We start from the raw sequence: 498,976 nt of genomic DNA, 5'->3' as shown, positions 1-498,976 counted from the left end.
GGGTTGTCTCACTGCCTTGAAGTTTCCTAATGTTAACAGGACCAAGGCATATAAAACTAAATGAAATGAGTTATTTGTTCTTTTTCATTTCATAATTGTTTTTCATTTATTCTGTCAGGCATTCTACAAGGATCTATCTCCCCCAACCCCTCCCACTTCCCCAACAAACAACAAAACAAAGCAAAACATTAACATTAACACAACTTCAAGATTTCTGATACATCATATATAGCAGTATTAAGGCATATGCTTATTCAAAACAAGAAAGTAATCTGGGTTTAGGTTTTTTTTTTAAGAAAAGAGAGAAATTTCCAGGTGGCTATAACTTGGAAATTTTAGAGTAATGAGCCATAATAGTCTTCTCTTACAAGTTCTTAACTGTAATTTATTGATATAACATGGTCCAGTGTCATTGGTCTCACAGAAATTAATTTATTCTTAAAAAATTTCCCCCAAATAATCAAATTAATTTAGTATTTGGTAATATTTAATCTCCATCACCACCACCACCACCACCAGCACCACCAACAACACACACACACACACACACACACACACACACACACACGAGGGAAAAAAAGGCAAAAGAGAAGCAAAAGCCCTGTATTTAAAAAAAAATTTTTTTCCGGATGTATGTACATCTTTATTTAGTAGTTTTTAAAAATAGTGTCATTCAAATTTTTACCTTTGTTAAGCAAGTTAAAATCTCGTAGTATGATTGTATGCTTTTTAATTTCCCTTTGTAGGTTTACAAATGTTTGCTGTATATATTTTTCCTAGTTTTCTTACCTTTATTAAATTTATTGGGGTGATGTTGGTTAGTAAAATTATATAGGTTTCAAGTGTACATTTCTATAATACATCATCTATATGTTGCATTGTGTATTCACCAACCAGAGTCAGTTCTCCTTCCATCACCATATATTTGACCCCCTTTACCCTCTTCTACCACTCCTTCTCCCCTTACTCTCTGTTAATTACTAAATTGTTTCTGAGTCTATGATTTTTTGTTTGTTTATTGCTTTCAATTTTATATGCCACATATGAGTGAAGTCATGTGGTTCTCGCCTTTTTCTGACTTATTTTGCTTAGGATGATAATCTCAAGAACCATCCATCTTGCCACAAATGGCAAGATTCCATTTTTTTTCTTTATGGCCGAGCAATATTCCATTGTATTTATGTACATATCTTCTCTATTTAATCATCTATTGAAGGACACTTTGGTTGTTTCCATTCTTGGCCACTATGAATAATACTGCAATGAACGTAGGGGTACATATATCTTTACGGATAAATGCTTTCAGATTTTTGGGGTAGATATCCAGAAGAGGGATTGCTGGGTCATATGGTAATTCTATTCTTAAATTTTTAAAAAGATTTTATTGGGGAAGGGGAACAGGACTTTATTGGGGAACAATGTGTACTTCTGGACGTTTTCCAAGTCAAGTTGTTGTCCTTTCAATATTAGTTGTGGAAGGCGCAGCTCAGCTCCAGGTCCAGTTGCCGTTGTTAGTTGCAGAGGGCACAGCCCACCATTCTTTGCGGCAGGGAGTCCAACTGGCAACCTTGTGGTTGAGAGGACTCCGACCAACCAACTGCGCCATCTGGCCACCCGGGAGCTGAGCGGCAGCTCATTGACTTTATTTTAGTTGCGGAGAGCGCATGTGGGAATTGAACCGGCAGCCCTGTTGTCCAGGGCTTGCGCTGTAACCAACTGAGCCACATGTCCGCCCTATTCTTAATTTTTTGAGGAACCTTCATACTGTTTTCCATAGTGGCTATACCAATTTACATTCCCACTAGCAGTGGATGAGGGTTCCTTTTTCTCCACAACCCCTCAAATACTTGTTTTTACTTGTCTTGTTGATAATAGCCATTATAACAGGTGTAAGGTAGATAGCATCTCATTGTGGTTTTGATTTGCATTGCCCTAATAGCTAGTGAAGTTGAGCATCTTCGCATATATCTCTTGGCTGTTTGTATGTCTTCTTGGGAGAAGTGTCTGTTCAGGTCCTCTACCCATTTTTTAATTGGATTGTTTGTTTTTGTTGTTGTTGAGTTGTACGAGTTCTTTATGTATTTGGATATTAGCCCCTTATCAGAGGTGTTGTTTGCAAATATCTTCTCCCATTTGGTTGGTTCCCTCTTTGTTTTTTTGATGATGTCTTTTGCTGTGCAGAAGCTTTTTAGTTTGATATGGTCCCACTCATTTATTTTTGCTTTTACTTCCCTTGCCTTTGAGGTCTAATTCATTAAACCCTCTCTGAACCCAAGGCCCATAAGTTTAGTACCTATGCTTTTTTCTATGTAATTTATTGTTTCAGGTCTTATGTTTAGGTCTTTGATCTATTTTGAGTTCATTTGGGTATATGGTGACAGATAGAAGTCTAATTTCATTCTTTTCACGTGGCTTTCCAATTTGCCCAGCACCATTTATTCAAGAGCCTTTTTTCTCCATTGTATGTTTTTGGCTCCTTTAAGCTGATCTAAAAATTGTTTAAATTTTAAATAAAGAAATGTACTATACATATAAAAGAGTATACAAATGGGTATATATATGTGTACCAGCTTTGTTCTTAAAAGAAATATAATTAATATAAGCATTCAATTTCCTCTTTTTATTTTTCTAGGGACTTGAATTATCTGTGCCATTTGTTCTTTTGCCCTTAGGGTACAGAGATCTTTGGAAGAATTTGATGTGATTGGGGACAGGAAGTGGTACCCTAAAATATTTAGGTTAAGGCCAATATTGTTTATGTACTTTAATGTTCTTTACAATTGGATATAATATCCATTGAAAGAGCTAAGAGGGACTATATATTTGATTTAAAAAGCAGCATATCCAAAGTCTTGGTCATCTAGAAAGTGTGAGTTGAGGGGAAACCGACAGGGATGCCTACCTTAAAAAATTATTTTTCGTGACCTGTCATGTCTGAAATCCCAGCTGTGGTATTGCTCTCTTGAATCATTAAATTTTTTAGCTATTTAAGAATCTCCCATTGAATTGGTGACTCCTTGAGAGATCATGCCTTATTTATTATAGCACAGTTTCTGACACATAATAGGTGTTCAAGAAAGAGTGTGCTGAATAAATATTGCATGAAAATGTCGCAAAGGACATTGGTAAGGATAGTACTTGAAGTTCATGTTCAACTAATACTTGTTTGATAGACTGTAGGGAGTAATAAACCTATAATATTCCTGACCAAGGAGTGTGCCAATTTAAGCTAGATCATCCAAACTCTTGGTATTTCTATTTTTCCAATGCTGGTTGCAGTTGATTACATGTTGGAGATAGGGAGTCTGGACTTGAGTTGAGAGATCAGCAAAAAGGAGAGAGCCATTTTTACAAGACTCTTGCTCTTCAGATTAATATAATTTAATTTTTTAATTATGAGTGTAACAGTTACCATTTATATAATGCTTGTAATATACCAAGCCATAGTTAAAAGCATGCTTACATTTTCTTTTTTTTGTAAATGTATATATGTTTGTTGTAACTTTATTATGGTATGATGTTATCTATGATTCAGAGGTGTGAATCCCTAGAGTGAAATGTAATTTCCACTAATATACCGTGTTACCCCCAAAATAAGACCTAACCGGAAAATAAGCCTGAGCATGATTTTTCAGGATGACATGACATCCCCTGAACATAAGCCCTCATAACGTCTTTTGGAGCAAAAATTAAGGTAAGACCTGGTCTCATTTTCGGGGAAACACGGTATTATATTTTAGGAAAAAATTTCACTGTCTTGTAGTGATCTGCTTTAGGACACAGTGTCCATGAATTATATATTGAAAAGCAGAAAACAGTTTGTAATCAAGATGAAATCTTTGTGACTATCATCATCATCATTACTTCTACCATTTGCACTGTGGGTACAATGGAGTTGATTACTCTCTTCAATCTATCAACTGTGTTATTTATGTATTGCATAACTCTGTGAATCTCAAAGCTTAAATGCCCTCAGCTAGTAAATAGTAGAGTCAGGTCTTTGGTGGAATCAACTATTTCAAGCATCAATTTAGCTGCCTTATCCCCATTAACTATCTTTCTCAAGTACAAAATATCCCAGAATCCTTTCTTAAGCTATAATTTAACTTTCTTCCCTTTGTATTCTTCCTCTCTCTTAATTATCTTATTTCCTTTCTTTCTGTTTTACTCCCTTTATCTGTGCTAACATCAATGTTCAAAATCTAAAAAGAGGGCAAAAGAGTGGGTGGAGGTTGTGTGATGCAGATGGAGGAAGGAGAGGGGAAAGATAAGGCTGGGGCCCAATAACTTTATTTACTTAAAAAATACACGCATTCCAATTCTTCCATAGCATATACACAGTTTGCAAGGTTTTGTAGGTGAATACATAGTATATGTGAATACTACAGAGGAGAGGGGTACAATGTCTTAATCTGAAAAACAAGAATCACATTGAAACACAAAACAACTCTGTCCACGTTTCCAAATATCACTTTTTGCTATTAGAAAGAATTCATATCCTCTGTGGTGTGTATGCATGTCAGACTTGTGTGGAAATAAAGACCAGAGAGAGGGGAATGATGTTTAATGAAAAATAAAATCCATTTGTAAACGTTTTTCATTCCATAATGGCATCCCTTTTGATATTTACGGAATATTTCTCCTGGTGTGTTTTATAGAAGCGTAGGAGCACAAGATACATGAAGCACCTCTAATGTGGATTACCTCTCAATTGCCTTTTCCAGGAGGACTCATAGACCAACAATGATCTAAGAACGCTTCCTAAGGACAAAGTGAGGATACGTCAGTGTACTTTTATTAAAGCAGAGAGAAAATCTTGTGTATGGCTATAGGTCAACATTTTCAAAAGCAGACTTTAAGACAGTGAAAAAATGCTTATGATAAACTTAAAATTTTCTTCGATTGTAAACCCCATGTGTACTTACTAAAAAAAAAATGGGGCATAAAAAACAAAAATTCTAATTTAGTTTCACTTTTAATATTTTGGTGTATCCCTCCGCCCCAGTCTTCTTTTTCCCCTTTGTTTTCCTCCACATAGTAAGTAAAATAATTTGTGTAAAAAGTGAGGTGAATTAATAAGCTGGATTTCAGAAATGCTCTGAAGAAGACAGAAGGAGCCATACTGGCCTTTGGGGGAAACCCACTCATAATATTAATTGACCTCTTCGTTCAGGCCTGTCGTGTGATGGAGTCCTTTGATGCGGAGGGATCCTTTGGTGGGGATGGGACCCCACCTTTTAACGGTAGTTTTCACATGAATTATTAATATATATGTTTGGAGTTCACTATGTCTTCCAGAGCCGCTTGTGGCAGCTCCCTTCATTCAGATGGGCTGCAAAGGCTGCAAAAACCTGTGTGTCAAAAACAAGGGGTGGGGGGACGCCATTTGCAAAGCCGGAAATGACTGAAATCCCAGGATTAAGACCATTCCCAGTCAGCAAGGGCTTGCCCAGACCACAGTTCCTGCTTATGGTGTCTACTCTGAAGAGCATAGAATGGATCATTCCATTGGCAGTAGAATCTTTCCAGCTATTGGTGAGCAAAGGGGGAGAGTGAATCCATCACTGGCGCGGGAGGCACCAGGGGAAGTGCGTTAATTTGAGAGGTCAGCAGCGAACTCAGTTCAATGGCCTACCCTCGCCAGTCTGAGGCGAGGACCCTGCCGGCCTCCGTCCTCTTCCGCTTTGCCCAGGTGCAGTGCGGATCCATCCGCCCCAGCGAGAGCTCCCGGTAGCGCGGCGATCGGCTTTCCGGCAATACCCGGATGGAAATGTAATGGCCGCCATCAGGGACTCGCAGGCAATGGGGACCACGACAGGTATTCCCTGTGAGCGGGACCGCCCAGATCTGTTAGGATGAAGGGACTTCTAGAGGGTTTGCCAGGGGGCAAAGGGCGAGCTTGTGGGCCGTCAGGGTCCCCCCCAACCGGTTCAGGGATCCGCCTCTTGTGCTAGGAAGCCGCCTGTTAAATAGTCCCGGCCATTCAGCGCTTTCGCCTAACTTCCCGCAAACTTTTTCTAGGAAAGTCGGCTCTTTTACTCCGTGTTGTTGCACGCTGCTAGAGCTAACCTTCCGCCTCTTAGCCTGTGCTTGCTTTACGTCGGGGCTTTTTCAACTCTCCACTGTCCCACAGCCTAGGAGGTGCGACGGAAGCAAGGCGACCGTGTGCCTCCGCGCGCCCGAAGGGCAGTCGAACCCCGGAGGAAAGGGCGGATCGGGTGCGGTGTTTGGTACGGAGCTGGGTGCGCGGTGTTGGAAGTACCCACTCGGGCGCTGGAAGCACCCGCTCGGCTCATTCCGGGGCTAGTGAAGACAACATGGGCAACGCTCAGACCGCACCCCTCGAGCTATAGGTTCGCATTCCCACTGCAGCCCGACTCGACGGCGTCCCTATTGTGGGTCCAGTCTATGGTCTTTGGAGGTCTTTTCTTGCAGATACACTCAGTTCTCTGACGCGCGCTCCTTTTTGCAGTTGGCCAAAGGCGCTCTTCCCTGCAAAACTCAACCACACCCAGTGCCAGATGGATTTCTTTGTAACTGGCTTTCTCACTAGTAGGGTCCATTTTGAGTCTCTTAACATGGTGTCCTCATTGCCAAGTATAGTCTCTTCCTAGATGGCTATGATGACAAAGTATGTAGGGTGAATGTATATAAGGTAGAATGTTATAACTCTTAAGTAGACCAACGAAACAGATGTGGTAGCTTTAAGGTGAAAAATGTAAAAGTTAAGGTTCAGTTTTCTTAGATTTAAATTTGGGGGCGTTTAGTGTTTGTGAGCTATTTTAGCGAAAACATTCGTGGGGTATGTTTGGTTATCAAAAGTTTACAAATCCCTAGAAAAATAAAGTTCAGTGTTTAAGGAATTCATATGAATGTTAAAAACTTTGTACAGTTGTCACAATGATGAAACATGAAGACACCAAACTTCATCAGGGTCGGAATTTCATCAACTTGAGCAGTTGCGTCTTAGACCTAGTTTACTGATACTGCGAATTGTTTTTTTATGCAGCAAGGGATCTGTTTTGAGTGCACTCTGAAGTTAATACCCTTTAGTTAAATAGGTAGAAACCATTTAAGTTGATTCAGTGAAATACCCTGACATTTTTCAGAGTTCAATTGCCAGTCAATAGAAATGGATTCATTATCTTTGAGCAAAACTATTCTGAAATTCATTAAGACATTGCATTATTTTAACATTTTTAGGATGTTAGCATTTCATAGGGAAGGGCAGCATGTAGATCATGTTAATTTCTGTTAAAATTCTCGTAAATAATATGAGCCCCTTACCTAGAAAATTGTTAACAAAAGGGGAGGGAGGGATAAAAATATAGGTGTGTAACAACCTGTTTTGCACATTCAGATTTTTCCTTATTGTTGCCATGAAAGTAAGTGTAAATATCAATTCAAAGCATTTTATATTTGGTTTTATGAAAGGGTAAAAGGACAGCAACCACCATAAATACCTACTGTGCCCATTGATAATGTATGAGCTTTTAAATGCTTGAGAATTTTATCACCATCACACTTCGAATCCCATCCTATCCTCTCTGGAAATAGTATACTGTGATCCCAAAAGTTTTTATATCTTGAAACATTCCAGAGGGGATATATTTTAGTATAAATGTACAGCTTGACTTTAAAATATACTTTAAACATGCCCTTTTAATGTAGTTTTATTGTTTACTTTTCGGCTTGGCATTGTTCTTATTGAAGAAGCATTTTGTGCTTTAGATTACTTAATACAACATTTTTTTTTCTTTTTTAAATGATAAAAATCTTGAGTCTTGTCCAATTTCCTCCAGGTACTCTACTAAGTTTTTTGGCAAAGAACTATATGCAGAAGAAAAAAGTTAAAGTTGAATTTTTTATTAATTGTCTGATCCAGGTATGTAGGCAGTGAGTATTTCAGTTCTATATGGCAGATTGGTTTCACATGGTGAGCAATTTTCGTGGGATGGTAGGTATAAGAAGTGAGTATTCAGAGGTAGCGTTGTGGTGGTAGAATAGCTGGGTTGGAATCAAATCCAGATTTTAGTTCTAGGTTTGTGACTTTGGGCAAGACTCATTTTCCCTGTCATGTAATAACTGAAGATATTGAATTAGGTCACTTCTAATCTCCGAGTTTTGTGACTTTTGTAAATTCATGATCTTATCACTGCGTTTTAATAAGTTTTTTGCCTAAGTGCAAAGAGGTTTATTTTTCTAAATTTAAACACATAATTTGAATATAAAGCATAACTGAAATGAGGGTATAAAAACATTTTACTAACAGTTTTTGCAGTCAAAGTTTAAAAATTTTGATCTTCATTTCCAGGTATCATCTCTTTTGATCACTGTTCCTGATTGTGGCTTTGTCCAAGCATTAAATTGTGTGCCTTTTGTTCCTCGAAGAAAGAGGTATGGTAAAATTCGAGTACTACATTATATAGTCTATTAAGTACTAAGTTAATTATGTTTTAATCTTGGACAAAATAAAACAGTTAATGTGTATGAGTTTTCTTAAGTTACAATTTTATTTTTGGTATTAATAAAATACAATACACATGATGGGTTTTAATTTTAATGTAAGCAGCAAAGTAGTTTTTGGTTTCACTGTTTATTATTTAACATTTCATTAGCAATCTTAAAATGGTTTTAATTATTATCCTTCTAAATATAAAGGTGGCATAAAGGGCTTTTAAGTAATAAATGATGGAGATAAATATGGTAGGAAGATGTTTTGAAGCTATATAGATGGTCAGAAGAATGTTTGTGTTTTGCTCTAGTAAGCACAAAGTAATGCACCTAAAGAAAATTATTTATATTATGATTAATGGCATCTACATTCTAGGTCAAAAAAGGGACTTAATAATCACTATAGAGTTATGACTGGTTTTGTGGAGACAATCATTTAAATATCTTAGTGTGTACAGAAAGAAGGAAAATATCTGCCAAGAAATCCATGGTATTATAAGAAAAACTTTGTAAACTCAGTGGAAAATATTGTACCTTTGGGAAAAAACACCCTGAAACACAAGTGTCTTGAAGCACAAGAGTCTCTTGCTGTTTGTGCTGGACAGGACCTGGGATGCCACAGTACATTATGATTTCCCTCCTCAAATGCACTAAGTATACCCATAAGTGTAATCCTCAATTAGGAATAAGAATGTCTGTGTAACTACTAAAATAGCCAAAGTAGATAATACCAACTTAAATTATTACTTTAGTTCCATGAACTTTACCAGCAGATGGCTTTCTTTTCAGATCCATTTGTCACAAATGCATGATTTTTAATTCTATTAGACGTTAATGTCTAACAACTACCATGAGTTAGAGAGCAACAAAGCTGAATCAAGAGACCAGGTTATCATTTATGTTTGTTTACCTGTATAATTTCTTCCTGTATAACATTTGTTTGACTTCTTTCCACATGAGATTTACATGGGTATTGTGTTATTCTGGAATTGAGAAAGTAAATGCTGAGTGCTAAGAATTTTCTTTACTGTGTTTGATCCAAACTACTCAGAAAAAGTAATATGATGAAGAGTGAAAGCTTCAAATATAATGAAGTAAACAAGAGGCTGCTATATGATGACTGGCCAAAATGATTTGGATTATTCCATCTTGAAAAACTGTGAGCAAAGTCTGACTGAAAATATAAAATTGTGATTGGTATGACTGCATGAAACAAGTGTCAGAATGTAGAATGAAGGTGCATGACTTGAAGCTTAAGAAGATTAAGTGAGCTTCATACGGGTCTCATTTCAAGAAGTGGTGATAGCAACAGCTGAAAACAAATGTTGGCTTTATAGAAAGTCAGATAATTTCAAAATGTGGTGAAATCACCAATTAAAATTGGGTTGTTGGAGGTTGTGGCTAGTAGAAGATACACACACACACACGCACAGGTTTTGTCAACTCAGTATCTCTACATTTGGGGAACCATCTCTTCCCTATTGTGAATGGTTGGTGGGCTATTAGTCAGTCTTATAACCCAAGCTTAGTCATCTCTATCGCAGTAGTGATTGCCTATTACTCAAGCAGACCCAATCAGAATCCTTTGAAAGTGATGTATGAATTCTAGGAAAAGGATGCTCCCTTCTCTCTAAAGTTGTTAATTAGAGAGGGTGCAAGTGACATTCTTTCTCACATGTATGAGAACCCATCTGTAGTAGGAGGAAGTAAAGCCACAAAGAAATGGGAGATGGATGGCGATAGATTGCCAGTTTCAGTTAGGGACTATGGTGTGATATATGAGTGTTTTTCTTTTGATTCTACCAGCTATCCTGGTATACCTTGGGCCAGGGTATAAATTAGTTTGAATTGGATGGCTGCAGAAAGGGTTTAAGATCTGTAACTTCAGGTTGATCGTTCACATCCATCTACAATTTGCCCTTTTTCTCTATCTTATAAAAGATCCCCTTTATTCATCATTCATGCATGAATGCAGTCCTTCTTTCATTCAACCTAACATTTATTAAGTGTTATTTATGTACAAGTATGTATACTAGGCTGAGTAGATGGTGGACTTTCTCTAATGTAGTACATTTTTGTATACGTAGGTTACACATACCAACAAGCATGTGTTGAGAATAATCAGTGCTGTGCTTAGGATTTTAGTAAAATGTAAGAATAAGCGAGTTGTTTACCTTCCAAGTGCTTCCAGTTAAAGCATCCAGATTACGTGAAACACAACATAAAGAGCCAAAACAGATAAATGAGAGCACTGTTGTATGGTATGGATGTTAAGTCTGAGTTCTGATAGGAAGGAAGTTAGTGAGAGCCAGCCTAGTCTAGGAAGATTTCCTGAAGGAACTATAATTTCAAATGCGTTTTGACTTCTAAGTAGCGTTTTGATAGACATGGAGAATAAATAAAGGACAGAGTTAAAAATGATTAAATCCAGTGGTCAATTTTCAGTCCTGATATAACTCTGCCTGATCTTGGAAGCACTTCCTTCATTTTACTTTCAGGATACCGCTCTCCTGATTTACCTTCAGTCTCACTGGTCATTCTTTCATTCTCGCGAGCTGGTTCTTTCTCATCTTTTTCCTCTAAATGTTATTGTATCGCAAGTCTCAAGCCTTGGACGTTTCTGTTTACTTACCCATTGGTGATTCATTTAGTTTTATATACATAAATACATATACACAGAAAGGTACACACCGATAACTCCCAACATTTTGTCTTACACCTAGACCTCTATTATACCCGTATATTTAACTACACATTCCACATTTTTACTTAGATGTCAACTAGATACCAAATTATGCATGGCTGAACTCAACTCTTTTTTTTAAATATTTCAAATGTTCATTTTTAAAATTAAATTTATTGGGCTGACATTGGTTAATAAAATTATATAGGTTTCAAGTGTATAATTCTATAATACATCATGTATATATTTCATTTTGTGTTAACCACCCAAAGTCAGATCTTCTTCCATCACCATATAGTTTCACCCCCTTTTCCTTCTTGTATCTCCCCACTCTCCCTTTGGTAACCATTAAACTGTTGTCTATGAGTTTTTGCTTATTTGTTTGTCTTGTTCATTTGTTGCTTTCAGTTTTATATACCACATGAGTGAAGTCATGTGGTTCTCGACTTTTTCTGACTTATTTCGCTTATGATGATAATCTCAAGATCCATCCATGTTGCAAATGGCAGTATTTCATTTTTTCTTAAGGCCGAGTAATATTCCATTGTATATATGTACCACATCTTTATCCAGTCATCTATTGAAGGACACTTCAGTTTCCATGTCTTGGCCACCATGAATAATGCTGCAGTGAACATAGGAGTACTTACATCTTCACGGATAAATGTTTTCAAATTTTTTTGGCAGATACTCAGAAGAGGGATTGCTGGATCTAATGGTAATTGTATTCTTAATTTTTTGCGGAATCTCCCTGCTGTTTTCCATAGTGGCTGTACCAATTTACATTCCCACCAGCAGTGTATGAGGGTCCGTTTTTCTCCACAGCCTCTCCACTGCTTGTTATGACTTGTCTTGTTGATGACAGTCATTCTAACAAGTGTGAGGTGATATCTCATTGTGGTTTGATTTGCATTTCCCTAATGGTGAAGTTGAGCATCTTTTCATATATTTATTGGCCATTTGTATGTCTTCTTGAGGGAAGTATCTGTTCAGGTCCTCTGCCTATTTTTTAATTGAACTTTTTGTTGTTGTAAACTCAGCTGTTGATGTACTTGCCATACCTACTACTCCCACACAGACTTTTCTATCTTAATAGTAAATAGCAACTCATTTCTTTCAGTTGTTGAGGTCAGAACTTTTAGAGTTATCCTTGACATGTTTCTTTCTCTCATAGGCCAAATTTAGTCCGTCAGAAAATCCCATGGGCTCTTTATTCAAAATGTATACAGAATCTGACCATGCCCCATTGTCTCCATCAAGACACTACCATCTCTTACCTAGGTAATTGTAGTGTAATAATCTCCAAACTGGTCTCCATCCTTCCGTTCCTCCCTCCCTCCCAAATACTCTGTTCTCAACTAGCAGCCAAAGTGATCTCTTTAAAAAAATAATTCAGCCCATGTTAATTCTCTACCCAGAATGCTCTAGTAGCTTCCCATCTCCTTCATAGTAAAACCAAAGTCCTTACAGTGTCCATCAAACCTTGTTTAAGTCTCCTTGTTACTTCTTTGACCTTATCTCTTATTCCTTTCCCTATGGTGCTTTCTGCTTCAGTCATGCTGACATTCTTCTTGCTATTCTCCAAACATTTTAGGCACACTCTGCACTCAGGGTGTTAGCACTTAACTATTTCTTTTTTTGGAATGATGTGTGCTCCAGTCCTTCAGATCTTGGCTCAAATAAGACCTTTTCAAGTGGGGTCTCCCTGACTTCATATTTTAAATGGCAACTTTCTGGTTCTGCCTATTCTTCCCTGCTTTATTTTTTTCCACAGCACTTGTCATCTTTTACTATATTATATCATTTACTTTATTATCTAAATAACCAGTAAAATGTTAGCTCCATGAGGGGAGGGATTTTTGTCTGTTTTGCTCATTGCTGTATTCCCAATGCTTAGAACAAAGAGTGGCACAGATTTGGTACTAGCTACGAGCTCAGCTGTATGCCAGGTGCTGGTGATACAGCAAAGAAATGACAGATGTCCTGTGCTTATGCAGCTTTTGTTCCAGTGGTAAAGACAGAAAATAAATTGTCAAATAAATGCAATAATGCAGGAGAAAAAGTATTACAAAAAGAAATGCAAGGGGCTAAAATAGAGAACGATTTTTTTGTGTTTGAGGAGAGGATGGTGTATAGGTTGGAGAAGGCCTTTCTGAGGTGGTGACATCTGAGCTGAGACCTAAAAGAGAGAAGGATTAGCTTTAATGAAGAATGGGAGAAAGAATACTTCAAGCAGGGAACAGCAGGTGCAAAAGCCTGAGATAGGAAAGAGAGAACAGAGAGACTCTGGTAGCTTGCTGCAGTATATTCTCAGATGGGAGAATGGTGTGAGATGAAATTGAAAAGTCCAGGACTAGATGTCACTGTTACAGGCTTTAACAAAGAGATTAAATTTTATTTCAAGTGCTTCAGGAAGCCATTAAGGAGTTTTTAGCAGGGAAACTGTGATCTGCTTGTATTAAGATCACTTTTCTCCTGTGTGGAGAATGGATTCAGAAGAGGATGGTGGGCAAGAGGGAAGCATAGAATGCCAGTTAGCAAGACTGTTATTTTAATCCAAGATAGAGATGACAGTGGTCTAAGATGACAGTGGAGATGGAGAGAAGTCAAAATGAATTATGGAGATAGAATTGCAAGGACTTGCTTATGGATTCATGTGGGGAAGTAAGGGAAAGAGAAATCAAGAATAATTGCTTGATTTCTGGGTTTAGTAACTGAATGGATTGTGGTGCCATATATAAGATGCAAAAACCTGGGGAGTGGGATTTGTTTTCTCTCTATAGAGACAGGTGTTTTATAAAGCCAGAGAAAAATTGAACAGTTTATACTATTTTGGAAAGCTGAGAGGAAATTTATTACATGTTGATACATGTTCTCCCAGTCAAGTAGCAGTAAATCTTTTGATTCTTCCCCTCCCCTGTGTGTTCCAAAATCTTAAGTAAAATCTCCCTGTTCTCCTAAATCACTGCCACAGCAAAATGACAAATGGAAGAAGAAGGAAATGAAATGAAGATAATCATTTTACATTCAGTGGTCTTTATTTAACTTTGGACAGATTACTTCAGATTTCTGTCCTAAATCCTACAAATTAAAAATGTGATTTCTGACTCTGTGTGTGTGTGTGTGTGTGTGTGTGTGTGTGTGTGTGTGTTTTAAATTTCATTGCAACAAGAAAAGTTTACATGACTTGTATAGCATTTGCTGTAAAGTGATTTAATCTGAAATCACAGGAAGTCAGATATTTGAGTTGAAAATAAAGGAATAAATGAATTAAGAATGTGTTAGCAGACAATAGTTTAGTGGTTACCAGAGGGTAAGGGGGGTGGGAGGTGGGAGATGAGGGTAAGGGGGATGAAATATATGGTGATGGAAGGAGAACTGACTCTGGGTGGTGAACACACAATGGGATTTATAGATGATGTAATACAGAATTGTACACCTGAAATCTATGTAATTTTACTAACAATTGTCACCCCAATAAATTAAAAAAATAAATTAAAAAAAAAAAAAAAGAATGTGTTAGGTCCCTGAGTATCCATCCAGTCTTGGTTTTTGTGAGGGGTAAATGAGAAATATGACATAGAACTTGTCTTTAAGAAACTTATAAATTATCTTGGGAGGTAAAACAAGAAGTGAAATGATGTAATTATAAAGCAGTTTGTAATAAAGTGGTGCTCAGTGGCTATCCTTTAAATGGAAATTCAGAAGAAGGGAGAGATTAGTGTATATTACAGAAGGTTTCATATTCCTACAGGAGGTAGAGTTAGAAAGGAAGTTTGACCAGTATTGAATTAAGATAAAAGAGGATGACAAACCTGGTGAAAGGAAATGATGAACAAAGTTAAATAAAGGTGTATGAGTGCGGGGAGCAGAAAGCATCTTACATATTGGGGTGGTGGTGTGGTGTGTGTGTGTGTGTGTGTGTGTGTGTGTGTGTGTGGTAAGTAGTCAAAGTCTGAGAGAGTAATAAGACATAAGATTCACCTGAACCAGGAAGTGCTGTATTTTAATTTTCCTTAGTAATTCATACTCTTTTTGTAATTCAGCTCCTTCATAATTTTATACCAGTGTCACCTGCCTACCTGGGTGGTATGTGGTTCATATGTACACTAGCATTTTGAACATTTCTAGATCTCTAATTAATTACATTTGCATACTTAACTTCCTTTCTTTTTTCTGTGTTTAAGGTGCTCATTAGGCCACAATGGCTTTCATTGTATATATGTAAGTTCTACAAAATTTATTTTTTTTACTTGTTTAAGATAGGCATTAGCTCCCTAGGTAAACTTTTTAAAAACTTAAAACAGCTGAAAAAAAAAAATCTAAAATGTTTGTTCCAAGTCATGAAAAGATAATAGTTATTTTAAGGGCAGTAAAATAGGTTCTGCTTTGAAAATGAGAGTTTTAGGGGTTTTTTTTGGTGTGTTCTAGACTCCTTTTAGGCAGAACCTTTTATTTTTCAGTAAGCTTTTCCTGCCACATTCTGCTTTTGTTCCATATCCATTTATATATTCATGACCATTTTCCATTGAATTATCTCTGTAGAAAAAACTTGATGACTAGAAATATAATAGGTATAAAAGTAATGACTAATTACATTAGCTTTCCTAGCTCTGTATTGTGACCAGTTAAGTTACACAGCTATATGCTCAGTCACAAACAAAGAGGGGTAAGCTAAAATCAGAGTTTTTCAGTTCTTTGTTTAATGTTTAAACAACTAGAATGTAGTGAGTGGCACATAGATTCTTCCTTTTTATACCATTTCACTGAAGCTAAAGACTGTAGAACGTCTTTGCTTTTAAATCTGTTAATACTCATAGAAAGCAAACAAAATTCTAGGAATGGTACTTTTTCATGTTCTGTATTCCAGTCTTCCAATCCTTGGCATTTTACTTCGGGAATCGTCTTTTTAAAATTTCCCTGTACCTTCTGTGGGATTCCTAACCTATGTTTACAGTGCAGCTTGTCTGGATCCTCACTTTTTCTTTAGATTACCAATTAGTCCTCTAATTTTCTCACTATTATATTTCTAGTTTTTACTCTCTCTCTATCGTATCTTGCTTTCTAGTACCATTCTAATAATATTTCCAAGATATAATTCTAAAATAGGGCTTTTATAACTTCTCTCTGCTTGTGAAGTAACAGTGGTTCCTGGTTACCTTTCATTTCAAGGTTCAGGTCTGTCCTCTGCAGTCTGTTCTTTGCTTAACCTCCTCGTTATACAGTCTCTTTTTGATATAGATCCTGCAGTGCCGTAAAAGAAAAATGCTTTTCTTCCAACATTTCTTTATTCTGTTTTTCTGGTCTAGATAACCTTTGCTCCTTGTTACATGTTTAAGTCCCCCTGCTCTTTAAAGAATCATGTACTTTTCTGTGAAGTAAACACAGTCAACATTGATTTAGCTTTTGGTTACAAGTAATAGAACTAGCTTAAGCTAGTTTAAGCTGAAAAGGGAGACTTATTTTAAGGATACAGGATTTCCTAGAATTCAGGGGCAGGAATATACAGGCCTCAGTAAAGACTTGTAGTGACATTGCCCTGTTGGTTTCAATCAGGGTACCTAGACGAGCCGATGATTCTCTCCCTATTGTTTTAATTGTTTTGTTGCTATCCCATGATGTCATTCCTTTAAAAAAAATTAACCTGTTTTCAGTAGTTTGGAGGATATCTTTCTATGATTTGTCTATGTTTGTATAAACATATAGGATCTTTCCTCTGATATAAAAATAAGGATCTTTCCTCTTAATTTAAAAAGTATTGTCTTAATCTTCACTTCCTTTTTTTGAAGACAAAAAAATTCACAATATCTTTCTAAATCAATTCAATACGTATACCTCTTCATAGTTTTCATGTGGATAATTCTATAATTTACTTAGCCTTTTTCCATGGACATTTAAGTGATACTGCTGTGCACTTATTTTTAGGATAGATTGTGAAAAGTGATTGAAAGTATACTTAGAAAATGTGAAGGAAATTGATTATTTTGAAGGTAAATACAAATTGCCAAAAGTGACTCAAGCAAACCCGAAGAGCCCAGAAACCATAGAAGAACTTGCAAAGTTGTAAGGCCTAAAATCTAAAGAGCTACTGCCCCCTATGGTGGTGTTGGTGAAGTCTTACGTAATTTTAAGGAATAGGTAATTCTCATGTGTAGTCAAATATTCTAGAGCAAATGAAATGGTAGAAAGTACTCTGATTCTTTTTACAAAGTCTCCACAGTACCAATAGCAGAACTGCTAAAGATAACATCAAAAAAGTAAATTCTAAATAAAATTTTGTCAGATCAAAACCAGACTTTATTAAAGACTGATGTGCTTTAATTCAAAAATAGTTCAGCATCATGCTTGCTATTCATTTCTTTGTATAGTATATAGAAAAAAAGATTGATGTTATAATTTTTACTATTTCTTTTTCTTTTAACAATGTACCAAGATCATGAAGCATATTATTAATTGAATATCATTTGTTTTCTGCTATTCTGGTGGCACCCATTCCTTTTACTTACTTTTTAGGTAACATCATGGCTCATAAATTGTTAAGTAAATAAAAAATCACTTTTCTTGTATCATGAATTTATAAAGCATGAGTGATACCTAATAGCCTAATTCTTCATTCTCTGAGTGTTACACGTTTGCCATTAGCTTTGTGGCCATTGTTACAAGCTTTTCTGCAGTGGTGTAGTTGGATACCTACCTGTGTGTTGATTATGAGGAGTACATCGTTAAAAAACCTCTTTTATTTTGAATTCTTCTCCACCATAAATTTTGTACTGGCTCAGGTTTACTATTTTAAGTCTCTCCAGGAAAAACTCAGTTGGTTTACCACAAAAGTCACTTGCTTCTGTTTGAAAATTTCAAAATTTTCTTGGCTTCATGCCATTTTTGATAAAGTTTCATAATAGAGGCAAAGAGATTGTCATTCTCCTTACATCCAAATGTAGCTATTTGCTTGTACTATGATAAGGAAGTACAGTATGCCATTGTGGAAGCCATACATTGCTGTCCAAGGACAACATTTTAAAAAACACTGACCTAAGAATAACCAGTAATCACTATAAACACTTTTATGTGTGTACGCTGGATTGACTATTTACTGTGAGTTTTTTGGGTCCATATGTCTGTTTATCCATCCGTTCTCTATCCATCTATCAATAGTTGAATAAATTGAAACGTAATATATCTACTGTCTGTTTTCTGTTTTTTCACTTAATGCATCTTGGATATCTTATAAATGTGTGTTTATAATGCATTGTTTTAAAAAGTGAATAATATTCCATTGAATGAAAATACCATAATTTATTTTTTGGTGGACATTTATTTATTTTTTTTAATTTTTAAAAAATTTTTATTTTAAGTGTGTTTTTCCAGGACCCATCAGCTCCAAGTCAAGTAGTTGTTTCAATCTAGTTGGGGAGGGCACAGCTCACAGTGGCCCATGTGGGGACTGAACCGGCCACCTTGTTAAGGGCACCGTGCTCTAACCAACTGAGCCAACCAGCCGCCCCACATTTAGTAAATTATTTTTAATTTTGTGATTTTGTAAAAAATGCTGCAGTGAACATCTCTGACTGTTACCTTTAGGATATATTTCTAGAAGTGAATTAGAAGTCAATGTACTTTCTCCCCAGGTACTTTAATATTTATATGTGTATACACACACACACACACACACACACACACACATATTATTATTGTTATATTTATTTTATATATATGTGTATATATGACTTCTTTATAAAGGTTATGGCAGCTTATGTTCCCATCATTAGTATATCATAGTGCCTCTATTACTGGAAAATTAAATTTTAAAAATGAAGGCATATAAAAGAAGTCCAAATTTTTATCGTTAGATTCAATAGACATAAACTTAACTCTATAGAATTGCTGTAATAGTTTCTACATGCTTACTCTCACTGAATTTCTGTACATATATTGTTACAGATTAGTGATGACAAACAATTCATGGACCATCAATAGGCCGTATTTTTTTAAACTTTTTAAATTTTTTATTGGAGCATATTGGGGAACAGTGTTTTTCCAGGGCCCATTAGCTCCAAGTTGCTGTCCTTCATTCTAGTTGTGGAGGGTGCAGCTCACTGGCCCATGTGGGAATGGAACCGGCAACCCTTCCGCTCAGAGCTTGCGCTCTAACTAACTGAGTCATCCGGCCACCCCAATAGACCGTATTTTTAGTAGCACTGTTTTAGCCTAGGAAACAACCTAGGAGAAAAAGGGGGTTGGGGATGAGGTTTGGGTCTCATAGGTATATGGTTATGTAATACTCTTGCTTGTTGTATGGTACCCACTCTCTCAGGTGTCTGGTATCACCTATTTCAGAGACTGCTTTACTTTCTGCAAAGAATAAACCTACAGACTTTTGCTGTGGTGGTGGAATAGCAGTTACATAGTATGGAGTAGGGAAGGGAATCTTAGCATCTAACCAAAACTCAAGCACCTTTCTCCACATTTCTCTTTATTTTAGTTTCCTCCCCCTCTCCCATTTCTGTTATGTGTTGCTGCTAATTCCTAATCCTATTGAAGATTCAGAGTGTAAAATGAGTTAGTTCTTAGTTTTACCCACTGTCTGCCTGGGATTGTTTTCTGACCTGCTTTCCAGCATCTAGAATTTTGTTGCTATTGTCACCTCTCATGTTTCCCATTGTTAATTTTTCTTTAATGGCTTCTTATATATTTATTATATTGCAAATGTTCCCCTTCTCCCGTCTTTTCTCCTTTCTTAACTGTATTAACAAAATATTTACATTTATTTCTATTTTGTAGATTTTATTGTTGACAGATATTTCTTTTATCTCACATTATTTCTTTTTTCAGTTATTTTCTTCCAATTGAAATTTTATTTTGCTGAAGTATTTACTTAAAACTTTTCCCCAGAAAGAATACGTATGTAGTATATTCTCTGAATCTTTGCCTATTTAAGATTGTATTTTTCCCTCACATTTAAGAATTTTCCTGGGTACAGAGTTAATTCTTGCGTTAATGTTTTCCCCTCAGAACTCTATAAATATTATTTCATTGTCTCTAACATATAGAATTGTGAGTAAAATATCTGATTAATATTGCTGTCTGCTTAAAGTTGGCATTGCTGATGGAAATCCAAATACCTTTTTAGGTAACTCTCCTTTTCCACCTTTTTCTTTGTTGTTGTTGCATTTCATTTTTATCTTATAAACTCAAAAAAATTTCACTGGGATAAATTATAGATACTGAGTTTTATACTGAGTTTTCCCATACTAATAATCTTGCCAGGCATTTGGGGAGCCTTTGATTTTGAAAATTCAGGTCTTAAAAAACAAAATAGAAACTTGATGTAATTTTTTTCTCGTTTTCAAAATCAGTATTTCTCCTTCATCAACTTTGTTCTCTCTTTCATGGCAGTATGTCCTTTGGTGTTTTTTTTGTTTGTTTGTTTTCAGTCTGTTATCTCAGGTCTTAAGGAGATTGCCAATTATTGATTGATTTTTTTTTTTTTAAAGCTTTCTCCTTTTTCCTATAGTAAAACCTTCATTGTAGTTACTGTTTTTCACTGATGGGCCGGAGAATAGAAAAGAGGTTTCTTTGAGTGTTCCAAGTATTTGCCCTTTTTTGAGCAACTGCATCCAATGATGTTTCTGCCTACTTATGTTTCTTGATGGCATTGGCAGTTGAGATAAATTCTTAGAAAATAAACCAAGATTTTCTGTTTTTTACTTAGATGGAAGGAAGGGGAAGATAATGTAATGATTTTCTAGCAGCTTGGAGATAATAATTTACATATGTGAACAAGAAGGACAGAACTCTGAAGAAGAAGAAGATAGGGATATAGAAAGATTTTTCTTTGTTAGAAATAATTGCCTCTTCACATCTCTCCTGACAGCTGGTGCTAGCAACTCCCAATTCTGGTGGCCCTCTGGACCCAGATCAAAGCTCTGGATTCATCGTCTCCCCCCCCCCCCAATACCTCAGCTAGAGCCTTCTGTCACCCCAGAGGGCTCCACGCAATCTTAACGCTGAAGCCCTCACTTCCTCTCCCAAGGTATGTTTAGGGGAGGGAGTAGGCTTTGGAATTATGTTACTCATTGCCTTACTGTGGGCAAAATAGATAGCTACTGATTAAATGTTGGTTGAATGAATGTCCCCTAGTAGTCCTCCTCTTTTAAAGTGGTGCTTGGCAGTTGGTCAACACTTGTTTTCACTCTTCTCTCTGGACCATTTCCTACCAAATACCTTGCAGTATGTGTATGGAATGTTTTTCTAGTTTTAAGACAATTTTGTAGGATTTTCTTTCTTTTTGGTTTGTGTTTCAATAGGCATTTGGGAGGGGAAGGAAATCAAATGGCTTAATTTTCCATCTTGATGCAGGAATCTTTCCAGGTTACTTTAAAGGGCCAGTCATACCTTATACAAACAGTATTATTTCAAGACTTGATGAGATGTTGGTCAAGTTTTATAAGGAAATAATACATATACAGGAGGCAGTAGTTTAAATAGGAGATTTAAAATCAATAATCCTTATTGATGGGGTAGAGATTAGACTATAGTGAGAAAAGTATTGGCTAATAAGTTGGAAGGTTAAAATTTAATAATATTTCTCTTTGCTTACGTTATCTGAGATGTTCACAACATACAATACATTTTGCCCCAAAGGTGGCAGTCCTGGTATAATTTGTTACCAGGTATCATCTTTAATTGCTTACACATACTACACAGGTTGAACATAGTTGAAGACAAAATAGATTCTCCAAATTTAAAATGTGAAAGCAAATAAACCCAAAACGGCCTAAAATACACGAACTCGCTTCATGCTGTGTTGTATATGCCATACATTAAATGTAAAAAATATTGACCTTCAACATTAATTACTTAGCAGTTATCAAACTTAAGTAATAGCTAAGTGGATATCTTAATAAGCAGATCCTTTTTATCAGCTTTGCTTTGCCTATGAGGAAAGGCCATGCACTTTAATGCATTAACTTTGTGGCATTTGGTTTGGCTGCCATGCATCCTACTTAATTATTTCATATTCTTTATGTACTGGAAGGGTGAGGTTCCTGGATGATCACCTCTGAATAAGCAATGTATTAATGTATGTGTCCTGCCTCCTTTTTTAAATTGTAAGCTGCAGTAGGGTAAGGACCATGTTTTTGAAACTCCACAGCTCCCATCAAAATGCTTCACATTCATAGTAGGTATTTATTAGTGTTAGTTGATTGAGTTATTTAAAATCATTTTTTTATATTAGTTGTCAGACTTTGGGATGTGTTTTTTCTTACATGAAAAAATTTTAGTTGTGTAGATATTTCAAAATGGAATGAATGGTATTTAGAACTATCAAAATCTGTAATTTTGTAGCATTATACATGCATATTTTTTGGAGACATATAATATATAGCAATTTGCCTTTTATAATGAAACTCATGATATAGTCTCCCTTAATTATATATAATAATAAAAAAGCTTGGTATGGGATAATCCAAGATGACCACAATATGGCATTCTGGCAAATGGGGAAAAACCATTATGGGTGTGCTTAAAAAGTTTCACATGTTTAAGTGAGAAAATTAATGCTACATATGTGTAATGGGAACTGAAGTTTTTGGGCTCTATTGTTAAGATTTTTTTAAGTCCTGTTCAAGAAGCTAGCATCAACTTAAGATAAAAATCTTGGAACTTAAGGACACTTATCCAATTGTGATTTTCTTTAGATGAGGAAACTGAGGTGCAGAGAAGTTGAAGCTTGCCCGGTGCCACAGAGCAGAGCTGGAAGTAATGCTTGTATTCCCTGACTTCCAGTTTAGCATTATTTCTACTTCAAACTATTGCTTCTTGGTAAGCTGTTCTTAAAATACTTAACAGGTGTTTTTATTTATGTGTTTGAGCAACATTCCTACATTGTGTCAAAATGAACTTAAAAATATTAAATTTACTGATACTTTTGTGATGAAAATTTCAATTCTTTGTTTGGTTTTAGGTGAGTTAATGTGGGAAAAATCCTGGTATTTTGAAGATGTCTCGGCACAGTATTGTTTCCTGTTTAAATTACAAGTAATTTCAAGAGTTTTCAGAAAAAAAAGAAATTGGGATTTTTATTTATTTGTTTTTTTTGTTAAATCATGCCATCTGAACAGAAACAGTTATTTTTTGATAAAAAACAAGCTACTTTAAAAAAAGATTGTGATGTGAAAAATGAGATTGTTGATACTATCAGATCGGTACATAAACCAAAAATTTCAGAAAGTAGTTTTCATTATAAACTGAAAAATGCAAAAATTGATTTGCCGAAGATCAATATTCCAAATGAAGTCTTACTGAAGAATGAAGTTGACAAATACAGAAAATTATTTCAGTGTAAACCACAGACTGCAAGAAAATCTGTCAGTATAAAGACTGTAAGCTGTGTAGAGGAATGTATGTTGCTCCATAAGTCTGAGAAAGTTGAAGAAGAGGGTATAAAAATGTCTGCAAAAATACTCAATTTCAACTGTTTAAAATGCCGAGATAGCACTCTGTATAGCCCAAATGATTTACAGAAACATTTTCAAATGTGGCACCAAGGTGAATTACCTTCATATCCTTGTGAAATGTGCAGTTTTTCAGCAAATGACTTCCAGGTATTTAAACAACACAGACGAACCCATAGAAGCACTTTAGTAAAATGTGACATTTGTAACAATGAGAGTGTATATACTTTATTAGACCTAACAAAACATTTTGTATCCACACATTGTGTAAATGGCAGTTTTCAATGTGAAAAGTGCAAATTCTCCACCCTGGATGTTGGCACATTTGTTCAGCACATTCATAGACACAATGAAATCCATTATAAATGTGGTAAATGCCATCATATATGTTTTACCAAAGGAGAGCTTCAGAAGCACCTTCATGTTCATTCTGGTACATTTCCCTTCACTTGTCAATATTGTAGCTATGGCACCACAAGGAGAGAAAACCTTGTAAGACATGTTATAACTTTACACAAAGAACATTTATATGCGAAAGAAAAACTGGAAAAAGACAAATATGAAAAAAGGATGGCAAAGACTTCAGTAGGACTTAAGCTAATACTGAAAAGATACAAAATAGGTACATCTAGGAAGACATTCTGGAAACGTAAGAAAATCAACAATGGAAGTGACCGAAGTATAGAAGAAAACACTGAAGTGCTTAAAAAGGTGACTAAAACACGGGCTAAGGCTGGAGACCGGAGCCATCTGATTCAAGAACGTTTAAATGAAGAAAAGGATGAACGACTACACTGTGAGAATAATGATAAACCTGCTGAGTCAGAGTCAGAAAAGCCAACTCTTCTGTCCACTGGGCATTGTAATAAAGCTGAAGAGGGATCCAGTTCTACTTCAGGTTTCTTGAAGACTGCTGTACAAGGACCTACAGTGTTAATGGTGAAAAATAATAGAATAACAATTCCAGCTAACTATAGTGCTAAGTTTATGGGCTTCAAGATGGTGGATGGAAAACAACATATTGTAATAAAATTGTTGCCTACCAATAAACAGAATTTATATTCACCAGGCTCACAGTCAGATGCTGCAAAGGACAGTACTACTAATTTGCAGTCCCAGACTTTGGACACCACTGGATTTTTAACAAGAGTAACAACTGTGTTAAGTGACACAGTTTACATGAAAGCAACTACTCCATTTTCATGTTCATCTCCTATACTTGCAGGGAAAGTAACTTCAGAAAAAGAAATGGCTTTGCTCTCTCCAACGAGTAGTACACTTCAAACAGTGGATAATGAAAAAAGTGTATCTTCTTTGCCAACATCATCAGAATTAGTTACAACATCAGTGAATTTGACCACAAAACTTGAAACAAGAGATAATGTTGACTTATGGGGAAGTCATATTACTCAGAGTCACCCTGAAGTTTCAGGTACTGCCATTAAAAGTCCAGATAAAGTCAACTGTGCTACCAAACCAAATGCATACAACAGTGAAGAGATGCATAACTATTGCATTAATTATGTCAACGCTGAGTTACCTATTGAATCTTCCAACCAAGGATCATTACCTTTTCATAATTACTCAAAAGTGACTAATTCTAATAAACGTCGTAGGTTCTCAGGAACAACGTGTGAAAGCCCTCAAAAAGAATCTTCATCAAGCAAGACAGTTGTTCAACAGCCAATAAGTGAATCAGTTTTATCACTCGTGAAGAAGGAGAGCTCAAACCCAGATAGCCTATTAGCATCTATTAGCCTTTTAAATACTAAAGATGAAACTTTAAAAATTCAAGCTGAAACTGAAGACCAGTGTATTTTAGAAAAAGGACAAAACATTGATGAACAGACCCTATACACGAATGAAAATCATTTAGAGAGCATGACTGAAACATCTAAATGGGATGACATTTCCAGTGTTGAGTCACCTATGATGCCTCGAATCACATCTGTATTCTCTCTCCAGAGTGAACAGGCTTCAGAATTTTTGCCACCTGAAATAAATCAGTTACTTCAAGACATATTAAAAATAAAACCTGATGTAAAACAAGACTCTGGTAACACTCCCGATAAAAGCCTGCCGCTTCATTGTGATCAGTCATTTCAGAAACAGGAGGGAGACGGCGGAATTGTTGAATCTTCAAAAGACTTCAAAATACAAGACATCTTCTCACTTCCATCTGGCAGTATGGGGATTAATGTGCCTACAAATGATCTGAATTTCAAATGTAGTGGCAAAGATGCACAAATGCTGTCAGTGTCACAAGACGTCAGAGATTCAGAGAAGACTCCTAGAATTTCAGGTATTGGCACACTACTTAAGACTCAGTCAGATGCAATAATAACACAGCAGCTCGTAAAAGACAAACTCCGAGCCACTACACAAAATTTAGGTTCTTTCTACATGCAGAGTCCACTTGTAAATTTAGAACCAAAAAAAGCTCTATTTGTTCAGACTCCAAAAGGCTTTTTTGTACCGTTGCACCTTGCTAACAGGCCTGGATTACATGTTGTTTCAGGACAACCACTGGTTAATACTCAAGGTGTACCTGCTTGTCTTCTTTTAAACAAGAAGCCTGGGATGATTTTAGCCTTTAATAATGGGAAATTTGAAGGTGTTAACACTGTCAAAACTGAGAGTGCTACAGCTTGTGGAACTACAACTAAAGAGACTTGCAAAACACCTTTTTTAAAGGTAGAACCAAGCAATAATTGTCTGACACCTGCACTTTGTTCCAGCATTGGCAGTTGTTTGAGCACGAAAAGTAACTCAGAAAATACTTTGCCATTAAAAAGCCCTTACATTATTAAAACATCAGCAAGTTCTTCCGTGAAAGCTGTTCCTACTCCTACTACAATATCTGAGCATCAGGGCACTAAGTCGAATATCTTGGATTCAGCAAAACAGCAGAATGAGATTTTTCCAAAACCACCTCTTTATACCTTCTTGCCTGATGGCAAACAAGCGGTTTTTTTAAAGTGTGTGATGCCAAATAAAACGGAGCTGCTTAAGCCTAAATTAGTCCAAAATAGTACTTATTATCAAAATGTACAGCCAAAGAAACCTGAAGGAACACCACAGAAAATATTGCTGAAAATTTTAAACCCTGTTTTAAATGTGACTGCCGCTAATCTGTCAGTAAGCAACTTTGCATCCTCATTGCAGAAGGACAATGTGCCATCTAATCAGACTGCAGGAGCAGAGCGGAAAGAGCCAGAATCTTCTAGAGATGCCTTACCCTTCTTACTAGATGATATGATGCCAGCAAATGAAATTGTGATAACTTCTACTGCAACATGCCCAGATTCTTCTGAGGAACCAATACGTATTGCTGATGGTTCAGAGGCTAGGGTATTGAGGTGTAAGACAAATTGTACAATTGAGAGAAGCTTTAATAAAAAAAAGACTTCCAAAAAAAATTTTACAAGAATGAAAACTCATGTAAGAAGTAAAGATTCTGAAACTGCCTTTGTATCTAGAAACAGAAGCTGTAAACGAAAGTGTAGGGATGGTTACCAGGAACCTCCAAGAAAAAAAGCAACATTACATAGAAAGTGTAAAGAAAAGGCTAAGCCTGAAGATGTCAATGAATCATTTGGATTTAGCAGACCTAGGCTTTCAAAAGATTCAGTTAGAACTTTGCGACTTTTCCCGTTTAGTTCCAAACAGCTTGTGAAATGTCCCCGGAGAAACCAACCAGTTGTGGTGTTGAATCACCCTGATGCAGATGCACCCGAAGTAGTAAATGTAATGAAAACTATTTCTAAATTTAACGGACGTGTACTTAAGGTTTCATTGTCAAAAAGAACTATCGATGCTTTACTGACACCCGTTTGTTGTAACCCTCTTAAAATAACTTACGGTGACTTTTCCAAGAGGCACAAAACATTTAAACCTGTGAGTTCTGTAAAAGAAAGATTTGTGCTAAAATTAACACTCAAAAAGACAAGCAAAAACAATTACCAGATAGTGAAAACTACCTCTGAAAATGTTCTGAAGGCTAAATTTAACTGCTGGTTTTGTGGTCGAGTATTTGACAATCAGGATGCTTGGGCTGGTCATGGGCAGAGACATTTAATGGAGGCTACTCGTGATTGGAATACATTTGAATAATTTACTGTAACTCCCAAGGAAAAGAAAAGTAAAATATTAGAAGAAAAGAGCGGATTGGATTACCTACATCAGACATTTTCTATTTCAGTATAGTACCTGAAATGAAACATTTAAAAGTTGGTTATATTTCCATAGGAGAGAAAAAGTTTGTGTGATATTTGAAAATACTGTCACTGCACACATAACTTTTGAAAGAAATTCATCACAGCACAGATGTACCTTGATTTAATTTTTTAAAATGTGTTCTTGGGAAGTTAGGGCTAAAGAAAATTTTGATAAAACAGTTTTCCAATTTAGTACTTTAGTGACAGTAGAGGGATAGCCCCATTCCTTCTCTTCTTCCACCAGCCTTGTGTGTATCTGGTAAGTATAGCTCCTCAGAAGATGGAGAGCTCTTTCACCATGGAACTGAAGGAGTTTCTCATCATTTGTGAAGATATACTAAGAGCTTAGGTGAAGAACTTACTCTACGTCTGCTAAATACAATTCTTTTGAAGGGTATAGATTCCTTTGAGAATATACTTAATTCACTACAGTTACACCTCATGATGCTTGAAAAGAGTTTTTGACCCATAAATCTTGTTTTTCCTCATAAGCTGTGTCCCATGTCAGAGATTGAGATACCCTCCCAAGGTAATTGTCTTTTTCTGAATGGCTGTGGCAAGGATTGCAGTAGATGGGTATCCTTCAAAGAAGAATTAAACTCTCTTGGTTTAGATTGAAGTCCAATTAAAGAACTTCAACATTTCTGAATTTGTGTTCTCCAGTGATCCCCTTGCATAGAACTAGGCTTATTTGATTTAAATTGTCCCCCGTAAACCAAATGGCCCATTTTTCTTGGTTGCCATCCCTTTAAAAAGAGTGGAATATAGAAGCACTTCCAAGAGAATGGCTTTTCTCGAAAAATAAAAATTATTCTACAGAAACAATATTTTGAAGCAAGATTAGCAAAGCACATCATTTTCACCTGTTTTAATTATTATAGTGTCGGAACATGTCCACATTGGGACAAACTGTTTTTGTTAGCAACTTTTTGGTATGACTGACAACCCAAAGCAGATTATTTACTGATTGTTGGAAATAAAGAAGCATTAATAGTGGACTCAGTGGTAGTGCATAAAACTTCAGGATAGATTCCTAAGGGACGTGCCCGACAGAGGAATAGTTTTAAAATGGATGTTTTCATGACAAGAGAATCATTAAACTTTTCACCTTTAAGTTTGGATCAAATTTTGTTGGATCATTGGATAATACAGTTCTTGTTGTATTGCAAAATTACATACTATATAATTTTTTTGTTACATGTTACTACAAGTGTTAATGACATTTTCATTGAAAACTTCAGGGCTTCTTTTCTGTATATAACAAAGAATTTAAACCTGTACATATTTTTGTACCTTTCAGTTTGTTATGTAAATTTTGCACAGAAAGTTTTTGACAAAAAGTTTATTTTTTTTTTTCAATTTAGTTCTGTGCATGCACTAATAAAACTGGTTGTTTAATTTAAAAGGACTATGTAAGACTTTACCCATGTTATTTTCTTGGTTTTTATTTCAGAAGTAGAATTTTTTTGGGGGGGTAAATTCATTTTTCAGGGATTGAACACTATTGTTAGCAAAGTGCCTAAAAGATGTGAAACAGTTTACATATGTCAACTGTAACAGTAGGTCCCAAATGGGCCCATTCCCCCAATAGTTTTATTTTAAAGAAAGCCATACATAGATGCTTCAAGCTATCTTGCTATGCATATTATACATGTACTGTGCAGTTTTGTGCAGTTTGTCTACTTTCTTAGTGAAGTATTTTTTTGTATAAAACCTGTTACAATTGTGTTTCTAAAATTGAGCCTAAGAATGGAGTTGATTGGAAGTATACAGTATATATTAATAATGTATATGGTGTTTAAAGAATGGCAAGCATTGTTAATTTCTGTAATGAATGTTTTCAATTAAATCTATCTTAAGTTTTGTGTTTACACAATATTTTTTTTACTGTGCTAAAATTGAATGGGAATTTTATTCTAATGGGAATTACTTAAGATTTCAAAGGTTTTTTTTTAATTTTTTAAAAAATTCTTAGTGAACTATGCAAAATAAAGTGGAAATTTTTTCCCCCAAAAAAATCACAGGTGAAATTTTGTTTGAGAAGGGTAACATTTACCATAATTTTACTATGGTTGTGCTGGCAAGGAAACCATAAAGAGGCTTATGCTCTTCAATACCCTAACAGCAATAAAATTGAAATACTCTGTTATTGATAGATCTATTATGATGCATCGTCATCTGTGAATAGAGAAGAGAGAAGGAACTTATCTTGCCAATCAGTGTTTGCAACACTATAAAAATACGTTTCAGAATAGCCATTCCAGAGCAAAATAATGTTGACATACATACTTTTTGCCTTAAAGTTTTAAAAGCCATTTAAAAATTACTTCATGCCCCAGATAACTCTAGTTAGTACTTTTTCTGACTTTGTTAACTTAGGTTATTCTGAAGGAGGCAAACCTGCTTGGAGCTGTTTTATTGCCAGAGCAGAAAATCTGAAAACAAAACCCTTTATCCTTTCTTTTCTATCAGCTGAAACTGAGCTAAAGATGACTTGCCAAAATACGTTTCTCAGTAGTTTGAGGTGCTTTTTACAACTGGAAGAGTTAGTTTTATTTCTGCAATCCAATTTCTAGGTTAGGAATTTGTTTCATTTTCCCCTATTTGTCTATCTCCATTGAAATAGGCTTCACTATTTGGCAGTCACTTACAAATTAGTTTAATTTTTAAAGAGTTTACCTTTTTATCTTACTAAACAATAAAAGATCGAAACGTAATGGTATTTTATGAAAATTTTTGGTTTTAAAGGGTCAGTGAGGTTATTCGGTAAAGGATCAGATAGTCAATAATAGGTTTCGTAGTCTATTTAAGTCTGTCATAACTAATGTCTGTCATAATGCAGAATAGCCATAAATAATTCATTAATGAATGAGTGTGCCTATGTTTTTTTTAAAAATTCATTTTTAAAAGTAGGCAGTGGGCCAAATTTAGCCCACTAGTTTATTGACCTTTGCTGTCTTAAAATTCTCTTAAAGTGGGATTTTTATTAAAAACACGTTTGAGTCTTGTGATGTACACCAGCTATGTAAAAGTTACAAAGTTTAAAAACTGAAATGTATGTGTGTAAAGTTACTGTGGGGACAGAGCCCCAGAGAGCAGTTTTCAGGCTCTCGGCCTCACGTGGAAAGGTGCTGGCTCGGGTAGTAGATGGCCATTAGCTGTGACCTGTTAGCCATTAGCCACTGATATAACTGCCTTGGCTAAGCTAGCAAGGGGGGATTGTGGGTTGTGGATTGCAGAGAGGCAGATTTCAAGTTAGCACAGCGGATTGCAGTTAGCAATTGAGGTTGGTTGGCAGAGAAGCGGAGGGCAGGTTGCGGGTCGTGTGGCTCCTGCTTCCTGTGTCTCCAACCCAGCCACCAGCGAGAATATAGTGGTGTGACTCCCCTAGCTATGGCTCCGTGAGTGTTCCTTTTTGGCCTCACCATATCCTGTGTTCTTATGTGGAGAGTGGGACCAGAGACCCCGCGTGATACCCTGGATGACAGTTACCAACTTAGATGTGTTTTTTCTTGAAAGTGAAGAAAGTGTAAGTATAATAAAAATGATGACTGGGTGAAGTAGGTAGGTCATTTGTGTGCTAAGGGTGATGCAACTTATGGAGGGATTAAAGGTGAAACATTACTGTGAGAATTTATGATCAGGTTACATGAGAAGTAGATACTAGTTTTAGTGATTTGAATAGCTCTTAAGAAAATGCATAGGAATTCTTGGGATGGGGAGAATGGAAGTAAGCTGAAAGCAGAATATTGTATTAGTTCCATACCGCTAATTCCTGATTTATTATTATTGTTATTATTACTATTATTACGATAGTAATCACTTACTAAGGTAAGTGATTCTTTTCACCACTGAAATCTGCTTACTTAGGATATGTCCCATTTTTGCTGGGGTATTGGCTCTGTTCCTTGCCATAGCAATTTGTTAGGATCCTTGTTTTCAGCAAAGCTCTTGAGTTTATTGAGGATCTCATCTAGTGAAACTTGCTGGGGGGATTTTTAGGGCATTGTTTGTTGCTAGTTAAGAGTGTGGCATTGATTAGCAGAAAACGTTCCCTATAATGGAGAGTTGAAATAGAATCAGCTTGGTTGATTTTAGTGTTCATTGATTCAAGTATGCTTCCCTTAATAACTGGACAATTGAGAAGTAGTCAGTATCTTGGGAAAAGTGTTTGACAAACTCTTATTTGAATTATTGTTTGACTAGTTCTCTAATAGGTCTTCTATTAATAAATACCCAGAATTTAAGAATCTTCTTTCTTTACAAAATGAACGTCATTACGACTGTAAACTTTGGCGTAAATAATGTTGGAAAAATGTTAACATAATGTTCATCAATTTTAAAAATCATGATTTTAGTCAATCCCAAGAATGTACTTACAAAAAAATACTCATTCCTGGTAAAGACAATTATAATATGTTAAAAAGAATTCTTCCTCAGTACTTTAGAGCCCTTCAAAATGGAGGTTATGTTTAGTTTGAAACTCAAATTGCTGCTTTCAATTAAGGAATGAAACATAGGTACCTGCTATCATCTGTTATTTCATGCTAATATAAAAGGACAGGATAGCAAAATGAAAAACTTGGGGAGACCAATGTACTATTTGCAGATGATTTGATTTCAATATTTTGAAAATCCAAAGGAGTCTGCTGAAAATTAGCTTTCCTGAATACTTAACAATAATCATTTGGGAAACAATAAAAAGACCCATTTATAAGAGTCACAAAATAATAAAAGTGAAGCTGCCAAAAGAAAAACCACAAAACCTAACTGGGAGATAGATAACACAGTATTTGGGTGTTAGGTTAAATATACCCATTTGGTAGATCTCATTTTCCACACCTGTGTCCCATAGCAAGCTTATATGGAATGGGTGGTGGCAGCTGGTTAGTGGTGGCTATTACTGTACTCCCAACTCCTGCAATATAGAGAATCAAGGCAGGACAGCTAGTGAATGGTACAGTCCCCCTTTCCCACACAGCTCTGTTGCAAGAGACCTGTCTGGGTGGGTTTGGCAGCCAAGTGGCAGCTTACATCTCCCAGCTTTCCTGGACAGAAGTGTTATTCCATATATATTTAGCAGCTGGTGTAATTGGCAGATTGCATCCTCCCTGGTTCTGGGCTATACTGGGAGGTGGCAGCAGATTCTCCCTTGTGCCCTCCCCCAACCTCCAACACATCTGTGCTGCAGGGAGGATCTGAGGTCACATTCAGTGAAGAGCCCAACGTTTTTCCCAGCGTTCCACACCCCCACTCCCATCGCTGCATCCTGCTCCACAGCACAAAGGCATAGAGATTCTGTTCAGGGGAGGGGTGGAGTGAGTTTCAAAGACTTGACAATACTCTGCCTACTACAAGGGGCCTAACTGGAACAGACTGGAACAATTTGTACCCCAGTGTATTTTGAAAACAATAGAGCAATTAGCTAGCAAATCGTGGAGGCTAACAGTTGCTGGTGATACCATGTTTCCCTGAAAATAAGACTTAACCGGACCATCAGCATGCGTTTTTTTTTGGAGCAAAAATTAATATTAGATCCGGTTATAGTAAAATAAGACGAGGTCTTAATTTTTGCTCCAAAAGATGCATTAGAGCTGATGGTCTGGCTAGGTCTTATTTTCAGGGAAACACAGTACCAATAAATATCAGCCAGAAGCTTAAAGACGAGATCAGGGAGAGACAAAGAATGTATAAAACCACAGACATTCCTTGTGATCAGAAAGAATGTGTGTATGCTCAATGCTGCAACCACATAGGAGCAATGGGAGAGGGAACTTCTGAGCTACATGTCCCTGGCTGATTGTAGGGCAAAACTTGTAAACCCTAGGCAGTGAAAGCAGTCTCCAAGCCATATACATATCCAATGATAAAGGGTGTAAATCTGTGATTCAGGGGGCTTAACCTATGATCAATCAGTGGCTGATCACTAAATGGTGCTGATTCAGAAGCAACCCCTAGGAAGTCAGGCTTAAACATAAAAATGAAGGGAAAAAGTTGAATGGTAACATCAGAGGCTGCACACTGTGAGCAGAAATGGACTTGGTAGATTAATCCAACTAAATCACTAAATAAAAACAAGTCCAGAGTTAGGGAGGAGGACCAGTATGCAGAGACCCTACAATATGTTACCTAAAATGTTCAGTTTTCAACACAAAATTATGAGAGATTAAAAACAAAACAGGAAGGTGTGACACAGGAAAAAGGTAATAGGAACTTCATTTAAGGGGTTCCAGATATAGTATAGTCGTAAATATTAAGCAGCTATTATGTCTGTTGAAAGACCTGAAGGAAACCAGATTTAAAGAAAAGAAAGCATGCTGACAATGTATCATCAAATAGAAAATATAAATAAAATTATTTTAAAAAAGAACCAAATGAAAATCCTGAAGTTGAAAAGTACGCTAACCAAAGTGAAAATTTTACTAGAGAAAGACTCAACAGATTTGAACTGGTAGAGCAATCAGCAAACCTGAAGATAGATTGGTAGAGAATATGAAATCTGAAGCACAGACAGAAAAAAGAATAGAGAAAAGCAATCTTCCTCACACTACACAAAAATTAACTCAAAATGAATCATAAACCAAAATGTTACCAAAAACTATAAAATTTGTAGGAGAAAATATACAGGTAAATAGTTGTGACTTTTTTTAGGCAAAGCCTCCTTAGATGTGACACCAAAATCACAAATGAAAAAATTAAAAATAGACAAAGAAAATACAGAATTTTTATTAGAAGAGGTCATAGAGCTGATCTATTTCATCTAGTTTGGATTAATATCAATTTCAATAATAAAATTTTTGCCCTATACAGCTTCTTTCTCCCCCCCTCCACACACACTTTATTGTCACAAATTATATCTATAAATTGTGTGCCTGTCAGCACAAATTTATAATTATTGCTTGATGTATTTGTCTTTTAAATTAGAAGGGGAAGGGAGTTACAAATAAAAAATACATTTCCTGTGTCTTTTATAGTTACCTATGCTGGTGTTTATATTGACCTTTATTCTGTATTTCTTTGTGTGGGTTTGAGTCATTATCTAGTGTCCTTTCATCCTGAAGCACTCCCTGTATCGTGTGTGTGTGTGTGTGTGTGTGTGTGTGTAGGACAGGTCTGCTGGGAATTACCTGGGAATGTCTTAATTTTTCCTTTGTTTTTGAAGGATAGTTTTTCTGAACAGAGAAGTCTTGGTTGGCACTTTTTTTTCCCATTCAGCACTTTGGCTGTGTCAGCTCACTGCCTTCTGGACTCCATGGTTTCTGATGAGAAATCAGCTGTTAATCTTATTGAGGTCCTTTGGTATGTGGTGAGTCACTTCTCTCTGGCTGCTTTCAGGATTCTCTCTTTGTCTTTTCAACAATTTTATTATAATATGTCAGGTGTGCATATCTTTGATTTTATGTTACTTGGAGTTTCTAGAGCTTTGTGGATTGGTAGATGAATGTTTTTCATGAAATTTGGGAAGTTTTTGGTTATTATTTCTTCAAATATTCTTTCTGATACTTTTTCTTCTCTCCATCTAAGACTCGCATTATATTTATGGTGTTATGATTGATGGTGTCCCACAGGTCTCTGAGGTTCTGTTTATTTCTCTTCATTTTTTTTTCTTTCTGTTCTTCAAACTGGACAATGTCAACTGACCTATCTTTAAGTTCATGGTTTTTCTTCTGCCTGATCAAATATGTTGCTGAACCCCTCTAGTGAATTTTTGATTTCAGTTATTGTACTTTTCAACTCTATAATAGAAAGTTCTAGAATTAAAATTCTTTTCATAACTTCTATTTATTTAAATTCTGTAATTGGTTGAGACATCATTCTCTTACTTTCCCACTGTTCTTTAAACTTGGTTTCCTTTAGCTCTTTGACCATATTTAAAACAGCTAAATTAAAATCTTTGTTTAGAAAATCCAATACTGGGACTTTCTCAGGATTTCTATTGATTCCCCCCCCCCACCCCCCGTGTATGGGCAGTACTTTCCTCTTTCTTTGCATGCCTTGTAATTTTTTTGTTGAAAAGAGGACATTTCTAATATTATAATGTGGCAACTCTGAAAATCAGATTATCTACCTCTCCCCCTACTCCCTGACCCAGAGTTTGTTGTTGCTGCTTGTTGTAGTTGTTGTTTGTTTGTTAGTAACCTTTCTGAGTTAGTTTTTTTCAGTCTCTATTCTTTGTCATGTGTGGCCACAGAAGTCGATTATTTAGCTTAATGGTTAGCTAGTAACTGGACAGGGATTTCCTTAAACACCATAAATGAAAAGAATCTCCTAGTCTTTGCCAAGGGACTCTGTGTGTGTTTTTGTGGTGCACATGCAACACTCAGCCAGGTAGTTTACAACTCTGCCTTAGCCTTCACTTCCTACTTTGGCAGAGCCTCCAGGTCAGAGGAGATGAGAGCTTATGGCCTTCTCGAGTCTTTCCTTAGCACACACGCAGCCCTGGCATGCATGTGTCCTTCTGGATTCCCAGGAATGTGTTGGAGCTTTGCAAAGCCCTTTTGGACAACTCATCCCCCAGACTTTCCTCCCTAGCTTTTAGGTTAGTCTGTTGCTTGCCTTAAATGTTATCTATCATCTCAGGCAGCAGCGACTAAAATACTTGTCTGTTAATGTTTTCAGCATTGAGCCTAGGTAGCAGCTTTAGCTCTGGGCCAGCTTCAAGTCTGGCAAAAGCCTGTCTACTAGAAAGTTACCAGACTGGTCAAAACAAATAATTACAATTCTTTGTCAGTGAGGTGTGTTCTGTTACCAGGAATGGGGACTTTTATTTTCAGTGGTATGGCCAACATCAAACTTAAAGGTGAAAGACTGAAAACTTTTTCTTTAAGATCAGTAATAAGAAAGGATGTTCACTTTTGTTGCTTCTATTAAATATTGTACAGGTCTAGTCATGGCAATTAGACAAGAGAAACAAAAGGCATTCAGGTGGGAAAGGAAGAATTTAAAATATCTCTATTTTTAGATGACATCTTGTATGTAGAAAATCCTAAGGAATCCACTATAAAAAGCTCTTATAACTAAAATGAAATCAGCAAGAATGCAGAATACAAGATCAATAGAAAAATCAATTCTACTATACATTAGCAATGAACAACCCCAAAAATGAAATTAAAAAAAAAAATCCATTTACAATGTATCTAAAGGAATAAAATACTTAGGAATAAATTTGACAAAAGAAATGCAAGACTTTTACACAGAAACTACAAATCATTGTTGAAAGAAATTAAAGAAAACCTAAATAAATGTAGAGACATTCCATGTTCATGGATCAGTAAACAATGTTGTCAAGATGGCCATACTACCCAAATTGATCCACAGAGTCAAAGCAATTTCTGTCAAAATTCTGGCTACTGTTTTTTTTCCTTCAGAAATTGACAAGCTGAGTCTAAATTTTGTATGGAAAAACAAGGGATCCAGAAAAGCCAAAACAATTTTGAAAAGAAGAATAAAATTGAAAAACTCATACTTTCCCATTTCAAAACTTACCACAAATCTATGGTAATCAAAACAGTGTGGTACTGACATAGAATAGACATATAGAGAATCCAGAAATAAATCCATCCATTTATGATCAGTTAATTTTTGACCATAATGCCAAATTCAATGTGGAAACTATAGTCTTTTAACAAATACTGCTGGGTCAACTGAATATTCGTGTGCAAAAGAATACATTTGGACACCTACCTCACACCATTCATAAGATTAACTTAAAATGGATCAAAAACCTAAATGTTAGAGACAAAACTATAAAAATATTAGAAAGAAACAGGTGTATACTTTTGTGACCTTGAATTAGAGAACAATTCATTAAGACCCCAAGAGCACAAGCAAAGAAACAGTAAATGCATTGGAATTTATTAACATGAAAAAACTTGTGTTTTAAAGAACTCAAGAAAGTGAAAAAAAACAACCACAGAATGGGAGAAAATTCCTTCAAATAATATATTTGATATAGGAATTGTATCCAGAATATATAAAAATTATTAACTCAAAAAGACAACTCAATTAAAAATGTTCAAAGTATTTGAATGCACATTTCTCCAAAGAAGATATACAAATAGGTAATAACCACATGAAAAGATGCTTACTATCTTTAGCCATTAGGGAAATGCAAATGAAAACGACAATGAGATACTACTGCATATCCTTTAGGATGGGTATAATAAAAACAGACAATCACAAGTGCTGGTAAGTATGTAGAGACACTGGAACTTTGAATATATTGTAGGTCAGACTGTAAAATGGTGCAGTCACTTTGGGAAACAGTTGGGCATCCCTCAAACTGTTAAACATTGTTACCATTTGACAGTAATTTCACTTGTAGATATATACCCCAAAGAAATGAAAAACATTTCCACTCAAAAATTTGTACACAAGTGTTGACAGCATACTAGCCAAAAAGTGGAAACGAATGTTCATCAACAGATGGATAGACAAAATAAGGTATATCTGTATAATGTATTATTCAGCAATAAGAAGAAATGGAGTACTGATACATGCTATATCATGGGTGAACCTTGAAAATATGCTAAGTGAAAGAAGCCAGTCACAAAGGACCACATATTGTATAATTTCATTCATATGAAATGTCAAGAGTATGCAAATCTATAGAGACAAGTAGATTAGTGGTTGACTATGATGGAAGATGGAGAATGGAGAGTGTCTGGTTATGGATATGCAATTTGTTTTTGTGGTGAGAATGTTACAAACAGATTGTGGTGATGACTGCACAATTCTGAATGTAGTAAAACCCACTGAATTACATAGCTGTAAGTGGTGAATTTTACAGTACGTGAATTATATCGATAATGCCATTAAAATTGTCAACCAGTAAAAGTTGGTTAACTACTAGAAAGGGAAAATTAGATGCTAAGGAATCACAGGAATGGCAAATGCAGGAATCAGCTACTATTTCCAGGATTGAGAGAGAATAAACAAGGAAGAAGCTAAACACTTAGGTGAGGGCTCCCTACCCCCTAGTCTGAGACTCAGGCCATACTGAAGAAGTTGTAATTGCCACAGGGACACTCCGCCTGCTGATAGTGAAGAATTTTGCCAGAGAGTACAGACCTGAGCTGGTCATTAGGAGGAGTCAGTTCAGTGGCTGTGAAACTCATTGGAGGGTCTGGTCAGCTAAAGCTGCTCTGCCTTAAAGAGCCTGCTGAGTGTAAGAGAAACACACTGGGAGCTGTGGGCAGCCTTGAGCTGGTCCACAAGAAGTTGCCCCACTGAGTGGCAGAGAAACTCACTGGAGGGTGTGGCCAAGCTGGAGCCTACAGGGTGGCTGAGAGAAATTCACTAGCATCAGCAGAAACTGTCCTGGAGGGTGGCAGAAAAGCTCAGGGGAGGATGCCACAGCCAGAACTGGTCTGCAAAAAGCGACCTCCTAGGTGGCTGAGAAACACTGGATAGTGATTCTGGGCTTCCCTAATCCACTGATGCGGGAAAAAAACACACTGGAACCAGGAGGGGACACACACACACACACACACACACACACACACACACACACACACACACACATCTTATCGGCTGCCTCCGTGGTTGCCATCGTCTATTAACCTTATCCACAACCGTGTGAGTCCAGTCCCCTGGACTGCACCCAGATTTTTCCAGTTGGTATGATAATTGAGACCCCTAGCTTTTGAGCATTTGCCCTCCCTACTATTAGCCCCGGCCAGCAGAACAGGGCCACCAGTGAACTTAGTGGTGCTTGTTCCCCTCTTCCTAGTGCATTTCTGAGGGCCTTGGTGAACACACTTGTCCTCTGGAACATAATTCTCTGTGGATCTTCTGCCTTTACATAATAGATCCACTCCAGCATGCTGGTTTCCCTGAATTTTTAAATTCTTTCCTTCACTATCTGCCATAGCAATTCAGACATTTCAGCCTCAGTCAGTGAAGGTCACCACTCTCGAGTCTTCCAGGAGCCCCCCAATGAGTTTGTACCATCTCCTAGGGTACTTTTTGGGTATAATCCTGTAATCCTTAAGTTAATAAATGCTTCCTCTTTATCCAGTCTTATATTCTGTTTCCTTGGCTCAAGCATTCTCAAAATCTGGTCCCATGGTACTCACTCCTTCAGCCCCTGCAAGTACATGTGCCTAATTCTTCAACCTCCTTCAGGATTTATTCTCTTCCCCTCCCAACAAGCCTAGTACATCCATAGCTAGTTCATGCTGCAATTTAACTTCAGGCAGCCAGGACAGGAGGTGGGGGCATATCCTGAGGGAGGTTCCTGTTGCCTTCCAGGGGAGAGGGCTCTGCAGTATCTTTCCACACAAACAGAATGCTAGTTCTTAATGAGAGGGGGCATCTCTGCAGACTCCGAGGGTTCAGAGGAGTCTGGGAAGCCAAATAATCGGTGGCATCCACCACCAATGATGGATGCACCACCATTCATCACCAGAGATACCCATCCCATCCGTCAGGGTCCCAGGTTTTGTGAACTAGGACACTGACCTTGACATAACAGATCTGTCGTGGGTTAGCATGAAATTATCTTTGCAGCTTAGCAACTCTATTAAATCCTGAGTTTGGTCTTCAGCTTTTTCTTCTCTCCCACTGCAGGAGATTAGCAGTTGGGTCGCCACTTTGTACCAGGGACAGTCCATGCCTCAAACACCCTCAGGACTGGGTCCTCATTGACAGCTGGGTGGTGAGTAATCTGGTCCAAAGACCTCATCTTACTGCCTGCTTTCTGGGACAACTCCTGGTACTAACTTTGTCAGTTGACGTGCAGTTTGGAGTGCAAGAGGTTTTTTGGGCAGTAATGTCTGAGAAAGATTAAAGGGGAGGGAGAGCAAGACGGAATAAGAAAAGCCTTCAGACCATAATGCAGCTCTGATACTGGTGAAAAGACAGGGTTGGTAAGTGAAAACTGGTTTGGGTATAGATAGCCTCAGGCTGCCATGCCTCTTTGATGAAGTCAGCCAACCCCATGGGTGCTTCAGTTCAAAGACTGTCCATTAGAAGTGTTCCATGTTGGGCAGAAACGGCCAGAGGGCTGCCTAGGAAGAATACAGACTTGGTTCAACCCAAGGTAGATTCTGAAGGCACTAACAGCTAAAGGCTGTTGCTAATTGCACTCCTTGCAGCTGAATGCCAGGTTTTTTCTTGATGGGAGATGTGGGGCAATATCAAATTGTGTGACATTCGTATAACTAGAGCCCAGAAGGGGAGGAGAAAAAGGAGGGACAAAAAATATTTGAAGGGATAATGACTAAATTTTTTTCTAAATTTGATGAAAGTTATAAATCCAAAGATCCAAGAAGCAACATGAAACTCAAGTAGGCACTTCCGTTCTTCCAGTTATCCAGGCTGGAAACAGTGGAGTCAGAATGAACTTATGTTTCTTCTCTATCCCCAATATGCAGTCAGTTAACTTTCCTGTGTTAATCTTAAGACGTTTCCCTTTTCTCCGTTTCTTTATAGGCCCTGGTCACTACCATAGTTTAGGCCCATATCTTCTCAGGACAGATTTACAGCGATAATCTTCAAATTGTGTTATTTGCTCTAGACTTACAAGTGGAGTATTTGAAGTTTCAGCTATGGTGTCACCATTTGTTGAGACCTATTATGTTCTAGGTATTTGTATATATTATTCTCATAAAAAGTCTGCAAGGTAAATGAGAAAACAAGTTCATTAAGTACTTTGTCCAAGGTTATATAGCAAGTAAGGGACAGAGCCAGCATGATTAAAATCTAGGCTTAATGGGACCATTTATAAGTAAGAAAAAGATAACAGGTAAGACAAAAAAGTTCTGCATTTTTCTAGGGAAAAGAAAAGAGTGAGATACTGCACTTGAGATAACAGGTAAGTGTTTTTTGAGTAGAAACTTTTATTCTACTTGCATTTCTTCTTTTCTTCAAGGGGTATTCTAATTGTAGGCCATTATTTCAAGTATAATAATCATCCTGGATAAAAGTTCTGTTTGATATTTTTATAAAATGATAACTCTGATTCTAAAAGCTGTTTGAGAAGCTATTTGGATACCTTCCAGGACTTGAGATGATTTATGCATTTCATCTGCCTGACATACCTACCGACAGACATACCACAAGCTCAGTAAATGTTGGCTGGTTGAATGAAAGAATAATAATTAACACTTTGAAATTTTACCATACTTAGTGCACTCACTGAACAACCCTATAAGGTAGGTTGTATTAACACAAATAACTTACCCAAGTTCATACAACTAGTTATTGGTGGACCTTGGATAAGAAGCAGAAATTGAGGCAATTCATTCTCAAGCCCTTGCAGTAAACCATAGTAGTATCCTGCTTCTTGGTTAATGGAGGAGTTACTTTGAGGGTCATTCAGGTCTTTAGTAGAATAGTATGTTCATTTTGATGCTTCAAAGTTTAAGAAGGTGTAGGGTAAGTGTCCTTAGCCTTGGATCTCTGAACTTGTGGTCCATGGTTAGGCCCATGTATGTCACGAAATTTAGTAAGAATTTGTGTGTGCGAGTATGCATAAATGCATTTTTCTCGGGGCAAAGACCCATAACTCTCAAAGAAGTTTGTGATAACTATAAGATTAACAGCCATGAATGTAGAGAAATAGTGGGTGTTTTTCTGAGACACAATTAAAATTATTAAATGTTCAAAAATACTTATAGGTAGGTTTACTTGAAGAATTGTCCACAGACTGCTTTTTGTCTCTGCAAAGGAGATTTTGGTTAGGGGTCCTAGGAGTTAATGTTTATTAGGCACAGCTAAATGCCAGGCAGCTAACATATTCTAGCTTATCTTTTGTGTCATTGCCAGAATACAAATGTCGAAACTGAGGCTTAGAGTGGTAAGAAACATGCCTGATATACTGATAAATGGAAGCTCTAGGGTACCCAGAACTAACTGAAGCCAGTACTGACTGCCTCACCTTGTGGTTAAACATAGCCGCTAAGTGCCAAGGACGTGCAGTGTAACTAACCTTGCTGGAAGCAGGGTTTTTTTTTAGCGGTTTCTGTGCAACCCTGCCTAGAAATAGTGGCTGAGTTATAGGGCATCTTAAGGCCTTTTTGAAGGACAGAAATTCAGTCTTGTTTTAAGATGATGTCTCATGTGGTGCTGGCTTTGCTTCACATCTCTACATTCTGTTCTCTGGGACGCTCTTTTAGGCAAGACTGTCACAGCTGCAGTAAGAGTGGGTTAGCGCTCAGAGAGCAGGGTCTCCGTACCATTGCCCTGACTAACTCAATCACAGGCTTCTGATGGCCACACGACTAGTCTTCCCATTTCTGTTGTGCATTTGAACGAACTTGAACAGCCTTCCTACTACTGCAGCTGCAATCTAGTTTGCAACATCCTTGAAAGAGAAAACAGGAACTGGAGTGGTTTGTTTCCTTCAGCTGCTATGCAAAGTACTTCTTGACTAGAACGGCTGTTCTACCACCTGGCTTGCCTGGAAAATCTTCCTATGCAAAACCACCTGTTTGTCAAGCACTGAAAATCACAGACAGGGTCTTCGAGATCTCTTAAAAGCTTTTCTAGCCTCCTGGAGAAGCCTATACCACCTGTAGAGGAGAGTTTTAGAGAAGTAGGGAGGTAGGGATGCCCGCCAGTGGATTTCCTATATGAAGTTGGTGGGGGGCGTTACTGTCTTGGATTGGGTGTTTCTCCGTTTTGGGGAGGAGTGCATCCCTCAGCAGAGATTAGCTTCATCTCCCAGAAGTTTTCCCAACCTCTGTTCCAAGAAATCCACCCCAGCAGTGCCGAATATCAACCGAGTGTGGATTAGTATACTAATCTCATGGCTATGCAACTCCACCTACCTGGAATAGGCACTTGGGGGAGGAGAGTGGGGATGGGTGGAAGAGGTTGTTATGGAGCCAGAATTACTGCAGTAGCAAAAGGAATTATTGAGGATTTACTTAATTAGAAAATAATTTTACATAACACTGAGGAAAACTGATAAACTAGAAAGCTCATACGCCACACTACAAACGAGTGCTTTGCTTTACAAAAGATAGACCCAGTTTTCTGTAAATTGTAAATTATCTCTTCTAGTACATTCTAAATGATTGCATTGTTTTCCTAAAAGGAAAGGACAAAACCAAAAAACTTTCCAAACAACATTTCCAAAACCCATTTATATCTGTTTTCATTGTCAAAATTTATATGGATTATATGCACATATTAGTTTCCTAGTGTTACCATAACAAAGTACTACAAAAGGGGTGACTAATAAAACAGAAATGTGTTATCTCCCAGTGCTAGAGGCTACCGATCTGAAATCATGGTGTCAGCAGGGCCACATTTCCTCTGAAACCTACAGGGGACTCCTTCCTTGCCTCTTCCTGGTTTCGGGGAATATTGGCATCTTCAGCACTCTTAGGCTCGTACATACATCACTCCACGTGGCATTCTTCATGGGCATCTCTTCACTTAGTCTTCCCTCTGTGTATGTCTGTGTCTATGTCCAAATTCCCCGTTTGTATAAGGACATCAGTCATACTGAATTAGAGCCCACCCTAACAACCTCATCTTAACTGGACGATACCTGTAAAAACCCCATAAGGTCACATTCTGATGTATTAGGGGTCAGGACTTCAACATATCCTTTTTTGGAGAACATAATTCAACTCATCACATAGCTAGTAATCATGACAGTATATGACATTTAAAAATACAGTTATCTTTACAAGTGAGTCTGTAAGTTACTCTGAAATCATTACCTTCTAGCTTTTCAAAATCCTTTCACAGATTGCTGTCTTATTCAGTGGTCAAGTACATTCCTCATTTAATTATTAGATTTATCTTAATTAGCTGCTTTATCATTTCAATGCTGTCTAAAATACAAGTAGAATAAAAAGCTTTGATATGACAAAGTATAATACATCTCTGGGATGAGCTAAGACCTTGGATATGGCTGCTCATAACACTCTTTTATTCCTTAGGGTTCATCAGTGTCTACTTTCCTGACCTTGTTCTGTGGGAAGTTTCCCTAGGCTTTTAGTCTAGTTTTGCTCTCATCCTACTTTGAACTTTATATCAAGTTTAGGGTTCATTTACTAGACACGCAGATCAAAGAGGGCATAATTATTTTTAGTAAGCAAAGCTAACAACATAATCATGGATAAGAACATCTAGAAAGGTCATATCTATATACATTTCCCACAGTTGGGAGCACTCACAAAAAGGAACCATTATATCCCCCTTATCTGTTCTTACAACTATCATACTTTATCTATATTTTATTTTCTACAAATAAAAATTTTAACCAAGACATAATTGTCAAGCATTGTCAGTAGATATCCTAGTTATGTTAGTGCACCAATGACCATTGTGGTGGTCTAAATTTCCAGCAGCTTTGTTTTATCCAAGATTATTATGTTCTTATTTTGAAAATAGAACGTTGTTTTCTTACATGACTGAAAATACTTTACACCTGTTTCTTTTAAATAAAGACATTTATTTGGAGAATATTAATAGCATGATAACTCAACCTCACCAGATATTAACAGTTCATCTGGTCATGTGAGCTTCTTATCAAGAAGTGGATGACCACCCCAATAGCTGCCTCCATCTTCAATTTTATTACAGGATGATTCATAATCCAAAATATGAAGCTTGGGGACTTCTTCTTAAAAGTAGAAATAGAAAAAATGTCTGAAGCAGCGATGTTGACCACCTTTTTTTTTTAATTTATGAAACTTTAACTGCATATTTCAGTCTTGTAGAATCTTTTGTGTTATTTTGACTGTCGATAAGAACCAGAGGACTATGTTGATGATTCTTGATAATTTCAGCAACACTTCCAAAGTACTAGAGCAAGAAAACAGAGATGAATTATACACTGGCATTTATGTTAACTTTAAGCTCCACTCCTCCCATCTTCTTTCGCTTTCTCAAGTTAGTCAAAGTTATTAGGTCCCCGCTGACATTCTACCAAAAAATGTCTAACAAAGACTGTACATAACCTTCGAGGTGGCAGACCTTGGCCTTTCCTATATTCATTAAAACTAAAAAGAACTCACAGGTTTAATCAGTATAACTGCTTAGAGAAATTACTTCATTGAGTTATAATGTAATATTTTAATTTTTTAAATTTAGTTTCAAGTGTATAACTGTCATACATTGAATTTCTCTACATTATTTATGTTAGGTTGAACAGTTTCGATACAAGGACTGATGTAGAATTTAGTATTAGGAAAGAATTATTTCCCAGATTAATTCATGTTTTTGTTTATGTTTTCTTTTTTGTATAAATAAGGAAAACTTTATAAACCCTCATATTTCCATTTTTGCTTTAGCTTAGAACTAAATTTTAGCTTAGAGCTAAATTAATGCCCAATTAATAATGGAATTCCATGCTAGGCACTTAGCATACATATTTATCTTTTCATATATTAAATTAATATTCTCTGTAGATTTTTTTTTATTAGCAATGTAATAGTTAGACATTTACACTCCTCACCAAGTGATAATCCCCCAGTTACTACCCCGGTGACATCGTAGATAGCTGTTACAATTGTAGATTTTAATTTATGGTTATCACATCTTTTTTCTGAAAAATGATCCGTGTTTTGAATGAAAGATAAAAATGTAACATGAAATCAAATGCATTGAATATACAAAAGTGCTACAAGCTTACAATCGTCAAATAAATGCATTTAGAGACATTTTTTAAAAAGTGGTAATTGTTTTGCAACAGTGCCATAAATTTAGCAATTTTCACCAATTGATTTTATTGTCTTTTAATTTTTTATATAAAGACAAACATCTGGAATAAAATTTTTAAATGCCTTTATTGATTATTGGGGTAGCTTCTAAATATCTATATTTTGAATACTGTGTAGTATTCAGAATACCGGTCAACTTTTTCAAATGAAATACCAGTTGTCTTTTAGATAATTGGCTATCTGTCCGGGAGGAGAGGTGAGAGACAGGCATCTATGAGTCTTTGTTTCTTACTTTCTCTTCATTCAGCTCTCTTGCAATTGCCATTGAAATTCTTTTATGATATTCATGAAGACATTCATTCTGTTTGTTTGGCATAGCATATTGTTAAACTGATGCAGTTGGAAGTTAAATTTATGAACTGAAGAACCAGGAAATGAAATAGTACAACCCCTTAAAAGTGGATTCCAAGGGAAAAGTGTGTTCTGAACCCAGGAAGCATATAAAGAGTTGCTATACTTACACAAATAAACATCTCATTCTGTCCTTCTAGTCCCTAAATATTTTTAAGTATTGCTTTATTGTAGTGTTTGGGGATTTAATGTTTGAAGGAGGGAGTTGAGTTGAAATGTTTGAAGTAGGAGGTGGTGTTGAGGCATATTTTTTATTTAACTGCATGAAGAATTGAGCATAATTTAGTTGCATTTCCCCTCAGTGCTCTTTTTTTACTATCTAGACTAATTCAGTGTATTAGAGATATTCATACATGGACAGAAAAACAACTTGTTTGATAACTCAAAATCTCATGGTTAATAAAATAAAGCAAACAGATATCAAAACTAGAAAATGACTCAATACTGTATACAATACTAAAACAGCTGTATAAAAAAGTTAAACAGTTAATCAGTTGGTTACTTTTTCTATCCATATACACCCAAACACAAATACAGACAAACAAACTTTTCAAAATATCTACATGGTTGACATCATGTAACTAAAGTTTTCATTTTCCATTCAGATTTTCAGTATATGGGAGAGATAATCTTCTTATAGATAATTGAAGTAAGAGTTTTAATGGACTCTGTCAGTACTTCCAGATGCCATTATAATAGTATACTATTTATGTTGGTATACATAGGCTGGATATGTGGGGAGTGAGGTAAAGCTCTGATCTATTCATCCTGAGGCAGGGATGAAGATTCTTTAGTCTAAGAGGAATCCTTGTTTATACCAGAGTTTGCTAGCAAGACAAGGAAGTCAGAGCCTCTCTTCGAGTTCCCTATTTATATGAGAGAATTTCAGGACCTCTAAATGGGACAGCTCCTCACTCACCGTTAAACCTCATACAGAAGTTCTGGAGCCCTGGGGAGGTTTTACAATGAAACCACCCATTCAAAGTCACTCTGTCTTACTAAGATCACCACTATTTCTTACCACTGATTACTAACTACTATTAGGAGCATTGATTTAAAAAGATTTGTCAGATAAATGCTATAATGAGAATGAAGGTTTTGTAAGCAAAAAGTTCTGTTAAAGTTTAACTGGTGTTACATGATAATTCAATCTATATTTTAAAATCCAAGTTTCAACTTGATAAGTGTTTGTTTTAAGATTCAAGAGTTTTGCATTGTCTAACTATCTGAGACTTTATTAAAAGTAAAATAAAACCCCAAACTATAAAACTCCTAGAAGAAAATGGGAAAATCTTTATGAGATTGGATTTGGCAGTGAATTCTTGGATATGACACCAAAAGCAAAGGCAACAAAAACAAAAATAAACATATAGGACTACATCAAACTTAAAAACTGTTTGTTCATCAAATGTGACAATCAACAGAGTAAAAGGTAACCTATGGAATGGGAGAAAATATTTGCAAATCATATATCTGATAAGGTGTTAATATTCAGAATAATAAAGAACTCCTACAACTCAACAACAAAAGATCAAATAAACTGATTTAATTACAAATGGGCAAAGGACTTGACTAGACATTTCTTCAAAGATGATATACAAATGGCCAACAAACATATGAAAAGGTGCTCAATATCACTAACCATCAGAGAAACGCAAATTGAAACCACAGTGCGATATCACCTTGTACCCATTAGGATAGCTGCTATTTTAAAACTCTAGAAAATAACAAGTGTTGGCAGGTATGTGGAAAAGTTGGATCCCTTGTGCACTGTTGGTGGGATTGTAAAATGATGCAGTTATGATGGAAAGCAACATGGAGTTTCCTCAAAAAAGTAAAAATATGATCCAGCAATCTCACTTCTGGAAATATCCAGGAGACTTGAAAGCAGAATCTCAAAGAGATATCTGCACACCCATGTGTAAATAGCAGCACTGTTTACAATAGTCAAGAGGTAGAAGCAACCTAAATGTCCATCAACAGGTGAATGGATAAACAGAATATGGTGTATAATAAATACAATGGAATACTGTGTAACCTCAAGAAGGAAAGAAATCCTGTCACATGCTACAACATGGATGAACTTTGATGATATTATGCTACGTGAAATAAGCCAGTCACAAAAGGACCAACATAGTATGATCCCACTTATATGAGGCATCTAAAATAGTCAAATTCATAGAAATAGAAAGTAAAATGGTGGTTGCCAGGGACTATAGGGAGTGGGAAAAGGGGAATTGTTGTACAATGAGTACAGCATTTAAGATAATGCCTGATAAGAAAGTTCTAGAGATCTGCTTCACAACATTGTAAATATACTTAACACTACTAAACTGTGTACTTAAAAATGGTCAATATGGTAAATTTAATGATATTTTTTACCACAGTTTTTTTAAAAAAAGCACAACAGAGAGCACTCATTTTGCTCTCTAATGACACAAGACATTACCAGTTTGTTTTACAAATGCTATTCTCCTGCCTATAATCACTCAATCAATAAATTCATTCATTCATTTAATAAGTACTTATCAAGCCTCCACTGAAGCCAGCCATTGTGCTATGGTTCTGGAAATATAGAATGAACAACACATAGTCTAGCCCCTGACTTCATCTGTTAGAGAAAACAGACACTTCAGCAATATGACACTTTCTAACAATTCACTTTCTAACAAGTGCTGGGCTTGGAATGGGTGTAGTTCTTTCTGAAGGAGTATTGAAAAATAAATATTTCTTAACTTGAAGTTTTAAAATGCCATTTCTTTGCTTAGATTGTTCTTTCTACTTTTCTCCTCATCCCCTCCAACTTTCATTCTACCTATTCAAATTCAACCCATCATTCAAGACCAGAACAAGTGTCACTCCCTTTCTGACCATTCATAGATTACTCCAGCCGATATTTCAGGGCTTACTTATAGGAATAGCTAGCTAAACAGAGATGTGGTAAGCATTGAGCTTGGTCCAGATTAAAAAGGAGTTGAAATTCGTGTTTGGTTAATTTTCAAGACCCATTGTAATGTGTTTTTTTTCTTTCTTGCTGCAGGCCTGAAATCTCATTCTGGTCCAAGGGTGTAGTCTAATGTTTCAACTCAGGTTTCTGCATCTCATTTGATCCTTCCCTGGTCATCTACCTTGGTATTTGAGTTGAGATCCTAGTTCTTGACTTAGTAGCTTTGGCCACTGACCTTGATTTTTATACCACTAATTCTATTTGACATTTCAATCTTGATTTTTATGTCCTCCTGGACTAAAATACTAAATCAGACTGACCTCACTATGTAACAGGATAAAAGGACTAAGATGCAGCCTTTATATCATATCAGTTTTTCCTCTTTTCTTTTCTCTCATAGTATATACTGCCCAAACATAGTACTTTTTCTATTTATGACATGTATGTAAGCCTTGGACCAATAACACTTATATTTTTTCTCCTCATCTCTAGCATCTAATACAGTATGATGCCATTGTATTCAATACAAAGTTAGACTTGGATTAAAAGAGAAATTACTGACCTCTTCACCATTTTTCTTTCTGCCCAAAGCATACTGTTTTGTTGCTTCAATAAATCGCACAGGGATATTATATACTCGCTTATTAAAAAATACAACTAATGTGTATGGCTGTTTGGAATCATGGCCAGAACTTTTCCGAATAAGAAATGATCCATCCTGTTTATTAAAAGAAAAACATAATTCTGGTTAGTATTACTTACATTTCTACAGGTTAGAAATCAGTTTATGAAAAATCATATATTACATTCAAAATATAGTTACTTAGTTATATGATTTTTATTATCAATAAGTTTGTTTTATTATTTTCCAAGAAAATATTTCAGTAAACTGTATACTTATAGACAACATAAACTTGTATTTTATAATTACGTATGTTTATATATACTTATCTCTATAAGTATAAAACATATACTTATAGAAAATCCTGAGTGAGATCAATGCACTTTTTGATGCACTAAATAAGGTATTATGTTTATAGGATTTAGAAATGCATGAGGGGACACGTTAAGATCAAACCTAGAGTGCACTCTTGAACTAGGAACCATGTCCACAAGTTGCCTATGAATTAAAAAAAAAAATCAAACAAATTTCAAAGTACTATAAGAAGAAGGTAGAAAAAGCTGCTCCTCCAGCCCTCACTTTGAAGCCAGACAACTCAGTTCCTCCCCGTATGTCCCTGGTGCCTCTCAAGCTGCTGCCCCAGTGCTGGAGCTCAAAACCAGTGAGTCCATCAGCAACATTATTCACAGTGGCCAAGACATGGAAACAACTGAAGTATCCTTTGATAGGTGATTCGATAAAAAACATGTGGTACATAAACACAATGGAATATTACTTGACCATAAGAAAAGATGAAATACTGCCATTTGTGACAACATGGATGGACCTTGAGATTATCATGCTAAGCAAAATAAAGAAAAAGTTGAGAAATTTTCAGCTGATGAAAATTCTCTCTTCCATAGCTTATATTGAAGTAGATAAAAAACTATAACACAACATTCCAAATTTAAATATTTTATAAAATATTCTAGAATCATATATTCAAAAATTATGAACAGAAAAGCAGAAAGAAGAAATGCAACAAAACTTGATCAAACTCAGGGAATAAAGTAAAGAGAAAGATAAACCTGTCTCAGAAATGAAGAAGAAATTACAAGATGCCCAAGGGACAACAGCCTGAAATAAAGATTTAATAAATATCCGAAGGAAGGTCTGTAATCTACCAAGACAGAGAGAGGGAGAGAAGGAGAGAGAGAGAGAGGGAGAGGGAGGGAGGGAGGGAGGGAGGAGGAGAGAGAGAGAGAAAGAGAGAGAGACATTTAATAAAATAATATGATAGAGCCAGAATGGTTGGAATGAAAATGAAAGGAAGACAAAAAAAGTCCAAAATACATGTAACTTTAGTCCTTAAAGAGGAAAAACAAAACAATGAAACAGAATTATTCTTTAAGACTATAATTTAAGAAAACATATTAGAAATAAGAGAAAACTTAAATCAATAAGAAATAAGAGAAAACAGGTTGAAAGGGCTTCATCTACCTGAAAAAAATTGACCTGGAAATAAACTCAGAGACATAGTCTGGTAAAACTATTAGACTTTTAAAAATATAAAGTCTGCAGAGTGTTCAGACTAAATATCAAATTACATATAAGGGCAAATAAATAAATAAATAAATAAATAAATAAATAACAGCATCATGTAGAACAAAACAATCCAGTGGCGCCACACTTTAAAAAAACTCAAGCGAAGGATTTTATATCCAGCCAAGATTTCCTCCAGGTTTCAGGCTATGAAAAGCAGTTTTGAATGTGCAAGAACTTCCAGAATAATGTAAACACTGTTCTTCTTGAGAATCTCCTAAAAACTGAGCTTCATCAAACAAAAAGAGATAATTGGGGAAGCCACCAAAGGGACTAATGGAAAGCACTTAACATATTTAATTGTTAGAGCTAGGACTAAAACGAGGTTGGCAAAAAACAGTATGTAATACATTCTGACGAAGTAGGGTACAAGTGAAAAAATGGGAGGAAAAAAAAGAGTGAAAGGGGAACGTGGCACTTTAATCTTAGATTGTCCAAACTGTCCCTAGTGTTCCTACATGATGGGGCTTGGATTCCTTAAAAATCTCTTTCCAGGTACTTTTTGCCATCTTGACCTCAATCTTTTAACCCATGCATTGATCCAACATAGCCTGCTATTTCAGACTCCTGGATGGATCTCATGTAGCACCAAACCTTTCAGAGATCTCCCGCTGGAGCTTTCTTCTTGTCCACTGTTTGGAGAGTAGTGGAGCCTGTGGATCCTTGTAGAGATTAAAGGGCAAGTAGAAATGAGACGGAGGAACAAAAACGGGATGCTTGAAAGAGGAGGAGATGGTAATTCCTCTTAAAAAAAAAGATCCCTGCATCTATAATTGTTGCAATGATTTAATTAGCATATTATCAGGATGACAACTGTGTCTATTATAGGCTGAGGGCAAAATATGAGATTTAGAAATGGGCAAACCTTATTTGATCTGTATAATGCCTCTTCGGCAGACTTTCGATCGCAGGCACCAGCGTACCACGGCTTACAATGAACGTCAGCTTCCTGTGAGACAGAAGGCATCATTAAGCATGAAGTAGTCCTTCACTGGCACTGTATCTTTTGTGCATTAAAAACAGAGTCCCGTTGTGCATTACCAAGACAGGCCTAACTATATGTGGACCAGTAATTTGAAAATGAGTTTTATGCTTCCTTTGATCAATCACAGGATTATATAATTGACTTTTTTTCTCATTTGGCCTTGGCTGCCAACCCTAGTAATTAAATATACGACCTAAATCCTGCTAGATTCCTGAACCATTTATTCCTTTCTCCTAAGTAAGTCATAATCTCCCTTTCCATTGTGATCTTATTGTTGTCACTTTGTGGAGTGCTTTATAATTTCCAAAATGTTTTTATAAATATTATCTTGTTTGATTTTTGTGACTACTTGGAACACAAGAAGGATAAATGCTATCATCCCTATTTTATATTTGAGAAAGCTTAAAGAGACTTGCCCAAGGGCACATGGAGTCCTTTCTCTTTTTATAAACTGTGCTGTTTTATGTGTTTTAATATCATATGCCTCCACAGGTCTATTCTGTGAAAATTATGTAGTTTTAATAGAATCTATGTGAGAGAAAGAACAATAAAAACAATACACTGCTAGCTTCAAAGAAACACAAATTATTATTTAGGGCATCTAGAATACAAATTGGAATAAATGGAGCAAGGTCTTAATAACTGAAAAAAAATTTTCTCTACCCATCAGCAAATCACAACTCATAAGCTGGCTTAAAATATATTCTGTTTCACTCCAAACTCTCGCTTTTAAGAAGACATACCCTTTCCTGCAGTTTACTGGTACAATAAGTGTTCATTTCATACCTGTTCTGACAAATTGGAATTAGATGAAAAGCTGGGTAACGGACCATCTACAGCAGGGCCTCCCCCTTCTGGAAATCCTGAAAGGGATTTGAAAAATCAATGGATCTTCTTTATATCTTAAGCAGTTACTATGCCTATACCTCAACACTTTGCTAGGGAACACACACACTGAAAAATCACACACAGCAAAAAATTCTTAAGAGCAGTGGTTCTCAAACCATGGTTTGAGAGTGCTGGGATCCCCAAGAGCCTTTCAGAGGGGTTGTGAGGTCTTTTCCAAATATATATCTCTGTGAAGCCCAATTTTCTTTATATACTTCAACCAGAAAAATGTATTGCAACAGGGGCCGGCCCAGTGGCTCAGGTGGTTAGAGCTCCATCCTCCTAACTCCGAAGGCTGCCGGTTCGATTCCCACATGGGCCAGTGGGCTCTCAACCACAAGGTTGCCAGTTCAACTCCTCAAGTCCCACAAGGGATGGTGGGCTTCGCCCCCTGCAACTAAGATTGAACACGGCACCTTGAGCTGAGCTGCTGCTGAGCTCCCGGATGGCTCAGTTGGTTGGAGCGCATCCTCTCAACCACAAGGTTGCTGGTTCGACTCCCGCAAGAGATGGTGGGCTGTGCCCCCTGCAACTAGCAACAGCAACTGGACCTGGAGCTGAGCTGTGCCCTCCACAACTAAGACTGAAAGGACAACAACTTGAAGCTGAAGGGCACCCTCCACAACTAAGATTGAAAGGACAACTTGACTTGGAAGAAAGGCCTGGATACACACTGTTCCCCAATAAAGTCCTGTTCCCCTTCCCCAATAAAAAAATCTTTTTAAAAAAATGTAAAAATGTATTGCAACAGATGGAATATAGAAGCAGATATGAGAATCCAGTTGTAGCTGTTACTCTGGGCATTAAAGAGATTTCAAAAATGTAAATGCCGTTCTTCCCACTAATTGTTTGGAAAATATAGTTATTTTTCATAAAAATATGTTAACATGTAATAAGTTTAATGTTTTTTAAATGGATTAATAAATATGTTTTAAATGTCTGTTTGAATTAACACATTAAATATCAATAGACAGAAACATTTAAACCAAAGTTCTTTGGGTCTGCAATGATTTTAAGAGTGTTAAAATGGTCCCAAGACCAAAGCATTTGAGAATTGCTGCCTTAAAGGTGTAAACTCAGTCTAAATGTGAAGACATGTGAAATAGAGAAAATACTTCACTGCATTCGTTCATTCACTCATTTATTCGTTCACTGATTCATTCATTGTGTGCCTCCCATGGATCAAGGCATTGGGGATCTGTAGCAGTGAACAAAACAGCAGAATGCCCTGCCCTCCTAGAGCTTAAATTTTAATGGAGTGAGCTAGGCAATAAAGACATAAGTAAATATATATGCAATATTAGAGTCCTAAACACTATAGAGAAAAATAAGCAGGGATGGGGGTTGGGGATAGGCTCGGACAAGTAGTATGTTTAAATAGGCTGGTCAGGGAAGGCCTTACTGAGGTGACACTTGAGTAAGACCTCCAAGTGGAGAGAGGAGGCATGAGGCCATCTCAGGAAGGAACGTTCCAGGTAGAGGAACAGTGAATGTAAGACCTGGCATATTTGAGGAACAGAGAGGGGGCCACTGTGCCTGGAGTGCCGTGAGGAAAGGAGAGAGAAACAAGGGATGAGGTCACACTGGAGGTAATGAAGGGGCCAGGTCTGTAGGACTTGGTGGACCGCTTGACATGACTTGAGCTGTAACAAGCGAGGTATGGGAAGCTTTGGGAGGGTTTTGGACAGAGTAGTAATGTGATCTGCCTGTCTTTTAACAAGATCACTCTGGCTACAGGGCTGCAAGGAGATAGACGGGGGCAAGAGTAGACAGAGGAGGCCAAATCAGTGTTCCTGCTTGCCCAGGCGGGAGATGATGGTAGCTTAGAACAAATGGCGTCAATGGGAGTAGTGAGTTGCTGGGTTCCGGATATGTTTTGAAGAAACAGTCGGAAGGTGTCTGAAGAAAGCAAATGAGGCAGTCAAGGGCGACTCTAAGGTTTTGACCAGAGCAACCAGAATTGTCCTTTATTAAAAGGGGAAGTCTGCAAGAGACATAGGTTTAGATGAACTAAATACTTCAAATGCAAGTGCCCTGGATGTTCCCAGACAGCATGACGTTCACAGTAACAGGAAGGAGCAGGGAGGGCAGCAGGGAGGGCGTGGCAGGCCCAGCAAGGCTGGGTCTGGAGGATGGGCGCGCTCTAAAGGTGCGGGGATGGGCCTCCCAGGTAGAAGCAGCAAAAGAAGGTGGGTAGTCAGGCTCTCCCAGGGCACACAGTGCAAAGTGGTAGGTGCTTTCTGCAGTTTGGGCAGCCAGGGGAGTTCAAAGCTGACTTTCTGAGCTATGAATATGTGCCAGGCCTTGTCTGTTTTCCACACTTTAGCTCACTTTGTCCTCACATCTGCCCTTTGTGGGAGGAGCTGCCCACAAGACCCCGTTTTACAGCCAGGCCTTCCCTGACCTCCTCACCTGAAACAGTCACTTCACTGCCTCCATTCCTCTCTGACCCCATCCTCTGCCACCTTGTTTTGTTTCTCTTTATAGCACTTTAGGATTTACTTGATATTATATGATTTATCTAGTTGTATATTTTTCCTGTCTGTCTGCTCCAGTAGAATATAAGTTCCACAAGGGCAAGGCTCTATTTGTTTTTTTCACTGCTGTTATTCCTCTTGTCTAGAACAGCACCTGGTACATGGCAGATGGTCAGTAAATATTAATTGCAAGAATGACTGGGTTGAAAAACAATACAAGGCATAATAAAGCTTTACATAGTGAAAAACAAAATTTCTATAGCCAAACCATCTTCACTGTGTTCAGAATTTTTTTTTTAATTGTAGTTATTATATATTTAATTTATCTAAGGTGAATGAAAAATCTAATTAAAACCTAAAAAATTTATTCAGTATAAAAGCACGTAATTTTTGTATATAACAATTTTTCTCTGTATATAAATTTGTTGAATCTTGATTATTTTGGAATATTTTCCAAACTACCAATGTAAGGTCAAGTTTGTTTTATTTTTTCATTTTTTCCTACATTAAGTAGAAAGCAAATCAAGGTTTGGGCAGTTACGTTCTGCAAGACTGATTTTTCTGATGCATATATTTTTAGGGTTATATTTGTCTTAGTAAAATTATCCAGATATTTGCCAAAGCTTTTCAGGGTACCTTTTGCAGATCTATTTTATAATCATTAAAATATATTTTAGATTTAATTTAAACAGCTATCATTTATTGGGGAACTTCTATAAACCACGCAGTATACCAGGTATTTACTGTATGTTGTTTTACTTAATATTATTTTGAAATAGTAAGTTCTATTGTTTTTGTAAAAAATGAAATAAAATATAACCAGTATGACTAGTAAAATATTCAATCAATACTAAAAAAAAAAAAAAAAGTAAAAATTATCTCAAATCTCTCTACTTTTCAAAACAACTTTATGAGAAATATTGTTGGCCCCATTTTACAGATGAAACAAGCTAGAGAGGACACTGAGCTCCTCCAGCTGGAAGGGGCAGTGTTGGGTTAGAACCCAAGCAGCTCAGCCATGAAGATCCATCCAGCCTTAACCACTACCGGATATTACCCTTCAGGACTTCATATTACTTACTTGGCAGAGGTACGGGTTTTTGATGGCCTTGCCTAAAAAAAAAAGAATTTCAGATGAGTTAAAAGGCGAAGCACAAGTTGAATAAGCTTGACTTTTTGTTTACAGTGAAGTCTCTCTGAATGTGCGCATCACAAAGGAAATCAACGTGACTAGCTGAGGAAACTTATCTAAAGATGGGAGAGGCACTTACACCTTCAAGATAAGAAAAATTGCTCCTTTTCCTTTGAAAAAGGAGGAGCCTTGACTAAGGTGTTACATTTTGGTTAAATCCAATAGTTAACCCAAATATTAGGTCTTTGAGATTCTAAGCAGCTCTTTTAAAGTTGTTACCTCTTAAAAATGTAACACCTTTTAAAATTTAATTACAAAGCAATGAGATCAGATCTTTACCCAGCACAACCAGCCAATGTCACTGTGCAGTGTAACAAGGCACGCGTCAATGCCTGCAGCAACAGGAGGAAACTTAGTTTTAGAGGAAAGGATTCTTACTTCTGGGCAGGAGGTAACACTGGTGACTGCACACTTTCTTGTCTGTGACTAGACCCTCGGTGGCGCTCAGCAGGTATAGGTTTTTCTGCATTAAGAAAATTCTCATATTAGGATTAGAATGAAATGTCTGTCCCCAGGCCAAAACCCAGCAACATCAACTGAGAAGCCCTGGATTTGGTCCAGGTGTCTTTCCATGATGGTATCTTTCACCAGCATGTCATCTGTTTGCGCATCTGTCCGTGGGGTGATGTGTTTGTGCTATTAGGACCAGGACTCCCACCCACAGTGTTATAGGTACGTCTTTCCACCTCTGCCTTCATCCCTTTGCAATGTACATGGGGACTGAAGCTGTGGGATCCGGGCGTTTAAGTGTATGAGTGCAGGTGGGAGACAGAAGATGAGCAAGTTTTAGCCCTACCCCGCCCCCCTTCCTATGTGGCTTCTATACAGGTGTTACCTCACCCTGGGTGTGTCTTCATTAGTCATAAGATGTGGTATCAGTCATTCCTTACTGATAGGTGGTAAAATACGAAATTTGGTGAATGATTTACTCTTTTTCAAAGCTTAATTGAGCACATTTAAGGTTATCTCTATAACAATCTCCCTTGCCCGGTGTTTTCCTGAGGGAGAGGGGAAGTGGAGGAGTTATAACTAATAGTACACAGGGAAATGGGCGTAACCTGAAATGTAAGAAATTTATGTTGAAATCCATAGTAAATTGATTGCTGAACCGTTAATAGGTGTGATTATAAATTATTTTAGTGCTTTATTCTCCCTCAAATTTGGTTTAGGTTTAGTTAAACTGTGGGTATGCCCATGCTATGCATGGGATGAAGGTTGAGAATTATTGATATCCTGTTACAGGAACCCAAAAGGAATAAAAGTGTAGTAATAAGAACTCAAAGATTCAAATAAACGGTAAGATAGACTTCAGGGATTTTTGTGGTGCACCAAAATTCGGAAACTTTGAGCCTCTGAAGATCATGTTTCAAGTTTGTGGCAAGTTACTTTGAGCTGCCATGTGTGATGTTTGATTCACAACTTTACAACGTGGTAGTTTCAGAAGGAGAAACAGTGAACACATTAGGTCCCCACAGCCAATGAGCTTTGACCACACCTGTTTGGCCCCGCCCTCCTGGAGGCTTCCTTCCTAGGCGAGAAGGGGTGAAGGGGTTGCTCTCCACTTTGGATTTGGATGGTCATTGCCTCTGCTCTTGAAATAAGTCACAAAGGAGATGACATGCCAAGCTCCAACACTGGGAGCCCTTTGGGAAAGAGGACACCTGAGCCAGTTGGAACATGTCATGACCCGCTTCTCTGCTGGTTTTCGGAGGCTCCTAAAGCCATGAAATCTGTATAGGGTTGTACTTACTTCCTGCAGAGGCCCACCCTATGGCTGCACTATAACTCCAAGTTCCCTGCTCAACAGGCATGGGAGACTGTAAGGAATGGAAGGACAGCAAGGTAAAAGCATCAAAGGAAACGCAGATGAAAGCAAGACAGAAAGGAAGTGATACTCAGAAATAGCCTGGTGGGGAAAAGATGCGGGAACCGATGTAAAAACCTATTGAAGCAATTAATTATTGGAGCAATTAAAGCAGACAGGTGAGTTGTAATGGACATTCAGAAAATGTCCACCGTCCATTGCCAGAGAAACCAGAACACTTCATGTATATCTGCCCCTATTAACTCAGGAAATGGTGAGAAGAACACTCACTAAGCTTTTAACATGAAATACCTTCAAGTGTGGAATCAGATGGGTGCAGAAATTTAACTTCAATATAGTATTTTAAGTGTTGAGATTATGCATCATTCTTCTTTCTGTCCCCCCCCCAGTATTTTTCAAATACAAATATTTTTTTTAATGGGGAAGCTCTAATAAACATATATGTAAGGCTTTAGGGTTATGATAAAACAAAGGAAGGGAAGCATTTGAAGATGTACAAAGACAGACATTTGAACTCTGAAAACATTGTTTTGAAAACTTAGCAAAAGAACTGGTTCAAATACACAGATTTTTTAAAGTGTCATTACCTGAACTAAACTATTAGTTCTAAGATATATGAATGGCTCTGCATCAGTCTTCGCGCCAATGTAAGGCCGTGGCACTGTTTCTGGCAGGGCATAGCTCTCTGCAAACAGACAGGTTTTTGGCAGGGAGACTGGAACCTACCCCAGGTGCTGCTCAGCGAGCTCAGGGCCTGACCAGCTTTGCTACTCTCCACTCATTGCAAAGGGAAGGCCACTTAGTTTAGAAAATTGACTTTCATACTTACAATTACCTTACAAACAATGAAAGAATTTAGAAAGACATTTATATACAAGTCCTTAATAAAAATACCTTTTAGAGGACGTGCTCAACCTTTAAAATAATACAGATTTACCTTCACATACACTTGAGGCGTTCTGTTGAGAGGCAGATGGAGTCTATTTAAAAAAAGGCAAGGATATTCAATACAGTTGAATGTGGACATAAAAGGCAAAGCAATATTATTAAAATAAATATTTGGGGAGAACATGTCTTTCATGCATAGCTATTCTATCACACGAACAATGAAAACCATGCAGTCCCCACTCCAGCTTTTTGCATTCAGTGACAGCCAACTGGAAGTGTCACTTGGTTTGAAGGAACAGTGTCGTGGTGGTTTGGGGACCTTGCTGCTCTGGCAGTAGGGCCGATGGCTACCATGAGCCCCAGCAGATCCTGGCAGTAGCGCTTGCACAGTGGGCATCTGGCACCTGACTTTGGTCTCAGGGCGCCACTCTCTCAGTGTTTGCTGGGTGATTGTAAATGTCAGGCTACAGAGTAGGTACCAGGTCAAGGAGGGCTTCCCGGAATGGTGGGCTGGTCCAGGTTCCCTTCATTCTGGCCAGAGTCTGAGTTTAATCAGGCCTGTGTATGCATGATATGTAATTGTCAGCCGTTAGTTCCCCAGCCAGAGGATTGGGAAGTAGACATAGCGACTCCCCATGGGGAAGACAGATGTCATGGGAGGCAGAGAGCCTGGCCGCTGCCTCTGATCTACTTCTGACATTCCGTGGAGCACCAGGGTCAAATGCAGATGAACTCCTCCCGGGAAGCACCTTCCCAGGCTAGCTGAGGATTCCGAGGTTCTCTTGGACTGCCCAGGCAGCAGCTTGAGCTGCCAAGATTGCTGTGTTCACCGTAGCTGGAAGCATTGTCAGCTTTAAAGAAATGGGTAAGGATAAACACTGTGGGAAATATGAAGCATATTTAAATGCAGAATTAACTTACTGTCTTCAGTGATGTAGCTGGCTTTTTCCTGGGGGATGAAAAAAGATGAGCTTTTGTTAAAACACCAAAAAGGTAAAGCAGAGCTGTCTACTTACTTTACTCTCAAATTTAAACTGGAATCATGGAAGTGATACGTGTGTGTAGGAAGACTCTCCATGAAGGGCACAAAGAGATGGAAGCAGGAGTTAGTCGTGATCCCCAAACCTCGGATAGGGTCCACTGACAGATGGCAAAGGGGTTAGTTAGGGGTAAATGGGCACCAGTTGCCAGGGAGTTGGCATAACTGAGCTCTCATTCCAGTTCTGCTGCTAATTCGTCTGTCACCTCCAGCCTCTTTGGGCTGTTCGACTAGTTGGAGCTTTAGTTTCCTCAACTGTAAAATGAGAACCAGAATCAGTGTTTTTAAAGGTTGCAATTGACACCTCCTCATGACGACTTCTGCCCTGCCTCTAGGTGACTGTTCCCTGCCAGATACCTGCCTAGGATTTCATTCCGAACAGAGAAATCCGAGATTAACACAAGTTAGAAAACCACTGTGATTTGTGGTCCCAAAGGTGCTTGCCTAAGCTAACATTCTGATTTTGTTTTTTCAATTTCCAGTAGAGATTGGAATCTAATATTGCTAAGGTTTAATGCTTCTTTTCTGGGTTTATTTTAAATACCGTCTATCTGTCTCTTTATTGCTTTGCTTTTGACTGAGAGCTGGAAGTGTAGGGGAAGAATACTAACAATTCCCAAGTGCTTGTAAGATGCTTGGCACTGGGTTAGGCTCTTCACGTGTTTTTTAAACATCACAGTAACCTTTTAAAATGGATATTATCACATGTTAGAGATTAGTACACTGAGGCTCAAAGAGACTCAGTCACTTGCCCAAGGTGACAAAGCTGAGCCAAGAGAGAAGAAGTGTGCAGTGCTTTGGTTAAAACCCCCTGATATTAAGAATTTCTTTGCTTTACACCAAGGCAGAACTAAGATTATAACCATGCAGGCAAGCTGAGACCCATTTATTTAAATGTGCTTTTGCAGTAACCCATTGAGTCAATATAAAATTGTGGGGTCACTGTAATATTAGCACATTACAATCCTCACCTGACAGTTTACAAAAAGCCCCTTTAAGCTCCATATGAAAGAGTGATTCTCTCATCTCACTTTTGGAAGGAACCTCGGCAGTGTTACTTTGATTAAACACTCCAGGGTAGGCTGTGTGAAGTACACATTTGTTCAGAGAGAAAGCATTAACTGCTTGAAAGAGAAAACAAGGAGTAGAAACTAATGGTAACACTTGCTAGCGGAACTCAAAATTATTCAGGTGCTGAAACTACTGTCTTGTGGAACATTGCAGGTCAGTGGACTTGAGGTAGCTACAAGTGTCTCGGAGGAAAGACTACTAGCTTTCGATTTCCGCAGAGGCACCCCTAGTCCACCTTGAAGCATGCCATGAGGGTGGAGAAGAACAGCGCAGTAGGGTTTCATTTCCACAATCCTCAAGAACACACCTATTGTGCTGTGGGCTGTATCTGAGCTGGGACAGGTGTGCCCTTCTGGATGGAAACAGCAGAAAAGCATCCTCCTCCCCCCACAGACAGGACTCCTTTGTGGATTCCAGGTAGGTCCTGCTCACAGCAGTGGTGGAGACCATCTACTCAAATCTCAGAGCTGCTTCTCTGCAACAGGTACTCACCCGGCCCTGGGCAGCGGGGACGGCACAGCAGGTAAAGATGACTTAGAGTCCCAGGCCCCACTGTTTCGACCTGCACAAACATATACCACAGGTCAGCCTCCAAGTCCTGCTCTGGGGCTGATGGTCCCAGTGAGGCAGGCCTTTTTGGCAGGCTCAGAAACACATGCACATTTTTTATTATTTTCAATTAAGCATATATAGGTGGTTACTTTCAAACTATTGGGGAAAACCTGCAGGCAAAGGTGATGAAACATTTAAAAACAAAATGTCTGTTTATCAGCTGAGAGCTAGGGTGTGAGTTAGGGATTCCATCTGAACATTTCTAAGTGTCCTTCTCCTTTACCTCATGGGACAAGCCCAGAGCCCCTGATTCTGTGGGCTCAGTGAGAGCCCCACAAGGGTCCCTGTAAGAGGGAGCCCAGAGCTCAGAGTGGCACATATGTGCACACCAGAGGTGCCCAGAGATGGAGGCTAGACTCACCACTCCCGATACACACCTGTAGACATTTCTCATTCATAACCACACTTCAACACCATACCTACACCTAATTTCACATTCGGAGGGTACTCATTCATTCATCCCTGAGTTCTCAGGGCCTTTGCCCATTGCACAGACAGACAAATTGAGACAAGTGGCAAGCTACCGCCCAGATCTCATCTTCTGGAGTCAGAGAAGGAACCCAAAGGGCCTTGTCCACTGCACCCAATTTCCCCTCCCCCTACCTGAAGATAGAAGCCAGGCAATCATCATGAGAGAGAAAGATGAGAGACAGGCAGAGCTTCACTGGGATACAGAGCAGGCCTGGGGGGGGGAGCGGGGGAGGCCAGAATCTAAGCCAGCTCCCCTCAACATATGCTGGCTGCTTCCTCTGAGGCTGATGCTCTCCTGCCTGGACGTTACTGCTCAGTGAGACAAAGCCTAGTCATTGAATTCAATGGAATGGAATAGTTTATTAAGAACCTACTACATTTATAAGTCCACAATTTCTAATATACTTAAGGGCGATACTCTGTAAATATAAGTTGGACCTGCCCTCAGTATATATTATGTTAGTTTGTGAGATAAAGCACACACAGGTAAACATTGAAGTAATAATCAATTACCAAGAATTACTGAGAACCCGGTATGCGTAAAGCACATGAAGGCATTATGTTAGGGGTTGTGGAAGAGGTGAAGAAGTAGAGACAGGCCTCTGCCCTCTCCGAATTAATAACAGGAGAAGACATGTATCCTATGCCACTTCATCTGACAGGACCACCTATTGCAAACACAGAAAAGAAAAGAAGGCCTCAAAAGGTATTAAAAATAGAGATCTGAAAGTTCACTGTCGTGCACTTGACTAGAGAGAGGCCTTCAGACTGTCCCTCCGAGCCCGTCTGCTCTGTTTCTACACACAGTTCTCACGCAGGGCTAGTTTCTGTAAGCACTCGTGAAAGAGGCAGCGGCACAGGTGGGTAGCACTGACTCCATGTGCAGCCTTCCCCAGCACCCCAGAAAGGAACTCCTACTTCCCATGGAACTCCTACTTCCTGTCACCTGACCTAGATGTGATTTTAGAGACTACATTTGGAATTTGTCGCGTGTGTTGTGACAGGAAACTGAAATGTCATCTGAATCTGTAGTATGACTCTCACTCTATTTCGTTAGCTATTGTACCAAATTGATACTGTTCTTCAAATTCTTAATACTTGAGATTGACCTTTAAAATACACTTGGCTACTCATAGATTTTGATGGAAGATTTCAGGGAAGGGGAAAAAAAAAACCTTGTCTGAAAAATAAGGAAGTAGAAAGAGGGTCTCAGTCAGAATTTCCTCCCAGGGGTTTTCCTTTTTCTTAAATGCCAAGGGCTGGACTGGCCTGCGTTCATTATCATTGTCACATCTACTGCCTGGCTTTTCTGCAAAGCTTCCCTTTCCTTCGTATCTCCAAACAATCTGCCAACGTCTTCCTTCCCCTGCCCTCCTTATAAATAACTTCTGCCATCAGATCAGAGGGCATGCCTGTTCTCTGGTGGTGGGGCAGAGTAAGCGCTGGTGGAAAACCTATAGTCTTGCATCAGGAAGACAGCATTCTAGTTATTTCTCTGCCAGTAAACTGGCTGTCTGACCTCTTACAAGCCACCGTGCCTCAGTTCCCTCCTCTGTGAAATGGGGACACCACTACCTATCGTAACTTTAAAAATGGAAAGAATTAGACAAATGTAAAGTAATCGTGCTGGAAAGGGATTAAAAGCATTGGAGGTTCAAAAACATGCTAAGTGAAAGGAGCCAGATGGAAAAGACTTCATACTGTATGACACCATGTATATGAAATGTTCAGAAAAGGCTAATCTATAGCAACGGAATGCAGATAGGTGGTTGCCTGGGTCTGGGCGTGGGAACAGCACTGACCATAAATCGACATAAGGGATCTTTTGGAGTTGGGGTGGGCAAGGAAATTTTCTAAAACTGGATTGCAGTGATGTTTACCAAACTCTGTAAATATAATGATGTACAAAGATCATTGAATTGTACATGCATCATGAGTGAGAAATTATGGCTCATAAAGGATCTCAGTAAATATGGTTATGGCTGTTTTTGTTTTACAACTTGTTACCAACTGCGGCAGTATCTCGAGGTGCTCAGCACTGTGTCAGGTACTTTAAATGTGTCTCTCTAGGCCTCACCTAACGTCAGTGGAGCAAACGGAGGAGGCTCAGAGAAGTTAAGTGGTGGGGCCGGGCTTGAAAACTAAGGCCATTTGCTTCTGAGGCTCAGACGGCACTTTCCTCCGCAGCCAACACCTCAGACTGTTACATTGGGGCGTGATTTGGCATGTCAGCTTCACTTGCTGCTTCTCCCTTATGTGGGGAAAGATAGTGAAACAGAGGGGTGCTTTTGTGGATGCTCACGGGAGGATGGAGCGTGACTTCTATTTCACAAGCCAGTCACCCCGTCTGCTGCTCTGGGCATGAACTGAGACCTAGAGCCATGGCTGGGTAGGACAACCTGGTCCCCTCCTCACTGCCAGATCCTGGTGTTCTGGCAAAGTCGGGTTCTTGGTCGGAGTACTCCAAGGGAGACATTGGGAATGCGATAGAGGAAGATGTGTCCAAAAGCATAATAATAAAAGAGAAAAGGCAGTTTCGTTTCAATTGTATCGAGCAAAAAAATTATACTAATGTTGGATGTAACAGTGCAGACCTTACCAAAGTTTCTCAACTAGGATGACAATTTACCCTTAGTGTTTCCTTCTGCTGCATATTATTTTATGCACCATCCTCTTTTCAGTTTTACATACAAGGTTGCTAAGTTTCCTTATTCTTAACAATCGCTAAATTCTAAGCCCTTGGGATTTATCAGTCTTTTAGTTTGTTTAGACCAGTGGTTCTTAACTGGGAATGATTTTGCCCAGTGGTTCTTATCTGGAGACATCTTTGCTTATTACCACTGGGGAAGGGGGGCTATTGGTGCTCTAGTGGCCCGAGGCCAGGGGTGCTGCTAAACATTGGACAATGCACAGCACAGCCCCCAGAAAAAAGAATTCCCTAGCCCCAAATACCAGTAGTGCTGAAGTTGAAAAACCCTGATTTAAAGTAAAACTTTGTATGAAAAGGAAGAAACACAATTGTTCCCTGAGATGTGCACAGGATGCCGGATGCCCTGCCAGGCTGTTCGTGAATCTGGGCAGGTTAAACTAGGGATTCTGAATAACAACAATAATAAATAACAGAGCTATCATTTTGTGAGTGTGATTCAAGTGTATTTACTCATTTAATTCTCACAATACCCCTAGGCATAGGTGCCCTTTCCCCCTCCATTTTTCAGAGGAGGAAACTTAAGAAATGGAGAGATGACTTAGCTTGTTAGAAATCCAGCACCTGGCACCTATCAGACCTGAACCCTCTGGCTTTGGCGTCTGTGCTAAGTCCTGCTACAGGGCTTCTCAGTCTGGAACATAAAGGAGACGGAGCGCCTGCCACGGCACCTGATCCTTGGCAAGCACCTGATTAGCTATCAAAGAGCCAAAGCAACATTAACCAGAGGCAAGTGACGTGGTGTGGTACTTTGACAGAAACAGCCACCTGAAACCTTAGCACTTTCAAGATGCCTGTCTGGGCACCATCTGAAGTTTTGAAGGTTAACAATAGATGGTTATTCAAAGACAACCAAAGGCAAGTAGTCTAATCATTGAAATGATCTCACTTCCTGCCTCCCCCTGTACTTCCTCCTGTCTGCATCCAACAATCATATAATCAGGACATTACTTTCTTGATCAGGTTCGGTTTCTTCATCTGATGCCTCTGTAATAAACATGTAACTGTACTCAATTAATAGAAAATGAATGAATAATAAATACAACGGGCTGATGCCTTCATGATGGTACCACGTGATTCTTTAAATGCAGCCAGTGCTGGGGCCTCAGTCACTCTCTCAACCAACTGACCCATCCACCATCTCAGTACCTACTCTGGGTCAGGTCCTGCCTAGGCCATGGATACACAGCTGTGAGCAAGACATGGCGCTGAGAGTCTTACAAGAGAGGCAAAACTCAGGAGGGACCTGGGGACACAGGAGGAGTGCAGGGGGCTATGGGAGTGCACTCCAAGGGGATCTAGCCCATGTAGGGTCGGGAAAGGCCTTCTGAATAAGCGACATTTAAGGCAATGTCTTCAAGGAGCTTGCAATGTAGCTAGAAAGATTAAAGTGAGGTACCAAGTAATCAGGGAGCAGGTAGGGGCAAAGTGTAAGTAGGATGAGATTTATAGCAAAGGAAAGCTCTCTCAGGTTGCAGAAACCATAGGAGGCTTCCTGGAGCAGGAGACCTCAATCTGGGCCTTGAAGAATGGGTAGAATTTGGTGTCATAAAAGTGACAACAAAATGACCAAAAGGTAGGACCCATGAAATATAGAATTATTGGAGTATTGGGTATGTTCTAGGCAGAAGTCCTTGTTAGGTAAGAAGAGCATTTTAAGATGCAAACACCAGAGATTATTAAACTATTCTTCTAAAGGAGGGGTTTTAGACCTTCATTTATCTGTTTCAATGAAAGATTTTCTGTTCCGGTAGTAATAGCCCTTCTTTCTGAGTTATGAGTCAGGACTCTCCATTTCAGCTGGGACCAAAGCAACCCTGACGTATTAGGTTGGTGTACAGACATTTGTTCCCAGAAATTAAGATGAGCTGTATAAGATGGCTCTGACCCTCTACTCCTGAAACATAAAGAGCCTGTGGGTTCCAAGGGAGAGGATAAATAAGACCAGAACTTGTGAAGACAGTCAACAATTACACAAGAAATGAGTTTACGAAAAGATAAAAACAAAACAAAATTCTTTCATATTCTCCCAGGGATCCTTTCTCTGGAAGCAGAGCTCAGTCTCCCAATCTGTTGTGTTCAGACTTCCCCTCTGGGAGAAAGAAAGACTGACTGAGGGAGCTGGATGGAGGGGAGGGAGGAAGGAGTGAAGGCCGGAAGGAGCCTCCTGTACCTCTTTGTGCTGTAACAGGGTGGGAGTGAGGGTACCCCTCTGCATTGTGGTCCTCAGTTTTAGGGTTGACAAACCCTACCGGAGACAACTAGGAACCACTGGGAGTTCATGGTTTGGGTAGCGGTGACATGGTAAACACTAGCTTTGTAATGGGATGAAACTGGCAACATCTGAAGGCCTTCCGAAGTTCGGCCTAGTGACTGAAGAGAGCGCCTAGAAGCAGGGGTGTGGCTAGTGGACTGTCACCGACAGAAGGTGTAAAGTGATAAAGTAAAGAAAGCCTAGACTAGGGTGGTGGCAATTAAAATAAAAGACCAAATTCAGGAAAAAGAAATAGCAGACTTGGAAAGAAAACAGGTGCTGAGACATGTAGACTGAGGCTGACATGCAAAGAGGAACAGGGATGCCTAAAGGGTAGGGAGGCGATGGAAGCATTGTGCTTGAGACAATGGGAACGTGGAGGCATTCAGAAGGAACTTCAGGTCAGGGTTGGACACTAGACAGTTACCAGCTTAGACAGAAGTGAAGCCAGAAGAATGGATGAACCCTAAGGAGTGAAAAATAATACTCTTCACCAAGCACCTACCGTATGCCAGACACTGCATTAAGAGTTTCCCATTCACAGTTTCAGTATGCTCCTGTCACAGTGCATTATCCCCATTTGCAGATGGGAAAACCTGATGCTTGGAAAGGTGAACCACAGGGCCAAAGGGGTACAGCTGGTAACTGAGGGCACTGGGTTTCCAACCCAGTTCTGTCTGGCTCAAAATCCAAGCTCTCAACCACTACACACGATTCTGAAAGAAGAGCAAAGGGCTGAGAGCTGAAGGATGCAGACATCCTCAGTCAGGGAGAAGACAAGGAGAAGAAGCCAGCAAAGTGCCCAGTGAGGTAGGATGAAAACTAGGATTTGTGTAATAGAGGTCCAGGGGCATGGGGGGCAGGGTCCTTTTAACACTCATGCCACCAGACAGTGAATGAGGTTGAGAATAAGATTTACCATTTATTAAGAAATTTGAAAATACAGGTGACTAATATTTGATCTCAGTTGTTTATCTTATTTGGAATAGATTGAAAACCAACCCCCCAAATGTCATCATTTCACAATTTAAAAAAGCCCACTAAAATCATGCATATACTTTACCTGAAGCTGTCACTGGAGGAGGGGCTGGCTTGGAGTAGTTGTTTGGCTTGGTTGATCTGTTTACCAGGGGAGCTTAAACACACAAATATATACATAATGTTATGGATACAGTCTACTGAAGGAGATTCACACTTATGAGAAAATGCATTGTGGAAACGGCAGTTCAGACCAGAGAATTTGCAAAGAATGGGAAACATACTCATTAAGCCCATAAGCTGTTAAAAGAAGCCTTCTCAGAAGAAACACCTTTAGAATGAATATATTAATGATAAAAGAAATAACCAAATTATTTTATGATAGGGATTTTGTTGAAGTGTATAGTGGCTTGGAATTTCATTTGCCAAACTGGAGGTCTTGGAGATGAAAGAGGTTTGTTTGTTTGTTTGTTTAATCAGGAGAAGTATATTGAATCTAACCGTGGAGGTGCCAAATTAATAGCCGGACCTCCTCTGCCACATGCTACACATAGGGTTTCTTTTGGAATTCGAGGGGTTTTTTTGGGTGGGGATGTTTAATGTGTATTTGTTGTTTCATGGTGATGGGTGGCTCAGGAATTCAGGTGGGTCTTGAAACTGTTGGTGACATTTAGGGACTGTAGGAAAGGGTTGTGACAGAATGGCAGAGGAAAATCTGACTACTGCTACGTCAGAGTCAAGTTTATTAGATGAGTAATGTTACTTGAAGAGGCATCACTTACACAGGATTGTATTCTTCACAGTGACTATATCCAGAGGAGACAGGCACTGTTCCCCTGAGGGGATGTGGCACTGGCTTTTTAATGTAATTTGTAATTGCATTTGTTATTCTGTGACGGTTTTAACAACAACATATTTCTCATGGGCCTGAATAGCACTAAATTTAAAGGATCAGAACACAGAGCACATTTCACTCTTTCATCTTTGCCGTCCTCTGCAGACATTGTTCCTGGTGCCATATTTGTAAGGCCCACATGGTGGCTTGCGACTTTGTGAGTTGTATGAGAAAGCCATTCTAAGTGAGGACAGCTAATGATAAGCACCGAGGTGCTTTCATAATTAAATAGGACTATTAATTAAGGAAGAAGGTAAAGGCTTCTTTAACACAGACATGGGCTAGGAGACTCACTGGGGCCTCTGGTCAACCTGCCCAAGAAGCCGGATGCTGTGGCCACGAGGAAAGAGGCCTGGGCACCATCATTTCTGAGCCCCAAGGTGCTTGCTCCCAAGCAGTCCTGTACAACCCCACCAACTGCTACAAGTATGCAGGTGCTTATAACTACAAGTGCTTGCCTTTTTCAGATGGGAATGAACTGCCTTCTGTGGGATGAATGTAGTTTTCATCTTCATCTTCCACAGGGACCACGTAATCAGCCTAAACGAAATGCAGATACGAATGAAAAGACCGCGGTACAGTCATAGTTTACTATATGGGGAGGGATGATTTTTAAAATATCTTTATTGAGATATAATTCATATATCATTAATTTCCCCTAATGTGAAGTGTATAATTTGGTGGGTTTTTGTATAATCACAGAGTGTGCAACCATTACCGCAATCTAATTTTACAACATTTTCATCACCCCAAAAGGAACCCTGTGCCCATTAGTCACTCCCCATTCACCCCTTCCCCTGACCTGGTCAACCACTATTCTACTCTCTGCCTTTAACATTTGCCCATTCTGGACATTGTGGATAAATGGAACCCTACAGGATGTAGTCTTTTGTGACTTCTTTCACTCAGCATAATAATTTCAAGGTTCAGCCGTATTGTAATATGTATCACTACTTCCTTTCCTTGTTAAATAATATTCCATTGTGTGGCTATACCACATTTTGTTGATCTGTTCATCAGGTGATGGACATTTGAGTCGTTTTCACTTTTTGACTATCACGAATAGTGTTGCCATGAACATTCATGTACCAGTTTTTTACAGTTTTTTATAGCTTCCTCTTGGGAATATGCCTAGTGGTAGAATTGCTGGGTCGTATCATAGCTCTATGTTTAACAGTTTGAAGAGCTGCCAACTGTTTCCCAAAGTGACTGTACCATTCTTCATTCCCACCAGCAATGCCTGAGGGTTCCAATTTCTCCATATACTCACCAATACTTGATATTGTCTATCTTTTTGATTAACTTTTCTAAAGGGTGCGAAGTGGTACCTAATTATGGTGTGTTTTTTAAAGTTTATTGGGGCGACAATTGTTAGTAAAATTACATAGATTTCAGGTGTACAATTCTGTATTACATCATCTATAAATCCCATTGTTTGTTCACCACCCAGAGTCAGTTCTCCTTCCATAATTATGGTTTTGATATGCATTTCCCTGATCGTTAAAGATGTTGAGGGTCTTTTCATGTGCTTATTGGTCATTTGTGTATCTTCTTTAGAGAAAAGACTGTTCAACTCCTTTGCCCCTTTTTAATTGGGTTAATTGTCTTTTTATTATTGAGTTATATGAGTTCTTTAAATGTTCTAAATATGTCTTGCCACATACATCATTTGAAAAAATTTTTCCTCATTCTATAGGTTGTCTTTTTATTTTCTTGGCGGTGTTATTTACAGCAGAAAATTTTTAAATTTTGAAGTCCATTTTATCTATTTTTCTTTTGTTGTTTGTGCTTTTGATGTTGTATCTAAGAAACCACTGCCTAACCTAAGGTGATAGAGATTTATACCTGTGTTTTCTTCTAAGAGTTTTATAGTTTTAGCTTTTACATTTAGGTCTATGATCCATTTTTAGTTAATTTTTGCCTATGGTGTGAGAAAGGGGTCCACTTTCATTCTTTACAGTTATCCTAGCACAATTTGTTTAAAAAACTATTCCTTCCCCATTGATTGTCTTGGCATCTTTGTCAATAATAATTGACCATAAAAATAGAGAGGGAGTGATTTTATATTGATATGAGGGAAATGAGTTAATCAGATCTCAAAAGGGGTTTTACAACCTGCCTTGGTGAGTAGCCAAGATGGGTACTGGGAGAAACAGAAAACAAACAATTATTGAGCACTTATTGCCAGGTGTTCATCTGAGTACTTTTTACGTGTTATCTCACTTAATCCTTATAACAACTCAGTAAGCTAGATACTACTATCAGCTCCCCCTATAGACGAGGGGTCTCCTTCACATGCCCGACCGTACCCCTCTGTATCTTAGAGGAGTACCTTGGAGGAACAGAGAGAAAAGAAGGTGGAGGAGAGGAAGTGATGTGGGACAGGGCAGAGAAGCAAAGGAGAATAAAGATAGGGAACTATCTTATAGAGGAAAGAGAAGATTCACAGGAAACTAAGGGAAGAGAGAGGAGGGATAATAAGAGGGGCACAGATCCAGTACTGATTTTATACCATACGTCTCTAGTGAATGAAAATGTTTACAATAAAGTCATATACGCCATTTTTAGAGAGAGAAAAAACACCCCGTCAGCACAACATTAGAGAGTTAGCGTGGGGCAGGGGTGGTCAGTGCCGGCTGGATAGCGGCGGTGGAGGACGGGAGATGTGCGTGAGTCCAGACAGTCCTGGCGCCTCCCCCCTCCCCTGCAGCCTTCCTTCCAGGTGGTTTGGAAAGCCTTCCAGACAGATGTACTTTACCTCATCCTCAAGATCTTTGGGTTTGGGTGGCACTTGAGGCTTCGGCAGAGAAGTCAGGGCCGGCAGCGTGGAGGCCAGTCTCGCTTTAGCTGAAGGCCAGCTCGGCTTACTGGGCAAGGTCTTGGTGAGGGGCGGAGACTGCCTCTGGCTGGATCGATTGTCTTGAAAGGAACAACAAAGAATAAGATGAAAGGGGCTCTGGATCATTCCCTCCATAGAAAATATGAAACCTCTGGCATCTCTTTAGCCACAAATGATTAGTGGGGAAGTCCTTAAAAGAGTAAAATGACATGTTAGGCAAAAAATTTCAAGTACCTGTTGACTTATAACAACCAAAAGAATGTCCTCCTCTGAAATCTATGTAATTTTACTAACAATTGTCACCCCAATAAATTTAATAAAATAAAATAAAAAACAAAACAAAACTTTAACACTGAAAAAAAAAAAAAAAAAAGAATGTCTTCCTCAAAAACATCCTCCCTGGGGAGAGGTGGAGACCCATGAACTCAGGAGAGCTGACAGCCCAGGACTCTACCAAACAGTGTGGATGATGACCTTGGCAGTGTGGGGGTCTAAGGGGGTGCTCCTCCATGGTTCACTTGCTCTATGAACCCTTAAGGGCAATAATTCTCAATCCCACTTGCACATAAAAACCACCTGGGAGCTTTAAAAAATGCCAAGGCCCAGGCCCCCTCCCAGACATAACTGGTTTGAACTTGTAGGGAGGGACCTGGCATTATGGATTTTAAAAGGTCCCCAAGTTATTCTCCAGTGCATTCAGGGTTGCCACTACTCATCTGAGTGAAACTACACATTCTCCCCCTTCACCATTTCCCTCAAATCAGGGAGCTTCCTCAAAAGCTACAGGGAAGGAGTCCAGGCTCTGAAGCCAAGGGGACCTCAGTTGGGTCCCCAGATCTGCCACCCATTGGCTGTGTTCTTTCGGGCTAGTTATTCGTTGCTCAACCTCTCTGGGACTCACATTCCTCATTTTTAAAATGAGGGTCATCATACCCCCCTCAGAGAGTTATTGTAGGGATCAGGAGGAAAGCAGTGAAAGCAGGATGAGCAGTGTCTCACAGAGGCGACACCTAACAGATCTGATACTACCCGGGTAATGTGGTAGAGGGTGTAGGCAACATGGCGTCTACCCAGTCGATTCTGTGAGCACGGATTTGGACTTGAGGAAAACCTTAGCACAGGAATAACTGGTGTGCTCCCCACCCTGGGAACAGCATGGGCGCTTACACTGGCTTCCTGCTGCTTCCTCCTGCCACAGACTGTCTGCAGCTTGATGCAGCTGCCTCTGCCTGTCGTGCCCCCAACTCTGCTCTCCTCCTGGTGCCCGCTCCGGCCCTTCGCCCAGACCTTGCCTAGTAGAAGGTGTGTGCTTAACTGCACATTCAGTGCCTCCATGGAAGCCTCTTTCCAGGTGGTACAGCCATAAGGGCATCTACTTTGCTGTGCCTGTAACTCTGTCAGTTTTTGTAGTTTTACTGGCAGCTCTTGGAGTTTACCTAGATTTCTTAAGATGTAAGCCCACCAGCAGTAGCACAACACGGAAGACAGGCTTTGAAGAGTGTGCCCTTGAATGAACCACTCAACCATCCTGAATTGTGGTTTCCTGGTCTGTAAATGGGCCTAGTGCAGCCCCTTCCTTCCCAGGGTTGTTGAGATCATTGAACAAGGTCACTTAAAAGTATGGTTGGTGGGTGGTGTGTGGAGCAGAGCGGTGAAGAGCGTGCACTTTGGAGGCTGAGCTGACTGGCTCGCATCCCAGCTCCACCACTTACGAACCCCTGGACCATTAGTTCACTCCTCTAAGCCTCACTTTGCTCCTTTCAGGGGGAGGTGGAATACTTCTCTCATAAGATTATTTAGAGACCCAGTAGGCCAGGACTGGAAAGCACTAAGTTGTAAACTATAGAAAGTCTGGGAGTATGTCTGTCTTCCTTGTTGCTGAATGGTCAGTGCTAGTGTAGCTCTGGCACGTAGTAGGTGCTCAGTACATTAATTGTGGCATGAAGCAGCAGTGCCTGGTGGCGGTGAGGACGCAGTTAACGGCGGTGATAGTGGATGCAGAGCCCTTGACAGGCAGGGGTGCGCTGTACAAATGAGAGCACACGCGCCTCTCCTAGGAGTGAACACAGACTTCTTGTGAGACCTTAAAAGCCACACTCAGGCTTGGGGGCCAGACCTGAACTGTGTCCATTTAACCTATGAGGCTAATTTTAGGCTTAGTTCCTCACCCCCACCTCACCGCCCCCCGTAAAAAGTCCAGTCTAGACTCAGTGTGTCCAGTCAGTCAGTGTGGGGCAGCCGTGGAGGAAGGAGGGGTGTTAGCAGACACTGGGATCCTGGACCGTTGTCCTTGTTCTGTACAGATGTCTCAAGAGAAATTCCAGAACCTTGTGCACAGGAAGTTGGAAGCGAAATGGGGATTATCAATCAATCTCTGAGTTGATTTCTCAAGGGACTGTCGGGTGTTCGGAGCAACCATCAGGGTATGCTCGCTCATTTAGCTTTTGTCCATTTTCAATATTCCTGATTTAGGAAGGACACCTTTCCCCTCAAATGGGCAAGCTTGCCAGTTGGGGCTCCATTACCTGTGAGTGACCAGATGACCCACTTGGAGGTGGTGAGTGGGAGGTGCCCACACCCACCTCCCTGCTGCCCGGAAGGCTGAGCACGCAGGGTCTGGGGCGGTGGGCGGTCTCACCTACGTACTCGCCCCTGGCAAAGGGCAGGGCTGGGTGAACTGTCCTTGTCTCCTGCTCCACGGGTGGTGGCTCATAACTGTCGTCCCCCGTCTCCTCGGCGGGCAGCACGTACATCTCTGAGTCCGAGTGCTCGTCTGGGTTTTCATAGTCACTGTCCTGCAATACAGACACCTTGCTCAGTGCCCATCTGGGCTTAGTCGTCAGGACAGCTCCTGCTTTAGGGGGCCAGAGCGGCTGCCCCAGTGTCAGAATGAGGAAACAAGACTGGCTCACCAAGGTTAGGCAGCCAGTAGAGGCAAAGCTGGGGTGCAAGCCCTGCCTTTCTGCCTGCGGAATTTATCACGTTGACCACTGTCCTGGGGAACAGGTGGACCATTTAACCCACAGGGTAGCTGAAACTGTATGTGGCCAAAGGACAGTCGGAGAGAAAATGTATTTTAAGAAGACAGAAAAAGGGCTCAATAAAACAGAATAACCAACAGGTTTATTTATCATGAAAGCTGACAGTTGAGGAAAAAGTAAGTTTAATAAGGAGAGGGTAAGGAGCTACACAGAAATACGTAGATATTTTTGAGGAGATGAGGTTTAAGAGTTTGTTTGCTTTTTTTAAACATTGCTGGTAAGCCACAGGGGCAAACTGACTCAACTGTCCACTCTCTTTTTTTTTAACGTAAATTTTATGTAAGTTAATACTGAAAACTACATTAACATGGTCTGAAGTTCAAACGGTTCAGAAGGATGTAGTGAAGTCTTTATCCCAGCCACTCAGTTCCCGTCCCCAGAGGCAGTTACAAGCTTCTTGTGCATTTTGTTCATCGACAGTTTACGTATACAGCACGCATATGTATATTCACGTGGAGGAAATATGTGGTTCAGGACTTAAGAGGCCCGCTGACCTCAGTGTCTACTCCCCCACAGACTACCTGACACATGCATGATTCTTACATGATTTTCCAGTGAATGGATGGCTGATGCACCCGCCCTTTGGCCTGTCTCCTTTACTTGCGATTGTATAACACTGATGCAGGGATACGTGATGCAGGTGTAGTGTTTCCTTCACTGCTGTATCCTCAGGACCCGTAACAGGGCTGGCACATGATAGGAGCTCAGTATGTTTGGGATGAATGGGTGAGTGAGTGAATGAATGAATGAATGGGGGCCGTGCTTTCCTCCTCTGTCTGTAGGGAAATGGGGAGAGGAGGGGAGTAGGGCGAAGCGCAGGATAAGGAATGAGAAAGGAGGCTGAAAAGAGAGTGCTTTCCGAGGTGGTTGGAGGAGTGTCAGGAGAGAGAATAAAAGGAGGAAGGAGCCCAAGGAGGATACTTGTCCTTGTCCTAGAGTGGGAGAGCTGGAAGGGACAGGAAGGCGTGAGGTAAGAAAATTCCTTAGGGGGCATTTTTCCAAACACTTATCTCAGTAATAGCAGATGGAGTTGGCAGGGGGGACTCAAAACTCTTTCCTGAACATGAATCTGAAATAAGGCTGAGTAGAATCATGATAATGATAATAATTAATAATAATAATTATTAAAACAACATTTCTATGTACTGCATACCTCATTTACTCCTCACCACAATCATGAGATAGTTTTTTTAAAAAATCCCATTTTATAGTTGAGGAAACTGAGGCATGGAGTTGAGTCATTTGAGTCTGCTCTGTGTGTTCTGGAGAAAGCAATCACTATTCTCAGGTGGGGGCCTAGCAAGTGGAGTGGGAGTGAAAGGGCGGCCCAAGGGGAGGATTAACAGGGCCAGAGCCTGGCTTGCCAAAGCTAATCTAGTCCAGTATGAGGTGGTGAGGACCCTCCTCATCCAGGCCAAGGACCTGGTCGCTGCTCTGGCGGCCTCCCAGGGAGACATCAGTGCAAGTGCTGAGAAGCAGTAGTTTTAATAAACATCTGGAAAGTGAAGGAATCAGTGGGCACCCAGACACAAGTGTCTGAATGAGAGACGTTTGGGTGCCCCACTTTGTTTCCATTTTCATGGTGCAGAAATGGGGCTTCTGAGACGTAATTCCCTGGAGGCTGAGGAGCAGTATGCAGACTGGGGAGGTCACTGGGGTCCTCGCCGTCCCTCAGGCAGAGCAGCCTGACTGAGAGGACCACAGTGGCAGAGGTAGCAGAGAGGTAGAGGAAGAGAGACTCCATGGTAGCTGTGCCTGGCAGCTCTTCCTCTGACACTGGGCTGCCCCCATGAGGGCAGGACAGAACCTGTGTATCCAGGACCCAGCACAGGTCCTGCTACAGGGTAGGTGCCCATAAACAGCTGTGGGATGAATGAATGAATGAATAGAGCTGCTGCCCTGGGCTCTGAAGGAACTGAGGAGGAGGAAATGGGTGCTCAGGAGTGCAGGGCTGGTCCTTCATTTGGAAAATCTTTTCTGCGAGAGACGTACCATGAGCCCCTCCTCCTTCAAACACGGTGGAATGCATTGAATGCCTTTTTTATCACGAGAATAAAAAAGGAATATGTTCAAACTTCTGGAATACTTCTTAAAAACCTCCTTCCCTCGAATTATTTTCAATTCTGCGAACAAAATTCATTTATTCATTCAGTACTTGAGCAAGTGCTATACGTCGGATAATCTGATGGAAACTTTAAAGAAGGGAATGTGTAATCAGACAAAATTTCAAATTGTCCATTCATTCATTTAATTAATTAACATTTATTGAGTACCTAATATGTGCCAGGCATTGTGCTTAACTCTGAGCATAATCCCTGCCCTCACAGAACTTATATTCTAGCAGGGGAAACCAGCGACAAACAAATAGTGAATAATAAATAATAAGTAGATCACTAAACTGCTAAAGTAGCTGTCAGTAGTGACAGACGCACTGAAGGAAATAACCAGGGTCCTGAGGCAGAGAGCAATGGGAGGAGCAATTCTACCTTGGATGGCGGTACCTAAAAGGCCTTCCCAGGAGGGAGACATTTAAACCAAGCCTGAAGAATCAGAGGGAGCTGACCAAGTGAGAAAGAATGGGAACGCTCTTTGGTTTTTTTCTCATTTTCCCTTCTTCCTTCTCCTGCCCAAGGACCATGAGTCTGAAATCATTGAGGTGGACCGGCCCTTGCACTGTTGTAGGCACTGAGGGTAGGCCTGTGCTCCTGGGCTGTGACGAGCAAGGGCCTGAAGGGGGGGTGCAGGGAAGGCTGGACAGGTCCACAGGGGCCAGATTTCATAAGGCCTAGAGATCTTAGCAACAAGCCTGGATGTCATTTTATGTGCAATGGGAATCCAATAATGTAAAAATAATTGTCAAAGAATGTTGACTCAGTCCTTATTATAGCTAGTACCTTGATTTTGGCTGTTTGCCTTGGAGACAAATAATTCCCTCCACTCCAGGCTGATTTTATTTTGTGTTTTCTAAGTTCCCACTGTGTGCTCTTTTTATCGAACCAGCAAACTCAATTTTCTTGGCTTCCCTTACTCAGCATGAGGACCAGCTTCTTAACTTTGATTCAGATGTGGCTCGGCGAGTGCTACCAGCAGGGGGCGCAGCTGCAGTGCTGCTGGGAAATAACTCCATGCCCAACGGACTCATACATAGGCCATCTCGTTCCCTCTTTTAAAAAAATCTTTTCTCTGCAGTTGAAAAGGAAGGAACTCCTGTCTCCTAACCCTCTGAATAAACTCCAGGTAGTGTACACAACATGGAGCTGGGCTGTGGCTCAATTCTCGGTATTGGACAGGAATCCTGGGTTCTCATTCTGGGCCACTGAGTGAGTGACGGTGGGCAAGTCATTTGCATTCTCTTGGCCTTAGTTTCCTTATATGGTATGTTGTTGTGTGGAGACCCTCTTGGATCCCTTTTAGACAATAAAATTTACAGATTGGAGCAGGCTAATATTCTGCATGAGTGATATGTGAGGAACAGTTGTGAAGAAAAGTATTTAGGATGTCCCTGTAAGACTCAGCCTAAGAGAGAGGTGCCTGCTGGGGCCCTGTGGGTTGCAGAGCCACCTTGAAGAGGTTGACAGTGAATTCTGACACCCCACCCCCAACGTCATCAAAGGCAGGCCCCTCACTCTTACTCTGTGGCCCCTGATGCTCTAATGTCCGCTCAGTCACAGCAAGCACCTTGGAGTTTAAAAGCCTGCGTCTGAGATCGGAGGGCCTGGGTTTGAATTTTGGAACTGCAAGTTACTTACACTCTCCGTGCCTTTAGTTTCTTTACCTGTAAAATGGGCAGGGCTGATATTCAAAATGTTTACCAACTAATCCAGCCCAGGTCCTGACCGTGGCCCGTTGATGTGCCAGGCATTGACAGGCACATCAGTTGTTCACTTGTTTAGGCTCCTGGGCAGGGGCCAGGTGGTGATGGGCACTGAGGAATTCGGGGCACGGGCATTTGCCAACTGACACGGAAATATTTCAGCATTTTACCGTCTGTTGAGGCCATGCTGATGGGTACTCTGAATACCAGCAGAAAGTGGGGAGTAGGATGCGTACTCAGGGCTGTGCTGACGAGTAGATGAGGCAATGTGCGTAACTCTCTTAGCCTGGCACACGGTGCTAGCTGAAGTCAGCCCCTATGAGGTTATTGCTGCCTTGCCTGTAGGTGGCCCTTCCAGCCCGGCCATCTCCCTTCTGTGACGGGCAGCTGACCACCAGCGTGTAATTCGGAAACAAGCCCTTAAAAAGGCCACCCACAGCCCTGGTGGAAATGGTACCCTCCTATTCCCAGGAGCACATACTTACAAAGTCATCTGACCACTGTTCCTCTTCATCAGCAGGGGTCTCTAAAATGGCACGAGGAAAGCAGAATTATGCATAAACATACATGTCAGCTGGCCAGCTCCACCCTGTCCACGGCACCCACACCTGCCTTCCCTGCTCTTGGGCTTCCTGGTCCCCTTTACTTGGCCTTGAGTGGTTAGTATTACAGTCATCTCATGTTCATTCCCTTTTGAATCTTTTTTTTTTTTTTAAGTCAATTCTTAAAGCATTAAGAGAAGTCCCCCAGTGGCAGAGAAGTGGTGCATCAGACCTATGTCTGTTTTCGTCCAGAGACATTTTGGGAACCTTAGAGTAACCCAGTAGGAACCTGCAATCCGTATTGTGTTGCTCACCAGGGTTTCTTTGATTTAACATGCGGATGGTGTGGGAGGAAGAGCACTGCGCATGAAATCAGACAGACCTAAATTCTCATCTAGGCTCTGTTCCTAACTAGTTGGAGGTGAGCCACAACTAATATCTCTGAGCCTCAGTTTCCAGGTCTATAAAATGAAGGGATAACTTCTAAGATTCTCTCTGGCTCCAACTTTGACTTTTTCATTAAGAAAATTTTTATCCAGCGCTTTATTTAGTACATGCCAGGCAATATTACCAGAGCCTGCCCTCATTTATCTCTCTCAAAAACTTTATGAGGACACTGAGGCCTAGAGAAAATCAGCCCACGGTCATTTGCCACGGTCAGGTAGTAAATGGTGGAGCCAGGAGTTGGACCCGCAGGTTGCCTTCCAAGTGCGTGCTCTGGACCCCGATGCTATGATGCCCTGCTGTTTTTGAGCTCCAGGGGGCAGGAGCCATCCTTGACTCTGCAGGGGGTATAACAATGGGTATGACAGGACTTAAGTAGCTTATGATCTTGAAGAATAAAATAGGTCTGAATTATGAGAGCTAAGGAGAACATTTGACCCCCTTTTCTCCAAAATACATTTAGAGTATGAGAAGCTTAGCATCTATCCCATCACATAAACTGACCTTAGAGGTTAAATACCTCTGTGTAGGAGACCAACCAGACACAGGTCCAGATGGCAGAGTGGCTCCAACGACTGCACTATAGGGTCCCAGCTCTCCTCCCGCCTCACTGAGCAGCCACTGCTAGAAGGCCCAGAGTATGGTTCTTCCAGAACCTCAATGGAACCTTTCCTTGCCATTGCTACCCTCTGCCATGGCAGACCACTGACTCCAGTTCTAGATGGGCTCCACAGAGGCACAAGGAGAGGAATTGCATAGGTGAAATGGAGGCAGGAAGGAAGTCTTTGCATCAGAGTGGCCAGATTTTAAACAATGGTGCCCTCTCTTGGGAAAAACATGATAGGTGCTAAGAAGGAGCGTCATTCTACAAGCCAAACAATGGGTCTAATTTGAATGTAGAAAGAAAAATAATTTTTATTAAATTATTCTTTGGGTTGAATTATACCAAACTGTGGTATATTTCAACCATTGAGTTTTTCCATGAAACTCTAGAAGAATAGGTGAATAAGTCCTCTTCCTGTTATGCCAGTACCTGGCGTATCTTAAGTTTGGGGATAATTGGAAATCAACCCTTAAGGAAACAAGATGTTTTTGTTTCAATCTTTAAAATAGAAACCTTTATAAAATGACTTTATAAAACACACTGCCCTGCCTTGGTCAACTGCATTTCCTGAACCTCTTCTCAGTGAGTCAGGGTATAGTTTATGCTCAGTTACTGGTGAAAATAGTTCCAGCAGCCATCTAACTAATTTTCCTGTCTTCATTATCTTTCCTCTCCAATCGTCCTTCCTACTGTTTCTAGTTATTAAAGTTTGGATCATGCTGCTCCTTTCCTCAAGAATCATCAGGGGCTGCCTATGGAATAGAGTCAAGGCTCTGTGTCAACAGATTCAAATGCCTCCATCTCCTGTCCCTCCACTGACCTCTTGCTGTAGTCTTCCATGTTCACTTACCCAATAGCTTGTTCCTCCCATCCAGCACTTTTGATAGTTCTCTGCTCTGCCCATGCTGTTCCCCTATCCCATCTTCCTTCTTCCATAGAAATCCCTGTCATACTTCCTCCATAAAGTCTTCCCCAGTCCCTCTGGTCATAACCCATTACTCCTTCCTCGGGGCGCTCTTAGATGCTGCTGGCACCTCGATGTCACATGTATTTCATTCTGCCCTGTGTTGCAATCAATTTATTTGTGTCACTGTACTGAAAAGCAAGGCCAATTTATTCTATCTTTGTATCTGGATCATTTTGCATTGGGAATCCATGCACTAACAAAAGTATGAACCAACAAATGAGTTGAATGAATGAAAATTAGGATGATAATAATAATAATAATAATAATAATAATAATAGGTGCTGTTTATTGAACACTTCTTATGTGCTGGGTGCTAGGTTAAGTGTTGTAAATGTATTTCTTCATTTATCTTCCAAATAGAAGTCTGTGGTAGGTGCCATTATTATTTCTGTTTTATGGTAGAGGAAACCAGGGCTAAGAGAAGTTGCAACACCTGTCTGAGGCCACATGGCTAGCTAGTGTAGGGGCTGCATTGGAGGCCTGGCTATCTGTTGGCTCCTGCAGCTGAAATCTCACGTGAACCCCCTGGCCCTCCACTGAGCATTCAGATAGAACCCAAGAGAAACAAGAATGGCCCAATCCAGGCATTATGGCATACTGAGAAAGTAAAGAGACAAAAGCATCATGTGGTAGAGGTCATTTGATGGTTCCCCACCCTCTCCTAGCTACACCCATCTTCTGGTCCCACAGGCAACTCACAGCATCATCCTCATAAAGTCACAACCTTGCAGGCCATTGCCCGGACTGAAAAGCATGAGAATCCAAAGTACTAAATCCACAGTAGTGGGTGGTTTTTCAGCTTCTCACGGAGCCTCTGAAAGTGTGCAGGTGGTAGTTTTAGAACCAGGTTCCCTGGGTTCTAATCCTGGCTCTGCTCTTTGCTACCTGCTTGGAAATGGACCAGTACTTTAATTGTTTAAAGCTTAATTTCCTCGCCTATAAAACAAGGATATGAATAGTGCTTGCCTCGTGTTTTTATGAGAATCAAGCAATACAATACCTGTGAAGTACTTTGCAAAGCTTGGCACACAGCACATGCTGTATTAATGTTACTTGTTGTTGTCTTGGGTATTGAAAATTCTTAATAAACCCTCAAAACAATACCAATTCTATTTCATTCTAATGGCAACCATGTAGTATGGCTACCACAAAGAAATAGATCCAAGAAAGCTTCTAGTGTAGTGGGTAAAATTTTTCAGGAGGGTAAGTTCAAGTGTAATGTGGGCCAGGGGGGTTAATTTGGGGTATGGGATTGCATGCCCCTGCCAGGAAGCTGAGATACTGGTTGGGCCTCCTTTTCTGGGAAAACCTTTCCTACTGTGTCATGTACCTTGTTTGGGGCTTATGCTCCACTGACTGTCATAATCGCATGCCACACAATAGAGGGACTCCTCCCCTTGCTTGGCTGAGGCCTTGTGGTTCACAGGGCCCTCCCAAGCCTATGAGCACAGCACCTGGCACTAAAAAGACACCTGAGAATGGCCACGATGGCCCCATCTCAGCATCTGCTCCAGGCCAAGACACACAGGGTTTTGAGCTTGGGATCTGGGGTCAGCTGCCTTGCTGAAAATCTTGATTCTGCCATTTGCTAGCAGTGTGACCTTAGGCAAATTGCTTAACTCTGGGCCTCAGTTTTCTTATCACTAAAATGGACATTATTAGTAGTACCTGTATCATAGAGTTTTGAGAGCATGAAAATGAAATAACACATGGAAAGAGCTTAGAAGAGTAACTGACACAGAGTAAGGGCTCAGTGAATGACAGTTACTGCTGTTAATTTACTTTCTGTTTAATTTGCATCATAACCTAAAGGATAGGCACTCTTATCTCCAGATCAGGAATCTGAGGCTTGGGGAAGTTACTACATTTATCTAGGTTCACACAGTGCTGAAAGGGCAAAACCAGGATTCCACTCCAGGCCCAAAGGACCACAAAGTTCAAGGTCTTCTCACCAAGCCGCCCTGTACAACAGTAATAAAAGACCTAGAATGCAGGAGAACACTCATGTATCAGACTGAGGACAAACCAGGGCAGGGTAACATTTCCTCGTAAACGTCCCAGCACCTGGAATCATGGCCAGGTGCTGGGAAAGGTCGAGAAGGATGCACTCAGTGAGGGCTGAGAGGTTGCATGAGGCTGTGTGTCAAAGGTGGGATTGAGCTGGGCCTTGAAGGAAGAGCAAGACTTGGGTGAGAGGATGAAGAGGAAGGAGGGTGTCTGCCTTCCATATACTCAGACAGGAGCTTGTGTGTCAGTCCCATAAGCAGGGTTTGGCTGAGAGATGGATGGCACATCCATAAGGCACAGATATATACAGAATGAATGAGCTGCACTGGAGAGTCATAGGAGAAAATGCCAAGAGGGGAAACAAAGCTAGATTCATTGCCAGCCAAGGGGATGCTTCAGCCACAGTGGACATTTTGGTTCTAGTGACAAGCTGGAGATATAAGGCTGACAAGGACAGTGTTTGAAGAGATGAAGCCTTGAAGAGATGAAGGCTGAACCAAACTGGAGGTCTTGGGAAGGAGAGAGATTGGCTAGAAGGACAGTAAAGGGCTCTGTGGTGAGAGCTTGAGTGAAGAGGTGAAGGAGAGGGTGTGAATTCAACCTCTCAGTTCTGGGTCATCGGATCTGGGTCACCAAACACGGCGGGGGTGAGGGGGGGCAGTGCTGCTGGCATCCCAGCCACGGGCCCTGAGGAGTGCATGCCACAGCTGCATGCCTGATACACAGCTTTGGCTGTGGCCCTGATGCCACTCTGGCTGTGCTCTGGGCCACCAGGCCCTCGCATTTCTCCTCTTACAGAGCTGGGGGTGGGATGCAGGAACCAGTGAGAAGACTGCAGTGGGACACAGGAAGGAAAGAAAACAGGAAGGTGGGCTAGCGGCAGTGGTGGGGCTGACGCAGGGAAGGAACAGAAAGCAGAAGTCCAGGGACTGCGGGGGATGTGGTGAGTGGACAGTCCCACTGGGTACACCCTGAGAGGAGAGAAGGATGTGACAGTGTGGGGAGCTGAGGCCACGGCCCAGATCCAGGCTGGCCGGGAGACATGAGTCTAAACACTTCTTAGAAACTCCCTTTGTTGGTATGTTTATTCATCCCTTCCAAGGGCCCTATTAGTGGGGGTTGGGCGTGGATGTGTAGAAGTGGGGAACATAGTCCTGGCTTAGCCATCACCTGGTTGTCTGAGCCGAGGCTGTCACTTTGCCTCTCTGGTTTCCATTGATCCCTAACATGAGAAACTTGGACTGGGCGACATTTCAGGACTTCCTAGGCTTTAAAATACCTTTGAGTCCAAATTTCATTCCTCCATTCTTAGTTCCATGAGGCAGGACTGACGTGCAATCAGCTCTCCCCATATCAGCTTTGCTGGTACCACCAGTTAAGTGTATAAATGAAGAGAGAGGAAACCAAGTGAATGCTGGCTTCATCAAGGACACCTGGGCAGGGGCCAAAAGCAGTGTTATATCAACTCCTTTGATGGACAAAGGATTGTTACGTGTATCCTATGCTTCTGTATAGACAGTTACCCAAGAATCCTTGTCCAAGTAACTTCCTCTGTCCCCACCTCTCTCCGCCCCACCACCATCATTGCTCTGGTTTCCTCCTACAGGACATCAGTGGTGGGAGGACAAAATAGACCTCCTGGGGACATCACAATAGGCCCTGGATATCAGAGCCCAAGTGGACAAGGAGAGACAACTTACTTAATTCTGACCTGTTAGGGGTTTGTGGAGTGACAAGCAGAGCTTCTGCAATGACCCCACCAGATTTTGGAGACACTACGACGGTTCTCCCCTTCCATCTCTCTCGAGCCAGGCCTCAGACCTCAAAGATACAGGGGGCTGTTGGACTGTGAAAGCACACAAGCTGAGAAGCAGGCTCTGCTGTTCCTGTCAGAGGCTCTGGGCCTTCAGAGTAATAAGAAATGCCCCAGAAAAGTGTAACCTTCTCAGCTTGGGCCAAAGGAAGGAACCAGAAATGGAATCTGGGGTGGGATTCCTTTAGTGGCTGCAGTAACCTTGGACAGGTTACTTAATGTTCTTGAGATGCCTTTTCCTCATCTGGGAAACCGAGATAGTCATTTCTATATAATGGTGCTAATGGGAGAGTAAATGAGCTAATGTCTGTAAAGAGCTTAGATTAACAACTCCCAGAACAGAGTAAATACAACATGTTTTGGATAGCTTCCCTTCCGGAATGCTAGCTGCTTGGGTGTAATCTATTCTGCTCAGTGGACCGTGAGTCCCTGCAGGCAATGGTCCCTCCTCAGAGATAAAGCAGGGTTGCTGGTCTGAACTGCAAGCAGCAGGCTCCACCCTGGCCTGATCTGCATGTGTAGGAGGTCCACGCTTCCGTTCTTTGTGTAATTCAAGCCTGTCCTACACTCTCACTAGAGGCACTGTGGTGATTCTTCTGCTGACCTCTGGGGGGCGCTGGCCCTGTCCATTCTTTGTTGTCAAGATCAGCGGCACCAAGGTCAACTCGCTCTGCTGCTTTAGAGGATTGGGGAAACCATTTGCTTCTGGGACTGTAAAAAGGACATAATTCCAGCATCCGGGGGAGACACATGGGGCTGTTTCAGGAGACTTGGGTGGACCAAGTCTGCACAGGCCTCAAGGGAGCACTTGACAGGCCTCTTGGGGCTCCAGATGTCTGGTGGGTTAAGGTCTCCAAACACTGCGACCTCTGAGCTCCTTGAAGATGCCCTGGGTTCAAGAGGAGCTGTCAGGGCTGTTTTCTGAAGCCCTGGGCTTTTAACTGCTCAGGGTCCCCAAGGCTCAGGGGAAGCAGCTGGAAATGCTCCTGGGACATGAGATGGGGGTGGGGAGGGGAATGGCAAGGGAAGTACTAACTGCCGGTGGTGATGGTGGTTTTGCCAAAAGGACCTTTTCCGTGGGGACTGAGTGTAAGAGCAGAGAGGAGACTAGGCAAGGCCCTATTGGTTTGGTGAAGCAATAGGATGAATTCTGAGATCCTGGAATTTCAGTGGATTTATCTTGCAGTTCAGGAGAAGTAAGGACAGAGTTGGTGGTTTGTAACAGGTTTTTCAAATTTAATATACATTCACATCCCCTGGAGCTCTTGTTAAAAAGCAATATTCTGATTCTGTAGCTATTTGGAGGAGCAGATATTCTGCCTTTCTACCAAGCTCCCAGGTAATGCTGATGCTGCAGGCTAGGGATGGCACTTCAAGTAGTAGCAGAGGCCTAGAGGACACAGCTGAGACCCAAGAGAGATTAAGGACAAATTGGAAGATGCAGCTTCCTAACACCAGGGAAGGTTGGGAGAAGCTCACTGGGCCCTGGGCTCCAAAGATTTCCCTTTGTGGGAGGTTAGAGTATTAGCATTGGTGAGAACCTGACAGAACTTCTAGTTCAATCCCTGCATGATACAGATAAGGAGAGCAGAGTGAGTGGTCCAAGGTTACACAACCAATTAAAGGCTAGACATTGAAGGACCTTGTGTGCAGACTCAGCGACTTGCAATTCCTCTTGTTGATGATGTAGAGCCATGAGAATATTTAAGCAAAGGTATTTCAGAACAGCTCTCTGGTGGAGGTTGAGAGGACCACGTGGGATTAGGAATTAAGGAGATGACTTAGAGGCTTCTGTACTAGGACAAGCAACAGATGACGAGGATGAGCTGTAGCTATGTGAATTGTGAGGGACAACATATTTGAGAGACACTTAAAAGCTAGAATTAATAGGATTTCGAGATTAATATTTTTGTAGAGGGGGAAGGAAGAGGAGGACTCAAGGATGATTCCCTGGTGTGAGAGGCTTAGGCAAAAAGATGAATAAATGATGAATGCTACCTGTCTTTTGTCCAAATGAAAAATACGGGGAAAGGAGGGGGCTGGGAGAGGGGATGAGCAAGAAGAAAGCTGAGTCGCTGAGTAGGAGAGGATCATCAGGAGATGTCCATCCTGAAATCAGATGTATCTGTCTACTTAGGTTTCCTAGGATTGCCTCTGAGCTACTAACATTTGTGTCCAGTATCTACAAAGTGACAAATCATCCTGCTCAGATGCCAGGACTTGAATTAAATGTCACCTCCATAGACCTTCCCTGACTACCTAAGCTGTTCCCCCACCCCATAGTGATGTCCTGTCACTCCACCTGCCATTTTCTTTCATAGGCAGTTACCATGTTTGGTAATTTATATTTACCTGTTGGCATTTTTGTTTATTATCTGATGCCCCACTAGTCATTGAGCACCTCAAGGTCAGGGATTATATTTTGTTCTCCACTTCACATCTAGCACAGTGAGTATCACACAGGACACCCTCGTGTAATATTTGTTCAGTGAATCATAGTAAGTGTGGAACAGCTGAAGCACCTGGAAATGTTTATTCTAGGGAAGAAACCATTCAAATGACCCTAACTTCTAACTCTATCCTTGAAGTTGCACAGAACAACTCATTTTCCACTGTCTTTAATATTTAAAGACTTGTAGTGTGTGGCCATAGGGCAAACTTTGGAAGCCACGAGGAAATGAATCACATTTATATCTTGCCAGGGCTGTCTGTCCTTGACTGGACCAGACAGACTTGGCCCTTGTTTGTGGTACATAGCAATGGGCTAGGTGTAAGCACTGGATTGGATGTTAGATTATATCACCTCTGGGGCTCCTCTTAAAACTGAGACTCCATGATTCCATAATTTCCCCATCAAACCCTTGGGTATTTAACAGGTGTAGTCTGCTTTGTTTTCATTTTTAGAACTTGAAGAGAAGAATGTATTTGTTTTTTCACTAAGGACTGTATAGATTTGTCCATGTCCAGGAAATCTTTACACGAAGTCAGTAGAGAGAGATTTTTAGACCTATCCTGTTCTAGAAAAGGAAAGTGTATTGGATAATTTACTTTGCTCACCACTGCCATAAACACTACAAATGTCAAGACTAACTGCTCTCCCCTGACAAAGCTGATCTTAGTTGTAGTGAGGTCGCAGGGCTAAACTCAAAGGGAATTGAGTAACTATGTGCTGTCAATAATTTATTCCCATGCCCCCCTCTCAAGTATCCATTTTTACAGTTCTTTATCCAGGAAACCTTCCCTTCCCCATCTGCTCCACCTCTGCTTAGATGAGAGCTTGCTGCTGTGTGCTTCCACAGACCTTTGTGTGTCAGATCACACTGAACTGTCATTGCTTCAAACATCATCTATGTTCCCTTCTAGACAACACATTCTGTGAGTGTGGAGTTATATCTGCTTTGTTTAGCACTGTATTTCTACCTAAGACTTTGTATGTGCCTGGCACATGGAAGACGCTTAATAAATAGCTGATAAATAGATGAGTGAATGGATGGATGAATGGGTGGGTGGGTGGATGGATGATGGGATACTACGTCCCCACTATAGTCAAATACCTAATAGACTGGTCATTCTTAAAATTAGGATGGGCACCTTTTGTTTTCATATGAATAGAACATAGTTCCCTTTTCAAGAAGTAAATATAAACATTAAATTAACCAATAGTCCAAGTATTTTAGAAATTCTCTTACCGGAGGCATAGTCCCTTCGAGGAACACTTGGAGGTGCTTTGACTTTCAGCCTGTAATTAACAACCATTAGACAAGTGGTCAGTGCGTGGGACACCTGTTGCCAAGAACCATAATATAAGCAGATGTAGAGATAATAGATAAACTACTAATAGAATAATGGCTTGTTTTGGATCCATCACATTGAAAGGCTAGATATATTGAACATGTAGCAAAGCCATTAATCAGAAATTTCCCACCTCTCCCCATCTCATCAATGCACAGAATGACTGTGACTTGGCAAAGGTGAAATACAATGGACAAAGGGCTCCAAAACGTCAGAATACCAGTAAGCACTGAGGTCAGAGGTTCAAGGAAGATAATTGTTAATTGGTTGACAGGAAGGTAAGAGAAGATGAACTCTATTTTAATAAATCACAAAAAATGCTTTAAATAACAGGAAAAATTAGCTATAATTTTAATTGTAGGTTAGACTGAAATTATTTTTTGCACTATTTAAAAAAGTGCCAGGTAAGTGAGCAGTGAATGTCTGTAGGTTGGGGATTGTGATATTTAGCTTATTTAGAAGTTGCACTGTTTCAAGCACTTTCAACACTACTTTAGTATCTTTATACACATATAAAATGTCCTGAATATTCACAATCCTTCCTCACTCATTAAAAGAATAAAATTAAAATTACACTTTAAAAATGTATCCCAAATTCAGGCTTTTTATAAGTATTGACAACACCTCCACTTCCATTATTTGAAATGGATAAGGTTTGTAGTAAATTATTATTTTTAATAAGTTACCCATTTTATTTAAGAATGATTTACTTAATTAAAAATTACAATCTATAAATAAAGCCTATATCCAATAGCTTTTATTAACGAAAACATCACATCCATTACAAGCAGTGTATAATTACATACAAAATATATTTCATTTCTTAGGAAAAAAGCAGTTCAGAAATTCATGTTTGATTTAAAAAAACAGGACTTATACACCAGAATCATAATGTTGCAAAAATAATAATATTTATATTTGCATAGAAATTCTGCTTTTTGTTTTCCCAAAGGCTCTCCTATCTATTATTTCATTATTTCATTCAATTATTACAGCAAGGCAGCAAGGTGTGCAGGGAAGATATTATCATCAGAGCTATGATTAGGTCCAGAGAGAGATGACCAAAGGTTTAGGGAAGAAAAACAAAAAACAAAACTGGGTCTGGTCCAGGTCTGTTGATGTACCAGTAAAATTTCAAAAAGCACAGACCAACTATTGGTCACTGAGCACCAACCAGGAGTAAAAGTTGTGGTTTGGGCCTCACTAGGAGCCGGCAGCTGTACGCTGGCCCCCAACACTTGAACATTTTCTCATTTGGCCATGGACCAGTGACGACTCTGTCACGGTCTTGTGTTAGGAAACCAGTGTGTTCAACTGTGCTTCCTCCTTTCAAAGTGGCACCTGTTGCCTGACTACGAGTGAGCGCTAAGAACTGCATGTCACTCAGAACCAAAGGGCCACTGACTTCACCCGGGGTAATGACTATTTGGCAGCCGTGTTTTCCAAGCTGAGAAGAAACATAGTTTGTCAAGTAAAAATACTTTTGGGGACAATAGGTATAATGAAATAGAAACTGCCTGGAAGCATTTGAGTTCCATGGCTGCTGTAAGTATGACTGCCCATGGAATAGACATTTTATAGAGAGGCTTCATAATATTGAGAAAATGTGTGTATTGTAAAACTGGAGACTGGGAGGGTAATTCATCTAGACTTGCAAGTGATTTAAACAACGACCAGCAGGACATTTCAATGAGATTCTATATGTATCATAAATAATAATGAAAGTAATTACACACCTCTCCCAGTCAGAAGACAGAACATGAAGACAAATTCTCCTCCTCTATGAGATGACCATCGTCCCACAAGCAGAAGACTATTTTAACTATTTTATGATGATCACTTATATATATTGAGACTCATTTACATTTTAAACTCTAAAAACACCATAAAAAGTGATTTCTTTTATGTTTAGCAAAGATCAAAAAGAATGAAGATACTCTGTTCTGAAGGCACAGGGAAACGAACTTTCATACACTATTGGTGGCATAAAAGATTTGGAAAGCAATTTGCGAATATCAATAAAGATTTCAAGGGCATAAATCCTTCCACCCAAAAACTTCATTTCAGGAATTTAGTTTTTTCGTATGCTCAAAATCTGCAAAAGATATTTATTGACATACTGTGTAAAAAAAAATATTGTGTGTGACAGTTAAGCTGAAAGAAATGGCCACAAATTTTGATTGATATTATCAAATTGCCTTCCAAAAATGTGCCAGTTTAAACTCTCTCCCTCCCTTTAAAAAATGTCCAACAATATATCGCTGGTTGAATGAATAATAATACATTTATAGTAGACTATTAATCAACTATTCAAAAAGGAATATGGTTTATTTTTACATACCAACAAAAATGTCCATGATATAGCATTAAGTAAAACCACCAAACAAAGCAAGTTTGTAGAATGATTTATGTAGTATGATTCCATTCATGATGAAATGTATGCATGTATAGGTATTTATTATATCTCTATCAGTACATGTATGTGTACGTGTGTAAACACATACATATAGATTTATATGCCAAACTCACTAATGACAATGTTCCTTTCTGGACAGTGGGTTAAAGTGGAAATATAAGGAAGTGGGAGATTTTGACTTTATACAATTCTGAACTCTTTGATTTTTTTTCCTAGTGAATCTGTATTATTTTCTTAAAAAAAACTTAAAACTAACAGAATAACATTTCCCCTTTTCTCTTGATTTAGATTTTGAGTGTCAAATGCAGGTATATACAATTTCTATTCTCTTTAAAAAAATCTTAAGAGTTTTTGGTGTGCAGGAAGATTTAGAATTCTAGCTTTCCCTCTCCAAGTGCCAGTTGAAAACACCATATACGGCAATAATTGAAAAAGCAGAAATCAAAATATGGAGAACAGTATAGCATCCTGAGGAAATTAGGGGCTGTGTTCTTGTAACTTCTCCTTTGGATGTCTCCAACCGTGTCCTAGTGGCCCTTAGCTAAATGGTTTCGGAAGCTGATTTTCCTGCTTCTACAAATGTTGTTTTTGATGCTTGTTAGTCTCCTTGAATGCATAGCTCACCCTTCCTTCAGTGAGAAGGAAAAGCTAAGTGCCCTGAGTATCACCCAGTCACTCACCATGTTTCCTGAATGCAGATCTGACCACCATGAGCTCTAGCCACGACTAAGAAATGGTTACATGCTAAAGAGGTTGCAACTCCTCACTCGGGTAACAGAGAATTTTGTTTTCTTTCACTTAGCACGGGCTGACATAGATGTTATTCATATAAATAAGTGCTCATATAGTACAATGGAGTCTAACTTACTTTTTGATTTTGTTCATTATTCCGCCTTCATTGTTCTTAATATCATGGACCATCTTTTGAAGCTGCCTGTAAGAACAAAATTAAACAGAAAATATTAATAACTAGGTTGATTTAAAAAAAGGGGAAGGGGGAATCCTACAATAAAACCCCAAACAGCATGGATTATATTGTATTTAATTTAGTTGACATCTGCTATGTGAGTAAAGGGAAAGTGTGACTGATTTTACAAGTAATGTGGCCATTGCGCCATGTCCCCATCCATTGGATGTCTGGGCCACTCTCAGACTGTGAATAGGAATTGTGATTCCCAGGCCTGTCTGTTCTGGGGAGACAGGTAAGGCCAAAGCCCTGTGATCCTGTCATAAGCTTCTCTGTTCTTTGAGCATCCACATTGCGGGGGGGGGGGGGGGGGGGGTACCTTGAAGCACACAGTACAGGCTGATACCAGGCCCAAGACTCTTTTTGTTAACCTTACTAGGTAGAATCTGGAAAAATTGTCATTTAAAAGTTGCACATACAGAAAATGATTATTGAATGTGACTGCATAGATATTTGAAACTTTTGTAGAACAAAAATTAATATGCACAAAATCAAAAGATAAACGGCATGCTGGAATAAATATCTGCAAATAATAATAATAATAATAATAATAACTACATGTTTGGATTTACAAAGCAATTTTACAACTCAGTAAAAAAAAAGATTATGAATAATTCGGTAGGAAAATGAGCAAAGGATATGAACACATAGCTAACACATAGAAAGAAGTACGAGTGGCCAACAGACCAATGAAAATATGTTTAAACATCACTTATATTTAAAGAAATATAAATTGAAACAACAATGAAATATGTTCTGCTTATTAGACTGGCAAAACTTAATATGCGTGATAATACCCAGAGTTAATGAGGACACGAGAGTATCCTAGGTATTATCACGCGTATGAGGGTACAGCTATTCTTGGGAATGCAAATTGTTACAATCAATATCTGTCAAAATTTGAAACCTCCATGCCTTTTGACCCAGAAATTCCACAGCTAGGAATTTGCCCAATGAACATTGTTATAAAACTACACCATTATATAGATATCCGCATTATATACATATAAACATTATGTGTAATAACCCTAATCCTTCTTGCATCCCCCCTAAAAAAAACCTGGAAACAACCTAAACACCCATCAATCACTAAAAGCGAACTAGTTAAATAAACTTTGATAAAGTTACACAGTGGAATACCAGAGATCCTGTAAAAAGAAAAAAAGAAACATACATCTGTATTGCTTGTATATCAAAATCCCCAAGAGATGTTAAGATATTATTAAGTTAAACAAAAATGGAAAAAGAGGAGAAAGAAAAGAAAGAAGAACAGTTCAGAATAGTGTGTAGCAGCATGTAAGTATTTTTGTGTGTGGAAAAAGAAGATATATACATACATATGTGATGGTATATGCATACCTTTTTAGAAGGATATGCAAGAAGTCATTAAAAGGTGGTTTTCCAAGCCAATTGAGTACCTTCACACAAATTAGAAGAACGTACCCCTTTTGTTCTGGGTGGACACTGCCCGTGGCAGGGTACATAGCTAGGTAAACAGATACGGATGGAATCCAGCTCCCACTAGTCCTTACAGCTGGACACCATTGCGCAGGGTGCAGACCAATCAACTATAGAGTGAGGAGCTGGTGGCTCAGGGTGGCGGTAGGGGCTTCTACTTTATAAAAAGGAGACCTTTACTTCATAATGAAGATGTTTCTATATTATTTGAATCTTCATAGCATCTTCATGGTATATCACTTTTATTTACATTCATATATAGAGAAAAATGTTAACCGAATTGGAGTATAGGGCCATGTTTTGCTTTCTTCATAATAACTTTTTGACTTAAAATATATATATATATATATATATATACATATATGTATGTGTACACACACATACACACACACACACATAATTTCACATGGTTTTGCTCTGAAAGAGTAGGATATTTGAATTCACCTTTCATGCAAACCTTTCCTTTCTTCTGAGGAAACTATTTGATTGGGCCCTTTAGTTAACAAAATGTAAAGCTTGTACACGACCATTGTTGTTGGAGAAAATTGTGGTTTCCCATAAACCTGAATGCAGATATCTCTGATTCTGCAAGCTAGACCTTCTGTTAGGTAGTATGAATAGTGGTACACAATTCAGCTCAGCACAGGTCTGTGAAATCCTGTTCATTGGGGGGAAACTGGGAGAAATATTCTCTGGCTCTGTAAGGATTTAGAATGCACATGCTGCAAAACTTTTCATTGTGGATGGAGCAGTTTAGAGGATGAGAGTCCAGTTTGTCAGAGAAACTCTGTCTGGTCTGGGCTGTTGGCATCCTCCATAAGTGTTAACTTAAGGCCAAATGACTCACCAATGCTGATGTTCTGCTGCAGTTGTTTATTAAGGGCCATCGGGCACCAAGGGGGTGGGGTGGGTTTACTGGGTAGGAGATACACATTCCTACTCTTCACCATCTTGGGAAAAGGTAGATTCTCAAACAAGGAATGGGAACTGTGACTGGGATTTTAGGGAGCTCTTTCTCCTTCTAGGTAAAATGACTGTTAAGAGCTAGAGTTCTGAAGAGCATAGACAAACCTGAGGGATATTCAGTGATGGGGAGATGGGGAGGGGTAGAGGGGTGGCGTGGTAGCCCTGAACCGGAGGCTGGGTCTGGGCCTCAGCTCTGAGAAGAACCATACCCAGCACCAGCGCCAGCCATTTTTAATGAGATAATTCCTCTCCACTGTCTCTGAATCATCAGCTGTATCCAGTCAGTAGTCACGGTCCCCCTGAGCAGGGCTGTGAGGAAGGGTGTGTTCCATTGGCATGGAGGAGTGGAGGGCAGAGAAAGCACAGGCTGGAGGGCAAGTAGGAGGGTAAGGGAAACTTCTTTCAGGACATCCCCAAGGCTGCATCTTGGGGAATTATCTACATAACTGCGGGATCCACAGAGGGGCCCAATTTCAGATGTAGGGAGGGGTCGGTGCCAAGTCATAATTTGAATAACAAAAGAAATGAGACCACATTTTATGTCTCCAGTCAGGGAGGCTGGGCATACTGATTCCCTACCTTTGAACTCAGCAAAGTGCCAGGCTCAGCAGCAGAGAAAAGGAGGGATGAGAGAGCAGGGGGACCACCTGGCCCAACGGAGACACACAGAGTGTCCCTTAAGCTGGACCCTTGAGTTGCCTCAGAACCCTGCAGCATTCTAGAATTTGTTCACATATATCCTGCATCAAACTCCTTTCTACTTTTCCTGAGGAACTTAGAGAGAATCTTTGATATAGAGGAATGAGGGAAAATAAAAGATAAGAGATCTGGGAGTGGAGAGAAAGAGAGATTGAAAGACATAGGTTGAAATGAATTAATTGAGAAGAAATTTAATAATTTCAAATGGCGAGCAGAGGGCAACTGTGGTTCTAAGCTGACTGTAACTGAATGGCTTGTCTTTAGCCTAAATTGATGCTTAACCGGGTTGAAGGGCAGAATGAGCCAGTAAAGGATCCTATCAGAAGTTCATCAAGAGGAGACACAAGCAGACTAATAGGGATCCAGGGGCTGATTTGTATAAGCGACTTAGCTGTAGGTATAAACAGATGTAAATTGTTGTAGCAGAGTTGATGTAATTTTGTCATTTGCTCAACTTGGTATTTGATGCTTCTTTGCATTTCCTAATTACTTTTTTATTATATTATTAAGTTTATTATAATATATACATTATAGTAAATGTTGAACTGTTTCATAACCTATATGTTTTGCAGTTAAATTTTTTCTTCTCTGTCTGCATCTCATTCACACAAATCCTGAGGTCCACAGACTGCTCAGTTACAGCTGCCAAACTTATTACCTGGTAAAACACAGCGTTCCTCAAGCCGTGATGGGGTGATGCTGTCAGCTGCTTTGATCAGCTATTCATACACAAAGCTGTGTGATACACAACGTTGCTGCTCTCTAGTATCGTCTGCTCCATTTTGGAGTCCTTTTTTCTCGACGACTACTTATACTATTAATACATGCAATAGCAAAGGAATGTGCAACTGGACTGTTCCAGGAGAGGTTGCTTTCAACTTAAACATCAGTTGTTTTACTGAGGTAAGTCATGTGTGGTGAAAATACGTAAGGCACAAAACACCTTCACTTTGATTAGCCTGAACTTTCAGAGTTATCCTCCCATGGTTGGGAGAAGGATAATAGGGTGACCGTGTTCTAATTTTTTAAAGTCGTAAAGAGACAACCGTGTTCATGTAACAAAATAAAATGGAGAACAAATCTTACCTAATGTCTTTTAAACCAATATTAATACGCAATTTTTAAGCAGGATAGCATTTTGGGATTTAAAAATGGTAAGCATGCCATATAAGTGATTGTAATTATTATTACTTGGATAAACTATATCAAATTTTATATTCTCTCACTGGCTGTTGTTTTTAAATTTTTTTCAAGCTTTTGAATTAATGTCAACAAACTTAGTTAATTTAACAACATACTGTAGTAGTGCGACCCTGGCTGAGCCTGGATCTCAACAAATTTAGGTTCCAGGATGTACAAGGACGAAAAATCATCATTTGAAAGTTACCAGCAGTTTTTTGCCTTCAAAGAGGGGGCTTACTTTAAAATCAGATAGACCAATTGTTCTCACACTAAACTGTGTTCGAATCACCTCGAGGGCTATTGAAACAGAGAGTTTCAAAACACCCCCAGAGTTTCTAATTGGGTAGATGTGTGGTGGAGTCAAAGAATTTGCATTTCTGGTAAGTTTCCAGGTGATGTGAGAGCCAGTGTGGGGCTGTGGGATATGTAAGCAGCACCGGGACTCCCAGAATCCCAGGGGCAAAAGATGTGTAACAGTGGGATGGGGTACTGTAATTTGAATGGCAACAGATGACGTGACCCTTTTTCTTTTCTTTTTTTTCTTTTTCAAGTCACAGGTAAGTAAGTAGTGGCTGATGGCATAAGTTGTACAGTTTCGTATTTTATAACTTTATTTTTGATTAAAAATGTAATTTCAGCTACATGAAAGAACCCAGTTTGAAAAGGCTATGTACTGTATGAGTCCAACTGGAATCTGGAAAAGGCAAAACTATAGAGAAAGTAAAAAGATCAGCGGGTGTCATGAGTTTGGGAGGAGGAAGGAAAGGATGGATAGGTAAGACGGGATTTTTAAGGCAGTGAAACTGTTTTGTATGATACTGCCATGGTGGCTACACGTAACAGATGTCCACTGTATCAAAATTTGGAAATAATCATTAAAGTGTCAGTTTTAATTCTAACCTGCACTATTAACAGCCTTCCATTTTTTTTACGACACATGGATAATATGTATAGACTTCACACATTAAGATTAAGATCATACTTGACATTTCATAGTCTGCATTTCCCACTTCTATCTTGAACATTTTCATAAGTGAGCACCACGCTTAGGCTTAGCCAGCTAGTCTTTTGTTTTTTCCACTTTGAAAGGCCTTTTATTTTTAGGTTAACAGGGGGAAGAATTAAAAAAATTTTTTTTCTTTATGTTTCAATTGCAGTTGACATACAATATTGTATTAATTTCAGGTGTACATAGTGATTAGACATTTATACACCTTACGAATTGATCACCCCGGTAAGTTTAGTACCCATCTGGTACCCTATTATTATTACAGTGTTACAGCCAGCTGGTCTTTGTCTACTACACCTTTCCTCCCCCTTGCAAACTGAAGGGCCTTTAAGTCACTGAAACTCTGATCCAGGTGGGTGTGACAAAGTGGTGAAATATCAGGACCCTGTGCTTGAGGGAAGGGAGAGACCAGGCCAGACTTGGGGAGACCAAATGCTGTTGAGAATAAGGGCTGAAGGTCTTGCTTCTGGGAGCCTTGGATGGGGGTGCGGTCTCAGGGACAGGAGACAGCAGACAATCTCAGGTTCCTTCCTGTGCCTTCAAAACTAGACCACCCTCTAAAACAATGTTTTCTAAAGTATGGTCTGAAGACGACCTAACTTTAGTATCTGTAAAATGAAGATAGTAAAGTCTACCTTTTAGGGTTGGTGTGAAATACAGATAAGGGATGTAAAATGCCTGCCCTCACTGGCATTCATTTTCAGTTCAGGGTAATGGCTTTTCTAAGACCCTGGGGACTGGATTTGACCAGGAATGAAATTAGTGCCTCCTGCTAGAGACATGAAGGGGGAACATTTCCACTTGGGTAGATTTCATCCAGGTCAGAAGGTGTTCCAGAATTGGGTTTGGTTGTGGTTTTGCTGTTGTTGTTACTGGGTTTTTTCGGGGGTGGCAGCAGGGAGAGTTGGCTGAGACAATCCCCAACCTGGCATAGCTGATTGGAACCAACCTGTGGGAATGGTCTGATGACCTCAGTTCTGCATAAAACTATGGGTATTTATATACCCTGACATGGAGAGACATTCTGATCTCTGACCTACAGTTATACCATTTGCAAATAGATGAATTATTTCAGTGCACTAAGAATAAGTACTAACAAATGCTTCTGTATAGCCATCTGTATCCAAGTGTAAGAAAAGAGCATTTTAATCAACACTAAGTTTAGGCAAGTAAAAATTATGCGCTTGCCAAAAAATAAAATGAAAGCGAAAAACAAAACAAAAAATCAGATTGTTGGGCCCTAAGCCATACCAATGGAATAAAAATCCCAGGTGGGGCCCAGCAATCTGCATTTTAACAAATTTCCTGGGACTGGTGACTCTTATGCACATGGAAAGCTAAGAACTTTTTTTAAAGGACCAGGGCAAGTTTATCTCCTTCTAGGCCAGGCTTAATTGCAAAGAGCAGAAGATAAGGCTTGCCAATCTCCAGAGTGTCTTCCTACCTGCCCTCTACTGCCTGAAATATCTTCAGTGGCAAATCTGACTCTTTACTCCGTAATTGGATGCCAAAGGCATACCCAGACACTCTTCCCCAGGAAAGGAACATACTGGCAAAAGGAGTTTTAGCCAGTGTTGTGATGTCTGCTTTCAACGGGGGAAAAGAGCAGAATCAGTTGTGGGTGCCGACCAGCTTTTACCTTCACCTGTGCTCGGATCAGTACAAGTCGGGCGCATAGTCTGCCTGTCCACCATCTGTTCCCAGTCCTGGCACCAAGCAGGGACTTGGACCCCAGGAGCCCAGCCTTCTTCAGTGAGTATTTTCTGAGTTAAAGATGAGAGCTTACATCGATGGGCAATCTCTGTACATCTCCGTCTTGGAAGAAAAAGTCAGGCTAGAAAAGTGGTCGTGACTTTGGCTACACATTAGCATCACTTAGGGAGGGTTCTAAATCCTCACATCCTCCCTGCAGCTCATTGGCTTCCAGGTGATTCCAGTGTTTGGCCGAGGTTGAGAACCACTGGCAGCATGATCAGAATAGACCTTTGCAGATCCCCCAGGGAAGATCCACTGGCTTAGAGTGCACAAGTTGGGGAGGGATCCATAGATGCTGCCTGCCCTTCAGAAAGGGGTTTGCAAGCTGAGAGTCGCCCAGGTATGTGGAAGGACAGACCATCACTAGGTCGGCCGATTCTTTGGCTGACTGCCTCCTTTTTCAAGTGTTCAAACAATCTCACGTTAATTGACTCCAGAGTTCTTTCTAAGATGCTGCTCATCATTTTCATAGTCTCGTTTATTTTTGTTATTGGTGGGATGCAGAGCTCCACCAGGGCCGAGGGGGTACGTGGAAGGCAGCTGCTCATGATCTTTCAGCCTGATTACCACGGCAGTCCAAGAAAATACGTAGTATTTTATAAAATACCTTTTCCATCATTTTTATTACGTACAGAAGATGATTCAAAAGATAGTATCATCTGCAAGAGGTATAGTTTTTAAGGTTTATTAGAAAAAAAAAGAATCCGAAAACATCTTGCTTTTCTTGAAGCTCCATAGGGCATTCACAGAACACTGTGAAAAAGCAGGTTAATTTAGGGTTTTTTTTTTGTTTCGTTTGTGTGTGTTTTTTTCACTCTGTCTTTCCAGAAAAGGTGGAATGCAAAGTAATGTTAATCAGAGAAACTCCTGGTTTAATCTGGATTTAGGAATGGATTAAAGAGGGTCTCACATTAAAGCGAATCTTTGCAAACAAAAAGAGCAGGCACATCCTTCCTCCTTTTGCACCCCTGCATCTTAACCTCAGGTCCAGTCTGGAGCATCATCCTTCCAGTATCCTGGGCTGGCCCCCCTCTCGCAGCCAAGATCCAAACCTGCACATTCCCCTTCACACCAGGAAAATGCTGTCTGGCAGCGTGCCAGTCCAGTCCGTGCTCTCAAGGTTTGGCAGGGCCCTACTCAGCTAAGGCTTCTAAAACCCAGCTTTCAGCAGGCCGCTTCTTCAAGAGCCTGCAGCAGCTCCCCACTGTCTACTGAGTCAAGCCTGACGCTTTGTCTTGGCAGGAGTTATTCAGTGTCACCCTGAGCTCCTTGGACTGCATGGCGACTGCCTGAGAATTGTCTGCATCTACTTGGTTGGAGCATCTCCTGGTGCTCTTCTCGCAGCTAGCCGCGTGTCTCCAACTTCTGTGTTTCTATGATCAGTTTGGAGTAGAAACCTCTCTAATATTTTCTTTGGTATATATATATATATATAGGCAAAGAAAACATCCAATCTCTTAACGATGTTGTTCTATGAGTGCATTTTTTTTTCCAGTATATGAGTCTTGCACTTCTTTAAAACTCAAGTTTAGTGCTAAGTAGTTTTACGAGTGCATTTTTAAAAATGGAGTGATCGTCACCCGGTCTGCTGATTCTTTCTTTGGCTGACTTCCTCCTTTTTCAAATATTTAAATGATCTCACATCAGTGACTCTAGAGTTTTGTTTAAGATGCTGCTGAACATTTTTCTAGTATGCTTCGTTTTTGTTATTAAATTTTAGAAAATTTAAAGCTTCTGATAAGTACAAGAAGAAATGGAGCTTGTAATCTGGTTCTTGGATCTTCAGGCTTGAGACGTCTGAGCTTTCTTTGACCCTGTCTCTCTCTTTGACTCTTCAACTCCCATCACCAGTTATGTTGATTCTTCATCTTGTGACAAATCTTCCCTGTTTCTGTCCCCTCCCATCCCTTCCTTCAGCACAGCACTTGTGATCTCATGGACCACAGACAATGCTGGTGGCCTCCCATCTTAGCTCCCTACCATCAGTCTCTTTCCTTCCCCAAATTTAGTTTCTTAAATTGCCCCTTTCATCATGTCACTCTGCTCAGGAATAGTCTTTAATGTCTCCCTGTTTCTTAGAGGATAAAGTACAAACTCATTAGCTTGGCGTTCAAAGGTCTTCACAATCTGGACCCACCCAAACATTTGAGGCATAATTAATCGTTCTATCTCGACAGCCCAAGGCTAAGCTCAGGCCATTCCTTCCCCCTTCCAGATCATTTCTTGGGCACAGGAAGGGAGTCCACTTAGGGAACGAGCACGGCAATGATGGTACAGAGATTGTCCTCTACTCCTTCCTGCTTCCTGGCTGTGCAAATCTGAGCACTGCTCATCATTGCTCAACGCTTCCTTTTTTCCCCCCATGAAATGAGAAGATTGGGTTACACGGACACTCAGGATTTTTGCAGCTGTAAATTTTACTTTTATAAATCCTGAATTTATACTTACCGGTTATTTAATCTCCAGTACTAATAGCAGTTTTTGAACTATTACTCAGTTCTTGTGACATCTTTTGCATCTTATCTCCTCAATTGGTTTTTTTTGGTCCTAAACTGAACATAGTGTTGTTTCTTCATTTTATGAAAGTCATAGAAGCTAATTTTTAAAAATGCATATGATACAGAGAAGTGACGAGTGAAAACTACACATCATTCTCTGCCGGAAACAGGGAAGATCAGAGAGCAGTGAGGACCCTAAAAAGGAGGTGAATGACTTAAAGGTTTCAAGATGAAGAGACCTGGGAGCTGGATCCTCATGGGAAAATAGAAATTCATATGACAAAAGAGTGAGGAACATAGCCCAGTAGTGGAACAGAACGTGCAAAGGCTCAGAGGTGAAATTGTCTGAATGTTGGAGGTCTAGTGAGAAGCTGAGAATGGCAAAAATTGGGGGTATTGGAGGGAAGGGAATAGTCAAAGATGAAGCTGGGAGTGCGACCACGAGTCAAGGTCTGTGTTAATTAGGCCAAGGAGACGGGGTTTATAGGCTTTGGGAGCCCTTAGAGGACTTGCCTCAGAGGGTGTCCTGATCAGTAGGGAAGAATGGAGGAGGGCCTGGGCCTGGGGACACTGCTGGCTGGGAGGCCAGTATGAAGGCAACTCTCCTGGGCCCCAGCCCAAGCCCTCTGGGATAATGTTAGGAATGTCCGTTAGGGCTTCAGCTGGACAGAAGGAAGAACCGATGGCTGCAAGGCCAACAGCTGTCATGGAGGACTTTGCTGGGACACAGTGCCATGCCCACCATATTGAGGCCTGTGGCCAAATAAATCAGCAGTACTGGTCCTAGCTTCATTTCAAATGTCAATATTTTGTTCATCATGAATTTTTTTTGCATTAATTTTGATTTAAAAAATATTATTTATCTTGATTTACTGATTTTGGAGGGCTCCCCCATAAAGTTTAATGTTATTATTTGTTTTATACAAGACATGTATTTGTTGTATTTATTCCCCCAATATTCTGTGAATGCATACTGAGCAAGGCCCATGCAGGACACAGAGCTACCTCAACACAAATCTTGCCCTCTGGCAATGCAGGAAAGAGGTCCCTTCCTCCACCTTATGGCAAGACAAAAACCTGACCTATGTGAAACCAGAGGACAGATGTACACAGAGACTGGGTGACTCATACAAAATAGCTTCCTTTTGTATAATTTCTGTCTCAAAGCTGAAATCTCTGCGTACCAACTGTCGTTTTGAGACAGAGACCACTTTTTAGTGACTCTTCTGTCACTTGCATGTTGCAGAGCTCGTCCTATCACCAGCTTCCTTCCTCTGCCCTTTCCATAGCCTTCTAGTCCTGCCTCAGCTTCCTCATGCCCACTTCCTCCAGCCTGGTCTTCCTGTGGCGTTATTGGTGTTATATTTAGGTTGACAAGTTTAGCAGCTCAGGCTGCTTCCTTCCAGAGACTGGCACCCTGGAGCCGGCACAGAAGATTTGACAGTGCCTTCCATGCTGTGATAACCTAAGAAAGCATCCCAGAGCTGAATTAGCACTCCCACCCTACTTACAGATGCAGGTACTGAGGCTCAGAGAGCGCCTGATGCTTGTCTCAGACCACACAGCTTTGAAATCCTGACTCCTAATTTTGCCTGTTGTTAAGGTAGCCACAGAAATTTGGCAGTGCGACGGGCTTGAATTTCCTGGGCCAACCTCCTCTTGTAAGGGAGGAAGCTACCTACGAAGTCTGCAAATTAAATTCCCAAACTTGTTGCAATGATGTTGCTAACCTTTTTTGCTATCAGAGGGATTATTCATTATGAATTTGTACCACCTGGACAAACAGTTAACCAAGTTTACTATTTGGAAGTGCTAAAAAGGCTGCATGAAAAAGTTAGACGACCTTAACTTTTCACCAACAATTCATGGCTCTTGCATCACGACAATGCACCAGCTCACACAGCACTGTCTGTGAGGGAGTTTTTAGCCAGTAAACAAATAACTGTATTGGAACACCCTCCCTACTCACCTGATCTGGCCCCAATGACTTCTTTCTTTACCTGAAGATAAAGGAAATATTGAAAGGACATTTTGATGACATTCAGGACATCAAGGGTAATACGACGGCAGCTCTGATGGCCATTCCAGAAAAAAAGTTCCAAAATTGCTTTGAAGGGTGGACTAGACATTGGCATCGGTGCATAGCTTCCCAAAGGGGGTACTTTGAAGGTGACCATAGTGATATTCAGTAATGAGGTAGGTAGCACTTTTTCTAGGATGAGTCTGCGAACTTAATTGTCCGACCTTGTACATTCCAGGGAAATGTTGCCATTGCCCCCAGATGAATTAACTGAGGATTCCCCCAGCTCTTTCCGTCATACCCTGTTTTTCCTCTTTCCATACATGACCCGAGTCTCCAACTGGAGGCTCATCAGCTTTTCCATGGCAGGGACTGTGTCTTCCACCTTCTTATGTCACAGCCCAGAGCCACAGTTCTAGTCGCAGCACAATAAGCCACGCCAGTGGTCTGACTCAGATAACCAATGGCAACAACAGTGAATGTCAGCGCTTACTGAGCATGTTATTATGTCCCAGGTACTTCACAGGCATTATTTCATTTAACCCTCACAACTCTGAGGTCGGTCCTATTGTTATCCCCATTTTTTAAATTGTGATTAAAAAATAACCACCTAACATAAGATTCACCATCTTAGCTCTTTTTATGTGTAGAGTCCAATAGTGTATTTACATACACATTATACACTCACACATTATTGTGATTATCCCAATTTTATAGATGAGAAAACTTTGCTCAGGGACATTAAGTAACTTGCCCAGGTCCTACACCCAGTAAATGACAGAGATGGGATTTGAAATCGGGCTGTCTAACTCCAGAACCCAGGCTCTCAACCACCCCTGGGTGACACCTGCCCACTTAGATCAGCTTGGCCCCTCACCAGGGCAGGTGACCAACTTCACTGTATTCCTCTTTGAGCACCTGTCTCTCTGTCCCTGGAAAAGGCATCCAGTCCCTCTACCAGCCAAGTAGTTTTTACTGGGGACACATGTAACCCCACCACTACTGCCTTGCTACTCGTCTGCAAGGTCAGACACGTTGCTAGAGGGAAGCCCAGGATCTTAGAGGCCTGTTGCAATCTTTAGGGATTGGCAGAGAACAAAGAAGAAGGGACAGATGGTAGGAGGAGGGGGAAAGAAAGAGGGTAGTGCATGCAGGTGGCCAGAGAGAATGTGGCAGGGGCTTTCTGGGGTCTGGAACATGCTCAGAAATAGAGTGACTGAGCTCAGCTGGAAGGAGGCCTGAGCACCATATCTTCATGTGCGCTTTCTCAACATACTGGTCAGAAAAAAACAACTTAAGAGTCCTGGGATGGAGGGAATGGGTGCACTTTACACGTGAGCATCTCGCAGCCTGGGTTGTCTTACTAACCACCTATTAACCAGAGAATGTAATTTGCAAGTGTCTCCAGACACTCTACATTTTTTTCTTTTTTTCCTACTGAGATCTGCAAATATTTTGTGGTAGTCTTTGGCATATCTGAGCTGCTGATCTGGGTTATAAGCAGACAGAAACTGGGCGGATTTGGCATAACCAGGGGTAGGGATTATCCTATGGAAACCCTGAACCCTTTAAAAAAAAATCCTGGCGCGCTTTACCCTGTCAGAGGCAGTTGGGCATGGGACACACCACGCTGACACTGATGAGATGACAAGGAAACTAGGCTATATGAGCTTTGAGAAGTTCTTAGATTTGCCATTTAATGTGACAGCAGAAATTGTCATGGCTCTCCCCCTCTCTCATTTTAGGGGCAGGAGCCCTTGGGGCCTGAAGGGCTGCAGCACTTTCTTTCCTTTTGGCAGTGAGTAAACCTTTCTTGCTTCTTCCTCTCACCCACCATACAGCAGGGAGGAGCTTGGGGAAAGGGAAGACATTATCCTGTTAAACTGATCATTCTCAAATTTGCAATACCAAATGACAAATGATTCTAATCATGTTTCAGATAATTCCAAAAACGCAATCCTATGTACTTCTAGAAAATGAATGTGTTTTAAGAATTTGAGCGTGTTCTTTTAAAAAATTAACCATAAGAGGAAAAAAATTAGTCTTAGCAGTGTCTACAGGGTACACTGTAATATTGTCCCCACTTGTCCGGGCATCCATTTGCACAGTTAAAATATTTTCAGGGAGTAAAGAGTGGTTTTGAGGAATGGTATTTCCCATCTGCTGAAAAAATTGGACTCAGTTAAGCTCATTTCACTGGGGTCTGAGTAAAAGGATATTGGGAAACGTCATGTGTAAGGATTGAAGTGGAGGGAAGCATTGTAATTCTTAAAACCCATCCAGAAATGTTTATCAATAATACATTTTAAAAACTTTGAAACAATATCTAATTGGTCAAACAAAAATATGACCATGGGTCCCCCAAATGTACTATTTTATGATAAGTATGAAAAATAATTTCATTATCAAATTTTGCATTGTGGTAAAATACACATAAGGTAAAATTCACCATTTCGACCATTTCAAAGTATACAACTCAGCAGCATTTAGGAAACTCACAATGCTGTGCAACCACTACAACTATCTAGAACATTTTCATCACCCCAAAAGGAAACCTCATACCCTTAAAACACTCATTAGCAATTCTGAAGCTGATATTTTTTCAATTGACTTTTTAAAAAAATTATTATTTTTTTATCAGTTCACTTTTGAGGTATTTGCATGAATATCTTTTTTTTTTTTTTTAATCATGTTAAAAGATTGTCTTCGTCAGGTATATTAGGCCCAATCATCCAGGATTGGTTTGGCAACAGTGATGATCTTTGAATGTGGAGATGATATGAAATCAATAGTCTTTCCATTGTAAAAAGAGGAGTTTGACCCTGAACAGGCTGCGAAGACCATTTGAAAGGCAAAACAGCCACATATGTGTAGAGGGTCCAGTTTCCCAGTGATTTAGTATTACATTTTCCTTCTTTCTTGGAAGTTTGTATTTGCTTCTCTGGTAATGATTTGCACTAAAATAAGAAGACTGTTTTCCTTCCGGTCCAGTATTGAATATGGACATTACTATGCTTTAAGTGCTTAAAAGATTATTCTTCCTCCTACAGATTTTTATACTTGTGACCAAGGAAAGTTATGAAGTCAACAACAACAAGTTAAATGGGGATGACATTTCCTTGTCCCTGTGCCGCACCTCTTTAATCCTCCAGTCTAAGCACCCTTAGTCACAGCCTCCTGCTGGGAATTCCCTCACTTAGGTGTGGCCCAATGCCCCTGACCTTTCCCTTTTCTTTATCACCACTTTCCTGAACAATGTCCCATTCTTTCAGCTAACAACTGTTGACTGAGCTACCTCTGTGTGTGAGAGAGAAGAGCATTGCTCTCTGCCCGCTCCGTCTGACCTGGCTGTCCGATAAAGGATTTCCGCCTGGGTATTAGTGACAGGTACTGACTTAATGCCTGAACCTATTATACTTAGAGGTGTTTGATTGTGAACCAGGGCTAGGGGACACTGCCTTATTCCACGTGGGTGCCTCTCTAATGACACAATTTGGGGCCTTGGATAAGCCCAGGCCAGGAATTTTGGGGGAGGGGGACACTCACTGAGCTCTTCCTCTCTAGTCAACATACTTACTGTTACAACATCTCTATTATGTTATATATTATTATTCCCATTTTCCAGTTGATAAAGCTGAAGCAGAAAAAGATTAAGTGACCTCCTCAAAGACCATGAGCTAGTAAATGCAGAGCAACTGTTGAAACCTAGGTCTGCCCAATTCCAAAGTTCGTATTTTTTCCAGTACAGCAAAAACAGCTTTCTGGGCACTTCTTAAATTATACCACATTGATCCCATATGCTCAGTCGACACGTGAGACCAATTGTGCTCTTTATAATTATAACTCACTCTCAGATGACATGAACTATTGTGGGAGCATTCTTTGAAAAATACATGTCAGTAGGATACCAAACACCTGCGTCAGCGTGGAATTCAAGTGTGGACTTGGAAACGTGTACTAGCCAGAAATACTGACAGCATGATTCTGTAGGGCTTCTTTACTGGGGTGTCTGACTAGTAAATTAGTTTCCTTTTTGCTTAAAAAAATACATATATAGATCTAGGAAAAATTTAGAACACAGACTAAGCTAGAATGTTTTATTGGCCAGTAAATGACAGGGGGGAATAAAGGAGGGTGTGGCCTACTCTTCTTCCTGGCAGGCACACATGGAGGTGTCGTTCTAGAATGTGCTCTGCCAGTGTGAGCTGGAATAGGTAACTTCACCTCCCTGGGCCTCAGCTTTCTTACCTGAGCGATAAATACGGCCGAGGAGATAGCGTCTTAGGCCCTTGCCAGGTAATTCTCTGTGATCGGGGTGAGGACACTGGTGTCCAGGTCCCTACACGTTGCAGGGGGAGCAGACTCCGCCTCGTGGCTCATGGAACCTGTGTCCAGCACTGGCTACTGAATTTCTGGGGTCCAATGTAAAATGAAAACACAAGGCCTCTTGTTGAACATTATTCCGAATTTCAAGACGGCAGTAGCAGAGCATTACAGCAAGCACTGGGGCCTTAGAGCCCGGGCCTTGTGTGAGTGCATGGCCAGACTCCCAGGAAGCTGGCCTCTGCAGCGTGTTCCCTACACTGCGGGACGGGATGAAATCTGGAGTAGGTCTGGGGCCCCAGCTAGCCTGGGGGAGGCAGGGACTCCTCTGGGGTAATGATTTCCTTTCTCAGGAAAATGGCCAGTGCAGAAGCATGACTCATCAAGGAGACACAACATGTCCCTTAAGGTGGCTTCCTTCCCTTGCTTTGGAAACAGCCATGCTGGACTGAGGGAAAATGGCATGTTTGGGGGCGTAGACCAGAATGCTGTAAAAAGGTTCTGAAAACATCTGACTGAAAAATAAGCCTGCAGGTGTAGCTTCCTGAGAAGGGACAGGTAGGAGAAGGTGGGCCAGACCAGGAGGAGGAGGCACCTGCGAGGGGAACTCTTTGGGAGCAGACAGCCCTCAGCTGTCTGGTTAAGTGGACTTAACAGGTTTCTTGGCAAGGCCATTTCTATAGTTGGCAAGAATACTGCAGCCCCTTAAGCTTGGAGGCAGAATCTAGGCTCACCAATGAGACTTGAGCATCTGACATTGCAACAGACAGCAGTGCCATGCCAGCCTGGATCCTTCACATATACTGGGGATGCCAAAAAATGTACACAAGTGGACTCTTTGGTCAGCGCTGCTCAAGCAGTAGTTCGCTGTAATCAGAAGTGTCTGGATGCTGATGGTAACCACTTTGAGCACCTATTGTAATTGTGGAAGTCAAAAGTGACTTGTATACATCTTTTGTTATCAGTATATATTGAGTATTACAATTTTAATACAGTTTTCTTTTCTTAAAGTGTGTATACATTTTTTGGCACCCTCTGTGTGTCCTCTCACCATTCCTAGTAGCATAAGAGAATCAGGCAAACTGTTTCCTGACATCTGGATAAGATCAACACCAATTTTAAAAGACATGAGGTTGGGGTGGGGGGAGATAAAGAATTGTTTTATAATAGCGCTGGAATCAACATTAAAAAAAAGTTGCACCTTCAAAACCCATCCATCAGTTTCATAAAATATGCATCAGTGGCCACAGGGAGACCAGGCAAGAGAGGGTGAATACTGCAGCAGACACTAACCCAGGTGATGGGAGAGTCATTCCAAATCCGTGCCTTACATGGACCTCAGGGCAACACCAGCTGCTCCAAGACAGGAACAGCATGTCCCCTTCCGTGCAGCACTTAGCCATTGAGTCAGAGCCATAAGCCCTTGGACATCTTAATATCTACGTTATCATTTAATTTGCTTTTTATCCCAATCTAAGGGTTTCCACTCAATATTTGCCCAGTCTACTCACAGAGGTAGAAACAGAGACTATTCTAAGATGACCTTATGTCTGGAAATCTTTGTTTGCTCTGTTCTCTACCCAGGAGAGAACAATGTATACTTCAATGGTGCATGTTGTTCATGGAATCTAGTTTTGTTGGACACTAAAAATTAAAAACAAAAACAAAAAAACAACTCATTGCAATACAGGCCTAAGCACCTCTAGCCCTTCCCCTTGGCAACTCCTCACCCAAACCAATCCAGGCAGAGGAAGATCCGTCCAGTGAGCAGAAGTCATATCAGTTACTAAGATATATGTTATGTATTCTAAACTTCACATACATACTGTCACTATGAAAACATACAAATGAATATGTGCTTCTTGGTCTAGACAGAATTTGTTCTGCTTGGTCTAAATTAGAGTTTCTCAACAGTAGCACTATTGATATTTTGGGCCAGATAATTTTTTTGCTGTGAGGACTGCTCTGTACAATGTAGGATATTTAGTAGCACCCTAGGCATCTAAAGTGCCAGTAGTTCCCCCACCCAATTGTGACAATCAAATGTCCCTTGGAGAGCAAAATTGTCCCTGGTGGAGAACCATTGATCTAAATGATGCAGCTATGACTCGGAGGGTGGCAGGGGAAGGATATTTCTGTGGGGTTTATTTAAAAGCCAAAGAAAGCCATCTGGTGTTTCATTTTCTCTGTAACAAGCTGCCACTTAATTTCTCTTTTTTTTCTCAGTCATATTCTTCAGCAAGCCTAGATTCCTTGATGTCATTGCATGAGGGCAATAGTAAGGTCCTCTTTGAAAATGAACCAAACTAGTAAACTGTACACAGAACAGACGAGGTTAGTCATCTGGATGAGACCTGTGCCTAACACGTTTGGTACTAGCCCAGTGTCCCCAGTCCAGTGCTGTAGGAGGCAGGGCTACAATGTAATTGTGGTTCAGTTCTTGGAAACCTAATTAATTGTATCATAACCCATGTGGAAACTGGTTGCTTGGAGAGAAAGGATGTGCTCAAATGTTGCAAACAGGCAATCATTAAATCTAGGAGAGAGTGTGCCTTGGATATGTGGCCTCTGGTTTAGGGTTTTCCTGGCACAGCCATGCCCAAAGTGGATGAGAAAGAGTGCCTTGAATTTTCTTGGCTGGTGATCCCGAAATCCATACATACTAAGCAAATTTCTAATAACGTGGCTCCAGTGTAGCTTGTCCACAAGGAGAAAGAGGCTTTGTCTGAGTATTTTACCAACAGATGTGACACAATACAGGCCAGTTGAGTGGATTCTCAGACGGCATAACACAGGTTAGCAGTGTGAAGAGAATGGGAAACCATACTTCCTGGAAAGTTTATCTTATTTCTACCGTTAGATGCTATGCCTCCTTTTTGCCCTCCCACATCAGTGCTGGCCTGTGACCTAAGCTTATAAAGAATGAGAACAGAGATGCCCCTACACACATGAGTTGCTCTATCGACCGTGAGCCCCTTGGGCAGCTTCCTGCTCTGCTTGCCACTCCAATTAAAGGGGATTTGGTCTATTACCATGAATAGGAAGAGAGACAGGAAATGGTCACTCGTGATGGGTGGGTTGAAGTACAAGTTGTTGTGTCTACTTTTTATTACTTGTTATACTGACCATGTGACAGATATCATTCTGGAACGTTCTGCCGATGTTATCTTACTTGTTCTTCACAACAAGCCTCACACAAGTGAGGAAGGCATCTCTAGTTTTATTTGACTGTTGAGGAAACTGAGGCTTAGAGAAATTGAATGAGACCCATAGCTAGTAACTGGCAGTTGGAGCCCAGCCCTTTGGGGCTCCAGTCGCATTGTTCTTCTAAATACATCATAGCTATCTTCTAGATAATCTTATCTGGATGCTGTCTAGATGCATTCTCTGACCCCAGTGTTCAAAGTTGGGCAGCTTTCAAAGCAATAAGAAAAGAATTGGAAGATATTTTGCAAACGGGTTGTCTCACATAAGTTGATGATTCAATCAGGAAATATTTCCTGAGAGTCATAAGATAAAATACTAGCCTTAGAGGATGTGTAACATATGTCAAGCATTGTCTCCATTCCTAAAGGGTCACACAGCATCAGAGTAGAGAGGGACTTTGGTAATCGTCTGGCCCAAAGTCCTCATTTTGTAGATGGGGGACACAGGGGAAATGAGATCCTATTCAGGATGGTGCGGCAGTAAAGGAAAGAAAGGGACATATATGGAAGCATCATAAAAGAAAGACTACAGGGTGTGGTTGGTGAGTGGAGGTCCAGAGAGGAGGATGCATCAGAGTCTGTGCTGATGATGATACCATTAACAGAAACAGGGAGGACCGGAGAGGGAGCTAGTGGTGGAAAGGTGAAAAGAAGGTGAATTTGTTTCTGAGGAATTGAAAAGTCAGCTAACTGGAAATTCCAAGTGAGGATTCCAAGACCTGAGCAGTCATGTCCCAGAATCTGTTAAATAAGATCATAAAATGATTTAGGTTCTATTGCCTTTCTTTCTTTAAATTCTCCACTAGCCGTGAGATTCAGACACCCATGCCAGAGCTCTGTCATGCTCAACAGTTTTATTAGCCACTTAAATTAAGGCAGAGAAGGGATATTTGTCACGACTACAATCCATGCAAAGCTGAATGCCGCAGGTGTCAGTATCAACAGGTAAAATAGCCAAAATAGCCAGAAAGAACTGAAACTAACATGAAATTTATCAAGGATCAATGTAAAGGCCTATGTTTATGTTCAGAAAATCAATTGCACACCTATAGAATTAATAAGAATAACAATATTGATATTAAGGACTACCATTTTTAAATTCAATGATTACTGTATGCCAGAATCACTACGGGTCAACGCTTCATAGAATGGTTGATTTAATCCTTACAACAGCCCTATCAGATCAGATCCTATTATAATCTCCTTCTTACCAGCTGAAGAAACTGAGACCAAGGAGATTAAGTAAACTTTCCTAAAATTACACATATGTTAGTTGGACTGAAAAATACCACTTTAACCAATAAGGATTGGGGTGATTTGGTTTCACCACACTCAAAGAGCCTTCGCATGTATAAAAGTGAGTGTGTTTACAGGTGCTACAAAGAAAAAGACGTGAGCACAGATGATGAGTCAATTGAGAGGTTATTAAAAACATAAAAATATAAAATTTCCTTTTCAAAGTTTCACTCACTTGAAAAGAATATAGTCAGTGTGATTCAGGATTGTAAATTTTGAAATATTTACCTAGAAGCGTAAACTTTTTAGGATCCTAGGAATGTTTGCTGTGAAAGGATTGAGAAACCAGGTTTTAGCTGGGTTTCTGATGATAATGTTATCTTACAAAATCCAGGGAAAAACCATGGTTAAGAATTAACTAAAAGATCTTGAGAGTTTATGGATTCCTTCATGTGGTGCTTCAATGGTTAAAAAAAAAAGAAAAGAAAAGAAAAACGAGAATCTGTGCTCACACATTTCTGTGGTCACATGCAACTTAGCCACCTCGCCTTTCTCAATTCTTCCACAGCAGAAACTCTCAGGGCAAATTCTTATCCCCAGCTGTGTCCATCTGGGAACCTTCTTTTTCTCCTTCATTTTGAGAATCCCTTGTTTCCTTCCAATCCTGCCTGTTCTTCTTTCCTTGGTTGATTCTGCCTTTCCTGCACTCCTGGTCACTCCTTTTGCCTCTAGTTTCTTTTCAGCCCTGGAAATATATCGCCTAGATCAGGGTCATCCCTTTTAGACTCCCTTGATGGACACTTACTATCGCTCTATTTTTGTGACTAAGAATTTAAGCAAATTCTCACATAAACTTTGATAAACCTAAGCATATAAACACAGCTCTTCATTTATATTGTCATGTGGTGCCAAATAATTGCAGTTAGGCAACATTTTGAATTGGTGTTACTAGTCAGGACAGAGGATATAAACCACAAGGATCAAGTATTTTATTTATCTATTTCTCACTATCCCATCTAATTACAGAAAAGATTTAAGATGGTGCTTCAAGTCCATCGTGTTTACAATTTCATTTCTTTGAAAATGTCCACGTTGACAGTGTACGTTTTACCAAAACAGGCCAATTCTGTACAGACAACTGAATAACCAAGTGGGGAAAAAAGTTATTTCTGCCTAAGCAGATGAGTGGAGTGTATGATTATCCACAATATAATTTTGGTTTTCTACCCTGTAATCCATGGTTGTGTATTGTCTATCAACTGTTACATGATCAAGCTGGACTTTGTCCGAAAGGGAGGGATCATAAAGTGATTTAGGTTCTATTGCCTTTTTTCAAATTCTCATGTAGAGTTTCCGAAAGAGGTTGTAAGCCTCAGGATAGCTCCAGGTTACGGAATCTCTCTTTCAAAACCCTCCTGCTCATATGAGAGAAGCCCTGATATCTATTCCTTGGTAGTTTCTTTGGCACGTCTTTCCTGCCTCTCCGTCCCTTTCCCCTCTCACTGCTGTGCCCCAAGTCCAGACCTGCAATACTAGATGCTTGGGTTACTTAACTGTCCCCCTCCTACTGGGTTTCCTTGCTTCCAGTCTCCCTCCCCCTCCAGCCCACCCTGCCAACCTCTCATAAGCGTGTTGGCAGGACATCGCTAACAGTGTAAGCCATTTTCCAGCTCTCTGTGGTGAGACCCCTCCTTGTCCTCTGTAATTGGGCCCCACCCTACACATCCAACCTTGTCAGGACCGCCTGGTCCCACATGCCCTACTCTCCTGTCTCCGTTGGACAGGAAACTCTCTTCCTCATCCCTCACATGGACCGTCCAAATGTCAGCTCCAAGTGTCAGCTTTGCATTTCCTCCCTCCCAGCACATAATACTTCCCTTCCACTCCTACAACTCCTTTCATGTCCCCGGCCTCCCAAATCCTAGCTCTTGAAGCATCTTCTCCCTGAAACCTTCTCCAGCTCCTCCAATTCCTAGCTTACACTCATTTAGTCTCTTACTGCTTCTCTTGTTTTACCTCACCCCCTCCTATGAGGTGCAGCAACTTGAGACCAAAGGCAAGACTGCGGTACCTTCTCGTCGGTGCCGGTGCAGATCACACAGCAGCTGCCGAGAGTGTGGCCTCAAAATGGCTGCCTGTGTCCTGTGCTGCATGCCCATCCCAGGTCAGCAGTTCATGTCACCATTTACCAAGCCCCTACCAGGGGTAAGACCCATAGTCTCACTGTGAATGGCTGTGTCTCTGCCAATTCCAGACTACTTGCTCTTAAATTTTGTCTCAAAAGCTCGAATTCTCTGGCTCCTTAATATCTGTGGTAACTTGCTACATGTGTCACATCACCCCATGAAGAATTGAAGTTCAAACAGTAGTTGAAATACAAGCCAGTCATTGAACATTAAAAAATTCCAGTTTCCAAAAACCATGAAACACAAAGAAGAATTTCAAAATCAAAATTTTGGAACTCTTCGTTTCTACAGATCAAAGAAGTTTCTTGATTCTTGCCCGCACTGGGGTCATTTCTGGTTTATTCTTTCTAAGTGGAGTTTTATAGATAATTGTTACACTGACATGAGGACATGGGAAAAAAACAGATCTAATCTCCCCCAAAAACACTTGATATATACCCACAAAATAAATAGGAGACAGTAAAACTATAATGAATATACCCGATTATAACAATCTTTCACATTACAAAGCAATCCACAATGAAATGGTTGAGGACTCAGATTAGGCAAACCCTTCCTTAAGAAAGGTTGTTGTATTCAGACTCTGAAAGCTGACCTTTGGCCTCTCTTTTTTATTCTCCCTCCAGAGCTTTACACTTTGTCACTGGCAAAAGCCTGCTAAAATAAGCCTACTTGTTCCTACATACTTCTTTAAAAATGCGATCTACTTCCCCATAGTCATTGCCACCCACTGCCTTAGAACCAGTAAAGCATTCCAGGATTTCAGTATTTCTGAGATGCAGTAAGAGCACTGGAAAAAGCAGAAGAAGAAGTATTGGATGGGGACAATCTTACCTCAACTTCTGACTGGCAGGAACAGTTAGTTTATTAAGCTTGTCCATTCTTTTTGGTAACAATGAGCCACAGATAACCGTCCAGTGGTAATGTCAGCAGTGCCTGGCCCTGCTAGGGGGTAGCATGGTAAGCCTTTGATCTCAAGGATCCCCAGTCACTGGAGTCTGATCTCCGAGAGTGCAGGCTGCTGGCAAACACCCTGGCACCAGGGAGAAGTAAAACTTGCTCGAGCACATAGTCAAGTTTCATGTTTCTACATAATCATGTGACCTGGGTAGCCAGCCAGCTTGGCTGATTACTCCACATTGTGTAAACTCTAATAGTGAAACCTATTGGACATGCAAATTTCTTTCCAGCTGCTTTCTTTTATAACCAGATTTTTAACCAGGTCAGGGCAAGCTCTGACTGGTCACTACTTCCTGTTGTCTCAAACACATATCGTTGTGTTTTCAGCAGGTGTCATGCTGTCCCCAGCAGCTTCCTGGGCTCAAGGAAAAGCAAAATAGTCATTTCCCTCAGAAGGTTTCTTTGCAACTTTATGCTCATTTGCATCACGTCATGGATAAACTTTTCCACTTGAAGAACCATGATATGAAACTGGCATTTTTCTATTGTTCTGTTCGTCCCTTCCACCCCCCCCACCCAAATGTTTTTAAATAAATATCAGGTGGCAGTGACACAGCAGTAATAGTCTACTCAGAGAATTAGTTTTCTTTTCCTGACAATCTATCTAAAATGGGATGGACAGTTCTCTAGGCAAGGTAGAGACAGACGAGTGATCTGAAAAAGAGGAGAGGTCTGTATCATAAGATGTCTGCTATGTGTGATCCTTGTCAGGTCAGTGGACTCAGGAGTTATGCTGAGAGCCAGATGTTTGCAAACAAAACCAGGAGGTACCCAAAAGTCGGCTGAGAACAAATCTGACAATCTCCCAACAATGCAATTCTGACATCAGGCCATTTGGAAGTCCCTTGAAAAGCAGGATGCCACTCTCCTCACTGCCTTTGTCCCCACCTGCCCCCATCTGCTGCTCACTTTCATCTCCTCCCAGGACTGACGCAGTTACATGCAGCCCTGGGGGCAATAAGGGCATCTCAAGTACTGCAGGTCAGGCGAGCAGCAGGGAGGAGGGAAGCACACCTGTAGGGCTGATCCATTCAGAGCGGCCCACTTCCCTCCTGGAAGACTTGACTGCTCCCTTGACCTATTCTGAACATCTCCCATTTGTCTGTCATTTAGAGGTCAGAAGGCAGTTTAGAGTCAGAGAAGAAGGAAATAAGAGGGACAGTTCCTTCTATGCCTGGATACACTTCCCTGTAGCCAGCAAGAATGCTCTGTTCACCTTTGTGAAATTGGGGTACTGTTCTACGTTATTCCAGGTGACCAGTCCTCTCCAGGGTCTGAAGAATATATAGAAAGGACAAAGTGGAAGGCTCCCAGGTACCTCTCCTGTTACAGACCCAAAGTCTGGCTGAAGATAGAAGGGGAAGAGGGAGAAGAGCTAAAGAAAGAGGAGGAAGAGAAGGAGGAGGAGGGAGGAGAGAGGCAGCAGCAGCAATGGCAGAGGTGGAAGCAGTAAATGGATTTCAACCCTCCTGTGTGGCTCCTTTGTACAAACAGAGGTTCTGTACTTCTCCAGGTAAATCTTGACTGTTCACATTCATGTACTGCCTCTGAATTTCTAACTCGACCAGACGTTCAGGAGCAGAATCCTCAGAGCTACTGAAGGGTGGCCAGGCCAATAAGAGAGCAGATAATTTTCATGAGAAAAATGCAAGTGCTTGCCTCCTCCAATAGTTTATTTTCCCCAAGCAAGCCGCTCACTTTTCTTGCATTGTACCCCGGAGGAACTCTAGACCTCGGCCCATCCCCTTCCCATAATTTTTAACTGAAACTAGTATTCCAGGATGATGAAGGCACATGTAATGTCATCAAGAATCAGGACAGTCAGGCTTCACTGAATGGGATGATGATAACCAGCTCATTCCTTCTTAATTATTGTAAAGTACACCCCCTCGGCCACTTGACTTTTCTCTCAACCAACAACTTGGCTCAGCACCTGGGCTGGCAACTTCTTATTCCCCAGAGAAATAGACCAGGGGCAAGAGTTACACTTCTGCTTTTTCTTTTTACAGCCACCTGTATTTCTTCTTTTTACTGTATTTAGTCTGACATGATAAAAATGAGAGTCTGCTTGTCCACACTGGGCATTTTGCCCCATGTGGTCTGTAGCATGACAACCATAATGTTCCATGCTGCCACCACTGCTCTACAGGTGTAAGTAGGTTCCCAAGGTCAGTGCAAACAGGACATCAAGTCTTAACTGATACTTGTAAAATGCCTGAGACCACACAACATGGTTTCTATAGCACATGGAGAAAAATGTACCATGATAAACAACTCAGTCTCGATCTGCACAGTCCAGTGGGCGCAATTAATCATTAGATTAACAGATGAAAAATGGATAATCCCAACCTTAGAGAAAATTGAGAACTCCTATACACTGCTGATAAAAAATAAAGTAGGTGCAATGACACACATACCTACGATCCATATGGGTCATAAAGGTAACAGAGCACGAAGAATAGACCATGTACACTAAGTTCATGTACAAGAATTGTCACTAAAGCACCATTTCTAATAGAAAATAAAACAACATTGGAAATAACCCAATTTCCCATCAACAGGAAAAAGAATAAATTAGTTGTGGCAATATTCATGCAATGGAGTATTAATCAGCAGTGAAAATGAATGAACTACAATTGCATCGGGATGGATAAATAACACAAATAATTTCAGCAATGAAGGCAAGATCATATAGCATGATTCCAGTTATATTAAGGCAAAATTAACTGATATATTATTTAGGACACATACATATATAGTCAAACCAAGGGAGGGAACGGTAAGTGTAAACTTCAAGAGAATGGCTATCGGCGTGCGATTGGAGTGGAGAGGCACGTAGGGTTTCAAAGGCAATGGTTGTGTCCTATTTCTTAAGTTAAGTGGTGAATATATAGGTACCTACTGTAGATATTAAATATTTAACAAAAACAAATAAAAGAAGACCTGGTCTAGAATTATGGTGCAAAGGCAGGACAGCCTGCCTAAGTCTCAGTTAGCTCTGTGAGATGATGAGGCGTGAGAACAAGAAGACAGATTATACTGGAGCTTGGGGATGAAACCCAACCCGCCCTGATTTCTCTGGGGCTCTTTTCCTTGCATCTATTGATGAGAACAAACAACAACATGCTTATTGATTGCTTTCCATGTCCGTGTACTATGAGGACATTTTACATGTGAAGAAACAGATTCATAAAGAGGTTAAGTAACTGGCCCAAAGGTAGGCTACTCAACGATGGAGGAGCTGGGATTCAAACCCAAGCCTGTTTTCCTAGTGTGTGCTGCTCGTCACTGGGCTTTACCATTTGCAAGAGAGATCTGTGATTTAGCACAGGGCCCTGTCCTGGCATCAAGGCACCGACCTAATCATAACCTTGGGGGAATCACTTAGTCTCCCTGACCTCAATTTCTCACCTTTAGAGGACAGGAAAGGAGATTCAAGGAGGGCTCAGGCTCCTTCTGACTTGCCATCTGGACACTGCCCCATGTGCCCAGAAATGGGATGCCACCAGCAGAAACACTCTTACAGTTTCCAGAAGAGAAGCCTCTGATTGCCTATACTAGATTGCGTCACAAAGTGGGGCTAGGTGGTTGTAGCAGTTTACAGAGCCTTAGAAGTAGTCCAAGCCCTCACCAGAACTGGGAAATCAGCCATGGTTTACCCTCTGTGCTCTGCTACCCCTTGCTGATGGCTTTTCCCTTGCCAGGTCTGGCTTAGGTAAACTGCCAAAGAAAGTAAGCAAAGTGTGGCATCGGTACTATGCAGTATGGTTCTAACCATAACCTACTCCCATGATGGGAAGCCTCACAACAACTCTTTGAGGGGGTATTATTATCATTCCCATTTTGGGATGTGAAGCCTGAACCTCCAAAAAGGTGACATAACCTACCTAAGGCCACCCAGCCTTCCTGACCCCTGAGCCAGGGCTCTTAATCCCCACACCGTTCATTCACTCTCTATTCCTCTCGTGGTAGCCCTCTTTCTTGGGGGTAGTGGGTGAGGGGGTTGCTGCAGGCACAGTGGCCCTGGCAGCTTTCTGACGCATACAGACCAAAGTAGCAGGAGCTTGCTGTTGGTCAGACCCATGCCCGATTAACTGGCCAGTGCCAATTAAGGGCCCAGGTGGAGGAAGGTTTGCGGGGAAGCTAAGGAGCCTGGGTAAGCCACTGAAAAAAAACAGCAGAAGAGGCCAGGGAAAGGCAGAGAAAGAAAAGGAAGTACGGCAGATGCGGGTAGCAGTCTGTTTGTTCTCCACCTTTGTGGGGAGATTAGGGGCAGGAAAGGAGAAAGAAGGAAGAAGAGAACACATCTGTGACGAGCAAATGGGCAAAGGCTCTTTAAAGCTCAAGGCTTCACTTTCTGTGAGACAAATCAGTTCCCTATTTTATCTAGTCAGTAAAATCAATATTCTATATGTCAAATTGGCCCAGAGTGCAACATCTGTCTTATTAGGAAAATAGCTTAGAAGAAAACAGCCTTTACTCAGCGTATCAGTCCAAGACCGTAGCCTGCAAGAACATTACAATAGCCTATTGTTGGGACAGACAACTCCTGATCTGTGTGTCATCTTCACCTCCTCCCTTCTCTTCAGTCCTCAGAGCCAACTACCAACAAGATTCTCCTTTGTAATATTCCCACCTTCACCTCGCTCTTACTCCAGCCTCAGCCCTCACCTGGATCACTGCTCAGCCTCCTGCTACTTTTCCGTAGTTAGAGCCACCTCCATTCTCATTCTCAGGCCATGTCTCAGCTACTGTGTCTTCTTAAGGATTTCAGAGGCTTTTCCTTTCTTCTAGAACCAAGTATGAATGTCATTCATGCTCTTCTGTAACTGAGTCTCACCTTCAGGATCCATCTTATTCCTCGCTAATTCCCACCATCCCTTTGGTCAGCCTGGTTCTCAAACACCCTTTTCTCCTCATGAATCACACAGCCCAGCCACCAGACAGATACAGCCATCCAGAAAGAGGGTGGGAGGTAGATGCATGGGGTCCTAGACAATCAGCAGGCTGAGTTGTCCCCAGTAATCAGGGCCACGATGAAGCCAGAGAGCATGCAAGAGCAGAAAGGCAGAGCTCTCTGACCAAGGAATGGGAGTGTCAGAGATGTGGAGAACTGAGAGAAGGCTCATGGCTTCCAGGGGTGGAGGTCATGCAGGCCAGAGGTCCTCAATTACAGATGCTGTGGAAGTTAATTACAATTTCCTGTCACCATTTATCTGGTGGAGTTGACTAGTCTCCTAGTCTTCCTACCCAGGCAGTCCATCCAAATTCAAAAGGCCCCCAAACGAAAACAGATTTGAGCAAACGGGTAGATATTTCATGTGCTTGGATAGAATGACTCAATATCATGAAGATGTCCATTATCTCCAATATAGTGTAGAAGTTTAATGTGATGCCAATTAAAATAGCAGAAAGATCTTCCCCTCCTCCCATGCCAGAGACAAGTCGATTCTAAAGTTCCTCTATAAAAAGGAATAAGGAACTCCTGAAAAGGAAGATCCAAGAGTGGAAAGAGATTTGCCCTCTCAAGTTTAAAGCACCCTATGAAACTTCTCTAATAAAAACAGCATGGCATTTCTGAGAGACCAATGGAACTAAAGAGAAAATGCAGAAAAAAATGGAAGAAAATAAGGATTAAATGTTATGAATGTAGCATATCTAATGAGGGAAAGATGAACTTTTCAATAGCAGGCCAATTGCAAAGCCACTGGGAAAAAGATAAAAGTTAGATTCATACCTCCAACCATTAACCAGAAAACGCTCAATGGATCAGAGATCTAAATGTAAAAATGAAGCCATCCCTGTACCAGAAAAACACACAATTAAATTTCTTCATAACCTTATTTATGACTTAAAGTCCAGAAGTAATCAAAGAAAATACTGACAAATTTAACTAGAAGAACATAAATAACCTTTTCATGGCAAAAAATGTAAACAACATCAAAAGACAATGGACAAATTGAGAGTAAAGGGTTGCATCATATATCACAAATAAAAGGCTAATCTCCTTAGTAGATAAAGAGCTCCTAAAATTAAGATGGAAAAAAAAAGAAAACCTAGATAAAAGGGTAAAAAACAAGACCATGAAAGACAAGAGGACTTTACATGGATGAAAAGATGCTCAACCACCCTCCTATTAAGGGAAAGATTATAACTATGCCGAAAAACATATATATCTCACATATCGAATTAGCAAAAATCTAAAATTCTGATGATAGGGTGTGCTTAGAAAATAGGCACCCTTTGATTACAACATGTTACATTCTTCATGGGGGTAGCGGAGGATTATCAATACCTAACAAAATACATGAATTTACCTTGTAACCCAGCAATCTCACTTCTAGGACCCTATCCTAAAGATACTCTTTCACATAACACACACATGTGACATCTGCACACAGTTATTTATTGCAGTTTTATTTGCAATCATAAAAGATTGTAAAAACCTCTGTGCCTATCACTGGGGGACTGGTTGAATAAATTTTGATCCATCCTTGTAGCAGAGTTCTATGCAGCCATAAAAAAGGTGTGATCTCCAGGATATGTTAAGTGGAATAGACATGGTCAGGACAGTATAAGCTATTTTTTAAAAAAACAAGAAGCTAGAGGAAGTTTATACACACACACACATTATTGCAAAAACAAACATCAACACTAAAAGGATAAGTCAGAAATGAATAAAAAATAGCCATTTGTGGGAGGCAGAAGTGAGCTGGAAATAGAGCAGAAGTGATCTGCCTTTTCATGGAGTTTTGACTTTTAAACTAGGTAATGGTTTGACATAGCCTAAAAACAAAATTAAGGCAAAAAGTTTAAAAAGGCAAACTTTAGAATAAAAGTAAACAGAAACAAATGAATGTAAATGGTAACATAGCCCAGAGAAGAGAATTATTTTGACTTTTGAACAGTTTTCATTGCATCCTCAGTGAAATATATTCTAAGAATGAAAATAACTGCAAAGAAATCCAATCTCCACTCAGCATTTCTATTTTTAGTAATAAAATATCTATTATGATTTTGAAGTGATTTTTATATATTATAAAGTTAATAAATATGTTAATATTAGTAGAAACTAAAATTTTTTAGTACAAGAGGAAAAATACAAATATAAAATCAAAGAAAAAACCTTGGTAATGTTAAATTTGATTGGAAATATCAATCTAAACTCATGATTTCCTAGCACTAAATGTTGAATGGACCTAGGAGCAATGACGTTTCTGATTTTGAATATATGAAAAGATGTTCAATCACAATTATATCAAGAAATGAATAAAAATAGCCAGATGCCCCACTAGCAAGAGCTGAAGGCTCAGTGAAGGAAGGGTTGAGTTCAGGTTTTGTGGCATGGAAAATACAAGGTGAATCTGGAACATCTTGTGCCAGAAAGCAAAGAGACACTCAAAGGATAGTGGGTGGATGGTGGGGCAGGGTGTCAAAAAGACACAGGAGCAGATCTTTGTGAAATCTAACAAACAAAACAGAAACAAACTCATAGATACAGAGAACATTTTGATGGTTGCCAGATGGGAAGGGGGTTGGGGACAGGGTGAAAAAGGGGAAGGGATTAAGAAGTATAAATTGGTAATTACAAAATAGTCATGGGAATGTAAAGCATAGGGAATATAGTCAATAATATGATAATAGCTACTGTGTTTCCCCGAAAATAAGACCTAGCCGGACTGTCAGCTCTAACATCTTTTGGAGCAAAAATTAATATAAGACCCAGTCTTATGTTATACCCAGTATTAGATTATATTAGTTATATATATTATATTAGTTATGTATATCATATTATATTATATTATATTATATTATATTATATTATATTATATTATATTTTAAAGACCTGGTCTTATATTAAAATAAGATTGGGTCTTATATTAAGACACATTAGAGCTGATGGTCCAGCTAGGTCTTATTTTCGGGGAAACATGGTATGTATAGTGCCAGGTGGGTACTAGACTAGTGGGGGGGTCACAAATTATATAAATATCTAAGTACTATGCTGTACACCTGAAATTAATATAAAATAATACTGAATGTCAACTGTAATTGGAAAATTGAAAAGTGGGGGAAGGTGAAGGGGAATAAAAGTTTCCAATTCCCAGGTATAAAACAAATAAGTCATGGAGGCGTAACGTACGCATAGAGAATATAGTCAATAATATTGTGATAGTGTGAGACAGTGCTACATGGTTGCTGGACTTATGGTGATCACTTCTTTTTTTAAAAAATTTATTTTTAAAATTTATTGGGGTGACAATTGTTAGTAAAATTACATAGATTTCAGGTGTACAATTCTGTATTACATCATCTATAAATCCCATTGTGTGTTTACCACCCAGAGTCAGTTCTCCTTCCATCACCATATATTTGATCGGTGATCACTTCTTTAGGTACACATATAAATACTGAATAACTATGGTGCAAACCTGAAACTAATATAATATTGTATGTTAGTTATATTTTAACAAAAATCTTTTAAAAATAAAATCTATTTTTTAAAAATTGTTAGATGTAACTTACTGGTCAAACTTAGGAACTGAATTGATATTAAAAATTATTGAAGTTGTTGGTTTCACACGTGCAAGGAGCTTGGAAGTTGCCAATGCATCCTAACAACAAGTAAAAAGCTGAAGAGAATGAAAAATCAACAATTAATTTTTCTTCTTTGATCTGTAAGAAAGGAGAGTACACAGTGCAAAATGCTGCCCCCAAGACTGGAAACAGGTAAATATAGGTCATCATGGCTTACTGGAGCGGAGATTCAGGAGGAAACCACTGCAAGAATGAGCGAGGGTGTAGAAAAACCTGAAGTGGAATTGACAAATTGCTGGAGGCTCAGTGGGGACAACTCTGAGGTTTAAAAAGTACAGGGGGAACCAGCCATGGGGGCGGCCCAACAATATTGTGAGATTTACGTCTAGGAGCTTGACCAGGTTCCCACAGTAAGTATTAGAGAAAAATCCCCTTGGGCTTCAAGCAAAGGAAGAGAAAATAAACCATTTTGAAATAAATCAGAGCATTCTGTTCATTCTTAACAAGGCCTGCCCTTTGGGGAAACTAACTAACCAGAACTTAACCTGCTGGGGTTGTACCAGAGCCTTTGGACCTGGGAAAGGGAAATACCCACTCCAGCCCACTCTAGCCATCCTGTCCTACCTAAGGGGAAAGAATAAAACAGAGAAACACTTGTGAAGGTCACAGTCCAGAGGCACAGGCTCACTAAAAGACTGAGACCTAATCGTAGGATTGCAGAATGCCACACCAGGGCACTGCATTACTAACGGCCTAGTTATAGCAGCTCCTTTTACCAGGCGCATTATGTCTGTCCATCAAGAGAAAATTACACAAATATATGGTGATGGAAGGAGAACTGACTCTGGGTGGAGAACACACAGTGTGATATTAGATGAGATATTTCAGAATTGTACACCTGAAACCAATGTAGCTTTACTAACAGTTGTCACCCCAATAAACTTTAATTTAAAAAAAAGAAAGAAAATTACAAGGCATACTAAAATGCAAAAAATACAATTTGAAGAGACAGAGCAAACATCACAACCAGACATGGCAGGGATGTTGGAATTTCCAAACTGGGAATTTAAAATATCTATGATTAATATGCTCAGGGCTCAAATGCATGAAGGAGACAACATCCAAGAACAGACAAAACAGGCAATGGAAACGGAGATGGAAATCCTAAGAATCAAAAAAAAAAAAAAAAAAAAAAAAAACCCAGCAAGAAATTCAAGAAAAAGAACACTAACAGAAATGAAGAATGCCATGGATAGACTTAGTAGACTGGGCATATCTAAGGAAAAGAAAAATCTCAAAGTTAGAGGACATATTAATAGAATCCTCAAAACAGCAAAGTAAACAAAGACTCGGGGTAAAAAACAAAAACAGAACAGAGTATACTGGACTGTGAGACAGCTAAAAAGGTGTAACATACACATAATAGGAATACCAGAAGGAGAAGAGAGCAAGGAACAGAAGAAATATTTGAAACAATAATGACTGAGAATTTCTCCAAATTAATGTCAGCTACCAAACTGTACATGCAGGGAGCTCAGAGAACACCAACCAGAATAAATGCCAAATAACTACACTTAGTCATATTATTTTCAAGCTACAGAAAATCGAAGATAGATAAAAAAATTCTGAAAGAATCCAGAGGGAAAATAATACCTTACCTACACAGAAAAAAGATAATCCCATCTGACTTCTCAGAAATCATGCAAGCAAGAAGAGAGTATAGTGATATTTAGTCTTGAGAGGAAAAGTACCACCAACTTAAAATTCTGTACCTGTGAAATTAACCTTCAAAAATGAAGGAGAAATAAAGACTTCATCAGACAAACAAAAATTAGGGCATTTGTTGCCGGTAGACTTGCATTGTGAGAAACGTTAAAATAAGTTCTTTAGAGAGAAGGAAAATAATATAGGTCAGAAACTTAGATCTATATAAAGCAAAGAAGAGCATTGAAGAAGTAACAAATAAAGGTAAAATAAAACTTTAATTTTTAAAATTCTTAATTGGTCTAACAGATAATAATAGTTGGTTCAAAATAATATAACAACGTATGCATGCTTATGTATATATTTTATGTGTATATATGCTTATGTATGCTTATATATAAGTGAAATAAATGATAGCAATGATACGAGGGATGACAGGAAAGAATTAAAATTATTTTGTTATTATAAGGTGCTGATACTACCTGTGTATCAGGTACGGTGTTATATGAAAGTGGACTTGAATTAGCTGTAAATGAATATTGCAAACACTAAAAAATGAAAAAAAAAAGGAATTATAACTGATATGCTAAGAAAGGAGAAAAAATGGAATCATAGTAAACACTCAATTAAAACTACAATAGGCAGAAAAAGTGTGCAAGACAAAAAAAGGAACAAAGAATAAGGCCAACAAATAGAAAACAGTAACAAATATAGTAGACATTAATCCAACTATCATAGTTGTAGACTTCAACATTTCTCTGTCAGGAACGGACAGATTCAGCAGGCAGAAAAATCAAAGTCATATGTGAACTCAACAACAACATAATGACACCAGTCAATTGGATATAATTGAGATCTACAGGCTACTTCATCCAACAACAGCAGAATACACATTTTTCTCAAGGTCATAGGGAACATTCACTAAGAGAGACCACATTATGGGTCATAAAACACACCTTAGCAAAATTGAAAGAATAGAAATTATACAGTGCCTGCTCTCAGACCACATGGAATTAAACTAGAAATCAATAACAGAAAGATAACTGAAGAATCCAAAAATATGTGGAGATTAAACCGCACACTTCTAAATACCACATGGGTTAAAGAAGAAATTTCAAGAGATGAACTAAATGAAAATGAAAACAATTTATTAAAATTTGTGGGATGCGGTGAAAGCAGTGCTGAGAGAGAATTTTATAGCATTGAATGCATATATTAGAAAAGAAGACAGATCTAAAATCAATAATGTAAGTTTCCACCTTAAGACACTAGTAAAAGAAGAGCAAATTAAATCCAAAGTAAGCATAGGAAAAGAAATGATAAGAATTAGCAGAATTCAGTGAAATTGAAAACAGGACATCAATAGAGAAAATCAATGAAACCAAAAGGTGGCTCTTTGAACAGATCAATAAAATCAATAACCCTCTAGCCAGGCTAAATAAGAAAAAAGAAAGATCAAACAAATTACTAATATCAGAAATGAAAGAGGGGACATCATTATAGATCCTATGAATATTAAAGGTTAATAAAGAAATACTGTGAATAACTATGCCCACAAATTTGATAAACTAGATGAAATGGACCAATTACTTGAAAGACACAATTTACCAAAAGATGCAAGAAGAAATAAAAAATTGTTGTAATCCCTCACATCAATAGGATAAAAGAGAAAAATCACATGATCATATCAATAGATGCAGAAATAGCATTTGACAAAATCCAACACCCGTTCATGATACTTTTAGTGAACTAGGAATAAAAGGGAATTTCCTCAACTTGATAAAGAATATCTTAAAAACCCTATAGCTAACATCATACTTGATGGTGAGAAACTTGAAGCTTTCCCACTAAGATCAGATACAAGAAAAAGATGTGTCCTCTCACCACTCTTTTTCAACATCGAACTAAAAGCCTGAGCTAATGCAGTAAGGCAAGAAAAGGAAATAAAAGGGTATGCAGATTGGGAAGAAAGAAAGAAAACTCTTTGTCCATAAATGGCACGATCATTTATTTATAAATTCTGAAAGATTAACAACAACAAAAAATTCCTGGAGCTAATAAGTGATTGTAGCAAGTTTGCAGGACACAAGATTAATATACAAAAGTCAGTCACTTTCCTATATACCCGCATTGAGCAAGTGTAATTTGAAATAAAAAATACCATTTACATTAGCATCCCCCAAAATGAAACACTTAGGTATAAATCTAACAAAATATGTACAAGATCTATATGAGGAAAACTACAAAACTCTGATGAATGAAATCAGAGAAGAACCAAATAAATGGAGAGGTATTCCATGTTCACGGGTAGGAAAACTCAGTATTGTCAAAATGTCAGTTCTTCCCAACCTGATCTACATCTTCAATGCAATGCCCATCAAAATCCCAGCAAGTTATTTTGTGAATATCAACACACTGATTCTAAGGTTTATATGGAGAGTTAAGAGACCCAGAATAGCCAATGCAGTATTGAAGAAAACCAAAGTTGAAGGACTGACACTACCCAACTTCAAAACTTACTATACAGCTAGAGTATCAATACAGTGTGGCATTAGTGAAATAATAGACAAATAGATCAACAGAACAGAACAGAGAGCCCAGAAATCGATCCATATAAATAGAGTTAACTGATCTTTGACAAAGGAACACAGACAGTACAATGGAGCAAAATAGTCTTTTCAACAAATGGTGCTGAAACAATTGGACATCCACACACGGCCTTCACAAAAATTAACTCAAAATGAATCACAGACATAAATGTAAAATGCAAAACTGTAAAACCCCTAGACGATAACATGGGAGAAAACCTAGATGACCTTGGGCATACAATGACTTTTTAGATACAACACCAAAGATGTGCTCTATGAAAGAAAATTGATCAGCTCGACTCCATCAAAATTAAAAACTTCTGCTCTGCAAAAGGAAAGGTCAAGTGAATCAGAAGACAAGCCACATACTGCAAGAGAATATTTCAAAAGTCACATCCAAAATATAAAAAGACTCTTGAAACTCAAAAATAAGGAAACAAACACCAGATTTTAATTTTAAAAAAGGCCAAAGACCTTACCAGACACCTCACCAAAGAGATCTACAGATGTCAACTAAGCATATGAAAAGATGCTCCACATCATATGTCATCAGGAAAATGCAAATTGAGACAATGAGATACCAGTCCACATCTGTTAGAATGACCAAACTCCAGATATCAGAACACTGACAACACCAAATGGCAAGGAAGGGGAGCAACAGGAACTCTTATTCATTGCTGGTGGGAATGGAAAATGGTACAGCCACTAGGGAAGACAGTTTGGCAGTTTCTTATAAAACTAGACATACTGTTACATTATGATCCAGCAATAATGTTCTTTGGTTTTACCCAAAGGAGTCGAAAACTTATGTCCATAGTATATAACCTGTGCACAGATGCTTATAGCAGCTTTAGTCATAATTGCCAAAACTTGGAAGTAACTAAGATGTCCTTTGGTAGGTACATGAATAAATAAACTGTGGTAGCTCTAGACAATAGAATATTATTCAGCACTAAAAAGAAATGAGCTATCAAACCATGAAAAGACATGGAGGAAACTTAAATGCATATTACTAAGTGAAAGAAGCCAATCTGAAAAGGCTACATACTTTATGATTACAACTATGTGACATTCTGGAAAAGGCAAAACTATGACAACAATAAAAAGATCAGTGGTTGTCAATTCTCGTCTCTTTCATTATTGTCTCACTTGCATGTCTTACCTCTCTACAAACAGATCCCTGGCCTCCCCAGGCTTCACGAACATTTCCTTTACTGCCATCCCTGGAGCAGTTTCCTCTGGACGATGGTATCGAACTTCAGAGTGGGGCCCAGATTACCCAGACTGCAAGGTGCCTTGAGATTGGACTACAATTCATGGCCCTACATTCAATCACATTTTGTTAGGTCTGTAACAGGCCTTAGAGAGAGAGTTACCAGATTTAGCAAAGAAAAATACAGGATGCTCTGTTAAATTTTAGATAAACAATGGATACTTTCTTAGTAAAACCATGTCCCAAATATTGCATCATGTCTTGTATGTTATCTACAACCCTAATATGAGGAAATCAAGGCACAGAGAGTGAACTGACTTGCAAATGTTCATTTTAGAGAAAGACCCCAAGCCAGAAGAAAACAGTAGCGAAAAGAACTAAGATTTCCTTACTCCCAACCGATGTACAACGTTCATTTTTGCAAAGACAGTAATGTCTGCAGTCAAGACATGTTCAATCAGAACAAAAAGTAGATTGCTTATGGAAAAAAAATTGTAGATGCTTTTTTATATCAATTACTTAACCAAATTAATTTGGGCCCCTAAAGTGAAATGGCTTAAAGAAGTCCTTACATTTCCAACCTCAGGTTATTTGAATAGAAGAATTCAAGTTCCTTTTTAGGAAATGGCAAATCAAGGACTGACAGACTGAAACATCCAAGAATGCAGGGCAGCCCTGGGTTGGAATGAGAGAGGAATGGATCACTGTCGTCATCCCAGAGCATGACTGCCTGTCCCGTTTGATTTCAACATTCTACTCTTTTGTAAATGAGAGGACCTTTATGTGAAAAGTAACAAATATTTATGGAAAGGCACTCCATGGAAATAATTCTCTATAAATGTTCTATAACATTATTGCATAAAGAGATCTTTCAAATCAATAAGCAAATGGCTAATCTCCTAATAGAAAAGTGAACAAAGAACAGATTAAGTCACAAAAGAAAAGGTACAAATGGCTGACACGGAAGCTCACCATCTCACCAAAGCAAAGAAACATATTAAAGCACGTAAGGACACCATTTTTTAACCTATCAAATTGGTTCAAGTTTTAGAAAGCGAGCATATTCAAGTATATCAAAGGCATTGTTAAATTGATATTCTTGTTGCTGAGAGGACTACAAATTGATAGAAACTTCCTAGAAAGCAATTTGGTAATACATACCAGGAGGCTTAGAATGTTAATACGCTCAAAAGAAAAACGTAAAATTTTAGAAATTTTTTCTATGTGTGGAGTTATTTATAACAGTGCAGAATTAGAAATTATGTAAACATCTAACAATGATATAATTTTATAAATTATATATCCACAAAATATAATTCTCTGCAGCCACTAAAAATAGTATTTTCAAATAATCCATAATGATATGAGAAAATCTTCATAATATATTGGCAAAAATATAGTAGGACCTGAAACTGTCCATATAGTATGAGTCAGGTTTAATAATTACACACATACATGACAACAGACTGAACATTTTAAGAGTGATTATCTCTGGGTGATTATCCTGTTCACCTTAAAAATGTTTCTAAATTCTATAATGGATCTCTTGTTTGCTTTTAAAATTAGGGTAAAATTGTAAAAGATACTTGTTGTACATGTAAAATACTACTGCTTTGTAATAGGGCTGCCATAACAAATTATCACAAATTTGGTGGCTTAAAACAACAGAAAGTCATTCCCTCAGTTCTGGAGGCTGAAGTCCAAAAGACCAGATGTCAGCAGGGCCATGCTCCCTCTGTCCCAAGTCTCTAGGGACGGATTCTTCTTCGCCTCTTCCAGCCCCTCGTGGCTCCAGGCATTCCGCGGCTGGTGATTGCATAACTCAGATCTCTGCCTCTGTCTTCACATGGCCGCCTCTCTTCTCTTCCGGTCTCTCCTCTGTGGGTGTCTTATGAGAAGACTAGTCATTGGGTTTAGGCCCCACCCAATTAATTCAGGATGATCTCATCTCAAGGTCTTTAATTCCATTTTTTAAAAAGGTTCTAAAGGTTAGGGCATAGACATTTATATCTTTTGGAGGGCTACAGTTCAACTCACTACATGTCTTCAGTTGGTCTCATTTGATTTATAAACACAATTTATATATATATATATAAAAATTTGTGTCTCACTTAGAACTCTTCCAATTGCTCATAACACAAAACCCAACTGAGGCTGGATTAAGTAAGAAAGGAAATTGTTGGGGTGGCCGGTTAGCTCAGTTGGTTAGAGCATGATGCTGATAACACCAAGGTTGCTAGTTTGATCCCCGCATGGGGCACTGTGAGCTGTGCCCTCCTTAAAAACAAAAACAAAAACAAAAAACAGTGTTTAGGGGGTAGCCGGTGAGCTCAGTTGGTTAGGGCGCCGTGCTCTTAACAATAAGGTTGCTCATTCGATCCCCACATGGACCACTGTGAGCTGGGCCCTCCACAATTAGATTGAAACAACTACTTAACTTGGAGCTGATGGGTCCTGGAAAAACACACTTAAATAAAAAAAGTTAAAAAAAAAAAAAGAAATTGTTGGTTTATCCACCTGTCTTGGGCTGAACAGCCTGCAGAGTTCAGGGCCCAAACGCGAGTTAGGACTGTGTTTCACACTCTCTGGGCCTCTTGCCTAGTTCCTTCTTTCAAGGTAGCCAGATGGTTCCGGCTCAGTGGGTGGCTGGATCTAGTTCATACCAGCTCCTGAGAGACAACTGTTACATTTTTAGGAATTTTGTGAGCCTATTGTTAACATAGCCATTATTTTAGGGAAAAAAAATTATTTAAGCCTACAATTAAATAACCTATGTTTAAAACAAAGGTAATAAGTACTCAAAACTCATCTCTTCCTGGTTATTTTAGTACCTTTGCTATTATCTATGCTTTTGAGATTATTTACTTCGATCGTATCTATCTCTATAATGGTGTGCTACTGCATCTCTCTCCCCAACTCCATGTTTAGTGATGTTATGCTGGAGCCTGAAATCAACCATGGTGGAAATATTTACATCACAGGAATTGGAAAATACTATAAATCGGACCTTTTATTTATTTTTATTTTTTTTAAAGCCAATTATTAAACATTCACCAACATACCACCAGTCTGGCTGCTCCAGCCTCAGGTCAAGGACAACAGGATGGTGACAGCACCCTCAAAAGCAGGGAGATCCATCAGGATTAGATACTTGGGTTACATCTCCATCTCTGAACCAACACCAGGGCCAAGGGGAACGTGATGCCCTGCCCCCACCCTGGAGCTGGGTTAGAGGCCCGCCCAAGGCCACGGATTTGGCCTGATCCCCACATGTAAATCAGGGCTGTCACTGGAAGGGAGAATGGCTACTACACAAACCTCAAGCTACTGCTATTGCAAAGCAGTAGCTTATACTTAGTCTCAGTCTCCCCTAACCCACCTCAAGGTTCCTGCTTCCATTGTCTTGGGCAAGAGGCAAGTGGTTCCAGACCAGTGAAGCGGCTGGTAAGCAGGGAGAGACGGGTAGGCTCTGACCTGAGATCTCTCCCCACACTCTCTAGTCTTCCCTTTTGGTGGGATGATGTCTCCACTGCCTTTCCCCAGTCCTGGTTTTACTGCCCACCGCTTGCTTCCAACTTAGACACATGAAACATGCATTCCTATGTTGTGTAGCTTCCTGAGACATTTTTTTAAATTCATTTAAATTATTTCTTCCTGTGAGAAGAATTACAAGTAGAGAAGACATATAAAGAAATAATTACAAAACGATGTGACGTGTGCTTCCATAGAGAGATAGATATTTAAGCTGCACTGAGAGCAGGTGGGGGATTTAGGGAAATGCGGACAGCTCCACAGAGAGAAGGACTTGTGAGCTGGAGCTTTACCTACAAATAGGAAGTTCCCTGTGTGGTCAGAGGAGCACAAAAGGGACTTTCTATTCCACGAGGTCACCCAGCTTCATTTACCCCTCCCCTCTTTTTCCCCAAACTCTAGACACCTCAGGAAAATTCCCTTCCTCTCTTGCTCTCTTTTTCATTCTGAGACAAAAATAGAACTCATGCATGGGCGGCGCGTTAAAGTACAGTGTGGTTTGCCCTTGCATGGGGGACAATGAACACCTAGGCTTTTAAAGAGCCTGGGCCACTGAAATGACCTGTGGCACCTCAAAAATCTCCAGCTGCCTCTGCCACTTTCTCAGATGAAATCCATTCCTTTTCAAGCATAGGCATTCAAAGCAAACACGTTTTTACTTTGTTAATTTTTTCTCGTTGGCTCAATTACTGTATTGCCACAGAATCGTTTTCTATTTTCATTAACAGAGCAGACATTTCTGCAACAGTCTTTCGAGCCTGGGGACCATTTATAGCTTTGCTTCTATGGGAAAAAGTGCTTTTAAGTTCCAAACAACCGACTTACAAATAAATGATTGAATTCAACTGCTTTTAAGCAATGAGCTTCCTGTAATGTTTTGCACACTTCAGTGCTAAAGGCTGATGTGTGTGTGTGTGTGTGTGTGTGTGTGTGTGTGTGTGTGTTTAAAATTTCTAAATATGGGTGCCAGGTGTTACATTTTCAGACTGACCAAGTGTGACATTTTTTCCCTCTTAAAGCAACAGAATCATTTCTTTGATGAACACACACCTGTTTAAGAGAAAACCTGGTAAAAGAAATGGCTGGGGCCAAAAAAATAAAGGAAATAGCAATGCTGAAAATTTAGGGGAAAACATATATTTGCACAGTGTAAGAAAAGAGTTTAACTTATTTATTTAACTTTACTATGACAGGTTTAGGCAAAACAGTAAAATGCCTCCAAGTAGAGGGAGAGATAGGAGATCAAAGCCCCTTGCACAGCTTGGTGTGACTTTGAGCCCAGTCACCCAAAGAGATTGGCAAGATGTTTCTAGTCTGTTACAAAGCAAGCCCAGAAGAAAAATTTAAAAACCACACAGTGAAGAGAGCACACAATCTGTTTCCTTAATAAGTCAATATCATCAGATACAACACACATCAAAAGGGTTGACCATGCGAATTGTTTTCTTTGCATCAGAAAAAGATACTGGGCTCAATTCTTAATTAATTTCACTCTCCTACTCTCGAATCCGCTCTTTCTTTTCTACATCCTTGACTGATCTTCTCTGTTTAGTTTCTTTATTTCTCTCTCACTTCCTCTAACGATAGAGGATGACTAGAGTGCTTATAGTTAATGCTCCTGTACCAAAGAAATTAATTCAACTATAGTTTTTTTTTCTTTCAAAACCATTAATTTATTGCTAGTTGTTAAAAATTCAGAGCCTTTGTAGATACATAAGCACAAAATATAAACATTATTCCCTATAAGCATTGGTGTGTAATTTTCTATGTACCTGAATAGTAGGCATTTTTTAAAAAATAAAATACTGATATGTATCAAACATTTATAAAGAAAAAAACAAAAAAAACCACACAAAACAAAACTTCTTTGCCCTTTTGAACAAAGCCCACTATTTCATAGTATGCCAGACTGACTACATATTTGTTTGAGTCCCAATGCAAAATGAAAATGTGAAGATGCTTATTCAAAAGTTACTAAGAATTTCAGGATGGTGAAAGCAGATCATTTAACGAAGTGTGGGACTCTTCTGAATGTGGGGCTCGATGTGACTACACAGGCCACATGTCCCCTGGAGCCGGCCCTGCTGGTGGGTTTTTTGAGAGCACACACATATAGATACATGCACAGTTCTCTAAGCTGGTATAGAATTAACCAGAAATTCACACTGAAAATTTAATAATGTGACCCTACAAAAAGTGCAAGCATCGGGTGGTGATTTCCAATAAGACACTTCCTGAGAATTCACTTATTTACAATAACTGACACAGAGAAAATAGTGTAATTTGTAACAGCACCTGGGCCAACTGATGAATAGGGTGATCTGGGGGCCTGTCTTCACACTTTTAGAACTTACTAATTCAGAATGTGCGGCTAAGCAAAGAAGAAATGTTGAAGTCACCTTTCCCCTGGGGGCTGGGAGCATTTGTAATAATGCATATGGAAGAGCTGTATGGGTTGGAAACCGTGATCAACTTAGCCACCATGTAACAGATTGACAGAATGGCTGGTAAAGCCAGGTTTACAGGATTACCAACAGATTTCTCTGGTTCCAACAAATTAAATCACAGTCACATTTTTCTCCATTAGATATCCCTTCCCTGCAACCTAAATGGTGGTTTTATGAGTATTCTCCTAGTTCTTCTTTTGCTGGTCTCGTGGACCCCACCCCACCAAGTGTCCATCCAATGCCTGCACTTCTTTCCCTCCTGGACACTCTTCCCCTTGTGATAATGGAGTCATCATCCCATGTCCATTCTTGCAAAGTTGGCAGGGTATCAGTGGTATCTTCCTCTGCCCAAACTTCTGCTGGCTTCACAGGGGGAAAGAGCATTTGTCTGTGGGATGGGGAAGGATGACTGCCCAGACTCCAGTGGTACCTGACTCCGGCAGGATTGGTTGCAGATTCTACTGCATTTTCCAAAGGCAAACATAAGCCACCATCATGAGATTTACACTTTTGCCTCATTTGCCCACTCCAACCCCAAACTAGTCTCCCATGAGCATGAGGAATGCATATATGTATCACTGCTTCAGAGATAAGAAAAAGGGGCTACTAAAAGGAGGGATTCTGATTCAACCATTGCACTGCCTGACCCTTAGCCTTTATTCTCCACTACCCATAAAACTTGCTATAAGTTAAATTGTAAAATAGGAAATTTTAACATTTTCTAGGAAATAATTATACTTACAAGACCACAAAGTCCACTCACTCTCCCTCTGGGTTTTCCTGTTTTCTGTCCCTCCACTAAAATGCCCCCATGCTGATTCACCTCCCTCTCCCTCAGAACTAATGAATGATTCTAGATTCCTAGTCTTCACTTCTCTTTTTATCATCACCTCCCCCACCCAGATGCTGTCAGATAACAGACAAATAAACAAAAGTCACCAAACCCAGAATGCTCACCAGCAAGGTAAACACCTGCAAAGAAATTGGAAAGATTTCAAGAAAGCTGATAAATATAAAAATCTAGAATTGTGTTGCCTAAGTTAACTGGCAATGCTATACCAACTTGTAAAAATTCAAATGACTTATATGCCTATAGACCTTCATAGTTTATAAAGCTCTTTCACATGTATTAATGCACTTGAACTTTATAATACAGTATGACATAGATGTTATTATTAGGTCCATTTTACACAGGAGAAAACTGAGGCACAGAGCAGTTAAGTGACCTGCCCACAATTACTCAACAGGAGAAGTGAGGTCAGGTTTTCTAACTTGGGAGCCCATGTTCTTTCCACTCTCCCACACAGCTAGTTGTTTAACTAAATTTTCAGATCAATGCATATGTATTTGTTCTTTTTCCAAATGACAAGAGGCACAATTCAGAAAGAGCTAAGAGTCTGAAGTTCTGCAGCTTGGACATCCTCCTGTTGCCAAATTTAGAAGTCACTGACCTTTTCTCAAACCTGAAGTAGGTTTCAAATCAATGGAGAAAATATGGATTATTTAATAAAAGGATCTGGGCCAACTAGGAAGCTACTTGGGGGGGGAGGGTGGGAGAAACTTGTATCCAATACCTCACTTTGTACACAAAAATAAGTTCCAAGCAGATTAAATATTTAAACATGAAAATAAAACCATTAAAAAAATTTAAAAGAGAACGTGGAAAATTTTTTTTCCCTTTTTTAGAATCTCAGAGTGGGAAAGGGCTTTCTAAGTATGACACAAAACACAGAAGTCACAAAAGATAAGATTGATATATTGACTACATTAAAAAAAAAATCTATGTTTAAAAAACACCACCATTTACCAAATCAAAAATCAGAGGAAAAATTGGGTCAAGTGTTTGCAACCTACATGTAGGAAAAGGGCTAATTTTGTCATATGTAAACAAAGTCCACAAATCAATAAGAAAAACACTTAATAGAAAAATAGACAAAAGATGGTTTATAGAAATAGATGTAGCCCTTAAATGATTGAAAAAATGCACAAATGCACTCATATTAAAGGAAATGAAAATGGAAACTCCACTGAGATACCTTTTTCCGATGTCAGATCGGCAAAGATCCCACAGGTTATAACAAAGTGTATGTTAAGAGTGTGAGGAAACGGGTCTATTCCCACCTCTCTGATGTATAATCTAAGTGTAAATTAGTACATCCTCAACGGAGTGCAATTTGCAGATGGGAAATAGCTATAAAAATTTAAATGCACATGTGGAGGACTCAAGCCAATTACCTTGTCATTAAGTGTACATGGTGGAACCTAAACTTGGTTTCAAATGGCACGCTGTTGCACAGCACCAGAGCTGGAGGACCACGGGCCAGAGCAGCCCCTACCTACGTATTAAACAGACATTCAATAAGTAGCCACAAGTGCAAATAATGCCTTTAATTTTCATGATAAACGGAAAGAAAAGTATTTATTATGCATGAGGAGAGTGACTCAGAGAATTTAAGTTTCTCCTCCAAGGCCACACAGCTGCAACTTAAATGGCGAAGCCAGACTCAAAGCCAGAACCAGTCTCTTTTCTTACAGAATTGCTGCCTCCAGTGGTTGCCTCTGCCTGGTTTATGCTGACATCTGGAACCCCAAAAGCTCCACGGGCAGAGGGATCTGTGGTACACAATGCTGATCCCCAAAATTTGTTGGTCTATTGAATGAACGGTGTGATCCTATGCTGGCCTTTGCAGATAAAGAGGATGCTGCCCCCCTTTTCTGCACGAGGGAAAAAATACAAAGCAGAAAATGAAGGAGTAAAGGCTAAGAGGAAGAATATTAAAATATCATTAAATAATTTATTCACGATCAGATGCTCCAGACTTTCTCCAATAGAAACTTTGCTTTACAACCCAGAGACCTTTTAAGAGAGAAAATGCTGACACCGCATGGTGACAGAGAGAATGTCTGTGCTGGCATGAGGCAACAGAATCATTGGAAATGAAGCACGACTATGCCTGGCCAGCTCACTAAATGACGACAATAGTTCAGGCAAATTGGCTTGTCACTGGCACCACTGACAGGGTTCATTTTGCAGCATTTCCCACACGTGTATGTCAGGATTCCTTTTTAGCCATGAGAATCCCTGAACATATTAGGGTAGCAACCCCACTGCTAACTTGTTTACACTGCCTTGGTCTACAGTGTGTGGATATGTATATGTAATTTAGCACATGAAAATGGTTTATAAGCTCATGTGTAAGGGTGCAAGACCACTTGCCTCTGGTGTACAGAGAAAATGTGATCTTTGTTATTTTGTCTATAGAAGAGCTGATTTTCTTTCTTCCGGCTAGAATGTGGGGAAAAAATTAAGCTTTAGTCTCATCTAGCCATTTTGGTCCAATTCAGTAATTTAAATTATCCCATTAGGTAACTCAGTGTCTTCCTGGATAATTCCAGGAAATATAACACCCCCAAGATAGCACCTGGGTAAATGAAGAAGCATGTGGCCCTGTATCCTTGTGGTGCTGGGAACAATGTCTCACAGGGTGACAGTGAAGAGGATCTGGTGTTAATGGGTTGATGCCTTCTCCTAATGTCCTGCTTTGTGTCACCTGGCAAATGCTTGGTGGAGCAAGTTTGACTTGTCCGGAATATTGAGGGAAACACTCCATCTAAAAGTAGTGAGTTCATTTAGCAAATTTGAATGTCAAAAGAGAGTAGGGAAGGAGTCTGTCTCCATAACTTTTTAGCTTTATAAGAAGGAAGACAAAGTAGAGTTAGCAATGGCAGCCATCTGCGACAAATATTCTAAACCAGTGGTTTCTCAGCTTTGGCAGTACAGGAGGATAACTGGGGAACTTGTAAAAAACACAGATGCCCCCAGCTTCACCCCCACCCTCTGACATTTTAATTCCATTATCTGGGATGGAGTCTGGTCCCTGATATTTGAAAAGCTCAGGTAGTGCTATAGTGTAGCCACCGAAGTTCTAAGTAGAGAACAAATGTTTATATAACAATGTAGGCATGTAACAAGCAAACAATGGTTTTGTTTTTGCCTTTGATTTTACCCCTTGTCATGGACTGAATGTTTTTTTTGTTTTGTTTTGTGGTGGTTTTTTTGTTTGTTTGTTTGTTTTTTGTTTTGTTTTTTGTAATGAATGTTTGTGTCCCTCAAAATTCACATGTTGAAGCCTTAACCCCCAGTGCAATGATATTTGGAGCTGAGGCCTTGGGAGGTCATTAGGTCATAAAGGTGGAGATTAGGGTCCTTATAAGAAGAGACGAGAGATGATACAGCAAGAAAGTGGTTCTCTGCAAACCAGTTAAGAGGGCCTTCAACAGGCACCAAAGTAGCTGGCACCTTGATGTTACATTTTCCAGTTTCCAGACTGTGAGAAATAAATTTCTGTTGTTCAAGCTACCCAGCCTATGGTATTTTTGTTACAGCTGCCCGAACTAAGACACCCACCATGCCCCAGGAGACTCTAATATCTAGAATTTACTGAATTTTCTCTCAGAGCTGCCAGCTTCCTCTTGGATTTTCTTGGCACTCTCTCCTTTTCCTCCCCATGTTCTCCTCCCAAGCTGGTTTTGCTCTCTGAAGCAAACTTCTTCCTTTAGCAGGAGTTCTTTCTGATGGACCCTTTTCTACCTTTTCTAATAGAGCTCAGACTTACTACTAGTACATAGCTTTATTTTTTCTGAGACTAAGTAACCTGCTGCCTCAGAAACCTTTTGAAAGGAGCCAGGCTCTTTTGCACCACAGTAGCATATAGTTTATACAAGTTAAAACATTTGGTTAAATATAATCAAACCATTTAGCAAGTAGTTAGTTATAAGCTAAACTATTGTCTCTAAAACTTTAAAACATTGAATGTGAAATTTTCTGTTATTTTTAAAAAAGTAAACAATTGCTCACAAACCTTTATGAAAAAAGATTACTATGTTGAAAGTGAGCCCTTGCTCCCCTCTCCCTAAATTATTCTCTTTGAGAAACACCCATTCAAAATAAATTTCTCTTAAGTCATTGCATCAAGAACTGAGTTTTATAGCTTCTTCACCAATGTATGATTGTTTCTGCTGGGCCTGGGCGGTTGAACCCCTTTTTCCTCCCAGGTGGTGATAAAAGACTTTCACTTCCTGGTAGGGAATAAGAGAGGGTTTTGGCTGCATCCCCAGCAAACCCAGCTTTAGAGAAATGGTTTGGCACAAACCCTTGTGGGTCTGAGCTCTCCTTTTCTATGCAGCAGGGGTGTGTCATACATAGACTGCTCACTGATCTCTCTGGATGGAAGCAGAAGCGGTGTTCTTAAATGTAACCTGTAATGAGGGGCTCTCACCTCTGTACAAGGACCCATTGCAGACCCTCTTGGGTACACAGAGAGGTCAAGGATAGTCTCCTTGCCTTCAAGAAGGTTATGACCTAGGCAGGAAGACGAGCTGTGCTTGTCTACCTGAAGAAAGGTAGTTAGGGGCAGAAGACAATCAAAAGAAGGTAAGTATCAAAGGTGTGTTCTAAGGGAAAGTTCCCGGGCAGCTGGCCCTGAAACAGGGATTTGTGTACTGGAAGTCTATTGGGGATGCCCTTGGGATCAACATCTGTGGCAGACTGAAGAAAGTGGACTCAATACAGGGAATAGTTGGTCCACAGTGCAGTCACAAGACAGGCCTCAGCCCGTCCCATAGGATGTTCTGTAGCTAGAGGAGCCCTTGACACAAGATGGCCTGGCCTTCATGACCTCCCACTCCCAGCTGTTGTTGGATGCAGACTGTCCCCAGAAAAGGGCCTGACCTTAAGCCCTTCGACAGCGAGCCATCTGTTCACAACATTCCTAGCAGCAGAGGAAATGAGTGTCTCCATCCTGAAGGGAGGCTGTAGGCAGCACACGGCAGCATCTACTCATATCAGGGATCAGGGATCTACTCTGGGGGAATATCAGTGACCTTGTAGTGAATGCTTACAGCAGGAGGGAGAACAAGGCCCATTCCTAAGGGACGAGGAGCAATTGGAGAATTTGAAGCATATTATTTTCATCAGGCTCTGTTTGCTGTGCGTTTCACTCTGATCTAAGACCATCTCAAACCCCTAGAATTACAAATACTACTATTGCAGAAAATGTCCCCCATAAAATTATCTCCTAATTTCATTCATTATTGCCTGATTAATTTTCCTAAGGCACCATTTTTATCACATCCTGCCTTTGCTCAAACACCTTCAACAGCTCCCAATTCTTTGCAAAAAAAAAAAATCCCAACTCTCCTATTCAAACTCTTCCTCGAGGCAACTCTCTGTACGTTCTCTCCTCCATGCCTGATACTCATGCTTTCACCTACTATACCGTGCATGGCTGGTGTGTAATAAATATTTTAATATATAAAGACTAGAAGTCACAATTGCCTTGTTCTTGCCATCATTTCTCACCTTGTGGACGAAGGTGAAACCCCAACTTATCACTAAAATATAGAATTGCCTTGTGTTTATCAGCATCAAGGATATATAGCAACAGATTGCTTCTCAAAGGCAAGAAGCAAATTTTCCAAGATTTTAGTCATTCATGAAAACCTTCCAGTTTTCCTGAGGAGGCAGTTCTAAGCTCCAGAAGACACTTGTTGCCAAGAACCAAACACAGCTGTTCCGGCAGCAGAGGAAGTTGGTGCACGGTAAAAAAAAAAAAAAAAAAAAAAAAGACATAAAAGAAAAAAACCAAAACAAAATTCTGCCCGCACGTTCAAGGATGGCAAAGTTCCCAGATCCACAGCTTGAAATAAGTAGATGATACAAGATATTTCATATAAAGAAAATAAAACTGCCGGAAGCAGAAGTTTTCTCTCTCAAACGGACTTCTTCCCATGCACCTATAGAATGGCAGGACTCCTAGGGATAAGAATAACATTTGTTGCTGGGAAGAGACTCGCTTCTCCACTGAACCAGGGACAACTTGTACCCCTCTCTTTTCTTTCCTGCCCATGCACTCACCCTCAATAAAGATCTCTAAGAACCATCCTGTGAGTACCAGTATTACCCCAAATGGGAAAACAAATCAAAAATAAGCTAAGAAGAGCAGCAACAGCACCGGAGCATGAGAGTGGCAGCCAGTGACCAGGTGTGCCTCAGTTTCTTCATATCTGTCATCTCTGACCCAAGGCAGAAACACTGGTCTTGCCTCCCAGCACATGGGAGGAGCAGGGCGAAGGGGAGGGTAGGCGAGGGACCAAACACACACAGTGGGCCAGGCAGGTACATTCGTGTTATATTACTCGTCACTTACGATGCAATGAAGTTGGCCATAATCACTATTTTACAAATCGGAAGCTGAGAATTCCACAGATTTAAGTGACTGTCCCAAGACCACACACCTAGTGAGTGACAGGTAGATACCAGACCTGTCTAACTCCAGGCCCCCAGGCGTAGTGCATATGTAGCCGTCAATATTTATTATATTCAACAAGGTGCTGTAAGTGTTCTAGAAAACAAACTAAACAAAAATAACAAGCAGGTTGGGAATACATTGGGCTAAACAAAATTAAACAGGTTCTAACACAAATTGTATACATTCTCGGGCGTCCCAAAACTTAATTCACTATAGAACTTTTTGTTTTGCCTGGGACACTTCGTAAGACCGGCGTTCTCTGGAGCTCATGTTGGAGCCCTCCAATCATTGCAGGACACCCCTCCCGTCTCACTGAGATCCTGAGTCTGTTCTTGAGTGGGCCTGACACCACTTTTGGAAGAGTCTAGGGAGAGCAAAAGGCCAGTGAGAAGTACTCTGACAGAAACCTCTCAAGTGTATGGGGACATGGGGGAGGGGCAGAGGAGGGAAGGGGGACAAGAAGGCTGCAGTATTATAGTAACAACAAACACTTCCGAGCCGTTGTTGCAGGCCAGTACTCTTCGAAGTGCTCAGCTAATTCTCATAACCACCTATCAGATAGAAATCGTAAAACCTTCATTGCACACACGACAGAATTAAGGCACAGAGAGGTTTGGTAATTTGCCCAAGGTCACACAGCTCATAAATGTTGGGGTGTTGAATTCAGGTCGTCTGGAGCTTTAACAACTGTATTATACTTGCTCATATTGAAGAGACATTGGAGAACTTGTAGGGTGGAGCGCAGTGGTGATGGCAGAAGAATCATATTATGGTCGCCCAAACAGCATAAAAGTTTAGTAACAATAACATAAGTGTGAAGCAGGGGGTCCCCAGGGACCTGGAACACAGACCTCTGAGGAGGGGGTGCTGCTTGTTGTTGCTGGCATTGTAGGAGTTCATAGGAAAATCCCTGCAGAGCTGGGACTCAGGCCTCTGAGATGTTTTTGGCTGGTGTTGGTCCCTCAGAAGGGCGTGACAAAGCTATGCTCAGTTGTTCAAAAAAGGAAACGAAACGGGGAAAAGGTAAGAATAAAAAGCTAGAGAGTGGAGCCAGCTGTTGCCACCAGAGGAAAGAGCCATTACTGAGAAGACCCTGACAGTATCAGCTAGCAAACCAAAAGGATCACGTCCTCCTCTCTCCGGCCTTGCAGTCTCCCTCTAGCGCCCCCAACTGACAGAGCCTAACGTGGAGCCAGCTGACAAAGGAGAAGCTGAGTTTGCACAGCCCAGCCCCAACCTCACAGAGCAGAGAAAGGTAGATGTGAAACTGAGAGACAGTAGTCTAATAACCAGACAGGCATCATCACATTTTAAATTTTTGTTGGTAATCGTTTCAATGTCAGTGATTCAAAGCAAGTTAAATAAGACATTGGTTAGTATAATATTTTGATGATTTAAGAGTTTCATAATACACATAGATCTGCTTTTAGACCAGACTGGGACTTCTTTAAAAACAAAACACCAAATTACTACCAACTGACACTTATTTAAAGCGCTTCCTCTGTGTCTCGCACTCTGCTCCGTGGGTTATCTAGTTAGTCCTGATTTCACACATGGGGAAGACTGAGGCTCGGAGAAGTGAAGTAACTTGCTCAAGGTCACAGCTTCAAAACATTGGAGATGAGATCTGTACAGCAGCCAGATGTCAGAGCCTGGCTCTTAGTCATATCTCTACTTCTCCGTCCCCTTTACTATTTAGGTGACCCAACAATTTTTTTTTTCCTCTGGCCATACTCTGTGATGAACACAACGACCTCAGAGGCTTGCCAGAACCTTTTGCTTGCTCCACGCTGTGGGCCACTTTATGGTTAAGACTGTTCTCATATGAAACTTTCAGCATTTCAGTAACCAAATGCCTAACAGTGAGGGTCAGAATGGACTCTCCTCCCCAGATTTTGATCTTTAGCAAGTAAGCATATCATACTGGAATCACAGAGCTGCATTAAAAGTCCTTACCAGATATTTGAATCTCTTCTGTAACATTTCAGTCAACAGTGGTCCAGACTCTATTTGGACACTTTTCATACCTGTAATGTCCCACTCTACAATGCAGTCTCTCTATATTTTTAGACAGCTCTACTTAATGAAAAGTCCTTACTCGCAGAGAGCTAAGACCTATTACTCTGCCAGCTCCACCTGCAGATTTTTTATCTTGCTCTCTTGAACAACACAGCTTTGCAAATGCTTGAAGGCAGCTGTCATATCAGTCTTCCCCTGGTGTGGTGAGAAGAGCTCATATACTTTTGGAGGTAGCAAAAGTCTCAAATAATGTGTCAGCGTGGATGAGCAGAGCTTAGATTTGTTATTGGGGGAGACACACATAAAGGAAAGCTTCTTGGTGGTTAAGAGCACAGCTTTTAAAATCAGACCAGTCTGAGTTCCATTTCTAGCTTAATCATTTCCTCCTGGTGACCACTGACTAGCTCTGTGACCTTGAGCAGGTCGTGTAGCCAAATGGGGATGCTGGTAATGATGAGACAGTGGTCCTGCGAGGACTCGCCCGCTAAGCTTTGTAGGCTTGTCTTGACCACATCGCAGGTGCTTGGCAAATGCAATCTATCAAGTACATCGATGAAAGACATTAATTTCATTTTGCGCATAATGTTATGAAAATGTCTCTTTATAGCAGTAATTCTCATCTAAAGATCATCCCATTCCATCCCAAAAGATCAATGTTAGAGTTATATGATAGACTATTCTCCAGACAACCTCAGTTCACTAAACAAACTGAGGTACATAGCATTTGGAGTCAGAAGACATGAATTCAAGATCTGGTTCTGCCCCTTATTTTGTGATCTTGAGTAAACTGTCTGAGCCTTGGTTTCCTCACTTATAAGAATGCACTGACACAGCTAAAATGCCCCCATGAAATACAGTGGAGGAATTAGAGGCAATAGATCAGAACACAGAGCAAGATGGATCGATCTGAAAACATAGTTTTAAGTGAAAAAAAAAGTGATCAACAGAATGAGAAACATAACAATGCCTTTTATAAAAAATCAAAACAACCACATACAATGAACGCCTAACACCCATGCAAATTATAGATATTCAACATATTGTAATGGTTGCCTATGAGAGGAAGAGAATGCAAGTGAGTTAGGAGGTTAAAAAAGGATCAAAAATAGAGAAAAGAGGGGCCTCAACAAATGTGTAAATAAATAAACAATTATATACCTTCCTCACAAGTTTATTCTGAAGATCTGATGTGTTTATGCAGAGGAAAGCAAAAGTTAAATTACTGTTTCCATTATGATCTCTATATTGGACAAAGGAGCTGAACAGAGGTAAAAATTCCCCATCACTTTTCAGTAGGAAGCTGTCCAGGGCAGGGCCCAGGAAGCCTTGCCCTGGCTTCAGAGTCTGCTGGTGAGATGACATCAGAGCTCTTCATGAAGGAGGGGCAGACTCTCCCTCACTTCTGGAGATACCACTTGATGGCATAGCCAGAAGCAGCGGCAGCCTCTTTCCATGGATACCATGCCAATGGCCCATATGGGCCCTCGGAAGAAGAAACCCAGGCAGATGGGTGCCTCAATGGCCTCCCCTCCTCATGACATCAAGTTCCGAGACTTGGTCCTCTATATTTTGGAGAGGAAAATGGGAACGACCCGCAGAGCCTTCCTCATGGAGCTGGCCCGAAGGAAAGGATTCAGGGTTGAGAATGAGCTCAGGTAGGACACCACTGATTTGGTTTGTGAATCAATTTTATGAAGAGCTTCTTTGAAACCCAAGGAACCCCTGTTTTCTTAGGGAAGAGGTGATGTGCCCACCAGTAGAACAGGTTTGAAATCAAAGAACAAATTTGAGCCAAGTAGTTGTGGGAAATAAGATGAGTGTGAACTGAATACAATTACATAGAAACTAATTGGCACCAAAAGATAAGGTAAATTTTTGTGTTTGTTTGTTTGTTTTTTGCTTTGCACTATTATTCACTGTTATGAGATGAGGGGTCTAGAGGTGATAAACAAAAACCAAGTTAGAAAATTCAATGCTGAAACCACTCAATTTCATTTTTGAACGAAACCCCACTGAGTTCAATCAAAAAATTTCAGCTACTTTGAAGCAAAATGGATGGTTCGTTTGCTTGGCTCTTAAGCTAAACATCTGGCTGTGCTGAGGTGACCAGTGTCTGACAAGCTAGGATGAGTGACTGCAGCTGGCTTTCACCACAGGCTCCCCAGTGTGGCCTTGATCTTGCTTTTCCAAAGAGCTAGCAGTCTGAGTGGGCTTTGCAGAGAGATGGATGCTAGTTGAAGACTCGGGGACAGCTCCATCCAAGGATGGTAGATACCATGCTGAGAGTGATAAGCTCACTCAAGAGAATCCAGACAATAAAGCAATTGAAGCCACCTTTGGGGCCACCTACACTGCTTCACTCACAAACCCACTTACATCCTAGCAATTAGCCTTGTTGTTTTTCTAACTGTTACATAAACTCTTCATTGGCCTCAAATAGATGGAAGAGAAAACAAAACAAAATCCAGAAACCAATGGTATTAGAACCTTGACTTAAATAGTTCCAAACAGAACTGCCAGGGGGCCTGCAATGAATAAAGAATGATGATTAATGCAATTGGCTGGCTTTGATGGTCCAAGGAATAGACAGACCACATTTTTTTTTTTTTTTCAGGAAAAACTGTAAGAATTTTATGTGAAAATAAATTTTTACTTAAAAAACAGTCTTTGATATTTAAAAGTCAATCTGACAAGCATTTCCTGATGAAGACATGTCAGCTTCAAATTGCTAAAGAGACATATGTCAAAAGGCGATAGTCAGATATGATAATTTTCACAAGACCCATAATTCATATGAAAAGGCAATGTCACAGAAACATTTTAATTTTTTTCTTAAAATGCCCCATTCAGAAATTCCTGAATCTCTCATGGTCTCTCCCCATCTGACTTCTTTTCATATGGTCTCCTTTGCCTTTTCTCGGCCTCTTTTCTTTTAACCCCTTATCTCCTTTAGGATGTTAAGTCCAAAATATCATTTTGGGCTTATCCTCTTTTCCATGAAATCTGAGATTTCATCTAATTGTTAAGTCTGCTTAATTTTACAGAGTAACATAAAATGTTGGAAGTGGAGGGAGGAGGTGGAGAAGATGACATAGGCAAAGAGGCCAAATATCAGAAAAGAAAGAAAAAGAAATTGAAAAAACAGAAATTAAAAGCCTTAGAAAATACGGAACTGCTTTTTGTAGTAAAGAAACTTGGCAAGGGCCAGGCAGGAAGGTGAGAGCCAGATGGTCAAGGTGCCACTTACATAGAAAGCTCTGTTGCACCGTCCATACTTCCAGCAAGGGCTGATTCATTTAGTTATAGGCACAGCTACAAATTCATACATGGGGGCTGAGGCAGATACTTGGGGAGACGTTGGGAGGCAAGTTTCTTCTTTTGGCAAGAGAGCCTAAGAAGCAGCTCCGTGCCCCAGAGACCTGTGCCAGGGACCAAGCCCAGCTGCTCAGGCGACAGAGGAAACTGGTGCACGGTGAGTAAACTGCTACTGTGCATGTGATGGTGGCAAAGTTCCCAGGCTGGCAGCTCAGTAGACACATTAACTACAAATGTGTTCTATGGCACAAAAATAAACCACAGGAAGCAGAAGTCCTAGCTCTCAAACGGAATTTCCATACATAGATACCTACACTTTAATTGGGAAGGACAATAGAAATCATTGTAGGGGGAAATCTCTTGATAAGGAATGTAGAGACCTCCAATTCTGGCTCTGATCCTTCCCAGCCACGTGTGGGGTGAGATCCCCTTTCTCCTCTCTGACCTTAGTGTCCAGATAAATGGTCTAGTCTCCCTGATGTGACCACCTAATGTGGTGATGGATGTCAACGTGCTCTGATAAATTAAGTTATACAAGTGGAAAGTGTGATTGGTTTCTTGTTAATTAGCTGGATCCATTGATCTTTCTAACAGAACCTAAGGAGAGGGTTCTCTCTCCATAATATGAACTAGGTCAAATGATATAAACAAATAGAACAAAGACAGGAAGGAAACCCATCAAAATGTTATAAGTGGTTATTTTGGCGGAGTGGGGGAAGGGTGTAGTAGGGAAGGATTTTAGCTGCTTTTATGCTCTGAGTTTTCCAATTTTTTTACAATAAGCATTTATTTTAAAAATGAAAAGAAATAAAACTGATGTTTAAAAGTGAAGGCTAACTATACCTTGTCTTTCTAGTAATCAGAGACAGGGGAGCTACGAAAAAAAAATGTTCTGAAAATAGGCAACAATCTCCATAGTTCCTAGCACGTTCTTTGGCTGCCAGAAGGATTAAATTTGAGGAAAACTCTGATTCTTACTTTACCTGGGCCTGAACACACAGCTTAGAAATGGCTTACCTGCATGCATTGAACTTTCTGGGGCTCTTTCATTCCCCAGCACATGTGTACTGTATCCTTACATGTGGATTGGGCTGCATTAATATTTATGTTATATTGCAAAAATGTGCTATTCAAGGTGCCATAGGAAGCTGGTTCTTAACAATATAAATCGGGGGTATCAAGTCATGCCATTTGAGGCATTTTTGCACATTCATGAAAAGGATGCTGAATTTTATTCCATGGCTAACATCCTAAATTTTTGAGCAACTTCGTCATCTTCACGTTATCTAGGACAAGCAAGAGAAGGGTCAGAATCTAGTACTTGTCATGTTCTTGTTTCATCCTTGCTTCCAGTACTTTGAGCTTTTTAAAAATTTTATCTGTCATCAACCCTCCTCTCTGAACACATTAGCGAAGCCTACTCTGTATGACCTAAATCATTGATATTGAGGAAGAAAGAGCTGTGGCTAGGAAGAATGGCTCTCCAGGGTTATGTCACCCAGCAGTTTAACACTTGCTGAGTTCCACTGTTCAAGCAGTAGAAACCCACCAGATGACACTTTCGTCCTGCCTAGACCTCCATCATTTGTCTACAAGGGTACCTTTAGAAGGCATTGTCTTGGATGAAAACAAGATATGCCATCGTGGCATCATAAATAAAGGGTTCCATCAGTACCCACTCTGCACAGTATTTGTCTGTTTCTGGAGATACAAATTAGTAAAAGACATGAGCCCTGAAAGCAAGAAGTTTGCAATTGGCCAGGGAAGTCAGGAATTGTACCTTTGTTGTCACCTAGAATTAAAAGAGACCATAATGTATTTTCCAAGTATGTACTACTCTTCTTCTTCTTCTTTGTATTAGTATTTTCCTACACAGCCCTTCACTTTCAGCCTTCTTGTATTGTGTTGGCTTAGTTACATATAACCTGCCTGCCTGTACTGTACATCTATTCACTATGTAATATTTGATATGTGGCTTCTGCCTCACTCATTATCCCAATACTATTGTCTCCAATGTCCCAAGAAATCTCATGATAGTAAAACTCATGTTTTCTTCCCCTGAATGTTGATAAAAATTCTCTCCTTGATCAAAGTCTAGAATAGCTTCTAGCAGCTTAGGGCCATGTCCTTAGGATGTTGCCCCTCCCCCAACCACCTCTCCACCCCACCTTAAAATGCCTGCTTGAGAAAGCTCAAGGCTGCCAGGAGAATTTATTATTTGTTCCAGCCAAAACCTAGCTGTAGGCAGATGGGTCCCTGAACCCCCTCTTGGAATTGTTGCTTTAGAAACCTTTCTAAATCCTTTCTCTGCCTCCTTTGAGATGTAAGTCTTCCAACCACCCAGAACTGTCTTCTCAAGGACCAGAGAGTTGACTCTTTGAAAAGCAAATATTCAAGGAGAGAACTGTCATTCCCATTCTCTGTGGGAAGGTAAAGGCCTAACTTTAATGGACACCTTTCTCTAACTTGCACCCTGCCTCCTGTCATAAAGATTCAAGAAATTTGTTTCTCCTCTGCATACACGCCAATTAGCAAATCCTGGTGGCCTGGTCATGTGGACCAACCCCCTTAAAGCCCCTCAGTGCCTTTCCCTTAGCACAGCCAGCCTTTAAAAGGTCTCCTTGAAGTTGAGTTTCCATCATGCTGGACCCCCTTCTCTATTGCAATAGTCATTACTAAATAAAATATACTCTTTTTTAACTAGTGTCCCACTTTGGTTATCCTTGACAATGTTCTATCATTTCAAATTTGTGGTATCTGAAACCAAAATATTAAAAATCACTGTCTGCAAAATAAACTGAACACCACATTCAAAAGATTGTACCTGCTCTAGAAAACATGATGGTCGACTAATGCATCTCTAGGCCCCTTCCAGGTCCAATGTCCAAACACACCATCACTAGTTGCTCTTTACGTTATTTTCTCACTCTTTCCCCCTGGCCTTGAACCTCTCTTCCCTACCCCTCTCTACATCTAAGATCTAAGACCCCTGGAAGCCCTCCTAGAGAAGAGAATTTCCTCCCTGGAGCACAAGTGCGGTCCATGGCCTGGGGTTGGTGGCCGGCGCTCCCACTTGGCTTTGTTCCTATCTCATCCAGTTCTTCATCTCACCCTCTCTGACTCCATGAGGACAAAGGTGTCATCTTGTAGACCTCACTCTCAGACCACTGACAATCTTCTTACACATAGTTGGCTTCAAAAAATATTTTCTCAAAAGAATGATTTATCTGGTGAATATAAAACCAGCTAGAGGAACTTGGGATTACCAAATTAATTTTTCTACAATGCACCAGTATTACTTTTGTAATCAGCAAAATAATAATGACTTTATTTTTATAAATTCAAGAGCATGTATTTATAGCCCTGCTCTGGTCCAAATTACTTTATAGTGCAAAATTTGTGGAGTTAAAATTAATGAACATGTTCATAACACAATTTAAGATGGGCCAAAGAAATCAAGGCAAGACTCTCAGTCTTAAGTTTATCAGGGCTGGGAATAGAAACCTGTCTTTACTGGTGCTATTAAGAGTGTGAAATAAAACCAAATAAAACTGCTTCGATTTTTCTGTTTCGGGGATTATGAAAGAGATCAGTTTCTAAGGGAAATTAGTAGGAGGGTTTTTAAACTGTAAACAGCTCAGCTTAATTGTAAATTACTATTTAAAGTCATTATTTACAAAATAAGTCCTACATCAGATGGGAAGAATCAGAAATCACCTCTCCAGGGAAAGAAAACAGATAAAGATAAAAGCAGGTGACTATCCACGATGACTGGGGGAGTCAGACCGGAGGTCAGTCTGTCTCCAGGCAAAAAGGATGGCTGTCTCTTTCTTCTTGGGGCGGTTTCCTAATTATCTAGAGAAGCAGGACCAACTAGGAAAAGAAAAGCAGGAAGAGTCAGGATACAGGTATCAGAGGGAAGAAAATCAGAACTGAGCTTTGTGAGTTCATCCCATAACTCAGGGCCTTCTGGACATGTGAGTGCCACATTCATGCTTCTTATCATGTCTTTTACCTCATGTGTTATCATATACTTAATGTTTCCTTTCCTTGTTCCTAAACGGAATTGTTGAAAATAATTTAGCTTTGTCCTAAGGAATAATGTGAAAACCATGAAACCCATAAAAACCGTCTGATATGCATAATCTAAAAATGTAGCTATAAATAAACATATGGTGTATGCTTTTTAAATGCCCAGTTGTGTACTTGCTAAAATCATCTCATGTTCCTGCAGAGAAATGAGTACCACGCTGGGAAACATTGCTGTAACTGAGCCCAACGTCCCGCGTGGGGCAATTAAAGAAAACTTTCTTTACACCCGTGTTTTCTCAAAGTGGAGTTCTTGGGCTGTGGGTGGGTGTCGTGCGGGAGACCCTGCTCGCTGCGCCATTTGTTGTGCAGGGAGGCCTGCGGGGTCTCTGCTCCCGCTCCCCACACAAGAACGCAGGATATGGTGAGGCCAAAAAGGAACACCCACGGAGCCATAGGTAGGGGAGTCATACCACTATATTCTCGCTGGCGACTGGGTTGGAGAAACAGGAAACAGGAGCCACACAATTGTCAACCCTCATTGCTCTGCTTGTAGGCTCAGCCACCATCTTCTTGCTAGCCCCCATTTTTCTTCTCTTTCTGCTAGCGTAGCCACAGCAGTTATATTAGTGGCCAATGGCTCACTGGTTACAGCTGACGGCCAACTAGCCACAGCTGATGTCCATACAATCACAGTTGATGGCCATTTACTACCTGAGCCAGCACCTTTCTATGTGAAGCCAAGAGCCTGGAAACTGCTTTTTGGGGCTCTGTCCCCACAGTGGATTTTAAAATATGGGCGCTCCCCTGGAGAAGCAGGAGCAATTTTCCTTTTCATTGCATCTGGAAGGGCTCTTGACTGCTTCAACCAAGAGTGACACTATGTGACTTTTGAGGCTGGATCATAAAAGGCTTTGTGGCTTCTGCTGTTCCCTGGGTCCCAGAAGCTCATGTAAGGAGTTTTGAGTTCCCTGTGTGAGTGGCCATGCAAAGGTGTTCTGATTGGTAGAGCTGTGAGCCCAGCCTCCCAGCCGGCTTCGCCAAGGTGCCAGACATGCAGAGCCATTTGGAGCGTCAGCGCCTCCATCAGCACCACACTGGACAGAAGGATGACCAGCCAAGCTGCCTGAATTCCTGACCCACAGAATTGCAGATATAATAAAATCCTTGCCTTTTTTAAACCATTACATTTTGAGGTAGTTTGTTACACACTAACAGATAACTAGAACTGACTGACTGTCAGAATCACCAAGGGAGCGCGTCAAAATACATATTCCTCGGCCTTCGGAAAGATTTACTGAATCTGATTCTCTGGTAATAGGGCCCAGGTACCTGAATTTTAACCCAGCTTCCTGGGTGTCTTGGGTAGACACTAGAGTGTAAGAAACATTCCTTTAGCGCCATTGATTAATAAGTTCATTTATTCATTTTACCAGTAGTCTATTTATTGATCCTTACTGTGAATCTGGCCACGTGCTGGGCACCAGGCATGGTTATAACCCAGATCATAACCAGGCAGATTACAGCCCTGTCCATGCCCTCAGGGATGCCAGTGAGCAGGGGCAGGAGGAGCACATTTTGCTTCAGCGTGAGTTGAAGGAGAAAACCCTGCATCTTTTTCCCTGTGGGAAGCTGAGGGACAAATTCTAGTTCAGAACGGCCAAACCTAGTCCAAGACACTAAGTAGTCATGGCTAAGAAACCAGGTGCTCTTAAGGAATTGAATCCACTCGTATTTCAGGAACAGCCATCTCAGCAGCATCTTGGGGTCTTTGAAAGAGGTTTGGGGCAGCTGCCTGATGCTGTCGCTCACCTTTTATTATAAGGAGAAAGCCCAGGCCTCCAGTGGCAAGGCAGGAACTACCTCAGCCCCAGCCCCATGTTTGTTTGTCCTTGAAAATGACATTCATGTGTATTTTTTTCTCCTAAGTATAAAAGGGATGATAGAGATGGTTCACCACAGAAATTTACAGAAAAATACTGAAACAAACAAACCCTCACTCAGGGGTCTAACCACAGTCTAGCAGAACGTTAAGAGATTGCTTGAGTCATGCACACCTGGGTTTGAATCCTGGCTTCATGTAACCTCTACAAGCCTTGGTTTTCTTGTCTGAAATTATATTGCCCACCTCCTAAGACTCTTGTGAGGATTAAGTAAAAATGTACAGTGGGCTCTCCGTAACTGTGGGTTTCTCATCCACGGATTCAACCAACTTCAGATTGATAATAAGTTTTTAAATTCCAGAAAGCTGATGCCTGAACAGTAGGGTATAACAACTATTTGCATAGCATTTACATTGTATTAGGTATTGTAAGTGATCTAAATATGATTTAAAGTACATGGTAGGATGTGCGTAAGCTACATGCAGCTACCCCATTTTATATAAAGGGCTTAGCATCTGAGGATTTTGGTATGTGGGGGTTGTCCTGGAACCAATCCCCTGTGGAAACCGAGGGACAGCTGTGTGTGTGTGTGTGTGTGTGTGTGTGTGTGTGTGTGTGTAGCTATTATTTTTTCTACTAGTCTAGAGTATCTCTCTAGTCTTTTTCTTTTATATATATGCCTGTATGTTACATTATCTGTTCATTGTTCTATAGCATCCCTCCCCACACTTGCCCATGCTTCTGGGTGTCTCTGTTAGAGACAGGGCTGTGTCCAGAAATATCCTAGATAAAGAGATAGTGATGGTGGAGCAGGGGTGGTAAGTGTGGATGGCGAAGGGCCTGAATTTGGAAGACGAGCCCCAGGGCTCCTCCTTGGCGTACCCGTCTCCCTCCGAGGTTTAGGCAAAGCCCAGAGCTCAGAGAGTCTGCCAGCTTCCCTGTGGCTTCTCCATCTTGGTTTGTAACTATAGCAACTGTTCTTTCAGACTTTCTGGGACAGTTCTACACGTCTTACAGTCTTATTGTAGCCCACATGATATTGGATATAAAACACCAAAACATAAATTCTATGTGACAGCCGCAGGGATAGTGTGAATAATAGTGTGAATATATAGGAAGTATTACTGTATCTTTATTTCTGCTCTTTGGGGGCAATCAGGTTTTTTGGTTTTTTTAAATAATCATGATACCCATCCAGATGTTGTTTCTTCTGCATAAAAGAGCAGCTCTCTCTACAGCCATGGAATAAGCACCAAGTCACAGAGAGTAGCTTGGTTTAGTCCAGCATACAGGCTTTGGATTAAAATAGAACTAGGATCAAAGCCTCACTCCCCCAATTATTAGCTGGTGAATGTTTACATCTCCAAAGCTCTCTTTGTTTATGTTTAGATGGGGATGATAATACCTAGCTCATAGTGTTATTGATAATAAATGAGGTAATGCATGAAATGTGTCTGGTACATAGTAACATTCCAATATTATTAATATTTTCAATATTAGAGTACTCAGAGCACAGAGAAAAACCAGCAAACAGGTAAATAGCTGTTACAACACAGCAGTAAGAAATTGTCAGCAAAACACTAGAGGCAGTGACTTTCCTTCTCCCTCTGAGGTTTAAACAAGAGCCTAAGGACAGAAATATAAATGGAATATGTAGTTTTATCAATCCTTTCGTTGTCTTCTTAAAGTCTTCACATAAACAACCTTTCAAGAAGTTTATTATAAGTAACTTTTGGAATTGTGTGGACCCAGAATAGGGAAGCAGTGATCCATCTTCCCTCAACTCTTGTAAAATGTTGTTTTACAACGACTTATTTCTGCTGGGCCTCCAGCACATCCTGCCACATGGACAATCTCAGCTCTGATCCCCAGTTCTCTCCCAGCGTCGCCTCAGATCCCAACTGTCACCTGGATATTTTCATTGGGATCTCCTGCCATCTTTCAAATGCAACATGCATAAAAAAACTTCAATTCCACTCCCCCACCCCTTCTCCCAGAGAGATACAACTTACTAAATCCCTGTTTCTACCAAAAGTGCTAGTACTTTACTGTGATCCGTATGCTGGAATAATAGTTGACTCTATTCTCCACTTCCTTTTAGAAATGAACTAATGCCGGAGGTCTGTCATTTATCTCCTTTGCCTTTCTTCCTAGTGCTATAGGAACCAGACTGGGTTAAAATCATCTCATATTTGGTCCATTGTTTCATTCTTCTAAGTAGCTCCCCAACCCTCCCCACCCATCACTCTCTCCTCCAAATCATTGCATGTACCAGACTAGTCTTTAAAAATAACAGTAATGCTATCGATGTCCTGCTCAAAAAAACCTTCATTGGCTCCATTATCCCAGAAAATAAGATCTAACCTCCTCAACCAGGCTTCGAAGATCTTTTATAATGTGGTTGCCCCTGCTGACTCAGTCATGCCTACTACTTCTCATCATAAACTCTTCATCCAATCCAGGCAATTCTCCTGCCTTTCTTTCTGGCCTCTGAACCTTTTCTTCCAAGAGGGCCAATGTTCTGCCTTTCAGGTACTTTATTCCTCCGCATACATCAAAACTAGACACAAATCACACTTTTCCATAAAGCCATCCCACCTCTCCCAGCTCACCCTAAGTTTTTTCTTCTCAGCACACCTCATGCAGATCTTGTCCATGCCTCATGTCTTGTCATAACACATCATTAACCATCCGTTTCATGTAAAATAGTAATGTCCAGGAACTTCCCTTTTCTTCTTTAGTACCCAACACCTACCACCACCACCACGATTGCCACAAGGAACTCAGGGCTATGAATTTAACAGTGAACCAAAAAATTACCCAATGAATCCAAGAGTCAATCAAAAAAAGGAGGAGAAAAAGGAAGTCAGGGAAGAGAAGTAAGAAAAAGAAAAGAATTCTATTTTTCTCTTGGATGCCAAGATAATGCATCTTGCTATCTCCCAGATTCACAGACTATTTGAACTGAAAAGGCCATAAAAATCACTGGTTCCAGTGATATAATGCTGACTGTGAAAACTTGTTAAAAACTAGAAATAACACACTTGACCCAGAAAAGACAATAAAAAAAGGATAAATATCATTTACTAGCTGTGTGACCTTCAGGATGTCATTTTACTTCTCTGTTCTTCAGTTTCCTCATTTTTAAAGTGTGAATGACATAACACTTACTTGAGGAGCTATTTGAGTATTAAAGGATGTGTGTAAAGTTCTTAGACAGTGCTGAAACATAGTATGTGCTCAGTAGTTTTTAGGGAAAAGATCCCTGCCCATCTTACATCACACAGTTGTGCTTTGAAAAACGTGTAAAGCAGTCATTCTCAAAAGCTGGTCACCACCTATTAATGGGGTGTGCAATCAATTCAGTGGGAGGTTATAAGCATATCTACATCTATGTCAATTTTTATTTGGGGTCATGTATGAAATGTATTTCTATCTGTGGGTGACAAATAAAAATGAAATGGCATACCAGAGCCATATGTAGAGTGCTAGGTTCTACTTTAAGAACAATTCTATCTTCCATCTTCTCTGGACCTCGGTTTTTCCATTGACACCACAATCTTGCTAATGTTTTCTTAATTTTTCTTGTGTCTGACATGTAACATACACCACTCTTGCTACAATAATTAAAATAGAGAGAATTCCCTTGCACGGAGGTCTAAATTCTCCGTGCCCATGGTCAGGTCTAGTGTGCATCTTTCTCCATCAGGTGGAGTCCTCTGAACACCTTGAAGAAAGAGGACCGCATCTGATTTTTCAGCTGGTAACTGAGTCTTGCCTTCTGCAGTGATTCCGTCACCCACATTGTGGCAGAAAACAATTCTGGTTCCGATGTCCTGGAGTGGCTTCAGGTACAAAATATAAAAGCCAGCTCACAGCTGGAACTCCTCGATGTCTCCTGGCTGATAGAGTGTATTGGAGCAGGAAAACCGGTGGAGATGACAGGAAAACACCAGCTTGCCGTAAGTGCCACAGTTGTGATTTTCAATGTCCTTTGCTTGATGGTTAGGAACATGGGCGATTGGATCAACAGGTCTGGGTTCTCTGCCTCCTGCCTGTGTGACCTTGGGCGAGTTACTTAGCTTTGCGAGCTTCAGTTTCCTCTTCTATGATATGAGATAACAATAGTGTCTACCTCATAAGCTGGTGCTGAGGAGTAGAATAACATACATGTAAAGCACTTAACACAAAGCCTGACCTATAGTAAGTATTTAATAAATTGTAGCTATATTTATGAACAAGTCTATACACAAATATTTCAAAATATTAAATTTTCTGGTAGCCAGGAAAGTAAAGGGTTCCTTTTTTTTTTCCTTACTATGACCACTCATAAAGAAAAACAATTAAGAAAGGTAAGTTCTTAATTCAAAATTCTTCACCAATAGTGCTAGACTCCCAAGGAAGGAAGTTCAGACCGTAACTACATAAGTTTATGGAAAAGGAAAAGGGTATTTAAGTGATGGTCCTTTCTCATGTTTTTTTTCCTGATTGCAAAAGGAATACATATTAATTATAGCAAATTCAAATATTAGAGATTCAGATAACTTAAAATTTGACTCTCCTATAATTTTATCCTCTTCCCAGAAACAATTGCCATCCTACTGCCTCCATTTTTTTCGTACCTATCTATTATTATTACTATTGATTGTTACTAAAAATGGATGCTTACACATTTGTTTAGGCAAGAAGAGACTTTTCAGCCAGCTCCAACCCCGAGCCCCAGAAGACTCCACCACTTGCTGTACAAAAGATCTCTCCGTACGCGTGTCAGAGAAGAACCACTTTAAACAACTGTAACCACATATTCACGGTAATGGGGCTTTACAACATCCAGAGTAAATGAAGCACTTGCAGCTTCTTTCCATGGATCTCCAAATTAAATTATAAAATTTCCTGAAAATCTAGGAAAGTTTTCCCCACACTCACCCATCCACCTACCCAGGTCTGATCTCTGGTGCTTCTTTCTGTCAAGAATAGGTCTACTTCTGTCATGGACAGGGATAAATATAGTTGAATTATATTCTTAAAGATGGTAGATTACTATTTATTGAGAGCTGTCATTATTGGGCACAACAGTTGTCAAAGGCAACTATTCTGAAAAAATAAAAAACTATAATTAGTCCAAAACATAGTGAGAGCAAATTACGCAGAAACAGCAATAAACAGCTTTTACTGGGAAACCAGAAGATTAGGAGACAACAGACCTAGAGTCTTGCCTGCCTGATATTACCTATGTTGGGCAAGTCAGTTCCTCTCTCTGAGCCTCAGTTTCCTTATCCATTCAGTTAGAAATTAACTAGCTCATCTCTACAGCCACATCGAGCTCTGAAGTTTGGCAATCGTGTTCCAAATGACCCTCACAAGCCCACAGTTGCTTGTCCTCCAGCCTAGAGGCAGTCCTCAGGTGGATAAAACATGCAGTAGTATATCAAATACAAACTTCTCATTCCAGCCCCGCATGTGCGAGGAAGACCAGGAAATTGGCAGCTACTGGGCACCAGGAACACGATGCCGCACAGCTGCAACTACTTCCTCCTCTGCTAAAAGTGCAAACATGCCTTACCTTAAATAACCCCAGCCTCGGCTCTGTGCCATCTCCGATTACACCCGTTTCAACAAGTTTTTGTTAATAGCTGACTGTGTTTCATGTACTAGCTAAGAGACGGAGGATACCCAGTGATCAAGGCAGAATCCTGGCCACAGGCTGGTGGGAAAGTCAGCATGCAAAGTAGGAAGGATCATGCTGAGTAATGACTAGTAGGATGCTGAGATCATGTTTTGGTTCAGTCATTCCTGAATACCTCCCTAATGGCATCGAACTCAGTTTCTTTACAAAGCACTCCATGGCCTGTCTTTTCAATTCAACTCCACTCATCCAACGAGGGAGGGGGACGAGGGTACTGGACACCCGATCCTGACCTTCAAGGAAAAGGTCAGGAAGTGTTCCCATACTTAACGGAGAGCAAGAGATGTTTGCGAGGGACCACTGGCTCAGGGGCTAGGAAACAGACCGTGTTTTACTCACCTGGTTTTATTCTTCAGGACGCCTTTGAGGTACTGGCTGAAAATTATGAGTTTAGAGAAAATGAAGGCTGCTGTCTGGCATTTATGAGAGCAGCTTCTGTACTTAAATCTCTGCCATTCACAATCATCAGTATGAAGGACACAGAAGGAATTCCCTGCCTGGGGGACAAAGTGAAGTGTATCATAGAGGTAAGGGTGAAATGGGATTTGTCACACCTCCTAATAGGTAGGCAGGGAGGGAGGGAGGGTGAGGGAGAGAAGGAGAGAGAATAGATTTTTCTGTCAATTATGTAGATGTATTCATGACTTACAGTACTTTCTCTTAATAGGTCAGATTAGATAGATGATAGACAGACAGACAGACAGACAGACAGACAGACAGACAGATAGATAGATAGAATCCATACCCCAATGTTACCACATCTGGAGCTATGTGGAGCCAGCTAAATGGAAAAAGAATTCTCCTATATTGTTAGTAATCACAGTGCGAGATTCAAGTGATCTGAAACCTCAACAGCAGATGATGGTCTGATTTCAAACGCAGCTTGTGTGAAGGACCTCAGTTCCATCAGGGAATGTCACCCTCCAGAATGGTGGTGGATATACTAGATGAAAAGTCTTCTTGTTTCAGCAAGTTCATATCCATTGAAAAGAAAATGATCACGAGAGTGTCCGGATCCCAGGTTTCGTGAGGGCATTTAGGATTGTTAAATGCTGCAGGACGCGAGTTCTGTGAACCTTGGTGACAGTCCAGGCATGTACTGCAGACACTCAAAAGGACACTTCCACTCACCCAGTGTGCTCTTGGGGGGAGGATCTGTGGGCACGGGACCAAGCTCAGCCTTCGCCTTAGGAGCTTATGGACAGTATAAGGAGGATTTTAAAAAACTAATAACAGGAGAGTTGCAGTCAACATGGCACAGTAGGTAAATGCTGTTCTCACCTTCTCTCACAACCACATCGAAATTACAACTAACCTACAAAACAACCATTATTGATAATCACCTAAAATCTTGCTGACCCAAAGCCCTACAACTGAGGATGTGCAGAAGAAGCCTCCTAGAGACTGGTAGGAGGGACAGAGACGCAGACCAGGCTGGTCCCACACCCACGTGTGACCATTAAAAATCAGGAGGGATATCTTGGCTGTGCAGATCCTCATCAGAGGAGGGAGAGGTCCCAACGCCACCCCAGCCCAGGGTTCCAGTGCCAGGGAGAGGAGTCCCCGTAATTTCTGGTTGTGAAAACCAGCGGAGATTGTGACTGAGTGAAACAGACGGCAACTGCACCCCCAGCTTCTCCTCTTAAAGGAACCATGCAAGGACTTACCATCAGAATCACTGAGCTCCAGTGCTGGGGCAGCAGATGAAAAGGTGGCAGGGACATATGGTGGGGAACTGAGTTGTCTGGCTTAGGACAGGGGCTGGAGGGGCACCTTTCTCCTGGATGGAGAAGCTGGCAGAGGCCACTTCTTTTTTGTTGAGCCCTCCTTCTCCCCAGTGTGTATATGCAGTTGGCCACCATATCTGTGAGTCTCCATCAAGCTGACTAAAGCTGTTCATTTGCCACACCCTGGTGATTCGAGACACTGCCCAGCCCAACTTTAGGCTACACCCAAGCTACTTTCAGTGTCTTTTTCATATAAATCACCTGCCTTAGCTCATGCTGCAGATTTCCTAGGATTTCTCAAAGGTTTGTAGAGCCCAGATAAGCAACATCTGGCCTGAACATGTCCTCTACCTCTGACTGAGCAGCCCTAAGGCCAACACTAGTGGTAGCTGTCCTTGGTTTGCAGCTTAGCCTCTCAAGGTACGTCCACGTATGGTACAGGTGGAAGCCATCTGCAGATTTCTTTGTGGCTCCTGCTGGATGGACCTAGGTGGGGCACAGGCTGTGGCTGAACTTGACCAGCAGCGAATCCCCCCTAAGGTGGTCCTGGGGCTAGCGCCCCCAGTGGCCAGCTTTGAAATGAGCTAGAGCATCACCCAGCTGCCTCTAAGAATGACACACGCAAGGGGCAGATTGGGCAGGCACCAGTGCCCTGCTAAGGCAGATCCTACTCTGTAGAGTATGCCCCTGAAGCACAACTCCTCCACTGTAGTCTCAGCCAGTCTTCACAACCAATGAGCCCAAGGGTCAGTCCCTCTTATTGATGTGCAAATAGCAACCAAAGCTCAACTACAACAGGAGGGCACACACAACTCATACAAAGGACACACCTGGAGTACGTGGCTCAGATGACCAGAAAGACTGTGCCACTGATCCCCACAGCACACCTACTACAGAAAGCCACTCTACAAAGACCGGAAGACATGGCAGCCCTACCTAATACATAGAAACAAACACAGAGGGGCAGCCAAAATTGGGAGACAAAGAAACATGTCCCAAATAAAAGAAGAGAACAAAGCTCCAGAAAAAGAACTGAACAAAATGGAGACAAGCAATCTACCAGGCACAGAGTTCAAAACACTGGTTATAAGGATGTGCAGTGATCTCAGGGAGAACTTCAACAGAGAGGTAGGAAACATAAAAATGGAGATAGAAAACAAGAAAAAGAACCAGTCAGAAATAAAGAATATAATAATGGAAGTGAGGAATACATTACAGGGAATCAACAGTAGATTAGATGAAGCAGAGGATTGCACCAACAATGTAGAAGATACGGTAGCAGAAAACACAGCAAAAAGAAAAAAGAATCCAAAACATTGAGGACTGTTTAAGGGGCCTCTGGGACAACATCAAGTGTACAAATATTTGGATCATAAGGGTAACAGAAGGAGAAGAGAAAGAGCAAGGAATTGAAAATCTATTTGAAGGAATAATGACAGAAAACTTTCCTAAACTGATGAAGGAAATACATATACAAGCCCAGAAAGGCCAGAGAGTCCCAAACAAGATGAACCCAAAGAGGCCCACACCAAGACACATCACAATTAAAATGCCAAAGGTTAAAGACAAAGAGAGAGTCTTAAAAGCAGCAAGAGAAAAGCAGTTAGTTCCTACAAGGAAGGCCCCATAAAACTATCAGCTAATTTCTCAACAGAAACTTTGCATACCAGAAGGGATTGGCAAGAAATATTCAAAGAGATGAAAAACAATGACCTACAACCAAGATTACTCTGCCCAGCAAAACTACCATTTAGAATCCAAGGACAGATAAAGAGCTTCCCAGACAAGAAAAAGCTAATGGAGTTCATCACCACCAAACCAATATTACAAGGAATCTTAGAGGGCCTTCTTTAAGATGGGGGGGGGGGGGAATATATATATATATACATATATTTATTATATATGAATAATAAAATGGCAATAACTACATACCTATGAACAACTACTTTCAATGTAAAGGGATTAAATGCTCCAATTAAAAAATTGGGGGGCTGAGTGGATAAGGAAACAAGACCCTTACACATGCTGCCTACAAGAGACTCCCTTCAGATTGAAAGACATGAACAGACTAAAAGTAAAAGGATGGAAAAAGATATTTCATGAAAATGGAAACAAACAAACAAACAAACAAAAGGTGGAGTAGCAATATTTATACCAGACAAAATAGACTAAAACAAAAGCTATTACAAGAGACAAAGAAGTACCTAGTAATCCCACTTCTGGGTATTTGTCCAAAGAAGTCCAAAATGCTACTTCAAGGGGACATGCTCATCCGTATGTTCACTGCAGTATTGTTTACAATAGCCAAGATATGAAGGCAACATGGGTGTCCCTGAATGGATGAGTGGGTAAAGAAGAGGTGGTACATATATACAATGGAATATTACTCAGCCATAAAAAAGAAGGAAATATTGCCATCTGCAACAATATGAATGGACGTAGAGAGCACTGTGCTGAGTGTAATAAATCAGACAGCAAAAGACAAATGTCATATGATTTCACTTAAGTGGAATCTAAAGAACAAAATAAACAAAACAGAAACAAACTCATAGATACAGAGAACATTTTGATGGCTGTCAGGTGGGAGGAAGGTTGGGAATGGGTGAAAAGGAGAAGGGATTAAGAAGTACAAATTAGTTGTTACACAGTAGTCACGGGATGTACCGTGTTTCCCCGAAAATAAGACCTCACTGGACAATCAGCTCTAATGTGTCTCTTGGAGCAAAAATTAATATAAGACTGGTATTATATTATATTATATTATGTTATGTTATACCCAGTCTTATAGTAAAATAAGACCTGGTATTATTATATTATATTATATATTATATTATATCATATCATATCATATCATATCATATCATATCATATCATATCATATTATATTATGTAAGACCCGGTCTTATAGTATAGTAAAATGAGACTGGGTCTTATACTAATTTTTGCTCCAAAAGACATATTAGATCTGATTGTCCAGCTAGGTCTTATTTTCGGGGAAACACGGTAGGGTATAGCATAAGGAATATCATCAACAATATTGTAATAAATATGTATGGTGTCAGGTGAGTACTAAATCTATCGGGGTGATAGATGGGAGGGGGTTGGGGGCAGGGTGAAAAAGGTGACGGGGTTAAGAAGTACAAATTGGAAGTTACAAAATAGTCATAGGGATGTAAAGTATAGGGAATATAATCAATAATATGGTAATAACTATGTATAGTGCCAGGTGGGTACTAGTCAGGGGGTTACTTCCTAAATTACATAAATGTCTAACCACTATGCTATACACTTGAAACTAATATAAAATAATATTGAATGTCAATTCTAATTGAAAAATTTTTAAAGGAGGGGAAAGATCAATAATAATGTGTTAGCATGGTAGTGTCAGATGTTTGCTGGACTTATCATGGTGATCACTTCTTTAGCACAGGTAAATAATCAATAATGATAGTGCCAGGTGGGTACCGTTGAATAACTATGATGTGTACCTGAAAGTAATATAATATTGTATGTTAGTTATATTTTAATAAAAATCTTAACAAAAAAAGAAAATGATCATAAATATTTAGACACACTTTGGTCAGTGACTATTCTGGTTTGATGTTCTGTAGATTTGGACCCAAATCATTCTGAACCTTTATTACTGACGATTGTAAAACGATGCTTGGAAATATAATGACCTGGGATTTTCAATATTATAGAGAAATGTCTTATTTTCTCCAGATCAGCTAGGGAAACATCATCCACACAATGGGTGTGCATTTTATAAAAAAATCAAGCTACTAGAATCTATGAATTTGAAAGTCTTGGACTGTGATTGTCCAATATCACTAACTTAAAATATTTTTCAACTCTCCATACAGGAAATTATTGAAGATGGACAAAGTTCTGAAGTTAAAGCTGTGTTAAATGATGAACGATATCAGTCCTTCAAAGTAAGTGTGATTTTACTTATATTTATCAAAAACAGTTTTTCAGTGAATCCTCGTTCTTATTCTAGGTGATTATATTAGTCAGCTTGGGCTGCCCTAACAAAATGCCATGGACTGGGTGGCTCAAATAACAAATATTTCTTTCCTCACAGTTCTGGAAGCTGGAACTCTGAAATCAGGGTGCCAGCCTGGTTGGGTTTGGGTTAGGGCTCTCTTCCTGGCTTTCAGATGGCCTCCATTTCAATGTGCCTGCACATGAGAGTGTGCAAGCTCTCTGGTGTCTTTTTATAAGTGCACTAATCTCATCTTTAAGGCCCCACCCTCAGGACCTCATATAAACTTAGTCACTTCCCAAAGGCTCCATCTCCAAATACCATCACACTGGGGGTTAGGACTTCAGCATATTTATTTTTTGTGGGGAAGACAATTCAGCCCCTAGCAGTGGGCTAGGAAGCAGATGCCAACATACGTATGGGTGCTCAACCTTATTGCCATGCTATGGTAAGATACAAATTACCTTACCTTCCAGACGTCTGTCACTGATGGGGACAAACACCATGGGGACACTAGAACCACGGGACGAAACAACCTGCTCTTAAAGAGCAAACCTGCGTTGGAAAGATCCTTGCTGCATCCTTCTCCACTCTGAAGCAGGGTTCAGTACCTCCCAGTGTTTCCTCCCTTGCAGCTGCAGGAGGCAGGGACTTCTGCCAAGCCCTTCAGTTCAGAAGTGAAGCACAGGCCTGAAAGGTGGTTGTGGGCAGGAGCCCAGGCTTGGCGTGCACACAGACTGGGTGTGAGTCTGGGCTCTGCAGCTTACTCGCTGTGTGGCGGTGGAAAATTTTTACAACCTACATGCACATCCCTCTTTAAATTCAAGGATGAATATGCAGAGCATTCGTGTGTATAAGGGACGCTTGGCAAAGGGGAGGGCCCGATAGGGCTAGCTGTTGTCACACATCGACAGCACAGGCCATCCCACAGTCAGATTACACTGAAGCTTGTGCAGATGCCAGCGCCTGCCTCCTCATGTTTGTTTCATTTCTCAGAAAAGGATCCTTCTGAAACAAAAATGTCTCTAAAAAATCTCCATCACACCCGCACGCTTGTCATATCCAGGAGAAACTTGGTCCGACATTTACTTACACTTTTCTCAATCCCTTGACTTCGAAAGTATCATTTCATTGTCATAACGATTAATTTTAGAAACTAAAGGCAAGCCTTTCTCTGTTTCAGCTCTTTACGTCTGTATTTGGAGTGGGATTGAAGACATCTGAGAAATGGTTCAGGATGGGTTTCAGAACCCTGAGTAACATAAGGTCAGATAAAACCCTGAAATTCACACGAATGCAGAAAGCAGGTAAGTTGTTTCTCCTAAAAATCTCCCGTTGTTACCATGGGCTGGGCAGGATGCAGTAGAGCCGGAAGTCCGGTGAATGTCAACTCTAATCTTGGTGAGCTGGGTCACTTGTTTGGCCTCTTTTCATGCTCTGGTTGAAAGCACACGGCTTTTTGCCGTCAGACAGACCTGGATCCAAATCCTGGCTCTGGCACTCTGCAGCTCTGTGACCTTAGCAAGTCTGTTAAAATCTTTGGGCCTAAGTTTCCTCATCTGTAAAACGGCGATAACATTGGGACTTAAGCAGGATATAAATCAGGTAACACAGGCAAAGCCCCTCGCACTGTAACTGGCGCAGAGCAAATACGCTCTTCTTGTGGGCTGTTGTCATCCCTTTATCCAGTTGTCGAACCAGGTTGCCCTGTTGATCTGGTTCTGACTGAGCCGATCCTTCTGGACATCTGGGTCCCAGTGGGTAAGAGGCGTGGGTGAAGAGCAAAGGGCAGAAAGATGATATGGAGGACGGGGGAGTAAAGAATATTTGAACAAACTAGAGTTGTTGCCCGGCACAAGTATGGATCTGCTTCAGAAACTGTAAAACATCAGGACATAAAGAGAAACGGTGAACATCTAGATTAGATACAGGATCGCTCTACCCAACCAGACAAGAAACGACTATGTTGACACAAGTATCTGAAAGCGGGGGGGGGGGGCCAGAGGTTGAAGGTGGCTTGGTCACTTTTTATGGAGGGTCCTCATAAACTTTTTTTAAAATGAAGAAATGCTAATACAGGGTCAAAAAAATTGTACGTGTTTTAAACATTTACTTTTAACATGCAATAGAAATCCGATAAAATTGGGGTTTGAAAGGGAGTCACAACCACTCTAGTCCTGAGCACTACGGCTCTGAGTTGCAAAGAAAGACGAGTCGTCAACATTTTTAATGATGTTAAAGTAAGGGAATCTTCTACAAGAGGAAACCAGGAAGAGAGAGAAAAAAAAAAAGCTGTCTTCTGCTTAAGTTATGAAAAGAAACAAGCAACAGGAGAGGAAACAAATCAAATCTTGGTGGTTTGCACTAATGCTGCGATAGGAGACCCCTACTCATCTTTCATAACGTTGCTAACCTCTGAGAGATGGCGAAAAAGCTTTATAAGATACCACACGAGAAATAAAAGAATCTAAGAAAAAAAACAAAACAGTATTTATATTCTGGGTTCCTGAAAGTATACCAACCAGCTCTAGAGATGAAACTTATGTAACTTTACTAACAATTGTCACCCCAATAAACTTAAAATAAAATAAAAATGAAAAGAAATTTACATAAGTACTAAATATAAGTAGTAAGTGGCTTGGAATGATAGTAAGGACTTTCAACACAGAGAGAGAAATTTGGGGGAGGCAATGAGTGAGTGTTTGACTTAGATGAAAAACCCATATCAAATGACACCAAATGCTCTCAAGATCTAAGTAACTTCCAATTCCCCAGCTTTGTAAACTGGAATTTTCTCTTCCTCTTCAGCTCTTTGAGCCCACTGAGTGAAGCAGCTCGCTGAATCAATTAGTGATCACCATCAGACTGTTTAAAACTCTTGTATTATGCAGAATTCTAGGAATGCCTTCTTATCATAGCTTAAAACCTCTGGCTGTATGTATTCCGTTAGCTGCACTGCAATGAATGGCATTGTCAATGGGAATAGTTTAGATTACCGCCAAGGGTAAACTGATTGAACACATTGAAAATACGATCCATGGGTCAGATGGAAAACCTGATTCAGTTTTACCTAAAATTGCACTTGGTTTAGTTCCCTGAGAATTCACATATCACATTGGCCTTGAACAGTCAATGCCCGAAATATAATAGCACACATATAACATTACGCAGTGTAATAAGTTTCTGGTAATAAGTTAACCTCCCCAACCATACCAAAAGGAAGTTGCTTTCATGGGTGTCAACAAATTATTGTAGCCTCTCCAGGTCCCTACCTGATATCTGCACATTTTATTTAAAAAATTGTGAATCATGACTCTTGGGTTACATACATCCTGAGTAAGCAAAGGAATTGTATGGTTACCAGGTAAGTTGTACTTTGAATGTCAGTCATGATGAAAAATTTGGTATCAGTAAAAAGCTTAATGGAGCATTGCTGTTTATTTTTTTCCACACATTAATGAATTATGTATTTAATTTTATTAAATTGATATTTTTACTGTAGTAAGAACACTTAACATGAGATCTGCCTTCTTAGAAATTTCTTCCCCATTGGTACCATAACTAGTTATCCATTTCCTATTGATGGACATTTGAGTTATTTCCAGTTTTCAGTTATGAAAAAAGAAAAGGTGTTAGGAATATTGTTGTACCCGTGGATATATGTCCTCACCTCCCTCGTGCATATATATAGGAGTGAAATTGCTGAGTCAGAGGAAAATAGCTATTTATTTAGCACTAGTAGATACTATCTAACAGTTTTCCAAAGTGGTTGAACCGCTTTACACTCCCACTAGCACTGTGTGAGATTTTCAGTTGTTCCACATCCTCACTCATACTTGCTATTGACAATCTTTTCTGTTTTATCCATTCTGGTGTACGAATAGTGTTATCTTATTGTAGTTTTAGTTTGCATTTTTCTAGTGACCTTTTTAAGTGCTTCTTGGCTAATTCCTCATCCAAGAGGTGCCTGTTCAAGTCTTTTCCCTTTTTAAAAGTGTGTTATTTTGTCTTTCACTTACTGATTTGTAGGAGTTAGTTTATATTCTGGATGTAAATCCTTGGGCCGACAGATGAAATTCAAATATCTTCTCCCAGTCTGTAGATTGCTTCTTCACGTGCTTAATAATGTCCTGGGATGAGCCAAGTTCTCATATTTAATGAAATTCAAATTATCAATCTTTTTGTTATAGTGGTTTTCACTCTGTTTTAGAGATATTTGCTAACCCACAAAAGTATTAGGATATTTTCCTGTTTTTCCTTCAGAAGCCTGATTCTTTTAAACCTTTGCGTTTCGGCCTTTGACCCACATCACATTAATTAACACATTTTAAGTGTACAATAGAATGTCATTAATGACAGGCACGGTGATGGACAACAGATCTCTAGAAGGCAAACCTACCCTCTTCCTGTTCTTGACTTTAATTCTTTAATTCAATTATCGCTTCCAATCCTGACCCTTCCCATCCCTCTTTATGCACTGTCTTCTTTAAATAATGGGGCACAGCTTATTGATCGGGAGGGCTGGTACTTCAATAGGAAGTCAGATCTGAACAGCTTGGTTTCTACAGGGATATGAAATACTGCCTCTTAGTCAGGAAATTGTAAGGCTTTCCATCAGAAAGCAAAGAGCCATTGTTATCATGAGAAGTTCACAACCAAGAGAACAGAAATAACTGGTCTCTGTGCAAACTGTTTGGTGTTGATGCCCGTGGCCATGTTAGCTCCGTGTGGGGGCAGAATCCCACCCCGCTGAGGGCTGGTTGTTTCACACAAGACATGTCCCTCTCTCCACTGATGTGTCCAATGCCTCTCAGGATTCCTCTATTACGAAGACCTTGTCAGCTGTGTGACCAGGGCAGAAGCAGAAGCGGTCAGTGTGCTGGTTAAAGAGGCTATCTGGGCATTTCTGCCGGATGCCCTCGTCACCATGACAGGAGGATTCCGGAGGTAAGGGGGTCTGCTTCTGTCTCCCCTGCTCTAACACCTTCAGTGGCTCCCCATGTTCAGAGTTCAGTTCTGAACATGGCACAAAATGCCTAGGGTGGTCTGGCGCCAGCCTCTCTCTGAACCTCATGTTTCACTTCAGCAATCCTAAATGGCTGTCATTCTGCACACACGAAGCTATGTCTTGCCTCTATGACCTTGCTGTCAGACCTTTCTGTTTGTACTGTCTGTCTTCAGATCGTCACCTGGCTGACTTCTCCTTTGTCCTTTAAGACTCAATTCAGATGCCACCTCCTCCAGAAAGCCTTCTTTGACTCCGTCCTCCCCATGCTGGGCTAGGCACCCTCCTCAGTGCTTTCTGGACAGCTGCCCAGTAGTTTGTTTGTATGCGTGCTTTCCCCAAGTTTTTAGAGCTTAGTGCTCCATGAGGACCAGTGCAGGGTGCCTGGCACAAAGTAGGCACTCAAGAAATATTGGTTGAGTGAATGAATGAATGAATGAATGAATGAATAAACTCTTCACAGAGATATGTGCTGTTGTTGGATACTGAAGCCTCTGTTTCAGAAAGAGACTCCTTCCCTCTCACACCCTCCCTAATTCTCCCTGTGGCCATCTTACATGGTGGCTGTTGGCTGTTCTGGCAAGCGGGATTTGAGGTGAGGAAGAAAGTGGGAAGAGAAGATCAAATCTAAGAAAATGCCCTTAATCTATGTCATAATTCCAAGAGCCCTATCTTACGTTATATGAATATAGTTCTTGGTTTGCTTGTTGTCATACTTGTCTGTGTGTGGAGAGGGGGAAGGTGCATGGGTGAGGGTTATAGAGGAAATAATCTTTGTCATTTTTTACCCAGGTGATCAGATACATAATGCATGATTTTTTATTTTTTCTGTGTCATGTATTTATTTTGCAAGGAATAGAGTTGTGCAACCAAGGATATTTTGTTTTTAAAAAAAATGTCATGAGCATTTTGTGTTGCAAACCTTAAGGATATAAAGGCATATAAACAAAGGTGACTTTTAAAAGTTAAGAGCTAAAAATCCAATTTATTTCCATTTTATGCTGTGTTGTTGTTATTGTTTTTTTTATTCAGGGGTAAGAAGATTGGGCATGATGTAGATTTTTTAATTACCAGCCCAGAATCAACAGAGGAAGATGAACAACAACTTTTACCTAAAGTGATAAACTTATGGGAAAGGCAGGTAAGATGAAAAATCAAAAGTAGATGTTTGGACACTCAAGCATTATATTAATACTCTTGAATTTTACATTATTTGCCTCATAATTACATAATGAGCACCTAATTGATTCTCAATTATTTGCAACAGCTATCACAATGTCACCTGACACACAATGAGATGTACCCACTTTGGGTCCTAGCGTCCATGTTACGGATACGTACCTTGTTTAAACACCTTGTCCTATAACTGAAGGGGCCGAGTTAGTTTTGTCTCTGCCTTGGACATGCAGAGGTATTAAACCTCTAAACAAAATGAAAAGCATGTGCTGTGAAGACCTGGGAAGTGTGAGAAGAGGCAGAGCAAGTGTAAGGGTTAGGCAGGAGGGCTAAGACTGGGATAAAATCAGTCTAAGAGGTGGTGCTGGCACACTGAACTCTACGCTGGTCAGTGACCACTTTGACCTTGTGCTGAGATGGGAAGAAGGAAACTAAGGAGGGTAACTTGGGCCCAGCAGAGGTCATGGCTTAGGGCCTCCTATCCACTGAGGAGATCAGATTTGCCACAAGCCGCCTATCGCCCACTGGTGAAAGCAAAGGATCACCCTGCAGCCAGAGCCACCGGAAGGGACCTGACCCCTGCTGGACTCTAGTGAGAGCTCCACTTCCTAAAGAGACCAGAGGGCTCTACCCAGGGACCCGGAGGAGCCTGGGGCTGGGGTTTTTCTGGCACAGCCTTATCCTCCCTGACTGATGCAGCTTCTGCTGGGGGTAGACCAGGCTCCTTGATATGCCAGAAAGAGAAGCCCTCAGATAAAGTGAAAATAAGAGTTAGACACACACAACCCTGAAACAAGCAGCACCAGAAGTGAAGACCCAACTTTGGAACTAAATGCAAATTCACCTGTGAGGCCATCCAAAGCCCTCTCTGTCTCTCTCAGGAGAGGGAACCCAGGGGGGCCAGGGGCCCTGGGAGTGAATGTAATAGGCCAAGCCAGGGGAAGGCAGGACAGCTACACCTGGGTGTGCCCCACTACTCTGCTCAAACAGGAAAGATGAAAAAATTCTTATGGATAGACAGCACGACTCAGGGACCCAGCTAGCTGAGGCTTGGGTGGAGAAGGCGCTGCCTCTCTCCCCACCCCAGGGCTCCTGCGAGACCTTGGCTTGACCTTGGTTTACAGGCACCATCCTCTGAGACTGTGCAGCCCAAGACAGGGAAGGGGTGGGGACATGGTGACAGGAGTCTTCTTTTCACTGGTCTTACCTCAGTTTTGAGGCATACTGCTGGTCCCCGAGCAAAGAAATAGGCAGGCACCAATGGAGGCTGACATGAAACATGTGGGTTTTAGACTTGGAATTTTAAAAACACAACCCTGCCATTTATTGGCTGTATGACCCAGGATGCTTGCTTAATCTTTCCAAGCTTCTCTTTCCTCACCCGTAGAACAGGGATAACAAACCTTTCCCGTTCTGTTAACGGGGAGGATTAACTGACAGAATGCCTGACACATGCCTAACAAATGGGGGCTGATATCCTGATCTCTCATGCACACTTATTTCTTGAACTCTGCTGCCAGGTGAGGTGACCCAGGAGAGAGGAGGTGCAGGCCCTCGTCCTCTCTCGTGGACAAACAGGGCCTCAGGGAGGAGACGCCTTGGAGTAGTTAGTGTCCCAGCTCTGCTTGCACCCCTGCAGCCCCAGGCCTGGCCCCCAACACCTCAGTTGTGAAACCAGCACACGAGTTCTTCACGTTTGACTTCCACCTCGACTCACTCCTAACCCCTTCCCTGCTTGCCTAAAACTGCCCTTTCCGGATTGTCATTACATCCCGCACAGGCACACGTGTGGACCTACTCATACACATCCAATGTTTTAAAACACCTGCAGAGCAGAGTGAACAGCCCATAGGGATTGGTGTGGGCCGCCTAGCACATGACTCTATGTGATTCTAGTAGGAGACCTCATGGTCAGGGGTGGGAGAAAGAGGGAAAAGAGCTTAGAAATGATCTCGGGGTGAGGTCTCCATCCCAAAGACTCCATTAGCTTGAATCTCACTGGCCACCAGCATTTCAATCCAAACAGGGGAGGGCTGACTACGTGTGGTTTGGGTTCACACCACGTGAGTGGGACCTTGGTACAGGGCCCCTGACTCTTCCCTGTGGCCACATCCCCAGTTTATGGAACTGCTGAGTGATTGACAGTATTGACAATCATTAGAGAGCAAAGAATATTTTTGTGTTGAAAAATGGATTTGACTTTGAATGGGGAATGCAGAATCTTCTGAGAAAGTGTTGGAGGGAATTGAAACCATAGGGTGGGTGGATCGTATCAAATCAGCCTCGAGCTGCAGCCTTGCCGCCCTCCCTGCTCGGTTGGAGGGAGACTGGGACTAACTGCCAGGCAATGGAGCCTCCTTCTTTGTGAGAGGGGAAGCTAGGAGCCAAACACAGGTCTCCTGCCCCATGTCATCCATGCTGAGAGCTTGTCCCCTGGGGAGGGAGGAAGCAAGGAGCAGGGAAATGCCTCCCTCCTTGCCAGGAGTCCCTCAATTTCCAGTAGAAAAAGAAGACCACGCTGATGTAAAATCCAGTCCACTTGTGGGTATGATGAGGAAGCTAGAGCCCAAACCTTCAAGAGTTTTCAAAGAAGGAAGAAGTTTCCTAAAGAGAATGGGGGGCAACAAGGAAGGAAACTGTAGAAAACAGAGATGCCCTCAGACAGCCCAGGCCAGAGAGCGGAGGCGACCACAGGGGTTGAGTGTGTGTTTGACAACCGTGCGCTTCACAGACAGAACTGCCTGGATGTGCAGAGAGGAGCAGGCCATTCACGGGATGCACCGGGAATACCCTGCAAAACTCAGAGCAGTCCCCTAGCAAAGCTAGCCCCTTGCCTGTCCCAGCCAGAGCGTCACCACCATGTGGAGAGAGTGTAAACACTGTTAGAAAGCCAGCTTTGTGGAGTTTTCTGGGGGGGAGGCGAAGGCGGGTGCAGGGGGAGGTGTTTTTGCAAATCTGGCTCCAAAGTGAGACTTGTTAATATGTTAATAGCTCACTTTTCAAGTGTACATAATTCAAACTTACACCAAAGGCTGCTATCGTGTACTAATTTTAGTAAGTTTTATTAAAAAGTGGAATTGTGTTTTCCCGAGTGGGTTATTAGATTTAGCCACAGCAATATCTGTCACCGCCCCCAGAGGCTCTTCCTGACATCGTGCTCCTCCCCCCCTTCAAATGGTGTCTGTTCTTCCTGACACCTTTCCTGGGGGACGCACTGAAGGGTGAAGAGCTCCTTCTTTGAGATCAGCAAAAGGAACCGTGTCCCCTCCTCAAAGCGTTAGGTCGAATTGAATGTCTCATTGCAGAAAAAATGTAAAGCATTTCTAATAATAATAAACTGAACCAGTCATGTCCACAACGTGGTCCTTAGACCAGCGGCATCAGCATCACCTGGGAACGTGTTAGAAATGCACATTCTGCACCCTCCCTCCCCTCCATTGAATCACTCTGGGGACAGGGCCCTGCAAACTGTGCTGTAAACAAACTTTCCAAAATGCCTCTGATAGAATTTGAGAACCTGTGACCTAAAGAATAACAAATCTCACTCCCTAATAGCTATGATTGAATTGTCTTGAGGCTGTTGGCTCTTTTAGTTGCCACTCAGATTTAGCAGTTAATTGCATGTTTCTGCTTCTCCTTACTATACATCTGCCCTGTCTGTGCCGTGAGGAATCCCCCCTGAGCAGGTAAATTGGAGGATGGCAACTTACTGGACACATCTTGGAATCACTAGTTAACTTGGAGTCACCAGTTATAAAGTTAACTTTCTAACGAGGCAATGTTAAAGAGATGAGGCTAGTTGCGAGCACTGGCCTGCCATCAGAACTTGGAGGTAGATTCTCCCACAGCCTCTCTATCCATGGACCCTATCCAGCGGGGTCTCTTCCTGATGGCTTTCTGTTTCTTTTCAGGGATTGCTTTTATACTATGACCTTATGGAGTCCACATTTGAAAAGTTCAAGTTGCCTAGCAGGAAAGTGGATGCTTTAGATCATTTCCAAAAATGCTTTCTGATTTTAAAATTGCACCATCAGCGAGTGGACAGTGGCAAGTCCGGCCAGCAGGAAGGAAAGACCTGGAAGGCCATCCGTGTGGACCTGGTCATGTGCCCCTACGAGTGCCGCGCCTATGCTCTGCTGGGCTGGACTGGCTCCCGGGTAAGTGCTACCTGAATCAGTGGGACAGCGGCTTAGAGGCGTGACAATGGCCTGGAGGCGGGGTGACAGGGAGTGGATCCGTGCCCAGAAACCTCTAAATCCAGCATTCCACCTGCACATGGTCAAGTGTGACAAATTAGTTTAGAACAGTCAGTCTCAAAGTGTGGTCCCCTAACCAGCAGCATCAGCCTTACCTGGGAACAGGTTATACGTGTAAATTCTCCACCCCACCCAGACCTACTGAACCAGAAACTCTGGAGGTGGAGCCAGCAATTTGCATTTCAAAAAGCCCTCCAGGTGATTGGGATGCAGCTGAAATGAGAGAACCATTGAAGTAGAGAAAGCAGCAAGCTGGCTAAGAGCACAGGTTTGGCCATACCAGACCCAGTTACACGTCCCTGCATTGCCTCTTACCAGCTGGATGATCCAGGACCAGTTCCCTATGTCCTTTAAATTTTGTTTTCCCATCAGGAAAGTGAGGGTGGTGACCTCAGCTACCTCCCCAGGCTTCAGGGACTCAATGAGGTGAAGCCGGCCGGGCCCTCAGCACACACCAGGCACATACATGGTCAGTGCTGGCCAGGTGGCAGCTCCCAGCTCCAGTCATGTTACAGCCACAGAGATGGCGCCCCTGATTTGAATCTCAGCGTGTCCTCCATCCTCTGAACTAAACCCCCCCATACTATTTCACCAGTATCCCAAAGCAGCTGGCTGTTGCTGTAAAAGAAACGAGTCCTTGGAGGGTTTTATATGGATGAATGACATAACACAAAATAATTGTCCTCAACCTTGGGTTAAATGTCAGGTGTCTTTGCTTTGGGGCCAGAATTATTTCAGCACAGCATCTTAGCACCAGAATTTCTTGCCCTAATCAAAAATATTGGCTGGCATCTTTTATTCATAAAAATTAGAAAAGCCGATGAAGCAATATATCATAAATGCTGTTTGTTTGATAGACATAAATCTTTGGGAATGTAGAGTCTGTTGAGAAAAGGGAAAGTTCCAAAAAGAAGTCCAAGGTTATACAAGGTCATGCCAGTTAGGAATCACTGGAAGAAATGGTTGCCCTTTGTCCATTTTATTTTTAACACGGATGTATTTTCAGCCCATTTTAGTCTCTTCTCTGAGTTCTCTGAATTTACTGCCATTGGTTCTGTGGGCACTGACAGAACACTAAACTCTGCCACTATTTAGCTAAGTGACTTTAAACAAATTATTTAACCTCTTCAAGCCCAGTTTCTCCATCCGTATTGTGGATAACAGTGCTGCCCACATCCTAATGTTGCCATTGAATTAAGTGAGATGCTGCATGTGTTTAAGTGTGGGAAGGGCTCAGCAAATGGTAGCTACTTGTGTTATTATCTTTAGGCCCCCACTTACCTGACCACTGAATGTGGTGTGTTTTGTCCCCGGTGGATACATGTGGGTGGGTGACGGGGATTAGGTCTAGTCTAAAATGTTGTAGGTGAGAAATTCAATTTTACCTTTTTACCCAAAGATTTCAGGGCCTGGCAAATGTTCTCAAGACAAATTCAAGTCATCCATGAATCTCACCTCAGCTTGGGGTCATTCATTTACCAAGTTGTCTGAGTACTAAACTGACTAAGCTTCCTTGGGATCTTTGTAGCCTAAGGATTTCCTGAGCAGAATACATACGTCCATAGGGACACATTAAGCTGAGATTTTTCTAGAGCCGTTCAGGTATGGTGCAACTTCTGGACTGGGCAATCAATAGTTAAAAACCAAAGGAAATTTCTATTTTCCTCTCAATCATGTTTCTTCAAAATAGATCTGCTTAATTTGTCAACGTGACTTGATTTGCCGAGATTCCTTCAAGAGTATTGTCCATGTTTTGTGTCAGGTGCTGGGAGAAAACACGGCCTCTCCACTGGAAACACATAGATGACTCATTCGCCAGGAGTCTAGGCTAACCCAGACCCTTTACTAACCCAGATGGCAGCCCTTCACCAACTTTAAAGAGCATCTCTTCCTTAAGATACCTTTCTGTCATTTTCCAGAAAATTGTCATAATACACATGCATATCTGCAAAGACTACAAATGTGATTGGCACCCTCTAGAGTTTTCACAGTGTATGTCATGCAGGGTGTCATGCGGGGTCTCTGGTCCCACTCCCAACATAATGCAGGACATGGTGAGGCCAAAAAGGAACACCCATGGAGCCACAGACAGGGGAGTCATACCACTATATTCTCGCTGGCGGCTGGGTTGGAGACACAGGAAGCAGGAGCCACACTATCCGCAACCTGCCATCTGCTTCTCTGCCAACCAACCCCACTTGCTAACTGCAATCTGCAATCCACAATCCGCCTGGCTTGCTAGCGTAGCCACCACAGTTATATCAATGGCTAATGGCTAACTGGTAACAGCTGATGGCCGTCTACTCCCTGAGCCAGCACCTTTCCACATGTGGCTGAGAGCCTGGAAACTGCTCTCTGGGACTCTGTCCCCACAGTAGACGACTTGCACAACTGTATGTAGCAACCCTCTGAAATTTGTTGTGACTAATGATACAGCCAGACTGTAGTACCATCGCCCCTGCTTGATGTTCAGCTTTCTTCATCTGAAACAAGAGACAACATGCTTGCCATGCCTATCTCACAGGGTTGCTGGGAGAAACTAGAGGTTTTAGGGCAGAAGGCAGGACTGAGTCTGAGTCCTAGCTCTATCACCAGCTGTGTGGCCTCTGGTAAATTACTTAGGCTCTCTGGGTCTCCTTTCATCATCTGAAAAATGGGGCTGATAACAGTGCTAACTTCACAGGATTATAATGAGAATTATATGAGACAGTGCTTTCACCTGAGCACAATTTTGAGTTCAGTTATGTACTTAAAAGTGTTCTTCAAGAGGTGATGTTAAGCTCTTTTAGAAGCAGTTAAGTACTAGCCATAACAGAGCATATCAGAAAATTAATATGAAGTAAGAACTCTGTCCAGTGTTAGGCACAGAGTAAACTGCCCATAAATGTTAGCTAGGATAGCATTACCCGGAGGATGGCCACAACCTTCCCAACTGGTCTCCCTGCTTCTGCCCTGCCCTCAGCGAAGCGACCCTGTTACAACGTAAATCAGGTCAGGTCACTGCCCTGTTTGAAACCTTGCAGGGGCTCCCCATTTAATTGAGAGGAAATGCTGCAGGTCTTACAGTGGCTCACAAGGCCCTGCACGATCTCCGCACCCTTTTATTTCTCTGAACTCCTCTCCTACTGCTCTCTTCCTAAGGCCTCTGTTCCAGCGGTTCCCTCTGCCTGGGTGCTCTTCCCCCAGAATCCACTTGGCTAACTCCTTCACCTCCTTCATGTCTTTGCTCAAACCCCACCTTCTCAATGAGGCTTGTCCTGTGCCCAGCGCTTACCTGTTTTAACGTATCTTATAATTTATTTATCCTGTTGCTGTGTCCTATCTGTGTCCCCTGCTCACGTCCAAGCCCCATCAGGGCAGACGTCATTGTTTTGTTCACGGTTATGTTCCAAGCACCCAGAATATACCTGGCACATAGTAGATGCTCAATAAATATTTGTTGAGTAAATATTATTACTCTGCAAATGAATGACATTGTTATAAGTCCTAACAGTCTATGGGAAAATGCCCCTGAGGTTTTAGCAGAGGAGTCCAGGAATATACCTCTCCCCACACAGAACTGGGGAGCCTCTCACTGCCCCCCCCATTCCCTCTTTCTCCAGACTCCCCAACACACAGTGTGAGCAGCCATTATTCTGAGTTCTGTGGGGGGCACTGGAAGAAAGTGGCCCAGTACTGGGGAGACGGCCCTGTGCTAAGCACCACTCCACTACTTTCACAGACCAGCAACTACAGCAGCACCCAGAATCTACAGCACCCTCCTCAATTCTTTCACAACCCTGGCTTCCCTTCCGCCGCATTATAAAGGACTTCTGGTTGGAAAGTCTGTCTTCTCACACACTCAGGTGATGGTCTAGAAGGGCAGTTCCCAGCCTCAGCCCGCTTTCGTATAATACGAGGAAATGGTTCCTTGCCACTAGAGGGCGCAACTATTCCTTACTTTCTTCCCATTCCCACATGGAAAGGGCAGTATTTCTACATCTATGCTTCTCCCAGGAAAATTAACCTCAATGACAACTTCATTTGTTGCCCTCCTTTTCCAAGTACTTCCTGTCCTCTAGCTTAGGTTTCGGCTTTTGCTGCCTGCAGCCTCAGAGTCCTCGCCTGATCATAGGAGATGCTACTCTGGGGCAGGTGGTAGGGCAGGTGGTTCAGACCATCAGTTTTAAAGAATGTCATATGAGAAGATGTTAGAGCCAGAGGTGACTTTACTCAGGCACTTCATCCATTCGCCCATTTAAACAGCCAAGATTCAGAGAGGCTGGGTGACTTGCCGAGAGATGCACTGCCAGATAGGGACAAAATCCAGGCTGGAATCTGGGTCTCCTGACTCCTTAGCCTCTTTTACAATAATGATATTCCAAACTATTATTTATCCAGCATTTACTCTGGACCAGATGTTATTCTGGACATAATCCTCACACTATTTATTTATTCATTCAACAAACATTTGCCACCCATCTTACATGTGCCGGGCATATTGGAAGAGGAATATCGTTATGAACCAAACAAATCAGATTCCCGATTTCAGAGCTTACGTCTAGTGTGGGAGTGTGAGCACAGAGCTCTGTCATCGTAGAGCTTTGCCCTGAGGGAGAACATCGCTTTGAGAACATCTAGTGGAGTTTAATTCCATTTAGTGGAGTATTTAATGTTGAGATAGATGTTTCATTATAGGGATTTAGATATCTTTAAACACATAATACTGAAGACATTCTGGACTAGATAGTAACTTATTTTAATTATCTCTTGTCCAGCAGTTTGAGAGAGACCTCCGGCGCTATGCCACGCACGAGCGGAAGATGATACTGGATAACCATGCTTTATATGACAAGACCAAGGTAGAGTTGTCTCCCTGAGATGGGCTACTTTGACCCTCATCCCCAAGTCTGGCTCCCTGAGCACTTTTCCTTGTAGTGTCCAGGTTCAATTTCCTTTGCCCTGAGAGTCCTGTTCCCACAGAACACAGCTGAGAGAAGTTGGAAAGATTCTGACAGGAGCACAGCCCCCAGCTGGCCCAGAATGCACCTCAGGGGCATTGAGCTCAAAGATGATGAGCTCATGGGGCCCCCAGAACCAGTCCAGCACTGAACATTAATTGAGTTTGGTATATCTTTGATATTTGCAATGAGTAACTCCAAAGAAAACCAAAGATCCCCCCTAATCACAAATACCACTCAAGCACCACTCAAATGCAGTGGGTGGTAGCCTTTTGAGTGAATAGTATGTCATTAATGAGAGTCTGTTGCAAGAAGGAGAGCAACAGAGCTGCCCTGGGATGTAGCTGAGTGGTCAGCTAGTCTCACTCACCAGCCATGTGACTCATTGGGCGGGCTAGCCATGCAATGGTCATGATTCAAATTCATGCGCCAGCAAAATGATAAATTACTGTATGAATTATGAAGAGTTAAATATTCAACTGTTAAATCCACAAGTACCAAGGTCTACTGTTCTTACAGTGGTCAAGGACACTGAGATCTGAGGGGAAAGGAGACATAAAATAACTAAAATAGTTTCTGCCCTCCAGGAGCTTATAGTCTAAATAAGGTGTATTTAGTTAACACTGTCTCAGTTACAAGTGTCAGAAACCCAATCCAAAATGGCATAGGCAAAAAAGGGGGGATTTGGCTTATATACTGCAGCATCCAGGGTCATATTTACTTCAGGTGTGGCTGTATCCAAGTGCTCAGGCGGTTTGCCTCAGTGTTGGTTTCATTCTTAGGCAGGGTTTTCCCATGAGTCCCATCCTTTCAGCTTAGCTACCCCAACAGCGAAGAGCCCCTTTCCTAGTAGTTCCAGCAAGAGTCCTAGCTGATGCTCATTGGCCTGGCCTGGGCCATGTGCCCATCCATGAACCCATGACTGTGGCTCTGATTGGCCAGGCTTGGATTGTGTGCCCCTCCCTGGAGGTAAGACCAACCCCACCTGACCCTCATGGACTGGGATTAGGGAAGGAGGGTTTCCCAAAGAAAAATCAAGGTGCTGCTGTCAGAAGCGAGGGCTGTGGATGCTAGCAGGAATGCGTCAGATGTCGAGCGTATGAGTGGAGCATGTGAGTAGAGGCAGATTCACATAACCTTACTTAGGAATACTTACAGATTGACATAGAATAAATAGTTCAACATAAGCAAGTGTCTCCTGTGTGCCCAACACTGTGCTACAGACAAGAAGGGATGGAGGAGAAGTGGTGCTTGGTCTTAAAGAGATCACGTGGTGGGAGCCTGGTGGGGGTGAGGGCAGGTGTGGAAGGCCAGGAGGAAAACCAAACACCTACAAGTATCCTGTAATTGCCACTCCCCGTTACCTAGAGCAGCAGTATTTAATTCTGATTGCACATTGGAATTACCCAGAGCTTTTAAATAGATCGATGACAAGAACTCTCCTGAGATTCTGATTTCATTAGACTGGAGTATAGCTCAAGCTTCAATGTTTTTTAAAAAAACTTCTTCAAGTGGTTCTAATGAGCAAGTGTGGTTAAGAACTACAGCCCCATAGGAAAAACACCAAGTGCCTTTAGCTGAATATGTAAGGCTGTCATAATTTTACCTTAATTTATTAAGTGATATACTTTGGGGTGGGACAATATAAAAATTACAGAAGTCAGTTAAGAAGGGCTTTTATGCTCAGAAGAAGGAATTATGTTTTGGCAATAATTCATTCTGACAAGACAGGTTTACAAGTAAAACTTTCACTGTGTCAGCACTGAGATGGTTAACAAAAATACCTGAATGCACGTATTTTTTTGTTATGCTTTCAGAGGATATTTCTCAAAGCAGAAAGTGAAGAAGAAATTTTTGCACACCTGGGATTGGATTACATTGACCCATGGGAAAGGAATGCCTAGAGTTACCAACATTGTTTTCTGTTTGTTTTTTGTTTTGTTTTGTTTTTCAGGTTAAATAAATTAGGCTTCATAATATAGTGAAAAATGCCTTAGAAAGTTGCGGATTCTTTAAGTCTCACTGAAATGCAGATTGCTTCTAGAAATAGTTTTGGAAACATGACAAGGCACCACCTGGTAATGGGTTATGCTCTAATAGGCCATTTGTACAACTGTTGCTTAGACTTCACAATGCATGCTGCCTTAGAAACTGTGTTGTAATTGGTGGCTCCTCTCCAGGGAAGCTCATCAAAGCCCACTTTGCCCATCGTGTAGATGAGATACTATGTAGTTCCAATAAAAATAGGAGGACACAAGATGGTGGAGTCTTCATTTTTTCACTCAAATATTATAAAATACTCTTAAATAAAAATGTAACAAAATGGAAAAATACAGTTTAAGATTTATCTCAAGGGGAGAAACAGGTGTCATAAGATCAGCAATTCCAAGGCAGGAATCACGGAACGAGGTGGTCAGAGCTTGATGTCTGAAATCCACATCTCTCCATTATATTAGCCTCTTTCCAAGAGAGGACTGGAAAACAAGGGAACAAAAATGAACAACAAAATGACAATGCCAGAGATAAATGGCTGCTGGTTAGCCTAACAGGTAGCCTAACAGCGACCTGGTGGAGAAGATGGACAATACAGGCTTAGAAACTGTGGAGAGAGCCCTGTGGCTCGGGAGGCCAGGAACCCTACCAGAGGAGGAAGGATCCGAGCAGGTGTGAAAGGATGGGAAGATCTGGAGCACACCTCTCTTTGCTCCAGGCTGGAACTTTATCAATTAGGTTGGTGAGTAGTGCAACTCAGCCTTCCCCAGTGCCTCCTGCTTTGGGAGCAGAGCGCCCTCTGGTGGCGAACAGGAGAACCTTTGACGGCAAGTATTATACAACATGATTAAGGCATATCACGTAAGCCCAAGAATATTAAGCAGGACCTTGGAGACCTTCTAGTCCATCCCCCTCGTTCAACGGAAGACAAACCAAGGTCTAAAGAGAGGCACCGGCCTGCCCAACACCACACAGTTAATGTCAGAGCTTTTGCTGATTCAGCAGAGGATATGCATTTGGGCTGGGTTCCCCTAATTACCAGCTGTGTGGCCTTGGATAAGTTACCTAACCACTCTGAGCCTCGATTTCCTCTTTTGTGAAATCAGGATGATAATGAAGCCTCTCGTCGTGTCTGCTGGAAGATTGAGGTAATGCAATAAAATGCTTGATTTGGCATCTATTTGGATTGGGAAAGATTAAGGAACAAGTTCATAATTACCTTGGGTGAAGGGACATCTAAGAATATTGTCAGTAAAAGTACCAGCAGTAAGTACCAAGTCCCTGAAGATAAAACAGGAGGTGGTGAAGATTAAGGCCAATGTCCTGGCTCTTGGACTCCCAGACCCGAGGCTGCCTGGACCAGCTGAAACTCTCTAGACACCAGGCCGAGGGTGACAGGATGCAAAGGTCTGGTCCAGTGGAAGACAAGAGCTACTTTACGGGAACCTCCAGGTGCTCACTGCCCTTTATCTCCTAGGGAGCCATCGTGGAGGTCACTTTTATTTGTTTTGAATATACTTTTTATCAATCAATTCATATTACTGTAAGTATTTCAAACTCTTCCCGCCAGCATATATATCAAAGAACCCAATAACACTGTGTTTCCCCGAAAATAAGACCTAGCCAGACAATCAGCTCTAATGCATCTTTTGGAACAAAAATTAGTATAAGACCCCGTCTTATTTTGCTATAAGACCGGGTATAATATAATATAATATAATTAATATAATACAAGATAATATAATTAATACAATATAATACCGGGTTTTATATTAATTTTTGCTCCAAAAGACGCATTAGAGCTGATTGTCCGGCTAGGTCTTATTTTCGGGGAAACACGGCAATACAGAAATCCTCCCCAATTATCAGTTAAACTCATTATTCTTAACTCTTCATTTCCTGCAAACTTAAATCATTTCTCAAAGCAATTTGCTTTACAATTTCCAGGACCAATGAAACCTGTGTAGAGTCTCCATTTTCTCATCTGCAAAATGGGCATAGTAACACCTACACCCAAGAGAGAGCCTATTTGATGTCTTTGAGCCTAGAGGGAAAGCACCTCGATGAAAGCTTTCCTGATAGTATTTCCTCTATTTGGGTGGAGAGACATTTCCAGAAACCCCAGTTGCCTTTAGCTTTTTCATTACATCTCCAATATTATCATAGGACCTGGCAGATCATCTGACATATGAGGGAAACCATGCACATTTGTTAAATTAATTTATGCATTAATCAATAAATCTTATCAGAATGGTGGGAGTGCAAAGATAGTATGAATAGGCGATGCTTCCTACGTTAGTCATTCATTGATTTTTTGTCTTTAATTAGCATTACAGTGTTGCAGTAATAAATTCCAGAAGGAATGCTACACAAAACTGTTGTTTATTGGCAAAATACAAGAGAAATAAGTATCTCCACCTGCAAAACCAAGAGCTCAGGAAGACCTCAGAGGGTACAGAAAGCTGTGTTATGGGAGTGGTGAAACAGGGAGGTGGAAGGGCATACTTACTTCAAAGGATTTGGGAAAATAAAGGTAGAATGTTTGAACTGGGTAGATGTAAACTTAGAGACAAGCCAATCCAAACACCAGGTGATACATGAAGAAATGAGACCAAAACACATTGTATGACTGGACCCCGGTCATCTCTAAGCTAGCACCAACCCTGGGTTGGGGAACCAGAGCTTCTGACTTCCAGGCTCAGCGTTTTCCTCATAACACCGGCTGCCCTCTGTTGTGTCATTAGAATTAACCCCTGGTCATTCTCAAAAGGTGAAGAAATTCACAGACTCAGCCTGAAATGAGGAGAGCAGGGAGGTAAGTTTATTCAAGAAGAAAGATGCCGGCATAGAAATTGCAGGGGCAGACAACTGCCCCTTCTTTGGGTTAGTTTTTTCTTACATAGGAAAGGGTAGGTAAATTTCCTTATAGCAGGAGATGTGACGTATAGACTGAGGTCATTTGATTGACATATGTTGGTTATACAACTGGTTTCTTTCTGCACATGCTCTTACCCAGAATGCATACAGAAAAACCCACTGGGCGGGTGTGTGGGGGGGTGCAAACCTTAATGTTCATTTTATTTTAATTCTATGTATTATAGTGATGCTAGAGTTCAAGGACAGGTTTCAACAGTTTGCCCATATGTGAGGAACCAGTTAATACCAGTTGGGTCTTATCTCCTCTTTTTAGGAGTGTTTGGACACCCTTGATTTATTTCTAGGGGATGACCCTGGGTGGTTCTTGGCATGGGGATGCAGGCCTGGGCTCTCCCCCTTCAGGCTCACTTTTATTAACCCTTTTTTGCCTCATCACCCTCCATGAAGGACTGAACCTCTCCACATCAGCTTAGCAGAGACAGTGCCAGCACCAAACATATCCCTGGAATAACCTTAATTCCAACGCCAGGGCCAATGCCATGTAATATTGTCAAAGGAAAACCACAGACATGTTGCAGGTTCATAAGAACAACCATTTTACTTTTCACTTTATTCCAAAATAAGTTCTTGAGCATTGTAGCAAGAAAAATGACAGAAGTACCGAACCTTACTAGTGTAGTAGAAATAATTTTAAATAAAGACTTTAAGCAATGGATTGTAAGTGGAATTAAAATAAATCGTCTAAACTACAAGCCACACATTATAGACTCCAAGCCTTATTCACATGCATATGTCAGTCCAGCCTCAGAATTGCCCTGGGGGTCGGAGGATGAGAGCTGCTATCTCCATCTTGTAGGTACAGAGCTGAAGCTCCCAGTGGCCAACAATGTGCCCCAGGGCTGGCACCTATAAGCACTGAGGCCAAGGCCACAGTCACGTTCTCAGCAAATTCAAGGTATGTCCCAAAATGTCAGAGAAGTACAAGAACCTAGATCATTGGACACACCTGCTTAAAAATGGCCAAACCTGCTTTGTCCAGGTGACTGGACCCAGGGGACTTGGCACAAAACTAAATTTCACAAGAGACTTTGAAAAGCATGGGTTGGCATATGGCAGAGATTGGGTTTATAGAACCCATTCTTGGTTATTTAAAGAAAAGAGGGGAGGGGTGTTTCTGGACAATCTGAGAAAGCAGCATTTCCACAGCATGTCAAGGTGGTGCATGGAACTGGTAGATGGACTGTGAGGTGCCCTGGAGCCAACTTCTCCCACCAGGAGACCTGAACTACTCATAAACAGTGGTTCTGGGTGGGGCAAGCAGGATTCCTGGAAGCCTCCTCACAGAAGCGATAATGAAGGCCTGGCCCAAGCAGGCTGACACTGCCCATGGGCTTCCCACAGACGCCAGGCACACTGCGACTCAGCCTATCCCTCTGGTCCGGTGGTCACATGCTCAGCGTCCTCTGGGTCTCTCTTCCTGAGAATGAGATTTCCCACGTAATAGGCCAAGGACTTGGGCCTTTCTCCCCACTGCCACAGCTCTCATTTCTAATAATCATTTGAAACAACCTCTGCCTTCTCTCCACATTATTTACACTCAACACACACACACACACACACACACACGCACACCATTGCAGAATTGTCTTCCTTAAATACTGTCTGATCACAAACAAAAGTGGGAGTGATGAATGATCCCACCACGTGCCACCCCTGTGGTCAGGGCATGTGTGGCTCCACATGATTTCTATCCTGAGATATTCAGAAATAAGGAACTGCTTCCCCTCACACATCCCTCTTAAGCTTCATTTATACACCAACTTGTACCACGCTGGCCTTGGGCAACCCTCCCATGGGAGCCAGGTCTGATGGCTTTTTGAGAAATGGGATGTGAAAAAAGATCAGAAGGCAAGACTCTCAGAAATTAAGCCCTTTTCCCAAAATCACAAAGAAAAGCAAATTCTCACCGGGGTCAGGAACAGTACCCAAGGGCTCCTTCGGGATGCATAGTGACCTCACCTGGTGCTGCAGTGCTTTTTAAACCACAAGATCTGAGATTTGGAATGAACCTTATTGGCTCTGTCCCCTAAAGACACAAATCAACCCAATAGTTTTCCAGATCTGTCGACGACATTTGGATTGGGTAAGAAGCAGCTTGACATCTCTCCTCACGCCAAGCACAAAAGCCTGGTTTTTCAGCGCTGTTCCAGCTCCAGCTCTGCTCCCTGACTGAGCTGCATCATTCTAGGCTCAGTTTGGGCATGAGCCACCACAGTCCTCTCCTTCTCTCCATTTCTACAGGAGGAGGGTAAGTGTCGTGCACGGGCTCCTCGCTTCCTGCTACAGTCTTCACGTATATGTGACCTTCTTCTTCTCCCATCCTATTCGTCCCATGGGTAGGTACCCTCCTAGGATTCTTGAGAAAACAAAGAGGTTTTAAAAAAAGATATAGCAAAGACTTCTGCTTCTGGCCAAGTTGGAGTAACAGCAACCAGATTTACCCTCCCCCTAAAACAACCAAAAATCAGACAAAACCTCTAAGCAATAGTTTTGAAGACTGGCCATCAGGCAAGGAAGGACAGTGATCCTCAAGAGACAGAAAATAAATGAGGAGAGGTCCACAATTACCTGAGCTTGCTGCCTTGGGAGAATTTTTAGGCCATTCAACACTCTTGTTTAATGTTAGCATGATATCTGTTTTTCTATCCTTTTACTTTTAATCTATTAGTGTCTTTATTTTGAAAGTGACTTTCAGTAGGCAATATATAATTGGCTCTTGCTTTTATATCTAATCAAGACAGCTCTGCCTTTTAATTGAGGCATTTATACCATTTACATTTAATGGGATTATTGATATGGTTGGGTTTAAATCTACCATCTTGCTATTTGTTTTCTATACCATCTGCTCATTGTCACTTTTTTCTGCCTTCTCCCATATAGATTTTAGAAGCATCTTATTAAGTTCCATGAAAAAAAATCTGTTGAGGTTTATATTGGAATTACATTTATTATGTAGATCAATTTGAGATTGTTTGGCGTCTTTATGCTATCGAGTCTTCCTATCCAGGAGCATGGTATATAACTCCCATTATTTAGGTCTTATTTAATCTCTTTTACTAAAGTTTTATTTTTCTCCACAAAGGGATTATATGTTTTTGCTAGATTTATTCTTCAGCATTCTATATATTTTTATTGCCACTATAAAATGGTATCTTTAAAAGTTACTTTTTCTAATTGATTGTTATTGATTTTTAGAAATGCAAGTTACTTTTGCATACTGATTTTGTATCCAGTAAACCTGTTAGAGTCTCTTGCTAATTCTAATAATTTATCTGTGATAATCATATCATCTGAAAAAATTACAGTTTTGCTTCTTCTTTTTCAGTCTCATACTTTCTACTTCTTTTTCCTGTCCTACTGCATTGATTAGGACCTAAAGCACAATATTGAATAGAAGTGGTAATAGTGAGCATCCTTGTTTTGTTCCTGAACTTAAAGAAAATTCATTAACATTTTACCCTTAGGTATGATGTTTGCTATAATTTTTAAAAATATATACTGCCTTTCAATTTAAGAAAGTTCCTATTCTATTTTAGTTTGCTAAGAGTTCACATCACAAAAGACTTTATTTTTTTTAACTCTCTTTTGCTATTGAGATGGTCACATGGTTTTTCTCTTTTCATTTGTCAGTGAAATAAGTTATATTAAGTTGATTTTCTAATGTTAAATCAACCTGGAATTTCTTTCCAGCCAATAAAAGTACTGAGAACCGCCTTTGTGCTTGAGTTTCATTTGGTCATCTCTTTTCCACATGTGCTCATATTGCCCTGCTCCTGTATATAAAAAAGTCTTTAAAATCCTTGTTTTACTACGTCTGTTTCCTGTGTGATGATATATAGTGATTACAGCCACGAGTTCTTACCTCAGCTATCTTGGGATTGTCATCAATTTCTGTAATTTCACATGGACTCTCACTTTCCTAAGTTGGTATAAACACACACACAAACGAAAAAACAAAATGAAGGGTCACAACATTTGCGCAAGACCATGATTAAAATCAGTGGTTCTTAAACCTGGGTGCACATTACAATCACCAGAGAACTTTAAAAAGAAAACAAAATAAGCAAACAGATAAGAATTCTCCCCTTCCAAAACATACCCAAGAACTACAATTGTGAGTTACTTCAAAAATAATCCAGAGTTGACAGTGTGGAGAAGTGGGTGGGAGTAGAGATGAAATACAATTTGGCCATGAGTTGATAATTAAGTTCATTATACTAGTCTCTCTACTTTAGTATATGTTTAAAATTATCCATAATAAGTGTGTGTGTGTGTGTGTGTGTGTGTGTGTGTGTTTTCAGGAGGGCGCAGTTCACAGTGGCCCATGCGGGGACTGAACCAGCCACCTTGGTGTTATCAGCACCACACTAACCAACTGAGCTAACCGGCCACCCCAAATTTAGTGTTTGTTTTTTTTTAAAGACCAATGCCACTATTATCCAGTGATACTGATTTAATCGGTTTTGATGACTGGTATTTTTGTAGCCTCCTAGATGACTTTAAAGTGCACTGAAGGTTGAGAAAATTTTTACTTAAACAAATAACACCACCAGCAGCCGCAATACTGCTTAATGTGTTCAAAGTTTACAGTGGTCAACACATCTTTACACCCATGAGCTCATTTCCTCCTTGCAACTTTGCCTACCTCTTAAAATAGGGAGGGTAGTTTTTATGACTCTTATTAAGTTGAACTAATCAAGGCACAGAACAGGTTGTCACTGGGCCAGGATCACATAAATCATAGAGTGGCAGAGCCAGGGTTAGAGCCTTGGTTTTCTGTCTCCCTGGGAACACGTACCAGTGTGAGAATACCAGGAATGTTCATACACAGAGGATGGAATTAGAACCCAGAGTCCATACAACACAGTTGCATCACAACCGTGGAACCTTGTTTGATATCAGTCTGAGTGGCCTTTGAATTCTGAGTATGGTCCCCAGAGCCATCTGGGATTTGGAAGGGGTGGGGTTGGTAGACTCCCTTGTGACTGATAGGTGTTCAGATGTGGAAAAGGGCAAAGATAAATAAAGCCACATCCACTGGACATATGCCTACCGGGCACCTCAGGACCTGTTTGTCTCTTATCTTTCCTAAGATTATCTCCATTCTCTTTATGAAGCTTGTGCCCTTTGACATGCGTTTGCCATGGCAACAAACATTCCTCTTCCCTTTTTGCCACTCCAAATACCATCCTTATTGCCACGGATTTGCTCAGGTGAGCTGAGGTTGTATGACAAATCAGCTCTGCCTGGAGTGTAATGTCATGAGTCTGAGATAGAAATCAAGGTGCAGAAATGTCCACCATTTGTCCTTAGAAAACAGACACAAATACTGACAGTCTCTGCCCAAAAGCCAGTTCATGAAAATACCAATTTCTGCCAATACATCCAGACCCAAAGAAGCCACAAATCACCTCAGTGGACTCAGTGCTGCTTCTTCTTCGGTGAATCAGAATAAAGAGTAAAGCCACCAGTAGAGCTGTGGCCACCAGGGACGGGATGCCTGCGGCTAATCCCAGAGAGGGCCCACAGTCCTGGCACAGAGAAAAGCAGAGTCAGCTTCCACCAGAATAAAGGAAAAGTTCAACTGCTCAAAAATGAAACAAAAATCTTCAGCCACCCTTTACACAAAAACGAAAGGATAATGAAATACTGTGAAAAACGTTTGCAATGTACATGACAAATGTCTCATTTTCATAGGATTTAATTTACGTAATTTAAATCAATTGGAAAAGGGCGATAAACCAGTAGAAAAATGCGCAAAGGATACGAACAGTCCATTCCTAGGAACAGAAATACAAATGTCTCATCAACACTGGAAAAGCTAAGATACATTTTAATGTATCAGCAAAAAGTAAAATATTTTATTATATCCCACACCATTTTGATGTGAATTTTTTTTACTTATTTACACTAAATGCATTGATTAATTTTCAAATTCCCATTTCCCTTTGATCTGGGTGGAAATAGCCATGCTTGTATCCACATAAGTTTTCAGATTTGCAGGTTATCTGGAAATATCAACAATAATCTGCAACATCCCTATAAATGTGTAATTCTCATATAGAACACATACACCGAAAGCATATAAATCATAAACATACAGCTTGACGACCTCACAGGATGAACCCTTCCATGTAACGAGCACCCAGGTGAAGAAACAGAACGTTACCAGCACCCAAGAAGCCGCCTCATGCTCCCTTCTAGTCACCCCATGGGTAACCACTCTCCTGAAATCTATCACCGTACATCAGTTTTGTCTGATTTTCCATTGTCATCTAGATGCACAGAGCAAGTATGCACAGTAAGTCCTCACTTAACGGTGCCGATCACTTCTTGGAACTGCGGTGAAACAATGGATAATGAAACCAGTTTTACCATGGACTAATTAATATAAACAAGAGTTAAGCTCCCACAGCATCTCACCAACACTATAACAAAATGACGTTGAACAAAACAACGCTGTTTGAGGACCTGCCATACTCTTGCATCCAGCTTCTTTGGCTCAACACTTTGTGAACTCCACCTGTGATGCTGCAAACTCTCCCCCATTTTGAGCTGAGACGGTCATAAGAATAATACTTGAACCAGATTCTGTGCTTGGTGGCAGTTCACACATCAAATGCTTTAATCCTCAAAACAAATGCACAGGATGGGTAGAGCATTATTATCCCCATTTTATAAATGACCAAAACCAAGGCTCCAGAATTTAACTGACATACTTACAACTTCTTTCCCACCTGTAACAACTGGGGAGGCAGTCTGTGTGGAAAAAGCATATACATCTTAAGAAAGCAAAATCCATGGAATGCATATTATACAAGACAGTCTGTCAAAGGTGAAGCTATAGGCCTAAAGTTGGCCCCTTTTTAACATTCTATTAAAAACAACACATGACAACAACTGCCAAACAGAATCTTACTTGATTGCTTCCCAGATAAGAAAGAATTAAATTTGGCTACAAGGAGAGAGGATTCAGAAATTTAGTTGAGGTCTCTGTTATTCAAGTGTTCTGGATTTGCCATAATACTTTTTGCACCTCAAAAAGGCTTCCCTCTGTCCCTAGCGCCGACTTTCTTCCCAGCACACTTTGGGCCGACCTGTTCCCATTGCTAGAGGGAAAAAAACATAAAGACTGGTGGAAACAAGGTCTTTAAGGATGCCTTATTGTTTTCAAACATGCAATGAAGCAAACGGCTTTGGGGGGATCTGAAGTCGTGAACTATCCATGTTCCTGAGGTGGTTCCACTTTGAATGAATACATTGCATGTTTCCGCTTCACATCTCCATTCAACGAGGGGTACTGGATCTCACCATTTATGAGCTATTTCAGGTGACAGTCTTACCTGGATCCATAAATTTCAGGTGAAAGATTTATCATACATTTATCATATATTAGCAACTAACCTGTGTAAATTATGCTAAGTAGTGTAGTGCGGGGTTGACTGCAGGTCCTGGGCTCACCGCCTGGAGTGGAACAGTGATGTCTCCACTCACAAGCTAAGGGGCCCCATTTCTTCATCTATAAAATAGGGATGTTAGAACCTATCCCCAGAGCTGTTGTGAGCACCAGAAGTATAAGCTTTTGTCGTTCCTTTAAATTTGGCAAAGCTCTGGTCAGACCTGTAATTTATTTAATATTCTCACCAACCTCAGTGAGTATCTTGGAGTCCCTGGGGCTTAGGCTTTTGACAATTATTGTCTCTATTTCACACAAAAAAGAAAGAGGAGGAGGAGGAGGAGGAGGAGGAGGAGGAGGAGGAGGAGGAGGAAAGGAACTAGATCTCAGAAGTTGTGGAATTTTGTACAAAGTTCCTCAGATAACCATAAATCTAACTTGAACTTGGGTGTTTGAATTCCAAGCCTAAACCTCTTTCCCAGAGAGTTCCCACCAAAGGAGTGTAATAACGGAGGCATTAACATTTGGTACTTAAATGGTTACAGTTCTATCTAAACACAACCTCACTCTCCCCACCCCCACCCCCCACCCCTGCCCCCGCCACCATATTACCTTAATGCTGCATTTGCCTAAAGTGTTTGGTTTCTCTGGGTTGTGGTAAGAGTCGAATATTGTTTCAGGTAAGATATTCTATCTTTAGGTTACACAAATTTACTTGGGCTGGTTTTAAGCCCTCCAAAAGCAGTTAACTATAAGGATTCAGGGGTGCTTCATAGAGCCCCAAAGCAGCAGGAATCTGGTTTCTCTAGGGACTGGGAACTGGTTGGGACCAAAGCAATTCCTCCTGGGATCTCTCCCTCTCCCCCGAGTACATGACCTTTCTCTTGTGCTGTTCTCTATTTGCTTCCTTCTTTCTCTCTCCAGATGAATTTCCCTGCCCTCGTGAACACCTGCTAATGCTTATGGAGTACTTACTATGTGCCAGGCTGTTCAAGTACTTTTCCTGTTTCGGCTCATTTATTCTTCACAATAGCCAGTGAAACATGACTATAATGATCCCCATTTTACAGATGAGAAGAATGAGGCACGGAGAAGTGAAATAACTTGTGAAGGTCACATAGCCCTAAGTAGCAGGTGCTGTGTGGGTGGCTCCAGGATCCAAGCTCTAACCACAGTGATACACTGCCTTCCATGACCAAATGCAGCACCCAACCCAGTGGTTATACTTGACAGTTTAGTATGGCCCAGCAGGGACTGATTTGCATATGTGGCCCTGTTCCCAACCCCTGCAGAGGTTCTGATTAGCCAGGTATCCACCTCTCTTCCATGGTGGCCCCACTGCACTGGCATTCAGCTGCACCAAAGGGAAGGCTTATGTGATAGACACATAACCACGAAGGGTGACCAATCTTCCTGGTTTTCCAAAGAGGTTGCCTAGGTTGCAGCATGTTCAATGCTAAAACCAGACAGTCCCAGGCAAGCTGGGTGGTTGGTCATAGGTTCAAAGGGAGGAGAGGACAGTTCTCAGAGAAATGGGCTGTTAACCAAGGAGGTACTCTAAAAGGTGACATCTAGCATCATAAGGACTTCTCTCTGCCCACTCACCTCTACCGCTCCAAGCAATGGCTTCTTGCTTCTCTAAGTACCATCACAGGGTAGGCCAAGTGAGGGCAAGACAGAACCTGGGGTCTCTACAGACCTGCTGAGTTTGAGCAGCCAGGGGAAACTTCCAGCAGTGACCATATTAAAAGGTTTGACAGTTAAGGAGAGAGAGCGGGGAATTTGTCTGCAGACAACAGGCAGAGGCTGAAGCAGAGAGCAGAGCAAATCAGGGGGGTTCAGACGGCAGGGCCCTACCAGAGGGTGGAGCAGGTACCAGGGGAGCCAGAGGACAGATGTCTAGGGCATCCAGCAGTTGACACCAGAGGGCCAGCAGTGAGTCCCAAGGTTCTACCCTCCTGCTGCTCTCCAAGACCATGCACCCATGTTACAGTAAACATGAGTCCTGGCTGAGGTGTCCTCTTACCAGGTAGATTCCACTTAGTCTCTCCGAATAATCATACGACTTATCAGAAACGTTTGACACAGCCAAATACACTAAAAAACCTGGGCCAGGACAATGCCAGGCTCAGTCACAGCAGCAGCACTGGTCAGAAAACAACCCTCGTGTCATCTCTCCACAACGTGAGAACAGAAGGTGGAAGATCAATTCTGGATTGAAACTGCGCTCCATCACCTATAGAAATCTCTCTTTTGACTTGCAGCTAAATGTCATCATCAAAAGCCATAAAATGTTTATTCTTGTTCCTCTTCTAAATTCCTCTTCTAGACTATATACTAAGGAAATCATTTTAAGTGCAAATAAAGGTTTATCTATACCTGTGTTTATGACCAAATTATTCCTAATTGTGATTAAGCAATTAAGAAAATCATTTACTTTAAGAAATATCATGTGGCCATCCTCAGTTATGGTTATAAAGGCTGATGGAAAACACTCATCCCGTAAAATTATATGTAGAGAAAGAACACGTGGTACAAAGACAACAGAAGTCAAAATCTACATAGAGGCAAACAGACTGGAAGGACTGATGCTTTCTGATGTTGGTGGGAATTTAGGTGGTTTTTTGTTTTCATTTTGCTGTTTTCCTTTTCAAAATGCATATTTATAACTTTCATAATTGAAAACATTTCTCTGCGCACCCCCAACTCTTCCTAAGTGCCTTTGAGGAACTGTGCACCCCATTACCCCCCACAGCTTCCGTGATGGCGTTCTGGAGGCCCAGCATAAGCGCTGCACCGGTGTTTGCTGACCTGCCTGGTGAGTGGGGGCTGCTGGACTTACCGTGTTGGCAGGCAACGTAAAGTTCAGTGAAAAACTCTGCCAAAGAGAAGAAAACATTAAAGCTCCCGGGAATGGTCAGCCAGGCACCTAACTGACCCCTCCACTAAATGGCAATGATTCTGGAAGATTCCAAGACAACTTACTGATCCCATAGGCTCAGTCAGCCTCAGTGTCTGCTCCCATCTTGGCCCCAAAAGAGGGCAGAGGAACAGAGGAACCTGAGGCCACTGGTTCTTCCCTCAGCGTCCCCTCCCCCCTCCCAGGTCCTCAACCAGGGCCAGGCAGCGGGGCGATTGCCTGAGGGATCTCCATCCAAAAGGGCAGCAAAAATATTACTAGAAATTCAGCAACGTACTGGAAAAAACTTTTTTTCTAGGACTTCTTTCAGGGACGGAACTGTGTGAATTTAGAAGTACTTGGTACTTTCTGTGTAGGATAGGAAATAAGAACCCCCAGGGGCACCCTCCAACCACACCGGCTCTAAGGAGATGGTCTAAACCCCTTCCCAGGAGAGGGAACTGGAGAAAGACAAGGCTTCCGTTTTTGCTGAGTTTGAGGAAGAGGGTCCGGGCTGGAACTGAGCTGGTCAGGACGACAGAAGAGAAGCTGACCCTTCCTTCCCCTCCCCTCACTCAGCACACACACAGCCTCACCTCTTCCCCAACTATGGAGTCAACAAAGATCGGGGGCTCAGTGGGGCACCGAATTGTTAGCCTGCCCAGGTGCCCATACATCTGGTCAGGCCCTGCCCAGGGTCTCTGCTGGCTCCTTCCTGCTCCCTGTCCCCATCTTCTGTCCCTGCATTTAGGGTTCATCGATGCCAGTCTTTCTGATGCTGCTTTTTACCAAGACCAAGATGGACATCCTTTAGGACAACATAAGAGTAAGTGGACCATCGTAGGTCAGGGTCTTCCTGCTCAAGGGACCGAACACTCCCCTTCATGCTAATACCCACCAAGCCCACAGATGCTGCAAGGACATTTGATGGAAACTGAATGCAGCTGCCCAGAGCCTTATCTCATCAGTGAAGAGTGGGTACTGATGTCAGCAGGCCCAAGACAAAGCTTCCTTTGGGGGACGACAGAAGGGAGGAGCAGCTACAAGCGGGCCGTTGCATGTGCTGTTTATCAGGATTTGGATGATGACGATTTTGGCCAAGTTCAGAAAGACATTCATGTTGTGTAGAAACACACTACTGTGCTCTCATGGAGAGAAAAACATCACGTAAATTTGGGTGGAGAAGCATCTGACGCACTATTCGTTAGAGAGGCAGCAGGGTGGGGTGAGGCAACCCTGGGTTTGGAGTCACCTCATCTGGATTCAAGTCCAGACTCAGCCTCTTACCAGCTGTGTGGCCTTGGAAAGGTGACCTGCGCTCTCTGCTCTCTGTTGCCTCACAACAAATCTGTTCTCCCACGCTCAGGTTTTCCATTTTCAAAATGGGAATATGGTTAACGTGCCCTGCACGTCTCACAGGATAAGCCCAAAAGAATTCACATCGGTGGCAGCTCTGTCCAAACTGTAAAACCCTGTAGGTGTATGAGGGTTTGTGTGGTGTCACATTCCTCATGACCTGGCCAGCACAGAGTGAGCACAGAGAAGACACTGGGAAATCCTTGGGTGGAATCACACGCATGGATCAGCAGTAGTGAAAGTATTGGAATTTGGTACAGAACACACTGCTAAAGTACACCTACTGTTAGTCTGAGAATAATATAGTATCTACCTAATGGTTCTGAAGACACTGTAGGGTCTGTGGCTGCACGTCACTTGTGGTAAGTTTGCTCTTTGGGAGGGGAAGTAGGAGAGATGGGGTCCTTACTCACTGTCGCTGGGGGGGTGCTGTGTGTCAGACACAGACTCAGAACCTCCCCACGAGGGGGGCTCTCTCATTCCTATATCATGGGTGACGGAACGGAGACCAAGACAGGTTTCGGAAGGTCACCCACTGATAAGTGGTAGAGGCTGGGTTAGATCAGAGATCTGTCTGATTCCAAAGCCTGAATTCCATTCCTTTACACAATCTCTTTCATGAAGAATCAGGGAAGCCTCTTCTGTTTTCCCTCCTAACTTAGCAAACTTCATTTGATTGAGTACCAACCCAATTTGTATCACTAGTCAATCCACACAAAACGGTGGGCGGTTTCTGATGCAGTTGATGAATATCTATGCTGCTGGTCAGGTAGCAGAAGGTGCACCAAACAGTAAGAACAAAGGCAGTGACCTGACCCATTGCGTCAACGGGGAAATGAATTCAGCTGAAACATCTACCTCGTACCCTGGCTGTATGTGGGCTGTCAAAAACAAAACCTTACTGTTAAAGTAAAAGGTAAGATCAGCAAATATTTGATGAGAATTTTTTTTAAATGATTAGTGTTTTGCATATAGGTACATAACTAAAAACGAAGCCCCTTGACTTCATTGTATCAAGGATAGATTTATATTAGAATTAGGATATGTGAGCTTTAAGAATTGTTTTTATAGAGAGAATGAGTTAGGCTGAGAAAAGATGCTAGTTCTCACTTACCATTCTGACAGTCTCCCAAGAACCTTCTCCAAACACTGCCCCCGGCGAGCTCCTTTCTCACTGGCGTTATTGACTTGTGTCTCACATTTGTAGGACTATCCAGCTGGGAGAGCAAGGGTGACAGGGCAAGAGGTGGCTCCAAGAGAGTCCTGGCAAAGCCATTTATGGTCAGGGGAGTAGCCAAGTTCTCGGCCCATCCCTCAGGAAAGATGGTCTCCTGCTTCATGGCCACTGTGTATGGCCCGGGTCATCCAACCCTTTGCCTTTATTTTTGGTCCTTCTTACTTTTCAGGCCCCTTCTTTAAACCTTCAATGCAGCAAAGAACCCACAGCTGGTCTGAGAGCTCGGAGGCTCCCACAGCTGAAAGCACTTTAGAAACAATGGGTTACACAGGCTGTGGCTGGCTGCTCCATTTCCAGCTGCCAGGCATCAGCGTTGAGCGCTCGCTGTCCCAGCAATGATGGAGTCAACACATTGCCGGCATCTTGGTAGAAGATCCCTGCAGAATGGGGGTTGGAACCTGCTCTGTTTGAGGCAGGGCTGTAGCGGCCACAGCGAACACACTCCCTGGTGGATGAGCAGACAGGCAATGAGTTTGGCCTTATCCCTTTCTGTTCTCACACTGAGTGGGGACCCTCCTAGAGCTGGAGGGGGCCATTGATGTGTGCTGCTTTCTGTTTCTTACAAGTTCTCTGTTAGGAGTTTGCTTCTTTAAAATGGTGAAGGAGTTGGAGTTCCATGCCAACAAAACAACAGAATTAAGACCAATAAATCTGACCATTTAAATTAGTATATTCCTTCATACATTCAACAAATCTTTTCGACACCTTTTATCTGCTGAGCAATATTCTGGGCACTGTTCTCAGCATTGGTGATGAAGACCAATGAAGCCCCAACTCTTAGGGAGTGTATGTTCCAGGAGGGCAGGCAGACAACAGATCAGAACAGGTGAAACCATTGTAGAAGAGAAAAGGGGTCAGGGGAAGAGTTAGCAGAATGACCAGGAGGCACTTGACTGTACGTGACATTTAAGCTGCATGTAGGGATAGTGAATGGGGGAGGGGATTGTCACTGTGTGAGGGATATAAATGATAAATGTCTAGTACATTGTTTTGTGCACCTGAAACTAATAAAAAAAAAGAAAAAAGATATACTACATACCCAACAAAAAGCTGAAATAAAAGGATAGAAAAATACCAAATCACGGTAAGAATGTGGAATTTTTTTATAATGCTGGAGGTTGGATAAATAGGTAAGAATTATATATAATTATGTATGTATATAACTATGTAATTACATATATAAATATGTATGTATATACATAAAAAAATTATTATGGGAAAATAAAAAAGCTGCGTGTGGAAGATGAGAAGAGTGTCACAGGCAAAGGAAACAGCAAACTCATAATCCTGGAGCTGAAGCAGGTGTGGTGCGCTCACAGAACTGGAAGGAGCAACGTAAACGAGGGAGTGACCCCGGAAGGGGTTAAGGACAGAGTGTGTTAGGGACCTAAGATGTGAGCATGGCAGGGTACAGTAAGATTTCCATTGTAGAGCAATGGGAAAACTTCCAAGGATTTTAAGTGAGATGGGAGCCTGATCTCACTGATTACTGAAGCCAAAATTCACCTGGCTTCTCTATGGATCCTGGTTTATAGAGGACAAGAGTGTCTACCCAGAGACTGTTTAGTAGAATCCAAGTGAGTGATGATGGTGGCTGACCTAGGATGGGGCAGCGAGAATGAAGAGCAGTGAGTGGGTGTGTGACTTATTGTGCAGGCAGCAGAGGCAGTGACACTTGATGATGGAAAACCTGTGGGGCAGGGGAGGGGAGAGAAGATGAGGGAAAGAGCAGAACGAAGCCGACTCCTGGGTTCGGGGCTTTACTATCAGGAAATAGAGGCACCATTTGTTTAGTCAGGTAACACTGGAAAACTGATTTGGGGTGTGGGGTCCAGGCACTGGGATACTGTCTGAACAAGACCAACGTGGTCTCTGCCTCACAGGGTTCCAGTTCCCAAGATTCCTCGGCGATGCCTAAACCGAATCTACTGGCATCCGTATGTCATGGAGACATAGTTCAGAGAGACCTGTGTTTAAAGTCTTAGTTGCCGTTCTGGAAGCTGTGTGATCTTAGGCAAGTGAAGTAACTCCTTCCAGCCTTGGTCCCAAACTATAAAGTGGGATAATACAATTGAAAAGGACCAGACTATTTAAATCAGCACCATCTGGTACAAATTATGCTTCCAACTTTGCTTGCTGGTGTAGAATCACCCCTGGACCAAATAACTAGACTAAGGAACTCCAGTGCATGGCCCCTGTCTCCTATGGCTATCTGCAGATGGGCAGGCCAGTGCGGTCCTTTTTGACACTTTTTGTTTGCTATGCATCCACTGGTCACCAACTCCCCTCTTCCTCTGATAGGCACGTTATTCCTTTAGAAGAATTGCTAAGATGGCTCGTCAGTGGTGCCCTGGCCTAAATGTCTGGGTCAGTCATGGTTCCCTGGTCACAAGCCTCAGAATGGACTCTGATTGATTTAAGAAGAAGGGGATTTATAGGTTGGATGTAGCGGAGCTCACAGAAGGAATAGAGGACCCAGGAACCAGGCTCTGGGGAGGCAGAGCTAGGCTGCTCCTGAGGCCCCACAGGGACTCCTGGACACTCCTCTCAGAAAATCCTCCCAGGGAAAATGAGCTCCCAAATCTCTCAGCCCTTTTGTCCCACGAGCAAGACTCCAGTTCCAGGAAAAGGATCTAATTGGTGTGGCTTGTGTCATGTGCCCAAGGAGGACCTGCCATCTGGCTGATGGTCTGCCCAGTGCGGGTCCCTCCAACATGAGAAAAGGAGGTTCTGCAAAAAGAAACTTGGCACAAAAAAGAGGGAATGGGTGAAGTGATGGGCTCTCCTCCTCCAGAAGTATTAGGCCTGAGAATTATCTCTTTAGAAGTTGCAGAAGGAATACCCATAGTGGGTGAGAGGTCAGGGACACCAACTCTAAGATTCTCTGATCATATGTATTTTGCCACCATTTAAATTTGTACAAGCCTAGTCACACTGATGGCTTACCAGGCAACAACCGGTCAGTTTACAAAGCAGGTCCATTCTAAATGATAGGTGGCCTTCTCCTGATTTTTGAAAATATTTTATCTAAAATGTCAGTAAGGAAGTAGTGATGAAGTAAAATGTTAACACTAACAGAAGGATTCTGGTCATTTCCCAATCGACGAATGTCACATGAGAGACTCGTCAGTGGGGTCCACCGGATGTTTCTAGCTCACCTCGTTCTTCACCTGAAGAGTAGCCATATGAGCAGATTTGGCCAATGACGTGGGAATAGAAGTGATATGTCACTCGATGGCATTGTAAGAGGCAGTGTGTGATTTGTCATACTCTCTTTTCCTCTGCCATAGGAATCAGCAGTACTGTGTAGATACTAGTAGCTGCTCCACCAGCCCAGCCCAGCCCAGTCCTGACTGAGGAAGACGGGACAGAGCTTCCAGATACCAGAAATGAACATGTAATATGAACAAGAGATAAGTCTTCTTATGTAAAGCCCCTGACATTCGGGGGTTGTTTCTGTTGCAGCACAAGCTACCTTATCCTGACTGTACATCAAGCAGTCATATCCCTGTACCATTGGGGCTCATCCTTTAGGTATTGGTGACTGCAAAAGGCAGAAAGTCATAAAACCTTGACAGTCTATAGCACAAAACATTTCCATGGGTTAGCTAGTGTTGTATTAAGACGCAGTGTTTTTAAAACCATGGTTCCCTATGATCCTTCCTTGATATGACCCATAAAACTCCAAACATACCCAATAGTCTCTTCATCTGATCAACCTAAAAAGACTATCCTCGATGAGAGGGAGTCTCTGTCTTGTGTTAGAAATGACCCCGTATCAGTCAGGTTCCCGATGGGAAATGAGTGATATACTCAATTTGCTGTATTTAAAGAGGGCTTATCAAAAAGACTGTAAAGGTCCCTTCGGGGGATAATGCAGTACCCCAGGGTTAGGCCAGCAGAGTGTCATTACCACCCCTAGGCCCGAAGGGACGAATGGAAGGAGTAGCTGCAAGAGCCCAGAGAGAGAGAGAGAGAGGGCAACCTTATAGGAACCATGACCTTCAGTTTTCTGTGTCAGATGTGGTCCTCAGGCACAAAACCAGGTGAAAACAAGTGGAGAGAGGGGCCAGCAGAAGATGTCTACCACATCTAGCAAAACTGCCGGAGCAAATATCTCAACAACACTTACGTTGTCAGATTTCCAGCCTGTTCAGGTCCAAGAAAGGAGGCAACTCTGAAGCTACCTTTAGCTTTTGCTCATGACCTTCTAGGTCCAATTGGGAACTGTGTTCTGGAACAAGCACCAGGTACTCACCAGAGAGCAGGGGGCCATAGAGAAGGTCCCCCTTTTTCTGTCTTCCCCAAGTTCTTGTGGTATTGGGCAAAAATCATCATCAAGAGGAACCATCTTATCTGAACTGGTAATACAAACCCAGGACACATCAATCAATTCACATTCTTTAATGAAACAATTCTTTCTAGACAGAGACATATGTTAGCTCCTCTCCACTTTCTCTTTGAAACGGACAACACTTCATGAGATGTAAAATTACAGAAAATTGAAAATACAGTATATTTCTAGATAACACTCTGAACAGTTTTTCTTTCTTTCTTTTTTTTTTTTTTTAAGAAATCTTTAGGCATCTGGGGTTATTTTTCAGAAGTTCAGTCTACAAATGAAACTTAAAAACCATCTGCTGGAGCCAAGGGAGGATTTGTTCACAAACTGAACAGTGACAATACCATGAGCTACTTGGGACTTATCAGAGGGACCAGATCAATGGCAAATCCCAGTGTGAATTTGATAGTTAACAAGATGTTACATGTGATTTAAACAGGCTGAGACTTAACTTTAGAAGAAAATACAGTGAACCAAGGCATAGCCTCATTTTCTCTGTTTGGAGAATTTCCACAGTCTAAAGTTAATTCCAGACTTACCGTGTTTCCCCCAAAATAAAGACCAGGTCTTATGTTAATTTTTGCTCCAAAAGACACATTAGGACTTTTATGTTCAGGGGATGTCACCCTGAAAAATCATGCTAGGGATTCTTTTCCAGTTAGGTCTTATTTTCGGGGAAACACGGTATACCCTGCCCTGGGGTCCAGGTTCTAGCTTCTACTAGACCAGGTTACACTAGAAGTGGAGCAGGCTGAAGACCCAACCCCAAATATTTCATGAGATCCTCAAGCTAATTCTCTGAACTGAAGGTAGTCTTGGAGCTCTGTGACACCCCTAAGGCCCAGCACTCCATTAGAGGACAAAGCAGCATGGAGCAGTGTCCCCTGGTGCCTTCATCTGCATCCAGAGACGTGTGCAGGAAGGTCACTGAGCTTTGGAAAAGCCAAGGCAGAGGGCCTGGGTCTCTCTGCTGAACAGACTTTACTTTCGTGAAGCCAACCAGGTGGTCCCTTGCAGAACCTGCTTCGTGCATAAATCACGTATCGTAAATGTGAACTTCCAGGGCAGCCGTCTGGCCAGTCCCAGTTGAATCGGAGCTTGTCTTTTCTGCGACTACGTCATTCCCAGAAGGCCTAAATAAAGGTTTTCATAAGAGTCCCATTGTTTCAAATTGGCCATAGGTTGATAATTGAAGTTGTGTGTTTCTGAAAATACTCATACTAAAGAGATAAAAATAAGTACCATTGTTTCACAAGGGTGGCATATACTGAAGCAAAGCTAACTGTTTCTGAGTCCCTCCCACTTATCCAGGGAATTCGTCAATCTTACTTAGACTTCTACAGGTTGAAACTACAGAGCTTTCACGTCTTTGGGGAAAGACCCTTAACAGCTTATCGGTGAGCAAAGTCACCGATGCATTCTTTACCCTAATCGGTATCCTGATTTCAGTTTCAACTCGGACAACTAAGATGCAACAAAATCAAACCCCAGAAAATACAAAAAATCAGAAAAATGGAATCCACCCTAACAGGCAGGTGAGGCCTGAACCACCAGACAAGCTGCTCCATATGCTGAATCAAAGATTCCCTGGGGCATATGTCATGATATGAAAATGTAGGCTGAACCTCCACACAGGGTCAAGAGAGAGCTTGGTGAAAGGGGACACAGGAAACGCAGGGCCGGCTCAGGAGGGCCTGCTCAGTAAAGCTATGGTTAGTGGGTCGGCATTTATCACACTGCGTTGATTAAGGCCCTGCCAGCCAATTCTTTACATACATACATATATACAGACATATATTATTAATAATAATACTTTGATTTTTTTGTTTTAAGGAAAAAAATATTTCCATGCATTTTTTTCTACCTTTCTTTGTATTCTTTTTTTTTTTTATTTTACTCCCAGCATTCATTTTAATCAGACATAGTCCTCTGGGGGGGACATATTCAGATCTTTAAAAAATATAAACTTTAACCTTTTGCAAATACTTTGTTTAAAATAATGCTGATTCATCCCAAAGGAATTCTGATGCTTGGGAGCTATCTAGGCGCTCACTGAAAATACTCGTGCTCTATCCTGTGTTCAGTACCAACCAAACAGGACTTACGGTTATGTAAACATTATTTAAAATTATTCCAACATAAATACTCTTTTAAAGCTACATACCACAGCTTTTAGCTCATAATGCCCATAGATGCCTTAATGAAATGCCATTCAAAACTACCTCACTGTTTAACATTTACCTGGAGGTTCTACAGTTATGTAAACACATCCGCCACACTTCTCTAAAACAAGTGCCAGGTGGTGAATTCTGATTGCAAGTTGGTGATTGGATAGTAGTTAGTCTGAGCAAAGTCACCGATACACTCTTTAACCTAATCGGTGACAGGAAGTCAGTCACAGGTAGACTTGTTCCACAGGGTGTTGATTCTTACATAACTTATAATTAACCAGTTTTTCAACAGTGTTCACCCCACGAGTGACCTGAGCTGGTCCCTCATAGGAGGTTTTTGCACATTTTGTAAATGCAGTTTGAGTTGTTTGTCAAGGAGTTGAGGTCAACCACAGCAAGTGACTCCACAGCTGGAGGGAGGAAGAAAGGTTCTTCTAAGCCCATGGAATCCCAAGCACAGGTGGAGTCTTCTCAAAGTCATCGAGTGATGGAACATCAGGAGGAGCCAGGAGGTGTTCTTCTCGGCAAACTGGGGACCCTCGCCAGCAAATGTTCTGCTGAAATTCACAGCAGACGCCTTAGCCTCCTGATGTAATTAGGGACAAGGGGACAAGATAACGGGAGCGAGAGCTGATGACACAGAGAAAAGGCTGGAGGACTCCTGGCTCCATGACGATGATTCTCATACTCAAGCAACCTGTGTGCACCGCTTACTGTGATGCCTTTGTTAGTCCCGAGGTCCATATTCTCAGCTTTCCTTACTGACATGTCTCTGACAGAGAGAAGCAAAAGTCTCCAGCCAAAGCTGTAACAAATCAGCCACGGCCAAGCTTTAATCCTCGTTGCCCAGTGTAGACACAAGACAGCCTGCGTCTCCAGGACACGGTCATGCTGCTGGCACCTACGGAAGCACGCTCACAAATAGAAGAATGACTATCCCAGGCCTGGTCTTTTGCCCCATAGGAGCAAGGAAGAAGGAGAATGGGTCGGAACAGGCATAACTTGAATGATCAGTGACGTCAAACCTTAATCTTTAAAAGTCCACAGTTGATAATGTTGCAGCCAGAATCCAAGGAACATCTTCTGTCTAACTCATTGGCTAAATTTCATCAAATACATACCTCCAAGATTAGATTTTGAGTTTTTGTTTGAGAAAAATACTGTACACTGTTTTAGGGCAGATTCACAAGGTGCTATTTTTATTGAAAAAAACAAACAAACAAACAAACAAACAAACAAACAAACAAAAAGAAAAGCCGTCCCCGTTCCTCTCTTTCAAAAACGTTGACATTATTTCTTCATGTGCAGGGCGTCCTGGAATTTGGTGCTGGTGTACCGGGCCTGAAAGCCTTTCTTGTTGATGGTGTCATCCGTGTGGAACCGAATCATCAGAGAATCCCCTGCAGAGTAGATTTCTTCCAATGGCTGAGGGAAGGAGAAAGAAAAAGCAGGGGACTTGAAGCCAGTTGGCTGTGGTTGGAGTTTAAAATAAGGAGGGTAAGACAGAAACGTACACAAAAACATAAGATGTCTGATGCTGCCATGAGGTGCCCTGGCACCAGAGACTCTGAAGGGCTTAGAAACAAGCTCCTTTCTGAAGGAAAGCATCACAAATTCTGCTCCAGAGAGCTCCCCTGGACCTGCTTTTCCAAAGATAATCCCAGACACATTGTCATATAGAATCTATTATTTATTAAATGCATAGATTGATCAAGTGTACTGCTCTAAACTCTTTCAGATCTTACTGCATGTAAATTTTACAGAACTTCACAAGGCAGGTACTATCTCCATTTTATGCTTGAGGAAACAGACTCAAGTGGACACAGCTAGGCAGGACCCTAGTTCAGGTCTTTCTGACAGTATAGTGTGTACCATGAATCACCCAGCTCTAGGGTCACCATTGTGATGTGTCTCCCAGGAGACCTAAAACATGAATGGGAGCCCGGTTCCAAGGCGACTGTCCGCCTGATTTGAGTGGAACCAAACTGGGCTTCCTGCACATTTCACTCAGGAAGCTCCAAGGTTTTCCTCTGCATGTGGACCTACAGTATGAAAGATGTTAATCTATCGAAGGCTCTGCATTGCTTATCATAACTTTCATCCTTTCTTTCTTGGGAGGGTGTGGGGAGATGAAGGGAAATCATTCAGACACTTATGTAAATGCCAGTTTGAGGTTCTGATTAGCACAAGGAGCACTAGTGCCTCCAAAATGATTGGCTGTATGTCCAGCCAATAGCAAAGAAGCTTGAGTGATGAGCCCTGGAGCTGGGGAAAAGGAGAGGCCTGGTGTGGGCAGTGCCCGGCAAGGTGCAGCCAGAGTGGGATCCACACACATTCACTGAGCACCAACTGTATGCCAGGCTGTATGACAGTTGCTGGGGAAACAGTGAACAAAACAAGCCTGCCCTCTCTCGGTGAGGTAGCCCAGGAAAGAGGTGACAAGGAGAGCAACGATAAAGATCTTGAGCATAACTATGGTGTTTATATAAGTTGGTGATTTGTGATTTTCATAGGCATTTGGTTTTGCTTGGCGAAGAGAACTGTAACTACGTGGAATATGCAAAAGTATAATTTAAAAAGTCTGAAGGCCAAATGAAAAATGGGGATGGGGGGAGGGGAGGGAACTCTTCGCAAAAATAGGAAGAAAGTCTTAATGGGAAAAGTTCTTCCACAGCTGACCTCAGTCAGAGGCCTTCATGAACGGGACTCTGGTTCTCCCAACCACCTGACTATTCCCCCCAGTTTCCCACTTTGCTCTAGCAAAACAGGCCCCCTGCTTCGTGCTAATAAGTGGCTAGAACTCAAAACCAGGTGTGTCTGACTCCACAATTCCTACTCTGAATCACCATGCTCTGTCCTGGGCCCAGGGTCCCTGGGACTCACCCCCGAGCCACAGAAGCGGCCGAGCCTGGGCGCCGTGCTGTCGTAGCCATCGTAAGCTTCCATGTAGTCGTAGCCACAGTCGGCCTCCTCCTCGACCTCAAAGGTCCGGAATATCAACTCCACGCCGTAGCCGTCCTCCGCCACAATCACCCAGTCACAGCGGGCCTGACTTGGGTAGTTGTTGTCCCCAAACTGGGCATGGGAATAGAGCTCTTTGGTCTGCACTTCAGCCTTCAGTCTGCCTCCGCACTCTGGAGGGGAGAGAGAACCATGCTGCTCTCCAGGCACGGAGAACCCATGAGCCGCCCCCTACCCCCTACGTCCCAGTCTAGGACTTCTCTCTTCACACCCTCCATGCAAGCCAGCTTTCTCTACAAAACCTGCGTGTGCTCTGTGGGAGAGGCCAGGCAAGTCTCATCATCCCATTTTACAGAGGAGTACACAGAGGCCCATCCATGCCTCTGAGTTTCAGGGCTCACAGGGGAGGGATCCAAATTGGCCCTTCACAGCCAACGTCCTATTTTCCTATGTTGGGCCATGTAAGGCCTCTGGGAATACCTCAGCATACTCCTGGAAAAAGAATTGGCTGTCTAGATCTGTACTACCTCTTAATTCCCTGGAAGTGCTAGGAGCATCTGAGAAGGGTTCGCACCAGCCTGACAGACTTACTGTAATTTTCAATTTTTGCCAACGGAGGGCACCAAAAGCACATCAGAACTGCGAGTAAACTCTGAAACCTAGAAATCTCCTGAGACGACTTGCTAAGGCATTTCAGAGTGCTGACTGCAAGCTGCCTTGAGACCCCTGTGTCACAGGTGAGTTGTGCCTTACACTTTGTATTCCGTAGTCTTGACTTCTGGGTGTTTTTACTAGGACCGTAACTCTGATTGTCCTGGGTCCCACACTATCTTGTGTCTAGGCCACTAGAGACCACAGCATATAAATGGATAAATGAGAGTGCTCAGAGATTAGAAAGCACCAGAAATTTTGGAGGCAAATTCCTCCACTGTCTGTCCTCAATGTGCTCCATGACCCTGAGAAGCCCAGAGCTCGCCGTGTGTGGCTTCTGCACTGTCCTGTAACACTCAGGCCCAGTTGGCCCCAGGCCTGTCCGACTGCCAGTCTTAGCCCCACGTGTTCTCCGGCTTGGAATTCCTTCCAGGTCTGAGTGGTCTTTAGGAAATGTCAAATGCCTCATGTGCAGATAGCAATGAAATGGGCACAGAGCCTGGCTGGATGGGTTCTATCCATCCTGCCAGATCCCCTCTCTGTTCTTCCCCACTGCTCTGTGCCCTACGAGGCTGACCTCCAGGTCGACATGGCTGGGCCTGCTTGCCCTCTGCCTTCCGGTTGGAGTCAGCCATGGGGAGCATCAGCAGATCAGAGGAGGGAGGAGAGAGAAGTCAGGGTATTTGGTCCTAGGCTTCTTCCCTGCCTGGTTGCCAAGACTGTGTCCTTCAGCTGAAGGTCACAGCTCCTGTCTGGGAGCCCTTGGCTTGCCCCCCTTCTGTCTCCAGGCTCCAGGAATGGCTCCCTCATCCAGGCCTGGGGGTCGTAACAGCCCTGCAGTCCTAGTTCTGGTGGCTAGCGACACTGCCTCTTGTGGTGTCCTCATACCCTGCCCACCCCTTTGTAAACAGTCCCTTACTAAATTCTCCTCAAATAACGACTCTATCTGAGCATACCCCCATTTCCTGCTGGGACCCTGAGCCACCTCAAGCACCTACGCACCGTCTGTAGGGACAAGAGAGTGAAGTCACTAGTCAGTGGCTTTTAAACTTCTCTCTGGGAAGCTAGAACGCCCTAACGAGCTGAGAGGGTTCGGTAGACAATGAAGTGTTTTCTGCTAGGCAAGGACCACTAAACCTCCTAAGGGTGCTGGCTGTCACTTTGTTTTACCTGATTCCCATTTTCTGGCTCTGAAAAACAAATGGGTAAAGAGGCTGTTAAAGGGATCAGAAAACCTCACAGGGCCCCCTTGTGGGGACAGAGCCAGGAGTCCAGTTTCCAGGCTCTCGGACTCATGTGGAAAGGTGCTGGCTCAGGTAGTAAATGACCATCAACTGTGATTGGATGGCCATCAGCTGTGGCTAGTTGGCCGTCAGCTGTAACCAGTGAGCCACTGGCCACTAATATAACTGCCGTGGCTACGCTAGCAGCAAATGGGGGCTAGCAAGAAGATGGTGGCTGGCCAGCGCGGACTGCAGTTAGCATAGAGGAGTGCAAGTTGTGGATTGCAGAGTAGTGGACGGTAGGCTGTGGATCGTGTGGCTCCTGCTTCCTGTGTCTCCAACCCAGCCACGAGTGAGACTACAGTGGTATGACTCCCCCATCTATGGCTCCGTGGGTGTTCCTTTTTGGCCTCACCATGTCCTGCGTTCTTATGTGGGGAGCGGGAGCAGAGACCTCGCGTGACTCCCTGCATGACACCCCTCATCACGATCTCAGACTCTGAGTGGGCCGTGGAGAAGCCACTGCTTTGCCAAAGGGCCACCATCTAATGCAAGAATCAAAGAGTGGGTTCTAGTCCCAGGTGGTAATATTTTAGTAGCTTAAGGAACAGACAGTTTTCTTACTGACATTCTTCTATTTAACAAAGCAGATATATCAGTTATATGTATATACATTTTCCTCCAAAGGACCAAATAAACTATTTACATTTTAAGTGGAGGAAAAATAATGAGGAACAAAAACATTTTTCATATTCCAGAACTGGGCCTTAGAAAGGGCTGCTCTCCACCACTCAGTTCCCAGAGTTTTGGATTTCACAGATGAGTAAAATTATAGATAAATTTTTTAAAAGGGAGGATAGGCGCAAGGAAGGAATGGAGGGAAAAAATGTGTCACCAACACATAAGCGTTGCCCACTTTAACTGTTGTAAATTAAGGACATTACAAGAAAACACCCCTTCCCCCTACTGCTTTAGGAGGCATATGTTGTCACATACCTCCCTCCACCCCAGTCAGAATAACAGGCAGTCCTTTTGCGGACTTTATCACCTACCGATCTCCAGTCAACAAGGCCGGGCATCCAGCCCACGTACCTGTGCTGTGCGCCACCTGGAAGCCTTTCCTCTGCACCGAGGCATCAGAGTAAAACCTGAGAAACAGGCTGCTGCCTGAAGCCACCACGGGGTCAGGTTTCTTGCTGCCACAGAAACGGCCAAGGATGGGGGCCAGGCTGTCGGGCCCATCATACACTTCCAGGTGGTCGTAGGCACATTCCTGGTGCTGTTCGATCTCAAACTCATTAAACGTCTGGGGATGGAAGAGCAGACAGTGAGGCGAGGGCCCGGAATTCGGCTGGGGTGGGGGCCACCTCCCCAGGGTGGGAGGGGCTGGGTGAGACGGGACAGGCGTCTGCCCAGACAGCTATACAAGGGGTGTGGACTCCACGGTGACATCTGTAGAGAGGGCCTGGACTTGGGCCCGCTTTTAGTCCCCAAAACAACCCTAGGAGTTAATTACATGAGCTACTGTTACTGGGACCACTTTCAGATGAGACGGTCGGTTCAGCTTGTTACAACGCTTGCTGATGTCTGTGTTCCTGCCATTCTATCACGCAGCTTCCCCCTCACTTAATAATGAGAGTGCTCCTATACACAATAGCCAAGACATGGAAACAACTGAAATGCCCATCGATAGACGACTGGATTAAGAAACTGGGGTACATTTATACAATGGAGTATTACACAGCCATAAAGAAGAAAGAAATCTTACCATTTGCAACAACATGGATGGACGTAGCGAACATTATGTTAAGTGAAATAAGTCAGACAGAGAAATACAAATACCACATGATCTCACTTATATGCGAAATCTAAAGAAAAGAATAAGTGTATGAACTAATCAGAAACAGTTTTGGAGACATAGAGGAAAAACTGAGGGTTGCTAGAGGGGCAGGGGGGGATAAGGGGAAGGTGAGGGGATTAGAAAATAGTCAGTAACCACAAGATGACCACGGGGTTTTGAAAATTAATTTGGGGAACGTAATCAATAATGTAAAGATGTTGTAGGGTATCCGATGGACATGTGTCCCATTTGGGAGACCACCTCAGGGATGTGTAGATGCCTGATCTCTGCACAGTGCACCTGAAGCTGAACAATACTGAATGACAACTATAATTTTATATAAATATATATATGTATGTATATTTATATATTTGTATGTATATTGTTACAGGAAGCCGAGTACAGCATTAGGAATAGAGACTGTGGAAATGTAATAGCTGTGCGAGGTCAGAGGGATAGTGGATAGGGGGAGGGGGGTTCACACAATGTGAGGGATATAAATGATAAACGTCTAAGTTTTGCTTTGTCTTGTGCACCTGAAACTAATTAAATAAATAAATAAATAAATAAATAAATAAATAAATAAATAAATATAATGAGAGTGCTCAGTCCGGGCCAGGAGCTGTTTTAAGTCCTTCACAAGTATTGATCCTCACGGCCTTGTGATGTGTCTACCATTGTAATCCCCACTTTACAGATGAGTACACTGAGACCCAGAGTTGCCAGATGACTTGCCCAAGGTTACCGTCAGAGCTGGGCCATGACCAGAACGTCTGGTTCCAGAGCCCGTGCCCTTAACCTCTGGACTAATGTGCAATCCTTCAGTACAAATGATGTGAAAGAGGCCTTATGACATGTACATTGCTCTGTGTCGTCACCCTCATAATGGCTGACGTTAGTTGAAAGTTTTTTTCCATGCAGAGCCCTGCATTTTCTCACTGACTTCTGATGATGCTGTGAGCCAAGGAAGAGCTATTATTATCCGCAATGTGCAGAAGGGGAAACTGAGTCTTAGAGAAGTTAAGTGGCTTTCCCAAGCTTACACAGCTAGAGGAGCATGGAGCTGGACCTGACCTGCAGCCAGCCTGACTCCAGCCCACACTCCTAACCATCACCAGGCTATACTGCCTCCCTCCTCCCTGGACCCCCTAAAGATTGTCCCCTGAAGCTGGCCAGGGGAGCCCCACAGTTCCAGGCCATACACCAGGCTTTGCAGCCCCAAATGTCGGGCTTCTCAGGCGCTGGGAAGATGATTGATAGCCTGCTCACGGCCATGAGGGAGATGGGACAAGGGAAGAGAGGACAGTGTTTAAAAAAGATTTAGAGCAAATGACAGAATAGGAGAGAGGACATTAGTTGGGGAGGGGGGATTTCAATTCACAAGAAGGGGACAGGGCAGGGATGGAGATACAGAGAGGCCATTAGCAGTGGGGCTTTCATAGGAATGACAAGCACACTTGAAATGAGCAAAGCTCTGCACACCTTACAGAAAGGGAGTTGGGGGTCAGGGAGTAGGGGAAGGACAGTGGGTGGGAGCAGGAAGGGGAGACCAGTGGCACCAGGGTGGGTGATGTACTGGGAGACAGTGAATCGGGGGGGCAGGGAGCTCCGCAAAGGTCCATGGGACACCTTGTTGCTGTCCCCATAGAGTGTAACGCCAACTTTTTGGAAGTACTCAACTCACCCTGTACGGTAGCAAAAGAATAAGAGCATGATCGATATATCCACCATTGACTTCCCAGGGAAGTTTTTTTAAAATCTAGCACATATATGTATGAACCTCAGATAAATTTGAGGTCTGGCATAATTGTGGCCACTGTAATCGGTTGCTTTAGTTCCTTAATACTGTAAAGAACAGGAAAAGACGTTAGAGACAACTAGTACTAAAATCTTGTTTGTGGCTCTTGGACAAGAAGCGCCGCTTCCTGCTGTGTAGGTTGCGAATTCAGAACACCAGGGGGCGCCATTGCCCCGCCGTCATCAGAGATTTATGTTGCCATTGCGAACATTTTCCAGTAGACGGCAGTCTTGGGGAAGGAGTGCCTGTCTCTTAAAGGGCTCTCTTTACCCTCATCCAGATTCAAGGCTGTTCGGACCGACCCAGGAGAGCAGCACTCGAAAGCATTTCCCACATGGAAATGAGGTGCCCACTGGGGGCATCCTGTGATCAGGGGCCCTGTCGTCTCCACCCCTCGATGCCCCAGGCCTGGCACAGAGAGACACCAGCCCCCACGCTCTAGCTTCTATTCACCTACCTGTCCTCACTGCTGTTGCTAATCAACACCCTCGCAAGCCTCAGGGCCACCTCTATTTATCATCATGTTCTTCTTTGTTCCCTTCCATTCTCCATTATTGTTCATCATTCAGAGGGACATCCGTTTGCCTTCTGAAGCGCTTACTCATCTCCAGAGTCTGAGCAACCCATTTAAAAACTGTTTGTCTGTCTCGAGTACAACAACTTGTCCAGCTGGCAAGAGGGTTTGTTTTACACTCCAGACTTGGGAGTCCCTGGAGGCTGAGAAAGAGACTTGTAGGAAAGACTCATTTCTCTTTGAAATAACCCAGCGTGGTGTGCAGACCACAATCGTATGCACGGATGGAACTTTCAAAAAACTCTTGGAAGATATATATTTTTTAAGTCAAGAGAGAATTAACATACAAAACTTAATTTGCTATTGTTAATTGAGAAAACATGTAAGTCATATGAATAATAAGGGCCCATTGAGAAGTTTGGGCAAGAAAAAGTATATATCTTTTTCCTGTGAATGCACATACATGACTGTATATGCAGGAAATTTCTGGAAGGATTCACAAGAAAATGTTCAGAGAAAACACTTTTAGTGGTGGCGGATGGCTCAGTTGGTTAGAGCGTGAGCTCTCAATAACAAGTTTGCTGGTTCAATTCCCCCATGGGATGGTGGGCTGAGTCCCCTGCAACTAAAGATTGAAAACGGCAACCGAACTTGGAACTGAGCTGCACCCTCCACAACTAGATTGAAGGACAACTTGGAGCTGATGGGCCCTGGAGAAACCACTGCTCCCCAATATTCCCCAATAACATTTAAAGAAAAGAAAAATAAAAAGAAACCACTTTAGAGTGGCAGAGGGATCTGGAAATGTTTTATTTCCACTTTCTAACCCTCTGTACGAATTACATTTTTTAACTTTGAGAATGTATTGTTTTGTAAAAAATTAAAACAGGAAACAAGTAAATCTCCAACAGCACGGCGGAACAGGTGTGTTGGGTGCCACCTCAAACTGGTACCACTGTGAACAGGTGCTGCTTATAGAGCTTTTCTCACCCACCACCCTCAGCTGAGGGCTTAATGTGTGTCCTCCCTTTAAATCTGGACAACAGCCCCATGAGGTAGGTTTCACTAGCATCCCCATTTCCCAGATCATGAAACTGAGTCCTGGAAATGCTGAATAACTTCCCCAAGTTTTAGAGCTGGGAAAAGGCAGAGCAGAGACTCAAACTCATGTCTGTCTGACACCAAGGTCCCTGCTGTCCATTAAGAAAATGACTCACAAGTTTCACCCTGTGGCCCTCGGTTGAAGAGATGTTCCAGGTGCACTCCCTCCGGCTGGGGTATTTGTCAGGCCAGTTGGGGCTCACCAGGGTCCCCTCTGCACTGCTGATCTTATGCGCACAGCCAGCTGGGGGTGATGGGGACACGCAGAGAGAGACATAATTCACTTATGGGCATTATAGGAGGTGTTCTAAGACAGTCTCCTCCCCTTGCTCTTATTTGTCACATGGTCATTAGCAAATGTGGGGGCAGGGGGCAGCCTGAATCAAGTGTTGCCTGGCTCAGAGATTTGCTGGTTTATTTGGCGTTGCTGCCTTCCGGGTGGGGTCTGAGGAGCCAGGTCACCTTTCTTACTGTGACTATTCACATCCTGGTTATGACTGGAAATATGGTAGAGTGAGTGGTTTAACAGCACAGGCCCTGAGGTCAGTCAGAGGGACCTCGGTTCAAGTCTTGGTACCGCCACCTTCAAGCTGTGAGACTTTGGGTACTTACGTAAGTCTTGATGTCCTCATTTGTGAAAAGGGAATTATGTGGATTAAATGAGATAATGCATGTAAAAGGCCCAGCAAGGGCTAACAAATATCTTCATCACTATGCCTTCGTCCATATACTTCTTTTAGTTTTTCAAAGCAGTTTCATTTGGAGGCTAGGGATGTTGCCTTGGTTACGATGCTATTAGCAAAGAGTGGCCCCTTGTCTTGCTCAATGAGTAGGATTTTGGCCAATAGCTAGGATCTGTCTCCCTCTGTGTTGGGCACTGTGCTAAGCATTTTCAATGCATCCTCTCATTTCATCCTTCTCACTTTCCAGATGAAAATAAGTTTAGAGCAAGTAAGTGACTTGTTGGTAAGGGGTAGAGTCAGGACTCGAACCTGGGTCTACCTTTGCCTTTTCTGACTAGGAAATAGAGGGAGCTGAGGAGGTGGGCCGTGGACCACTGTGGTTTCAGGCTGAGGTCACTGGAGGGGGCAATTGAGGGCAGGTCAGAGGAAGGGGGAGGGTGAAGTGTCAGCAAGGACTTTCCTACTGCTCATTGCTGGCTCTGTTCCTCAGCCACACAGAGAATAGGTACCACAGGGGCAGGGACTCAGCTCCTGGGAGATTGGTTCCCACACCCCCTGCCTCACCCTGGGGGAACCCCTAGGAAGGGAGCCATGTTGAGCTGGTGGGACCTCAGTGGAGTTTCCATCCCTCATAGTGTCCCCCACACCACAGGAGGCAAGCCTTGTTCTGGCTCAGGCCCATCTCACAGGAGTTTGACAACAACTTTTTAAGTTCCAGAATGACAGTACTTTCCAAGTTTTTCCGGCCTGACTCTCAACCCAACTTGTGACCACCCTTTTCTGTGTCATAGGACCGAGCTTGGGGCGGCAGGGGGGCTGTACCCTGCTTCTAAAGATGTCTTAGCTCATCTTATAACATCCCAGGAAGGCCCTGACCAGACTCCGTAAACCCCAGCCAAATCTCCTAACTGAAATGTGTACCCCTCACCCCTGAGATCCTTTGCAGGGCTCTGTGGCTGGGACCAAGACCCAGAGGCCTGTGTGTTTATCAGAGATGTTCAAACTCCCTTTACAGGGTGGGGTAAGAACAAAGGAAGGCCTTTCCCAGAATGACTGGACATTCAAAGCCATCTGGCCCTGAAGAACTCCCAGTAGTAAATGGAGCAGGGAGCAAAGTGTTCCCAACTCTATTTTACTATTAGACCTGCACACGATAAATATTACGACATAGATGGCTGACATTTATTAACATCTCAAGTGCTTAGTATGTGCCAGACTGTCTGAAATACTTTCTAGGCATTCTCTCATTTAATCCTCAGAAAAAAATTAAGAAAGGGTACATTTAGCCCCTTTTAACAGAAGAGAAAACTGAGGCTCAGAGAGGTTAAGTAACTAGTCCAATGTCACACAGCTAATAAGTAGCAGAACCAGGATTTAAACCTAGGTAGCCTGATCCTGGAGCCTGGGAGTTTAATCACTTGGCAATCAATAACTGCAGGAGAACACCTGAGGGCCCCTACATGCCTCCTGAAGGAGTGAGCTGCCTTGGAGAAAATCACTCTTCGACAAGAGTGCAGGAGAAGGGAAGGCAGATGCAGTTTCAGGGGGACTCAGGGCTTGGCAGACAGGGAGGAGGGGCTCCTCACTCTCCCTCTTACACACCAGCACACTCCTGGCAGCCAAGGTTAGCTCCCCCCACCCCTTGCCCCTGAGCAGAAGTCCAGCCTCACCCTCTTTACAGTCGTGCTCATTCTCATGGAGCCGGTAGCCATTCCTGCACCGGCACAGGTAGCTCCCGAACGTGTTGACACACTCGTGCTGGCACCCGCCGTTGTCCTTAGCACACTCGTCCTTGTCTGGGGAGATCAACGGACTCTCCTAAGGGGAACCACCAACTTGGGATGGTCCCTCTCAGCTCAGAACCCTGCTGAAAAGTAGCCTGCAGGAGGGAGCCTCCCTATTGCCCAGACTCTAATTATCCCCTTGCTGAGGGTGGGGGATGTGGGGGTGGGGAGGCAGCATTTGTTGGGTAATACATGGCCCTGGTATATATTGAATTCTCTATGGTCCTAAAGCACTTTAATGTATATTTATATGTTCTCCCCCCCTGATCCCCGGCAAAAATAAGGAGCTCCTTAAAGGATAGGCTAATATTAATAATAATAGTAACAATAATAAAAATAACTACCATGTATTGAGTATTTATTATGCAATGGGCACTGCCCCAATCACTTTCTATACATTATCTAAGTCAATTCTCACACACCCTTAGGAGGTAGGTGCCTATGCCCCCATTTTACAGTTAAGGAAACTGAGGCTAAGAATGCTCATGTGCCCAAGGTTACTCAGTGAGAAAGTGGCCTGTGAGACCCAGAGGCCTGGGCTTATCTGCCATGACCCCACACCACCTCCTGCCTGTGGAGTAGGTAAGCGTGCGGGCCTCGGGCCAGACAACCGAGTGCTAGTCTAGCCCTGCTCCACCACTTAGAACTGCTGTGACCTTGGGCAGTCCTTGACTTCAGTGCCTCAGGTGCCTCACCTATAAACTGGAGTCAATAAGGGTAGGATTGTTGAAAGGAGGAAATGAATTAGAACAGGTAAAGTCTTTAGAACAGAACAGTGTCCAGCCCGGAGTAAGTGTTAGCTTTTATTCATTATTACGTATGAATTCAAGTGTGAGCTGGTGTTATTGTTATGGTTCTTACAGCTCACACCAGAGCAGTGTGCAGCCCTCTCCTAAGGCAAGTGCTTCCTGTAATAACCGAGGGCCAGCTTCCCTCCCCGGTCCCCCGGCGGGTAACTTCAGGGGTCAAGGCGTACTGTCTTCTCGGTACCCTCTGCCCACTGTGGGTAATGTGCCACTGAATACTTTGTATTTTAGTGTCACCCTCTTATTTCACAAGGACAACTAAGAATCCTTGGAGAACACAAAAAATAAAGAGATGGAGCCTACCCAATACTTAAAGCACTGAACCACAAGCTAAGAAAAGGCACAGAAGGGTCCTCCCCTGGAGCCTTTAGAGGACGCGGCCCTGCCCACACCTTGACTTCTGGTCCCCAGAACTGGGAGAGAATCCATTTCTGTTGTTTGAAGCCATGCAGGTAATTTGTTATGGAAAGACGATGAAGGCAGGGCCACTGGCAGACAGGGGTGGGCAGGTGCCTCAGAGGCTGGGAGCCAGCAAAGCCCTGTAGCCCTCCGCGCCGCGGCCTGGCCCTCCAAACCTGCACACCTGAGAAGAAGTGGGCCCGGAAGCCGCGTTTGGAGACCGTGTTGTCTGACTTGAACTCCACACGCATATTGTTGCTCTGTGAGGTGATGACCTCGGGCGTCTCGGAGCCACAGAACCTGCCGTGCAGCCTGGCGTCGGGGGACAGACCGCTGCGCACCTCCAGGAAGTCGTACTTACAGACCTGCAATCGAGCGCCGTGGGGAGCTGCCCGGTGCCCCTACACCCCCATCCCGACCCCCGTGCCCTGCAGGACCCCTTCCTGAGAGCTGCACCCTGCCAGGTGGTCAGAAGAGCTCAGCTAGGTCCAGAGGGAGGATCCTTTTGACTCCTACTGGGGCCCCTCCAGCCCCAGGGGCAGACACGGGGCACGCCTGACTACACTGGCTGTAGGGTTCTGCCGGGGCCTCGGCTACTTGGTCGTCCCATGACACCTACTCAAAGAAGGGAACAGGCTGTATATACCTGGTCCCTAGCAGCACCTCACTCCCTCCATTCCCCTCAGCTGGACACTAACCCCCCCAGGGTCCTCCCCCACGGGTCATGCTTGTGTGAACCACCTCCCACCCCCAAGACCTGCTTCCTTCCTTCTTGTCCTGATTCTCCTTGAATTTATCAGTGACAAGAGGACCCACACACTCTGTCTGCAGAGCATGTGCAGCTAAAAACTGCTGCAGCAAATACTCCCCAGATGCTGCCCAGCTAAGATGCCATGACCCTAGGAAGCCACCTCCCTGCCTGTTGGCCCCTCCCTGGTTCCCAGCCTGGAGCCACAAAGCTGCCAACACAATCCCCAATCAATTAGAGCGCAGAAACATACATCGTTGCCTTCCAGTTCAAATACTTCAAACTGAAGGGAGATCCGGTACTGAGTGGGGGCCACCACCTGCCAGACACAGTTTTTGTTGATGGGGTAATCCTTCGGCCACCCCGGGCTGGTGATGGTTCCGTTCAGCTTGGTAATGAAACCGCCACAGGCCACTGCACGGGGAAACAGAAGCAAGATTCATTTGGTGTTAGTTCCAAGTGAGTGCGATTCCCCTAAGCAATAAGCCCTGCTGTTCTTCAGAGAAAAAGTTAGCAATCTGCACTGATTAATTCAGTGTCCTTTCTTCAACTGAGGATTTGGAGGGATAAAGTTGAGGACAGGTCTTTACTACTTTTAAAAATGACAACAATGCATTTCTGCTGACGTGTCACCCAGTGGCATAGTTGGGAACTCCACATGACTTGGACCAAAGGAGAATTAGAAATGTTTGCACCAAGTCATGCAATGTACCTGGCTTATATAAACAAGCCGAGTCATGCAGGTAGGTAAGGTAGATAGAACACCAGCCAGGTAGAAATGGAGTGAATAAAATGGCTATTAGTTGAGTCGCATCAAAGTGCTCAGGGTTTGTTTTGTTTTTATGTTTTTTTACTTTTTTTTTTTTTTGCTTTTATGTTCTACCTTAATAATCATGTGAATTTTACATGGTCACAGAAGGAAATAAACCACGGCTCCAGTTTCAGTTTCTAGCGTGGAGTCTGTGTGATTTGGGCAGTCCTTTCACATTTGTGAATTTATCGAGTTGTTTCTCCCTCCAATCATCCACCACAGCTGTCTGTTGTTACTTCGCAGCCAGCCGGCGCCCCATCTCTGCTCCACGTCCCTTATGACTTGTAGCCCCCTCCACTCTCACTCCAGCTTGGCAGGTCCAACACCAACCTTCACATGTCTTCTTGTCAGCGGCCAGCTCATAGCCAGGATCACAGGCGCACTTGTAGCTGCCCAGCGTGTTCATGCAGCGTTGCTCGCACCCTCCACGATCTGGCCAGGAACACTCATCCACTTCTGCTGGGGGAAAGGTGACCTCGGTCAAATCGTCACAAGGCTGCCTGGTCTGTTCCCCATCACAGTCCACATCCCAGAGTCCCTAGCAAGTGTCCTCCAAGAACAAGAATGGCTCCTGGGGACCACCTCCCAAAGCGTCTCATGTCCACATCTCAGAACCAGCAGCAGCTAGAGTAAAGGGTAGGACCCTGAGAACACAACAGGAGGAACGTGTTAGCCAGAAGCAGGGCTCTGCTCAGGAGAGATCAGGCCTGGATAATTTCCCTCTTTGAAGGACTCAGTCAGCTGTACTCATTTGCGATTTTTAAAAATCTCAAAGATTCCATACCAAAGACTTAACTAATTTCAATGCCATGGAATTACCCCCACCCGAACCCAAATACAGAACTTCTCAGGGACATTAAATAAAGGGCAAGGACAAAAGGACATGTTTGTAGATGAAGATGTTTAAGTATTCTCCAGAGACAGAACAAGAACATGTGATTTAGCATTTTTATAAATAATCTGAAGAGGTGTGCATAGGAAGATCTTCAAGGTTACAGAAAACACTGGGCTCTTGGGTTAGCCAATGCTCAGGAGAAATCGTTGGCAGAGGCTGCAGGGAGACTGAGTCAGCAGGGCAATCAGATGGGATTCAGCACCAACAGTGTCTAGCGATGTATTTGGGGGCAATTAAATAACAGCAAGTAGGACGCCAGGAATGCTATCCAAAAGGAAAACAAGGGAGTCATTGGAGAATCTCCCCAGACACGTCAGCTCAGGAACCACTGAAGAAAAGCAAAATCCAGGCACTGAGCATCTCCAAGAAGAGTATCAGAAATAAAAGGAAAAATCATTTTCTGTTGCCAAGCTGTGATACATCTGTCCCTGAAAGAGAGCATATCGGTTTGGGCCTAACCGAGACGGAGAGCCTAGTGAAGAGACATCTGAACACTGAGACATTAAAAAAAAAAAGTCCAATCTAGGAAGAAGAAAGGTTGGAGTGGGGGAGGAAAGTATTGGTGGTTCAGAACACCATGGAAAGTAGGAAAGGAGCAAGCACAGAGATGTCCACAAAATCTCAAAAGACCATATAGTACAAACAAATCAGGATGGCTTTGAGTTAGTCAGTAAAGACCAGAAAAGATCCCAGTCCTGCCACCTCCGCAAGGATCCTTTTAATAACACTTCTGATAGATGGCTTATCAGACCCGGCTTGAAAACACCCAGAAATAGGGCTCTTGCTGCTTTTCTTGTCCTGTGCAGTTGGAATTGTCAAAATTCTGACTCCTTGCGACTTTCCAACCCCTTGGTTCTCCAGAAAATGCAAACCCTTTCACCATAATGTCTCCTTCCACTCTCCTTTTCCAGCTCAAATAAACCCATTTCCTTCCAATCTTCCTTGTTTACGATGCACAAAATACTCATCAATCAGGTTGCTGTTCGCTGGGTAAGGGAGTTTGTAAATATCCTGTCACTCGTTCTAAGAGAGCTGTGTTCTTGGGCTCAACAAAGGCTTACATGGGTCGGTCGGGGAGACTGGGATGGGAGGACGTGCTGTAGGCAGGGGATTCAAGTTGTCCACGGACTCATATAAATGTGTTAAACCAGATAAAATAGTAACAATCCTGCAATTATTTCTCACTTTACAATGTGCAAAGCTCTTTCTTCGATGTTTGTTTGAAAGCATAGAAGGAGGAGAATAAACGATAAGGAGACATGGAGGGTGTCCAGGCTACAGAGGGAGCCAGACAGACCTGGGTTGGATCTTCCCCTAATAAGTTGTGTGATTCGACCTCTCTGAGCCTTCCTCTTGCTTTAAACGGAGAAGAATAGCTGCTGGTAGGGCTGTGGTGAATGAAACGATGCCCGTGCTGATGCCAGCACATAGACACGGGGCAGAGTGGCTATCACCATAGACCACAGTGGCGCTGCTTTTGAAATTCCCGCGGGTGGAGAGACACAGTGATGGGGGGAGTGAAAAGGATAAGGTTACCTGCGCATACCTGAATCAGGGGAGAGTGGAGTGGTACCGGGGAAGGAGACAAGGCAGGAACAGAAAGCAGGAAAATGCACCAAGGATGGGCCCATGAAGACCAGATAGAGAGGAGGGCAGCACAGCAGAATCAACTAGCTGGCTGGTGAGCACAGGGAGAGGGAGAAAGGAACTGTGGGAAAAGCCCATTACAATAGACTCAGATGAACAAAGGACCAAGGCAGTGGTGGGGTGGGGGGTGCTGTGGTGCCAGAAGATGCTATGGCTATGGGCAGGACACACATATGTCATAGGCAAGAAAGGGAGGACCACAGATGAATAAGTCTTCTGGTGCCATCACAGCCACATGGAAGAAAGATGGCTGGTGGGATCCGTATGAGCCGAAAGCAAAGGGAATATACCTCCTCCAGAGCCTAGAAGAGTAGGGTGTTTGGCCCAGGAAGGTAAGTGAAAGGTATACATGTACACCCAAGCTCTCTCCACAAAAGCAGTGGGTATTTTGGCCATTTGCAGCCCTGCTCCAGCTTGGGTGGGTGGCATGGAAGTATGCAAGGGGCCCTGCTTTCAGTGAGAGCCTCGGTGTCCTCTGTGTCACCTCCACACTGTGATGACGTAGTGTCGGCTCCAAGCCTGTAGGTTCATGCTCGCTCTGGGCTACAGTGGCTGAGGCCAAGCCTGTCAGGAAAACCGGGGAAAGTGTGGGTGTGGGAGACACTGAACCCAGATTATATGGCTTCTTTGCCTTCTCCAAGTGATATTAGTGGAAAAAGGAATCATTCCATGATTAGATAATGAAATGACTCAGGTAGGATCCCAAAACTTGTTTCAAAAAGGGTTAAGGAAGGAGAAGGCAGGGCACATCCCGAAGGTTTTGAAGAAGTACCTTGAAAGATGCCGGCCCCCCTAATCAAACACCCATGGTGGTCCATCAGCAGTGGGACAGTGGACGGTGGGAACCCTCAGATACTTCTGTGGAAAGTGTGTGACCAAAATGGCCCTGCCAACCCTCGAATGCTCCTGCCATCTCCTGACGTAACCAGAGACGCGAGGCGCTCTGCCGGCTGCCCAGCCAGCAGGCGGAGAGAGGCTGCCATCTGGCACCAGGAGAGGGATGCAGAGGCCAACTGGCACCCTGGTCAGTGCCATATGCCAGCTGGGCCCTGAGCAGAACCTCTTGCCAACTGGCACCAAGGCGAGAGCTTCCTTGACTTGGCCCAATTCTTCTCCATGGCCTTGGTAGTTACTCTTCTAGTAGCTTTCACTGGACGAGTCCTGACACTTGCACTGGGCACTGTGTGTCCACAGGACTTCCTACTTATCGCCTCTTGGAAAAAGACAGGGCAAAGACACCAACTGTGCAGTCTCTGGACCAGCGCTGTCCCATATGGTAGCTACCAGCCCTGTGTGGGTATCAAACACTTAAAATGCAGCCAGTCTACACTGGGATATGCTAGGAGTGTAAAGCACACTGGATTTCCAAGACTTAGTATGAAAGGAAAACATATAAAATATCTCATTGACATTGTATAATACTGATCACATATTAAAATTATAGTATTTTTGATATATTGAGTTAAATAAAATAAATTAATTTGACCTGGTTTTATTTTGGAGGGTTTTGGGGGTGGGGGTAAACGGGCTGCTAGAATACTTAAAATACATACTTGGCTCACATTTGTGACTTGCATCCTATTTCTATTGAACAGCACTGCTCTAGACTTTGGTTTTCACCTCATTCATCCTCCTGGGGACCCCAAAATGTAGGCAGAGCAGGCAGCAGGATGACTAAACCACAAATGAGGAATCTGAGCGTCATTCATTCATTTCCCGATCCATTCATTGCCCAGTAAGTATGTATGGAGCCTACCGCGGGCCAGGCAGTGGGAATAGAGTGGAGAACAAAGCAGGTATGATCCAGTCTCAGAAAGGAGACCTGGCACCTGACAGAGAGCAGCTCGTAAGAAATGACGGCAGGGCTAGAACCCGAACTTCAGATGCTAAATGCAGGGCCCTTTACCCTATACTCCCCTGGTATCAAGAAAGCAGAAAGGTGCCCGTCAGAATCAAATCACAAACACGAATGAGAAATTCAAATTCCTTCACTTTACTTGCCTGTGGCTTTTAGGTCTCTGTTGTGGAAAGACAGTGCTCTGTGGGATGCGGAAGACCCAGGGTCTAGTTCTAGCTGGGCTGCCTTAGAACTCCAGTTTCCACAACTTGAAAATGGGGGTGACGATAATACCTACCAAGGGATTGTTCTGAAGATAAGGGGAGATAACTAATGTGGTTTCCGGCACACTCAATAGATGTCTTTGCTTTGCCCTTTAATAGTCCAATGAGGTTTCCATCAGTCCTGGTTCGTCTTTTAAGGTTCAGGGTCGAGGTCATCCTCTGTGACATAAAGATGTCAAGCGGGTCCCGTGCACTCAGTTAGTATAGATGGGCCTCAACTAACACCTTCGTGGACATCTAAAAAGATGTTTGCAAATTGAAATGCCCTGGAGGCAGCAGGCTGGGTAACCTGACCCCACCCCCGGCTGGTCTCTGGCCTCCTCCCAGGTCCACGCCATTGCCCATCTGCGTGAGGGTCTCTTTCACCACCTGAAGCTCTTGAGAACAACGACTGTGTTCTGCTTTTTGTCCACAGCCCCTAGCACACTGTTTGATGACTGCTGAATGAATACTAAATGGGGAGGAGGGAGAAGATGGGCTCTTCTAACCAGCAAATGGAGCTGGTTATCATGGTTACTTACCAGGCAAGGCTCTCAACTCAGTCCCTTACAAACCAGTTCAGCATCATAGAGAGAAACACTCTTTTCCATTGCACTGACATCTCCAGTGAGGTTGCCACACAAAAGGCAAGAGGCTTAATTAAATTTGAATTTACAATGAACAACCCATCACTTCTTAGCATAGTAGGTAATATTTGGGACATACTTATACTGAAAGATCATTCTTCCTCTGAAATTCAAATTTAACTGGGTCTCCTATTTTTGTTTTTTCTAAATCTGGCAACCTTCTCCTCCAGCGTTAGCTGGTTCTCTCAAATGTGTGTATTGCTGATTATCAGCAGAATCAGGAATGAGGTGCGTGGGGCCAGTGCCAACTGGTTACCAGTTACCTCACTGGAAAGAACTCCCAATACCTAATTTACAGACCTGAGGACGGAAGTCAGGGGAGCAGAAGGACCAGAGGATTAGAATAACAGAATTAGAATGAAACCTCATAATCATTTGTGACGTGTGGTAAACAAAATCAGGCCTCCCACAACTGTCCATGACTTAGTCTCTGAATCTTGGGAATCTGTTACCTTAACACGGCAAAGGGACTTTGCAGATGTGATCAAAGATCTTGAAGAGGGAGATTATCTTGGATTATCTGGGTGGGCCCAATGTAACTACAAGGGTCCTTATAACTGAAAGCGAGGAGGAGAGTTAGGGTCAGAAAAAGAGATGTGACAATGAAAGCACAGGTCTGTGATACAGCCTGAGAAAGACTCAACTGGCCATTGTGGGCTTGAAGATGGAAGGGCCCCACGAGCCAAGGAATGCAGGGGCCTCCTCCAGAAGCTGGAAAAGGCAAGAAACTCTGCTCTCCAGAACCATAAGATAATACATTTGTGTTGTTTTAAGGCACCAAGTTTGTGGTAATTTGTTACAGCAGCAACAGGAAACCGATACCTGGCAACAGCAAAAAGAAATTGTCACGTCATTTTTTTCCAGAGAGAAAAATAACCGTCTCAAAAGACGCCTTCCCAAGCAAAGACAATTAATGGGACCAAACATTATACCATGTGTATTCGCTTATGCTATTTCATTTACTCCTGACAACAACTCTGCAATAATCTGGTAGCTGCCATTTCTACAAGTGAAGGGGATTGGGGCTCAGAAAGGTTGTGCAACTTGCTCAAGGCCCCCCAGCCAGTGTTGCTAAGGCACATGCAGTCTGGGCCAGGGTGGGGCAGGGGATGTGAATTTCCAGGCATCTCAGCTAAGACTGTCATGTTCTTCTTCCCTTACAACCACTAGCAGACCTACATTTGAAATATGCTTTCTGTGGCCTGGCTTTTTTGCTTGGGAAAGAATTAAGTTTTGTCTCCAGATATTCAGAGCATTATAATTCTTGTTTCTGCTTGGGTTCTGCTCTCCCCAGATGCCTCAAGACAGAAAAAAAGAATAATCCCACAAGCTTGTGTGGCACTTTTCAGCTTATGAAGTGTATCCACAGCCATCCTGTCATTGGGGCATCAAAACAGGTTAGGTAAAAGGGGCAGATTTCCCCCCCGCCCCTGTTTTACAGAGAACAAAACAAAGTCTTCAGTAACAAATGGCTGCCTGCTCAGAGTCACATAGCTTGAAGTGGGTTCTTCTGACACCCACTTATGCAGAACCTGGGAGAAGGGGCTAAGAGGAGGCAGATGGGGAGACTGGGAGTAAGGAAGGGATCAGGATTTCTGGGTTGGCACAGCCAGGAGTCCTGGGAAGGGAGAGAGGGAAGGGAAAGCAGCCTTCTCCTGGGCAAGAGTGGTGCCACTAATCAAAGGACCTCATATGCAGACTGGATATCTCCATTTAGTGGCTGCTGGTGCGCTATTGGTGCCCAATCACAATGTATCGTTGAATATCCAATATTCCCTTATAGGGTGTTGCCTGAGGGGCTCCTGGGGTCCTGACAATAGAGGAGGAAGAGCTACCCATTGAGAGGAATCCTGGGAAGCCTGCTGTGCTGAGCCAGGAATGCTGGTCTTCCCGTACCACTGTGGATCTGGTTTCCTCAAGACACTGCAGAGAAGTTGGTCCCTGAGGCAACATGGAGGTGTGTTCCCCTGAGCCCCACCCCCTCACTCTCCTCCCTACCCCACCCACTTTAGGCTAGGGGCTGATGTTTCGGGAGCTGAAGACCTGGGCTGCCTCACTGGCACACATCTGATAAAGCAACATAATGTCCTAGAAAGAGTTTGAGCTTAGGAGTCACACTTGCTGTGTCTGGAATTTTGATCTGCCACTTAACTATCTGAGTGACCCTGAGCAGCCCTTCTCAACACTGATTAAAAGTGATCCAAACACAACTAAAGGGTTATTTTGAAAATTAAATTACATTGTGTAAACCAAGTACCTTGCACAGTTCCTGTCACACAGTAGGTGCTCAATTAATGCTAGTGGCTACACAAACATTTATTGTTATCAGTGCTCAGTTTCCCTGAGGTTCACTGCATGGACCTTGCAAACTTATGAAATGTAATTTCCAAGCACAGCAGCAGAACGTCCTGCCACGTAGGAGCCAAGGCTGAGCCTGTTCTGAGTCGGTGTGAACTCTGTTGGGGGCCCTAGCGCAGCCCAAAAGTGGGTTGCTGTCTGCTGCCTGCAGAGAGCCTTGTTTTGGTGCTAAGGTGCCGTATGGGTTTTGTGATTCTTAAGCCAGGGGAGCAATTACCTCTTCCTGTGACTATAAGTGGAAACAACTGCTAATTCATACCCTTGAAAAAATTGGCTGCAAAGCCCGCTTTATTGATAGAGCCATCGGACACAAACTTCATCCACATTCTGTTAGAGCTCGATTTCACGTCCTCTGGCTTCTCATAGCCACAAAAGTGGCCAATCAGGGTGCTCTCATCCGTGGGGCCATCGCGGATTTCCAGGTAGTCATATGCACAGCTGTCATGCCTTTCAATCTAAATGGAGAAACAGAGGCAACGTGGAAGACGACCAATGGCTTAGCCTTAAGGTTTCTGATTTAAGAAGGGAAATTCAATATCAATCTGAAACATCTAACCAAGAGGCCAAAGGACCCAAGTGTGTCCCAGGCTTCTCCAAGACATCGCCTACTTGTGGAAGTCAAGGGTGAATCAAGCTGTGAAGAGACTGAGAGACGATAAATGGGGAAGAACAATTCTACAAAACTTCCCAGGATCCCATCCTGGACTTTCACTCGATTATTCTCCCACCCTCTCTAGCAGCCTTCAGAAAGGAGGCAGAGGACATTTCAAAGCCTGCAAAGTTTTTGATGTCAGATGTCCAGGTATAAAACATCATGGGCTTAAAACGTTTTCTTAGGGTCATGTTTTCCACCAAAAAATAGAAACCCATCTTTGTAGACCAGAAAATGCCTAGCAAGTTGGCATTGCTTTATCCCTGGAAAGACCATCCAAGCAGTACTTACCTCAAAAGCCTGGAAGGTGAGCCCCACGTGAAACCCCTCCGAAACTGTAATCCTCCAGACACATTCCTTGGAAGGTCTGTAGTCATCCGGGTAGTTGGGAGATTGAATCTGGCCAGCGTCTTTGTTAATGTCTCCCCCACAGGTAGCTTTAGAAAGAAAACCAGAGAACCAGCTTTAGAAAGAGAAAGGAAGGGGGGGTCCCTGGTCGGATCTCACGAAGGAAGTTGGCCTCTCATCACCACTAGGTGACTCCACTTGCCAACATTTTCATTTCCATCCAACCAGGACTGAGCCTCCAGAAAGGCATAATTTCATTTGTTTGCATCTCTGAATTTTTTTCATATAGAAAAGAACCATGTAGAGCAGCAGTCGTTCTCTACCTGGCTGTGCATTGAAATCACCTGGGAGATTTTTCAAGCCATGGAAGCCGGGGCCACATCCCCACAAGTTCTAACTGAAGTGGGTCTGGGGGCCCTCAGAGCAGCAGTGATGTGTAAGAGTTCCCCAGGTGACGCTAATGTGGAGGTAGGGACCGCACACACGCACACGTACATTATTCCTTTTCTAAAAATGAAACATTGGCCTCTCCAAAATCACAATTTAAAGCCAAAAGGGGCCTTAGTAACCATGCAGTGGTTTCCTGGGGGGGACGGGTGGGGCAGTGCACAGGGGTAGCTACCCAGAGAAACGTAATATGTGGAACAAATAGAAGCGGAACTGCCCTGGTGGCAGCTGCTTAGAGCCGAGACCTACTGGTTCTCTCACCTCAACCACCATGGTGACGTCAGAGGCCCTTCCAAGAAATGTATCCAAAAGCCCCCCGAACAATGCTCAAAGTCCTCTCTTCACAAATGAAACAAACAGGGGCTTCGAGAGGTTAGATTTTTTGCTCAGGCTCCCACAACTATTCAGACTGTTCTCATTTCCACAGGGTTCTATACACCCTGGTACCACCCCTCACGGGACTGGAATGAGGGTTCAGCAGCTTGGTGACAGGTAGATGACATCTGTCCTGAAGTGAGCACAGCTGGCCCCTCCGCTTCCAGAGTGTGGAGGCAGAGGACAATGAATTTCTCAGCCTAGCCCCCTCAGTGGCTGCCCCATTCCTCACGGCTCTGGCAGCTACCACGCACGCCCGGCAGGAAGAGGGACGGCGGGCTGCATGTGAAGGGCAGAGGCACATCAGGAGCTACCCAGGTGGCTTCTTCCATCACGAACGAACCTTCATACACCGCGAAGAAGCCCTTGCCCAGGATGTTGCTGCTGCTCCGGAACTCCACCCAGAGCCGGCTGTCTGTGGAGACGAGGGGCTCTGGGGCTTTGTCGCCACAAAACCTACCTGGGAAGCGGAAAAGGAACAGTCAGGCTGCTGGTGGACAGCAGGAAGCGGCTTACTGCAGGCAGAGAGAAAGTGGTGTTTCTTTAAATGTGGTTCAAGGTGAGTAATAACCCCTACTGTGGCAACTCCTCCTGTAGCACACACAGGAGTAGAAGATGGGATGGAAACAGTCACACAATGTGTCCCTTCCTCACAATGCCTTGTACCTGGAATATAACCCAGGCACCTCTCTCTCCTACCAAATGGGTCTTGTTGAAGTGCTGAAGGTGAGGCGGGACAATGTCCTGAGATGGTGATAGCTGTGCCCCACCCCCCAGCCCCCGGTGTTTCCTATTACATACACAGCCTTCTCTTTTGGGGGCATGCCTTTGGGAAGACATTACGCCTTTCTCGCCTCAGAGAAGGCATGCCAGAGATCACATGATGAAGAAATCAGATCTTCTTGGCTTTTGAATGTCACAAGCCTAGTCACAATGCCAAAGATTTAGAAGAATACACAATGAATAAGAGCCCATCTTCCTGTCCTTGTAGCCTTAGAGAGAGTCCTAGGATGGAAGAGGGAGGGGACCAGGGAGAGAGCGGCTTGGAGAAGGCACCATGGAGCCTCTAAAAGGATCCAGTGCCCTGTCCCACCCTGAGCTGAGACTGGGTGGAAAGGATGATAGAGACGCTCAGTAGGTTTCAGGACCTGAGAAGCAGATAACTCTGCCCAGTCTCTGGGCAGAGCCTGGAGCAACAAGACCCTAGATTTCCCATGTCGCACCTGGGTCAGAACAAGTGTCTGCAGGTTTGTTAAGGCATGAAGCCAGGCGACAGGCACGCAGACAGAATTCTTCAGGGAAAGCAGGGTGTGACGGCAGCAATGTGGTTTCAGGCTCCTGGGAGGGGTGTGGAAATGACTTTCCTGTCGCCCAGAGGATATCTTCTAGGGAGAAAGGGACGAGGCACCAAGCTGAACTGGCCCGGGGCTGAGATAAGGAGGGGGCCCAGCAGCCACTTAGATGGACAGAGGACTGTAGACCAGACCGGGATGAGGTCATCCCAGCAACGCCAGCCGGGTGGTACCATGGAGGCCTCTCCTACTGCCGCACCCTGGCCCAAGGTCTGCCCCCCGCCAGCACCCCCACCCTGGGGGAAGAAGGAAAACACAAACTGACTGAAATTAAGTTCCCACTACCTGTTGGAAAGGGGCTCATAATTGTTATTGAACTTTCGTTATTTAAAAATACAAATACTGCATCTTTCTTAGACACTTGGGTGTCTGAAATTTGGACCCTCTACAGAGGAAAAGCGGGAGGACCTGTCTTCCCAGTGTATGGTCATCCTTGGCCATATGATTCCTAACGCCATGTAAGAATGGCATCTGGGGCAGGGACAGGGAAGGAGATGGGCTGTGTCGCACCAACCAGTTCTCAACACAGACCCGTCAAGGCCTACTTGGACTAGAGGCCATGGTTCTGACAAGTACCCACTGGGTGAATCTCTTAGAAAATCCATTTAACATTGGGGGGACATGGGGAGTGACTTTTAATGGTTGTGGGTTTTCTTTCGGTGGTAATGAAGGTCTTCTAAAATTGACTGTGGTCACGGATGGCTGTACAATTCTGTGAGCATGCTGGAAACCACTGACTTGAACACTGTAGATGGTGAATTATACAGTGTGTGGATTATATTTCAATATATTTTTTAAAGTCCATGTAACAGACATTTAGAGGGCACTCTCTTATTGTCAGCACCGTGGTAGGTACTAGATCAATCTCTTGAAGCTGTAACTCTGCTTTACCTTTCTGAGAAATGGGGGAGTAAGGTGGGGGAAGAACTAATTTCCTCACGGCCAACTGTAGCATACATCTGGGGAGACATCGGGGTAAAGGCTGCTAATCTCCCTTTGCTTTCTTCCGATTCTGGCCACCTGCAGCCTTTTGGATTTGGTACACTTAATATTAAGTGAGATGAGCTGATGAAACCGCTGCCAAGAATTCGGCAAGGAAAATCCATCAGAAGCCTATAAATTTTCAGTAATGGTTCCTCTGGCATGGCCAATTAGTTCTTGGAAAACAACATGCAGGCGTGGGGAAGTATTGCTTACCAGAGAGGAGACGGAGCTGCTAAACCACAGTTAGACAACACCAGTTCACAAGGAATTCCTTCTTAGCCTAGCCCAAGTGTCAAGTCCAAATTCTCCTTTTAAAACCCCAGCTGTCACAGCTACTGGAGGTTGTTTCCAAAAGAGAGAGGAACTGCCACTGTCTTGCTGCCTAAGAATCCAACCGGACGTGATAAGCCACCTACCCCAAGACCACAGGACAACCCATTTCTGCTCGGTACTCCGGAGAAGGAAGCAGTGACAGACTAAGGTGTATTTTATTGCCTTGGCAGAGCTAGACTTGGCAGAACAAATTAAAAATTATTTCTAAGTAATGTCTCTCCCCAAATCACCTCGTAATTCTTAACCGGAACCCTCTCTATTGTCCCTTGACTGATGCCTCAACATTCTCACCTTCACCATAATGGCACTAATAAAAGCTCCTTTTTTTATTGAGCATGTTTATACCAGACACTGTCCTAAGCCCTTTACATGGATTATCTAATTGCACCCCCACTCGGCCATGAATTAGGTGCTATCATTAATCTCATTTATAAGAAAACTGAAGATTGGAGAATTTGAGTTGAGTTAGACTCAAAGTTGTAAGGAGAAGCAGGATTTGAACCTTGGCAGTCTACGATCTCACCTCCTTCATCAATCTCACCATCATCGTCACGTGACATCACCCCACCGCCATCAAAGGGAACATCTCAGTTTAAGGTGCAATTCTGAACACTGTACATTTGGGGATTAATAGACATCAAATCTACTCTTGGAGAATGCAAAGATCAGTCCCACTTCCCAGTTTGGAAGCAGACACATTGGCATGGAGATCAAAGCCTCAACCATAAAGAAAGTCTACGGCAATGGCAGGCTTGGCTGTTTGACTCATGCTATCGTTTCTGCTTATTTGGGAGGCTGCCCCTGCCCAGGAGTCCCAGTAGAGGGGCCACACGACACTGATTGGCCAGCCTGGCCTTTCTGAACTTCCCTCCCCATTTCAGGGAAAGGGGGAGAAAGGGCTTTTGTGTGCATTGTGGTGGTAGAAAATACTCAAGGACAGTTCTGCATACAAAAGTACATTGTTCGAGTCATTCCTCCAGCAGAAATAAGGGAGGGGAATCCAATTAACAGGACAGTATTTCAGAATACTGGATGAGTTCTCTATGCAGCCACCTTCCTCCCCCCTTTAGGTGCAATCTCATAAGTGACCCCTGCAACTGAAAAACCAATTTGATATCTTTAACCAGCCGTGAAATGTTCTCAATCTACTTACATTTCTCTTTAATCACTATGTGAAAACCCGGGTCCCAAACAGCCTCCTTCCAAGGAGACTAACAGGCTGGAGAGAAATTGGACTAGAGAAAAGGTGTCAAATTCCTAAATTGAAAACTGGTTCCTGGCTTTGGAGGAGGAGTTTAATAAGGATATCAAGAAGAGGAAATGCAGATGAGGGCAGGACAAGTGGGCTCCATGGGGAGTCATAAAGGGTTCATTCATAAAAAGTTATGTGCCCATTATGCCTGGATTTTCACACACTGCCCTGGGAAAATATGCAATGCACAGTTTTTCAGAGCAAGATGCATACTTTCACAATCCGCCCTAATCCTCTCTCCCTCCTGCCAAAGGGGCATTGACCTGCCTCCTCCCGGCAGATTTCATGGCACTGACCCCTCCCAGGGACCAACTCGGCCCACACAATGCACTTGTTCCAAACACAAAAGTTCACTAACAACTGCATTTGGAAACATCAGAGCGGGCCAAATAGTTGGCAAGGAGAATTCCCGCGAATGGAGGACGGTTGCAGGCGCTGGGCCATGCCTTGGCTGAGGCACACACACACACTGCAAAAGTGTGTAAAGTATAAGGCAAAAAAGAAAAAAAAAAACAGAAAAAAATCCACCCAAACAAAACAAACCATCACTCACAACAATGAATGGCAAAAGCCCATCTAATCCATGAAAGTGCAGCCAGAGATACCAGGATCTGTAGTGAGAAAATTCTTGTTTCAAGAAAAGGGAGCGACTGGAAATCCCTCTGCCCGTGCCCATTCTCAGGAGTGTGTCTTAGCCCTCTCTGGGGAGCTTCCGTAGTAACAGAGCGCTTCCTCCTCCCAAGCCCTTTAAGTCTATCGCATTCCTGGGGGAGTATAGAGTTGCTAGATTTAGCAAACAAAAATACAGGAAGTCCAGTTAAATTTGAATTTCAGATCAACAGTGAGTCATGTATCTTATCTAGCAATCCGAGGGGAGACCCTTCTCAGCTTCGGCAGTCGCCTCTCCCCATCACTAGGACATCCAAGTTCTGGCCTGATCTCGGCCGCTTAACAGGCTGTGCGGCCTTAGCAAGTTGGTCTGCACTTGGGGGAGCATGGTTTTCTTGTGAAGGTATGGGATACGCGACTCTAAGGTCCCTGCCAGGCTGAGGGGTCTGCGATTCCATGTTCTGATGAAACTCCTCCCACACAACTCCTTTTATTATTTTAATTATAAAATAATACCTGAATGCATTCTTGTAAAAGATTAAAAAAAAACCCAGAACTATGCAGAGCAAACCACGAAGCTGCCCATCGCCTCTGTGGTTTTCTCAGAGGTAACCACCTTCCATGGCTGGATGAAGACCCTCAGAGTTCCCTTTCTGTGTACTTGCTACTAGACAAGTTCATGGGCACAGGTATTTATAGGTAAGCAGGCTCATTCCCTGAACTAGCTTGTAGGGATTTCGATTCTGTAGTCTCCCAGGAATCTGTACTCATAGAAATCTTCCCAGCTGATGCCAGGTTTGGGAACCTCTGCCAGCAGGAATGCAGCCCTCTGTCTTTTTGCCACCTCCAGTCAGTGCTATCTATAAAGCCATGCCTCCTTCTGACTGCTAGCACACACCATGTCTGTTCACAATAGACAGGAAGCAAAACTCCAGGGCAGACAGCCTGTGCCCTGCCATCGGGTGGCATAGCCTATCTGCCCTGCAGTGTACACACTGCTGTGGGTGCTTAGCCCAGGGATCACTTTCTTGGCTTGCTTATCTGGACCACTACCTATCTGATTCCTCCTAATGGCGGTTACCTGGTGCCCCCACTCAGAGCCTACCTTGGCCCCTCTCTACAACACCCACGGACACAAATTCCTACCTATTTGCATCTGTAGGACTTTAAACTCATGGCCCTCAGTACAGAGGGAGCTTACGGTAGGTAACCTGGCTGAGACCCCTTGGCCATACAGAAGCCTGATATCTGCCAGGTCCCCTTGGGTCCAGCTAGAGCCTGTATCCCAGTCTCTTCTGACTTACCCCAGAATCTGATATGAAGTGGACTTGGCTTGTCCATGAAACTCCCCAACTTAGCTCTCTCCTTTCTTTCCTGCCTCCATCTTTAGTTAGCTATCCCAACAGCAGCTCACTCTCAGACCAGTCATTTGAAGCATAACAAGGTGGCTTTTCCACCCACGTGAACATATGCCAAGGTCCAAGTTCTCACTGAGAGCTTAGACTTACAGACTGGAAGCCCCCCAGCCCCACCCCCCACCCCGACTACAGACCACTCTAAAAATGAGGGCAGCCCACTCTTAGCCAAGACCCTTCGATCTGGCTCCTTGTAAATCTGCTTCTCTCTCTCTGTCCTCACCATGGTTGCCATTGCTGGGCTAAATGAGTGGTCCTGTCCCCGGATACCGAAGCCATTGGTCCTCTCTATACAACATTAATCTTTCCTGGTCACCCATGACAGAGCTCTCTTCTGGTGACCAATCCTGAGTGAACTGACATTTCTCTTCATGCCACCTGCCCACTGACTCTCACTCAAAGGTCCACACTGCCTTTTTGTGTATGAGTTCGTGCACTGTTAACCTCCCAAAATACATGCTCATCATAGAAAAATTAGAAAATATAGCTAAACCAGGAACAATAACAGAAGAAATTCTTAAAAATAACCCATCATCCTGCAATAATCACTGTGCATAATTCATTTATAGTTATAATTCTACTTGCTATTAATGTTGGAGATCACCAAATGATTTCTTCCAGTTGAATTCAACCCACATAATGATTTAAGCAATTTTGTTTGAGTAATTTTGGCTACACTCCCCATTACTCTTTGTTTTATCATACCAACCCCATCTTGTTCATTTACACCTTATTTCTGAAGACATCTGAGTTTGCAGGGCCTGTATAATACACATAAGTGTGTTTTTGTTAAAATGGAATCCTACTGCATATGCTATGTTGTCACACTGTTTTTGTGTAACAATGTACAACGAATACCTTTCTGTATCAATAAATAATCATCTCCAACTTTAGTTTTAATGGCTGGATCATTGTCCATTGAAGAGATCTATCATAATTTATTCAGCTAACCCCTACTATCGAACATTTAAATTGTTTTCAATTTTTCCTGCTTCAGTGAACATCCCTGTGGCTAGAGCTCTGCACACTTCCTTAATTAGTTCTCTAGGATAAATTCCAAGAAGTGGAATTGCTGGGTCAAAGGGTATTCACAGTTTTAAAAGCTTTTAACATGTGTGGCCAAATGGAGTGTTCAGACTTTTACAATGACACAGACCCTTGAGAGCTTCCTGTGCCTGCCGTCTGGATGGACCCTTCCAAACATTAATAGCATCACACAGAACGTCTCATCACCCCTCTCTCAAGGTTTTCTGAAGGCAACTCACCCAACAGGGGGGCTTTCCTCCAATAACCATCGCGGACCTCCACGTAATCATACCAGCACAGGCGGCTTTTAAACAAATCCATAGATGTGAAGTTTAAAACGATCTGTAAAGAGTTACCACAAAGTGAGTTTCGGCAACAAAGCCAGAGGAGTTTTGAAAGATTCGTCTTGCAGACCGGTGTTCTCACATTACCCGTTAGCATACAGAGCTCGCAGACCACAGTAGGAGTGTCCTCTCAAAAACACACTCACAGGAAGCCTCATGACATTAAATAATAAACCTTAAGCAGGATGGGGAGTAAACAGAGGAGATGGGTCCTTTGGTTCTGTCTGGGGAATAACTTGAGCTTTTGAAGTCACTAGGTGGTTTACAGAAAGCAAGATGCATTAAAGACGAGCCAGGATGTATTGAGCCTGGGGATTTGGAAGGAGGTAAGGGGTCAGTGAAGTTCAGAGATACGAAAAGATCTTATAACATCATCAATCATTGTAAAGGGTCTGGGGTTAGCCCGAGTGCATCTGAGCACCTCCATGATCAATGTCCCCTCAGCCATGACCTCATTCTTTTGAGGCATGATGCGTCTAATAGCCTTCCGACAGTTCATTCGTTTATTCGTTCATTCATTCACTCATTCATTCCACCATTATATGTTGAACACCTACTGTGTGCCAGTCTGTGTCGGCCAATTGAGACAGGACTCTGAAAGATCAGAAAGATCAGAAAGACAGGACTCTTGCCTTTAGGGAGCTCAGAGAACAAGGGTAGAGCTGAGAAAGAGGGAAAGACAATTAGAACACTATGGAATAAATGCTGAAAAGGAAGGAATGGACAGAGAGGGTATTCAGGAGCCCCAAGGGCGGAGAACTGAATTCTGCCCAGTGATACTGGATGCTTCTCAGAAGAGGTGGCATTTAATCTAATGGGAACAGGGGTCCAGTGGGCTGAGAAGTAGGGTGAGAAAGCATTTTGGTGAGAAGGACTGACATGAGCAAAGGTAAGGGCATGTTTGGGGAAGTGTACTGTACGCCCAGCCTCGGTTGCTGTCTGTGTATCTGGAATGGGGAGGCAGAAGGGGTGAAGAGAAGGAGCAAAGGCTGGGGAAGTGGAAGGTTCAGATGGACTGGGAAGGAAGGTTTCAGTTCTTCTGGACATCCTGAGGCCATCGTGTGATGCCCCTGTCCACACAGTGGAGGGGGCTAGGGGCTCTGCAGAGTCAGCACACAGGCACTGTACCCATGACCTGGCCATGCTCCCCACTGCAACCCTTCCCTCTCAAGGCTCCCCTGGCAGACAGCCCAGACAGACGGCCCTTCTCCCGTCACCCCCATTCAATCCCACCATGCACTGTGTCCATGCCTCCACCTGCACTCAGCAGCAGTGGCTTATCTAGCTCTCAGAACAGCTCAGCATGTCCCTGCTCCATCCTTTCTCAGGTCTTCTTGCTCTGTGGGGTCCCATCGAAGTCAGCCCTGTCCCAGCCCCTGCACCAGACCCTATTCCTTTTGCCCCCGGGGGTGGGGGGGAGTTGCTCTCAGTTCAACTCTCCCTAGCATCTTCATTTCCCCCCTTTCTTTTATATTCAAACAGCCCCAGGTCCCTCTCCAAGTAAACCCTTGGGCTGGAAGGCTGCAGGTCAAAGGTCCCAGTGCCCTCTTGGCCAAATCAAAGACTGATTTATCCGTCCTTGTGCTCCGGTCCCCTTTGCTCTGAACCTCTCCTCTCTGGTTTTCGTCACACTGGCCTATCCTCTCTCCACTGTCTCTTTTCTCTGCTGGCTCCTGTCCTGTCCACTTACCATGAGCTGTGAGGGCACCTCAAAACAAAGTGCTTCCTTTCCAGCTTCCCTGTCTGTAGGTGACACCATCGCTCCAATCACTCAGGTGCAACACCTTGGTATTATCTCTAGTTTGCCCCTATTGTTTACCCCAATGCTGACAGACTCTTTTCCTTTAAGAAGTCTGTGTCCCCTGTTCCAAGCCAGTCTCGCTGCCCCTTCAACAGCCTTCCTGCATGGCTCCTGCTGAGAGGATTCCTGAACTCCTAGCTGTGCCCCTGTCCATTCTGCACGCTAGGGCTTCTAGGTCAGTATTGCCCTTATATCTCATATTTACTAGAGCCCCATGCTCAGAAAACTTTAGTGGCTCCCTCTGCCCCATCTCCTAAATTAAACTCTCTGCTTACCTTCCAGAGCCTCCAACGCCCATCCTAACAGGTGGCCTTATTCCCAACGTGCCCTAATATATCCATGCAAATGGAACCCTCCCCAGGCCCAGCTCAAGGGGCCTCTCCATCCTTCCTGTGTCCTTCTCTGATTGCCCAGATGGACACGATCTTTTCCTCATTGGAACACTCCCCTCTGTTTCTTACAGTGATTCCAGAGCAGGTGTTTTCATAGTCAGGCAGATCTGGATTTCTTCTCAGCTCCACCACTTACTAGCTCTGGGATCTTGGGAAAATATTTGTCCTCTTGGACCTTTAGTTTCCTCATCCATAAAACAACACACACAGCACTGGGTTGTTGAGGGGACTGGACAAGAAACCGTATAGACAGTGAATAGTGCTATGCCTGGCATATAACAGCTGCTCAATAAATGGCGATTTACAAAATCAAGCTACACCGAGTGCACACTTAGCGCACCACACACTGGACACACTAAGTGTTCTTCACAGGTTGCCCATCTTGTTTGGTGTTGGGAGTACCCACCTCTTCCCTTGGGACAATCCCACCCAAGGTGCCGGTCGCAGGACAACTAGTACCCTTGTTCCACAAAGCTCTATGACCTCCTAGGAAATGAACAGTCAGTATCAGAAAAACCAAGCCAGCTCACCTCCTGTTGCTGTAGCGTGTGTGTGTGTGTGTGTGTGTGTGTGTGTGTGAGAGAGAGAGAGAGAGAGAGAGAGAAATATGTTGCTCTTCTTTCAAGCTAGAACAGTGGTTCTCAACACTACTTGCACCTTAGAATCACCTTGGAAGCTTAAAAAAATGTTGGTGCCCAGCAAATGCCTCTCCTTCAACTAAATCAGACTCCCCAGGGATGAGGCGGGGACCCTAACTAACTTCTAAGTCTCTTAAAGACAGAAATTGTACCTTTGACTCCCTTTGTGATCCCTCATAGCTCGCATTCAGGTGGACTAGCTCAGCAATGCTTGCTAGCCGGTTGCAATAGAAAGCTTTAGCCTTTGCTTTTTAAAACTTCAGAAAGAAAATGTTATTACAACTTCCTGTTATTACAACATATTCATGATCTGAATGAACAGGATAATTATTTAGGCTAATTATGGTAAGTGTGTTAGTGAGCCATAAAGACTATAGGGGAAGAGGTGAGGAACAGGAGGTGATACTCAAATCAATCAGTTTGCTAATTGCTAGCAGCTCGGGGGAAGGCTGGGTGAAGCAAAAAGTGAAATAATTGGTTCAGGAATTTCAATGATATGTATTCTTGCCCCAGTCAGCAATAATAATTAAAGCTGGGTGAATCTTACGCCTTTCAAACATATCACAGAGCCTCTGCCACACAGGGCAATTCAACAATTCGAGGATTTCCAGACCCCTTCCTCTCTTTCCTCCTCCTTCCTTCCTCCCTCTCCCTGAGGCCTCCCGCAGGCACAGGGATGGCACATCCACCCAAGGCAGATAGGTCTGGAGTCTCTCGGGCTCAAGATGACAACCACACTGTCATAAATGCTTCGAGCCAGAGGAAGGGTATGTGTATGTGGGTGTGTGAGTGTATGAGGGCATGTACGTGTGTGTGCGTGCACGTGTGTGTGCACGTGTGTGTATGTGTGCATGTGTGTGCACGTGTATATATGTGGACATATGAGTGTGGGGGGCATGTGTGTATATGTGGGCATGTGTGTGTGTGCATGTGAGTGTGTGTGTATGTGGGCATGTGAGTGTGTATATGTGGGGTTGTGAGTGTGTCTGTGCATGTGTGTGCACGTGTGTGTATGTGTGCGTGTGTGTGGGCATGTGTGTGCATGTGTGTATATGTGGGCATGTGTCTGTGCACGTGTGTGCACGTGTGTGTATGTGGGCATGTGAGTGTGTGTGTATGTGGGCATGTGAGTGTGTGTGTATGTGTGTATGTGGGCATGTGGAGAGGGCATGTGAGTGTATGTGTGTGTGTGAATGCGTGTTCAAATCTCTATTAGCCTGTCCCCTTTGTGGAGTAATATAGGATGGTGGTTAAGCATCCAGCCTTTCAGAGTCAAATTGCCTGGATTCAAACCCCAACTCTGCAACAAACTGAGTGGCTGTGGTCAAGTCCATTTCCTTACCTGCAAATTGAGTGTGGTAATAGCACCTATCACATGAAGTTGTTGTGAGGACTAAATGAGAGAAGCCACATAATATGCTAAGAATGGTACCCAGCCCATAGAAAATGCTCCCAATGGCTCCTAGCCACTATTTCTCTCCAGCTATCACATTGTGTTTGACATTTAAATGAGCATTTTAAAAAAAATATTATGAATTAGGACTACCTGTAACTTGGCCACAGGCACCTAAAAAAACTCCAACACCCTTCACCAAACCCCAGGTGCAGGTTTTTCACTTTGTTACTCATCTGTGTACACATCCATTCAACAAATACTTATTGTGTGGCTCTATGCCATGGGCTATGTTGGATGCTGGGGGCCTGGGGGTGAATAATCTCTGTCCTCAAAGAGTTTAGGGTCTAGAAGGGGACAGCCAAACAAACCAGCAGTCATGATATTGTGACGTAAGCTATGATAGATATGACTGTAGGGAGCGAGACCCAAGGGACAGAACGAGCATCGCAAAGATAGCTGCATCTATTCTGAGACAACTTGAAAAACACTTGGATTTGTAGAGAGGTACAGCGAAGAAAACACAAGCTTTGAACTGCAGAAGCCCCAGTTCTCAGTTCTATATCTTACTGCAAATTTGGGCAATTGATAAAACGTCTGAGCCTCAGATTCCTTGCCCATATAATGGCTATAAGGAGATGCACTTTGCAATAGGATCAAGAACATACACTCCTTGGACCAGAGCAAAAGAGTCCCCTGTCCTGGGCTTAGCTTTAGAGGGTCACAGAATCTTTAGGGCCACAGGAACATGTCTATCCAGAGCTTTCCCACTCCTAGACCTCACACCAGGAGCCCAGGACCCTGGAATTCCCTGTCCAAATAGCCCTGAGCCCACTTCCAGACTGTGCAAAGACCTCTGCCTTGGCTCCATCTGCCTGAGGGTAGACAGCACACCTGGGCAGTCCACTTCCCCTGATGGGACAGCCAAGGGTCAACAGTTTGCCAGGTAGGAATGGAGGATGCTCAGGAGTGTGGGCTGGAGTGTCGCCATGGGTGCTCCTGAGATGGAAATGGGGCTGGGAAGAGAAGAAGGGGTCACAGTGGGTTGGTGGCTAGCTCTCCCCATATTGCTGCCTGCCAGAGCAGCAATCTGAGGTGTCAAGAAATTCTAAATTGGATCCTTGCCTTCCTGGGCATTCCGGTGGCATGTTTACCAAGGTAGAAGGATAGAACCTACTTTGTTTTACAAACTGTGAGCTTGATTTATAACTCATGTGGACATTTAGTACACAGACCTCCATTTATGAGGGAGACTGGTTGAAAAGTCCAGAAATAAATAACACTAAGCAAGCTGGCACAGTGCCTGGCACACAGTGGGTGCCCATAATACAACAGCTGTTATTACTACTATTGTTAATAATAATAACTCCTCACACACCACCCAACTCAAAGAATGCTATGGCATTTCCTGAGGAAGTTCCACACCTACCTTTTCCCCTGGAGTGACCGATATCCTCCAAACGCAATGGGAATAAGAAGGGTAGCCATTTGGAAAACCAGGTGCGGAAAAGTTTCCCGTTGTGTCCTGCAGGGTCTCCCCACATGCTGCACAAGCAAAACGACAACTGTGATTCGGGCACACGCACACACTCCCCACCTAAGGGCTCTCTGCACAGGGCTGCTGAGCAAATACACCCTTTTACCAGTCAAAGGCCTCAGAACACATTGGTGGAAGTGTATCAGGCAGACTGACGTTTTCCTGGCTGATGAAAGTGAAAATAGGGTCTGGGCACCAAAAAGGAACACCCCAGAGGTTCTTCTGAGGATCTCAGGACTGAGTATGACCCAGAGCTGGGTTTGAATCTCAGCTCTTCAGCGGGCTGTGTGTTGGTGGCCTTAGTTTTCTTATCTGTAAAATGGGTGAGACCTACCCAGAAGGTTAATGAAATCATCTGCAGTAAATGAAATGGATCAGCTTGGTCTTGGCACATGGTGAGTGCTCCACGCACAGCAGTCTTATAATGACTAATAATATCTGCCACGGAGAGAATACGGATGTGCAAATAGGTGAAGGAAAAAAAACACTTTTTGAAATTCATTTTTGCTGTTAATTTGAATCTTGCCTCTTCTTTTTCTGCTACCCACCCCTGAAGGAGCTGCCAAATAGTCAAGAAAACGGAGAACAATGACCAGAGGCACGAGAAGCTGGACTATTTTACAGGAGGCTCTTCTGCCCTTGAATATTTGAGGGTAGCTAGGTCACGAGTCTAGAACCTAATCCTTATGTATGTGAAAAATATTTCCCTAATTTGTCCTCAAAAAAAAAAAAAAAAAGTACCTGTATAAGTACACTCGGAAGCTGCAGGTTTCATATTCCTGACTCCCAGGGACTCAGACCCCAAAGATAAAGACACTGGGTTGCTAGGGGTCCCCTCATATGGGGCCACCCCCAAAGTGTGGGAAAGAAGCATTCTTATGCGCATTGTCCTAAATGCAATTCAAACTCTGCACGGCAACTACCCTCACTTTCAGTTACTACTTGAAACTACTAGGAGCTGCAGGAAGGGATAGCTGGAGAGCGGCCCATCCTCGGCCTCAGGAAATCCTGGATATCGGGGCTTCAATATCATGTTACCGAACAACTGCCAGGCATCATGAGAATTATGCCCGGCAGTGAACACCCCCGAGGGTTCCATGGAAATTATTTCAGAAGAATCATCAACATTCTGCAGGAACAGATACGTTACTGTATGGCTCCATGGTATTTACCAGCTGCCTCGAATCCTTTTGGGAAGTAAGAGGCATATACATTATAACTAAATAAATACTATGGCATTTCCCAGGGAATGCTATAAGGTTTCTCTTTCAATTCAGCAAGGTTATATGATATGTGTGTCCTGTACTGCAGCCCTAACATACTCCCAGATGACTAATAGCTGGATGAACATATTTCCTAGAGTTTCATGATGGAGCAAGCCTCATGCAGCCCTTTGCTGTCCCTGTGATATGGCTCAGTAGGGCAATGTGATAGCCCAGATTTTCTAAGATAGCCCCTATTTCAAATATGCTGTCCTGTGATCAAACCGTGTACCTGGTCTGGGGTTTGGAAAAGGTTACTGGACTTGTTAGTAATGGAATTTCCTTCTTCGAACCCAAACCACTGAAATGCATTCTGTCCCATCAGTGGTAAAAACCTGGCAGCTGTGACCAATGCTTTGCATTAAAGTGCAACAGCTTAAAGGGATCAATATGAGCTCACCCCCAAAGCAGCAGGGCGTGTGATGATGCTGAAGCAAAGGGGACAGACGGCAAAGAGGGCTAACTCAAGGGAAGCAGGCTTCTGAATTGGCAGAGAAGTGAGTCTGCTCAAACTTCAGCATACTGTCCAGACTCCAAAGGCAGACTGGTGGCCACTGACCAGCCCCTCGGATGGCTAGGAGAGCCCCAAGACCGTAGAAATGACCTCATTTACAGCACTGAGACTCCCTCCACCTTCCAGTGTTTGGAAGCCCTTTCATTCTCTTTCATTCTTTGTTTTCCTGCAAAATGCTTAGTTCTTGTTTTGCCAAAACACATCCCTTCCTCTAATACCTAGACGGGAGAGCTGCTGTTACCATTCTGTGGTGCATGTTGCATTGGACCCCTGTTTGATGTTGTTCTACTCTGCCTTCTTCCTCTTCTGTACATCAGGGCTTTGCCAGAGAATTCTGCAGCTTCCCCCACAAGTCAAGCTGCGGGTCCAAGACTTGTTATTCACTTCACTACCAGCAATCGCTTCACCATTTGGGTTTCCCATACTGTCTCACACCGCCTAACAGCAGCATGTCAGAAATCACAGTGGCCAGGGGTCAGTCTCTCCAGCTCCCCAAGCTGTTTTCCTAGCCAACGGGAATGTTTGCAAAGGGCGGTTGAGTTGTGTGCTCCACGGAGGCTATGGGGGTCCCGGGACTCCCCAGGGTTCACAGTTACCTGGGCATTTGTACAGCTTCCTGGCTTGAGCTATGTCTCCCTGACTGAGCCGCACACGCTGGCCAATGGTTGGCCTGACGCCATTGTCGTCTCGACGGGGAAGGATGGTGTCTAAGAAAACTCCTCTATAGGAAGAAAAGAGAGAGGGAGAAAGGAGAAAGAAAAGTCAAGGCTGTCAGGCCGTGCGGGCTAGGATTTACAGTCTTCATTTCCTTGCCCATAACCCCATCAACATTCCTACCCCCTGGCCTGCTCTCGTGCTGGCATTTTGAGCATTCTGTTTCATCAGCTGCCTGCTCACTTTCCAATGGGAAAATGACTCTGCCAAGTTTAAAAATATGCCCTAGCCCAGTGGCCTACGGCTGCCTTACTGATATCTACTGAGTATTTCCACGAAGCCCCTGACAGGTCAAGGCCCCAGGGCTACCACCTGCGCAACTGCCGGGAGCAGCATTTAGAGAGACTATGGTGTGAGTGGCGCCCCCTGGAGTTGTGCGGTGGGCAGTACTGAGCATGGATAAGTCTTGGAGAGGATCCAGAGAGAGCTTGGGAACCAGTACAGTGTGAGACTCTCAGGGGCTGGTCAGGAAGTGCTGGTTGATGAGTTGGTGAATAATGGGGGTTGGAGTTTGGGGGCCTTGCTGGCAAGAGGGCTAATCAGATGGAAAAAGAGATGAATGCAGAGAACTAGGGGTAGTAGAAAGCCCTGGCCTAGAGATGTCTGTGTGAGGCCTGGCTCTGCCACCTGGATGAACTCTGACAAATCTCTTCCCCTCTCTGAGCCCGTTTACTCCTCTGAACAATAAGAGATTGGCCTAGATGATTGTGGCAGCTCCTCTAATGTCTTCTTCTACTCCCATGTTAATGAAATCTAAAATGACCAACACGGACCAGTAGACACCAGGATTCCCAGCTGAGTGCTGGCCCTGCTCACACCTCCATGTTGTGGGTGTGGTTTACCCCCTGACTGAGCCCTCCCACTCTGCTTCCAGACCCCTGACTTTGGAACTGTCCTGAGGGGAGGGCCTTCCCTTGAACCGGCTCCCTCTCCAGTTACCACCCTGTTCCTTTCCTTCCCTTCTTAACCAAGTTACCAAGTTTCTGGAAAGAATTGTCTCTATTCTCCATCTGGCTACTCACCTTCATCCAATTGCAATCTGACCATACCAACAAGAGTCACCAGTCACCAACAGATTGACAAATCGGATGGACACTTGTCAATCTTACCTGCCCTCTCTCCAGCACTGACACCTTTGCAGCCCTCTCCCTCCTCAGACTCTCTTCTCTCTGGTTCCCAAGGCACTGGTCTCTCTGAGCACGAAGTTAGGATCCTCCTCCTCTGCCTCCCCCATGAGCGCTGTTCCTCTGGTTTCTGCTCTCTCTCCCTCTCTTCTCTCCTCTGGGCTTTAACTATCACCTACAGGCTCACAGCTAATTCTCTGATTCCAGCCCCAGAACCATCTGCTAAGCCAGATGCCTGGTGACCCTTCCGCTGGGCTGTCCTACAGGCCTCTCATGTCCAACGCATTCAAAACTGAATGTATTCCGTTCTTCTCCTGCTCCTTCTGTAAACCTTGTCTCCAGAAACTAAATCCAAAGTGCCTTCAGCTCCATCTTCTCCCTGATGCTCTTGTTCAAAACCAGGGACCAGGTCGTATCCATGGCACCTTCTACGCATTCCTTGAACCCACACCCTCCTCCTGTTCCAGACCACGGCCTCAGCTCAGGCAATCAGCATCTCCTTCCTGAACTCTTCCCAGCGGCTTCCTAACTGGTGTCCCTCTCTCTAGATCTGGTCACGTCTGCTCTATCCCTTATAAGGCTGCAACATGATCGTCCTGAAATGCAAGACCAGGTGTGTGCCCTCTCTGCTTAAAAGACTTTCCCGACTTCCAGTCACCACCTACTTCTCCAGGCCCCTGCCTTCCTCTTCAGGCACATCTCCTGACACCTCCAACTTCACTCATTATCTTAAGGAACACTGAACTCCTGCTAGCCCCAAACATCCCTTACATGTGCTGTCCCCATCTTCTTGTCCACTAGCAAACTCCTGTTCATCCTAACCCCATCAGGTGGCTTTCCCTCATAAGAATCTTTCGAGCCTTTTCTTTCCCTCCCATCTTGAGTTATCATTCCTTCCTCTAATCTCTTCTGATCATACTGTATTGTCTTTTTTTTTTTTTGAGATGACAGTAATTGATTTCTCTGCTAAACAATAAGTTCCTCCAGCAGAGACACTGGGTCCTTCGTCTCTAAGTCGTCAGGGACTGTAGCATTGATGACCTCTAGACATGCTTCTTGAACTAAATCACGCAACCAAGATAGGACACTGTCTTCAAAAGATTTTGCAAATTAGCACACAGGACCCTAGCTCATTTGCTGATATCCTTTTAACATTCCTACCCCTGACATTTAACCACCTGGCCTAATGTCTCTCATTCCCATTGCCTCATCTCTGGGCCCAGAGTCCTCCAGAGAAACTTCCGTGGAATCCTTGGTGTCCCTCATTGACCTCACCAAGTTTTAAATCACAAGTGACAACTCCACATAAAATTCTAAATTCAATCACCTGCTAATCAAAAAATGGGTACTTCTGCCCTAACATAAAATATGTTCATTTGCAATTATGTTCTTGATCCCCCCACTGAAGAAAGACATTTTGCTGCACCAAATGCAAGGCTCATCGCAATGCCTTAGCAACCCAGTCTAACCGACCTGCTGAGGACCACGTCGTCCAGGTGACTTGGCCAGTGGAGAATTCTGCTGTATGGAGAATGAGTTCTCACACTCACTGAGCAGTCACAGGACCTTCCTGTGTGCCAGGCCCTGGCCGGACACTTTACATGCACCATCTCGTTTAATCCTCATAGTACCCTAGGAAGCGGTACCATTGTTATTAGGGTTCCTTGCTACAAGTGACACATGCAAGCCTGCAGAGCTTCAGGGACTCACCAAGAGGATAGTTAGTAATGGAGAGCCAGCCCTACAACCCAGGCATCTTCCTCCTTCCAGCCAGTGTTTCCCACACCCAAGAAATAGTAGACCTTAATGTATATTATAAAGGTTAGAGTAAGAACACTGGTGACTTCAAAACGGCAGGAACAACATGGTTCACACTCAGACAGCTGTTTGGGGCTGGGATTCCTCCCCCTACCCCACCCCGGCATATCCTAAGCCGCCAGCAAGGCGATGGGTTCTGGAAGATGTTTACTACAAGAGGCGTCCCCTGTGTAAACCACTGTACTAATGTCCCTCCTTTTATGTAGGACAACTCTTAGCATTGACATTCTGCTAAACTAAGAAAGGGTTTGGCAGATGCCTCGGGGAATAAAACCGTCAACTCTCAGTTCTCCAAACAAAGACGCCCCTGTACCAGAGAACTAACTGTCTCCTCATCTGCTGGACCCTTGCCCAACAAAATCTCCAAAGACACCACTTCCCACAGCCCGGGTCCAACCAATAGGAGAGGGGAGGAGCTGCAATAAACTGGAAGGAATAAAGTTGGAAGGGGATGGCTCAGTCATAAAGACACATGAAGACTGGGTTTCCCATCAGTACGAATCGCATTTGCCCCTAGATGAGTAAATGCTCTATGGGCCATTGTTTGCTCTTTTACAGAATCAAAGACAATGTGCAAGCTAGCTCCAGGGGACATGTGACCAGAAGTAATGACATGGAGTTAGGGAGTGGGAAAATTTTGACCAAAAGTGGGCCAGGAAAGCCCACCAGTAAAGATACCATTCATAAGCGTCCCAGTGAATAAAGCATTTTCTGAAACTCCATGCAGAAAATCGCAGAAAGGACAGTGCAATTATCTACTTGCTATAAAACAGATTTGCCGGAACCATTCTGAACCCTGGGGCAGAGGTGAGAAGATAGTTGTGGTGATTGTTAAAATAATGAATTGCGCCTCCTCATATCCACATCCCTTTAATGTGAAGTTACCACTACCCATTAAGAGGTAGCATCTATTTCTCCATCACTTGAACCTGGGCTGACCTTGTGACTTGCTCTGGCCAATAGAACGTGACAGAAGTAATATCACGCAAGTTCTAGAGCCCGGGTCTTAAGAATCCTGCAGCCTCCCAGCTTGTCCTTTAAGAAATCTGAGTTCCCATGTGATGAAAAGCCCCATCTAGCCTACTAGAGGATGGCAGGTCACACAGAGGAGACCCAAGGGGCCCCAGAGGGCAGGCAGCACAATGGCCAGTCCTGGTACTGGCCATCTTGGACTCCCCAGCCCAGTCACGCTGTTAAATGACTACTGCTGCGGCCATGATCCCAGGCAAGATTATAGAAGCACAAGCCAGAATGTTCCATAATATCATAAAAGATAAGTCATTGTTGTAAGCCGCTAAGTTTGGGGGTAGGTTGTTACGCAGCAATAAGTAATGTCACGGGAGCAGAAGGGGACATCTTCCTCCCTCCAGGGCTGCAGGGAAGCTGCCCTGCTCCTGCCTAGCGGCCCATCACACCCGTGCTGCTTCCTTACCCATCTCCCGCTGACGGGTTCCGGGGACTGTTAATGAGGAACTATTATTTCATGGGTTTGGTCCATGGGCTTCCACTGGTCTATGCTGATAAAATGCTTTACGTTGACAACAGTGCTAACGACGGTTATCTCCTGAGGGGGGAAAGGGCTGGCATTATGAGCTAGAGATCACAGGGGAAAAAAGAGACTTTTTTCTTTTCTTGTTTTTTACAAAAAACAAAAAAGAAATGCTGGTGCCAGGAGATAGTCTGTGTGATAATCATCAAGTGTGAACTCTGTCTTCAGAGCTTTGCATATTAACTGGTACATAGCAGACACTGAGAAGGCAGTGCAGTTCCTATATATAACCCATTAGTAGTAATTTATCCAAAATACCCTACATAGTAGATACTTATAGATTTCTCATTAATGAAGTGACCACCGTATTTGTGAGTATTGGAAACTTCTTCCCTCACCTAGTGTCCAGCACTGCAGATTTCTCTGCCTCCTTTGACTCATTCATTAATTTATTAGTTTAACAAATATTTATTGAACACCTACTCTGTGGCAAGCACTGTGCTGGGGCTAGAAGAGAATGAGATAGTCCCTGTCCTCAAAGATCTCAGTCTAGTGAGGGAGAGGGGAATGCAACAGATAAGTATTAATACATTTACAATAAAGTTAACAGATAAATTATAAAGCAACACCAAGAGTCATGACAGCTACGGAAACAAGACTTAAGCTACAAGCTTCTCACTTGGACCAACTCAACATACTCTCAGTTTATTGGTCTCTTCATTACAACACGTTGCCTGTTGTATCTTCTGACAAAGACCCCGGAGAAGAGTAAAGGGAACATGGTAGCTCTCTCCTACACCAGTTGTTCAAAGACGCTGACTTAAACCAAACTGCCCATTAGAGCCCTGGAGTGCAGGATGGAAATCATAACTAAACCAGCTGTGTGGCCACAGGAACAATGCCCCCTAAACACTTGGGATGCTAAGGTTTAGAGGATCTCTCCCATGGTTCTGTGACCTCATCAATAGGATGCTTTCAGCAGCCAAGGAGCCCTGGATGAATAGTTTCCCTTTCACTCCCAAGAGCTGTGTGTCTCCTTAATAAACGATTATCTTTGACCTTTACGGACATAGACACTCATGAAATGGATTGTTTCCCTCTTTGCTGGGACTGCTAGGAAGCACAGGGCAGGATTTGTTGCTAACCCCAACAAGTGTACAAGACTTTATGGCATATATTCTGAATACTAAATTGATTTCAAACTTCAACCTAGTTACCTACCTTTATTTTTTCTCTCCCCTATGCTCAAGTTTCCTCACCATTTGTTTTCTTTTTATCATATATATATATATATATATATATATATATTGGGAATCACCTCAAATCTTTTTTCAATGGTTAAATAAACAAACAAATAAATAAACAAATAGCAAACAAGCTGGTTTTAAGAGGAGACGGAGAAAAAGTAGCAAGAGAAAAAATATTTGCACGGTGACTCCTTTAACTCAAGGTTGGAAAGATCTACAAAACAAGGGCTAGCAGGGGAAAACTTCAATATATGAAACACTTGTATAGTCTAAAAGCAGGGGCGGTATTGACGATATTTAACACCTGGTCCAGCAAAGCACTAACTCACCAAAGCAGGTCCTGCTGACGCCGGCCGTAAGTAATGGGTCCGGCCATACTTAGGGGTCCTGACAATCATGAAGTGTGACCAGCAGGCAGGAGACCTAGGTCTTTGTTTTCACTCCGACCCCAACTATTCGTGTGCCCTCAAGCTGTCTGGAGCCCTGATTTCTTCACCTCTGAAGTGCATCCATGATTCAGCACCCTCCCAGCTAGGACACATTCTAGCTTCCAATAAACCAAACCTCCTCTACGTAGAACTGGTAAATGCCATCATGCCTACACCATGCTTTAGAAGATTCCCCTACCCACTGGAAATTTTACACAGAGCCTCTAAGTTATTATCCTAGCCAACCTCCTGATAATGTCCCCTTTCCAGTTTGCTGCTTGTGACACTAGGGCATGAAGGAACCCCAGCTTCACAATGGGATTCAATCTTATTAGCGGGAACTGATTAGATAATATTTCACTGCAGCCCAGAGGCCACTGTATTTCAAGGACAGACATGCCAACTGTGCTAGGAGCCTGCAGAGTGCCGTTCTCTGCAGACCTCTAGGAATCCGACCCACGCCTGCGGCAGGCACAGTAAGACACACGTGAGGCATAAACATAGATTCCAACCTTGAGAAGGTGTTCCGGGCGTAGTGCATGATGCTGTCAAAGTCGTACGTCTCTCCCAGAGAGCTCACTTCCCCAGCTTCCATTTTTAAGAAATTATACTCCTGACCTGTGACACAACACTCTGTTAAGGCCTTTGAAAACCAAGGCAGGCACCTGAAAGGAGGCAGAGGCGGGAGAAGGAGGGCCCATAGCAACTTCCGAGAGCTCTGTTAGCCGGATCAGTCAAATAACTGGGTTGGTGGTGCTTCTCGTGGCTGTTTCTAACAGATTGGGCATTTGAAACATAGAGTAAGCCCTATCTATTCTCCCAACCCCACCACCCAACACCCCTCCCCAAATGCCACTCCAAATTCTTAAACTAAGTTTGCAGACAGGTTAGTTTTCAATCTGATTGAAAAAAAAAAATCTCTGCTCTTGCTACTGAAGGAGCAAAAGAAAACAAGTCAGAGTTAAGTTCAGTCCCACATAGTTCACAATTCAGACTCCTGAAAGCATTTTTAAAGCAACTGCATTCCTCAACCAGCTACTTTCATGTTCAATATAACTTCTGTATAAAATAATTTAACATGAGAAAGTATTTTTTTTTAAATCTAGACACTTTATGTGCTTTGGGGCAGAATACTTCTAGGCAGAAACACTGCTTTTACATGTACTCCTGTCCTAATTGCATTTCAGTTTCAAAAAAGATGTGTTCCTAAGTTAGCAAAAATGACTCTCATATAAGCACCAAGGGAACTCTTTTTTAGACTTATCAGCTTTGATGCTGCAACAGTACTCTGGTTGATTCTGTTCCTCTTAGGAAATGGAGTTGGATTTCATCATCATTTACAACATGGAAAGTCATTTTGCTTCTGTTCTAACCTACACGCTATGGAAGATGACCTCTCAGGAAAGGCCACAGATGGATAGTGGCAGTACTGGTGACAAACCCTGCACAACAGGGTCACTGCCACTATACTTACAAATGAGCATTGGTCATTTCCCTGCAACCCCTCTTCTTTACTCCCACCTGACCCCAAAGATGCCACCTTCCTGGCCTTTAACTTCCAGACTCCACACAGGCTCCTTACCTGGCTGGATGTTTTCTCTGATGATGGTGACATGCTGGTCTCTGTCTGGCCGGGTGTGTTCATGCCAGAACCCAACCACGTGGCCCAGCTCATGAGCCACAATGCCAAACTTGTCACAGTTTTTCCCAATGGATATGGCCTGTGGGCCTCCTCCTCTTCGCCCAACATAGGAACAACAGCTGGACAATTGCAGAAATAGCCGGGTCAGGTCAGGGAATAGCAAGAGTCTAATGTCCCTCCCCTACCCCCCCACCCCGTGTGTGTGTGTGTGTGTAAAATAAACACAATTTTTGAGCTGAAACTGCTCTGCTTGTCCAACTTCCCTCCCAATATAGAAATAACCTCCAAAAATGATTCTTGATCGTTTTGATGGTCATGGATCCATTGAGAATCTGAAGAGAGATATGGCCTCTTCCTAGAATAAAGCACATAGCCTCCCTCACCGAGTCTCTGCTGGACCATCACTGATGACAAGGCAAAGAGATGGGGAAGGAGGCAGCTGAGCTTGTGTAAAGCATGAGTCTTGGTACCATTATCAGAGCACCTTTGGGATGGCTTTCCTTCTAGGGACAATTATTTTTTCAAATAATATTTATTCATTATTCCTAACATTGAAAGGTATAAAAAAATAAATTAAAATGGCCGATAATCCCACCACTCAGATAACCTCTATTAAACATTGATATACAATATTTTCTCTTTCTCTCTCTCTCTCTCTCTCTGTAAGTCAAGGATCTATCTTTCCTATGCTACATTGGTAACTTTTTTTAAAAACAAAAGAAATTCATGTTAAATTATGCAGATGCCTTTTTAGCATCTATTGAGATTTGAATATGGCTTCTCTCCCTTGACCTATCAATATGGTGAATCATGGAAAAAGATTTCCTAAAGTTGAACTAGTCTTGTATTCCTTAGATATACTTTCTTGGCAGCCCACTCTTCTATTCTCATCCTGCTGTATCCTTTGTGTTGATGTTTTAGTTAGGATTTGCCATTCATAAGTTAGATGAATCTATAATTTTCTCTTTTTTTGGTGTCATCTTTGTCATTTTGGGGTAGCACTGCCGTGACAGTTCCTCAAAAGTAATTCAGAAAGAAGTGTTCTTCTTTTTCTATACTCTAAAAATCTTACATAGTACCAGAATAATCTGTTTCTTGAAGGTTTGAAAAAACTCATCTGTGAAATTCTGAGTTGGTGCTTTGGGGGAGAGAGTTTTTCCCCCGATTTTTCAGTTTCTTTCAATGTTACTGGTCTGTCCTAGCTCATTATATTTGTCTTGAAGTCATTCGCATTACCCAAATTTCCACATTTCTTGCCGCAGAGTTTTGCAAAATATTATTTTATGATTCTACTGCATCTGTGGCTATTTCCCCCTTTTTCATTTCTGATTTTGTATATTTCTGCACTGTCCCTTTTTTGTCTTGGTTAGACAAACAAGTAGTTTATAGTTTTTTGTTTGTTTGTTTATTCAAGGAATTCACTCTTCAATTTATTAGTCCTATAATGTGTTACCTTGTCTATTTTCTTGTGCTCTCATTTGGTTTATTTTGTTGTGGTGGTGGTTTTTATGTATGTATTTATTTTGCTAACTTCTTTGGATATTTCATTGTCATTCTTAATTAGTGATGTGAATATCTGAAGCTGTGGGTTTTCCTCTGGACATAGCTTCTGCCATATCTCTTTAATTCTGAACTGTAGGGCTTTCATTATCGCGATATCTTATGATTTTAATCCAGATTTCTTTATGACCTAAGAGTTGTAAAAAAGGGGAAGCTTTTAACTTACCAGGTTATACAAGGATGTTTATTCTATTTTTTGTTATTATGTCCAGTTTTATTGCTTTGTGCTCAGAAAAATTTTAATGCTATTTCTGCCTTTCAGAATTCATTGAGGTAAAAAAAAAAGAATTCATTGAGGTGTTCTTAATGCTTAATAAATGGACAATGTCTAGAAACGTTCAATAGGCACTTAAAAAGAAAGATGTGTTATCAAGTTATAGAATCTGATAGACCATCAGGTCCACTCTATTAATTATATTTTCTAATCCTCTACAAATCTCTACTTATTTTTTGGTTAAATTGACAGTGATCTATGTGCATTGACAGAAATAAAATAGAGTAACATGTTGCTGGTGTTTCTGTCAATTTCCCCTTGAATTCCCTGAGGCTTGCTTTATGACTCTTCTTAATGCTATGCTATTGATGCATAAAGATTTATGACAGTTATATTCTCACTGTAGCTTGTACCCTTTCTCATTATGAAGTGTCTCACCTTTTTTTTTTTAATACTTTAAAAACAAAACAAAAAGGACCTTGTCTATAACTAAAATTGTGATCCCAGCTTTATTTTTGTTAGCATTTGCCTATATGCCTTCTTTCCTTTTAAACCTCTCTGGGTCATTTTCTTTCGTATACAGCATGCAGTTGGGTTTAAGTTTCTGTCAATAACAGAGTACATTACACTTATAGTTTTTGGCATAACAAGTAAGTTTAGGCATAATCCAGTTATCTTATTATTTATTATATTTTCTTGAAGAAATCTGCAACCCCATAAAATTACATGCAGAATTTTGAATATATGTACATCCATCATGAAGGAGCCCATAGCGTCATCAGATTCTCAGTGGGGTCACTGATCCAAATTGGTTCACAATCACTTCTCCATATGAACCCCCCCCCCCCCCAATTCCTACAACTGCTCCCATGACAGGAAGTCCAGACCCCTAGTCTTCCTGGAATCTTCCTCTTGACCCACCTACTTTATCACTGGATTGTGAGTTCACTGAGGGCAAGGGAAGTTTCTAACAAATCTGGGGCTCCTATATATTATAGCTCATTGGAAATACTTGGCTGTATAGAGAAAATTCAAGGCTCATAAGCCATCAGCTTTGTCTATCTCTGATTCCGTTGAGGTGGCCTTGCTTTCACTTACTTACCCACAGGTTCTATAACTGAACACAATAAAGCTTTCTTCATCCGTCCTCTCTATGAAGGTCACACAGGTGTGCTTTTCCCAGTGTCTCATGGCCTGCTTAAAAATGGCCCTCTGGCTTCCTGAAATGATAAGGCAAGTGTTCATTACTTCCTCCATGGGCCCATGCCTTCCTTAGATACTTTAAGGCATCCTAACTTGAGACAAAGCTCGTTCCAATGATCCAAAAAGAAAAAAAAGCTTCTTTGGGTGACCCAGAGTAGAAATGCACTAGGAATAAGAATTTATCTTGCTAAGAATACAATATAACTTTCCTGAATTACCAAAACTTACAGAGTAGGAGTTTGTGAATTGGAAGAGAGGGTAAAAATAGATTTTCAAACTATCCCGGGCTTCCCAACTTCTCCTTTGTATTGAAAGAACTTTTCTAAACTTTAAAAAAAAATCTTACCCAGGTTATTCAATTTGGAAATTGCAGGCTTTTGAAGCACTTCATTCCACACCTTCATTTTATTTTATACCTAGAGGAGGGTGTTCCTATATGCTCTGAGAATTCTTTTTTCATATACATTCATACTACTTTTACATGGGGGTTCAGTGTTTTCTGGAGTATCCTTGAGCATGATTCTCTACAAGCCCTTTGAAAACAGGTAAGTTTCATACTCTGAACCTGTCTTCATTATTTCCTTGAATAGAAATGTGTTGAGAAAACAATGAGTAAATTATCGGGGAGCAAGAATAAAGTAGTTGTAAACTCCAGGCTGATAGTTATGGATATGCAATAAGTATTCTTTTCAAAATCTATCAATCTGAGAAACAAAAGACTATTTTGTTTTTGCTAGAAGCAATGAGAAGACAATAGTTGTTTGGGAAGTACAAAGGATGGTTGGAGCTAGGGTCTGAATTCTAGAGTGACCTTGTTGCAAAAAAAACCAACCAACCAACCACTGGGGAGGCTCCCCTCACAGTCTAGGAGATACGGGTGTGGTGTCACATTGTCCCTAAAAACATTCCTATAGAAGAAAGAGTAACTTAGCTGTTCACTTTTTTGACATCTTGGTACTTTTTGTTCAAATTGTTTATAGCTCAATCACTCACCAAAATAGCAATCCTACTAATTATAGAGTAACAAAGATCTCTGTGTAAACAAAGTTCTCTCTACAAAATTAGTTCATTGATAAAGGTTATATAAATCTTTGGTCAGCAAAGTACTCCAGGTATGAGCGAACAGTAAGGATAAGTGTTATAAAGACTATAAAGCAAGGTGCTGGGAGAGAGTAGCTGGTTGGGGTATCAGGGAATCAAAGAAGGACATATCATTTGATCTGAGACTCCCATGGTAAGAAGCCAGCCAAGAGAAGATCTGGGGAAAGAACACTCTGGACAAACAGAGGGACAAGTGCAAGTGTGCTAAGGCAGGAATGAGGTGGGCACATTCCAGAAAAGGAAGAAGGCTGGTGAGGCTAGCACCGTGGGACTAAGGAGGAGAGAGGAGAGAAGGGTACAACTCTAGGTGGGAGGGGGCAAGGGCTGCCTGGAGGATGGCTCCTGGGTCAGGAGTTGCAGTTCATTAGTGGCAATGGGAAACCACTGAATGACTTACATATTTTAAAGATAATAATACCAATAGCAAATAATTACTAATTACTATGTACGAGGCACTGTTCTAAGTGCTTTATCTAAATTACTCCTCTAAATCTCAAAACAACCATATGGAATAGAAAATATCCCCATCTACAGAAGCGGGAACTGAGGCACAGAAAGGTTAAGTAACTTGCCCCAAGGCCGACAACTGGTAAGTGCTATAGCCAGGATCAGACCCAGGAGGTCTGATGGTGTCCACTGGCCCATTCTGGTGGGAGTGGGGGCAGTCCAGGGTGCTCCTTCAGGCCGAGGACAGATAAGCCTTCTTTCTGCTGGGAGTGCTTTGCTGACATACCCACTGTGCAAACTCTGTCTAGCCTTCAAGACCAGGGTCATATGTCAGCCCCTACATAGAGCCTCCAGGACCAGGTGACCACTTTTGGGGATGTAGCCCCAGTAGAGACTGCAGTTTCCCCCTTAGTGCACTTCCCCGCATAGGCACGAGGGAACATTAGCAGGTAGGACTGCTGTGACCTCCACATCTGCTCAATCTCACTTTAGTCCTTCCAGGGAGGACTAAGTCAGCCTAGGGAGACAAAGCGCCCAGCCCCAAAGCAGGCCTCATCTGAGGCGACTGACCGGTGAAATTCCCTCCAATGACATAGGGGATGACCCCCCCAGGCCATATCCTCTCTGTCCTTGAGGTTGTGGCTCTTCGGACACGGGGAGAGAAGGTCTCTGCTCTGGCATTCGAGGTCCCAAGGCTCTGTGGAAACATAGCATTCTCCTTGGCATCTGCAAGAGAGTCACACTGTTATTTACTTTGCTTTTAATTCTCCCTATGCATTATGGTTAAGATTATATTATCCATGAATCCATAAAAGGGAGTGTTAAAAACATGTTCCAAAGAGGGCATGTGGTCTGTTCAGGGTTTTGCACCCGTGGTTGGTAGTTTTCCAGACGGGGCAAGAGTAAGTGTGATAAGTGTACCAGGCCTAGGACAGGAGTGGGTCTGGCTTGTTGTGGGCCCAAGGGCAGCCTGTGGGCCACAGAACTAAGTGGGCCCTGACAACTCACAACTCTTTGGGATGGAGCCAAGTTAGGGGTGTATGCTCTTCTCAGAGCCACAAATATTTGAGGGAATGAACTGAGTGAATTCCCTGCCTTGACCAAATTCCATCAATGTTGCAAATTTTTAAAATAATTTGACCACTTTCGCAAATAAAGTGAACAAGTCCATGATGCTGGGAAAAGAAACTCTGTAAAGTAAAACCCTGGAAAAAGTGGAGGCTCATAAAATCTCCCAGCTCTTCCCAGTCTCTCAGTACATCTGGACCTTTAAGAAAGGAATGTGGAAAAGAAATGGAGGCTCGATGAAAGGTTCTGAGTCAAGGAATGGCTCCTGGAATTAGCAGAGAGAGACAGGTGGGGGTAGAACTGCTCTAAACCTGCAGCAACCAAATAATTGAATCCACATTCATTTTATTTGTCATTCAGACAACTGAAAGTTTCCTTTTCAGTCTGCTTACTTAGAATCTCTCATTATTCTTACTAGGAGCATTTTTTCTTTAGTTTTTATACTTTTTCCCCTAAAAATCAGCTTTTGGTTTTCTTGATTCTTTTCATTAATTTTATTTACCTTATTATTTCCTTCTATTTTCGTTTGTTTCCTTTTCAGTTTTTTTTCTCTTTTAAAAAAATTTAGATATAATTCACACACCGAACTGTCACCTTTTTAAAGTGTACAATTTAGTGTTTCTCAGTACATTCACAAAGTTGTGCAACCATCATTCTATAGAATTCCACAACATTTTTATCATCCCCAAAAGAAATCCTGTATCCATTCATTAGCAGTCACAGCCCATATCTCCCTCCCCCCGTTCTTGGCAATGAGTTATCTACTTTATATCTCCATGGATTTGCCTATTCTGGACATTTCATATAAATGGAATCATGCAAAATGTGTCTGGCTTCTTTCACTGAACGTTGTTTTCCAGGTTCATCCATGCTATAGCATTAATCAGTCCTTCATTATATTTTATGGCTGAATAATATTCCATTGTAGGCATATACCACATTTTGTTCACCCATTCCTCAGTTGATAAACATTTGGGTTGTTTCCACTTTTTTGGCTATCATATATAATGTTATAAACATTAATGTGCACATTTTTTGGTGGCATGCTTTTTCAGTTCAGTATATAGCAAAAGTAGAATTGTTGAGTCATATGGTAACTCTACTCTATTCATTGAGCTATGTGTTTATCTCAAAACATTGTTTATTTGCTGTTAAGGCCCCAAATTAGTCACTATTATTGAGGATTTGTTTGTTTCTTTTTTTTTTATTAAATTTATTGGGGTGACAATTGTTAGTAAAATCACATAGATTTCAGGTGTACAATTCTGTATTACATCATCTATAAATCCCATTGTGTGTTCATCACCCAGAGTCAGTTCTCTTTCCATCACCATATAGATTTGTTTGTTTCTAATACAGATTTCTATCTACCTTCATGTTCATCCTTTTCATTGCTCACTGCTACTTGCATCCCAAACCTCCCTCCTGGACATGCATCTTTTATTATTCTTTCATGATGATAACAAACACTTAGTTTATTTTATACTCACTTTTATTTTATCCTTATTCTGGCAACACAGTATAGCTGGGAATGTATAGAATTCTAAGTTGAATGATATTTTTCCCTCAGCACTTCAAAGACAGTATTCCAATGTCTTTTGGTCTTTATTGTTGCCAATGGGAGGTATCCTTTTAGTTCAATGGTAATTCCTTTCCCCATTATCTGTCTTTAGTTCTATTTTCCTTCTTTTGTTCTTTGTCTTTGGTGTTCCTCAACATCATTATAATTATCTAGATGTGGATTTGTTTCAATTCTCTGCAGGAGACTCAGTACAATTTTTGAAATTTCACATCTTTCTTTAATTTTGGAAAACCATCATTCCATAATGACCACTGACCTCTCCTTCCCGGTTTCTCTATAGGTGTTCTCTCATTTTCTAGGATTCCTATTGATTATACATTGAGCAGCTTCATTTTATTCCCCATGTCTCTTTACCTTCTTTTTTTTTTTTTTTTTTTTTTTGGCATTTTCTGTCTTCTTCTCTCTCAGTAGTAAAACTTGTATGATTTTCTCAGATCTATTTTCTACTTCACTAATTCTCTCTTCTATTGTGCTCCATATAATATTTATCCCATTCCAATTTCAATAAATATAGTTATCATTTCTAGAAGCCCTATTTAGTGGTTTCTAAATTTGCCTGTTCTTTTTATTGTTATTATTATTGTTTTGTTTTATTTTTCTCCCACTGTAGTGTCAAATTCTTCCACTGGCTCTTTAGTCATTTTATGTATACTTATTTAATCTCCTTCAGATTTTTCTATTATTTCCACATCTCGGGGTACTAATTCTCCAATTTATTGTCTTTGCTGATTCTCCTTCATGGATTAACTTTTTGTGTTTCTAATGTTTTTTATTTAAAGTTCATTTTTAAGGAAGGTTATTCCTTTCTATAAGTCTATATAACCTCAATCATGAGTATGACTCTGTTTTTCATTTTTTGGGTTCTTGAAATTCTATGGCTCCTGGATCAATTTTTGTGTTAATTTCTAAGTTTAGGGTTCCCATATATAGGAAATGTCATTTGAGAACTTATACCATTATGAGAAATAGGCTTTGAAATTTAGTTTCTCATAGAAGATATCCCCCCACCCACTCCCCACTCCCACTTACAGGCTAGGAAAGATAGCAAGATTTCTTGCTACTTCTCTCAACCACTAGGCAGTTTCTCTAGCCTTTTTTTTTTTTTTTTTTTTTTAATCAATAGGAAACCCTTTGAGGGTGTTTGTTTTATATAAGATCTCAGTCTCGACTTCCTGCCACACATGGGACCAAGGCCACATCTTCTGGACTTATGTAGTTGTTACATGGGTATTAACACATCAGCTCCCTGTTACCCAAATCCTGGCTAAGTTTCAATGCCCTCTGCACAGTCTTGCCACCATCTAACGCTTAGTTCTGTGTTTTCATGTTCCTTATTCTTTTCTGATCGTAGCAATTTCTCTTTCCTTCATTTGAGCTTAACTCTGTATTTTTAATTTTGGGTGAAGGGAAGGTTTTATTTGCATATATACATATATATGTAAATATACTATATATTTTAATATAAACATATATGTAAATATATATAATATATATGTTATATACATATTTTCCCCCCAGCAGTTCTATGTTTGTATAAGAGGCCCCTACTCATTCAACTGGTCATATTGCCAGAACCAGAAAGTTGGCATGTAATATAGTTTTAAACCTGAAGATAATTGTTTTACTGCTAGAATTTCTAGATCGGAAGTCATACACTTGTAGTTCTTGGGATAATCCCAACCCACAGATGTGTCTTGTTTGGCCTGGACACTTTTGGCCCACATTGTTTTTTTTAAAACTCTCACTTTAGAAGCCAACTTTTAAAAATCAAGGGATTTCACATTAGAGTCCAGATTTTCTAGTTTTTCTTTAAACACGGAAAGATCTGCAACAGTGGGGCCACCTCCCATCATTAACGACCCACTGGAGTGAAGTAGCACCTGCTCCCCATGGTCAGGCACATGTTTTCCCCGTTGCCAGAATCTCTCTCCCACTTCACATCGTCCCATCCAGCCTGCGTCATCTCTCAACACTGCCAGCTTGGCCTCTACAGATGTTCTAATTTGCCATCCCAGCCCTGGACTACAAATTGAGTTGCCCCAATAGACTGGAAGCTCCATGGAGGCAGGAACTGTGGCTGGCTTGGTCACACTCTAGTCACCCCGAGTACTTTGCCTGGTTGGTGGTAAGCATTCAGGGCTTTTGTATTGTGAATGAATTAATGAAAGAATGGACGAGTTATTCTAAAAATAAACAGTCCAACAGTCCAAACAATTCTGTGACAAAAACCTCTTCAAAATGCTGGCAGCCCCAACGCCCTTAATGTTTAAACCCTGAGAGTCATCCCATCTTCAGTCATCACAGGCAGCAGTGCAGCAAGTAGACGTTTGTTATTCATTTCCCATATGGTTTTCAACAAGTCTCTTCATTTTCCTCTGCCTCCAACTCTCCTTTGGAGAATGGACCAAAATACTTCTCTCTTCAAGGGACTAACACTAAGACATACCATGTTTCTCAGGCCAGTTGTGTTATGTGTACATGTGATCTGGTACTGTGAGGGCTGGTATGCAGCCGAGTCAGCATGGGACAATCTTAAGTGCACCTGGAAAGAGACTGAGGTGTAATTTCCAGAGATGGGTTATTGAATGACAGCTTCCCCATCGGTCCAGTGAGAAATCTAATTTGCCAAGGACTCAACACAGGAAGCATTCGCCGATTAAAAATATGTCTAAACAGATGTTCTGCTTAGCTTGGAAGAAGGATCTTAATGCAACTGTCATTATTGGATTTTCTTGGATTACTACTATCTGGAATCAGAATTCAAATAGAAGGATGTAATTATTTATTATGGCCAAGAGTTCTGCATTTGAAGAGGAGCTCAGGGGCATCTGAAAGGATTTAACACTCTGGGGGTGGGGTCGGCTGGGGGGATAAAGTCCATTTAAGTTTTCTGGCTCTGGGAGTGAACCATGTCTTCTCTGAAAAAGCAGAGCGGCCGTAACTATTCAATGTTCCATTTCCAGCTGAAGGCACAGCCGTGTCATAAACAGAACCAGGCCTGGCTCAGCTTTCTCAAGCGAGGAACTTCGAATTTTCAATTAGCCAACTGATCACTCCCACACTGGAAGTAAACACCCTGACTTCCAACCATCTGCATCACCCTCACCTCGTGGGTGATGGGCAAATTCGCACCTGGCCTGAGCTGCACACTGCGGCAATCCTGAAAGACTAAAGAGCAGCTCCGCATTGAAAATGGAGATGGTGACTTATTCTGCATAAGTGGCTCCCAAACCTGGCTGCACATTTGAATCAACTGGGGAGCTTTTAAAAAATTCTGTTCTGAGATTGAGACTCAATGGGCCTAGAGCAGAGTCAAGGCATCAGTAGTTTTTAAAGCTCCTCGGGTGATTTGAAAGCACGGGTAAGTTTGAGAACCACTGATATAGTGCAAAGGTTAAGAGCAAGCGATTTGGGGTCCAGGACTTCGGCTAAGGATGAACACTGCCATTTGCTACCTGTGCGGCCTTAGACAGGCCACCCTGCCTTAAGCCTTCCTTCCTGCTGCATGGTGGTGTGGTGTTGTAGGCACTGAACCAGGCAATGAATGTCAAACGCCCGCCAAGGTAAGGGCTCAATGCAAGTTGCAGTAATGACTATCAAGGTCTGCACTTGGGGACAGGCTAGAAAGAATGCCTGAAGTTAGGCTCAGCAGTTACACCCAGACACGCTGACACTCAGGGTTTCGGCACTAAGTGGTGCTTTGCGTCCAAGTTTGTGGGATACCTGTTCTGTGGCGCAACCAGATTCCATTATTATTTGCTTCAGCATAAAGCCTTTAGGGACTGTTACTGAAAGTGAAATGTCCATTCTCTTTTATGAATATGGTTCTGGAAATCAGGCTTTAGCAAAAACAGTCACAGCTTCATTTGTGGAGCAGTTACACACTCCATTTCATTAATCCCATTATCAGCCCTGAAATGCAAGCTGAGCTCCCATCTCCAGGGGAGGGAGGCTCCTCAGACCAAATGGTCTGCCAGGAGGATGCTGAGTGAGCAATTCTCTGAGCCCCCCAGCCCTCCCCCAGAGCTGGAAGCACAAATCCCCACCGTCAGGGCTGAGGGGAGCCACATAATGCCAGGAAAGAAACTGGCTGCTGAAGCCCAAGGGCCGGGGGCTTCCCTCAGATCCTTTCTCCTACTTGGGCGGTCTCTTTTTCTGGGGGTGGCAGAAGGGGGGCAGGTTGTGATCAAAGGGGAATCTGAGATTGACACAACTGGTCTTATCTTTGATTCAAACAAAACAAGAAACACCCAAGTTGGCGCCTACCAGTGTTCTAGAGGGACAAACGGACGGGAAGGCGGGGGGACAGGCTAGGGTAGCCTGCCCTCACCTCACCTTTGAGGTCTCCTTCCTCCCTCAGGATGCCCTGGGTGCTTAAAGCCTTGCTTGTCTCCTACTGTAAAACAGAGTGGAGGATGGCCTGGCCTTGACATTAGCCTCTTCAAACAAAGCAGGGTCATTTGAGAGGCTGCAGACTATGGATTTAGCCAGCTTTAGGGGTGCGGGACATGGTGGGTGGGGGAGTGCTGTCATTATCCTCCTTAAAAATAACCCAAGAGAGTGTCTTGTTGCGGAGTGGGCACCATGCACAACCCCACCAGAGGCAGAATTTCAATGGGCTGCAGAAGGCTTATCCCTTCCCGTCCCCCTTAATTGTATTCCTGTGCAGCTGTTGAACAGCTGTGGGATCCCAGTCCAGAGGTGGATGATGCACTTTCAATACTGGATAACATAATTCTTGGAGGTAGAGGCAGCAAGGAAGAAGTGAAGGAGCTATCTTCATGGAGCACCTTTTACATAACAGGCACCTACCTGGCTATGCACTTTGCATAAACACTATTTCTAATTCTCTCCAAACCTCATATGAGGAATAAAATAACTTTTGCACAGTCACAGCTATTAAGTCACTGAGCTGGGATGCAATCCCAAGTGTGTCTGACTCTCCAAGTTTATTTGGTTGGGTCATTTTTATACCCAAAAAGCTAGTAAATATTACAAACCCTGACAATGCCTATTACTGGTGAGCAGGTAAGAGGCAATGAGGGAATGTGGTACCTGGTCTCTAAATACAGCCACCAGCAAGCCCTCTCATCCCTGTGAGCTCCTGCCACTTCTCACATTAAGGGGTGGAATAGATTAGTTTGTCCTCAAACCTGGGCTGGCCCTTGGTTTGTTGTGACTCCTAGGATGTGACAGAAGCAAGATTCTCAGAGTTCTGAGTCCAGGCCTGAGGCAGACTCATGGCTTCTACTTCCTTCCTCTGGGAAGCCAGCTGCTGTGCTGTAAAATAATCTCAGGTTAGATGACTAAGTGGTGCAAGTTCATGTGGAGAGAGGAGCCACATGGAGGCACAACTGAAGCACCAGGGCTGTGGCTAAAGCTTTTTTGGGCCTCCCAGCCCAGCTCAGCTTCAAGGTGAATGTGAGTCTTAGAGGGATTTCCCATAAGATATTGGCGAGTAAGAACAACATGAGACGTAAAAAACGTGTATTGAATACAATCCCATTTTTTTAAAAATGACAAAGCTTAAATAGCTATATATATGTTTATATGTTTTATGTATGTTTATATATGTATATGTGTATATCTATGTCCAGCGAGTGACCCCAGGCAACGTCAGCTGAAGGACCACGCCACTGAGCCTAGTCAACCCACAGAATCATGAAATATAACAAATCACTCACTGTGTGAAGTTACTAAGTTTGGGGTAGTTTTTAATGCTAGAATAAATCACTTAAATTGGAAAAGGAAAATTATATCTGGCATCTACCTCACGGCAATGTGATGGTAAGCCCCTCTGGTTTCATTCCCACACACTATGCTCCATTTTTACCAGTAGGTGCTGGTCATCTGTGGCCAAAATGAAGTGCCACTGAGTTTACCAGATGTCTCGGGAGTCTGAAAATGCATAAGTCAAAACACCCTTGAATAAACAAAGCAGATAAATGCAGATTTTTAAAGGGGGTGTTACACAGGGTCCCAGAAACACACTGTGTGACTGAGAAACAAATGCACATTTGTCCATTGGTGGGAGTGGGGAGTGGGAGCTGAAGAACCTGCCTCTCTCTAAAAGAGGTCAAATTGATAAGAGGGGGATCAGAAACCCAGTGAAAACTGGGAAAAGGATAGGAAGAGGTGAGTCACAGAAGTGCACCCCCAAATCACTGGCAAAGGTAGGAAAAGACGCTCAATGTCACCAGCAGTCAGAGGAATACAAATTAAGTCATAATAAGCTACTGTTCACAGTATTAAAAAGACTAATAATACCTAGTGTTAGCAAGGCTATGGGGAGAGGGTCACACTTGTAAGTTGCTATGGAAATGTGAATAGGTACACCTTTTGAAACTCATTCTAGCAACATCTATTAAAAACAGTAAGTGTGTGAGGGTCTATGTTCAGGAATTTTACTGCAGCATTGTTGATGATGGCAAAAACGTGAAGTGAATATTAACTGATGAAGGAAGGATTGAATAAACTGTGGTCCATTCACACCAGGAATATTTTGCAACTATTCAAAAGAATAAACTGAAGTTGTAACAAATGTCTTAGAGGAGTTTCCCATAAGATATTGGTGAGTGAGAAAAGCATGATACGTAAAAAATGTGTATTGAATACAATCCCATTTTTTAAAAAAAGACAAAGCTTATATAGCTCTCTCTCTCTCTATATATATATATATATAATATATATGTATATATATGTTTATATGAGTTTATATATGTATATATGTATATCTCTACATAAATGTATATGTAAATATATGTGCATGGAGCAAAAATACGGAGGAGTGCAAAGTCATTAGCATATATTACCTGGGAAAGGGTAGCGGGGTGATATTTTGAAAAATGAAGTGACGGAGGTAGCCAACTTAAAGGAAAAAGGAAAAAAAAAGACAACACTAAAAAAAAGTATGTGATTATACCATCACACGTATACATTAATGTGAATTATATGTATATAGGCATTTGTGTGAAATTATGTAAATGTATGTATATGTGTAAAATATAAAATAATATTAAAGCAAAAGCATAAAATAAAGAAACCAATGATTTCTATTTCTTCCCTACATAGGCATACCTGAAACACAGGATTCTGCCATTTAAAAATTATTCCTTTCGCTCTGTGTTCATTTTGTGTAGAAGAAACACCATTGCCAGCCTGGAGCCCTGATTCGCACAGAATGCAGGCCGGACAGAAGCCCAGGGGCATTCTCTCCTCTAGCACAGCTTCTGAACAGGAAAAGCTTCTCCAAAAGGGAGTTGCTTCCAGTGAGAGGCCGCCCCATAATCCCCAAGCTAGAATCTCTTAGAACTGGGAGAGCAGGGGCATGTCTGAGTGTTGCTGTGCAGACAGGAGGTGGTGGGGCATCCAGGCAGGTATATGCTGATAGATGGCCTTGCTCGCAGACAGCCACAACCTCATTTGCCCCCTCCCCCAACAGCCCAAGGCATCTCTAATCTACACCCTCACCCCTAGCCCCAGTCCAGCTTTCTTTTCCTTCCTTGCCTCCCATGCCCACTTGTTCTGTCAGACCCCTAGTTCCCCAAGCTTCATCAGCCCTCTTCTCAGCCCTCAGGGGCTTCAACTCACAAGCCAAGTGCTAGAGAGAAAGGTCAAATACAGATTGCAGAGTTTAACTGAAGAGCATACGGTCCCTGAGAGATCAAATGCCACCCTTCTATCCCTTTCTTTGGCAGCCAGCCCACCCCATTCAACAAAAGGGCACACTCCCTCATGCCCACAGACTTCAGTACTTCTCAGTTCACTAAGAGAAAAGGTATAATAAGAGGTTCCCAAAGCCAAGGGGATGGGGGAGGGGGAAATGAGGAGTGACTGCTTAACGGGTATGGGGGGGTCTCCTTTGGAGGTGATGAAAACGTTCTGGAACTAGATAATGGTGACGGCTACACAACATTGTGAGTGTACATGACACCACTAAATTGTACACATTACAATGATACATTTTATGGTATGTGAAATTTACCAGTTTTAACAACAACAAAAAAGCACGCAAAGGACTGGTAGGGCCTCACGTTACCCTTTCTAGCTTCGTCGCTGCTGGCATTCGTGGCTGTAGCATTCGGCCAGCTCTCGAATGACTGTTCTTCAAGCCCACCTGAAGGAAGGAAGAAGAAAAGGAATGTGAGGATGCATCCGTACCAGCACCAGGAGCGAAGGAAGCCAAGCTGGCCACCTGGGGGATGAACAGGACGACCAGTAGGTCAGTAAAGATTTGTTCAACAAACGCTTATTGAACACCTACCATATGCTGGGCCATGTTCAAGACACTAGGGCAAAAAAAGAACCTGCTTTTCTAGAACCATGCATATAATCCACAAATTATAAAAGTATCATTCTCCTTAGTCAATTCAAAGACACCTGAAGTCAAATATAAAAAGTTAACAGGCAAATCCCAAAGTCAGCCTCATAAGAAAGCTCAACTGCGCAAAGGGCACAGAACCCCACTCCTGTTCTGGAGTCCCCTTGCTGTGGAATGAGGGAAGATGTTATCCCCACTGTTACTAAATACGTGATATGGTCATTACTGCTGCCTTGGCTTCAATAGGCATTCTGGTTTCCTCTCTGGGGTGAGTCTCCTTTTAGAAATTGTTCTGTTTACTTTGTAAATCAGACTCTGCAGACATTGCCTCATTCAAGGCCAGTGACGCACGTATTCACTTGCTAGTAGCCATGATCTACAAGCCAGCTTCATATCCGTCCCCACTAGGAACATGGTCAGTCACCAACTATTATTAGACCCACTGTGAGCCAAGTACAGTTCCAGCACCGGGGATCCAGCAGCTAACGAGACAGACGAGTGTGTATATTCTAAATAGGTAGCTGGATAAGAAACAGTAGGTAAGAAAATAAAGAAATAAGATCATTTCAAGTTCAGCAAATGCTCTGAAGATCAAATTCAGTATATGGTGGTGTGTGATTGGAGCAACTGCTTAGAAGGTGGTCGGGGAAGGCCCCTTCCAAGGAAGTGACATTCAGGTTGAAAGTTGAAAGACCCTAAGGAGCCAGCCACACGGAGATCTGAGCCAGTGCACCCCCAACAGAAGGCAGGATGGGAAAAGAACCTGGATCGGGAATGGGCTTGCCCTGTGGAGGGGCCGACCACAGTGGCCAAGGGGCACGAGGCCTGAGCGGGAGGCCAGATCCACAGAGTTTAAAGCAGGAGAGGGAGAGAAGGATGTGTTTTTATTCGTTTTACCAAGATCCCTCTGGCAGGCAAAACAGGAAGCCTTGCGATGGTCCAGACAAGAGACAGCAGTGGGGTGGGCTGGACAGTGCAATGCAGACGTTGGGGACCTGTCGTATTAGGGCTATAGTTGGAGGCAGAGCAACAAGAAAGGCTGATGGGTACGATAGGAGGAACTGAGCAGGGCCACCAACGTCTCCTACATTTGAGGTTTGAACAACTGGGTGGGTAGTGACACTAAAAAGCAGATTTGAAGATAAAGCCTAGGTCCGTGAGAGACTAGTATACATATGGATCCACATCCAAGCAACTATAGGACAATCTATTTACCGATGCAAAATTATTTCTTGGCTTTGTTTAGAAATTTGCAGCTTACAAGCTATTTCCCCGTATCCTCTTGGACTCTGGTTTAGAACACTCTGTGGTAGATGGAGTGTCACCTCATTGTACAGAAGAGAAAACTGATTAGCCCAGGGTTACCCAGCCCATAAGGGAAGCTGAGGGTTCAGGACAGTCTCCTGCTCAGAGCCTGAGGATCTTTCCCATACTCCACAGCTAGGAAGGGTCCCAGACATGGAACCCAATGACCTGGCCCCAGGTCACCACTGCGGTCCTGCATCCCAAATCCTGACATGCAGACTCCCTCTTTGCCTCTCGTGACTCTGACTTTGGTGGTGGCCTGACACACGCTGACATTTTTGCATGCCTTCATTCTGCTCGTTCCGATGCCTTTCTGGCCAACTCAGAATCCACTCACACACTCCCTGCAGCTGCCGGGGCCTTCGCTGCCAGCTCCCAGCCCTCTGGGTATTCTTCCAGTTAAGATATCATTTCCTCTCGGGCTAAAGGTCCAGGGAAATCCTGATGGTATGAAAATCGCTGGCCAGCAGAGGAATGTGCCATGTGTGGAGCAAAGGAGAACCCGAGGCTGAGGCGCTACAACCAGCGGCGTCTTTTCTCTGCTGTGTAACTGTGGATCAGACCTCGGGCATTAGTATTTTTCATCTGTCAAATGGGCTGTTGTGAGGACCAAATGAGGTCATGGGTCTGTTTAGGAACTTGCTCATTCAACAAATATTTATCCAGCACCTGCTACATGCCAGATGCTGTTTCTGCTGCTCAGGATATGACACTGAACAAACTCTACCCTGACCTCATGGAAATTATATTCTGATGAAGGGTAGGGGAGAAAACAATAAACAAGTAGGCAACTAAATATCTGAGTTGGTTGCTAATAAGCACTATGAAGAAAATAAATGAAGGAGAGGGGAACAGCGAAGGCCAGGCATGAGGGCTTGCGGTTTCATATGAGGTAGAAAAACCGAAGCCTGAAGAAAGTTAGGGAGAGAGTCTGCAGCTATCTGGGGAAGAGCATTCCAAACTGAGGGAACAGCAGGTGCAAAGGCCCTGGGCTGGGAGTGTGCTTGGCAGGAGGGAGGTGAGTATGACTGGAACGGAATGGCAAAGGAAAGAGTAGGAGGCGATGAGGTCAGCGGTCAGGGGAGGGTCAGCTCAGGTGGGGCCTTGCGGGCCATTTTCAGGATTTGGGCTTTTATTCTCAGAGATGTAGATGGGAGCCAGAGGACATGAAAGAGCTTTTTAATTGCACCAGCTTTGAATATGATCGGTGTTATCAGTAGTGGATAGGAGAGGGACACAGGAGCTGGGATTTGAAAGGAGATTCCATATAGCACTCCCAGCATGGAGGGTTGGTAAGTTTAGACCTGCCTGGCTCCTGCACAAGGGTTGGGAGAGCAAAAGAAACAGACCTGTAAGGATACCTGGGTGCAGACTGGTTCAAGGTTATCTGGAGGCTGTGATTGAGGAGCAAAGCCCCGGGAGATTTGTATTCAGCTCTGAAGCAGGCATAGGAGAAAATGGGTTGAGGACTTCTGATTCCCTTTGCCTCCTGGTGTTTGGGGTTATAATAGGAGCAAAGCTCTGGAGCTGGGGGGAAACCAGGTGTCCCCAGGTAAATGGGGGAGGGGGAAGAATCAGTGTTCACTAAGTGCCAATTATGGTGCTGACCATGCCTTAAAAACAATGCTAAATGCTTTCCTGGCCCCAAGGTTTACAATTCTAGCCTCATAAAGACTCCAGGACAAAAGGGCCATAAACACCTCCATTTTATAGAGGAAGAAAGAAGGCTCCAAGAGGTGAAGTGCCTTGCCTGTCTTGAGAGTACAAAGATGGTTAGTAGTGGTGACAACTGGAGGTGGGTCCCATCTGACCCCGCAAACCTGTGCTCTTTCCCCTAAGACCCAGAAAGAACAAGGAGTACCAGTCGGGTGCCCGGGAGAGGCTGGTTATTCACAAGGGACAGAGGACATTTTCCAGGTCTGTGGGAGGACATCCAAAGTCTGTGATGAGGTTGGGCCATGGATAGTTAATAACACTGATCCCTCCTCTGTCATCCTTACACAGCAAGAGACTGAAGGCTCTCTTTCTTCTCAGGAGGACTTTCTCAGAAGCTCCGATCTCATACTTTCAGCCTGGGATCTACCTGGAGTTAATGTGGTTTGGCTACTCCCCACTGCCCTTGGGATGTTCCAACTCCTAGCCTAACATGATTGATGAGGCCCCTGTGATACGGCCCTGCCAGCCTCCTCCATCTGGCGCTTCGGGGCTTCCTGTTACTTCCCCCACACTCACTCTGTGCTCAGCCACCCTAAGCTACTTACAGCACCTGGGATTTCCACTTGTCTCTTACTGATGCACCTGCCTCAGCCACACACACCTCTTCACCTGGCCAAATCCCACTGGTCCTTCAAGTCTCAGCTTGGATACCACTTCCTCTAGGAAGCTGCCCCATGGCTCCTCTCAGGTTAGAAGCCCCCTCCTCTGTGCTCCCACAGCCCCCTGGACTTACTCACATCCCTCATCACAAGGTATTGTGATTTCCTGTTTACTTAGCTGATCCTTTCAAGCGGGTTTCTAGTTTTTAGCATCTTGAAGAAAGCGATGCTGTCTTATCCAAAAATGAACAGTGTGCCTGGCACAGAGCAATCATTCAATAAAATATGTGATGTGTGAACGGATGGATGGATGGACAGATAGATGAGTTAAGGAGACAGTGCTTGAAAAGAGAACTCAATCATTTCTAACTCAGCCTAAGTGATGGAAAAAATCATCAGCTTTCATGGAGAGAGGAAAGCAGGGATTCTTGGAACAATGGTTCTCCATCTTGGCTGCCCTTTGAGATCACCTGGACGTTTTTAAGAAAAATACTGACGCCTGGGTCCCACCCCTAGAGGTTCTTGTTTAATTGGTCTCGGGTGTGGCCTGTGCTATGGGATATTTTTTTAAAGCTCCCCGGGTGATTCTAAAACGCAGCCACGATTGAGATCCTATATTCAGAGAACCCTGTAAGAGGAAGCCCCAGCTCAGGGGGTTTTCTGACAACCAACCTCTCTCCTCCCAAGCTCCCCAGGAACGGGAGATGTGGAGCTGGAGACAGAGGTCAAACACTAAGAGAAGTCATTTTTCATGTCTAAATTGATGGCAAGTGTTGCTCTGTTTCAGTAAAAAGCTAGCAAATGAGCAAGACAGGTGTGATTGTGGCCAGAACTGCAGTAATAGGCACTGCACAGAACAAGGAAGAGAGAAATATAGCCTGATGCAGACAGATTAGGGGCAGTGGGGGGTGGGGGTGGGGATATTATTTTTCCGTGGGTGTGATTTCAAGACAACAATATTTGAAAAAATATACACATAGATACTTATATTTGATCTTTGGTTAATTACCTCTTCAGTGAGAGGATATGCAAAGAGCTCATAGATTTCATTAGTCACAGGGGTGTATTCAAACGTCTCCTTTGCATAAGAAACCCAAGCTTACAGCTGGTCTCTGGGAAAGAATGCCCTCCAGGCCTTGAAAAGAGAGCTCCAGGCCTGTTCACGCTCTCACTGAAACACAGCAGAGGTCAGCGGCCCGTGATGCATGAGGCCAGGCTGAAATGTGTCTATCCAGCATTTGCAATTCAATCCCACAGTTTCCTTTATGGAACAATTCACTAAATTCAGAGTTGTTCTTTTTTCTAATTCACCATATAATTCACCTCCCAAATTCAATTAAGAAGCAATCTGTTAGCAACTTTGGGAGCAAGCTGCTTTTCTTTGGGAAAGCCCAATTTTCTTCCGCTCCCAACAAAAAAAGTGGCTTAATTATATGCATCATATGAGATACTGATGTACACACAACGCCCCTCCACCATAATTACTGAAATATTAACTATACATCCAAAGACATCCAGGCAGTAAGGGATGGGCTTTTCCAGAGCCCAACAGGGCAGAGCCTTGTTCCATAGAATAACGTTGCTCCATTGAACAGGAGTGACTATGAATGCATATTCGTTCATTTGGTCATTAATACATAAACTTTGTATTAATTACTCCTTCTGTCCCTTATTCTCAGAGACTAACATTACTTAGTTTTTAGTTTTTTTAAACCAAATAACTGCCATTTTAAGTGCTGATTATTTGCAGGCCCTACACATATGTTATCTATTTCATCCTCAAGCCACCCATATGAGGTGAATACACTCCCATTTTACATGCAGGGTAACTGAGGCTTAGAGCAGTTCAGATATCACTGGAGACACACAGCTACTGGATGCGTAGGTTGAGATTCTCTCCGGATCAGTCTGGTATCAAAGTTTTTATCATACATCGCATGCTAACGTTACCCTGCCAGGACAACCTTTGCTCTCACGTTCACGGATGTGCAAGATGACATGAGTGGAGCCACATTAAAATGGAGCTGGCGTAGCCCTTTCAGAGGAGCTGCCCTGCAGTCTTGTTTTTCCTTATCTTCTGAACTGGACCAAACCGACAATATCCCAAGAAGTCAGTAAGAAACAGAAAATCCTGTTTGTAAGGACTGATGAAACTGGACTTTGCCGATGACCGAATCTAACCAATCAATGAAGTACAAAGCTAGCATTTCGCCCGATGACTGACTCTCAGGCCAGTCCATGAAGTGATACAGTGCGAAGGTCCAGCTGCATGCCACTTGCTAAAGTTAAATATCAAGAGACGAAGATGGTGGAAAGAAAAACAGGTTTATTCAGAACACCGGCTTTCTGGGAGGATGGAGGACCCCTGTCCAAGGCCACCTCCACTCTGGACTGGTCAGAAGGTTGTATAGGTACACAAGAAGAACAAAGGAAAAGGGAGAGTCGGTCAGGCAGGTCCCAGGCCTGACAGCCTTCCTGGGGTCTGGTTTGTTTTAAGATAATGTTATCTCTGGACTCTGGACTTGGACTGGACCACAGAGGCCTGGGGCTTTATGTGTATTCCGTGTCTGGGCGCCTGAGGATTAAGAAATTGCTCTTTTCAGGTTAGGATTTTGTTAATTAAATGGATTAACGAGGTATGTGTAGCCTTGAGAAAGGGAATCAAACAGAGTTCTTCAGTTAATCAGTGAGGGGAGAAACAAAGAGGAAATAGCTGAATATCAGGGCAGATCTAACTAGCTAGGTTTAATTACAGGTAGCTAGCTAGCTAGCTATACGGTGGGTCAAACTGCAAACTGGCTAAGTCTAATTACGTTATTGATTCCCGAATTTCTCCCTTACAGAAGTACAAATCTTACCTCACCTCATCCAGCACCAGTGAACTCTTCTTTAAGACAATTTACCTCATCTTCCTTCCTTTTTCTCATAGAAACCCTGAGCCTCTCTTCTGCATTGGGAGAACACTATTTGGGTTTCTGCCTGCATCTGTCCATGCCCAATAGTAATTCTTTGATCTCAAACAAACATTCTGACTTTTTATTTTTAGGTTTACACTGACTGTTTCATACATGTATTTACAGCCCTGACCCCTCAGAGGTAAATCTAACATGAAACTGCTTTGTTTCACTCTACAAAAAAAATAAAATAAATAATAATAATAATAATCTCCAGCATAAGATCCTAAAACTCACTTTATTACTAGTCCATTCATTCAGCAAATATTGGTTGAGTGCCTGCTTTGGGCAGCATTGGGCTGGGTTCCTGAAGGCAGACAGGCAGGGGTACCTCCATGGTGCTAGTGAAGGGGATGAAAATCAACAATAAGATCATTCCATGATGGATGAAGTATTTTGGAGAAATTAAAACAGAGCTTTTTAAAGAGCAATGGTGGATGTGAGCCCAGGAAAGGTCTCTGAGTAGATGACATTTGAGCTCAGACCTAAATGATGAAAGGGGGAACACATCTACCTGGGAAGAGTATTCTAGCAAAAAGAGAGGCCAATAAGTAAAAAAACGTCCTGGAGAAGGAAAATAAGAGTGTGATGTGGCTGGAGCTAGGGCAGAGTTAGCCTCTTGTGCAGAGAGAGCCTCTGAGTCTTATCTTCACAACCATGTCTTAGCAGATTTAATTTGTATGCCCTGGCCGTACGTAAATGCACAGCAACCCAGTGAATACACGTAAGTAATACTATTCCTTTTTTATAGAAGAGAAAACTGAGTCTCATGAATATGTTGTCTAAGGTCATCCAGCTGGTAAGTGATTGAATTTGCATTCCATGGTGGGCACTTCTGACTCCAGAATCCATGCTCATAACCTCTGCCCCTCTACCGCACATCTGTGCAGGTGTGGTCTGAGCCAGCACCCCAGGCAAGGCCCGTGGATGAAACATCTGCACACCTCTGTCAGCAAACTACCTGCAAGACACACTGGTTCAGATGAGGGAGGTTTTAATTATTCATTAGGGGAAAGAAAAAAGACAAATCCTCTTTAACAGATTGATTCAGGAATGAGCTAGGCAACTACAATAGTAATCAATGCGTAATCCTAAGTAGTTCAGTGCCAAGTAATTTTTATATCTATGCCAAATTTCAAATGCTGCAGAAGGGAAAGTGAAATGAGTTAAAAGATTATTACCAGTTTTTGTTAATGGAATGATTTCCTATTGGCGAGTGTATATAACAGAAAGGGAATTCTTATACACTGCTGGTGGAGGCAATATAAATGGATAGCGTTTTATGAGGTAATTTAGCAAGATGTATCAAAGTCTTTTAAAATAGGCAATAATATGACTTTGACCTAATAAGATAACTTCTGGATTTTGGTACTAAGAATTGACTGGCAATGAAGTCAACGGATGTTCATCTCAACATTTTTCATAATAAAGACTGTAATGACCACACCCAACAGGGGAGTGGTAAGATGAATTATGATATAATGAAACACGGTATAACCTTTTAAAGTGTTTTAGAAGAAAGTTGGCTAAATGGAAAAAATGTTCATATTATAAGTCAAAAAACAGGTTAGGAAATAGTACCCAGTATGAGTCCAATAGAATCGAGTATGGTTCCATCTTTTATTTATTTTTTTTAAAGCATACACAAAAAAGAAAGAAAAAGGAAAAAGACTGGCTGGAAAAACCTACAGTGTCCATTGTGATTACCTCTGGTTGGTGATTTTTGAATGAATTTTATTTTCTTATACACTTTTTGCACTTTCCCAATTTTGTTCAATATTTTTTAAAATCAGGAAATAAAAAAAATTTTCAAAAAGAAGAACTAAGTTACACTATACACTTTGCCTAAAAACATATGCTCTGCACTATGTAGTGTGTATATGCACACATGTACACACATGCACACACATGTACACACACGTACACACACGTGTACACACACACACAGATGGTTGCCAGGGAAACCTTTCTTTCCAATGGGAAGAAAACATAGCTGTGTTTATGCAGATGGAAAGTTGTGGTCCAGTCTTTTTCAGATTTTCTACACTAACCAAGAAAACCAAACAAATAATAAGCCCACAACTTGGCAAGATGGAACTCAAGTTTCTATCAGAACGTTCTCTCAGACAGGGTTGGGTGAGCTCTTCCGAGATCTAGCTCTCCCGTCCTCAGTCAGTTTAACTGGCTCCCACCTGTGTCCCTCACTGGCGAGGAAGCCTCAGAATTTCCTCCTGCCCCAGGCAGAAGCTCAGGGGAAGCATCTTAATCATGCAAATTTGAGCTGTCTCTTCCAGAGCCTCTAGTCAGGTATCCATTTTGCTCGGTGTTGGGGCCTCTGAGGAAGAAGAGGAAAGGACAGGTGATGAATGGGAACCTGAACCCCCAAGGGACGCTGCCCTAGGAAACCACTGTCCACCTTGCCACGGAAACCCCACCCTACCAGGAGACCTCCCTAGACATGCACTGACAGAGCTCCCGGCCGCTAAACCAGGGATAAGACCAGATGCCTTGAAGACTGAGCAGGCTCTTCCTTAGGAATAGAAAATGGTCCCCTCCAGGCACAAAGGAGGCCCTTCACTTCCAGCTGAGCTCAGAACCACCGCATTCCCTCAGAGCCACCTAACGTACCCATTTTGGGCCACGACTCAACACCTGCTTTGAATCAAGTCAGTTCCATAATGTACTATGCCACGTGGGAGGCGTAGTTGGAAACCCAATACTACCCCATCCATAGAAGCCATGAAACACAAAGAACCGTGAGAGCAATCAGGTGATGGAAATCCCACTCCTAACATGGAAGTCCAGGAGGGCTTTCTGGAGGTGGCCATTTACGGACAATAAGGGTTTCAATAAGTAGAGATGGAAGGGAGTCTTGCAGGATAGAACATGGAAGGGAAACAACATGCTCAGCTTGGTAGCACAGCTTTGCTGACCAAAGTGATCTTTGGCAAGATATTTAATTTCTCTGAGCCTCAGTTTCCTCGTCCATAAAAATGGACAAAATAGAAGCTAACTGTCAGGTTGTGAGCAGCCCCAAATACAGTGCCTGGCACATTGTGGGGACCCCATACCCTTACTAATCATTACTCTTCAGGTCACCTTCGGAGGCCTCAGCCTCTTCTATCGTCACCATACTGTAGCCTAAGCTCTAGCCAGGAGCATAGCTGTACCCAGCCCTCCCTATCCAGTTAGTGGAGGCCCCCCACCCGCAGATACCAGCCGACCATACCTCAGCATCTCCCAATTCAGGACAGGCCTGATAATTCAGGCCTGACAGATGACGGCTTATCTCTGCCCTACCCCATGGCCAAAACTTTAGCAGGGTCTGAGAACACATCCAGTTTTATTTAGAGAAAGAAATGGGAGAGAGGGAGGAGAAGACAGATAAGAAAGGAGTAGCCTCTTTCTCCCTCCTAGCAATGACTGTCACTTGAACTTTCAGTGGGGTTTGGTCCTTTTGGGTTCTACAAAGCTGTAGAGGAGAACTGCTGGTTCTTAGACGCCCTCGGGGGATTTGGGGGGACTTCTCCTTCACACAGATTTCCAGAAGCTTGGTGGGGGGGTGCTTCTAAAACAGGGGATCATTGGGTGTGGCTGCAGTGGGGCACTAGAGAAGCATAGCAAAGAGAAATTCAGGCACACCGTGTATACGACTGACGTGAGGCAGGAAGGGAGCACAGAGACCTGGGAGCATGATGGACACCAATTAAATTCTCTGAGACACTGAAGGTCAAAATTTGGACCAACAAGCAGAGTGCTTAGGAGGAAGATTCTACAAGAAACTTCTCAGTCCCCATTTGTTTCCTGTGGGGATTACTGAGCATTAGCAGTGACGATCTCCTTTATTTGCTTATGTGTTTATTGCCGGCCTCCCTGACACCCTCTAAAAAGCAAGCTCTGTCTTCTTCACTGATGCATACAGGAGGTGGCTGCTGGTGGGAGGGAGGCCTGGGGAAAGGGAGGCTGCAGGACGGGAGGCTACAGCGGACGGACGTTAATGCCCGTCTCCAGGTAAGAAGTGATGGCTGTGGGGATGGAGAGAGGGTGTTTAGGAGAGCTGTTTTGGTGATGGGCGAACATAACTGGGTACCCAGTGGGATATGACAAGGGAGGTGGAAGGACCACCTTACTCAGCTCTGAGACGCCATAAAGGCACCCACGTGGCCATTCTTCATGCTGAAATATGCTCATCGAAAAGAAAATTTCAGAGGGCCCATTCAAAATAGTTGACGTGAAAGACTTGGGATAACTTTAATGGGAAATGTGTATCACTGCAAGAGTAGAATCATGCACTTTCATTGCAATGTATAAAAACAATCAGTAAAGACATGCAATGTTCCTGGATGAACTGGGTAAATAGGATAAATGTGTCAGTTTCCCCAAATTAAGTTATGGGTTTAATGCAATCACAATTCAAATTCTAAGAGAATTTTGTTGGGATCCTCTTAGGTTTTTGTAGAAAAGAGATTCTCAAATTCATCTAGACGAATAAACAAGTGAGACTATTCAAGAAACATGTGAAAATGAAGAGCCAGGGCAATGAGGAAGGATAGACCCCACCAAATACTAAAACATATACAGAAACTAACATGAGAAGACATGTAGATGAATGGGACATAAATGCTAACACTACATATAGAAACACACACTGTGTGAGAAAGGAGACATCGCCAGATACGGGGAAAGCATACGTATGAATTAGATAGTGTTGAGATTATTCAGAAGTTAGATTATTATTCAGAAGGGTATGAACCCTACCCCCAAATAAAACCCAAGTGGATTGAAAGAAAGAGTTAAGCATAAAGAAACAAATCATGGAAAAGATTTAGAAGAAATATGTTATTTCCCAAAGCTGTTGTAGGAATAATTTCATGTATATAGACGTAAAAGAAAAAGAAACTTTGATTTGACATAGTTAGCTTCAGAAACTTTAAAACTTTGTATATCAGAAAGACTAATTCCTTAAAATGAAAACAAATCACACTTACAAGGCAAAATACCTGCGGAAGATGACAAATGCTGACTATCCATTATATATCGTAGGTATCTCATGCAAATCAGTGAGAAAAACTATATCCTAGAGACATATGGGTAAAGGAAATTAGTGAACATGTTACAGAACAAAAATCTAATTAGTATAGAAGTTCACCCTTGAGAAATGAAAATTTAAGCAAAAATACGGTACCACTTTCCCACTGTGGAAGCAGCAAAATAAAGAGATCAATGGTAGCACTCACAGTCAGGTGGAAGTGGAACTTGCATTTTGTGAAGAATCATTTATTCAGCAAACTTGCTGAGCATCTAAAATGTGTCTGTCACAGGACGAGGCACTGGGGCTGCTCAGATAAATGGTAATTCACAGAGCTAGGGCAGAGCCTGCTGTCCAGTCCGGGAGAAAGAGGAAGACATGGGCAAGCAGAGGATTCCCAGAGAGGGACTGGCTGGGTTTGAGGGAAAACCCAGGTGAGGAACAGACTTTCCGGGCATGAGGGAAGGAAGAGGACAGCCTTACAGAGTGCCAGCCCTCCGCCCAAGTCCCACGGGAGTCTGATGCCAACACTCCTTTCCAATGTCTCTCCCTACCCCCAAGTCCCACCCTCTCACCCACCTGCCAACTACCCTAAACTGCTCAGTTCTGACAGCCAAGTTCCCTCTCCATGGCTTTGTTCACGCTCTGCCTTCCACCTGCAAGGCCCTACAACCCTAATTCAAATCCTTCAAGGCCAAGTGCAGCCTCTTCCATGAAGCCATCGCCCTCCTTTCTGCTTCATTTACATCTCCCTCATGGCCATTCATTCATTCATTCCCTCATTCATCAAGCTTTTATGGGGCACCTTTCTGTGCCAGGCACTGTACCAGGTGCCAGGGACAGACAAAGAGATCAGACACAATTCCTGCTCTCAAGGAGCTCCTGGCCCTGATCCTACCAGGCCGGTGGTATAATTGTGAACCAGTCTGTTGTCCCTACAAGACAATTAACGCCTTGAGGACAGAGACAACATCCTGTTTATCTCCGCCGTGCGGTGTTCATAGCAGATGCTTAACAAATACATCTGTTTGAATTGGACTGAATTAGATCAACTAATCGCTTGCATATATTATCTCCTCTAATTGTCACTGCACTAGTGTGGGGTAAGGTATTATTATCTCCTCTTTACAAAGGAGGAAACTGAGGCTCGATGAGGTAAAGCGTGTTTGTCCTCAAAAAATCTTAGGGTTTTATCACATGGCCTTTGCACAGACAACCAAATGACCAATAAAGATGTACAAATGTCTCAAACGGCAAACCCCATGAATTGGGTCACAGAAACAGTACAAAGGAACTCAGGAAATCAAAGAAAGGAGGAGGCCAACCCAAGCCCTCTCCAGAGAACTGCAGGAGAGAAGCAGAAAGAACAGCATGGAGCTTCATGGCCTGTCTTTGGCCTTTTCGAACAGAAGTCAGTTCAGTTCAAGGAGAAATGCATAGCAGTGGCTTTACCTTAAGGCTAGTACAAGTAAATAGAGGCTGAGGTGACCACTGGTTTTTTGGGTGATGGCATATGTCAGTGACGTGTAACGGGCCCTTTGTTCAGAGAGGTTAATACCTATTAATGGTTCCATCCCACTGATTCACTGGGGCAGGAAGAACCTATCCTGATGCCAATGCATGTTCTGGGCCACAAACCACCCCCTGCAAGACACTGAGTGTCCTGTTGGCCTTTTCTGTCACTTCCCCCCAGTGCCATCCAGAGCCCAGGACATGGCATATTATATATCAAGCAGGAGCCAGAGACTGAAAGCTCATGGAAAAGAAGAAAGTAGGTTGCAGAGGCAGCATCATTTTCCAGACAGCCAGGCAATAGCTGAAGCTTGAGGACCCGCCACTCTTGATGGAGAAGAGAGAAGTGGCTCTGGCCAGTGTTATGGGACCTGAATGAAGGCCCAAGGATGGTGTCCCTTACCCAGCGGCCCAAGATGCCACCTCAAATGCCTAGAGTTGGGAGGCCAGGCACATAATATATCAGTGGAAAAGGTCAGGTGTGAAATATGGTTAGGGAGTAGTGGGGACGGTGGCAAACCGCAGAGCACCTGGTCCTCTTGAGTTCAACCCATCATTATAAAACTCTGCTGATTATTGCCATGTGGGGTTGCTAGACTCACATCGCCAGATCTTCCAACTTTTCAAGAGAAGCCAGAATTCTGGATATTTATGAGAAAACTGATTTTTAAATGTTGGCAGTAAATTAAAAAAAAAAAATGCACTACAAAATAAACAAAGCACATCTGCAGACCAGATTTGGCTCACGGGCTGACCCCTTAGGACCTCTGGGATGCAGAGTGATTGGAAAAGTCATGCCTGTAGACGATGCCAAGGTGAGAGAAGACAGGAGTTCCTTGGGCAATGGCAGCCAAGGATGCAGGAGCGTTATGGAGGACCTGGGAAGCAGAAAGCAAGGCGCTGCAGGAGCTCAATAAAGTTCAGAAGCTCAGTGATAATGCCAGCTGGGGCTTTTGTCTCATTGTTTTGGGTAAACAGGATCATTAAAGGACACCTAAGAAAAATAAGATGACCAGAACACAGGATGAGATTCCACTGGCCACTCCAGCCGCCATCACTACCTTCTCTCTCTGGACCTCCTTGGAAACCACAGAAATAATGGCCTGCAAACATCGGTGTGAACAGCCCCCTGCATATCAGTCACCGGTCAGCACGATGGGGGTGGAGGAGCCTCATTCCAAACTCACACCAGTGGGTCCACCTGCCGCCCCTCAAGCTTCCCAGTCCAGCCCACTTGTCACTGGTGCAGTGTCTCCATCCCTCACATAACTGCTGTGGGAGGCAGGCTGACCTTTCTTAACCTCCTTTTCCAGCTCATTGTTGTTTGTTGTTGTTTTCTAAGATGGCACAAAGAAAGGCCATAGCCACATTTCTGCCAACACCTATGGGAGCGCACCAGAGGGTCTCTGGAAGATCTCAGGTTAGATGCAATTTGAGCAGACTGTTCTAGCGTTCCAGGAGGCATCCATGAAGGAGGAGCCAAAGACACTGTGGTTATCTAATCAGCCACGCATGCAGCAGACACCATGCATTGAGTCCCTATACATTCATTATCTTTGGCAACAGAACCAAGAGAGACTCATTCTTGTCCCTCAGGGATCTTAGAGTCCAACTATCCATTATACAGATAAGGAAACTGAGGTCCCATGAGGTGAAATAACAGGCCAAGATCTGCTGTGCCGTGGGTAACTCTAAAGGGTCGTGGCACTGGTTTTGTCCCCAAACAACTTAGTTTATCATCATGCCCAATAACAAAATACTTGAGTAGTAAATGCATTGGAAACGAAGGTCAATTCTCAGCAGTAACAAAACGCACATATCTAAAAGAGGCCAAGAAATACAGAGCAAAGGTGCACAGCTTTAAGAAAACTACAAATGCTAAATTCAAAAATTGTGGGGGGTGACTACTTATGGGATAAACACACGCTTTATTTTGTCAAAAAGGATCCATGACAGGTTCTCTTAAGTCGGGGTGGGGAATATTTTTTATGTCATTTCATTCTGCTTTTTATTTATGTAGCCCGCCAATCAACTACTATTTCAATTAAGAACAGGAAACACAGAATACCATCTAATAAATACAAGCAAAAACATATGCAGTTAAAGGAGAGCGAAAATAGAATCAGATTCAAAAGAACCAAACAGTAATGCTTGGGGGGGTGAAGCACAATCTTTTGGCCAAAACTGAGAGGCAAAGTTGGATCCTCATGTGATACACTCCATGCCCATCTCTTACAAGGCTGTGTCCCCAAATCCATGCATTAAAATGGCTGATGGGAACTCATACGGTATTTTCCCATGCACATAATATAATGACCAAGTGGATATGAGGTTACCAGGCTTCTCCCCATGACCAGATTAAACCCAAAGGAAGCTACCGCCACACCTCCACACCTGGGAGAGGTCAGTTTGCTCACCCATCGCCTCTGACAAGAAAAGCCAGCTTGTTTCTTTCTCTCTAATTTCTAGTCCAATCCCCAAGAGGCTGGCTCTTCTACTTCTGTCTTAGCTGGCCATGAGACTATATTCTTAAATAAAGACCTTTACTTGATCTATCTTGAGTGGCATTTGGTATCTTGAAACTGAAAGGAAGTTGTCTGGAATGTCAGGTCCTAAGCTCTTGTTTGTCCTGGATCTCAAGCTAATCTCCCCATTTAGACTCAGGCTCCCAGATTTCTGGCCCATGAGGAGGTCTGGGACAACGGCTCCCTGGATAGGTGGATGTCCACGGGTGGTCACTACCCTTCCCCTAACCGACTCTGAGCCCCACTGTGGCTCCAAGAGGAAGCCCAGCCCAGTTTCTCCAAATTCTGATCAATGCAACCACAGTAAAAATCAACCAAAGGTGAATTTACTTTTCCCAACACTTCAAGTTCACAGTGAACTATGGCTTCAATCCAAGGTATAAGTCAGCCTCCGAATGAGGCCCCAGGGAATGCGCTGATAGAGTCCTTATGTTGCATTCTTTTCTCCTTCCCAAAGAACAGATGTGCGTTTTATCAGATGCCTCTTTATCATCTCAAATCATCTTACTAAATTGAAAACTTTATGGGCAGAATAACTGCCAGGCCTTGCCCAGTTCCAGCTTTGCCTCCCAGCTGCCCGCTGCTGTTTACGGGCTGAGCCAACCAACCCTGTCCTCCTTCAGGGGGATTTAAAGCATTTGGGCTCAACTCTTGAGGGTCTCAACAGCACATCTTTGGCCCCGATTTTGATCTGTGGGATTCGGCTTAATTTCTGACGCTCGTCCGCATCTTATTCTCTCAGGCCAAGCTTCTGACTCATTGTGCTCCCTAATACTCACTTCCCAGAAGAACCAGGGGTCCTTGCCTTGTTCTTCTGAGCTCCCAGCACAGAACTGGAACTTTCTGTGAGTTCTACTACAGGCCTCTCTAATGCTATGTGCCAGGGTCTCTGCCCTCACATGAACATTACTGCCTCCCCACGGCCCTGCTCTGCCTCCATCAGGCCTTATGCCCCAGGCTGTCTGGACCCCACCACCAACCCCTGCCTGATGACAGCTGTCACCTGGGGACTTCTCTCCACGTGGAAGTTCTGCCTACTGGACCATCCCTCCTCTGGATGCCCTTTTGCAATACTCCCTGCAAGGTGATCTGGGCTTGCCCAGCATAAAGGCACCACCCCTGAGCATGAGCCTTTCTTTCATTGCTGGCACCCACTCCTGGCTGAGCCTGAGGCATCACATATTCAAACAAACAGCCTTAATCCCACCTGGTTTGTGGGAGGAGCAGGGAAGCGAGGAGGCCACCATGCTCCTGAGGTTCAGGGCACCATCACAATTCACAAATGTTTGTCTGGCACCACTCATGTGCCCAGCCTGATGCTGGAATTCAAGGTGGGGAGCCAAGACCAAATGAGGACAGTCACAGCTACTGACGTCTGGTGGATGTGGCAAGGCACACACTGAGTGGCCCCCTGGGATAAGAGAGGGGAGGAGGGGGTGTAGCCCCATCATTACATGGAACACATCCTCGTCTTTTCCTATTACCTCCCAAAGGTAAAGATGGGGAGACCAAGTTCTCATAGCTCCAGGGGTGGTGCCAACAGCGGTTTCTAGAAGCAATGGAATACAGAGGCTTAGACATCAGACAGTTAAGTCCTAACCTTGGCTCTGCCAATAACTAGTTGTGTAGTCAAAGACAGGTTACGTACCAATCTGAACATTAGCTTTCATATCTATAGGTACTAACAGTACCTGCCACACAGAGCTGTTGTGTGAAGGTTCCATGAGGTCATGGACATAAGGTATACGAGGTATAAGTAGTACACACCACATGGTAGGTATTACTGTTCTCTGTGTTGTTGCTGTTAAAGAAGAATGAGCATCTAATCCATTTTCAGATCTCTGTACGGCCAACTTTATGACCCTGGGTTTGACTCAGGAGGATTCGGGAAGTCTTTATGTTGGGGATTGACAGAGATTTTCCATGTGCTGGTGAGATCTAAATCTAAGGATCTGATCAGATCACAGTGGTGCAGGCCCAGCTCCAGAGACCCCATAGGGGTGCTGGCAGAATACTGCAAAGACAAAGAATCCCAAGGTATTTAGGGAGTGTGGAGTCTGGGACACAGAGGTGAAATGCGCATTTAGAGCGAGGCTGGTTTCTTAAATAGCCATGGACACGGCCCAGTAGCTCAGAATAGACAAGATGGGAAACATCAGCTTCTGTCAGAGCCAATAAGTAATTAAAACCATTTCCCCTTTCGGAGTCCTCGTTACAAAGGTCAAGAAATCAGATCCATTATCCGGATGGCGATAACTGCAAGGTGAGATTTCCTCTCCAGGTTTCCAGACATTTGCAAAGATGGGAGTGTGCAACATGGTCTTCCTGGACTCTCTAAGGAAGAAACAAACACACAAAAGGTCCGAGACGTCAACCACACAGGCCTTTCCTCCACATCTCATGTGGTTAGGAGAAAAGGTATCTCAGAACTCAGAAACTGAGCCGTCAGGCTCGGCACCATCCCTTCGAAGAGGAAGCAAGAGGGTGGGGCGTGTGTGCCTGCGTGTGTGCCTGTGTGCGTGTCTTGCTAAGTACTTCCTTCACTACACAGCTAATCCGATTAGCAGCTGTAGGAAATTCTGCAATGTGAATGCAAGGGCCCCATTCATACAACAGCTTGGCCAGGCCTGCCCAGAATTCCCATTCTTCTCACTGCAAATAGAATGCACACGGGACTTTCCCTTCCTCGAGAATGCACTCTTGCCTCCTTGCCCGCCGACATACAGAGCCAAAATGCTGTTGCCATTTCCTCTGGCAGCTCCTGTGGCAGGGAAATGGGCCTGTCCAAAAATTGGAAGCAATCCCAAGTACAAAACGAGGCTAATTTTAACAGCACTGTCAACTCAGGCAGTCTCCCAAGCTGGCAGCTGTGCTGAATGCACACCCGTTGTAGGGTCCTGGGTGAGTCACTGGCTTTCTCTACACCTGCGTTTCTTTTTCTGTCAGATGCAGACTTGGAGAAGAGGGCATGGCTGGAACAGAGCCTGCAAGGAAGGACACTCAGGGCCTGTACAGACACAGTGTCACTGTGTTTGGCTGGAGGATGAGGAGAGAGAAGGGAGCTGAGTATGCAGGTTGTGGACAAAGCCTGGGGGGCATTGGGGGTCAGACTGAGGAATGTTCTGAGAAGTGACAGCAAGACACTGAAGGGTTTAAGGAGCATACTTGTATCAGTCTCCTAGGCTGCCATAACAAATTACCACAAAGTATGTGGCTTAAAACAACAGAAATCGGGGCCGGCCCGGTTGCTCAGGCACTTAGAGCTCCGTGCTCCTAACTACGAAGGCTGACGGTTCGATTCCCACATGGGCCAGTGGGCTCTCAACCACAAGGCTGCCAGTTCAATTCCTCAACTCCCGCAGGGGATGGTGGGCAACGCCCCCTGCAACTAAGATTGAACACAGCACCTTGAGCTGAGCTGCCACTGAGCTCCCGGATGGCTCAGTTGGTTGGAGCGCATCCTCTCAACCACAAGGTTGCCGGTTCGACTCCCGCAAGGGATAGTGGGCTAACCTATACCTAAGAAGATGTCCTTTCAAAGATGTGAAACTATGAAATGGCAATAAAGGTGTGGTTCCCTTTTAATTTATGTTTTAAAAAATCAAAGCAAATGTTTAAAGGTTAACGTTCAACGTTGTTCACCATAGCAATGTTTCTAATAGGAAAAGAAGTTACAGGAAAAAAGGAAAACAACCTTCATTCCCATCTGTTCAATAACTTGTGGCAGAGCTGTACATTAAATGTGATAGATCACAGTGTACGGCACGAAAAGATGTCCATGACGTGTGTCAAGTGAAAGACACAAGTTACACAAGAGCATGTTGACAAAAATCCCTTTTATGTTTTAAAATATCTCTGTATGTTCATGGCCCAAGGGCAGTAAGCCTGGAAGGAATCCAGCAAACAGGTAATGAGGAGGATGCATCCCTGGGGCTGGGGTCACAGGGAGTTGTCACTTGCTACAATTTTGAACTATTGGACTTTTTTTTTTTTTTTAACAACTGGCAGCATTAGTTTAATCAGCAAAAACAATAAAAAGTATTCCCATTCTGAAAATAAAATAACTATTCTAGATAGATGCAAAGCATTCTTGGCCGTTAGACAAAAGTAATCAGGATAAAAATCACCTTGCCATAAAAACACACTGGAAACACACACACACACACACACACACACCAAGCTTGGGAAGGCAGACACACCAGGAGGATACAGGTTCCAAAGGCCTCAAGCCTAAGCCCCTGACGTTCCCTGCAGCACATGGCAAATTTCCTCCATTCTCTATTTTAACCTTAAACCCTCCCAGGTCACTGGTCTTTATGCAAATACTACTAATAACAATGAGGAGGAAGAGGCAGACCTGATATTATTGAGCATGTATTATGTGCTAGACACTGTGCTAAGCACTTTACACATATTCTTTATTTTATTTTTTTGTCCTCACATTACTATTCCTACTTGACAGATAAAGGAACAGAGGCCCAGATCAAGGATTCAAACCCAGGCTGTCTGACCCCCAAGTCCATAACTGTGACCAGTGTTTTAGCCACCTTCCTGGAAGCAAAGCCCTGTTGGAGCGCTTTGTCACTGAGGACCCCGGGAGATGGCTCCAGGGTCTGCTAGCCACTGCCTACCTCTTCCTTCTCCCTTCTCCACCGATGCTGGCCAATTCCTTTCAGGCATAAGAAGCTGGGCCACCTATAGGAGTTCCAAAGCTTAATATAATGTAGACTCTGCCCTCTCCTAGCTCACAGGGAGAAGGAAAGAAAAGATAGGCACTAAGTTCTTAGACCACAAGGCTGACCCTTCCCACCCACTCCTCTGCCAGGTATCTTCACCATCTTCCCCAGCCCACCTCTCCAGTTGCCTCTCCTTATCACAACCCCTCCGCCCCCAAAAAAGCCACCCTCCAGTGACTACACTTTCCCTCTGCTCCCTAAATAAAGACAGCCCCTCTCACACTCACCGTCCTTGCACATTGCTTCCTCTCTGCCTGGTATGTCTTTCTTTGATTCTTCACCTAAGGACTCCTAGTCATTCTTCAAGACACAATGTCAGCGTGCCCATTTCCATGATGCCTTTCTTGGCTCACCTAGTATGTTTCTCCACTCGCTCTTCTCTCTTTCCTCTGCTCCTGGGTCATTACAGCACTTGCATGGAGGGATTACAGTGTATCTATTTATATTTCAGTCTCACTCCAGTAGATTGGGAGCACCTTAGTGACAATATCTGCCAGTGCCTGAGACTGTATTACGTGCCAGGCCGCAGGCTAGCCCAGTATCACAGGAGCTGATACTCCCAACCCCCTATGGAGCTGAGTGTTGGTTTCATCCCCACTTTATAGATAGTAAACTGAAGCTTAGAGATGGTAGAGAGCTTGTCCAGGTCTAAACTCTGCCTGGCGTGAAATGTTGCTTTGAAGGCAGAGATCACATCTTATTCCTCTTTCTCTCTCCAGCACTGCATTTGGCCCATGATATGTGTTCAGAAAAAGAGTATAAAGCTTCAGGTGTGCAAGATGAGTAAATTCTGGAGATCTGCCATACAACATCATGCCTGTAGTTTATAATACTGTATCGTACACTTAAAAATTTGTTAACAGGGTAAATTTCATGTTGTGTTCTCACTACGATTTTTTTTTTGAAAACTCTCAAGAGAAAGGAAGGGTGGGTGGAGGTGTCACAGGTAGCAGAGACAGTGTGACGTCTGGCACCTGTGAGCCTTAGTCACCAAGTAACAAGCCATCATCAGCCACACCAGCCCATCAGCCCCACAGTCAGCCTTCCTGGGCACTTCCGAAAATGGACATTCCACAGAGCTGAGGCGTCTGTGCCCGGTGGGCAGGGAGGTGAGGAGAATTCAAGAGACCAGTCCCATTACTATTCACTCCAAGGTGGAGGCAGGAGGGACAGTGAGAGAATAGTAATCAGTGTAAGGCCCCATCCGTGTTTCCTGGCCCAAGGGGATTTTCACCTGGGTTGCTGGGCCAAACAAGTGCACAACACCCCACGAGCAAACATCTCCCCGGAGCTAATCGTCATTAGCATCATCGTCAGACATGCCCTCGATGAAGCCCATCCAGAATCCTCTCCAGTGGGGAAGTGCTGGACCCCGAGGCCAGAGTCCTAAGAACGTCCACTGAGCTCAAGCCTGAACCCTTGGATAAGGAGGCACGCCAGCCCTTCTCAGAAGGGTCAGCACACTTGGAGGCTCCGGCGCCACAGTCTGCAGTGGAGAAGGAGGGGTGACCCCTTGGTTTTCCACAGACAGGTGGATACTGAACTGACAGGTCAAATAAGGGTGACTTGTGATTCATATCTACCCCTGCTGGAGTCCTGGACCCCTCCCTCCGGGGCAGGCAAAGTAGTATATGCAGTACTTACCTGTTCGATGTCCCATTTCCTCCACTGACTGCTTGATCCAGTCTTGTGCCTTGTCTATATGAAATAACTTCAAGTCCTCTTCATCTAAGGCAATGTCTCCCCAAAAGACAGCTGGGAAGAAAAAACATAAGTGGGTCAATTTAAGCTGGAGGTCAAGAAGTGGATTTAGTAATGCTCCAGAGGGCATTGGGTATTAGGTAGCAAACTCTAGAAAAGACAGTCCATCCAATCAAATTTCTTCCTGACCTAGGGCTGGTAGAGAAAAAGGAATGAATGATATAATTCTGTGCATCAGAGCTACAGGGCTGGGGCCAACCATCATGAACATCAAAGGCCTAAGTCTATAAGGTATTTTGAAAGATCACCCTGCCTTACTCTAGCTGTAGGCAGCTTTGGGCAAAACCACCACACAAAGACAGCTGTTGCTCTCTTCCTCAGAGCCCCCAGGATATAAAAGAAAAATCTAATGTGATAAATGACACTATTGTTCACAGTAGTTGCTGTCCTTCCCTAGGGAATGGTTATATTTCCCTGCCCCACTGATGTCAGGATTAGCCACTTTACCTGCTCTGACTAATTAAATGTGAGAGAAAGCTTTAAGAGCTGTGTCCTCTTTTCCCTTTCCCTGATGACAAGCAAAATTCCAGAAGGAGGCAACTTTATCACCCTGGGTTCTGGAGTAAACACGAAGTGGAGCAGAGGGATGGCTAATTAGAGTGGATATGTAGTATGAATGAGAAAATAAAAACTGTTATTTTTATAAGTCTCTGAGATTTGGGGCTATTTGTTACTGGAGCATAACTTCTTTATCCTGACTAATACAAAAATTGTTATCAAAAGTGGTATGCTACAAACATACATTGTCTTTGGGAGACACAGTGAGTGTCAAGGAAACTGTTACTAAAGGCTGGAAGGAGGTGATCTATGTTATACAGTGATGAACTAGTTGGTAAAACTGTTGCCTGCATCAATTTAGAAGGCAGATGATAAACTGAATGAGTTGATGTCTTTATGTGAAGAGACTAGAAATCAGAACGTTAACTGCATGCCTTGGTTGCCATCAGCTGTGTCTGACAAGGTACTACAAGAAAGATAAGAGCTTGGGCAGCTGGATGGCTCAGGTGGTTAAGAGCATGAGCTCTGAACAACAGGGTTACCAGTTCGATTCCCACATGGGCCAGTGAGCTGCACCCTCCACAACTAGATTGAAGGACAATGACTTGGAGCTGATGGGCTCTGGAGAAACACATTGTCCCCCAATATTCCCCAATAAAAATTAAAAGAAGAAGAAGAAGAAGAAGAAGAAGAAGAAGAAGAAGAAGAAGAAGAAGAAGAAGAAGAAGAAGAAAGATAAGAGCTTTAAAAATAATTGGACATGGAAGCATCACACTCCCTGAATTCAAACTATATTACAAAGCTATACTAATCAAAACAGATGGTGGTAATATAAAAAGAGACACACAGATCAATGGAACAAAATAGAGAGCCCAGAAATAAACACATGCATATATGATTAATTAATTTACAACAAAGGAGCCAAGAATTTACAATGGGGAAAGGAGAGTCGCCTCAATAAATGGTGTTAGGAAAACTGGACAGCCACATGCAAAAGAATGAAACTGGTCCTCTGTCTTACACCATACACAAAAATTAACTCAAAATGGATTAAAGACTTGAACATAAGACCTGAAGCCATAAAAATCCTAGAAGAAAACATAGGTGGTAAGGTCCTTGACATAGACCTTGGGGATGGTTTATTGAACATGACACCAAAAAGCAAAATGAACAAAGGCAAAATAAACAAGTGGAAGTACATCAAACTAAAAAGCTTCTGCACAGCAAAGGAAACCATCAACAAAATGAAAAGGTAAGCTAATGCATGAGAAAAAATATTTGCAAACCATATGTCTGATAAGGGGATAATATCCAAACTATATAAAGAATTCATTCAATTCAATGGCAAAATAACAAACAATATGATTAAAAATAAGGAGAAGATCTGAATAGACACTTTTCCAAAGAAGACATACAGATGGACAATAGGTAGATGAAAAGATGCTCTATATCATTAATCATCAGGGAAATGCAGATCAAAACCCAGGGAGTTATCACATCATACCTGTTAGAATGGCTATTATGAAAAAAAGAAACAAAAAACTAGAAATAACAAGTGTTGGCGAGGGTGTGGCAAAAAGGGAACCTTTGTGCACCATTGGTGAGAATGTAAATTGGTGCAGCCACTATAGAAAAGAGTATGGAGGTTCCTCAAAGAATTGAAAATGGAACTACCTTATGATCCAGCAATAGTATTTCTGCGTATTTATCCAAAGAAAACCCTAATTTGAGAAATATATGCATGCCTATGTTCCTTCCAGCATTATTTACAATAGCCAAGATGTGGAAACAACCTAAGTGTCCATCGATGAATGAATACATAAAGAAACTGTGATACACACACACACACACACACACACACACACACACACAATGGAATATTATTCAGCCATAAAGAAAAATGAAATCTTGCCATTTACTACAACATGGATAGTCCTCAAGGGCATTATGCTCAGTGAAATAAGTCAGAAAGAGAAAGACAAATATTGTATAATCTCTCTTTATGTGGAATATATATATCACAGATACAGAGAACAGATTGGTGATTGCAAGAGGCAGGGAGTTGGGGAAGGTGATGGGTGAACTTTTTGCTTACATAAATTAAGTTTTTTAAAAAAGAACTAGGAAATTTACAGTAGGAATGAAAAGGAATAGAGAGACTCCAGAAATTCAGGGACTTGGAGAGTTGGAAGAGTTCACCTATTTTCGTCACTAAATAATAAGAGAAAAAAAACTGAGAAGGCCTTTGAGTAATAAAGGCGGATCAAAACTCAGCTCTGTGGTTGGAGAACTGGGAACCCTCATCCACTGCTAGGGGGAATGTACAATGGTTTACTCCCTAAGGAAAACTATTTGGCAATTTCCTAAAAAGTTAAACAGAAACTTATTATAAGACCTAACAATTCCACTCCTAGGGATCCTCCCAAGAGAAATAAAAACATAAATTCACACAAAGACGTGTATTCAAATGTTTATAGAGCCTTATTCATAATAGCCCCAAACTATCAACCATTGAAAGAATAAACAAAAGGTGGTGTATCTATATTAATGGAAAGCTACTTAGCAATTAAAAAGAACAAACTATTGACACATGCTACAATATGTATGAATCTCGAAAACACGCTAAGTGAAAGATGCTAGATGCAAAAGACTACATATTATATAATTCCATTTATATGAGCTGTCCAGAATAGGCAAATTGATAGAGCCAGAAAGAATATTAGTGATTGCCTAGAGCTAGGGGTGGGAATGAGGCTCACCTATAAAAGGGCATGAGGGAAGTTTTCGATGTTGTAGAAATCATAACTGGATTGTGGTGATGATTGCACAACTATAAAATTACTTAAATCATTGAATTGTACACTTACTTTCGCCTTGTTGAAATGTGTAACAAAGTTGTCTTGGCCAATGATAGCTTCCAGCTGCCTATCCTGAGGCCTTTCCACCTCTCTGAGGACTTAGCACAAGATAGTCCAAATACAGTGTCATCGTTTCCTCAAAGAAAAATATGTCCTGTGTCAATCCTGTTATTCATAATGGCATGTGATCAGGAATAGTTCTCACACATTCTGAGAGCAGAAAGAGAGAAGCAAGAGGGTGGGAGGAGACGGGATGGGTTAACAGGAATTGGAAAGACCCAAACAATCTAAGGAAGTAATATAACGGTCTTCAAACTTTTGTACTTGCCTACGTATTCCCTAAATCATTTTTAAAAACTACATATCCTCATGTAGATGGTCAGCCGGACAGCTATGATTTTTCGCCGTAAGTTTAAATACATTTATTTTGTTCATAAGAAGTAGAAAATAGTGAACAGTTTATAAGATGAGGATTGACTATAATTGGAATAACTGTTTCATGATGTGATTTGGTGAAACAGATGTAATTACCTTATTGAATAACACATGCTGAATCTGAAAGAAAGCAAGGAAAATGTTTATCTTGGGTCTTATTCATGGTTCTTGAAAAATGTAGAAGTCCAGAACAATTCCAGTTATACTTAAAAGAATCGCTGTCATTAACTTACTCTACTTCAGTTATTCTGAACTCAAAACATTCCATTGTGCACCCAGCATCCCGCTAACGGAAATCCATACAGATAGGAAAAGGCAGGAGAACTACAAGTCTAAGATGCCTTGACTCGTCATTAGAGATGGCTGCTCTGTAACCGTTTCTAATTTTTCCTTTGGTGCTCACAGGTTTTCGTACCTGGGGTGATGTACTCAGTGGGATTCAGGATGGGTGAAAGGAGAGCCTCTCTTTTGTAACGTGGGGGAAGGGCCACCGAGACCAGGGCATCTTTCAGCAGTTGTAATAGAATTGTCTTTGTTCCAGAATCATACACGGAAATTCATTCCCTTAAACTCTCTTAGCAATGTACTCCTTGGTAAGACTCCGGGGCTCCTGCACACACGAGTTTGAAAACCAGGAAGTGACAGAGGTCATGGCAAAGCAGCATGGGAGATACTTCCCTTGCACTGTCCCAAGGACTTGCTCAGCCCCCTTTGGTCTCCACCTTCCTTTGAGCCCTTCGAGCACAGCACTAAGGCATCCTCCTGACCTCAAAGGGCAGGAGCCCCAGGCTGATTGCCTTGCAGGGAATTCTCCACAAAGGCACTTCCTGCCTGCAAGTTTTGAATTGTTCACTTGGGAAGACATGTTGATTAAAATTATGTGCCTTCTCACCAGAGAGATCCTGAGTTCAAATCCCATTGTTGCCATTTAACAGCTGCATGACCTTGGGCAAATCACTTGATCTCTCTGAGCCTCAGTTTCCTCTTCTGGAAATAGAAGTACCTACCTTGTAGAGTTGGCGAGAATTACACAAGTGTGTTAAGCACTTGGTATGGGGCCTGGCCCACAGTAACTTTCAGCGGATAGTGGTGCCACTCTAATTTTCACCGGTTCCTCTTGGCCCCTTCTCTCCCTACTCTACTCTCTCTTCATCCAGAAGACCCTGCTCCGGCAATGCTCAACTTGATTCCCATCACCGACACCCATGCCTCCGCCATGAAGGTCTCCCTCCCACCCCTGAAACACTCCTTCCTTTCTCCGCCTTCCTCTATTACAGTCTCAACAAGACAATGTCAGCCAGACATTGGGGGGGCTACACTGTGTCCATATATTCACCTAACAAATATTTACGGAGCCCACTAAATGCTGGGGTGGGGGTGGAGGAAGTGAAGCTGGCGTTATGGGGAGGAGATAATATTTTCTGTAACGGTTTACAAGCAATAGTGGATTTCCCACATGCATCACTTCTTTTACTTTTCTCATTCCCATTTTACAGATGAAAACACTGAGGGAGAAGGGACTGACTCACTCAGGTCACACAGCCAGCAAGTAGCAGAGCCCGAATCCCAAAACCTGGGCACTTTCCAGTCCCCCAAACTGCCTTGCTCAGCTTGTAGCAACTACTCAGCTTCCCAACTTCTGCCAGATTCTAAATGCCTCAAGGACAGGCTCCAGGTATAATGCACATATTTCATACAGTAAATTCCATTTTATACACTCGAAGGAAAGTCGTCATGTGAGATGCTGCGTATGCCTAGTGGCTAAGAGTGAAAGTACTGAATCACACAGACTGGGGCTTAAGTTGTACCTGTGTACACTTGGGCAAGTAACTTAACTTCTCTGTGCTGCAGTTTCCTCATCTTTCAAATGGGAATAAACAATAATAATATCTTCCCCACAACGTTGCTGTGAGCATCAACTGCAATAATACCGTGTTTCCCCGAGAATAAGACTTAGCCAGACCATCAGCTCTAATGTGTTTTTTGGAGCAAAAATTAATATAAGACCCGGTCTTATCTAATATAAGACCAGATCTTATATTAATTTTTGCTCCAAAAGACGCATTAGAGATGATGGTCCGGCTAGGTCTTATTTTCGAGGAAACACGGTATGAGTAAGTGCTTGTTAGGACAAGGCTGGCATCTGACACCACTCAGTAAATAGAAGACAGTCACCTGAGCTGCATCCTCCAGACATGGAGATCCTTGACAATGGCCTATGTCAATGGTGCTGCGCTGTGAAGCCAGGAGATGTTCTTACAGTTATGGCGCCCATAGGGGTCACTGACTTACGGCTAGCGCCCAACCCAAGGCAGCCCTTACCCACAGCAGCCAAAAGAGGGCGCTAGCCTGCCCTCTTCTGGGAGCACATGGGAAGACCACGTGGCCTTCCACTGGACTCCATCCCACCTCAGGACCTAGAGAGCCTTCCCACATCCAACCTAGTGGCCTATCCTGTGGTATGAGAGGCTCCCTGTCCCCGTGTCTAGATCCTACTCTGCCTTTCTGTCCTACAGATCCCGTCTCAGGAACTCAAAGATACTTCCTGTGGGTGTCCCTCAAGGACACAGTCCAAGGAGGCTGCCAGTCGTTACCTAGAGAGGACGCCTCCAATAAAACCATTCCCTAGCACTGCTCTGGGTCCTGGAAGCTCCCTGACATCAAACTCAGAGCTGTAGGCTTCAAAGCAGAGTGGCCACCCCCCCAGGGTAGCGGTCCAGAATCAAGATGTCATCTAGAGTCCTACCCTGCAATCCCTTTCCATGGATATAAGCATGCTGTGCAGGGAGGCTGAGCGATTTGTTCAATGTCACTTAGCAAGTAACTTGGCAGAGTCAAGACTCAAGTCCAGGTCAATTCTCATTGCTCTCTGGTCTGAACTACCGGAGCAGAATTTGTCCAGAAGCATCTAGGAGCCAGAGGTAAAAACCTTTACACCAAAGGGGGAAGAAATTGTCTTTTAACATTTTAAATAAGCCTGAGGCAACAGGGGGGAGCCAGCACTCCAGACTCCTGCCACAACATGTTCTTCTGAACATAGGTCCTCCGAGGATCTCAGCCAATGCACTGCAGGGGAATGTAAGAAAGCTGGAGTGACACACCCAGGTAGGCTCATTCTGGGATTTCTCACAGGTCACAGCTTCATGTCAATGCAATATCTACTGCAGCTTAATGGCTCCTCCTCTGGGAAAAAGGCACGGTAAATGGCAGACTGAGGAAAGAAGGAAGGAAAGAAGGAAGGAAGGAAGGAAGGAAGGAAGGAAGGAAGGAAGGAAGGAAGGAATAAGTGCCACCGGAGCCCCTGGGCTGGTCACATCTGAGAGGACGGGCTCCATCTCACTGCAGGGATTTCGAAGGCTGCACCCGGGGAGTTAGAGAGGGAGCCCATTTCTGAAACAGCCTCCCGTCTCAACCAAAGAAAGCCTATGTCTCCTGTCTGTTCAAAGATAGTTCTTGCTGGCCTCTGCTGAATGGCCTGGAAGGTCCTACTGTTCCACAGGGGCCATAGGAAGTACCACACCTGAGCCATCCCCCCCATCCCCTGGGCTGAGGCTACCCTCTAAAAAACAGCTGTTTTACTTGAACTTCTCTGTGATATCATCACAGCTGAAGTTAATTAATACTGGAGTTTAACTTCTATCTTTGCAGTTTCATGAAGCCAAGTACCGCGTCTGCCTGGCCTATTATTGTTCTATCCTCAGCACGTGGCACACAGTGGAGGTGCCGGAAGTATTTGTTGAATGAATGTCTGAAAAAGCTCCTAAGGCCACAAAGGACTGTCTTCTGCCCTGAGTCTCTCCACCCTGGGGTGGAATCCGAGGCCCAGCAGAGCTTCTCAGCCTTTCGTTAAGGGTTATTTACACCCCAGCAGAAAAGAGTACAGTGCTCCTGTAAGGACGGTGACTGTCAAACAGACTGAGGCCATGTCAGGAAATGAGGACAAGCCATTAGCGCTTAACCCTGTGGGAGACAGTTACCATGCTGCTCTCAAAACAAAAGCAAAAACATATTATGCACAAAAATCAGGCTGAATGTCTGCCCCGGCTGGGAGGCCACCATAAAACCAGGCTCCAAGACACTGCTAAAAGGCCTGTCGATGTGGGCAAAGATTTTCGTCTTCTTTGTTCATGACAGTATCTCCAGTCTCCAGAACAGTGTCTGGCATCTAGAATATGATCAGAAAATATTTACTGATAAATTAATGAAAGGAGAGAGTTCCCACTTCTATTTATATAACTTCAATGCCCAAAGCGAGGTCAAATTACTTTCCAGTCACCTACCCACTAACCATATCTTCTTCCTTTTGAAATAATGGGAATATCTGAAAACAATAAACTGGCAAGTAGATAACAAGAGGAAGGGGTATGCTGGCCAAAGGAACAGCATATGCAAAGGTCCCGAGGGGAGAAACAGCAAGGCACTGTCAGGGCAGGAGCAGAAAGGGACCAATGAGGGGAGCCTAGATGAAGTGGGGACCCAGCCATGTGGTCGGCCGGTAATAGTGAGAGTAAGCCAGGACATGGGGCCACAGGAATTGAGAGGCTGTTGGGGACAAAAAGGAAGGTTCAAACACAGGGAACAGAATTCTGGGGCCACCAGAGAACCCACGGGGGAGTTGGTCAAGGAGTGCCCCACTTTGGTGCAGCTTCACATATTACCATCCCTTCCACGCGCATACTCTCCCCCAACCCTATCCCACCCTACACCCAGCTCAGGGCCTGGCAAGGGCCTTCAGTTCTGGCAGCTTCAGAATATTTTCATAAATGAACAAGAGAGTGAATGAATTCTCCTCGCCGAAGTCCTAGGGGAAAGCAGGGCTAAAACCGTTAACCCCATTTTACGGGGGAAAGCCAGGCTTAGGGAAGTTAATAACTAACCCAAGTTTACAACCAGTGAGAAGGGGGCAGGGGCTTGAACACAGACCTGTGGGCGCTAAACTGGGAGCTTGGTTCAGCAGTGAAAGCCCTGTTCCTGGATGAGTCACTGGCCTGGCAAAGGCTGGACAGCCCAGCAAGGGTGCTATGAGGGGACAGAATGCAGGAGGGGTTCCCCGGGAGGGCCCTTCACACCCATCCCCACATGACATTCTGAGAGTCTGGTTAAGCTCCTGGCTTGGGGCCTGCAGAGCTGGGGTGGCTGTGAGCCAGGCAGAAGCCCAGCCAGTCAGACGCAGACCCCTTTGACTCTGCTGCCTCGTCCCCAACCACACCCTCCCCAAGACTGTTTCCTGGCACCCAGAGATCAAGAGGCTGACACAGCTCGAGGATACGCTTCTGACCTTCCCAGTCCTCCTGGCCACCCCAGGCCCTGATCTGCCCCAGGGCTCACCCCAAAACCAGCACGTCTCGGGAGTGGTCTCCAGTAGGTGCTCACCTTGCCTCGTCTCACCTCCACCAATCAGCCTGTGTCCTGATTTTCCTTTCTACACTTACAACTTGGGCTTGCAGGTGCTTTATTGTTCCATCAACTTCCCACTTATGGACCTAATCACAAATGTTCCACAGAAAAGCAGCTTCCAGAACATGAAAGGCCCAAATTAAAGCAGTATGGAACCACACGCATGGTCTATACTGGGGCGGAGGGAGCTTCGATGCTGGCTGTGACACTAGGCAAGTAACTTTTACCTTTGGTGGCATTTTCTTCACCCATTCAGTGAGACGGCTGAACCAGCTCAGGCATGACCCACAAACCACTTGTGTTAGAAGTGTCTAAGGAGAGTGCTGATATGAAGATCCGCAGGCCCCAACCCAGATCTACGAAATGAGAATCTCTGGGGACAGGACCCAGGAATACGCATGTTAAATTCACACCCCACCACCCTGCCCGGATGACTCATGCACACTGAAGTTTGGAGACCAGTGGAGCCCATGGTCTCTAAAGTCCCTCCAGTTGCAACGTTTGATTTCACAACAATTTCTGTTCAAGGAGTGTAGGGTATCCATCCAGGGCCTGCTGTTTGTCCACCCCAATAACAAGCCAGTCAGGAAGGACCTCGCTAATGTTCCATGAGATTGTCACCTAGAGATAAGCCAAGATTATTGGAGGAACTAAATATGGAGCATTCAAACCATTGGAATTTCTCTCAGGAAACAAGCTGAGGTGGGGTGGAGGGGCCAGAGGCGGGAGAGTTACAGGGAAATCCTACCCAGAGACACATTTAGTTCACTTCAAGTTTCCAGCAGAGGGATTTAACAGGTTTAAAGCAGTTTTCTGTGAATCTTTGTCAAGGGAGTGTATGTACAAACAAACAGGGAGGGTTTTTTTTTCCTGTTTTTTTTTAAGTAAAAAGTTAATCGGCTTAAAGTGTGCAACTAAATAAGCAAAGCTTACATTTAAGTGACCCACAGAGAAAGGACCCCATGGAAAGAAAGTTCTAGGAAATACAATATGGCCTCTATGTTCTTTTGTAGTTTCACGCTATAAATATTCATGGGGCAGTGTTAACGGGGTCCACCGCTCTGTGCAACCACAATAGTTTTTTTGTTTATTCTCAGGACCATGAACTTTGAAACCATGAACCTAAATTTCAGAACTCTGCCTTCAGGCACGTTGGCCGAGCAGGAGGGGAGAGGTTCAGGCTCGCGGAGGACAGAGGAGAGGAACCTGGGCACGATGCGAATCCTGCGTCCTGGACCTTGTGGTTGAGATTAAAGAGTAGAATCTGTTTAGTATGGGAGGCCTCTAGTCTCCAAGGTCTTCAGCTGCTCCAGCCTGGAGAAATGGCCTTCGCAAGGAATCAATAGCTTCGTTACTCAAGCACATGGCAGAGTGGAGTGGGGCGATGGAAATGTTTTAATTGGATCAAACAGATGTGTTGCATGTTTTACACCGAAGACCTTGATAGACTAGTTTGAATCATGGAATTTCTAAGATGGAGAGAGTTTAAAAGTCATCTAAGCAGGGTTCTTGTTTTCCATAGGAAGAAACTATGATGTCCAGGAAAGGTTGAGTGATTTGCTCAAAATATGGCGTTGAGAAACCATGTCTGCTGATTCTGAAGCAGTGCTCTTCCCCTAACATAGGGATGGTAAATGTGAAACAACCATGTGCTCACCTTACCCTCTCTCCCCCAGGGAAGGTATTGCTGATTGATCGCGGCCCTCCTATGCATTGAACCTGGACACAGCCTCGAAATCTATGTCAACACAGTGCTACTGAACGTCAATACAAATTGATAGGAATGACAGGTGAGTTGAGACCTACGTGCCATCTGTGCCCTACACCATGCTGCCAATGTCCATGTCCCAGTGCCCATTTGCTCCAGCTAAGGGTTTCCTATTCAAAGGCTGAGCTCAAGGCTCCAAGAGTGCACAACCGAAATACTACAGGACCTGCGAATCCCTAGGTCCATCAGGACCTAGGAGAGCACCACACAGACGGGTATGACAGAGCAACTCTGCTCTGAAGGCTGGCTCTACCTCAGGAGAACCCCAGCCCTGCCTTCCACCTGGGATGGCATCATCCTATTTTACAGATGAGCTAAGAGGATCTGCCTGCTGCCTAGGCTGGTGACCACCTTGCTCAAGGCAGATATGGCCTCCCGCCTTGCGTCTTACTCGGTATCACAATATGGTTGCACCGATACATGTCAGAGCCATATCACATCTTGGCTTTCCATCAGGACTCACTTGGCTTACAAAATGCCTGCTCAGCTAATTTCCTAGAAAAAAAAACACAAAAAATTATCCACCAAACTGTCATGAGCAGGTAGGCCATACTTGCGAGGCTATTTAAGTTTTATAGCTCCAAACAGGTTTGATCTCACATGCCAACCCCACTCAGTTGATGATGTTTCTGTGAGGTGACTTCTTGGACTGATAGGAGAGAGAGCCATGATCAATTAGCCATGTCTGCCATTGGCACAGAGGAGGGGCCTCAGAGGTGCCACACACTGGCCACTCAGATATGTATGTTGTAAAGACACTAAACATGTTTTTGTTCACGTAAATGAGTGTCCGCAGCAAGGCCTAAGCCATGATTCAAGGTATCCTTTTTATACTTGCTCTCACCCTCTCTGCTCCGCGCTGGGCCCAGGAAGGCTGACTCTGTACTGCAGCTTCCACTTCCCCCTGCCCTCTGCCTTCTGGTTGCATCCAACCTGGAGGAGACCCTGGCAGGTAAGATGGAAGAGGAGAAAGACATGCAAGCATTTGGTGCTTTGGTGCAGTCTCTGTAGTAGCTGCATCCCTCCACCACTGCCGCTCCCGCAGGGGTGCAGCTCCTTTACCACTGCTTCCTCACCTGTCCCCTGAGCCACAGGGGTGGCTTGCCAGTCTCTTGTTTGTTCCCTTAACCTTTGCTCTGTAAGTATTTCTTCATTAAGGTCTCTTCATCTGAAACATATGAGGTGAAGTCTGTTTCCTGCTGAGACTCTGGATCAAATAGCTGTTCTAAGAACATCCTTCCATTCTTTTCATAAAGAGAAAGATGGGAATCTGACTGGCAAAGTGAATGGCTACTTTGGCCTAAAATGACACTTTTCACTGCTTAATTCCAGCAGAATATGACTCATTGCTACTTCACACCTGCTGCATTCCCACAGCCTGAGCTCAGATGGCCTCCTCTCAGTAATGGAGAGAAGGTCCTAGAAGCCAGAAACTTTTGGGGATTTAATTTTGCATCTTATATGCCTGATTTTAGGACCAGGCACATCTCATAAGCTCTAATATCTCCACTGTGGAATGACCTCTCGTGGAGCAGTAAGTTACCAGTGCAATTCTGCAGGACTCATTCTGAAGACGAAGGCCCACTGGAGACCCTAAGTAGTGCAGGGAGTGGAGGGTAGCAGAGACCTGGGCTCTACCTCCAGCCAGGCCAGCAGCTATCCATGTGACCTCGGACGAGTTACTGCCCTTCCAAGGCCTCAGGGTTCTCATAGGAAACATGAAAAACTTAAAATAAATAATCCCAAGGGTTCCTTCCAGCTCTAACATTCTACAAGATTTCACTCTAAGATCTTACTTTGTGTATCTGGTTAACGTTCGGTAATAATCATGGGCCTATCATTATTTCAACTAAATTTTCTTCATAAAGATTCAGCATGTTTAGCCTACTGTGGCAGAGACTGCGTAATGTCCACCCCTACCTTTTCTCCCTTCTTCCATGATAATAGAAACTTTGGTTTTCAGTTCCACCTAGAAGAAAGATTTCTCAGACTCCCTTGTAGCTATCTGTGGCCATGTGACTAAGTTCTGGCCAATGAGATGACAGCACAAGCCACATATCTCCTGTGAATCTTCTTTTCACACATTCTTTGCCTCCTTTTCTTTTCCATGCCTTCCATGTCTAGACCATGTGTATGATGGTTTCAGCTCTGGCTACCATCTTGGACCACAAGGACAAGGGCCTCAACCGAGGGACACGAGGTTGTGTTACGAACACAATGGTAAGTGTCCACAACCATTGAACCCTTGTTGAGGACTTCCTGGAGGGAGCATCTTGGCCCTAGATTAAAGACCTCCAGACTTTGACGTGAGAAAGAAAGAAACTTCTAGTTTGTTTAAGCTACCAACATATCGTCTCTCAGCTCTAAATCTACTCTTCTTTGCCATGCTTTGTGATATTGGAGCTGGAGCCTGGAAACATTTCTGCTTCAGTGGTCTCATCTTTCTTGTTCCTGTGGAGGGGCTGCCAGCAGTGTTCAGGAGACCCTCTGGTGCCCACCCTTCAAAGTTTTGCTGGTATCCCAATGGGCGATTCCCGACTCATCCTCCTTTTCCTGCAGCATCTCGGTGAATTTCTCCAACTTTCAGTGGGCCACAGCCACACCTTCTCCTGAGAAGTTCGAGTTTCAGCCTGGTTGGGGTTGCGGGGCGAGGAGTGGCCTCTTCCAAGTTTATTCCTTCCCTAGTAGTTGTTCCCTACATCTGCTATTTCTGTTCTCTTTAGGGTCCTCCTACCTCCTTAGTAGTCAATCCCTTTTGTTAGTTAATAACCTTTTATATTAAAATTTCAAATTACTGGTGTGGTTTCAGTCCCCCAACTGGACACTAATGGACAGAGCCAATTAACTTGGGTCCTTTACTAGCAATTTAACTTAAGCTTAACTGATACAGCCATGCAATCATCTCCATGGAAAAAGTGAATAATACGGTACAGAATAAGCTTTCTGCTTTTTAAAAAATCTTCTCTCCAAAATTTATTTGTGACACAAATCACAAACATGACAGATAAAAGGTTGAAGTCCTTAATATTTAAGAGTTCCTACACAATGTTAAAAAATGAACATCTAATTAGAAAAAAAAGAGCACGAACAGAAGAGGAGAGAAGCACATAAACAGGAAATGAACACAGCAAAAGAAATGCAAATAGTCAAAATATATTCTTAAAAGCTCAGAATCATTTGAGAAAGAAATACAATTACAATGCAAATGAAATTGAAGAAACAGCAAAATATTTTTCTCTTATCAAACCAGCAAAGATTTTTTAAATTAGAATACAAAATGTTAATCTTAATGAGAGTGCAAAGGAGTAAAAAAAATTTGAAGGGCAATTTGAAAAGAAGAATCAGAAGCCCTTAAAGCATCTATACTTTGACCCAGCGATTCTACGTGTAGGATATTTTTTTAAAGAGATAATTTAAAATGTACATCAAAACCTAGCAACAAGGATGACTTCAGTATCATTGTTTATAAAAGAAGAAGAGATTGGAAAAAAAATCTTTATGTCCAACAACAGGGTATTGAGTCAAGAAATATGGTGCCTCTATAAACGGGTTATAAAACAATTAAAATTGATGTTATACAAGTACATTTATTACATGAGCATCTTTATTGTCATAGAAAGAGGTTCATGATACTAAGTGAAAGTGAAATACAAGCAGGTTCAAAGCGATATATGTAACATATATATATAAATTTGGAAAGAATAGACAGCAAAATGTTAACAATTACTTCTAGGCAATGGAATTACCAGAAATTTTTACTCTTGCACTCTACATTTTCTAAATGTTCTCCAGTGGGTGTATATTAGCTGTGTAATTTAAAAAAAAACATTTTGTGTTTTCTAAAAAATCCCTTTTCCTATCCATCTCAAGGGCACCCCATGTTTGATAAGTACGTCTTGATGAACTCATCCATGTTTCAACGACGACGCTGAGGCACAGCTCAGCTTGGGCCCTCTCCCACATACGGAGCCACGATCTCTCTCCCAGCTTCCCTTCCTTTCCATTCCCAAGGCCATAGCCCAAGTCTGGCCCTCATGCTCCCAGGGCCTAGAACTCCCGGTGTTGCTCCTACTTCCTGCTTCTACAGATACTAAGCATCACAGATCTTCATTATTACCGTCTTCTGCTCAAAAACCATCAATAGCTCTCCATTTCTTAGTGGGCATTTTAAATGTCTCAGCTGGACATGCACTGTTCCAGGCTTCTTTCAATCTCGTCATTACTTCTCTGCAAAGTAAAGCAGAGTGATCTCCCAGCTCCAGACAACATCACAAGCCTTCCTGCTGCCTCACCTTGAATCACGCTGTTTCTCCCTGAAATGCCTTCCCTTGCATCTGAGTTTCTCCACATCCCATCCATCCTTCCAGGCCAAGCTCAGGGTTTACCAGCCCCCTCACCAGGAAGCCCACCTTAATTGTCTTACAGTGATTGCTACCTTTTCTGAATCCCTCTGGAATCTCATTTGCTCAGTTTTTCACTTGACAAATATTGTTTGAGCACCCACCATGTTCAGGCGCTGTGCTGGTGACTAGGAAACCAAACGAGTCTAGTTTCTACCCCTTGGAACTTGTTGTCTAATATGGAGACAGACACTGAGCAAGTAATCAACCAAAAACTATACCCAGTTACGGACTATAAAACACGCACTGCTGAGAAACGAAGGTGATGAGAGATTTAAGAGAAGGGACCTGAGATCACAGCCTGGGAAGGCCTCAGGGGGAAAGGACATGTCAGCCGTGCCCTGGAGGATGAGCCTCCAAGGCCTTTACAGGAGGGAGGAAGAACCTGTGGGAGGCGGAGCATGGCAGGAAAGGGAGGCGCCTGGAGGAGTAGGAGGGACAGGGTCTGCCACTGCTCTCACGGGCAAGTGCAATGGGAAGTCATTCCTGCGTCCTAAGCAGGTTGGATTTGACAAATACGATCAGATATGAGTCTCAAAAAGACCATTGCCTGCAAAGTGGACAATGGACTGCAGGAGGCAAGAGGGGCAGCGGGGAGATGGGGTCAGGCACTGGAGCAGTAGCCCACATAGGAGAAGGTGGGGGCTTGGACCAAACGGTGGCAGTGAGAATAGAGAGAAGTGGATGGGCTCAATTTTGGGAACAGGACTGACAGGACTTGGGTTGGGCTGCATGGGAGTGGGAGGGAGAGACAGGTGTCCAGGATGGCACCTGGGTTTCTGGTTAAAGCACCTGGGTGGTCTCTGGTACCACCAGGTACCTGCTACCACACAGCCCATCCCTCAGTGACCCACAGCAGACTCTGAGCCCAGGGGAGGCATGGAAAAACCAGTGCCAGCTCAGGGGGGTGGAGACCTAACCCAGAGACATGAGAAAGAGTTAAGGAAGAAGATAGTCTGCTCCTGTGGGAAACTGGCTCACGCAAGACTCACATCAACTCAAGGCCAGTAACCCAGGTGGGAGGAAGGGTAGGAGGCTCGGTGCAAATTGCAGGATGAGCTGGCAGATAAGTGGCCCAGCTGGTGGAGCGGGCAAAGACTAGGGGGTGAACGTCAACGCTCAAGTGCTCGTGCAGGCGAGCTTGAGAATATTTATTGGCAATTGACAGAAGTGGTTGAGGGTGGCGTGATCACAGATAGGCCTGTAACCAATCAGCAGGAAAGCTGGGTTCTTGTTGCTATGTTTGCATCCAGGCAGAACTGTATTACGAGCAGGCTAAGAGGATGCCATGAGAAACCTGCTTATATGCAGTGGTTTATATGTCATCTTCTCCCTGCTTCATGGATGAGAGCAAACGAGCGGAGGAGCTATAAATTATCACTTGCTACAAGCCATGGATCCTGCAGATCACTCTGAAGCCCTGAGAGGGAGAGAGAAACATACACAGGCCCCTAAGAGATTGTCATTTATAGGGAAATTCTTAAGTGGGGAACAATATGAATAATAATAATATTAGGAAGAAGAATTAATGACTGTTTTATAAACACTTCATATTCACTGCCTCAATTCACCCTCAAACCTAGTTGATGGGTTTTAACTTCATTCCCATATTCCAAATGAGGAAAATGAGGCCCAAAACAGTCTCTTAAACAGGATGTTTCACTGCTTCTGTTCTATCACCCTGGCTGCCATTCACCTAGAGCCCCCTTGGGAAACATCAGCAGTCTAAGTCCTCTCCCTCTGGGAGATGGCTGGGCCCACAATCCTCAAATGACCTGAAGAAGGGATGAAGGGACAGAGAGGGGGACAGGTGTATTTCAACACCTTGAATTATTCATTTATTCTTCCCTAGGCATTGGGACTAAGAGTATTTTGAAGGCCAGAATTGTCTCATTCTTGTTGGATTCCTAGCCAAGGATAGAGAAAAAGGTAGGGAGAAGGTTGGGTGATGGTACTCAGGGAACAAGTGCACAAACATGACCTTCAGATGGGGCAGCATAGAGATGCATGTTGACTGTGTGTGAAGAGAGCCAGGAGAAGGGGAGCGGCTCCAGGGTTGGACAGGCCATGTGCTTAGAAGGGAGAACAGGGGTTTGAGGAACCTGCTCCCTCACTTACAAGTTCAATGTCCTGTGTGGGTCCCAGCACAGCCTCTCTCCTGTACAAGCATGCAGACCATGTCCGGCAATGCCCAGACCATCTCCTAGCTGAGAGACCAATAGAAGCAACGAAGGAAAAGAGTTTTACAAACTGTCGGGTGTTGCCCAAAGCTCTAAGGCAGGGGTCCAAACTTTTTTCAACGTTTTTCACCAAGGGCCATATGCAGTAAAACACACAAAGAGCCAGGCCACTCACTCGAGGTGAAATACGTACTGCCTCACCTGGTTTATTTGAGTAAACTAAACATATTTTTGGAATTTGCTGCTGGCCAATTAACAATGGATCATGGGCCGCAGTTGGCCCGCGGGCCGCAGTTTGGACACCCCTGCTCTAAGGCAATGCTGTAATCACTGTGAGGGTTAATATCATTGTTCTTCCTCTTGAAAAACATGGTGAGGGTTGAGAGGCAAAGGTCTGAGGACCAATGAAGTTACAGTCTCTACTCAGATTGCTTGGCTAGGTCTCCATGGCAAAAGGATGGGTGCCACCATCAAACGTGGCGTCAGCCCCAATCCTGCTGGCATCTCAGCTGTTTGAAATCTGGATGCCATAGAAATGCTGCTTTGGAAAGCTGAGTGGCTGGCAGGAGCCATTGGCTGAATGGAGACTTGGGCTCAACTCCGTCCACACATCTCTAAACACAGTAAATCCCCACTTAATGTCATCAATAGGTTCTTGGAACTTCAGCGAAAACAACATATAATGAAACCAATTTTATCACAGGCTAATTGATACAAACAAGAGTTAAGTTCTTCCAGCATCTCATCAACATTATAACAAAACAATGTGGAATGAAGTGATATTATTCTGGGACCTGCTGACCTGGACACCTGGTTGGCTTGCAGGGCATGGAACTACCCCCCTCTTTCACCTCTCCCCAGCCTAACCGCAAGGAAACCAATAAGATTCATGGCAAACTTGTTTTTAGACTAAGGTCTCTGGATATAGGGGAGCGATATAGTATATTAGGAAACGTAAAACTCTGAAAACATCATCAGGCTTCAGTTGTTCAGATACTTGGTTTCCTGCCACTCAGAAACCTTGTCGGATTTCCATGGGATGATAGTAATAAAAACACTATTATTTACTGACTGTTTACCATGTTCCAGGCACTATTCTAAGTGTTTTGTCTATATTCACTCATTTAGGTATCATAATAATCCTCTGTGGTAGATATCAGTAGCCATGTTTTATAGATGAGGAAACTGAGATCCAGATAGCTTAAGCTGGTCCCACAGCCAGTAAATGGCCGAGCCAGGATGGGAACTGGGCAATTTACCTCTAGCATTCGCTCGGCCCATAGGCTCTCTCGCAGAAATGGAAAGCAGTGCTGTACATGTGATTCAATGTAAGCCACACGCCTTTTGCACATGACAGGCCCTTCAGGAGCCACAAAATTACAGCATTATTTCACATCTATTAAGTGTTTAGCACAGTATCAAGTGCCTTTCATAGAACAACAAGCCTGCGAAATGGGAGTTTCTACTAATTGTATTATATAGATGAGGAAACTGAGGCTTTAAAGGCTGAAGGATTGCTCAAGGTCTCATGGCTAGCAAGTGACAGAGCTGAGAAGGAAAACCTAAGTCCTCCTGACTCCAAAGCTGGAGTCCAGAACCAATGGATTGGGGAGAAGCCAGATGCTCAATCAACACTCATGGCCCAGGACAGTGAGTTCCATGAGCGTGGCCAGAGAAGCAGTGAGACACAGAATGTCCCGAACTGACCACAGGAGGTGCTGAATAAGACCTGCTGACTTGTCTACAGTTGGCTGCCATCAGGAGCTTCTTCCTGCTGAGGGGGCCACACCCAGAGCTGGAAACTCCCAGGGACAGGGTTGAGGTCTGGTTAGATCCCCACCACCCGGTAGACGACCAAGGAGCCTGCAGGTCCGGGCTGTCGTGGATGGCTCTGCGGTGTAGCGACTGCCCCATCCTTCCTCTTCTCACTGCGCTGGACAGAGGATTAAAGGACTCTCCCAACACACATGCCACCCCCAGGAGAGATGCGAAACACTGATCATTGCATGACTGAGCAGGACAAAGAAGGAAAACAAGGGGTTCCACTGATGTCAGAGGGGGGAACTACGTTGGATGATACCACTGAGGACTTTTCTGTCTGCAGAACTTGAGCTCTGTCTACAGAGATGGTGACGGAAGTCAAAGGGGCATCAATGTCAGGTAGAAGGTCTAGGCGTGAAACTCACGTTCTCCTTATGCAAACTGGGAACCATCCCAGTTGCCTGTCTATCCCCAGGGCTGGGTCAAAGGTCGATGGGGTGGTGTTCTTGATATGACTAGGCCCCTAATCTGAAAGGGGCCGATGTGCTCTCCTTCCCGGCCTCCCTCTCCCACATACTGCTTGCCCCAGGGTAAGTCTTAGCAAGACCTGGGACCTCTGGGTTCTGTGTATTTCCTCCCCCAAGTCTGCCTTGGCCCGTCCTCATCTTCACTTACTTTTTCTTTTTCTTTTTGCAATCTTTATTGAGCTATGACTCACCATAAAATTCACCCTTCACTTATTTTTGAGACTCTGTTTACCAATAGGTATCAGGTCTGGATTCAAGAATCCCTAATTAACTACACTACATGAAATCAATTGCTCATTTATTACAAACATTCAAATTCCTCTACAGCATTTCAACAAAAAACTTCAAGAAGTACTTGTGAGTACCTGCTCTATGCTCACATAATGTACATATTAATCATTGAACACTTGTTGAGTGACAAGCATTTGACAAACATTGTATCATTTAATCCTTCATAGCAACCCTGAAAAGTGAATATTAGTTCTTTTCAAGAGAAGAAACTGAGGCTCAGAGAGGTTAAGTAACTTACTCAAGGTGACAAAGCCTTGCATAGGCAGTCGATTTTGAATCTAGGTCTGTCACGTGTCAAAGACTCCGCTCTTAACCACCTCACGCCCTTCCCTCAGTGCAACTCCGGACGTGACATATTGTAGACAAAGGTAGACCAGATGCTGCTCCTGCCTGGAGAAGCAGGGAAGATAAACATCTCACCTCAACACAGCCCTGAAGTATTTTGACTCCATCAGATCAGCATCTGCCCATCAGCAAGGACACCACGACAAGTAGGGATAAGAATAAAGTTGTAAAAATGCCAGCCATCCTCACCTGGGTGTGGCCCACGGGGACGGGAGTCTGATGGGAGAGAGAAGAGGTGCCAGGGAGACGGGAACAGGCAGTGCCAGGGAGACAGGCTTCCGGGAGGCACCATAGGAGCCTCACCTCTGCACTTTAGAATCCAGGATGCCTGCCCCTGCCATGAAAAATGGAGTCATAGGGAGCACGCCCAGACCTCCATGATTGGCGTCCAATTGCACCCTGAGCTCTTTTGGGATGGCTGCAGCCCATGGGGCCAGGGCTGCCTCACTCTCCAGGCTGACTGTGAGCTTGGAGATTCTTTCAGCCATGGACCCAATCCACACAGGGCCAAAATGATCATTGCTTGAGTCAGCAAATGCTGATAAGTGCCTACAATATACCAGATACTGCTCTAGGCACTGGGCTTAGAGCAGTGACCAAAGCAGACAAGAACCCCTGACCTCACAGAGTTTGACATTCCAGCCTCGCATCAGTAATGTGAGGGCTGCTGGCAAGAGCTGCCCCCAGAGAGCGCTGTCCTAGAGGGCGCTGGGTGACCCTGAAAATAAGGAGGCTTTGCAGAAGCCTGGTGAGGACAAGACCCCATCAACTAAAGCAGCTAGCTCGATTCTACTCCGCTCACTGGATTTCCTCCTTTCCTGTCTCACTCTCCCTGCTCCTTCATCCCGCTTCTTGGGATCAGCTCCCAAACTAACTACACACAAGTCCTTGTCTAAGGCTCTGCTCTCTGAGGAATCCAGCTACAACTAGCCTCATATCTGCCCTACAAGGCAAGCAATTTTGTTCCCATCCCCATTTTGCAGATGAGGAGACTGAGACATGCATGCGTGAAGTGACTTGCTCAAGGTCACACAGAGTAAAAGGGATAAGGACCCAGAAAGTCTGGCTCTGAATCCAGCTAAAGAATTACGAATGAGGGAAAGCAGGTGGAAAAAACCCTCAGCAGCTTTGCAAAGATTGCTGTCAGAGGAATGGTGGTTGGGAGGATGTCTTATAATTTACTGGCAGTTGAACCCTTGGCCATACTTACAGTGTGAGATGAAAAACAAAATGGCATAGCTGTGAACCACCAGTCGGAGACCGTGCCCAGGAAGCCTTGTGTACCTTACCAGCCCCTGGCCAGGAGGGCGTCACAGATTTACTCCCAGTCTGCAATCATCTGATTTTAAAACCATACCTTTTCACAGCATCACATAGATTGTTAGCAAATTTAAATTTTACAGTTTAAAACTTGCTTCAAAGGTCAGCATGAAGATGTTCTTTCAACAAGTTTCTAGACATCTGTTCATAAAGTACCTAACTATATGTCAGGCACTGTCTTAAGCACTTTAATCTATTAAGAACCATGCTCATTTATAACCTAGATATAAGACCCCAAAAAATAAATTGCATATAAGAAAGCATAGGTACTAAACTTATGGACCTTGGGTTTACAGAGGATTCTATGAATTTGACCTCAAAGGCAAGGGAAGTAAAAGCTAAAATAAATGAATGGGACTATATCAAACTAAAAAGCTTCTTCTGCACAGCAAAAGAAACCATCAACCAAACCAAGAGGCAACCAATCAAACAGGAGAAGATATCTGCAATCAATACCTCCAAAAAGGGGCTAATATCCAAAATATATTTAAAAAACTCATACAACTAAACCACAACAAAAAACACACACGATGAAATTAAAAATTGTGCAAAGGACCTGAACAGACACTTCTCCCAAGAAGACATACAAATGACCAACAGGTATATGAAAAGATGCTCAACTTCACTAGCTATTAGGGAAATGCAAATCAAACCACAATGAGATACCTCCTCACACCTGTTAGAATAGCTATTATCAACAAGACAAGTAATAACAAATGTTGGAGAGGTTGTGGAGAAAAAGGAACCCTCGTACACTGCTGGTGGGAAGGTAAATTGGTACAATCACTATGGAAAACAATATGGAGGTTCCTCAACAAATTAAGACTAGAATTACCATATGACCCAGCAATCCCTGTTCTGGATATCGAACCAAAAAAATCTGAAAACATTTATCTGTAAAGATGTATGTACCCCTATGTTCACTGCAGCATTATTCATAGTGGCCAAGACATGGAGACAACCAAAGCGTCCTTCAATAGATGACTGGATAAAGAAGATGTGGTACAGATATGCAATGGAATATGAGTACTACTTAGCTATAAAAAAGATGATATACTGCCGTTTGCGACAACATGGATGAATCTTGAGATTACTATGCTAAGCAAAATAAGTCAGACAGAAAAAGTCGAGAATCATACGATTCCACTGATATGTGGGATATAAAACTGAAAGCAACAAACGAACATGACAAACAAACAAAAACTCACAAACACAGACAATAGTTTAGTGGTTACCAGAGGGTAAGAGGGGAAGTGAGTAGTAGAAGAGACTAAAGGGGATCAAATACATGGTGATGGAAGGAGAACTGACTCTGGGTGGTAAACACACTATGTGATATATAGATGGTGCATTATAGAATTGTACATTTGAAATCTATATAATTTTACTAACCAGTGTCATCCCAATAAATTTAAAAATAAATAAAATTAAAAACAATAAATGAGGATACTAAAGGGACAGAGAAATTAAGTGACTTCCCAAAGTCACACAGCTTGTAAGTAGCAGAGTAAATAGTAAAAATTGTAAATGGTAAAATTATAAACGGTGGGCCGGCCTGGTGGCTCAGGTGGTTGGAGTGCCGTGCTCCTAACGCTGAGGTGGCTGGTTTGATTTCCACATGGGCCAGGGAGCTGTGCCCTGTACAGCTAAGATTGTGAAGAACAGCTCTCCCTGGAGCTGGGCTGCCATGAGCAGTGAGAGGTCAGAGAGAGCTGCGGTGGGCTGCTGTGTGCTGCCAGGAGCAGCCAGTGGCCAGCATGAGTGGCTGGCAGCCATCGTGAGTGGCCGGCAGTAGCTGTGAGCTTCTGTGAGTGGCCAACCGACAACTGGCGACCGACTACCTCAGCCGGGGGAGAGCGCAAGGCTCATAATACCAGCATGGGCCAGGGAGCTGTGTCCTACACAACTAGACTGAGAAACAACGGCTTGAACCGGAGTGGTGGTGCGGGGCGTGAGGGGGAGAGGCGGCAGAAAGGGGGGGAAAATGGTAGAGGGTGGCCAGTTAGCTCAGTTGTTAGAGGACAGTGTCTTAACAACAAGGTTGCCTGTTCCATCCCCAAGTGGTCCACTGTGAGCTGTGCCCTCCACAACTAGATTGAAACAACTACTTGACTTGGGGCTGATGGGTCCTGGAAAAGCACACTTAAACAAATAAAAGTTTTTGAAAAATTATAAGTGGTAAAAATGGTTTTAATAATGGTAAAAGAGGTGAAATGGTAAATGATAAAACACTACCAATTCAGTCACCCTCTGAGAGACTGAGTTGGAAGCAAAGGTCATAGAACACTAAATAGGAAGGAATCAGGGCACAACTCAAGTGTCCTCAAGGCATAAAGTGGGCACAGGGTATAACAGGTATAACAGGGCTGATGTGGACCAAGAGAACCAGCTCCCTGGACCTGTCAGTTTGCAACGCTAAAAAGCCCAACATCTTTATAGATGAACAACTAAGGCCCAGAGAGGAGAGGGTTTATCCAAGGTAGCAGAGCTCCTGAAAGGCCAGGAACAGACCCAAGACTCTCCTCTCTGAAATCTGGAGACCCACACTCAGAAAGGGAAGGTGGAAGGTGTTTTAGAGTTGAAGCCCTGAGGCAGGTCCTATGTGGACTCCGGCTGGATGAGTCAGGGAGTTCGGATTTGACTGGGATACGATGAGAGGCTGCCCCTAAATGTTTGATTTAAATATGTAACCAGGAGGTGCAGTGTTCCCCCGAGCTAAGAGACATGTCCTTTCATTGAGACCTCAGTGCATTGGTGAACTGGTTGTTGTCCCTCCAGAAGGCTGTTCTCTAGCTCAGGGAATTTCCAGAAGTTTGGGCAGACTGAAATGTAATCTTTCCCTCAGGTCTCTCTTGACATCGCCCTCTTCTGGCCACTCTTAGCATCAGCATAGCCCAGGGAGAGGCCAAGGTTGACAGCATCAGGGATGGCTGTGGATGCTGGAGCTGGCCAAACCACACTCCCAAGATTCTCTACTTTACAGCCCTGTCCACCCATCCCATCCTGTCTGCGAAGAGTCGCACAACATGCTTGCCTAGGTTATCCAGCATTTTCTCCAAAATTACTGGAGAAAAATGAGACCTCAACAGGCAAATCTACCTCAGGGTTATTCCTCAAGGCTAAGACCAGGAGCTGGGAGCTCCCACAGACAGACTTATGCCTCTTTCACCTGAATTTGCAGCACCCAGCACACCAGAGGTGCTCAATACATTCCTGAACAAATTGGTCACTTCCCCATTCCAGACCCCAGCTGCCCACACCGCCTCTTACAGACCCCCAGCGCATACCCAGTAGAGTCAAGGATCTGACAGGTGCAGGCGATGGTTGATCCAGTCTCTTTAGCCCCATCCCATTTTTGCAGCCTCAGTGTCACTCTTCTCTGGCAAGGTCACCATTCCTACAGTGCCCCAGGGACCCTTCTCCCTAGTCATGAGCTAGGTCCTGTGATGAATTGAGATACCTCAGTCAGACCTGCTGATATTCTCTCAGATTACCCAGGAACCAAGTCTTCTGCCCACCTTTTCAACTCAGAAGCCCTAAAAGGTACAGCAATCAATGGGTTTTCTGAAGGAATCTTCCCGCACCGTAAGACCAGGCCCCTCGAGCCTGGTTTGATCTTCAACTCTCAGAAGATTCTCAGGTCTCACAACCCTCCAGGTCCTCTGGCCTCCTAGTAATCTGGTCTTTGTCGGATTTCACCCAATTCCAACCTGCCGGATGCCCAGCCTAGACCATAGCCACTGCTGTAGCAACACAAATAATTACAGTGCCATCATTATTCCATTTGCAGGGAACTTGCCCATAAATCATCTAAGTCCTCCTATAATTACAGTCACCGATTTAGAGGTGAGGAAACTGAGGCTACTAAAGGTCTCCAGGAAGTGAAGGAATTGGACTACCTGCCTATGATACTCCCATAGACCTGGCCAACCACCTGCCCTTCTGCGGATGGAGGCAGCCTCTTCCCTCTGTTGCTCATCTCTGCAGGCTGCCCAGTGAAAAGGCCAGTCCATGTCTAGAGATAAACACCACTACTACTGGCGGGGGTGGGCCTGGCCACCTGCCAGGAGCGGCTGGGGGGCCTCTGAGACCACCCTCTCCCTAGAGAGTGAGTACCCCTGTCCCTGGTGGTAACTGCCCCAGACCCATAGGCTCTCTTTATAACATGAGCTTGGGCCCTTCTGGGGCTGACGCCTCAACTATTCTGGCTCGGAAGCCGCTTCCCTCAGGACACACGAGCCGGTTGGTGGCTCGTGGGAAGCGGGAGCTGCAGCGCTCCGGCGGCGATTTGCGCCAGAAAGACCCGCGCGTCCCGGGGCGCCGATTCCTGGCGAGATTACCGCACCTGCCGGCTTCCATCTCCGCCTGCCCAGGGCGACCCCTAGGCCGGGACCACGCTAAGGGGCCACAGGGAAGTTTGCGGCAACTTGAGACATGCACATTCTTCCTCGGTTACCCCTTTCCATTTGCCTGGTGTGAAGCTTTTCGGTTTTTAAGAATTCTCTTCCAAGAGTAACCACAAGATGTTGGGAAACTTTGCCCGAAACTTAAAAATGCCGTGAAACCGGAGCCAGCGACTCCATCTGAGCCTGGGAACGCCTCGCCCAGCCTCGCTTCTCCACTCCAGCCCTGCGCTTCCGGCGGTGGCGGGTGCTGACCACCTGGCTGTCAGGCGGCCCCGGCGCCTGCCCCAGCCCTGAGCGCCCTCTAGGCCTTGGGCACCCTCCCTGATTCACTTCGGGAACCCTCCCGCGGCCGCCACTCCGTGCACGCCGCTAACCAGGGACCGGGACGTCCCAGACCGAGTGGCATTTCAGCAGTTCATCTGGGGCATTGTTTTCCTGGGGAGCCCGGGGGACCTCGGGGGAGGGGAAGGGAGACCCGCCCCACCGACGGCAGCGCAGGCTTGCCCACCACCTTATTTGCATTTCAAAGGCAAACTTCTGCTGGACTTTTCCGGCGGCAGCGGCGGCGGCACCTACCGGCTTTGCACGGGTCGTGGTAATGCTCTAACTGCTGCTCCGTGCCCTCCTCGCCTTCCAGTGCCGTGTAGTCCGAGGCGGCGTCCGAGCGCTCCCCGAGCCCCTCCGCGTCGTGGGGCAGCGGCAGCAGCAGCAGCAGCAAAGGAGACAGCAGCAGTGGCCCAACGGCCCCGAGCGCAGTCGCCCGGGGCATGGTTGCAAGGGGTCGGCGAAGACCGCGGGAGTTGCGTGCGCGGAAAGCTGGGCTCGGGCGAGGGAAGGTGCACCGGGTCGATTCGGCGGCGGCCGGAGCGCGGAGGTTACGCGCTGGTGCCCAGCATGGCTCCGCGCGGAGCGAGCAGAGCGTGGAGCCCCCGTCCGCGTCGGGGCACCCAGGAAGCCGCCGCTCGGAGATACTTGCCCGGCGGCCGAGGCTGCGGCGGCTGCGACTGTGGCGGTGGTGGCGGTGGTTGGAGCAGTGGCCGCTCCGCCCCTCTCCACCCGGGATGCACCACACAGCCCTCGCTAGGGACCCCGGGCAGCCAATCACTCGGGCGCCCGAGGCGAAGCCCCTCCTCTTCCCGGCACCTCCGCAACTTCGGAGGAAGGGGAGCGAGGTGAAGATGCTGAAGGCAAGGACTCGGGGCCCGCGGCTCTCCCACCCAGCCGAGGGCGCCCTTCTCTGGGCGTCACCTCTGCCTATGGCCCCGGAGAACGCTGTTTCTTAAGATCAAGGCAGGACTTCCCGCCTTGTTTTATTCCCATAACTCAGTTTACAACTCCCCAATGCGCACGTGGGTGAAGGCAGGCAGCACTGGTTAGAGCTGGCGCGCAGGACCAGGAGTCCTATGTGATCTGGGAGGTCCGCTTTGCTACCAACTTGCTTTGTGCTTTTGGACAATCATTTCTCTGCAGGGATGAAGTGAATCTTCTCTGGTCGTTTTCAGAGCAGAAAAAAATAGATTTCGATCCTCAGCTTTCTCAGCATCCCTTCGTCCAGCCATGATTTAACTGACGGATTTCCCCTCTAAGTGACCCTATCCTTTGGTAAATAGTCTAAGATGCTGCATACAGGCAAAAAGGCTGACAAATGAACAGCCGTATGTGCTATTTATGTTAAATTACAGACATGTTTTATTAAATAAGCCATTTACCATTAACGTGATGGAATAAAAATGACCAATTTCTGACATCTGGGGTTTTTTTTGCCAATTAAAAAATGCCCAAATAATTTAGGAGAATAATCAAGATATTTGAAACTCACTTATGTTGTCCCTTAAACGTAAAAATTGTCAGAACTGAGCCACTTTGATTTATAGACATAAAAGGTATTATTACCATGAGGTTTTATACAGACCGTTCATACAAGCAAAATTGCCCTAATCAAGAAGTAAAACACACCAATGTGTATAGTTTCAGCAACACGCCCAGAATTTTTTTTTTTTTTCATTTAAACTGCAAGCAGAATTGACTACACTTCCCTTTTGGTTTTCCACATGGTTTCACAGGCTCTGATAACAAAATAGTGGACAGGGAGCCCAGAGTAGGCTTTACACAGGACTCTAAATTTCCTGCATTATGATTATGTCTTCTCATCGAATAACTACAAGTCCTTCAAATCAGTAAAGGTTTTCAAGTTAACCACTGGAAGGGTGCTATTGGATATTTTCTCCTGGTCCTTGGAAAGAGATGCAAGTTGACCCTGCTTCATGCTATCAGTTTTCATCAAATGGGCACATACAGGATGGAGCCAGATTGGGCAAAAAGATCTGGTTAGGAACTGATAGGCAAAAGGAATTTGGGGGGAATGGATGCCAACAAATGGCAGGGAAGACCAAGTGGCCATTAAACAGGCAATGTGTGGGAGGCAGTTGAATGGCATTTCTGTCTGAATATTGGAAGGAGTCAAACCCAACGCCATAGTTCTCTGCATCCAACCCAGTGAAGGTCACCACCTGTCAGTAGACAAGTCCAGAGTCAACATCTAAAAAGCCTAACAAACTTTGTGACACTTCCAGGTCTCCAGATGGCACTAGGCAAATAGCCAACTGGCTTCCTCATTAGCAGGGAATTCCTCCGGAAAACAGATATTATAGGCAACCGCTTGTGCAAGCACTGAGGTTGTGAGCTTTCATGGCCTCTAATCCCCACCTGGTGAGTAGTTGCCAGCTCTTCTCACTGACACTTTGTCCAAATATTTTCAAAACAGTGGTGCTCCTGGATGAGCAAGTTGCAGTTTTATGTTAGAAGCCCTGATTAGATGCTACTTTTGCTATCAACCAATAATCAAAATATTTGGATCATAGACTAGAAAATTTAGATATGAACAATTCAAGTGATTAATTTTTTTCTCATTTCTATGGTTCCTGATTTCACTTTTATATATTAAACTTCAATTTGGGTTCAATAATTTTTTAAATATGTATTTTTAATTTAAATCCTATGAAAAAACTAGAGATTTAAAATAAAAGGCCTTATGATACAAAGATGCTCAACCTTGTTCCATTATTAAATTCATATTATTTGTGACCTTACTCCCCCATTGCTCATCATCATGTGGAAAGTCTGCTAGTGGATATAAGCTTTTCCCCCTTTTTAGTCAGATGTCTGTCCTCCACCCCGCTCATTCCATCTATACCCCAACACGCAGAGTGACCCATTTTTCTTGCAGTAGCTCTCAAATCTTCCCACATCTACCAAGTTTTAGCCTCCTGAACTACGACACACAGGCCACTTGGTCCTTTTGCCTTTCCAGGCTGCTACATAGCAGCAGCATCTCCTCCAAGGCGGGGAGCAGAACCTCCAGGGGAAAGTGAGCACTCTCTTCTGCTGGCTCATCCCGCAGTTACATTACTGACCACTGTGAAGGTATTTGGAGTCCTTTAGAGATGGTATTTTGACATATTTAATAATTACAATTTTAAGCAGCTGTTTAAATCCCTTTGTGGCTCTCCAAAGCCTTCATCCGAGCTCCTCAGGGTAGTATACCGGGCCCGCCAGCTACCATCAGGCTTCCTTTTACGATTCCAGCCTTGGCTCTTGCGACCTGTCTCTCCACTCTTGTCGCATTAAACACCATGCAGTCATCCTAATAGGGCCTTGCTGCTTCACACCTCCATGTCTTTGAGGGGGGCAACTTGGTAACCACACAGCCTGCACCTTCGTGCCAACAAGTATTACAGCAGCTACCACACTTATGACACTTACCTATTTCTGTCTGTCCTACGCTACTGGCCTGTAACTTGCAGCAGACCTATCTGACCATCTCCAATTTGGAACCACCTTCCGTGTATCTCTCTAGACGCGCCCCTGCCCCCTCCCCCCCACTTTCCCTTCAAGGTTAAGTCTTATAATTTTAGTGGCTTAGATTGAACCACTAAGAATAACTGTAACATCAGCCAGTTAAAATGACAGCAACTTCTCCCCATAAGCATCTCCTTCATTTTTTAAAAATTTGAAACTCTTATCGCCTTAAACACGTAAAACTTTGAAAATAATTTAAAATACATGTGTAGACTACATTGCCATTGACTACACATGTCCCAATGTAGGCTTGCTTTCCCCTTTTCTAATGTTAAACCATAGATTAACAGTTTAATAAAAGTTCTCACTTTGAAATCCAGAAGCTGGCTGTATCATCAGAACCCCTTATACTAAGATCCCCTAGTTCCAACCAGATGAAAGCTGTTCATTAGAGATCAAAAGTAATCCAAATTAGGTACCAACTTAAAGTATATGCCTAACAGGAATTGTCAAGTATTAGGTGTCAACTGGGACCGCTAATTAAATTAGGGGGAGAAAAGAATCAGGGAAGTTGACAAGGATTTAAATAACTAGTTAAAACTGAAGATGAAAAACAAAAAGTACAAACAGACCAGAAGAAACCAACCACTGATTCTGATGTAGCACAATAAATATAATCCCTTCCACGGGGACAGAACACTCGTTTTCAACGTGATCTCTCTACCTGTACTATCTGCTCCACAGGCTGGAGAGGTGACATTCCCATTTTATATTTAACAGCAGACAATAGGCCCCTAATCCTGATGATGTCTGCATGAAAATAAGAGACGCTTTAGCTATACTAGTTTCTTATCTATAAAATGTAGGTGTCTACTCTGTCAGCTTCACAGGATGGTTATAAGGGAACACATCTGAAACACCTCTGAAAAAGCAGGAAGTGCTAGACAAATGCAAACCATTATCAATCAGAAGAAAGACAGGCCTAAGGGTAGCGGGGTTTGAGTGTAGGAAATCGGTGCTCGTATATAAAAAAAGTCAAAAGAATGATAATAAGAGAAAAATCATTTTAAAAAGACAATGCTTATTCATTGAACCATTCTTTCAAGTACATTTTCTTTCCCCCAAAATACAAAAGTTGAGAGGGAAATCAAATCTTAAATTCAAAATCCTTTGTTTCAGGGGTCAGCAAACTATGGCCCACTGGTTGTTTCTGTTTACTGTGCTTCCCCAAAAATAAGACCTAGCCAGACAATCAGCTCTAATGCGTCTTGTGGAGCAAAATTTGATATAAGACTTGGTCTTATTTTACTATAAGTAAATTATTTTATAGTAAAATAAGACTAGGTCTTATATAAGACCGGGGCTTATATTAATTTTTACTCCACAAGATGCATTAGAGCTGATTGTCTGGCTAGGTCTTATTTTCAGGGAAACAGGGCATATTGGAACACAGCCATACTCCTTAGTTTATGTATTACTGTCTGTTATGTATTAATATAGTCAAGTATTCACAACAGAGACCGTATGGTTCTCAAAGCCTCAAATATTTCCTATTTGGCTCTTTACAGAAAAGGTTTGCTGACCCCTGCTTTATTTAATTGTGGAAAACTATTAGTAATCTCTTCATATGCATGCCAACAATAATGGGTTATCCCTATGCTTGCTTCACCTGTTTCAAAAAGGATAAGAAATAAAAAGTATCCAAGGGAAGTACATTGAACTTTTTATTACTTTTTTAAAATCCAACTTGTTAGATTAACAGACTAGATTAGAACCTCAAATGTATTTGATACATTTTATGTTGGATTTCTGTCACTAAAAAGCCAGTTGGAATATGGCCTACACAAACCAAGGGTGTATACAAAATGGGAGTAATCAGTGACCAGTCACCAACTGTCTGTGCTCTGTGGGAATTTATAGATTTATGTTTGACACAGTTCAAAGCCCAAGTAGGACTGCTTTTTCATGCATGTTCTATTGTCTTTCAAATAGAATTCCACATTTCTCCTTGCCTTAAGCTCTTACTTATGTTTAAAACTTGCAAATGACCTAAACTGATGAATTGGGGGCAACAGACAGAATGCTGCTTTATCAGTCAATTAGCAAGCCTAATTCACCAATAGGTACTTCAATGTAAGCAGCTTTCACAACAGTTCTTTATTTCCATTTTGCAATACAGTGAAGTAACAACTTAACTTTTACTTTTCTCTTTTCATACTTCTGCCTACAGCTCCAGTAAGAATGTCAAATCAGATGGCTTTTAGAAAATGATCACAGGAGAGAACTGGAGTTATTCCTCATACTGAATTTAAATCTTATAAATTTCAGCAGCTATACGTTAATTTTCTGTTCTTCCACCTCTAAATCTAGTCTGTCTATTTCTGCATACATTTCCAAATAATCTTCAAAAATTGTCACTTCTCTTACCTCTTTAACATCTTAATTGCTAAAATATAGCTTCATAACTATGGAATTTTTATGAAGATATAAAACATTAACGAATTCTTGGGTTTTCATGTGTCTCTATTCCTATTTATTATGTGTTCCAATAAATCAATAGGATGAAGCACTAAGACATGCTGAAATCTAAACTTAAAACTCAGATGGAACTACAGTATATGGATTACAAACAGGCTTTTCTTTCCCAGACTTCATATACAGAAGCCCTTCGTATACAGAAGCCCTTCATATACAGAAGCCCTTCGGTATGTAGCTTTTCCTGAAAAAATTACATTAATACATTTCTTTTTTACATTTGTAAAAATTCAGGAAAATTTTAAATAACGCATATTTGCAAGACATTTGGCATAAGGTGGTTAGTAAACATTTAAAAAACAAAAGCTTTATCAAAATGAATACAATTTGTGGATAAACCCTAAATAAAGTGGCTTTTGGAATAACTGGAATTTGCAACAACTGCCTTTATAAAGAAGTCCATCCACTCTCAATGGAAAACACCCAAGCATACCATTCACTAGGTGAATGAACCATTCACCATACCATCCACTATTCAGATATCACCACAGGATAATGAATTCTAAGAGCATGGGGCTTGATTTATGGGCAAACCCTCTACAACCTAAGAGCCCAACACAATTTACTAAGGAATATTTTACTATCCCTCCAGCCATTACATTTCCACCTTATTCTATTTTTGTACTACGATAGATACACGAGTATATATAGATATATATCTATATCTATCTAAAATGATAATTACTAATGTAGCTAAATTTCAAGAGAAACATGCTTACAGATACAAGGGGAAAGTTTATCCTTAGTTGTTGATAGTGTTCAAAGCATCAACTGGGAAGTTGAGCAAATAACGTTAACAAATGAAAGACAGATAAGCAGCATTAATGGAGTGGAAAAACCCCACCTTTTAATTAACTTAAATACTATTTTATTTTACTATTCTACAACTGAGAGTTAGGGAGCCAAACCATTTGTGAACTATATCTTCTTCAAGATACACCACATCCAGCCCCTCTACAAAGCCATAAACCAATACACATTTCCTAAAGCACTTTTCAAGGTGATTTATATTCATTTTAATGGAGCTTTTAATGCTATTTGGAAATTAGAAAATGATTTTTCACTGAAGAATTCAAAGGACTTCAAATAGAGCTCAATTTAGAAGAAGGAACTGGTGTACCTGAAAGCAGCTAAACCACTCATTCTTTAAACACCCTACATCTTACCTGAAGATTCATGAGAAATTTCATTTTATTATGACAAAAGCTTGCTGTCCAATTTACACTCCATGAGACAGAATATACTGTTATGAGTACATGTGGTTAGAAAGTTATATAATATAAGCCATTAAATACTGACTTTTAGTTTCCTTTCTTATAAGATCTTAAAAGCAAGTAAGAAGGAAGAGAAAATCGGAGAACCAGTGTATTACATTTAATATAACACTTTGGCTTGAAGAAGAGAATTTACTTCTGATTAAATTTCTGTGTGCTAATGTCAGCCATACTTAAGAGGTAAGAAATAAAACTTTTCACTCTTTATAGTCCTTACATGCCACATGATAGGATGCAGTCTATTAATTTATGGAAACATTTTATAATGGAAACATCTTATGTAATTACTAATGGCATGATTTTCACAACAAGGTTTAAATACAGCTGTTTTGACTCTTTCTAAAAATACCAATATACAGTATTGTTTTAGGTGGTCATTTGCATAGCAAACTATTAAACTAGAAACTCAATGGTTCTAGGAAAACTTCACATTATGGATAGTTCCAGAAAGATGTATTCAAAATTAAAATCACTTCTCTTAGAAAACTGTAACCTTTTATTTGCTCATCCAATAGTAACCTAACCACTTTCACCCCATGCCCACTTCACACAGTACACCAACCTGAACAGATTTTGTGCCATAATTTAATTCAAAGGGCTTGCACTTGATGACTGCACTGGATAATCTAGATGTAAGCAAGTTTGGGGATTTTTAAAGTGTGGGTCCCCTGTATTAGAAAAGCATAGTTTATAGTATATTAAAAAACTGCATTCAGTAATATAGACTTTTGAAAAGATATCTTCAAATTGCAAACACATCTATTTTCACAAAACAATTTGGTCAGGAAATTTTATTTTAACATTCTAAAGCAGTAATGGCTTTAGATGTTACTTAAGTGCCCCAGACAGGATTAACAAAATTAAATGTTTCTAAATTACAAATTTAGCTCCTGTAGGAGTCTCAGAAAAGAAACAGAAGAAAACAATCCCCCCTCCCAAAAGAAGTAAGACACACACATTTTGAAGAAACCCCAATGTTTCATGCAGTGGTAGGCAAGATGTAAAAAGCCATCCAAATTCACACATTTCTACACCAATCAGCAGAAAAAAGTACTCCGTAGTCAATCTGTACATCCAAATGCATCTGGGAATCTATACCTACGTTACATTATTTAATGTTATGTACATTTATTACCCACCCCCCTGTTTTTAATAATTTTTTATGTAAAACCTTCATTCAAACCCAAAAAAGATGTAAGACTAACTTGGGGGGAAGAAAAGATAATCATTTTAAACATTCAGTTAAAATGTAGTTTATCTAAATCTCAAAATGTTTAATAAAAACAAGTATCTTCTCCATTTAACACTTCGCTTTCTAACTGTACAGTAAATTGCATTGTAGAGAGTACACCTCTATCTTCAGACTGTATCTTCTTTGGATGGAATTAAGATATAACTGGACAGTTTTAAGATAAATAAATGGGAAGTTGGTCCAACTAAGATGAGAGCAGATATATTACATGCAGGATTTAATATTTTTAATTCTCTCTTTAAAAAAAAATGATGCAGTTGAATTGGGGGGGACAAAAAAGGTCAAAAAAGAACCCAGATTCAATATATAAAAATGTCCCACAATAGGCTGATGATAGCAGTAAAAATAAGAGAAAAAGTAATCTTTCTGGAACATCATTTTTCAATGACATAGAAACACTAAGTGCCAGGAAGATTTCTATTCATGTTATTTTAGCATCCAAGTTTCCCTCTATTTATTTTATCGGAACAAATGCTTTAAATAAACTATTTGTCCTCTTCACTGAAGAGAGCTGGTCTATTTCATCTTTAATGAGCTAGTTTTTGGGAAGATTAGCCATGTACTGTAGTAATGCCTACTGCATAAAATCCAAGCATTTGCTGTGAACAGTTGGAGAAAGCAGTCACTAAGAACCTAGGACCAATGGAAACAGATGTTACTTTAAAAGCCATCCACGAAAGACAGACCCACAAAGTACCCAGTGTTAAAGCCCAAATCTCTTCTTGCGCTTTTTCTGTCGTGCAAGTTCCACCCCTATGAAAGAGAAATTGATCCAAAGTTCCAGGTTTTCTTGGGTCTCTAGTCAATTTTCACATTAGTATAGATTTTTCGGACAAAGGCACTTGTTCCCATGTAACCAATTGCTCCTGTAAAGATAAAATAAGATATTTTGAAACAAATACATACAGAGCAGTACACATCATTTACTAAATGCCCCCTGCTCTGGAAAGTTATTCTGTTTTCAAGATACTATCTTTGTTAGTATTCTTTCTGAACTTACTAAAATTGTATCATTTGTTTCACAAATCACCTGTTGCTGCCATATGCCAAGTTTGACCTGATGTAATATTTTTAGGATTAAGTATCAATTATTACATATATAATCAGTAACTATATAAATTAAAATATATCTCTTATAAAGCAAGAATAATTTGATAACAAAAGTTTATTGAATGAAAAAACTTTTTTTTAAACGTGAGCATACATTATTCTAGGTCATTAAACCAACATTAACACGTTCCCCAAATCATACGAAATTTTAGGGATAAGTAAGAAAGTGACTGGGAATTCTCTCAAGGAAGGCCTAAAGACAATGGCCCAATGGCATCTGAAGCTCTAGAGAAGAAGCATTTTCTTGAGGGTTTCTTTTTTATGTTTAAATTGTAGAAGCTGTATGGTTGGTAGAATGGAAGACATATTTGAAGGAATGAACGAGAGAGATAGGTAAGTAGGTTGAGAGTTTTGAAATGTTGTTTTTGAATAATTAGACTCAAATGGGGCTCAAAACACCAGAAAGCAGGGGTATTTGTCTGTTTTGTTAAATTACGTGTCTACCTCCTGTACCGGAGTGCTTGGCACATGATAAGGTACTCAATAAATATTTCTTGAATGAATGATTGAAATGGATAGTTCTTTACTATAAATACTAAGGGATCTTTAGTACAAAATAGCTGGCCATTCAAATCATACAAAAGATTCTCTGTTGGATTAGGAATTTACCATCTAGTCCAACATTATTGAAAGTTTAAAAGTAAATCTCCCATGAGTTAATTATGACACACACATACCCATATGCCTAATTGGTCACCTCTAAACTTTTATTCACCCAGATGGTGTATGCAAGGAAAGAGAAGTCTATTTTGTCTTTCCTATATATGAACTATATTTCAAGGTAACCAAATCGTTGATGAAAGAAAGTTTCTCCTTACAGAAGTTTCCTAGCTAATAAATGTAAAGGAAACAACAAAATTAGATTATAACCAGTAGTGAGTTATTTGAGCTAGGCAATAGTTATCAATGACTGCTAACCTCACAGAGAGAGACAATCAGACATTAAGTGCCTCCTGATAAAAGTTTACAAACCACCTGGGAAATATTCTTGAACAAGTACTCTTGAGTTCGATCGAGCCTACAGATCTACCACCTTACAGGAAATACGGGGGAAGCACATAGAGAAACATTAAATGACACCTCAGGGATATTAGTCAGTAAAATCCAGAGTGTGGAAAACTCTACAGGAATTCAAACAAACAAACAAACAAGTTTCTTAAATAAACTGCAAGGGAAGAGAGAACATCAATAGATTAAAAGAGCCTTAAGAGACATTTTAACCAAGCAATATGTGGACCTTAATTAGATCCTGATAAGAACAAACTGTATTGAGAGAGAAATGGGGACAGGTAGGGTAAAGTTGTATACTGAGTATTTGAGCAAATTAAGGAATTATACTTATGTGCGTATATACTGAATTATATATAATATATAAACATATTTTAAAATATTTTAATTATGTATTATATAAATATATTACAATATATCATAATATAGATAATATAGAAATATATATTTTTTATAGAGAGAAATATTTATAGTTGAAATGACATGAAGTTCAAGATTCATGTCATAATAAAAGGGTGGTAAGGTGGGAATATAAGTAAGAAAAGATTGGCTATGAGATGAAAATTATTGATGTCAGGCACATGGGGACTCACTGTATATATATATATATTATTGTCCCTCTTCATATATATATATAAAACAAAACAGTACTAACCTAGAGAATCATTTTTCCTAATTTTATGAGTACTTCAAGAATAAGCTTATACAAATGTGACTTTTTATAAAAAGAGGACACAATATGCTCTCCAGAAAAGTAAATGTCGTGGGAATAATAGATACACTTTTAATTTCCGTAAAACTAAAATGTTATGCTCAAAATATAAAGACTATAACAATCTATTTATTCCACCTTAACATAGTCGTTTCTTTTTCCTATATAAAAAAAAAAATCAAATATTTTTCTTTCAAATACTGATACATAACCTGATGAGAATGTATAATTTTGCATTAAGACCACATTTTAATCAGTTACAGTCTGAACTGTTTCCCCTCTGCCCAAAAAACTGATTTGCACTGAAGGCATATAAACCTATTAAAGAATAAATATGGGATACTGCCAGAACAGCAGAGAACTATAAATGTGCCAAGATTTTCAGGCAGCACGATGAAATTGCAACAGGAAAAGCACTGAAAATTTTAGCTAAATTCATTCCATTTTATTTGTAAATGTCAAGGTAACTGTCTAGGTCTTCCTAAGAGCACATACAAAGTCAAGGGAAAAAAACTAAGCCTCTGCATAATCCCAAGAGTCTATATACCTCACTGAATGGTAATGATAACCAAGGAAGATCTCAGATTAAATAGAGGAGTTCAGTGAGCAATATTCTGAAGAAAAGATGGCCAATAGTACTAAAGGAATCTTCCGACTGCCTAGAGATGTACGAGGATATTCCCACATGAAACAAATCTAATTTTAACCTTCAGTTCCTATTCACCTTTCCCTCAAAGTTGGTCAACTAATTAATCATCACAAAGAAAGGTTATCACAACAGCCATATTTAAAACATGTGACTATAATATAGAGAACTGTCTTCGCTTATGGCTTGTGGAATGAGTTTTACTACTTTATAGTCAATGTCATTTGTGTGTGTGCACACATGGTCACATACATGGTATATATGAAATATTCTTTTTTTAATTGACATGTAACATATTAGTTTTAGATGTGCAACATACTGATCTGATATATATTGAAATGATTATCACAATACGTCTAGCTAACATCCACCACCATACAGTTATAAATTAATTTTTCTTATAATGAGAGCATTTAAAATTTGTAAGATCTAATCTCTTAACTTTCACATTTACAATACAGTATTACTAACTATAGTCACCATGCTGTACATTACATCCCCAAAACTTACTCATCTTGTAACTGGAAATTTGTATCTTTTGACCACTTTCACCCATTTCACCCAGAGCCCCAACTCCTGCCTCGGACAACTACCAAACTGTGGAAGAGATTCTTCTGATGGAGGAAAAAAGCAATCCTGGTACTCCAAAGGGGTCTACAAATGTCATACCAGGGCCCAGCTTTTAACAAGATTATTATATCTCCTTTATTCTATTGCCCACCCTATAACCAAAGGTGGATCAAAGAAAAAATAATGTCAATCAGACTATTGAGTTTACTTTGGTGTTCCTGATCAAACAATAGACCGTAATTTCTTAATTTTTCATTACTGTATTTTTCTGATTCTGAAACAACTAAAATATTTACTCATGATATTCTAAGAATTTCAGAACTTACCACACATAATCCCCAAGGCTGTGCTAAATACCGCCATATATCCAAAGTAAAATGATGTCTGAAATAAGCCATACATCCTGAAATAAAACAAAATAACTATGTAGTATATCCATTTTTACTTTCAACATAAGGCCTTAAATTTTGTATTTAAATGACAAATTTAGTTTCCTAAGTACAAAATGAGAAAATGTCTACACTTACTTTGTTTTGAAAAAATAGTAGTAAAAGGAATACATGTAAACATAGATTGCAGTTGATGCAGCAGAGAGAAAACTTGTCCATTGCCTGGAAGAAAATAGATAACTCTTTTGAATGAATGGCACTGAAACAAGGATTTTAAAAAGCAAAAAATTGTATTTAAAAAGTCCTGTAAAATTCTGTATATTTAAAAACAAAAGCATATACATGGAATTTAAATATATCAACAAGGAAAGAGCCTAAGAACTGGAAAAAGAGATCTTGAATTTTGTCAGATTCCCTATTACAAGTGACTCCAAATAAACCATCCATTTCCCTTTTCAGACGTGTCTCACTGTGTTTAAAATGGAACGATGCTTCCTCATAAAGCTCTTTCCACATCAAGCACTTTGTAAAAATATTTCTAATATGGTGACCCTCATCAACAACAACAACAAAATTGATAATACGTTTCTCCATTTTTATCACTGAAAATCTTCATCTTTATCTTTGTCATTTTTATAACTAAAAAAAAAATCCCTACACTATCTTAAATAGCAAAACTCTTACGCAAATCTTTTACTCCACTCAACACTTCAAATGGAATCTCATTTTAAAATATTATGGTCCCCAGAGGTTCTCCCCAGAAATAGTACTTACCACCTATAATCCTCTGCATTTAGTAGGAAGTACGTGCACACGATGGTCACACAGACGGTTACAATGCACAGGATGACCAGCACCAGCATCATGAAGCCATAGACATAATAGATCTTATATGCCCAGAAAGATGTGAAGATGAAATACCTAAGGAAAAGGCAATCAAGACATAGTTTTCTAGTCTTTAACTTGAAGCTGACCCTGTTCTTATTAAGTCTCACTTACATCTTAGTACTCAATTAAATTTCAATATTTTTCTTTCAGGTAACTTCCAATCGTTTCCCTTACCTTTTTTCATCTATTAAACACTCTAAAATTTTCTCAAAAATATTTTCTTAGATAATGTTTCAAGAACAGATTCTTTAGTAGGGCATTTATGTCGAAGCAAACGGAATAAATTAGAAACTGAAAGGAGCAACATGTGGGGAAAAAAATTAAAATAGCTAAAAACTCATATTTGTAAAATAAAGTCAATTCCCTTAATCTTTCATCTTTTTCTAGATATAACACTATTCAAGCAATGTATTGTGTATTTTATAAAATATCCTATTAAATTAAAAAACAGGTTTCATAGAATAATAATGTATAAAATTAGGGGGGAAAAAACTAGGAAAAGAAAACCTAACGAAGCTTCATACTGTCTTCAGAGGACAGTAAGAAAAAGGGCATTAAGATTTTACACTAAGAAAAAGACCCTTCACTCTAACTCCATTACCCAAGTCCATCGTTCAACTAGAAAGAGTCTTCTAACTTTTCTTTTTCTTGTTCTGTTCTGTTTGTTAGTTCACTTATTTGTCATTCGTTCTTTCAAGATACTTACAGAGCCCCTCGCACGTATCAGGGAAGTAGTGAGAATAGACTTGTGAAGACGACAAAGTCTCCACCCTCAAGGAGATTACTGTTTAGCAGGGAAACAGCAGTAAAGGGGCAATCGTGATGCACTGAATGGAACATGTGTGCTACCAACACACTTAAAAGTGGCATCTTACTGGCTTAGCTGGGTGGGGTTTGGTGGGTGGGGGTAGCTAGAAGAATGTTCCAGGCATAGAAACAGCAAAGGCAAAAGGTCACAAATAAGGGAATTCACTGTATTTTGAAAAACTCAAAGGTCAGTATGTCTAGAACTTCAAATGAAGGGGTGAGAGCTAAGAGATAAGATTAGAGAAGCGAACAGGGCCAGATCCTGTATTAGTAAGGCCCTTATCGGCCATGTTATGGAATTTGGACTTTACCTCAATGAAAACAAGGAGTCTCTATCAAAGAAGTGACATGATCAGACTGATACCTTAAATGGATCACTTCGGCTACCAAGGGGAGAATAAGCACAAGGGAGGTGAAAACAGGAGAGGTTAAAGATACAGCAGAAAGGCTATCTCATAGAACAGAATACTTGAGAAAGCAGGAAGAGATGTGATCCAGAAGGTACTGGGATGGGAGTAGGAGGGAAAACGTAGTCGGAGGTCAGGTCAGGGTGAGGACACAAAGCAGTATCAGACTGAAGTACACAAGTTCCTGAACTAGCTTTATTAGTCCGAGCGCTAGAGTGGCAGGCGCTCCAATCCCTCTCCAAGGTACTGACCAAGCCCACAGCGCACTAGCAGCTGGCAGGGTGAACACCAGGAGTTGGCCCAAATCTATGTCAGTTGTACTTGTTAGTGTAAAATTAAACGTCACATAAACCAATAAACATAAGAACAAAAAGGATGTGTGATTTCTATGAATATGATTTTGAATGCTTTGGAAAAACTCAGTCTAATGTGAGTTGCTTAAAAAAAAAAAGTTGTAAAATTAGGTGTGAGAGAGATGGCTGTAAAAGGCTGGGGGACAAATGTACAAATCTAGAATCATTCTGCAGTTAGAATGCTTCACACAGGTATTTATGCTCTTGCTCCACTTTAAAAAGGCTGCAAAACACTGAAGATGTTCTGAGTGTCAAAGGAAAAATGGCAGAAACATCATCTGGATATAAATCAAAGCAAAGACCCTGGCTTTATATTAAAAAAAAAAAAAATCAGTGAAGAATGTACCTTTAGTTGTTTTAAGTTAAAATAAAATGTTATGTATGTATCTTTTTTTATAATTCCCTTACATGATACAACTTTTTCAATTAACCAACTATCAGATCCAATTATGTCTGTTAAGGAGGCGTCCACTGTACAAGAGAGAATCAGCAGAGAGGCTGCTAGAAGGAAACACGTAAGGGAATCCTGAGCAGCTATGACTACTGGTATTTCGTGGGCAGGGGCCAGAGGTATATGACTGCAGTTCTTGAGAAAGATCCATACAAAGAACTGCCTTGCCTAAAATGCTAGAGCATTCCTGTCAAAGAACACTGAAATAGGTTGAGAAAAGAAAGGCTTACATTTTGCAGTGGTAACCAAGGATGCAGATGTGAAGTAACTGGACATACAGTGGCATACCTTCCGCCCCCCAAACACATCAAACACATTTCCCAGAACTCTTGCAAAACTCTATGGAAGGAGATTAGGAATGACTATGCATCCAGAATACTATGACTGGTAGGAAATGGTTTACCTCAAAATATTTTAAAAATACAATAAAACCAGTAATTCCTTATGTTATGCATGTGATCAAAGGTTGGTCTAGCATGCATGCTTTGATTTCTAAGATTTCCTGTTAGGTGAGAGAGGTCGAGAATATAATATAAAAAAGTATAAACTTCACCTGAATATTTGAGAACAGAGCAGAGAACTACTTTTGGATAGGTACACAGGTCCCTTTCTGGAAGCCATGGAATTAACAGATTAGCTGTTAGATGCTTTCCCATCTTACCCTAACTCCTACATTTTCCAATTACAATTAAATTCCTCAAAGCATACATAACATTGCCAAAACTTACATTTCAATAAAGATTGAGCCAAAAGGTAAAATTCCTCCCAGGCAAACAATAACTGCAGGCTCCATGAACCTGGAAAATATGAAAATTAACAGTAAACTTCTAGCATGGTTTTATGTTAGATAAATCCTGATAATAGAATGCAGATGCTTGGTATTTAAAAACAATCTAAAGAATAGAAACAAATCAGTAAAAAAAAACCCTAAACTCCAAAGAGATACAACACAGAGGTGGGACTTCAAATTAGTCCTAGAATATAGTCAAAATTCTTGCCACCATTAAAGGCCGAGATACGAACTTGGGGAACACAAATTTCTTGTCAAGGGCAGAACTGAAGGAAGACTCTAAGCATGTGTTCCTTTCTACACCTCAATAATTTCTAAGAACTTTAGACATTTACTTACAGAAAGCCACAAGGAAAGAAAATAAGTCGTGAGACCCCTATATGAAATAATGTTTCCCAAACTTTGGCCTTGCCATTTCTTTGCTCATTCTTTCATTGGTTAATTCATTTTCCTATGAATTATACAAGTAAGCAATTATGAATTCTGAGTTACAATGGAGCCAAAGAATGAAAAAAAATTCAAACCTCACTCATTCACTCAACAAACATTTCTTGCCTGCAACTGGTAATTCTCTACCTGTATGGCTTCTCTTGTCTCATACTTCCGCAACCATCAGCTCAAGTGTTCTCCCTATAAATCTTTCTCTAAGTCTCTCAGGAAGAGGAGAGTCCTAGCCCCATTCTCCACTGCCCTTTGAATATAACTCCATCATAGCACTTAGACACTATATTGCAACAGGCTAATTACATGCATATCACACCTCACTGGATATAAGCCCTGGCAGGCAGAAGCTATTCATCTAGGTGCCCAGTGCCCAGCACAGCGTCTGGCACATAAAAGGTACTATACTAATATCTCTTGAATGAACAAATTAAAAACCTGAGAGGAAAAATCAAAGAATTTGAGATATGGGGGAAAAAACTTAAAAATCACTTAATTTAGTCTTTGTTCCTCATTTTATAGAAAGTTAAGACCCACAGAGGTTAAAAATGCTCTGCCTAAGGTGACACAGTCAGTGAGAGCTAGATCTAATATCCAGATTTTGGTTCCCATGTGACTCTAGGAAGAAAATGAAGATACACACAAGCCTTCCTGCACCTAAATGTGACCTATGGTTGGAGGTCCTGGGTTGTCCCTTCCTCTCCTCCATTAACCCTAGTGATTTAGAGGAACTTTTGTGATTTCTGACTACATTCTTTGCCTTTAAACTTACCATCCACCCTCCCATCCCCATTATGAATGAATATCAGGATATCAACGGACCTTAACAATCTAATTTGAAAAAGATAATTGAGTTTAAAAAACTAAGAAAAATAGAACATGGACAACTTCTAAGACTAGAATAGATCTTTCTCCTTTAAACTATAGGGGCTATTTTATTCAGCCTCCAATTCTATAAATGTCTACATACCTCCAAGTCTACAAAAGACTGTTTGTTATAATAAGTACCTGAACATAAATTATATTTATAATGTGGTAAAATATCTAGGAACACAGACTTTTCAATATATCCCTTATTATGAATATGCAATCTACTGTATAGCTATTCTTATAAGATGGGAAATGTTATAAATATACAGTAAGATTGTTCTATTTTTGTCTGCTAGTAAGAATTAGGAAAACAAAGAATGAAGAATAGCATAAATCAATTTAATATTAAATGTAATATTATATAAATATATTCAATTCACTAATTTTAGAAGGCTAACTATATATACAAATATACATACACTGAGTTCACATTTTGAATTACAAGAATTAGAAATATAAACATATTAATGACATCTCATTTTATGTCCAAAATTTGAAAAACTACAAATCACCTCAAATTAAAAATCCATCAAGAATTATAATTTCAAAGATAACTGATCAAATGAACTGTAAACTATGTTTACACTATTGCAATAAAAGAACCTCTTCATCTGTTCAACAGAAATACTTGGTCAGGATTAAACTTGACTTATAGGAGGTCCTCAAGAACATAGTTGTGCACGAAATCTGACAGAAGATTAAGAACGGAAAACAGTAAGCTACAATTGATCTCAATCCTAATCCATCTCTCAAATGGTATGATATATATGGTTATAAATGTATCAGTATTATTTGGAATAATAAAATATCTGGAAAGAAAAATAAAATTATAAATGGGGGATTGGCAAACTTTTTCTGTAACGGTTTAGATAGTAAATACTTCAGGTTTTGCAAGTGATATAGTCTCTAATATAACTACTGAACTCTGATGCTGCATTGTCAAAGTAGTCATAGACAATATGTGAATGAATAGGTATGGCTGTGTTCCAATAAAACTTTTTTCTTAGAAAAACAGCAGCAGGTCAAATTTGGCCTGTAGGCTGCAGGTATGAAATTGTTGCAGCTTTAGTTCTCACCTACCTCTACACACTAGCATACTTATCAAAGCATTTGACTTATCTGTAAATGGCACCAATATTCAGAAACTAAAATAAGGATATAACTTATTACTATTTCTAACAATATAGGTTGAATGAAAAAGTAAAAGGACAAATTCTTAAGTTCAAACTTAAGACGGTCATTCTTATAAATACATGCCAATTCTAAAACTTACAAATACATAATAGCCTTAAGAACTTATTTATATATTATGAGAAACAATCACATAAGATTTAGCATTCTCTTTACCATTTTTTCTCCGGTATGGGACGAGGCACAGCATTGACACGACAAGGAAAGTTGGGCTGACCTGACAGATTTCGGCCAAGTATTGTACCAACAAGATTTAGAGGAAGAATAACAAAAAAACAGATGCAACAAACGGCCACCTGTAAATTAAATTAAAATGTGTGTAATTACTCAGAACAAGAACATTAATAAAAATAAATAAAAGGGACACTTAAAAATTTAAACACAATTTGATCACAAAAGAAAATGTTTAAGTTCAACATGGGTTAAAATTGTGCCAGATATACACTAATGAAAATAGGAAAAGAATGTGCTTTAAAATATTAGAATTGAACTAAATACAAGATGAAGTGTTTCCTATCTACTTTAGTTCCCCATTTTTCTTAATCTTCCTTACTGTCTCTGCTGTAGTCCTTTTTTCTCTTCTTTCACTTTTTGCTGCCATGCTTTTGACATATCTTTTATCTTCCCTCATAATCAACTTATTTACATGGCTATACTTTATTGAGCTCCTCATATGCACAAACAGCTTTACATACGTTATTTCACTATTTTACAGATGAAGAAAATGAGACTTAGAAAGGCTAAGTAACTTGCTGTGATCACACAGCTAGCAGGTAACAAGACTAAAATTCCAATTCAATCTGCCTGTCTCAAAGATCATGCTCGTTTCTATTCTACACTGCCTTAGGATTGTAACAATAGAAACATAGCTCTATTTATTATATATGTGTCATTACTAAAATAATATGAATATTTCTCTGCTTGTCGGTAATTGAAAGTCTGAAGTTATAGGCGAAGACCATGTTGAGATTCTGGAACCAAAGTGGTCAGTTAGGAAAGTATTTATTTTTGTGATTTTCTTCTTTATATAAATCTGGGTACACAAGGACACACACTCAAGCTCTTTTCCTGCCAGCACTTGGGTAAGATCGCTTCATTCTGAACTTCCGTAAAATGAAGTAGGACTAAATCATTTCTAAGATCTCTTTCAATGATAAATTTTGGGGTTCTAATAAACAGAAAGTAAAAGTGAGAGAAAAGTTGAATGAAAATTGGGAAGAAATTGAGAAGAATGAAGAGGTGTGGGGTAGAAATCCACAGTGATTACATGAGAAGAATTTCTTTGAAGTAATATTACTGAAAACTCTACATCTTCATTATATCCGTGTATGCGTGTGTTTAAACAAGCCAAAAGGTATCATCATCTTGCTTTCAGATAAAACTTGTATAAATGTATGATACGAGAGTTCTGCAATTACATTTTAAAGATCAAACTTAGGAACTCAAATTATTGGTGTTTAAAAATAACTCTCATTCTGTCTCTTGGGCCACTTCAGTACTATAATGGAAGAAATACTGGATTTGAAGTTAAAAACTTATTCTGTCTTCCTCATTTTCTTTGGATAAATACCCAGAAGTGGAATTGCCGGATCATATGGTAGTTCTATTTTTAAGTTCTAATTTAATTTATTGAGGGACCTCTATATTGTTTTCCATAGTGGCTAATGCTAGCATTTTCCTGAGACCAAAACCAGAAAAAAAAGACATAAGAAAACTGCAGATCATTGTCTCTCATAAATACAGATGCAAAAACAACAACAAATTTTAGCAAATGAAATTCAGCAATATATACAATGGATAACACATCATAATAAATTGAGGTTTATCAAAGTAATGTAAGATTGGTTAAGATTCAAAAATCAATCAATCAATGCAATTCACCACATTATCAAACAAAAAAAAGAAAAATCACAGATCATCTCAAAAGATGCAGATAAAGCCTTTGCAAGATCTGACCTCCATTCACAATACATAAAACTCAGCAAACTGGGATTAAAAGGAAACTTCATCAATTTGATGAAGGCCATCTACGAACAAACTACAGCTAACATTTTACTTGAGGACACAAGACTGATTGCTTTACTCCCAAGATCGGGAATAAGTCAAGGATGTATGCTCTCACCACTTCTATTCAACACTGTATGGAGGTTCTAGCCAGCGCAATAAGGCAAGAAAAAGAAACAAAAGGCATACAGATTAGGAAGACAGAAGTAAAAGTGTTTTCAATCATAGACAACATGATAATTTATATAAAAATCCTTAGGGATTTACAAAAAAGAAATTAGAATTACCGTATTTTACCAGGTATAATACACTCCCGTGTATAATGCACAACCACATTTTTGACCCATATTTGCAGGGAAAAAAATCTTTTAATTTTTTAATTCAAGTTTTTATTTGTTTATATTAGGTACCTGATTTTTGTATTATAAAGAAATTTTAGCATTTATCTACAAGAAATTTTATGTAACAAATAATTACAAAACACAAGAACAGATACAAGGTACAAGAAATTTTATGTACTGGTTTACGATATTTACACATCATAGAAGGCCAAGAACTTTTCGTCGTTGCAAGTTTGTAGTAAGTTCAACAAAACCGATTATTGAATTCCAGGGTATTATTCTACATATGGATATCATTATTGATTTCTAGGGTTATACTTTTAACTCATAAGCATAAATAAAAGAATTTAAAAATCTATATAGATACGGAATTAGTACTACCCATGTATAATGCATATCCTTATTTTTCCCTCACAAATTTGGGCAAAAAAGTGTGCATTATACATGGCAAAATACGGTAATCAGTGAGTTTAGCATAATTGCAGGATGCAAAACCAATATACAAAAATCAATTGTTTTTCTACACACTAGCAAAAACAATCAGAACTTGAAATTTAAAAAATACCATTTATAAAAAGCATAAAAATATGAAAACTTACAAGTCAACAAAAGATGTACAAAACCTAAACACTAAAATCTATAAAATGTTGCAGAGAAGTTGTGTTCATTAATCAAAAGACTCAATATTGTTAAGATATCAATTCTTCCCAAATTGATCTATAACTTCAATGCAATCCCAACAGGCTTTTTGTAGATACTAACTGACAAGCTGATTCTAAACTTTATGTGGAAATGCTAAGAACCTAAAAAAAGCCAAAACAACTTTGAAAAAGAACTGATTTTAAGACTTAACAATTATAAAGATACATTAATCAAAACAGTGTGATACTGGCATAAAAACAAAACAAATCAATCAATGAATCAGAACAGAAAATTCCAGAAATAAATCCACACATATATGATCAACTGATTATCAACAAAAGTGCTATGGCAATTAGGTAGAGAAAATGGTGACTAGCCATCAGCAAAACAAAACAAAACAAAACCCCGTGACCCTTAAGTCACATGATATACAAAATTAACCAAAAATGAATCACAGACCTATATTTGAGAGCTAAAACTAAAATTTTTAGAAGAAAACATGAGGAAAGATTACTGATCTTTGGTTTGGCAAAAGATTCCTTAAATAGGACAAAAAAGTATAAACTATATAAGAATCAATAAATCAGACCTCAAAATTAATAACTTGTTCTTCAAAAGACACTTTTAAGAGAATGAAAAGACACGCCACAAAATGGGAGAATATACTTGTAAAATATGTGTAAGACAAAGGATTTGCATCTATAATATATAAAGAACTCTTACCACTCAACAAGACAAGCTATTAAAATTTGGCAAAAGATTTTAACATTCATCAAAGAATATATATGGACGGCAAATAAGCACACAAAAATACCTTCGTTTTGATTAGTCAGTCATTAGGGAAATGCAGATTAAACCCACAATGAGACACCACTACATATCCACTAGAATGACTAAAATTAAAAAGACTGACCATATCAAGTGCTAGAGATGATGTGGAGTAACTGAAACTCATGTACAGTGTTAGTGGGAATGTAAAATGGCAAAACCACTTTAGAAAAATTTGGCAGTTTCTTGAAAAGTTAAAGTATGATCTGATAGTCATTCCACTATAGTTTTTTACCCAAGAGAACTGAAACATGTATATATCCACACAAAGAACTGTACATGAATACTCTTAGTAGGTTGATTTGTAATAGCCAAAAACGGAAACAATGCAAATGTGCATTACTGGGTAAATGGATGAACAAATTGTGGTACATCCATGCAATACTGCTGAACAACACAAAGGAACAAACTATTAATACATGCAACTACATCAATAAATCTTAAAATAATTTTCCAAGTGAAAAGAGACAAAAAGAACATACTGTTTGATTCTACTAATATGAAATTCTAGGTAATGCAAACTAATCTATAATGACAGAGAGCAGATTGGTGATTACAAGAATGGGGGAAGGAGGGAAGGAGGAGGAAAAAAGGGATGAATTCATTACAAAGGTATACGATGAAACTTCTGGACTTGATAAAGACCTTTCTTTTACGATTGTGGAGATGGTTTCCTAAGTATATACAGATATCAAATCTCATCAAATTGTACACTTTAAATATATACAGTTTAGCACATATTAAATTATACCTCAATTCATACAGACATAAAAAGGCAAAAACATTCTCCAAAGGCTGTCCAACGCTCTCTAACTCTCAGAATAAAGCCAGAATCCCTTTTGGCAGACGGGAAGAAAAGAAAAAAGACAAAAAACTCATCAACACCACCACCTGCACCACAACAAAGAAAATGTGATTTTTAAGTCAATTGCTACGTAAGAGTCCTGGTTTTTTGCTCTGTAAAATAGGAATGACACATAACTCTAGCTCTGCCTTTCTCTTTGGGTTCTCTAAAAACCACATAGGGGTTTCCAAAAGAAAGTGCTTTGTAAACTACAAAGTGCTATGCAAATGTATCTTTCATTATAATTCATCTTGTTAGATTTGTCACATCATTTCAGTCACTGAGATTGTTTTAGATACTGTCTTCATCATTCCATATTACTAGTTTCCTCCCTGGTCTCAAGTCCTTTTTCAATTTCATCATCAGATCACTATGCCTTTATGCAAAGTCATTAACAATTATTTGAATAGGTCAAAGTCAAGAACGTCTGTCCCATTCTACTAAAAGATAGTGACATATTATGGGTAATATCACTCCAATACTTTAATTCTATAATTATTTAGTTACACGTCCACCTCACTGTACTATTCCACTCACATTTCTCCATATTGCCCAACAAGATATAATACTTTACCTATACTTCTTTGTTCTTCCAGCCTACTAAAACCTACCAAAAAGGGGAAATGAAGTTGTTTTAGCATTTTTGCTTTAACAAATCCATAATGGCCCCTAATGTTTATTAATTTCTGTGATTTAAAAAATAAATTTTAGTAAAACATTCTAAAATCCTGTGCCTTAACATTCAGTTCACATTTGGTAATGTAGAACCCACTTTCTTCCCTACCTTCTGAAAAGTAAATTTGCCCATGTCCAGTTTCACAACACTTCTGCTCTCTAACAGTTATTTAGACATTACTTATCAGCATGAAATCTCAGTATCTGGTAAAAGATCATTTACAAGAGCAACAAAACTTCAGCTAAGGTAGCTGGGTGAGTCCTGGACAATCAATACCCTACCTTAGGCTACACTTCCCTCTATCAAGGATTATTTTCCTCATATCTCTCCTTGATTGAGGGGTATTTTATTTGATGAAAAATAAAAAAAGGAAGAATGGGATAGAGCCATTCTTCTTTTACTCTGTTACATCACTGATGACTTGCTATGAAAATATCTTTATACAATCTTTTTGTTTGCCTTAGCATTTGTTAACAGCCCAGGTTAGGTAATGGAGTTTTGCTTACACTATTTTTATAGATCTTTATTATTCTGTTACACTTGAGTATAGTGTACTCTTCTCACCACCTTTAAGAAATCACAAAATAGTGCCTACCCATCAATCTTGGTCTCCATTTTTTCCTTACTGTGGTAATTTCTGATCACATATCATGAGTTTCATTTTTTTGAGGTGTTCCAATTCTCATTTTCCCAGTTATGACCCAAAATTTGGGTCATGAGAGTATTTCCTTAAATATTTGTGAAATCTGATTTCCTAAAACCTAGGGCATATTTCTGATGACGTTCAAGATTCCCCTCCCATGCTGACACAGCCACTGAGATGACAAACACAACGCGGCTCACCCATGACCACGACCTGTTACTTCTTCATCAACCCACTGAGACACAAAAACCACAAGTATAAGTTAAGGATCTATCAGTGCATCTGAACTGAATGCTATTTAGAGTAGAAAGGCTATTTGTTTTTACACTAACTTGCCTCTGTGAGTTTTAAAACTCTGCAACTTGGTTCTTTGTCCCTTGAAAGCTATATAACATCACATTCAGAATCTGAGATTTACAGCCGACTAAAGAGTTCATGAGAAATTTCTTCAGAACATCTTGGCAAACTCTACCTCATTCCCAAGAAACTCTCTTATTTAGGTATTATACCCCAAAAGGATCAGAAACTTTTTCGGAATAATACCTAAATAATTCTTGAACAAATTTCCCCCACAAAAACAGTTTTACCTTCCCAGGATTAATCTAATTTCAAGTACGCTCTCCCCCATTCTCTATAGCACCTCTGCTAGAATAACCCAACTTCAGGAACAACAGGTATGTTCATCTTTGACCCCACATTTCATTTAAAGGCTCTCTTACATCTTCTTGTAATTCCCTCTCGACTCTAGGCACCACGCCTTAAAACTGGGGTACTAGACTCTCTCAGATTATCACCACCACCCTCTACCTATGTTTCTGTTATCTTTATTAACTTGCTAAAATTGACTATTGTTCAACAAGTTTAATGTGACATGAATTTAATGGCCTTCATGTAAAATTAGGTACTTTTAAGCAGAGAATTTGGGGTCTTAAGACAAACCTTACCCACTTTCAATCTTATCTTGCGCTAATCCTGGTGATAGTAGCAGTGTTCTGACAAAACTCCAGATCCCAAGCAGGCAAAACCCCTACTGTTCTGGCGTCTCCATAGTACAAGGCAGAAGCCTGAAGTCATTTTTACTAAGGTTGGAGTAATTCCTCAGCTGTGGAATCGCTAAGAAAACAAAGAACTAGAGCCAAGATCTCCCAGAGAAAAGGGCTCAACATCCAAGAGATCAAAAAAATGGAAAGAGATAAGGTCTGGGGAAGGGCACATGGAATGGTGTGAAGACAATGATTTTCAAATTAGGTATTCAGTTAAGTAGGGGCACCCAGTTTCTCAGATACATATGATTTGGGAGCTTTTCAGTTGCCAGATTCATCCCCAGATACTGGGAATTAGAATCAAACAAACACTAGTAACTGAGTTTAGAGCAGGACAGGTAAACTGGCTTGGGATGAAGCCCGGGGCACTGAAATTTTTTAAATTCCCAAGTGGTTCTAATGTGTACACAGGGTTGAGAACCATGATATTTATGAAAATATATAACCATTTCCTCCATAATGTCAAAAAGACAAACAACTGAAAATACCTATTTAAGTCGTGAAAACGCTTAACGAATAGGTATGTCCAACATTTACCTCAAGTTCTTAAATTTCATGTTCTAAATAAGTTTTTGATACTCTTAAAAGGAGAAATAAAAAGTTAGACCACACACTTGATTAAAACTTGAGGCCAATAGAATGCCCTTCGCTCAGCATTCCTTCATTTCAAATTAGAATACAAATTTAGAACATGATATTGTAGGAGACTGCTAAGCACCAACAGCCGGTCTTTCATACACCAAAGATCAATTTTATAAACCTCCTCTGCCCAGCATAGAGTTTGATACTGTATTCTGATAATCAGTAGTTTTAAAATTATCTAAAGGCAAATTACATTGCGTATTAATATTTAAAACCCCATTTACAAAGTGGTAAAATTTACAATTTTAATGAAACAAAGCAACTCTAATTTTCACCTCATCAAATTCAAAAATTTGAGGAAAATTATAACTTAATCAGAATTTTAATGTTCAAAGCACTAAGAAAGTAATTTAGCAGGTCATCTTTAAGAAGTAATCTAACTCCCCACATATACTTTCTGATGGCCTGGAACTACTATGAAGCAAATTCTTTTCTAGTTCTGAATATAATTAATTATTTTAACCTTTCCTACCCATTATCACTTACTATGGCTTCCAAAAAAGAAAAAACTATTTTTCAATTTTGAAGCAATTTTCAAAAACATTCCAAACTAAAAAGTGTTAAAGACTTAGTAAAAATATATATGCAAATGTGTCTTTGAAAAACCTGGCCTAGACTGTAAAACAACCAAAATCATCTGGAATTTCTCTGACTCCCATATAATAGAAAGAAAACAAAATAAGATTAAAATTCATAAAGAGATATGGTTTCCAGCTGCATTTCTGCCATTAACTATCTGCATAACCTTGGCCAAGTTATTTATTTAGCCTTTCTGAAAAGCAGTAACCACCCTGCAACTTGTATACTAGTATGTGTGTGTGCACAAGTGTACATTAAGGCTAAAGTCTACTCTAGGTCTAAAATTCTGGTTCTAGTAAAAAGGTAACAAGAGGAAGAATTTGGAAACTATGGATTAAATCTGTAAAGCAATGGTATATCTGTGTTTCAGTTTTAATATATTTAAATAACCCAAAACATTTCAAAGTCTGTGACTACAGGTAAAATATGTGAAAGGACTTCAATATCTACAGCAACATATATTAGCAATATTAATAAATGCTTAAAGAGGTTCTAAAAATAGTACATGGTTCCTGAAAAAAAAACCAAATGTGTTATGGAGAAGCTTCACTTCCAACCAATGGCACTCTTGTATCACTTTAAAATATCCATGTTTCTTGGTGTGTCATTATACTTTCTCTAAAATATATTCACCAGTTTCACCCATCTCTGATAAAAAGTATAGTGTTTTCTTCTGTCCTACTTAAAAGCTGGACTTGCACTTTACTGGCTCACAGAATCAAGGAAAAAAGGGCAACTGTAGGTTTAAACTTAACCAAAATTATATGAAGACTAACAAGAACTTTCTTCTTCACCTTACTTTCCAGGACGGTAGAGACTGGCTGCAATTATCAAAACTCTTAATAAAAAGTACTTTGGAGAAATAGCAGGCCTCATATTAGAATGCTTATACTTTTTCAGTTTAAAAGTAAGATTCAAGCAACTTACCATTGTCCCAAAAGGAATGGCTCTTGATGCGTGGTAATAAATGGCTATAAAATTGATGAAGAAGGCAGTGCCACACACCATAGCTGGGATAAGGAATGCCCCAATAAACATCTGCTTTATCCATCTCCTTCCTGGAAGAGAAGGGAAACTATGAAAGTCAGAGAGATAGACAGACAGGTATATATTAATGTTTCAAAGTTGATTATTTAGTACCAAACTATTTAAAATTTAACATAAATAACTTGAAATCTGATAACCTAATAACTATTTCAAAATGATAGAGAAAGACCAGCCAGCTATTCAAGTATGTCTAATGGAAACATAGCTTTTGAAGTGGGTGTACTGGAAAAGAGCAATGAACTACAGATGTTCTGTCCTGATTCTGCCACTAAACTGCCGGGGACTTTGGTAAGCCACTCAATCTTTCTGAGCTACAAGCTGGCCTAGCCAGGTGTTTTCAAACTATTGCTTGGAGTTCTGGAGCTTCTTGGAGGTGTCCATAAAGTCACTGGTGAAGGAAGAGCTCAGGTCCCTTAGCCCTGTTTCAACCATTACAAGTCCATTTTCAAGTTTTACACATTGGAGTTTCATGTAAGTTTCGGTTGAAAAGAGGGTAACACTGCTTTAAAAAAAAAGTTTAAAAAAAAAAAAGTTTCTGGGTTAAATGGTCCCTAAATTTACTCTTAGTTCTCCAATTGTAATTATAAATACATATTTACATTTATTTCGCTGTTTCAAAAGGAAAAAAACAGAGTATGTTCTACAAGGTCTTTTCTACAGCAATTAGAACTACAGATTTACAAGTTTTACTAGTTCTTTGCAGCTCTTTATATTGCCAAAATTCTATATAGTGAGCACTTATTATTGAAATAATCAAGGGAAGGCATTTCTTAAATTATGTAATTGAAAGTTTTAAATCATGTTCACAGTGGCCAGGAGAGCACCAAGGAGCTGTTTCCAACACAGCAGAGAACACAAGCCAAATGCATCACCAGGAAGCATGTCCACACCGCTTAGGAACAGACTATAAAGATTTAACACAGGATCACCATTAAAATTCAACCCACAAGCATAAGCAATAGGGACCCAAACACAAAGTGCTACAGGAAAAACAAGCGATAACACTTCGTTTTCTTTGTTTTTCTATAGAAAGCTCTTTTAAAATATCTGTCTCATAATATTACTACCCCCAAATCTTGACATTTCTCCAGAAAAACTCCCTGATTCTGAACTTTCCGCTTTACTTAATTTCTCTCTCAGGTAAGTTTCAAGAACCCCCTCCTTTCCAAACTAATACCCAGAATTTGAACAACACAAAAAGGTGCCCACTAATTAAAGTATGTGTTATTCCTCTATTTAATTCTAACTCTTTGCTAGCACTCTCTTTCCCTGCACTTTCTATTATCTTCTCAAATTCAGGTAAATATTAGTAATTTCTATATTCAACTCTATTTCTCCCTTTCCCTCCAACAGTCAAACAGAATCCCCCGCACATTGCACTGGGTACAACCAGTCGCCCAATGTGCACTGCTGTGCTTCCTACTCCTCACACCCTTGGCGACTCAGTGTCACGTTCCAGGCTCCGCGCCTTCAAGTTGGGTCTGGAGCATCAGCTGGTGCGCTGGGGGCCACTGTGAAGACCCTGAGATTCACTAGATTTCAAATCCTGAGATAACTGAAAAATTTTTGCTTCTCTGGGTTGACCTCTATATTAGCCTGGTTTTTAGGGATCGTTCAGACAAAACACAAGGACACGATCAGACCTCCTCAGAGCACTGTCAGTCAGGCAATAGCCTTTAGCTCATCCTCGGTAAGACTTGATACTCCTAGGTGCTTCAGTCTGAACTCTGTCAGCTTTCAAGCATAAGTAAAGTTTAGCTGGGTGTTCTTAACTTGCAATCAGACAAAAAGCAAATTTATGTCCAGTAGGAATAAATTTCTTGTTTAAATAAATCTATTTCTGCTGTGGACTTTTCTGAGGATCATAAACTGTAAAATTCTCATCCTAAATAGTTTCCAGGTCAAATTCAAAGAAGTTGCCTTAGGCAGCCTTATTTCCTTAGCATGGTAATCCTGTGCCATAAGACTTGTTTCTCCATATCTGGAAGTGGAAAGTAGAGACTGATCACCTAACTAAAAGAGTCAGGCAATCCAAAGAATTACCTATATTGAAGGTACAGACCTTGTTAAGTCTAGTAGGACCATTATGGAACCAGGATATCCTGGGGGCATTTTAAATGATCCTATGCTCTAAGCTCCTATAACCTGTAAGCCTAACCTAGTAAAAGAAGACAGGATCTCCTAATGCTGACACTGCTTTTTATGGGCTGAGAAAATCACATTAAGAAGTCTTTATCCTTAGGAATGTAATTTTAAGGTCTTTCAACAACCCTTCATTCATAACCTGAAATATGCAAATCTACTATCAGCACTTTTCTGACCCTAGACAATTACAGGGAAAACAAAGACCGCCAATACCCTTGAATGCCATCACAGAAAGCAACACCAAGAAGTATCCTTGCAACATCCATGCATCCCCCATCATTTCCAAGTCACCAGAGTAAATAAGGGGGTATTTAAAATGAAGTGCTATTATTAAAAGATTATGACACAGAATAACAGACATTTTTGTGCAGGGTCCTTCAATAAATATTTAAGAGTCAACAGAAATAAACAGCTCCCCTTCCTATTCTCCTTCCACTGTCTAGACCAGGGGTGTCCAAACTTTTTTCAATGTTTTTCACCAAGGGCCATATGCGGTAAAATACGCAGTTGGGCCACTCACTCGAGGTGACGTACGTATTGCCTCACCTGGTTTATTTAAGTAAACTAAATATATTTTTGGAATTTGCTGCGGGCCAATTCAAAGTGGATCGTGGGCTGCAGTTGGCCTGAGGGCCATAGTTTGGACACCCCTGGTCTAGACACTTTATCCATAAGCCATAAAACATTATATGGCTTTATAACCAACTATAAAGCTAAACACTCTATGTGGAGGCCTCCCATGGAGCACATCCAGGAAGGTAGGCATCTCAAAGCCAAACAGTATCAATAACTTAAATATACTCTTTCCTACATGTTCCTCAGGGCTAAATCACAGTGGACAATAGAGATAATCTATTAATTATTCACAAAATAAAATGCAAGGGACTCCATAAAAGCAAGATAGAACACATAACAGGTTTAGCGGAGATTACGTGAAATTGGGTAACAATGGATTTTATAATGGCTGTACTGCCCATTTTAAATTCCAAATACCTCACAGTAAAATATTAGCATCTATAATTAAAATACAAAACAGTAACTCATACGTCACCTCCTTGTCTAGCATACAGACTTCCTCCAAAATAACCATTCACTGGAGATGTAGCAGCATAGACAAATATGGCTGTACTGAGCATTGACCCTCTCCTAAAAGGTGAAAACACATATAAGATAAATCAAAACCAACAATTTAAAGAACACATCATATAGTTTATTACATTAACATCACTTTAATTTCAAAGGGAAACTTAACAGGAACACAAACATATCACTGGACTACAAAGGACCTCAAAAAGTTGCCTAGTAAATGAATTTCCAGTTAAAATTGCACTTAAATAATACAGGCTGATCCTAATTTTTTTAAATCTGCAGTTCAATTTCATAATGTATTCTAAACAAATATTTCACATTTCTTTGGCAAAAATATTAGAAGGGCAATAAAACTATTTTGCAACCCTGTGAACCAATCACATCATATGGAAAAGATATTCCTCTATTAAGAAAAATAATTAGAATATTCCTCTTTATAATTTTATTTAACTGCTTAAGATTATTGCCTGCTGATAGAAATATAACCTAAGTAGTATAAACATATTAGTGCTATTACTTTAAATGGTATAACACTGAGACTATTCCTATTTAGTTTCCCTTTTACTGTCAAAATGATTTTTTAAAAATCCACAGATCCAGGGGTGGCCCTTTAGCTCAGTTGGTTAGAGCGTGGTGCTGATACCACCAAGGTTGCCAGTTCAGTCCCCACATGGGCCACTGTGAGCTGCACCCTCCTTTAAAAAAAACAAAAACCCACAGGTCCACAAATCAAAATTAACTCATATCAACAATATCTAACCTCTTCTTGCAATAGCTAGGGAATTCAACCAACCCTCCTGTTGAATAAAACTTAAATTTTAAAAAAAAGAAACTTAGATTAAAAATTTTAAATGCCTAACTGCAAAAAGAAGTATTAAAATGATAAATGACAGTATAATTTACCATAATATAGAAATGTACTTAACCCACTAACAATAAAGACAGTTTCTAAAACTCACAACTACAAAGGTAAAATAAGTTCTATATATAGAAAAGAGGTTCTATCTATTGATAGAACATATAACTATGTTAGTTTGAGATAAAGAATATTCTTTTAAAGAGAATTTACAAAAACATCACACTAATGTGTACACTAGGAGGATATATAATTTTCATAAATTAACTACCTTCTGGGTAGTAATTATTATATTCCACTGTTCACCTATATATTATAAAATACAAAAACATAGTATAGATTTGCAATATGTAGCACTCCTCTGCCCAAACACTTAAGCTCATTTTCATAAAGTGGATGTGTAATAGTTAAAACATTGGGAGTATCTAAGAATGTCATTCCCATGTTTAAAAGATCATAGGTTTCAAAGTTAATCAGTTTAAAACATCACATTCGTTTTTTCAAGAACCCAGTTAAACAATGTTAAGTACTAATTCCTTCCAGACTATCATTAACAAATTCAACCCATTTTCTGTTTACAACTGGGTGTATGAGGCTGACATAGTCCTAACAATGCTAAACACTGAAAGGCTGCGTTAGTGAAGACTAGTCTAATACCAGCCCGCCGTCTTAGTGTTAGCAGAGGGTTCAAAAATGCTCATGTGACTGAAAGCTCAAAATGACTACCAGGAATTTAAGCTCACCGTCCCAAGAGACACATCTCCTAAATGGAAGTGCGTATCAGATACAGTTTTAAACATCAGACATACACTTTACCTCTTTGTTCATAAATATTCTATGGGCATTTTGCACCCAAAATAGACCCTTCTCATCTACACTGAAAATCAGCTAAAGTAGGGAACTGTCCTCTTTGTTCATCTGTCCAAGACTGAAGGGGGAACATCTAAAGAGCTGCTTTGCCTACACTTATCACCTCACCACTCCACCGACACTTTCAGGGCAGTGGCAGCGGCGGAATTTCAGCAGCCTTCCCCATACCGTCTCCGACACTAGGCCTCCTCAGGAGTTGCCGTCACACACCCGGGGACCACACCAGTGCTGATCCTCTACCTACTAAATATCTTTTTCTTCTGTGATTGCTATGGTGATCATCGAGGCAAAGTAATTCTCACGCTATATTATCTGCTTTTGATCCTTTAGAATCATTCCTGCTCTGCAGAACTCTTACAAATTTTATGTGCAAGTTTTTCATGTTCTCCTTTGTAATTTTAGTGTTTCTGTTTTCATTTCCATAGCACAGCAAATTAAGAGAGAAGTTCTGAAGTAAGAGTACCCAGGGTCAAAACTAGGCTTACTCATACCTCTTACTAATAGCTGTGTGATCTCAAATTATTCCACCTTTCTGAGATTTACTTTTCTCACATGTAGAATGAAAATAATAATAGTGTCCTCACAGGGCTGATGTAAGAATTAAAGGAGCGAATGTGCATAAAGCACCTAACATGGAACCTCAATGTTAGTCACTTTGACATAATAATATAGCTTTAGCAATTATCATATAAGTAATTAAGTATGTTCCCTTCAAACAATCACAACATAGAACCATTGATAGTAATAAGAGACTAAAATAACAATGCATGTCTTGCCTGCTAACACCATCTATTAGATAGGGTTTCTTATTTCTACATAAGCAGAAGAATTTCCGCATTAAAAAATGAATTTCCCAAACTGTACCACTAACATTTGACAAGGAACAAAGCAAAAACTTGGTTTCTAGGAGAGGTTACCCACCAGTCGCTCCTAAGACTGTAACTGTATAGTCAGTGTCAATTTAGTGGTGATGAATTTAATCCAGGAAAGCATGATTTCTTGGTAGATCTGAAATGCTTTTCTTGTATTTGGGATTTAGTTCATCTAAAATATGAACTGCCCACCATAACACTGAAGTTTAGGTTTGGGTCAATTATTTTAAAGCTTATATGGAAAATAAACTGCAAAGGTTATATTAGGGAATACAACAGAAACTACAGAGAAATATCTTTGTTGATTAATACACATTCACTTAAGTTCAACATTGACTGAGTACTTTCCACACACAAAGTTCTTTAAGCAGGTACTTTGAGAATTCAAAAGTAAATTAATACCTAGTCCTTGTTAAGAGCTTATTGTCTGGTGGAATAAACAGCAATGTAGTATAGTTAAAGTTAATATACAACTAAAGAACCATTCTTGGGCAACAATTTATTGCTTGTCCACCAAATGACAGATATATGTAAGAAAGAATACATTATGAACTGAAATAGAGGTATGAAATATAACTGGAGACAAGTGTCATTCTGACTGCGGACTTCATGGGACAGCATCTGAAGTGCCTGAATTATAATCTCTGCCACTCAGGCTCAGAGTGTGTTTGCTTCATTGAGGTTGTGGTTCTCCAAGCAGAAGGTTATAGGACCCTTCAACAGGGACTTGAGATCTTTGTAAATGTACAATTTCTTATGATACAAAAACGTCAAATCAAGAATTTCTTGCAACTAGTTTTGTCCACAAAGAATAAAATGTACCAGAAACCAAGTAAAGCAGGATAAGTCATCCAATTATTTTTCTAACTTCATGTACCTTCTTCACCACTCTTTTTACTATTATTTACCCTGCTTTCTTCTGTTCTAGAGTCTTCCAGTTTTGGAAGTAAATATGAAGTACTAATTTAGCAACTGTGAAAGCCACGTGCTTCTTATGAAGATCTAATTGGATCTTCGGCTTTCCAAAAAATGCCTATTCACTTTGTCAAATAGCTCTGAACTGTAAGTAACTCTGCTCATACTTCTAATGGAACATAACCTTTATAATCAACCAAAAAGTTCAGTAAGGCTAGTTAAGTTTCAGCAGGTAACAGAAAAATATATTTATACCTGAAGATTACTGTTCATTATTTAATCTGTCTGCAATAATGATATTTATGCTATTTAAATTCTAAGGTAATTGAAATAAGCATCTATTTAATTAAGATTAACTTCAAAGGTGCCAATGATTAAAACTATTCAAGAACAAGAAAAAAGTAATAAAATATAAGCACTTACTCTGTATATAAATCTTCTATCATTGCAACAATAATAACAATGAAAGACACAGCAAATATCTGACATCCAGAACCAATGAGAGAGGAAAATATTAGTGGGTGACTTGATGGTCTAAACACATCTCCATGCACCTGCTTCCATCCATACTCATCTCCTAGGTCTCTGTCCTATATATATATATATGTAGAGAGAAGAGAAAATAATTCAGAATGAAATTAAAATACAGAAAATAGGTGAAAAATTATAATCACAGTTTAAGTTTCCTGCCTCCAAACTCATAGCTATTTAAAAGGGTTCAAAATATCGAGAAAAGACAGTTTCAATTTAAAATAATCACTACATTAAATAACTTTTATTGAGGCCCAGGAAGTAGCTCTGAGTTGTGCTCAGAAAATCTCAAAGAATGAAAAAGAAAATGGTCTAGGAGCAAAAAGAAATGGTCAAATTGGGGGAACAGCACACAGACTGTCTTAACATTGCTTTCACTCTACTCTTGCCATTTATGTCATGACTGTGATCATATATGACCAGGGCCAGGAGGAGAAGAGTATGCAAACCAGTACTAGATGCCCTAACAATGCAGACATGTCCTTCATAGCCTGGAATCGAAGAAAGCACATGGGGAAAACATCAGACCATTAAATAACAGTATTTCTTAATAAGTAGTATTTTTTAAAAGGGATTCAATTTTTCCTTTTCAACCTAAGTAAGCGAGTATCTAAAACAGTGTTTCTTAATAAATATCAGTCCCTCAAGATAACCTAATTTTTTGGAGGAAGATTCTGGTCAGATATGTTTGAGAAGCACCAAATATTTTATCTGCTCTCTAATACTTCACAATATACATTAGCATATTAAAATTTAAATCCATTTAACTGTTCTCCAAACTTATTTAATGATGGAGCATATCTATCGTGTTTCCCTGAAAGTAAGACCTAGCCGGACAATCAGCTCTAATGCGTCTTTTGCAGCAAAAATTAATATAAGACCCGGTCTTATTTTTCTAATTATAGTACAATAAGACCGGGTCTTATAAGATCTGGTTTTGTGTAAGACCGGGTCTTATATTAAGTTTTGCTCCAAAAGACTCATTAGAGCTGATTGTCCGGCTAGGTCTTATTTTCAGGGAAACACAATGCATAAAATAGCCTTAAACATTCTACAGAACATGTTTTTTGCAACATTGTTCTACAATTCAGTAAAAGAATTTATAAAACAAGCCCCCTTGCCCTGAACCTATTAAACTAAATGTAAACTAACCTTTCTACCCACTCCCTGATGCAATATTTAACACTATTAGAAAAATCCAACACAGGTCTACAAATTCATAGCTGCAATTTCGAAATCACAAGCTTTGAAAACTGAAAGTTTGTTTCGTAAGTTTAACATATCCTAATTTTGTGGCAAAAATTTGGACTGAACTAACATGAGGTTATTTATACTGTTTATTTATCCCACTTAGAGTGAATGTTCACGTTTTGCTGGGAAAAAAAAATTAATAGATTTGATTAGAGACCCCTCCGAGAGTTTTACACCTTTCTAAAACCTGAAAATTCTGAATTCTGAAACTCATCTGACCTCAAGATTATGGCTCTCTACTCCAACATACAAAATAACACTGAATTAAATTGTTTTTATCAATACAATATAAAATATTTGCTCACCATGTCATCCATTTCTTCTTCTTTACTGTACCGGGCATAATCTTTTCTTAAAGTTCTCATTAAAATCATCGAAACTAAGCCCACCAAGAAGATAACCATCATGAATGAGTTGAAAATTGAAAACCAATGAATCTAAAATAACAGAAAATATCAGTTTTATTTTGACTACATGAAATATCAGTCACAAATATAAGTCAAAATTCATGTTCCATGATGACAATGGGAATGTTAATGCAAACAAAAAAACCAATCTTTTAAAATTTTTACATAAAAATCCAAACTTAAGACACTGAGGATGAGTATTCTCTATACAGAGATTGGCTTTCTTCACAGTAAGCTTCAGCTGCCCTAAAAACACATTATTTACATAGATTTTCACAATCAAATTTATTATACAAATAAAGTACAATTTGGCCACATGGCATATGCTAGTCAGCATTATAGAGAAAGAACATGAGCTTTAAAGTCACACAGGCCTGGGTTTTAGTCGGGGCTCTGTCGCTTTCTAGCTATGTGACCCCAGTTTTCCTATATCAAAAAAAAAAAAGAAGAAATAATACTATCTTGTGATTTGTATGATTTAATAACATATATAAAAAATATGGCACTGTGTCTGGCACAGAGCAGTAAATACTCAATAAATGTTAGTTCCCTTCCCTCCAAACTGAACAACCTGAAAATCTTAAAACACCAAAACTAACCCATCACACCTGGCTGCCGTGGACTCAAGCCACCTTCCTGAATGACTTGCTTACAGTTCCTCCTCTCCACCCTGTCACCATCCTTTGTCACTCCTTTCCACGTTAGCTGTCCATGCTACAGAGAACACTGAGGTACCCTACAGTTTCTCAATGTTCCCAACACTCTTGACTTTGATTTCACCGATATATTTGTCAAAAAATTATGTCCAGATTCTGGTTCATAGAATCACAAGGTACTACTGTATCTCTGAGTGTATCTCAGAACTCAATGCATCTGACTTCAACTGGGCCTGCAACACTCTCCAGTAATTCCTTTATATTTTAATTCCTAAGAGTTCCTTAGGAATAGTTCCAAAATTTCTCTTCTTTCAAATCCCCAATTTCATTTATTTTTCTGCCATTTATCCTTTCAATCTCCTAGAAGGTGTTTCTCCTCTTAAATCAATCCTCCCACTATGCTCTAGATTTCTTTAACTCCTTGAGGTGTCTCACCCCCCCCTCATTTTGCACCCCTAAACTATACCTTTCTCCAGCATCGGCAACCTCTAAAGGTCCCTACCTATAATAGTATCTACTCCCTGGGGTTGTTACATGGTTTAAACAAGATAATAAATATAAAGCATATAACATAATGCCTGGCACATACCCTGTTTCCCCGAAAGTAAGACCTAGCCGGACAATCAGCTCTAATGTGTCTTTTGGAGCAAAAATTAATATAAGACCCGGTATTTATATAATACCATATCATATTATATTATAAGAGCAGGTCTTATAGTCAAATAAGACCCGATCTTATATTAGTTTTTGCTCCAAAAGACACATTAGAGCTGACTGTCCGTCTAGGTCTTATTTTCAGGGAAACACAGTAATAAAACACTGGAAAAAATTAAAAGTTGTTATTAGTATTATTATCTTTTAAAGTGTTTGCTTTGCTTGATCTTTCGTCCCCTCACTCTTTCAATCTTCTTCTTACCTCCCTCCTTTCAATGCCAATACTTTTCAAACAAGTTGACTGCAGGCTCTTCTTCCTTCACTTACTTCTAAACACAATCCAATCTCACTTTGCCACACAAAAGTTCTATCTCCTGTAATAAACTAGACCGATTCAGTGGTCAATGAGCTGCCCCCAGTCTCCTTGCTCTCCCTGCGCCGTGCGACCTTCGCTGACACTGCCATCCTACTTCACTGACTGCTGCTCTTCCCAGCCTCCATGAACTTTCCCAACAGCTCATCTTGGTCCTCAGCAGAGACTTCCTCAGGCTCTTAGAACTTTTAACTAGCATTCCAGTGATGTGGTGACACCCTCTGCCACCTCGTTTTAGTCTCTTCCGTTCCTCTCAATCTGTCCTGTATAAAGTTACCCAGCAAATCTTTCTGAAACAGCATGTTCATGTATCACTCCTCTATTTTCAAACTTACAGTGACATTCCCTATTTTCTCACATATCAATTCTAAACAATTTCCCCTAATATTCTGTACCCCTTGTAATATGGCCACCTCATCTTATCTTGCCAACCTTTCTTTCCATTGTACCTGGTATCCCAATCAGGCCTATTTTTCCGCAGTGACTCACAAGTACAGCGTACTCATTTCTACCTCTGTATCTTCCTCATAATTTCTTCTCACATGGGATCTACTTCTGCCCACCTTTGTTAATTCTATCTACTGTTTAAAGCCCAACTCAAAATCCCTCTCTTCCATAAAACCTCTCATCGACATATTTCAGTTATTAATATATACTCCTGCTCTAAACTTCTCCATGTACATACATAGAATTTTTAACACAAAGGATGTACTGTCTCGGGCAGTTGGGACAGATTTTAACATGGGCTCACATGCTGAGCTGTGTCCTAGGGTGAAGGGCAGGCCTGGCTCTTGTCACTGACCCTGAGACTTTAGGTAAGCGACAAAGTCTATGGCTCTCCCTGAAAAAGAGGAGACAGCTAACTGCCTCTGCCTCTTCATAAAATCATTTCTTTCTTCATTCAATACTTTATTGAATATCTACTGAAATTATAAATAAAATGAATGCACTGTATTTTGAAATATTTGCAAAGTATGTACATAATTCTGTTTTCTTTAGGGTTTGGATGCATTGTTTCTTTTTTTTAAAAATTAGTTTCAGGTGTACACAAAAGTATATAAATTTAAGTTTATTACTTAAAAAGTATCATTCAAAATTTATAAAGGCAGCCCATAACTATAGGCTTTTCCAAAGATTTGATTTTATTTCCACCCTGGGACACGAATGACCCAAAAAAGGACAAGAGAAAAAAATTACATATATGACTCACATTTTCTTTCAGTCAATTTCAAAGTTTTGAAGAGAAAAGGTTTTACATAGTTATTTAATAATAAGAAAGATTTTACTATAATGCTAAAATTTCTAACAAAGCTCTCCATTTTCGAATCAAAGATATGAACTTTAAACCAATACCTATTATAATGTGCAAATTACCTGACCTTTTATAATATTCCTTTACTCCAAAAATTATGAAGTACTATGTAATTTTGAAATTATTATACCAAGGGAAGCATTTCTTAAAAATAATAAAGAGATCAGCTGTCACAAAGGGGTTACTAACCCTACAAACTCCTGACTCCAGCGCCCCCTAGTGTTGCTAACCCTAAAGCAGCACCCCAGGTTTGTCATCAATTTTAGAACATAAAATAAATAGCTATACCACTAGTGCTGCCTCTTACTGAGCACCTGCTATGTTGTCAAACACTGAACTAGGTGCGTTATATACACTATCAAATGGAATTTCACAACGGCTCTGCAGATATTATAATCCTTGCTTTACTACTAAGGAGACAGAAGCTAAAGAACCAAGTAATTTGATCACGGTTAAGTAAGTGGCAGAGACAGACTTTGTATTCAGCTTGAGCTCCAAAGTATGTACTTGCAGTCACTGTATTAGAAACAATCCCTACACTTAGACAATAGATCCCATCCCTTCCCACCTACTTAAGGAAAATGCTGCAGGAATTCTACTACCCCTTTTCTCCTGCACTGTCAGTTATGCACTTGCTACTGAACCTCATCAACATATAAAAGAACCTCATCAAGACATAAACATGTTTTTCTTACATCTCAAAAAAAGAAAAAAGAAAAATCTCCTGATTCCATCTTTTCTACTGGTCCCTACATTATTTCTTTGCTCCCTTTAGCAGCCAAGCTTGCTGTCCTCAATTCCTCTCCTCCCATCCTCTTACACCAGTTCTGTTCAGATTTTGCCCCACCACTACACCAAAACGGCTTTGTCAAGTTGTTGACTCCAGATGAATCCAACAGTCACTTTCAGTACTCATCTTACTCGACCCACCAGCAACAATCCAGAACTATCTTTCTATCCTCCATGATACACTTTCTTCTCTTGGCTTCCAGAATATCATACATACAATCTCTCCCCTACCAACACCACCACCCCTTCTTTACTGGTATTACCTCAGAGCCCTTAACTGTTTTCTCCCGTTGTCCCTAAACTTTCATTATTGCCCCCGGCGCTCAGTCCTTGGTATTCTTCACTCTTCCCTGGTAAATGCATCCAGTCTCATAGCTTTAAATACCATCTATATGCCAAAGGCTGCAAAATTTGTATCTGTAACCCAGACCTTTTTTCTGAACTCCAGGTTGATATACCCAACTAGCTGGTCAGTATCTCCATTAGGATGTCTTACAGACACTTCAAACTGACAGGTCCTAAACTGTACTCTGATCTTCCCCTCCAATATCCTTTCTGCCTCAGTGATAGCAGCTCCATGCTAATAGCTGCTCAGGTAGAAAACTCAAGAGTTCTTCTCAACCTTTCTTTCTCTTCCTATCCATCAGGAAATTCTGCTGGCCCTACCTTCAAAATATACTCATAACCTGACATCTTCTCACCACCTACACTGCTATACCTTGGTCTTTGAAACCTACATCTGGCGATGCTCATTAATGTCTGTTATTGATTGGAGCACATATCAAATGTCTTAAAACACACAGTTTACCTACCCTGTGTTGAAAAAAAGATGGATCAAGATACTTGTCAAATCGATCTTCAAATTTTACATCTGACTTTTTCCATTTTACCTGAAAAAAAGTTTTCATTTGAAAATCAAGGCCAGTAAATGAATTAATAATCTTATAACAAAACTCTGAGCAAAATTTAAAGATTTACACACTTACACAATAAGAAACTAGAGAAATGGTGGAAAGGTATTACCAACTTCAGAAAGTGAAACATGTATGATAAAATATAAAATACTAACTTTCCTCTCTTTGTATAATATAACAAAACTTACAACTTTACTTAGAGGGATCATTTCGTTTTTCAAGGACTATTAACTATTGCTGACTTATATACTCTGACCTGATAAATGTGATAAGAATTCAATTAATTAGACCAATAAAGTAAGAATCTGCATGTCTTTATCTTTAGATTGTAATAGTTTTATACAATTATCAAATTTCTGCATTAGTTCAGTTATACAACTAGTATTTGCACTAGGTACATATGCACAAAGCTTTAACAACTTTCAAAACTGGTTACTAGCCAATTGACACATTCCAATTCAGGGAAAAAACAGGAGGCTACCTACACTGGATTTCTCTTCTTTCCACTATTTTTATTCCTAATGGAACAGAATTAACTTGACAGTTGCAAAGGACTCTAACAAGCTCTTACTCTGCAGGAGTATCTTATTCTAACTGATAAAGCAAAATATGGTAAACTATCCAGCAATTTTCAATACAACATCATCTCTATCTGCAGAGACGACAAGGAATATTGCCATCTAAAAATGTAACCGTGAGAATACATAGTTGGCTTAGCTAGCTGCCCAATAATAATGGTAAGCTTTGCTGGAGCAAATGGGAGGTCCTGCAAATGCATAACTGGTACCTAATACTACAGACCTGACGCAAATCTTCTCCCTGCTCTTAGGTGGCTTACTTATATACATTGAGGAAATACAGTTTAATAATATTCTGTGTCATCCCATTTGAAGCTACATTTTCATTTACTAAAGTTGCAAAATAAACCTAATTATTGATATTAGATCATAAACACTTCTCCCTGTATACAATTATTTTAATACTTACTGAATATGACATCTGGATTTTAGTATTGGGAACCAATTTCACCTTTCCTTCACTAGTTAGATTAACATCAACAATTCGATTTCCATTAAAACCTATTTCAAGTTTTTTGTAGGTCCAAAGATAGTAATCTTCTCCATTTTCATCAGCTTCACCAACAATACCTACAAAAGAAGTAACACTTTATACAAGGTAATGTCACTTAATATTTAAAATACATTAGAACCAAAATGTCAGGCAATGGTTTCATAAAAAACCAATATTACCACTATTCCTCATAGAACAAGGTAAAAATGTAGGCAAGACTTCTACTCTTTGTTAACTACCAGGCAAACACAAACCACGATAAAAAAAAGTGACGAACAGCTCAGCATAACCTATTACTGATTTGATCCTCGAAGTTCATGCTTTGTCAGTAGTATCATTATAATAATTATCACCATATACATATGTGTAGATTCCCTAATATTCCAAAATTTCGAAGAAGTGCTATATTCACCATCTGGCAAGGTTATCCAGTTAGTAGTGGTCAAACTAAAATTAAAACCAAGAGCTCCAGTCCAGTAAGCTGCAATATGTGGTTATGGTACCAAAACTTAAAATAAAAATTCCTCCTCTTTACACCTCAAGTTCTGGACATATCACCGGGAAGTCATTAAAATGAAAGGAGACCAGAAACCGTAAAAATCCTTGCGGAAAACATAGGCAGTAAGCTTTTTGACATCAGTCTTAGCAATATTTTTTTGGATTATGTCTCCTCAGGCACGGGCAATAAATGCAAAAATACAATAGTGGGACTATATCAACCTAAAACGCTTTTTGCACAGCAAAGGAAACCATCAACAAAACTAAAAGGCATCCTACTGTCCAGGAGAAGATATTTGCATATGGTTTACCTGATAGGAGGTTAATATCCAAAATATACAAAGAACTCACACAATTAAACATCAAAAAACAAACAATCTGATTAAAAAATGGGCAGACGACCTATACAGACATTTTTCCAAAGAAAACATACAGCTGGCCAACAGGCAGATGCAAAGATGCTCAACATTACAAATCATCAGGAAATGCAATCAGAACCACAATGAGATACCACCTCACACCTGTCAAAATGACTATTATCAAAAAAACAAAAAATTGTAAGTGTTGGTGAGGATGTAGAGAAAAAGGAATCCTCCTACACCGTTGGTAGGAATGTAAACTGATGCAGCCACTATGGAAAACACCACGAAGGTTCCTCAAACAATTAAAAATAGAACTACCATACGACCCAGCAATTGGGTATTTATTCAAAGAAAATGAAAATACTAATTCAAAAAGACAAATGCACCCCTATGTTCACTGCAGCATTGTTCACAATAGCTAAGATATGGAAGCAACGTAAGTGTCCACTGATAGACGAATGGATAAAGAAGATGTGGTATATATGTACACAGACAGTGGAATTAGTCAGCAATATAAAAGAATTAAAGCTGGCCATTTGCAACAACATAAACGGACCTGGATGGTATTATGCTAAGTGAAATAAGTCAGACAGAGAAAGACAAATACTGTATGATTTCATTTATATGTGTAATCTGAAAAACAAGACAAACAAACAAAACAGAAACACACTCATACATAGATACAGAGAACAAACCAGTGGTTGCCAGAGGGATGGAGCGATGAGCAAAACAGGTGAAGGGGATTAAGGGGTACAAACTTCCAGTTATAAAATAAGTAAGTCACAGGAAGAAACAGGCAGCACAGAGAATACAGTCAATTATACTGTAATACTAGTGACAGAAGGTAACTAGACTCATTGTAGTGATCACTGCGCAATGTGTATAAATACTGAATCACTATGTTGTACACCTGAAACTAACATAACATTGTAAGTCAACTATACTTCAATAAAAAAATGAAAGAAGTGTTGAAGATTAATGGTAACGAGGCAATAAAGTGATCATTATGATCATGATTTGGGATACTGGAAGGGGAAGACCCAAACAGTGTGAGGGTAGTAGGTGAGAGCTGAGGATCTCTATCACTCGCTGACGCCTTCATACTGTCAGTTATTTATTTATCCCATGTTCCCTGTCCATGCCTATATACTTCCCAAGAGGCTTATGCTCTAAGTTACTCCTTAGGGCCTTCCTTCTACGGTCAATGCATCTCATTACAGTATTAGGGGGAATAAAAAGATTACTTTTTTATTAAAGGTTATTTATTTGCTTACTAACTAAAGTTGTTCTAATTGGTACAAATTCAAGGAATACAGTTTTGTTTTGTTTGGGGTTGTAGAGGGATAATGTAATCCTTCTAACAGTTAATTTTATCAAGGTTTATTACCTATCCACTCCAAAAACTCTGGGGATGGAGACAGTTACACCAAGTAAGAAGCTACTCTCCAAGGGGCTTTACAAAGACTGAAATCTTTACCCCCACAAAAGCCAGGTAAGAATTTTTTTTTTTTTCCTGACAAGGATTCTCATGATTTAGACATTCTAAGACATCCAAAAGTATCTCCCCTAAACATGGCAGACCCTAGAATCCCAGGCTAAAAAAGATTTATCTTAAAACAGGAAAGCACAGTTGCATCTTGCTAAGGAGGCCCACAGAAATGACTGGAAAAATCCTAAGGTTCCAGAGAAGAAACCCATAAGGAGTGAAAACACCAGGAGAATGGAACCTGCTCTCTCACACACATACAAAGGAAACCCAGACTAAGGGGTTCTTCTCCTGAACCATATAGGCTCAGAAATCATCAGCGAATTTTCAGCACATTTTCCTGCTACCCTCTGAGCTGATCACAGAAATGTCTGTTAATGTAATACTAATTACAGTCATTTATATGAAATGCTTACTATTTATACCTAATTAACATGCAACGGAGTAATGATGATACATACAATTATATCTTGAGATTAACTTTCTTATAAATTTTATCTTAGTACCATACTAAATTCTGATCTGATATGTTCACTCTTTGTTTGCTGCTCATGAATATAGTAGTCTGCTAACAATTTTAATAATCAGAATATTAATTATATATAAGAACAGGTGTGAAAGATCCCCCCCCCAAAAAAAAAGCCTAACAGAAAAACCACTAACAGAAAATGTGATCAAACATGCTGGCTATGATAGCTGGCTTTGTTTTTGCAATTTAAATAATTTAATCAAGTCCAAAACAAACAAGGTTTGTATTATGCAAAAGGTTGTATTTATTAACTATGCCATGGCTCTTCTCTATTAATACAGACAAACAAACTAAACATAAAAAAATTAGCCATAAAATCTAAACAGTGAAAACTTAAAAACAATCTTAAACATATACAGTTTTGGAAAATAATGTAGGAATGAGCAAAGTAAATCATTCAGTAAAATATATCTAAGACATACTACCACAGTTCCACATGAGTGAAAGCCAGAATAAAACTTCAAAATCCCATTTAGTTCCTCTGATTGTATTTGATAGTATAAGTAAAAATAAGATATCAGGAAAATGGGGAAAAGGGATATTTTGGATTGTTCAAAGCACCTTTTAATCCTTTGAATCTGAAAAGATATACTGCATAACAGTTGTATTTTGAGGGAGTTTCATATAAGGTTTGGCAATGTCAAAAACCCTTCAGGTTACAAGGGACCATAAAATGGTATTAAAATCATTCTATGGAAAATAGTGAAAACACATTTCCTGATTCAGTATACAATCACCTTAACAAAGTCATTACATAAACCTTGCTTATTATGCAAATATTCCCAAACTTTAAAAGATAACACAATACTTACCCCATATTGGTAAGTCATCTATGTACATTTGGTACCAGTAGTGATTTTTGATAGCATACACAAATGCATCTCTCTTTTCTTTATCTAAGTCAATCTCACAGTAAGTGGCTGGCATCACATCATCTGCATAAAATAAAAATTGCAAATTAGCACACTGGTGTGCAAAACAGTACAGGAAAAATAACAAAAGAAAAAGCCATTCATAATAGTTTAATCTGGGTGCTAAATACTGAGGCTTCAATACACAATTCTTTCTTTTTTGTGTATGTTTAAGACTTTTCAATAATTAAAATTATTTATTTTAATCATCTTTATTTTCAAAATTATCTTACTAAGTGAAGAAATCATTCCTTACATAAAAAAATTATACAAGAACATTTACAAAGTAACTTTAAAATGAATTGATTTAAAAAACAAATATAAAAAAGCTTAAAATACATAGGGAAGTTTTTATTTAATATATATACAAAAACTCAAGAATATGACCTTAAATAGAGCTAACAATTTCTAGCTGTAAGAGCTCTAAGATTAAAAAAAGATCTCTGAGATAAATATTCATTTGAACATTCTTGGAAATGCAAGTCACTAGAGGCCACAGATTCTATGAGGAATCCCAGTGACTCTTCATAATTAGCAAGATTAAAATGCAAACCTCTATCTAGCAGGCAGCACTGTTTATAAATTACCAGAAAGTTCCCCAGAGAGGAGTCATTTCCACTCCTGACTGCTTTCAAAAATACTGCAACCATAATACTGTTCGGATGGTCTCTAACATAAACCTCGCAAAAATGTGCTTATGATCATTGGTTTCTAAACAAAATAAGCCTCCCCCCCCAAAAAAAAAAAAAAAAAAACCAAACAGCTAGATGTCCATCCAAAAGATTAAATTGTTTTTGTATGTTACTTAAGCAATTAAAGGGAAAAAAAGAAATCAATCTTAACAACAAAAAAATAATGCACAGTTGTTCGTTTTTAAGTTTTCCTATACTATAATACTGGTTGTTTAGAACTTGAAATGAAATTTCCCATAAGAAATAATGTTAAGTTTCTTTTTCTCAATTTTCAATTATGACATGAATGTTATTTTATATTAGCTTCAGGTATACAACATAGTGGTTAGATATTTATATAATTTATGAAGTGATTCCCCCCCATTAGTCTAGTGCCCACCTGGTATTAAACGTAGTTATCACAATATTAATGACTATATTCCCCATGCTGTACTTTATATCCCCATGACTGCTTTGTAACTACGGATTTGTACTGCTTAATCCCTTCCCCTTTTTCACCCAAACCCCAGCCCCCTCCCATCTGTCAACCATCAATTTGTTCTGTGTATCTGAGTCTGTTTCTGTTTTGTTTTTTTGTTTATTTTTAAATGTCTTAAATGTTGATTAAAACTTCTTAAACATGAACTGCAGCTGAACCATGACTAATAGCCATCTATATTATTTCTATGAAAAACAGCAATCTACATTGTAACTCTAGACACCAGCAACATATCTCCCCAATCCTCATCAGAGAGAACAGCTCCCCCTTATTATAGCTCAGCACAGAGGGGTACTCCAAAACTACAACACCAAAGATGGCAGGAAACACTGCAGTCTCACAAAAAAGGAACAGGGAAATAGTTTCATTCTCAAAGTGGTAGAAGAAAACTGCTTTGTCTCCAACAACAATGGCTCCAACACAGATTTCCTTTCTACCCAGGCCCTTTTAGACAGCATGGAATTTAGGATTTTCATAAGGGCAAAGAACTGAAGCTGAGCAAACAAGGAAAGGAGGGTTAGGACAGAGATTGCTATAGAGCTCCTACAGCAGGAGCTAGGAGAACTGACAGCGAGAGGTCTCCAACTGGGATTTCCATGGATTGTGATGCTGCACAAAGGGGAGGAGAACGGAGAGGGAGAACCACAGGAAGGGCCAGGTTTCAGCCGCAACAAATGGCCGCGCTGGCTCTGGGAGGCCTCCCAGGTACCTCTGCAAAGCCACCAAATTCCTTGCAGTTACAATCAGACATTCACTGATCATCTTCATTAACAGTGTGGTAGTTTTAGGTATGAAATTCTGAGATACACAATATGACATTTACCTACATAAAGCCTTTAAAAGATTCCTCACTATCCGAACTTCAGCTCAACTCTTTCCAACTCTCTAGGAGCCTCTCTCCCTATACTCTAGCCATACTCAACTACCTGCAGTTCCCACAAACGTTCAAACGTGTTCTCTTGGCCTCTGGACAATTTTGCTTATGCTGTAAACTCCACCTCAAATTTCCATCCTAAAATCTCTCCCACTCCCCACACCCTCTCCTCCACAGAGTAATTCCTGACTCCCCAGGCCTCGCACCTCTCAAACCCCACAGCCTGCCCCTTTCTCTGAAGTCCCATGGCTTTCTCTCCATACCTCCCTATGGACCTAGACCTGTACCACTCATAACCTGTCAGTACCTTCACTCCTCAAAAAGAACATCAGATCTTGAGAGCTGTGTCTGTAACTGATTAAATCCTTTTTACCCCCAGCTATGCCTATTTCAGTACCCTTCAAATAGTACTAAGCAAACAAAAAATTTTAACAAATTTTAAGAGCATGATTTTCCGTTTATTTGGTAAAGGAAATCACTAAGTAGATCAGAGTATGCACATATACATGGATGTGTGTGCGTGTGTGTGTGGTGTGTAACACGAAAATGAGCAGAGTATCTCAGAAGGATTGCCAAGAGGTCTTGAAGAGTATCTTTCACTGATGCAAAATCTAAAAAACAAATGCGGTGGAATAATGAAAGGAAAAAACTATCATGCCAGGCTACAAAACGGGCCCTGGCTGGCCATATTTGAATGAAATTCCTCCTGCAGACATGCAGGAAAATACAAACATCACAAATAACTGCAGAGGCTGATGGCTCAACAGAAACAGCACTTCTCTCAGGAGGGGGCCACTTTGAAGATAACAAGATGCCAAATCATTATTCAGCATTCTATATAACCAGAAAACCATCCGAATCATCTATCACCATAAATCACTGCTTTAAAACTATAATACGGTATACCCCTCTCAGATGAAATACACACCTCTGGATTCTGAAGAGGCTACAATTAAGATTTTACCAATGTAAACACTTTTTATGGGGGGAAAATAAAACCAAAGTTATTAAGTAGGAAACGTTAATACTGATTTTTCAAACAGAAAGCAAGGGTAGAAAGCTACCTATCAATACGTCTGTCACCAATTCCCAACACTATAGACTTAACACTTGAATGGACAGTGAAAGTACTGAGAAAAGAATGGGATAATTACTTATGCGTTCTCTAAGAATATATCATGCCTGACTTTACTTTCTCTTTTGATAGCGTTGTTAGATTGAAAAATCAGAAATGTTCTACCTAAAATTCAGCAGCACTTGGCAAAGTTTCTCATGAAGTCACTACAGATAAACATAGAGAAAAGGGCCGAAATTTGAGTTTTAGTCTAGGTTCCACTACCTACGAGCCATGTGAATAAAAGCAAGTCATTTAACTTCTGTGAACCTCAGGTGCCTCAACTGTAAAAACAGAGATAACATCTATGCTATTTCTTTCCCAGAGTTGTACAAAGGATTAAAAGTGCCAATATATTCACAGGCAGTGTTAAATTTCCTTGAGGCACACATCCTTTTGAGAAGGCAATGAAAGTAATATCTCCCTTGCCCTCCAAAAATGCACATTCACACAAAAGTATGTGAACAATTTCAGAGGGCCCATGGATGCCTGAAGCCAGAGTTTCTGGTTAGGTTTTTGTATACAGAGCCTAACGTACTGCTGAAATGCAGTAAACATTCAAAAATTGCTAAATTAAAAAAGGGGGGACTGGAAAAACTAGTATATTCTCAGTTAGTCAATCACATATAAAGAGTATTGATTAACTGACCTACCTGACTGGCAGTATATACTGTACAGTTTTTTTCTAGGTGGTTATTTGTCAACATGTGTCAAGAAGTACCTTAAAAATGTTTATACCCTTTGATTCAGTAATTCCACTTCTAAGAAGTTATCTTAACAAAAGATTCAGAAACGCATGAAAATACTTATGTGCTAAGATAGCCAAAAGCATTATTTCCAATAGCAAAAAAAAAAAAAAGGAAGGAAGGAAGGAAGGAAATCAGAATATCTTGTAATTGGGAAATGGGGCAAATTATAATATCCAAGTTATAGAATATTATATAAACACATTTTTAAAAGAGTAATTAACAATATGAGGACAAGCTCATTTTGATGTTAAAAAAGAAAAAAGGGTATAAACTAATTTATCCATAACTTATTAAATGAGTTAGTAAATGCTTAGAACAGTATCTGGCCCATAATAAATACTATAAAAGCATTAAACACAAGTTTTTGAGTTAGTAAATGCTTAGAACAGTATCTGGCCCATAATAAATACTATAAAAGCATTAAACACAAGTTTTTGAAATCATATATATGTAACATGAACCAATTTTTAAAAATTTAAATAATGTGGATGAATGTAGAGAGACAGAAGGATGGAAGAAATGTTAATAGTAATTATATCCAGGTGATTTTTATTTTCTTCTTTGTATTTCTCTGTAGATTCTAAATTTATACACTGATCCTGTATCATTAAGAGAAGAAAAAAAAATACACACATACATTCCTTTGAAAACAAAACTGATGCTATCTGGAAGAGAACAATGTTATCAATGGTTTGAATAACTTATAAAAAGCCCATGCTATTCAAACTTGCAGTTAGCACAAGGTTTAAGGAATTGCTAATACCAAGAATTCAAAATACCTAGATTTGAGATTCAACAGAAGACTGAAAATATTTGGTCTAGCTAAAACACTTTGATTGAAACCGAGAGGACAAAACACTGCATCAAGTTCTCAGCCTTCCAATTAACCAAGGCAGATTACCACAAGTATGTGTCTTTTCCCTCCTGAAACTATCAAAATGTCAGTAAAGAAATAAAAAGGATGTAAGTAGGCATGGACAAAAAGAAGACAGTGAGAAAATATTTCAGCAAGTTTTTGGAAAATGGAAAAAATGGAAGATGGCAAATGACTAATAAAGCAGAAGACACCATAATAGAAGGGAGGAAATTGGCGCCACAGAACACAAAAGGCACTCAGGACTTGAAGGCAACACAGATGTTGAAAGGTAAGGGACAGACGTACAGCTGAACACATAGGGAGATTGTACAAAAACATGTTTACGGTGGGGTTGATTCCCAGGTCCCTTCCTCCACCCATCACACAGCTGGATGAATTGCTTCACTTCCCCCCTGCAATAGACCAAAGTCACCTTCCCCTGGTGAACTTCACCAGAGAGGCTCCAGAATCAGGGAGCGTAGAATCCAGGGACAGAACACAGGGTGGGGGGATTACCTTAAGTAAAAATCTTCAGGCTGAATGCACGGACCTGCCACACCCAACCCCTTTCCTCACCCTTTGGTAATCAGGCCTGAAATACAGCATAGCAGTTAAAAGCTCAAACTCTACTGCTGAGCTGCCTGGGTTCAAACCCTCACTTTACCACTTTCCATCTGAGAATCCTTGGACAAGTTACTTAACTTCTGGGCCCCAATTTCCTCATCTGCAAAATAGGGATAAAATACTTCATAAACTTATTTTGAGAATGAAAGGAGTCAAGATTGAGAATCACTGAACTAAAAATACCTAAGGCTCTAAGCAGCCCTTGGCATTTCTCTGTATCGGCATGCAGTACTCTCAACTTACCATTCCACTCTAGAGAAGTAGAAGAAGTACTTGTAAAATAATTTCATCCCTCTGTTAAGCTGGGATATTCACAGAAAGTTCAAGGGAAGATCAGCAAATTAAATGGGAGGAAGGAATCCTCTAGAAGTCATCAATTCATTATACTGCAATAATTTTCAAATGAGGGGACAGGGGAGTGGACAGTGATCTTCCCCGGTAGGAATTACTATTCCAGATCACCTAATGTTCATAATGAACCAATTATCATACAAAACAAGTAGGCACAAACTGCCCAAGTGCTAGACAATTTATTAAGAGTATACTATGTCTTAACAGCTAAGGATGCAACAGTGAACACGGATGCTGCTGTCCCTGCTCTAGCAGAACTAAACAGACTGCCCAGTGGGCTAGTACAGCAGCTGGAGGATAAATGAAATCCTATAATCAATAAACTAACATTTCATAATTGCTAATACAAAACCAAGCTGGAACTATAGACCCACACTATATGCCATTAGTATTCATAGCAATGACCATTTTTAAATGTAAACTATGTGTCAGGAACTTTGATAAATGCTCTACATACATTACCTCATTTAAATCTGACGATTTTATCCAGTGGATATTATTTCCCTTATTTCACAGATGAGGAAAATGAAACCAAAGAGGTTGAATACTTCGCCCAGGACTACACAGGTAGGCAGAGGCAGAGCTGGGATGCCTCAAGTCTCTCTGACTCTACAGCCCCCTGTTCTCTCCACTCCACAATGGCAAGGATCGGAGAGGTACCCTTTAAGTTTACACGGTAATAAATTGAGGCCTAGTTCAAGCCTGCCCTTCTCAATTTTCTCTAAATGGTGTCAATTTAGCATTTTGTCTAGTGGTAGTTTATAAGACTATTAGGAAGGAAAAAAAACAAGTGGTACATAAAATTCTTAAGTGAGAGGCATCCTACATTAGACTTCAGAACTATCAGTTCCCTAAAACGGTCTATTGAGTGACCATAATTTTATGAAATATCACCAATTCACTTAGCTCGACAGAATTTACTAGGTTAAAAAAAAAAAAGTATGTGTACACATATATGTGTGTACATATGTTGTGTGTGTGTGTGTGGTTTCTAGCTTCACAGTATTTCCAAAAGTTTTTATTGGAATATGCTTACAGAAGAACATTTAAAAATCCAATACTAGAGGGAAAAAAGATAAACAATGTAAGTATTTCTACAATTCACACAGGGCCAGAACGTTCGAATTTCCAAGACATTATTGGTATGCTGAGATGTATCTTCTCTGCGCCTCCTCCCTGAGAGGAAATCAGAGGAGACAATCTCTAAGGTGCATCCAACCTTTAAAATTCTACACTATAAATAACAACCAGGAAACCTTGTAAAACACTTTTCAAAGAATAAGCAACTTTATCTTTGAACAGGGTAAGCAAGGGGCTACAGTGGAAAGAGGAATCAAATCAGCATTTTCTGTTTCATCTGGACCACTTAATTTTATCAGCTCCCTTAGTAGCATATCCATGCTGGAAGTACAGAGTTGACAAGACTCCAAGTAACTGCCAGCTCTTGGGGAGAAATACCTGGCCAGTTCTTGTTCTTTTAATCTGAAGGAGCTTAGTCTAAAAGGAAAAGAAATCTCATTTTGATAACCCATGAAAACTGTCACCCTCTATCTAAACAATCTTTCCATCTCAGCCTCAAGGAACTAATAAAGAAGAAAGGTTAAAACAGCTGAATGAGTCCTCTTCTTTAGTAAATACAGGTGAGGATTTCAAAGAGTGATGAAATTTGTCCATAGTAGCAAAGTAAGACTCAGGGTTTCTGCCTATTTTCTTTCTCTGATTCTTTTTAATAAGCTAAAAATGTGCACCAAATATGGAAAGGGAGAAAGTATGTGAACAGATGTAGTACTGAGTTTCTCAAAGATCACACATTCTAAATTTTCTCCTTATTTGTAATCAAATATTTAAGTTATTTGATTAAATTGAAACACAAGCCTCAGCACATGTTTACAATAATTCATAAAGTTATAGGCGAGGCCACTGTGGTTTAAATTTACAACTTAATTTTATAATTAAGCCCCAAGGAATATAATGGGGAAAAAAAGGAAAGCAAGTATGTCTATTTTCAACAACAAAAAATATTTTGAAAACAAGAACAACACTTAAATTGAAGTTAAATATTATCTTTAAAATGTCATTTCACATCCACCACCTAAAAGTGCTAAAAAACAACAACAAAAAAAAGTCATTTACTATTCATTTTACACATAGACAATGAAGTCAAAATTGGAGTAAACAACTTTATTAAAACCAATACAGTAAAAGATATAGGATTAAAATTCAAAGCTCTTGATTACAAGATCCATACTCTATTCAAAAATCAAGACACCTAATCAAAGATCCTGCAAAAATTCAATTATTTAAGTTTCTGCTTACCAGATTTAAAATGTCTCTACAGGAAATACATTCTCTAACAAACTTAACAGAGGAAAATACAAAATATGAACACACTCAGAGGACCTGATAAAACAAATACCTGAATAATAAAGAGGCAAGGAGGATTTTTTCCAATTTTAACAAGTATTTGACTTAAAATGTAAAACCACACTGTCCTACAAATATTGAGTAAACTAATACAACACTGATAAATACATTTGAAGCCAATGGTACAAGTCTGAAATTGAGGATTTACACAAAAATTTTAAGTATCCATGTACCCCACTACATCCCTGCACTTCAGCAATTACTCCATTATGAACCTGTGAAAGCCTTCCCCAATCACATATGTCCACTCACTAGAGGGTTTACTAGAAAACACTTTTCAGAAAGAAGTAAGCTAGAGAAATATAATTTTATTAACAATTATTTATTATTTTATAAATATTCCAAATAAATTATTTGTTAGTTACTAACATATTTTTCTAAATGCAATACACTTAAGTTATAAATTAAAACATTTCTTTGAGTCTAGAGCAGTGGTTCTCAACCAAGGGCAATTAGCAACATCTGAAGATTTTTCCAGTTGTCACAACTGGAGTGCTACTTGCATCCTGTAGGTAGAAGGCAGGGGCTCTGCTGACCCTTCTATAATGTACAGGACAGCCCCACAGAAAAAGAACTATCCGGCACCAGTGTTAATTGTGCCAAAGTTGAGAAACACTGTCCAAAATCTAACTTGTATTATAAGGAGTATTAAGGTTTACTTACCTTTGAATTTAATATCCAGACCACTAAATTCCAATTCAACTCCTTGCAGTGCTTCTCCCAGAGTTTCATGGTAATGACTAATACTTTTTTTTGACCCCACACAGAACGGAAGTGAAAAGTACTTATATGTCTCTTGGCGATTATGGTAGGGCCCAACAGTATTCATCCATAAGACAACTTCCTCCTTATCTTGATACTGAAACAAAAAAAGCAAATAAGAGTTTTTTTCTAAAATCTAATGCAAATTAAGGGAATAGTTATTATTTTTTTCTAAACAAAAGTGTACTATCCCTGTTTGGGAAGCTATAAAATAAAACACTGAAAGTTTATTTTAATCTGATGATCAATGTCCACACCTTAAAAAGGAAACTCGGTAAGGATTTTAAAATTATATTCTTTGATTGTGTTCTCAGGCAGATCCACCTTTTCCAAACTTTGTTTTACAGAAGGTATTGTTTAAACAAAGTCCAATAGCTCACAAAAGCATGCTTATAACGATCACTTATATTAGCAAATAATGGTAAACCCAGAACCAACATGATTCACCAAGCTAACGTGACCAGGAAGGAGGAAACAAAATGAACGGCTTATCCAAACCTCATGTTAAACATTAGAAATTCCAAAAATCTAACGTTGCCAGCAAACACAAATAAAATTGCATCTCCTTTCGTTGGTCACAGAACTAGAGAGGAGAGAAATGACTAAACAAGAGGAAGAGGAAGCCATCCTGTGAAATCTCCATAGTTCATTCAGGCCATCATTCCATACTCCCCTTCCTCAAACTGAAAGACTTGTAATATACTATGTATATTTCTTTGAATAAAACGCTATGGCTCTACCCATCAGTGAATACTCTATGTAGCTAAATCTGGAGTGTGGTCCAACAAATTTTGGTAGGTGACTTCACCTTTCCAGGGTCCAGTTGGGGGATCTGCCAAAGATTTCTAAGATCTCCTCAAGATTTACCCAAGTAATTTAAAAACTAGTAATCCTAATTAGCAATATAAAGACAACATAGGATACAATTTAAGTCAACTAATAGTGCAAAAGTCAAATCACTAAGCAATTATGTACTGAGAGTCTACAATGTGCCAAACAATAACTGTGTAACTGAGGATACAGCTTCGAACAAGGTATGTTCCTTGCCCAGTGCCTAAAGGGAAAAATGGACATTGGATAAACAATTATAATGAAGTTCGGTGCTATGGATCATATAACAGAGGAAGCTATCCAACTAGCCCAACTACCAAATCTTTAGCTCCAGTCCTCCACCTAAAACTATAAACAAACATTTTCAATCAAAATCCAACATCTCCAAAACCAAACTCATCCCACCCAAATGCTCCCCCCAAACTTTGTTTTTCTAATGGTGCCACCATTCTCTCAGACATGGAGTTCAAACCCCCAAGTCCCACTGCATTCCACTAAACATTGCCTTGTCTACTTTATCCAAAGCATCTGCCTCTGCCTTTTGATTCACACTACCACCATCCTAGGACTTAGATGTAATTACCTCATCTTCAAACATAATGTCTCATTGTTCACATAAGACATCATCAAGGTCATCAAGGCAATAAATTATCGCACTTTTTGATAATACAAGCAAGTACAGGGTTAGGTGTCAGGCATATACAGATAAATTAAATACTGTCCTTCCCTTTAAGAAGTTCACGATCCATAGAGAGAAGCCAGACAAGTAAATGATTAACACTGAAGAAGTAAGTGTTATAATTAAGGAAATAAATGGCTATCGTAGCAACTTAAAGGAATGATTAATTCTGCTTTGGCAGAGAAGGGTCAGGATGAATAACAATATAGAAAATCATAAGCTGTTTCAAGTGAATTCATGAAAACAATTGTAGATAATCTTCATGTGTGAAGGAATGAATCAAAGGTCTGATGTATCCATACATCCCCATTCAGATGACAAATCCAGAGGGTGTCAAAAAAATGTATACACATTTTAAGAAAGGAAAAAACTATTAAATTGTAATACTCAATATATACCAATAACAAAAGATGAATACAAGTCACATTTGACTTCTGCAGTTACAAGAGGTGCTCAAAGTGGTTACCATCAGCGTCCAGACACTTCTGATTACAGTGAACTACTGTTTGAGCAACGCTGACCAACGTATCCACTTGTACACATTTTTTTGGCACCCCAGTATATGTATGACAGCAGTTTTCCATCCAATGCTCATGGTCACAAAGCACTAATCAATCAAGGTAATCTTATCTGCTAAACATAGATGTAAATATAATATGGCTATAATGTAAGAATTCTCAATGGGGTGGCCAGGTGGCTCAGGTGGTTGGAGCGCTGTGCTCCTAACACCGAGGTTGCCAGGTCGACTCCTACATGGGCCAGTGAGCTGCACCCTCTACACTAGATTGAGAACAACAGCTCTCCCTGGAGCTGGGCTGTATTGAGCGACCGGCGTAAGCTGCTGTGAGATGCTGTGAGAAGCCGTGAGCCAGGGCTGGCTGGTGGCTGGCGACTGACTGCCTCACCCAGGGGAGCGCAAGGCTCATAATAGCAGCAGGGGCCAGGGAGCTGTGTCCTACACACCTAGACTGAGAAACAACGGATTGAACTGGAGTGGGGGGGAGGGAAGGGGAAAAAAAGGTAAGAATTCTCAAAACAGTGCTCTAAAACAACTGACCAAGTTGCTGTTAGAACTGAAATCTGTTCAATAGGCAAAAAGCTCTCTGCATAATATAATGTATTCAAAGGTATTTAATAAATGATGGAAAAACACTGAATAAATGCTGAAATATAAAGTTCATTACTAGCAACTTAGCAAAAGAAGTTTGAAGCATGTGCGCTGACGTGTGCAGTGACTGCAATAGTAGCTATCCTTTTAGAGAAATGCGGGGGGGGGGTAACAAAATACAGCTATTTCAGATTAGAATGCTGAATGACAGGACCTATTAATGATGACCTTGCCATTAATCCTGCAGAGAGAGACTACAGAAATGTTTAAATATAACTCATGAAAATAAGCACAAAACACTTTCTCTAAAATCCTAACACTCGTATTCCTTTAAAAAGACAAAAAAAAGTGAACATATATACTCGTACTTGCTAAAATAGGCATTCATTTGTTTCATACAAACTGAAACATAGGATTAAAATAATTTCAGGGTCACACTGTGTATTAACTACACATTCTAAAGTCACTCATTTTAAACATTTATGAAACCTATTAGTAAGGGTAGTAGAGTTGTTATGACATGATGCAAACTACAAGAAAATGTTACCATTCTGTAGTCTAGAATTCCTTCCAGGGAGAGGACTGAGTAGTAATTTATAAAATATACATAATGTGTGTGTGTGTATATTATATACACACATTCATACATATATATACACACACATACACACACACACACAAACACACACACACATAGTTGATAGGGTGAATATTACGGTAAAAATGTTTATCTTTCACATTATTCCTTATGCAGACCATGGTCAGATATTATGAACTTAAAATGTTTACTTTTCATTGACGTTCTTGATTGTCCCTGAGAATAAGCACTCCCAAAACATGGTCAAAACAAGAGATCTTTTTCAAGAGAGAAAATGTGTCTTAACGTATCCTGAAATTAGAAAATACCAAAAGGAAGACTTCACATAACTTCTGAAAGAGAAAACCACCTTTCCTTTCTCTAAAGCTGCTGCGAAAGTCCCTGAGCCGCCCCCTCTTTATGGGAAGAAAGCCACAGGTAAGGCTCTTCCCTCCACCCTTGGCCGAAAGACTAGTCCAATTCATTTCCAAACCTTCCACGAGGACCTATACGCTTTTTAAATACTTTCCTTGGAAAAACTGAGTTGGCCAATGACACTAAGAAAGATGGAGTTTTATAACTTACTGTGGAGGGTAACCAAACAGTGCGGAAAAAAGTCAAGGAAGCCCAGCAGCGGATTAGAGGATCCCTGAGCATTACGGTAATTCCTTCCATGAGGCCTCCCTGGGAAGTAGCCACAAAAGGCCAGTTCAGACTACCTGCTTCACCTCACCATTCCATTCATTTTCTCGCTCTCTCAGAAAAGTTTCACTGTTACACTCAACTGCTGAGCTGTCCACTCCAGCCAGAATGGTCTATAATATTGTCTTCCCTTCCTTTCCTGCTTCACCTTGTTTCTTACACCATTCCCCCAAATCTGTAATGCTCTCCTCTCCACCTAGCCAATTTCTCATTGTTCAGAACTACTTAAATCCTCCTTTCTCAAATCCTCTAATTCTCAGGTAAAACCTTTAGAGGGCAATCCCTAACTTGCATGATCTCACCATTTTTCAAATAGTATCATCAGCTAACATTTAATAAGCACAGACCACGTGCTAGACATAGTTCTAAGGTCTTTACATGAACATTTAATCCTCTCAAAACCTTGTAAGATAGGTCCTATTATTTTCCCCATTTTACAGATGAAAACAAAGAACAGATATGTTAAGCAATTTGTCCAAGTTCATATAACTAATTACTAGTACCAAGTTTACAATTTTAAGGCTACACTTTTGCTAATCCCTAGTCAGCTTCATTAACTAAAGAGCAAAAACTAAATGAAGGAAACATGAAAACAGTAGCTGTACAAAGCAACTAAACACAGTACTGAATATTGAACAACTTTTCCATTTGAGCCTTTAATCTGCCCTAAAGAAAAAAAAAAGAAACTTCCTGGGAAGCTATTTGTGCTCTAATCTCTAAAGGAATGACCTTTATACTCAAGAAGTCACCAATGTTGGGCCTCTCATTTAAATACTGTTTATGTGCTGGAAAGAGGGAGACACAGAAGTTTCCCTACTTGACAGAGATCATGAATTAATTTTTCTCAGAAAGAACACTTTAGGAGATAATGTTATTGATGTAAAATCTGAATAAAGAAATCAGAATTTATACAGATGGGCAAAGGACTGTGGGCTCAGAATAAGCACCTAAATGACATCATTTTCATGGGATGAGTGTTTGCTTTAAAATACATATCTGAGAAAGCAAAAATCCAGTTCTGAAAATGTTTCAGGAATCATAATTCCAATGCCTTTTAATTATTTATTTAAAACACATACATCAGAATTCTAATACAAATGAATCATAAGTATATTTTTAGATAGTCTCTTGAGATGACTGCTCTCTCCCTCTCTCTCTCCAATAACGTTGTACCTAAATAAACTTTTAGTCTACCATAGAGTACAGCTGAAAATAGGACAACGAATTATGGCATTTCCTAAAATTAGATCTATATTAGAGCACTGACAAATACACGTGTAATAAACAGTTTATTCTCTTTATAAATGTCTTAAATTCTCTTCACATGTCTTAGACGTTCCTATACTCCCATCAGAGACGAAGAGAAAAAGCTGCCATTTGCCAAAGTCAAGCAAACAAAACATTTCTGAAACAACTCGGCGGTGTAGTAAGCTGTCTATGGCAGAGGCCAAGAACAGGCGATCCTCGCCACACGTCAGGTCCTTCCCACATTATCTACCAGAGGTACAATGGGCCACAAAGAAATGGGATTTTAGCCTAGGAAAGGCCCCTAAGTCACAACAGCCATCCCCAATTTTATGCATCTTAAGTGAACGATGGTCTGGGTTTGTTCACTGTGCTTTAAGCAATAGGGTTTCACGCTTCCAACATAGCATAGTCTTGTCCCTAGTAGTTCCCTAATTACTCAAGTCACTCAACAAGCACTAATTAAATGCCACTTTTTGTGCCAAGCATAAAGCCTGGATATGTAACAGACAAAAACAAAACAAAACAAAAAAAACCAACCTTGTGATCGTGAGGAAATAGAACCCATAAAAATTTAAGGCTACAGTGCAAACCATAAAATGCTTTAAGATTCCTGTGCCCTTGATTATCGTGTTTGTGTTTTTGGGTTTTTTTTGGTGCTGACATCTTAACATAGCATTACTGTGGAAATTACACGTACAAGACAGGTAGAAAAAGCAAGGACTAGAGATTAGAAATCTAGCTCAGCTTCTTTCTGTGGCCTTGGGCCAGTCTCTGGGCCTCTTCAGGCCTTCAGGAAAATAAGGATTCAATGGTCCCAAGTCTTTCAGATGATTCTCAATTTGAAATATTTTTAATGGAGTCCTTTGGAACCTTAGGAGACACAGTAATCTAACTCCAGATGCTCCCAAGTGCTCCGAGTTTCAGAAAACCATATAAGCATAAACCACACCCAATATGTCTTCCACTCACTCTAAAAAGTCCTTTTCATGACCCTTCAATCACATAGTAAGAGCCTGTCTTTTCTGAAAGCGTTCTTTAATTTTTATTTCAAACAATGCGCTGTAATTCACATATGATGGAACTTTAAAAAAACTGAAAGGAACACACCTTTGTATATTCTAGATATACACACACACACACACACACACACACACACAACCAACAGCACATTTTCTTCTCATTATTCTTCTGAGAATATTAAAGAGCTTTGGATAAATAGGTACATAAAAATATCTTATGAGTCAACTGGTCAGTTGAATCCTAAAGCAGTAGGTAAAGAGAAATAAGGGGCTTTGTGGAACCACACTATAGACTTGTTTCTTCTGAGAACCAGCTACAATTTGTGGTGCCCAGCACAAAATAAAAATGCAGAATTTCTTGTTCAAAATTATTAAGAATTCCAAGATGGTGACAGCAGAGCATTACATGAAGCAGCCCTTCCATCCTTGCACATATCCTGTGCCTGCACATGTCACATGCCCATTAAGTGGGCCCTATCCCTCCTTAATGCTAACCCAAACATTTTCTAAGCAACAACCCATTATGGAGCTAGACTTCCCCAAACATTTCTTTAAGCACTTCAAAATAGTATCAGTACAGAGAATTACTCTATGTAATACCAAGTGTTTTACTGTCCTATTTTCAGCATAAAGGGCTGTAGAAGCATATCCTACCAGAGTGCAGAAGACTATTAATTCAGATTGCCTGAGTTCAAATTCTACCTCTACCCTCACTGACTGTATGGCCTCGGCAAGCAACTTAATCTCTCTGGCACCAGTTTCCTCATCTATAAAAGGGCATTAATATCACCCACCTCACAATGTTATTAGTATGTTTAAAATATGAATCAATACATGTAAAGTACTTAGTGCCTCACACATGTTGCTACAAAAACAGTTATTATTTCTATCTGGAAACTGTCTTCACAGAAAATTAATCTAATGGGTAAACTTAAACTTTTGAAAATTGTTTTTTCATCAATAATTCAATTCCACAAGTATTATTTAACATATACTCAGCAACTTTCCCTTGGCAATTTTTCTCTTCCTTTAGTATCATTCTCTCTCCACTGGCTACTTCTGATTTCTTGGGATGTAAAAAAATTCACTTGACCATAGCCTTTTCAGTACTGTTACCTGGCTAGGGTGAATGGCTAGGGTGAAATATCAGAAAATATTTTCAAGAAACTTGGAAGAAGTAAAATATTTTGGCTAATAGCCAAAAATACATATGAATGACACTTATTTAAATTTTACACTTATATATTAACACTATCCTTCCTATAACATTTTCGCTTTTTTAATAATAGGTAACCAGGTATTAATAATAGGTAACCAAGTGAGAGCCGTTCAATGTAAACATGAATGAAACGGATTCTAAATTTTCCGTCCAGCAATTATCTTATACATATTATAGTCTCTCAAAACCTTTAATCAAATATTTTATATGCAATTACTGATATAAAAATGAAAGTGTTCCTGGGCAATAAAATTTCAATGCAACTGGTATTTACATTTTTAATATGTAAATTAAACTAAGGCCTTTTTATATACCTCCAATTGGTGAAATTTCGATTAACAGTTTTCCCTATTTATAGCAGTTTATATAAAACACAAGATAAAAAAGTATACTACTCTTAAGCTTATATGCTTCTATGGTACAACTATAGTTAAGAGAGAGTTCTGTTTTACACTTAACTTTCCTAAGGGTTAAAAAAATTGGAAAAAAATTAGTAACCATATCACTAAGGATACCCACTGAGAACAGTTCTTACACTCTGAGACAGGTTACCTGACAGAACAACAGGAAATTGTTTTTAAATGTTTAACCTGTGAACAAAATTATCTTAAGGTGAAAAGTCACAAATAGAGGTCAGAAAAACGTCTCTAATGTGGGATTTGTCTCTAAAAAAATACACGGGTAAGAAGTTTCTGGCTGTGATGGAATGTAAAATAGCCAGAAGTTTAGAGCTTTTATGAGCTAAAATAAAGAGTTCAGCTAACCCAGAGAGTAAAGTCGTCTGGTTAATTACAAATAAAACCTAAGGTAGAGTGCACTGAATAAATAAGGACGATTGCTTCATTTCCTCACCTATCAGGAATGACAGAAGATGCCTTCGAAACTTTCAGATTTAGTACACACACAACCTCTCAGGCAAAATCATTATCAACGGGTTATGGTATTAAAAACAATTACTCGTCAAGCAACCTCTCAATTTACATGACTTTCCTGCCTTGCTCACACCTACCATTCTGTAAACATTCGAGTTACAGCCATGCCACTGCAAGAGTCCTTAACATCCAGGCCAACAGCCAATGAACTTTAGGATAAATGCAAAAGGCACTGTTCCCAGCGGACTAGATAGAAGAGTGGGAAACTCAAGACCCCTTATAATCAGAAGTTGCCCTGGTTAGACTGGGATGGGAGCCTCAGCTAAGGGCTGGACAGGGTGAGGACGAAGTTACAAGAAAGGCCTCGGAACTGAGTGCGTGTAGGTTGAGCGCACGTACACGTGTAAACTGCTCTTCACCCTAAGTTTATAAAGCTGTCCCCACGCCAGGGTTTTAATCCGGCTTGGGCAGGAGCGGAAAATACAGGCCGGTGAGGACCATAAAGGGGTGGATATTTCCTGGTTGATGTATGACGGGTAATCGTGAGGCATCCATCTTCCGCTGTGTCGTAGCCCCCAGTAGCCAGAGCGCAGCTCCCTTCCCTGGGGGCACTAGCCCCGAGCCTGGGCCGCCTGCGGTCCCCACACCCGCGGAAACTGAGCCCCAACCCTCACCACGCTCTTTCCCCGACCCCCGAAGCCCCAAGACCTCGGGGTGCTGCGCCATTTAGGTCGGGGTGAGGGAAGGAGGCCCAGGCACTCAGGGCACGGAGTCCTGTCCCGGGAGCGCACGGAAATGCCTCCTCCCAGCTCCTGGGGTTCCTGCTCCGCCAGGCCCAACCGGAAGGCGCCCTCGGACGGCCACGGGGCTCAACCCGGCCGCCGTGCTTTCCAGGCCGCACCAGGCCTGCTGGGGCGGCGAGCGGGGGAGCGGGCCCGGGAAGATAACGCCAGCCGGGGACTCCTCTCACCGTGTGCTCGTGCTCGTCCGCCCGGGCCCGGATCACCAGTAGCAGCAATAGCGCGGCGGCCGCCGCCACGCCGGGAGCGCCCGGCAGCGGCCTCATCCCCCGCGCTCCCACCGGCCCGGCGCCCGCCCACCGACTCCTCCTCCTCCGCCGCCGCCGCCGCCGCCGCCGCCGCAGTCGATTCGCATCCACCGGGCGCGGACAGATGCACGGGGCCCGGGCCCAGCCGCTGGCTTCTTTGCGCCGCCGCCGTCACCGCCCGCTCCCGGGCCTACCCCGCCCCCCAGCGCCTCCTCTGCCTCTTCCTCTGACTCAGCCACGTCATCCGGCCACCCCGGCACACGCCGGAAGTGCCGTGCGACGCGGGGCCGCAACTGCCTCGGGTAGCCCTGCGCGGGACGCACGAGCCTGCTGCTGCGAAGGGCCCGCTTGGGCCGCGGGCGCACGGACTGACCGCCTAGCGCGCGGGGCCTGCTGCCCCTGGGTCCCCGGAGACGCGGCCTCCGCCACAACGTGGGTGACTTAGCCCAACGTGGACGCCGCCTTCGCGCCACGTCCAGGCTCTAGGAGTTGTGTGACCTTGGCCAAAACGCTTAACTTTTTCTGGCCTCAATTTCCTAGGCTGTGAAATGGGGTCTGACCTGCCACCGTTCGAGCTTAAGGGATCAGATAAAATAACCCTTCTCAGGCACTCGTCCATGGTTGTGAGTGAATCACGAGATCATATAATAATCATTATGGGAGATTGACACTTGTACAGAGTTGGATAAGTGTCACCGACTATTGGACCTCTAGTATTCAATCTTAATTGAAATTCTTGTTCATTTATTTGTTTACTTATTATTTGTTAGTCTCCTATCCACAGACATAAACACCTGGAATCTAAGCTCCTCTCCTAAGGAGAGAGCCTGTTCACTGCCATATTTTCTGTGCCTAGAACAGTGCCAGGCACATAGTAGGAACTCAAAAAATATCTGTCAAATAAATATGTGAGTGAATACAGCACCACCACCTACACCGCCCTCTAAACCAAAAATCTGGAACTTGTAGTCGGATTGTCCGCCTCTCTCAGCCATCAGCAGTCAACTGTTCCAGCATTGGGTCTCTTAGAAATGGCTCCAGAGCTTTTTCCTCTTTCCACTCTGCCAGAAAGAGCTCACCAATCTCCATCTCGCTATATATTGCAACAGTCTACTAACAGGATCTCTGCCACCAATCTTGCCTCCCTGTTTATTCTCCCCAACAGGTGCCAGAATGATCTTTTCTAAAAAGAAACCTGGTGATAGCATTCTCTCGCTCAAAACACTCCATGAATATTTAAATAAATCATGGAATCATAGCTAAGATTTTCACCTGTCAGGCACTATCTTGAGTCTTTAACATGCATTGACTCTAATCCTCACAAAAACCTTATGCAACAGGCACTATTAGCATATTCATTTTACAGCTAAAACTGAAGCACAGAGAGGTTAAGTAAGTGGCTTCCTCAAAGACCAAGACCAAGGAGTCTGGCTCCAGAATCCGTTTTTCTTACTACTAATGGACTACCATCCATACAGCCATTTTAAAAAATGAAATAGCCCTGTCTGTACTGGCATGGAATGATATCCGAGAGATACTTTTAAATTAAAAAGTTGAAAAATCGAGTATAATTCCATTTTAATGGGTAATCTATTAGTTTACCCATTGAAAACAATCTGCAAGATTATGATTTAAACCATTAACAGTGGTTAACTTTCTACTTTGTACATATCTCTAAATATCTGGATGTTTTTGACAATAAGCATGTGCTACAGTTCCTTGCTAAAGGACAACCATGTGACCATGCACCTGCACAATCAGATCGCAGTTTATCTCCCAACTTTACATCCCATTGAGCTCTATGCCCTGGCTTCATCCCTATATTTCACACATACACCATATCCTTTTATACCTCTGTGCCTTTGCTCTTGATGTTCCCCTTGCCTAAAATGCAAATAAATAGACAACCATTATATAGTATCCCACCAGCTCTAACTGAATTGTCACCTCTTCAAGGAAACCTTGCATGATGCCCTCAGGTAATCGAGCTTCTCCAGTATTCCAATAGTACTTGGCATGTTATGTCATAATTACCATCTAGTCCCATTTCCTCTTCTGTACTACAGCCTCACCTGTGTGTTTTTTTGTTTTTTTGTTTTTTTTTGAGGGCAGAGACTATCATTTGTTTACCTTTTTATCTGTCCCAGCTGTAGGGATAGTGCTTGTCACATCATAGACATTCAATAACTATTTGAAGAATGAATGAAGACATTAGTAAGTGAAAAGTAAAATAGCATAGGATTTAAAGAACGCTTTCCAGCTAGCCTAAGAGACATAAGGCAGTACATGATTAATTGCTGAGTGAATCATACACCAGTAATTGCTACAGAAATCAGAGGAGACGTCTTATACATCTTTGTGTGTTCCCCCAGAGCACCTATTGCAGGGACTTGCTCTTAGTGGAAGTTCAGTAAATGCTCAGTGAATGACTAATCACTGTATTTGAATCAAGTGATGATGGGCAATTGAACAAACAGTGTAAGTGCTGAATTAAAATGGATGAGTAGTTTCTTGCTTAAACATCCATCACCAGCCCCACAGACTTGAGGCAGAAAGCATTTGCTAGGTGGTGTGGGGAGCACTGGGTTGGCAATTGCTTGGGGGTGGGGAGAACACAAGAAAAAGGATCAAGTGTTCATTTGGGGAGGGCAGACTTAAAACCGGGAAACATTACACATGCAACAGGGAACAGGTATAACAGTGTACAAAAAACAAACTGCATAAAATGTGACCAACTGTGCAAATGTTTGACAGGCAATAAGTGCAATGGGCAAGGAGAGGAGAGGAAACCCTATTTTGGTGGAGTATTTGGGAAAGTTTCATGGAGGGAAGAGTATGTTGGGCTATTAATTCAACAACTATTTATTGAGTATCTACCACCGTGTTTCCCCGAAAATAAGACCTGGCCAGACAATCAGCTCTAATGCGTCTTTTGGAGCAAAAATTAATATAAGACCTGGTATTATATTATATTATAGACCCAGTCTTATAGTAAAATAAGACCGGGTCTTAGTTTTTGCTCCGAAAGACACATTAGAACTGATTATCTGGCTAGGTCTTATTTTCGGGGAAACATGGTGTGTGCCAGGAACTCTGGCAGACGCTAGGAAATGATTATGATACATGGCTTTAGGTGATAAAAGTCTGATAACAGTAGGTATGGAAAAAAGGAATAGGAGATAAAGTAACTGATCAGAGGGAAAAGAGTGTGGCTTCAAAGATCCTTGGAACCTGATGAACTCAAGGCTCAAAAACAGTTAGGACTCAGAGGTACAAGGCAGTTTTGCCAAACTAGAGTGTGAAATAGAAAGCTTATTTCACCAGTTTTTTCATCACCTCATTCCCTGATACCAACAAGTATACGGGGGAAATGCCAGTGAAAGAAGCCTCTTTTTTTATGGTAGTTTTAATAAGACTCAATTGTTTGTGACCAGCAAAATGATCCAGAAAAACCACAATTTAAATCTTTTATCCTTGTGCTCAATTAACATGATTATCAAAAGTCTTGGTCTATAGATGACAACACATCCTGTGATTTCCACCCTCAGCTACCTTTTCTTGGAAAATCTGTTTCGTTTTTCTACTTTATATTTGTCTTGCTGGTTATTTACTTCTGGGGTGAGCAGTTCTATTGCTATTACTACCTTTCATCTCTACCTTTTCTGTTCTAGCTGAAATGTTCCAGGTACCAAAGAACTTTATAATTAGTCTGAGTTCTTTCTTTAGGAAGCAATCATTTAAAACATTTGGCTCTTAGACTGAAGAGCAAATAATTTCCTTGGACAGTTCCAACTTCACTGTTTCTCACATATTTTTAAAACTTATCTGTCATAACAATGACATAGGGCAAGGAATAGCAGCTGCCACATAATAAGATCCCTTGCCAGTTAGGTGGTGACTCCAGTAAGGCTGCCTTTCTGCTCCTTCAGGATGAGGAATTCCCAACCCCTTGCTTTAGACTTAGACTTACAGAGTTGAGGGGACCTGCAGTATTACTAAACACAAAATGCTTCACTTCGTAATTAACAAAATGGATAGGCTACTCAAGACACGTAAACTCAACATGTCAGTAGCAGACCAAAATAGAATGCAGGTTTTCTGACTTCCAAACCAATATTCTCTCCCTACACCATGCTAATTCTTACTGCATAGCTAGCTAAGACATTTTTTCTTACATTGTGGGTTAAATGGGCTTTGGTGGACTAGCCTGAGAACTTACTATTTATTACAGTTTCTATAAGAAAAAGAATTCTGAGTTGTGCCTCAGAATTCAGAACACATCTTTCAACCTCTTACCCTCCCTTTCACCACCCTGGTGAACATAGTATCTGGCCATCAGGAATGAATGAGGAAGGCAATTTTATATTCTTAATAACTCACTTGGTAATGAACAAAATGCAATTTATTTATAAAACCGAAGCAAATATTTATACAGGCAGATTCCTCAAAATTGAGGATTGATTTTTAGGATGAATCTTTTAGAGTTCAAATTAGCCACTTGTCTTTCTTAGAAATAAATCTGTTACTAATGCTTCCTCAGCCAACCAGCTGCAAAACCAGACATTATTCTTTGAAAGAGAAAAACAGAAAACCAACTTACTTCCTGGGACATATGGGAGAGCGATCTAAAATCCCAGCTGTTAGGGTGATACAGGACGGACCAAGACTTCTTTTTAGTAACAAAGCAAGATAGAGGGATGGGGGCAAGGGTAGATAATTTAGCTTGACTTGGGAAAATGTTCATTGAGGTCATTTACATACAATCACTTTGCCTAATTATGGCAAAGCATTGGGGATTACTCACATTAAATATGTCACATTAAATTATTTGATTGCAACACCAACCTCCTGTTCATAGTCTCTCAGTCTTTATATTTGGTTGCTTATATAGTTGAGTTATGTGCTCACAGGTTTTACTATAAGATAAACAAACAGTTCTGGCCTAGGAACTAGAGGACAATGTACCTTGTACAGTTAGAAGCAAAGGCAGTGGCAGTGAATATGACTAATAATTGCACTTTCTATTGAGCCAGCTTATAAAATCTTGGGGAAGGACGGTGACAGCAGAGCTGTCTGCCAAAGCATCATATAGAAAGCTTTTTAATAGTCTCTTTGGACATCTTGTTACAATTTAGTTTCTGATCCTCATTGTAGTGAAATTCTGGGTTCTGTTACATAACATATTCCTAAAAAACATGTACAAAAGTTGGGTATGTGGAAGTTAAATTTATGTTATAATGGGTGGTTCTATATCTAAAGAATAAAAAATTTTACCTCATCATTAGACATTCTTTGATAACAGTACCAGTGTTTCATCCAAAAATTTTCATTTTCTTTCTTTTACTTTTACACACGGCCAATTATTCTGGATGTTCAGTGAGCACCTAGTAAGGGTTTAAGACTTGCCACTTTGGATGTGACACTCATGATCATTTCCATCGTGTCTCACATTTATAATACCCAGGTTTCCCAGTACTTTCAATTTTATGTTTTTCACATAAGAATTAAATGCATATGATATTCCAATATATGCCCACAAAGATGCTAACACTATTGACTGGCCATAGGTTTCATCACGTTATTGGTCTGAATGCCTGTCAATCAGAGGATGTACAAAAATATGAATTTGGCATCTAAAACGGGGATTAGAGGTATTGAATATTTAAAAAGTGTAGCTTTTATCAAAACCAAATGTGCTTAATGTGGAGACTGTCCATAAATAGCAGGAAGGACAACCACACCAACATTGTAATGTCTTGTTCTCCTTTTATCTCACATCACCCTATTTCTCCCAAGTAAGTGACCAGGAGAGTAAAGGGACCATTGCAGAATGGATACTATGTGCTAGGCACTGTGGTAGGTAATTTGCACACTCTCTTGATGGCCAGGCCCAATAGTGTGACTTTTATATACCTGTGCAGGACGGAGAATACTTTCCTGGAAAACCACAAGATTTCTGATATATTTTAAAGAAATAGGCCCAATACTAATTTCACTGTATGTTTAAACATCAAATTAAGGACATGTGCTTTGAAGGTAGATTTATGTGCCAGGGACTCAAAATTAATGACATACTTTAGGCTCTATAGTCTCTGCACAGATTTCCCTAGCCTGGTGGTAATAATAGGTGTATAAGGAAACAGATTAACTATTTCTATTTTAGGTTCTTCCTTCCTCTTTTGACCCCCTAGCAGAGAAAAAAATCAAGGATCCTCCTCTCTCTTTATGGCCAGAACTAAGACCTATAAAGACTGCAGAGCAATAAATGGGGTCCTTGGCACCCCGAACCTTTGGTTCCAACCATTTAGAGGTGTTCTTTGGTAGCATCACTGTTTTGAAAACATACTGAAGTATAAATGCCTAAATTGGGGGGGGAAATACATGGTAGTTCCATACCTGGGAGATATGGAAGGAAACTTCTGGAAGGACAATTGTCAGTCACTGACTGAATTTCTACATCTGGGCATTTCTTGAAGGACAGGGTTTGGCTATTTGGAGATGGAAAGTGTGGTGACCTGGAATCAGCAGGCCCAGATTCTAGACCCACCTCTTCCTCTAACCAACAGAAGACTCTTAGTTCCAGGCTTCTCTGAAACCTCGGATTTGACTTCTATTTAAGGGAATTAGGACTAATCCCTCTCTCACGTCTTTTTCAGGTTGTATGTGACCAGCCCTGAGATTTGCACACCCTCCTGCACTTGCAACACCAATCTCCTGTTAACGGTCTCTCAGTCTCCATACTTTGTTACTTATCTAGTTGAGTTATCTGCTCGCAGGTTTTGGTATAAGGTGAAGGAACAGTGCTGACCTGTTAACAGAGAAGTTGAAGAATCATTTAAAAAGGAGGACATGTCTTCTTACTTGAATACTGTAAGTGTTAAATCATAACCATTTGCCTACTAGAAATTACTCTGGATTAGCATATAAGTAAGGTCTACTATAAGTGCATTTTAGTAAAATCACTTGTAAAGTACATCTCTAATCAATCTTTTCAGGCTTCTGACATGCCAAATTAGAGGTAAATATTCCAATTAAGTCTTCACCCTTTTGGCAAACAAGGATATAGATCAATGTGCTTGGTGATGGTGAATAAAGTCCTTAATTTTTCACTTCTTCACACCTTAATAATATCTTCTTCATGGAAAGCCCAAACCAGCAGGGCCACAGTAACATCAGCAATGAGAGTGGGTCCTAAGATCAGCAGTCATGCCGTAAAATGCAACATGAAGACATCAGTAACAGTCTGAAAACTGCAAGTCTCAAAGTCCTGAAGTAGGCAGGTTTTCAGAGATGGAATCAACGACCTCTGCGTGGAACAGGTGGAGGAGGATGGAAGGTCTCCCTGATCGGGGGCCTGAAATGAAAGATAAAGCAACTATTTTAAAATGAATTTGATGAACTAGTCCTTAGACATCCACGGTTTGTTGCAAACCTGGTCTACTATGCAAAGGACATGTTCCTCAATGAATGAAACTGGCCACACATATAGACGTCTGAGTGGCATCCATGCTAGCTATGGCTCGCAATCCTCACTACACATTAGAATTACCAGTGGGGCTTTGAAAGATACCAACACCTAGGGTCTATCCCAGATACTTTCCATCATAATCTCTAGAGGATGGGACTCAAGCATCACAACTTTTTAATCGTGTCCCTCCCCCAACCAGTTGTATTAACGATGTCTTTTATTTTTTGCTGTTTTGACATCTAGGGTCTTGTGGATCCTGGAGGGACTGCCCCTCTCAGGGCAAGATAATTCCTAGAGCTAACAAACAACTTGCAGGTGAGCACACCTTTCATATGCAAACCAACCAATCCAGAGCCCAAACCCCAACCACCTTTATGGGTCTCTCTCACACACCTGGGGAGCTGGTGCACTATTTACCTGCTCTAATCACCCCAGGGCCAGGTGACAGACAACTAGAGACAGCCCCTTTGCTCCAGGCCTGCTGAAATTATTCAAACTAGCCAAACATAAATCTGCTAACCCTTCCTCACTTGTTCCTTCCTGTGGAAACTACAATAAAGGTTCCTGCCCACATTTTCTCCTCCCTTTTCTCCTGACTAAACCTGCTACTTTTCCATGTACCCTCCATCCTATGGCATAACGTGCCCCCTTCTCCTGGGATCTATGAGTATAACTATCTTTTCAATGGCAGTCATCTCCTGATCTGTTGACCCTGTCATACCTGAATAATGATACAACCTGTATTTTAAAACACCAGCGATTCAAATATGCAGCCAGGCAGGAGACACGCTGCAGTAGAGAGGTCCCTTGAGAGAGGAATTGAGAATTTCTGGTCTGCTTCTCTGAACTACTTACTTATGGGACACTAAGCGTGTTATCCCAACTCCACGTTGCTTTCCTAGAAAGCCCCCTCCATGTTATTCTGGATGGATTTTGAATAGTCCTAAATGACACTCCAGGTAGACTTGGGTGAGTCTGTTTACAGATAGGTTCAACAATTGCAGGTGATATTTCCACATGTGTGCTGTAAAACCAACATTAATTCTCTTGGAAGCAAGTCAATAGGTCAGGAAAGAGAGCTTTGTCAGGCGCTGTCATTGAACTGTGCTACCCTGGAGTTGCGTACTTGAGGATTAAATGAATCAGTAAGTAAATATTTACTGTCTCTTGAATGCAAGTATTGTGTAAGTCAAGGAAATGACAAAGGAATTGGGAAAAGGGGCTGTTTCAGGAATAAGAGAAGGAGGCAGAAGTAGGGAAACATAACGATAGACATCCTCAGGAAGGCCTGCTGTGGCCCCCGGGTGTAGATGGTTTAATGTGGTTGTTTCTGTATCCGGAGAAAACAAATGGACAGTCTCCTTCCATTTCCCCAGTCTATACTATGAACTGTGGGTTTACAGGAGAAAGCTAGCGGCAGCCAGGTGATACCACTTATTTTTTCTTGCCTTCCTTCCTTCCTTCATTCTTTCCTTCCTTCCTTCCTTCCTTCCACCCTCCCTCCCTTCCTCCCTCCCCTCCCTACCTTCCTATAATAGATAAACAAACATTTACCTATTATGTGTCTACTCCTGGGTGTGGGATGATATAACAAGTAAAATGAGCATGGATCGCACCCTGAAGATGCCAAGAATGTAGAGGATGAGACAGACAATGGGGGAAATGAGTAAACTGTACTGTGTGTTTTGACCGGGGAAGTCATAACCTATGGGAACATATAGCAGAGACATGTATGCACATATCTGAAGGACAAGTTCAACGTCTCTGAACCTACCAGAGGTAATGATACCTACATTGGAGTATTGTGTGAGGCTTGGAGATTGGAAAGTAGGTAGCAGTTTCTGGCTTAGAGTAGGCACTCAAGAAGTGAAGCTAATAATTTTATTAATATAATTAAAGATCTATTCTTAGATCTTTTTCCTATGTATGCCCCATGAGCCTTACAGTTTATTTTCCACCACAAAGATCATCATGATTCCCTCCCAGCCCCTTTTCCTCTCTCTGCTGCCCCACTTGGCAGTGGGGGTGAGTCTACAAACAAACCATCTCTGGATTTCATTCTGATCAATAACCCCAGCTAAGGATTGGAAGTCCCATTTCAGGGAAGTAGACTTGTAATTACAGGCATCTCAGGACCATGGAAGTAAAGGGTATTAAATCAGAATCAAGGGGTGGCCTGAGGGGAAACAGCCTCTCCAGGACACTGGGAAGCTGGGGTTGAAGACACAACTATCTAGTGATACCTGGGTACTGGCTGCTTTCTTACCCTGTTGACGGGGAGATATGGCTGGTGAAGCGTTTGGTTCAAGGACCCAGCAAACCTGATGTTGATTAATGTTCTTTTAAAGTAGGACTGCTGTTTGGCTGGTATGCTTTTGCATGGTCATAACATTCTTTAAACCGTTAGTTAGTAAATAGACTTTGTCCCAACTGCCCTCACTCCCTGACCACTCCAGCTCCTCCTAGAAACTCCACAGACCTCTTCACAAGTCAGCAGCTGAAGGATTAACCCTGGCACTGCAGGAGGCCTCCAGAAGTGTGTTTTGATTAGGCAGTACCTAGGCTATGCCTTCAAGGGAAGTGCATAAATTGTTAGTGATTGGCAAATCACTAGTAAATGGCAAAATAAATTCAAAAACAAATGGGCAATCGTTCAGCAAGAATTTGGCTTTTTTTTTTTTTTGGTCAACTGGCAGGACCTTGCCTATGAAGAGGATAACACAAATCCTTAGTCAGCTTCATTAACTGAAGAGTAAAAACCCTACAGACACTAAGGAACAAGGGAAATGTCATGCAAAGATATAATGCATCTGCTTCTGTTCTTGTTACCATCTGCCTTCCCTGACGTGAAATATACTGGGAACTTACAGCAGATGGGACTGTGAAGCCTCATTCCACTAACCGATAACCCACCTGCACTGCGGTAGGTGACTAGCTGGCTAACTGTTTAGGAGACAGGTAGGCCAACTCAAGCAGCATGCATCCACCCATCCATTCACTCACTTACGTGGTAAATACAAATATTAGTAAATTTCGAGCACATTCCAGTTACTGTGCTAAGCACCGGGGAGAGGAGAAAAAAAAATTTTTAATTGAAAACCGTTTCTAGTCTCTTGAGGTTTACTATCCACTCGAGGAGACAGATATGTAAAACATGGTACAATGTGGAATGAATTATAAATAGAGGTGTTTGGGGAATCACAAGAAGACTCACCCTGCATAGAGAACATGAGGGAAGGCTTCAACAGAGGAGGTGATGTTTGGACTGAGTCCTAAAAGATACGCAAGAATTTTCTAAGCAGAGATTGGAAGGGAGGCAAAAGGAACACATGGGGCAAAGACACAGTACGAAATGGTACAGCTCACTGGGAAGTCTTAAGGGGCAGAACACTGATGAATACAAGAAAGGGGTGCGACTTGAGGAAAGATGGGGCCAGGGCTTGCTGGAAAATGCAGAAATAATCTGAAGCCTTTTATGCATGAAGTGACATCATCAGCTATTTCTGTTCTAGAAAGTACACTATGGTTGCAGTGTGGAGGAGGGACCGACTGGAGGTCGAGAGGTAAATATGGTGGATGAGGTAAATATGGACCTCGGTGGATGAACTCAGGTACCGGCAGATGGAGAGCAGAGGAAGGATCTGAGAGCGGAAAGGACAGTAGAATGGACAGAACCTAGAGACACGCTGGATGTGAGAGCTGCAAGGGAGGCAGGAATGGAGTTAAACTCAATTGAGGGCCAATGCATGTTAAATAATTCTTCCAAGTTCACAAGTGACTGCCGAAGACTCGTCCCCAGGTGCTGTGGCATGAGACACATGCTGCCACCACCATATCATGCTGCCTCTCACCTTTATTTTATTTTAATACCCAATTCCTTCTTGTCTCCTGGTGCCCAAAAGGCACTGTCCCCACAATACAGTCCAGGGCATTAGTTATTAGGGAGCCAAATTCTAACCAGATAAAAATTATTCAAAAAGTTGATGTTTACCAATGTATTCCTTGGATGAAAGACTGCGTTTGCTATTGAAAATGCAACTGCGTAATGCAACTGAATTAAATTTATGAAGAGTCCACACTGCAATATGTCAAAAGCAGGCATTTCAGTTAGCTCTGAACTCATTCTCAGGTCATCTTAGATGTCCTCAAATCCTACTCTGCCCTTGGAATTCAGAGAATGAGGAAAACCTTTCCTATCAGTTTCAATGTTACCTCTGTGAGGCAGCTCGTGGAGGCACCCTGGGGGGCCTCTCAAAGGGCAGGGTGGGTATTCCATCCACTTGTGGGGGGCCTGGACTCCGACTTCTGGTAACCTCAGGAACTTCATTATCCTACAGCAAAAAAGATAAGAAGGAAAGGTGAAAATTACATCAAGCAACCAGCACAGCTGGACACCGCTATCCCAAAAGCCCCTCAACCCTCCTCAGGCTCTGGCTGAAGGTTCTTCACAAACTGAGAAGCAACCCAGCAACACCTGGGCAGCTTTCCATTGCCTCCAGGAGCCATCAGGAGACAATCAGGCCCAAATTATCATGAATGGTCCTTGCTGCTGAAAGCAAGGTCTGTGGGCCATCAAGGTCAGCATCACCGAGGGGCTTGTGAGAAATACAGGATCTCAGGCTCCTCCTAAGACCTGCTCCATTGGAACCTGCATTTTAGTAAGACCCTAGGTAATTCATATGCACATTCAAGTTTGAGAAACATTGCTCTACACAATAAGATGGAGCTGGAGAATTTTTAAACAAAAGTCCCCTTTGGGGACAACAGAACCGTGAGTGGTCCTCAGCCATAGGGTAATTAATTACAAGCTGTGCACTGGAGGGGCAGCCCACGCCTAGGACCCTTTCACAGGGAGTCTCCTGGGTGGTCCCTGTGACCCCTCCCACTCATCACAGCCACTGGTCCCTGGATCAGGAGAACCATAAACCCAAATTGGGCCTCGGCCTAAGGCAGGCAGCTACTCTCGGCTCGGAGGCCTGTGGCACTCAGGGGACTGTCTGCCACTGTCCATGTGGAGAGACAGAAAAGGCCATGGAGCTTTGAGAGAAGAAAGCAGGTATGTAGCCAGACGAAATGTGGCCCCGAGAAACACAGCAGTGGTCTCAGCTCTGGCATGCCTCGCACCTCCAAATCCAGGTCCCAAGACGTGATCACCGACCCTGGATTCCCTGGGTCTCATGCAGCTCCCGCTCATAGATGCCTCTTTTGGCTTAATCAGCCTAAGTGGATTTCTATTCCTTCCTTCCTTCCTCCTTCCCTCCCTTCTTCTTTTTATTGAGGGGAAATTCACATAACATAAATTTAATCATTATAAAGCCAACAGTTCAGTGGCATTTAGTACATTCACCATGCTGTGCAACTACTACTTCTACCTCATTCCAAACCACTGTTGTCACCTCAAAAGGAAACACTGGACCCGTTGAGCAGTTTCACCTCATTCCCCCCTGTTCCCAGCCCCTGGCAATCACCAATTTGCATTCCATCTCTATGAAACTATCTATTCTGGACATTTCATATAAACGGAATCCTATACTATGTGACCTTTTGTGTCTGGCTTCTTTCACCTGGATTTCTATTTCCTGCAGTGAGCCGACCCCCAGGACAAGACAGATGGAGGCGGGGGCCCCAGCTCTCACCTCGTTGTCCCCCTCCATCCCGCTGCTCACACTGAGGAGGCTCCGGGTGCTGGATCTGTTGCTTGCGCTGCCTGTGGGACACAAACAGGGTCAGCTGGACTGTGGATTCTCTTGGGCTAAAACAAGTGCAGAACTCGCGCACTACTTATTTTTACCAATAGAAACAATACCCACATTGTGAATACAGAACCCTTCAAAATGCTGCCATCTTATACCATTTTCTTAGAGGTCAGTATTTCTTTCAGCATAAAATGAAACGGTTCACCTTTTTATTACCGTATTTTGCTTTATAGCTACCATTTACTGAGGGCTTCCCACAGGTGATGTGCTTTAAAAACATGATGGCATTTAATCCCCAAGAAGATCCTATGTAATATTAGTCCTCTGACTTGACAAGGAAGCAAAGATGCTGTATTTCTCACTTGGTCAGGGCCAGTTCTAAAAGCTGCCAACAAATTTTGCTGTTGAAGGTATTACTTACTTAGGAATTACAGCAGGCACGTGCACGTATCACACACATATGTGCACCTTCTAAGTAGAGACCAGACAGTTTGACACAAAACCAAATACAAAGCACAAATTCAAAAGCAGAATTTACGCTCAGGAATTATGACTGTGTGTTTAGGTGCCCGAGGCTTTTGAATTGGGAATTTATCACCGGTGTCGCCAGACTAGCACTACACAACAGAACTTTCTGGAAATGTTCTGTTGTATGCTGTCTAATATGGGAGCTAGACTAAAACATGGCTAGTGCAACTGAGGAACTAACTTGCATATTTTACTTAGTTTTGATTAATTTAAATTTAAATAGCCACATGTCGCTAGTGGCTGCCATATTGCACAGCTCAGCATTAGAACACGCTCAAGCACATGACGATCTAGCTAACGAAGAAGAAAGAATAACAGTTAATCAACTATAACAAGAAAATTTTGACGTTGACTTACTAATATTGCCACTAACAGTATTGTCAGGTCTTAGAGTTGCTGAATTTCCACTTAAAATACCTCTTCATCATATTAGTTTATAGGTAAATAGTCTTAGTTTTGACATCATTCTGATATCAACTTTGACCTAATTAATTTAGATGTTCGCTTAAACAGACCAGGTTAAGATTATAATTTTGGATTGTTTCTCAAGGGCAGATTTCTAAATTTAAAATAATGTGTCAAAATATTTGTAGAAACCAAGGGATTCAGAGTTTGTTTATGAAGGAGCATGTGACCCTGTCCCTTTCTATTCAGTTACCCACACATAACACTGTGCACTCTGCTAGAATGTCCTGTTCTCCCCACTCTCCCCAGCCCACCCCTATCCACAAGTTTAAAACCTTCTCAGTCTCCATTGCTTAAGACAAATACTATCGAAACCTTTCCGAATTCCCCCAGATGGAAATAACTCCTCCTGCCCATGGGCTCCCATCGCGGCAGGGCCAAGCATCCCACATCATGCATCCCTGTTCATCCCACTCCCTCACTATTAACCAGCCCTGTGCTGAAGGTTATCTACTAGGAGGGAGCAAAAAGCTGTCCAGGCACCGGCTCCTGGACCCTGGAAATTCATATCCATCAGCTCCCATTGTCCCTTCCCTTGGTGTTTTTTAATCTTTAACCTCCAGCAACTGGCTTTGATGGTTCCCTGGTTCAGCTGCCCTGGCCCTCTCCCCTCTCCAGGCTGACGACTTGCTTGCTCACATCCCCTCTGGACAGCACAGTTAGTAGAGGCCCCAACCCCCATCATCTGCTCTCTTGCCAATGGAGAGAAGGGCCATGGCCACCCCTCACCAGGGAAGAAGGATCAGACAAGCATCTAACCTGTGCTACTTTTGTACTTTCCCTCCTCCATTACAATCACCTGAACACAGGCTCTATTTGTTTTTCATCTTCATGTCTCCACTAGGCATGTCTCCACTAGTCTAGCTCACTATGTACAGAGCAGGCCTCGATATTTGGTGGAAGAAAGCATGAGAGCAAAAATTGACCAAATATATGATCCTTAAGAAACTCAGATCAGACAATCTAGGAAAAAGCCAACAGTCCTTCTGTAATGAAACTTTTGTTCTTTTAAACATAGCATTAATGTTCTGTCCATGGATGGGCAAAATCATGTGTATGTGTACACACACGTGCACGTGCATTTTTCTGGGAAGTGCATCCAGAGTATATATCAGATTCTCAAAGGGGTTTGTGACACAAAAAAGATTAAGAACCATTGGGTTTGATGGCCTTCCTGTTCCAACATCCATTTTGGGGTTCTCTGCCTAACAAATTTAAGGAGACATGAGTCCTGAAATTCAGCTTGTCTCTTGCTCTTTTATGGCACTCCTAGCTATTTTGATAACACTAAAATGTCTGAAAGAAAGGAAACTCAATCTACTCCCGTGATGAAGTCAGCTAATACAACCCTGGATATGGAAACAAAGCCCCACGTCCTGTCTACACATCAGCGCACACTGTCTGTTGCAATCAGACTCCTATTCAAGTTCTCAAGCCAAAAGGAAGACATTTCCTAATTAAACCCTCAACTTATAAAGTTGGAATTCTCAAATTTGAGTCCATTGTTTCCTAATGTTGCTGACTTTGTGCCCTTTGCCTCTCCTTACCGCAAATAAGGAAACCAAAAGAATAGCGGTTAAGAGTCGTGGCCCTGGATCCAGTCTGCCTGAGTTCAAATCCCAGCCCTACCAGTTATTAGCTCGTTAACCAAGGGCAAGGCACTTAGCCTCCAGTCTCCTCCTCAGTAAACAGAGTCGACAGTAACTCTCCCATAAAGCCATTGTGAGAATTAAATCAGAATCTATGGGAGAGGCCTAGCAAGTAGTAAATGCTCAATAAATGCTAACTAGTATCATTACTAAGTTTTTCTTCTTATAAAAGGGATAGAGTAATAATTATCACACAATCTGGCCTCAGGGGATATTTGTGTAATGGATCTTTGGTCCCTGAAAAAAGGCAAAACTCACAGGTTAAATGTCCCCCATTTCTTATACCTCCCAAACCCAAGTCAGGCTCCAGTTGAGAACTTCTGGACCCATAACAGAACATGTGCCCAAGGCCCAAAGGTGCCAGCTGCAGGCCAGCTGTAAAGGCACCCGCGGGGTCAGCCTGCTCACTTGCTGTGCTGGAGGTACTGTCCGTCTTCCAATCTCCTCTTCTCAGCTCCGTCCTTGGGGGGAAGACACTTTTCCTGGGGCCACTCTCATAGACCCCAAATTCCACTTTCCCGGGCAGGTGCTGTGAGTGCCGAATTGGGACCGTGATCTCCAAGGCTGGAGTTAGAGGAAAAAGGGATAAGCTTCAAGCCACCAGACTGCCATTTACCAAACTGTTTGCTCCCTCTCCACCTGCCTCCCTCACCTGAACCTGGAGAGTGTCTACAGGGCAGGGGTGGGAAGGGGAGGGGAAAGGAAAGAGAAAAGAGGAGGTGAAGAGGAAAGGAAAGAGAATGGGGGCCCTGCCCAATTCAATACTGAAACTCCACAGAATCCTGTGTGACAATTGCTGGGTGACAAAGGAGAGGGGTGGAGGAATGTGAGAGCAGGGAAATGCTTCCTTATCAGGTAGTGGAAAGAACATTCGATTAGGGAAAGGTTTGGAGCCCCAGCTCTGCCACACCCCAGCTGTAGAACTTGAGTCATTCAGTCAACTTCTCTGAATTACTTTCCTTTCTGAGGAAGGGGTTATGAACATTATTGATTGTAATAACAGATTATCCTGTGCATCAGGTAGAATTGTAAGGAAGCTATATTTTTAGCTCCTTGAAACCTCCCAACACCCATGAAATAAATACTATTGTCATCACCCATGAAATAAATGTTATTGTCATCGTTCTCAACAGAAACTAAGGTACAGAGAAGTAAAGTCACATGCCCCTGTCACACAGCTAAGTGGGGCAGTTGAGATTTGAATCCAGGATCCAAAGTCCAGGCTCTTCACCACTACTCACACTGTCTCTCAACCCCTTAATAAATGATGGATGATGGGAGAGTGGTCCACAACTGACAGCAATACCCAGAGTTCATGAAAGGAGGTCCGTCAGGCCTGTGAGAGATTTTGTGTTGGTTTTTTTTTAAGGAGGGCGCAGCTCACAGTGTCCCATGCCGGGATCGAACCGGCAACCTTGGTGTTATTAGCACCACGCCAACTGAGCTAACCGGCCACCCAAGATTTTGTGACTTGCAAGACTGATGGGTGGTTTGAGACCCCACAGGTTCAGAAAGGTAAATTATTCCTTTGCCCTGCAAGGCCTTCACCTGATCTTTTTACTGGCTTGGCCTCGCCCAGTGGTTATTCCTCCCTAGATTTCCACCCCTGCGTTCCATACACAGAAGACAACTCCCACTGATGAGTAGAATAAAGTACGTGTGGGTGTCCACACCAGCTTCTTCCCCAGGGAAGTGTAAAAGCCAGGTGAGCTCCTGTCATGGGGTTCCCCTAGCTGTCCTGGGGCAGGGCCTCTGGAAAGAGGTATAAGCTCGGGGTACTCCTGGGGACCTGCCCTTATCTTCATGGTACCACTTCCTCCTCCCCTCTCCTCTTCTATGGGACGGGCATGGCAGGAAGTTCAGGGAGTCGAGGGGCAGAGGTGGCTCTGCTTCCCAAAGCCAGAAGTCTGCTGATAAGTGTATATGGGTAAACTGGAACAGTCTGAAAGAGCCAGCAGGTGCAAGGACAGCGTATGGCACGTGTACGGCAAACATTCTGCACAAAGAATATTATAAAGGTGGATTGTTGGTTTGTGCAGGCACAAGCTCTCCTCATTCTAGAGACTCCACTTCCAACTGTAGTGTAGGGTCCTGGTACTAAACCAGCTTTCCTGGTCTCTGTGTGACACAGATATTTCTCACATCCTTGGGTTCTCTTGGAAGAGAGAGCAGTGGAAGCACCCACCCCAGCTTCGAATTGCTTGGGCAGAGACTAGCCGTGCAAACCCGCACATGGGTGTGAGCCCATGCAGCTGTCATACTTTGTATCCCCTCCACTTTGGCCTAGCTTTTTAAAAATAATCTTTTGAAGGGAGGTTCCTGTCTACTTATTTCACTTCAATGAGGCAATTTTCTACTCTCAACCAGTTCTAGGGGGGAGAAAAGTAAAATACCCAGGGGGAAAAAAAATGGGAGTCAAAAGTTCGAAAAATCAAGTAGACGCAGTCTAAACATCTACAAAATAGTCTTTGAATAAAGGAACAATGCCAGGAATCATAATTACATCATTAGATTGCGTGGGACTTTTCCCAAAGTGTTCACAAATGTTGTTATACCTCCTTTGAACTTCACTACTTCTCCACTAAGTAAATAAGTCAGGTGTAACCAGGAAACTGAGGCACAGAGTGGTTCAAGGAATTGTCCTGGATTATAAGGTGATTCAGTGACAAAGCGGGGATCAGAAGCCAGTTTTTCTGGGACAGACCCTACTGCTTTTGGTCCTGCCCCACACTGGCCACAGACACACCCAGAACATAAATATTGATTGTCTTCTCTGTGGGGCTGGGCATTCAACAAGTCACGTCAGCCCTGCTCTGACTTCCTACACCACCAACACGCTGTGCCATCCAGGAAGAGCCAAACAGCTCCCCAGGACTGAAAAAAGACTGGCACGTTATTATGAACAGATTCTTACTTTTTAATTATCCTTGGTGTGCTAACCCAAATTAAAGAAAAATGAACATTGTTTTTCTTTTCTAAGGCAAATGAGGTTTCTACATGAATAGAGGCTGTCCTTGTGTTTAGAGTGGGTTCCATTCCTGGAAAAGGTCCTTTAAACAGAAATGCCATCCGTCAACTCTAATTTTCCTACAGATTGATGTTATCCTGTGCCAATGGTTTTTAAACGTTTTTTTGCAAAGCAGAATTCTTTCTTCTACTGCAAACAGAAGCTCAATGTAGAAAACAGATTTTTTTTTAAAGGCGCTGCCACGGTTGAAGCAGAGTAAGTGGCCCCAAACCCTGTCCCAATCCTAATCTGCCCCCCCAACCCCCATTCCAACTCCTTACCCACACAAGCATGCATACAGTAACACTGAGGCACCTCAGTGTGAAAAATACCCCAAACAGGCAATTACCAGTTGGTATTTCACTAAATACACAATCGAGTTTTATGGAGTTAACTAATTGATCATATTTACTCAGCCATAAACGATGCTTTCTCTTTGGCAGATACTCTGAAGCCCTTGGGCCTCACCAGCCAGTACAGGGTCCAACTTCCAACTGCCTGAGGCTTTCTCTGGTAGCCAGATTACAAGCACCCCTCCCCTAGCAGGCCTCAAGCAAAGACATGGGAGCTGGTGTCTAAATGCGCCAGCTCTCTTACCCCTGAAGGGGAATATCTCTTCCAGAGTGTCTTCCATTGGCTCTCAGAGTCTCCAGGGAGCTCTGGTCTCTACAGTGGTAACTGCACTTTGCAGCCCACCTACTCTTCCCTCTCTCACGTCCCCATCCCTACTACAGGGGTCACCTCCCCCATCTGCTATTTGCTCTGAAATCCTTGTCAGGGAAGAAAAAGTTATAAGGTGAAATGAATAGTGGTAACGGCTGCATGATACTGTGAGTACTTAATGCCACTGAATTGTACATTTAGATCCAATGGTAAATTTTATGTTATGTATATTCTACCACAATAAAAAAAACAAATGAGGGACTCTCGAGATTGACAGGTAAGAACATTCTCCCCGTGTGGACTGCTCACAGTCACCAGCTGTTCTTACTCAGTGTCAAATTATGTCAAGTTTAATATTTTAATAGTTATGACATTAATTAAAGCCCCTGATATAAAAAAGTAAAACTACCTAGCCCCTCCGCCCCCCCAAAAATTCCTAGTCAGAGGGTCTGGTTCTTGAGGAGTAGGAGGAGTGGGGGCGGGGGAGGAAGGGCATTAAACCATGTTCCTTTGGGAAAATTTAGACATTGACCATTCTAATTTAGACTACAGCCACTTGTGGGTATCACTTATTTGGAGACTAATTCGCCTTGAGTGAATTTTGTGCTATGTTTTAAAACCGTGATTCCATGTCAGTAGAACTGAGTCCCAGCCCAGAGCACTCTCCCTGGGAGGCCCTGCCTGAGAGAATGCCAGCTGGTGTGCAGGCATTTTGTCAAGTGTTGCCATGTGCCAGGCACTGTGCTAAACCCCGGTTATACCCTAACTTGTTCCATCCTCACAGCAACCCTAATGGGGTGGGTACTTTTATTTGTGCCATTTTGCAGACGAGGACTGAGGCTCCGTCTGGTGAAGTATCTTGCCCATTGGTCCCAGCTGGTAAGGGGTGAGCAGTGGGCAGGAACTTGACCCCAACCCTGCTGGCCCCAGGGACCATGCCTGTACCTCTCTACTCCTCAGCACGCATGCCTGTCTTGCTCCAATATCTCCAGTGGCACCAGGCAGAGGCTGGGTGGGTGGTACAGGTGTGATGACACAGGTAGGCCTGGTTCTGAAGCCCAGGCTGCTGAGCACACGTGACTCTACACTACGATTCCCCAGTCTTCAAATACCGCACGCATCACCAATTCATAGCTTTCTTATGCTGCCTGTATTTAAAAGCCTGAAATGTTCCATTTAATCAAGGCTGCTAGCTTTGGGTTTATGTGTTTTAGTTTTAAAAAGCTCCTCAGGCCTTTTACCACCTAAAGCCCTATTGTCTGACCCAAGGATGACTGAGCAGATCTTGAACCAGGTTCTCTCCTCTCCTTGCTCCTCCTCTCAACCTGGAGGGCAGACAGTGCAAGCTTGGCTAGTGGCAGCATACATTTAAGATCCAGTCACTCAAGCAGACATCTTAGGATGACCTCTATGACCTTCTGCCATGGGTATAATCTCTTTACAACTCTTCTCCCAAACAGTCAAACTCATTAATATTCACTTGGCTAGTATTATATGCAAAACACTGTGCTAGGCATTGTGGGACAAGCTGTAGCTGAGAAAACCAGACCCACACAAATAAAAGGCTAACTTATAAGCAAGCAGATGGTGAAGATCCTGTCTTATCGGTCTCTGTATTTGGTAAGGTGGCTGGTGCTTACTAAGTGAAGTGAATGAAGTGAAATTCACTTGTGCAATGAATGAAATCAACCATTCCAACAAAGATTTCTTGAGCCCTGCCAATGTACTGTGCTATACAGAGGATTCAGTAGAGCCCAAAGCAGACAAGTTCTTGCCCTCATAGAGCTTACAATAGGTGGGAGGCTGGGCATAGAAAATAACCAGGAGCACAGCAACATAAGCTAAGTCCAGTCAGTGATGTGTGAAAAGAGAGGGTAAGGAGAGGCACAGGGCGTGAGTGGTGGAAGGCTACTCTGGGGAGAATGGCAGAGAAGGCCTCTCTGAGGAGGAGTACTTACAGCTAACCTCTGAGGAGAACAAACAGCCAGCCAGTAAAGATGTGGGAAAAGAAGCAGAGGGGGCACGGCAAGTGCAAAGGCCCTGGGGAGAACGCACTTGACTAGACAGAGCAACAAAAAGGAGTCCATCGCGACTAGAGTACAGAGTGGGGGGCAAAGTGAGGGATGAGCTCAGGGGTCCAATCATGTAGCGCTTTGTAGGCCACAGTGAGAAGGATGATTTTCCTCTGGATGGGATAAGAGCCCCTGGAGGGTTTTGAGCAAAGAACTGGCGTGATCTGATTGTTTATTTTTAAAAGGTCTTAGGCGGCAGTTTGTAGAATTAACTGTAGAGGAGTAAGAATGGATATGAGGAGACAATTGAAGAGGCTCCTGCATTAATCCAGGAAAAGCTGATGGTGGCTTGGCTGTAGCTGCAGCACGGCAGATGGTCAGGTGTCATCAGATTTAAGATGCATTTTAGAGGCAGACCCTCTGGGAATTGCTGATGGTTTGAATGAAAGAATGAAGTAATAACAATCAGAGGCAGCAAAAGTGCCATGGGATGGAAGGAATAGTGATTCTATAGATACTCAAACGAGGAAGGAACAAAATGGCCTGGAGTGGTCCAGGAAGGCTTCACTGAGAGGGGGCTGCCCGGCTGGGCCTTACAGCCTACTAATTTTCATATAGGCGAGAAGGAAGAGGCCTGCGGCAGGAAGATGTCCTGGGTGAAGACTGGGGTGTTACCAGCCTGACCAGGTTCCAGGCACGTCAGGCTATTCATGGCAGCTGGAGACACACTATGAAAGTTATACACAAACTTAGTTCTTTACGTAATGGAGCTCCATTCAAGGTCTAAGAGCCTCTAAAAGCCTTTTCTTGCCAGCTTCTCTTGGTATAAGGCTGGCAAGTGTAAACCATAGAGACCTACCATGCCAGAGGCTCTCAGGGAGAATATGCAATGTGGGAAAATGCCCAGTCCTTGCTCAGGGGTTATGGTGCCACGTGGGTGGCACCTGGGGGAAGATGGTCAGGGGAGCAGAGAGGCCTGGCCCTCAGTGTGCACAACGAATTCATGGCCCTGCTATTGCATCCACACTACACATGGCAGGAGCCCTGCTACACCTGGGTCCTGGACTTCGGAAACAGTGCGTGGAATGGATACCAATTGGGATGGATAGTTCCCTGCTTGATTCAGAAACAGGCACTATGTAAGTGGGGTTTTCTAAAACATGTCTTCCGGAAGGCCAAGGGGAGAGTCAGGTGCCTGGAGAGAAAGCATTAGCATCCTCTTTGAGTGGGAGGGTAGAGGGATGCAGAGTTCAAGCCACTCATTCATTCATTTGCTGACATGTCTTATGTGCCAGGTGTGGCACTAGACATGCAGAACGAACAAGACAAAGCCACTGCCCAAAAGGACCTCACAGTCTAGTCAGGGACCCAGCTATGTAAACGGGGTGACACATGCCCACAGCAGAAGGCGAGTCAAGGACAACAGATCACAGCAAAGTCCCCAACAGGCAGCATCCCCAGGAAGCCACATACCTGTCTGTTTTCCTGATTTTTGCTTCTCTCTCTGTCTCCGGGTGATGCTATCTCTTAGGCGTTTAAGATTTTCCTGGAAAAAAATTCAGTTTGTTTTAAAAGTATGCATCAAAATTAAACTCTCCAGGCATTAAGAGTTTCTTTCTGATTTTATGCTGCTTGCAAGATACATCACGTTGCAATAACATCTCCAACATGCAAATGAGGCTGAGTGCATTTGCAATTGGCCCCCAGAGAAATCCAAGTACGCTCAGAAGTTGTGCCTAAATGGAAGACACTCTGTCCACAACACTGTGTCTTCCCTCTCCTCTGGTTCCCCGCTCCTTCCCAGCCTCATAACCCACTGCCCTCCTCCTCACACACCCCTTAGCCAAGCCAGTCTGTTAGCTGCTCACAAACACGCCCTGCATATTCCTGACTCTGAAACTGTGTTTTTACACCATTGTGACCTTGACCTTGAGGGAAATGCATTGCTCTCTGTGAGTCTGTTCCAGGCCTTCTCCCTAAAGCCTGCTCCAGTCCTCAGTGACTGTCCATGCCATCTGGCACTGGGCTATGTATGCTGCCTTGCTCTGTGTGTGTGTGTGTGTGTGTGTGTGCGCGCTGTCTCTTCAGAGTTACTGTGAACTCTTGAGGGGCAAGAGACCAGGTCTTGTACTTTTCTGTAATCCTGCAGTCTGGTCTATTACAGTCATTTGATAAATATTGAATAGACATGTGAGCGTCAAAATTTGTTGCTATTTTGGTCAATAAACAACTACCTCAAAGTGAAATGTCTGAGCATTCTAGGGAATACACCCCAGAGACTAACATCCCGACATCCAGAAGGTTCACATGAGGGAGCCATAGGAGGCCAGGCCAGACTGGAAAAGTTGTTTGGGTTGTGACTGTAGCTGAGAGCCCAAGCTTGGTCCAGGAAGCAGCAGGGAAACACAGGAAGTTGTGTGTGTGTATGTTTTAACTTGGGTGTTTTTATATCTATGACTTGTTTTTGTTCATTTAGTCATATTTCTTGGGAGCTGTCCAAGTTCTCTTTGAGTTCTAAAGCATGATAGTTCTGTGGGAGTCTTGCCACTACGAGTACAGAGAATGACACTGAAAAGAAAAAAGCTGAAAAGCAAAAGCATAGGGCGACACGCAGAGGGAAGTAGCAGCCACAGAATTAGGGTTTACAGTTGAGTCTTTGTTCCTGAAATCTAGCCGCACGACAACCAGGAAAGCCATCCAGCTCTCAGCCAGGGAGCCGTGTGGTTACAGACTAGAGGTGACAGGTACACCTCTGTGACACTCATAGAAACGTTCACAGGCCCAGCCACAGGCACTCAGTGACAGTCATACACAAGGCAGCTGTGGACCCAGCCCTCCACTGCTGTCTAGTAGAGAAACAACATGAAACAAATTCCATCCAGAGCCAGTTACCTGCTGGAAGCGAAAAGATTCAGACCGCCTTTTCTGGTTGAGCTGCCACTCTTTGAAGTGGAGCACGGCCTCGTCTACGTTGACAATGCCCAGCTTCACCTGCTCCTGGAGAGTAATAAGCTGCCGCTGGCCTGGCGTTTTCATCCCAGCAAAAGGGTCATAAATACTCGACTGGGGTCTGTCCCTCCATGGTCTGACGGGAGGCTCTGGAAAGGATGACAAAACTCAGCTTGACAGCTCGCACCTCCAAGGGGAGAGCCCACTGGATGAGTGGGGTTAACAAGGCTTGTCATGCGCTCAAGAGGACGTGTCTCAAAAGAGCAGTTACATGTGGAACCAAGAAGGGGAATCAGAGAGCAGACAAGGTCACAACATTTTAGGGCGATATGAAATCTGCGGATGAGTCAACAAAATCCCCCAAGCCTGAATATCTGAGAAGCCTGTAGACCAGCTTCTCAACCGAGGCACTACTGACATTTGGGACTGGGTACATCTTTGTTGTTTGGGGACTGTTGTTTGGGGCACCGTAGGATGGTTAGCCTCATCCCTGGCTAACCCACTAGATGCCAATAGCACCCCCTTCCTCAGTTGTGACAAACAAAAATGTCTCAGACATTGCCAAATGTCCTCTCGCTCTCCCTAGGCTGTGCCACTAAGTTCTGTGGAGAACAAGCTACTTGCAGAAGTGATGGTGCCACTGGGACATGTGAGGACAACTTAACATTTTACTGTTCAATTCATGTAGTGTTATCTTCGATTTTACATTTCTCCAGCAGGACCCAATTTGGGCATTGCGATTCAGGGAGATGGCAAAAAGGAAAAAAGAGAGATGGCTTCACCAGTGGGTACTGAAAAAGCCTCAAACAAGTTGATCTATGATTCTTCCCAACTCATCTGTCTACACACACTCACCTTTCTCCCAGGTTTACTCTCTTCAAGTCCGCTTTTAATTGTATTGAGAGACGGAGTATGGGGACAAAACAAGGTGTACAAGCCAACTAATTCCAACCGCCTACTACCAAAGTCCTTAGGGATGGCTTCGAACGCTTCGATGGTGGCCTAGCTCCTTTGCAAAAGAATCTTCAGTGGGCTAATACTGAATGCCTCTGTTTAGCACAAGGAAATTAATCAGAAAAGAGCACCTGTCTCCTCAAACTTCCTTAAGAAGTCTTTTGGAAAAAAAAAGAAGTACCCAGTGGCAAACAAAACATCTCTTGAATAAGATTTGAGTTAATATATACTTTAGGACAGATAAGGTAAGTAAATAGCATGGTGAGACTGTACCATTAGGTAAAGACTGGATGCTGGGTTGGCCACTTTCATCCTGTTGAGATTGACTTGAATGCTTAGATTGTGCTTTTGTCTGCTGTTGCAGACACTTTCTAGTGCATTAATGCCCTTGGCGTGATCAATTTGTACAATATTCAATCTCCTCTCCTCTCCCTTTTTCATCAGTACAGGATTCTCACACAGCTCCAGCCAAGGTTATCTCTTGGACCTCTCTGTTTTTTTCAGTGCTAAGGAGTTGTTGTTACATCTGAAATCACTGAAACATGAACACTTCTACCACCTGAAAGTTGAGGTCATACAAATACAAGCTGAGGACATCCGGCTTACCTTTCCTGATGTTTTCTGAGGAAACATAGAAATTCCCAGGCCGCTCTTGACTCTTTTCTGCAAAAACTGTGAAATAAAGAATATTCTAGGTAAAAGCCAAATCAGATTTCTTTCTAAAGGGCTTTGTAATATTTTATGCATTTACCAAAAAATTACCAAAATCTTGCACAAAATAACAATCATAATGATCTCACACATTGGACCACTGTATGCAGTTCTGTAAATCAAAACTCTAGCAGGAGCAACTAATGGGCAGAAGCTGCAGGAATTACGTGAAGACCCCAAACAGACAAGGTCTCAATCCCAGAAAGACAAAACAAGCCAGAGGACATGGTGGGCATTTATGAGATCATTAAAGCGAAGGGTGGTGTGAACGAGGACGTGGGCTGGATTCCTGAATATCTAAAGGTAGCTGTGGAACATCCTGAAGCTTGAGAATCAAAGGAAGTGCCACTTAACGTGTCAACAAGCGCCGTAAGACAGAACTCGGAGTGGTGGAATAGGTACAACGTGTGCATAGCTCCAAAGGCACTTAGATTAAGTCACTCATAAGTGACAGACCCATAAAGGCTAATAAGGAAAACTGGGAAGTGACAAATGTCCACTTAGTGGTAGGACTGCATCGTGGTTAAGGCTCCCTGGGTTCTGCACAAGACGCCCTGGATTCAAATCCTGGCTCTGCCACTTGTGAACCATAGGACCTTGAACATGAGGCTTGACCTCCCCTTGACTCACTTTTCCTATCTGTAGAATGAGGATGCTAATAGTATCTTCCTCATTGGGTTACTGTGGGGATTACATGAGTTAATACATAGAAAGCGCTTAGAATACTGTCTAGCACATGTTAGCTTTTACTATCATTAGTCACATCCAAACCTTGAGATTGATGCCACTCGGACAGCAATTCCGTGGCATGCTACTTACCACAAGTGATGCTGGTGCGGTGCTTTACAGTTTATAAAGGAGCTCCCCATCTGACTCTCACAGTAAGGCTCTGGCAGAGTATTGATATGTATATATACACACACATTGATGCGTGTATCATAATATACTATCTATATAGTACCCTGTTTCCCTGAAAATAAGACCTAGCTGGACCATCAGCTCTAATGCGTCTTTTGGAACAAAAATTTTTAATATAAGACCGGTCTTATATTATATTAAATAAGACCTGGTCTCATATTATGGCAAAATAAGAATGTGTGTGTGTGTGTGTGTGTGTGTGTGTGTGTTATTATTATGATACCCATTGTATAGATGAGGAAACTAAAACTAAAGAGGGTAAAGTGACTTACCCAATGTCCCATGCTGTACAGCTGAAAAATGTAAGAGCTAGGACATGGACCTAGGTGTTCAGGCCTCCAATCACTGCCCTTTCTGTCATCTTCTGCCTCTCTCCTTCCCATTGCCTCCCCACAGTTTCTTAGCAAGACCATCAGGACTTCTCAGGAATCACCTGTGTCCCTTTCCCAACTGCCTCCCCACAATGAGCTGTGCCATCAACACCCTCTCCTTCACCCCTCTGCCATTTAGGCATTACCGATATGTATTTGCATGCTTCTTCATTGGGGTTCCCTTAGAAGCAGACCTGGGGACCAGGACCCAAGTACATAGAGTCTACGTGGGAAGTGACGGAGGTGATACAGGGAAGTGGATAAAGCAGTAAATGGTGGGTTATCCAGTAGGTTACCACAGTGGGCAGGCTGGGGAGTTCCGGAAAGCAATATAGAAGACATACCCCAGAATTTTCCCAGGGGAGGGGCAAGTAAGCTGGGACACTCATCCACCAACCCTCATCAGTCATTGGTTGAGGGCTGTGACCAGGAGTGTTAACCCCCCAACTCTTCCAGTCTGTCATGAAGGAGGGGAGAGGTGGCTTTAGCTCCCAAAGAAAGCCATCAGGCTAAGAGACACAGGTCCTGACAGGCAGGGTCCAGCCAATGGGCACAGAAACGTAAAGAGGTAGGAGGATGTGGGCAGGGCACCAACAGTATCCGCTACACACGCCAAAGGAGCGCTACCCAAGCAGATGGCAAGCCAGGAGCCTGACAGCACGTAGCAATGCAAAATTCCCCTCAACTGTATTTCTGCCCAATCTAGGGTTGCCGGTTTAACCAAACCAAGGCCAGAAAGAGAGTGTAATACTTGGGACATACAATAAAAAATTAGTTGCTGTTTGTCTAAAATTCATACTTAACTTGAGTATCCTTTACTTCATCTGAAGGCTCCAGCCCAATTACCTGGGGCTGTCCCTCCCCCATTTTATGATCTCTTTTTGCCACACCTTCCACAACCTGCTTATACTATTAAAAAAGGAAAGAAGGTCAGGCACACAGATCTGGCCATTCTTGTACTCTTACAGTACTTGTAAGCATATTAATACAATCAAGTCCCGAAAGATGGTGAAACTGACAACACTATCAGTATCTAATTGATGTCCCAGGGACCATTATGAAGAAGTCAAAACCCAATTCTCACCAATTTTTATTAACGTAGGTACATAGACAGCCTAGCATAGTGGCTAAAAGCCAGGGTTGTGAAGTCAGACTCCCTGAGTTCTAATCCTAGCTGTGCTATATGGTAACCAAGTGATCTCTTTAAACCTCCATTTTCCTCATCTGTATAATGGGGATGATAATGGTCCTTACCTAATAGATTATTGTAAAAATTAAATATGTTCCAGATAGGGCACTACTGGTATATTTCAATAAATGTTCGCTATTAAAAATTAATAATAAGAAGAAGAGTTTCAGGAGATAAAAATTTAGCAGGATTTTTGGCATTCTGGAGGAGAGGGAAATCTTGTTTACCTCTGTCTTCATGCCGCATAGGAATGCCGCCAGGCAGGCCAGAACTGAATCTGATCACTGCTCCTCATCTAGCTTCAAAATCTGCCCCAAGCTCTGACTGTTTCCTAGGGTTGGCTGGAGACCATTCAGAAAGCGACAGTCTCTGAGTGATGGTTCAGAAGCTGGAGGACCCAGGGAATTCCTTCTGAGAAGCTCTGAGGACCCCGCTGGGCATCATTCCCTGCCATACTTGCCTTTAGAAATGTATGGTTCATTGTCAGGCAACTGGTGAGCGCCAGGAGCACTGGCCTCTGGCCTGGGCACTGGGACAGGGGGCCTGTTGGCCAAGTCTATGGAAAAGGCCTCGTCGTCATCCACTGTGTGATAAACATCATCCGGATCAAGGGAGTGAAGCTCCTTCTCCAAACTGGCCAATCCCACGTTGTTGCCTAGAAACACAGCCAAAGGTGACTGAAAGTGGTGGCTGGGAACCCTATGCAAAGCAACTGAGAACACTGATGTCACCTTCCTGTGCCCCCATCAGTGCAGCAAAAGGGAGTGAGCACGAGGCTCCATCATCTCAGTTTTACTGCTGGGATTCAGGTATTCACCCCATTAGACGTGGAACCACCCCCCGGGGCCTGGGCAGCAGTGTGAGGGTGGCCCAGAGTCCTCCCCACCAACAGACCCTCGTCCTCAGCATCAAAGTGACTACAGCAAACCCAAACCCTTGCTGCGAACTTCCTTTGTGCCGGCGCTGTGTCAAGTGTATTACCCACGTTATCTCCTTTAATTGTATAACAACGCTGTAGAGTAACTACAACCTTTATTCTCATTTTGCAAATAAAGAAACTGGGGACTTGGAAATATAAATAACTTGCCCAGAGTCACTTAGAACCAGACTGGCACCCAAGAAAGCTGGCTCCAGAGGTTGTGCTCTTAACCAGCACATTATACGTCTTCTTTTGCAACCTTTGTTCCTACTCTGTTCCCCACCGACCAGAAAGATTTAGACCTGAAGCTTACCTCCCACCCTCTGCCCCTGGAGTCCCACAGCCTTCAGGTTTTCTCTGCCTCCTTCCTGGTGACAGGCTGAAATGCTCTGTGCTGCGACCCAAGCAGTGTCCTCTTGGCTTGGGGACTCTCAGTAGGCTTGGTTTTGTATGACATCCGCCCCTCATACATGAGAGCTATGTGACCTCGGGCATGTTATATAACCTCTCTGAGCCTGATTTCCCTCTGAGAGCTACTCACAGGAGTACTGTGAGAAAGGCACCCAGTTCAATGCCTGCACATAGTAGGTGCTTTCCTTTCCCTTCTCCTTAGCATCATTCAGTCAACACATCTTTATTATATACCTGTTTGAGATACAGGAATAATTAAAGCTTGGACCTTCCTCCTACGGGATTTCCAATCCAGTATTTATCAGGAATTTTTTTCGTTGTATCTTCTAAGCTGTGGTGAGACTGCTCTTGGCTTCCCCGTGTCCTGTGTCCAGAGGACTCACCAGGCAGGTCCCAACATATCAGAACATTCTCAGTCCCAAGGCTCCGCCCTCAGGAAGTTTCCAATTAATGGAAAAGCCCTCATCTATTTACCTTTGAACATCTTGTACAAAGGCATGACAAAGTTCTGGTGAGGCTTGTCTGATGCTAACAGAATGAAGTGTCCTGGGAGAGCTGCCTGCTACCTACAGGGTGACTGATTCCCACAGTGCCTGTGCCTCGTGCACCTAAGTACTTAATTCTGCCCTTATAGTGTGAAAGTGGTCATAGACAATACTAAATGAATGGGGGTGGCGTGTTCCAATAAAACTTTACTTACAAAAACAGGCAGCTGGCCAGGCTGTAGTTTGTCTACCATTGCTTACAACTTTTCTTTGCTCTTCACTGTCGAAACTACTTTTCCCATCCTGAGTCCTATCCCCTTAGCACCCTCCTTTCTATACCTATTTGATCAACAGACGCTACCATGAATTACAAATGACTGGACAGTTACGGAATTACCCATACATTTTAACAACTTCCACCTTTGAAACCTTCAATAACAATAAGAAAAACAACAATAATAAATCTTTACTGCTGGTTAATGCCTGGCCCTGCTCTGAGGTCTAATGTACAGTAACTCATTTAATTCTCACAATATACGCGTACATCTCATTTTACAACTGAGGAAACTGAGACCCAGAGTTGAGAAATTTGCCCAAAGTTTTCCAGCTAACTGGGGCGGTAAGGGGTGGGGGGGTGAAATTGAGTACAGATAAGAGTCCATGTTCTTAGCCACTATGAAATATAGCGTCGATTAATAATAGTTGTGTAATATTCCCCTATATTCTCCTCCTTTACCAGAAAGTAAAGTCTCTTGAGGACATTGACTGTATCTTATTTTTCTTTGTGTCCCTGCAACCCAATATCCAGAATAGTGTTTTGCTCATAGTCAGTACTTAATAATAAATTTTGGTTAAATAAAAATAAACACATGCGTTTAAAGAGGTCTTGCTGAAGGTAACTTGTTTATGCAAATGAGTAGCTGCAGTGGTGGAAACTTCTGGATTCCCTGTAACAAGCTGATGGGGGAGCTTACGGGACTATACAGTACCTTCAATCACTATATCCCATGTACATGGCAGCCCACTCCTTGAGTGGAGAAACCCTCATATGGAACAAGGCAACGTCTCACATTTGTGTTTTTTCCCTCTTCCTGCTTCCCTGCTCACAGCTGCAACTTACCTTCTAAAAACTTGCGGATCATAGAGTCCTTAGTGGTCCTAGAGAAAGCGTCTCCAGGCATTGGGTTAGATGTACTGGCCTGAAGCATTTCAACATCTAGAAAGAAAAGGAGACTAAGAGGTTATAAGTTGTTCTTCCAAACAGGCAAGATTTTAGAGATAGACAAGTTTTGACAACCAAACGATGCAAGAATTCATTAATCCATTCATCTACCCATCAATGCATCCATGCATCCATCCACTCAGTAAGGATACCCAGTAAGTGTGGAGTACAAAGGAGAGCAACACTCACAACCCTCAGGTCCTTTCCTGGGCCACAGGACTCAAAAAGTATGAATGCAGTTTGAAGGTGAAGAGCATACAATCTGGCAAATTTGTACTCTTGAGAAATGTGATATTTAACTGGTCCCCAAAGATCAAAGTAGTAAGGAAACAGTATATTTGTGTATAATGATTAGATTCAAATCTTTTTTTCCCTCAAAGTATACTACTCAACTTCAAACTACATATTCTGCCTAAGCAAATGAGTCCCCAGTGATTGTGTGATACGACTTGGTGAATACAACCTCTTGATAATATCAAAGCTCTACTCTTAACACAAGGCTGATATTTTGTTCCCAAAACACGTATTTCAGAGTCATCAAGTAATGGGGCCCTGTTGGTTACTCGGGATTGAGTAGAATCTGCTGTGGTAATTGAATGGTTTTCACACACAGTTTTGGTCTCCATGGATTTGTGCTTAACAGTGAAAGCCAGCGGTCAAGGTGCTTCCTCCTTATATACAACTAATTACATGGGTGACCTAAAAATAGACTTCTTGTTATGTTTTTGAGATGGTACTAATTATGATTCTGAGATGGTACTATGTTGATAGAAGTGGCTCCAATACATTCTTTTAAATTGTTGCATCATGTGCCATTGTTTAAATTAACCACAATTTATCTATTGTTTTTTGATCCTGCTTCCAATTATTATTTTTTTGCTGTTATAAATAAACAATGTCACAGTTATATATTTTAAAATTAAGCCCATTCTTTCCAATTTAAATGAACATAACTAGACCTTTTGATATGGTGGTCCAGGAATGAGCCTGAGGGTTGTGAATGAGACATGAACTTTGGTATCTCAGTGACCTGGGTTCAAGTCCTGGCTCTGGCTCTTTCTAGCTCTGCATCCTTGGGCAAGTTATCTAATATTACTGAGCATCTAGATCTCCATCTGTAAAGTGGGGATAAATAAGTACCTACCTCACAGGAAGACTGTATGAGCCAACTGTGACAATGCTTATTATAAAATGCTTATCAACAGTGCCAGGCACTAAATATTAATGATTATCATTATCACTATATTGGGGTAACCTACATAGTATATTAGTTTTCTATTGCTGATGTAACAAATTACCACAAACTTGGTGGCTTAAAACAACATAAATTTATTATCTTATAGTTCTATAGTTCAGAAGTCTGAAATGGGTCTTACTGGGCTAAAACAAAGGTTTTGGCAGGACTACATTCCTTTCTGAGGGTGCTGGGGGAGGATCTGTCTTCTTGCCCTTTCCAGCTTCTAGAGGCCACCTTCATTCCTTGGTACTGGGGCCCTCTTCCTCCATCTTCACAGCCAGCAATGTTGGGCTGAAAGCTTGGCTGAACTGAGTTCTACTCATGGTGCCATCTCTGGTCTGTCCTCTGATTTCTTCTTCCATTTTTAAGGACTGTGATTATACCGGGCCCACCCCAATAATCCAGGATATTCCCCGTAAGGCCAGCTCATTAGCAACCTTAATTCCATCTACAACTTTAATTTCCCTTTGCCATGGAATCGAGCATATTCACAGATCAGGGACATTATTCTGCCTACCACGAGTGGGACCAAATATCAGTATCGTCAGCCTGCCATGAATTTCTTTCCTATCCTGGGCTGGTGAGGGGAGTAGGACGCAGGGATTAGGGCACACTCAACAAGCCCGTCATGTCTACGCAGGGACTCAGCAGTCCTGGCCTGACGTGGGGCTCTGGCCTCCACTGAGTCTCTGAATGTACTGCCTGAAATAAAGTTACCTAAGAATGATTTTCTTTCCACTTATATTTTAAATAAAATCACTGTTTTTGTACTGAATTGAACACAATCATCTCTGAATTAGACCAGGAACAGCGAGTACATTGGCCTCCATGTCCCTATTCCAAATCAAGGCAAACATCATCAATCCATCATGGCATTCTTTCTGGCTTCGGAATCCTTCTCAACGCAGCACCCTAAGCACTGGACACCAGCCAAGTGACACTGGCACATGAAACGATTTTTAAAATATTATTGCCACACTTATATTAGCAGTAAGTTCTAGGAGTGGCAGATACTACTTTTGTAATAATAAGGAAAAGAAAAATTCCCAATTGCTTGGAGTTAGTGAGGGATAAGACCCTCCCAGACTCTACATTTGACAACCTCATGTGTATGTACAACCCAGGCATAGAGTGAGTAACACACGAGTGACTGAAATACACAGACAACTCTGGAGCTGAAGGGACAAAGGACACTCTGTGAAGGAAAGCAGAACAATAACCCTGGATGCTCAGGGTTTATACTTCAGATTCTTTCACCACCTGTCAGTTAAAAATAAACTGAAATGCACTGAAACCTGCTGGTCTAAGGAGAAAGTGCAAAGTTCTTTCAAAGGAGAGGAAAAGAAAAAAAACAAGGAGACTCTGAGGCCAGGCTTCTCTAGGAAGAGGCAGCTGCAGAGTTATACTACACCTTATTTAAGGAGTCAGTCAGAAAGAACCCATTTCTGGGAAGAAAGAAGTTTGAACAGATGAGAGAAAGCCCACGCAGGCACTTAATTAGGGAGTGAGTCAAGAGCAGTAATGAATTTGTGAAGAAGCCCATATGATACGCCCCGTGGGACATAAATCTAGATCACTTACTGTAGTGGAAACTCCATCCAGATTATGTGTTGTTAATTTAATATAAAACCTAATCTGAGTACATAATACAGTAAAATGTCAGATACTGAGAGACTATTCTTCTGCAAAGGCTTTCAAACCCTGAAAGCAGGCCAAAAGAGTTTTTTTCCAGCAAGTATATTTGTGGCCAAAAGAGAGCCTCAGAGCCAGAAGCAGCATGACCAGACCTTTGAAGGTAACCTGAAACCTGATTCGTTCTACTTGCACTCCGGCGGGACGGATGCTTTGATTGACCATGTCAATGAGAACGTCCAACCTTCCATACCCTAATGGAGAAGTGATGGGAAGGAGAGAGAGATGGAGAGAAAAGGAGTGAGAGTCACACACATGCAGAACGAGAGAGACAGAAAGAGGGAGGAGGCGTGGGGAGCTGGGGTAACGGAGAGACAGAGAGAGAGAAAAAAACAGACAAAAAGAAGCAGAGACAGAGACAGAAAGAATGGCAGTCTGAAATGAGAGGGTCTATAGACTCATTGGCAATGAAAAAGAAGGGGCTACCAACGAAAGGGTTAGGAGAAGCAACAAGTTTTGTGGATTTCTTATGCAGACAACAAACACCTCAATACGGTACCCCTGGCAAGCACACACAGACCCTCTGCCCTGTAGAAATCAGTCTATGGGATGAGTTCATGGTGGGGTACCATGACTTGCTAAGTCACACACTCCCCCACCCCCATTCTCCCCATCTGTAGCTGCCACAACATCCTTTCCTTCATGGCACTGTCACGGTTTGTAGTTATATATTCAGCTAGTATTTTTGTGTAACATCCAGCTCTACTTCTAGAAGAGAAGCTCTGGAAGGCAGGGATCATGCTGGCTTGTTTGCTGACTCTTGGTCACCTGGCACATGACTTAAACACACGAGGAATTCGATAAATATTGTTGAATGAATATGTGAATAAACAAATTAATGCAGAACAAACAAGTAAATACATGGTATGGCGGTGTTTGGGTCTTGTGAAAGAATCTGGGCATTTCTCAAGCTGAGAGAAAAGAAGGGCAACTCAGGCAGCAGAAGCAACACAAGCAAATGTACGGAGACATGAAAGAAAAGGCAGCTTGGAGCAACAGGGAGCTAGTACCACCCTGAGATGTCCCACACTCCGTCGGGGACATCTACTAGATGTCTCACTACCACCTCCCGGGAAAGTGAAGTCTTTGCACTGGAACATCAACAAACTGCTCTACATCACAAAATCGAGGACCGCTCCTTATTTTCTGGCACTCTGAAATTCAAAAAACAGTGGAACACCTATTGTGTACAGCACTGTGGATGGGCCATGCCTCCTGAGGCAGGAGGAGGTTACCTGAGAAACGTGTACATGAGCAGAGTGCATAGTGATTTGCGTGCAGCGCCCCAAGAAAAGTGTGACCCACAGCTGTGCAGGTCCAGAGGGGAGCAAGACTGCTGTTCGTGGTGGGGATTTTATCTTGTTTACTTTAAAACATTCCATCCAACATGCTTTCATAAGTGCCTATGTCCCCAACACAGTTCTGGTACATCTGGTGGGACAAAAAGCAATAGAGGTCAGGAAGTGCCCTGAGCCTTCCTTCACCCCGCTGGGTCAGTTTCAGCCCTGGACACGACAGGAACAGCCCTGCCTAAGAACGAGTTCCTTGCTGGTAAGACCTCATGCCTTCCACCCTGCCCCACTGCCCCTAAAGCATTTCTTGGCTCTATTACCTAGAGTCTTCCCAAGATGGGAAGCAGAAGGATGGCTGAGACTCAGTGGCCATAGGGAGGGACACTCTTGACAGAAAAGGGTGCAGACAGGGAAGGCAGCATGTTCCAGAAGCAAATCAGTCACTTGACAATTTTGCTTACAAATGCTCCTTCAGCTACGCTCAAACCTGACATGGCTGGGCTGCAAGGCCCTTTACTGTGCCCAATTGTGCCCCCAGCTCTGAAGCAATCCAGCTCGCAGAAAGGGGCTGAATCAGAGAGCTCAGTGAAGAAAACACTGCTGGAGATGATGTGTTACAAAGACACCAGTTACCAAGGAGGTTGCTAAGATCTAAGTCAGTTCTCCGCCATATACAAACTTGAGCCACGGAACCAGGTGGGGGGAGCAGGGATGCAATAGAGAAATTCAAGGCAGGAGTCATCTGAAGCAGAGCAGCCTTTGGTCTGGCATGGATTAGTGACTCACGTGAGTTTACAGTTTCTAGTAGGAGATATTACACTTTTCTCCTTTTGCTTCTTTCTCCTATGGAAGACAAACCTCCGAGATATTTAAGCAAAGATAAATCCACAAGCAGATTACGTTGGAAACAGCCAGAGAAGGACCTCCCAGAAATGGCTCCTGAGGCCTCAGCACCCAGAGCCTCAGGGAAGTGACCAGTTCCTAGGTGAGGTTTTCCACATAAAATATATTACCTAAGTCAGAGAACCACTAGGTCCACTGTATCATTCTCTGAACGCAAGGTCAGGGGTACAAGAACTAAATGAGAAAAAGATCAGAAGATTGTGAAAACACCCAAAGAGAGGTGTGCCTTGAGTTTTATTTACTGTTTGCATAAGCCTTAATAAAGACATTTATTTCTTATATAGTAAGGTGAGGACGGTGATGGTTTAAATGTGTGGGATCTTGAACAAAAAATTCTCAAGAAAATTGGAAGCAAAGTTGAAAGTCTGATAACAAAGGCCTGTAGTTACCACCTGATGGCAGCATTATCTAAACTGAAGACCAAGCGTGTGAGGGCTGTGTGTGCGTGTGCGTGTGCATGTGTGTGTCTGTGGTTTTGGATGTGCATTCACACCAGTTCAGAAAAAAAACCTTGGAATGGAATCATAAACTCTCAAGGTCAGAACCCAATGCTGCTTGCAAGCCTCCCATCATTCAACACTGGGAATTTCCGTGACAACCTTCCTACTTAGTGGTTGTCTCAGATTCCCTTTGGAGAAGGCAGCCTCGTTACTCTCCCTTATTCAAACTCAAGTCAGAAAGAGGCAGATTTGTCCCAACACGATTAGGTGACCTCCAAAGCAGTGGTAAGAAGCTGACCTAAAGCGTGCACTCCATGTTTGTCCTGAGAGCAAGTGAATGAAATGAGTGGGTGAGTGAACACGATATACCTTCATATGTTTACTTTCAGCCCCTGGAGTTGAATGCTGACAAAGGTGGCACTGATAAATTCAGCTACTTAGACATTTAGAAATACTTCCTGTCTAAGTGTCCATCCTAGGACTGGCAAACGCAGACCCCAGAAGAAGGGCAGGCTAGGAGAGTCTTTGTCACAGTGGGGGAGCACACAGACTTGTCCCCTGAGAACCTGCAGGCCCAGATTCCTGACCCAGTTCTCCCTCGATGGGACTTAAATAAGTTACTGAATCTTGGAGCCTTGGTTCTCTCCCCTGTAAAATATAGACGATTCTATCTACCAAGCCCAAGGACGATCAGAGGAGATAATAGATGTCAAAAGTATCTGCTGACGTGAAACAACTGGCAGATGTCCCAAGTTACTAATGTGTTGGGTCATGTTGAAAATATGGATCCTAGATTTGTCAGTTTGTCCTCCTTATTTATGAATTAAGCTGCCTTCTCCGCTAGAGAGTCGTTGGCAGTAAAACGAATGGTTCTTCCCCAGGTACAAGTTGTTGCTTCTGGGCCAGTGGGTGAGTGGTCCTTCTTAAGATTAAACCACAGAGACGGAAACACACACCAAGTCATGCCTAGAATCGGAAAATTCAAAGTTTATATGATCTGGCAAATGAAAAATGCCCTGGGTTCTCGGTCCCCAACCCTAATAAAGCAGCCAAATTCTACAGCCTCTCCTTCAGTGGCCTTTTTCTAGTTCCATAGTAACCAGAATCCCCCTGACCCCAAATAACTTTACAAGTTGCCAACTGGCCACAAAGCAGGCCAGCTCCACGGCATTCCACCTCCTTGGGAAGTGCTGGAGAGGCTCACTGTTCCTGCTGTGAGGAGTAAAGGGATGGCTGCCTGTCACATTCCCCGAAGCTTTCTACTGATGTGGTGGGGGATTTCATATGGTGGAGCACTCAGGGGGACAGCAGGTGTTAAGGTTCGCTGTCAACTCTCTGCCAACAAAGTGGGGGATTCTTCAATTGTTCAATTGTCTCACAGTAAAGGTCACAAGGGCAGAATAATGACTGGTCTCTGGCTTCTCAAGTGGGTACCGGTTATTCTCCAAATGTTCTTCTGTGAAGGGATCTCTGTTCCAGATTGGAAAGGACTGTCTTGGCCCCCTTTTGTCTCCCCCAGTACCCAGGAGAGGCAAGTAGCTGAAACATGGTAGATGCTCCAGAAATGCTTATTGGGTACGAGGATGTGCAAGGGAAGGGGGCGCCAGAGGCTGTTATGTGAGCTAATATCTGGGCTGCAGAAAAAGGAAGTAGGGCCACCGCCGCTAAAACTGTTTTTCTGAAAGAAACCAGGACTAAACTTTGTGGTGCTAGATGGCAAGTTCTGGCACAGAATAAAGAATATAGTCCTAGAGACAGAGAGACCTGGGTTCAAATCTGAGCTCTATTACTTACTGGCTGTGAGACTTCAGGAAATTTGTGTAACCTCTTTGTGCCTCAGTTTTCTCATTTGTAAATTCCAGGTTAACAAAAGCATCCTTGTACAGTTGCTTTAAGGATTTAGTGAGACAGAGGCTTTGGACAGTGGGGATGACACCTTCTCTCCTCACCTCTCTGCGGGGTCACAGCTCTTTCAGGAAGAGCTTCCACCAGCACTTCCAGTCCTCCCCGTTAGGTGCTGGACGAGAGCTTCTACCGCATTCCCTTTTTCCGCGTTCCCTCAAAGGAGCAGCCGATCTGACTGGCAAGCACCTAACAACCACTGGACCACACCTTTCAGGTGTTGGGGTTGCAGTGTCAAAGGTGCTGCTGGTGTCAGGGCACCTCTGGCACCCTGACGTGCCCACACTTCCTGTTCCAAGGCACCCCCCTCAGTGTCTGCTTTTCCATTCATGGGTAGGAAAATCAGGCCCACCTCCCTGGGGGCCCAGGGCCCTGCTGTCTTCTTCTCGGGCTGCAAGTTGGCAATACTCAATCTAGTCCATTCCAGAAAGCCCTCCATCAATAAAGCTGATAATGTTGATAGGTACTCTGCCTCGTCTTTCTTGAATCTATTAATTAGATCAGAGGGAAGGAGAGCTAAGTCCTAGGCAGTTTCAGAGAGCTTAGCATTTAATAGTAAATGCTGGTAACATGTCGAGAAGGCTCTTAGAGGGCCGACTGTGTGGTCCTCCAGCTCCAACCTTGATACGTGCACTTGAAATATAACAGAACTTTGGCCAGTGGCTCTCAAGGGGAGCAGCACTGCCCTCTAGGGGGAGGTTGGAAAATCTATGAGAGTGTTTTGGGTTGTCACCCTGATGGACGGACACTACTGGCATGGAGCAGGACAAGGGAGAAAGATGCTCGACACCCTGCAATGTGTCCGACAGCCCTGCACAATGAAGAGGGTAGCCATGTCTCTCATGGCTTTTAAATATTTCCTTAGGCATACATATAGATAAAAAACCGCTTATGATACAAATTTACACATATGTGTGTTTGTACATCTCTGGGTATATGTATAGGTATGTGTGTATATTTTTTCATTTAATATCAGAAGGTACAAAGAAAAATATGGACAAATCACCAAACTATTACAACTGCTATATTGGTTGCATGAGTCATGTGGACTTTTAATTACTCAATTATGTATTTCCATTTTGTTTCAAGTTTTTGTAAGAATGTATTGCTTTTGCAATTGGAAAAAAATATATAACCAAAAATGAGTAAAATTTGTTATGCCATTTACAAGAAAAATCATGTCCTGGAAATATGATATTTTAGAAATAAGTTTATTCTATATTAATCCAATAAAATCAGGTTACTATTTTTTTTTATAAAAAAAAACACCTGCTTATAATTTTCTGAGCCTAGAAACTAAACGAATTCATATATAAACACAATTCATATTTTTGCATGGTTTTAATATACACTGAATTTTCCAGTTCAATTACTATGAAAATAGAGAGGAGAGTGTAAAGAATTGTTCACCATTTAGGAAAATCCAGGCACTGATGCCAACGTTATTGGTGGGACCCAAGTCCCCAGTCCAACAGATATGTCTCAGTCAGCATTTGAGGCCACGACATTGGCAGTGATTCTGTGTGCAGGTGTCTGCATCTAACTATTGCATTGTGTCCTCATGTGCAGGCCTGGCTGAAAACTTCCTCTCCTCTTTTTTATGTTAGTTCTCTTTTACATTTATAGTTCTCTTTTATACTTTAGTTAGGGTGTATATTTGATTTCTAAAAATGTCAGCTGTAGGTAGGTTAGATTACATATAAATCTCACGATCAGCATAGGAAGGGTAGCATGGCAAACCGTTTGCTACAAAAAAAAACAACACAAAGGCCTATTGGGACTGACAAGGTTGAAAACCACTGATTTCATTTCTCGGATAACAAGGCAATGTCTTCATCAGCTCTGAATTCCAGGCCGTTGCTGAAACTTTCCAGTCACATAGTAATCACAGCAGAGGAAGTTTGGAGAAGGATTCTGCTTGTCACAGCACATGATGACAGATCTAACTTTGTGTAAAACAGGATCTTCACTTCTCAGGGGCAATGTGGGGTTAAGTGGGGACTTCCCCTACTCCTTCCCCATCCCCTGCCATATACCAGAATAAGGAAAGCTGTCAGCAAAACGATGAAACAGAACTGGGCTGTGCTACTTACACAGGTCTTCCGTGGCAGCTGGGGCGAAGGCAGCCATGGACTCGTACAGCTCCTCGTCACAACCAGGGTTGAGGGAGCATTTCATGAGCAGGTCTGTGGAAAGGTGGGCCATGGACTCATACACAGCATCAGCCTCCTCCCCTTGCATCAGTTCCTCTTTAATGTGACTCTTCAGCATGTCCACAGTTTCCTGAAAGAGACATAGGCACACTGAGACACCCTGGCTTTCTGGGCAGAGCTGGGCCCCTGAATGGGCCTGTGACAGGCAAAGTAAAGGTTCTCTCTGTGTGTACATCTATATTTATTTCCCACCAGACTGAAAGCTCCTTGAGGCCAGGCTTCAAGTCTCTTTGTGTTTGTTTTATGTTTTGTGTTTCTTACCCGAACACTAAGCAAAGTCATACACTAGATAAACATCCAATTACCAGAAGACACAAATTTTCACCTTTCTTTTTCTTCCCCCCTTTCTTCCGCCTCTCCACCCCCTGTCACCCTCCATCCCTCACTCCGGTTCAAGCCATTATTTCTCAGTCTAGCTGTGTAGGACTCCCTGGCCCATGCTGGTATTAGGAGCCTTGCGCTCCACCCCCCAACACCCCCGCTGACAACCTCAGCATTAGGAGCACGGCGCTCCAACCACCTGAACCACCGGGCCGGCCAAATTTTCACCTTTCTCACGAGCACTTATTATGTGTCAGGTACGATGCTAGGTATTTGCCTATACCTAGCAATTATTGTCATTGTTTGCACCAGTGCTTAAGAAAGGTATAATAGTCTCTAGTTCACAGATGAGAAAACCAAAGCTCAGGAAAACCTAGCACCTTACTCAAAGGACTGCAATCCTGGCTTCTGACCTTTCCATCATACCCTAATGGTTCCTCAAAAGGGAGGAAATGCACGAGGGTATAACCCTTACTGACTAGCCACATGGAAATTCAAATGGGATCAACAGGGCTGTAGCTAAGGTGTTTTTGATTATGTGTAGTCAGAGGTCCCTCAGGAACCTGATTCACTAGGCCTCGTCCTTCCAGCAGGCGGCTCCAAAGTGCCTGACAGTGCACTTCACCAAAGTACACAAAGTGCATCCCTCGTTTTTATGTCCTGTGTAATCAAGGAGAGATGATCTTGGATGAAATGCCCCGAAGTCAGGCCAGCTGCCCTCTGTCATTCTGCCTCCAGGTGGTTGGGAAACCAGAGAGCTGGCTTCTCAAAAACCTCTGCACAACTTTTCCTGGTGAGAAATTTTGGTGTTTCACAATCCTGATTTCAGCATCAACCCACAAAAAATACTCATTTTCATCATCACTACCCTGAGAGAGCTAATCTACCATTGACAGTCTATGTTGGTTTCCTGATAAGACCCAAGGAGTGAACCAGGTGGCAGCTGTGAAATGCTGGAGATTCAACGACTGGCATTTGGTTTTGATGTCGCGGAAAGAGGAAATGGGACATTTCTTAGAGGTCATAAACAACACGTAGGAACAACCTTTTGGTAGCAACGCTAACGATGCATTGGTTGAAAGTGACTACAGTTGGAGGACAAAGATGATATGAGAAATGTGAATCAGATTAACTTCAGTACAAGCTGAAAGTGTATCTTGAAACCTCCCTGCTGCGTAGAGTAAGCAGGATAACAAACCCCAGCTTTTGTATCAAACCAGGTTCAAATCCTATCTCTGCCCTTACTAGTGTGTGACCCTAGGCACAGGTACTCTGCCTTTCAAAGCCCCTTTCCTCATTTATTAAAGGGAGATAATAATACTGTCAACTTCAAAGGATTGTGGTGAGGATGAAATAGGATCATGCATTTGCCAATTAAATAAATTCAATAGATAGCAGTTATTAACATGAACACTGTGTTGTCCTTTATAAAAACTATTGGCATGGAAATGAAACAGTGCCTTTTATACTTTTGTGACTTCAAAGTAAAGCTGAGTAAATACTCCCAGACTGTGAGCACTTTATAACTTCATTTATGTCTATGATGCCCAAATCATTGGCACTTGGGCTATTCTATTCATTCAATATACTTAATCACCCCAAAACTTTGGGAAGCCCCCTCTATATGCCTCGTGAGTCATTGCCGTGTAGCTTGTCAAATACAGAACAGACAGTTAGATTTCTGGGGTGGTGTCAGGATCATTCCTGTCTGGAGGTAGAGAGCAAGACTCAATTCTGTTTACTGTTTCTTTTGAGGTCACAGCCCCATACGAGAGGCCAAGCTATTCCCACGTCCTTGCTGTAAATCGTGACAATGGAGGAAAACCCGAAAAGGGTAGAGTCAGGAAGGGCAGCTGCTGCCAAAAAAATGGAAGCAATACTGGGGTGACTCCAAAGTCTAGGCATAAGATGAGATTACACTCAAAGAAGGACCCAGAAGTCAATGATCAAGGAGAATCTGGTCCAAAACCAAGTGAGCAGATAAACTGGGAATATCTACGCTAAGACAGGCAGACTCAGAAAGAAGCTGTCAGCAGAAGATGAGGCCTCACAGTTGGGCTTCCTGAAACCTCAGGTGCAAAGTTTTATAGTGTCTCTGCTAAGGAAAGAAACAATCCTAACACAGTTCACCTGGGCTTGATGGTGGGTGAGGCCACTGGGAGCACCCCACCAAGATGACTTGGAAGTGGACGGGGAGGTGACTGAGGAAGAGGAATCAGCACCAAATCTTCAGCAGATTCATTCCATAAATGTTTCCGTAAATTCTCTGAAGGTGGACCTCAGTTTTTTACCTACATTATTTCCTTTTCTCCTCAAAAGAACCCTATGAGTATACTGTTATCTTCCTTCTACATATTAGGAAACAGAGAGAGAGGACACATGATTTGTCCAAAGCCACGTGGCTGACGAATGTTGCTACAGGAACTTGGACCCAGGTCCATGTGACTCCAGAGCTGGTTTCTTAAGCCCACATGTATTGCCCCTGCCGGAAGAGGCACAGGAGGACATGCTAGAGATGACACCTGACCACGTCTTTGGTGAAAAGGAAGCCCTAGGACCACGTAGTGCTTTTCCAGTCCGGGGCCTCTCCCACCTTGACCTTACCACATACTCATCGATGAACTGCCGCAGGTCCCTGAAGCCATGTTTCTCGGCGATGGTGTTGGGGTAGTGTCCGTGCTTGTTGGCTACGCTGTATGCTTGCAGGGCTCCCGGGCAGGTGAGCAACAAGGCGGTGAGATTCTTCAGTCCATACTTCGCAGCAAAATGTAACAAGGTGGGCAGCTCTTCATCCCTCTGATCTGAAAAATTGTCAATGAAAACTTCATGGACAGATAAAAGGGGAGGCAGAGTGGGCACCCCATTCTGGGAGACAAAGCTGACAAGCCTAACATTGCATCCAGCAGGCACTTGATCATTACTTCTTGTTGATGGACCTAACATCTGACAGCTTCCTTCAAGGAACTACTGAAGATTATACCCTCAGATGACAGAAGAAATAATACTCGTATGTTAATTATTAGCAAATCTAATAATTAATATCCTACCTTCTTTCTCTAAAAGAAACAGAGACTCCTAAGAAAGAATAGATTCATCATGTGCAGATTTTTTAAAGGCTTAAATAGCAGCCACAAAGTGCAACAGGAATCATGTTTTGACCTTCTCTGCAAATTTCAGGGTACTTTCAAGCAATTGTTTTGTGCTGACTGAAAGAAAGAAGTCCATTTTCTTAGTTCTTATTCCCAATTTCATAAAGCATGTCAAGTAACTCTGACTATGTTACTTAGTCTTTCCCCCAAGCCTTAGTTTTGAAATAGAAAATATTTCCAGACTATCTCAAAGGGACCTGGGAGGATTAATATGATGGTGTTCAGTAAGTTCCTTGTTTAGAACAGGTTTTAAATGTTTGTATTAATGCAAGTGAACCCCAGGATGTCCATTAACCTCAGATTTCGTGGGAAACAAAGTACTCCTGAGAGTCACTGGATCCCCATGACCCCCTCCACCTACTAATATCCGAATACCATGTTTCCCCGAAAATAAGACCTAGCCGGACAATCAGCTCTAATGCGTCTTTTACAGCAAAAACTAATATAAGACCCAGTATTATACAATATTATATTAATTATATTATATTATAAAAACCAGGTCTTAAATTATAGTAAAATAAGACCAGGTTTTATTTTAATTTTTGCTCCAAAAGACACATTAGAGCCTATTGTCTGGCTAGGTCTTATTTTCGGGGAAATATGGTACAACAAGTTAAACTCAACCAAGAAAACAGACGTGTTTGTTGTGGAGGTGGCGGGGAAGGGCAAATCTTTTTTTGTTTTCATAAAAGTTGATTTCTAAACACAACTGTGACACCATATATATATATATATATATATATGTATCTATACATACACACACACACACATATATATATATATATATATAATATATATACACACACATATATCTATCTATCTATCTATCTATCTATCTATATATATATATAGAGAGAGATATATATATATATATTTTTTTTTTAATAAGACAAACCCAGCTTCTATTCACCAGGATATGATCCTTGGAATGAGAGATCTGAAAATGTCCCCAGAATCCCACACACTCCCTCCTAAGCCCCAAGTTTAAGAATAGAGAATATTAACACCTGCTGAAAGTAATGCAAGAACATTCCACAGTAGGGAAATGGGGAGAGGCAACAAGAGAATGGCCCAGGAGAAGGATGTGCAGGTAGCATAACTCATCCTATGGTTCTGTTAGGCTATGGAAGAATGGAACACAGGCAGAGGGTAAGAAGACGTGGGTCCCCTTGTGAAGTGCACCCACAGCATGAAGGAAGAGTGGTGTCCACAGAATACCAGGCATCCTGTCCAGTGCTCCAGGCACCATCCCCATGCAAGTGGTTCTCCCAGGTCCTGGCATGTTACACGTGCACACAAGACTACTCCTCCCTCATCAAACAAGTATTTGTTTCAAGAGCCTACAATGAGCCACCCAGGCACAGTCCCAGCCCTCACTGAGCTGACAGCCCAGCAAAGGAGACAGATACAGCTGAGCAGCACAAGGACAGTGGACAGCCAACATGCTGGGGGAGCCGCAGGATGTAGATGGAACCTTCTGAAGGTTCAAGAAGGTGTTCCTGAGGAAGTACAATCTAAGCTGTTGCAGGGAGGTAAAGAGAAATTAGCCAGGTGAATGGCAACCAAGAAGGGCAGGAAGAAGTGTATTCTCATGAGTCGAGATGACAAGAGGCAGGGCGGCATTTTCATTAGATGGAAGAAGTCCATACCTTCTGTGGAGCAGAGCACAAAAGCCAAGGGAGAGAGTGGAGAGAGACGAGATCAGAAATGCAGCAGGAGCCCATGGGAAGAACCTGCAAACAGGTTAAGGAGTTTGGACTTTATCTGGAAGGCAAGTGGGAACCACAAAGGGTTTTCAGTAAGGGGGTGATGAATTCAGATTTACAATGCAGAAGACTCTCTGGTTAGCCAGTGAAGAAGGACTCCTTCTCCAAGGGGGGGGCTGTAGAGCAGGAACCAGCAAACTGGAGTCAACCCAGTGTTGGTTTCCTCAGGTTTGACTGTTGACTTACTTGTCATCATATCTTCTTCTTCCAGCTGGTTGATTCCAAAGAGGTGCAGCCCACTTGCAGGGATGTTGTTCTTCAGGGACTCTGTTAGCAGTTTATCAAGGGTCTCTGTGTTGTAGGGCACAATTTTAAAGGCCTAAAGACAAAAGTGAAGGCAGTCAGATTTTAAATCCAGCTATCTCCCAAACAGCAGATTCAAGGCTGATGAACCATGAGCAGAAAATCCATCTCCAGAAAACTCAGGTTTCCTTTCTAACATCCTTACCTGACACATGAACTCCACAGGATTGGCAGCACTGGACAATAAACTCCCAATTTCTTCCATGTCAGTGTAATAGCTGATAGTGGTTTCGCACACCACTAAATCCCCGGAATATATCTTCAGAGAAACATTCCCAGATGAAAGGTCTGAACAGAAGAAAAGATACTATAAAAGTGCCCAGAAAGAATAAGGGTCCAGGGAAAGTGTTGATGGATTCATCTTAATGGCGAAGAAATTGGGGGCTGGAAGATAGATCTTGGAGGTGAGCGGGGATAAGGAAGTGAGGGCAAGGGCAGAAGTTCTAAAAAAACGAGCAGACTCACACATGACAGGACTCTGAGTCAGAGGAATTATCCTCACTGGATCGGAAACTTAATTTTCGAATGATTTTCATCTATTTGGTTCACTACTATAGGCCCAGTACCACAATAAGCAAGAAGAAGAGTTTAAATTAAAGCACTTTACACAAAGGCCAGTGGTTGCCAGAAGGTGGGAGGGATCTGGGCCGGTGGAACTCCGTACTTCCACCCACTGGGCCAGCAGAATTGATTCTCTGCTCTGCTATCATTACTATGAACCCTCCCTGCATGCTCTCTCTCTCTCTCTCTTCTGCACCACAGGAAGGGGTTTTGAGGGGGGAAGTAAAAAATTAAAAATACTCCAACCACAAAGATTTGATTCACAAAAGAGATAATGCGACAAGTAAAGAACATGAAAAAAATATTCACCCTCACTAGTAATAAAATAAACCACAAATTAAAACACACTATTTTTTAAAAACATCAAATTAGCAAAAAGTATTTAAAACGACAACACCTCATGCTGGTAATGGCATAGCAAATAAACTTGAGAGCAGTAATATTTCAGAAAGCAATTAAGCACTATTTCCCAGGATCCTTAACAATGCCCATTGTTTAAAGGTTTCCATCTTAAGGAATAATCCTAAATACAAAAGGAAAAAAATAACCTGCTAGGCATAATGATGCTCAATATATTATAATTAAAAATAAGAAGACAATAAGCAATCAGAAATTACATAAATATGCAACAATGAGGAAATGAAAAATTGAAAGATGACATTTCTTTTCAGTTGAGTATTATGCAGCTTTAAAAATTATGGTTGTAAGATACAAGTCCAACACAAGGAACTGGTTTTATAAATTATGGGACATCTGTCTATACAATGGATTATGTTACAACCATTTACTAGTATGGAAAAATACTCACAGGTATTTTCTAGGTAACAAAAGTGGACTAGGAGACAGTATGGTCATGTGTACAGATATGGAAAAATACAGAAACAAGTGATTTCCCATGGGGTCGGCATATGGGTAATTTACTATTTACTTTCCGTTATCGTTATTGTATTCTCAAGTTTTCTGTATTGAGCACACATTATTTTTTTTGCTATTAGATATGATTTTATATTAATTTCAGGTATACAGCATCACATTACCTTTATAATAGAAAAAAATGTGTTATAAAATGGCAAGTTTGTAAAGTCCAAGAAATACCATGTTTCCCCGAAAATAAAACCTAGCCAGACAATCAGCTCTAATGCGTCTTTTGGAGCAAAACTTAATATAAGACTGGGTCTTATATAATATAAAACCGGGTATAATATAATATGATATAATATAATACCAGGTCTTATATTAATTTTTGCTCCAAAAGACACATTAAAGTTGATTGTCTGACTAGGTCTTATTTTGGGGGAAACACGGTAGCATAGGGGAAAGGGATGGGGAAAGAATACATATAAGATTACATAAAGAAAACCAGAATATCAGGTAATAGATACTATCGAAACAACGATATTTCTAAAAATTGTGAACAAACCAAAAAGACTGAATGGTAGTCTGATGGCTTTTTCCTTACTTTTCTCTAATTTCAAAAGGATTTTAATACATTAACTTTATAATGATAAAAATGTTAATATAGCCATTCCTCCCCGCCCCCACCCCATGCCACATGTATGTTTCTGACACTTCCTTTTCTTTAAATGGAACATGACAACCAAACCCAAATTATGGCTGTCACTTTGCTCAGTTGTTAAATAACAATAGGACAAGTAAAAGCAAGCATGAGGGGGCCTCTTCCATAACATGATGCCTAATTTCTGGAGGTAAATGGCGCTACTTACTAGGAGCCTTCATGGAAATGGTGTACTCATTCTCCAGCTTGGCTTCCACCCTTATTGAGGGAGCGTCCTCAGGAGAAAATTCTGCTTCCGTCGTCACTCTCTCATCCAGTTTACATCTCAGAATGACGTAGACAGTGGTTTCTGCCTGGAACAGGAGACTAGTCATCATCCCCTCTCCCTCCTGGGCCCCCTATTAGGGTGCTGAGCCAGATGGTCTCCCAGCTCCCTTAGCCCCAATCCTACCCTGTTTCCCTGAAAATAAGACCTAGCTGGACCATCAGCTCTAACGCGTCTTTTGGAGCAAAAATTAATATAAGACCCAGTATTATATTATACCGGGTATTATATTATATTATACTGGGTATTATATTATATTATACCTGGTCTTATATATTATATAAGACTGAGTCTTATATTAAAATAAGACTGAGTCTTATATTAATTTTTGCTCCAAAAGACGCATTAGAACTGATGGTCCGGCTAGGTCTTATTTTCGGGGAAACACGGTATCTAGGGAGACTGTTCCAGAACAAGGTGGGGTCTGCAGTCCAGGGCTGGGCAGCCACTGTTGGCCATAGGTCCCAATGAAACAAGTTACAAAAACCAAGAGTGAACATTTATAAACCTTTATAGTAATTTGATGGAGTAATCTTATATATGTTGAACCTAATGGTAACAATTTTAAAATCCGGGGCTTGTATTTTGTGCCTTATTATTTCATTTTTATAGCATTTCTTTTCTTCTCCTTCTCTCTTTTTTTTTTTTTTTTTTTTTTTTGTATTTTATAAAAGCATTGGTCCATGGCAGAATTGGAAATTTAAAAAACAAAATACAGAGTAGTTTTTCACCATAGATAGTTGGAGAAGCACTGTTCTAGACTAGCCTTGCTACCAAAATGAGGCCAAGGGACCAGCAGCATTGGCTTCCCTGGAAGCTTGTTAGAAATGCAGATGCTCAGGCCCTTCCTGGGCCCACTGAACCAGCATCTGCACTTTTACCAAGATTCCCAGGTGACTCATATGCTGCTTACAATGTAAGAGGCATCAGCCTAGAGAAGCCCTCTTGTTCTACAACTTAGTGCTGTTCATGGATGGACAAAAATAACTTACTGGAGGATTAATTTTCCCAAGGTACTGAGCAACCCGAATGGCTATTTTGCCTTGGTTTAAGATCTCTTGCCAAGCCTGCCAAATGGAATTATCTTGTCCTCTGAAGACATTGAACTGGTAGGGATAGCCCTTCCCCCCAAAAAAAACCCCAAAAAACAAAAAATAACAAAATGGGGAAAAGAAAGATTTCTGGCCATAATGTTCATTCTAAGTTCATCCTAACTCCCCATGCGTTCATTCTAAGATTCTGCTATAAAGTCCTCAGAGTGCCCTACATTACAAGGGGTGTGATTTCACAACAGGTGAGGGAGCGGCGTGGTCCCGGCTCCTGGGGGCTGCTGAGCCTGACTGTGAATGTGTTTGTGGTTGACCTGACTTCTGCTGCAAGCCCAGCCCTTGTCCCAGGGAGCGTGGGAAGCCAGACAGAACGAGTGTGTCTCCCCTATTGTCAGTTAGGACTAACCCCAGCCCAGCTACCTCAGGACCCAGAGACCTAGAGTAGGCAACAAGGAGAATCCTGAATTAGTGGGAGCCAGGATGGGAGAAGGAACAACAGCTGGAGAATCAGGGAGGGATGTTAAAGGCATTGTTCTTTAGTTCCCACCCACAGGCATCCACCAGCCTGATCTCAGGGTGAGAGGGGCATGGGGAAGGCAGGAAGAATTATGAAGCGAACTGGGAGATGCAAGGCCCATATAAAGGGCTGCTCAGACCAGCCAGTCTTCTAAAGCCTGGTATCACCACATTCTGACTTAAAGAAAGCTGGAAACACAGATTTTCATGCCTGACTTTTAAAATACCGTGCAGTCCAAAACAAACATGTCTATGAGTTCAATCCAGCCCAAAGCAGCAGTTTGCAACCCTCACGTAAGAAGTCCTTGCCCAATGCCTCATGGACCCAAATTGCACGGGAAATCACTCACAAAGGCAAGGAAGCTAGTACTTCCCATTGCCACAGCTCTGTTGCCCTTTTGTCTCAGGAGCCCATGGTAGCAAACTTAACAAAGGGCTTGTAGCTATGGGGAAGCATTTTGCTGCTCTGAACTAGTATCACACACTGTTTGTCAGGAAAGGAGAAATCATGAAAAACTATCAACACTATGGTAGGATTCAAATGACAGTGGCCCATCAGTTGGCCATCACATTCAAATCAGCCTGAAAATGTTAGTCACATTATGCTTAGGCATTAATCTTACCCCTTTAGCAAGCAATACTGGCCAGCAAGTTTCAGCCAGCAAGCTCCGAAGCACTCATTTGGGCCATGCCAGGGGCCAGTGGATGGAGAAGGAAGCAAGCTCTCAAAATGCCCTACATCTCCTTGCTCCCAGCACCAGGCTGGCAGGAACAAAGCCAGGTCTCGAACTCCAGAGGTGGCATAAGTGTCTAGTAATGCTCATATCTGCTGGTCTCCCACATGTCCTAAGTTTTGGATCCATGAACTAAAAAGTCTTAGATTGATGACACATGCATTCCTAGGCTCGTCTCTCTTTGTCGAAGACCCAGGTCCTGGGGTTCCCAGGGCAGCTTATGTTCAGGGGAACCGCACAGGAAGTCTGGGATTACACTGAGGTGCAACAAGAGAACCCGTTCCCTTTATTCCAACAAACCCATCCACCGAAAAGCCTGAAAGCCTGTGTGCTGACGTGGACCCACCAGCCCCAGAAGTGCCTACCCCACAGCGAATGCGTTCCGGCTGCACCACCATGAGGTTCTCAGGTGAAGTCTTGGATGGCAACAGTGGCAGGCTCTGCTTCTTCAAGTAGGGAAGGACCTTTTCGTCCTCAGTCTCGGTGTCAGTGACTGAGTCGCAGCCAGAATCTATGGAACAGAGAACACCACTGAATGGGAACAGAAGGAAGGGGAATTGATGTGCATGTCCGACCCCATGAAAGCCCCAAACGTTACCAAATAGGAAACGGCTCTGAACGTTAAACAAATACAGGCTGAAGGGAGTAACTCAGGAAATCATGAAAGAGGATCTAATGGGGAAAAGTAAACCACCATGTGGGCCACAGGGTAGAGCCCAGGGTGGCAAGTAAAGCCCACAAGCCTGAGGTAGGCTGCTTTCTGAGGCTGACAAACCTACTCTCAATCAATAGGCTTCCAGAAGCTTTATATCCAGACTGCTTGCAGGGCTGGCTTTGGTGGTTGAGGGGAAAGGAAGGGTCTCCTCAAGTGGGGTCAAGAATGGGGGCTGTCCATTTGTAGGTCATCTTTTGAACTTCAAGCAAAACCTGTGGTGTCCAGAAAGCCATGATTACTCAGGGTCATGGCTAACCAATGTGCCCCTGCCAGAGCAACAGTGAAAATCAATCATTTTCAATGAATCTTAGATCAGTGGAACTGGGTTCCACATCAGTACCACAGCTACCGTTTCCCCAAAAGTAAGACCTAGCTGGACAATCGGCTCTAATGCTTCTTTTGGAGCAAAAATTAATATAAGACCCGGTATTATATTATATTATATTATATTAATTATATTATATTATATTATATTTATATAAGACCTGGTCTTATAGTAAAATAAGAAATAAGACCAGGTCTTATATTAATTTTTGCTCCGAAAGACACATTAGAGCTGATTGTCTGGCTAGGTCTTATTTTCGGGGAAACACGGTAACACCTCTACGGTGGAAAGATTAAAACATAAAAGATTCAGAGCAGGTGAGGAGGGGTGCGCAAATGTGTGGGCATGGCACAGAATGAGATGACGCTGAGATGGTGTAAGTGGAACATACCAGAACTCTAAGGCAAGGGCTCTTAGCCAGGGTCCGTCCATTGATAGGCTACTTGTATGCAAGATTCTGTGTGTGTGTGTGTGTGTGTGTCTGTGTGTGTGTTTGCCTATATTTTTTCCTGGAGATAGTACAAAGCTTTCATCAGATCCTCAAAGAGAGAAAAATGGTCAAGAATGGTTAAGAGGAGAGGGTAGGGTCATCGTCCCTTTCTTGGGCTTTTCTCATTCATAAACCACTTACGGAACCAGCTGAATACTTGTATGTTAGGCACTGAGAGGACGTGAGAATGAATCAGACATCGATCCCGCCTTCAGAGAGCCCACAATCTAAAACAGTGGCTGGGAGACAGTAAGGGTTACCTTGGCTGATTCTTGCAGGCTAGCCTCCTGGGGAAGGAGTTGGCCTCCTACACAGCTCGTGACAATCAGTCCTGATACAATGCTGGGGTGGCTGGTGGGTCGGGCCACGGATATGTCCCCCAAAGTAAGCTGTAACCACAGGCTTGCACCCTAGACCCTACTTCGTGCCAGGGGAGAGGCTGTGCTCCCACAACCATGAAGGCTGACATGGGGGAGCACAGCCAGGGGACAAGGTCCTAGGCAAGGACCTCCAGGACCTGCTCAGGCCAAGTGAAGGACTGAGGCTTCCAGACACACAGCTCAAAAGCCCCACAGCCTTGGACAGGGGAGCTGTCCTAGAGTCTGACACCTGTGCTAGTAGAGCCTATGCATGACCCCAGCGTGTGATGGACAGTGAGACACACGCTCTTGCGGCTCCTCCCGTCTCCATGATTTCTCTCAAGACGCGGTATTCCAGAAAGCCTGGCTCAGTGCATCCAAGTCTCTGATCTTGTTTGTACAACAGGAATCCAGGCAGAATTCAGTGCTAAGAGGTAGAGCAAAGGACCCTGGGAGTTCCAAGGAGGGTGATATTGTTTTTCACTAGGCCTCAGAGCCATCAATCTCTTATATCTGCCCTTCCCCTTCCCCTCCCCTCTCCACCCCTCTGCACCCCACCCCACCCCATCGCATACCATCCTACCCAATCCCCTCTCCCTCAGTGCTAATATCCACCTTCAAAGGCTAACTGCAGTAGTCTCCCCACCTCCCTGCTATTCAAGCCAAATTAATTAAAAGCTGCCATTTTTTTGCTGGATCTGCTTTTCCCCACACGCTCCTCTCCTTTATCGTTCACTTCTAAATGACTAGCAACTCCCACCCACCATAGATCCTGTAAAGGAAATAGCCAAAAAAGATCAGGAATAATTAATATTCTTCTTCTTAATAATTACATACTATCACGTCAAGCTTCAATTTTTTTTATTATTAGATGCCTGGAAGTCCTTTTTTTTTTTTTTTTTTCTTCCCATTTCAGAGGTTCTTCCTGGAGGAGAAAGGTAGCAACCGGATTTTGATTAATTGTTCACCAGCTTGGCATAAATGAGACTGAGCCTAACAGTGCGGCACTTGGCGTTCAGCTGGGCCGTATGGACAACCCCTTTCAGTAGCTCTATTTCTTAAGTCACTTTACATAGCCATCAGCAGCTAATTCATTTCGGGAAGCCAGGCAGGATGCCACTCATTCTGCAGGGTGATTCTAGTGGCACTGACTGACAACCAACTGTACCACCTAAGTTTCTTCCAGCAACAGTGGCCTTTTCCACAGTACGCTATAGACTGGGCCAAGGTCTAGCTCCTTCGGCAGTCCCAAGTTTCCATGAAGGAAAGGCCAACCCAGACATAAGCACCACTGAAACCCATCTGACAGAGCGAGGTGACCCCAAACTTTCCCACTTAAACATGTAGATCACTCTCGACCCCGCCGCACTTTGAAGATAACTCCATCTTGGTTGTCCTGAGACTCAAATAATAAATGTTTGAGCAAAGGCACTCTGAAAAGCGAGGGTCCTCCCTAGGGTCAAGTATTATTAAGACACCAATAGTATCCTCACTGCTTTAAAATGTAACAATATCCTCTTGGCTTTTATGAAGTCTAGAGAAACTCTGGAGAAATGATAGAGAAAGACTTTCTTTGTACCTCTGGCTCCCCAAAGTCTCACGGGAAATACTCCTTGAAATCAGTGGCAGGCAAAGTTTGTCTCTTCAGAGAACTTGCCTATTTTCTCTTACTCGACAATAAAAACAAGCTAACATGGTGTGTTTCACCTTTTGCCCTTGCTGCTAGGTACCTCAATGACAATTCTGGTTCTTAATTGCTGTTATACTCTCATCCAGGTCCTTGGTCTTGCCTGTTTCTCTTTTTGATATTATGCTTAATTTTGGAGGTTGCTTCAAATAGTTTGGGGGTTTAGGCAGAATGTGAATTAATGTTTCTCAAATTGGTGCCTGCCAAGAGTCCTCAGCTATAGTCCTTATGAGATCTGTGCTTGGGCTTTTCATTTAGATAATAATGCATTTAAAATGGGATCCAAATGCAGACATCCCAGATTATCTGGATGACCATGCAATAATTGGATCCCACCGTAAGATTGTGGTGTGTGTGTGTGTGTGTGTGTGTGTGTGTGTGTGCGCGCGCGTGCGCGCATGTTTACAATCATTTTGCAGCTAGGTCATGTTACTCTGAATGTCAGGGATCCAGGAGGAAAGAACAGGGGGCAGGATGATATGCAGATGAGGCATTTGTGCCAAGTGAACACAAGAAGGTTACTTCAGACAGAGAAATATGGTGGGGGAATCCAAGAACAAAAACAACACAGGGAACTGCAGCAAGAATCGGGGAGCACCAGCCTCGTGCCATGTTCATGATGCTGCTTCCACAAGCCAAAATGAATGCAGTCCGTTTCCCTTTTATTTATTTTATACCTATATTTATATATTCATTTGTTTTGCTTTCAGAATTAAGAAAGAACAATAAGCAGAAGAAGGTGAATATGATCACACAAATTTAAACACATCAGAATAACCTGTCAACATTAACGTTTCATTCTTTTTTGCTTTACAAGGGAGTCTACACGTTATTTGAATCTAAAAATGACTGTCATTTTAAATGAAATGAGTATATGTACGCCCTTAAATTCACACCAAGTCACAAGCAGCTCATCATAGGTAAAAGGACTGGCTGACAGGCTCCTTGTTATTACTAATAATAACAATAAAAGTTACCATTTATTGAATATCGTGTGACTGTTTGATAGTCTGAGTCTCATTTAATCCTCACAACAACCCTGGGAGATAGAAATCGATATCTTATTCCTAGTTTATAAATGGAACAGTGTGACTGAAGAATTGAAGTAAGTTGGCCAAGGTCACGCAGCAATAAGTAAAGGGCAGAGCGGCATCCACCCCAGTTGTCTGTGCCCTGCCTCCGTCGTGGAGGTGTCCAGGGCAGGAAGCAGCATCCCCTGCTATCCCCTGGCCTGGGGCTGTGACTGCAGCTCATGAGACACGATGTGGGCTTTCACTCACCAATGCCTGGTGGTGCTACCTTGCTCTGAGCAATGCCACTTCAGTTAGGGAGCCTGGGACCTGCCACCAGAGCTAACAGGCACATTCCAATGATGGGGTCTAAGTCAAGAGACATTGAATGCCAACTGGTCTAGCCAAGGTTCCACGGGTTGAGGGGCCTCTGACCCAAGGTGGCATCTCTTACTTTCCAATTAACTTTTCAGATTACATTGTTTACTTACTGTCTCTTTTCTGCACATCGTCTGGCACTCAGTCAGGATTACAGGTTTTGATAGCTTACAGGAGGGATAGGGTAAGGTGGGAAAGAGAATGGTGTCTACTGATCTTGGAGAGTTTTTCTGAAGTACACAAGCTAACTTCTCTTCTCAGGCAATGCTAAGCTTTGGGGAAAGTATAAACAAGGATCATTCTTAAAAATGACAATTGCCATTTGTTGAGCATTTATTATATCCCAGGAATCATGCAAAAACCTTAACAGATATGATTCCATTTTATCACAACTAAGAGACTGGCATAATTCTGCCCATTTCACAGATGAGAAAAGTATGGCACAGAAATTTAAGTAAGCTATCCAAGTCATACAGTGCATGCCATATGGAAATTTAACCCCCAAATTCATGCTCTCATGCACTCTGACAGCATTTCCCGCACTGTGAGCCATGCACCCTGGTGGTACAGGAAATGATTCTAAAGTGAACAGCCAAGATTCAGTGACACGGAGCCACATCGTGAAAAAGCAGTCCCCTTTCAATTTTTTTCAATCCCACTTATATCAAAAAGAAAGGCTCAGCGGGGTAAGAGGATGCCTTTAATACCTCTTTAACATGCGTATCTCCCTTTGCATCACAGAGAGAACAAGGCTGTGAGCCCACAGGCTTCTGGAGGCATAAGTGTTTAGAAGAATTTAATACACTGTTTGGTTTTTATTGTTTTACTTTTATAGTTACCTACTTTTTATATCAGGAAATACTGGCTTTTCATCTACAGAGGCATAGTTTCCTTTAAAAATAATATTACTTAATTTAAAAAAAAAAACATGAATTGATTTAAAGAAAATATTGTTAATAGTACATTGAAAAAGTTCTGGAACTAGATAGTGGTGATGATTGTATAACACTGTGAATGTAATTAATGCCACTAAGTTGTATGCTTAAAATTGGTTGAAATGGCAAATATCATATTACATATATTTTGCCACAATTTTTAAAATTGGAAACTGTAATATACTCCCCAAATCCCTTGAATTGTACACTTTAAATGAATTGTATTTCAATAAAGCTGTTTAAAAAAATAAAACATAAAGCATGTTAATGATTCTCATATGACTGAAGTTTGGGAAAAACTGAATTATGATATACTGCTTCCATTTTGGTACGCTAAATTTATTAGTGATTTTGAAAATAAGGTAAAGTGAAAGTTGGAAGAGAAGAAAAATGTCTGTAGCATAAACATATTGAATTATTTTCTCTAAGCTTTGGAGGACAAGGAAAAACAAAGTGAACAGAGAAGGAAATTAAGGAGATAAATTTCAACAGAGAATTAAGAGCTTTCCACCAATCTAGCCCCAAAGGGAATGAAACCGAAATGGTCATTGGGGCCAGTGACGGGGAACATGTGTGTCTCTGGGCTAGAATGAAGTATGAAGAGAACATCAATTCGTATCCACAATTTTCAGCGTGGCTGATAAAAGAAAGAGTGAAGAAGATTCGAAGATTTCTTGGAAGAATGCAGAAATGAATAGACAAGCAATCTAGGTAGTGGGGTTCACAAAAGAAACAGGCCATGTTACCTCTGCATTTGCATCCCAGGTCCAAGACCCAAATTTAACTATCACACAGATGGGGCAGGAATACAGAGAATTGCCTGAGGTCTGGAGAAACTTCAGGAGGCTTTTCCACTCAGGATGCAATTGTGCAGCTATTATGATTTTCATCCATCCTACCTAAGCCACACGGATGAACTCATAAAACAACTACGTCTCAAAGCCCAACATAAAATGTGCTGAAACCTGAGCTTCTCATCACCTAGAAGTATCTACTGACCATGTATGACACAGATTCCATGGGAGATCCCATGAGTGTGTCCTCTATAGTCTTGGCCTTAAGGAGGTTACAGCTGAACTGGGAAGAGGAGGTTCCACGTGAAAAAACTGAGAACTATGTGACAGCTTCCCAGCAAGCACTAACCTGTGTGATGAGCCCATAAATACCACTATTTATGAAGTGAGTTACGTTTCTGAGTGTTTGGAAAAGTGCTGTCACATGAAAAATATAACAGAAGTTTCAAGACATTGAGAAGGACTTCCTGAAGGATAAAGAAGTTAACTTACTTTAACTAAGTCAAGTAACACTTGGATGCTTCTGTGAAAAAGGTATAGTTTCTATTTAAATTAATAATTCATAATTCATTCCTTTATCCCTTTAATAAATACTTATTGCCTATCAATGAATAACAAATATTCAAGCCATCCTAGGCCTCCCCAAGAAATGTAAGGGTAAGAAAAATGTCTGTCCTCGCTGATACCAGGGGGACACAGAAGAGAGAAACAGCTTCTCTCCAACTTCAAGAGACAAACGAGAACAGGAATAACTTCAAAACAAAACATTACGAGAGATAAACAGGGATTTATAAAACATAGTGTATGGCCACCAGAAAATCAAAACAGTTAAGACATCCCCAAAGAAGTGACAAGCATGGCCTTGAAAGGCACAGATAATGCTGACATGCGGGTCGGAAGGTCTTTGCTGGCGGAGGCAAAGGCATGATTAAAGGCGCAAAGGCATGAGAGCAAATGATGTATTTAGGCTATAGGAAGTAATGCAGGGACACCTTTTCTATGGCGGCGTGGGGAGGGAGGGATTCTCGGTGTCAGAGACCGTGAATACCATTCAAAGAGTTTGGACGGTATATTGAAGATCTGTCAGCCAACAGTATTCATGAGAAAAGGAAATGCTATAAAATATAGATCGAAATGTAGTTTCATTTTTCTAAAGGCTGAAGAATGTTCTTTGCTTGTGTTGAAAGTAATTCCAGACACACAAGCAGAATGTGTCAGCTCTTTTGTAAAATCTGGGTCGGAATTGAGAAAAGGAGGAGCTGACCACTCATCACACCCTGAGCAGGCAGCGCCTTCAAATATATAAAATAACAAGCCACTGGCTAACAAAGAGTTACCAAGCCAACATCCTGCTCTATTCTCTGTCATGAGCAAATAAGATGCTATAATTAACCTGACATCTGAAAGTATACCACAAATATGGTTCACAAAATGCTTAGAAAAATGATTCTTAAGTAGATTAAGCATTTTTCCTATTGTGTATCTTGTTTACACTAGCTATTTGCTTAGAAAATCAGTGTCATGGCAATTGTTCTGTCCTTAGAAGGCACAAAGGGAGACCTTAGGCTTGGCCTTGGCACCAAATTCTAAATGCATGGATCTAAATAAAGGAGCTTTTGCTCCACCACAAAAGCATATGGGTTTCGAGGTGGGAGGTGAGAGGCTTGCAATGGTGGGACGCAGAACTTGAGTTTTAATCACCCCCACCTCCCCAGTTTCCTGGCAAACATCAAGACTGCTTTTTCATTTTAGTCATCACCCATGGGTCTTTCTTCCCCGTTGTTCACCCACCTTGGTTAGTGGGTATTGAATTTCCCGTCCAACTGATACCTTTCATTTCAAGAGCTCCCAACACAGTTACAAGTATACCCACCCCGCAAGTGCCAGCTACCCCCGAAGTCACATAGTCATCAATCAGAACGATGGTAAGAGGTTCAGTAGAATGCCAGACTCTTACCCACCATATGTCTTCCTAGAACTTAAGTCAGGGGAAGGAGGAGGTGAGGATTACTTAGTGGCATTAACACGAGGTCATTAAAGTGACATCAAGCATGCCCTTGTCACCTTCATCATCATCATCATCCTCATGACACCAAAAAGGGAAGGCAGAGTCCTGTAGACACATCCCCAACTCAGACTTTAGATAAACTCGTGGGGGCCACTCTGCTGCCCTGGAAACAAGAAAGGAATAGAAAGGAGGAGGAAAAAAAATGAATCCACTCTTCTCACAAGGCTGTGCCGACTTCCTGGGGCAGTCGGTGCTGCTGGCTTTCCCAGCACCGGCTGGCTCACGTGTCACATCCAACCTGCTTTGCCATCCAGACGTCCTGTGTCAGCTGCAGATTCGTAGGGCTGTCTGGTTGCACTACATATCCGGTGAATTTGCAGGCCTGGGTGGAGGGTGCTAGATCAGGAATCTACGTCCTGTACATCAACCTCAGTCTTTTCCAGCCCACAGGCACAAGGAATTGTTTTTCCTTAATTCACCAGGTAATTCTCATCGCCTTCCTCAAGGCACTGACAGTTCTGGATAAGGGAGCAGAGAGGGAGGACAGCAGATCTCAGGCCTCTAAGACCTTCATGCAGCGCCCACCTAGTTGCTATAAATGACTATTCAAAGTGTTAGTTTTGTTTTAATGCTCTTCCCTTCCCCTCCCCAACTCACCCTACCTGCCCTTCAGCTTGAATAAAAATAGCCCCACAGCTGAGGCTGCTGTGACAACCAAAGTGTGGGCTCACGCTTGTCCACCACGGATGATAAAATCTGCCTACAGCCCTCCCACCCTCCCAGCTAGGGCTGGGGCCTTTCAACCCTCTCCCAAGTTCAACCTTCAGTAAACTTCCCAAGGTAGTAGAGCTAAGTTGCTCCATCCTCATTCAAGAAGCCAAGGATTCCCGGGAGTTCTCACACCACCCAGTGTCTCAGAACTTGTAAATTTGTTCTCATTTGTTCCTTCCAGAGTCCCCAGGCACACGTGACAGACGGAACTACGCATCTCCATTTTGCAGAGGGAGAGCTGGAGGCACAGGGATGTGAACTGACTCGCCTGAGGGCATTAGCTGCCGGTTTAATGGTAGAACCACATTTAGAACTCAAGGTTCCCATCTTCTATCCAGTTCCCAGACTGCAGGAAGAGCTGATCTCAGGAAACATGACTCCAGAGGAGAAATAACTCCCCTGGGTGAGTTGCTTCCTGGCCACAGACAGAAGTTCCCTCAACAAGTCTCTGGGATAAATCTGGTAAGGGATGCGGAAAAATCTGCTGCCCCACTGTGGGACATGGGTTCCACAGAAACCCACCTCTCTCCTGGACCCAGCAGCCAAGCATAACTTCTTTGGCCAAGTTTATCAAGATCCTTAAGAAGTGCTGTCCATACCTGGATTCCAAAGGCCACACCACCGAGCAGGAAGCACCCCACCCGGCCTCTCAGGGCTGGGGGCCCGCAGGCCCCCGTTTCATTGTTCAGGAAATCCCAGGGTTGCTAATAAAGCTGTAGAGACCGCAGCCCCCGTGAAGGCTTCCTCTTTCTTCATCTCTTTCTGACACTTATAAATGTGCTTCCTCTCTCTATGTAAATGTCGTTCAAATGGCACGACACAGGCTTGTAATGAGGCCATTAATAACTAGTCTTTAGACAGCCTCTTCTTGGTTTCCTGGTTTAGGAATCAATTCTAATCTAAACAGACTCTGACGCCTAGATTTACTGCCATAAGGACAGACAAATGGGCTTTGTTTGGGACAGGCCACAAAAATGTGGTTTATTCTCACCCAACCAAGAACTGAGAGGCCAACGGCAACTCTTGATAATGGAACCAAGCTTAGGAAAGTGTGAAGAAAACTCACTTCCATTTGTCTCTCCCACGCAATCGTCAAACTTCCAGGAAAGGCTGAGAGGGTGTTTTCTTGTCCCCACTTTTGCTGACCATTAGCATTCTAGCCAGCTGAAGCTACAAAATTGGACTGGCCAGTTTCACTTTCCATTTCTACGAAGGGTAACTTTCTCACCCCTCTTCCTGAAACTCTGTATCTGGCTTCACCGTATGGTGAAGTTGGAGTGGGGGTATAATTTTCATGGGTGATTGGCTTAACACTCCAAATTTTCCTTAAATAACTATGGGCCAAAACAAAAACTTCTTTAACCCAGGGCCCCCAGTAATTAAAACCTGTGCTACTAAAGGCAAGGCTCTAAAGATACTGTCTAATATTTCCTAGCAACATAAATGCAGCTACTGAAGGGTTCTGGAATAGTGCAGTCAACTAAGCCACGGAAAGCCTGGACCCCAGTCCCACCTCTACCATTTCCTGGGTAACTGTGACTTTGCTAAGCTTCAATTTTCTCTCCTTTAAAATGAGAATATTTCTACCTGCCTGGCTCACTGCAAAGGCTTGTTGGGATTAAGTGAACACATATGCTCTTTGAAAACTGAAAAGTACTAGAAGAAGTATTTGTAATTTCTGTTAGCATTCATTTACCAAATGGAGAGTTCTTACGTAAGAAATGATTCTCTGTAGGAATGGGCAAGAGTGTACCTCTGCTTCCGGGAGTCCAGAGCTGGACAATCAAATGTGACCCAGGAAGTGAGTGTCAGGTGGCCCAGGAGACAGGAAACAGCAGAGATCCAGCAACCTCCAAGCAGGAGCAGTGAGGAACGATGGCATTCTGTACCCACCACACTGCCCAGTGAGCCTGTTCTCACTGTGGCAGCCGGTGGGGATTTTTAAAGTGGTAGCTCAGCTGCTTTGGGTTCAGAGTGTCTGCTGCAGGGAAAGGAAGCCTGCAATCCCGGGCAGCGTCATACTCTCTTCGAACAGGCAGCATGGCAAGGGGCAGTGTAGCCGAGCAGTAAGCTTGAGGGCTCTACCTTCGTTCAAACCCCAACTCTTCCACTTACTGCTCTGTGCCTCAGTTTCCCCATGTGCAAATAAAGATACCACCTGCCTCACACAATAGTTGTAGGTATAAAATGAGCTGATGCATATAAAACACTTCAAAGAGTACCAGACAGAGAAGAAGCATTGGAGAGTCATCAGCAATTAGTGTTGTTTATCTGTTGACCAAATTATTCTTCCACTAGACTGTGATTTCCCTGAGGGCAGATTCCCTGACATTCATCTTTGGATCCCCAGAGCATAGAACATAGTGAGAAGTCAATAAATGCTTCTTGCATGAATGATGGATGAGATAAGACCAACTACTTAAGTGAGTGGGGGTGGGAGAATTACAACACAGGGAGGACCACCACAAAGCTTCATGCCTTGAGGCCTAGAGTGTGGAATCTGGAGAGAAACAGAAACCTGTCTAACTCCCAATTCACGCTAGTCAGCTGAACCCAGCTGCCCTGAAAATTTGGCACGGTATAGGTATATACACTGTGTTAGTGCAGGTCTTCTGAGAAGCAAAGGCTAAAATGGGGTTAAACATGCAAGGATTTTATTAAGGAAAATGCCTGAGACAGAAAATGGGGAGGAAGGCTGGGAGACCAATCAGATGGTCTGAGCCCAAATCAAGAAGATGGGGAAGGAAGGATGAGTAGAAGGGTCCTAGACCACTGAGCTCAGGAAACTCCTGCAAGTCTGTCAGGGAATCCTCAAGCTAAGGCTGGCCCTTGGGAGCCCTGTATCTTCCAGGAGCTGTCCTGCTATAGTATCCCTTGCCATGCTCTGTCATCAGCTGAAAGCAGCCCGTGGGAAGCAGGGCCTTGGTCCAACGCCATGAAGGAGTCAGAGCACAGCCCTGGGGCATTTGATCAGTTCCACTCAGGCAACCAGAGGTCTGCCAGCTGCACTGTCATCGCCACCACTGGTAGTCCTTAAGAGTACGGGATATGAGGTGCCGGCAACACAGGCTGGATCTTGGCTCTTACCAGATGGTTACCTTAGGCGAGTCACTCAACCTCTCAAAGTCTCATTTTCTTTATTTGTCAAATGGAAATTTCAATTGCAGCCTCTCAGAATTCTCATTATCAAACACTCTAGCACATAGTAAGTGCTCCATAAAAGGCAGCTGTCATATCCCTGACTATTATTGTTATTAATAATGAAGTACTTCTATTAGCAATTAGGTCATGAGAGCAGCCCCCGCTGTTGTACACCTATATTTGAGTGTTATGATTCTATCCCAGGGACAGGGGACATAAGCCTAGAACCATGGTTTGGCAATACCACAATTCAAACAACCAAACCAGTTTGTCTACCTATAAAAGGTCACAGGGGCTTTTCTAGGTTGGCTATTTCCTGGAGGGGAGGCCAAGGTGGGTTGTATTGTTCCGGAATCCATCTACAGCCACAAACCCCTCTCCTTTCTTCCATTTGCTGTGGTTTGTCTGCAGTGTCCTCAGCCTGTCCCCTGCCAGCTGTCCGTCTTTAAGGGAAAGGGTGGTCAGAAAATGTTCCCCCCAAGAACAGGGTCATTTCTGGGCCCTCTGCTAGGCTGAACATGCCCTATGCACCTGTTTTGGAATTCTGCTTGCTTTTGTCTCTGTGACCTTAATTTTTTTTTTTTAAACCTTGGCTAACTTTCTGGCAGTGGTCAGTGGTCATTGCCTGGCTTCTGGCCCACATATTTGATGGAGTCACACACTGTCCTCTTGTTGGGCTGGCTGTGACCCGAGGCAATTACAGCTTTCAAGGCCTCTCCCAGCCTCCCTGACCCTTGTGCCTTGGTGGCAGTAACAACTAAGAACCCACAAGGAAAGAACAGGAGCCCCCAAACTGGAAGCCACACTATTACCTCTTCCTCCACCATCTGAAAGGCCTTTTCTCCAACCCCCACTTCCCAGTGGGTCACCAAAAACATACACTGGGAATTTCTTTCTATTTTTATTTTTTGTCTTTGAAGAAATGACCTTTAGTTTTTCTAACTGAAGAGTGAAAATTAAACTAAAAAATATTGATTTTGTTTAATAATTAACAGCTTAAGAAAGCTGATCAAACTGTGCTTTCTAAAATGATATTCTCTATTTTATAGGGACTTTTCCAGGGAATTTTAAGTTTCCGTGTTAGAGCTGGAATCCAACCTTCTAGTTACCTTGTTTCAGCCTAAGGTTGGAAAGCAGAGGGCAGAAAATACAGGAACTGGTGGAACCCTCCCAACCAAGCTGAACTGGGCATTGCCTTCCGAGGGAAGAGGAATGCATTCACTGAAGTGGAAGAAAGCCCAAAGCAGAAACAGGCCGGCCACTTGCTTGGCGGCCTCCAACATGTATACTGAGCCCATTTCTGAATGTGTGGCCTGTCCTCCCAGCCAGAGCGAGGGAAGTGCAGGCCAACTTGACACCAGATGCACCCAGAGTCCAGGAAAGAGAATTCCCATCACCGGGGACAAACACTGGTTGGGCTACCTTCTGCCCCCATTACACAAAAAAATAGGTACAAGCTTATTAGTCAGCCTCTTCACACCACCTTTGCCTCTTATTTGCACTTATTCTTCTCACTAATTAAAAAAAAATCAATCAGATTTGGTTTCCTTACAAATCCTAATTCTTGAAAAATGATACCCCAGGGATGGTTGGATGGCTCAGTTGGTTAGAGTGCAAGCTCTGAACAATAGGGTTGCCGGTTCGAGTTCCACATGGGCCAGTGAGCTGCGCCCTCCACAACTAGATTGAAGGACAACGACTTGGAGCTGATGGGCCCTGGAAAAACACACTGTCCCCCAATACTCCCCAATAAAAATTTTTTTTAAAGAAATGGGGATGTCTTTGCTAACCACAGATCCTAACACCCCACCCTGGAGCATGGCACATAGTAGGCACACAATAATTTTAAAAAAAAAATGGTACCCCAAAATAGGACCTGAGGTTTCTCACATTCCTACCCTCAAGTCAATAATCTACTAACCACTTGGACCCAGGTGAATCACTTCTGTGTTCCCAGGTGTCCCCCTCTGTGTAAACACAGAGTGGACAATACAATTGGATTTCTGAAGCTCTGTCCAGCCCCGCCACACTGTGAATGAAACCCCACTGGCCTTGCCAACTGTGTTCTCACTACGCACAAAAATGCAGTCCTTGGATCTTCTGTGAACATTTCTCCCCAAGCCCAGTTTGATTATGTGTAGTGTGCAATATACAGCGTGAGAGCACACTTTCTGGTTCAGAGTCACAAGCATGAGGGCAAAATAGCATTTTCACTCTGATTTTATATTAATTATAGGAACCACTAGCAACCTAATCAACATTGAGATGAGGATCAAGAAAAATCTATTTCAGTGATTTGCATCTTCTCAGAAGGAGGTGGGAGTGTTTGCAAATATCTTGCCAGACTGATGAATTAGAGTGGAGAACTTGTATAGCTTTAAAGCTTAGTCAACATTCTATTATAATTTTATATTAATAATTTGAACTTATTATTTGTTTATCATATGAACCATGGAAGAGGGATGTTTGTCAGAAGGGAGCATAGGTTAAAACAGGTTGGAAACTGCTTCTTTGTCACCCTTGCAACCTTTTATTTACCTCTCTGCCACTCCCCTTAGCCTCTGTGGCCCTCCCACCAATAGCCCACAAGCCACAGGACTCGGCTGTTTTTCACTTTGCCTCTCCATGATCCTGCAGTCCCTTTGTACACTGAGCTTTGCAAATCCAGCAGTCCCAATATGGTTTATTTCCCCTTTGATCACGGTTCAGCAACCTTCCAACAGTGGGGGCGACAGACACAGACCCCTGTGGGGGAAGAGGAGAGTGGCTCACTCGTGTGAATGGGCAACGAGCACCTGGAAAGCTCTCATGCACAGAAACCTCCCCCACCTCCACATTCTACTAATAAAAGCTTCAGCTGTGTTATCACACTGGGGATAATGCAAATGCCCTGGGGAAAGGTTCAGCTTCGTGGTCACTCACACCTTAGTAAGAATTATTTTTGAATGTTAGATCATCAGAGTTTGAAAGACACTTAAGAATCATTTAGAGCAAAATTCCACTGAAAGAAGGATTTTTTTAAAAATCACAGTCAACCTCTGTTTGAATACTTACAGTGACAAAAGTTCCCTTCTTGCAAGGGTCTATTCCACTGATGGGCATTTGGAATTTTCTGGGAAAGCTCATCTTTATCTCCAGCCCAACACTGTAGAGTCTGTTAAAATGGTTCTTCTACAAGTAAAGGAAATCTCAACTTAAAATGCCTTAAACAATAAGGACACTTATCTCTTGGAACAGAAAGTCCAACAGCTGGGCAGATTTGGGGGTTGGCTGACGTAAGGGTTCAGGTGACATCATCAAGGCCCCAGGTTCTTTCCATTTCTCTACTCTATCATCTCCAGCATGAGTTTCATTTTCAGTCTGAAGGTTCACACAACGAGATCCAGAGGAAAAGAGCAAAATATCCCCCCAAACACAGAATATAAACTCTTCCCTTCGCTCTGACTGTTCCAACCTGTCACAAGCACAGTAACCATCACCAGCGGGATGTCACGCACCCATTGACTCCATTAAACATCTAGGGTGGAGAGAAGGTTGGAACTTCCACCCTAGTGTCCAGCACTCCTGCCTCCCAGAAACCTCCACCTGAAAAAGCGTTCTCCCCTACCCCGCCACTCAGAACACAGCCACACTTTCCACACAACAGCTCATACAACATGTTCCTAAACTCCCTCGTCCTTCTATGGACATATTCTAGTTGGTCAGTTTCCTCCTAAAAAGGTGGCACCCAGAATGAAACACCATTCTTGGTAGAATGCAATGAAATTACAATATTCCAAGACCGGGGAGCTGTAGTTTAATTAATGTAGCCTAATATTGTAATAGCTTTCAGTGGCAACATCATAACTGCTGGTTCCTTATCAGTCAAGTAGTCAACTGCAACCTTCACAAGTTAGTGCCGCACTGCCTTCCTGCCGTGCTGTAGGAGCTGAATTGCTCTTACAGACCTAAGAACAGAACTTAGGATCGTCCCAATTAAACAAGATCAAGATAATTCCGAATAATGCTTCTGCCAGTCAGTGTAATAACTACCCAGCCACCTACAAATGTTATCCATCTATGCATCTATAAATAGTCTATAAATAGTTTGCTAGGGCTGCCGTAACAAGATAGTACAGGTTGGGTGGCTTAAATGACAGAAATCTATCTTCTCACAGTTCTGGAGGCTAGAAGTCCAAGATCAAGATGCTGGCAGGTTTGGCTTCTTCTGAGGCCTCTCTCCTTGGCTTGCAGAAGGCTGGCTGCCTTCTTGCTGTGTCTTCAAATGGTCTGTCCTCTGTGCACACACACGTCTAGGTTCTAATCTCTCCTTATAAGGATACCAGTCATATTGGATTAGGGCTCACCCTAATAACCTCACTTTAACCTTAATTACCTCTTAAAAGACCCTATATCCAAATACAGTTATATTCTGAGGTACTAGGGGTTAGGGTCTCAACATATGAATTGATGGGAGGGGGACATAATTCAGCCCAAATAAATTTGATATTTGAGTTTTGCATATGCTTCAAAGTCAGAGAAAAACTGGACAGGAGATCTAAAACCCAAGTCTCTGGTACTCCGCTAGACAATCCCTTAAGGACCATTAAAGAATAACCATTAATCCAATTATCTTCTTGTGTTATGCTGAGATGAGCCACTTTGGAGAGGGGATTTTGACTAAGTTTGGGAGCGTGTTGAAGAGAAAGATCATTCTAGAAACTAGAGCATTTCTAGTTGAGCAAAAGGAGGGCTCTATTAGGGTGTTTCCACAGTCAGAGTGGGCAACTTTGGACATGAAGGTGCTGAAACAGGGGGCTACTGAGCAATGAGTCATAATGGAGAAGATTGAAGGAAAAAGAATTAAAAGGTTATCACAAGGCAAATTCAGTGACTTTCCAATTTTACTTAGCACATAGGTAGCAGCAACTGAAATTGAGACACTGAAAATCGTCCCGAATGCTCATAGCATAGATTGACTATTCCTGTCTTCATTACTTTGGTCTGCAATTAGCCAGGTGGGCACTGGGGACTTGGCATTTTGCCTGGACTTGAAGACCCATGTTTCTATAGACACGATGAATGGCAAGCAATTGGTATGCTTTCTCCATCTGATCCTCTTTTAAAAATCTACACTCACAAATATAAATAATAAATAAACATACGAGGGTACTAGGAGAACAACTACACATAAATACTAAAGAATTAAGTAGGCAGCACTAAAGAGTCGGATTTAGATAAACAAACCTGTTAGTAATTAGCTCAGTTACTCACTGATCCTTAACTGTTCCTTCTTAGATTAAATCACTTAATTTAAGACGCAAAAGCCTGCTCTCCAGACGGATGTACAGTTCTAATGCCTGAAGCTTGAGGGTAACATGATGTTATTAACCTCTCTGCCAGGGTTTGTTTGTTTTTCCTTCTCACTGTTTTGAGTAAGTCCTCAAAAGATGGGATATCATGGTTGGAGGGTCTGTAAAGGTCACTCAGCCCGGCTCTCACATCAGATGCTTGAAATCTCCTTTCCCACACCAAATGCCTACTTAAAGCCAATGATACCGGCACATGGAAGTTCACCTTTGCAAAACCCGCCTCCTCTCAAGGAAGCTCTCTCATCTTCCATTTCCTCAAAGAAAAAATTGTCAAGGGAGAAGAGAAGCCCCACTTTTTGCTTCCAGTTCTAATTTGTATTGCCTTGGTAATCATTATAAGATTAGTCTGTGACGACATGATGCCTAGCTGGAGAGAGAGAGAGCTGTGTGACCCCATCCTTTTTTTTCCCTTTCTTTCTTTTCTTCCTTCCTTCCTTCTTTCTTTCCTTCTTTCTTTCCTTCCTTCCTTCCTTCGCTTCCTCCCTTCCTTTTTTTCTTTCTTTTTTGTCCCATTAATAGATGCTGTTTAGCCACTTCAACTGACACCGAGCTTCGCCTCTGGTCTCTAATCAAAACCTTAGCAGGTTTTTACATAAACTGAAATTTATATTCAATCATCACCATAGCAACCATCATACAGAATTAGATACAACTTCTTCCGCTCTGATATAATGTACTTTTTTTAAAGAGCTGCTTTTCTCTTCAGTTGCAAATCCAAGCTATTCAGAAGATAATCATTAAAAAATCTATTTTGAAAAACTAAATTTAAATAGATTGTAACAAGGTTCTAAAAACAGACATTTGAAGTGTTTGCTAGATATTTAGTGCCATACACTTTCTCCCCCCACTAGTAGCCATGCATTGCTGAAGTCGCAAGGATTTGGCCCTGCGCTGGGAATTGTTAAAATCAAAACAAGCCTTCGCTGCTAAGTTTGACAACTATCCCTTGAAAGATGCTCCAAGATAATGACCCTGAGCTATGGCAGAAAATTCTAATTTCAAAAAGGATATTTGCACCCATTGCATTATCCCTATGCATCTCATTCCCTTGTTACTTATAGTCCCAGAAATTGGGCTGGCAATTCAGTTGAACTGAAATTTTAGACAACGAAATTAAGTCATTTTCCATAAGCCACATAATTTGATCTTGTTTATGTAAAGCCAAACTATACTGTAGCAATACTCTAATCATTCATTGATTCATTCGTCAAATATTTATTGAGCACTAGATGCTACCGTGTGCTTAGAGCTGCATCTCCTAAAGGTGAGTGAGACTTCGTCCAGACCTCAAGATCTTTACTTTTCTAATTCCATAGTGTGGCAGATGTTTTCTACCAAAACGTCAGGAACATCTTAATGCATTTTCTCTGAATGAACACTCAAGGTTGTGTCTATGTATAGATGACTCCTATCCCACGGCCGTGCCCATGACCCCAGTTGAACACCAAAAACTAAACTAATGGTTAATAGTTCACTTTTGTTACTCAAACCTAGTAGACCTCACCAGAGGACATTCATTTTGAGATTTCTGAAAACGTCCTGACTCGCTCCCAGTGCAACGCAGCCACTTAGGATATGGCTGAATTTCACCCCAAATGATAAAGAAGGCCCCCCAAACGCTCCTAACAGCCAGGTGTTATGACAAGCAAGGACAGACAGCTCTTGAAGGTTCTCAATCTCTTTTTTTTTTTCACTCAAGACCATTGACATAGCTAGTAGGCGGAGGGGTTTTTCCAAATAGTTGCCAAAATATCTTATATGCCTAGAAATGAGAAATTCGACATATTAAGTGAGACAACATATGTGGGGGAAATGCTAGACCAGGAAGGGGATACCAGTTTTATCTCAAGTGCCAGCTCCGATGGAAAGGGGTGGATGCCTAGAACCCTGAGGGAGACAACGGCTGAGGCCAAATCCCGGCTCAGTGAGAACAGATACCTTGATCCCTCAGTGAAATCTGATCTGGCAGTGGGCCGGCTGCACTGTAAAATATGTTTCACTAGTCCAGACCATGGGAAGGGGAGCCTGGGCCATGCTGGAGGGGGAGTGGGGAAATACATGCCAATGAGGTACCTGGGAATGTGGAGCAATAATCAAAAAGAAAACCCTAATGCATTCCAACACCAAGAAACCTGTGTTAGCAATCTTAAGAAAAACTTTTGAGGCACAACCGGCAGAAGTTAAAGCAGGATGGGTACCTTCCAAATGTCTGGAAAAGAAAAGAGACAACCAAACACATTCCATATTAGAAAAAAATGTACCAAGAAGCATTAAAAAAAAAAAAATTCCAGAAAACCTAAATATGGTCACAGAAATCAGAGAGGTATTCTATGTTGCCAATTAACAAGACAAGCTGAGGATAACGTTCAAATTCTTTTGTAAGAGATGAAGAGTCTCACCAATATACTCATTGCAACCAACACCAGAGTTCTTGGCTTTTCATTTGCTTTTGCTTTTTTTAAAGATCAATAGAAAGATTGCAATCTCCCCAATACAGCCTCCTGGTAATGATAGATGTGTGGCTTTTGTGGTCAAAGGGAGCAGAGAATGTCATTTTTAGTATCTTAGGGCTGTGGACTTACTGCTTTTGAAAATATAAGTAAATATATCCACAAAAGCCACAAAATTCAGCTTGTGAGTTACCTATGTCTTGATTTTTTTTTCACAGTTTCTCACACGGCCAATGTAGAATCTAAAATGATCGCAGCATGGTTTTCAGGTGGTCATTTCTGTGGTCGTCGAGCTCAAAGATACACAAACCTATCACTGGTGTGAACTAAGCAAAAAGAGAGCTCCCCCAGACTCCCCTGGTCTGTGCAGGTCCATGCAGCTAGCGGGAGTAGAGGTAGCCAGGTCGTGGTTCAGCAGGAAAGGATGTTGACCGTCCTCACCTGCCTCTGGTCCCTGGTACCACTTCCAAAGCTACATAAACAGCAAATGATGGGCCTCATATCTCCCGCAATGGGAATCACTGTACGTATCTCCTTGTTCCCATTGCAGAGGGAATTGTCATACCTGACATGCATTCCAACGATGAAAAGTTTATTGAGCATTTACTATGTGCTAGGCAGTGAGCTAGATACTATTTTGCAGCTTGCTTTCTATCTTAGCTCATGGACAGCTGTCCTCCAATTGGTCTTTTTGCTTCAGTTTTCACAATCTTGGGTCATGGAGATCTAAACATAATAACTCCAGAGCAAAGACGAAAAGTCAGCAATAGGAGATTGTCTACTATGTTCCCCACGAAAAAGGATAGAAAAGCGCCAAGAGTAAGCTCTCCAAAACTGGCTCTCCAAATCTCCACATCTAAGAGAGGATATCGTAGAGTCTGAGAGGAATCAGTCCAGATGTGCCAACAAGTTAATAAACGTATGAAATTCATTTTTCTCCAGGAAAGAAGGTTAACAGAAAGCTTCCAATGTTGGTTTTTTTGCTTGTTTGTTTGTTTTTAAGTATTGTGCTGCAGGCCCATAATGCATAAAGAGAAACTGAGAAGGCTTGTAACATCTCTGACTTTTTGAGGCTGATCTCAAGAAGGACCAATATGCTCTAAGACAGAAAATGGAACAGGATAGAGAATGAAGTTTGGGGGTCAGGGAAAGGTGCCTAGAGTTGTAGAGGCCTCCACATATGTAACCTCTAACCCCAGAAACTCCATATTTACCTGTTTAATACACTGGAGATGCACATAGGTTTTGTTCAGAGGACCAAAAGTTTCTACTGCTAAATATATATATATATATATATGAAATACTCCAATAAAATTGCAAAAGTCAGCAGGGGGCAGATATGGTGGAGAGCTTTGAACTGCCATACTAAGGAATCTGCACTTTATCCTATGGTCAATGGTTTCTCACTTGGGTTTTGGGAAAATCATTCTGGCAGTTGGTGTAGGGAGGGCTGGGGCAGTATGAAATGGAAACGAGAATGCCAATTAGATGCCAGTTGTCTATAAGCTAAGATAAAAAGCAAGCTACATAATAAAAGGTACATGATAATCTAAAAATAATTTCCACAAGTGTATATGTTATAAATTCACATAAAATGATCAATTAATTTTAAAAAATCAAGTTGCAGAATAATATGTACATAATGACTCTATTTATAGTGGGAAAATGACCGTGTGTGCATTTTATGAATTCATAAAAATGGTCTGGAGAGATACACACCAAACTGTTTATGGTAGTTAACCTCTACGAATGAGAATGAGGAATTGGGGACGTGGATGAATATTTTTACTCTTTCCTCTATAGATTTCTGATGGTTAGAAAGAAATTTTATAACAAGCATGTATTATTTTTATACTATTTAAGAGATTTCTAAAACTTAAAAAATAAAAGATTACCATAAATATATGGTTTCTGTGACATGAAATGATCAGGGCTTAAAACCAAACCAGTAGCCATAAAAATAGAAATGGAGAACGAACCCAGCAGACAGATGTGACAAAAAAGTAGAGGTGAGCGTGGGTGAAGGAGGTTGGGGAGAGGGAAATGGGGTTGGGATGGATTTCCATTCATCTTCTCAGTTACATTTCCTGATAGCCCCCACGAGCTGGGCATGTTCACCTCATTCTACAGATAATGAATGGAGTCTCGGGGAGCTTTGCCCCCAAACCCAGAGCTGGTTACCAAAACCAGAACTAGAACCTTAGCCTACCTGACTCCAAATCTTAGACTTACTGCCTTGGCCCACTGATTTCCTTCAAACAGGGCCGTCTTAACTGTCTTTTTCACGCTCAGGTGTTGAAAGATACAGCAGCAGTAGGGTACTAGGAAGCTAGTTCTGATGACACAAGGTGGGCACTGGGGAAATGAGCAAGGCTGAAACATGCTCCCATGTCCCTGTTGGGTGGCAAGTCCCAGAAGCCGAAACTAGGCATTAGCAGACGAATGCCCACATGCCGTCTTAGCTCATGAGGATTCTTGAGAGCAGGAAGGGACTATGCTTTCTCCAGAATCTGTAATGCCTCTGCAGTATCCAATATAGCACCAAATCCTCACTAAATTCGCTGAGTGGGTGTTTAATATATATATATTATCGGAAGGGCAGCAGGATCAGCTGAAGGAAGTATGAAGCTGCATTTGATTCCTTATTTAGATCATGAATGTTCTGAAAGCATTTCTTTTTCCGCAACAATGCAGGATATACGCAGTCAATGCACAACTGTGACTGAGAGAGAGTGATTTAATCACTCTGTTACAAAGCTGCTTCGGTAGAAAAGTAACGATACTATCTGTGCTCCAAGACTTCAACCAAACGGTCAACCAAGCAAATAGCAAGTAAACTAAGACCTCTGTGTGCCCACTGTGCTAGGCACAATGGAAAACCCCACGAAACAACACATGAGACTTCCTCCTAAGGAATTTACACTCCAGCTGAGAACCAACCTGAAATTCAGGAAATGATTAGATAAATGCCTGTTACCTGTGGATGTCCAGCAAATGAGTTCCATAGGACTCCAGAGAAAGGAGAAACCATAGATAGTAGAATCTAAAGAAAAGGTACTTGGACAGTGGGGTCAAGGATAGAGACAAAAAAGACAAACTTCTCCCCAGCTTCTTAGGACCATAATGGCATTTCACAGTATCCAGAAAAGCGTCCATACCTTTCAGGCTCCTCGCTCCCAAGCAAGGCATGGCTGCTGGGCCAGAACGATTTAATGCCCTGACAACTCCTCTGTATGTTTATGTGCCAAGAGGCTATTTCAGATTTCGGAACAAACAACCCTACCCCACCTCAAACCCCTTGGGATTTCTACTGTTTAGTCAATAGGCAACACTGCACGTCAGGGTTTTTCTCATTCCAGCCAACCATCATTCCCCACCCACACCACCGGAGATGGGGCCTTCTGCAAACACACTGCCTGAGCTCTCTAGCACATAAATAACCACTGATAGTAAAGGAGAGTTGGTGATAAGAATCAAAGGGCAAGGATAAAATGTCAGAGGAACTTAGCACTTGATGCTATCTCAATAAAATACTCACACTAGCCTATGGAAATTTACTATACTATTTCATCAGAAAATATGTGTAATATAAGTTCCATTCCTTATTTAAGTAGGATCTACATGCATTTATTTCTACGTCCAACTGACATTGGGGAAAATGCTGCCTCAAAAACTAGGGTCAGCCCTGTCGCTGAGCTGAAACAATCTCTCCAAAAGTCGTTTTGGTCATACTCGTATTGCTGTCCCAACCAACAAAAAACCCTCTGAGATAAGAGGGGCAAAGCAATTTTTTATTTTTTTTTCGATTACAGTTGGCATACAATATTATATTAGTTTTAGGTGTACAACATAATGATTAGCCATTTATATACCTTAGGAAGTGATCACCCCAACAAGTCTAGTACCCATTGGGGCAAAGCTCTTTATTCTGATGTTTTAGAACCCCTATCCTGCTGACTCAGGCAGATCTTTATAATCCTTTTTCCCCTCACTCTCCCTCCCACAATCACTTCTTAGCCCAAATTCAAACACGTTCTGTGCTTTCCTACCCCTCTGCCTTGCCCGTGTAGTTCCCTCATCCTGGATGTCATTGCCTCCAGGTCTCACCAGTGTCTCCTAAAATCCAACCCTCTATGGTACTTCAGTGCTGTCTCCTCCATGAAGTTTTCTGCTCACCACCCTGTTGAGTGCTTTCTTATTTTCTGAATTCTATATGCATGCCGGTCCCATAGGAGGCATCCATCGATTATTCTCACGTACTATAGTCACCCACTAGGCTGCTTCCTCTTTCTGCACCCCACAATCAAGCACCAAGTCCTGCTGATTCTGCCTGCTTTTCACCTCCTCAAAGTGTCCCTTCCTCTCTATTCCCACTGCTTCTGTTCAGCTCAGGCCCACAGCACCTCTCCCCTGAAAAATGCAATAGCCTCTTGCCCAATCTCCAGCCTCCAGTCCTGGCCACAGAGCGGCCAGACTGAAGTCACTGAAAATCAATTCTGAGCATGTCAGACCCTAACTTTCAGCTCTTCAATGTCTCCCTATGGCCTTCCGAGCAGTCTAAGCTGCTTAGATAAACATGAGGTTTTTTTAGGACCTGATCTCCCTTCTAGCCTTCCCATGAAAGCACCAGACCAGCGATTCTAAAACTTTAGTGCCCATCAGAATCACCTAGGATATTTGTTAAAAAATACATATACCCAGTCCATTCCACACAGAGAGTCTGGTTCATCAGGTAACTGGGAGAACCCAGGAACACGAATATTGGAGGGGAAACAAAAGTAGGGATCAAATAAATATTCACAGAGAACATATTTACAAAAATATGAGGTTCAAAATATTTAGTTCTTCATCAAAACCAAATATATGGTTCTGATGCAGGTATTGTGAGGATCACACACTGAGAACACACTTAGAGACATTGTGAAAATGGGACTGGAAACAATTTTTGAGAAGTCACTGAATGCAGTGGTTAAGACTGGGGTGGGGGGTGGATGGCTCAGTTGGCTAGAGCGTGAGCTCTCAACAACAAGGTTGCCGGTTCAATTCCCACATGGGATGGCGGGCTGCGCCCCTTGCAACTAAAGATTGAAAATAGCAACTGGACTTAGAGCTGAGCTGCACCCTCCACAACTAGATTGAAGGACAACAACTTGGAGCTGGTGGACCCTGGAAAAACACACTGTTCCCCAATATTCCCCAATTAAAAAAAAAAAAAACAACTCCCAACAAGATTAAAAACAAGAAAACATTGGGGGAAAAAAAAAAGACTAGAGCCTTGGGAGCAAACCTGAAGTGTGCCACTGGGAAATTAACGTAATGTTTCTTTGCCTTATCTGCAAAATGGAGATAATAATAGTCTTTATGTTAAAGGTTAAGAATAAATGAGATAATCATTATAAAATGGTTAGCATAGTATTTAGCACTGTAAACATTCTATAATTGGTACACGTTGCAGGAAAACAGTAAAAAGCAACATAGTCCAGGACTTGAATTTACAGTGTCTCTGGGTTGGAAGAGACTGTAAGGATTCCTTACAGTGTTGTTGGCAGATGTTTATCCAACTTGAACCGAGGCTGCCAATGACCAGGCCTCTGGCCAGCACCTCCTAATGTAGCCTGTTACCCTTGTTAAGCCATTCCAGGTGTTATCATCTTCCTTAAACTGGGAGATTTCTGCTTGTCAGTTACCACTCTCCATGAACCCTAATCTGCCCTTAGGAGCAACATCAAACAACACCATTCTTGTTTCCATAAGAATCCTTCAAATGTTTGAAGGCAATTATTACGACTTTCCTTAGTAGTTCTTTAGAAAGACAATCAAGCATAGTGGCTGACACTCTGAGTTCACAGTTCGAGACCTGGGCTTTCGTCTCCAACCAGCTGAGTATCCTTGGGAGTCACACCAATGCTGAGCCTCAGTTTCACTTTACCCCCAAATTCTGCAATTCTAGACTAAACACCCTCTGGTGATTTCCTCTATTCATCCGGCAAAGGCATGTTTCCAGACCCCTCATTATGGCAGTTGTCTTGGCATTGCTTGACAAGAACAAAACAGCAGTCCCCCTTCGGGAGAATTCTTCATCCCTCTACTCTCACCAAGTAGTTTGAATGGAAGCTGCCAAGTTTTTAGAAATCTCACTTCACACCCCAGGCTATCAATAGTGGCCATTCATAGTCCTCCAACTCCATGACCACAATGAATTGGCCTAGATTGGGTACTTGACCCAAGTTCAATTAAACAGACCCTACCCTGGGAATTTTAAATTTTGGATTGGAGAGAATAGTATCAATCAATTCCTCTTTTGGAGTTGGCATTGGAAGGAGTGAGGTATGACAGCTCCTGAGGGCTGTAATTCCCCTTCCTGGAGATGACTCACCAGAGCCTGGCACCCACATGCAGAGAGACAGAAAGGAGAGATAGAGAAATAAACTGTGGAGTTCAAGTCCTTAGTTCCAGGTTATCTCTGAGGACCAACTACACTCCTGCCCTTCCCATAGTTTAATTCCTCTTTTGCCCAAGTTGGCGTTCTCTCCTCACAAATAAACAAGTCCAGAGTAATACACTCACCTTTCTAAGCGGGCCTCAAATGGAAATAGCTCTGGGTTATCTGTTCCCCCTCATCCATCCCAACCTAACTCCACTCCCCTAACCCGCCAACTGCTACCCCAGATGGGTAACTAGAGCCTGTGTATAATACAAGAAGGGCTGTCATTTCTTCCAGTATGGCCACTGCTCAGAAGGGCAGCTCAAGACTGTATGTTAGAGCAGTCATGCCACCTTAGTGATTCATACAGTCACCTCAAAATCTCAGCTCTTTTTCGTGTAAACCGTGGAAGCCAAGACTTTTCCTTTGCTGTGCCATAATTATATAGTTCTACTTGTTTTGTTTTGTTTTGTTTTGTTGGGGGAGGGGAGAGGTTTGGGACCTAATTGCAAATAAACACTTAACCTTGTTAAATGTTATATGTTGGATTGGGGTCAGTGTTCCAGCCTGTCGAGATTGTTTTGATCAAGATTCCATCATCTGTGGCAAAGCTTTGCAATGGGTCTGTCAAATGCAATGGGTTACAGATGTGCCAAGATATTCCTCAGTTCTCTGCTTGGTGGAATGAAAGTTGGGTCTCTGAACCCACATTAGTAGCTTCTGATTCTGACAGCCTTATCGTTTTCTGAGTACACCTATTTCACATGTCTATAATTGTGGTAACATAGGGAAGCTAAATATTTGATAACATAAAAGTGTTTACTGACAAAATGCTCGTTGACTGGTCCTCACTTAAACACCTCTGCTTGCTTAATCTTAGTCTCCATTCTCATCCATAAAGTCACATTTTTATTGTTTGTGCTCTCCAAATTTAGGATTTCTCCACAATAAACTACAAATGCAATACGATTTGGTTATATGGGGTAATTCTAGATTTTGCAAAAGATGCAGCATTTTATGAAGCTGATGACAGTGATGTTGGAAAGCTGAATCACAAGTAAAGCCACAGTCTATTGGAGAAGCTATCAAGTGAACAGGAGAAAGTTCACAAGGACATTACCTGATAATCAAAAGCAAATGATAGGAATGCGTGATGATTGGGAGGAGGTCTTGAAAACTGTAAAAGTCAAATGTGGTGTGAGTTGTATTTAATACAGCCATTTTTAAAAAGTCAAATGTGAACTAAGGAATGTTATCTTGTACTAGCATAAAACTGTGTTAGTAAATGTACTCTTCTTGCATAAAACCTAGCAGCAGCTGATTCAGTCTTTGTGTGGTTTAAGATTTAGCATACAGCTGAAATTATAATCAAAACTGTGTTAATATGATCGAATAAATTTACTTAACTTTTAGTTTTACTTTTCAAAATCAAATCACAATAAAATTTTTCCCAGGATTAGTTGTCTTTGGATTGTGAGGGTGTCCTAAATTTGAGTTATTGCCATTGTTGCCACTTTCACCCACTGCTCCTTGCCCTGTCTACACAGAAAGAGAAAAGCCCCGCTCCTCTGCTTCTCCACGTGACACGTCTTCGACACTCCGACACTCTGACGACAGTTTCCATGGTTCCAGTGAAATGTCTTTTCTCCACAATAAGCTTATCTCCTTTAAATATTCATCATCTGACAGATTTCAAATTCCAAGTCACTCCATTCAGTCATTCAACAATTTATTAAAGAGCCAACTATGTATGAAGCTGTGTTCTAGGCACTGGAGATACAGCAGTGAAAAAAATCCCTACTCTCCTGAGGCTTACATTCTATTGAAGGGACAATAAACAAAACTGAGTGCGGGAATGGATGAGTGGATGGACAGATGAGGAGATGGATGATGAGTGGATGGATGGACGGATGGCTGGATAGACGGATATCTGTATGTGTCTCCCATTGAAGTAGTGAACACTTCTCCCCCTAAGCTGACCAGTGCAGGATAGAGGAGGAGCCCCTTCTCTGACTCTAATACTTTTGTTCATAAACCATGTGGCATTCAATTGTTTTCGAGGTGACATTGCTCTGTTGACCATGTTTAACTTGCCTTCAACTAAAACCACCAAATCTTCTTACAAATGCTACTCTTAAAATATATATCCTTTCATCCTGTTCTTGTACAGCTGTTTGATTTTTTTTTTTTTTTTTTTTTTTTTTGGATCCTGAGCAGGATTTTTATTGATCCTTATTAATTTTCAACTTATCTGTAGCCCATCCTTCCAGCCATCACACATTTAGATTAAATAGAATGTCAAACTTCCAAAGTGTGAGAACATATTAATGTATACATCTCCACATCACTACTGTCTACAAACTTAAGAAGCAAAACGCTCATTGTAAAACTGAGTGCTTGAATAAAGCTACTGTAAATTTTCAGACAGTCCAAATCACTGCTTTGAGAAAATGAGTGCCCTGCCTGAAAGCCATGGTTAACCTGCGCTCTATGTTACCATTAGATAATCCTGTGCATAGTATGTGCCGTAACTGCAAGCCATGCCTTTTCTTCTCTTCTTCCAGATGTATGCTCAGGAAACTCTTTCCTTCATGGATGTAGTAAGGAACTATCCAAGGGGCCCTCAGGATATCTCAAGTCCCCTTTATTATTGAAACAGAACTCCTGGACTTCTGCTTCGTAACATTGGACACACCTGCCCCTTAAGTAATTAACGGGATAACTGGCTGTGTCATGGCCCTCTCCTTCTAGAATGGTAAGCTCCAAGAGCAATTGAGTGAGGCGTTTTCGTTAAGTATTCCCAGGACCTTGCAGAGTGCCAGCCTGGCAAACACTCCATAAACGCAGTAAATGTTTGTTTAATGTAAACATGAATTAATGGTCTCATCTCTGCCACTAACTGTGTAACACAGGACAAATTCTCTAACCCATCTGGGTCCTACCTTGTTCATTTTAATCTAAAGGGGTTGGGCCAGATGATTCTGAAGACTCCTTTCCTAATGTTAATATTCTATATTTCCATCTTGTGGACTCAGTGGCTCCCTGTATCTGTTTCCCCACGAGAAACTCTAAAGCTAGATTGTTTCCAGAGTGTGGGCAACTTCTATCACATGAACAGCCTGGACCGTGGCAGGGATGTTAAAGGGTTTCTATAACCTATGGGACTTTGAATTCAGTGACAAGATAAAAATAAACATTTAGGCTGCTGAATTACTGTACGAGTATTTTGACATTACATATTTCCTGAAAAATTTTTAACACAAAAATGCATCACAGTCAGAGACCTTCTCTGGCAACAAACCAAGTCATTGAGAAAAGATGTTAAAAAAGTTTTAGAAAATGAAAGGGGGACTCTGTTTCAGAACAAGTAACAGGTGGGCACTGTTTGGAATGCTTAATGTCATATTCTGCCACAGAAATGTTTTCCCACATTTTACATGTTCAAAAAAACATTTAGTCAACAGCTAATGTTAACATTCTTCTATCTGCTAGTTTTGATGGCTGTCAGTCTTACTGCAAACTTTTAACCATAGCTGCAGCCTCAAACATGAGCTGTATATGCAAAAGGAAACTTATTTTAGTCCAGTTTAAAAGTAGAGCATTTTCATTTCATCATCAGCCTCCCCTCTATTTCCTGTGTTATCAGATGATGGAGAGAGAGCCAGCACTCTGTGAAACTGGCAATTTGACAGACAAAATACACACGTTCAACCAGCATTCTTTTAAATAAGAACCTAGTATGGGTCTAACCTTGTAAGAGGAACAGGGAAGATACACATATGGAGAAGGCATAAACCCAGAAGAAAAAACAAAAGTACCAAGGAATTCCTGAACAGACTAAGCCAATTCAAGAGGTCTCCTCTAAACTCTACAGATTTTTTCACTTCAATGCTCTCCTTCAAAAAGGACATGCCCAGTATAACCTCTGTTCCTAACAGACTCACACACACCCATGGAGTTAACGAGTCCAGTTGTTAACTAGCTTCTGTAGTGGCATAACTGATTCTTTTGTGGGATAGGTTGTTGTATCTGGTACATCTTTAAGTATTGACATAGTAAAAAAAAAAAAAAGATGCACTCCATGGACCCTGTCTTGCTCTGAATCAACCATGAGGAGTTTCTGTTTCGTCACATCCTGACTATGTGACCACAAGACAAACCTGCTCCATGGAAACAACTGACAATCCAAATGGCACCAGTAGCACAGGCCCAAAGAAGGATGCTCATGGGAAGAACATCTTTTTCTCCAAATGGGACATTCAAAATGGGCTCAGGTATAAATGAAATGGACAGCAATCCATGGATGCACCCACCCATCCAGTTTTCCATCCATCCACCATTTACTGGACACCTACCACACATAAAACATTGTCACTAGAGACCAGTATTTTCTTTAAAAATATCAACACAGTGAAAATGAAATCATTTTCAAATGTGTTTTTTTTTCTCACAGAAAAGACAATTTTATCAATTACTGATTTTGTTCATTTTTCTGTGTCTTGGAAAACCAACTGACCACTGTTTGTGTCTAAATTTTACCAAACTGGCTAAATTAGGAAGTTTTCTGGTCAGAAGTCCATATGACAAGCCTATTGTGGTTTCAATAATTTCTCCAATGGGCAGACAAAGAGTCATTTACAGCATAAATCATCCTATTTCCTTTTCCATCTCAGACACACTCTCAGTCATGTGAATAGTGCTGGAAACTAAACTGAAAAGCTGTCAAAACATCCTGTAATAACAGGGAAATTAACAGACCTATTCTGTCATGCATATTTGCCCCCATTTCCCCAGACCCCATTACCTTCCTGTGAACCCACATTCATAAATCTATGTGTAGACCACAACAAACAGTATATGTAAAATGTTAAATACATGCATTCTTTCATTCTCACACAGATAACAGCATCACGTTATATTCTCCTAAGACTGAACTTGGGCTAATGCCCATAAACAGAAAGCTATTACTGTGGTTCTATTTAAAATTCTGTTGTGAAAGATAACTTGTTAGCGGAAATAATATACTACACCTTGATGAGATTTTGAAAAATATCAGATTGAGACCTAGTAATGCAATGTAAGATATATAAAATCACACAGAGTTAAAATCATGGAATTTCATGACTGTAAAGGTTTGCGATGTCAACTTGTGCTCTTCCTAGCATTTAAAAAAGGGCAAGAAGGGACCCAGGGTGGCCAAGTAACTTGCGCAAGGTGGGAAAACCAATTAGTGTCAGAGTTCGTAACTATACATTCATATTCTCCTACTTCTCGTCATAAAGATTGTAGTAACCTAAAAAGGCAACAATCCAAATTTGATTTAACCAGAGTAAAAATATGACTCAAAGATAAGTAGCTGTTCCCTCTTTAGCCCACACCCAGTGAGTGACGGTATGGACGTTACAGCAAACACACACCGATCCCGGGTCGCTTCCCCTTATCCAGAAGAGCAAGCTAATGAAGCTGAGAAAAAGGTTAAGAAGTGTGTACAAAAGAACTTAACCTGAAGCTCAACTTATTTAGATGAGCTGGGTACAAGCCCACCTACTTCCTCTCAATCCATAAAATCCCCACCACGCAATCATTTTTCTCTTCTAAAATTCTTAACTGAAAGTAAAACATGGATGCAGTAGAAAAATTAAAACAGTGGGGAAATGTCTAAAACAAAAAAGTTCAAAATGTCCTCCATTCACCCAAAAGCAACTACTAGCAACACTTTCTTATATATCCTTCCAAAAAAAAGTTATACACACACACGCACACACACATATATACATGTACATACACATATACATACCAGCATATTCCTAACTTTAAATGTGTATCTGTGCTATGGGCACCCTGGTTTGCGTCTGCCTTCACACAGGCTGCCAGGAGGTCAGTCTCACTCGCTCAGATGATAAACTGGTCATTTCAAGGACAGAAACCCTGTTGTTAATCAAAGCTAATTTTGTCTTACATGATACTGGATTTCTAGACCCCAGGAGCATAGCTAAACAGCTGACAAAATATAGAAAGGGACAAAGAAAGCGGAAGAATAGGGATGAAAGCAGGAAAGAGATTAGTGAGGAAAGGAAAGAAAAAGATAAAGAGGTGTTACACACAGATCGGCAGCGTGTCGGTGCTCATTCAGGACTTTCTGAATGACTGATTGACCAAATGAATGAATGTTTTATTTTAACACATTATGACATTTAATATATTAAAATATTAGTTGATAGGGCCCCGATTCTCTGAAAAGTAAGCATCCTTCTTGGTCTACACTGTACAATAGCGTAGACACTGGCCACCCATGGCTACTGAACATTTGAAATGTCTTCTGTATGTGTAAAACAGAAACCAGATTTCAAAGACTTCATATTTTTTAAAAGGATGTAAACTATCTTGTTAATAATTTTTATTTTGATTATATATTGAAATGAGACTATTTTAGAAATATTGGGTTACACATACCATCTTATTAAAAATTAATTCATCTGTTTCTATTTTCTTTTTTACTGCGGCCACTAGAAAACTTTAAATGTCACAGGTGGCTCCCGTTACACATCTTTTGGATAGCACTGGTCTGGAATGCAGATACCGTTACAGCAGTGACCATAACCATCGTTCCCTGCTCTAACACAGCACCTAGCACAGGGCCTGGAGAACAGCAAATGGCCAATAAATATGTATCAGATGAAAGGCCAGCTGTGGTATCCAGATAAGGCAATAACTAAGCCTCGGACTACAAGGTAGGAGGCCCTGGCCCTGATCCTAGCTCTCCTGAAAAAGCAGCTGTGTGACCTTGGGCAAGTCAGTGAACTTGTGTAGGCCTTGTTTTCCTCCTCTTTAAGATGGAGATAATATCTGCCTTATAGGAAAATTGCATGGACCAAATGAAAGAATGTTGATAAAAGGGCTCTGAAATGGTATAACCGATGTCAGTTTCCTCCTAAGTTCTAGTAAAGTAATCTCTCTAGCAATAGCCCCAGGAGAAGACAGATGCAAAAAATACTGAAAAAACAGGTAAGAAACTAACTGATAAAAATTCCTATATCTGATATTTCCAGCACGCGTTAGAAAATTTAAATCAAGACAGGTGCAAACTTGAGATTTTCACACTAATGGAAACTTCCAGCATTCATCACTCCCTTTTCACCGTGTCTCACCAACCACAGCTGACAAAGGGAATCACAGATACTTTCCACAGAAACTCTAACCAACTGGGAGGAGAATGCTGTCTCTGGGTGCCTGATGAAGCAGCAGGGTGGCCAATTTCACTTAGCCACCTGGGGCTCACAGCTTTGTGGAAAATTCTTAATCCTGGGGGACTCTGAGGCCTCAGGGGGAAAGTTCCATGGGCACAAAAATCTATCATGGGCATCAGTCCTTGTTAACTGTTTCAGGCACAGCTAGGAGAGTGAATGTAGCTTATTTCACCAGGCGGTCAGGGTACCTGGCAAGGGAAATCCAAAGGATCCTTGGACAGGCTGTAGCTTTTTAGTGACACCGGGATGGACTGCACTCTCAGCTGGGCATCTTCTTCCCCCAAATCAAAGATCATTTCAAAAGGGAAGAGAATATGAAGAAAGTATCCTTCCGCCGGGGCCTTTAAGGAGGAGCCTTGAGTTGCTGACTGCAGACTAACCCACAGCAGAGAAAGAGCAGACCCAACAACCCATAGCCACAAACTGGAGGACAGCAAAACAAAAATAGTCCATTTCAAGAGGCCCAAGGTCAGATTCTCCCCTCATTCTCTGCAAGGCACCACAGAAGCCCCAGAGGTCAATGACTTACCATCAGCGAGGCCACCACATCAAGAACAGCAAGGAGGATGCAGTGACTTCCCTTTTGCTGTGAGGATCCGACTCTCCCCCACTCTAAGAGCTGCTGCCTGTGACGTAGACGCCTGTTGTGCCATGGCCAGGCTCTGAGCCCTTGCAACCAGGGCCCCGTGACCTGTATCGAAACAGCTCCCAGGGCCTGGGCTGCAGCCGGCTCATCCAACCAGAACACCAAGGGACAGGGCAGCAGGCACGGAGCAGAACCAACTGCAGGGGGCGGGTTTGAAGTTCATATTCCCGGAACCAACCCCCTGAAATTCTGGTTCAGTAGGTCTGGAGTGAGACCCAGGCACCTGTGTTTTGACAAAGTGCAGAGACAATGCCAGTGCCCAGCTTGACTTGGGAACCTGTGGTCTAGACGACTCAGGGACGCTTTATTGTCCCTGAACCTTTCTCTTCCGTAAAGTCTCTTCATCCTTCTCGTCTCGGTGAGGAAGAGGAGAGTGGGGAAAGGAGACTTAGAGGAAAGCAAAGCGAAGTGGAGAGCATTCTAGAGTCTAAAGACCCTAGGTTCCGAAGTGAGCTGCTCCCAATCCTTAAGCAAGTCATTTAATCCCTCTGAACCTCAGTTTTCTCATCTGTGGAATAGCAGTAAAACCACCTACCTACTCAGGGTTGGGGGGGACGATAAATACACAGAAAGGACCCAAATGCATTACACACAGCAACTGTGATAAAAGCATTCATCGATTAGCTCTCTCCATGAGGAGAAGGACGGGTGAAGGTAGTTCTCCGTGTGATGAAGATCTTTGCAAGAGACACCACAAATGTAAATAATTGACTTAATTAGGCATAAAGGGGAAGAAAAAAATAAACTGCAACAACAGAAAACTGCAGTAAGGGGGGGCCGTGAGTTCAGATTACATGGGGAGAGTGGAGAGATGCACAGAGCAAGCTTACAACCCTGTCTCTGGAAGGCTACAGAGAGATGTGGTTGGGAGGGAATCAACAGATAGTTACAAAGATTTAGGCACAATGTGTCATGGAGATTTATTGCAACATTGTTTATATAGGAAAAATTTGAAATTACCTAAAGGTATTTTTTCATTTTCTTTAACATTATAATGTACATATATTACTTTATTTCAGGGGGGAAAAATGTTCCTTTTTAGATTTAGGAAATTTTGGAATCTATTTGATTGGCTGAAAGCATTTTTAAATATCTCAATTGTTTTTCTTAAACTCCAGTTTAACATTCAGATTAGAACATGAATAGCAACAAAGGAAGGCCAGATAAGGGCATATCCGTTTAAATTTTCCCCATAGGAACATAAGGCAAAATACATTATGGGATACCATCAGAACTTCTGAAACACAAAGGACATGAGGAACGATGGGGAGGCAAAGAGAAAATAATTCATATAAAGATGCAGACAAGATCTCTAGTGTAATGCTAAATAATATTAGGAGAATTAGGTTTAGTGCTTACCTACCCCCTCAACATACACAAACGCGGGCGCGCACACACACACACACACACACACACACACACACACAGTTATGAGAACTTCTGAAATAAAACTCAGTATTACCCACTAAGTCCTTTCCCACATAGACTAACAGAATCTATTTCTGTATTGCTGCGAGATTTGCAGCAAAGAATAGAACTCCAGTAAAGAGGAAATAATTTCTGTACTGTAACTGGGTTTTTCTCACTTCCTTCTTTTAAAGCAATCACCCAACAAGTCCAAAAATTTTTGAACAATAGTACAGTTTTCTATGTACTGGGTATAGATCAACTGCAGACATTTTGGAACTCAGCTGAATCAGTTAAAAGGTTCTGGGTAATTTGCCTTCTCAGAAAACTTATAATGATATATTACAGTGCTGGGGGCTGGAAGCAGCCTTCCAAATCATCTGGTCCAACCCCATCATTTCACAGATGAAACTCTTGGAAAACAAACTAGCTGCTCCAACACACTGAAGACTCTAATTAAAATATCTGCTCAATTTTAAGGTAGCTGACAAATTTGGACAGGGGTGGATGGGAAATAAAACCTCCAAAACATTTTTAGTGGAATAGCAATTATGATCAACGTACCTAATAAATAAAGAAGCCTTAGGGATTGTGATGAAAGTATATCCCCTCTCTAATATCAGGACTACATCTGGAAAACTAAGAGATTAAAAGTTGCCAGAGCTAGCACATGGAATCTGTGAGCAGGGACGTAAGAAGAGAAGTGGGAAGCTCTACCCTGAGTCTGTTGGCCTAAGCACCAAACACTGGCTGAATTTTATACATAAACTCCTGGGTGTCCAGGAGTCACTCTGATGTGATGGTGCCTCCATTTCCAGAAAAGTGGAGATTTCAGAAAATAGTCCATGCACAACAGAGGTACATGGCCGCTGACCTGACAAAGGAAGGGGGGCTTAGACCCCTGCTCACTACTCAGTGGGTCCCAGCAGCAGCATCACCTGGGTTGTTTGTTAGAAATGCAAAACCCTAGGCCCCACTCAGACCTACAGAATCAGGATATGCATATTGACAAGATCCCCAGGGCTTCAAAAACACAGTCAAGCTTGAGAAGTACTTATTTAGATAACGGGGAGCAAGAGAAAGTGTAACTGCCGACCTGTAACCACAGTTAAGTGTCCGGAATAATTACCGCCATTACCAGCTCTAGTCACTAAAGCTTTGGATCTGTAAGCCTTATTGTAAATTTTAAATGGTCTAAAAGTTAGCCTGAATTTTACATGGTCTCAGTGAATATCTCATTAAGTAGTCGTGAATTTTCACAAAATATTTCAAAGAAAAAATACATAACTAAATATGCTGGGAACTCTCACATTTTCAGGGGTTACATAGATTATGAATTGAGGCCTTTTCCCTGCTAATTTCTGCTGGGGTCGTAACAGAGACACGACCAATGTGTCTTCAGTTTTGAATTAGAAACCTCAGGGAGACCTGGTGAAGAAAAAAGACTGAATTCCAAATAGAAATATGTTCCTGGTGAAAAGGAGGAACTTCACATAAGGGAATTTTACAACCAAAAGGCTGTGAAGGTCACGTGATCCCATCCTAGTTCCAAAGCTGAACACCAGTCTCTGGCTCACACACTTCCAGGGATGTGGAAGTCACCTCCTCCAAAGGCCACTTCCTGAAATTTGTCTCCCTGGAACTTTCAATAGCCCTACAATCATCGCTTCCATTAGTTCATCCCCACTATCAATATTCCAGGACATTTCCCGCTGGGATTTTTTTTCTTTAAAACACAGAAAGTCAAAAACACGTTTCATGTATTTCATGTATTTGTTTCTCATGGGCCTGGGGCAGCTTGTAGTAGTGGGGTGTATGGCATTTTTATTTGCTTTTATTTTGAGGTACTTTAGGAAAACCTCATGTGCACAAGAGGAGTATTAATACACTATCACCGGTTACAGAGAATGTAACCAAAAACATACCTAGTATAGGGATAGTACTGTCCTTCAACACTTAGCCGGAAGCTTCCTGGGAGTCAAAGGTGGTATGAAAATGGGCAAGAAGGGAGTGCCTCAAAAATGTGTGAGACCCTCTGGCCTAGGGGAGTCAGAGATTATTAGCCCCAGAAAAGCGTCTTGGATTAAGTCTAATTCTTCCCCTTACAGAGAAGAAAACTGAAACCCAAAGAAGCTAAGTGACTTGCCCAATATCGGGCACGTAGTCAGCAGCAAAGCCAGGCCATAGAGTGTCCCTACCGCTGTTGAATGTTCTTGTTGCTACACTGCCAGACTCTGAATCTTAAATTTGTTAAGAAAGCTTGTCCAGCATAAAAATCAGAGCTATAGCACCACATTACTGGGCCCAAAGGCAATGGCTACAGACACTCCAAAAGCAAACCCAAGCCATCCTGCTGCACACAGAGACCTCAAATCCCAAAACACACAAGTCTAATACCAGATAAGAAAGTTTTACTGGAGCCATAAACCGTCCTTTCCTCCTCCCCACTTTCCTAGAATTCCATTTTGTTCCTACATATCCACTGATTCTGAACTCCAGAGATTTTTTCCACTAAGCGGCTTATTTTAATCTCCCATTAAAATAATCTCTTTCTGATGAGCAGTTATTTGCTCTCAGAACAGAAATACCACTGTGAAACACTTCATTCTTTCTGAAACACTTGAAACTAAAGGCTCATAACATACTGAGCCACAGTTGTTAGTAAAAAGTAAAATATTATAGGCGATCAATTTATCCAGGCGTCTAAACATTGGAAGTATCCAAACAAAAACAATATTTTAAAACTGCTTTTTACCATCTATTTTTTAAAATAACACCACTGTAATATTCCAAACAATCATCTGTTAGAGCATACAGCATGAGATGCCAATACAGTGACAATTCATCCATGGAGCTCTGAATAATTGGTTGGTGGGTCAAAGTGGCCTTCCCACAAGGTCATAATGGACTGTTGCAGTGACATAAGCTAATCCACAGAAACAATCAGTTATGTCTCAGTTCTTTGTAAATTTGGGCAGATCACAACCCCCTCAAAGCAATGGAGTGCGATCATGCAAGTATGAATTATGTGCTTTTTCTACCGTTGTGTCCTTTGGAAATAAAAATAAACAAACCGCAGAAAAATTAGTAACCCAGGTCCCAAGCATTTCAGGTGAGAGCCTTTATGCTAACACTAGTCATTTATATTACAAAATGAGCTGGGATCCCACTATGTTACAAGACATGGTCATATTTGCTGGTTTAAAGAAGCCTGTTCCTGAGATAAAGCATCTAAGAAGCTATGTTAGCTTTTCAAGGTCACTAAAAACTTGTGAATTCTTGATTCAATTCATTAAATGAGACAGGGGAGATGAACCAAATTAATGCCCAAATCACACCAGGGATAACAGAGTATCGCCCCATAATTTTCCAGGCTTCTTTGTTGGCGTCAGGTATATAAGATCTTAAATGGCAAGAGAACAGAAGAATAAAAACATAGTCTGCTATAGTCCACAGTGAAACAAAAATAGAAAACAAAAAGATGAAGAAAAGCTGTGACACGCATCCATCCAAGAGCACATTTTCCGTTGCTGTTAATCAGAGTTTATGTCACACTTCCTGGGGCCACTGGAAGTCATTAGCCCTGGCAGAGAGGATTGGAATTTTCCCACTTTAAAAGGAGAAGTAGAGCAAAAGACAAAGTAGGCTGGCGGGAAATAGAGGGGTTTCTCTAGAACCATGTTATCCAAAAGTGACAACTTTCCAACAAAAATCTTGAGGTCATGTGATGATAAATGGGGGTGGTTAGAAAGCAGGAAGACTGGCAGTTGTGTTCCTCATACCCCTACCAAACTAAGTTTCAGCCTCCCAGCCCCACAGCCCTCCAGGCTAGAACCTGTGTCCTGTGTCTTCCAAAGTGTGGAAAATTCTAGAAAGGCTTTTATCCTAGCACAGAACTAAGAGAAAGTGTCGTTTTCCTCTCCTGTAGCCCAGGAGACCTATCCTATCCCTATCCCATCCGAGTAATAGGCAGCTCTAAACCAATAAATATGACTGGGGCTCTTAACATAGTGAAATCCAGGTTCCTTTTGTAATATAAATGCCGATTGCTGATGCGACAGTGTCTCACCTGAAACGCCTGGGGCCTGGGTTAGTCATTTTTCTAGGACCTGCTTATCTTTACTTCAGAAAAGGCCCTTACCTTCAGAAATGGCCTTCTTCACAGCTGCCACGTAAGTCTCAGGCTCGTCATCACAGGTGAGCTCCTGCCAGTGCGCCCAATCTGGAAAGAAGTCCAGGAACTCCTCACTGTCCTGTACCCCGCAAAGCAGCCGCACCATGCGGTGTGGAGGGTGGAAGGCTCTCTGCAGCAGGGGGAGCAGGGCCGGCTGGCAGAAGTGCTGCACCAGCTCTGCAGATAACAGCACCACAATGCAGCGCGTGCTGAGAAAGAAGCTCAGGTCCTCAGCTGAGAAGGAGGTCCGGGGGCCCAGCCTATAAGTCAGCGTCTTCTGGCTGCGGACCTGCCGACTGGACAGGAAAAGGTCCTGGAGGTACTGGCACCATTCCTCAGCATCCGGGCTGTAGAAGAGGAGGATGTCACATCGTCGGGGCACCCCTGAGCAAGAAACAAGGCACGGAAGCATGTTAACACGCTGCTCCTTCGAGGGTGCCCCATCACCTGCAAGATATGCGATCCAAATGAGGAGCTGGGCACCCACAATCATTCAGGGTCTGCCTCCAGCATACCTGTCTGACCTCTTTCCCCATTTACAGTTAGTGTTACAACCATACCAGACTCTCTGTCTTTGCCCAGACATACAATGCCGTTTCAGATGTTTGCATCAGTTATTGCTTCTGCTGGCATACTCTTCCCCCCACAGCTAGTGCAGTACAGGATGACGATGATGATGACGACGACGGCAAGCACTTATATAGAGCTTACTATGTTCCCAACACTCGTCTAAGCACATTGCCTAATAAACTCATTTAATCATCACGGTGACATTCTAAGGTAGGTACTACTATTAGCCCCATTTTAAAGATGAGAAAACTGAGGTGTAGCAGAATCAGAATTTGAACTCAGACAGTTTGGCCCCAGAACCTGGTTCTTTCCCAAATCCTGTGGTGACAAGCACATGTGTGGAATCAGCAGCCAGAGTTAGCATCTTGGCTCTGCAAAGTATTAGCTGTGTAACATTGGGCAAGTTAAATATTCTAAACCTCAGTTTACTTATCTGCAGATGGAAATATAACAGCAATATTTATCGATGTTCTGTAAGCATTAAGTTCGATATTCCATGTAAAGTGCTAAGTATAGCACATGGCATGTAGTACACCCTCAATAACTGGTAGCTGACGCCATTATCCTCACATTATTACAAACAACGCATTAATGTAAATGGTAAGCGTGGTTGAATGAATGCTTTAACCTATACAATACCATTCGTAAGGTGTCCCTTACCACACCTGGTCCGCAACACAGGCTTTCTTCTTCCTCTAATAAAGTACAAATGCCAGAAACAGAGTCAAAACCCTCAGAAAAGTATTGAGTTAAAAGGGGCTTTTGGGGAATCACTTGGCCCAAATGCCTCATTGACAGATAAAAGAAACACTTCAGCTATGAAGATGAAGGGAATTACTTAATTTCAAATTCAGTAATTAGTCACAGAGCCAGGACTGAAACTATTGAACAAATGGGTTAGGAGAATAACATCTCAAAAGGTCCCATACATTGCTGATAAAGAAGCTGTCAGTTGTGTTTTCAATAGGACTGACAAGTGATTTCAAAGAAATGAAGAAAAGGGAAGAGGATTTCCTAGAGCAGAAGTGCCCTTAAAGCAGCTTGGGTCTTAGAGCACGGACGGCCTTAGCAGGAAAGCAGTGACTTGACACTGCCCTGACTTTTATGAGGAGACAGTGAACCAAAGGCAAAACAGTTTTAAGATTGACAAATTCTGGGCCACTGGATTAAGTATTCATCTCACCCTGGATCCTGCCTCACCTTTTCCTGCTTCTCTGTTAACAACACATCGCAATATCTGTCATTAAAGACCTCTAGTCAAGGAAAGTTTAAATGTTAATAACAGGGAAACTGGGTGTGGAGTACATGAGAACGCTCTGTTAACTTCTTAGTTTTTCTATAAATCTAAAACTTCTAAACTAAAAGTTTAAATATACAACTTAAATAAAAAGCACCTATGGGATTAGTTTCTTCTATATGGAAAACATACTTAAAACATCTCATTCCTGGGGTTTTAGTGTTAAGTTTGGCCTCCCTTTAAGCAAAAGTACTTGAGAAGGAAGTGGTTAGTGCCTCAAATTAGTTAATATCACAACCTACTTGTTCACCAACTTGCAGAGTGGCTCCAGACCAATCTACAAAATCTAAGCAAATTTTGCCTCAATGTAAATGAGATCAACAAAAATCTCTCACCTTCCCGAATTTCACTCTGTTGCTGAAACTGAAAGCTGGGGAACTTGTAAACAAGTCCACAGTGGAAGTTAAAGCCCCTCCATAAGGTGCTGGGTAACAACACAGGACTAAATGCTTTGTCAGCAACTCTCTCGTGTGGAGGACACACCTTTCTTCCAGAATAACTCCCTTCCTTTAACCATAAGTCATTTATTCACATGTACCAAGTCAATGCTCTCATTTTTGGTTGCTTATGAAGAGAAATGAAATATGTGAACAAACAAGGAGTCCATAAATCCTAGACAGAGATGAGGAAGGGTCTTTGTCCTTGGAGAGCTTAAAGAACAGGTCTGGCTATAGAAGGAGAACGGAATGGATAACAGCAGAGCATGGGCTGGCTGGTGGCACCAGGGGGTGACAGTGGTAGTAAGAAACACAGTGACTGAGATTCGGAATCCACCCAAGGAGAGAACAAAGAGGAAGTGTCAGGGAGATGGTCAAAGTACCTAACCCAGACCATTTCTTCAGTCTGTAGGTGATGCTGCTACACCATTCGTCTGTCCTGGAGCCCCGTGTTTGAATCCAACAGCATACTGAAGAGGGATGTGATATAGAGGTGACCAGGATAGGGTGAGATCTGGAAACAATTCGTGTGAGGAGTTTCCAGACTCTGAAGATTTCAAGTTTAGAGACTTGAAAGGAGTCTTGAGGGACCTCAAGGATCATATGGAAGTTAATATCACGAAAAAGTAAAGGTCCCTTCAAGCCCCAATTTCCTGTAAGTACAGGGATCGCAGAAGGATCTGGTGATAAGAGAAGCCTTAGAAAGAGTGAGCAGGAAAAGGTGTGAGAGCTTTCTTCAAATACCTGGAGGCTGACACATGGAGGAAAATATTCCAGTCTTCACCCAATCAGATTTGGCCACTTGGGAAAGTCACTTACGGCCTTCCTCTCCTCTCTCTCATGTGTAAATACAAGAGATGCCATCAGGGGCCTTAGAGAATATTCCAGAATAGGCTGATTCCATTTCATTTTATCTTGCTTCTCAAGGTTTTTCAAGGACAGGGAGTCAAGATTTGGTTTCAACAAGCAAATATGCCTTTCAAAAAATAAAAGACTAATGATTACCCTTCAGTGGGAGGAAATTTAAGGAGACCACATGATTCAATCATAAAAAGGAATGAAGTACTGACTGATACATGTTACAACCTTGGTGAACCTTGAAAGTATTATGTTACATGAAAGAAGCCAGTCATAAAAGACCACATACGACATGACCCCATTCATATGAAAAGTCCAGAGCAGGGACATCTATAGAGACAGAAAGTAGAACTTAGGGCTGAGGAGGAGGAGGGATTAAGAGGGTGAGAGCTAAAGCATACAAAGTTTCTTTTTGAGGTGATGAAAATGTTCTAAAATTGACTGTGGTGATGGTTGTGCATATGTGTGAAAATACTAAAAACCACTGAATTGTACATTTTAAATGGGTGAATTGGATGGTATATGAATTATATCTCCCATCCAAATACTAACCAGGCCCGACCCTGCTTAGCTTCCACAATCAGATGAGATCGGGCGCGTTCAGGGTGGTATGGCCATAGGCTGAATTATATCTAATAAAGCTGTTTAAAAGAAGAAGAAGGAAGAAGAGAAAGAGGAAGAAGACGAGGAGGAGGAGGAGAGGGAGGAAGAAGAGAAGAACACATGGAAGAGTGGCCTTGATGACTCCAGAACCTATAGCATCTTGGCAAGAGATACTCTCACCACTGTGACCTGCCAGTATGGGTCACTGTACTTCCAGGCCTCAGGGAGACCTAGTGACACCAGAAACCCCAGCTCTAACCATTACAGACCTGCAGAAGCCACAGCAGAGCCCATAAATAGCCCCAGGTTTGGCCACTGGGCTTGAGGCCCCCTGCGAGTGGGAGCACACCCTCTAGCCTCCTTGGCCACATCCACTGAAGACATGCACACAGGACGCTAAAGGAGGGTTTTCTCTGCCTCCTCTGCCCAATGCCCGCCCCATCCCCCCATTTTTCTGCTTCCCAGACCTAACAGCTCAGGGCCTGTTACCAGGCATAGAAGAGGTGGGAGCTTCACTCACCTTACCGTCTTCTTCTCCCCACTCACCCACCTACTCTGGCCACCTGCTCCTTAAACATACCACCACACCTATTTACTGTTCCTCTACCTGGAGAACTCTTCCCCAGTCTTTACTCAAATGTCCCTTTCTCCATGAAACCTAACCTAGCAGCCTCATTTAAAAGTATAACCCCTGCCTGACCACTGCACTGTACACCTGAAGTTGAATAATATTATATGACAACTATAATGTAATATATATATAGTCACGGGATATGGAGAACAGCATAGGGAAGAGAGTTGATGGAATTGTAAATAGAGATATACGATGTCAGAGGGGCAATAGATCAGGGGAGGGGGGTTATCACTTTGTGAGGGGTGAAATGTCTAACAATGACATTGTTTTGTACACCTGAAACTAATTTCAAAAAAAAAAAAGTATAACCCCAACCTCTTTACCCATGTCTATTGTTTTTCCACATATTTCTCATACCATGTATCTTACTTAAGTGTATTGCCTGCCTTCCCCACTACTCCATACGCTCTATGGGGACATGGCTTATGTCTGTTTCATTTACAGAATATACACCTGACACCTAGGACAGTGCCTACAAACAGGAAGCATACAATAATTATTTGTAGAATGAATGAATTCTGTCTAGATAACTCTTCTTCAGCTTTCAAACATAATGTGTGGACAATGAACTTATTATTACCAGCGGTTCCTTATTCACAATGCAGCTTCTCCTAACCTTCAGAGAGCCCAGCTAGGGCCACAAGGCTACCTTCCCACTCCCCTTAAATAGTGAGCCTGTATCACCAAATCTAATAGAACTGTCACCACTGGCCTTTTCCACCCCTACTTCCAAAGCACAACTATAAGGCTAGACCTCAGGGGGTCTAGGGAAAGCTGGCTCTTCATTCTAGTATCTACCCATATCATCCAAGAACAGCACCTTCTGGCCAACTATTTTTTATTTTCAAGATGCTTTTACATCCTGTTTTCACATGTTATCTCTACTAAAGCATCATAAGATGGGCCTGGAAAACACAAGTAAACCCATTTGCTAACATGGTAACTCTAATCTGCTCATCTAGTAATTCCGTTTGGTTACCGCTTTCCTTCACAAGACTATAAACTCCTCAAGAGGAGAGACTAGGCGGGTCCTCATTACCACTGAGAACATATTTAGGTGCATATTATTCGTTAACATGCATAGTAAGTGCTCATTAGTCGTCTCTGTTATCATTATTGCATGGTTCACCCTGGAGCTCAATGAGTGAGTAATCCGCCAAGTGTACACACCCATGAACCAAGAAGGGAACTCAAAGACTAATCAGAAAAGCCGCCTGGCACCTTTTGGTGGGTAGAGACCCAGTGGCCTCCACGACTCCCCCATTCCCCAAAGTTCTGTAAAGGACATAGGAAAAGTAGAGCTAAAGGAATGGTGTTCCTAAATAGAATTTCCATAGGAATATGGAAATTCTAGACCAAAAACAAAACCCAGAATGGGTAGAGGAAGCGGGATCAGGAAGATGGGCCCAAGGGACGCCTCGGAACTCCCAGCCCCACCTGATTGTCTGAGCGCCCCCTATCGGTCCCAGGAGTGTTTCGCCGGCGCAAACAAGTCGGCTCACCGCCTTCTTTCAACTCGGACTCTAGGTTCACAGAGTTGGAAGAACAGGGGAAACGACCCTCAGGAACTCTGTGGGCTAGTGATGGAGGGAGAATAGGACACTTAGAAGAGAGGGACAGAGGAGGGTCAGGCAGGGGCTGCAGAGAATCGCGCAACACGCTTGGAAGGGGAATGTGAGAAAGTCAGGTGGTAAGTTTCCAATAGGGGAACTGGGAGAAAGAACAGAAAGAACACAGATCCCGCGCCAAAGAAGCCGACAGAGTTGGGAGCCGGACAGCGCTCGGAGGGCTGCTGGGGGCCGAGAGAGCGCGCGGAGAGAGAGAGGGGCGCGCCTGCGAGGAGGCCACGAGAGGGACCCGGCGCCCTGCCTACGCACCTGAGGCTGCCATGCCGCGGGACGCAGCTCACATGCCCGGCTCACTGCGTGCGCGGGGCCTGGTGCCGGGAGCCGGGAACCGGCCGCGTCCCTGGGTGCGGGGCCGGAGGGGACGCCAGCTCCGTGCAGCACCAGCCGCCGCTCTGGCGCTTCCTCCCGTCGGTCAAGGAAGACTCGCCGCGAGGGCGTGTCCACAGTGCCCGCCCCGCCTGCGCCTGCGGGGCTTAGCCGGCGGCACCTGCACCGGGGGCCGTTGGGGAGGGGAAGTGAGAACCCCCGTCCCGGCTGCCGGCCAGCCTCCCGCACGGCCTCCGCTCCCCTCATCGTTCAGGGTAGTGAGGAGGCTGGGGCTTCACGCCACGGGCGCTCCACTCCGGGTGAAACCAGCCGGTTCTTATTGCTACCAAAGGACAGCCCGAGGTGGAAGAGGTGTTGAGAGGGAAGGGAGGAAGGTTGAGCTGTCTGCTCCAGCCCAGTGACCTGGAGTGGGGTGGGGTAGGGGTTTATGAGTACAGCTGGCCAAACCATCTTCCCATCCCATGGGGCTTTCTCCCTGAGCCGCTGCCCCGGCAGGAAAAGGGAGGGGGCAGGAAGGGGAAGAGGCACCTTCCTTGGCACCTGGCCCTCGGTGCTTGGCGTTGCCCTTGATTACTCTCCAGTGACCTTTCTGTGACTCCTTGGACCAGGTCTCCTGATGGCACATGAAAATTAATGATCATCTCAATATGATAAATGTGTGCTATAGTTATCTTCGTCTTTTACGCATTTGAAGTAGCATCCATTACTGTCTCCATGTTAGAGCTGAAGAAGCGAGCCAAATATTGTATCTTGCTCAGACTCCCATAGGAAGTAAATGCTCCCCAGGGTTCCACATGGGCTGAGTCCAGAGCTAGACCTCTTGCTTAACCCTTGCGCTCACCCCGCCTCTTGTCCTCCTCCCTGTGCCTCCTTCTGTAGCTGGTCTCAGTAGCACTAGCCCCTTGGATCCTCAACAATGCAGCATCCAGAGGATGGATCCGGGGAGCAGAGATGAGGAAAAGATAGGGTTAGGCATAGGTGGATATCAATGAAATGGATTTAAGAATGGAAAGGCCAGGGTTGAGGCCGAGAATTCATTTTCTACTGCTGCTGTAACAAATTATCACAAATTTAGTGGCTTAAAATAACACAAATTTATTATCTTACTGTTCTGTATTTCAGAAATCCAACATGTGTGGCATGGGCTAAAATCAAGGGTTGGCAGTGTTGGTTTCCCTTCTGGGGTCTCTAGAGGAGAATCCATTTCTTTGCTTTTTCAATGTCTATAGAATACAAGCATTCCTTGGCTTGTGGCCCATCCCCTTCATCTTCAAAGCCAACAACATAATATCTCTCTGACCCTGGTTCTGGGACATCGCATCTCTCTCTGACACTTCCATCTGCCTCCCTCTTCCACTTTTAAGAACTCTAGAGATTGCATTGGTCCCACCCAGACAATCCAGGAAAATCACCCTATTTTAAGGTCAGCTGACTAGCAAATTACCATCTACAACCTTAATTTTCTTTTGCCATATAACATAATATATTCACAGGCTCTAGGGATTAGGATGTGGACATCTTTGGGGGGTGGGGGAGCCGTAGGATGTCATTACTCTGCCTACCACAAGCCTGTAATTCCAAAAAGGAGACGAAGTTGCTACCTGCTATACCGTATACCTATTCCCCATGTCCAGGACTTCTCTGCCCTCCAGACCAGGTTAGACACACACACGCACACACACACACACACACACACACACACACCACCCATCATACCCTGTCGCAGCCCTGTAATTTAGTAAAAATTACATAGATATTTTTATGCAATTACTTATTTTAACTTGTGTCTCCTCCATTCAACCTAAGCCCCTTAGAGGCAGGATCCAAGTCTACCTTATTCTCCATAGAACCTCCAGCACTTGGAGCCAACTGTGGCACAGAGAATATGCTCAGAAAGCATTTGAATGAGTGAATGAATGACTGTGATCAGGAAATCCTTAAATTTGGGAAACAAGGATAGAAAATCTTGCAGTGAAAATCTTGGAGCCCTAAGCTTGGAGGAGGGCAATATAAGATGTGAAAAATAGGTTGTATATAATAAAAGCCATCAGCGTAAGGAAAATGGTGAGCAAAAGTTTGGAAATGTTTAGTTTGAGGTGCCCATGGGTTGTCCTGGGCACCTTGTCAGACTTATTTCTTCTGAGGGTGTATTCCTTTCAGAAGAGAAAGATGGGGCTTACGACATGGCCAGATGTCACCCTTGGAACTGCAGCTGCATGAGTGGATAGGGAAGAGGAAATAGAGAATGAGAACTAGGCCTCACGGGAAGAGTCATGGGGAAGGGCCATGCTCAGGGACCAGAGAAAGAGGGTCTGCAAAGGAGAGCAGATTAACCAGAAATGTGGGAGAAGAGGCAGGCCAGAAAAACCAGGAAGACAAGGAAGGAGGGTTTTGAGGAGAAGGTTGTCAACAGTGTGAATCACTATGAGAGTTCTGGGCGAATGAAGTCTGCTGTAAAAATAACAGGCACATCTAGAAGTGCAACCCTGCACAGCAGAACCTGGACTGCTGGACGATGAGGTGAGGGAGTGGATGGTGAGGAAGGCAGCTGCAACAAGGGACAGAGATCTGGACTACAGACAGGGTCCCCAAATTCTTATTTCAGCCCTCTAAATTCTCTCCAAGCCCACTGTGGGCCTTGGGCAAGCTATAAACTCCAAAAGTCCTCTGTTTCCTCATGTGTACAAGGAGGGCATTCCAGCTTAGAAAACACTAAGGTTCTGTGTTCTGTGTAATACCCCATTTGAAGAACACTGCTTGAACGCTGGTCTTCTGGACTCTACCCTCTCCTGCATCCTCCCTCACTCTTCACAAGCATGTGGACCTGGGTGGTCTGTATTCCTTGTCAGACTCATTTCTTCTGAGGGTGTATTCATCCATTTGAGGTCATGTGCCCTGACCACTCCCTTCATCCCACCATCCAAATGCATGCTCCTCCTTCCAGTTCCTGATGTTAGGGAGAGAAGGCTGCTTTCTGCTTCCTAACCAAGAGAATCTGGACAGCTTTGAACCAAAAGGATACTTCTATGCATTCTATGCAACATACTTGTTACAACTGTTAGAAGGTATTTGCCAGTCTTGGGTAAGGTCTCGGGTAAGGTCAGCTGTTCAAAATCTGAACATTCCCGCTGCTGCACAGCCCTGACCTGGGGAATTTGGCCCAGAAGGGGACTCAGAGGCCATATTCCCTTGGGGAGATGACTAGTCCCTGACCCTGGCAATTCCACCCGTTTCTTTGTAGAGCAGGTGGGTTTGGATTGGGGAAGTGGTATCTGTTAGTTTCTGCATCTCCACTCGATGGTTTTTGCAGAACGTGGAGGGGAGGGCAGCTGCCCCTTCAAAGGTCCGGGCTCTGTGCCTGAGCACTGACTCTTGGGGCAGGCTCTGCAGCCCCAAACAGCCCAGGATGGGTACTAAGCAGAATGGAGAACCCGGACTTGTTGGCTTGGCAAACAGGAAGGGCCAGAGAGGTGACCATGTGTCATCGAAGGAACAGAGGGTTGAGGAAGGGGGAAGAAATCCCTGGTTTTTACATATTCAAGGTGTAATTTCTCAAGCCTGGGGACCAGGCCTTTGCCCTGGTTATCAAGATCACACTTGCTAGGGCAAAAGGTAGAAGTAGGGGAGCATGCCACAGTAGATGCTCTTAATTCATCTCAATTCTCTTAATTATCCTATGAGGGAGGTACTAATAGTATACCCATTTTACAGATAAGAAAGTTAAATAACTTGCCCAAGGGCACATAGCTAGTAAATTACAAAGCTGAGTTTTCAACCCAGATGGTCTGGCTCCAGAATTCATGCTTCTGCCCACTAGAGCAAGTGGAAAACACTTGAAGCAGGGCCTGCTGTAATCAGAAGGGTCACACAAGTCACCACTGGCATGTATTGGCATCACCTCCCATTGCAGGGGGGCAGAGCAATAGCTCTCTGGATCAAGTTCAGAGAAACAAATGTTGTTGGGCGTCCACTATGTGGCCAACTGCTCAGAGCGCTGTCACTTATTCAGGTTTCATGAATCTTTACCTCAAACCTGTAAGGTAGGCATATTATTATCATCCAATTTTACAGGTAAACTGAGACTCCAGTAAGGTAATCCATCTGACCCATGGCCACCTGGATTTGAAGTCAAAGCTAGATTTTGAAGTCAAATCTATTTGTTACACGAGAGCTGTCTTCTTGTCACATGTTATGATTCAGAAGCCACACCAGCTATTCTGTGCTAGATCCATGATCCCCAACCCACAAGTAACTTTTGTAACAAGAAAGAGAAGTGTCACAGAGATTAGTGGTTACACACCCAATATCTACTGTCCCCATGTTTCTGAAGAACAAAATCTCAGTTTTATTTGGGGGCAGCAATATGCCCAGCTAAAAGACTCCATTTCCCAGCCTGTCTTGCAACTTCGAGGAGGTTGATAAAATGTAAATTGAAGTCATTGCTTCAGCATCCAGAAAAGTTCTTTATAGGATTCTTAACTGCTGGCAGATACCCTTTTTGCCTCTCTCTCTCTCTCTCTCCCTCCCTCCCTCCCTCCCTCCCTCCCTCCCTCCCTCCCTCCCTCTCTCCCTCCCTCTTACCCTCGCTCCCTGTTCCTGCCTGGAATGTGGATGAAATGGCTGGAGATCCAACAGCCCTCCTACATTACAAGGTGACTGATGAATGGAAGCCACACACTAAAATATAATAGTAGACCAGGAAGGTGGGCAGTCTGTTTCCCTTCTGACCATGGAGACCAGGTCAAGCTCCAGGTTTCCCACCTCTTAATTCTTTTACATGAAAGAGAAATAAATACATCTCTGAGCCATGATTATTTGTGTACTCTGCTATATGTAACCAAACCTAATTCTTTACTTATATGAGCGTGAAAGCTAACATTTATTGCGCACCAACTGTAATCCATGAACTTTCTTATGCTATCTCAGTTAATCCTCACAATAATACTAGGTATTATCTCCACTTCACAGGTGAAGAAACTGAGATTCACAAATGTTAGATAATTTTTCCAGGGTCATTCAGCCGGTAACAGAACTGGGATTCAAACCCAGCTCAGTCTGAGCCCAGAGTTCATAGCCTTTCCATAGCACAGTGACATAGTGGGTGACTTCAGAGAGTTAATTAAAAGTAGTTTCTGAAGACACGTGGGTGCTCTCAAGTGGGAGATCACCATTGAGTCCTCAGTACCTCAAGTTGTGTGCAGATGGTGCCTTCATGTGTGCATGAAAGCATATCTTGCAGATTTTCTACTTCTGCCTTCTGAGGTGCTGAAGCAGAAAGTCTAGGCAGCTGTGATAAAAATTTTAGGACTTGGCCTTACAGACAATTAGAATGTCAGGGTCAGAACAGACCCTAAGAGGTCATTAGTGGACACATATGGAAACTAAGGCCAAGAGAGGCAAACTGACCTTTCTGACATCATACATTGAGTCGAAGGCAGAACCAGGATTAGAAACTTGGTCCTGATTCCTAGTCTGGTGTGTTTTTTAGCTACACCTGACCACCTATTTTTTTTTCCCCTACCAGTGAAAAAGAGCAACTGTAGAAAATTCTTTCCTCAATCTGATGCTTTAACTTTGCAGTTCTTTCCCATAAATCTACCTCAGTTCCTAGAGGGTTAAATCAAACTTGAATGCCTAGGATAAGCCCCACCTGATTGTGATGTATCATCCTTTTTATATGTTGCCAATTTACTCATATTTTGTTAAGGATCTGTGTTCATGGGGTATATTGGTCTATAATTTTCTTTCTTTAATGTCTTTTGTTAGTTTTTGGTATCAGGGTTAATCTAGCCTCATGGAACAAGTTTAGAAGTATTCCTTTCCCCTCTGTTTTCCAATAGAGAACTATCAGTGTTATTTCTTTCTTAAATATTTGTTAGAGTTAACCATTAACACTACCCAGACCTAAATTTTTCTTTGAGAAGGTTTTGCTAGAAATTTCAATTTCCTCAATAGATATAGGACCATTCCAATTTTATATTTCATCTTGTGCCAGTATTGGTAAATTGTATTTTTCACAGAACTTGTTCATTTGTTTTAAAAATGTATTGATATGAAGTCATTTATAATCTTTCCTTATTATACTTTTAATGTCTATAGAATTTGTAATGAAAGCCCCTTTTATTTTTGTTACTGGCAATTTGTCTCTCTCACTCTCTCTGTCTCCTCTTTCTCTCAGTCTAGGTAGAAGTTTATCAATTTTATTGATCTCTCCAAAGAAACTGCTTTAGGTTTTGTTAATTTTTCTATTATTGGTTCAGGGTTTTCATTGGGTTCACTTTGCTCTTGTCTAGCACCCTAAGGTTGAAACTTTGGTGACTGATTTTATTCCTTTCTTTTTTTCTAATACAAACACTTAAAGGTATAAATTTCCCCCAATTCAATACTTTAGCTGCATATCCCAAGTTTTGATATGTTGCATTTTCATCATAATTTAGTTCAAAATATTTTCTAATGTACTCTGTGATTTTTTTCTTTGAGCTATAGGTTATTTAAAAGTGAGTTAATTTTCAAATATTCTGTTTTTTTAAGACATCGGTTTGTTATTTATTTCTAATTTAGTTCCAATACAGTCAGAAAGCAGACTCTGTATGATTTCAACTTTTGTAATTTATTGAGGTTTGCTTATGGTCCAATTTCTAACCTATCGTGGTGTGTGCGCAATATACATTTGAAAAGAATATATGTTCTACAGTTGTTGGGTCTACTGTCAATTAGCTCAAGATGACTGATAGTGTTATTCTGATAATCTATGTCTTTACTCATTTTTGTCTAGTTCTATCAATTGCTGAGATATGTATGTACAAATCTCCAACTGTGATTGTGGAATTTTCTAATTCTCCCATTAATTCTGTTAATTTTTCTTTCATGTTTTTGAATCTCTGTTATTAGACATTATTAGGTATATACATATTTAGATTGTTATGTCTTTCTGATGAAATGAGCCTTTTATCTTTGGTAAATATTTCACAATACTTTTCTCTCTTTATTTATGGTGGTTCTCTTTGTCTTCATATCTACTTTATCTGAAGCTAATATAGCTATTGTATCATTCTTATCTTTACTGTTTACGTGACATAGTTTTGCACCCATTTACCTTCAACTTACCTGCATATTTTTATTTTTATTTTTTTTTAAGGAGGGTGCAGCTCACAGTGACCCATGTGGGGATTGCACTGGCAACCTCGGTGTTATCAGCGCCATGCTCTAACCAACTGAGCTAACCGGCCACCCCCTATCTGCATCTTAATATAATACTTCACTTATATCTCCAAAGTAGACAGAACATAGATGTTCTTTTTAAATCAGTTCTAACAATCTCTGCCTTTCAATTGGGGTATTTAATCTCTTTACATTTAATGTGATTATTAATACGGACAGATTTATGTCTATCATTTTACTATTTATTTGCTTTTTGTCCCATCTGTATTTTGCTCTTCTATTGCTCCTTTCTTGACTACTTGCATTAATTGCATATACTTAAGAACTCCATTTTAATTTATATATTGACTATTTAGCCACACCTTTTAACTTTTAGTGGTTGTTCTAGGGATTAAAATACACATTCTTAATTTTTTAGTCTACCTAGAATTAACATTTTACTGCTTCTCATGAAATATAAGAAATTTGCCACCATTTAGAACCATTTATTCTTCCCCCACACCCTTATTTTATGTCAAAGTTGTATATATAAAATCTATATGTTTGTAATATGAACATCCACAAGACAATGTCATAATTTTTGCATCAAACTTTTTTTATACATGTTGTTTTAAAGTAATTAAAAGAGAAAACAGTCATTTATGTTTTTAGAAAAAAAGAAATATTTTAAATTGAATATATGTGGTGTTATTAAAAATCTATCACATTATAGTATTTTTTTCCTCCCTTTTGTATGACCTGGTGAAAACTCCATCCCAGATTGTGTCCCCAACCCAGGGAAGGAATTTGGGAATCTTTGTGATGAAAGCTCAAGGAATCTCAATGTTTGCCAAAACCTTTGCTGTAAAATGAATTTCAAAATAGAAGAAACAGGACACTGTTTTTCAAATTTCAATCATATGAGAACATCTTGACTAATGTTGTCATAGCTACGTTTCACATGTGTTATTATTTATTACAGCGCTTTATTTAACTTGAGCCATTTGTTTACTTAAATAAATTTATTTTTAAATGAAAGCCTTATATGAATACCATAAAAGGAAAACCAGTATCCCTTGCCATAAAATCAAGATAACACAAATACTGGAAGGCCGCTAACTCTGTGGAAAAGAGAGTTTAGTAGGTGTTGGGGGTTCAAATCACACTAACACCAGAATGAAACTTTCTGTTTAGTTTAAACACAAGAACAGGAAGAATTGAAGGAATTGAAGGGAATAATTGTCTCATTATGTAATTGTCATTTCATGTGTCATGTCCATCTACTGTCTAAAATCATGTCTTGAACTAACTAATATCATTTTAGTAAGTATTTCATGGTATCAGAGGTGTCCTCTGATTGTAATTAAGAGCATTGGCTAAATTAAAAAAAAAAAAAGTCAGCAGAGGTTTGGGCAGAGTTTGGAGCTCTCCTCTCTTGCTCTCTCTTTTCTGAGATAACCCTCCTCACTTTCCAGCTGCTATATGCCCTGATCCTTCAAGACCGTTGGACTGTAAATTGGCTGCCTCACAAGGTACAAACTGGGGCCTGCTATCTGGCAAAAAGCTATAAAACTGAGAAACCCAGTGCTGTTCCCTTTAACTAAATGTTGACTCCCTTTCAGTGTCTGCCTGCTTTTTGTTGCTCTCTAGTGCTTTTAGGTACTTGCTGTTTTTGTTTGTTTTGTCCAGAATTTATGGTGCTACCTGTGGGAGGGTTGGTCCAATAGGAGCTACTCTTCTATGGTCTGAATCTAAAACCACCAGCATCTCAAGCCCAAATATGAGCTAGATCAGCTGGACAGTAGCTTCAGGTGCCACTCCATAAAGAAGGCTAAAACATAAACACAAATAAATCAGAAACATGGTGCCAATTAACTCAAGTTTCCACAGGTTACTCCTTTGTAATAGATGAAATGCAAATTGTTTCTTCATTTGCTTAAGTAAACGCAGCCCTCAAGTGGATTTTTTTTTTTTTAAGGAGGGCACAGCTCACAGTGGCCAATATGTGGATTGAACCAGTTACCTTGGTGTTATTAGCACTATGCTCTAACCAACTGAGCTAACCAGCCACCCCTCCAGTGGATACTTAAGAACTAAAAATGTCCATTGAGCCAGATATGCCTCTAGGTCAATTCACACATATCTAATTCGTTCTTTCTAAAAGTTGCTTAATACTCCATAATACCATAATATATCAACTTTACTGTTGGAATTTCATGTTAAGTTCTTATTTTTCTACAAATTAAGTGAATCTTTTTGCTCCTACAAAGCCATGCTGCCATAAATGTCCTTGAATGTATTTCCTTTTTTTTTTTTTTCACAGAAATGCCCAGTCTATATTAGCCACTATTTTTTTCCTTTTTTTTTTTTTTTTTTGCCATTGTGCAAACATCATAGAGTACGCTTACACAAACCTAGATAGTATAGCTTATTACACACGGAGGCTGTGTGGTGTAGCCTATTGTTACTAGACTAGAAGCCTGTACAACACATTACTGTACAAAACAACATGAGATTAAATCAAGCACACGAGAAAATGATACAATCAAGCAAGAGATATGGTAAACACAAGATGTATGAGGCTGCTGCCGGTATAACATGGCATACTGTTTTCCAGCAAACTTTTCTTTTATAAATAGAAAGAATACACTCTAAAATAACAATAAAATGTATAGTATAGTAAATACATAATAAACTAGTAATACAGTCGTGTATCATCATTATCAAGTATTACACACTGTACATAATTACATATGCTATAGAGTTCAACTTTTCTTTCCTAAGTTCCTGAGACATAGCTCCAACTGCTGGCTAGATAATTAAAACTCAGTGTTTCCAAAACTGAAATCCATAAAACAGTTCTGATAGTCTCCATCTTGGTGCACGGCACCACCACCAAGCACCCATCATCCACCCAGTGGCTTAAGCCAATAGCCTGGGTCATCCTCTCTTCCTCTCTCCCCTTCACCACCCAGATCAAGTTCCCATGTTTAGTACATATGACTTTCTTGCTTCTTTGATTGCATTCTCTTCTCCCCATCCCCACCGACCCATGACCTAATTCAAGCCCCATCATCTCTTCTCTGGATGCCTGGATCAGCCTCCTAATTGGTCTTCCTGCCCGAAGTTTTTATCCCTCCAATTTATTTATTCTCCACCAGAATGATTTTTCCACAGCACTAGTCAGCATGTCCTTTGCCTGTTTAAAGCCCCCCAATGAATCTTTATAGTAGGTTTTAATCCCTATCTGTGTTATTTTCCTTCCTTTCCTCGCCATCTTCTCTCTCTACTTCCCGCTCCCAACGAACACCCACCCTCTGCTTGAAACATATTTACAGTTCCCTTGAATGGGCCTTGCTGTTTCACTTTCACACGTCCACACTCTGAACAATGTGCTCCCTGTGCTAGGACTGACCTCCCTCCCTCCCTGCCTCAGGACTCAGCTCAGAGAGCTTCTCTCTGGGTCACTTTCCCAGCTTCTCGCCCTCAATTTCCCCTGCCCGACTCCTTGCTACTCCAGCTTGTAGCACTTTATGGGGGCTTCTACTGTCTGTCTCCCCTGTGAAACAGACCTCCCTGGGGGTCCAGACTGTGTCTCGTGCACCATTGCACCCCCATTACCTGGCACACCATAGTTGCTCAGAAAATGTTGGCCAAATAAGTGAATAGGTGCTTGAAGGTCATGAACAGAGGGAGGAAAGAGGCAGAATTTGAGGAAATGACAGTGTTTGCTTTTAGTCATGGAGAGAATCATCAGCCAGGGCAGCACGGTTTCTTTTTTAACACTCTCAAATATTGATGTATTAAATAAACATATAGTTTATATACAGATGCATTAAATAAACATATAAGTTTAAACTAAATATTTTTTTCTACTTAATTTTGTATAAACAAATGGTGACAGGGACCAAAAAATTATGAAAAGTTATGAGACAAAAACTTAACGTTAAGTAAATTCATTTTATGATTTGGGAAATACATGCAACATAATATTTAATGAAAAACCTTAACACAAAGCCACATATGACACAGTGTATAAATTGTCTAAAAATGTAGGCTCTACAGTCAGATCTAGGTTTGAATTCCAGCTCCCTACTTACTACTGTGTGGCATTGGATAAATTTCCTTCCTCCTCTGTTCCTTAGTTTCTTTTATTTTTGAATAAGGATAATAATGTTTCTGCCTCATAGGATTATTATGAAAAATCGCATGCTTTAGTATCTGTAAAGGGTTTAGAACAGTGGTTTGGCCCCGGTAAGTAGTCAAGAAATATTAATTGAACAATCATAATAGTTAACTATTGTTATTAGTATATTATTAAATTATTAATACTTAACTATTATTCATAAATTTATCTAATTATATTTTTAAATATATTATTGCTCAATCTATCCACTGAAAAGGAGTCTGGAAGGAAATATACATAAATATATGGAGATGAGGTTATGGATGACTTTTAATTTTTCTAATGAAAAATATATGAATTTTATCATGAGAAATAAATATCGTTTTTAAAAAGAGAGCTCATTCTATCTACAGATGCAGAAAAGACTTGTTTTAGCTGTGGACCATCAAGGCCCAGGGTTCCTCACGGCCTAATTTGAAAACCACTGCCCTGTCTTGCACCTCACAGACATGCTCAGCAGCCCTTTTAGGCTGTTCCGACCTTCTTTACTCAGGCTTGCCCCTCAGGCTGTCCTAGGCCTCAAGTGGCGTGCCATCTGGGCAGGCCCAGATTCCCATGTGAGCCACGCTAACCTTGGTAACTGGGTAAGAAATCGGAGCTTCCTCTCCTGGGCAGTCTGCAGACTTCGCTGGGAAAATTGGAGTTGGGGGTCCTCTGTGAGCTATGAAGGAGCTGTTGCCTGCTGGAGTTTTCTCTGGGAGAGAGTTTTCTTCCTCTGGGACTCTTGCTCCTTAGCCTCCCTTTACTAGCGGTTGGATTTGGGTCCTGAGAGCAAGGCTCCGGGCAATTAGGTTGGGGTTGTTAGTTTTGTAGGTATATGATGTCCTCCACACCTGGCACTTGCTACCTTTCAATGTCCTTGAAGTCCACACGGTGACTCACCTAATGAAAAGCTCCCTTTCTATTTAGGTTTTCTTAAGGCCTTCCCCCCGCTCTTCTTCTGTGATTTCAATTGGCTCAGATCCATCTCCCTTTCCAAGTTTAGCCAACCTTCTGGCAGAAGTCCCTCAACAATCAGCCAATCCAACATTATAACATAATATTATATAAAATATATAAATGATATATATTACTTAAAATCATATATACTGTGTTTCCTTGAAAATAAGACCAGGTCTTATATTAAGGTTTGCTCCAAAAGATGCATTAGGGCTTATGTTCATCCTGAAAAATCATGCTAGGGCTTATTTTCCAGTTAGGTCTTATTTTCGGGGAAACACGGTACATATATCCTTTTAAACATGACTAGTTGTTCATTCTCAGAAATCTTCAACCATTGGAAAACTATACAGACATATATTGAAATTTCCTCCTCAATTCATAATTTCCCTCCTCAAACTGTTCAAGCACCCAAGGAGCTGAGCAGAAAAGGGCCCCTAGTTTCACTGCCTATAAAACTCAGAGGAGTGTCTGCAGCTGTTTCGACATGGACACTTCCCCTCTGGGGCCCTGTGCCTCGTTGAACTGCAAAGTCAGGCCCCAGCAGACGCCTCTTGTGGGTTCACTTGACCACAGCTTTGCTCAAGGACAGCTCCTTCCTAACTCTCGAAAAAGTCATCTTTTCTGCTTCTCACTTGCTGTCCCTCACTTCCCTTCCTCACCTGACAGGGCCTGGGGGTCAGATGCAAACTCTGCCTCACCTGTTTCTTCCTCTTTCGTTCCATTGACTTGTCCACACAGGCTTCCCTCACTTTTCCCCACCTTCTGTTTCTTTTCCAGTTGTTGTTATTGTTGTTTTACTTTTTAAATATAAAACTAATACATATTATCAGGAAAGAGTAGGTAGGGTAAGCCTCTGTTGAAGTTCTGGGGGCTTGACCTTCCTGGATATTGACTGTTGGCATGGTTTGGCTATAAGACACGAGAAAAGGACTCGAAACACACACTCCATCTCCTTAATTGTTCCCCTCTTCCCACGAAAAATATTTTCTTAAGGACAAAAATGAGACATGTGACCCTGGTGCCGACTAAGATCCTTTTGAGGTCCATAGAACAAGGCAATATTCCCCATGTTAAATTTATCCGAATAGACTGAAATTCAGGGAATTATAGGCCAAAAAATATTAATGAGTACTCATTGCAGAAAAATTAAAATATAACAAAGTCAAAAGGCAAAAATGAAAATGAGTTGCAATCTCATCAGAACAGACTAGCACTGCAACAATGCAATGATTTCAGGCTTTCCTGATGGCGACACGGAACCCAGGCCACAGGCCTTTGTCTGCAATTCCAGAAAGTAAAAACCTTGAGAAACACAAGGTTGTTGTGTTTTTTGCTTTTCTTTTCTAAGTTTGCAGAAAATTTATTTGGCAGCACAACCTGTGACGTCATTTATATAGTTTTTAGTTTCTCAGTGTAAATATTCATGTTTCGCTACAGGAATTTTAATGGGTTTGATTGTGAGTTGCTGTCTCAGACACACTAAGGGTTTTCCGTAGTTCTGCACCTTTGTAAGATCTGAAAAATTCTGAATGTCAAAGTACATCTGACACCAAGGGGTCAGATCTGTGGACCTGAATACTTAAAAAAAAGTGATGATAATAAAAATGACGATGTTGTAATAGCATCTGCACACTCCAGGTATTGCTACACACTTTGCATATGTTAATGAATTAAATCCTTGTAACACCCCCACAAGGTAGGTACTATTATCTTCATTTCCATTTTACACATGAGGAAGGGGATTATATTATACCTACTGTTTTATTGCCTGTGTTCTGCACTTAATGGTCTGTCTTGAACAGCTTTCATTTCAGTGAGTAGTAATCTACAGTCCTATCTTTAGTGACTGCATTATGTCCTATTTTGTGACTGTGTTATCACGTAAGCCAGTTCTCTGGTGTTGGACACTTCAATTTTCACACCCTTTCCTTTTGATGCGTTTCTCACAAAATTCTTCAGGAGAGGCCTGTCAGTTGTCCCTCTCAACCCTTTGACTCTAAGAAGACAGCACATCCCAGTATTCATGGGCTCCTTGAAAGGAAGTCCTTTCTGCCTCTTGACCATCTCCTTTTATATATTTTTATATTTTTTGTTACTCTAACAGAAATGTGCCCATCTTTTATATGTCCAATTTCCCAGCTTTCAAGAAATCCATTTTGCCATTTTGTGGGCAGGATCTGAATTGGCAGGTATCTCTCTCTTCACGCAACACGGCCTCTTTTGTTTCCTGCCCTTAACTCCTGTTGGTTTTACTGACCTACTGCCCTCTTTGTGGGACTTTGCTTCAGAAGGTTAGCATGTCATCTACGTGAGGACTGTATTCCTATTGCCTGACACTAAATATTTCGTCAAATGGGTCCTTTATTAATGTCTTTTAATCTTGATTCTTTTCCCAGAGTGGCCACTGAAGTAGTCTCATGGCACTTGTATTAGTTTCCGGTGGCTATTGTGACAAATTACCATACACTTGGTGACTTAAAACAACAGAAATTTATTCTGTCACAGTTCAGGAGGCCAAAACTCTAATATCAAGATGTGGGCAGGGTCTGAATGGAGGTGTTGGCAGAGCCACGCTCCCTGAAGGCCTCGGGGAGATCCTCTCGGGCTCTTCCAGCTTCTGGTGGTTCCAGGGCTTCCTTATTGGCTGCATAAGCAAATCTCTGTCTCTGTCTTCACATGGCCTTCTCCTCCTCTCTCCATGTCTCTCCTCCATGTCTCTTATGAAGACACTTGTCATTAGATTTAGGGTGCACTCAGATAATCCAGGATAATCCCATCCTGACATTATAACTGCAGACAGCTTTTTCTTAATTAGGTCACATTCATAGGTTCCAGGAATTAAGACATGGACATACCCTTTGGGGGGCCACCACTGAATCCACTACACCATTCCTCCAAAATCTAGGGATTGACTTTTTTTTTTCCTTTCACACTTTCCAGGTAGAATTGCTTGCTGTCCCACTTACATGCAGGATAGTTCAACCCCCTCAGAAATCTTTCAGTCCCATTGTGTGCATGGAGGTTAAACAACGGTCATGAGAAAAATGGTTTCTTTCTTCTGCTGATCCATAAAAGAATCCCAAACCAATCCTTTCACATACATTAAATACATTTTCTTCAACAAATTAAGTATTGTTTTTATGCTGAAAATATGAACAGATTTTCTTTACCCCAAGGACCAAAGGTTACACCCCAAGGAAGAAGAAATTATTTCTGAAGTGCCTAGAATATATTAAGTGGTGTTATATTGTCTCATTTAATTCTTATAACAACCCTGAGTCTTACAGTCCATTTTCTCTACTTCAGAGAAAATGGAGGATTCGAGAGGTTAAGCAACTTGTTAAAAGTCACACAGTAACAAGCAGATCCAGCTCTGTCAAACCTCACAACATTTCGATCTTGCCTCTACACCAAACTGCCTTGCAGATTTCTGTAGATGAGACAAGTGCAGCACAGAGATAATAAAAGACTCAGGTCGTTAATGATAGAAACAGGACAAGAAGCTCGGTCTCAACTGCCAGTTCAATGAACTTCCACACTTTATACTCAGGACACAGGGTGTCATTTGAGCTGACAGAAAGACACACACCCTGGCTGAGCTCAGAAAAAGCCTGAACTTTGGAGCTGGCCTGAGTCTCTTCCAGCTCCCCTAATTGGTAACAGATGCTCCTGGACCATCATTTGGCACCTCTGAAGCTCAGTTTTCTCATCTGTAAAATGGGATGATTATGACACCCATCTCTGTATTGCTGTGAGAATAAAAGTATGCATGCTAAAGTATATGGCATGTAGAAAATGTTCCACAAATAGCAGCTATGACAACTATTTATATTATGACCCAATCTCACTTTAATACCAGAGATTTTTTTTTTAATTATAAAAGAAAAGATAATCATACTTATGGTAAAAAGTGTAAAGTAACACCTCCTGTCTCCCCAAAGATCCCAGAATTAGTCTCCGGGGGTAGCTATTATTAACTGTATCTTCTATATAGTTCCACAGATTTTCTATGCATTGGGAAGTATCCATTCATTCGTCACACAAATAGGCTCATACACGCTCCCAGCTTGCTTTTTTCACTAAATCATTGTCCCAGTTGTGTTCCCCCAGAAGCAGACTCTGAGATGGACTTCAGTGAGCAGAATGCTTGCTATGGAGGCTCTTGGGAGTAACATCTGTGGAAGGGAGGGTAGGAGCAGGAGTGAGCAGTGGAAAAGTCAAAATGCTTGGACAGCCTTGGCCAACCCCTCAGAGCTCCAGAGTTAAATGAACCATCAGAATTGCCCTGGGCCATGTGAGTGCCAAAGGCCTGGGTCTTTGCATCCCCACTGCTCTTAGTGGGCCAGCCGGGGAAGGGCATAGCCTTGGACAAGGCAGCTCTCT

The 498,976-nt window shown here is 42.0% G+C and overlaps 7 protein-coding genes across 26 annotated transcripts; 2 read left to right on the top strand and 5 right to left on the bottom strand.

Moving 5' to 3' along the window:
* The first annotated feature begins 5,433 nt into the window (after positions 1–5,433).
* ZNF518A (zinc finger protein 518A) lies at positions 5,434–99,032 on the top strand. Of its 13 annotated transcripts, XR_012498475.1 has the most exons (8): positions 5,639–5,818; positions 8,315–8,397; positions 21,012–21,170; positions 22,840–22,963; positions 40,383–40,470; positions 41,590–41,628; positions 97,275–97,550; positions 99,015–99,032. XR_012498475.1 is itself a non-coding variant. In XM_019724770.2 (6 exons), the coding sequence occupies exon 6, from the start codon at positions 23,248–23,250 to the stop codon at positions 27,706–27,708; it is 4,461 nt and encodes a 1,486-aa protein (XP_019580329.2). In that variant the 5' UTR covers positions 5,668–5,818; positions 8,315–8,397; positions 9,506–9,613; positions 21,012–21,170; positions 22,840–22,963; positions 23,106–23,247; the 3' UTR covers positions 27,709–29,688. The 13 variants fall into 13 exon arrangements, 11 of the variants coding, with proteins under 11 accessions (XP_074195404.1, XP_074195403.1, XP_074195402.1 ...); XM_019724770.2 differs by lacking the exons at positions 40,383–40,470; positions 41,590–41,628; positions 97,275–97,550; positions 99,015–99,032 and adding exons at positions 9,506–9,613; positions 23,106–29,688 and having other exon boundaries at positions 5,668–5,818; XM_074339303.1 differs by lacking the exons at positions 5,639–5,818; positions 21,012–21,170; positions 22,840–22,963; positions 97,275–97,550; positions 99,015–99,032 and adding exons at positions 5,434–5,535; positions 89,569–90,028.
* BLNK (B cell linker) lies at positions 45,205–117,167 on the bottom strand. The gene is made up of 17 exons (XM_019724775.2): positions 116,897–117,167; positions 93,426–93,491; positions 90,039–90,088; positions 80,458–80,498; positions 75,756–75,912; positions 73,037–73,197; positions 70,737–70,818; positions 69,469–69,540; positions 62,854–62,923; positions 61,173–61,200; positions 60,301–60,343; positions 57,917–58,001; positions 57,428–57,459; positions 53,768–53,844; positions 52,862–52,945; positions 50,356–50,511; positions 45,205–45,578 (listed from the first exon to the last, which is right to left on the bottom strand). Exons 1-17 carry the CDS (start codon positions 116,941–116,943, stop codon positions 45,459–45,461), a joined length of 1,371 nt encoding a protein of 456 aa, XP_019580334.2. The 5' UTR covers positions 116,944–117,167; the 3' UTR covers positions 45,205–45,458.
* Positions 117,168–147,712: 30,545 nt separating this feature from the next.
* On the top strand, positions 147,713–185,614 carry DNTT (DNA nucleotidylexotransferase). 2 transcript variants are annotated; one of them, XM_074339305.1, is made up of 11 exons: positions 147,713–148,027; positions 159,387–159,561; positions 160,281–160,409; positions 161,642–161,812; positions 166,876–166,947; positions 168,181–168,304; positions 171,812–171,944; positions 173,035–173,143; positions 177,090–177,335; positions 182,195–182,275; positions 184,192–185,614. In XM_074339305.1, the coding sequence occupies exons 1-11, from the start codon at positions 147,825–147,827 to the stop codon at positions 184,276–184,278; spliced, it is 1,530 nt and encodes a 509-aa protein (XP_074195406.1). In that variant the 5' UTR covers positions 147,713–147,824; the 3' UTR covers positions 184,279–185,614. The 2 variants fall into 2 exon arrangements, with proteins under 2 accessions (XP_074195406.1, XP_074195405.1); XM_074339304.1 differs by having other exon boundaries at positions 147,715–148,027; positions 182,192–182,275.
* Positions 185,615–187,815: 2,201 nt separating this feature from the next.
* On the bottom strand, positions 187,816–200,558 carry OPALIN (oligodendrocytic myelin paranodal and inner loop protein). Of its 6 annotated transcripts, none has more exons than XM_074339293.1 (7): positions 200,069–200,492; positions 197,542–197,577; positions 194,027–194,062; positions 193,775–193,933; positions 192,715–192,834; positions 191,166–191,222; positions 187,816–189,659 (listed from the first exon to the last, which is right to left on the bottom strand). In XM_074339293.1, exons 4-7 carry the CDS (start codon positions 193,850–193,852, stop codon positions 189,483–189,485), a joined length of 432 nt encoding a protein of 143 aa, XP_074195394.1. In that variant the 5' UTR covers positions 193,853–193,933; positions 194,027–194,062; positions 197,542–197,577; positions 200,069–200,492; the 3' UTR covers positions 187,816–189,482. The 6 variants fall into 6 exon arrangements, with proteins under 6 accessions (XP_074195394.1, XP_074195395.1, XP_019580336.2 ...); XM_074339294.1 differs by having other exon boundaries at positions 194,041–194,062; XM_019724777.2 differs by lacking the exon at positions 193,775–193,933 and having other exon boundaries at positions 200,069–200,485.
* Positions 200,559–204,627: 4,069 nt separating this feature from the next.
* On the bottom strand, positions 204,628–326,859 carry TLL2 (tolloid like 2). Its single transcript, XM_019725125.2, has 21 exons — positions 319,201–326,859; positions 292,322–292,432; positions 270,020–270,097; positions 259,902–260,057; positions 257,683–257,800; positions 254,747–254,925; positions 253,677–253,782; positions 246,941–247,065; positions 244,461–244,576; positions 238,703–238,805; positions 231,836–231,952; positions 230,614–230,759; positions 229,930–230,125; positions 222,354–222,479; positions 221,466–221,626; positions 220,649–220,829; positions 219,146–219,271; positions 216,909–217,036; positions 212,632–212,845; positions 209,588–209,838; positions 204,628–208,129 (listed from the first exon to the last, which is right to left on the bottom strand). The coding sequence occupies exons 1-21, from the start codon at positions 319,391–319,393 to the stop codon at positions 207,995–207,997; spliced, it is 3,066 nt and encodes a 1,021-aa protein (XP_019580684.1). The 5' UTR covers positions 319,394–326,859; the 3' UTR covers positions 204,628–207,994.
* Positions 326,860–327,007: 148 nt separating this feature from the next.
* Positions 327,008–384,304, bottom strand: TM9SF3 (transmembrane 9 superfamily member 3). The gene is made up of 15 exons (XM_019724781.2): positions 384,046–384,304; positions 374,722–374,917; positions 365,798–365,920; positions 362,027–362,187; positions 360,938–361,015; positions 356,240–356,371; positions 354,576–354,742; positions 350,602–350,696; positions 347,286–347,416; positions 338,273–338,412; positions 335,553–335,621; positions 332,693–332,839; positions 332,057–332,140; positions 331,856–331,932; positions 327,008–328,349 (listed from the first exon to the last, which is right to left on the bottom strand). Exons 1-15 carry the CDS (start codon positions 384,139–384,141, stop codon positions 328,282–328,284), a joined length of 1,764 nt encoding a protein of 587 aa, XP_019580340.1. The 5' UTR covers positions 384,142–384,304; the 3' UTR covers positions 327,008–328,281.
* A 4,203-nt stretch (positions 384,305–388,507) lies between these two features.
* Positions 388,508–482,417, bottom strand: PIK3AP1 (phosphoinositide-3-kinase adaptor protein 1). Of its 2 annotated transcripts, none has more exons than XM_019724782.2 (17): positions 482,248–482,417; positions 475,939–476,418; positions 436,025–436,170; positions 433,244–433,388; positions 431,104–431,246; positions 430,842–430,974; positions 428,345–428,541; positions 425,300–425,489; positions 415,639–415,734; positions 413,164–413,358; positions 410,121–410,186; positions 408,504–408,709; positions 407,085–407,157; positions 400,338–400,493; positions 397,228–397,298; positions 395,804–395,922; positions 388,508–391,477 (listed from the first exon to the last, which is right to left on the bottom strand). In XM_019724782.2, exons 1-17 carry the CDS (start codon positions 482,258–482,260, stop codon positions 391,420–391,422), a joined length of 2,487 nt encoding a protein of 828 aa, XP_019580341.2. In that variant the 5' UTR covers positions 482,261–482,417; the 3' UTR covers positions 388,508–391,419. The 2 variants fall into 2 exon arrangements, with proteins under 2 accessions (XP_019580341.2, XP_019580342.2); XM_019724783.2 differs by having other exon boundaries at positions 475,939–476,355; positions 482,248–482,416.
* Between the last annotated feature and the right edge of the window lie 16,559 nt (positions 482,418–498,976).

This window comes from Rhinolophus sinicus, linkage group LG07, assembly GCF_036562045.2.
Source record: "Rhinolophus sinicus isolate RSC01 linkage group LG07, ASM3656204v1, whole genome shotgun sequence".
Taxonomy (NCBI): Eukaryota; Metazoa; Chordata; class Mammalia; order Chiroptera; family Rhinolophidae; genus Rhinolophus; species Rhinolophus sinicus.
This window is presented reverse-complemented; position numbering and strand designations above follow the sequence as displayed.

Excerpts from the sequence above, each read along its gene's own strand:
- ZNF518A (XM_074339299.1), top strand. The coding sequence starts at position 23,248 with ATGCCATCTGAACAGAAACAGTTATTTTTTGATAAAAAACAAGCTACT.
- BLNK (XM_019724775.2), bottom strand. The coding sequence starts at position 116,943 with ATGGACAAGCTTAATAAACTAACTGTTCCTGCCAGTCAGAAGTTGAG. Across the intron at positions 60,344-61,172 it reads CAGCTACATCACTGAAGACA|ACTCCATCTGCCTCTCAACA; the intron begins GTAAGTTAATTC and ends TTTTTTAAATAG. Across the intron at positions 58,002-60,300 it reads CGCCTCAAGTGTATGTGAAG|AAAAACCTATACCTGCTGAG; the intron begins GTAAATCTGTAT and ends TTCTTAATGCAG.
- DNTT (XM_074339304.1), top strand. The coding sequence starts at position 147,825 with ATGGATACCATGCCAATGGCCCATATGGGCCCTCGGAAGAAGAAACCC. Across the intron at positions 148,028-159,386 it reads AGGGTTGAGAATGAGCTCAG|TGATTCCGTCACCCACATTG; the intron begins GTAGGACACCAC and ends TGCCTTCTGCAG. Across the intron at positions 161,813-166,875 it reads AAGTGAAGTGTATCATAGAG|GAAATTATTGAAGATGGACA; the intron begins GTAAGGGTGAAA and ends CTCTCCATACAG.
- OPALIN (XM_074339293.1), bottom strand. The coding sequence starts at position 193,852 with ATGGGGGAGAGTTTGCAGCATCACAGGTGGAGTTCACAAAGTGTTGAG. Across the intron at positions 192,835-193,774 it reads TGGATGCAAGAGTATGGCAG|GACTGTGGGCCCTCTCTGGG; the intron begins GTCCTCAAACAG and ends TCTCTGTGCCAG. Across the intron at positions 191,223-192,714 it reads GCAGCACTGAGTCCACTGAG|GAAAGTGAGAGTCCATGTGA; the intron begins GTGATTTGTGGC and ends ATACCAACTTAG.
- TLL2 (XM_019725125.2), bottom strand. The coding sequence starts at position 319,393 with ATGCCCCGGGCGACTGCGCTCGGGGCCGTTGGGCCACTGCTGCTGTCT. Across the intron at positions 231,953-238,702 it reads GAGGAAAGCCCCCCTGTTGG|GTAGGTTTTGTGGCGACAAA; the intron begins GTGAGTTGCCTT and ends TCCGCTTCCCAG. Across the intron at positions 209,839-212,631 it reads CCAGGTGGCGCACAGCACAG|AGTGCGGAGGCAGACTGAAG; the intron begins GTACGTGGGCTG and ends TCTCCCCTCCAG.
- TM9SF3 (XM_019724781.2), bottom strand. The coding sequence starts at position 384,141 with ATGAGGCCGCTGCCGGGCGCTCCCGGCGTGGCGGCGGCCGCCGCGCTA. Across the intron at positions 332,840-335,552 it reads GGCTCAATCTTTATTGAAAT|GTATTTCATCTTCACATCTT; the intron begins GTAAGTTTTGGC and ends CCTTTTCCTTAG. Across the intron at positions 331,933-332,056 it reads TACTATTTTTTCAAAACAAA|GATGTATGGCTTATTTCAGA; the intron begins GTAAGTGTAGAC and ends GTTTTATTTCAG.
- PIK3AP1 (XM_019724782.2), bottom strand. Across the intron at positions 431,247-433,243 it reads CATTTCCATGAAGGCTCCTA|ACCTTTCATCTGGGAATGTT; the intron begins GTAAGTAGCGCC and ends TCTTCTGTTCAG. Across the intron at positions 397,299-400,337 it reads CAGTACCTCCAGCACAGCAA|GCAGCGCAAGCAACAGATCC; the intron begins GTGAGCAGGCTG and ends TGTGTCCCACAG.